This window comes from Ciconia boyciana, chromosome 15 (genome assembly GCF_034638445.1).
Source record: "Ciconia boyciana chromosome 15, ASM3463844v1, whole genome shotgun sequence".
NCBI classification, from domain to species: Eukaryota; Metazoa; Chordata; class Aves; order Ciconiiformes; family Ciconiidae; genus Ciconia; species Ciconia boyciana.
Window position 1 is genome coordinate 10987212 of NC_132948.1, and position 576716 is coordinate 11563927.

The 576716-nt window shown below is 41.0% G+C and overlaps 1 protein-coding gene across 2 annotated transcripts; it reads left to right on the forward strand.

Moving 5' to 3' along the window:
* Positions 1-3728: 3728 nt before the first annotated feature.
* TMEM132B (transmembrane protein 132B) lies at positions 3729-262861 on the forward strand. Of its 2 annotated transcripts, XM_072879941.1 has the most exons (9): positions 3729-3866; positions 74976-75855; positions 114355-114495; positions 181317-181503; positions 215590-215733; positions 247014-247219; positions 255261-255534; positions 256952-257143; positions 258427-262861. In XM_072879941.1, exons 1-9 carry the CDS (start codon positions 3782-3784, stop codon positions 259579-259581), a joined length of 3264 nt encoding a protein of 1087 aa, XP_072736042.1. In that variant the 5' UTR covers positions 3729-3781; the 3' UTR covers positions 259582-262861. The 2 variants fall into 2 exon arrangements, with proteins under 2 accessions (XP_072736042.1, XP_072736043.1); XM_072879942.1 differs by lacking the exons at positions 3729-3866; positions 74976-75855; positions 114355-114495 and adding an exon at positions 158111-158221.
* The last annotated feature ends 313855 nt before the right edge of the window (positions 262862-576716 follow it).

A 576716-nucleotide genomic window follows, 5' to 3' on the forward strand; every position in this document is an offset into this window, starting at 1 on the left:
CTTCCGTATGCTTTTTTTACTCCCTAATAGTCCCCTTCCGTTTTCTCACACTTCCTCTTTTAAACCCAGTGAGGGAAATAAATCCCAGTTGCCCTTATAGTTAGCGATCAGCTGGATTCTCCCCGGGGTTTGCTCCCCCCCACTGAAACGCCTGCGGCCATCCCCGATAGCCCCTAGCACGGGAGCAACTCCTCTGCCATGGGCTCACCCTGCAAGGTGCTTCCTGTGCTGGAGAATCTCTAATTCTGTTTTCACCTGTTTATTTGTACCCAGTCCCTAGTGTTCAGTGACAAAACCTTCAAAAGAGCTTATTATTGTTAGCATTTTATTCTGTTATGCTTTGTTTCTTGCGATACAAACAAGCTAACCTGCAGGAAGAGGAGAGAGGGCAATGCCAGAGCAACCATCTTACAAGCTGTAGGCATCACCTGATACATTTTTTCCACTTCATTTTTACCTGGATGATACTAGCCTTCATAAAAAGGCACGAAAAGCATTAAAGTGTTTTGTAGAGGAGGGAGAAGATCTTACTGCTTTATTTGGCTGAGAGAGAGGCACGTGATGAATCAGTACAGCTTTACTATTCGTCTTAAGCACAAGTTTGGAAGGTATTAACCAGATGAGTCCTATATGCAGCTAACAGGATCGGGGCTGAGCGCCTCTCAGCCAATGCACCTGGATCTTCGTAAGTAGGATCGGTTCCCTGTCAGCACTTTCTCAGTCTGCAAAATTTCTCGCTTTGCATTTTCTTTCAAATGTTGGTTATAAAAATCACACTTAAAAATGTGTAGCAATGCTGGAATAAAGTCTAAACGCTTTCCAACGCTGCCATAAAGGTGAGGTTGTGGTCGAGGCCCTCGGCTGCGTGCAGGACTCGCAGGAGAGGTGAGGGGGACAGGAGAAGGCGCTGGTCCAGCGTACTCCGGCCGGGCTTGTCTCTGGTTTTGAGCCGCGAAGGAGAGGTGTCTCGTACCGGCCTGCGCCCCACGCACGGCCCTGGGTGCCCGTAACCCCTCCCTGCGCCGCTGCCCCCGGGGAACGCAACTGAGCCACAGGGCAAAGCTCACGGACAGCTTTTGGGCGCTCTTTGCAACCTCGCGCGCACGCCCCTCGGGGTGCCCTTTGCACACCCCTTTGCACAAGTCTTTCATAGCGGCACAAGCCTCACGGCAGCCCGCCGGAGGTCAGGGGCAGCCGCGAACCTCCGCCTGCCTGCCCACAGCAAACCCCGCACTGCTCCAGGAAAGAACCCGGGGTGTAGCTAATTAGGTAATTAGCTACTTAGTAATTAGCTACTTTACTTTTTATTTTGGATCACCAAGTTTCCACTAGCAGCTAAATGTTCCTGTTGTATTTTACTATATCAAGTACCAAGAGCAGACAGCAAGATGATCTTCACTGCAGCTTTTTTTAAAATTAGTTTTACCTTCTTTGAGGAAACTAAATGTTGGGGTTCTCTTGTTTGGTTTTTTTTTTCCCCACCTGTGTGGGCCCAGTTCCTCCAGCCTGAGTTTGATTTCTGTGTGCGTGACTCTCATGCCACCATACAACATTTCCCTACACGGGAGATAAGCATTTATTCACATTTCTGTTTCTGTGGAGTGTTAAAATATTAAGACTTAAATTTTTTATGACATTCATAGGAGTGGTTATGGAGGCAAACAAGATTACAGCACGTACTACATAAAAGCTTGTTTATGCAGGGAGGGAAAAAAAATCAAACTCAGAGACATGTTTGCAAAACTGCGGAAGAACCCAAGGGGATGGTTTTTTAGTTTTTCCTCTCCTTTTCTTCTCCTACCTCCCTGTTTTTATTGCCATCACAGTAACAACTCCCAGCTCTTAAAGGGCTGAGTTTATTTTCAGTGAAATACTGGTTCCAGCAGCAGGTTATTTTTGGATTCAAGGGTAGAGGTCTACAGAAGACGGGCAGCACTTGGCTTCGTAATTAAAGCGCCACTTCAGGCAACCCACGTCGGGGTGCGGGCGAGCAGCTCACCCGCCTCTGGGCAACGCTGCCGGTGCGGCCCTGCGCCCCCCATGCACGCTCCTTCGCTCCCACCGCGCTCCTCTGTGGATGCCCTTTGCAAACTCCTGCCCGCGCTCTGTTGCACAACTCTGTGCACAAATCTGTGCACACCCCTTGGGACGCCCTTTGCACACCCCTTGGGATGCCCTTTGCACACCCCCGGGACGCCCTTTACACACCCTCGCGATGCCCTTCGCACACCCCTTGGGACTCCCTTTGCACACCCCCGGGATGCCCTTTACACACACCTTGGGACGCCCTTTGCACACCCCTTGGGACACCCTTTGCACACCCTCGCGATGCCCTTTGCACACCCCCGGGATGCCCTTTGCACACCCCTTGGGACACCCTTTGCACACCCCCGCGATGCCCTTTGCACACCCCCGGGACGCCCTTTGCACACCCCCGCGACGCCCTTTACACACCCCCGCGATGCCCTTTGCACACCCCCGGGGATGCCCTTTGCACACCCTCACGATGCCCTTTGCACACCCCTCGGGACGCCCTTTGCACACCCCTGCGATGCCCTTTGCACACCCCCAGGACGCCCTTTACACACCCCCGCGATGCCCTTTGCACACCCCCTGGGATGCCCTTTGCACACCCCTCGGGACGCCCTTTGCACACCCCTGCGATGCCCTTTGCACACCCCCGGGATGCCCTTTGCACACCCCCCGGATGCCCTTTGCACACCCCTGCGATGCCCTTTGCACACCCCCGGGGACGCCCTTTGCCCACCCTTCGGGACGCCGTTTGCCCACCCCTCGGGATGCCCCCTGCACAGCCCCTTCGCAAACACCTTTGCGCACCTCTTCGGGTGCCCCTGCAACCCCCTGTGCCCGCCTTTGCACACCCCCACGCACGCGCCCAGCCCCTTGCCCACCCGGTGCCCCCCGCCCAGCCCCTTGCACCGCCGGCTGCAGCGGGCCCCGCGCAGTGACGGCGCCGGCCACGAGGGGGGAGCCGCGCTCTTCCCGGCGCTCCGCGGCCGCCGAGGGCCTCCCCCCCCCCGCCCCGCCCCCCGCCCCCGGGGGGGCGGCCCGGCCCCGGGGCGCACCGGCCTCGGGCGGGCGCCAGCCCACCGGGGTGAGAAACTTCTCCGGGCCGCCAGCGAGGGGGTGTCGTGCAGAGAAGGGCACACGGGGCTCCTTGTGCCCCCCCCCGTCCCCCCCCGGCCGCCCGTTCTCGCTGGCCCCGCTCCGGCTCCCGAGAGCCGCGTGTCTGGGCGGCGGCAGCGGCCTGGGGCAGCGCGGCCCCCCCGGGGGCGCAGAGGGGCACCTGGGGGGCGGCCCCGCCGAGCCCCCCCGCCCCGTTCCCCCCACAGGTGAGCCCGGCGGCGCCGCCCCCGCCCGGCCCGGCCCGGTCCGGCCCGGCCCAGCGCCGGCTCGTCTGTCCGTCTGTCCGTCCGCCCGCCCGCCCGCGCCGCCGCAGCCCCCGGCACAGCGCCCGGCTGCCCCGGGGAGCGCTGCTGCTGCTGCCGCCGCGGCGGGCGGGGGCGGCGCCGGCTGCCCCCCGGGGCGGCGATGCGGCGGGGGCGGCCGTGAGCGCGGGGCCGGCGGGGAGCGGGGACCCCCCCCTCCGCGGGGCGGCCGGCCCCGCCGCCGGACGGGCGGGCGGGCGGGCGGGCGGACGGAGCCGCGCAGCGGAGCGGAGGGGAGCGGGCAGGCGCGGGGGGAGTGGTTAGCGGCTCCGCCGCGACACCCCCAGCCCCCCCGCCCCGTTCAGCCGCCCCTCTCCAAATAAATCAGCACCATGACTACTTCTGGGCATGGAACAAAGAGGATGCTCTCCCGGGGCCCCGCGCTGCTCCTGGCGCCGCTGCTGCTCCTGTGCCGAGGTAACCCCCAGTTCCGCCACCGCGACCCCGACCCCGTGTTTTTTTTTTTTTTCTAAACTCTTTTTATTGATTCTATTTTTTCCCCCGTTTTTACTTTTACAGCTGTTTCCCCCTTCCCAGCCCTCCCGCCGACGTGGCCGCGGAGGGCGGCGGGGCCCCCCCGGGCGCTCCGCGCTGCCCTGCGCGCCCGCGGATGGGACACGCACACACGCACCCCCCTTCTCTTGGGCGCACAAAGTTGTCCCCATCCATCTCCACTGTGGCAGCCCCCCCCCTGCGTCCACAGTCGCCTCCCCGTGTCCCCACCCCTCCCCACGCGTGTCGCGGGCTCCCGGCCCCCTGCGCGGGGGCTGCCCCGCGGCTTCGGCCGCTGCCAGCGGGTCGCTGCCGGCTTGGGGGGAAAAAGGAAAAGTTTGGGTTTCCCGGAGCGCTGGGGGCCGGGGAAGGGTGGCGGGGCTCGGGGCTTCCCACGGGGCTCCCGACCCGCCGCTCCTCCCCGCTCCTCGCCGCCTCTGGCTATCCTCGGGTGGGGGGGGGAAAGATGTACAGGAGTTAAGTCTCTTCGGTAAAATAATGCTTGTGCCGCCTTTCCTGCGCTTTCTTTTAAGCAGAGTGGGTTTCCATCGGCTGGCGGGGAGCAGGATCAGGCCCTTAGGTGAGCTCGGGTGGGATTTGCTGATCGCGGCCGGCTGCCCGGCAGCGCGCCGGCGGCTGGAGGGAGCGCGGCTTGGAGCATCGCGCTCTTTTGTCTTTTATTTTTCTTCCCCCTCCCCAGCTGGAGTCGGGAGCAGCCTTTTGGGTCCCAGTTGCGGGTGTTCGGCGGGGAAAGGCTCACCCCCAGGCTGGCAAACCGAAGCGCTGCCCCTGGGAAAGTCGTCTGCAGGACTTCTCTCCTGGCACGTTTTCCTCCGCTTGCTCGTGTGAGCTCCCTGGCAGATGTTGTTCTTAATAAACAGGGGTTGTTAAAAGCAAATTAATTAAGGTGCATCGGTGCTGAACTTGCTCAGCAATTCGTCCGGCTTTACCGCTGCTCGGGACGGCGTTCACGTTTGACCGTAGCGCGGAGCCTGGGCTGCTGGGGAAACTTCACCGGGGCTTTAGGAATATGCCAAAATGCAAGGATTTTAGGTGAAAAAAGGAGTGATCCGTAGGAGGGATAAAAGCAGTGGCTGCCGTTCCTGGGGAGGGCACAGGGAATGCGTTGTGGTAGGCAAGCGTTTCAGGAAAGGTCCCTACAGGGACAGCAGGAATAATTTGCGAGGAAGGAGGCATCAGTCTCGGGGACACGCACACACGATGGACAGAGGGGGGTCCTTGCTCTGCTGACCCTAAAAAGCACTGCTTGCCCCTGCCCGCCAGCTCCTTCCTTCTCCTGGGCTGTGTGCAGCCATGGGGGCACTTGGAAATCCTGTTGAGCAGGACATGGGGAGTAGGGTGCAGAGCGTGGGGTGCAAGGTTTGGGGTGTGGGGCACAGAAAGTGGGGTGCAGGTTGTGGGGAGCGGGGCACTGAGCACGGGACACAGAGCATGAGCTGCCTGTGGGTCAGCGCTGCCGTGGCGGAGCGATGGCTTTCTGTTGCCAGCACGATGCCCTGTACTCGGTGAAGCTCTCCTTTTATTTGAGCGTTAAGAGCAGCAAAGGAGCAGGTTTTCTGGTGGTTTTTTTATTGCTTTGACACGTTAATGATAATCTTTTCTCTCATATTCCCCCCTCCCGTCTCCTCCTGTGTGGGTAGCTACCATGGTGAGATTGGGCTGTGGGTGTAATTCTTCCAGCGCTCTGAGAGCTTAAACATATGGAAACCCACTTTGAAACAGTTTGTGGCTGCAAACCTACCGTCGTACCCATCCCTCTCCCCTGCTCTCTGAATGCCTCCCTGCACAATGTGCACGTTAGAAACTCGCAGTGCGCTTTCAGCTCAAGCTGTGAATAACAAATCCGTCCCCAGCCTGCGCCTCTTTCTCCTCTCTAGGCTGTAGCATCCCTTTGCTTTCGCAGCGGAGCGCTGCCCCTGCCCTGTCCTACCTCTGGCGTGGACCACAGCAACATCTGCGTGTGGAGAGGGGGTTTGGGATCTGGGGAAACCTCTTCCGAAAGAGGCGAGTGGCGGCAGTGCCCAGGAACGCCTCCCTCCGGGGCTGTCCTGACCTTGCTGCGGCTTGCTGTGCTCCAAGTCACCGTTCTCCTCTGGATTACAGGGGTTAACGAACCACACCTTGGTTTGGGTTGTTGCAGACGGGAGAGACACCTGCATTAGCCATGCTGCGGTGCTGCCATCTCTGCAAAGCTCCCAGATCACACAGACGGTCATGTTGGGCACTTGCCATTTTTCTCTATTTATATGCCTTCGCTCCCTTCCCCATTGCCAGGGCCGGCTCTGGGCAGGCTGTGTTTTGGGGACTGGATGTGCACCGAGCTGGGTTCCTCCAGCATCTTCAAAGCAGGTGGCATTTGTTTGCCTGTCAGGCAGGTCCCCTAAATGGCTTTGTGAAGGTCCAATTAAGAGATCACTCTCCTGTCCCCGGGTCTCTGGCGGCCCAGTTGCTGGCGTGCATGTGGCTGCGAGCAGAGGGTGTGCGTGTGTGTTTGGCAGCTGAAGGCCGCTCACGCCGAGCTCGAGGATGTCTCTTGCTGGCAGCAGGCCCCTGTTCGTTGCTGGCACCTAGGCAGGGTTTTTGGCCGCCTTCCTTTGCTGGCGGTGGTGGAGCTGTCTCCGAGGTTGTATGAATAGGTATCCTGTGAATGACCTGGATGAATTACCTGAATATTTTGTTTTTTCTGCCTGATGCTATCTCACCGGCTCGCTCCCCTGCCTTGCACGCGGGCAGTGCCACGCACCCTGGAGCAGGCGTGGGAACGCGGGGCCGGCTGCTGACGGCGGGGGGTACGGCAGCGCAGGGACGGGGCGTGCAAAGCTTATTGACAAACCGACTACTTCAGCCCCTGTAAAATGCACTTGGGCTGTCATGATCCGTGCTCAAGGAAGGACCTGCAAATTGCTTTTAGACTCTGGCTCCAGGGAGGTGTGGGTGGAGAGACATTATGCTTATTTTATTATGTGTCCCTGTATCACTCTACGTAATATGGAGGCACTTTTTATGCAGAGGCTCTTCAGGAACAAAAATGAAAGACCTGTGTTACCTACTGTACAAAAGATTTGCAGAATATGATCATACAAACTGTTGAAATGTGGGTTATTTTCCCCACATTAGTGCAGATTTCAACGTTTTATGCAATGACCGTCCAAACTGATATGATTTGGGGGATAGTGTGGTGGGGGGAGAAGTCTGAAATTATTATACTGCCTCTTGCTCCAGCATCCATTAGAGCAATATATTTCAGATATTCTGATTTTACTTCCCATCAGCATAAATCTAGAGCAGCTCCTCTGAAGTCAGTGAAGCTGCTCTGGATTTATGCATCGCCGCTGTGATTGGCATTGGGCTCTCTGGGAATGCAGGAGGCAACTGTGTGACTTGCCCTGCGCAGCATTTTTCACTTCAAAAATATCCTGTCACTGATGCTGTAGCCTCCTTTGTATATTTGAAATGGGGAAGTCCACATCACTCACTGTTTTCGGGTTTTGATTATTTTCTTCAATTTGTCAGGCTTGGTCTCCAAGCTCCATTCACTGACACCTGACTCTTTGGCTGATCGATAGAGTCTCTTGAGGTTTGAATGCCAAAATAGTTACATTTAAAAAAAAATCAATAAAGTGCAATTAATTTGCTGTATTTTATTACTGGGAATGATAGGCGCTCCAAGACTCTCACTCTGAGCCCTATTATCTCCGTGTTTAAAGCAGCTTAGTGTGGCGAGGAAGGTACGAACCCAGGAGCAGCTGTAGGAGGTCAGAGCAGAGGGTCGCCGAGAGCAGGACACGGTTTGTGTCTCAGGCAGGGTTTTTGGATCAGGGATGCATTTCTGAGCCAGAGGTGGCATCCATTTATTTAATGGCTGTTACGGGTTTGCCATCATGGATTTGGTCGCTCTTTGAGCCCAGGCAGATGTCTGGTGTGCACAGGATCTCTGGGCAAGGACTCCCTTGTTTCAAAGATCCTGGAGAGAGGAGTCTGTGCACCATGGAGCATGGCAGGGATTTGGGCTATGTAGCATTTTAGGCCATATAGCGTTTTCCCATTTGTGGCTGTGGGGTGGAGATTTCCACTCTGGTGACCCCATAATGAGTCGGGGTCCTTCTGCCCTTCTCCGTAGCTCCTCAGAAATGTGCTTTGAAGCCAGGCTGCTCAGGAGACCCGTGCTGGCTGCTGTCCCAGGAGGGTCCCTTTGCTGAAAGGCGGAGGAAGCAAGGGTATCGTTACTCATAGCACTGGGTTGTGACAACTCATGGTGCTGCTCTTCCTGACCTCAGCAGCTGAGGCTGATATGAAGCATGAGTTTTGCCGTGATGGACAGGTGGCTTCACCGAGCAATGTGTCTCGCCATGCAGGTCGCTGCAGACCTGTCCTGTCTTGGAGGTGCGACCGGGGAGCAAAGGGGAGGTGTCAATCTCCTACGTCCTGCGGGAAGCAAGTGAAACGAAAAATCTTCTGGCCTTAATAAACATCCTGCTGAATGAGAAGCCATCCCACTGAAATAAATACCGTCAGCGCAACAAATAAAATTCGCTGAACTTGATTCCCCCTTCTCCCCCTGCCTAAATATAACTAATGTTTGTTAATGACAAGCGGTGACTTGATCTGTTGGCATAGCATTAGCCCTTACCCCTGTCAGTGGCTCAGCTGATGTGCTTGCATGTGGTGGTACCAGAGAAGCTTTCCCAACTACAGCTGTCAAATCCTCTCGCATTAAGTGCCAGGGAGGCTGGGGAGTGTGAGTTACCATGTGGTGCTCTAGATGTCGTGGAAGATGCTTCGATTTCATGCTGTTGGGAGTTTCCCAACTGGCATTTCAGAGGAAGCCGTTCCCACGTGAGGATGGGCAGGCAGAAATTACGAGCAAAGAGGTCCTCTGAGATAACTTACAGGGCTGGACGGGGATCGCTCGGTGTCTGGCTTTCCCTGGGTATTTCCATTCCCCCTTGTGACATAGAGTGCTGCAATGGGAAGTAATGCAAGCGCTGCCTGGAGCGTCTGCGGTGCGTAAATTCAGTGTGGAAGGACTTCACTATTTGCGCAGTACCTTGCACGATGGACTTCAGTCTCAGGTGCAATGTAAATATTAACGTTTTTTCAATGCTATCCAAAAATTCTCTTGCAGCACACTTTCAGCTTTTCTTTGTTTACATAAACATGTTTGTTTCTGACAGCATTCAGAAAGCTTCATGAATTTATGATGTGCTCCAGATTCGAGCACGCTTTCTTTTTTCCTTTTTTCTTTTTTTTTTTTCCTTTTTTTTTTTGTTTTTTTTTCCGAAACGGTCTTTCTTCCCAAATTTTGGTGATGAGGTTGTGCATATTTCAGCAGGCTATTGAGAGGCAATGTAAACACCATCTTTCATGGAAAATCAGTTTGTTCAAGTTCAAAAGCAGCCCAGCCTCCCTACTTGATCAATTTGCCTGTCACAGGAGATGATTTTAAAAGTGGCGATTACGTCCTATCTTGTCCCTCACAACTTCAGGCAAGGAGAGAAAAATGAAGTGTAGCATTTGATTTTAACTCTGTTTTTTCTGATTTTTTTTTTGGTGATGGTGGTAGTCAGGGGTGAAGCAAAGGGGTGCCCTGAGGGGGTGAGGGATAGCCAGGAGCAGAGGGGTTTCCACAAGGCTGCCGTCTGCTGAGTAGACTAATTGGAAACTGCGTGTAAACCAGCTCTGCTCATCTCACCGTGCCTGCGCCAACTGGCCCTCCTCGAGAGCCGCTCTGCCCCATCGCTTCCCCCACGCTGGAGGAGGAGACCTGCAACGGCAGAAGGACGGGCTTCTAGTGACAAAGATGCTACATCTTGGGGAGAGGTTGCTCGGGGCTCTGCTGTTGCATGGCCATGTCCTCCTGTCCCAGGGCGTCGTGCCGCCCTCGGGTTAAAGACTGTGCAGGGACCAGAGGTACGGTTATGGGGAGAGGATGGTGTAAAACCACCTGTGTTAGAGAGCTCTAGCTTGACGTCAGTGATAGTGCCACAAAGCTGCCCTCGATGGAAAGAATGCTGGAAGACCCCCGCTGATGCAATTCAAACTGGGGCTAAATGGAGAAGCAGGGACCAAAATCCTTATTCTGGCCAAGTCAAGGGGCTCGGGAGGCTCCAAAGATGGTGTTCCCACTGGGACCAGCCCATGGGTGGAGTGGGAGATGGTGCCTCTGGCCAAGCAGCTGTCCCTATCCTGAGCCCGTTTGTCTGCATGGGGGCAACACGTGCCCTAAATACGCAACGTTGGGAGAGTTTGATCCCCTGCCGAGGGAGCTCCAGGGGGAATTGGCCTGGGGAGGAACAGCACTTCTGCTAGAGACGGGGGAATGTCATGCTCATTACCCAAGAAATCCTTCAGAAGATTAAATTAGAGGTGCAGATATCTTTGAGGTTTTTTTGTTTTGCTTGTATGGGAACATCTCAAAAACAGATGGCAAAGCAGAGATTTATTTTCTGTTAAGTGCAAAGGGCTGGTGCACAGGACCTTATCTGCTTGTGGGTCCTGTAATAAACCTGCCAGCAGGTGATTTAAATTCTGTTTTTCTGATTGGGAGAGTAGTGGAAGGAACAGGGTTTATGTTACTTATGAATTTTATGAGCAATGTTAGATTTTTAAGATGCAGGAATGATCAGGGCATGGCTCTGTAGCACTGGAGACTTTCATTCCTTTCATAAAGGATCTTCCCTGAGTCAGAAAAATGAACCATTTTACATTATTTAGCAGGTGAGCTGCCGAAGCCAGCTGTTTGCATGAGTGACAGACACAACTATTTTATATGTTAGTTTAGGAGCTGTTGTCAATTAGCCACAGCTTTTGCTTAGCAATAAGACCTTTGCCACGATGGGGAAGAAGGGCTGTTTAATGGATGCTGCAGCTCTTGAAACAAACGTTTATGCTGCAGCTCAAAAAAAAGATTAAACTCGCACCAAAAAAAGACAGAGTCCGTGCACCCTAAAAGGGCACCCTTGAGCAGATGGAGCACGTTTCTACGCAACGAGCAGTAATTAGGAACTCAGCAGATAGTCGGTAGCTGGTGACTGTCTTTGGTACCCAGATTTTTGGTTGAAAAAGGAGCAAGTCCGGGATGAGTTTTGGAAGGAGCTGGTCTGGATGTGTGTGTGGGGCAAGTCCCTGGCAAGTGTGAGCGCCCGGTGTGGCGAGAGACAAAAGCCATCAGCCCTCGGTGCCTCTGTCCCTGACTCCGTGGGGCCATGGCAGTCTGAAATGTCACGGGTGGTTTTGAAAGGCACTTTGAGAGCCGGGGGTAGAGGACCGATAAACACAGAAAGTCTGATTGTCTTCACTGAGCGCAAAAAGGACACAACGCAGACCTGCACAATGAAACAGGCTTTTAAAATGTTGCAACAGAGGCATCTAGAGAGGATGGTAGAAGCTCTCTGGAAGCAGCAGAGCTCTGTCAGGGCAAGCTCGAAGGCCAGCATGCCTCAGCCATCCCCAAATCACGGGAATTAGAGCTGGAGAACTTGGCGAATAAGCCGCCTTTCCCATCTCCGATGGTTGTTCGGTACAGTCTGTTCCTGAGCGTGGCTGGTTTTCAGTGATGCAGGCAGCAGGACTTCTGCTGCTTCCTTTGGCAGAGTGTTTCACAGCCTATTAGACCTCTCCCGTATTCCGCCTACGTTTTTTCTTCTCTGCTTCATTCCGTCATTTACTGGATGACCTGAATCCACAACTTTCCATCCTTATCACCTGTCCAAAACCGAACCCAGGCAAATCTGCAAAACAGGGACAAATGGTTAAACAGCGAGTGGGAAATGCTCCGAAAGAAGGAGCTGAGCCCGGCATGTAAATACATTTACAGTTGGAGGTTATTTGGAGAATAAAGGGCAAGGGCTTGAAATGCATGTGGTGATGAGCCATAGATTACGCTCTGAAGATACTCAGAAGGCAGTTACAGTCGCACTATCTAATTCATCTCCCACTAAGACATTCTCCTCCAAGGTGTTTGGAAATAATGGAGTAGCTTAGTTACTAACATTATTAAATCCTCATCTCTGACAGCTATGAGAATTAATATACAAAGGTTTCCTCCTCTTTTTTTTTTTAAATGCAGCTCCGTTACTCATTTCCTGTCTTTCGCTTAGGAGTAGCCCACTGAAAGTTATTAGCATGAGTATTGGTGCAAAAAAGGCTCAACTCTATTAAAAAAGAGAAACGAGCAAGAGAAAAACAGACGATAGCATGACTTTTATTGCAGTTGAGGCATTTTTTTTCCTTTCAGATATTAATCATTCAGCGTTCTTCCATCTGTAGATCTCAAAGGCCTTTAGAGAAGAGAGCGGGCACCATTGAAGACATGGTCCGTGCTCTCCCATCGTCCCCAAGAGGGGCCCCAGGGCAGCAGTCCCGTGCCTAAAGCCCTGCTGGCAGGGAGAGCAGAGGTGTTGGGTGGAGCTGGGCTCTGGGGTTATTTTGAAGACAGCTGGGTTTTTTTTTTTTGCTGCTGCTCTTTGAGGAGTGAGGCTCCCCTTGGATGGGAGGCTGCCGAGGTGGCCTGGCCAGTCCATTGGCCACGGTGCACTAAGCACTGCTCGGGCACCATCTCCTCCTCTGTGTCTCAGCCCTGGCTTGTTCTGGCAGCTGAGCTGCTCGGCATCTCCAGCCCCCATCCTGGGTGCTGCTGGGGCATGTGGACGGGTGTCAGGGCTCTCTCGGGCTGCCCCAGCGTTGGCATTGCAGGGCTGAGCACCATCAGTTCAGGGGGTGAAGGACAGGGCTGAATTAACACTTGTTTCTTTTGCCAAGTTTGATTTGCACCAGCTCCGTTAAAACTGTTATGGGAAGTCTTAAGCAGAAATGAAGAGATGGAGTTAATGTTCTTCATTGCTAAAATCAAAGACTGTCCTACAGAGCAGAGCCCAGCCTGTGGTGCCCACCCATCGCCTCCCTGGTGCGATGGACCTGGGCAGCCCATGGGGATTGGGGACATCTTTTCAGGGACTGCACTGAAGAGCTGTTCTTCAGATGTGCCCTTTTAAAACCCAAACGTCCATGTCACGCACCTTATTTCACCACGAACCCTTCCATATTTGCAACACCCTTAGGGTCATAATGAGAGTACTGATGTCTGCTGTAAGCCCTGGTGGATGTGGGGCTTTGATGAGCATCAGCTCCTGGGTGCAGCTTCAGCTATTTCTTATCAAAGCATCCTGTTCAGAGTTAAAATATCTTCCTCCGCTTCTCTGAGCATATTGCAGCCCAACACATTAAATGCATTACAAGGCTGTATTGCATTTAACCAATTAACAAAAAGGGAAAGTCAAAAAGAAGTCATTGCTTTGGTTCTTACACCAACCAGCAAACTTTTAGATGGTTTCCCAAACTCCCCTAGGGTCTCTGTTCCCATGCCTTCTTGCTTGCTGCACGGCAGTCCCCGCTAGCCATCCCGTGGCCAGCGGTGCCTTTCATGGCCAAGTCCAAGCGTCTATCGGCAGCCGGGCTCCCCGTGTCCTGTGGCTGAATGCCCCATGCAAGGCCCTTGCCTGCAAGGTGCAGAGTCCCTGCAAGGCTGTGCACGCCCCAGCAGCAAGCCCCATCCGACACGAGCAGTTTACTTTGATCATGGCTGAAAAGTCCTCAGCCCTCCCGTGTGCCTGTGGTCTAATGCGCTTAAAAAGCTGCTGATAAATTGCAGCTCTCCCAGCTGCTCCTGATGCGTGGCTGATGCTCAGCTCTGGCTGAAGGTTAGGTGGGGAGCGGGTCTGCAGCCGGCCGGGCTGAATCGACTCCGCGTGGCTGCCGTTTCGGCTGGCCACGTGGACCCGTGTCGGAGGCAGTGACCACGGTGGGACCGTGGCCATCGTGAGCGAAGGGCTGAGGGCAGGAGCAGCCCCAGCTCTAATGGGTATCCATCAAAATGCTCAGCCTGGCTGGGTGTGTGGGGTCTGGGAACTGCCGTATCAGACTCCAGTCTGTGGGACTTCATCATCTGACTTATTATCTCCAAAACACAGTTATCTCCCTGAATGGCAGTCTCCTATTGAAAATGATCTCTTTCAGCAGGGCACTTGCATTTATTTACTGCACAGCTTCTCCCATTAGTATAATCATTACTCCTTGGACTGGGTTTGAATTCAGAGCATCCCACTGTGGTACTTAAAGAATTAATTACAGCGATTAAAGAATTCCTCTAAAGACTTCTATGAATTGGTCTGGTTGAAGTGTTTTAGCTTTGCTTCAATTGGTGCAGCTCTTGTCAAAGGATTGTGAGAAAATGCATGGGTCAGTGATTTAGATGAGGCAAATTACGTTAGAAAAATTGATTTGATTTAGAAAGTGAGCTTTCAGATCACAGGGAATTGCCTGCTTCTTTCTCTGCTGTGCTGCTTCTCCCTGAAGACGAGCAGAGGCAGATAATTCAGGGTTAAAGTAAGTGGCTATTGTAAAAGGTTTGTCTGAGAGTGGACGAGAGATGGGTTGACACATATCTTTAGATAAATGATTATTGACCCATATATTGCTATCTGTGCATCAGCTGGAGATACGGACGGATGGGAATGCTTACAAACAGCACTCATAGGCAGTTTGTGTGGCTTGCTAAAGAATTGGGTCCTTATTTTTAGGTTTGGGTTTGTTGTTTTTTTTTTCCCCAGAAATGGCTTTTCTGTACAGCATACCTTCAGAGCCAGCCTGGATCTGGGAACGTGTGCTGTGCGGCTGCCTTTGCCAGCCCAGTGCCTGCCTTGCCTGGCTCTGTGCTTAGTCATTCCTGGGGCTGGGAGTTTGCTTTTCATGGTTTTTTTACATCCTCAGATCAAACTGAATGTTTCCTCCTTCTGTCTCTCACCCTCGTCTTAAAGGGACTGCAGTCCCTGGGCTGCAGTGGGACAATGCCCAACAGCGGGCACAGCGGGAAGTGTCCGCTCAGAGGACTGGTTCCTAAAAAGCACCTTCTGAAAGAGCAGTTCCCTTCCCTGCATGCCAAAGAGTTTCTTCCAAGTTCTTCTTCTGACCAGCTGTGTTTTGCCTGTGAGAATGATAGGTTGCGAATGCAATGGCTGCTGGCCGGAGACCCAAAACGTTCCTGACCGTTTGTGAGTTGCTTGCCACTGCGAATGGGCTCGCTGAGTTTGTCAGGGTAGCAGGGATGAAGTTTGGCAGCAAGCATTTCAGTTTTCACTTTGTAAAATTTCTCTTTTAAAAAATAGTTAAGGAGACTGGTTTTGTCTAGCAATGCTTTCCTTGTCACCTTGCAGAGCCCTTTAAATTCCAGCTTGTTTACTGGGATGCTGGAGAGATCTCATTTTTAGTTTGGCTAGCGCTGGCGGCATTTCTCTCCATAGCATCGCCACCATCTCCCTTGGCAGGAAAATCCAGGTGCGGGGCTCTGGTGTGCCTGTGCCGTTCCCTCTCCCCCAGCGTGGGCACGAGAGAGGTGCAGGGCTCACGTGGTGCTGACGTGGTCGGGTGCACCCTTCGGCTCGGCGGGTGCGCGCACATCCCTGCGCCGTGCAGAGAGCCTCTTCCGTACCCCGGCCTCAGCCTGGGAAGCGAGCTGGCGAGTTGAAGGAGAGGAACGATGCTGGTGAGCGCTGGAATGGAGATTCCCGCCAGCAACTGAATTCAACGCTGCAAAAAAAGAAGTTGCGAAAGTAGCAATCCATCTATCCACTTAATGGGAGAAACCTAAGATCATTTCGCAGTAATCAGCCCCCTGGTGTTTAAAAAAACCAAAAATACTGCAGGTTTTTGCTTTAATGTGGATAACTGGCAACATCTAAAGCACATTAATGTGCTCAGAGTCTGTGGGGCTTTTTTTTTCTCCTTTTGACAAATAGAAGCTGTATCAAATTAAAAAATAATACAAGAAAAAATAGATTGCCTTTGCTTTTTAGATACCATGTATCTGCCATAATATTTCAGGGGTATTCTTTCCTCCCTGAAACTCCCTAGTTAATTACCAGCAGAGTTATCGGCAAGTGGATGTTTTTCTTCCTACACTGCAGGTACAGTGGGACAGCGAATATTGTCACGTCACATATCTCATGGTAATACAGTCTCAAGGTGATGCATTATGTAGGTGCATTGCTATGCTATAGCTGCTTGGCTATATCAGTGTCTCCGTTAAAACCCACAATATTCAGGGATTTTAATTTGGTTGTAAAATCTTGCTCCAGGCACTACCTCGGATGACAAAGTCTGGGAGTGGTGGGGGTTTTTTGTAATCTCATTCTATTGTTTCATGCTTTTCCTATTTTTCCTTTCCACTTAACTGTAAGGACGTAGAGGAAACAGGCTCCGAAGGCGCTGCTTGATTCTTGCTTATGTGAATTGACAGGCATTGAGTTGGAGGAAGATTGTAAAGATTTCTGCCTCCGCGTGTTGAAACGGTCACTCAGATTAAAAGAGGGGTTACCGAGGGTGGGGTTTGAATGTGGCGAGTTCGAAAGTGTCGTGAAGGAGCCCTCATTGCAAGAAGTTGCCAGGGAGAGGTGTTCAGCGTGGGCATTTCTGTAAGCCAGGTGCAGGGGGCATGTGCCCACTGTCCCCGAAGGGATGCACCCGCTGTCCCCAGCCAAGGCCATGGCCACCTGGGTCCGTGCCACGGGCTTAACCCGGTGTTTGGGGGGGGCTGGGGCTGTGGCGTGCGGAGCTGGACGCTGAGCACGTGAGTGAGACGCAGCGGGGCTTTGCTTTGGGACCGGAGTCGCTGAATTGCAGCAGATGCTTTGCTGCTGCTACACAACAATTTGTAATTAAAACACAACTTGCCGTCCTGATTAGATTAAGCAGTTAAATTCATTTGCAATATTTTTTTTCCCCCTGCATTGTGTAATTAGCAGCATATGATGCTTACTTTAGCTCAATTAAAAGTTATAATGATTAATTTGCACATCAAAGCCTCCCCATGAATCAACTGGTACAGCACACCAGAGCGAGCTCAGTTACGCTGCGGTTGTGTGAAGTGCCCGCGTGAACACCGTAACCCGCCTGCTCCCGGGGCGTGACAGTTGTGGCACGGTGGACGCTCCAGTGCGGTGGTTACTGGTGTTTTGGTCCTTCTGGAAGTCAGCAGTGTTCGTGTGCCTCAAGTCGCTCGATAAACGATAGGGCTGATGTTTGCCGGGACCTGACAATTCCTTCCTTGCATCGGAGTTGGCGTGATGCATCCCAAAGCACCTGACTGACCATTCACCTGGGAACACTTAAAAATAATAATGTTAAGGTTACCAGTGGTTCTTGTTGATGCCTTGTGAATATAAGCATCGTTCTAAAGTGTTTTGGCCAAATTCTGAATGTTTTACCCAGGTTAATCTTTGATTAACATGAGTTTTGCCTGAAGGCTTTCTAAGTCAGATTGGAGCTCTAACTAGTAAAGAACCTCATTTAAGCAAGCCAAAACCAACAAGAAAACTACTATAAGCTAATTATAATGAATTATTTTTTTCTTTCTTATGTAGTCATAATATTGTCTTTCTTTCCACCTTCTGCTGAGCCGTGAAAATATTCTGCAAAATGATATTTTTGAGTTGATGGAAAAGTACACCCCTGTCAACAATATTTTTCTATTGTTCATCAGAGACAGGCTTCATAACAAAAGAGATCCGTGTTGGAAAAGTACATCAGCTGCAAATAGTTTATTCAAAGTCTTCTCAAACAGCAGGGACGGTTTATGAGTTCCTGCTCCAGCTGAAGATGAAATGCAGAACGTGGCTTCTAATCTTTCAGAGAAGTGGACAGGGCAGGTCGTAATAATGTATTGCCATTTTCACAAAAGATGGATTTTATATTAAAGGTTCCAGTGGAAAAAGGTCTGGAGGTGTTAAAATATTTATATATTGTTTAAGTTACTGTATGAGGGTGCCATCTCCTTCCCTGGAGTGCTGTGGGGGTCGTGGACACATAAGCGAGTGGAAAATGAGCTCTCACCTTTTTTGGTCCGTGTACATGTGTCTGCATATGTGCACGTGCGTGCACCGATGTTAAATTGGTAGGGTGTTAAATGTTTCACTTTTCCAACCATCAATTTCAATTGAATTTCATAAGCCATTAAAGTTCTCCGCTGCTTCCTTTGCTGTTCCAGTTACGTGAGCTCCAGCCATTTAGCTGCAGGTCCTGGGGCATGATTGCTCTGTGGAGCAGCAAAAGTAAATTGGTTCCTGATGTAGAATCTTTTATATATATATATATTTTTTTTTTATTATTTTTTTTAAATTTTTTTTTTACTGTCTCTAACTCACTGTGAGCGATGATGTTGGGCTGATGATGCGAATCTTCAAGCTTGGCTTTTTCTGGTCCAGTTCTGGATCCCCCCCCCAACAGCATCTTTTTTAAAAAGCTTTTGTGCCTAGCCTGAATGGCAAAGTCTTATAAGTAGAGGCAGAGGATTTCTTTTGTTGTTTATATATTTATCTTTAGAATCATGGTGGAAAGATGTGACTGGGTTTTTGGGTTTCTCCCTGTAGATTTGAAATGTTTATGAGAATGATACTTAATTGGATCAAGGGAGATCTTCTGGCAGTCCTCTGACTTCGTTTCAGTACTGGCAGTGTGACAAATAATGAAAAAGCAATCATTTCCCCTTCTCCCACTTTTATTCACAGGATAAATGAATGGTTAGGATCTCTGTGCTCAAAAATAATTGCTCATGGCCCTTACAAAAAAAAAAAAAAAATTCCTTAACACTTACCCTTTAAATAGATGATTTGATCTTTTCTGTAGGTTTGTGTTTTGCACTGGTGAGTGTCTTTGCTGCCAGTCTGAGGCTAAACTTCACAAAGTTTACACGAAGGCTGAGCAGGTTGAGTCTGTGGGAAGGGAAACTGGATAAATAATTTTACTGCTTTAGAAAGCAGTTCCTGCGGCGGGAGCTGAGCAGCGGGGATGCAGCAGGGCCATGCTGCCATGGTCCACTGGTAGAACTGTTTTGCACAGCATAAAGCTAAAGAATTTGCCAAAATACAGAATGAATGGAAAAAAAGAGTAATTTTCATTTGCCATGTCATTAAAATAGCTCAAGCATCTTCTAAAACGGGTGTGAGTGGCTGCTGAGACCTGCTGGGCAGGGTTCACGGCTGCGCGTTCCTCCTCCAGCTGCCCCTGGGGGCTGACGAACAGAGGGAGGTGTCCACTGGTGCTTTGCCAGGATTTATCTTTTTCTTTTCTTTCTTCGCTTTTATGGCAGTGGATGTAAGGATGAAGTGCTGTATTTTACATCTCTCCTCCCCTAGCAGCCAAATGGTGCTGTGCAACGGGCTGGCCTGGGTCTGCAATGGCTTCATGGGGGGACCAAGCTGGCTGCCCATCCCAGATACCGTGCACTCCACCTTCCCGGAGCATTAACCTGCTGTCGCTTCCAGCAAAGTCAGGCATAAAAGATTAGGCTGGGCCTGTACTCCTTGTTTGGGGATAACTGCAGTGGTTTCATTCCCTTTTTTTTTTTTTTTTTTTCTTTAGTGCTGCTAATTGGTGCGCTCATCCTCAGCTTCCAGCTTAATGAAGGCTGCTGCCTGGGAATCATTGCAAACAGTTATGGAAATGTGTTTAAATGCTCGGAGATCTGCTGTACTTTTTTATTTATGGGCTTATTCCTTCAAAAAGGATAAGTGTGCCCTGAGTCCCCACCTGCCCAGGACAAACGCTTTCCGTGAACCCTGCAGCAGGGCTCCGGGCACTTCTGCAGCAGAGAGGGTAGGCGGGGGGGTTAGTGCGAACGCCATGAGGAAGCCCAGCCCCGCTGCACCCGTTGTGCTGAGGACGCACTGTTTTCAGTCTATTGCTCCATACTCCAGATGGGGCCTTTGGATGCCGGGGATGGGGATTGATAGAGCATCCAGCTTCCCTCCCACCCAGGGGAGGAGAGCATCCCTCCTCCTCTGACCTGCCCATCACAAGCATCAATTACTCAAGCCAATGGCCCCGTTAAATCAACAGGGCTGCTAATTGGACGCTAATGCAGTGTGCCTGCTAATGCCATGGCTGAACCACTCATGTTGGTCAGTCTGTCAGTCAGTGTGTGTCCCTCTGTTCTTCATGGTGGCGGGGACTCTGTGTCTGCACAGGGGCAGAGAAGCTTTAAGCTGCTGAAAGCAAAGGAGAAGGGTCACTTGATGGGTTTTCCCTTCCTGAATGTTGGCTGTAGCCATATGTTCCCCAGGTTTGGAGATGCGTGAGCCGTTCCTGGTGGTCCTGGGGCGGTTTGGACAAGGGCTCGCGGTTTATCCCAAGATGGAGAAGCACCATCCAGTTGGACGTACGCTCTTGCAAGCGGGGCCAATTAATTCTGGTCCGGGCGTTGAGCCAGTGATGGTAGGAAGCAATGATGAATAGCCAGGCTGTTGCTTCCTCCTCCGAGAGAGCATTTTGGGAGGTCAGGAGCCGCCGCGGTGGGTGTGTTTCCGGAACGGTTTGCAGCTTGTTTCTGTTTGTGAGACACGGAGCTGGCAAAGGTGCTGCTTCCATGAAGCATCCCCTGATGACAACACATGAAGTTGGTTGGTTTTAAATGCCTCTTTAAAAGCTGGCTCTCCGCCAAATTTATTCTGCTGTTACTAAGTTGTGAGACCCCAGGGTGGTGACTCTGTGCCCTTTGGGACAGTGTGGTTTGGGATTTTTTTTGGAAAGCCTCATCTGGTGCTTGCTCAGGGGTCACCGACGGGAACCCTGTGCCAGCCAGTGGTGTCTGGAGGTTGTCACCCCGTGGTGGCCTTGCCTCGGCTCATCCAAAACAAGCTGCAGGTCCTCGAGCAGGCGTGCGGATCTCTTAGTTGTTAGCAGCTTTAATCAGAAAAACTGGATCGAGTATCAGCTTATCCTCTTATCCCAGGAGGTGGTCGCTTCAGGCTGACGATGAGGGACAGGACATACGCTGTCCCTCACCTTTTATCTACAGCCTATCACTGGCAGGAAATGCAAAATCCTTCCCACAGTGTTGGGGGGACCTTTGGGGCTCTTGGATTTCTGCCCCCCCCCTGTTTTAAGGCAGGGCTACGTCCTTCTTTGTGAGAGAGCCCGTTCACACAGGAGCCTTTCAGGCAGGGATTTCCAAGGTGCTGGGTGGATGTTTCTCTGCCTTTTTGTCTGCAGGCAAAAAAAGTGATTCTGAGGGCTGCTGGTGAGAGGAGGCATCCAGGCAGAAATGCACCCCCCCAAAAAAAAAAAAAAATTAAAAAATGGTTGTGTTTGTATGGAGGTACAATTGTCCAGGCTGTCTGAGGTTGCAAATGACTCCAAGTACATGGTGCTTCAAGACCAAGAGAGTGCCCAGGGCCTCCTGAATATGGCTGTGAAAGTAAAACAAGTGCTTGTGTTTAAAGAACAATGTGGGGTATTGTTTATTTTTGCTCCTAATTAGAGGGAGATGCAAGTGGTCTAATTCCCATATTTTAAGAGCAACATTCAGCCAAAATGATGGACAGGGAAGATGAGAAGAGACTGCTACAAGCCAAAAGCAGCAAACCCATGAAGCAGAGCTAGAGACAGCTTTAAAGCTATGAGCATAATTGCCCAAGGAGTCTGCCAAGGAACCAGATGCTGTAAATGAAAGAATAACTTCCATGGCTTGGCATCTGCCTGCAATCCAGGGGGAGGAGGAGGAGCAGGGAACTGCATGGAGGGCTGGGGAACGGTTGCTGCAGCTGCGAAGCGGGTACCTTCAAAAATATTTGGTCCATACTGGTATTTTTATATGTAAGAGAGTGAACCTTTTGGAAAGAGGAGAGGTAATGGTCAGTGCACCTGTCTTCTGGGCTGTTTGACCCTATTCTGTGTGTTTGGTGTCAGCGTTACATGGTTGTTTGGCTGCTGGGAAGATCTGGGTGCTGCAGCAGCTTAAGCAGGTGGTGGTAAATGAGGAAGATGTGGCTGGGCTGAATTCTGAACCTTTTGGGACCCGTTTCTGCCCAGAACCCTGCAGAGCGGTCCGTTTTCCATGCATGGACAAGCTCAGTTGATTTTTAAAATAAGTGGCTACACGTGACTTGTCTGAGGTCAAATCATGCTTGGCAGTGCTCTAGTTTTGAAAACCAAACTGGAAAGTTCTGTCATTTTTCTCCCCAATTTATTTTTACAATTACTGTTAAAATAATTGCAGTCCTAGCAAAGGTAAACAGCTGGGTTTGACATAATCAGTACATAAACAATATCCATCATTTACATGGTATAAAACCTCTGCAACACAACGTATTACTGAGGCTGCATCTTAAGGAAAAAAAAAGCCTTTATGGGAAGGGGAGCAGAAAATCAGCTGGGGTTCTCCTTCTGCATTTAGTACATGTGGATAACGGCGTCAGTGTTTGCAGCAGCGACGCAATCTCCTTTCTGCTTGTGCTTGAATCAAACACCCCTAGAAAAAAGTGATAATAACAGCGCTGCGCATGGGGCATCTTCAGAAAGCCGTGCGAGCAGTGCTGCCCGGTGTGCGTAAACACAACGTGCCTTTCACAGCTGGGGAAATCAAGGCAGGGAGCAGTAATTAGAGGTAATAGGGGAAGTTCATGCAATTTCAGGCAAGGACAAGGGGGATAGCGCTGTTTTTCAAGCCAGGGAAAGGAAGGAGAGCTTTGTTCATGTGTTAGGCATTTTTTTACTATTTTAATAGCCTTTTGTTTTCTACTCCTGTTGGCTTTAACCAGTGGAGAAGAGGTTCAAGATACTCCTTGGGTGCACGGGGATGAGATGGGAGTGGGGTGGAGCGCTCGGGGGCATCCCCGGCATCCCGAGGGGCCTGGCAGGGAGCGGGGGAAAGTGGAGGTGGCTGGGGGCGAATTCAACCTCCACACGCTCACGGCAACCTGCTGCGTGTGTCCGTGTTTGTAAGTAGTTGTTTCTGTTTTGCCTCGAAATAACAAAGTGTTTTTGTAAGGAGCGGCGGGAGAGGCCTCTGTATTGCCTCAGCTTGGGGACACAGTCGTGTGCAAGTCAAATAGCCACATCATGTTGAGTGCTGAATGACTCTGCTTATTAATATAATAAACCAGAGGAACATGCTGTCATGACAGTCTCTGCAGCAACAATCCAGGGGGTTATTTTAACCAAGGCGGCATTAAATCTTTCTGTCTCCTGAAAATTGCACCCTGGAGGTATAGGCTGTAGGGTAGGAGGGTAGGAACATTTAACAAGGGCTTGCAGGAGTTTTTATTCATGTTGTGGTCTCCAGAACATTGCTTTGCTGTCTGAGGTTTTTATATCTTGCGTATCACTATAGTTAAGTTCCTCAGACATGATAAGGAGCAAAGCATGTGCTCTCTCTCTCCTTTTTTTTTTTTTTTTTGTCCCCTTCTTTCCTTAGTTGCAAGATGAAATTTTCTCTGCTGTAGCAGTGATACAAGACCTTTTCTTCAGATGTACTGTATGAAAACATGCTGTCATCCTCTGCTTTGGAAGCTGGGAAGTGTGTGTATGTGTATTCTATATATACACATACACACCATTGAGAGATATGTATGTGTGTGTGTATATATATTTTCTCTCTCTTTCTCTCTCTCTCTCTGATAAAATAGGTCTTTGTCATCTCTTTAACAAAAACGGAGTCTTTGTAGGTGATGGAAGATCAAATCTGCCCTGAGGTCCCCTGATGGGCTTACAGCCCCGATCTGCTGTGATCTATTCAAGGGCAATAGCACTCCCCTTCTGCACCCCTGAGACCAGGATTTTGGTCACTGGGTAGGTTCACCAGACCCTTGGAGAAGACCTGACGTGGGGTTAGTTAATGCTGGCAGCCTGGCTGTCTCCCCCCTGAGCCCAGGAGGTCTCTGAGCCCACAAAGAGACCTTCGTGGCTTCAGATGGCCCCATCATCGAGGGCTGCCCGCTGTGGATGGGGCTTTCCAGGAGGCTCCGGTCCCTGCTAAGGAGGGAGATGAAAACAAAGAAGGCAAATTTCTCAGAGAGAACAAGTTGAGGGGAGTCCCTGCAGGTTCCTCTGAAGTATTTTGCATCATCCACGTGCCAAACACTGAGCACATTGGGCTGGTCTGTGTTGTGTTGCTTTACTCCAAAGTGGAGCGGGAGCACCTTGGAGCAGAGGGTGTGATGGCCTTTGCCAGCCTCTGCTGAAAAGTGTGCCTGAATCTTCCTGTATTGCCTAGGTGTTGGCTTGACACGGAGGCAGCTTTCTCTTCTCTTTTTCTAATCATGGAGAGGGTTCAATACATCATCTGAAATAACTTTTTTGCCTTGGCAGCGAGGTTCCTTGAGGCTGTAATTGACTCTTTCTCTCTTTCAAGCAATGGCATTTTACCTGGGGAAGCAGCTAGTCAGTATACTCAGCACAGCAGAATTCTGCCTTGCATTAAACGAAGGTGGTTCCAGATCCTCCTTGGGTTTTTTTCCCCTTATGATGATCTCATTTTACTTTGTACCCTCTCTACTGTCCTGTCCACAGTCTCTCCAGCTCCTTCTTAGAAACATTCCTGTTAGATGGGCACTTATTTAGTTTCATCAAAACAGCACCTGCAGGGCCAACAGATGAATAATCTGAGTCCTCAGCTGCATCATGATGGGCAGCTGAAATCTCCTTTAAGTGACCCTGAAATGAGGGCTGAATTATTACTGATGTTTTCTTCTTTTCAATGAGGATGTGTGATAACACTGACGGTAAACTGAACGTGAAGAAGATGCTGGATACTGGCAAGAAATCTGAAGAGGCCAGGAGAGAAGAATTTCCAAAGGAGAAACAAACTATTCTTCATTCTTAGTTTTTCATGCCAATTTAATGTATTCATGAAAATTGCCTCAATTTAACTTCAGGGGAGAAAAGAAACTACAGCGTTGGTGTAGCTGAAAGGCTGCATCCTGTTTTAGTAAGTTTGCTATACTTTAGGTTTTCACCTAGAGGGGTTTTTTTAATGGTACTTTCCACCAGTGCTTTTCCAGACCTGGTTCTCCTTAAGAAGTCCTTTGCAATCTGCAGGAAAAAGATGCTAAGCTTAGTTACCCCTCTTTTGCAGGTGGAGGGAACTGGCAGAGGTGTGCAGTAACTTTGGTCCCTGCCAGAGCCTTCAGCTCCCGCACCCCTGCCTGGTGTCACCCTGCGCACCCCTGCCCAGTGCCTGCCTGGGAGCCGTCCCGGCAGCGTGTGGCTGGAGCGGGAGGCGTAAGGCTGAGCCGGTCACACTGCCTGAACTCACCTCATTTTATGTGCCTACTCTAGGGTACAGTGAATTACACTCTGTGTGACGAGCAAGGAAAGCAGTGGTGAATATTTTGGATTATATATACCCTATATAGCTAGAGGCATGAAGCCTTGATAGACTTGGCTACTCGTCTGGCCTCTCTTGCCAGTTAAATGATCTGGGGTTGAATATCTCCACCCCTCTGGGCATTGGTTTTCCTCTCTAGCGCTCTCCCTCCTCTTTGTTTCTCCATCGTTAATCTGCCCATATTCAGGTGGGATTTAAGAAGTACTCACTTGGCTTTGCATGGTGGAACTGGCAAGTTCTGCTCAGGTCATTGAGGTACATAAAAATGCACTAGGAGTCTGCAAATGCTGCTGTTTTTATTGCTTCCTTTGCAAGGTCCGTGCAGCCACCCAGCGAATCAGTGTTAGTCACTGCTCTCTCTCCAGGACAGTCTTTCTTGGACCCACAGGGGTGGGAGTTCTCTTGGAATCTGGAGTTACTAGGAATTCACTCTGAGATACCTTGTTAATGTAGCAGCACCACCTCTACCAATCCACCTCCAGCAGCTGCAGAAAGTGAAGGTCTTGGGACCACATGGGCACGAGTCAGATTTGTTTTTCAGGAGGTTTTGATGCTTGAAATGCAGGGACAGAGTTTCCTGCGTGGTGTCTGGAAGAACATGATCCTCTGCAATAAATGAGCAACGCCGCCTTGCCTTCTGCTTAGGAAAGGGCTTTGAGGAGTTTTATTGTGCAACTTGCACTATCCCCCTTGTGTACAAGCTGACGACTTTTGTTTCTGGGTCTATTCTGGTCTGTATCATCCTCTAAATTTAAAAAAAGGGAAGTCATTAAGAAAAAGAATAATACACTGTCAAATTTTCACAGCTTCTTCTGCACAAGTGTGGCCTTGTCGGGGTGATCACGATACTGATAGGCACAGATCCTGCAGTGTGCTTAAGCAGAGGCACAAAAGTTTGCAGGATATGGGTTGTAGATTTTAAGGTCTTGCAGCCCAAAGGCATTTCTTTCCTGTCTTTGCAAATGTTTCTGATGCTGTATAAATACTGTCTTTGAGGTTTACCAGTAGCTAACATTATCGCATGCTTTTGTTGAAAGCAAAATCCGAGTGCCTGTTTTATATCTCTAAGAGAATTATGAAAGCCCTCTTCGCAGCATTGCAAACAAATGGAGATTGACAGTTATTAGTTTATGATCTAACTGCTCTGACAGTGTTTGACGCAGAGGGATTTTCAGTCATTGACTGTGAGGCATCCCTTGTACGTGCTCAAGAGGGATGCTGAATCCGTCATACCATTGCTGACCATTTACTTGGCCCCCGCTGGGGATCTCTAGGTCCTGGGGGGGTGAAGGTACCGGTACTGAGCAAACTGGGCAAGTCGCCGAGCAGAAACCTGCTGTTTGCAGCAGATGCTGAAAAGGGGCCCGAGACGCTGGGGTTTTTTTCCCCATGGCTTTGTTTGGGGCTATTTAGGAGCAATACAGGCACTGCAGGATTACATTACACACATTACAGGTCACTTTTAGCAATAATCAGCAGGAATTTAGCACCTAATATATGTCTAATATATCTGAATTAATCTTTAATTGAAGGGCTTAATGTGAAGAGTAACCAAAAAAATAAACAACCTGTTGACTTGCTATTGCTCTGCTGTTCACCATCTCTCCTGTGTGAGGCAATTATTGCAGGTCATGTAGCTCATTTTATCTAAGTATAAGCAGCTTCTGCAGGAGTACGGGTGCAGGCAGCACAGGTCCCTCTTTGCCCTGTTTGCAGGCACGGTGTGGGCCACTTCTCGCAACCCAGAGCACTGCTCTAAAGCCCTGCCTGTCATGTTTGGCATATAGCATTGCAGCCCTTAAATATGATGGTTTTCATTTGTCACAGCTGTCAGTGACTTGAATCAATCTCTGGTGCCGTTAATCCATCCTGAGCGGAGATCCCAGCAAAGCTTTCTGGTAGTGGGGAGAAGTTTACTTTCTGCTGATACTTTGCAACAGAAAATTAGCCAAGTATGTTATTGACCGCAAACGACTGGGTGTGCCCAAGCACTCAGATTCCCAGTGCAGGCTGCTTTTCGGGGGGACAGTAAGCTTTGCAGGGAAGTCACTGGGACGCCAGTGGGAAAAGCAAGGCATCACCTTGATTAACCAGCACCATCCGCTTCCTGTGATGCTACAGCAAATCAGGAGTTAAATTTTTGTAAATCACATAGGAAAGGCAGAGCACTTATTATTTATTTTGCATGCAGTTATTCCTCCTGCTTCTCCTCGTCAGTATTTTGATTGCTGTCGAAATCTCTCTCCTCCCTGGGCGTAGGCAGCAGCGTAAGGATGGGCATGCATGGGCTATATTGCTAAGCAACACTGCCAGAGCGCTGCGTACCCCAGGCGCTGTCATTACTGCACATCCATTTTGCATCGTCCGCTGCCTCAGTGCTGCGCTTGCTGGATTTCAGTCTCGCAGACCTGTTGATACCATTGATTAGGGGAGATTATGGTGATCATAAAGTTAAGCAGAAAATGGCATTGCCTGTTGCTGGTGGGAGGCTGACGGCACAGGAATGCTGTTCACGGGGAATTGATGCTCATGGCTATTGATTGGCAAACACTTTGCATTGCATTAAATGTCAGTCTAGTTAGTTCATAAATTTATGGATGTCATTCTGCATTTGGCACAAACTTTCCTGCTTTCTGTGTCATTTTGTCTGGAGAGTTTGACTAAAATGGCAACGTGATCTGCTATGAACAAAATGGAGATGTGGGAATAAAATACTAGCTTTATCATTTGCATTTACTCTGCATCTCAAAGAGCAGTGTTTAGCATACCTCTGCTTTCTAATTTTACTTTTTAACATGGTTTGAAGCCCAGGGAGACTCGTTATATGTTGATATAATGATATTGGTACAATATTGGTAAAATATTGGTATTTGGAGGTGGTTGTCAGATAACTTTCATTTTGCATGCACAAGTGCATAGTAAACACACAACATTTATTTAATACTTTGGGGACAATTTTAAGTCTTTCAAATATATGCTGGGTAATTGAAAACAAATGTTAGCTTCTCTTTAATAGTGCTTCACAGTAGTCACAGTGCAGTGTGACCGAGTTTTCATTTTAGTATTCTTCAGAGACATTTGAAGTATGCGGCTTCTTAAATCTGAGCTGACTTAGAGCATGGGGATCGCTCTCTGTAAAATGCATTATTGCAGCATTTGGAGGATAGTCCTCAGTGAGCAGTGTTTGCCTCTCTGGGTCATGCCTGGCCTGTTCAAATTGGATGCATTCCTCACAGCCACCCAACTTTCTGGGCTGCAATTTGGTAAAAACTTTGGTAACAGAGACTCTTGTGTGGCACCTTGCAGCTGGGAGGCAGCTGCTCCATGCAGCCTTGTGGGTGTTGTGAGCCATGGCAGCACGGGCTCTCATCATGCCCCCTCGGGGCTCTTCACGGGCCAGATGCAGCTCATGGGGTGCTGCATTTGTGTTTGCGTTTTGCAAGCAGCGAGGCTTGCTCAGAGGAGCTGACTTGCATTCGGAGCAAGGCTTGAGCCGCTGCATCAGCAGTGATCCCGTCTGCCATGTCCCCAGGGGGCCACCAGGTTCCAGGTGGATGCTGAGCTGTTTTGCTGTGGGGACAGGACTTGAGAGGCAGCTTGGCTTGGCTCTGGAGCAAAGACCCATCCCTCAATCGCTGCCATGTGGCTTTTCACGGGTAGCCAAAAGAGAGCGATGCCTTTTGCTCCCCCCAGCGTGTTGAATTTGGGCTGGTGATGCCGAGGAGGAGCGTGCCGCATGTAGGATGTATCTCGTCTAACAATTAGTCATCTACAAAGGGCGTTTTGGTTCTCTGTGTAATTGCTGCAGAGGAGTTGGCTGCTTCAGAGGTAGTTTGTCCTGCTTTGACCCACGTGGCTGTGCACAGGGGAGTGGGCTCCCTGGTCCTGCTGGGTGGCGAGGGGCAGGCGCGGGCACAGCCATGGGGTCAGTCTCCAGCTGGATGGGGTTTTCCACCCCGTGTGTGCCGATACCCAGCCCTTAAGCTGAGAAGTATCCTCTTCCCCTGCCACGTCTTCATGGGTTTCTGAGGTGGGGAAGGGACCATCAAGCTCCCTGTGCCACCGTGGGAAGAGGGGCCCCCATGCTCTTCTCCGAGGCACGGAGTTTGTGCTTTTAGCAGAATAAACCACTGCTGAAGAATGGGACCTAATGAAGAGAATTTGAAGTGCATTTATCCTTTGAAATGTGAGACTAAATATGGTGTTGTGGAGTTCAATATCTGTGTCTGTGAGATGTTCAGATCAAATATACCCATTTTGAGATTTTTTTTTTTTTTTTTCTCCTTTCTGTCAGCCCAATGGCCTCCCCTGGGAATTTAAATTCCAGTTGAGCTCCTTTGGACTCATGAATCACTTCCAGTTACAAAGGCACCACAGTGTGGTCAGGACGTGGGTAATTACGTTAGTGTTCGGCAAGGCAAAGTAAAGCCCTTCCTTCCCTCCTATTGTATCAGCTTTTGGTGCTGTCTTGGGAATACTACTAATAGCAGCAATACAAGGGCCACCGTGAAAGCTGGGGAACCTGACTTAATGCACGCAGGTCAGAGAGAGGCTGGGGAAGCGGCAGTCCTTCCCAAGTGCTCCCTGGGCAAGTCTTCACTGTCCTCAGGGTTCTTTCCGGATGAGCTGGGGCCATGATCAAGTGGTGGCTTCTTTTGTGAGACAGGTATACCCAGAAAGGCCATTCTCATATGCTGTATAAAAATGGAAATTAATCCCTAAACATCTACATTCATTTGTAAAACAGTTAAGAAATGAAAACTGTCAGCACCTTAGACTGAGAGTCCATCTGGCCTCCTGAAAGAGCTCAATTTTCCCTTTGCTGATCTGGGCTAGGTATATAAAAGTGATCGGGAAGACAGCAGCAGAGGTGCCCAGGCTCATTTCTGTTTGCATCCATCCACTAGAGACTTCTTTTTAAGGATTTGCTAGGCTCCTGAATTGTCATCTTATCATAAAAAGGGAAATAAATCCTTTTGTTTGCCCTGTGCAGCCATTCTCCCCAGATCTATACCAGTATTGGAAAATTCTCTGCCTGTTACGGTGAGGTTTGAAAACCAACTTAACCTGTGCCTTGCCGTGCATCCTTTCAAAAGGATGTGCTGAAGATTTGTTCTGTTTGTTCATTAAATAAAACTAGCAGAGAAAAAAACCTCATTCAAATGCATTATTTTCTGAGAGTGACATACGCTGTTGACTCACACAAATATGGCTCCTCTGGAGAGTCCCTCGTGTAAGAAATCTCTGAGCACTTCATCTTCAGTCTTCATGAGAAAAGTTCATGAGAAATTTTTCTTTTAGCAGAACTATTAAAAACTCTGATCTTTATTCTCCAAAAATGCAAAAGATGTCAAATTATACAAATCCAATATTTGATATGTTAATAACCAAATTGGTTATAAGAGGGAGAATGAAAATATAACCTGGGGAAATGCATTGTCTTCCTGGTGGTATTTTTCCCCTGGCTGCTGTTTATTACTATCCATGTTACCTTGGTAGCAGTTTCCAATGTATCCCTAGATAATAACATACACACAGTAATATGAAGCATGTATGGTATATAGGAACACGTATAGTACCTGCAAGTGAAATGAGGTGTATTTTCTTTTTTTCCTTTTCTTTTTCCTTCCGGTATTCTTGAGGCCATAAAGTCCTTAGAATTAATTTGCTGACTTTCCTTATACTGTCATGAGGGTGGTGTTTCTGTACTACTCCCAGGGATTACCTTTGAGCGCTGTATCCTGTCTCAGGGTGCCAACAGTCATGGTCCCAGCTGTAGGAGCAGAAACTGCATTTTCCCTTTTATTTCAGCTGACAATTAGCAGCTGTTTGTGGCATGTGGCAATTGGATTTTACTTCCTAGCTGAATTATAAGAGTATCCTCTATATCAAGAAAAACCCCATCTCTGAGGTATGTGCTCAAATGTTTGGCTTGCAGGATGTGTAAGCAATGGATGGCTTGGAAATCTCAAGTTTTGTCCTGCTTTTGGTCAGTCTTTTGAAAGATACTCTCAACTGCCAGCTCAGATGTTTTTAATACTGTATTTCAGCAAAAAGTTAACAAGTGTTTCCTCCTTGGATCAATGTGCGGTGCAAGGCCCCATCTGGAGGGATGGGGAGGGGGTTTGCTAAACTGGATTTATCTTGGTGGTTAGGGGGATTAGTCTAAATGAAGCTGAAGCGTTTCAAATCCTCACCCAAATCAATTTTTCTTCCCGATGAGATAGTGCCCCTCTCCTAGTAGAGGGAATTAGCATTTCAGACAGGCAATTTAGAGCTATCTTAGGCGGTGGTGTCAGGGCTGCTCCACGTGGGGTCAGTTAGGTGTCACCAAGATGGTTTTGAAGGTTCCAGTTGTATTTATAGTGCCGTCCTAAATTGAACAGAAAGTAGTTACAGCACGCGAATGGCAAAGGGCATAAAAAAAGCTAAAATCCATTTCAAGTAGGTATGAAATTCCAATTACATATTTATTTGTGCTCATGTAAGAAATGCTGTTGCAGTAGTGATAATATGCCCCCCAGTCCTGTGTACCTACCGTGAGCCGTCCCCTCCTGGCAGGGGATGCTTCCTAGATACATCTGGGCTGTTTTGTGATGCCACTTGCAAGGACAGTGTTAACTAATGAAGTTGGTGCTTTGCCTGCAGAAAGGGCTTTTCACATGGTGTATCCAGCCTGGACTGGATTTCTCTGGTTGCACGTGTCTCTAGTCTGCAGCCCGTTGGTCTCTGGTTGTTGTGTTGCCCAACTTATGCCCATGACAATGAGCAAGAGTTTTGAGTCAAAGAAAAATGCAGAATCAGGTCTCTCTGGTGCAAACGGGCATTGGATAGATTGCTTTCTGGGATCAGTTGCGGGATTAGTGGCTATTTTCAGAGCTTTTAGAGTTAGCTTTCCTTTAAAAAAAAATTGTATAAAAATTATTTTTTGTTTTTGTGGTGTGAAGTTTTATGGAGAGTGGAGAAAATAATAAATCTGTCAGGCTTTGCTCAGGGAAGTCTTCTTTCTCTGCAGTCAAATATGGCAAGGTTTAGCTGCTGGTATCTCTCAGAATGTCTGGATAAGGACTGGATCTTCAAAAGCTTGTCTAACTCTTTGGGAGTCAAACTCAGTCCTGCAGGATGCTGATTTCCTTTTCTTTGCTACCGGAGGATCCTTGCAATGACTTCATAGATGCTCAACATCTCCAACTTCAACCAGATTTTTTCCGCCTGATGTTTTCCCCTATTGAAGTCTGCTCCCATCATGGGAAAAAGAGAAGGTGCTTATTGCTGAGCAGGGAAAGTAAGGCGAAAGTAACCCATCTTCTTGGCTTTGAATTGCGTTAGTTGATGTACGGGCTTGAGGGCACTGCTGTGCTGTGGTGGATGTTTAGGAAAAAGCCAGCTGTTTTCTGCGGGTTGCAATGGATGGGAAGTCTTTGGGCTTTTGATTTCAAGATGCCTTAGTTTGCTGCTCTTCTGGAGTTATGAAATACTGTACAAATGCTGACAAATTAATGACTTGGAAAACAAGATCTCATAAAGAAAATGTCAGGTTTTGGAGACCTGCTTGGTGGCTAGGGAGACTCCTGTGTTTTTTGCCATTGATTATGAAGGTGCTGGAATGGCTAATTTTGCGCTTTCCTCTACAATGCTTTATGACATGTAATATACTTGGCAGAACAAATCGGGTCACTGCCTTTACTATCTGCTTGTGCAACGTGTAACTCTGGGGACTGGAGGGCAACATTTGGAATTTGCACAGAAATTGGAATTTAGCTGTGAGGATTCAAGACACTTATTTTGCCTGGATTATGTTCCTGTTTATCAGCATTGGGAGGTATTTGAGAGACCTAAAAATTGAATTCTGGGTTTTGCATTAAAAAAAAAAATTCTGTTAGAATGAGTTTTTCTTTGTGGAAGTTGGATATTGAGTATAGATCTGACTCTTCTGTGTCTGCAGAAAGAGGATAAAGGATAAACCAAGCTTATTCTTAAAAGGCACATAATAAAAAAAGAAATAAGAGTTTTAAAAAAAAAGAGTCTATTGGACTGCTTTAAATCAACAACACTGAACTGGGAACTTCAGAAACTTTTTAGAACAGATTGTGCTTGCTTTCTTTTTATCTCCATAAAAACTAAAACTTAAAAAAAAATAGTAGCCACTAATGAAAACACTGAGGCAACTATTAACTATCATTTTCGATTAAACCATCTAGTGAGGAGCCTGTGGGAGTTGGCTTGAAAAAGAGTGTTATTATTACATTGCTTTATAGCAATACCAATTTTTAACCACAGAATATGTTCTTTAGGCATTAAGTAGTGGGAGAGCAAAGAAAATGAAGATCCTGAATTACATAAAGCTGATGAAAATACATTTATGGGATGATCTTTCTCTGCTGGTGAGAGAGTAAATGCTAATTTACTCTTGCTGTCTAAACTGAGCTGGAGTAACAGGCACACCTATGGTGAATGTTATGACCTTTGTGTAGTGCTGCTGTGCTCCCTCCCAGAGCTGGTAGTGTTTTGTGGATCAACAAAGTACTTCCCATTTACATAAAGACTTTTAAACTCCTCTCTTGAATATATGATTCACTTTAGAGATGTGCAGTTGTCTAACAGAGCAATGGCTGTTGCAGTTAGTAATGTATTTTGAGATCTTTGAGATTGGAAGATGCTATCAAACTCTATGATGTCTGTTATTTTAATTTTATGTTCTGCTCTATACAGTCCTGAAGCCTAATATATCTTCTATTCTGCTAGAGGGAACTGGCTTCTTTTTAAGACTTTACAGGCTGTTTCTGTTGTGCAGTGGAATTCAAATTAGGAATTATTCTGTTCTGTTCAGAAAAGAAAATCTTATGTTAGGATGGAAAGATAGGCATGGTTCAGTAGCAATAAAATTGTGGGGGAGCTGAGTCCATGGCAGTTAGATACCTGCTGTAAGGTCCTTTGCATACACAAAATAGCTGGGATTTTCAGTTTGGATCGTAAAGAATACAAGCCCCTTTCATGTTATTTGGTGTTCCTTCTAAATAAAAAAATTTATCCTCAGTCCTTGTGCCCCATTCTCAGGGAACAAACTGGTTTAGTCAAACCTTGTCTCGGTTTGCAAAGAAAAATAAGGGATGGTTCCTGTTACGTGCTCAGGGCACTGGTGTTCGATCGCAGCCTTTAGGGATGATGGATATGTGCCTGACAGTGATGCATTGATGCGTATTGATCTCAGAAAACTGATGAGGGACCCAGACTTGAGTGGTCCATGTACATGGAAGCAGCTGCAGTCTTATCTCACAGTTTAATTGATTATTGAAGGCTGTTTTGGCTTGCAAGCCAGAATGAGTTTTATTAGATTTGGCCTTTAATGGCAGCACAGTTACCTGAGGGCAGAACTGCAGTGTTACAGCTCCTGAATGTTTACTGACTCCTCCCTTCCCTCCTTAATGCTGCTCAAGGTGACTGTCAAACCCACAGAAGGCTTTCCTAATGAAATGTAGAAACTGTGTAAATCTATCTTCTGCACACACAAGTTTTTTTTTGGTTTTTTTTTTTTTTTCCCCTCTGTTCTTTTTATCTCTTAGTAATTGTTCCCCCTAGGATCGGCTGCATGATATTAAAGAATCTTTTCTTGTTGTGCAATTAGTTCCAAAATGGCATATTCTGCTGGTGCATCAATCTTGTTCTGTGGAGGCAGGCAGCCATGGGCCAGGAAAGACCTTGTCACAGCTCCTGGAGGGGCTCTTTTTGCCCTTGTAGGCTCGGGTTTTTTTAAGCCTTGATGGTGAGGACGTGTGCCATGTGCCAGGTCTGTCTCCCATCCCACGTGAGCATGTGTGCTTGGGTGTTTACAGGTGACTCTTCATCTCCCATATTCCCTGGAAAGTGCTGACGTATTCCCATGGGATGAAAGCAGCAGCATGGAAAAAACTAAGGTCCAATAATGTATTTAAGCACCTAAGTCCCATTAAGGTCTGTAGGGCTTCAGCAAACCTGGTTTAGTGAAGCTAAGCTTATAATATTTGACCAGAGTTGCATAGGAGGCAGTTGGCATCAAACAAACTTGGATCTTCAAGCCCCAAAGCCGGTTCCTCGCTGTTATACCGTTGTCCTTTTGCGGCAGCGGGCGATTGTGTTGCTGGAGTAGGAGCAGCCACCACTATTTTTGTTGCTTGTGCTGTTAACTGCAGATTCCTTCGTTAGCAGGCATGCCAGCAGGCTGTTTTGTGAGCGGCTTCAAGCCTGTGCATGCCCTTGTGTCTCTCGTGCAAATTTCAAAACGCGGCCCCTGATACTTGTACGGTGGAAGTGCAGCAGGGTGGGTGCTGGCTGTGAGGTTTACTGGTTGCTTGCTCCTTAAAAAAAGAAGTAGGTCTGCAATTCCTTCATGTCAATGAACAAACCCAGATATATTGTACAAGCCTTTCTGGGCTTCTGACTTGTCTAGATTTAGTCAGAAATTCAGCGTAGATGGACCGAACACTGGAACAGCTGAATGAATTTAGCTGGATCAAATTTTCAAGGAGGGTGACAGCAAGAGGTATCTGCTTGAGTAAGGATGTTAGAGCTGTTCTCTACCATTTTGAATAGGTTTCATATGCCTGCAAGCTCTGGATCCTTTTTTGGTTTTGTTGAATATATCCTACCTGTTGTAAAGCAACCGAGCCTTGTTTTAATAAATGCTACATAGCTCTGTACTGTAGCTCCACAGCAACATAAGAAAACTGGGAAAAAACATTCTCGGCTTTCGGGAAGCCTGCAGAGCAACTGAGTTGCTATGGGTTGTATTCTTGCATGCGCCACTGTGAAATTAAAATACCAAGAAGGCTGGGAAAAAAAAAACCAGCAACGGCCATATCAACCTTCTTATTCCTATCTTCTTCAGCTAAGTTACAGCAGTGATAACTAGAAAAGATCTTTTCAACTGTCTTTCTGTCTCCCATTCAGAAAAGCAAAGCTAATAATGTTGCTTTTTAAAGAGTTTTTACACTGTGGATGTTCTCCTGCACTGATCTAATGTTAATCTAAAGTTTGGACTGCCAGCCATGGGAAAGAATATTTATTTAATAAGCCACCCCCATCATGAAATCCCTTTGGACTTAAGAAAAAGATGTAAAGAATAGAAATGAAATGTAGCAGAGGTAAACAGAAATTTAATAAGGTTCTATAGGAATTCCTGTACAAACCTAAGGAGTTTAATAGAAAATGAGAGGTTATTTTTAATCATCCTCTGGAACTCCATAGCACGGTTTTAATTAAATTATGTAGGATGGATAGGAAAAAAACCTAAGGAAAGATGACTAATTTTCTATTAACCTTTATTCAACTTTTTCATAAAATGAATTAAGTTAATGACTCATTTCTGTTTGTGTGTCTTGGTGAAAGCTCATATTTACAAAGTTTAAACTGTCTCCAGTATTTCCGGTCTGTCCTTGTCCTTCCACCCCTTGTTTGGTTTTTCTGTGCCCCAGCATGGGCACTCAGTAGGGAGATGAACCTATAGAAAACATGAGACTATAGGGTACTAAGACCTGCTGACCCTTTGATTTATTGTGGGACCATGGGGTTTTTTAGAATTTTTTTCTTGGGGTTGTGGTTTTTTTCCCCCTGATTTGTGTGATTCTCCCTGGAAAGGGGACAGTCCTGAATTCCAGGTTCCTTCAGGCTGGTTTGAAATGGGTATCTAAAAGAACCACCTCGGTTCTGGCCATCAGCAAGTCAGAGTGGACCCATATGGACCTGCTGGCTTTTTTTTTTTTTTTTCTTTTTTGGTCTTGTTGGATTTGATTCACCGTGCTGCTTTAATAGCTGTAAAATGAAGTAATTAAAGAAAACTTGAGAAAGTCGTCAACCTTTTGGACACTTGTAATTTTTCGCTAGGTCGCGTCTGAGCCTGGTAATGATTGCACTCACATGGGCCATTGGTCTCTTAAATGAAATTTCATCCTATGCTTTGAAAAATGCTTGACGTTTTCTTTAGTATGAGGGAAACCAAGTCCATAGATACCCCCTTGAAAACGGCTTTAGTAATTAATCCCAGGAGGCTCATCAATGCTGCTGGTGTCTCTATTAGTTACATGCAGAAATAAAGACAAATGGCTCTTGTTAATAGCCCCAGGAATGCATAAATCTTGCTTGTTTATGGGAGAAGGCAACACAAGGAGACATTATGTTACGAGGGTTTTTGTTCGATTTATGGGGTATTGCCTGCCTCTACGGTCATGGATATAAGTCAGAAATGTGCGGATGGGTACAGCGTCCTGGTTTCATTTGCATTACCCAGAGGTATGCCCCGCTGTCGCTGCAGCCCTGGGGGTGGGAAATGCCTCTGCCATGGGATGGGGAGGCTGGAGGATGTGGCCGGGTTGTGGGAGGCTCTCTGTGCCGGTGCTCCCCATGGCGGAGGGTCTTGAGCCTCTGTCGTTGGCTTGAGTGGGAAGGGGTGCACATGCTGGCTAAGCGCTTCCCCTTTGCTGTAGGTCTCAGCTTGTTGCCCTGAAAAAGATCAGGCTGTTTTAATAGAAAAGCTGTTTTTGTAGAAAGGTATGTCATCCTCAGGGCTTCAGCCTCCTACTTTTCCTCTTCTTCATGGCCTGTGCTTTCCTGCATTCTCCCCCTACCAAATGCATCTCATTTAATCTCACACAGGTGGTGTCTCATGACACTGTAGAAATGTTGGTTGGAAGGATCTTCTGGAGGTTTCCAGCCCAGCTTCCTGGCTGGAGCAGGACAGTTGCCCACATGAGGTCAGGACAGCAGTGGCTTTGCTGAGCTGAGCCCCAAACCCCCCCGGGATGGGGATTCCTCCCCTCTCTGGGGCCTGTTCCTGTGCTCCCTCTGAGGGAAGACCTTCCTGACCCCCAGACTAAGTCTTCCAAACTGTGACTTGTGGCTGTTGCCCCTGTTTTCCTGAGGGATCCCCTTCTGGGATCACTCCATCTGATCTTTACCACACTAAATTGAAGCTGCTTCTGCTCCCCTCCACTCCTTGCTGACCCGTTATCACCTTCCCTCCTGCCTGCCGAGGGCCCCCCAGTCCAACGGGGTCAACAATACATTGTTTCCTGAAAATATCTTAGTTTTTCAGCTGTCACAGCTCACACCTTCCTTTACCCTTCCATTGTGGCCCTCCTCATCTTTTATTGCCTGTCTTATGAGAGCACCGGTCCCTTTACTGGGGACGGGCAGAGTTCTGGTGAGGAGCTGGCTGTGGGTGCTCACGATGGCTGTGTTCGTCATCTTACCAGAAGGCTGGATTTTTCTAAAAGGGTGCAGATGGCCTCAAGTTGCGCCAGGGGAGGTTTAGACTGGATATTAGGAAATGTTACTTCACTGAAAGGGTTGTCCAGCACTGGAACAGGCTGCCCAGGGAAGGGGTTGAGTCGCCATCCCTGGGGGTATTTAAAAGCCGTTTGGATGAGGTGCTTAGGGACATGGTGTAGTGGTGGGCTTGGCAGTGTTAGGTTTACGGTTGGACTTGATGATCTTAAAGGTCTTTTCCAACCTATACGATTCTGTGATTCTGTGTTGAAAATCAGTTTGGGTATCCATCTTAGAAAATTTTGGCTTAATTTTTCTCTGTGACTGAGCAGCGCTTCATGGAGCCAGACCTCCTGGAAATCAGTAATGTAGCAGGAGGGGACTGTGGCTGCTCAAACCATCACTCGTTCCTCAAACAGTGCAGGAAGGACTGAGGAATTTCCTCTCGATTTTGAAGTAGAGGAACAACCACTCTGTGTAGCTTGTTTTAACAGCTGATGTAATTAATTCTGCTCTTTTAGCTGGGGCTGCTATTTTTATCAGCCCTGGACTTGCGTACTGCTGTAGTAACAGCTCTGGGGCAGACCTCCTGTTCCTCCCAGTCCCGAGTGTGAGGTACGGCTCTAATTATATTTACAGTTAATTCACAGTTCACCGAGCGGAGCTTGGGGCCAGTTTCACAAGTGCTTCGCTTTGTTATCAAACTGCTAATAAATACGGGGAGCTGTTGTGAGCGAACGCAGGCAGCAAAATCCTAACAAGGGTGGAAACTCCTGTGTCATTAACTCCATGCTACAGCAGTTGATGAAAAGCAGAACCCCGCAGAAGGAGCGCACGAGATATCGGAGTGCATCCATCACAAAAATGATATTTTACTGAAACACGATTTAATTGGTGTGTAGGCTTTCCTGCTCCCTTTTGAATCTTTAATGATTACTGAGGTATTTGGATGGAAGAGAGTAGGAGATATTCTTGTGTTTTAAGTTATTAGACTGGGATCAAGAGATCTGCGTTCAGTTCTGCGCAGTGGCTGGGCTTTGAATTTCAGAGGATGCTTCATCTGTGCGTGTCTCAATTCTCCAGTCGTAAAACAGAGATAATGTTTGCAAAATTAGTCTGCCATCGTGAGTCCTGCCTGGCTGCCTCCAAGCCAGACGGAGGTGCGGCTCCTCCAGCTGACAGCTCCGGCTGCCTTCTCTCCCGCTGCCTGGCCGAGGGCAGTCCTGCTGCCTGGGCGACCACGAGACTTCTTGCTTTCCCATGCTGGGCGGGCACCACGCGGGCAGTGCTGGCAGTAACGGGTGGGCAGCGCGGCTGGGGGATGCCACCAGCCCTCCCACAAAGTTGTTTTGTTGGGAGTATGTTAAGCCAGCTCCACTGTTGAAACTTTCCTGCCCAGGCAAGCCCTGTGCTGTATTTGCCTCCGGATCTGTGTTAGTTCCATCCCTGAGTTGTCCCTGGTGTCCCATGGGTTTCCCTGTGGTGGGACGGTGGCCCTGGGGGAGAATATCCCATAATCCCTCCCTTTCCTTCCTGTAGTTGCATCCGTGCACAGCGGCTCCCCAGTCGGAACCTGATTCTGTGCAACTGTTTTCAAAGCAAACTGTAGGAACAAGGAATAATGGGAGAAGAGGGGTCTTGGGTGGTGGAAGACTTCTGTGCACATCTGTCTTACGTATTGACTTAGGCTGCTTTTACTCCAGCACCCCCATCTCTGAGGATTGAGGTTTCTTCCTTCTCAGGCCTCCTCAAAGCCCTCAGTGCACTTCTCCATTACGTTTTCTCCTCTCCAAGCTGGTTACAAGCTCAACAGTTGGAGCTGGTGGGGCCAGAGATGGGACTTCAGAACAAGCGATGCCAGCCTCTCCCATCCGTGGGAGCTTTCTCAGGGGATGGTGCATTTTTTTCTGAGTCCCCGCTGTTGAAGCTGGGGTTAACTGTGAAATTTTGTAGCAAACACCACAATTGAGGTCAGGTCACCAGGCTGGTTCATTCTATTATGGAAATATTTTCCGGCTGATTGAGAACCCCATGCACCAGTGAGGAGGAGGAAGGGTATGGTACAGCCTGGCGTTCGGAAAAGTCATGAATCATCGATTTTTCTGACTGGGATAGTGGATATATAACGTGGCACCGATACGCCTTGCTTTCCTCCCAAGGATAGGCTGTGTATCGATCAGAAGCTCATCTGTATTTTCAAATGTCTTAGCCAGGCTGTAGGTGTTGAAGAGTTTTTCAGTGAGTATGACAAAATGTCAAAGTTATTTTGTGATTAAGCCCTCTCCCTCAACTAAAAATCCCCTCCTGCCTTGACGCTCTTTGTGATATGGATGTCGATGTTTATATTTTAACTTTATTTTTAGACTACTGAGCCAGATCAAAGGGAGGAATTGGACATAGGCAGTAGGCAACAGGTTGCCCATTAAGAGATATGGAAGTCATGCAGCTTTCCTACGGCGGAGCTATGCAGGAGGCTAAAGGCCCTGTAGTAACTTATTTTCCCCAAATCCACTCCTGGCTGCTTAGAGTGAGCATGTAATTTAGGTCAAATTACGCAAAAAGTGAGGAAGAGCCCCCTCTGTCCCTGCTTTTTTCCCTTCTCAGCCGAGTTTCATCCTCCTGCACCTCCCATGGCTATTTGGCCTTTGTGTGTCCCTGCTCACCTGCCCCGTGGTGGTGGGGCTGGTGTTATCCACTGCAGAACTGAACACCAGGCAGTTTTCCTGCATTTTTGCGTTATGTGTGTGTCTCCTACCAGCTTGCTTTGCTTGATAAAATACCAGGACCTAGTGGCAGGGAGGCACAAAAGACTGAATTCACCTTATACAATATTGGTGCTCTGTGTTTATCTTTCCATGCTGGTTGCCAGCCCTAGGTTCCTTATTAGGTTTTATCCAATTAGTATCTATTGTATTTATTTAGTGTTTGGATTCGAAGCAGGGTTTGAGTGCCATTTCCCTGTACGTGCTGACAGAGAAAGGGCGAATGCCTCAAGTGCAGTGATGCCCTATTTCTGAAAGCATTGGCCGGTGGATTTGCCCACCTGTGAGTTACTGCAGAGGAGGAGAGGGCAGAGCTGAAGCTGGAGCAGCTGCTGTTGAAGCTCTCTGTCTGCAGACAGCTGGTGGGGCTGGTCAAGGTGTGTTATTTCCCCATGGACCAGCCCGAAGCAGCTCTCATGGGGGAAAGAGTGACCTTTTTTCCTTTTTTTCTTTCTTTTCTTTTTTCTTTTCTTCCTCTAGTCTGCTCTAGACGCAGATCATTGTAAGTCACCAAAAGGATGGGGCTGGTATCAAGCTGTACCTGCTGTATCAGTAATTATAATTAGCTGTTACAGCAGGAATTATATTGGGAAGGCAAGCTCTGAGCCATTGAGTCCTCACTATTATTTAAACTCCTTAGGTGCTTATGTTGCTCTTGAGAGTCAGAGTTGAGCTCTTAAATCACTTTGAATCCTTTTGGACAAAACAGTTATTAGAGCTGGGGGCTTTTTTACAAGACCTCGTATGCTTGAGATTTCCCTGTGACGCACAGAGGTATTTGTAGAGTCGTAGCCTATATGTTTTAATGGAAGAGACGTGGCAATGATTAATAATTTTCTCAGCCCACGCTGGCCCTTCTGCTTCTAAGGCAGCGGAAGATGGAAAATGCTATGCAGAGAAACACATCTCCTCTTGGGATGCTGGGCTGGAAATGCCTGGTGAGGCTGAACAGAATACCGCGTAAACGATACAATAATGCTGCTTAACTGAGGATTTTATGTAACTGCAAATAAAAATTTTGGAGTTGCACAAGAGCCTTTGTAAAGCCCAAGATAGTGAGCTCTTCCCTGACTTCAAAGGTTTAAGCACACAGTGAAGTTCTTTAGTAAGCTGAAGTCCTTAATTGTGAACAGCGCTAGGACTGTCCTCATACTGTGAGTGCAGAGCTGCAAGTTATTACAGGTTATGCACCCTCACAGTGACAAGGTGTTGTGAGCGCTGGAGTTGCTTGAGACCACATGACCCTCGGCAAGGATTGAATTTAGCACCCTCTGGTCTAAAAAGCCGCTGACCCATACCTGCCCCTGTGCAAATTCATGGCGGTATTATCGCGGAGGAGAGTTTTGCATCAGTATTTCTGAGAACATGGATAATATCAAGGATTATGGCCTCTATCAGTGGGTAGCAATTAAGGGGTGTCAAGGTCATTAATGCATAATTAATCTTAATCTTTCTACTGCTGTATGTACTTAACAAACTAATACAGAAGCAGGGATCTGTACGCTTGTTTTGGCACTTCTGATAATAGAGGCCAGCGATACACTTGTTCACTGCATACTTCTGTTTTTCCTTGTAAGTAAGTTCTGAGCTCAAACAATTAAAAATTGCCTTAAAATTTATTCCCATTAGAAATCACACTGAGACTGATGAGACCACAAAAGCAAATGCGGTGCTGCCTTTTGGTCTCTGGCCTGCGATAATTGTTTGTCTCCAAGTTGCTGATTGAAGTGCAAGGTAGGTATTTGAAAGGAAATACAGAACTTTTAATTTTTTGCTCATGTTTGTGAGCAGTCCTGAGTTAGCAAATCACCAGGAAACTGGCTAAAAAGAAGTGATTTCTTAGTAAATGAATTGTTAATTATTGAGCTCCTGTGAATTCCTGTAATTTTAAAATCGTGTTGGCAACGGATCAAAAGAACATGTGGTGCCACAGTGTTAGAGTATTTTTATTTATATCTGATTCACAATTGTCTCCATGGCAATGTGAGAGATGAAGGCAGAGGATAGAAATGAGTTATCACATTATTAAATGACCGAGTGGAAAAAAAATTAAGACATGTTAAGGATTAATTTTACATTTTTACATTATAGAGCTGCCTAGCAACGCATTATCATTATAGTTAAGGATTTGTTAGCATTTCTATTATAAACGTGTTTTTGAAGTGTTTATTACTGTTTTAATTTGCATCAGGCTGCAACTTTGCATACAGGTTCTCTGAAAAATGAATTCTAATTTTAAAATGCACCACGTAGACCAGTTTATTAATTTTAGAACATTTCAGTGCTCTGTGTCTTGTGGAGTGATATTTCTCCACTCTAATAACTAAATAATGTCTTTTTCCCTTCAAAAAAGGAAACCCCAGCCCCTCAGTTGGAGAAGCAGCCTTTACTGGTTTTTTTTAGTGGAATTTGGGCAAAACTGTATATGGCTTTTGTAGAGTTGAACACAGCCCAGCTCTTTGCAAATTGAGCTGTTTCTGCTCTGCTTTTGTCAGAAATATTGTCAGTACAGGAATGACTAAAATGGAACAAATAGCTGGTAAAAGTGAACATCTCTTAGAGAACAGAGATTTTCTTTGTTTTGTGTGGGTTGGGTTTTGTTGTTTTTTTTTTTTTTTCCCCCCCTAGCAGAGGGGGGGAATGCTTTTCATTACAGCACACAGTTTATGCAAAATCACCCTGCTCTCAGTGGATTATTGCATAATGCAGGATGGCATTTTCAAGCTTGGCTAGCTGTGATTAGGAAGCTAAATGGGGGGAAAAAGCAACAATTTTTGTTCTAAAGCAAAAGCATATTTGCGTCTTTCACCAACCGGGGTGCTGGTTGTGAGTGCTGAGCAGGAAAAGGCCGGAGGTGCCAGTGTGCCAGGCTTTCTCAGCAAGGGCGCTGGGAGTGAGAGGCCCCACGTATGCCTCTAACAGAGGGGAGACTTCCCCATCGACTGCAATTTTAGGTATTTTCAGTAGGGTCTTGCGAGCTTCAGATGCCCCAGAGACCTGGCTGCAGCATCACAGTGCTGCGGGAGAGTGAGAGTACTTTGGGGGCTCGTGCGAGGTGGAAGTTACCTGGAAGAAACATAACAGTATAAGTAGTACCAGTATTTAAAACAGAGGGGAAAGAGGAGTCAAGGCTTTATGGACCAGCCCATTTATCTTGGATTCCCAGAAAATCTGTGAGGCTCTGCAGGGCTGGCTCCTGTCCATCTCTATTCAGTATTTTCATTATCAATCTGGGTAATGGAATGGAGAATATGTTTGTTAAACTGACAGGTGATATAAAGTCGGGAGGGACTGCAGATTCTTGGGGAAAAAGAACCAGAACGCTTTCTTAAAATAATCTGGACAGATTGAAACGGTGATCTGGAAAAAAGGATAAAAGGACCAAGTGATAGCTTGGGGCAAGAATTGCTGCAGATGGCAAATAGCAGGCTAGGCAACACTTCAGGAAAAGGATCTGGGGTTACAGTAGGCTATCAGCAGGACAAAAATCAGCATGTCATGTAATGATAAAAAGGCACTCTGCAGGGCTGTGTGCAGGGAAGACACGTGAAGTGATGCTGCTGCTCCAGCAGCCCTGGGGGAGGGCTCGGCGGGATGCGGGGCACAGTGTGAGAGACTTTGACCGCTGACGACCTGGCTGGGTGTGAGAGAAAGCCTTCCAATCTTATATGAAATCTCAAAGCAATTCATGTAGGCTAGATGGCTCAGTGCGAGAAGACATTGGGAGGAGCGTTGCTCCTCCTAGGAGATGCACCGTATAATCGGGGACCGCAGGAGCACTGAACCTTGGTTTATATTTCCTCCAGAAGCCGTGGTGTCCGGTTGAGGTGTTTATGCAGAAGAAAGGATCAGTAATACACAACTTTTTTGCAGCCCACCCGTTTTCTTGCAGATGCCTCTCTTCTGAGCACTGACCTAGCTTGACTCTTCTTAGCTTTCAACTTTAATTTTTAAAAAAGTTATTAACAGGGTAACAGCACTGAGCAGGACAGAGTTAGCTGAATTCCCTCTATGAAATGCTACTTTACTTGATTAAGTCCAATGACATCTTTGCATTCAGCTAACTAGCTCTCTGCAGGTGATAGAATAACTAATCAGAGTAAAAACATCAAATGAAATGAAATATAGACTGTAAACACCATTCTAATTAGTAGCTTTATGGGACTCTGTCGGTGAATGATCATGGAGCAGATTTCTTGTTTTCCGTCTTGAGAGTATTTGGGGTATTAGTCATGGCTGAATGCCTGCTTGTGTCTTCCTATCTGGGATTTAGGATATTTTAAGCCTGGTTCTCTGTGCAGGCCCTGTCTATTATGAAGTGCTGAAAGCTGTCCTTGGCTTGGCCTCACACTGACCTCTGGTTTTGCCTTTGTATCAGTCAAATAAACTTGAAGAAGGTGGCCTGAGTTTGGTGCTGTCACCACTATCAGAGTGGTTGAATGATTTGCTGTTTTAACTGAGGAATCTTCTCCCAGTGGTTTTGTTTGGGGTTCGGCTGGAGGTGCAGGTGAACAGAGGAAAGCACAGAATTTGCAAGTGCTGTTGTGTGTTTCAGCAGGACACGAGGCTGGGGTTAGCATGGCTGCGTGGGCATTGCTCTCCATGGGTGGTTAGGAACGCTGGTGGGATTCCTGATGCAAGTAAAGCGGCTTTTCTTTGCATACTCCAGTACAATGTATTGATGAGGCATTAACATCCTCTTCGTCTAGCCTTGGTCCAGGTTTTCAGTAAACATGACTGCTCTTGTAGTTGAGGAGCGCAGCCATTCTCTGCAAAGGATTGCTGTGGATGGTTCAAGCTTTGACATGCCCCAAGTCTGGGCACAGGCTTTGCTTTGAATGCACTGCTGGCAGTAAGGATAATCCATACCTTTTTATTGTCTGCGCTTCCCTTTTTCATTCCCAACTTGTCTATCCCCTCCATCTGCTGAGCAACACAAGGGGATGGAGAATGGCGGGGGGTTGTGGTCAGTCCCCAACAGCTCCTCTCTGCCACTCCTTCCTCCTCACACCCTTCCCCTGCTCCCCTGTGCTCTCTCCATCATGGCTGCAGGGACTCTCTGCCCTGACACCTGCAGCACCTCCTCCTCCTCATCCCCCTGCTCTGACCTGGCTGCTCGCAGGGCTGTTTCTCACACTTTTTTCCCTCATTCTCTGCAGCGTTTTGCCCTTTCTTCAATGTGTTTCCCCAGAGGCCCCACCAGCCTGGCTGAGGGCTCAGCTGTGCCCTGCGGTGGGGCTGCTGGAACCGGCTGGAACCGGCTGTGTCCGGCGCGGGGCAGCCCCGGCCTCTCCTCACAGAGGCCCTGCAGCCCCCCAGCTGCCAGCGCCTGGGCATGGGCACCCAGCGCAGCATTTTAATTTTAATATTTTGAGCACTGTTATTTCTTCCTTTCTCTTTGGAGCCAGATCAGCCCTGCTCCATTTCTGGAGCCAGCAGCTGCCTTCTTGGAAGTTCATCAAGGGCGATTTTCAGTAATTAACTTTCCAGCCTGGAAAAACAAACAGAATTTCTTGACTGCAAAATTACTGCCTGTTATGTAAGCAGAAACTTTTTTAAAAAAAAATAGCCTTCACATGTCTGTCACCCAGACACTTCACATTTACATCTATCTATCTATCTATCTATCTAGACAGAGAAGAACAGGTGGCTGTGGCTACGCTCTGCATTTGATAGCTAATGGCTCCTGAGCTGTAGGGGTATTGCATGTCTGAGAAGGAAAGTGGTGTAGCAAATCCGGTGATCACCCTAATGATGTATTAAAATGATATATTGTGTTGGTGCCCAGATATTCCGGTCGGGTCAGCCCACGGCTGTGGGAGAGGGGCAGCGGGGGGCACGTGTGGGCTTTCATGGCCTGGCAGAAGGAGCTGCGGAGCTGTGGCGTGCTCGGGGAGGAGATGTGGCGTGGCTGATTGCTGGAAAAGTGGTAGAGCAGGGGGCTGGTTTTTTTTAAAGCCTTTCAGTAAGATGGAGAGGAAGAATGATTTCCATGACAACAATTCAATTAGGGAGAGAAATGAAGGCTCTTGGAGAGGGAATCTGAAGGGAAGGTGTCACTGCCGTGAACCTGGAGGGAGCCTGGGGGGAGAGCAGGGGACTGAGTGCGATCAAAACATTAAAACACAAAAGCCTGATTATTGCTCGTGAATCAGCCCTTTAGAAAGGAAATAAATGATGGGAAGAGCCATGTGAAGCAAGCCAGTGGTGAGGAGATGGAGGGATGGCAGGGAGGGAGGGAGAAGGAGGGCAGACTCCTGCCTGGTGGTACCTGGGTCTGGGAGGGGAGCGCGGATGGGAGGTGGCCGCACACCCTGTGGAGCCGCTTGGCTTCGCTCCACTGCTGTGATTCCTCCATACGTGTAAGTGAAACCATCTTTGCTGCCGTTCAACGGACATGGCAACTCTGGGGTCCAGCTCTGAGCGTTAAGGCTCCTTCTGTTACTTTGCACACATGTGGTCTCTGTTTTTTCACGCTTTCTCCTCTTGCCTTGAAATCTTGTAGTTGTGTGTGTGCCTTGCAGGTCCCAGCAGCCTGGGTGTCCCTGCAAGCTGCTCCCTGAGTCAGCATCTAACTATTTTCTTTTGTCCCTCTTCCTTAGCTGATTTTCCTCCTGTATCCTTGAAGCCCAGCTCCTTTTGGCACTAACTAGAAATGGTCTGTCATCTCAAAATTACCTGGGCCTTGATTATGATTATTATTCTTTTTAGACACTATGATTTTGAGCAATATTTGGACTGGGAGACTTGGTTCTGGCGCAGCAGTCACTGCTGGTTTTGAAAAGTTTGCTTAGCGTTAAGAAGCCCATCCTAAGATGATACTGATTAACAAAAACAACAAACAAAAGAAAAATGTGAATCATATCAAAACTAAACTTTGCAAGAACGATGTTCATTGAGCTATTTGAATTCTGTGCAGCAAGAGCAGGCTTGAAAGGCACTTGGATGCATTTTCCTGCCGTAAACCAAACAGGTTGTCAACTTGAAAGGTACTTGGTTATTGCTGATAAAAGACGTGGCCAGTAAATGGCAGGAAGATACACTGGGAATAAATAACCTAGTCTATAAACAATTGGTATTTGTTATATGTCTTTGTAATGCAGTGTTTTTGCAGACAAGTGTACTGAAATTTCAACTTATCAGATTAAAACAACCAAAAAAAAAAAAAAGGTAAATAAATTCTGCTTGGGATGGGCGAGATAGTGTTCTGCAGGGTAATCACTCTCCTCCAAAAGCGCTGTGGGAATATGTGATCATGAAGAATTGCTAAGCTCACAGCAGCCCCGAGCCGCTGAGGGGCTGTGCTGGATCTGGCCAGGTGCCTGCAGCGTAACCCTGTGCCTGGTGGCATTGAGACCCTGCCCAAGGCCGTGTGCCACTGGGAGGACCCACACCAGCACGGGGATTAGAGCAGCAACAACTGGTTTGAATTGGTGCTGGTAGGGTGTAGGGCGTACACAGAGCCTCCTTCAGAGGGGTGTGCTTGTGGCCATGTGGCTGTGACTGTGTGATGTGGTGACGGACAGTGCATGGTCCCAGGAAGCACTAATGGAGCAGCAGAACTCCCCTTTGCTTTCGGTAGGCCCAGACATCAGCACTGCTTATAATTAGCCCCACCCGCCTTTTCAGGATCTGGCTTTCAGCAGCTTTTAACTCTGATGGTAGTTAATCATTTGGGCTGGAATGATCCATGGGCGGAGAGATTGCCACTGAGTTATGAAACTTCTCTCCCTGCCTTCACCATAGATTTTGTGTGTGGTGCCAAGGAAATCGGTGCAGCCCATGCTGCCACAGGGATCTCTGGTTGCCTTTCCTTGTTCTCTGGGGTTCCACCTCAGCAGTCCCAATTTTCAGGTGAGGCGAGAGGCACCCTTGGAAATGAAGTGCAGGGCAGCTGTGATCTGAACACATACTGTTGTGCATTGGAAGTAGAGCTGGGGTTTGAGGCACCTGAAATCAGGTACCTGGGATGGTAGGTGAGGTTTTAGGCTTTTGCCTTGTTCCAGCAGTGGAGTTGAGCAGAAGTCTCACTCAGAGCTGTGTAGAGAAGACCCAATAAGGTTAGCTGAGCTCTGGGATGCAATGAAGAGCAATGAAGAAATCAGCTGCCTTGTGCTCAGGCCAGCCCAAACAATGTGCTGGAAACAAAGCACTGATGGGCAAGGAGCGAGTGAAGCAGTGACTTGCAGCTCCCTGAGTGAGCACCTGATTTGCCTCACCCTGAGCAAGGTTGGTGGAAAAAGTCTAGTTGTGTATAGATTGTACCATATGGGAAGCCAAGCAGTTGTGCAGCCCTCGGCCACGTCCTCCTGTTGGAGCTGTGACAACCCCTGGTGCTCCCATCCCCACTATGGTTGTACAGGAAACCCTAATTCTTAAATTTGTTGATTGCTGATGTATGTAACCTTAAGGTTGTTTTGTGGGGTTTTTTTGTTGTTGGTTTTTTTTTTTTTTTTTAAATGACACCTTGTGTGAAATAATGATGCCACCTTAGTTTAGGAGCAAAAGCTGCCCTGCGATAGAGTGGAAGTCCTGGATTGATGTCAGGTTTTTCAGTGCAGCATCTGCACATGATTGTGTCTGCCATTCATTTGCACTTTGGCAGGATCCAGCAGTGTCTGAAATGAATGCCAGAAGGAGAAGTCAGTGCATGGTTCTCCTTTTTTATTTTTAACTGATATTTACATACAAGGAGGATTTCACAGACCCCCCTGGCGGTGTAGCAACCTTGCAGAAAATAATCTGCTCTGTAGTGTGTGTCATCTTTGGAGAGCTGCAGAGGAGCAATGAAGCCACATGTCCGTGTGGAGGGGCTCGTAAGCAGAAAAAATCTGTGTAGGCTCCTGTATATGGGACATGAGATGCGTCTTCCTCGTTTTTATTTCAAACCTTTTGGGGTAGAATGGAAAGGGAGGAGAGGAGAACCGACTGACTTATGTTCAAAATGCCCTTCAATGTTGATAGGAAAAGCAAGGTTGTGTGATGGTGCATGAGGCATTGGGAGTGACTGATGAAGCACTTGGGCCAATATATCCTGCCTTTTTTTTCTTTTTTCAAGAGTTGATCTCACTTCTGTTTTCTAACCTCATTGCATATTAGGAACCATCCATCTCACTGGCTCCCACTCTGTGGCTGTTCTGAGTTTAGTCCCAGGTCAGAAAGTCCCAATAAACCTGGTAAGAGTGGAAAGCAGAAGGGCAAAATGCACTCTCACATTCCCAATGTACAGCTTAGCCATGTTTTTCCAAGCAGCATTGTTAAAAAGTGGATATGCTTTAAAAACATGCACAATACTGAAGCCCCAGTTTAATTGCTGGTTACAGATGCTGCTTTTGATCCAAGCTAAACTTCTGAGCCAAGCTGAAGTTCTTACAGAGAAGAGTTTGTGAAATTCTAAAGAGGAGGAAATCAGCATTAAAATAGCGTTGTAGAGAATCTTAAGCAAAATGTGCACTTTTCAGTAAAGGCCTTTGCATCATAAATTACTAACATCTGTCCTCCTATTCTATATGTTATTTCCTCTCCAAATCCCCTCCAGAATCTGCCATTTTTCAGAAGTATTCTTGGATACATTGAACCATGTTTGAAGATGCTTCATAAAATATGCATAAGCACTTGTCGCTTGGATAATGCTTCTTAGTACTTGCCACTTTGCTGTATTTTAACAAATTAACCCTCCAAACATGACTGATACCCATGGTGAATATGGGTTGGGTTTCTCAAGGGCTTGGTACCCACCATGGGTAGCAAAAAGCTGTTGAATTAGTCACCTCCTTTGTGGTGGTTGTGGACTGTTTTTCAGAGAGCCCTTAGCCCTTGCATGTGCCACCCTTCTGAAAACCTGCCTGGGCTTGTCCCTTCCCTGGGGTGCAGGCTGAGAACCCCTAAAAATCTGGTGGTAGGGGCCAAATTTGACTTGCAGCTGTGTTAGTACCAGGTCCTGGGAGCTACAGTTGGAGAGAGTTGGGGCCAAAACTCAGAGGTTTTCTGCAGTCTGCTGGAAGGGCAAGGACACTTTTGCTATATCGTGTATTAGAAAAATAACAAGGGGACGAATTTTGGTGCAAAACTCATCAGGTTGTAGCAGTGTAGGGGTTGGGTTTAGAAAAAAATTCAAACACCTTTTAAAAAAAAAAAAAAAAAGGCAGCTTATATGTGACCACAAGGGAACATGTCCCATGGTGGAGGGGTTGAATGGTGCAGGCTCAGCTCCATCCTGTGAAGTGTTGAATCAACCTGAGCCTTGACTGGAGGAGAGCAGGGTTTATTGCTTCTGTGGGGTCAGAAGGAGGGTTGTATCCATGTTATCTCTCTGCCTGTGGATGTTTGATTGTAGGTAAAGTTATCTGGAAGGCACTCCAGGTTTGGTCGTCTGTGTTCAAAGTGGTTAGCGAAAAAGAGAAGTGTCATGGGGGTGTCACCAGGCCGGACCTTCCTGCAGTAAATCCAGCCTTTACAGGTGAAGGCAGACCAACAGCTGATGTGCCACGCTGCACTGATTCACACAGTGAACCACACTGACCTTACAAGAGTTGCAGGTGGCATGAGTCTCCCTCTCAACATTTCCCCCCCTTTGCCCATAGACAAAGACTGCACTATCATCACCTGTCCCATATTCCTCATGCAAGGGAACAGCAGTGTTGTTGCATTCTGTAACTGCACATTAGGCTGTTGCATTTAATAATATTCCAGCAGCAAATTTTGGATGTTGTTCATTTTATTGTAATAGTCTCAAAACTGTGTGTGGGTAAATAAGTGTACGTGTATTTCCAGTCTTGAGTGAACAGGCCAGTATCAGGACAAGACTATATTGGACCCAGGAAATACTGTTGTAGATGTGTGTTCAGTTCTGAAAAGTTGCTGCTCTTTTTGTACAATATATTGTGGTGACTGGTAAGATCGGAGAAATTCAGAGTATATTTTACAGATAATGTCCGCAATAACCAGATTTTAGAGGCATGACGTAAGGTTGGATAACCTGTCATCTTCCCCACCACAGAGATGCTGCTGATGTCTCAAAGGGCTGATTAACTCTCTTGGTTGTTTCAGGTGCAGAGAGTGCTTGACTGCTCATAGAGAAGTAGGGCTGGGAGGGAACACGAAGGGTCATCTAGTCCATGCCTCTGTCCCAAGGAAAGCTCGGCTCTACCTATGAAACTCCTTGCAGATAGCCTATCCTTACGGAGTCACAGCGATGAAGACCCTGTAGTGCTCCCAGGCAATCTGTTCCAGTGTTTCACTGTTCAGCAGATAATATTGAAGAATAAAGTCCAATCCTGGAAAGCTTCTAAGTGTGAATGAAAACATTTAAAAATCAATACTGTGCTTTACAAGGAGAAAATAGGTGTGCAGTGACACTGGAGAGAGATACCAGGCAGATTTAATGCCTGATCCAGAAGTCCTTACTCAAGCAGGAGTTCGTGGAGTTCCTCGAACCCAAGCAGGAGTCCTTACTCAAGCAGGAGTTCCTAAATTCTCTTATTTCTGTTTTACTGACTTAATGGCCTCATGCATCCATTAGCAGCACATCCTGTGCTTTGGGCCACACTGAGGCCAGCTTTGGGGTGGACTGACTGGCGTTTGTGCTATTTGTTACAAAACCATCAGCAAGTGTCCCCTGCTGTGAGTATTTGAGGAGGATGGAAGCTGTCATCCTCTCAGGGGTGAACAGGACAGGGACTGCCCATCCTCAGTCCCCGCAGAGGCATAGTCTTTCTCGGTGACCACTGAGTCCCTGTGTTTCCACGTGCCCTCATGTGTGGCCAGGCTTCAGTTGCATCTGTTCTGCAGGTGGAAATATGTCGTGGATGGAGTGAGAGTGCACTTTACTCATAGGAGAGAAGTAAAAATATACTTTATTGATATAGAACAGGGAGTTAACAAAGTTCAGTGCAACAGTGATTTAACAAGATTTGATGGCAAGGTAGACTTGATTATTTACTGCATAGAGGACAGGGTCAGACAAAACTGTCAGGGAGACCCTCCCATTGAGTCATGAAGTTCAGAAAAGGACCCCCTTGCTGTCTAAACTCCTTCTCAGAGTGGAGTCTACATCCGGCCAGGTCCGGTCCTAGTCCCAGACTTAGTCAATGGTTTATGTCTAAAGGATTATGTATGCGCAATCAATCCTTTATATCAGTTAGCTAAGGTTTCAAAGTTTAGCGTGCTGTTAGTCACGGAGGATCTCTTGCAGCAAGGAATCTCTCAACCTCGAGGAGTAACCTTGAGAGGTGTCCCTGCTCAAGGGGAGATCCTGGTGTGCAGCCTGCTGCCGTGCAGGATAACTCAAAGGGCTCTTGGACTGCTTACTATTTATGGCGGTAAGATGATTGACTCATAGTCATATTTGCATACTGACCACAGATTTTAGTTTCTTCCGTGGGCACATTGCACAATAGCTCTTGGCTATCGTGTTGTTATCTGTCTCCCGAACCCACTTTGAGCGGATGCAGCCATCACGACCAGATACATCCATTACGACCACCACTGGTGGTTTACCACCTGAGCAGGGTTACAGGAGATGGAGGTCGGGTGTGGGGGAAGCACACCTTCCCAAAATAGCTTGGAGTTGTCTTTGTGCTTCCCTGATCCTTTGGCCCTGCTGGACTGGACATGTGTGATCAGGAATTATATGGCAGAAGGGAGAAGCCAGCTCTGAGCTTCATGGAAAAGCCAGGCTTTGCTTTTTGGAAAACATATTGCAACTACTGTAAATCAAAGAAAAGAAGGCAGAAAATCTGAAGTGTGTAATATATGCTACACTAGTCACTGAAAGGTCAGCTGGCTTTGTGCACATTAGTAACATGCATAAAAAATTAATGAGTCTCACTAATTGGTTTGTTGTGGTGGAATTTTATTAATGAGACACAATTGATTTTTAGTTTATGCTAAAAACATAATAAAGTGCAGTGAAAGCTGGTCTTCACACATTTCTGGTTCTCATTGATAAAATGACAAGATTTGAAGCTGGTGTGGGCTACGCTGTGGGAGACAGCACAGGCACAGTCCCAGAGCCAGGGATTACACAGGTCTGTAGTAGGGCACAAATTCAACCTTCACTGCCTCCGTTCCCGCCCCTGCTACTCCGATCGCCCAAGCACCCTGATGCTTGCCCCGATAGCAGTACTGTCAGGAGCCCAGACTTCCCAGGACTTAATTTCCTGCTGTTGTGGGATATCTTTATATTCAGAAGGTGAAGACTGGCTTATTTGCTTTACAGGTTTTGTAATGGTTCTTGCTTTTGGAAAATTAACTAGTTTGGGTCTTTGTTGCAAGCTGTATATGCTGGAAACATTGTGATTAAATGTTCAGGAAAGAGTAAGATAAGGCTGTTGATCAGTTAAAATTGTTATTTTTCCTTTCTACTCCTACACTTAGAAGAAGGAACGGATATTTTTGTTTTTATTACAATCTATCCAATTAACTGCATGAATAAATATACTGCATTTCTGAAAACTAATACTCCTGAAGAAAACTGCTAATGCATTCTGTTTAAAATATGATAATCTCTTGCGAATCCTGCACTTATTTATGTTCAGACAACAGGCCTCGAAGGCACTAGTGTTATGGGGAAAACAGGGTGAGCTCTAGGGCTGTACAGGTGTAAATAAATTGGTTGAGACAAAACCTACTTGCAGTCCATGGCAGCGGTCCAGTTAAACATCTGCACCCCTCCTGGTGTGAAGAGACGAAACCCAATAAATCCAGACACGAACCAAGAACAAGAGGAAGAATGTTACCTCTTCTGAGCTATCATCCGTTCCCTCGCAGGTACCTCCAGTTTCTGTGGACACGTGCTGGGGAGATCCCTGGCATGTGGACCTTGCATTCCTCGATGGAGTTGTTTTAAATTTGATGCTTTCCCAACTGTGCTGTAGAGCCTCTGTCGTGGAGGCTCACAAAATCAAATCAGGCAGGTGATAAACAAAATAAACTTTATTTGAACAAAAATTGTTTAGCAGAAAACTAACTATAGAAATGAGGCTTATCAAAATGGTTCAACGCTTCAAAAACATCAGTAAACCACAGGTTCAAGATAATGTACGAAGGAATTAATACTGCACAGCCGGCTTTAGGAATGAGGATCCAAAATGCGTGCAGCCACTCACCCATAAGATGAGGGCTCTCAGCCTCGAGGAGTTTCCTTGGGTGCGTCCTGACCCAAGGGGAGAGTCCCCGACTGCAGACCCGCTGCTCTGCGGAGGACTGACTCAACTTGCCCTCCGGTGAGGCTCCATTTATACCCTGGTCAAATCTGACCTGTGGTCAATTCTGATGGCTGAGGGCCTCAACTTCTCCTCCTTGCCCAAGGTGTGTATGTGTCGGTCGGTACAGGTCCCCGGAAAGGCAGGAAAGTAAGGGCGGGAAAAGTAAGGACACAGTGATGCTAATGCGCCTGGTCTTTTATCAGGGTGGGTGCACCTGCCACAGCCTCTCTCAGAGTGTGTTCAACAGCCCAGTGTCCTTGGAGCTTGGGGTGATGGAAGACACAGGATCTCTCCATGTGCAACCTTGTGCCCTAGGTTGTGGTTGTGTAAGAAGTACTCTATTTTTTGGAGAAATGATGTGCCAGGCACATAGGGGAGCATTGTGGAGCCTGTATCTTTATTAATCCTTTATACTGTAATTTTTCTTCTCCATAACTTACTTGGAGCTTGTTGAGAATTCATTTGGTTGCAGACTTTGGGAAGCCTTGATGGATGCCTGGCAGACAGGTGCATTTTTCCTTGCCGAGTTTCAGAACGACTTCTGCAGCATCCTTGCTCTTCAAAGCAGGTCGCTGACAAGCAGTCAAAGTGCCACATTATGACGGGTGGTCACTGCTGAGGTTAAACCAGAGTTTTGTTGTGGTCTTGCATTAGCAGCTTTGACTGACAAGTTCCCCCTCTTGAGCTAATTCACCCTCCATCTTCATGTTTCTGTCTCGCCCAGCCTTGAACGGAAGGCTAGGACGGTGATATCAAAAGGGAGGTTTATTTATAGTCTGGTGCCTATAAATATTTGGCTCTAAGTTTCATCTAAAATTCAGTGGAGAATGGCGAGGTTCAAAGGGTGTGTTTGAAAGGTCAGGGCTAGGATTTTTGCTTTTTATTAAGTAAGTCTTTATTTTCCTACTCTTTGTTTGCTTTTTCGAAGCTTGCAGCAGGCTTTTATAAGAATTCTTAAAAGTAGTGGCTCTCAGTAGGGTCTCTTGGCAGATTTTAGGGGTCTGGTGATGGAATTTTCCATGTCAGGCAACAAAGGGTGCTGGTCTAAACCCCACTGCACAGAGCAGTATTTTCTTCTGTTTGCAGTTCTTACAAATTTTCTGTATGAGTGGCAGAGCATTCCTTGAAGATTAGCCAGGAACAGATCTAGAATAGGCTGCCTTTGGGAGGCAGTGCTTCCTGTCGATTAATTTAGCATCCCACCTTGGTGATCCAAATGTACTTGGTGTGTATGAGATGTTGAGTGAGTAAAGATGGCAAAATAAGGGGGTTTTGCCAACAAATGGATTTGCAGTGCAGGATGCGTCTGGGGCTGTTATTCCATATCCAGCATTTGTATGTAGAGGCAGAAATGCCCGTGGCTTGGTATGTAAGCCTTGTTTCCGTACTTTCACACCAAGACAACTGAGTCTTTCAACTCCTTACCCTGAGCTGAAATGTGGAAACGAGACTGTGTGGGTGGTGAGGGTGCCTGCACGTCCTCAGTGGCTGCTCAGGGTGTGACTGTAGAAAGGGGTGTCTTGGTGAGGATTTCCCTACCTGGTGTGTTTGGTGTTCTTTATTCTTGTCCTGAATTAAGTCTTTGTGTCTTGTCTCTTTGCTGATGCATCTGACTGGCAGAGCAGTGGTATGGATCAGGCAGTGGTTGTGCTTCAGGGCTAAACACAGCGTGGTCCCCGTGTACTGATGGGAGAGGGTGTCCTCTCCTTCTCTTGTTGTCCCATGCCTAGTTTGTCACTCTGGCTGAGACCTGTGCTTGTGCCTCAAGTGGGAAGCAGGGGAGAGACTTGGATTTCTTGCCATGAGGTTGAAGTCCATCAGAAGAAGGGTGGTAAAGTTTGCAGAGGACAGTCTCCACCCAACTGGCATGACGTTTGTCATCAGTCAGATGTTGATTTTTATGCTCAGGCAGATGTTGAGGCCAGAAGATAAATATGCTGCCTGAGAAGTTATCTAAATAAATTTTCCAGATCAAGGCACTGTGCAGGAGAGGAACCAAGAATAATTAATCTGAGTGCCTGGGAGAAGCAGCTGTTCTCCCAAAGCAGGGGGAGAAGCATAGGTGGAAGTGGAGGTGGGGATGGTCCCAGGTAAAATGGTCAAATAGTGCTCAAGACTGGTGGTGTCTGAGGAGCTTTAGCTCGCAGGGAGGATGCTGTGCTGGTGGGACCTCTGAGGCAGGAAAGCCTTTCTCCCTGCCTGACCCAGGTGGGTTAAGGGCAGGACATCTTCATCCCAGGGAGGAGGGAAAGGCTTCAAAGTGGCTTTTAGCTTTTTGGACCAATGATTGATATATATATTTTTTTAAATGGAAATAGCAAGTTTTCAATCTTTGTACAGTCAAATTTCATTTCTGCTCCTGCCGCCTCGTCTTTGCTCACTGCTCTTCCCGTCGCTCTCTCCTGGACTGTTTCCTCCTGCTTTTCCTTGGGACTGTTTTCCCTGCCTACTGCTGTCTCTTTTCTCCCTGTGCTGATTCACAAGCCCAAACCTATCAGCCTTCAAGAGTGCATGAGCTTGGGCTCTGTGTTGTGCCTCTCCTGCTATTGGCACGTTCCCCCTAGAAAAGCATCCTGCTGCAGTTGGGCACTGTGGCCTCAGTTTCCACCTGTGGGTGTCTCAAAGGAGTGGGCCCTTTCCTTGGCATCCAAGTCAAGCCCACCCCAATTAGCAGAAGTGGGAAGCATCTGAATTTCCTTTAATGTCAGTGGGGGCTGCAGGTATTCAGGCCCTTTTGAGAGCAAGCAACTTTTAAATGTGTGCAGAAGTATTGGATTTGTACTGGCATTTGAAAGTATTGGATAAGCAAAATATTGGATAAGTACTGGCATTTGAAATTTCTGGTCTTGCTGCCATGTGTTTGTCAGTGGAAATAAATATAGCCATGAACATGGATGAGACCAGTTTCCCACCGAGCTTGGGGATGTCTGGCTTTATGGATCCCAGCCTCCCGGCACGGCCCATGGCAGTCACTGAAGGCTTGTTAATTCTGAGAACGAATCTTGAACGAATTCCTAGACTCATATTTGACTGCATCCCTTTAAGGATTCAACATCTAGTCTTGCGTTAGTAGATTCCTGGCAGTTGCTTCTGATATAAATTTGAAATGCTGACGTTACAAATGAGCTCTGATCCAAAGTGCTCATCCTGCAGGTGAAAGTTTTAGCTCATAAATTCATTAATTGTGAGATCATTGTCAAAATCAATATTTGTCTACCATTTTTTGCATACTTATTTATCTTAACAGTTGCTCCAGATGTACATTTCTGATCCATTGTGGGTGTTGTCTGTATTTTAAGTCCACGCACTACAACGAGGTTCTTATCCCAGCTCTGAAGGAAAATATAGGACCAATTTTAATGACAATGTACAATTGTACCGACGTGTCCCAAAACCTGGGGAAACCTGTCCGTTAAAAATTAATGGAGTAGGAAGTCCTGGCGTAAAGTAAAGCCTTGAGTGAAATTCCATGGCTTCATGGACTGTTAATTCTTTATTAGGTTTTCCTAAGACTGAGATAAAAGGCATTTTATCTTTTTTAAGGTTTGCATTAACATGTCATTGAGTTTTATAGATACATTGATCTTCATTTGGCTAATCCAGAAAGGGTAATAGAAATGTGTGTTATATGCTAGGGCAAAGATAACTCCATAACACTTCAGATTTTTTGAGATTTTTATTTATTAAGTTTTCTTCAGATACAGAACTGTGGTCAGTGTCCGGAGTTGTGAAATTCAGATCACTGTATATTTTTATTGGCTATCCTGTCTAAGTTTCTCTCTTTCCTTTTTTCTTGATGTTTTTTTAACTGCCTTTACTTTCTAGCTAATTTGGCAGTAAGGTTGATCTTCACTGTTGTCTTCACTGAAAACTAGCAAAGAGATTTGGAGTATTTTTTAAAAATACTGTCTGTGTCTGTGATGGATTCTTGGCCTTCTTGGCTACCTGACAGTTTTGTTTTTTTAAAGTGTATTCCAGTCTGAGGTGGAGCAATGAAGTGTGTCTTTGGATTCAGAGAAAGAACCTGAATCTGACTGATGTCAATAGTTTTTTTGCTGCTGCTGCCCATGAACAAAGATTAAGTGCTGGGTCTGCAAATTTCCAGAAAAATGTACCATGCCATAGGACATAGCTGGGACAACGGGGGTGGCACATGGAGCATCTGGGAAGATAAAGACAGTTCTCATTCCCTTACCCTAACAGTGAAATCTTGGCTTGGCAGACGTTGGAGGGACTCTGGCAAGTCAGGGATTTATCTCTGCTATTTCGGTCAGCAGCCCTTGGTGCTCGTTACTGCCTTGCGCATCTTGGGAGGCTGCGTCTTCCTGCTGGGCGCTTTTAATTGCGCCTGTCTTCAAGAGAAACAAATCATCCTCACCAGAGTCACTATGTGCATTTATTAAGGAAGCCTCTATGGAGAAAACTTTATTAATAGCTGTCGTTATTAATGAAGATTGTGCAGTGGTTGGTGTATTAGCGCTGTGTGTGAAGGTGTGTGAAAGGGGAACAAAGTGACAAATTATTTTTGGCTTCTTTGTGTTGAAACTGTACGTCCTTTTGTTGGTTCTGCATGTGCATAAAGTAGGGCCAGGGGAAAAAACGGGGGTGGCCATGGATCTCTGCAGCTGGAGAGAGCTCAACCCCGGGCTGGATGCTTGCTCCCAGACTCATCAGATCTCCACATCTTGACAAATGGGGGACGAATCAAGCTCCAAACTAAGTCCCCTGTGCAGCACTGTGTGACGATGACCTTCCCTGCTTGTTAGCTCCGAGGTGGGAAATCTTCCCTTCCTCCATGCTGGATGGACTGCAAGGACTACATTCACAGTGAAAGGGCACAGGTTGGTTGATTTTGGAGATGGTCCCCTTCGTATCAGGGGTTTATTTGATCCTTTCCTTGCCAACCAGTCTTGCCAAGCCAAAGCGTCAGAGCAGCTTAGATCTCACTCACTTCTCATCTTCGGCTCCCACTCTTGCAGCCTCTAGCAAATGCTTATTTTAGCACCAGCTGGCTGTGATCCCTTTGAACCCTCTGATATGAGATTAAATGTTAATTTATTACATATCATTATAGGATTATATCTTATCTCTAGGATAATGGAATCCAAATGTTAGAATAGCATGTTTGAGATTTAGTGCTTGCACATGTTTTCCTCTACTCAGGAAACAAGAATAGTTGAAGGTAGAAGACTGAAAAAGAGGTGAATTAATCTGACGGATCACAGCTAGCCAAGAGCTCAAGCCCTGGAAGAATATAGCCAGAGGTTCATAATCTTTTTGCAGAGTTCAGAAGAAGCAGAGAAGTAGTTGACTGAATTTTCTAAAAAATAAATAAGTACAAAGAAATTGTTATCTGCTTTGGGTGTTCCAAGGGCTAAATCCCGTGGATAAATTATGCAGTGTGAATTATGTGCTCGGCTCTAGTTATAAATGCCAGACAAAGCAGAGTGCTGAAGTGACCTGTATGCTGAGTTTCTGCAGAATGTTATTCTCTAGGCTATGGGTAGGTGAGCAGTACTGGATGTAATAAGATATGACTTGAACTTGAATTGACTCAAACTTGAACTGCACTTGTGATGTTTCCACGCAAAGGTTTATAGGAGATGCCACCAAGCAGAAGGCGAACACAGCTTTTTTGCTGCTCCCTCTCACTGCCCATTACAGCAGCTCCGGCCGGGTAAATGCTCACATTGAGCTGTGATGGAGCTGCATCCTCAGCATGCACAAATGCTGGGCTGTTCCCATGCGTGACTGCTGTCTGTCATACATGCGCAAAACCCTGAGCTGGCTCTCTGGTGAGCCGAGGCAGTTTTGGTGTGAGTTTGCAGGGTCGAGGGTGGGAGGGATGCTGCTGCCTTTGGCAGGAGCAGGACGGGCTCTGCGTTCAGAGGCACATAGATGAGATTGGGGTTGATGAGGTCACATTGGATTTACGGGGTCTTGTTCCAGCCAGAAATTGGGCCTGCAGACTTGTGTTAATGTAAGAAGTGGCCCAGAGGAGCAGGGGGCAGCTGTTTGTATTTCTAACCTCTGCACTAAGTTATTACTGGTCCAAGTTCAGTTCCTATGTCTTAAATGGCTCATTTTCCCTGAAATAGCTGACAGCTACTACTACAGGCTAACCCTATGCATAAACACTCCTGGTGCGGAAAGGCTGTTCCCAGACTTTCCAGATATCTCAATCCTCAGTCTTTTTCTCAAGCTGCTACAAATTGCTATCAGTGAATTGTTTCAATTCAGAGGTAATAGGGCAAATTGAGAAACACTGCTATAAATTAGTGTGCATCCAATTCACACCCTTGGGGTATTTTATCCTGGTAGGTGAGCACTTTCTGCTCTGGTTGAGGCACTGGCCTAAACTAATCATCATCCTAAACTAATCATCATGTTGATGATCTGGAGTTTCCTAACTAGTATGCTGGGTTGGGCTATGATAGTGATGTCCTGTGACTCTTTCTCAATTTTATACTTGCCCTGTCATTAAGAAAATAATTAGATTCAGCTTTTTGCCTTCTCAGGCAATCTCAAATCTGATCTAATTTACTTCTCTTGACTCTTGAAGAGTTTGAAAATGCTGTCAGCTAATGCTCATTATCTTTTATTACCTTAATATATTAACACAGGTGAACCACACAGCAAGTAAGACCTCATCCAACTTTGGTTTTTGCTTGAGAGTTTTTATTCTTTGCCTATGAGTTAATAATTGTCTGTGAGCAAGATAACCATATTTGGTGCATCGCAGTATGAAAGCCATAATAAGGTTTCACTTTCTTTACACACCAATATTTTGACAAGATCTCCTCAAACTGCCTCCTCCAGCGCTATTGGGAATTTGCCTTGTGCTTAGAAAATCGAACTCTAAATTGCTAATCGGCAACAGACAGGGAAACAAATACCCAAGAAGTCCTGGGTGAGGCTGCAGGCTCCTTCTCTCCCCAAGAGGAGCCGTTCTCCACGTGTGAATGACAAGCTGCAGCCCTTGATCATTGTAGTAAGAGAAAAGCAGTACTGAGGGATGGTTATTTTGTCCTTTCTGACAGCATCTGCCGTGAATTTGTAAAATATGTCAAATGTGTATTCATAATGTAAAATAATGCATTTGAGGATGAAAAATTATGCTTTGTTCTGATACCAGGATGTGCTTGAGCAGGACTGTTTCAATAAGCAAGGGAGCAGGGGAGGAGGTCAGCCATCACCCTAGGAATGCAAAGCTCTTTTACTCCGTAACAAATTAATGGAGTTGTTCAAGGCTGTTGTCATTCCAAAAATAAAATGTTGAATTAAGTAAAAGAATCTGAGAGAAAACAGAAACTTTTGTTCTGCATATTTTAGGTGGGGGAAAAAAAAAGCTGTCATTAGAAAGGAAGGATTCATGTTTTCATGTGCTGTTCCCTGAGAGGGAACATATAAATTGATAACCTAATGATGTCTGAACTGCAGAACTAGGCCTGTGTAGTTGCTCCTAGGAGAGCTGGAGAGCACGTATTGCTTTGGGAATCTGGTTAGTGTAATATTGGTTGCCTGTGAGAGCAATGCAAAGTGCAGGTTAAGGATTGAGTTCAGAGAAAAAAGGTGCAGATATCCCTGAACTTATAGTGGTGGATCTGTAAAGCCGTGGAGCTTTTTCTGAAGCAGCTAAAAGGCTGGGTGGCCTCGCAGGCCTCTGTCCTGAAACTTTGCAGCTTATACTTAAATTGCCCAGTGGGAAAACGCCCTGACTTAGTGAGACTGCACACACACTTGAAATGATATATGTGCATGCGTGTTTGCAGGATGGGGACACAAATCTTGCTGGAGGCAACAGCCTGCACCTCTGGAGTTCAGTGGGGAAACCTAAGTGAAAGCTGACTTCTTCCCACAGACCTAAACACTGCAAAGATTTAACCAGGAATTTAACTATCTACATTGTGAACAGTCCCAAAAATCAGCATGTGTAGTCAGGGTTGCTATCCAGGTGAAAAATCCAACAGTAATGGGGAGTGAAATGAGAACTGCTCCCGGTGCTTAGGCAGAGCTGTGGGGCTGGCGCCAGACCCAGGATTTTGCTTTGCGTGTCTCTGCATCCTGTTTTGTTTTATCGCAGTTCCCCAGTGGGACTGTGCGTGGCATATACTCTTCCTGGGATTACAGTCACAGTGGGATATGGATGAGTGCTGGTAAGACAGAGGATTTTTTGTGCATTCAAGACATATCTGTGTTCTTAATAACTTTACAGGGGTTTTATTGTAAGCTGATTTTGTGGTTTCCCGCGGCTGTTTGGTCCCATCAGTTTGGAGCTCGTTTCCTCCAAGAGCTTCGAAACAACAGGATGGAGAATCCAGTGAAAGCCCATTGTTCTGGAGAAAGGCTTTGGACCAACCTTACCTCCTTCTGACAATGCCTTTGGAGAATCTGCTGCCAGAATTTTAATATCCTGTAATTTCTGGCTCATGCAAGGAATTTTTCAGTATCACCAAAGGCAGAAGCTTCTGTGGGGAGAATCAGAAGTGCTATAAAATGACAGTACCTGTGTAAGGATGCAGGAATGTAGAAAGTCTGTAGTATATAGTACTTCAAGTTATTTTGCTTAATTTTATCTTTAGGTGTAGTACTCGAGGCCATTCACTGCAGTCACAAGCTGGGGTTTGCAAAGAGAAACGCAGCCAAGATCCGGGTCCTCCAGGAGCCAAGGGAGAACTGCCAGGGAAGGGTCAGCCCAAACTGGGGCAGAAGTCTGGATCCAAGCTACTACTGCTTAGAGGAAAAATTTAAAATGCTGAAGCAGATTTAGGGAAGGATCCTTTTGAAATGGCATTTTTTTGCTCCTTAAAATGGGAATGCAAGGAATGCAGTCAGCACTGTGTTCCTCTGTATTGTTTTAATGGTGAATTCAATCTGGGAGTAATGGCAACCTGCATTAGTGATTTGGGGAGCAAAGTAGGCTTCCTGAAAATTTGGGAAGTGGAGTTGAGAGGGACTTCTGGTTCCTCAAAGGCAGCTGTGCCATGGCATCACGGGATGCTGTTTATACCAGTGCCCCTTGTTCCTTGCCTGCTTCCTTTTGGGGTGCTGTTTGCTGGGGTTGTGAGGGCATTTACCCCAGTCCTTTACTGCTGTACCAGTGAGTAACTTTGTGAGAGATGGGGATGCACTTTGCTATTCAACCTTAGCTGCTTAGATCAATATCTGCAGCAGGAGAGTGATTTTAATAAAAGGACTCTCTCTCAGCTTTCCTATCTCCATGACGGATAGACCCCAGCTAACATAAATCCTGGCCTTTCTCCTGTCAGTCTCTTGGCTTTGTGTGACATAGATGTTTTGACACTGCATACAAATATTTCACAGTTGGCTAATAGTTTAGAGCATATATTTAAGAGATTTACTTTTGCAATCACCTGGGTGCCTTTAGTGAATGTGTTTGCCTTGTAAGGCCTTTCTGTTGTTTGGAGAATATATCCACACACTCCCATACACATATTCATTTTCTGTTGTTTATGAAATATCACTGAGGGAAAATGAGTTTTGCTTCAGGTAACAGTAGTAGGGAGCCCTGTCCTAACCTCTTCTTTAGCAATGAGAACCTCCAGTAGCCGTGACAAACCTTATTTATCAGGTCTCAGGAGGGAGGCACAGGGGTTTGCAATGCTGGCAGCTGGAAGCATCAACTCTGCACAGGGGTAAGGAGCAATGCCAGGACCAGTTCCATGTGATGGGGAGCTGGGTGAGAGGTCTGGCAGCCCTGCTGTGGCCCCTGGGACTGTTACCGGCTTAGTTTCACCTGGGGTGGCTGTGCCTCTCGACTCCCCACATAGCGGTTGTGCTTCCTGGATGTGCAAATCACCCTTCCTGAGTTGGTGGTGCCCTGGTTTTTAAGGCTGGTTTTGGCATCTCCACCTCCGGCCTGCTAAGGGGTGCCTGGAAGGGAGAAGGAGGTTTTAGGAAATCCCAATGCTGCTCACGCCTGGGGGAGGCACCTTCAGGCAGGTTGTGGTGTTCATGGTTTGTGTTTATGGTCTTTCTGCCCACCATGCGGCAGGTCGTGCAAAGCCTCTGTGTGTGTGTGCATGGCTTTAGCAGTTGTCTCTCCCCTCCAGGTAACCAGAATAGAAACTCTCCTTGGTTAATCAGGTGTTTTTAAACTTCAGTTTAGCTTGCAATAGTGGCTCTGTCATTCAGTTCTTTCAGCTGATGAATTCGTGACCTTTAGCCACTGTGCTAATGCCTCTAATTGTAACTGGCAGGACAATTTCCCTGTTGCTGTTGTATGAGAGATGCAGAGAAACTCGCCAAGAGCAGCCTGTGACTTTTAACCGCCATATCAACACCCCTGATCGAAACTAAAATGGCAAATTAGGCCAGTGATCAGCCCAGCAGAGCAACCTGAGCGATTGCAACAGCCACATTAAATGAGAAAACTCATGGGGGATTTCCTCTCTTGGGCACCCTCCCTGCACTGAGGTTTGGGCAGTTAAAGCAGCTTTGTCAGTTATATGCACCCAGGTGGCCTTGGCCGTGCTGAGTGTGATATGGAGGAAGACTCCCTTCTAGCACTCAGGGAATTAGTCTGGGCTGGAAAACCTTAGTTCTGCAAATACCTGTATTGCCTCTGTCAAAGGAGGTGGGAGCTGCAAACAGCTGATGGAGACTCGAAGGAGAAACCCTGTGAATGTCTCATCTTATTTCTGCTTGGTTTTTGGAGACGGAGTGTTCAGTGTCCCCATGCTCTCTTCATGCTCACACTTTTTCTCTATAGATTCACCCTCAGTATTTGTTCTGTGTCCTTCACCCATTGGAATGATCCCCTTCTCCTTAAGGAAAAGAATATTTTACATGCAGGAGATTTGGGCAAGAACTCACTGGCCCTGGGAGGCCATGAACACCTGGCTTAGGAATACCGTTAACTTGTGCTTTGTACGGTCCATGGATGCGACCACATAGTGCTTCTGCACAACATGTAGGTAGTACTACGGGAATATATTTTATCTAACTTCTAGCTTTTTCTATCAGACACATTTGAATAAATGTTTTTAACAACGAAGACTTTGGCCAGAAGCATACATGTGAGAGTGAGGCGGAGATGAATAAATAGAATACGTGATGACATAAAGATTTTATGGGGTATGGGGATGGGCACATTACTCACAGATGGTGAAACCATCCCAGTGTGTTTCAAGAAAAGCTATTTTAGGGATGTTTAAAGAGTTTTTAAAATTTTTTTATTGTGACTATTTCTTCTGTTACTCCAGCCCGTAAAACCAGGTGCCTTAGTTACCATGTTTCCTGCTGTACAAGGTTCAGAGGGAGCAATAAAAGCCTCTAAAACTTACCTGAAATAGCCTTTCTACTGTTACAGATGCCACAGGTTTAATGTCCTGTATCTCAGGTCCTTCCAGGCCTTGACATGATGGTAGCATTTGGAGGAAAGGGGATCTCTCTTCTCCCTGGTGGAATAAAATTTCCACTTTATAACCTATAGAGATGGTGGATCTTTGGCTTAGAAGCTGTGACAAATTTAACTATAACATCCAGTGTCAGTGATTAAGGAGGAATTTGCACTGCTCAGGTTCGGACAGCATAATTTTGCGCAATTTCATATTTGGGCAGGAATTGTGCTCAAGTCTGGTAGTTCTCAAAAAGAAGTGATGGTGCTGGGGCAGCAGAAGGGAGTCATGTCTAGGAAAGTTAAACCCTCATGAGAGGTGAATTTAGGTTGTTATAGTGGTGTAGTGCATTATATACATACTCTTATTTCATCCATACATACTCTTATTTCATCCTAAAAAAAATTTTTTTTTTTGTTTCGGACTGTGTCACCTTTAAGGTAAAAGAACTCCAGTCTTTGGAAAGAAACATACCTGTTTGGAGAACGATTCTGCTGTAATGATAATGGTTCAGCTGTAGCTTTATACCTGATAAAATCTTCTTATGCAGGCAAATGCGATGTCTGCATGGGCTAGCATGGAAATCAGAGGACGCACAGTAGCTTTATTGCTTGGGTTGCATGCTGTTCCCTGGAAAGGATAAATACATAGTCTATTTTGATAAACAAGGCTGAACTCCTCCTTCCCAGAGAATGACAAATAATGAGGTAGTGGCTTAACAAGGCAGTTCCTCAACCTTTTATAAGTAGAGCCTCGTTTCCTTGGGAAAAAGAAAAAACAAAGCACAACTCTCTAATCTGCTGGGTATAGTGCTGCTATAAGGGTTTTTATTTTCAACTAAATAAAAAAAAAATCAGGGTAAACTTTGTGTATTTGTTTGATCCATTTACTTTACCCCATTTTGTTTGTGTGCTTGCATGTGCTTGTGTAATGTTCTGTCTCCTTGTTTTGCAATTGCTTTAGGGATCACCTCTGAGGTGTCGCAGATGAGGGAGCTCAGAGTAAGAATGGCCGTACCAGGTCAGAGCACAGATCCATCTGGCCCAGCAGCCCGTTTCTGATAGCACCCAAAAGCAGATAGTCGGTAGGAAAGAGTAAGATGAGGCAAGCAAAGAGGATGCTTCCCCTAAACATGCTCTCAGCATCTCGTGGCAGAGGTCCTGTCTTTGCATAACGCTGATTTAGGGAGTGCAGCAAGCAGTATTCTCTCTGGAGTCCAACACTTCACATGCTTTCCTTGCTGGACTAATGGCAGTTTTGAGCCTTTTTGTTTTTCTCCAGTTTTCCAAACTTTTTCTGATAGAGAACCCTGAATTAATCTTCAGGCCTTTTGGGTATTGGATTACACTCTGCCTCACTCCTTTCTGTGCCAGCAGTGCTGGAACTGGCATGGGATGCTAATCCTGCCGTACCTATTCACTCAGTCGTAGAGGAAAATGTATGAAAACAAATTGCTAGTCCAAGCTAAATTTAGATTTATTCAGTTGGAGTTAATTATAATCTTTATTTAGTCCCAAGTGATGCCTTCTTATCATACACTTATTATAGCTGAGAAAATTAATTTTTATTCTACCATAAAGGTGAATGTAATAATCTGGGTTCAGGGAAGGGATTACTTTAATAAGATTTATAGGCAGCCTTTCAGACAGTACGGTTTTATTATGATCTGTAGGTGGCCTTGCTGTACGTATGTCTTTCACTGTGGGTGACTGTGCAAAATGCATGCAAGCTAAAAACTGTAGTAAGCACCAGCTCAGAAACTTCCACATCCAACTTAATTTTTTGGCAACGGTAAGCAGGCGAAGCACTTGACTGGCTTTGGAACACAATAATACAATTTATTACTGAACTTGTGGCCTGATCAGGGGTTCCATTCGTATGCATGGTTTAATTTTGCACTGAAAAATGTATTTTAGTAGACAAAAGATTTATGAGGCCTGAGATGTTGCTTTCAAGCTTTTTGGAAGCAGAGCAATGGGCAAACATAGACATGCAGAGTGGGAAGAGAAGCTTTAGTGAAGAGTGAGCCATCAGATCTGACAGGTCAGGACTTCTTTGCCCATAGACATCTAAACCTCCAGCATGCAGGTCTGCTCTGGCCACCTTTAGCAATCAAGTTAATGGATAGGAATAGGCTCCTCCCAAGGGTGATTTATCACCCCTAAGATATAAGTGTCTAGGAGAGGATGAATCAATTCTGGAGATACCCTTTTCTGTGATTTACTGAAAGGGGAGGCCGGAGTGTGTCCTGGGCTTAGATACCTATCTAAAATGAGATGGGGTGACTCCTGCGGAGGGTGGCCAGAACGTGTAGCTGCAGTGAAGCTTGGGTAACAGAAGTTTGACTGAGACATTTGAAGATAAGTACGTGAGACATTGTCCAGAGCCTACAAAAGTTAATTAACCTCTCTTCAGTTTTAGATGTTTGGATTAAATAGACTTCTTTTTTTAAAATTACATCCTTTTTCTTGTTTTTCCAAACAAGCTACCCAACTAGCAATGTTTTGCAAGCGAATCTCTGTCTCCACAAATGTGTAATCAAGATTGAACGTAAGGACTGTAAACTGATTGCGAGTCCTACATCAAGTTCTATCCTTACATCAAACTAGGATAAGAAGAAGTGAGAATGAGAAAAGCTTAAAGGGATCCTATCATCTTTTCTCATGCTACAGTTTTTTATATGTTGACAGCTTCTGGGCTGACTTTAATGTTAAAAAAGTATTGGGAACTCTTCTTAGCTCTTTCTTACAGTGTCATTTATATCTTCAAATTATCTGTTACAGTTGAAAAGACTGTTGTTACGGGTTTTTTTTCTGTGCCAGTGTGGTTCACTGTATAACTACCTCAAGTACTAAAGGAGTAAGGCCTGTTTTTGAATGGTAGGTGATGGAAGTTGTTCCTCAGTGGGACTATGGAGGGTTTTTTTCCTCCTTTTCCTCCCTAATGTAAAACTGAGGAGATGAGTCACAGGATGGACCCTGCGTGTGGGAAGTAAACAGTGACATCCTCCTTTCATGGTTATTTTATTCAATTTTGAATGAGTCGGGGAGAGCACGAGGTGGGTGTTCATCTAGGCTTCTTAAATCCTCGCATAACCCAAACTTATCCTACTCACAGTGCTCAGATGAGGTCTAAACTTGTGGTAGATTTTCACACTGTAGTCATCCTCCTCATTTTCCTGCTGCCAGGATTAAGAGTCAGAGTTTCCCCAGCTGTAGCCAGGCCAAATCACCTTACACAACCTCTCACGGCTGGGGTCCCTAAACAGCATCAGGTCTTACCCCTTGCATGTATGAAAGAAAGTGACCTACACAGCTGGTACAGAATTAATTATTCTTCTATAATTTATCAGTTCCAGAATAGCTTTCCTTGTGTAGACACCCTATTCTGGGATACAGTGTGTTTTTATTCAAGGATAATGCCTGCATTTCCAGAGCAAAATAATTATTATGAATAGAGCCATTTTTATAGTGGAATAATGTACATGTGTAGTTTGGTCTTTATGGTCTTTAGTGAGGGCTAGTGGGAAGGGCTGGTGATTTTTCTCCTATACAGACAAGCCATTGATTGCCTCTGTATGAGTCATGGATAACATCATAGTACTTACTGGCACTGCATTACTTGAAATGATTCCTCTTTTACAAAGAGGAGTGTCTGTATGATCTCACACTACAATTCTGATGATGCTGCAGGAAAGATTAATTTTAACATTTTCAGAGTTTTTCCACAGGTGCAGGACTGGATTTCTTGTTTGTTTTCAGGGAAACAGGATATTGAAAAAGTTACAATTTTAAATGCTTCTTGTCCCTCACATCTCCAACTTCAGAATTACTGAGGGCTTATGGAAGACTTGGCTCCTGTTAAGCAGTTAGCTAAAGTAGAGGGAAGATTTAGATGTGAAATTTGGATTTGTGCTCCAACAGGAGTTACTTTCCTTTTTAGTTACAAAATTATTAACTTTAAAGTCTTTCCTCTTACTACAGCTTAACATAGATACATCAGTTTTTAACACTGACCTGCCACTGCCACCACTACCTTCTAGTAGGATACTTGTTTCACTTCTTATTAAAATGTGTGAAATCTAAGAAATGTAGCTTGAATGAAATCTTGACTTACATGAATGGCAGATTTTTATTGCACAGTGTGACCTAAAGCTATGGCTTTGCATGTGCCTTAGTCCTGTGCTGGTTTTTGTGGCATCAGTCCAGGGCCAAGTGAGATTAAAAACAAAAGCAATGGATAATATTATAGTTAAATAAAAAATTATCAAGACAACAGAAAGGGAGCTTCATCTGAGGTTGAACTGGTCCAAGTAAGGACCAGGAAGGGGCATCTCCCTGATGCACAGCATTGCATGGTTGGTTATGTGCACAGTGGCTTCCTCTCTCTCTGTGCTCTTCAGGAACATCACAAGGGTGTTTCCTTTCCGTCTGCACTCTCAGAATTTGCAGGATGAACTGGGCTATGAGGCTATTGCCCAACTCTGGAGAGAGGGGTTTTGGCATAAAATGGGAGTGATGAGATTTTACAAGTTGACCTGTTGCTCTAGGGATCTTGGTATTTGGCTAGTCCAAATAAGTGTTTTAAAAGGGGCAAAGCACCTGCTGAAAAACTATTACAAGGTAAAAGTTATTTTAGAAATTCAAGCTAAATATCTCAAGTCATGTCCAACAATGTGTTGTCTCCCCTCAATGCCCCCAGTGCCACAGTAGTCTGAGAAACACACTGTCTTGAGCCTTTGACATAGCACTGGGCTCTGGGGATGCTCAATTGGCCTCCATTTACTTTTCTTCAACTCTTGCTCTCTTTTGTTATGTAATTAGAACTAACCCATGCTCTAATCTAATGTTCTGCCCTCTTTAGATCTTGCTGGAGTGGTTATTAAAGGAGCAGGTGATTTATTAGTCGCTTTGCTGCACACCAGAAAGCTGGAAATGTATCCCGTTTCTGATTGTTACTGTAAGGAGATTGATGCTGTGGTGCTGACGTGCCGAATTAAAAAGGCGGGGTGTTGGCCTGACATTGTATGAAGTATTTCTTTTTAGATGTTCCTACAGCGTCATAAAATGCTGCTAAATTCAGATATTATATTTGGTTGCAGGCTGGTTCTAGGACAAAGCCCAGCCCTGTCTGCTGGTGTTTATGGCTTCCCATATAAGCTTTCAGACAAAATTTGTGTCTCATTTTGTTTGAGTTACAGCAGGCTGGTATCCTAGTCCTCGTACCAGTTCTGAGAAGAGGCACTGAATGTTGCCACTGTAATGAAACGGAGGAGAGGGAAAAACATACCTTTTAAACTTCCTGTAAATCACTGCTTGAGAGAGATAAAATATCTGCATAAAGGATGGAGGGGGGAAGTCCTATAGTGTAAACACAAATGCATTTAAGCCTTGACTTGGTTTTGGTTCCTCTTTAGGCTCAGGAACTATGTCAGTGTTTAAATCTCCTCTGCAATCTGGTGTGTCTTGGGAGAAGGCAAATTTTAGCTCTTCTCCCAGAAGTCAGAGGGTACTCTTGCTGCTGTGTGTCCTTTGCTTAGCGGTACAGCTGCACAATTTTTATGATAAATGCAACTTCTCAAAAGTATTGCTTTCAAATGTAGTTTGATTTATCTACAATTCATCCAGGAAGGTGCTTGTCTGCATTTGACTTCTCAGCAAAGAAACAGCACTCTTCCTCCCTTTCCTGCCTCGGTTTTCACAGGAGCAAAGTTCACTTTCAGCAACTGAGTTGTGCAATTGCACAACGGCACAGCAAGCCATGCTGTGTCAAGGTGCTCTATAAATAGCAGAGCAGTAATGGAGCTGCTAAAACATCCCTTGGTGACTTTGCTTCTAGAATTGGCATTGATCTTCTCCTTTCTCCCTTCTCCTCCTCCTATGAGCAGGACAAGGTTTGACCCACACTGTGTTTCCCGAGCGCTTTGTTATTCAGTGGTGGGATAAAAGTGCTGGGGCTCTCACAGAGCAGCGCAGCAAGTGGTAGTGGGGCATTGCCTGACCCCTGCTAAACGGTGGTCACCAGCCTCTGCTCTTTGCCTCCATCCCTGTTGTAGGTTGCTGTGGGTTCCTTGCCTTGTGCAGCCTCCTGTGTGCGGTGCTAAATAGGCAGTGGTGTCCATCTCTGCTACACAGCACCTACTGCTTTCCATGGTGTCTCTCACCTGTGCCTCCTGCCTCTTACACTGCTTGTAGCTTGGTTAGCCTCTTGTCTGGAGAGACCACCTCTGTCTTCTTCCAGAATTGCTTATTACCACTCATACTCTATGACTTTCCATAGAGAACTGGGGTCTTCAGTTTCTGCATGCTGTAGGGAGTGCGCCAGCTGCCCATTGTTCACATCTGAATGAAAAGAGATGTGGAAGGGAAGGGCTAAAGTCAATTTTCTCCACTAGAAAATTGGTTGTCCCCTATGTGAGCTGTGATACCATAGCAAGCTGGCCCAGGTCAGTGCTCACATGGGGAAGGGAGGATAAAGTTTCTCATCATCTGGGTTTCTGCATTTCAGCTGGGTGCCCAGGTCTGTGGCTGCCGGGGGAAGATGTTGCCTGCACTGGTGTGTTATGAGAGATGGGCTGAAATGTTTATGCATGGGCATAAGAAACAAGAAGACACCCAAGTGGGACGATTGCATGGCAGCTGCTCTGCAATTGCATTTGCTTGTGGAGCTGAGAGGAAACCCTGATCTGATCCCCATGTGGAGTAGTGAGAGAGAAGACTGTTGATACTGTTTCCTGCTGAGAATTCTTTTATGCTTTTTTATATTTTTGCATATTTACTTGTTCCCACAAAGAATATTCCAGTGGCTGCAGAAAAACCTTGACACGATTAAATATACAGCAAAAGTAAAGGCAGATGTATTGTGATGAAATGAGAAGCATTTAAACAAGCATAGATAATATCAAGCCATCGAAAATAAATGAGCAGATTTTCAGCTGAGAACAAGAGTGGAGCAAAGTCAAATGGATGAGATTTGCCCTAGAATCTGTCTTCGATAAGCGTAGGCTTTAAAAATACACAACCTGAAAAAATAGCTTAAATATTAGATTTTTTATTTGTGCTAAATTGTGGCTGCAAGTATCTGAGTCATCTGGCTTGTAACAGGTGTAATTGTTTGTGTGGTTGTCGTGTTGTGTATCTGCTCTCTCCAGTCCTGACAAACAGTAAAATCACTGCTAAGCTTCAGTGAGAGACAACAAGAGCTTTGACCTTAGGATCTGTCATTGTTCCTTTGTTATCTCTGTGCATTATGGAACTGCTTAATTTTCATTCATTTGGTTTCTGTTTATTTCTTCTGTAGCAGTCCCAGGAGCTTCCATTCACTGGCTTTTTGTCGGAGCGTATGAATTGTTAGTTTGAAAGACCCACCATTTCTTTCTGGTAGAATTGCAGCCCAGATTGAATATATCTCACTATTAATTAAAGATCGGCCCAAACCAAAGACGTCTCTTTGATCCCTCCCTCCCTCTGGAATCTTTTCTTGCCTAGGAAAAATTGCTCAGCGCTGGCTGGAGGATTGACCATTGTGTTGTAGAGAAACTTTTGTGGTTTCCCAATGTGTTTCATTCTCCTCTGGTATTAAACCAAAAAAATCCTTCTAAGCATCTGCGAATCTTCTGCATGTAAAGGATTTCTCTCCTTCTCTCAAGTTCACTCTTGCCTATAAATCCATCCCACTGAGACCTCTATCAAACCCCTTAAGTTTTTTTTTGTGAAAAGTTTTGGTTTCAAGAACACAAAGCTTTTATTAGTTTGCCGCTAACTTCCAAATTGCTGACCTGGCAAAAGTGGATTGGGAGTGATGCAGATTTGCAACCCCCCATTGCATTGTGTGTTAGCGGTGTTAGACTAAAGAAAAAGTTCTGTTTTACTGCCTCCTAATAATTCAGTATGCCAGTTTGTTACTTATATTGAAACATGGATGAGAAAAAGTCGTAAGTTTGATCTCGCAATAAAAGAACAAAAACCAACCAGTAAGAAGTTTTGGAACTTAGATTGGGATTTGGCCAATGAATCTCCTCCTTGTTTTATCCAGTACTTGATTAATGGCTTTCAAGTGGATATCAGATTGGGGAAGGTGGAAAGGGAGCTGTACAGCTGATGCAATGGGATGTTTTCCATGTATGAGCTTTGAGCCAACAGTGTTATTCCATGGTACCTGTGTCAGGTTGTTTCATAATTGTGGCTAACAGTATGGATCTCTGGTAATACATTGCTTTTGAGAAAAACTGAGGGGCATGATAAGCAAACATTAGAGTTGTCTTTCTGTTTCCTTTTATCTTTGGCCTGCAGTGGTGGAGAGCCGAGGAGGGATCATGGACAGCATACAGAGATTTTCAAACCTGCCAACGTACCTCCCTGCGAGCTATCACATCTGCAATGCTGATGTTTTCTTCTTCCTCAAAGAAGCCAACCAGGATATCATGAGGAACTCCAGTTTGCAGTCTAGGGTGGATTCGTTCTTTATATACAAAGCCAAACTACCACCTGTCCTAAATGCCACGTATGGACCCTTTTCTGTTGAACAGGCCATTCCCTTGGACCTCATGCTGACTTCTGCATCTTTTGGTTTCACAAATAAATTCACTTTTAATTGGAAATTAAAATCTCACATAATCAACAGCTCGATCTATTCCAACAAACCTAAAATACAAACCTTGTTCTATATTGCGGGGAAGGACTGGGATGACTATAATTCTGCGGAGAGGTTGCCTTGCGTGAAGATGTTTGCTTTCCTGGAGTCTAGAGAAGTTGTGGCCAGCTGTAGATTGACAGGTCATCTAGGGTTATGTGTTGCGGAGCTGGAATTATCTCCTAGCTGGTTCAGCTCCCCTCCACCCCTGGTTTCAGAGGAAACAGCCTCCCTGGAAGGGATTACTGTGGAGCTCTTCTATAAGATTTATACAGCAGATGGGGAATGTTCTCCAGATGATGCAAAATGGGAAAACAATATCCATGCTGGTCAAGATAATGAACACAAGGCTTTGTCAGCTATGGAGAGGATTGGTAGCATCATTGTTTACCCAAATCAAGACAAATTAAAACAGTCTTCACTGAGGCTAGATGAAAATGTCGTTATTCGTTTACCACTCAACCCGGTCAGAGAAGGTGACGTTGTGACCTTTCATGTTTCCCTGGCTGATGACTCTCTAGCAGACCAGTTTGTGTTACGGTAAGAGAATTTTTAAAATGCTGTATGCTAAACAGTCTGCACATAGGGACAAATCAATGTCCGGTATAATTTCTTTGGTTACATTCAGTGTTTTCCTGAGAGAATGTAAGCATTTCCTCTCCACCTGGGAAAAACTATAAATAGTCTTGAATTATCTGTGTGGATGACACTTTTTGGAACATGCAAATCAATTTTAAATTATGAGCTATAAATGTTTGTATGATTATTTTTTGTTTTAATTCTATTTGCTTCTAGTCATAATTATGCCTCTTAAATTATGCCTCTGTAAGTCACTGAGGGTAACTGCTGCGATCCATTTTGCTAGACAGTTTGCAGGAGGGTTTTCCGTTTCTTTGGTGAAGCTTCCTCTCTTTTTATCAGGTTTCTTACCATCTTTCCAAAGTACATGGGATACATCTTGCACAGGTCATATGTGGTGAGGCACTATTTTGTTGCATTGTAGAGAGGGGAGCTGAGAGGCGAGAAAATGAAACGTGCCTCAGCTTGTGTAGGAAGTTTTTGGCAGAGCCAGGATTTGGATCCAAACTTTGCAAGTCGTCTTTGGTTTTTCTGTAAAACAGCTCATCCTGCTTCCTCAAGCTTTTGACTGCTTGTTGCGTGGCCCATTTTTGTTTTAAGTTTTGAGACTTTCTGGTGACCTTTACTTGTGAATCTGCCTGTAATAGGAGAATTCAGGCATTTCTAACCACCCTGAGGGTTAGTGCTGCATATTTGTTATGTCCGTAGCTGTCAGACTGTGGGTTCAGAGCTGTGTAGAGACCAAATTCAGAGAGAAATGTGAGCTAGACTGGGGGAATAAAAGGGCCAAAAGGTAATTGGAAAGTGTCATACGCTGTGAGAATGTGAGACACTTGGGAAAGGAGTTGCAGCCCTCGCTAGCAAACCTCAAAACAGATTCATGCCTTACTTTTAACTTTTTGATGTGAGAACGATGGGAGCAGAACATGACAGAAGTGCACTTTGGGGACAGATGTTGAGAGAACAGACAGCAAACCTTATGCAGCACTTTCAAATCATTCAACGTTTGTGAAATAGCACATGCATATTAATAAACTTACAGATTGCTGCCTGAATCAGGACAAGTGGTTCATAGCACAGTGCGCAGGCAGAGGGAAAGGAATGGTCCACAATATCCCAAGCAGTTCCATCTACTCAGAGTCGGGGGGAAACATGTCAGAAGTATCATAGGGTTTACTTTAACCAGACTCTAAAAGGTTTGGGTCAGGAAGGGTCTTCCTATAAACCCAACTTATTCTTGCCTTTACCTGGCTTTACTGTTTTTTCTTTGTTAAATATGGTTTTGGCCAGCATCCACTGTCAGTAGATGGACCAACCTCATGGAGCAGTCAGGTTCCGGCAGTTGTGTATTGATCCTCAGTGCTATAGCAGAGAGATTATGGAATTTGCCTAAGGCTCTACAAGGATGTAACATCAACTCTTAATTCTCAGTTTTTTGTTCTCTTTGCCACACCACAGATAAAATTCCCTAGGTATTAGAGACAACCTAAGATGAGGATGTTTTCTTTCCATTGGAATTTCTAAAATAACATTTACCTTGTAACACATGGTGCGAGGGTAGAGTTTTGATATTTCTGCTGGCCAGGAAAGCACCAAAAACTTCTTGCAGAGATAGTTTTGAAATGCTGTCTTTCAAAAGCAAAATAGTTTCTAGAAGTGCTGAGCACAGTAACTAACCTGGGGTTTCAAGGAAGCAGAAACCAAGGGATTCGAGAGCCTCCAAACTGGGGAGCCCCAGGATGAACCACAAGAGCCTGGCTACCACCAAGACCCTCATCTTCTCCTGCAAGGCCCCCTGACTTGCCTGTCTCCAGCCAGCAGGCGGGAGTCACTTCGCGGTGCTCTCCCGGCACGCGGAGCATGCATCTCGGTGCTCCCGAGCTGCTGGGAAGGCAGTCAGGTTTCCATGGGGATTTCCTTCTTTGAAAAGTGTGTGGAATCGGTTCATCTCCAGGAGATGTTTCTGTTACAATAAATCAGCATGTTTTACGTGCCCAGAAATATTTCTTAGGAAAATTCACTATCGGCTCTATGTAGTCTAGCCTGTCTGTTCTTTTATTCAGCTTTGCTTGCATTGCACTTTTCATCAGAGAAACTGCAAGTATTTTTATTTAACCTTCAGTTGAATGCTGAAAGTAAGAGGCAAAATGCAATTCTGCTGATGGTTCACCCGTCCTCCAGGATGGAGAGAGCATCAGCAACTGTTCTATGATTATTTCGAATGACATACATGGGGCCCATGGAGAGATTATTCAGCTGAAGTTTACACAGTAGGCAGGGAATTATGCCGAAGGAAATACAAGCACTATAGCGCCTGCATCTAATTTATGCAGTTTCCCTCACAGGCTTTCCCTATTTTTGAGCTCAATGCTAATGTCCATAAAAACCCAGAAGGTTTTTATATACATAGAATTTCTGTGTGTTATAGCCAGAGAAAAATATATTGAAGTGAATGTTTGCCTTGGAAAATACATTTTTGCCTAATATAACTGATTGTTTTTAATCATATCTGTTATAAGTGTAGCAGGGTGAATTGCAGTCTGGCTCATATGACATGATAGATCAAAATCAAGTTATTCTCAACACAGCGTTTGATGCCGACCTCGAGCTCTGACAGCATGCAAAAGAACAGATATGCTCAATTTTATGCACCTCTCTACTATTTCATGCTGTGTTGTGTACTATTTTATTTTATGTTGGACTTTGTTGTAGCAAAACTGATTTCAGTTCTCATATGAGAGCAGATTTTTCCTCGTTTTGGTAAAATTTGGGATTCTTAACCAAGCTTGGAAACTGAAAAGCAATTGGAAACAGTTTCTTGATTCAGCAATGTGCTGTGTTGAAAGATACTCACTTGTTAAACCCCCGTCCTTCCAGTAATGTCACTTACAGGGCAATGCTGCAGGTTATATGTGAAGCTCCAGCTATCAATTCCAGTCCCTTTCATCAGTCCAAACTGGTTTTGCTCTGCTTAAGCTAAGTCTTGGTTGTTTGTTTTCATTCAATAACTAGAATTTGAGATTGAGTTGGAGCTCTAATTGTGCCGTGGTCGGTGGAATTTGTTTCTTTTCATACTGCAATCCAGCCAGTGTGGCTTGGTGTAATTGAAGGACTCAGATATGTCAAGGGGCAGAATTTGGAGGCTAAGTGTCCATTTAATGCTTTTCCTGTGCCTGACAGTCATATTGCTCACTTTGTTGACAGATGATCTATACATGCGTGCAATGAAATTCTTATGACATTGGAGATTAATTTGTGGCCTTGCCGGTCTGGTCTGTACCGTAAAATTTACCATCTGTGAACATAAATTTTGCCCATTATCTTAGGTGGGTTGCCACTAGACATAGTTTAACCATAAAGATAGGTGAAATGGGCTATGTTGCCATGATTAAACTTTTTTATGGGCTACCTAGTTTAAAAAAAGGGAAAAATGAAGCACAGCTTTGAGATTCCAGCAGGACTAATACATGCATCAGTGTCACAAATTTTCAGGTACTTTTTGTCTTTTGATGCATGGGAGTATCTCTGTTACCTTCTTTACTGACAAACTTAGATGAAACATAGTAAACGAGGAAAGATGGAAATCATGACTAAAGAAGGGGTAACATCAACTTTTGTGCTATTTACTAAGCAGAAGAAGTCTCCTGATATACATGGAGGAGTTGTAAAAGAGACAAGAGAAAACAATTCTTGCTTAATTGGAAGGACGGAAATCTCATCCAAGAGCACTGGGAATGGCTTGCATTTCTTTTGTGGTGTATGTTATTATTTAACTCCATCTTGAGACTCAAAGGGTGTATTTAAAAGAAAAATGGGCGTCATTTTGTACAGCAGGAAAATGTTTAATGGAATAAATGGGTAATCGCCCCTTGGTTATAGGAAAGAAATGAGGACACTCTCTTTATAAATGAACGGCAGAGTTTTGTCCTGTTTTCCAAGTCTCCGCATTTAAACCGTCAGTGAGGATGTGCTGGTAATGAAGGCTGAGCCCTAATAGCAATTTGTCGAGTCACAGACAAAAAGTGGGTTTGTCGGCATTCTTTACATGTCCCTAACACGAACGACCCATCCTTCTTTTATGCCCGATCAGAATAGAAGCTGAGATTGGAGATATTCCAGGAATAATAGTAAGGGGCTGAAACCAGGTAATGAATCCCACGCTAGAGAAATGAAAGCGGCTGTGGTCGGGATGCGGTCCTCTGTCTGGAGGGGAATGGCGGGACCGTGCAAAGAAACCTCACTGTCATTCGGTGCCTAGGCAACCTCAGGGAAAAAGATTATCCGCTTCTCTCTGCCATGCTCCACATATTGCAGGGCAAAGATTACTTTTTGATTTTTGGATGAACCAGTACAAGGTGTAATACACGCCAGTTGGCTTTTACTGATTATTCTCACTAGGAAAAATGATATTAAGGATTTATATTAATAAACATATATCCATATGGAGGAGGTTATGTCTCCTGCTAAGGAATAAAAATTGCACAGGCCATTAAAACTGACTTACAAGGCTTCTGCGTTAATAATGAAAGATCTGTAGAAGTGTGAGCAGTCGTCTAGAAGGCCAGAAAAAGATCATTAAGAGGATGTCTCCTGCCAATAGCTGCCAAGAGCAAACAAGGGAAAGAAAACAGAAGGTTTTAGATCTGGAAATGCATAGAAAATGAGAGCATACAGACTGTGGGGAATGCAGCCTGGCTGTGTATGAGGAGGAGGCTCTGCGTGGCCTTCATCGCTTGTAACCAAGCTGGTATGAATGGGGAAGCAGGGCAGGATTATTACTGGTGAGAGAAATAAATGATTAACTGAAAGATCATTTTAGGATGAAAATTCAGCAGAAGTGAAAGTGTTGAGAAAGGGGAAAATATACTTCTGAAATTAATCAGAAATGCTAATTCAGATTTAGAAATAATTACAGAATTAAAGCATTACTGGTGACTTGGGAATATTTGTTTTTTACCCTAAGATTTTAATAAACCCAGAATGAATGTTTAAATTTGTTATTTCTTTCTTTTCTCTGAATGTACATTGAACTAAATGTAAAATATGAAATAGTAATATGTAATATTAATAAAAAATATAAAGCACTGCAAAGTCTGGAAATGCCAGAGATGTCTGTGCAACCTTAATTCAGTCCCCATGTATCTACGCATTATAACATATTCCTCAAAGATAAATTCACACTATTTTTTTCCAGATCTCCTGCTTCATTTGATGCATACATTGCCTTACTCCCACTGTTTTCTTTTCTTTTATCACTGAACGGGAGAGGGAGTAACATCCTTTCAGGACCCTTGCAAAGCCTGAGGGAGCTGTCACCAGAATTTTTTTTAGCTTGGATAAACCATTTCTGTAGATTCTCTTTCAGAAAGGGTTGAACCATTCTTTCATTTTTCTTATTTCTGTTTGAGACAGGCACGTGGCCTAGGAAAAGTGGCTTCAGCTGATGAAAGCCTGGCATTATGGTATGGAGTTATAAATTTCAGAAGGATGTTGTATGAAGTAGTTAGACCTGAATCTGTGTGGACTGAAGTGAAAAAGGCATCTTCCCTGGGTACCTGCAGGCAGTGCATGGCTGTGCTGCACCCGGGTGCACGAGCCAACCTGCCCTGGAAGTAGTCTTACCACACTGCCAGGCTTTCTCTCCTTTTTACGTGCTTTAAGATAACCTTCTCTGCCCTAGGCACACTGGAGAGGGAGAAGAAAAGAAACGACCCCCTCATACAGTCTTAAAACCAGTTAAAAATGACAAAAAAAAAAGCTCCTTCCTAGAGCTCGAGCAGTCCTAAAAGCTTAAAAACCGATGGATATCCGACAGTGAATAAATGACCCAGTGAATCCTGAAAGACCCCACAAGACTACAGTCAATAAAGCTTTTTAATGGAATTTTAGATAAAGGTCAACTATCTGCTACAATAATCAGCCGTCCGCGATCACTCTTCACAGGAATAAAACGGGCAGAGCAGCAGCCCCACGCGACAGCGAGAAGGTCTTGCTAGTTGTTGGATATTGGCTTTGAAGCACTTCCAGACGGGATCGCAGAGTCGTAGTGATAAAACACTCTTTCTTATTGAGACGTTTTCTGAGGCGACTTCTGTTGTCCTGCAAAAGGGGTCTTGAATGTGCTGCTTTGTCCAGAAACACAGCTGCTTGTTACTGCGGTGTTATTAAGGTGCTGTTAAGGTAAAGGAGGATGAGACAGTGACGGGAGGCTGTGGTGCTGAGTTTGGGAGACTGTGGCAAGTGTCCCCGCTGTCTGCCGCTCCCCTCGCCCTCCACAGCCCTGGCTTAGGGATGCTTCCTTCTCCCACGGGAGCAGGGAAGTGTTCGTAAGAATTGGAGGGGAGGGGTTGACCAAAATGCAGAATTAGATTAATTAAAAATATTTAGCCTGCGTGTGTATTTCAGTAGTGTTTTTCACTATGAACGTGAATAGTTTGACTGCTAGTTATTTTTGACAGTTTGGGAATATTTCACGTGTATGGTGGGGGAACACTGAGTACAGCTGGAATGAAACAAGGACCCTCTTTCCATTGGAAAAAGTGTTTGGTTTGCCTTGAAACCCTACTTTTTCTTCTATTCGAGTCCTGCCAGCAGCACAGCTATCTCATTCATCTGCCCATCTGCATCTATGAGCGCTAAGGATGTAGCAATGTTATGTAAATTAATTTGCTGTATCTCATATTCAGAACCATAAAGTAGAAAAAAGAGTTAGTTATGTTGATTTTAAGTCAGTTGGTGTGTGAGCAGGCTTCTCGTCTCTGCAGTACTGAACTACTGAACTACAAGTGGGTAAGCAGTGCTGTGTGTAACTGGTGGTAGTGCATCTTGTTTGACACATCAGATTGTTTTGCACGTGTGTGACAAATAAGGTTTACAATAGGAGTCCCGACAACCTCTTGTCTGCCAGCATGTTAGCAGACACTGCTATACTCTGAAAACGGAGATGATGTGAAAAGCGTTTCCCGTGGATTCGGAAAGTGCCAATACGCCATGTGACTTGACACAAACTCAGCCTTGTTGACGGTAATGGAAAGAGATTTTACATTTTTAAATGGTTCGGGTTCTACAAGCTTGTTCCTAGGCTGATCCCCATCTCCGAAAGCTTCGACATGACAGCTCCTGCTAATTAACTCCAGGCAGCTCCTGCACAACTCAATGCTTGCTTCAGGGCCAGGTGCGGATCTGCAGAGCACTGTCAGCAGATGTGGCATGGTTGCATTGAGAGCAAGGTATGAACTGTGGTTAAAATGCTTGCGATGCGGAGCGTGGCTGGGAAGGAGGCAAGTGGATTTTGGAGGAGACCACCGCTAAAAGGACGCCCTTGGTTTGTTGCATCTGCTCAGACTCCCTGTATGCAATGTGAAGGCGTGCTGGTAGTGATCGCTCTTGGATGAGGAGCTGTGTCTAAGGGGCTGCTGAACGTTCAGCCTCTGTAGTCTGCACGGAGCATTGCCACTGCTCTTCTCCAAATCTTTCTTTTGCTGGGGGCTATCCTGTCTGTAGTTATTGTCTTGCAGGAAGAGACAAGTGATTTACCCCTGCTGTGATTAACATTGGTGCAGATATGAAATGGGAAGGGAAAGCCACCGAAGATGGAATTAGGAGCTGAGTTTTGCCTGTGAGCACCTGGCTCTGAGTTCAGTTACCTCTGTTAATGAACACAAAGCTGCCTTCAGGTGACAAAACTGCTTAAATATACAGTATCACAAAGGGTAATTTAAGGAAGACACCTGCAAGATAAACATTTTCTTAATCCTTTTTTCTTTTTTTTCCACCTCGTACTCAGGCTGGGAATACAGGTCAGAAACAGTTCCTGTCTTTGAGTGATCATTTCAAGTTTAGGGACACGCTGTGGCTTTTTGCAAACTGTGTTTCCTAGTGAGTGAGTCCCTGGCAGGGAGCTTGGGGGGGGTGTCTTTGTTTTGGACAATATGCTGAGTGGTCCCTGCTTTGTGCTGCCAGACAATGATGGCATTGATCAGCTTCTTGTACGGCTCTTCATTAGCTGGCAGTGCAGTAAATCACGGTCTTGTTTAAACAAGTCAGACACAACAGTGATTTGGTCGTTGATGCAGTTACTTCTAGTGTGTAATGCATAGTATTAAAAGAAAAGCACAAAAATGTGTCTACTTTGAAATTTACTTTCTTCCCGAGATAAATGTTTTGGGCCATGTGTTGCTGTCATTTTATCCTGGTAAAAGCCATATTACTATCCCATGAAGCTGATGAAGTATTGCTTTGAGTGAGCACATTGATTTCAATTTCTTCATATTCCCACTGATGCAACAGAGAGTTGCTTTCGTCCTTGTGTTTACCCGTAAGCTTTTGCATGGTCTGATGCAAGAAGGCCAGTGTGATGGTTAGCTGACAGCTTTGTGGAGGGAGGACTTTCACAAAGAGCAGGAGACAGAATATTGCAAGAAAATTGTCAATGTATCTTCTTGTTTTGGGTGCTCCTCCTGCCCGCCCCCCCCCCCCCTCCCTTTATGTCAAAAAAGGACTTGTAAGAAATGGTTTTGGACAAATCAGAGCAGGGACCTGTGCTCTGTGTGAGGTATTTAATGCTTCATATAGCTGCCATGTGTGCCTTGGATGCTGTACTTGGCCAGGGCATGAAAGAAATCATATTAACAAAGTTATTGGATCCCAGATGAATCAAAAGAGCTGCAGGAGAAGAAAACAGTGACAAATGAGTCTGCCATCCTGAGGCTCAGCAAATGGTGCTTACAGTTAAAGCTATTTCACTTCTTGCACCGTTAGACCTCAAGCCCTCCAACGCTGTGTGGGCAGTGGGGAGCAGGGCAGCGTGAGGAAGGTGATGCCTCGTGCCGGCAGAAGGCCCTCACACAGTGGGGCCAGTGTTGCTTTTCATGGGGGTATGGCAGTGGCAGCTCTTCTTGAGCTTCCCAGAGCCCGGGGAGCTGCTCCTGCGTGGCAGGGTTCATCTCTCATCTCCCCCCAGCTTTCCATCTGCCACCCTGCCCTGAGCAGTGCTGGGTGTCAGTGCCCTGTATGGAGCAGTGCTTCATCCTGTGTTGAGAGTTACGTACAAATACATAAGACGAAAACATCTCTAAAATATATTCTCCTTAGGATCCCTGTGGAGATGCTGTGGATATTCCCAGCAGAGGAGGAATTGGTCAGAGCAGCAGTATTTCCAGGGGTATCCCAACGAGGAGGGTGCCGTTGGGAGGGACGTATTCCAGCAGCCCCATGTTTGTGGGACAAATTTGTCACCCTTATCACTCTGAGCCATCAGGCGTGGCTCCAGCAGGTTTCCCTCTGCTCCTGCTGTGCTTTTGTTTAAGTTGCTCACTAAGACCAAAATATACCTTCCCCTCCCCACTACATCCTTTTAAAAATTTTCCTGCTAAGTGAACTTTCTCGGTTGCTTTTTTCTCGCTGTGTGGCCCAAGCTTTTGTGGTATTAATGAAGGAGTCCTCAAATGCATTTTCACTGAATCCTCATCTCTAATTGCGCTGGTCCTAGAAGACAGCAAGTGGGAAAGGAAGAGAAGCAGAAGTGGGGGATAGGCAGTGCCTTGTTCATGGGCTTTCTAAGCATCTACTCAAGTTAATGAGGGTCTGGGCAAGAAATGTGCCAAGCGGCCACAGGAAGCACACGTATGAGCGCTTTGATGCAGATCCCTGATGGAAGATGGTGATAAAATGCACCAAGTGATGCTTGGGGACAGTCTGAAAAGTTTGTCCCCTCCTGGGAGGTGGCAGAGGGTGAGGGAGAAGCGGTAGCAGACTGTGAGAATCTGGACCGGGATCCAAATGCATTGTGAGTTTTGGGTTGTTTTGGATCTAGGAGCTTGGCTCTGGCCCATCTCTAATTTAATTTGCCTGGCCAGAGTCTTCTCTCTCTTACACAGAAAAGAGGGGTGATTTAATTGACTTCCGTAGAGTTGCTTAGGATTTGTGCCAGTAAAACTATTTGAATTTGGTTGTGTGCAAGGCACGTGTGTGTGCCAGTGTTCTGGCTTCGTATTTCTGATAATTACTGGGAAATTTGTTAGGGGCAGTAGTAACCCTTGGTGGGTGGGTGGATAGGACGGAGATGGATAGGGAACGGTCATGTTTTGGGTACTGTTTTTAATGACACACAGCAACACTAGTAGTACAGTCTTAATTATGGCGTTTCCTGCTGTTATCTCCATAATGTGGCATAAGTACCTATGCTCTTCAGCTAGGATGACTTTTGACTCATTTGCCAAAGCTAATAACCCTTTAAAAATAATTTAAACCTTTTCAGAAGTATTTCACTGATGCTCTTGGGACCAGTAGTCCTTTATTTGCTATGGAGCAGATACAGAATGAATAGCAGTACTGTGGACTCCCTCAAACAGTGACCTTATGTGAGATGTTGTGATTACAGCAATTAAATCCTCTTTGCCAAGGCAACCAGGGCTTTATTTCAAACTGAAGTTAGTTTTTTTTTCCCCAAATGAATCTCTTCTGCATGCATTATTCATTTTTCTTTGGAACATTTAGCCTGTATGAGTTGCACGAGCTCAAATTCAGTATTATTATTTATTAATTATTACATTGAGGTAACATCTAGGACAGCCTGCCTGAAGGGGTCAGAGAGCGCAGAGTTCCCCTGTGCAGCCAGAAGCAGAACAAGGCCATAACCCTTGTCTTGGGTTGGGGTTGAAGACTTAACAGCATTTCTAGAACAGCTTGTGAAGAGTTTTGCATTTGCTTTTTGCTTGACTCCATAACCCATGCCAAGGAAGTTTGGGGCATTTCGGTCCAGTGGGTGCTTAGGCCAGTACAGTTTTGACCATACTCTTAAACTTTTTTACTTAAGTATTTGAAAAAAAGTAGGTCACGTCAGCTCAGGCTTTCTAAGTCCAACTAAGTCTGGGTGACTTGAACACTGAACTTCCTGTCGCTGTGGCTCTTGCTTGGAGAGGGGAAGGTCAGTGATCAGAAATTATGGTTAAGATGGAACATTTTCTTCAAGAATTTCTGGGAATTCTAGCTTAGGATGGTTTTTCAATTCCTTTTTTTTTTTTTTTTAAGAAAAAAATGTTAAAGCAGTGCCTATAACCCTTGCCTTGAATGTGCTACATCCTCATTTTAAGATTGAGTGAGTTCGTTGTCTGTTTCTGCTATTATATAAATAGCATCCTGATTGACAAGAAAACTAAAATTATTCTGTTTAAATCTGTACTGCTCTCCTAAGAAATCTACATTCATTATTCCTGGGATGACTGAAAGATTTACAATAGTTTATAATCTGGTATAATTTCATTCTTCTTCTTGGTATTATTAATCACCTTGTCATAAAACGTCAGGAGAACTTTGTTCAGCTTGCATGATTTGGGCTGAGAAAGCCATACTTTTAATATTAATGTTTCTTAGGAAATTGAGTAGATATCTTTGCATTCTGGGAAACATGAAATGGATGAATGATGTCCTTTGACTAGACATTAGATGCTTACAGGGTGCTGAAGTTGAAGAATGGTTGAAAGAAACCTGCAGCTGTACCACCTTGGGAAGAAAAATGACCATGCAAAGCAGATCTGGTTCAGGTCAATATTTGGTTGTAGACATCTGAAATCAGGAGTACCGTGGAGGCTGGTGTTCGTGCTTGATCCTTCTCCGTGTTAGTGCTGGACGGCTGTGCAGGTGTGGCCGTGTTGATGGCGGTGTCTCGTTGGTGACATGAAAGCCAGGTCTCAATTATTTGGTCATTTAAAGATTCTGGGTTGCATTTCACAAGCCCAGAGGCAGTAAACCAGGATCCTGGCTGGGTTTCAGCTTCAGTAATTTCAACTTGCCAGCGCAGATTCTCTCTGCCTCTTAAATCACATTCACTATTTTTCACTTCCTTTGCTAAACCGCTGTGTCCCCCGTGCTGTTGTTGATGATAATAGTTCTAATGCTTAGCCTATTTATGTAACGTTATTTTATCTGTAACGTCTCACGGTGTTTTTACAAGAAACGTCTGTCATTGCTTTCATTTTAAAAATTACTATTTTTATTGCTCACGTTCCAGTGATACACTCAAATACCAGAAATTCCAAAAGGAGGGAAGGCAATACTCCTTCTACCCCCAAACTGTTATTTTTGAATAAGGACTGTGGGGCCGAGGGGATGTTCCTGCCCTTTCTTTTAGCTCTCTTACCAGGGCAAATGTATTTGGGATGGCCAAAAGAGTACCCAACACAAGGGTGGTGAGTTTGGTGGGCAGGGCGGTGCCATCCTGTGCGTGCATCCTGTGCTGGCCCCCAAACGGTGATGCCCACCCAGTCCACCTTCCCTGGGGCTCTGCCCCTCCACCTGTCCCTTAGAGGCCCGGGCTTTTCCCAGCCCACCTGTACCCCTCCATGCCGGGCCTCCGCACAGGGGAGATTCAGGACGACTACACAGGCTCGGATCTGTATGCAGGCCAGGAGAGGGCAGAGTGGACTTGTGTCTGGCTTGTGTCTGAAGCAGAAAACACAGGCAAAAGTCAACAGCAGGTCGGGAGGGGGATAATCTTGGGCAAGGATGTGGCTTGGGGCTGGCACAGGTGCCCCAGCTGGGATGGGAAGCTACTTCACTGGCTGTGATCCTCCTGAATGGACGCAACGCATCACCTCAAAAATGTCTCTGTGGGGGAAATTCAGCAACTTGTTCACCCAGTGGTGCAAGCCCTCTGCAAAGGGTCAGAGACCCGGCAGCCTGGAAGGCTCCCCCAGGTATTATTTCTTACTGAGAAGGAGCAGGTCTCTGCTGGGGTGTCCTCCACACATCCTGGGGGGCACGCGGGCAGTAGACAATGGCTGTGTGCTCCTGTATGCAATCTTGCTACCCAAAATTAAAACGCATGTAACATGTTTTTTTTCTTTTTCTTTTTTTTCCCTCTTTTCCTTAAATGATTTCTAAAAGGTGCGCATTTTCTTTTTATTAATGCACTGTGCCCCTTGTGTGTGCTGGACATTGCAAATGCACTTAATAAAGCAAACTTCTCTGCTGGTCTGTAGGTTAAGAAGCTATAAGTGAACTTGTCTCTTTGCAGAGCAACTTTATTTTGGACTTGAAAAACAATGGAAATGTAGTTAATGTTCAGCCTGACAGAGTCTTAGCAAACATATTAAGGGCTTCATTTAATAAAATCATATTTCACTTTCATAGACAAGAAGCAGAATAGAGTTGAGTCTTTTTTAATGAATAAAGTCCTTAGTAAGGCACTTGCAATCTTTCTTTATGTGAGGCTCATTCTCAGGTTTTTTATTTTAGGAGCCAGGGAGATTTAGTGCAGCATTTTCTAAATTGTGTCGTGCTTCCTTTGGAACAGAATGGAAAGGGAAATGTATCTTAATGTTAAACAGACGTGAAACAAAAATGTGGTTTTTCCCAAAAGAAAAGTTAAACATTTGCAAGAAAAATGTTCTTCACGGAAATTTCAATTCTGTTAAAAACACATTTACTGTCAGAAAATAATGGTGCTGGATGAGCTCTAATACTAAACCAATTTGTGTGTACCACGGGAGTGGACTTTTTCGGTCTTTTGTTGTAAGTCATGCTGGAAGGGCTGCCACTGGGCTACAAGAGCACAGATATTTTCACACTGGGATTTATGTCTACTTGAATTATGTGAATAAGTCTATTGAAATACAACTGGGAAAAAAAGTCGTCATGTGACTTATTATGAAAATGTTGCTTTTTACTCCATTCAACGATGTTTGAGCAGCACCATGTATTTTTCTCTCAGATTTTTTTTTTAAATTATTTTTTCTTAAATACCCTCTTTGCACAGTGTCTTGCTTGTACTGTGCACAGACCATGCGACAGCAGACTCCTGATTTCTGGGTAACTGGACTGCTGCAGCTAACAAATAACATTAATGGGCTGGGTTTGAGCCGCTTTCCCAGGGCACCGGGGTTGCACAGTGCTCTCCTTTCCTTCATTGATCCAATTTGTTGAGATCAGCAGGTGCACCAAAGCATGCAAATTTAAAATTTGCTTTGAGGAAAATTGAGTGGCATTTTTGCCTGAAATGAGCTGTTTTTCTGAATATCTCTGCCAGCTAGCTTGCTTGGGAGAATATTTGCAGAAATGGAATGCAAAAGTGGTACAAACGCAGCCAAATTGAATACATTTACAGATGTAAAGGGCTTGGCTTTTTTAGGCTTGCAAAACTCTTTGGGGTGAGGACTGTCACTTTGTGTAGATTTATAGCGTCTTACATAATAGCTCCCTAAACACATTGGCCTTCAGGTGCCACTGCAGTCTGATGGGTTTAATAATGGTGATGGTGATAACGCTGGTCCCACCCAGCTTATAGACCCGCAGGTTTCTAAGACAGCGCAGGTGCCTTTTATCCTCTCTGGTCCACAGTCAGTCATGCTTGATAACAGTGTGAAAATTGGATTTGTCAACTAGTAATCCCTCAGTGATTGATAATTAGTTGTAATTATGCACTGTTTAAGTGCTATGGCGAGAAAATTGAAGTTTGTGGCCGGAGTAGGAAATGAAGAGTGGCAGGTACACCAAGCCATTTGGTGTAAGAGAAATTCATTTAAAGAACTGAATTTGCACAAAGAATGGTGAGTTAAGCTGCCTTCTATAGCTGGGCCATGTCACACAGCTGTAGGGGTAGTAGTGTTTAGGCTAAGCAGGCTAATGTAGTCCTTAGTGATCTTGCTGACCATAAAGCATCATAACTTGAACAAAGAGGTTTGCTTTTGATTTATAGTCTCCCAAAAATGGGCCCAGTGTGAAATGTCATGAACAAGCCCTCATTTGTGAGGCAATATCCTTTGAAACTTCTACTGTGTTTATAATTAAAGATCCTCCCTGGTTTAAATTTTTATCTAAATGGTTTGGTTTCAGGAGGAGGAGGAGAGGTCTTCGTTTGCTTCTCTTTGCTTTCTTCTCTGCTCAGAGCAGACCAGGTTTGCAGATGACAGAGATATTATTCCAGCTGTTTCTTTGGAGGCTCTGAAAACCCAGTTGTGTGTGTCCTGGGATTTCTGTACAGACTTTCCAGTTAGATCTGCCAGTGGTAATTCTTCTCAGTCAAGGAGCCAGAGAGGGTCTTTGTTTCTTTGTCTGTATATCCATGGGTGACTTCTGCTACCTCTTATGTCCGATTGTCATTCTCTAAATAGACATGCAAAATGAAACTCTTTAACTGCAAGGAGGTGAGAGTGAAATAGCTGGAGTAGACCTATTACCCAGTGGTATGTGAGAAAGAGCCAACAAAATTTATGGGTTCTGAAGGACCAGTGTATTTTTAAGCTTCTTGTATTCCTACACTTCACAGCCAAGATTAGCAGATTGTTGACAGCTCCATGGTATATTTGCCATCACCTGGCTGGAGTCTGAAGCAAGTGATAAATTTTTAGTTTGAATGAGCTTGTGTGACATGCAATGACAGATATATTTTTGTTACTACAAGTATGTAGCGTGTCCTATGGTTGGGGATTTTGGTGCTATTCTTGGTGTGTCCTTGAGTGATTTGCTTGCTTTCCTTGTGCTTCTGTTTCACCATCCAAGAAAAGATGGAAAAAATGACATATTCCTCATATGCTGTGATGGCTCATTCTTTTTCTGCGATGTTGGAGCCTGACACAGACGCGTACCATTTTCATTGAGCTCAGTAAAGACTGTCTGCTGGCAGGAGGCAGTAAGTGCTCTCCAGAAAAGAATCCAACATTTCCAGTTGCTGTTGCTGAATTTCATGTATCTTGGGTATATGTCGCATTAACTTAGATTAAAAAACTTGGAGTGTTTTTGTAGTGATACTACTATGTCCTGGGAAGATTCCCCTCCCAGGATACACATTCAATATGGGGGAAGGGACAGTGTGAATCAATTTTGTCCTCACGTGACTGAACACCTAGAGGAACTGAATTTGCAGAGTTTGGCATGTGGGTAAAACCATAGTGCTATACATTGGCGAACTCTATTCAAATGAAGAAAGATAAATGATAGTTTATTGGATTCCCTCCTCTTTATAGTTTCTGGTGTCTAAATTTATATCAACAAAGTGAAATCTGTCTTCCCCAGACCTTTTAAAATGTCTTGCATATATCAGCATTAATAGGATGTAGCTGCATTGAAGCTGGTATTCTACTGCTTGAGAAATACCGGAGTCAGACGAACTGGCTTTGCTTGCAGTGGGAGAAGGAAGAGAAGTACAGTGTTACACCCCAAATTGGGGGCTTCTGTTTGCTGGGGAGCTGGAGCTGGCTACAGACTGTGCTGAAGACGATGTCATCTGTGACAGATCAGCGAGAGAAATGGTGGCACAAACAATGTTCAAAACCACTGCAAAGTATAGCTGAGAACTGGGAGGTCTGTTTAGGTCTAGAAATTGTCTATCACTTGTAACAGCAGCTTTTATCAGCTTGAAAAACAGGACGTTTGAAAAGCAAGTAATTATTTTATTCCCTGGAATAGGAACATCGAATTTTCTCACTGAAGACCATTCAGAAATATATGCACGCTAACTACTTCAGTTCTTCACCTGGAGGATAAAAGCAGCAGTTTCCAAGCCAGGTAATACATGTCTGTTTGATGTGACTGCTGGGAGGAAGCAAGCAGAGAAAAGAAATTCTCTGAGAAGGCTGCTGAGTCTGCCGGGGAGGCGAACGGACAGAAGTGCAACGCTGCAGTGCAAAGGCACTTGAAAGCAATTCTACTTGTGCATGCAGCACAGGGACTATGGGAAGCTGGGAAGCTGTCCCTTCCCTTCAGTCACACGGTGAAGCAGGGACCTGCTCCTGAGGGTATACATAGCATATGTGTGGCAAATGGGCTCGTGCGGGGCCCCATTAGCTTGTGCTGTCTGCTTTCTGTGGCTGGCGTGCCATGGGGGCGCTTGGCAGAGGTTCATTTCGGTGGAAAACAGTGCTCTGTAAGGGGATTTTACAGTACGTGCACATGCGGACTCCCCAGATCAGGCCTGATTAATGAATTTGGCCAGAAAACCAAAGGGAGTAGCCAGTTTGGGAAGTGGCACTGCTGTCCGTGCGAGTGTCCCCGAGAGCTCAGAGCATCTGTGCCCTCCAAACTGCCAAAGAGGGAGCAGCAGCAATCTTACGAAGTGGGTAAAATAAGAAGCTATGCATATGCAGTAGGTATATGTGTAAAAGAGCAAAGCCCCCACCTCTACTGGATTGTGTATTCGTACTGTTCTGGAGAAAGGTTCAAACTCTGTCCAGAAATGGGTCCTTCTGAATTTGAGAGCAGTTTAATGGTAGAACATAGCAAACAAAAAAATGTGAATATGCATAAGTAAAATGTATACTTTAAACTTCATGTCATATGCTTTTAGATTTCCTAGACAGTTTTCTGAGCTTTTAAACCCTGGATGATTCCAGAGAGCAAGAAATTTGGTGCCAAAAGTCCATCATGTTATAGGGCTTATGCCATTTTTACATACCTTGGGGTGAAGGGTATAGGAATTCATAGATTACAGGGATTAGTCTTGTTTATTTTAAGTGTAAGTATGCAAGGCAAACATATTTGAAACAAAGGAAGTATCCATGTCCATATACCCAGTTTACTTTGAAACAGCTTAGTTGTTTATGTAAATTATTTTGCCTTTGTGTTGCAAAAATGGAGTTGGAGGGTGGTGCTGGGAAAACCAGAAGAGGACAGAGAAGCAGAATTAGCTTGAAAACAGAAATCTTGGGTGGTGGAGACTGAGAAGCATCAAGAGATGGGGAAGCCGGCTCTTTCCATATCAACGAAATTTTTTGCTTTTGTGCAGGCAGAGCAAGGAATTAAGCCTGGGCAAAAAGCTTGAGGGGTGCCACATGTGGAGCTGGCATCCTCTGTCTTGTTTTAGTGTAGCTGTGTTTCATGGGGGAGACGAGGGGCAGATGTCTGGCCCAGAAGCACCTCTCGTTAGGGTTTGATTCTGCCTCCATGGCAGTTTTCTGCTGCCTGCTTCTCACTCAGCTACCCACACGTCCTCCTCCAACAGTGGTAGAGACACTCTCCGAAGCACCTCCAAAACTCTGATGTGCTTAGACATCAAAAATGGAAGGTGTACCTCTCTTGCTACAGAGTCGTGGTGATCGCTTGCCTTAGGGGGGAGAGCATATGTACAGCAAATGGACACTTATATAACCCTATTAGCTTATACTGTATGATTTCAACTGTTGGTTTGCCACAGGGGGTTGGGGGAGAAGAATTAGGTAATATAAATAGAAAGATGACATCCTCAAAAAGAGCGCCATTCAGCACATATTGCTGGCTGGCCTCATGGTTCAGAGCCGATAAGCAAATTTGGCCTGAATCCTGTTGCAGCATTTTACGATGGCATCAGCATAGCAGAAGAATTGGCAATATCAGCAGAGGTGGATGCTGTGGATGTGATTCCTGCCATCCGCTGCCCGCAGCTCTGACTGCGGGAGCCTGCCTCTCAGTGGCAGAAACCTAGGGCCAAATTAATTGTGATTAATTTTGATTATGGACCATTCCCTTTGAAGTGACTCTCGAGATGAATTTGTCCCATGCGTGCTTTAAATGGCAAGTTGCTCAGGAGTGCTTCTGCTAATGCATCCTCCAGGTTTATTTCAAATATCCTTTTTCTTTCTTTCAGCGATTGGTAGCTGGTACAAATGCAGACTCTTTGCATTAATTCCCCACAGAGCTTCTATGCCATATTTTTAGGCTTTTGAGTGGCAAACATGAAAGCGTTATGGTAATGATCAGGGCAAATTCTTGTGTTCTTTATTCAGATATCAGTTAGGAAAAAAAATCTGTGATGCTTAATCATGCAAAAATCCTACTAAGAACTTATTTAAGGGAGGGTTTGAGTGGGGACCTCAAGATTTGGCCCATAGTACATGATGGATTTTAACAACATCTAGGTAGTGATTAGGTGGAAGAATGTAAGTATAAATGGTTGAAGTGCTGGAGTGAAAGAAGAGTTAATAATATTGTCCATTCAACACCACAAGGAGCTGTTACATATTATTACATTTAAAGAAAAGGAAAGTACAATGAATGCACTTTTAAGCCAATTCCTCCCACTGTTCTTTTCATTTGTCTTGTGAATATTCTGTGGGACTGACTGAAGGCTTTGTCTGGTCTAGCAGGAGCCTCTTGGCTGCCTAATAGCAGTGCAGAAGGTATGGCACAGCACCTTTTCTTATTTATTTATTTACTTACTTATAAAAAGGAGTGTTTACAGAAAGCTGTGCTTCGACCCAGGCTTTGAGAAGAGCCACCTGTGCTTTACTCCTTGCAGTCTTCTGAAAGCTCCTGTGTTGAGAAGCACTTCTCACCATGAACAAACTGCCAAATGCATTTGAAATGGAAATTTCTGATTGAAATGGGCATCTCGGAGCTTCCAGCTGCTGGCGACCGTATGGCAAAACAATTGCAACGTTTGCAATTGCTTTGCAGAACCTGCTTATCTAACAATCAAGACAACTTTAAATATTTATTTGAAACTGGTTGGTTTTAAGTACTGAAGAGCACTGCTTTTTTTCCCCCTCTTTGTCCAATTAAAACAGGGGGAAGGCAGCCAGGGATCCTGTTTACCCATGCCATGAATGCTGAAGGTAGGTCATTTCAGGGCCTTACAGGTCTCTGTGGAGAAGGAAAGGAATTTGGAAATGCTTAGGTTCATTTGAAAACTGCATCTTGAAGACCTTTCTAAACAAATGTGAAAATTTCAGAGGAGGGATCAGGAGCACAGGAAAACTCTCTAGATTTTTTCCATTTGTAGGCAGCAGTTGAGATCGGCAGGGAGCTGCTCATTGCATGGCAGGCAGCAAGCCCCGAGGTGGGGGCACTGGCCAAAGGCTCAAATGTGACTTGGGTTTCTTCTTGTGCTGTTTTTCCTTGCCATCTTTCCCCATTTTCAGCTAGGGTAGACACTGACCTCCAGCTGTGCTACCTCCTTGTGTCCTCTGTTCACCCTTAAGCTCTGTGGTTGGGTAGTTTGTACTCTGGGGACTTTTTGGGTGGAAAGGGTGAAGGAGAGCTTTGCCTCTCACTTGGTCTTTACATTCTCTTCCACAGCTTGTTCATGAGTCTCCAGCAAAGCTTTTTCTGACTCCACAACTGTATGTCTCAAATGTAGGACTTTGGAGAAAAGTATTGTGCAGCCATCAAGGTGGCTGCAGCCAGCTGCCATGTCACGGGCTTGTGGCAACTGGGAAGAGAGGGGCTGTCCATCTCTGTGTCCCAGAAAGTCCTGCATGTAGGTGGAGAGGCTCTTTGGTGCAGAAAGTCCTCTGCCAACTAGCAAATGTGATTTTGAAAGTTATCCTTACAAGTCCTTCTGACAACTGTTCCTATTAGGAACTCAATCAGCACAGCATTGTGAATTCAGTCAAGTTTTCCCTTGACATGCAATGAATGTATTAAGTGATGAAATGTCAGTCAATCAAAGCAAATTTGCACTTATTCCAGAAAGAAATCTGAATATGTAACTGTTGTAGTGGTGATTGGGTGAGCAGAGATTTTCACAGTCTTTTTGCTGCATAATGAATCCTGAATAGACGGGTTGACCTCCTGGCTAATGTAGTGGTAATCCTGCCATAGCCAAATTGTTTCTCGTTTCTAACCATTTTTGTCCAAGTTTGAATCGCAGTGTTTCTGTCCTGGTTTGCAGCTGAATGATTTAACCTAAGAAAGGTCCTGAATCCCCTGTCGTATTTCCATGTACTCTTTGCAAAATTCTCTTCCTGAGCTGTAGAAGGTGATCAGGGATGAAAAGGAGGCCTTCTGGCATCCAGCAAATCTCTTATTGTTTAAGCAAACCGCCTCTTGTCTTGAGTCACCTTGAAGAAAGTAGGCTTTTCAGTAAACAAAAGGGAAAATCTGCTTAGTACATTTTTGGTTTTGATTAAGACCTTAACTTCTGGCAGGCTCTGCCGCTAATCTGCCTGATGTAGAAATGGGTACCTTTCAAGAAGCTGCAACCTAAAATTAATTTCTGCAAATGTATTCGCTCTCTGAAGAAACCCTACTAAGGATTTGAAATCTGGAAATGCTGAGGCTGTTGGGAAGCTTGTCCAGCTCAGGAAAAAAGAACTGAGATGTAGCGTGTGTGGGACGTGCGGTAGGGTTGAGTGTATCGGAGTCGGCTGTGGCAGGCGGATGTTGCGGCTGAGCTCGCGCTGCTTTCCTTGCTGTGCGCCGCGGGACTGTGCACTGGGGTTGCAGGGTGGGCACGGAGCTGAAACGCTGCCTCTCTTCAACCCTCTTCAAGTCCTTTCCTGGCGGGGAGGTGACAAATCCATTATCCTCTCCATGCGCTGAGGTCTTCTGGCTGCTGAGCCATACATGCTGTCGTTTCCCAGACAAAGCTTTTCCATTCTTTGTTTTTTGTAACACGTTTGCATTCATTGCTGCTACTTTGGCGTAGCGTCGCCTGGCTGTGTGAGCCTTTTGCAACACATTGCTTTGCTCAGCAATGCTCGACATCGACAGTGTTGAAAAGCAGCTCGAAGGCACTGAGGTCTCCTCCTTGGCTTGTTGCAAATGGGCACATCCTGAGATTTTTTCCACAGTTTTGTTCATGCTAAAGAAAACTTCCACGGAAGGAAGAATCTCAGCATTTGGCTTTATAACCTAAATGCAGCCCACTTTGCTGCATAAATGCAGGATGGTTTATCTGAGCGAGGGCTGCAGCATTGGATCCTTTTAGGGGCTCTTTTCTCCCTTGTTCGCCCTCCTCCTCCGCAGTGTATAATGCATTTGGAGCTCTCCAAGGCCATTTCCATAGCGTTGTGATTCATCGATAATTATACTGTTTTAAATCTACTGTTCGTTTACTTTTCATAAAAGTCCCCCAGCTTTAAAACCTGCTTTTAAACTTCTATTTCGTTCAAGTTTATATTGGTCTGCTGGAAAAAAAAAAACAAACCTATGCACTTTTATTGTCTTTTAGCATCTGCTTCATTATCCATTATATTTCAATACTTATTTATGCCATTGAAGGAATATAAATGTTGAAACATTCTGTAGAAAGCTAAATGAACTGCCAGCAGTATTTTTGATCAATTTAATAATTTTTCTTTCTGTTTGCAAATTGATTGTAAATATGCCTCAAGTTTTAAAACTTTGGTTGCCATTTGAAATTCTGCAAAGGGATTACTTGAATTGTTTCATACTAGGTGGGCTTGCAGGATTTAATCTGATCAGCTACAAGCTTTGTGGTAGTTTTTTTAAGAGTAACTCCTCTGTTTATGTAGTATGCTTGGGCTGGCAGCACGGGCTCTCCCAATGTATTGGCTTGCACGCTTTCTCTCTCTAGATCAGATTTTAACTGATTTGTAGGAGTTAAATGAATATCAATGTCTGTGCTGTTTTCTTCCTAACTTTGAATAAAATTCTAGCCCTTTGTTCTTGTGTTTGTTTTAAGATTCAGATTCTTGGTCTGCATTCAGATTGCAACTACTTTTTTCCCCAGTATTTTCTAGCTATTCTTAATGGGTATGGACTGCCGTGCCCACTTATTAGCCTGTTCTTTATAAATATTCTTTCATATAGCACTCTCAGAAGCATGTACAACATACAAAAACCTGAAAACTCTTCTGCTAAGAGTAGATTTCCCTTCAAATTTCTTTGCCCCATAGAGCAGAACTGACTTGTGCACAAGTTCTTAAGGTCAGCAAAATTGTTCCTTGTGAGATATTTAATGAAAATGAAATCTAAAATCAATGGTCATCTGCTGAGACAGCATCTTTCTAGAAATTTAAGATTTGAACTTACTGGTACTTCATAACCAACATCTTTCTATGATGGTCTCGGGGAATTCAAGGAGTCGTAGCATACTTTCTCCCCTTATGCAATGCTTTACCTGGCTACGTAAAAGTAATCTTACATCAAGTGTCATGTTCGGCGTAAATCGAGAATGTGGAGGAGGCTGCACTTTTAAACCAGTGGCAGGAAATCACATTAAATTCAATGTAATTACATTGTTCTAGAAATGTGATTATGTGTTTCAACTACCAGCCTCCCACTAAATTACTTTAGATCAGTCTCAATCTGTGGAATGAAATCTGCCTGATTTAGATGTAAAAGATGTAATAAATATAAAGAAGTGCAGTTTGCATTTATATTTTATATTCACCTGTGACTGTTTATTACATTCTCCAAATCTAGCCTTTCCCAATGCATATATCTCACCTGCTGCACGCAGGGAAATTGAACCCTGACTTCCCTTAATATCATGATTTAGTCTTTGCAGCACCACGTGTATGACATTAGCTACTTAATTTCATATAAAACTGCAGAGAGATCTTAACTGCAGGAATGTTCTGTAAAGAAAGGGTTTTCCCTTTAAGATAAAATGTTCCCAGGCTTAAGTACAACCTTGATTGTAATGGTGCTGCTGAGGTTTCACAATTCTAAAAAGTAAAAAAGAGGGATAATATTGGTATTTCTGATAGATGAGCGTTGGACTGTAGCTTGAAGGCCCACTTTTTGAAGCCTACTGCTGTGCTGGCAGGCAGAGTGTTATACCTGCAAATAGTTGTGCCTGAAGTTAATTGAGGATGATAGCTTGACAGTGAAGATTCAAGTCAGGAAGGCAACACCACCAGGAAAGAACGGAGCACTTTCTCAATGCCACTTAAAATCAAAGGAAGTCATCCATATATTTAGTGGGTTTTTTTGAATGGTGCCTTTGTAATTTGAGCTCTTCATCAGCAAATCAGATAATTTATAGCCTTACTATCAGATTAGAAAGCAGTCTCAGCCCCAGTAATATACTGGCTTCGCTTTTAATATCCACAAGCTATTGACGTTAGTAATTGAGAATAAGGTTTTGTATCAGCAATTACTTCCGCAGAAGACATTGTCACTTTAATGCCTTGGTGCTTGACTCTAGGATAAGGTCAGATATAGTGACAGTAATTGCTGGAGGAAATAATTGCAATCACAGGCATGCAGGCATCGACGAACACCACCTTTGCAGGAGACTGGTCTGAGAGCTGAGCTCTAACTTGATGTTAGTGTTGCAATTGGAAAACAATCGCAATTTGTAGGTGCAAAATTATGTCTACAAAAATATAAGGCAGGTTGCTTTGCTTTCCTTTCTTCATCCCTTGGTTCTTCTGTAGGAACAAGCAGAGTCACCCAGTCGTTGGAGCAGGCTGCGTTTCTCAGTCCTTTAGTCCCAATAGCATCTCCTGTGTGCAAGGCACCACAAGCATAGGTGACTCTTCGAGGGTGGAGAGTTTGATTTATGAATAAATCTTCTCAGCTGTCTCTTTAACTTAAGTACAAGATAACTTTAAGCTCCCTCCCACACCTCTTTTCCATACTAAGTCTCAGTGAATGGGACTTCCCCTTAGGTTTAATGAGTCTTTGTGGTACAGTCAAAGGACCTCAAAGATCCTCAAAAGATCTCAGCAGTACAATCAAAAGGACCCTGGAAATAAAGGTTTCGCAACTGTAGAAGCTGCTCAGATGTGCCATGAAGACGAGATAGGGAGGAGCATAATTAATCTTTCTGCCTTCTTCAAGATGTGTTAAGATCAGACCAGGTCATTTTCTCTGAAGAGCTGGGGAGGAGCTGGAGGGGAATAAGGGCTTGTCTCCAGGAATTAATCTCCTGGTCTCCAGGATTAGCCTCCTGAAATATGTCTGAAAGCGACTGCTGTAGCAGAACAAGGAACGTTTATTCCATCTTGGTGCATTTTATAAACCATTTCAAATATAATTAAGCTCCCCTTCTCCCTCCTGAATTATTTCTGAGTATTGATGGGCACGTGATGAGTGATCTTATTTAATGAAAAATACTCATTTTGTTTTTCACTGTTTTATCAGAATTTTCTTGGCCTGGGAAATACATTTTCTATTAGAGTCAACAAGAAGGCTGGGCTGATGAGACTGCATACAGGACTTTTACTAGCCCTGCTATCAAGCCTGGAGTACAGAGCTGTTCTGCCTGTCCCCATGTCCCCAGCTGAGGAGGTGTCTGCTCCTCTGGATACCCTGGGAGAGGAAGACTCCCAAGGGACAGTCCTTCCCTTCCAGGCTCAGGGAAGAAGAGCCACGAAGGCGCTTGTTTTACTTGTCCCCTTGAAGCAGGAGAGGAGTGGCTGCTGTTTCCCTGCTCAAGCATAACTAGTCATAATTAGTTTAGCCCTGGGTTATTGGTCCTTTGCTCTGTTAGATCAAAAGAGTGTGTGTGCGGGTGTGTACGTGTGTGTGTTTCTCATAGTTAAGAATTCTGGTGGAAAACCATGCTTGCACCATCCTCATTTCAGTCACAGCCGTTTTTTGACCGCCCCCAGATTTACAAGCAGATGTTAAGCATCTCTAATGCATGAAGATGATTTTGTCCCCAGATGCCAAGCTGTGAGACCATTGCGTGGCACCTCGGAGCCGAGAGCACAGCATGCTGCCCCTTGTTAAAATGACTTAACAGCTGATTTCCTTTATTGAAGGTTTGGAATCCCCCCTAAGCACAGCAGATTCCCTTGCTGAATTAGATCATCTTTCTGTGGTTAGAGCCTGTATATCAGAACAATTTCAGTATTCACATCCTCTGAACAAGGCTCATTAATCGCAAATTCATGACTAACAGGGTTAGGGACTAGTTAGAATTGAAAAAGCAGAACAGGAATGGGAAGTGCTTAATGCTCAGTGGGATACAGTATCTCACTGTGAGTATTTTTGACTGAAAACCACTGAATATGTTATAAAGGATCGTAGCCATTTTTATAGGTAGTTGATTCAGTGCCCCCCAACTCCCTTAGCGGGAAAGCCTGTTTTTAGAGTGTCTGTTATTGCAAACACAGTGTATGCTTTGAAATGCTGAAAGTTTAAGCGACTTTTTAGTAGCTAGCACCTAGGCATGCGTAGCCTTCATGAAACTTGAATTGTTTCTTCTCCCCCTTTTTTGTTCGTGACGTTTTGCAGACATGATTTTTCATCTGTTTTCTGAGAATGTATAGGAGCTTGGATCATAAAGGCTGGCCAAGAAAACAGAGGCTAACCAAAATCAAAACTGTGAGTAGCTCATTCCTATCCTCAAAAGCGCTGTGGGATGTCCCTTGCTATTTGTCTTACTGAAATTCCCCGGGGCAGTGCTAGGTGTTGGAGCCTGCTGTGCTACTGCTTGTAAGAATCAGCTCCTGGTGAAGGACCTTTTTTAGTCCTTCACCCTTGTCCTGCCAGCTAATGAATGAATGTTGTCTGCCCCCAAAACTGTTGAAGTCACTCATTTAACAAGGATGTTGTGACTGAACCGTGATGCAGGATCTGCCATCCATACGGGGGAATGCCAGTACTGCAGGTAAAACCAGAACAGAGTAGTCCTGGTGGCAAACAGGCCAGTTGCAATGATAAAGGAAAAATGCTAAAGGATAAAGGAAGGTTTAGTACTGGTGTTAGGAAGGAAAGGGAAAGCCACAGAGGGAATGATCCTATCAACTCCACTGATTTAGGAAGTGAATTGACCCCCTATACTGATACACTCTTCTGCATGTATAGACCAAATGAGAGCACCTTTCTGTACTACTTAGATCAGTTGCCTCCAATTTTTGATTATGGCCTTTTTGTCCTGTTGTTTCCCCAACTTTTTGTTACATGCACAGTGCCAGGACCTATGTCTTTGTTAGAGATTAATGATCTGGAAATGGATTTGGCCCCCTGAAATCTGTAAACTTTAAAAAAAATATAATTCAGAAGCACAGTGTGCAGCTGTCTTTCACTCTGTTTTATTGCTCTGCCAGACCTATCTGCCCATGTGCTATATCATGTTTGAATCCATCCTGAAGCAGGCTGCTGTCTGACTGGTCTTCAGCCCTGCAAACACTAGAGTTTAATTTAAAAATCGCCGCAAGGATTAAAGAATCCTTCCCCAATCCTGCTGGCCCAGGGTGAGTAATTTCTTTTGACAGGCAAGTAAAATGCCATTAGTTTCTTGCATTACCATCAATCACTGTGGTAAACGGCAAGCAATTTTTGTGCGGTGGCTGGTAAATTTTCCTGACAGCTTTGTAAGGCTGGATAAGCTTTCTAAGCTGCAGCAGCACTGTGAGCAACAGACTTTGGAGGGCTGAATCCTCCTGACCTCTTTGCCCATCTCAGACTCTGGGGCTGCTGGGGTCTGTCTGTCCCGCACCAGCTCGCAGAATGATATTTCGGCCAGATCTGCAGAGCAAAAGCTGGGACTTGGATCTTCAGGATGTCTAGAGGGGAAAAAACTATCTCCTTGTCTTCACAGGTAGAAATATTGCAGGCAAATGCAGTGAGCCAGTGCTTCAGCACCATCCGTTTGTAGGGCTTTCTCTGGACTTTATTGCAGTAGATTATGGACCCAGCCAGCCTCTGCTGCACAGCCTTTGTCAGCTGTGCTCGGAGAAGAGACAAAGCTTGCAACTTGCAAAATCCTTGCCAAATCTGCTGAGATCCAAAGGGGGATTCAAAGAGTCATTGGTGAAAGCTCAATCTACCTGCAGAGAGTCTTCAAAAAGCTTCTGAGAAGCACCACTTGAAGAAACCAAACTGGGGCTGTCAAAGATGAAAGCCTGTTGGGACAGTGGCCAAAGGGCTAGCTAGGGCTACCTGAGCACCAGAGCCCGATAGTTTTATTGTGAAGTGCTTACTCTCTAGGAGAATCTTGGAAAGTTGTTGTCTGCAGCTAGAAAAAAAATCTGATAGTAAAGAAAGCAGAATGGAAAAAAAAAACAGGGGGAAAAAAGTCTTTGATGTTTTATCCCAGCTGGAGGGCTGGTTCTCATCAGAATTCGCACATTATTAGTGGTCATTGGTGCCTGGAGTACAAACCACATAATCATAATGCTCACTAACGTTTTCACTAGCAGCAGAAAAATGCTTTTTTGCTGTAATATATGGTGCCACCTTTTCAAGAAAAGTACTGGTCTGAGCTATACTGGAAATTGAATTCTATCTTGTGGAAAGGGAGATTATTTCCTGAGCTTTCCTTATTCACCGTCCTAGCACATACTGCTCAAGGTAAAGGTGCACTCCAAGATGATTGATGGGCAAGCGTGAGAGGACCGCTGTTCCATGTGACAGGGATATAAAGAACGATATTTTTATTTTTTGACAGTGAAGGGGAAATGGCATTACTAGCAATATTCAGCAATGTACTCTGCAGCCCCAGTTAGCTCTGCATATTTTATGACATCCATTTTCTTTCTTCGATTAAACAACATAAAACCCCATAAAATAATCCAATAAAAACAACAACTACTAGTTCAGGCAAAGTTCTTGTGGCCTTTTTAATTCTGGGAGGATTTTCATTGCTGTGCTTTTTTTCCTCTTCCCTCTAACTCCGTCCCTTGTGCTCAGGTCAATGTCTCCTTGCTACAGCCTAGGTGGAGTTCCTAATAACAACCCTTTCTGTGCTGCTTTTTTATGCAGAGTACTGAGCAAGTGTGGAAAAATGTGTGGTAGATCCCTTAAAGAGCACTTCATACTGTTAAGCAATTGTTGGATGTGCCAAGGGTTGGGACTGGTTTCAGAAGAAGTTAGAGGTGTATACATGTTTCAAAAATCTGCTCTTTTTAATGTTCTTTTTTTGTTTATTTTTTCACTGGTGCAGTTTTAAGCAATCTTTCAGGTAAAGATGACTGTTACTGAGTGTCCTCTTGCTTTTAGCCTCATCTCCTAAGAGGAGGAGACATGTCAACGTGTTGTTGGCTCATCAACCTCACTGCTGGTCTTTTCCCTTGTACTTTTTAAACCATTGAAAAAAGTATATTAGCTATGTGAAAGTCAAGGTGAGACCTCATTCAGTGCATGCAGACTGCCTGTGTTATGTGCTTTTTTGGGCCAGACTATGCACGCTGTCTCAAGACCAGCCACAGACTGGCTCCCACTGGCCTCTTCTGGGCGTCTGCCAGTCGGGGGATTTGCAGTCACAAGCTGCCCTGGGCTGAGGGATTGTGCCACAAACAGTCCGACGAATACAACAAACTCCAGGGTTGGCTGTAGTACTCAGCAGCAAGCCAGGAAAGTTTTTCTGATCCTAAGTCATATACATTGATGTCTGGTAAAAGACAATTAATTGTACGAGTCTGAATTGTATTTAATAAACTTTTTCCTTACAGGAAATGTATGAGTCTCCAATGTGGTAAGCAACAGTGATGGACTATTTTAAATGCTGTAAACCCCCATCCAGTGTTGACCAAGACAATGCTATGGAGCTCATTATCTAGTTTTGCAGCGAGAGGAATGGAAAGTTTTTACTTTGTTGTTGTTTAGGTGCTTCCAGAAACCATGACCTTCAGGGCTTTTTTTCACTTGTAGAGGTAGAAAAATGACCCCTTTATAAAAATTCTTTGTCTCCCAGGAGGCCTGAACTCTATTCAGGCTGCAAACATTTTTGCAGTGCTGATTTCTGAAAGGAGGCTTTCAATAAAAGGAAACCTGTAAGTATCTTTTGTCTTTGCAGGAGGAAACCTCTGACTTACTTTGATTTTTTCATTATAGTTTTCAAAGCTGTGTTTCTGCATGATTGCAATGAATTCCAAGTTCAAATACTTTGGACACCTTCAGACTTGGTAATGCATTTTCTCTTGTACTTCTAGGCTCTAAGGAAGAGTTTCATCTATTATAGCATTGCATTGGTTTCAAAGCAAAGGACATAGTCTGAGTGTTTTAGATCTTTCAGAGAAAGGTTGAAGAAACTGAGCGGGCTTTGATTTTTGTTCTGTAGACATGTGTTACAGAAAACCACTCCAGCATTTTACCTCTTCTCTCTACAGAGAAGGTACACCACAGATTGTTGTGTTGGAGAAAAGAGGGCACATACTTCAATTCTTGGAGATGTCTAAGGGCGCATGACAGCAGGCACTCTTGAGCTCTTTGAATAATGATCAAGACATCATAACTCAGCTAACTGAACAGAGGCAGTGGAATAAAGGACAGTATCTCTCCTCTTTCAGGGGTGGCAGAGGTGTGAGCTGGCTGTGCATCCTAATAAGAAAGGGATGTTATGAGTTGTTTGGTAGCAAGAGGATCATTTAGAGTTGGAAAAAGACCTGCTGTCTCCTTTTGATCAATAGTAATAATGGTTAGTTCATGTTTATTGGATACTTTGCAAGTGTAAAGTGTCAAGCGAGAGTTAGGAATTGTGTATTTATTTGCAAATTATGGGCAGTGTTTCCTGCCCTCCAGGCAGGCAAAGGACAGAGGACCTGATCTGCTTCCCCATGCTGGTGTAACAGGAGTTGCTGGAGCCATGCTAGTGGGATGCCGGAGTCAGCAACCCGAACAGCAGACCTGTTCTCCTGGGATGAAGAGTTTGCTGGAATTTAAGCTTTCAGCACAATCTAGGGCCACATTTGCTTATACTATGATTAAAGTAATTTGTATGTCAAAGGCACAACAATGTTTTCAGGTGGACTCAAATAAATTTTGGTTTTTAGTTTTATTAAGAAAATGCCAATTGCTACAGAACTCTCTGACCTGCAGTTTTAAGTACGTACTGGGAATTTACAGAAATATATTGAAATACAGTATCTGCACAATGTTTAAGTATACAAATGCACAGTGTTTCCGTAGAAATAGTAATTTTTTTCTCCTTCGATGAATTTCCGAGCATAGGTGAGTAAACATCCTTATTCCCATTTTGAAGTGGCCCAGACAGTTAAATGGTTAATAAACTGCCTCGAGTCAATAGAATTGGACCCAGTGTCTCCTGTCCCAGTGCCTGGCAACCCTTTTTCTCCCAGAGGGACAAAATTCCACTGTTGACATATTTCAAAGAAAACAGTGTTCGCTGTGGAAGATGGTGTTTTGATCTCATATTACATAAAGACTTCAGAACCTCTCAGGTTTCCATAGCAGTGTTAGAAACCCATATAAATAGGTCTGGTTTGTGACAGGAATAAATAAGAATAAAATTAATAGCTTTAATTTCAAGCCAATTAGGATGTCTTTCTGCTGTTTTTTTAAGCTCTATTTGCTTACCTGAGAGAGAGAGAGAGAGAGCAGATTGAAAAATTGAGTTTCTGCTGAAATATGAAGATGAAATCTTAAAATGTCTTCTTTCTCTTAAAAAAAATCGGCAAAAAATGGGAATTTTCCATTGGATATGGAAATACAACATAATGTTAGACTGCTTTGAAGACATTCACATACTCTGCTGATTTTATGAGCATAGTCTTATATCTAGAAAATGTTTCTGAGACACCTTCCCCTTCCAAAAAAATTCATAATGGGTAACACCTCCTTTTCTGACCTTGCTTCATAGATGTGAAATTTAACTTTTCAGTATTAAAGAATTGCTATAAAATTCATCAATCTCTGGTGATTTAGACCAGCTGAGGCTCTCTCCTAAAATGTTTAGACATTGTTAGGAAAAGTGGGGGGCTCTTGAGAAAATCTGCTGCACTTCTTTAAAGAAGTTATACCTACAGTTTGAGATGAAAAGGAGGAGGGAGGATTTTTGATAAAATACTCCACCCATCATCACTTCATATTTTTCATCATGCCTCATTTTGATCATGCTTCGGTAAAAGCTTCCTCAAAATCATAAGCCATCATACTCAAGGGTAGGTTGTGTTAATTTGTCTTCCCTAATAGTTAATTTATCACATGGAAAGCACTTTACTGTCAGAATCCAAATTAAAATCCTGTTTACTCTTTGCATTATTCAAAATCCAATATGCTAGTGAGCTTGATGCTTAGCATATTTTGAAACATTTGGTTGGCTGAAAAAAAAATAGGTTGATAGCTTCACCTTTTTGAGTAGAAGAGTGGTAATTGTATCATTCTAAATCTTTAGCATTGATCCCTTCCACGATTTCAAAGGGTTTTCTGTTCTCTGAGTTGTTGGGCTTTTTTCATGTTAGCCACCATGTCTTTTGAACAGCTTTGTTCCTGCCTTGCATTGCGCTGGTCACTGTACCTGTTTGGTCTGCTTTGTCCTACCCGGTGCTTTGGCATTGACTTTCTTCCTTGAGCATGTGTTGGATAGACATATTCTGATATGCGACAGTAATAACTGCTTTCATAGAAACTGCACCCCCAAATGCTTGACAGGGTTAAATAAGACAGCTACAAAGGTTATATAAAAATGACAGATACGGAGAGAAATTGAGGTGTACCGGAGGGAGGGAAAGGCAAATTTCCTGATACGGTGTAAAGGTGAGAGAGTGCTGAGGTCACGAGATGCAGGAAGGGCATTTCCACGGGGTGAGTGGCGACTGAGAAAGCTTTGGCCCTGCAGTGGGGAGCCATTTCGGGGGGAAACAGGGCCAAGCAGGGGCAGAGCACAGCGTATCCATGGCTTGTTTTGAAAACAAATTTGGGACAATTATGCATTGGACTTGCAATGAAGGGGCAGTCATGGGAGTAGTTTTTAGCATGGATGAAATGTGGAGGTCAAATCTTAAGTAAATCTCCAGTTGACTTTGGAAGTTGCTGCTTCCATCTCTAAGTACTGAGCTCTCTTTATCCCCAAGGGCAAACATGCTTTTTTTTGTCCCACCGTGAGTTCCCACCTTGTTTCACTGGTCACACCTATTGCCACTGGGTTTATACCAGGGCCATGTTGAGTTTTTTACCCGCTGGTACCATTTCTCAAGCCCTTTTTCTTGGGGTTTCCTTTTGTTTGATGCATTGCAGTTGCCCTCTGTTCCGCATTGCCATCTGGCTGCCATCTACCTACACCTCTCCACAGGGCTTTGCAGGCTGCTTGTTTTACTTTGCGATAAAGCAGCATATTATTTGTGCTTCTACACTTGTGACCTTTTGGAGAAGGCTCGGTTTATTGCAGGATCTTTGTGTATTTTGATGTGTATTTTACATACTTAAATAGCTTTACTTATTGTGACATTAATATGGAATTGCAGAAACAAACACAGCTGGCCTAGTGGTGCTATTTTGAGGAGAAGTTGATGGGGAAGTAGTTTGCACATAAATCTGTGACAAGTCTTTTAAAATATAAAAGAACAAAGAAGTAAAGTTCTTAGAAAAATACTTTAGAAGATAAACACTTGCTTAGCTTGTGAAGATTTAGGGCCTGATCCCCTGAGTTGTTGTAAATCTGACTTCCATAAGAGATTAGGGTGTGCAGGACCATTATCTGCTAGGTGGAGCACTGTCATTTCACACATACTGCAAGCCCACAGCAGCAGAAAGCGTGTTTGCCCACAGGCTGGTCTTGCATGGGCATTGCAGGACACACTGTCTGTTATTAGCGGGTCTACAGTAGGAGCAGAAGAGCTGGGTGGGTTTGCGGTGAAGATATCAAAATATTCCTTAGCAGCTCTAGCTGTAATTCCTGGTTCTGCCATGTGTTTTCTGGGTGACTTTGCGTCACCTCATTTTCCTCATATTTCTGGATTACCCACAGAGAATCTTGGCCAGGAAGCTTAGGAAGACACAAAAGAGAGGGATGGTGCCTCTCTTGGGGGGAGGTCTGGTCCCACCTCAGCCCTCCATCTGCTATAACACTGCTTCCTAAACAGTTTTGCTTTCATACACTCACACCAGTGAACTCCTGACTGTCTGTGCCTCCCTCCCAAATGCCGTGGAATGCCCTTGGATGTGACAACTGTGAATCACATACCCTCTTCTCCTTATGTCTCCCAGCAAACTCCACTTGCTTCCTCTCCCTATACAGGGATGCTTCTATTCCTTCCTGTACAGAAACACTGCCCATCTCACCGACACCCCAAAAATCCCCAGATGTTATGTCTGAATTCAGTGATTATTTTAATTTATAGGGCTTGGCTTAATGTATCTTAAAACACATGTATTTTAACTAGAAACTCCCCAGGGACCTCATTCAGAACTAATTGCTTGCTGTTTGTGCAGTTCTTCAAATATGTAAAATGCTCTGTGAGGGCTTGGAATTACTCAGCTCTGCTCTGGTTTGGTCTTAAAGATGGGTAGGGGTGTCTAGCAGAAGTGTAAGCCTGGGAATCAGGATGTATCGACCCTCATTCTGGCTCTGCAGAGACAGTATAATTTTAGGCAAGTTAACTAAACTGGCCTACAGCTTGGATTTCCTGTAGGGGAAGGGTAATGATTTTATTTTTAATTGGGCTAAAAATGCATGTTGAAGGGCTGAATACAGAAATGGTTGGAAATTACAAATGAAATTTATTATCATAACCGTTATTATTAGTACGTCATTGAGAGTGAATTTAGCTCAGATCATGTTTTCCCCCATAATGGGGTGGGAGGGAGATAAGAGGATTTCTAAAAAAGCTCTGAAAAAGTCTTTTTTCTCATCATTTTGAGCATTTTCCATCTGCTGTGAGGACATTCCTGTTTTATTTCCTAAATATCTTTTCCTTCTGTTTCTATTTTAAAGTTCCTTTTGCCAAGATTTTACTTCCCAATTACTGCTGCTGGGAGTGTTGCTGGGGGTGTACTGAAAGCAAGCATTTACCTTTCAGATTTTGCAGTTAATTGACTGGGAGGCAGTGGAAGTCCCTGCACTACTTCCGCTAAGTGCTCAGCTGTTTAAATCCCTCTTGCAGCCCCTAAGTTACTTTCCAGCCCTGGTGATTACTTGTACCTTCTCCTTTCCTTATGTTGTAATAAGTGAGAGAAGAGGTTTAGAGCGGCCGAATTCATGGGGTCGCATATATTTAAGGCTGGGATTGCATTTTAAAATAGTTTCTGGTCATTCCAAGTTGGCAGGCTGGGGACGCTTCTGCTTGCCTGCTCCATTCAGTCTATCATGTTTCCATCTTTATATTCCACAGTAAATGGAGGACACACTGTTCAGGGAAAAAAACACTGCCAGGGATACCAAATGTATTCTGCAGTCTAAATTGAAAGCAGCTTTCTCTATTCTGCATTTATAGCGGGAGAAGAGGGCTAAATTCACTTGTGAAGCAGTTGTTTCATTGATTCCCTCTTCTGAATAGCTTTGACACTCCCTCCCCCCTCCTCCTCCCGCTACCTCCTCTTAAGATCTTATGGGCATAAGTGTCACGAAAGGCAGTGCTTGAGGATGTCACATTCCTCTTGGACCTCCTCCACCCCTAAAGAAGAGAGCATCATGAATAAATAGTGATCACCCTGTTTGTGATACCAGCTGTGGGTACAGGCTGTAACATGGGGGCCCTGTTGCAGGCTAACTTCTGGTGAGCTCATTCAGTATTCCTCTGTCTCATGTACATCTCTGCTAATTGCGTTATCAAAATGCCACATAGGTTGTAATGTTTTAAAGGTGGGCAAGTGCTTTTTGACAGGACAGTTTTCTGTCTGAAAATTCTGCTTTTCAGAAAGCAAGTATTTAATGGAAATGAAATGTCAGTTTTGCCAAATTTCCAATTGGCTCTCATGTTTTGTTCCTTTTCTCCTTTTTTTTTTTTCATTTCACAATTATCTTTATAAAAAAGGAATTAAGCCATCTTAGTGGTAACAGTTACTTCTTGGGTCATGCTTCTGTGAAATACTTCAGCAGATCGTTTCTGTGTTTTCAAGCCTAGAGATAGTAGAATTTTTGTCAGCTGGTAAATTTAAAGGACATCAGATTTTTCTCAAGCAATTCTGTTTATCCTTACAGCTCCCTTGGAGTTGGAAGAGCAGCACTTCCCAGTATTTTATATGTGGGGAAGGGAGGTACAAGAAAACTGAATGATCCACCCAAGCTTATAATTGAAGCCTGGCACCGAGCAGGGCAATAAACCCAGCACCTGGGCTCACACACTAGCCGTTCACCATCCTTCCTCCACTTAATGTCAGCTTTGGTAGGAATTTCTTAATATTTTGCAGCGCCTCAGTCCCCAACACTTACAATAATTTTTGTGCCTGTGGAGTTTGGGGGCAGATTTAAAGATATGAATCACTTATCTGAAGAATAGTGGGCTCAAAACTCCCATATGTAGGCTGGTTTAATTTGAATTTCTTGACTTTTCCTAAGTGAGAAGCTGAATTCAGTTTCTTCCTTCTTTCAACCTTCCTGGCTCTAGTGATATCCAAAAATGCAAAATGACATCTTGTCTCAGCCCACCAGAGCAGATGCATTGCAGGGGATTAGACTGGAAATTTTCCTAAAATGCAGCGTTCTGAGACTTTTTTGGAAAATGTAGCAGGGGAGCAGAGTATGTGATGTTCACTTGATGCTAACCCAGCAAGACGGTAGATATGCAGCAAGCGAAAGCTGTAGGCACAGTCAACAAGACAGCATTGCCAAAAACCAGAAGGCCTCCTGTTAAGCGACAGTGCCCTGAAGGAGAAGCCAAGTGGTGAGCCAACAAGACAGGCATTGGGAGAGTCTCATCTGCTGTCCAGACAGGCCAAAAGCATCTTGTAGCTGTATTCAGACACAAGAGAAGAAACAGCAGAGCTCCCTGGCTGAGGGAGGTAGACATGGCTGAGGGGTTGGCCCAAGAGGGATGCCAGTGTTTTGGGGTGCAGCATGTCTGGAGAGGTTGGAACAGCCAGGCATGTAGATAGATGTGGATATTTGAGGTTCTTGCACCCTTACGCCTACGCTGTGTGGGGACTATTGATGGAGGTAAAGAGGAGCAGCAGCTTCAGCTTCCATGAAGAAGGGAGCGGCACAGGGGTCCTGCATGGTTAAAGCCTGCTCAGGCGTGGCAGGGAATGGTGCCATGTTGCTTTTCATCCTCGTTGGGGTAAACTGATGTACTAGGTTCAGATCAGAGTAGAAGAAGGTAAATGCTGCAGAGTGAAGATATCTGTAACGCAAAAGCTGTGTAGGAGGACATAACAAGCTTCTAACAGATGGAAAAAGGCTGATGAATCCTGAAATCATGGGTGAAATCCAGCTGTCCTACCCCCCCTCCCCCCCCAGCATCTCCTGCCCTTCAATTAACCTTTAATTAACCAGGGCTTTGACTTGGATGGAAGGTCGGGTTAGAGATTTCCAGACATGTTGTCAAGAAGAAAACATGAGAAATTGAGGGGGTGGTGGTGGAGGCAAATTTGTTAAAATTTTGGCTGGAAAGAGAAAATTTTAAAAGTGGTGGTTTTGTGGGGTTTTTTTGTCTTGGTTTGGTTTTTTTTTGTCAGGCCATAGTGATTTTTTTTCAAGAGTTGTTGACTAAGTCTGACGAAAAAAATTATTGAATCCGTTGCTGAAGGCCTAATTCTCTATCTCATGTAAATTACAAGTCAGTCTGAAATGAAGCCATGTAGGTGTCTTGCAGGAATGATTTGGTCCAGTGTAATTACTACAGAATAAATCACTATTCCCCTGAAAAAAGGAGAGGAGATGATAGGAAAGGGGCACATAAGCTTTGAGGCATGTTGTTTGGAGATATGAATGTCTGTGGAGAAACATGGACACAATTAGAAAAATACCAAGTAAAATTCTCTCCTTACAGGAAACATTTTTCATCAGATTGGTTATGCCAGGCATGAATTTGGGCGATCAAGTCAGTAAAGCCTTACAGGCAAAAATAAGGATATCATAAAAGCAGGATGAATTAATTCCTTCTCAGAGGGAAAAGACCACCCATTGAGTCTTGAAGTTACTTTGATCCAAACCCATGAACTCAGATAGAACTTAAAGGAAATTGTTAATAGTGTAGCATGAGCACCAACCGGCCACGAGGCATTGGGGTAAATCCATCACAATTCACTGTTAAGTAACGCTTCAAGTCTCAGCAGTGCTGTTTCATTCCACCATACAACTAAGAGGTCCCTCTTGGCTTTGCTTCTAATTAATTAAGTCACAGTAGTGGCGAACGTAGTGCTACAGCAGTTGCTTTCTGCCTAATTGTTCTCCAGGCATATTTGCAGCACTCCTGTCGAAATCCCAGGCTTGTTTCAGGAGTCAAGCTGCACAAATGAAGTCCCTGCTATTAAAAGCAGTTTGTTTTCTATTCCTTGGCAATCTGTTCCTAACGCTGAGCCCCACTGGAGCGTGGACTTTTTTTTTTTTTAAGCCAAAAAATGGTGACATTTACCAATACTGAACTGCTTTCAGACTTTAGCCATGCCTAGGAAATCAAGGTTTTCCATGTCAGCATCATATTATTTTCAGCAGCAAGAGTTTGACGTGCCCAGTTTGATAGATCCCAGTACAATGGCATAATTATTTTCATCCTTTAGTCCCGGATCTAGGATAATGTATTCCTTCTCTCTCTTTCCTGCATTATGGTCTTTGAGCAGTGAAACACATTTTTTCCATGCAGATCGCTCTAATATTAAAAGGCACCTTGCTCCCAAAGGTTTGCAAGCATGAGGATGTATTTTATATCACAGTGCTCTGATTCTCTATCTTAAACTGCAGGACAGACACAACAAATTAGATCAACTTATGCTTAGTCACATCTGTTTCATTTGTATCAAACTGGTGCCACTGAAGCAGAAAGCATTCTTATTCTCTCCACATTGTTCAAGCTGAAAATTAACTGGCTTTGCACATAATGAAACTCATACTTCATCTCTTTCAAATGATTGGACCTGTTTTATATTTTTAAAGCAGACTGACTTACAGTTGCAATGTATCAGTCTATTACTAATGGAAGAGGGAATATTTCCTCTTTCATCCTCCTTGTTTACCTCTCTGGATTTATTTGTAGGAGATCTGTAACTAAAGCAATCCCTGTTGTTCCCCAACAGAATTAGGACAGCCCCAGGTGTGAAGATCATGGACATCAGAGTCAGTGATGCAGACCAGTGGGGAGTTCAAGAGGAGACGGACAGTGCAAGGACCACTGCCACGATCACTTGTGTGCACAACGACCCAAACGCAGAGAACAGGTAAGCCGCCAAGCGCTTTTGTGCATTAACCCTTGCTAAAATGCTGAGAGACACATACAATAGCTTCTTTAATGGGTCATATTGCTCTTTTAATAGCAGTATTTTTTCCTCCTCAGCCTCCTTGGAAAAGCTATAGGTGATCTGATGAGAGCTTTTTTCCTTTTGTTTCACTTCTGAGCTTTGGAAGTAGATGATCTAATTAAACTGGAGGCAGCCCACTAGTCCTGGCTCACATTTGCTTTTCATGCACCTTCAGGGCAGCAGGAGAATTCCTGTTGCCAAAGAGCCAACAGAAAGAAATTGATTAAAATAGAGAAATATGAAGAATAATTGAGAGCAATATAAGACAATGCTGTCATCTTTATTTGAAAAGCTATGAAAGTAATAGCTATTAAGTGTTATTCATTATTGCTGCAAACCACCTATGAGTGTCTATGAACTGTCTCACAAATGCTGTGTACGTTTGTTATGGTAATGCTCCCACAAGCTATATCAAAGGTAATGAGAAATTTACATTGTTAGTCAGAATTATGTATTTTACAATACAAGCAATTTCTCTCCATTATCATGCAGTTACTCTACCCTTAAAGTACACTGTGCATAAATTTAGCTTGAAATTGTATCATCATGAGGAAATCACAAAACTTTATGTCAAAATTTTTATTTGAGGAGTCTTTTGCATCCGTCTTGTTCTGAAAGCTCCTGTAAGGGAGAAAAATTGTTGCTAGTAATTGATTAGACCTAGGATGATTGTTGCCAGAGGTTTGGAGTGCAAAGAGTGTTTCTACTCTGTTTAGTTTCTGAAGCTGTATTTGAGGAACAAATGAATCCCATCTAGCTCTGGGTACCTACGACACAATGTTGAGGTGAAAGCTATTTATCCATGGGTTTGCTTTTTAGCAACAGGGACAAATAGGCACTGCTAAGGTGGGAGTCCTCTTGGATGTGTAAAACAGGCCTAATGAATAACAAGCGAAAAGTGCCTGTTTCTCTCCAGTAAAGATGCAGAGCGGAGGCGACTGAGTGGGACGCAGACATTTGCATTGTAAACGCGTGAAGTGAGGGGAGGTGATTCCCTGCTCAGTGTCTCTGGGTAAGTCAAGTGCTATAGAGCTTTCTGGCATGAAATGCCTGGCAAACCTTTCAGTTCATTAGCTGTTTCAGGACTTCCTCCCCATTAAAAAAAAGGGGGGGGGGTGTCCCATCTTGTTTCCTAAGTACATTTGTCAAAGTTGCAAGTCTGAGGTTGTGATGTAGGAAATTCAAGCCACCTTCCATCATTATTTTGCTGGGGTTTCGTGGGCTACTGTACTGATAAAGCAGAGCTCTGGCAGCTGGATTTGGCGCTGTATGCTTTGTCTCCAAATCCTTTGTCTTTCAGCAAGATTTCCCAGTTCCTCCAAAAGCTGTTAAAGAAGCCAGTGAGTCCCTTTGGTGGAGGGAGAGCTCAGCCAGCAGGGATGCTGGCTCAGAGGGGAACCATCGCGCTTACTCTGGAGCTGTGCGATGACACATGATGGCTCCAGCAGTGAAATCTCAACCTGAATTAGCTCAGGCGGCTGATTTGGGTGGTTGTGCAGTGTCTGCTCTCTGCTGAACGTTGCAGTCAGGTTTTTTGCTAAAACAACTGTGACCTCTGTTCCATTCAGAGCAAGGTGGAAAGCCGTCAATTTGAAAGTGAAATGCTGAGGTTAAAGGAAAACTTAAGATCATTTGGTGTTACAGAGGAATTTCTCTGTTGAAATGAAACAACTGTTTTTAAAGTTAGGCAAAAAATAGGGAGAACACTGAAACTTAGTGCCTTGTATGTGGTTTCACTAATCCATGAAATTATACTTGTCACAGTAACTTAGTTTTTATTAAAACTGATTTTTGCTTTGTGTTGAGCTGTTAAATTGCACAAAAGCAACGAATCTCAAGTTAATTAATACTTTGACCCTTTCCTTTGTGAGATTAGTTTAATATTTTTGGATTAATTAAAGTATGCAAATAGAAACTGCTGAAAGATCGCTTCCAGATTTGCAAATGTTGTAGTGCTTAGAGTAAATATTTAACTTCGATCTTTACTTTAATTTGCCTTTTTGGTCATAATGGTGGCCCTCTTGTTTCTTTTGAAGAATGTTAAGTGTTTATGTGGGGGTTCTGCTGTTTCATTTAAATGAGCAGAGACCTGAACTTGCTTCTGTTAAGGTCAATGTGGCAAAACTGTCACTAGACCTGACTCATCTGTTCCTCCTTTTAGTAATTCAAGGAGCTTCATTAAAGGCAGTTTATGTATGAGTGAGAGTGCAGGATCAATCTCTTTCATTGCAGAGCAGAAGCTATTAGTAAACAGAACCGTATCTACCTCGGGGGAGACAGTTTTTTCTCTCTTGGAAGTAATTTCAGTTCTGCTGACTTGCCCGGCGTTACGCTAGTAGTAGAGAAGTGGGTAAGCCAGGACTGAGCCTCTGCGCCCAGCTAGTTCTCTCTGAGGAAGAGATGGCCAAGTTTGCTGTGGTTTTGCAATCCCCCTTGGACTTTATGAGAGGGTGGCAAGCCCTGGCAGCCCTGCAAGCCGGCTGGGCTGGCACAGCTCCGGGAGGTTTGGTGAAAGTCAGAAGCTCCAGCAAGTCACAGCTGCATTCACTGAAATCTCTGACTATCCTTGTTGCCCTTAGCTCGGAGAGAGGTCTGTTCTCCACTGCTTTGCACTTCGGTTGCTCTTTCTTCCCCAGTGTGCAACTCTGATAAGAGCCACCGACAGACACTGCCGGCAGGGAGAACAGTGGCTTTGGACGGTGACATGTTTGTAATCCAGTCTGCATTCCTTTTAGCCAGTGTTATCGGCTGGAGCCTTTTCAAATTTGCTTACTTTTCTAATCTTTCTCCTTCTCCCCTCTGTGGTGTTATCATTATCATGAGTTTTTCATCTCCATTTCTCACATTTCCCTACGCAAATTGAGTGTTCATTAAAATGCTTTAAATTAAGACCTTTCCTCCTTTCATGCAGAGTGCATCATGCCTTTTCTGTGCATTACTTAAAAAAAAAAAATCCCTTATCACAATGTTTCAGGCAGTTTACATTATATTCTATTAAAAATCCATTTTGTCCAAGGTTGTCACAATTCATAGATTAAAGCTTTTCAGAGTGTGTTTTCTTAGGAATACATTCATAAATTCACCTCTTTAGTAGTCCCATAAGCTTGTATTTAAAACCTCTTTTTGATAATGTAGTTGGAACAAAGAGCATAAAAAGAAGAGATTTATTTTAAATATACACAAGTATATATGCACACATCTATTCTGATCTGTGTGGAGCCTTGCTTTGCCCTTATTGCTGCCATCTCGAAGGACTTTTGTGGTAGCTCATGGAGCGAGGAGATTGATTGTTGCCATCTGCATTTATTCTCCCTTGTATTCTCTCCTTGGGGCAGAACTCTGTGATTTGGTAGGGTTAGTTGAAGCAGCAGTGTGTTTTGTTTCAAAAAGACACAGTTTCTACTTCAAGCACAAATACTCTTGCATTATGCCTGCAGCTGGGACCCAGCACTTCTGTTCCATAGGAAAGGATCTTTATGGATTTCTGCACTGAGTGCAGAGTGCATCTTGCAAGGAGTGGAGGAAGTCAGGACTGATGGGCTTAGATAAAAATCAAGTGCTTTCAGCCTCTCATGCAGAATAGTTGTGTTTGTGAAGGAGTGGGATCTTACCCTGTGGTGTAGGGCTATATGTTGCATTATTGCAAAAAATGCTTTTGAAATACAAGGCCAAAATTTGGGAGTCTACCAGACAAAAATCCTTCATGGTTTCCAGAAAACGCATCCTATTTTTGTAAAGACCATGCAGGCTTTTTCCACTGTATTTGCCAAAAGATGAATTGAGCCTTGCAATTCTTCTGTCCTTTGCACCTCAGAGTTGTCTGGAAGCATCTCAGGAACATGCCACAAATTAGGCTGTGGTAGAACTAGGGCAAGAGGGCTTCAAAAGATGCCCTGAGAGCATGGTCCGTCTTTGGCAAGCGATGGTACCTCATAACTCAGCCTTGATATCCAGAGGAACGGGATTTCAGGAACTTTGCCAGAGTGATTTAGCATTTTATAGGATTAGGTTATTTCAAATCATTGGTGAGCAGGAGCTGAGTTTCCATGATCTCATTTGAAAGGCCCCACAATACGACATATTTCATGGTGCTCAGTGTCTCCTTGCTGGAAAGCTGAAGAACAAAAACTTAATGTGACCTGGCCTTTGGTTCAGGAGAGACGAGATGGCACAAGCACAAAAACTTAGGCCAGAGAGCTGCAACTCTGCATTGAAAGGGAGTATATGAAGAGATCATTTTCCTTACTCAGGAAAACTGTCATTAAATTGTATTGGATTATTACCCAGGTGAGGAGAGTCTGATTCTCTGACAAACTAGTAATCAGAAATTTATGCTAACTGGCAAAGTTAATATTTATGCTAACTGGCAAAGTTAATGAAATTGATTTTACCTGCAGTGCTGAGTATAATGTTATTGAGACCAAACTGGTTCTTCTCACTTAGGGATTATTTTCTCTCTATGTCTATAATACAGCTTCCATCTCTTAGGATATCCATCACTGCATAAATTAAACTTGCATGAGGGAGACTCAGAATGCAGAAGTAGGGAGGGTGAAATCTTCAGAGGGAGTTTTTTCAAGTGTCCTCAGAAGGATTTGTTCAGTTGCCTGGAAATTTATATTTTTTTAATTGATGCAGACCAGCTCAGCTGTCTGGCATTTGACATCATCTATCTTTAAACTTGAATAAAAAATTAAGATTCTATAATGATCATTCAATTTCTTTACGACTTTAAGAGTTGTTCACAGAATTCGAATAATTTAAATGACTTTATAAAATTATAATGGTAGTGTGTGTGTATCTATATATCTTTAAATCAGGAAAAGCAGTTATTTCATGTATTTATAGGTATGCAAATAGATCCTCCTATTTTAAAAGAATTCACTTCTTTTTCTGTGCTTGGGAATACCCTTTGAACCAGAAATATCACTCAAAAGGAAGATGTAAGGTTGGCTGCCAGTTAAGATATGTGCATATATTTATTTAAAGTAAATATGTGCTATTGGAGCTGATGATCAACTGAGCAAAGATGTTGTATCATTTGGGTTTGTTTTTAAAGCTGTGGATGTGTCTCGAAAATAAGAGCTGAGGTTCTCTCCTCTCCCTCCTCACTTTGACAGCCAGCTTTGAGACTCTTATCTCTTTATTGTGGGGAATACCATTTTCCCCACTACGTATTCCGGTCCCCACTTTACCGAGGGCAATAAGCAAACACTCCACCTGGAAGGCCCCTGGGTGCTATGAGGCTTCCTGCCCGTACTCAGCACTGGCTCTGCCAGATTTCTCTCACAGCTTTTTGGAGGTGTTTCTGCACAGAATTCCTCACCTGCTCCAGAATGACATACTTGGGTCCTGTGTTGCTTCCAAGCTCATATGCCATCAAAAAACGGCAGTGTGGTGCCCAGATTTCCACTGTCTCCAAACCAGAGCCTGCTGCGGTCCTGGTTGTTTGATGAGCTGATTTACTGCAGTGACTTGGCCTTCCGGAGGATGCAGCTTGGCTATGTCTGGAGTGTCTGTGCTCTTGGTCGGTACGGCACAGGGCATACTGAAGCTAGAACAAGGAGTTTGGTTGCTTCTGTAAGATAAATAAGCCTATAAAGATGGGTAGCTGCAGCCTGCTGTAGCGCACAGCAGTGTGCTGTTAACCACACTGGGGAAGGCATCAGGACATGCAGTGAAACACTTACTGATGCATTTATTGCCAAAGGAACTTGCTTGGCCCCAGGACACTGAGCATGTAAAGTGCCATCAGCGACAACAGTTGGCTGACAGAAGATCAATTGCACGTGTTGCTTTACACAAAAGAGCAGTAACTGGTAGAGACAGACAGCCTTGCTCTGTCTTATTTTAGGCCCATGCAAAGGCAGTGGGCTGGATGCCATTAAGTTCACATAGTACTAAGGTGAATGAGTAAGAGGAGCAGAGGGAGCAAAGAAGCACAAGGAGATGTGTAAAGCGGAGAGGAAAGAATAGAGAAGAGCTGAGGAAAAAAAGCCGGGGAGATGGGGAAGGGAAAGCTGATGGCTGTCACCCCCTGCCAGGCTGGTTTGATGTAGGTGAAGTAGTTGGACTTCCTTAGGGCCTCTTTTGACCATGAAAGCCATACTTCTGTGAAGCCATACTTCAGCTACTTTGAAAAGGAAGGTTTTGAATTAAAAAATAGAGGAGCTTAAGGTGTGGGAAGAAGTCACAGACTACGTGGTGCAGTGTACTGGCTTGGGTGTTTCCCTCCTATTCGTATGCACTTGCTGCTTTCCTTAGGTCAGAGGTGTCACGGGCAAAGAAATGTGCTTTGAATGTAGAGTGTGCATGGCCTATAGATCCTGCAGGAGTTCATTCCCTGGCCTTTGGCCAGACCCCAAGACAGGACTGTCTCTAGAGCCATTGATGAAGAAGATTTTATCTTTAATTCACCAGTTTTAAGGTTGTGACTTCTGTTATGAGTGATGGAGTCTGTTCTGCTTTGTGTAAAGAGTGTTCCAGTGAGAAGCATCTACACACATTTTCAAACATAAATTACTCCGTAGAGTCACAAAGAAAACCCAAGTTATAAGAATTTTAACTAACCTTTATTCTTTACATGTATGCCTTTTTGTATAAAAGAACCCAAGCCTGCTTGGAAATGTTTCTGTAAGATAAAAGCACTGACACCTCACAGTAGCTTAGAGAGGACATAAAAAAATAATAGGCAAATTAACAGCGGTGGGAAGAACAACTTATTGTAGAAAACTGTGGTTCTAGGATCAAATAGGAAAATATCATTTCTGGAGGGATTTTTTTTTTCTCTCCTTTTTTTTTTCTTTTCGTTTCTTCATTCAAAGCCAAGAACAATGAAATTGTCTGTCCGTCTCCTGTTGGGAGCCTAATAGCCTGGTAACCACATGAATTCTCTCCTGGCCAGCCAGCTCTTTTGGATGGCTGTTTCTTCGTCTTTCTTAGTTAAGCTCACTGCTGCTCTGGTAAAGACTCCAGTAGATGTGGGTCAGAGGGATTATTGACTGGTAGTCCAGATAATTGCTTCCTGGCCCCAGTTCACCAGTCCAAGAAGGTAATGACTTAGTGACTCTTCTTATTCCATGCTTGCTGTGCTGGTATGGTACCTTTATTATGAGCCAAGGATATCTTTTTGAACAAATATAGCTTTGGTAGTTGGAAAAACCTGTTGCACAGTGCAGCAGGGAAGCCTGACAAAGTAAATATACTGTTGTCTTGAAAATTTGGAAAATGAGGAACGTTTTGTTGGAAGAACTCAATAGTATTCACCTGTATTCAGTGGAGTAAGATGATACAATACAAACAGAGGCATGAAAATGACTTAGAAAATTAACATTTGATAAAGATCTCTTAACTTGCCAAACTAGTAGAAAGCTTTGTGTAAGTCCAGAGAAACATGCAGAAAATTCCTGCTGACAGCGTCTGTTTAACTGGCATACAGTAAATGGGAAAAATATTTTTTTATCTTCTAAAAGTTTCATCTTGCTTAGAAGGTTTGGTTATGCCTCAAAAAAGATTTCTACCTACTCTGCTAGGTAGAATAGCCTACGATTACAAACCATCTTTGTACAGGGTAGGTATGATGTTACATGAGAAGCTTCAAACTTGGGCTATGTGTAGCATATCTTGGTGAGCAAGGGCCTGAGGCACTAAAAGACTCAGACAGAGGAAAAGATAAAATTCCTTGGGTGTAGAAGGATGTCTGCTGAGAAGTAGCAAGTCCCTTCTTGCATCCCATCCTCTACCTTTTTGGTAGCAATGGGAAGAAAATGATGACAAATAGCAGATTTATCATGAGAAAAGGAACATACAAGCTTGACCACCTGGTCACGTTCATGCCCAGTTTTGATCTTTGGCTCAAAAAAGCAAATTCTGATTCCTTGGTCAACTTGCTTGCTAGATCAGGCAGTTGTTTGTCAGCTGTGTTTGTGGCTGAACACTTTCTTTCAGAAGTCTGGTTCCTACTTCTAGAAGTGGTTTGACAGGCAAATTTTTAGCTTATAATTTAAACCCTTTCAATTTTTATCTCCTTTTTCTGTATTGGCAGTTTAGGTGGTGTACAGAAAATGGAAGTAATTTCTTAATACCTGACTTTGCTTTTGTATATAATGTGGGTTAAAGAGCAAAGAAAATAAATCAGTGGAACTCCCTGATCCTTTGGTCTCTTCCTTGATGCAGCAACGACATGTGAAGAAGTGGCTTAAATAAACTCTTCTCAAGTGTGGTTCACAGAACCTGATCCAAAGCCTATTCTGAGTGACATTTCTTTTGAAAGATGAGCCCAGTCATTCTGAAATGAGTCTTGTTTTTTAATTTGACCTAATTAGCTTCATTTTGGGTATATCATTCCTAGATGTGAAACTTAATATTGATGTAACAGTTGGGAAAGTTTAATTTCAGGGTAGGGTAGTCTGCATAATTAGGACTGCAAGAATATAGCAGGGAGGCTGGAAGCAAATTTCAAATGCATGCTGATGAGTGAATGACTGCTCAAATAGTTATTCATCCATTGGTGCTTGCATGCTTTTTCCATACCGGATGCCAAAGGGAGTGATGACATATTCAAGAGTCAATGGGCTTCTCTGAGTCTCTACCAGTTTACTGTCTGTTATTTCCTATGCAGTATGTTTTAATGGTCATGTGGATGATTGCACGTGAGTTACCACAGGAGGTCCGTGACAAAGATCTGTACAATTCTGGAAAATTTCTAAAGCTTTACACAGATAAGTATGTACATTCCAGCCGTGCTTAATTGATAACTTAAGACTGAGTGATAAAGGCCAAGTAAGCATGGCTGCTGAACTCATCACTCTCATAACAGATGTTCTGACTCAAGGAACAAAAACAAATGTGTGTTGGATTTTTGGGTTTTGTTTCTATAATTTAGTCACCTTTTTTGCTCCCTTGATAACTTAGACTTGAAGAAGCCTTTTCTTACGTGTATGCTGATCTGAATATCCGGGGAACACAATTCTTAGTCACAGTTCATCTTATAAATGCAGGGTCTGTACATATTTAGCTATCTATGCAGCACCTCTAGATATCTAACATCACCTTACTGATGGGAGAGTTTCAGTGAGCCTTATGGAGATTACAGAGGGAGGAAGAAGACATGATCGAAACCATTATGCCACAGAAGCATTACCCGATTCTTCTGTAAATATTGCACTTACTTATATAGTCCCATTTTAAAAACCTATTCTTCTGGCAAACTAAAGTCTAGATTCAGAAGAGCACCTTTATGTAGGGTGCCACTTAAGTACGTACTTGGTTTTAAGTACCTACCTTGGTTCTGTTGATGCCAGGTATAATGATAAAGGAGGTACTCAGAGTCAGCAATTAGAGACAGCAATATGTGGAAAATGTAAGTCTTGATGGTAAGCCATATATATAATGAGAAGCATTAGTTTGTCACACCTGAAAATATTGTGGAAATCAGAAACTGAAATCTTCCGTAGCACAGAAACCTTTCTGAGTATATTGGAAGTGTTGCTAAGGAACTTATTTTTGGCAACTGTACACAGAGATTTAAGTACCCTAATTGGATTGTTCTTCGATATAATAGGACTGGAAAAGATTATTGAATGAATGTGAAATCGGGGAGCTGGTATTTGAGGTATGTTTAATTCCCACTTTTACCGATTTATGAGTTTGACTTGTAGCGGAGCCTACTGCACACATTTGAATTCCATTCGAGATGTGTTGACTTGCTTACTTAACAGCCAGTACATTAAAGTACAAAAGCTAACAACTCATTTATTAGGCATTTAGCCAAAATTTAAACTCATTTTATTGTTAGGAGGTGCTGTTGCTAGACAGGCAAATATTGTTTGTTACTTTGATTTATTTGAATCCTCTGTGCCAAATACGTTATAAAACATCGCAGCATTAACTTTGCGTAAATTATTTTTTGCTTCAGTTAGAATTTTTCACTCATTTTGCCATGATATTCCTCATCTATGTTTATAACTTAAAAAGTTACAAACTTAAAAAGTTATAAACTCTTTTAAAATGTAGAAGTAAAAGTTGGCTGATGCTTCTGTCAGTGTCAGCATATGATTTTTGTTTGTTTCTTTTAAACCTCACTGTTGCCCTGAGAAGAATTTTAAGTCGAGGTTAAACTAAGAGCCTTTGCACATTCATTAGGGTGATGAATCTGTAAAGTGAGACTTGGGCACTTTTGCCAAGATCCCTGGGCCTCCGGGGTGTCCAAAGGATAACCGTGTAGAGGTTATACCACTCAGAGGGCAGCTTGTGCCAGTACAGCAAGGCCAGAGATAAAACGGACCTCCAGGGAGCACTGGTAATTAGAAAAGCTCTGTGGCAAGAGGCAAAATACTGGGAAGCTCATTTGATCACGGTAGCTTCCCTGTTGGAGGGAACAATTTGCATCAGGACTCATCGCACTTGGCCTGTAATAGGAGAAGAGTTATGTCCCCCTTATCACCTGGCTGAAAATGTAGGCCACCAGTTTATAATAAACGTTGGACATATTATTTTTGGGAACTGCACACAGGTACTTGAAAGCTAGCTGTGTTTGTTCTTTCTATACAATTTGGTCTATGCGGATTTTCCCAGGATACTTGTTAAGGGGTTTGCTGTGAAATACTGCAGTCATTAAGGCAAATCACTAAACCTTTAGCAAAAAAGCTTTCCTTAAAGCCCACTGCCAATAGCTTGATCTCGCAAAAATTCCTTTTTTTAATTGGTATAATTAATGAACAGGTTTGATTCTTCAGAAGTTCTTGGACTTACTGGGCTCAAAAGCGTGGCAGTCACAAGTCTCATGAAGAGCTTTGTTGTTGGGGTGTGGTCTTCTGCATGTGTCGTCTAGGTGCTGCGTTTTTTGGTTCTTAGCCTGTGCCTAGACTGTGAGCAGCCCTGAGCTGAGGACAGGCAAACACAGATCCTCCCTGATGTTCGCCAAGGTTATGTTAGGCTGGTCTGCAATAGCAGGACCGACAGTGTAGCACTCTTTCTGATACCATATTTCACAGTGCTCCTGCAACTGCCAGGATGAGACTGAGGCCACCAGGCTCCCCCAGGCAAACGTCCCTGTTACTGTCAGCTAAGAAGGTGGCTACCTTGCATCACCCACATGCTTAACACATTTTAGCTCTTTACCCAAGGGACTACTCAGCATTGCACAACCCAAAAGAATTATTTGGTCTTTTCTCTTAGGAGTTTTCAATGCAGAGTTTTAACTCTGGAAGTTATTGACCTCAGCAGTGAGTGGATAGTGGATAAGGGTTCCTATTTTTGCTCTCCCTCTTAGACAATTTTTGTCCATGCTGGTTTTCTAAATCTGTGACTGGTGTATATTTTTGTTAGACAAGCACTCTTCTTAATGGTGTACCATTTAATTTCTCTAGTGACAAGAGGAAGAAATAAGTTATTCCTCTTTTAAAGAGAGTGATTTAAGTAGGGAATAATGAATGCAAAATGCTGTCATTAAAAATCAGCAGATAAGCTGATGGATCATCTGTCACTCCCAAGCCTTGCCATAAAGGAAAAGTAGATAATAATTTAAAAAAAAAATAAAAATGGTAATGATGAGTATGGAACATGTTGATTGTGAATGCCTTAATAATGAAAACTGTTATTTATTCGGTGAACAAAACCTTGCGACTCCCTGCTGACCAACACATTGTAGGAGAAATTAACTTCTTTCAAGAGCCTTCCAAAAAGGGTGTAGCATGAGAGATGGGGTATTTTTGTCTTCTCTGTATTTCACCACTTTTCTTGTGGCAGATATTAATTCTATACAGTAGCAGCATACTGGCATGAAATTGGATTTGCCACAGTATATACTCAGCTGTTTTGAGTGGGAATCACGTGTCTACGCTGGAAGAGGCATTTGGGTGCCTGCAGTGGGAGATGCCTGTGTCTGACCTGCCTGCGTTCAGGTTCAGTGCTTCCAGATATGATTCGTTTCAAGGGAGGTACCTGAACCAGCCCACAAGTAATTGTGCAATAAAAGTGCTTTTTCTCTGCACAGAACATACAGGGACGCTACTGGGCTAGCTCAGATGAATACATCTAAATTAGAGGAATATTAAATGGAGTGAGGTTAATCCAAGCCTTTGTTTCTTGGAAACTTTTTGCTTCCCTTTTGATACCATTAAGGAGTTAATAATTTGTGAGGTTCCTCAGCTGGGACTGTTATCTGGGATACAACAGGTTTTCCTTTGGTTCAAGACATGGCTTAGCTGAGTGATAGCCCTTGGCAAATATTGACTCTGTTTTGCTGAGCGTTGTCCTTATTAACCTACCCTGAGTTGCTGAAAATGCATTAATTGGGTTTTCCTGTTGCTTCTATATAAACTTAGTGGAGCTGTAACAATGGAAAAATAGTGACTCAGGTGGTTCATAGGTATGAGGCTGGTTTTCCCACGTTACAGGTGAGTGCCTTTACTCCTGGGCTGTTGGGGAGGTGGATCTTGTAATCCTGCAGTCTTCAGAAAGACGAGATTTTTACCTGAAGTGAAAAGACTGTATCTCTTAAAAACAGTTTTTTAGGGAAAATTGTTTCCATCCTTATTGTCCTTTTCACTTCTGACATATACTGAACATTTGATTGCCGATTGTCATCCTATTACTGTTGTTTATGAACTGTTTATTAATCAGTACTACAGTATTCCAAAAAGTCTTTTCCATCTCTGGCATCTGTGTTAGGTGCTGAGTGCACGTGTAGGACGCTGTCTTCAGGACGTCTCGGTAGACTTGTACTTGTTTCAGGGCCAGGCTTTTGGAGAGCTCCTTACAGAGCCTCAGCTGAACTTTACAAAGTCAAAGAGCAGCTGTCCGCTCTGTTTTGTATGCCTTTATTTAGTTTTTTTAAATGAGGTGCTCAGCTCTCCTGCAGTGTGGCCAGTAATCTAGATATTAGACTGAGAGTTGTTTGGAGTTCAGTAACATTGAAAATTTGCCACTTACTTACTTGCATGAAATAGGACCTGCCTGTCCCAGTCCAGCGTCTGATTTAGCCAGGTACAAGTGCTCTGCCACTCACTACACACCCTAGAACATCTATTTTTCTCATTCATTACAAGGAGACAGGGAAGGAGAAGTTCAAGCCCTCATCACAGTATATTCTCCATCCCACAAAAGCATTTCTATCGACTGTTCAAAGCTTTGTGAAATGATGCTGTCATCGGGGTAATATCAGTCCTTGGCCTCTGGGAAGAAGGCTGTCATAGATACAATATGAAAAATACTTTTACTCTTGGTGGTTGCAACCAACAGCACTTCCCTGCCTGCACCTTCCCAAGTTTCTCAGAATATTCACTCCAGCTGGATGAAGGTGGTTCACATCACGGCACGTGGCGGAGCAGATGTGGTCAGTCTCGCAGGGCTGCAGGAGCTGCCCTTTCATTTCGCAGGGGTAGCAGCAGAGCAGAACAAGTCCAGTGCAGGATGCAGCTCCCTTCCTGTTTACCAGTCCACCATTAGCTCAATTTTTCCAATTACTCATGTTTTACATATATGGTTGCCCCAAACCAGGTGAACTTATGCATGTTCTGAAAAGACTGTGGTGGAGGGGAAAAAAAAGTCAAATATGTTCTTAGAAGCTGAAAATACCATCAGATTTCTGTTGATTTGGAGGTGCCCAGGCATTTGTACCTTTATTCTTTGCAGAAGTGTTTAAAAACACCGTAGGGCTCCTTTCTTTGTGTTTTACAGAACAAATTCTCTGATCTTTTTTTTAAAACATATAATAACAATAAATATCATAAAGAGCTGGAGAACTGGATGGGTAGGAGCAGGATTTCTTTGAACCAGTTGAATGGAACAAGAAGTTGATCACCTGCAGTGGGACAATTTGTGCTTTTGCCTCTTGGGATTCAGTGAATTCATGAAGCTTTTGGGTTGGCATCAGTTAGTCCCTAAGTTTTGCTTTTTTGATGAGGGGATGTCTGCTGGACTTCTTCCCTCCTCCTCTTCCTCCACCCCCAAGCTCCAGCGGAGATCAACAGAACTGATGTGGTGATGTGAGCTGTAATTCTGTTTCAGCCATGATTATATGTCAGTCTGCTGCACACCGTAAGTGGTACTTCTGGATTCCTGCTGTGAGCAGTTGATTAGATTCTAGTACCTTTTATTCCATACATAAGGATTTTTTTTAACAAAGCACAGTAACACACAAAAGCCCCAGTTTATTCTTTATTCTCTTTTTTTCACTAATACCTCATGCTTAAATACAAAACTGAAATGTTTTTTGGCATGCCTGACCTTCCTTAACTCCATCTGTCCTCCCATTCCAAATAAAATTCAATTTAAAGGTTCATGTTGACCCTAAATTGTAGGATAAGTCTGTGACCCAGGTAGAAATTTCCTACAAAATGTGAATGTTAAATTAAATTTTGAACTCTCTCTGACAAAATGAATGCTAACTGCAAGTTTATTTGTAGTCCCGCTTGTTACATTTTTCTTTGTCAGCACAAGCTTTATTCCTCCAAATATATTATTGAATGAAAGAAAGAAGCTATTCTTTTATCTGTTAATGCTGATGCCTGTAATCCATCCTGTTCATTTTCTGTGCTGCTATTTTCTTTGTATGGTTCTTCTCCAGCTTATGTAGCACAGAAAAACTTAATTGCTTAAGTCTGATGTACTTTTCTATTCCTGGCAACAGTGTAGGTTGCTCAACCATTATGTGGGAGATGCCTTCTGGAATACGAAGCGTGTGTTGCAGTTGGGATATGGCAGGGTTAGGGCCCGGTCTAGGAGGAGCCTTTTAATTAGCTTTTTGGATATTTTCTATAGAGCTGCCAATTAGATTGTCATTTCCTGAGCAGTTTTTGCAAGTGGAAAGTGTTCTTTCTGAAGGTTTCATGTTACAGGGCTTTCCTAATGTATGTGGTACCACTTAATTCTGGGAGATCAGGAGTGAAACCCCTGAATTTATACCAGCAGCTGATGTTTGACAAAAGCCAGGAAACAACTCTTCATCTGATGACATGAGGACAGATCCATTTCCCTTCATAGCTAATCGCTTTTGATTTATTGCCATTCGAAGTTTTATTCGGTTGTTAATATTTGCAAATAATATGTTTGGTGCTGGATATCGTATAACGCTGGAGACAGATTGTGCCCCAGAAGGCTGGGACAGCTTACGTTTACTCATTTGCACATACTGTACCTGAGTCTTAATTTTCTTTTAAACAGAGCTTTAATTGGGTCTCTGGATGAACACTTACGTTCGCTTCTGGCCAGGTGCAAAATGGTATCTTGTATAACGAAGGCTGTTCAGAAGCCCAGACCCTGGGGTCTGTCAGGATTGAATTACTCCCTGATCTGCTCCTGGCCCTTGGGCAACTGGTTAAATTCTGTAAGTTTTCAAAATGCTATAGAGGAATGACTTCTGTGATACGTAGGCTCTTTGTGGATTACATGAATGAGGTTAATTTCAGCTGTAGTTCTACTTATTTACCATAAAATACTAGGACAGTGCTGGTACTCTTATGTACAGAGGAGTCTTATTAAGTAGTGATGGTGATGCATATTGACAAGTCTTAAAATTTTTATCATGTTTTTTCAAATATTTATATTCTAAGTCACTGACTCCTGGAGTCAAGTGATTTTGAAGAAGGATTCCACTTGCATTTCAATGCAAAAGTGAGATTCTGCTTGTTGCGATTGATGAAAAATCTTGAAAATTTCATGAGACTTAAAAGATGAGAAATCAAAGAAAGAACACTTAAAAACTGTAGGAATCCTTAGGATGAGCTCATGAATGTGCAGGATCTGATACGTGATTTTTGCATGTTGGTGATGCAGAGGAGGGCTGCTTTTAGAGCCCTTGCATTAGGAACAGTTGGACTGCATGCCGTAGTAAGGAAGGCTTCCACATTTTTGGCATAAGTTACCTGTCTTCTGAAAGTGGTCATTTGATTTTCTGTCTTGGCAATTAATGATGGAGCAGACAGTAATTTTAAGATGAGCATGGTCAGTCTACTTGTTAATACACCATGGACACAAACACTGTAAGTTCTGAGGATCCCTGCACTGCTAATTAGTATTTCTGTGGTTTCACTTATCGCTTGAACTGGGAACTTGGCCAAAACTAACAGAAGAGACTTCCAGTACAATAAATTGTTTTAATTTTGTGATCTGATCTTATGCATGGCTCAGTGTTTCTGAAGGCAAGGGTAGAATAAAATCTCATTTTGCATGATAACATATGCAAATCAGAACTTTTTGGTCCCAGATGAAGCTCTGCTTCTATTGACATGGTGCTAGGCAAATGCTGTTAAGAATAAAAAGCCACTAAAACTTTATTTTGCTGATAATATTTCATTATTGCTTTGTAAGCTACCTTATCCATACGGCAAAATCTGCCAGAGAGATAAGATCCCATAACTCCTGTTTGCTTGTATCATTCCCTTTATGATTTATAGTGTCATAGATGTTCATGGCACTTTGTAGACGTATAAAAGATTGACATGTTCTTGCCTCAAAGAACTTAAAAATTCTGCAGTTTAGCAGCAGTCAGCAGTTCCTCCTATCTGAATTCTACTTTTAATGGCACTGTATAAAATCACTATTACACAGCCACCAAATGAAATGGCATTTTATTTTTACTTACAAATCCGATGTTTTAAAAATGTTTGCTAAAGGTCCTAGACTGTCTACATGATGGGCTAGAAGGCTCTGTTCCCTAGCCTGAAGACAGAACAGAAACGGCACAAAATAGCCCCCTCTTCTCTCACCACGAGAGATTACCTGAAATGTCCCTGTGACTGCCAGTAAGGGGGCCACATAGCACTAAACATGGTAGGGACATTTATGATATGGGTAAGACTCACTGCTGAGGAGGGGAAGATTCATAGCTCCTTTCACAGCAGAAGCCGAACTGCGTTCCTGTGGTAATGACTCCCGGCCATCACTGGTTTATGCGAGATTTGAACTAGTGACCGAGCAATGAAACGCTCGGTATCCCGTTAGCAACTTCTTGAGTCTCAGAATAGGCACTGCAGACTTCTAGCAAGGGGCTTGGGATGATTTCTGTAGCTCTTACAGAGGTCAACCAGCTAATTCCTCACAAACTACCCTGAAAACCTTTCCATTAAAGTTTAAGGGTCTAGGTGAGTAAAATTTTTGATGTGGATAATACTTGTATGTCCCTGTCTGAAAGAGAATACAGTCACCTGCTCAACTCTTTACTTAATTGTATATAAAACCTTTTCCCACCATTGACTTGAAACAATTGGATGTCATTTTATTACCAGTATTTGGAATGTTGATTTGCTATTTGACACATCTTTACATTCTGCATTATGTCTTTATAGTAAAATGTGAGTGAAGTTCCACCTTTATACATGCAATTTTAGGATTTCCAGGCAGTTGTATAAAGTAAAATCCTTCTATATCCTGCCCAGGTAATTTAACAGAATTATATATATAAACATAACATTAAAAGCAATTTTCTGAGCCTCATGATTACACTGATTTTGTTTGTCACACACCTGCATGTACTGACTTATCATATTCTGTCACTCATAGTAAACTCTGTCCCACAGTGTAATGTGACAGATGCTAATGAATATGATACATCCTAATTTTTCAAAGCAGAGATACTTGGAAGGATCCTACTTTCACTTTATTAAATGCTTTGAAAATGAATTTTATTGAAAATAAAGTAAGATTCTGGGGGTTTTAAAGGCTGTACACTTGACCCTAAGCATAAATGAAATTTACTTAAATGTTATGGATTGCTTTGATGAATTCCAGCCTAAAAGATTTTTGAGCAGCAGACTGGTGGGAGGCTGGAATTATTTGGAGGGGTTTTGTTTCTAAGGAGGTGAGTGAAAAAGCTCCCACTAATTTCAGTGGGAACTCGAGCAAGCTGTTATGCTGTCGTCCAGTTACATTTTCTCAGTGCAAGACAGCAGCAGGGGTGGTTTTGTCTGGATTCTTGGGTATAACATAAGGCACTTGGAGGACTGCAAGGTCAAAACTACTCGAGTTTGTCAGACACCCTGCCCTTCTCTTTGAACAAAAGCTCAGCAGAGAGCTCAATGTAACAGAATTAACAAAATACCCAGTTTCAAAGACAACAAACTTTCTTAAAGACTTTGGGAAGGGAGGACTACCATTGATTCTTCTGTCAGCCTTGAAGTGCAGCACTACACCGGTGCAAATATTCTCATGCGGAAGTATGAGGATAGAGACGGGTATAACAACTCTTGTAATTCTCTGATACACAGGTTTTTATTCTATATTTGCTGTGGGAGATCGGTGCGTGTGCATTGTGATGGGCAAACACAGGCTCCAAATCTCTGTGCATCCACAGCTCTGCGTTTCCCTTGTTCCAATTTTCTCTCTTTGTATTTCTTTGTTGTTTACCATCTCTGGTTGCATGCAATGGATGATCATGCTCTGGTATCAGCTTTTTATGTTTTGCTGGGTGGCACCTTCCTTTTAGGTTGTTACCTTTTTCAGCGCAGTGAGCGCTGATCTTGTTACCTGCAGGCTTTGCTCTGTGGTTAGGGAGAACTCATGTTGGGCAGGACTTGGTTTTTACCCTGTCTCTACGCTGATGAAAGACCTTTTGACTCCTGGTAGTAACTCAAGGTTGCCCAGTCATGTCGTTAGTTGAGGAAGAAACAGTTGAAATAGATTTTAGTAAACCTTTAGCTGCTTGTCACCTGCTTTAACCAGAAGCGGGGTGGGGTGAGGAGGGTGAGGCGCAGCCTGAGGGGCCCTTTTGCCTGAGGGGAAGAGGCGGAACATTCAGGAAACAGGACAGCCAGCTTGCACAGGCTCCCTGCAGCGGGAGTGCCTCCCAGGGATGGCACACCGTGCCCGGCTCTTGCCCCGGGGATTTGGGAAGAAGCACCAAAAAGCGCAGAGGAGGTGTGCAAGGTGTTCATGCATGGCTGGGCTGACGCACCAGCCTGCGTGGTGCTGAGGTGGGTGCTGCCAGCGCTCCCCTGTGTCGTCCGGGGTGTCTCACTCGAGGCCGCCATGGTATGAACCAGATCAGCGTCTCTCTGATATGCACAAATGTTTTATCAGTCATGCTTTAAACTACAGGGATCGTCGGCATTTCAGTCACACGCTCTGCTGGGGGGAGTTAATATCCTTCCTGACTGAGTACATTGCCTAGAGGGACCATTTTATGTGTAACACTCTGGTAGAGAGAGCGATACCAGGCGCCAAGCGGCACAGGGTAAAAGACTAATGTGTGCTATGTTAAATGGTGTCTTGGGTTTTGCTGGGTCCCTATTCATAAAACACAACAAAGTGGCGACAAGGATAAACCTTGTCAGCTAAAGGAGCTGCTGGGAATACCAGAGAGTACTTAGTGACTAAAACAAATCAAATTTTGAAATCCTCCCTTCCAAAGGAAAGCACAGAGGGGATTTAACTAAAGTGAACAAGTGTATTTGCAGTAAAATGGCAGCGTGTGTGTGAGTGGGGTGGGGGGAGAAGAGGCTCTAGGATTAGCTTGGCTGTGGCGGGGCAGAGTGCTCTCTGATGGGGTTGGTGTGGTGGCTTCAGCAGGCACTTCAGGAGGAGGGACGTGGAGAAGAAGGGCTGCCTGGCAGTTGCGGGTGACCATCTTGAGCAGCAAACCCAGGGCCTGGGTTATTGCTGTGCCCTCAGCCCATGCTGTGGTGGGGGCAGTGGCAGTCAGCAGCAGGTGCTTTCCAAAACCCTTCTGGATGGTAAGACCTTGCCTGTTCAGTGTAGGGTCCTGCTATAAAGGGTTAACTATACGTTGTGCGCTGCTACCCTATTTGGGTCTGGGAAGATTCCTTTTTAATTGTAATTAGGCTGTCCTTGTGTTCATGGCTTGTTTCCATATGGGAATTGTTCCTGACAGAAGCTGTTCCAGGAGTTTGGCTGCTCGCCTGGTGCTGGGGAGCAGGGCTTCAGCTCTCTGCTAAACCAGATGCTCCCTCTGCAACTCTGGCCAAGTTGCTTAGACTCTCTGTGCCTCAGTTTCTAATCATAAAATGGGAATATTAACATCTACCTGTCTCACAAGGGACTTAGGAACACAGTAATCAGAGAGAGTTGAACACTTAGAGTTGGGGGAAATGGTACATGTTCCTCAGACAGGCAGAGAGCAATACCCATGGATTTGACTCTGGCTTGGACCGTGTCCTTAGTTGAGGCAGACTAATGCACCGGTTACAATTGTTGACTTGAGTTCCGCAGCAAAGCTTCAACTGAACCTCAAGACTTTGATAGCCATAGAAAGAGGAGTAATCAAGAGAACACTGTGAAACAGATGCTCTCTTCCTCTGCCTAAAAATGCAGGTAACCTTCCTCGGGATTTTCAGAAATACTTTGTACCTAACTCTTGTTGAAATTTGCAGCAGTATGGCAGAAAATTGCACTAGGCCCTTACTGTTTATGTTTTCTGGTACTTATGTCATTCATTTCATCCTTTAGTGAAGGGCTACTTATTTCCTTGCATTGTTCCTTGCAGTGTTGCCTCATGAGCCTCAGTTGTGCCACCATTAGTACCATGGGCATTTGACAATGTCCCGCATGACATCCTTGTCTCTAAATTGGAGAGACATGGATTTGACGGATGGACCACTCGGTGGATAAGGAATTGGCTGGATGGTCACACTCAAAGAGTTGCAGTCAACGGCTCAATGGCCAAGTGGAGACCAGTGATGAGTGGCATTCCTCAGGAGTTGGTATTGGGACCGGCGCTGTTTAACATCTTTGTTGGCGACATGGACAGTGGGATTTAATGCACCCTCAGCAAGTTTGCTGATGACACCAAGCTGTGTGGTGCGGTCGACACGCTGGAGGGAAGGGATGCCATCCAGAGGGACCTTGACAGGCTTGAGAGGTGGGCCTGTGTGAACCTCATGAAGTTCAGCAAGGCCAAGTGCAAGGTCCTGCACATGGGTTGGGGCAATCCCAAGCACAAATACAGGCTGGGTGGAGAATGGATTGAGAGCGGCCCTGATGAGAAGGACTTGGGCGTATTGGTTGATGAGGAGCTCAACATGACCCGGCAATGTGCGCTTGCAGCCCAGAAAGCTAACCGTATCCTGGGCTGCACCAAAAGAAGCATGACCAGCAAGTTAAGGGAGGTGATTCTCCCCCTCTGCTCTGCTCTTGTGAGACCCCACCTGGAGTACTGCATTCAGCTCTGGGGCTCCCAGCATAAGAAGGACATGGACCTGTTGGAGCGAATCCAGAGGAGGGCCATGAAGATGATCAGAGGGCTGGAGCACCTCTCCCATGAAGGCAGGCTGAGAGAGTTGGGGTTGTTCAGCCTGGAGAAAAGAAGGCTCCAGGGAGACCTTACAGCAGCCTTCCGGTACTTGAAGGGGGCCTACAAGAAAGCTGGAGAGGGACTTTTTACAAGGGCATGTAGTGATAGGACAAGGGGTAATGACTTTAAACTGAAAGAGAGTAGATTTAGATTAGACATAAGGAAGAAATTCTTTACTGTGAGGGTGGTGAGGCACTGGAACAGGTTGCCCAGAGAAGTTGTGGATGCTCCATCCCTGGAAGTGTTCAAGGCCAGGTTGGATGAGGCTTTGAGCAACCTGGTCTAGTGGAAGGTGTCCCTGACTGTGGCAGGGGGGTTGGAACTAGATGATCTTTAAGGTCCCTTCCAACCCAACCGTTCTATGATTCTATGGTTCTGTGTTAATCTCCCCTTAATTAGATCCTTCATCCCATTCTCAGGAACAGATGGGAGGCTCAGGGCTGTGAAATATTTGGGATCTCCTGAGAGACCTGAGGAGCATCCTCCATGGTCCTCCACCCCTTCACAAATTTGGTCGTCAATACCAGTCATCCCCGTTGAGGCTTTCTGTGAGGGTCCATTCAAGGGCAACGAGGATATCCTCCCTGCTGCCTGTGGAGTGCTGCAGGCTCATGTTGGCCTTACTGTGTTCCCTTCCCTCCTGCCGCCTCCATCTTTCTCCCTGCACCTCAGCAGCCCTATGGGAGTGGTGCGGTGAGCTGCCCTTCTTTCCTGCAAGGACTTCTGATCTTGTAACAGATTTTGGCTTATCAGGAATGCACACCATATCTTATTTAATCTCCTGCTTTGTTACGAGGGCAGATGTCATCTTTTCACATGGCTACATGAACCAGTTTATGTCCATTTTCCTTCTTCTCAAAAATGTGCTCTCTATACAGTTCCACATCACAGCTTCAATGGGTACTGTAAGATCTTTCTCATGTAGCACATACAATGTCACTGATATTCCGTGGTGCTCGCATCTTCTAGTGATGTCCTAATATCTACCAAGACCAAGTGGAGAAATCACCTCTGTCATTGCTTTAGTATTTGCTTTAACACTCAGTGGCTTACAGGACTGATAAAATGGGAGTCTTGTACTTTTCTGCCTTGTGCTAGATGTCAATATTCACAAGCCTGTGAATGGGTACCAGGCAAAAAGCAGTAAACCATGCCTTTTTTGGTATACTATATGGCAATGCATAGCCCACACTATTGACGAGAAATCCAATTACCACTGGATTTCATGAGTTTTTCTATATGCTTCTTTGGTATAGCACTGGAGTATTCTGCCACAAATTCATAGCAAGGTGTGTCCCTGTCATGCATCCATAAACTAAGCTAGATACAGCACAGCTGATGAAAAGGGGATGTTGACAAAGGAAGGAAACTGAAACACAAGAAATCTGACCCCTTTTCTCCTGGATATTGTAAAAGAAGATGTACTGCTGTGTGCTTGTGATGACAGTTATTTTTTGTCATTATTGTAACCTGTTTACTTTGTTGGCTTGTCAGCCAAACATGTGCTAGTCAGCAGTCATCCCTGTCTTTGGATCGATACCTGCTAAGAGCTGTAGTTTCTCTGATAGAAAACCTGACGTACAGTTTTGTTGGTTTATCCCCTCTTCATTCCTTCCTTCACTGGTCTAAGTCTTTGGTCCAGCTTTGCAGATGCCAACGGGTTTTAAGTGAAACACCTGCATGCTTGGATTTTAGTCTGGAACAGAACATCGCAACCATCATTTGGAAACTATGGGAGATGGTTCAGACACTGAGCTCAGCCTGTTAAGATTGGGTATGTAAAGGATGAGGAAGAAACCGTGAGTGAAACCCCTTATGGAGGATTTTTGATCTGTTTTCTTTGCTGGGTCTTGGAATACAGACAAACCCATTAAAATGAGACCATAAAACAAGCCAGTGGTTTTGGTATATGTGCAAGTTTGGCAAGACCCAAAGCAGAGAGCAACAAGATTTAAAGCAAGTATCCTTCTGAAATTATAGTTTCGAACAGGGAGCTCCATGCCAATCGATGGGAGTCTGCTTTTGTTATGGTCACAAAAATCGCGAGTCTGACTCATGCTATTATAGTGATGCACAGTGTTGTCAAGGTAATGGATTTGGGCACTTGGCATATACAGGAAGGGTGTAAAAGGCAAGGAGGTATTCTGCAGGCCTCCAGGAACAAGCTTCATATTAAGGATTTTTTCTTTTTTTTAATGGCTGAGATAGAGAACACTCAATTTTTGTTGTAGAAGTGAGAGTTTTATGCCCTGGCCTATTGCTGTTGTCGTGCACATCACCCATGGGAATGCTGTTCTTTCCCATACATAGCAGGGTTTGTGAACTTCTGCTGCCTTGCCTCCTTCTGCTGGTACCTAACAAGCTTCCCTCCACAGGGCTTAAGTGGAAATTAGAAAGGGGGAGAGAGTAGAGATATTATGCATATTTCAGTTCCTTAGGAAAAGCGCTTGGCTGTAAAGGAGTTGTCGGGCTGAATTCTGAAGAGGCTGAGGTAAGGAGTAAGCCTCTAAGGACGATGTTTACAATCTATCAAGGCCTTTTTTCCTTTTTTTTTTTTTTTTTTTTTAATATTAGCAACAACATTTTAAAGCACTGTTTAAAGACAAGCTTGAAAAGATCAACCAAAAAGGCAAGGGAAGTGGGGTTTCTGTTATCAAAACTGCAATCCAGTCAGCCTACTTAATTGTACTTTGATAAAGAGAGAAACTGATAGGAGGAGGGGAAAAAAAAGAAGAAAAAGAAAGCAACTACCTGTTAAGAATTATCAAGATGAGGGATTGCTGTCTGTAAAGCTTCTTAAGACAAATCCTCCTTCCTTATATAACTCCTTGCCTTTCTTTCACTAACTTAAATGAAATCAGAAATTGACAGTAAAAGCAAAATGTCTGCACTAATGAGATGATCTGATTTATAAGGACCAGTAAGGCAAAAGACGTGTTAAGTATTTGAATAATAGAGCTGAAGACTTGTCTGGAGAAGTGAATGCCTTGTGGGAATGCAATGCAAGAGCAGAGTCAGGGGCTCAGAGGAACAGCAGTGAGTAGTATGTATTAGTATGTATGCAAAAGTCAGTTCAAGTCAAGGCTGGGAGTAGAGCTGTCCAGACGACCAGTTTTGCCTACTCTGTAGCCTTTTTTTTTTTTCTTCTGCTAAAAGAGACAAAGAATGGCAAGGGATACGAAACCCAGAGAAACAGAGGAGAGAATCCATCCAGAGGTTTGGAAAGGGAATGCTGTCGGTTTTGGAGACTAAGATATATTGACATGAATTGCCAAGAGTAAGTGGCCTGTTTATCCAAACTCAGTGTATGTTCCTCTTCTGAGGGCCCTAATCCAAACCCCAGCAAAGCTGGTGGGAAAGCTTCCACTGATTTCAAGTTTTTTGGATCAGGCCTTTGGTGGGAAAAATCTGGAATCATGCTTTGATGCAGGACAGGAAGTGTGAGGAAAGCCCTTACGCTTGTGTTTAACTGCAAGCTTACAGTTAATTATCATGAGCATCATGGCTGAGACTTCCTTGAACAAAATCCAAGGTAACGTTTGTTTTTATATGGTACCAACAGCATGCACACAGGTAACAGCCTCTCATTTTGCCTGAGATGGAGCTGGGGCCGGCATTTGTTGGAGATTTATCTTGAGAGGTGCACTTTCTGCAGCTCAAAGGGGATGAATTAACTTACAGTTTGAAATGTCAACCTTTTCCATGAGTGTTTAGGATTCACAAGCACTTTGGTATTGTAAAGCCGTTTTGGGGGGTTTTGTGTTATATTTTGGCAACAGAGATGTAGCCACTTCAATCCAATAGCCATTGTGCCTGTTGGCAGTGAGGCTCTGGAATACTTACTGCTCCCTAAAGAACAGTCAACCAACCACTGCTAAAGCAGAGCTTACAAATGGGATAATACAGCGTGGTAGCCTGTGGTAGCTAGCAAATGGCCTAGATGATTCAGTAGGTCACCTCCAATCCTACTTTGTCCTTTCTTGTGTATTAGGAAGTCTTGGAGTCAATTTAGAGTGTCCTGAACTATGTTAGCAGTGACAGTGTTTTACCTTCCAAATCACAATGGAGTTGGATTATACATGTAACAATTCACTGAGGCTAAATGATCTGCTGCTTAAAAATAATACGGTGGTGGACATTTAATCATCACAATCTAACAGTAAGATACAGCAGTAATCCTTTTGTTTCAGTAAATTAAATGCCAACAGGAAAAGTAAAAGGAAGTGAGGCTGAGACACCATGAAAAACATGGCACAGTACATTAAAAACCAACTATGGAGAAAGGTGATTCATTAAATTAAATGCCAACTTTGAAAGAAAGAATATAACAACCTATTACTATAAAACAAATAATAGCTTATACGTGGTCTTTTGCCATCCCATATCCTGTTATTTCTCTTTTGTTAGGGAAGACAATTAGGAATCTGACAGCAGTGATGAAAAAGTTCATGAGGGGCAAACTTTGGATTCTTTGGACAGTGTCACCATTTGTCAGCTTAACTAAAGATATTAAAAGTCAGCACACTACTTTAGAGGTAAAAGTGTGATGTTCAGGAATGACTCTGAGCTCAAAGTTTAACAAGTGATGCCAAGTCTCAGATATGTTGCTAATTAGCTTTGCAGAGCTGCAAGGACCCACTAAGATTTACAGCAGTTGTAGAAAGCTACAGATTTTATAGGATGTTTTTCTGATTTTAATATTACTTGTGCAGGAAGTCTATTTCTGTTTACCTCAAGACTTGAATTTTTAGTTGAAAATAGTTTCTCTAGCCAAAAAATAAATCAATCCTTAAGCTCTTTACTTATGTTGGAATGTCAGCTTCGAAATGTATTTCCTAAGAGAAATGATGGCACACCATAATATCGACATGAAAATATCTTACCGTTCAGTGTCTTTTATTTTGAAGGATCTCCAAATCCTTTACAAACTCTGATTGGTGTTTCCTTCTCTGATCTGCAAAGTGTATTTCACAACTTTTACTGCGTTCTCTACAGTACTCAGAATGCTATTGATGTTGATTTACCATTAAGATTGTAAGGACTGAGTTGTATGTATAGGTTGGGTCTCTCACTTCCTCTGCATACCATACATATATATTTGAGCACATGATGGATACTTATAAAGCATCTCAGTTTCACCAGGGCAACATAGAGGGACATTAATGTGGTCCTTTCGTTCATCAGGGAAGTATACTCTTAGCTCTGTTGAAAAGCAGCCGCTCTTTAATAACAGATAGGAAACCCTGCGATAATCCAGCTGTCATCCCAACGCCTTAGGAAGCAAAATAATGCGGAGTACAACAGGCCAGAAACGCAGCAGATACAAATCGGCATAGTTCAGCTGAAGCCGGGGGAATGATGTTGATGTGTGGTCCTTTTGGTTGTCGTATTGAGCTAATCAACGTAACATTTTACCACTAGCTGAGACTCTGGCCCAACATCACAGTTTCCAAACCATACTGGACTGAATACAGAGTTTTAAATACAGTGTTTTATTGTATGTATGTATGCATAAACACCCAACTTTAAAGAGCTTTTCTTATTAATCTGTAGTGAGAGAGTGAAATGTAATCTCTTGTCCTGGGCAACTAGATACAAACTACTGATTTAAATGCTAGCAAATATGAGGAGTCTCTCAGAGAAAACCAATATCCTGTGGAAAGATTTTTTTTTTTTCCTTTCTTTCTTGAGTCTGTTTTCCCTGTCTTGGATGCCTTTATTTCATCACCTTTACTATTACTATTACTATATTTGACATATAGTCATAGGCTTTCCAAGGCAATAGAATATTAAGTTCATGGTCATGTAAGAGAGCTTTTTCCTGATTCATCCTGGGCATGTAGAGCATCATGATGAGTCTTTCCTGGCTCTTAGCTAAAAGGGACTGTGGGAATGGCCAAAGGGAAGGGAAAGAAAGTCTCTCTGCTTTGTTGCCAGCAGACAGGCCTTTCCTTTCTGCCACTGGGAGGAGCATGAAAACAAGAGAAACCACATCTTCCTCCTTAGGAGCAGAAAGCTACAACTCCCAGACTGGAAGGACTAAAGTTGACACCTATATTAATTTTCTTGCTGATATGTGGGAATAAGTGGTCTCATCTTTTGGGATGTTGGTGAATACAATTTTTTTGGCTTGAATACTGAGATTATTGGGCTTTTGTTTCCCCTTTCCAGCCTTACAAACTGCATAGGGATGTTGGACGTTTGTCTAAGTGTGCCATTAAAAATAGACCGGTTGTCACTTTGTGCAGTCCCAACCCTGTTACAGCTCCTGGGCTAGGATGTAGCTGTAATCCTGCCGGCCATGCTTTTGTTCTGGGGCTTCCAGAACAGATATGTGCTGCCTTAGCATGACCTAAAAACTTCAGGGATAGAGGGGGTGTTGAACGATTTTTTTTTTTTTTTAATTATTATTATTACTACCTGTTTCTCTGTTTTCCTGTCTTTAGTTAAACTAGCTGGGCAGCTATAAGCAGGTTGTAGAAAAATGGATATTCTCCAACAGGCTGAATTTCTGTTCTCAGATGCAATCCTTCAGTCTGGGAGCTCAAGGGCAGAGGCTCTGCCCATAATGAGAGTGCAGGAAGAGTCACGCTTATCGAAGGAGGAGTGATGCTGGAAGTGATTGTAGTCCTGCTGTGCTAACATTTATGTTTCTGGACAGACAAAAAAGTTAAATTGCAGTAAGTGAATGAATCCAGACCCTTTTCGGTGCATAGGGGAAACACTAGCATTCCCTCCCTGTGAAATAAACCCATGCTGTGATTTAAGACCTGCCTGTAAGGTCTGAAGTTTTGACGGCTGCCTTGGATACAAATGCACACGTATACAAGGCAGTGTAATGACTGGTATTCATGATGTGGAACACAACAGGATAAAATGTCAGTGCAGTCACTTTGACGTTCAGTACAGTAACAGGGCAGCACTACAGGGATATGATCCCATAAAATGGAGGTTTAGAAATGACAGCAAGGGTTTCTGCCTGATGCTACAAATTAACAATAAACCTCAGGGGCACAGTGTAATTATTTACTTTGCTAAATAACACAGAGGAACTATGGTTTAATTACAGTAGTTTAGCTATGCAATAGAATGGCAGAGGCTGTAGCTTCAGTGCATTGCATTAATGAGCCTTGCTAATGGTTACTTCTAATATTGCATAATGTTTCTTTTGTTTTAAATCATCCTTTTTAAATGAGTTCCATGCAGATGAGAAGGAACCTTTCCAGAGTATCACAATGGATTGTTTTTGTTTCCAAAAGACACAACCCAACAAGGCACTTGATATTACAATTATACTCAGTAAAGCCAGATGCATTTGGCTTTGCTCTTGTGTCATTGACATCCCTTTTGTGCTAGCTTTTGATGAAGTTTAAGCAAGAAAGGATGTAACTGGGCATCTTCAGATGGCAAGAGTCTGTATTTCTCAATCCTATCATCAATCCAATCAACTCCTTTCATTTAAAGAAGATTGGAGAGGAGAATAATGCACATTAAGTAATAGCTTTTTCCGAACATTTAGGGCATACTAATTAATAAATAGTTCATTACAACTTTAAAGCCCAATTTTATTTTTATTGAAGTCAATGGCCCAGCTTCCTCAACTGAACAAGAATAGTGTTAGCCATTGCTGTGTAGTGTCCCAGAAAATAGATCCTTTCTTTGTTGTTACTAAGCCCTCCTCTTTTCTAGCCTTTTCTCTAGCTTGTCTATCCCGCCTGCTCTAGGACAGTCTTTCTCCCCACGATTACAAGCCTGCAGACTCTTCTTTAGGTGCTGGTATCCCACTGACAGTCCAAGAAAGTCACATTTCAGATAATGACCAATTTGTACTCTATGGTGAAAGATGCCATACAACCATGTGTATTGCTGTCACCATATAACTGTTGAAGGTATTTGTGGTCTCTCCTCCCTTTCTGCAATAATTTGCAGCTCCTTGTTTTTATCTTCAGGCCTCTTACTTCTTATACTGAAAGCTCTGCTTGTCTCTTGTTCTCTTCTCTGAAGAGTCTCTTCTAGATTATCCTGCATCAGTTTGCCATCCTGTACTATTTATTTTTGAGGAAGAGGGTGGGTTTTTTTGTTTTCTTTATTTTCCCTCTTCATCCCAGCTTTTATTTTCGTTATTATCAAGCACTTCTTATGAGCCCAGAGCCTCCCTGTGTTGTTGCAGCCTGAGAAGCTGTTCTGCATTTTTGATGGGCTGTACTGTACAGGAGATCATTCTTACCCAGCTGGTTTGAACTGGGAGCCCTCTTTTTACTGGCCATGATCAAAGTCATGGTTAGAGCTTGCTGAGGAAGGCTCAGCAAATTGTTTTGTGGAAATGAGAGCAAAATCTTTCCAACTCCATAAATTAGTCATTACCCTTTAATTAAATTCCTCTGAATTCTAGACCTAAGTGGTATCTTGGGCCAGCCAGTTCCTCAAATAAACTCTACAATAAATTAAGATTGAACTGTGTACAGATAAAAATATTTCTAAAATACTGTTGCTTTTAAGTTCAATTACATGTCCCACAGTTTCTTTTGTTATGAGAGGAAGGAATCTGGTTTTTTATTCATCTGTTCGGTGCTGTTCCTCATTTTATGTAGTTGTGTCCCACTCCCTCTTTTTCATCCCCTTATCAAACTTTTAAGCTATGACAATATGAAGTGTGAATAGTGTGTGAATGGAGCAGGAGACTGCATGTCAAGAGCGGTTACTAGTTGGGCAGGACCTGGCAGTGATGATGGACGTCTGCATTTCTTGATAAAGTTGGCTGCCTGGGAGATGTAGGGCCTCGGGGAGTGAAGAGTGAAGACTGGTCCTTGTCCTTATTTTAAGGAGTTGGGTTTGTTTGGTTTTGGTTTTTTTTTTGGTAGGCTTTTCACTTACTCTCAGAAGAACAATTTATTTGCCTTTCTCATAGGTGTTACTTTAAGCTGGATTGGAGGAGCATTTGGAAGGGAGAAGGGGAGGGGATTAAGGTTAGTGCCTGCAATTCACACCTGACAGGCTATTTATTTCATTTTAGTTATGGATGCTGATCTAGGCTGTGCGTCTCAACTATGCATGGTAAATTCATAGTTAGGCAAAATGTGCTTTCTTTTTCCTGCTTTATACCTCTAAAGAGATCGAATGCTTTTCACAGACAAGCTGATAAAATACCTGAAGTGCTTTGTGTCGAGCAAGGTCATATTAACATGGAAATCTAGGTTGTTCACTGATACAGCTGTCCAGGCTTAGTTAAGTTTCATGTATTGGGAGCTGGTAATTCTTCAAACTGTCAATTTTGGGGGTGGATGAGTGACTAAAACAGATATATTAATGTCTGGCAGTTGGAGTGCTGTAGCCTGTGGTTATACGGACTAGGTTAGCATCTTGCCAAGATTCAGAAAATAAATGGAATAAGTGGTAAAAAAGGGAATGCTGTGTACACCGGGAAAAATTCTGGTATTTTCCTCTCAGGAAGAGAAGGAAATAAAAGACTGGTTTAGTGCTAATTTTTGCTGATGAGTAAAAATAAGATTGTAATACTTAGAGATACAAGGGAAGTTGGCATTTTCTTCTCAGAAATGTGGCTGTAGGTCCGCATGTTCTGGCGCAACGGTGGTTTGGGTAATCACATTTTGTAGCTCAAAATTTCCATTGTTGTTTCAGTTATCTGAAGCTATTGATTGTTCAAGGTTATGAAGTTAATTTTCATTTCAAAATGCAAGTGAATGACACAAAATAACTTGTCTATGTTCTTGCTACTGTGGTTGTGAAATTTGGCATGGAAGTAGCATGGCAGGCACTTGGGAACTGCTGTGGTATACTAGGAGCTGGAGAGAAGAAAGAAGTTCTCTAGCCTCGTTGCCTTGCTTTTTTTGGTTTGTTTGTTTTGTTTTGAAACAATCTCATCCGTTCTCAATTATCTCTAGTTACTTGTGGAACTGGACAAAAAGTTATTTGTTCACTGAAAAAAGTGAATTTTTGTGTCAACCAAAACTAGTTATATGTTTATACCATTTAGGCTAAAAATAAGGAAAACTATTTGATCCATATTTTCCCTAGATCTTGGAAAAATAGATGAGTTTTGGGTTGTTTTTTTTTTTTAATATCCTTGTTTTGAATTGTTATTTTCTTTTAAAAGTTTCTTACTGTGGCTTTCAAAAGGTGCAGGCTCTGACCTTCCAAGAATGATATAAAATTTTTAATTTTGGTTGATCTGATCTGAAGAAATACTGCAACTTTCTTCTTTTTCAGATTCAGTGACATTAAAAAAAACAATTCTTTGCACAGCTGTATATATTAGGGACATTTACAGGTCCACAAGTCTTATTTTCAGAGAACTGAGTCTAGGAGCTGTCTAGGTAAGACAACAAGAGCACAACAGTAAATTGAGCGCTGGTCTTTCTGTGAGGTTTGCCCAAAGAAATGCCAAGGGCTGTGTACGAGGAAAGCTTGTGCAGGCGGGAAGGACATCTGAATTCACTCTAGCTCAGGAGCAAATACAAGCAACAGTATTACTGAAAATGCAAATAGCATTCAGACAAGTCTAAAGAACAGTGCAGCAGAAGCGGTTAAGTAGCCTGTTTGTCACCAGGACCCCACTGTATGCCCCATCCATTTCCCGTTCTTGTGACCAGCACACTGTATGTTCAGAGTTGCAGAAGTGATGATCCATAAAATATATAAATACAATGGACAGCAGCAGCAGAGTTAGAGAAGCCTCATGCCACAATCTCCGGCTTCCCACTGTTAAAGACCTGTAGCCAGAGCATTGTTGATCTGCCTGGTACAATAAGAGATGTTTGCATGCTGCACTGAACATATGCTCTAGGTACTCTCCACAGGGGCTGGCAGATTGCTTCCTCTGTGCAATCATTTGTGTTGCTGCTGCTGCTATTCTCCTGCCCAAATGCAGGTCTGAAACCAACACAATAATCTTCGGTTCTGATTTAAGTATTCCTGATGCTGGGACTCTCAGAGGACTGCAGTTTAAAAAGGTACTATTTCTGGGCCAGCCCTAAAAAGTAGCTATACCCAGAGATCTGGGGACTTGTATTTTGAAAGTTGGGGGTTTTTTTCATTATTTTGGGCTAGAATTTTAAGAGTATAGCTTACCAGCTGTTTGAATAAAAATTCAAAGCTAGCTCTGGTTTGGCTTTAAACCTGAGTTCTCCCCTAAAACTGGTCTTGGCACTGAAGACAACCCTCTTTATTTAGCTCCTCTATATGTGATATATGAGCAGCTTATTAAGTGTACTCTGTGATAACAGCTTGATGAAAAATTTTGCCTTATATAAATAGTGTCATGAACTTGGTGTGCCATTTTGCCTTTCTTAGATGTATGTGGGCTGCTCAGATCTGCAACATGCACTCTGTGATCCCAGCAGGTCTCGGAGGTCCCTTGTTGTAGGAGGTTGGGCCCAGAGGGGGGAAGGAAAGAAGAAGGAGTTAGAAGAAATTGTTGTGCTGTGTCTGTTCAATTCCCAGCCGCTGTATCGTACAGCAGAATGAAAAACTGTACATTTACACTGCTGAGGTATTAATCCAATCCACTTTCTGTATTGACAATCCCTCTTTCCTTCCAGCAGAAGCAACTCATTTTACTTCATATTTTTTTTTCCCCTTCCTTTTTTTCCAGCGGCCATATGGACATTTTGGCTTTGAGTTGAAGCACAGGACGCTATGGTGCAAACAAGCAAACTTTGCATATGGGCTGCTGCTTTGTTACGGCAGCTAATTTCTGTTCAACTGTGAGCAGAAATCTGTTTCAAGAGGCTATGAGATAGCAATACAGCTGGTTAGGCAAAAGTTTCAACTTCGGAAAATTCCTGGGAAACTTCTTAAGAAGAAGAATGGAGTAGGTGCCAGAAGAACAAAAGAATGATCCTAACTGACATCATGTTATTAGGATAAAATCACTCTCTGGACCCATTCAGGCAATGATGGATGGGATGTGTACACAACATTGATCACTGCACATTTTATTTCCTTAGCCTGTCTATTACCTACCAGGAGGGTGTACTACCAGATTCTTAAGCAGATTCTACTTATCTGTGAAGAGGCCCAAATTTCACTTACACTGAGACTCTTTTCCACTATTTTGGCAGTGTGAAAGGGTCCCTGTATGGCTCAGAATCAACCCCAAGATCTTTGTTAAGCTCCTTTTCCTTTCCTATCCAGCATCAAGCCAAAATCAGAATGCGTTCTTTTTTTCTTTCTCAAGTGCCGGTATGTGTTGGACCTCTGGGGTTAGTGTCCTATCCCCGCTTACTGGGAATGGTAAGGGAGCTTCAAAGGCACAGAGCCATTGGACAGGCAGGCACGTTAGGAGATGCTGCATCCTACCCGGATGAAACACATTAGAAGTGGGAGTTGAAATCAGATGAAAAGGCACAAGTCAAAACCTCAGTCTCTCTCCTGAACATACCTCTCATCTTATTCTGAAAGTTGAGTTTTTTCAGGTAGTTTTTTTGGCTTTTGAAAAATTATTTTTTTTCCTGTTCCTTTTAGAGGCCTAACCAGTAATGATCCCAAAGATCACCAGAGATTGTTTCTGCTGGAAACAAGAAATAGCTCTCCCAATAAAGTGTGTTTAGAGGTTGAGTTTCTAGGCTGTGGGTCAATGCCTTTTCAAACAGACACTTCTCTGTCTTCTAGGAGTGGACTACAGGACTATCTTTTAATTGATAGCATTGGAATATGTCATAAATACTCTAGGGAGTGAAGAGCAAATTCTTGGGTACTGTGCTGTAAGCACCACGGAAAATAAATGTCAAACAAATCCAAAATGTGCCAAATATAGCTTCTTTGCCATTTCTGCTTTGGCCATCTCTAGACGCAGCACTGCCGCTCATCATGTGATACTAAAATAATCTATTGAATTTTAAACAAATCTAGAACTTCAGATTGTGGCTCTTGTTCAAGTGAAAGGCACAATTATCTCCTCTATTAAATATGCTAATGAAGCCAAAATGGGGTTGGGCGGGGGGCAAAGCCATTGTTTGATTTTAATGAAACATACTTTCTTTTTGCATTTTATTTTAATGAGATATGTCCTATTAAGCTTAATACAGTCAAACTTCTGATAAAAGCCCTTATCAAAAACCATGCCATACGAAAATAAATTAATTTAATTGTGGCAGCTAAACAAAATGGACCATTTTCTTGGGTTGGAAGTGAAAGGGAATATGATCTAATAACACCATACTTATTAGTATTTCTGATATGTAAATTAAAAGCATTAAGTGAATAGCAAGATGATCTGTAGCTTCCCTAGACAGAGTAATAAATGTGAGCCAGTTTTTTTTTTTTTTACACAGAAAACTGATATAATTAGAAGACTGTTAACATTTTTTTTTTAGCTGCGTGAAATGAACAAGCCACAGGAGACCAGTTCGTCATAATAATTAAAGTTCAGGGATAGTTTTATATTACCATAAGTGAGATTTGATAGATATCTTTTTAATTTACTGTAAATAGCTGCTTCTTGGGTTTTTTTTCCCCAAGAAAACCTTTTTTTTTGTTTTTTAAATTTTAACAGAAATATGTCTCATCTTTGGGTGATGGTTCTGTTTGTTTCAGATGCTCCATAGTCTGTTATTTGACAAGGGCATACATTAAATATCTTCCTAATGGGAGGAACATATGGGTTACCACTTTACAACAGCAAACAGACACAACAATTTCCCTGTCATGCAGAGTACACACTGAGCATGATCATTGGATATTGCTGAATTTCAGAATTTCTTTAAATTCCAAATGCATTCTTTACAATAAAAGTTTATGAAGTGTTGAGTATGAATTAATGACAAAGCAATGATGTCTGGGCTAGGCATACTATGTACTCTTTGGAATTTAATGACATTTATAATTCCTATTATTTTGGTGTGGCTAGCGTGATTTGCATAGTGCAGTAGGCAAATACGACCGTGCGGCACGATGAGACCACGTGTCAGGCACAGCCATTCCTCAGCTCGGGCATTGGGGCTGGCTCCATTACAACACAGGCTGCACAAGAGCCAGCAGAGGAGCTTGTGAAGCTCTCGGGAGAACATTGTAATGAGAGACAGAGGAAATTACATTAAGGCTTTCTGTTTCAAAATGTTATTGTTTTGGGGCATTATGAAACCAACAAGATGGTAGTTTTGGTTTGGTCACTGCAATGAAAAATCCCTTGGATGGCTTTCATGGTTGCCCCTTTTGAGAAGGGGCAGGGTCTGCCCCCCAAATCCTCTGGCGGGTACGGAAGCAGGGGAACTGTATTGCCCCTTTGGCCCCCCCTCTGCTGACTTTGTTTTCAGGATACACCTTGAGCTGCAGGTCCAAGGAAATGTAAGACTTGCGTCCCAAACCCTCTGTAAAAAAACATGCCAAAAAGGGAGGATCTCTGGGATAGGAAACCCTTACTAGCTTGAACTTGAACTGGGTCCTTCCTAACACTGCTGTTAGGGTCTCTGAAAATCCCACCCCAAGTATCCAGCATCCTCATAGCCTGCAAGACGGTTTGATCCTTCTGGCTGGTGCATGGCCTGCTCTGAAAGTGCAAAGTATCTTTGTGCAGTGCCCATAGGAACACTGGAGGCAAGACTGCTCTTCCGTTCTAAACTATATTGCTTTCTGCACCCCTGGCTCTTAAACCTATCTTCACTCATGTTATTTTGGCGTATTCAGTCCTGTCTTTCCATATTCAGTCCTAAATCCCTTCTTGATATATTTGCAGGCTTTCTTTAGCTGTTCCTGCATGGGTGATTTAAGGCCAGCAAATAACTTCTTCCCAGAGTATGCAAGTGTCTTCTCCGATAAATAAAAACCACATCTCACATCAGCGGACACCTTGGGACTTGTATAACAATTCCACTCCTGTTTAGTTCAGATGGCATGGAAACACAGTCCAATTGTGTTGTATGTCACAAAGGCCTGCCGTTTCAATGCAGGACAGATTTTCCACTTTGCTTATAATGGACAATAGGACATCACTGTGTTGGGAGGGAAGAAACAAGAAGCCATTGTAATCTGCTTTAGCTTGTGGCTATTCCACTCTATATAGGTCTCCAGCAGAGTTTAAGTAACCTTAGTTATGTAGTGCAAGTAGTGCAAGAAGCCAAGCCTAGAGTTAAAAGGATTCCTCCACAGTCATTCAGAGCAGCTATGGGTGCTGTGAACCCATAGCTATTGTCTGTTCCTAAACATTGACATTCCATTTATTTTGGCTTTCAACCATCATTTAAAAAATATATTTCTGTGTCAAGAATCCTGTTTTCTCAGTAATGCCCAGGGACATACGTCCAGAAGCACGTGTTACAGACTGCAGAAATGGAAGCGGAGTGCCATCTTTCTTTGTGACACTCGCAACACTTTCTAGACGTGAGCTAGTGAACAGCCATTCTCTAGGAGCTGTATCTCAATAGCGTCTTTTAGCCCTGTTGTGGAATGGAGAGCAAAGAATAGCATAGATGGACCATAAATAAGAGATGTGAGTTAGTATTGCTTAGGAAACGAGCATCTGGAGAAAAGGGTAAATTCAGGAGTCAAAGAAAATATTACTGGCAAACAGAAACTTTATCTGAATGTATTGATTTATCTGTAGATCATAAATAAGCTGGCAGGTTTGATCTCTCCAAGCACTTTAAACTTGTCACAATTACTTTTTCCTAATTCCCAGAAGAGGAGTTAAGAATTGGTCTGAGTTAAAACTATAGGGAAAAGTTGAAATGATCTGGATTAAATTCCCGGATCTGCTGTGGACTTAAATGCTACACTGAGTCCATCACTAAATTATTGCATGTTGCCTCGATCCTCCATCTTTACAATCAGGGTAACAGGCCTTCCCTGGGATAAAGGGCTGGCCTGATAGGAACTGAAGCCATGCTTGCTAGGCTGATATGAGCTCATTGATAGAAGTGCTGAGAAAAATCTCACAAGCTGACTTAATAATGCCTGTCCTCAGTGAGGTAAAGCCACGAACTCAAGCAAATGTTTGTGGTGAAGTCCCCTCCACTTCCTGCAGTGGTATTTGTGCTATTCGTTTAAGTTCTGTCAATATTATAGCCCTTGCTGTAAATACAGCTGTAAAATTTTGCTTTACATTAGAACTCCTCACAGAAAGCTGCCGCTTGGGAGGCAGCAGACCTTGATTTGAGTTCTCAGCTTTGAGAAGAGACGAAGGAACGAGGCGGGGTGATAGCCCTTGCTGTCTTCCAGGGTGATTTCTAGGTGTATGTACGTAACCACTGTGCTTTACAGTAATGAAACTCGTGGTGGTGCAGAGCTGCTGCTGGTGCCTCACCCTGATCTTTTTCTGGATGGGTCCTAATAATAGAGGGGAAAAGGATCTGCACCCTCCCAGCTGTAGAGAAGCAGTTGTCTGTGTGGGGACTTGGGGACTGAATCTTTGAGAGAGCACAGGGGTTTCTGTATGTTCCACAGGGACAGGTTTTCCAAGGGGACTCAGCACAGTTGTGGTTATAGGTTCAGATTTTTTCAAAGGAAATTCATAGCCACCATGTTGAGTGATTTTTTTTAAAGCCGAGCTCTGGTAATGAGTGCCAGGCTCAATTTCCCGGTAGACCTAGTATTACTATTAATGCTGCTGCTCCCTGATTCAGAGGATGATTGTGAGATTAAATTTCTTCTTTTCATAAAGACTTGTAAGTTTGGGGATGACAGGTGTTCTACAATCATAGCTGATGGGATTAAGAAGATACTTTATTGATAAAAATGTATTTGGGGAGGGTAACATTTACTTCTGAGCTCCCATACAAACTAGCCTTAATTTTCGTCTGCCATCTTGAGGCACACTAGGGAGGAGAGTAAATTCCCACAGTCAGACTGGAAAGAGCATTCCTATAATTCTGATTTAGTACCACTTCCTATTAGTCCCAGCCTCTCATCAGCTATACTCAGATGATAATTTATGTTTTAATGGGCAGAGCACTTTACTGCCCACAGGGTTCTAAACCAAGCCAGAATTTATGTCCTATGCCTCTGAAATACCATATATTTATTTCCCTGGCACTCGGGGATGGTGGAGTTGAATCTGTAAAGAGCCCAGCTCTGTCCCTGTGCTTTGCTGGGAGGGGGCCTCGAATGTGGTTTTCATTTGAAACCAGACACAAGTGGTGGCAGATGCAAGAGAAAGCAGTTTAGTCCTGCAATGAGGATGGAGGAGGAATCATGGAAAGAAGCGCTGTCATAGGGTGGTTATGCTGCTTTTACCTCGGCTTACTTGTAAATTTATTGTTTCCTAAAGGTACAGCCTTCTGGCTTTCCTGACAGAGGGCAGGGAATTGCTGCTTGCGGCTGCCGGGGGAAGAGGGCCCTCCTGGAGGCACTGTGCTCGGGGCTAGCTGCGAGCCGGGGCGCAGGGTGCTGCGCTGGTGCTCTGTGCTTGTGCTTGCCCTTTGCTGTTGCGCTGCAAGGAGTCCTGGGATGATTTTTCTCAGCACAGGAGTGACAAAGTAGCAGAAGGGCTTTTTAAAGAAATAGGAGTATTATGTATATTTAAAGCTATTTACACTTATGCAGGCCAAAATCCCGCGAGAGGCAGAGGCAATGGGACAAGGCACAGTGCAGTGCAGAAGCAGTGTGGGAGTGAGTGTTGAGGGAGGAGGGAGGGGGTGAAGCCTGCTACGTCTCCTGGTTTTTCAGGCCTGTAGCATGCCAGCCCTCTCCATCGTGTCGATTTAGAGCAGCCAACCAACACTGGGGGCTGGGCTGGGAGTTGGTGCAATTCTCAGAGAACGTTTAGGCATTGATTTCTCTTTCCACCTGTTTTAGGGTTCAGCACACCCTGATGGCAGAGATGGGGAAAAGCTAGCCATGTGCCTTGCCTTGGTCTTTGACTCTGCCAGTTTGCTTCTCTCTGTCCTGAGCGGGAACAGAAAAGTTAATTTTCTTGACTATCCTAAAAGTTGGAGAGGTTTTCCCTTTCCTTCTAGGAAAGAGGTGTTAGGAGGATTCCCATTTTTAGTGCTGAAATGAGCGCTATTGCTTGGAGCAGAGTGAAGGTGAAGCTCTTGTGGACTGCTGCTATCAGGAAGGACAGTTTGATGATGACTGCAGTGATACCAGTCCTTGACAACTTGTGACGTGTGCCAGTCAGAACTTGGAGCTCTGCAGTTAAAATTGTTTCTAAATTATCTGCAGGCCTCTATGTCCTGAATCTCCAATTCTAATAAGTCTCAATTAAACCTTCCCACTCAGGCTACCTGACCATTAACTGCTTTCAGTATATCTTCTTCCGCTAGTTTCCAACTAGTAAACTCCACTGGGCATTTAATTTACTTATGTGGCAGCCAGATTTCTTTGCTCTAGGTGTGGGGTGGGATTCTTTTATATAACTTATAAAGATAAGTTATATAAAATCAACTGTGGCAAGTTTGTTCCATTTTATTAGACACAGAAACTTTTCCCAACATTTGAAATGCTGTCAGGCACTTGGTGACAAGAAATGTGTGTGTGTGTTTGTGTGTGTGCTACATGAAATCATTGCTGTTTGTAGTGCAGAAGACTGGTTTCATCTAAAAGAATATACAGATTTTTTTCTTAAAAACATATTACAGCTAAGAAATAGATGAAATTTAAGAAGTTGGAAAGAATAATAAACAGAAAAAGAAGTCACAGAGGAGAAGGAGAATTATGATGGTAAAAAAAAATAAATGTATCGTTGGAATTAGTATTTACAGCAGATAGTGCTTCCAAACCCTTGGAGAGGTGAGGAATTATAAATGACAGGTGCTGTAGAAACAAAAAAATAGTCCCTACTGCTAGGCTTTTGTGAACTTGGTGTGAGGCAGAATGCAAGGAGGGGACAAAGCAGGCAAATGGGAAGAGGAAAGGTGTAGGGTTGCTAGTGTAGTCTAACAGGAGCTGGTGGAAGGCCAGGGCTTACGTAAAGTTGATAAGGGGGATTCAGATGGGAACGTGGAACGTCTGAAAAAGAATTACTGTCCTTGGGAGTAAAGCACATCCTGGAGAAATATGTAAGCTAATTAAGATGTTTTGGGAACCATCTGAAACAACTAGTAGAAGAGTGAAAAGAAGCACCCTCGCTTGAACTATCCTCATTATGATACTAAAAGTCACACCCCTCGAGCTGGAGATGCTGGCCCAAGCAGAGACCCCTCACCTTTGAGCATGCGCAGAATATTAAAGTAGCACTGTAGCTTTAAGTTGAAATAAGAGAAATGTAGACCAATAGAAAACTGCTTTGTGTAATTACTTATGCATATGCATAACTAGACTGTATAAAAAATGTACCTGTATGACCGAACTTTGTGCTAGCTTTGTGGAGCTACCACCTAGCACCCATCTCTGCGCAGACTTGACATAAAATACCTCTGCCCTGTGTGTACATTGGCGTCTCGCACACCAGGTAAACGACCTCACGCTTGTGGGATAACAGCTAGGAAAATGGAAATTACAGCTTGCCACTGACGAATACCAGCAGGGACTGTATTGCAGTCATCACAACTTGAACTTTTCAGAAGCTTTGCAGAAAAACTGGGGTTTTGTTCTTGCTTAAAATTAAGAAGTGCTGATGCTCAAAGTAAGAGGTGTTGGAAGAGCTGACCAAAGCTTCGACAGACGGGACTAATTCTCCAAATCTGAATTTGGTTCTGTCTCTAAGTGGCATCATTTATGTGCAGTGATGCACAGCAGAAAACACAAGTTACACTGTGTTAGATGCCCTTCTGTTACCCTGAGGACTGGTTGGAGTATCCCCACTTCTCATGGTCTGCTACTAATTGGCAATCACGTGTAACAAGTTTTTGTTTTTATTCATCTGCCTTGGGAGTGCCTGCTATTGTACCCGGCTGGAGGCAGGCAGCCGGCCCTGCCGATGAGATTGACAGTGCTCTGTCACAGTAATTCCTGTGTTGTAGAGGATGTTGACTGATTCTCTCTCACAGACAGGGCATCTCCTGTCCTGAGAGATGCTTGAATTAGGAGGTATGGTTATCACTACTTTGTTAAAGGCATTTCGGCCACTGAACATCCCATTACTGTTAGCAGATCCTGAGATGATCTATTTAAAACTCAGTAGTTTTGTAGATATATTTTTAACATGTGCAAACATTTTTCTGGCTTTGCCCAGACTCACATCCCCAATATTTGCTTTGTATTTCACCTTTAAGTGAAACCAGTAGCAAAGTTTAAATAGGGAATTCTGGGAAGAATTTTTCGCATCTCAGCAGAAAACCAGACAGCTGCTTTGTGTTTTACGGGCTCAAAGGCATGGATCAATTGCCTATGACTTGGTGTGCAACCTTGTCACATTCATATGGATATGGGATGCAGGGGAATGAGTCAACTGAAAGCTTGTGGCTAGTTTGCTGTATTTTTTCTGCAGAGAAAATCTGGGAGATTGTTTGTGCGTAAATAATTGTTAAACCGATCATTAACACAGAGACCTCCCCAGCTAAAACACTGGAGTGCATGATTCATCCTTGCCTCCCCTTGCACCTGACTGCTGCAGCTGGGCTCAGGCAGCCATTCGCTCTGGGGTGAAGGGAGGATACTATCTCCATTCACCAAAGATGCAGTATAATAGCAACTGACCAGCACAAGGAATTCATGAACTTGGCTCTTTTCTAAAAGCTCTTATTCTCATGTCCTCTTCCCAGCAAGTCTATCTACCTTAGGAGCTGTGCTGGCTTGATAGTACCTCTGCTTCCCTGAAGGAGCACTGCTTTGATCTCGCAGTTGATGAGCTTTGGGTTGCTCCTTAGACTCCTCTTTGGGGCTGGATGCTGAGTCTGACCTGTCCTGTGTATGTTACTGTGCTCAATGTAGGTGCTTTGAAGCTGCAGTTAAAAGGAAGTCAAACCTTTCTTTCCTGACGCAGGATCATGCCCTTTTAATATGAAAGCATTTTACATTTATTTAGTCACTGCTGCCTGGAGGAATTTCTCTGAGCATTTAATACACATTATTGTTGAGAAGCTGTTGAAGAGGTTTAATTCATTTATATTCATTTACGTTATATCACAACAGAACATCCACTTCCCTCTAAAATTACATTGTGCTGAGCACTGGAATTCCTTTCTTGTAACGCTTGGTTGAAGGCTTATTCAGTCATACTGTGGTTACAGGTTTCATAATATTTGGCAGTCATTGTTACTCCAGGTTTTTGCTGCTGCAGTATGGGACTGGAGATATCTGCCTCTTTTAAAGTATATTAGCTTATTTTAGCAATAGGCATCTTTCCTTTTGGATCCTCCGGTTCTTTGCAAGACACATTGCTTGTTTGTCAAGTCAGCACTCTTAACCTTGCTTTGTATGCTAGCATCTCATCTTCACAATTGCAAAAATTAGCTTTAGCTTTTGAACAGGTAGAAATTCTTTTTCTGCAGGAGATAATGGTGGCAGTATTGATACAGGTCCTCACCGAGATCAGTGCAAGCTTGGCTGTCTGGAGGGGTGGCTGGCTGACCCAAATGCACACATGCTGATAGATAAGGTTCTTGGTAAGTAAAGCCAAAGCTACTCCATTTCCTTAGATGCAAGAGCCATTTAGTTCTCCATCCTTACATGAGGTCCAGTGGCATGAGCTGAATTAGCTGAAATTGTCAGGTTGACTGCCTGAAATGCTCCCATGTCAAAAAATAATATGATACTGTGTCTTTTGCAGCCACAGAAAGAACTGACTTTGGAGTGCTTTCTAAATTTGAAAGACATTGTAATTTTTAACCATTTAATTTCCAAGTACCATCATTTCAATTGACTTTAATGAATATCTTTCTAATATTTATTATTTAAAGAAATTTACCTACTTTCTTCAGCTGAATTTCTATAAACTGCATTACTGTCAACATACAGGACATTTAATGATAAAACTAAGGATGCAGAAGGTAATTTCAATTAAGAGAAAAGATAAAAATTAGCAGCTAGGAAGGCAACATCTGTGTTCTGCAGGAAACGGAATATATCCACTGGCATTAGGATGCCTATCTCAGTGAGAATGAGTCAGGTCTGAAGAAATTAACATTGTGTCAGGTGAATAGGGAAATTACTGTCTTTTTCAAAAAAGAATTGGTGACATCACTTGAAACTGGCAGCTGGCAGGTTCAAAATGAAAGGAGGTACTGTTTTACCAACTGCATAACCTATGGAAGTCCTTGCCAGAGGATGCTGTAGATTATAAAAGTTTACGTGAGTTTGGAAAGGTTGGTTTTTTGGTTTTTGTTTTGTTTTTTTTTTCCTTCCTTCTTCGGAAAGTCCCTGCGCTGTAGGCTGCTGCTGGCTGGCTGAGGGCTTGGGGTGTGTGTCACTGCATGCTTGCCCTGTCCCGCCACTCTCTCTTAGACATCCTCCCCCAGGGATCTTTGGAATCATAGCGAGGAGAGAGATGTGCCTGCGGTCTGACTCGACTCCTAACCAGAACAGTCGCATCAGCACAAAACTGATGTTGAAGACAGGCCTAAGGTAAAAGGAATAGTCCCTATTCCTTCCTCTGCAGAGCATAGCCTGTTTCTTAATTTATTTTGAGATGGTGAAACGAGCTGGGACTGGGCAGGGGTGTGACCTGCTGAACGCACAGTGTTTCTTGTTTTCAGTGCCTCCCGAAGGAAGGAGCAGTTCAGCAAATGGGAGAGGCTGCTCTGGGTGGGATGCTTTCTCTTCTTCTCCCTCACCTCAGTCTAGCTGAGTAATGGTTATTTATAGTGTGCAGTTCACTGGCCTGCATGTGGCCATTTGGCTGCAGAATCAGGTCTTGTCCTTTAATATGTCCCTTAGCTAGAAGCCATCTGATAAACTGCTGACATAGGATTTGAATTTTCCTAAGGTAAAGCCTCTATCTAATTCTAAAACAGAATGTGGGCATGCCTTGGTTAATGTAAATCTCTAGAAGGAAAGTTTAAACTTTTCTGGTACATTGTCATGGGAAGACGTAGGCTGCAAGGATCGAAATGCAAAGTATCAAAATGATCGCTAGCTTTGAAGCACTTAATGTATAAAGCAGAGACAATGCACTTGAGTGAAGCTACTAATCTCCATTCCTGCTCCCCCCCTGCATAACAGGCTACTGTGGAGATAAGCAGGGGTTGGCTTGCCTTTATTTTTGGTTACAGCACACTGCAGTCGCATCATTCCTGTTTCCGACACACCCTCTATGGGGCCTTGCTCTTCCACCTGCCACTCAGGGAAACAGTCTGTCAAATCACACGACTGCCATGACTTTAACTTCAAGCTGCTCCATTTTCCCCATTAACCCTCTACATTACACCCTCTATCAAAGCCTCACTGCAATTTCCTTCTCTTCTTTTCCCTGGGAGTTAAATTAGCAGATGTTGTATCATTCACTGCAAATTTTAATCTGCCTTTGCTTCCAGGATATCTCAGTCACTTAAGACTGAGTTAAGTAGAAGCAAAGGAGAAGGAAGAAGCGCAGGAGGAGGAAGAGGAGGAGGAAGAAACAGATGGTCACTGGTGTTGCTGAACACTATCATCCATGAAAATCTCAAATTGGCAGCCACAAAGCGTGGTGGTGCCAGACTGCAGATGTACTGACATGGGCTTCAGGCTTTCCATTTACTGTGAAGATGCACTTGCAACAGTAAAGGCTTAACACTAATCTGCAGAGACCGTATGCATCATCTTCAGCAGTGAGAGAGTAGGCCAGAGCAGGCCTTTTTCTGCATGGCATTGTGTGCGTGCTTCAGGAGATGACATTCTGAAGTTTTTATGGTCCTGTTGAGGAAAGGTTAAAGCAAATTGAAGGTAGATGTAGTTTCTGCTTTTGCTCTGGAGAGTTCCTGTGTGATTTTGAGCAGGTTGTGAGAGGCCCGATTCTGCAGCCCTTGCACCTCCTGGGAACTGTGCTGGCTTTGGTAAGTTAGCCATCCATGTGAACATCAGGTAACGATGGCAGTACTGTGCCCTTTTCCCTCAGCTCTCTGGAGTGATGCAGTTCCTTTCGCAATTGTGTGCAAATTGTGCAGTCTAGTAGTACCAAGTCACTCCTCTTTTTGATAATACATATCAAGTACTGATAAGTTCCTACCTTTCTGTCTACCAGTACTTCATTCTTTAATTCTTGTATTGTCCATGAGGGACCATGTAAGTCCCTCCAGTAGTCAACTTCTTTTTCTAGATTGTCTGGTGTTTATCACTGATATCCCCAGTAAAACATGCAACCTTCTCCTTGCGATCCTGCTTCAGTCCTGTCAGGCGAGGGATTGTTACCCTCTGAAGGTAGAGTTTTCAAAGACACTGAATTCCCGTAAGTTTCATGAAATAAAAATACTTGATAGAAAGGAGAATCTGTATTAAGGCTCCTTCTGACAGAAAAGCCACAGCATCGTCTCTGCACCTGTTGGACACCAGAGAACCCACCAAGGAGAGCACCGTTATGAAAAGCTAGTGTCAGGAAATGTCTTACTTAGATCTTAGACCTTGTTAGATCCAAGTCTGAAGCTCAGTTTCATTAGTTCTGCTGCTCCCCAAACCTCTTGGCATTATTGTAGCATATTTTACACAGATCTTCCTGAGATGTACCACTTTATTTTTATTTTTCCATGTAGATGGTTATTTAGTGCCTATGTATATCATCTCTTTAGGTGCTTTTTTCTGATTCTTTGCCCTGGCTAATGCTTGCATTTCCTTCCCATTTAATATTGTATATTTAATATTATACATTTTTATACATAAAAAGAAAGAGGCATGCTAAAATACATTAGCTAGTTTTTAAAAACAGTTTATAAACTGAGCTTGGTTATGCAACTTACTAAGGGTCTTCTGCTTAAATAATTACATACTGAATGTCCTTACAGTTCATATTTTCTTATAATTTCAGTCTGTGTCCCTTTACAGTCTTCAGAAGCATCTTTATTTCAGCTGAGTAACAAGCATGTGTCTACTTTTTCTATTGTAAAAAAGTGGCAGTTTTCCAGACAGTACCTGTTTTATAAGACTGTTATAGAGATCTATATTTCAAGCAACAGGGATCATGGTCTATATTTCACCCGTGACCTACACCTGCAAACTATAGAAAATCATTGCTGAATGGAACTCTAAATAGGATACATTCATTCTTCAGCAAAGATTTTTGCTCCATGCTGTATCATAACAGGTGACAAACCAAAACATAACAGTGAGTTATTCAACCTAATTTCTTGAGCTGGATGTACAACTTGTAGCAAAAGCTTTGTTTTGCTTCTGCTTTTTTGAATTGTTCACAGGCTGTTTGTGATTTGCCCACATTATTTAGCATTTGAAATGATTTGCCAAGTAACTTTTGCAAATTACTTTATTCTGTAGGTTTGTGTGCAAGTGAGATTCTGTGAGTTTTCTTACTGCATGCAGTAGTCACCTTGAGTAGGTAAGTTCATGGCCAGTGCCGTTGCTTATTGTGGCTCTGAATAAAACCCTTCTTGAAAAGCTTTTCACACCCAGAATATGTGAAATTCTTGTGAACGTGTTGCACAGGCAGTAAGTGTGGCGAGAAGCTCTCCTGTGGGTAGGAGAGGTCCTGCAAATGTGACATAGGGTTTTACTCGGTGCACACAGGTTCTTCCGTCTTGCTCATCCGCGTCCGATCTGCTTGTGGCTGAATGGCAGTGATATTGCCTCCTGGTACTATGTGAGAACTGCTTTTTTGGTTTTCTGGTAACGACTCCAAAGCCGTTATTAAAAATGGCGATAAGTGGATATAAAGTGATGATAAATCTATTTTGAAGGAGTGGAGGCCCAAATAGGCCAAAGTTTCAATTTTTTAAACTCCTAGTTAAGTTGAAATTAAATTGAAACATAATTCAAATTAAAAGATAAAAATGTTTGATTTTTAAAGCATAGGCAGTCTTTTAAAACAAAAAAATTGACTTTTTAATTGATTTTGGTTTTCTTCACTGTAACAACTGAGGTGCAGGCACTTGCAAAGCATGCTGCTGCAACTGTACTTTTTAGCCCAAATAATTATTTGCTCTAAATGCATTTTTCTAGCTTTGAACAAATTTGCATGTACCTAGCTGAGTAAAATGAAAGCATGTATGCATTGTTGTCCCCTAAATGAAAATTACTATAAGATGGTATAAAGATACATATAGAAGACATGATAAGTTAAAGAGAAAATACCATGAGAGCGTGTTATTTGTAACGTATGCAAATAAATTTAGTCCGGCAAAGCTGTCCTAAATTTTTAATTCATGAGTTTGTTAAAATAGTGAAAGGTCATTATCCTTTTAATTATAACAAAACAGCTTCCAGATTGCCATGGTAATAGTTAAATGTATTTCCCATAAATTTATTATGGTGATTGTAATGACTATTAGCTTTAAATCCTTTTTTTCTTTTTTTTTTCATTTTAATTACAAAGCATATGATTTTTTTTCCAAGGTTAATGACCAGAAGTAAAGGTGCAGGAAGGAAATATGTTATATGTGAGAGAAAAAGTATCATTATGCTACCGATCGTAGTACTGATGGTTCAGTTGGTAGCAATTGCTCAACTGTTACAGAACTGGAGCAATGATCCAGGTGGATCAAGGACAACTTCCTTATAAATCAGAAAATGATGGCCCTCCTGACTGCTTCTCATATCTATAGGTCTCTAGTATTGTTTGCAGAAACATTGCTATTAGTTCCCATGTCTGATTTGATTGAGTACACACTCTGTCTCCCTAAACTTTTTTGTATGCTCTGTGGGATACAATTCACTCCCATTCTAAATTTATATGGAATATCGTAGTGTGGCTGTTATGGGGCTGCTGCCTTCCACGTTAGCGAGTCCTCTGATGTTTCCATGGCAAGTGGAGAATCAAGGTGACGGTGGCCATCAAGCTACAGAAGACCAGAGCCCATATACCTTAAAGTAAATAGCCAAGCCCTACTGAAGGAGCCACTTCTGTAACAGCCCTGTGATAACTAGAACTGCTCAGCAATTTGTTTTTGGAATGGTTTTCTAACAGGAAATCCAGGATATCCTAGCTTTTATGCAAGTGTTTAGTGTTCAGCCAGGAAACTATTAATGCAATGCCTTATTTCAGGTAAATTTGCTCTGAATTGGAATATTTCATTTTATTGGACTGGTCTGAAATGTTTCAGTTGAAATCCATTCAACGAAACCATTAAAAAGCTTGATCCCAGCAGGATATTGCTATACTTGGTTCCTGTTTTCTCTTCTGGTTCAGTAATTCTAGATGGAAAAACCTTTCCTATTGACTCTCTGGGTCACCTTAGAGTCTGCAAGAGTCTTTTAGTTGTAGCTAGTACATCAGCTGGAGGGCCAGAGAGCTCTGGTGTTCAGGTATCTGGCCGGGAGTCCCTGCAGAGAGGCCAATGTTGTGCTCTGTACGCCAGAATCGCCTCTTTCCTCCGTGGTCTGAGACATGGGCACTGATGGGTGCTGCAGGGCGCAGCTTGTGTTCGTGCAGCACGAGGGCTGCCGCAAGTGTGTGCGGCTGCTGCCTGGCGTGAGCGGGATCAGACCTGCTTTGTTGCACGAGTGGGGTCTCAGAGGATATAACTGGATGGGGACTCATTGTAAAGGAAATAATGTTGTGCATGTCTTCAAGAATGAGAATAGCATCGGGCCTTATCTGATTACTCCACTTTATGGAAAATATCCTGTACCTGCCAGCCTTTGAAGCAGGCGGCCTCAGTTGTTTTTTCTTGGCAGCTAAGGACATGAGTGCATCTATAAAGACCATGAGCAAAGCACAGAAATAGTTCTGAAGAGATTATTTATGCATTTACCTTCATCAAAAGCAAAACCACTTCATTAAGCACCCAGGGAATGCAAAAGTGAGGGGAAAAGTGGTTTTCTTGATGAGATAAACACATTACAAGTTACTCATTATACATAAAATAATAGCATATACCACATGTTCCAGGGAGTTCAGGCTGGAAGATGTGTCACCATTGCCATGTTCCTCTCATTTCCTGTGTATTCATCTAAAAGGTACTGATTCAGCCTCTGTAATTGGCTTGTTATACACTTAAAAAAAAAAAAAAGGCCCCAAAATCCACAACAAAACTCTTCAAACTTTTACACTGAAAGCTGTGCTGTGTGCTTGTATGTGCTTCGATTTGAATATGAATCGGAAGAACAAGAACTTGAATTTTCAGTACTCCAATGGGTAGATGAATAGATGAGTGAAGAGAGAAAGAAGAGTAAATTAAAAAACCCTAAGTAAAATAAAAGGCTTGTAATAAGCCTCGGTTTTGTGCACCGCTCTGGGAGCAGAACCATCTGTCCTTTTGCCTCAGACACCATCCCTTTTATTCACATGGTCCTCTCAATTTTAAATTAAAAGAAAAAAAAGAGGAGAGTTTTTAGGGATGCCTCATTATCTGTATTTTCTTTATGGAAACAACTCCCAGTGCAACTTGATGTTTACTTCATTGCCTAGTATCTGAGGAGGGGCTGGATGGGAAGGAAAGCCTTTTGGATACATTTTGCAGCTCGCTGTTTTAATTAGAGTATTGTCATCTCTTGGCTGCTTGCAGATCTCCAAAGAAATATTGTGGCCTGCTGGGTTATTCGCTAGACATTTGTGTGATTGATCTTCTTGCAGTTTTTTCCTGTCATGGTTCTTTCATTTCTGGAAGCAGGTTTCCAGTCGGGCTTGGGATGCTTGGTAAATAAGGCTTGAAATGGAAGGGGGAAAAGACAGAGTCCTTGCCCAAGTGGATTATTTGTCTTTTCCATGCCACCGCTGTTCCATGGCTGGACCTGGGCAGGGCTGTGGCCAGGGACCTGGGCTCTGCATCTCTGCTTCATGCCGGGGACCTTGTCTGGTGCTCCTGGGGGCTGACCGGGAGATGAAGCTCTTGTGTCCCACACGGATTGTGTCACTTGTATGGGACATGGACCCCTGTTTTCTTCTGAAAGGAGAGGATGGAGGGGGCTTGTTCTCAGTGAATTGAAAGGGCCCTTTGGAGAGATACCACCAAATCCAACACTGCAGCTCACAATATGCTGCTTTTCACTCATAGGAAATACTTTGTTTAGGGGAAGGTGATAGAGAAGTAAAGTCTGGGAGACAAAGAAAAAAAATGAGGAGAGGGCACTCCAAGAAAATGAAGCTTCAACCTTAGACTGCTTCCGTGAAGACCTTTGTGTTCTCGGTCCCACAAGCCAAATGCAAACAGTTTGTACAGACCAGTATTAAAGGTAGTTTAAAACCAATGTGACTTCAAGTACTATGTAAGGGGAAAGGAGCCTTTATCTTGTTTCTTCTGCTTTGTAGGTCTCCTTGGAACACTCGCATTTTAACTTTCAAATTGAAAATTGTCTTATTTTAAATTAATTTGAAGTAATAGCTCCTGCATTCACTCACAAATAGTAAAAACCCCTAATATTAAGGCAGGTGTTACTAAAATGCTCTATAGACTGCCTTTGAATGTGCTTACTGATTTTAAAGGTTTTTCTGCTTTTTTGCATTGCCTCTGCTGAAAATGAGATGGAGAAGTACAAGTCTTGCAGCTAAAGCTGATAATCTACACCTACCTCCCACAGTCTGCTTTGTTTATATGGTGCTCTGGTAAGAAGTATTTTGAAGGGTTGGGGTTCTGAAGGCAAAAGGTTTGAATAAAAAGGGGTGCTGGAAAGTACTGTTGGTTTTTTTTTTTAAATAAATAAATTCCCAGTCTCTTTTCCCCTCTGATTCTTCACTTGAAAAAAAAATTCTCTTGATTTCTGAAATCTCTCATTCTTTTTATAAATTCTTCGCCCTCTCCTCTGGTGTTTCAGTATATCAGAATTGCCAGACTTTCTTGATTGTTCCACAGTCCTATGCTGAAGGTGTCATTGTTTCACCCCAAAATAAATAATATGGAATTACTTTATTCTTTAAAAGAAGCAGACTTATACATATGCAATGTCTGCTTCAGTGCCTCCAGTCAAACTGGATAAAACTCATTAACCTGATGTTCCTGTGTTAAAAGCAATTTAAAAACAAATATAACTCGGAAACCTAAGAATGCTGTTTAATACCACGTTGTGAGAAACATGGTAGAGGTTACTTTTCTCTTGTAACCCAGCTTCAATATTCAGCTTAGGAACAGAGGAAAATACCCTCAAGGTTTTTTTGTCTTTCAGAAGTAATTTTTGAAAATAGACTTATTTTTAATAAAACGACCCCTCCTGCTCTTCAGACCAGTCTATGTCAAAAGCTAAATTTGACCCATGGTACAAGATTTAGGTGCTGTAAGCAGCTTCACAAAGCAGGTAAAAAACCTATAATTTTTTGTATGTTTTATTGTCCGTGTTAATTGCACTAATAATAATTCACTTTATATTTGTGGCCAAGGTATGGCAGCCAGCACAGCACTTGTGTTTGCTGCTGTCTCTGAAATCATCATTAGAAAGTGAGCTGATAAAGATTACCCTAAATTCTGATACAATATTGAGGATTACTGTTGATCCTTCACCCTGTTCAGCTTGTGCAGTTTCTTGTTCTTGGTGGTGTTTCCCTCTGTGGTTAGGATCCTCTGTGTTCTGGGTGATGGTCACTAAGGGTTTCAGGAAGCTGCAATTTGGTAATGGTGATTATAAATTAGGTTGTAGGGGGAGGCGAAGGGGGCCAAGCCAAGGGGACCTGGTGGTGCTGCTGGAGCAGCAAAGAGGTGGCAGAGTGGGGATGACAAGACGGGGTTGGCGTCGGAGGGCTGCCACATGGCAACAAAAAGGGAAATGGAGGTGAGAGGCCGGGGAAGCAGCATGGAGAGGGATGCTGCAAGGAACAGTGGGTGTCTCAGGGGACAGAAGTAGACTTTAAATGAGCAAGAGCAGAAGAGAAGCAATTTCTGTGTGTTTCGAAGGCCACTGCAAAGGAGCAAAACCAGAAGGGATTGATGTCTCCTTCTTCTCCTAGTACGTGTTTGAATCCTTATCAAAGTAGTTTATCAACTGATCTCATTTTCAATTATAACCTGCAGAAGCATTCATATAATTAGATGTGCTGTTGTAATCCTCTTGAAAACAAAATATGGGCATGGTGCAGCTGATAAATCGAAGTAGTAGGGAACAGCTAATATGTATTTTAATAAGCAATAAGTCTAAAGTGTGTATCTAATGAATTCTAAAGGTATCTTGTTTTTCTTAAATTTATCTTGTAAAAGCAGAAGTAAACTTTGAACTTGATAGTCTACCCAGAGTTTATTATATTTTGATTATTACTTTTTTAAGTTTATGGTCCTCCTCAGGAAAAAGGATTAGATTTAGATGGAAATAGATGTTTGTCTTCTGCGCACTGAAAGCAGCTGTAAAGCTCATATGGAGTTCAGAGAGTTAAACTTCCTGTGTGGTCCTGCCCTGTACATTGAGCATCTACTCTAAGGAGTAATCTCCTAGATACTTCTTGGTCAAGTAACTACTAAATCTTACTTTGGTCGGTGTTCTGACCCCAAGAGATTGTACAAGGACCTGGATGCTGAACTGGGAGGCCATCATTATAATCCAGTAAGGGGTCTCAAAACAGTGAGCTGGCAGTGAGACTTGAGCATGCTGTGCAAAAAACCTCCCAGGGAAGGGAGGATGTGGCAGTGTAGAGGGGCCACGGCATGGAGCTGGTCACTGGTGGCTGGTGCAGAGACGCACAGGGAAGCAGGAGCAGGCAGCCAGCTATGGGAGGGCATGGAGGGATCTGTCTGGGGACCTCCAGGTGTGGGGCAGGGTTTGCTGCAGCTCAGGAAGTCTCTAGGTTAGCTGGGACCACGTGTGGAGGACCTGCCTGCAGTGACACCATGATCTAGGGGGAGAGCTGGGTATAAGCCTTCTTATTTCTCTTCTGTTTGATCTAGTTGCTTTGAGTTTTCCCTGTTTAATAAGTTACATATTCGAGGTTTATTGTGATGAAATCTGGCTTTATTTGAGTTACAAAGGCTTTTGGTCTTCTTTAGGGAGCTCATTATGAAGAAAAATAGTAGGCAGTGGATGTCAAAGCTCTGGCTGACCCAGGAGCTTATTATACCTGGTTTTAAAAAAAAATAAAAAAGTGGTCACAGCATGAGCTCTCCCTCCTCATTTTGCAGGGGTTACACAGGAACTGGAATTTCCTTCCAGCATAGAGAATGATCCTGCCTCTTTGGGCATACACATTCTGAGCTGTTCATGCTGGCTTTATGTCCCTTCTCTCCCGAGACGCTGGGGCATTGCGGTTTTCCTTCCAGTGGGAAGAGCTGGACAGAGCTTCAAAAATCTCACAGTAAATCCTTTAGTAAATAAATCCTGAGCAAACATCAACACCTAATTTTCCCTCTGTGGGTGGAATGTGAGAACAAGAGCGATGAAAGTTGAGAAACAAATGAATTTCATTCTTCAAACAGTATTATTAGCAGGGCTGTGATGTGTTTTGCACTGTGTCTCCCTGCCTGGTTCAGATTAGCTGGGAAACACAAGCCGACTGGTTGAGGACCACGCAGGAGGATCTACAGGTCCACTTCTATGGTGCAATCTCTCCAACGATTAATTTACTATAGGGCTTAGCTCTTGGAGTCTGTTAATTCCCATCATCCTTTTTTATCCAGCATGAAGTGTTGGACTGCTCAGCCAGGACGCCAGGTTTACTTTACAGTGGTTTTGTTACTGAAGTGTTTTATGTTCTGTTCTACAATCAGGTTGCCCTTTGGATGATTTTTTCCCCCCTCTTATCTACATTCAATAAACAACTTCAAGTTGTTCTGTCCTGCTATTTAGCAAAGATAAATGATTTGGGAAACTGAATTCTACCAGTTCAGCTGACTGTCCAGATATAAACATGTGAGATAAGATTAATAAAAGCACCAAACTGCTGGGTGGATATTCCCATTACTGTATACAAGCTAGACAACATCCTCCTCCACCAGTTTCCTAATTTGATAAATGCCTTGAGCTGATTTAAAAATGTGTAGGCTATTTTTAACCATGGTAGCAGAGCCATCTGTATTGTATCTGATGAAGTTCTGTGACAGAGCAAATTGATTTATTCTATCTCCTTACAATTTATACTAAGTTTTATGTTATAAATAAGCTGGTTTGAAGTACATGATGTCATTGAGCTTGAAAGTCTCTAGATAAATTTGTACTTAAAGGGTTTGTGCTTTCTGTATGAATTTAAATTGGTGCAGATTGTTATATCTCTTTTCTGTCTCTGTCTTGTGGACTGCAAGCTCTCTGGGGTCAGGACTGTCTTTATAGTTGTGTTTGTATGAAATACACAGAGGGCCCAAATCCAAGACTGGTGCTCTCATATGTTACAGCGATAAAAATAGGAGCAATTGACAAAAACAGAACCACACATTTGATGGCAGGATTTTCAGAAGCACTGCAAGGAACTGTGTGCCTAAATCCTACCATTTGTTGTTATGAAATACAGGGAATTAATGAGGAGCTCATTTCACTTGAGGTCTAAACAGTCCTGGCTATAGCAGGGGCGAGCCTTATGCCGTGGGAAGTCTGAACTGAGGTCAGATTTGAGATCTCTGCTTTGATTTCTGTTCCAGGAGGTGAGCGGGGCTGTTGGTGGCACAGACCTGCCACTTCATCCCTTTGCCTTGTTCTGAGGTCCCAGGGGCTTCTGTGGAAGTCCATGGGAAAGGTGCCCATAGCAGAAAGAAGAGGGAATTAATCAAAACTTCTAAAAGCGGTGGACTAGAATCACTGTCCCTGTGTTTAAGGATAGTTTTTGAGAGACATTGAAGAGAGGATGTTGCCTAATGAGGACCATGTATGGTGCAGATTTTGCTGTAATTAAAAAGAAAATGAGCACTGCTTTAATTGAGATCCGAAGATTAAAAGTTAAAAGCTCAGTATCCTCTACTACTTATTGTCAGATAGGAATTACGTCGCATATGTGTAACAAATCATTGCGTTTTAAAAATGGAACCATAAAAAAGCTGCTGTAATTTAAAAGCAGCCAATTTACTAGGAGTACAGTTTGCAGCTCTGTCACTTGCTAATCAGTCTGTTAAACATAATAGCCATTCTTGTCTGGAGGCAGTTAATCATGTTGTGAATGCACTTATCAGCGCATATTAGAAATACAATACAAGACTTTCCGACAGAGGAATGGGTGCAATTACTGCAATCAGTATACATTTAGCTACTGTCTTATCATACCGTGTTTTTCTTTCCATTTCTTTTTTTTTTCTTTTAAGTAGTCCAGCAGTGACAGATTTTCTCTCAGAGAAATATAAAGGACGCACTTGAAAGTGTTGTTAAACAGAGATGCTCAAATGCAACCTGTCGATGTAAATGAGAGATGGCTGCTGGCTGGTTGAACTCTTCCTGGACCCAGCAGTGTTGGAAGCTGCTGTCTTTGAGTGTTGTGGTGATGGTTTTCAAGGCCTTTGAGCATTTTCACTGATGGGCTGGGAACGTGTCTGTGGAGGCATGCCTTAGGTGGTGGGGAGCTGAAGTTGCTGCGTTTGAATTAGACTAAAGAAGCTCAGCATATGGATGAACTCCTTTTTTTTTTTTTTTTTTTCCTGTGCTTCTCTACATCTAAATCAATAGCAATGAGGGATCTCAAAGTTTCTGAAAGGGGATATTGAAAAAGCATGAAAGCTAATTGCTTCCAGCATGACTACCCACCAGCAATGGGTGTAAATACAGCTGTCTCAAAGAATGCCAGGACTCGACAAAATCTAAGGATTTCAGCTAAACAGTTTTCCAGGGCTGAGCATATTCTTGTATGGGGAGGAAGGGAGTTGGGAGGGGGGCAGGAGGAGGGAATGGATTATGAAATCCTGAAAAGATTCAGAAAAGAGAGGAATAGAAGGAGGATGATTTTGTAAATTCATCTTTACATTAACCCTTAATGTTAGGGATATTTTATGTAGCTTAGCGTGATTTGCAGTGCTTGCAGGAACCTGCCTTCTTTTTCTAGAAATCCTTTTATCTGACTCTCTGTTATTCATGACAGCTGGTATTTTTGCTTAGGTAACATTTTTAATGGTCGCAAGGAAAATGAAAAAGCAAAACAATCCCCAAATTGTGTGACTATTACAGTGGGTAATCAGGGATTCAATATCACATCACATCAGCCCCCCCAGTATTTTTGTGACGGTGCTGTTCGGGTCGTCTGTTGCTCAGGCTCCCTGCGATAACGTGGGCAGTCCTCGGGGCGGTGGGCGTCTGGTCCGCCTCACGCTGGCGAGGTCAGCTCGCTCAGCCCCGCTCCATCCCCAGGCTGGTAAAGCCTTCACTGCTGAGGAATGCCTCCTCCTGAGGAATTCCTCCTGCTGAGGGGTTCACTGACATGAAGTCCTGGGGGGACGTTTTATCACACACACAGAGGAGTGGGGAAGGTGGGGTGGAACACCGCTTCTCCCCTTTCCATTTCTGATGGTTCCTTTTCAGAGCCTAAATGAATTGACCTCACTTACTACTCACTTGTGCCTGAACTCATTTATTCACGGTGTGACCTTAGCTCTGAGCGATGTCCCAGCAGCCCCCCCGTGCATCCCATTAGCTGTCACTACATTGGAATTCATCACGTGTTGGGAACTCATTGTCTTGCAAGTGTGACGAAGTAGTGATTACCCTTTGAAAAGGTGACCTAGAGATATTACGTGGTGACCGTTGTGTTGACCTTACTTTCATGCCATTAGAAAGTAACTGTGGAATGATTTTTAAAAAGATAAATATTAAACCCCCCCCTCTGCTTTTTGTTATTTGGAATTATCTTTGCACTTCTAGGGACATTTGGATTCATTTTTAGGACGAAAATAGCCTTTTAATGGAGTGACATTATAAGTGCTTGTTTCTCTCTTGCTTTTAGTTTTGTTGCAAAGATCAGGACTTTTAAGCTGATCTCAACTAGCAAAGGGTGGAGGTACATAGAATTACTGCAGATGGCTCTTTCTGTTCATACACTGAATGCAGACCCTGATCCGCCCTGTGTTTGCTCAGCTGGATGAATTAATCATGTTTATTAATTAAAACATGGGAAACTGATGTTTTTATGCCAGTTTCACTTTCACGTTTTTGCTGTCTGTTCAGCGAGTATCAACAGTGAGAGGAAAAGCTTAACTCTTTTTAAAAACATAATTATCAGCCTATAAAATAAAACAATTTTATGCACACCATGTGTGTCTCAGGGAAGTGGGGAGAGAGGAGGTCCCGTTTGTGTTAATGTTAATGGGCTATACTGATCCCTGCCTTAACTTCTTTGAGGATGTTGTCATGGCCATTTGTTTCTTAGCAGAAGTGTGAATTAGCCACAGGGCACCCTGCACCATTATCTCTCTATCTAAGAGTACATTAGCTTCAAAGAAAGCTAGGTCTAATTCATTAGATGCTTAATCTTGTTTAAATCTGAAGAGAATGTAGGAGGAATAAAATAATTCTTGGCCATGTTCCTATTTTGATTTGTTCTTCAATTATTTCATGGACGTGGTATTACAGTAGCTTCTACAGCAGACTTAGAAGTTCTGTGCACTCTTAGCAAGCTTTAGAAAGAAAAAAACCCGACATTTTAAATTTCTCGTTGTCCTTGCTAGCTGCTTGGCATTCTGTTATTTACTGGTTTACACGGTCTGCCCATTAGGCAAAGGATTAAGTTCAAAAGGTGTTGAGTTAGGCTTTTTAAATGCTCAAGAGGAGAGCACCATTTGTCACTGTTTTCATGTATCCTCCAGCACATGAGGTATATTCATGTCACAGTCTGCAGCTCATCTCCCCTTTCCTTCCATTCATAAACTCAGCACGTGGGGAGTTTGCATCTTTAGATCCCCTCTGGGTGACTTCTCTCCCCAAAGAGATCCAGCTGTCAGCTCAATTGTAATTCTGAAATCAAAACAGCAACTGGATTGCTAGGAACTTTCTCCTAGGTCTAGTCATGTTTTTCTTTTCTGATGCACTTCGTGTATGCAAAAGAGTCTGATCACTTAATGCTAATGTCAGGCATATAAAAATCATAAGGTGTTTAAAATGCCAAGGAAACCTGTTGTTGGAAATGTGGTTTGAGCTGTTAGGGTACATGCAGGTCACTTACTCAAGCTCTTATCTCTACCTAGGAAGATGAGGAAGCTGCGTACATATTTGGAAATATAATATTCAAGAGCGTTACTTAATTGTATGAGTTCAGGAGCTGTCACGTAGAGTCACTCTTCCTGAGACTCACAATAAATTTGTAAGAGTATACAGGTAAATTAAACTGTTGCACATTTTCCATTTTATAGCTAGTTGGGGAAGAGCAAGACTGAATGAAGCATCTTCAGCTATGCTGAGATGGTAGCCAATAACCAAGTGTAGGGATAGTGGAGGAGCTGAATGGAAGAGTGGCCTTTTCCTTCTGCTTAATTACGTGCAGGAAGTTAATTTTTTTGGCTATTATGTGGTGGCATTATAGACAGACCCAGAGTCTGTCCCATCGCATTGCAGTGTGTCACCAGGGATTTCCAGGAGGTAACTTTTAGGGTATATTCCCTGTCTCCGCCATCGAGTCTCTGGACGCCCCTGACCATCCACTCTGTTTTCTTTGAGGTCAAGTGACATGTTTGCTGCATTGACTTTATATGCAGCTTGGCTGCAGATACCCTTGCCTTGGGTTATTCAGCTGCAGCCCAGGCCATGGTAAAAAAATGCCTCCCAGAGTTGTATTCTTGTTCTTTTAAAGGTCTTTTGAGAGTCTGTGAAAGGAAGGTCTTTGTATGTGAGTTCCTGCATTGCAAAGAAGTTCTTATATCACTGAATTGATTATCTTGAATTTTCAGTTACTGGTTCTTTAAAAATCCATATCTGCTTTACAGTATATTTCAGCTGCTTGCCCAGCAGTGTTGAAAATACACTATGTGATTATGGTATGTAAATATGTAAGAGTTTCTGAATAGTTAAAGAAAAATTATAAGCACCATTTGGGCTGTTGATATTTATTAACTGGTTAGGATTCAGCATAAATCTTTCATCATAAAATCATTTCTTATTTTTTAAACAACAATAGCTCCCTCTATATTTGCATCCGACATCAGCTAAACCCTGGCCCCAATTTCTTACTGGATGTGTTTGTTATATTCCCCAGCAAGATGCTTTCTCCTGGCAGAGAAGCTTTATTTTAAGAAATACACAGCACAGCAATAAAGAGGTTCTAAATAGTAGTCAGAAAAATATTCCAGTGCAATCAAAATGCTTTTTTAAACCCCAAAAGATTACATGCTGTCTCAAAAGGGGGGAGTCATGACAAAGGAACAAATGGAGTCACAGTGCCCAGCAAGACATGTTACCAATGGAGCGCACCAATTACACCCGTACTGAATTTGGTCCTAAAAGTCCTGTTTTGTTAAAGGCTAACTAAAATAGTATCTAAGGACTCTTTTACCAGAAGAATTTCTGTATGCTGTCACAAGGGTAGAAGCAAATAAAAATAATTGAAGCAATTGTCTCAGTTGTCTCCAGGGTTGTCATGATGATGTTGATAAAATAAAATAAAGTGGAAGTTATTGCAAGTTGTTAGTGAGCAGCACAGTTGTGAATTGGCAGTGGAAGAAGCTGAAGAGCTTAAAAGGTTTGCTCATTATCTAGATTTATTGTTTTCAGTTGTGGGAAAATGTTGGCTAAGCAAAATAACATGAATAATATCTGGTCTTGGTGGTGTGTTTTGAACAAAAATATTTTCTTCTTGTTTTTATGGCTTTTACTGGATTATTAAAAAGTCCTGTGTCAATCCATACATTATTAACAGATTTAGCAGCTTGGTTTTATCCTCTGTAGCCATTTACATTGCCCATGCATCTGTGAAGAGCATGAATTTTTACGGCAGTGAAAGAAAAACAAGATCAAGCACCAAGAAATGTTTTGAAAAAGCCTGTAGTTGGTATAAAGTAACTGGACAACAGAGCAAGTTCTCTGTTAGACAACAGAGCAAATCGTAAATTGTGATTTTGAAATGCATCACGAGAGGAAACCAAGCAAACTTTTTCCATCCCTGCAGATTTACTTGCAACCTGCCATCCATTCAGTCTTTGTTCAATGTTTGGGACTTCTGCCTTGCGCTACTGTGCTGTGGCATGGAAGAAGAGCGAGCAGGGCTTTTTTCAAGTGTTTGTGCCTGCCTTGCATCCCCAACTGTCCGGTTTTCCTCAGCAAAACAAAAAGCTGTGGAGGCTACGCAGTAAGGGGCAGTGGCACTGTGTCATCTGAACGTTTTCACATTGATGCAAAAGCTTGCAGAAATACTCAGGATGCGCAGGTAGTTTGCTCTGGCTTCTAGGGACGTTCAGCCACACTGCAGCACTCAACGGGGATACCTGCGCTTATTTATGCAGGCTCCAGCCAGGCCCATCTCCAGGGCTCCTCAGGATGAGGCCCTTTCTCAGCAAACTACCCTGGGAGAACAGAGTGAGTAAGCTGCTTCCAAGCTTGTATACAGTTTTGTGTCCTTACAACCTAATGAAAATGATATATGCCGGGAGAAAGGGGGTTAGGCTAGCAGGTTTTAACATCCGTTATCATCACCAAGTCAAACTTTGTGTGTAACACAAGGTGTAGCCGTTTCACCCCAGTAAGTTGTTCTCTAGTAGGATCGGTGCTTAAGGATGTTGTGGCTGCTAGAAGATATCCTGGCTTTAAAGGCGTTAGCTGCTGCCAGTTCCTGTTAGCCAGTGCTCGCATTCAGGAAAGCGGCACTCAGCAAAGTATAAGGGCTGATAGTATGCAAATCTTCGTAATTCAGAAACTGGATGCTGCTCCTTTAGTAGGTATTTGCTCTCATTTCCTTCATCTTGGGCTGCTGGGATCTTAATTTCCTTAGGGGGAGAAGGTCAGGACCTTTAATCTGGATCTTTTCCCCAAGAGGTCCTGGCCATCTGCTGCTTCATTTGACTTCAGCAGGAAATTAGGGTCTTGAGCATTTCCAATCGGTCGCTGAAGAGCCTCCTCTTGTAAGTGTTTGCTCTTCAGTAAACCGTACTTATGAAATTAATCCTCTTGAGATCAAAGGACTGAGACCTGTATTACTGAAATATTTTATAAACTAATGTACCTTGCTCATATAATCCTGTTCTCATTGAATTTGGTGACAATTTGTCAGAGAGAGTAAGAATTGACCATTATTAACCTTGAAAAGATTCTCAAGCAACATGATACCAGACATTTTATTATTTTCAATTACCTAGTGTCTGCTCCATTTTTTTAGAGTTTTGTTTACCCTGCTGTGGGCCTGATAAACAGATTGCCATTTACTGAAAACATTATTTTATGAATGAATGAAACTCATGATTTCCTGTAATAGCCAACTGGACTAATAGAAGGGTCTGACTTTTATCAACTAAATTGTTGATGGACCGGCAGCGGGAGCCAGCAAACGCTCTGTGCAGGAGTGGCACACCCAGCTGAATGCACTGCAAAGTGCCCTGCACTGTCGTCCTTCACTGTGGCATTCTGCATATTTCATTCTCTCTAAAAATACATAGGGAAGGCTCTTCAGTTTGGTTAGCACTGTGAAGCCTTCTTAATAGCTAATAATAGGCATTTGTTTATTTAAGGTAAATACTATTTAGGCTGTCACTGCCATCATAACATCCATCTCTGTATATCATTCCAGTACTTAATAATTCCATGTTTTGCTTAGACAAAAATTAGGAATAAATTAAATCCAGTAATATTTCAATGCCAAGTGATTTTGTAGTACTTACTAAAACCTCTAACATTAAAGCTATGGTGGACCTTCACAATAATCTATTATTTTGTAGAAAAAAGCCTATGCAGTTCCATATAAATACTTAATAAGGTAATAAATGTAGAGAAACAAAAGCTGATATTGGATTTTTTTTTTTTGATTCAGATTTAAAATATATATATTTTTCCTGCTGTTTGCATACACTAGCAGATTCAGGAAGAAAATCGATCAGAATATATGTAAGAAGGTAACATGATAGATAGCCCTCCAACGAACAGCGTGAAACTTTACAAAGCATCTGAATGCAGTAATGCAAGAGTTCTCTAAGGTGTGTAGGAGGACTTGAAACCCAAGCCTTAGTTTTATAGTGGTCTGTGCAGCCTGTGATTTGTTCCACTGGGAGAGTTTTCTTAACTTTCCAGAGGAGAGGCTCTGCCTCTGGGTAGAGGGCTCACTCCTCTATGGCTTCATGTACATCCAGAGGAGATACTTCAGGTTCAACTCGGCGAGCTGAGCAAGGCAGTTGGGCTCTGCGTGCCTGCAGCTGCCTGCGTGGATGTCTCTGGGACTTAGCAACATTTTCCTGTCCTGATTAACCCTTCTTGTTCTGGAGTTGGTTGGAGCTAGAGTTGGCTTTATTTGGCATGGATTTACCATTCTGTGCATTCTGTGCTAAAACTCTTCTATTCCAGGTTGGGATCACAACCATGACTACTAACGGCTGGGTACAGCATGAAGGCTGTATACGTTACAAGGCTTGACTGAGCTGTTGGGGACCTGGTTTGAATGCATTAGATATATATGAGGCCAGACAACAGGAAATTGTGCAGAAATCTCAAGGGTTTGGGGGCTCTTCTAGCACCTAGCAGAGGCAGTATTGTGGAAGTACACAAATAGGATTATAAATTGCAATTTCAAGAAAAGGGCCTACTTACTGGAGTTTGTGAGAAGAAGTAAATCCAAGCCCATGGTTTCTTTTTCTCCTCTCACCAGAAAGAAAAATGTGTAATGAATGTCTCATGTCTGAAACACTGGGCTGGATTCATCAAAGGGAGTTAGTAATTACCAAATTGAGAGAATCATGAAGCGCTTTTCTAAATTTGAAAGGCTCATCAAGAATAGATCAGGAGCAGGCAAAATTAATAGTTATGAACTCATTTCCATAGAAATGGACTTATTAGCAAGCATGCCAGCTGCCTAAAATTATAAGGTCTTTTCCTTGTGCTTGCAGGAAATAATCTTTTTTTATAAAAGTAATTTTGACTTTTTATTTTTTATTGCTCCTCTAAACTAGGGTTTGGCAAAATCCTTCTAAACTGGGAAAAGACTTCACTGGACAATATAAATATTTAACTAAAAAGAGAAGAAAGATGTGGCAAGGAGAAGTGATTTATAGTCCTTGGATTCCATCAGACTCTTCCCAATAGTGCAAACTTATTTAAGAGAAAAATGGAATAAGTCTCAAGAAAAAGCTGAAAAATCTTTATAGGGTAAAGTTTGGTTTAGCAGGATTTAATGGCTGATAACAGCGTGAGTTACAGTCATTGTCTTCTCTGCTAGTGGATTTTCCCACTGGTAGCGTTTTGTCTTCACCAGGCAGTTGCAAATCGACAGTGACTACAATGACCAACGTATTGGCCACCAGCTACAAATCAGACTAAAAGCTGAAGATTTACCATGGCAGGGTGGAACGACTCCTGTTAAAAAGGGTTATACTGTAATGCTGCATATCCAGGAGAGAAATTTAGGTACAGGTGGATTTATCAGCTAATGGTGCTGACATAAGTAAATGCTAACCTTTAAGGTCTTGATTATGGTTTAATTTATCTCTGGTTTTACTTTAGCAACCTCCATCAATTTCAGTGGATAAAGGCAGTGGTCTCCCACACCGTATTACAGAGGATGGTTAATAAATTGCAAGAATTATGAATATAGTACCAATCTTCCTGCTAGGAAAGAAGCCCCCGTAGGATAAGAGATGCAGCAGCCAGTAGGAAGACACTAGTCTGAGCAAGAAAGAAATTCACTTTTCAGGTTTTATCATGGGTTCGTTACAGTTGTAACCTGGGAAGAGACTCAGAACAAGGAGGGTGGATGAGTCTGTGGGGTACTCTGTGTCCCAGATACTGTAACACTTGGCATTGCTTGAAGGCAGAATCTTTGTCCTAAAAAGGAAAAAAGGGAGACCATAATTTTAGAGAAGATTCATTGATCTGCTGTTCCGAAGGTAACTGGAAGCCTGCTGGTGAATAAAGGAGTCCAGAAAGTTGAATACTGGTTTGCTAAAGCTATACACTCAGTGGAGAAACTCTGTAACTGAAAGATGGTTAGATACAGTAAGTCCATCTCTTTCAGCAAAAGTCCAAATGAAAAGAAGTGGATCCTTCTTTAATCAATATTAATATGTCATGCTACATGATTTGCTTCTGAGACAAAGCAGAAAACATTTGTAAAGCCAGATTGTTTTTTCAGGTGATGGTAAGGATTCTCTTTGGAACCAGGACCTAGGAAGTCCTGAGGCCTGGGAGGCCTGGGAAGTCAGCTTTGCTTTAGTTCATACATTAATATTAGTTAGATCTGAGGAAGATTTATGTATGTGAGTTGCTGCTCTTTTCTAGATGCACAGAGACTCATTTCTAATCCATCAGTGTATAACCATGTCTGCCTTTAAATGAAACTTATGTCTTTTATAGCTATACAGCCATGCTAAGGATGCAGTGAAGGTCTTTGAATATTTACAGGCAGAAGAGTCATTTTACTCCCTGGCAATTACTTCAGCTTGCTATATAGGCAAGACACACACATGCTTTTCTGAGGGAGCTCTGAATCCCAGCCTGTCTTAAAAATATAAAAGCACTATAATGGTTACTTTTTGGATGTGCAAAAAGGAAAACAGGAAAGGAATAATTGAGGGCATGATGGACTGAGCTCAAAGAAGTGCCAATTGGTGGGATGCGTGGAATGGATTTATCAGTGCAGACTAACCTGACATGTTATTTAAATGGTGAATCTAAAGCAAAACCCTCCATCAGTGGTTTTGTTCTGAATTTGAAACCACTTGTGCGTGTTTTTGTGAGTGGCAACTATTGACTTGCACAGATTAAACCTAAATTGCAGCTCTAAACATACCTTGACAGGCCTAATATCTAGATCCATAGTCAGTGTAAAGCTCATCTCTAAATTTTATTTCTGTGTTGTAAGCAAATTAATTTAATGTAATTTAGATAAAACAAACTGCAGAAGTGATACGCAGAAAACTATGAAGTTAAGTACTCCATTGTGGTGCCTACAGTGGTTATGTTTTGAACAGAAATGGTTTAATTACATCCCTACTATTGCGTAATAATATTTTTCTTAAGGTTTTTGCTGATTGTTTGGTTGGCCACCCAAAAGATGCCTTAATAGCTTCTAGTTTTGCCTGGAGGTGGATATTATCTTCTGTCAGCAGGGAAAATATTTATCCTCCAGGCATTGAAGCATATGCTTGTGTTGTTTGTTGTCAGAAAAAAACCATGAAAATCAATAATTCCTGTTCAGATCTTTTTCCTTTACAATGTGCCTTCAAAAACATATGGCAAAAACAGATTCTGCCTCTGTGCAGTTGGGAAGAGGAAAAGGATGTTTTAAGTCTCTGTTCTTTGTAGCAGCAGGCTAAAACTTTCCATGAGCACAGCTCTTGGAGTCGCTACTTTAGGGGAAGGGCACACAAAAAATGTGCCATGGGCCAGGATAGAGGCTGAAATTACAGCGGGCGGGTCATTACTGAGGGGTGCCTGCATGCACAGGACACACCCTAGATCGGGAACAAGCTACCTCATGCTCGCAGTAAGAGCACATTCAAGTCGTTACAGAATGGCCTAACAGGATGCAAATTCAGATTTTAACCTGTTTTATGAGCACGTACCCTGAAACTTCAGTAATATTGATAACATCGGTTGTCTCTTCAACAGAATATGATTAAGCAATGGGGTCAGCAGTCAGGTTAGCTGCCTTTCCATCCCGCCTCCATATTTTGTAAGCTGCATCAGGTCTCCACACTGCAGGTGTCTGTCTGGGAAATTGGGGCAGGAACTTGTGCGCTGCTTTGTAAAGTACCTACCTTAATTTTTGTGGAAGTAAAGTGCTGGATGAGCAAAGGTCTGCTTTCTAAATAGGTCCCTGCTGTGGATATGCAGAGTGCTGTTGGCTAAATCTTGGTGTCTGTTTTCTTCTCCATAACATGAAGATAAGATCTGTCTTTCTAACCTGAGGATTAATTACTGATATTTACATAGTGTTGGACCAGAGGAGAGTGCTAGAAGCAGAAGTAATTTTTAAGTACAGTTCTGAATGCTATGCATTTACATCCATTTCTTTACCTTTAAACTTTTATTTCCAGATGAGAAACATATAACGATTGCCATATAATTAGAAGTCTGCACCACTGACGAGAAGAATGTTTTCGTGAATTGAAAATAAGGATAATCTACCCCCCATTTTTTTGTCATGTATAATTTCTGCAAATCCATTTTTTCACTGAGATAAAGACAAGTTTGGCTTTGAAAGACTTTTTCTTCCCCCTCACAAGAGCTCATTTCTGATACAGCATGAGGAATGGCCAAGTATTCTGTTGTTTCAGAGCATCAGTATTTGCAGCAACAAAATTATAATAATGCTATATTAAATAATTTAACAACATCTGTGCAATGCATTTCCCAGGGTTTGGGGCTTATTCTGTAAGTTCATTGTGATTACGGAGAAAGAATGCCTGAGTTTAATGGGAAAAATGTCTCCATTTCAGGAAACTAAAAGATATAGTGTCACCTTATGTATAAAGTATAGCTGTTGCCCAGCGTGTAGTTTGATTTAGGTTTCTGTCAGTGTCTTCAAGTCTGCATGTTGGATTCAATGGTAAATCTTCTGGTGAATAGAACAGAGAAATCAAAATATATTTTGTTATTAACATCCTACTGATGTTGTGGGCATTTTTGGTTTTTTTCCCAGAGCAAACATGTCTTCCTACGAGATCCTGCAGATGGACTTTGAGATCGACAACACTAGCAGCCTGGCAGGGGCCCAGCAAATTACCTGGCAGGTGGAATACCCTCGAGATGACTCCGTGAGCGAACTGGTGGTCTCCGAGATCTTTGTCAGCCGAACAGTGTTTGTGGGAATTGTTCCTCTTGCAATGGTAAGAACTTGCTGCTGCTTCTTTTTGCTAAATGTTTCTGTTGATTCTCGTTAGTATTCAAGGGAATGTGAGCCATTTTATTATGTGCTACTTCCTATGCACCTGCTGCAAGTGATTTAAATGCAAAAAATACATTTCAATAATATTTTATTTACCTGATATGCCATAATGGCTCCTTGGAAACCATTTGAGTCTTTTGTGAAAATCCTTTACCGTTTGTGGATTATTGGCCTGGTACATGGTAATAGCTCCTTTGGAGCCATTGTCTTCTGGTGTATTAATGCGACTGCCATGCATGTGCTCTAAGGGTAAATGTTGCAATTAGTTGGGACATTTTCAATGAAATAAATTAGCATGCATGTGTGGGAAACTTCATTGCTAAACCAAACAGCTGGACTGCTTCCTGCTTTGCTTTTCCCCAAAGAGCCACACAGTCTAGTGAGCTGCACAGTGTCAATTTAATAAAAGGTCCATTTTGAGTTATAGAGAAAGGGCAAAATACTTTCTGAAGATGTAGGTGTCAGCCATATTTTCCAGGCAGGGTTTAAGTTGTACGTGTGCAGAAAGCTCGAAGCTGATGGTTTATTTAAAAAATGCAAATATCTCCTTCTAAAATCAAACACACTTTTACTAGGAGGGACCTTTGGTCCGCATTTGGGCCTGATGGACTTCTTAGTACTAGAGCTTTAAGCTTACATGTGACCAGTGATTTCAGTGGGGATATTCTGGTGTAAAACTAGAGAAACAGGCAGAGAGCCTGGATGTTACACCAGCTCCCTCAGAAATGCTCTGGTAATTTTTGTTTACTTCTCATGAACATTTGCCCTTCCTTTCCAATTCTGTCTGTGCTGGTTTTCTTTCTGTTACATCATATAACTAACAAATATTGGCGTTTTCCTCTGTATGACCACTAGCTTCTCCTACTAGGACAGAAGCAAGGAAAGATACTTGTAAAGGTAAATAAGACCCTAAATAATTTTAATTTCCAGTTCCTACTGCCAAAAGCTATGCTTACTGGCAGCCCAGTGACAGAGAAGAAATTATATGCAGAAAAGTCAATGGAGAATTTTCTTCTAGTACTTTTTTTTGAAGCATGTGGGAGATGAAACAAAACTCTAATTGTGTGGATGGAATATTGTCAAGTAGTAATGGTGAATCAGATATAATAATGACAGAATGTGGTGCATGAACAGTCTTGCACATAGCATTGCCGGTTTCAAATGGATAGCATGGAGTTTGTGCCATGCAGAGCACCACAGATATAAAAGTGAATCCAACCCAAAAGCCCATTGTGAATGTTGAATCAGAGCTTTGCTGCTGTCTCTGCCAGGGTTTTGCCAGGGTTTCACTTCATCTCTTTGCAGTTATGGCAGATGTTGGCCACTTCAGCTGTCTCTAAATGTCCTTGGACAAAACCTGAGGCTGAACCTGAATTCAAAGTGGAGCTAATCTAATCTCTGACACTTTGTCACTGTAAACTAACCGTAAAGAGTAAAGAAAGTAGCTTCTTTTGTGGATTTAGGACCTTGGTCCTTAAATGGGGGTCTCATGTGGGCTATTACTTTGCTGTTGCATGTGAGCATACTTGACTGGCTTGACCCAAGGCTGATAGGAGAATTGATGACAGCAATGGCAGGAACAACAGCTTGTATTTGCATTTCTTTCCCTTATGTGTGCCAGTTTGCAGTGCTGCTTCATTTAACAGTCACTAACTGGTGCAGGTTCTGGCACTGCATTGCCCGGTCGGGAGCAAAAAATAATTGCTCTATGCATCATCCTATGTTGTTCAGAGAAACACGTTCCCGAGGCCCAGAGTTCCTCATTGAACTAAATGCATTTTAACGTTCATTCCTCTTCAAGATTTGTCTGGCTTGTTGGTAAGGCAGTCTCCCTCTGAGTGGAGGTGGTATCTGGAAAGGAGAGTTTTGTCATCTCCCAGACCTTGATCCCCCAGAAGAGCACCACAGAAGGGTCCAGAAACCAGTGTGTTTCCATGCCTTTGCCATTGCACTGAACATAAATTACTTGCTGTTCCTTTTCAGTGTATCCACTCTTTCATTGTAAACATTGAATATTTATAGATGAAAACATAAAGTTCCTTGGAGAGTTTAAGGTTTGAGCAAAACATTTAGTCCTTGATTTGCAGGAGTGAACGTTTTGATGGGATTACCAAAACCTCATGGTGGTTCAGTGGCAATGACACCAGCATTTGCATGAAGAAGTGCAGCTCAGTGTCATAAAGAGGAAAAATTTATTTCCAGTAAGAAGAATGAGGTGGATTCAGTAAGAGCTTACTGGAGGAGAAATTAGCTGTGAAATCCTGCAAAACAAAAATTAACTTTAACGTGTCGATCTCTTTCTGTAAGGCCACTTTGGTTCTTTTAATATAAAGACAGCCTGTTCCATATGGTTTGGAATATCACTGTTTTGTTGCTGCAGTTGGTCATGAGTTTATCTTTGTTTTCCATGCTACTTTCCTAAACATACAGGAGAAGATCGAAAGAGCCCCCAGATAATTTATTCTGTCATTGCATTGTGGTGACTCTGGAGATAATGTTGGGGATATTTTTCTCATTACTAGCTTGCTTTTTTTTGTAGATAAAGGTATGGTAGACTGCATGGTAACATTTGAATAACAGCCTCATGAAAAGAGCTGATTTTTTGCTTTAGTGAGTTTATGAAGCCCTTAACATCAAATCTCATGTTCTTAACATTTACATTTGGTAGCAAGCTTGAAAGGCATTTTTCTTGTTTTTTGCTTTTGGGTTTTTCTAAGTGAAGATACAGCTGATTTTTGCACACTAGGTACCAAAAAATAGCTCCTTATTAGCAGACAATCTTGCTGTAATGAATTGATATTACAGCTTATTTCTGGCTAGTCCTTCAGTATCAAATCAGCAATGCATTAATAAGCACTGTTTTGAGATGCACAGAAGGAAGCAGGGCCAGGGAGAGTCTACAGGTGAAATCCTGGCCAGGGTAGCACCCATCAGCTGTGCTCTGTGCCTGCTCTTAGCCTGCTCCTGAGATGAGGTTATGTGACATTACTCGGTGAAAGAACATTATGATGAACTGCAATGCCTATATGCTGTGACTAAAAAGGAACAGACATTTTTAAGCCTTGATAGGAACATTAGGAAGTAACTGGAAACTTGTTAGCCTGTGAGAAAAGTAGAAATACTTAGTGTAGAAAACCAACTGTTCTTCCTTCTGTATGATAACTGTAAAAATACTGTGGGTTTCTTGGGGGTTTTTGCATATTTTTTGGAAGAGGACTAAAATACAATCTTGGAATATGGGGAATTCCTCCCAGACTATCCATTTTAATTTGAATGATCCTCCATATAATAAATCTCAATGTTATTTATTGCCAAATTTAGTGCATTCAAAATATGTAAATAAATAAAACATTTGCACTAATGAGAGAAAATAAAACAAAATTTCATATTGAAAGAGAGCCCGCTTTCTGCATCATCTGACAGTTCTCCCCAAATCCTTAAGCTGCTTCTAATTGAAACATCCAGTTTCAACAATTGCACAGGGCCAGACAGTTGGGATTTCCAAGGGAACTACATCCAGATGGAAACCGCACAGTCCAGTAATTTAGGATTTGCTTTCTGAAAGTTGTATCTCTACTTCTGGGTGAGCAATGTAGACTCTGCGCACAGTGAGAAAGTGCACGGAGAGGATGCTGTGGGAATACAGACCATCCCTGGCTGGCAGGGCAAAGAAAAGAGAAAATATCAAGTTGGGTGATCACAATTGCATACAGCCTACACCTCTCTCAGGACCTGATTTGGATGACAGCTGTGATAACCCTACTGCTGCTGTAAGGGTCGGCTTGCTTTGTGGAGTTGGTCTTGTGGCTCTGCCTGTAAATCAGATGTGTGCTGAGAGGCTTCAGTCCTATAGCACTTATTGTAGAGCAACGTAGTGGGGAGCGCTCTCGTTAAGCTATACTGTCGTTTCCATCATTCCCAGCTGCTGAGAAGAGTGTGGAAAAGGAAGCGACCCAGCCTGCATGCGTACAGCCAAAGTTGTATGGGAAAACACATTCGGTTTTATGTGAGGAATGTTTTGAGACGTGAAAGGACATAAGAGGGTAGACTGTATCTTTCAGCCTGTGCCCCTCCCCAAATCCAAATAACCCCCTCAGTTTTTGTTTAGTCCAAACGTGGACTTATTACCTCTTAGCAGGTGACTAGAGCACCAGTTCAAAATCAATTCAGAGTGCAAAGCGCTTATTGTCTCACTGGCACCGTTTCCAGCCTCACGTACGATCTGATCCCAGATGGTATTGCTGTGTGCATTTTACACCATTTTAGAAACAGATTGTTTATTTTGCCTAGTAGTCAATGTGACTTATGGTGAGATGATCAGACAGGATTCTGGGCCTCACATACCTATCCTACCTAGCCTTTGTTTTATAAACTAACTGACCTCCCAAAGTGCTTATACCAATAGCCTGCGTTTTGTTCCTGGAAGGTTTTGTTTCTGTAGATAAGGCTAGATTGGGAAATTCACCCCTTCTGAGCATGACAATTGGATATATGCATAATTGTCCTCTTGTATAGCTGTATAAAAAATATATGTATCAAGACAAGGTGTCATAAGATACCCACATATAAGTATGTGGGGAAATACATGATTCTTTCTTAGTTACTTTTTTTCAGACCGCTTTAGAAGTGGTCAGTGAAATTCCAAGTTCTTTGGACAATAGGCTGAGAAAACACAAAGCTCAAAATGTAGCAACCTCTGAAATCCTTCAGAGTGCTGCTGTTTTAATCCTGGAAGCTGTGCAGCTAGGTTCCTGTTTAGAGGGGAAGTGGATTTGAAAATGAATAAAACCCGTCTATTGTATTCCTCTATAAGTACAACTTTGCAATTCATTCTAAATTCATTTTCTGGGAACTGTAACACGTAAAATACTTGAAGATGCATTGTCCTGTAACTGCTACAGCATTTTCTGATAGCGAAAAGGGATTGGATGGGCCTGCTTACATAGGGAAAATAAATAAATGCTAATTCCTAGAACTCCAGGCAAATTAACGAATTATTTTTTCCTTAAGTACTCTATTATTATTTAGTATTTATGTAGTGTTTTATGTTTTCAGAACACTTTACAGACATTAATTAATCAGACCTGAATAAACCAAGCTTGATGAGAATGGAAAATTAAATGGAAATTAAGTCACTCTTATTCAGTTTTACCTGTTTCTGAATGATTTGTAAGTCACTTTTCATACTCTTAAAGGTACTTTTTAAAACACTTTAAAAAAATCCTACAATACTATTGCTTATTATCTCCAAAACCTCTTTTGGTTAGACAAGAGGTAGGATTTATACCGTCAAGAGCTAATGACAGCACAGATGAGTGGCTTTGAAGAATGTAAATGCTGTTTTATCACCTAAAGCTGTTCATAACTATTTAAGCCGATTTAATTCAGGTAAAAATGCATGGATGGGAGGATTACTCCCTTAATTTGAAGCCTATTTAGGAGCCGGAATATTTGACTCCTGGAGGTTTCTTTGGAGGAGAGTGAAAGGAATATTTAGTTTTATCTAAGTTTTTGCCGTCAGCTAAAGATAAGTATCTAAGTTTTTGCCATAAGATAAAAAACTGTTGAGAAATTTTACCTCTAGAAAATGAATGAAATTGAACACCGCACTGAGGTGGCTAATTTGGAGATAGCATACAGGCTTCTAGCTTGAGCGGTACTGCACCGTCCTCTTGCAAGATACAAACATGTCCCTAAATACCTTTGAGGATCTGGGCCTGGCTGTTCAGTTTAATGTTCCACAATGCACTGAGTGACAGATGAAAATGTTTGCTCCTGTGAGGCTTATCTTGTTTTCTTTTTGACAGTAAATGTCTCTGATAATTGATTCTTCCAACATCTGGTGTACAGATTAACATGTGGAACTAATGTCCCCAAAAGTAGAAAGGTGATCCATTTTCATCGTGTTGAGTAGAATAACAGCTCAAGGTGAGGAAGTGGAACACGACCACATTTGAAGCTGGTTTTGGTTCCACTATTTTGTTATGTTACTCAGTATCAGAAAAAGAATCTGCCTTCTGATATTACAGTTACTAACTATAAATGCTGCAGGTGATTATTTTAAAATAAGTTTTATGGCATTGAAGTAGGATGGGAGTTGTGAATCTGGTTGATGTCTAATGCATCAGAAGGTGTGTTTTAGGCATCCAGCAGATCTGTCAGAACATTGTAAAGTTGGATCTAAACTAGATGCCTTGATTTGTCTTAATATAATAATCTTGCATTATAATTTCGCGAAGTGGAAGTGTATGTCCTGCTAATTATAGAAATTTATAGCACAGATAAATCTGTTCTATCCAGTGGTGATACAATTCTCACAGTTATCTCTCTTGATCTAAATAGACATAACCTGCAATTTCCATAGTTATGGAAAGTTGTTGGTAGCAAGCTGGGGTGCAAGAAACAAACACTTCACCAGCTCTGAGCCTGTCATCCAGGTTTCTGTCACAAATACATGTGATGGGATTAATCTGTTATCTAACTAACAGTTGGGGAAAAATAAAAAAAAGAAAAATCCAGGTCTTTTAGAGAGTTTCTAGGCAACCAGGAACTTAGTCAAAGTAAAGAACAAGACGTTGAAGAGATGTATTTTAACTGTTTTTTATAAGAAGGCTCCAGCTGAGGCTGAAGGCTTGAGGAACAATAGGTTTAATAATAGACGAATATCTAGCATTCTCTTCTTATCTGGGAAAATGATGGCTTGGTCTGTGACTGGCACCACTGGTGTTTTAGATATACGTGCTACAGATCCTTTCTTGTATAGTAATAGAATTGTAATTCCCAGACTGTCATTATTCTAAAGTGTTTTTCAAATGCAACAATCAATATTTCACCAGTGCTCTGAGCCCCTCAGCCTGAAACATTTCTGTATATCCTGCAAGTATTTAATCTACGTCTTCAGAAATCATGTTTCCTCCCCAAAAATGTAAGCTATTGGTTGACTAATGGTTTACTAATGTTGTGAATCACTTAGAACCACAGATGGCTGTATATACTCTAGTGAGGTTTCTTTTAAATAGGAGGCTGAATAATAGCATCTCCAGTTGCTGCTAGCAAACGTACTGACAAGAACACCCAGAAAAATTGTCCTTAAAGATGCCCATTTCTATAACTCAGGCTGAAAGGGAATTGCCGAGTGTAACACTTTGCTTATTTGTTTTAGAAAAAGCAGGAATGCAGGGTGAGGGTGGTTTTTGGGTTTTTTTTAATGTACTTCTAGCTTTGGCTGCCAAGTATCCAGTGAGGAATAGGACAGTAAATGCAATTTGGGATGAATGCCACCAAATCCCCATTTGCAGAGGAGATGGCATGGCCTTGTGCTCTTACTCATGGAGAGTCCACCGCTGTCATATTCTGATATATCTTTCCCAGTAAGAGCTGCATGCCTTTCCAGCTTAAAGGTTTGATTAAAAATGTAAAATATTTTTGTGGGAAGATTTTCCAAAAATGATTGACTAAATAAAAAACTCTCTCTAAAATATTTGGTTTTGTCTGCCCCGCATAAAAGAGACAGGGCTTGGGTGCCTGGATTGTGCTGGGAATGTTGTCACATGCCCGGAGAACAGTAGTCACCATATGCAAGCCCTCAAGCAAGCTGAGGCGGTGGCACAAACTCAAGACAGATCCACATGCATCCACACAGAGCCATGGTCTGCAGTGGTTCTCCATGCTGAGCAATGCCTCTGTGACCCTCTAGTCAAATAAGCAGTAATTTTAAAGTTTAGAAATCATGTGTTTCCTGGTACTACTTCTCCTGTTTTGTAGCTTTTGTCTGAGTCTGCTGAGATTACATCCTGTTCCATTATTCAGATTCTGCCACGGCTTTCATTCATGATGATTCCTGTGCCCTTCTTTGGGGAAGAGATTTCTTCTGTGCATTCATTTTAATTCAGTACAAGTTAAAAGATGTCTGAAGTAATGTGAATTTGAGTGTCCATGTTCCTACATAGTACACTGTTGAATCCAGCTATCAAAAAGGGAGCATTTAAAAAAAAAACCTTTCAGGAATTTATTTTTCCTACAGAAATCACTTTTGCTAATGGTAATATACCTTATATTCAGACACCAATTAAAGGAGCACATTCACTCCAAGATGGAAATTGACCCAGACTTAGAAAGAAACTTACCTTCACCTTAAACTAAAATAAGAAAATGTCAAGCTTTAGCAGCCTCTTTTCTTCGCTCTCTCTGAGGTCAGTTATAAAACCCCAGAACGCTTAATCCTGGAGTGTCAAAAATATCAGAATAGGATCAGTCATTTCTAGCAAACCCAGATGATTTACATATTTTTAGAGGTTGGTTAAAATGTATTTATGTGCAAAATGTCCCATATGTGTTCATCCATTGCACTTAATGCATATTTCTTACTTGAAATAATTTTGACCTTTGGCCTTCCAGTTCCCTTTAAATTATACAGTGCATCTCTGTTTTACTTTACATGCAAAGCAAACGGCACAGAACATGATTTTGTCATTCACAAAATTCACCATTTCATGGGAAAAATATTTAAAAGTAAATTCAATATAGAGTAGATCTTCATCCCAGAAATATCAGGCATTATCAAGGGTCTTTTTAAAATAAAACTGGAATCTGTGACTCCCAGGTCACAGATTTCAGTATGAATTTTAACATTAATTAATGGGAGCAGGATTGAAGCCTTGAGCTTTCCTAAAACCCCACACTGGAAGGATTGATTTTAAACTCAAAGCAAACTAACTACTGTGGAGAGAGTACAAAATAAGTAAAAAGAAATTCTTCTTTTGTATTATTATATTTCCCATGCCCATAGCGAGTGTTTTATGTCTCTGTAGCAGAGATAGTATCTTCTGCAATTGTTACCATCTTCAAATTAATTGTCATAGGGAATTAAATGGTTTGGTTTTGTAAGGCTGTTCTGACAACCACAGGGTGAATTTTATGGAGAAAGATGAAATTTTAAAAGATTTCTTGAAGCATATCAGCCAAAATGCAAACCACTGAAGGTTTTATTAAGTTTGATCCAGGGGAAGACTTTGACTCTGAAATACGCTGGAAGAGAAATGTGTGGGGAGCGCATGTCATGAGGAATGCTGACATGGGCTTCGCTCTGACTGAACAAGGCCAGGGGATTTCAACATGCATTGTGAACAGACATTTAGAAAAGCTGTTTTGGATTGATCAAAATTGTTTAACAGCGGAAAAACATTTTTCCTTGTAGAACTGAGGTGTTTGATTAAACTTGATTAAATAATGTGCAAATATTTAATTTTGAAAAAGAGCTTTTTTTCTTCAGTGAAAATGTCCCATTCTGAATATGACAGAGTAGGACCATTTTGGTAATGTCAGCCTTCTTTCTCAGTCTTCTTCCGAAAATGAAATTCCAGCCAAATCTCCTCAATTTCATGAAGTGCTTCAATTTTAACTGGGCTGTATTTTCCAAAGGATATCACATTTTTTCTCTTTCAGTCTCATTCTGGGCATCTGAACTAGGTCTTGGAATTGCTCATTGTGAACCATTATCCCTTTTTTCCTCTGCTCAGTTAAATATGCTCTACCATTTAATTTTGAGAGTAAAAAAGAAAGAAAGAAACCAAAAGAGAATTTGCTATTGGTGGGACAAAAATAGTGGCATTTTAAGTGTTTCCATGAAAGCAATGTGACATGACAAATTTTAAGAAGCTCTGTGAATACTATTAATATTTATGATGCACTCAAGAAAACAGCTATTGTGTGCCACATCCATCAAAGATAAGAATTGTATTCAACTGTGTTGGATGATAAACATTGAATGACAATAGCTAGAGATTATATGAGGGATTTCATACTCATGTTTTATGCCTGCTTGAGTAAAAGCACCGTGTTATTCCACTGTGAACCAATAATTTTCTTTCATTAAATTAGATACACTTGCTGATACTTTTTACAACCATAGTCCAAAACATTAATGAATATGCAGGGAGTGCTCATGCCAAGTGCTTCAGAGATCTTGTTGCAAGCTACTCAGGATCAAGTCCTAAAGGCAGCATTTTCCACTAATCCTCCTCTTGGAAATCACTCTGAAGCTTACCAAATTGCAGTGATTTGACCACATATTGCTAGTTGTTTGTGGTTTGGATGAATGCTAATGATTACCCCATGAAATGAAGGCCCTTCCAGCATAGCAAGCTGGCTTTTTATATCCCATGTTTCTCTTTAAAAAAATTCCGTCTGTCCACCACCAGGAATGGGGCAGAATTGCTCGTGCTGTGGGAACGCCTGCTCTGATCCCACACCGGCATCTGTCTTTAGGTAATGTGTGCCCAGGAATGTCCTAAGTCTGGCATTGCTTTTCTTCATTGTCATCACTGTAAAATGCAGTTTTGGAACTAATTAATGATCACCCAGGCAAGCAACTGCTGGGGAGAGATAAAGGGGACATCTCTCCCCACTCTTGCTCTTAAACACTGCACGTCTCCTCCCTGCGCCATGTGGCCATGCCTGGCAAGCTGCTCGGCCTCGGCCTCCCCCACTCCCGGTTGATGCTGTGTCTGCTCCTGTGATTAATCTCTTTGACACAGAGGCTGCGTGCGTTGACACTTCCATGTTCTTTCTGCCCTGCCTTCTTATTAAAAGTGTAATGCTCTGGAGATACTTCTTTCTGAAGATCAGACTAATGATGCCTGAACTCTGTGCTGCATGCCCCTGTCTGGAAGGAAACTGTAATTCGGAGTTAATTGACGAATACCTGTGGCATCTTTGGTCAGGTGTTTCTAAATAAAGCTGTATTTGAAAGAGTTAATGCATTCTCCATCTATCAAGGATAGGAGGACATCCAGGTATTCTTGTAGCCAGAGTGATCTCGGGTCTCTTTGATCCATGTGGAGAGTTACTATTCTTAGAAAACCCTCTCCAAGGACGCACAGGCACTAAATTCTTGTTAGAAGTAAGTGGTTCCAATAATAAATGTGCAGAGGAAAATGCTATGAGGTGCTCTTCTGCTGAGCTGATATGGCTGTGCTGCCTCTGGAGGGCTATTTGGTTACCTCAGTTCCTTTAGGTTTGCTTCTTCTATCTTTATGAAGAATTTGCCAACGGGAGTTCAGTGCAAGCTAATGGAGGGATCCCTTGACAGACTATCAAGAGTGGTAGGACCTCCCGCAGGCCAGGAATAAGGGCACAGCGAACCTCTTGACAGTGATTGCAAGAGGTATGAGCTGAGCCAACCTGAAGTGATTTTTGTGAGCAGTACAGACCATTAACAAGGACCCAGACCGGGAAAACATGGTGTGCTGGAGGGAGCTACAGAGCTTTTACTTTGTCTACCCAAAATGAGAATCTTCTTGTTCTTTAACAATTACCCAATAATTTGGCTCGTCTGTAATTTCTTCCAGAGTGCTCATTCTGGTTTTATTGCCAATTAACTTAGCATTCTAGTCTTGGTCTACAGCTGATTGGCCAGTAATTTGAACTAAAGCCCTCATCAAAAGGGCATCATTTGTAAAACAGAGAAGAAATCTCAGAGATACTGAAATTACTGTTAATTAAATCAGCACACGAATATAATGGGCACACGTGAACAAAATTATGTTTGTTTTTGAGCTGTTCTGCTAGCTGGAGAGTAAGTCTTATTAGGACTATTTAATTGTCAGCCTGTATTTATAAGATGTACAGTGAGCTGAGTCTCTTCTGCATGAATTAATTTTGTATTATGTATACATGTATGAGTGATACATATAGTTCTTAGCTTATGCAAACAGACTATGTTCTTGCCAAGCAGATGCTGTACTATATTTCTTATGTACATGTTGCACTGAAAGCTTTTATTTTTAAACGGTCATTTGTATTTAACACAACTCTTGTTCAAAGCTGGTATTGACCTTAATGTAGTTAATTCTGATTTACATGGCCCCAGTATCAGTTAGGCTTAGGAATTATTTTCCATGTAATTTCTCTTTTTTTAATTCAATTAAAATAGCATCATTAAGGTGGAGCAGAGCAGCAATCAGAGAGCTTTAGAAGTTGTAATGTAGCCTATAAGCAGCTATTGTGTATAAAGAAATTTCTTCCAAAGGTGCCTCAGCTTTACTGAAAATGCTAAGCTACAGCTTTATTAAGATAATCAAGATACTCTAACACAGTGCTTTGGGACAGCCTTGTAATATTCTGTGTTGCTCAATTCTGAAGTTCTTGACTTAGCAGTTTCACAAGTCTGCCTGCTGTGGAGCTGGAAGGCAAAACTGCATTTTATACTGGTTGGTACTTATCTGTGAGCTCTTTCAAGATCAGTCCAAGGCAGAAGACAGCAGTCCCTTGTGGGGGTGGCAGGAGTGAGGGCATCATCACTGATGAGGGCAGAGAGGAGCGGGTGTTGCAAATTCCAGGTTATGTGAGAGGTAATTAATGCATTCCCTGCTGCGGCTAGGGGTAGAAATTGATCCACCAAGTTTCAAGGGATGAAATGTTGGCATCACAGTGAAATCTGTGGTCAAAGATAGGGAGAAGCTAATTGAGTTTTGCATAATCTTTGGGACCTTCTAATTCTGGATTGGTAAATGCATTGAAACGGCAATGGCTCTTGTCATTCCAGCTTGCTTTCCATAGCTTCTGGGAATACCACTGCCCAAAACCTCAGTGCCTTGAGACCAATACTGGCGTGGCTCCTGTACTAGAGCCTGGGAGAAAGCCCAAACCTGTTCTTCTCAATTCCTGCAGAAGAAGAACCTTGCCCTGACTTACACACTGATCACAGACATTATTTGCTGTTGCTGCTTGTGCAGTCTCCCAGTAGGATTGTAGTAAAGAGTAGGAGGAAAAAGCAGAGAATATAATCCAAAAATTGCACTTCACTCATCCCCATTCCTGCACATGTCCTTTCTTCTCGTGTTGTTTCCTTGTGGTCAGGAGCAAGCTAATTCTTGTAGTCTTGGCTTGGCTCTGCGAAAGAGCAGGAGCCACAAGAATGGAAGTTTGATAGGAAGATAATGCGGAGCCATTTGGACACCGCAGCATTTTGGTGTGCCAAGCATGGGTTAACAGACTTGATGTACTTCTTGTTGCTAGAGATTTAAGTGACAAACAGAGTATTTGATCTCTGCCTCTCATTAGTGTGTCATTTCTTCTTAGACTATGGATGTCAAAACGCATTTGATCTGCTGCAGAGTTAAAAACACTCATTGTTTCAGCCTCCATTTTGAAGCTCACCTAATGAAGAGCAAATTTCAAAGGGAAAAATATGCCATTAAATTCTGTGTCAGAATAGGGAGCTGTAATGGTTGTTTAGCTTTTTGCCTCTAGATTGCCAGCTCAAATCTAACTCTGCTGATAGAAATCAGAAATGTGGTTTCTAGGGACCAGCAATTTATGTTAAAAGCAGAACTCCAGCCCTATGAAGTGTGATAGCCCTATGACTGTGAAGTACTGCACGTCATGTTTATAGAATTTGAGATGAGGTTTTCAAGAGAATCTCATGGCTGGATTTCTGAAAGTTATTAAGACACCAGGGGCTACAGATAGTCACTTCATGGGATTTTTGAATGGACCTCGCTGTTTAACTCTGTTAGGCACCTCTCTGCAAATTGTGAATCTTAAAGGTACTAAAGAATGGTATTTTCAGTGTACTTTCAGCGAGTTCTGTGCGTCCAAGTCAGCCCAGTTACGTTGACAAGATGGCAGGGCACAGTGGCGCTGTGACAGCGGTGAGCAGAAGCTCAGCTGCCCGGTGGTATCGGGAGTCCTGCGCTGGCTCCCCAGCACCTCAGAAGAGCATCCTTCAAGGTGGCAGGATGCGGGAGCTTCCTAGTGATGCCAATGCTGAGAAGGGAAAAGGGACAGTGTCTTATGTGGTGCTCAGCAATATCATTCAATCAAGTAATGATGTCGCAGAGATTTTAAGAGAGTACATAGCTTAGGATGGTAAGGTGAAATGCAAATACTTGTTTTCATTTCAGCCAAATGACACATTTTTCCAGTGTCCCCCCGGTTCAGCTATTGCTTATTTTTTCCCTTTGCTTGTGGGGTTTTAAATTCAAAGTGAAGATGATGTACTTCCTGCTTCATCTCTAGTTTATGGACTGTGTGGAGCAGCCTGCTCTCAGTCCCTCATTTAGAACCTTTCCTACTCTACTCCAATACTCACAAAATGGGTATAACTTTAGTGGTTAGGGCAAGGGGGAGACTTGGGGTCCAGTCGCTCTTCCAGTTACTTTTCTAGAAGTTTGTAATGCGCATATGTACCTAGGGACTTTTGTAGGTCAGCTTAAAAGGAGCCTATACAAGGATTTTTACTGAGGTATTTGTGTAACAGGTATGTCCTTTAATAAAACCTTAGCTGCATTGGAAACTCCCACCCAACATCCAGCTCTAGGTTCTCCCAAGGACTGATGCTGTTCTGCAGCAGCAGCCCAAGTGAATAGGAAGTGACCAACAGGTAGTTTGTAAAAATAAGTGTGTTAGAGATCTACAACACAGCTAGAAATACTGTGATAAATTCCCAGAAACACGTGCATACTTGAGCTTTTATAGAACAAATAATAGCATTCACCTAGGTTCACATTTATTAGTTACTTTCAGTTGTAAATTTGCCATTTAAAATTTAGAATTAGTTATTGCTTATAAGTTGCATGAGTTGTTTTCCTAATTACATAACTTATATAACAAAATGAGATGCAAACTGTGGGGTTTTTTTGGCACTTCTGCATTGTCGCTAGTTACATGATTATCTGCTTAGGGAAAAAAGAACAACAATCCCAATGGTCTCCATAGCTTATATCCCATAATGTGAATTTCAAACCACAAGTTAGAATTGTTTTGTTTGGTGGAAAAATATTCAGGTTAAGAATAATTCACAGAAAATAATTCTGACAAATGAGCACATTTTCAAGTTTTCCTAACTGGTCATGATCAATTCACAAAGAGGAAAAGGAATGCAAAATTCATCAAATAAATTATTCATTATATTCACTCAACTATAGCTAACAGTGAATTGTCTAGACAGTAATTACTAATTTTTAACTTATGTATGTTCACATAACACTATTGTGTGAATAGCTTCAGTATACAGCGGCTTGAGATAATGGTAATGGATGTAAGTCAACTAGCAGGTGATTTTAATTGGGAAATTATATTGGATTTTTCTATTGAATTTCCATAAAACATTACATAAATATTGAATCTTCTTAATGTTTTTCTCCAGTTGAAAATATAGGCACACAGAGTTCTGTGCTAATTTGATCACTGGATAAGCAAACTTTTTTTTTTTAATTCTGCTGTAAAATTCTCAAAAAAACACATTAAATTCACAATACAGCAAGAATCTACAAGGAGTCTGATGCAACAACAACGTTTTCCATTTCAGTGATGATTTTCCACTAACTAGTTTGCACGGCTCCTTAAGGAGGGTTCACGTCTATCTGTTTCAGTTTACTGGCATGCTGTAGTGCACTCCTGAGGGCACAAGGAACAGAAACCTTAGTCCTTCCCCTTTATTGCTGTGGCAAAAAATCAAGACTTTGGGGGGATTCCCTTCGTTTCCTAGGCGATGCAAAACCTCTGCAGTGACGGATCTCACCTCCTGCTTACCTACCAGCTGCCTGGGGGATGTGGTTGCTGGGATTTGCATGGTGGAGCTGGTGCTTGAAAGAAGACCTCAGAACGGTTTCACAAGAAGATACCTGGCCACTGCTGTCGGCAAGCCGGTGGCCCTGCGGGTCTGTCAGCACCCAGCAGCAGCACAGATCTGTGCTACCGATTGTCAGTTTTGTGGGTGTGACAGTGAAGAAAACAGGTTTTTATGCTCTTTTGACTTTTTTGCAGAAATCTCTATTACAGTTAATTAGAGAAGAGTTAGATTGAAAATAAAGCAGAAAATCATAATCTCAAATGGATTTGTTATTGAAGCACGTGCCCTGTGGACTAATTGCAAGTTAGTGCTTCTGTGGTGCTCAACTGCTCTGCGTTGATCAGAAACTGTCATTTATAAAGCTCTTCCATTTCACTTAGGGTAACACGCCTTAAGAGAAAATAGCAGGAAACCCACACAAACGATTGGAAATGATGCCAAAACTAGGACATTGTAAAAGACTTTTTGCATAAAATTTTGGTTTTGTGTATGTCAGTTTAAGCTACATCCTTCGGGGTATGGTTTATAGAGAGGTGCATTAAAAACTAACCACGTGTAGCTCCCATTAAGCCTAATACAAGCTCTGATTCTGACTTCCTGTATGCTTAATGTTATCTTAATGCAATTTGATTTGATATTTAATTGCAGTAATTTAATTAATGGTTCTGTAAATAAAAAGGCTAAGTTGTGCCCTCCTACACACACAGAGATAACGCACAGCAAGCAGCTTTAGTGGCTCCTGTGAGACTTAAATTTATGTGTCTTAGAGCACAATTTAACCCTGAGGATGTATGATAAAATGCCCAAATCCCAGAATAACACTGTGATGGTGTTTGCATTGGAAATGTTACAGTATTAGTTCAAGCTTACAGGAGGAGAGTGGCATTTAAAAACCAAGCCTACCGGTTTCTCCCTAATACTTGTCAACAGGATAGGTCACAGAATTGCTTCCTTGTATAACAGGATTCCATTTAAAATAGTTTGGAAAGACTTATTTATTAATAAAGCTGTTATTAATTGTAAAACCTGCTATTAAAATTGTTACAGAATCCTATTGGCCCAATGGGTTGGTTACAAGCCAGAGCTTATAGGCATTTATAACCCTTCTGTCGATGTGCCTATAACCTTCTCTAACACATGCTACTCATGTCTGTTGCACACTTAAAATGCCTATTACATATTGATTAGTCTCCCTTATAAACCATTTATAAATAGAAGCGTGTAATATAAAATGTAACCTAAAATCATTAAGGCTACATGGTGTGCAAGTTAATAGTAGCAATCTTGAAAAGTTAGGGAGTGCATGAATTAAGGGAATTGTATTCATAAACTGTTTTCTTAGGACAAGATAGTGGAGCTCCCATTGAAGTCAGGGAGTTCCCGTAGCATCTACTGAAGATTGTGCTCTTTTTAAAAATCTGTTTATAAGCAAGAGGTGACATAATGCAACTTCAGATGTACCAGGTAAGCTGAATTCTTTTTCCGTGTTTTTTAGGATAGAGTAGAACTGTGTAAACTACAGCTCCAAATATTTGCAAAGGAGGAGGAGCATCGTATTCACGTATGGAAAAGAGGTCCACGTTCCCTGGTGTTGCTGTGAAATGCATAGATATTCTGCTGATGTTAATGGAATTATACCATGTTCTCTATATAATAAAACACAGACAGCTGTTTCTAAATCAGCCGCTAAAGTGAACCGAATTCAGCATAAGTAGCGTCCCACTTCAGCATAATTGCCTGTTGTTAAGCTTGGAGGTAAATCACATTTATGTCCCTTCAAATCCATACTTGGTATAAGTGAAATCTGAGTAAGACCCTTTGCCTGAATTTGCCTTGCCCTGCGTTTATGTTGCCATTTAACTTAGTATTATTGCAAATACCCCTGACATAGTTTAAAAGTAGGTTTTATTTTGGAAATGGCACTTGACCTCTAAAGATAGACCAGATTTGTGTGTACCACCATTCTGTTGTGATTAACAGCATATTTAGATAGGCAAGAGCCAACTCTGGTCCAAAGTCTGATGTACTCTGAAAACCTACAGAACACTGACATTCAGTGTGGGAATGACAAGTACAAAAACCTCAGGCAATAACGGCAATCAGCAGGCCTTTTTGTTATGCAAAGGAAAAAAATCAGATAGATGGAAACAACAATAAACCAACAATGATTCCAAGTGCTTTCTTTCAAAACATCTCCTGCAATTTCCAGCTGCCTCCCTTCTTTGTCACATCTCACTTCTCAGATAAACAGCAGAATTGGTCAGACTCTTACTTTGCCTTTGTAGTTTTCACTCATTACTCAGTGTCTGTACTTGACCCCAAGCTCTTAAAAGCCCAACAATTAAGCGAATTCCAAAGAGGATTACAATTGAGAATCAGAGGGTATAAATGTGATTTAGCATGGAGTGCTGAGCATGACAAATCATTTTAGTGCCTAGGCCTTACTTGTTCTGAAATGAGTTTCCTTTAGAAACACAGAACAGATTCAGCTGTGTTCCAGCGCCAAGCGTCGGGTGCAGCCGTGCGACTTCTGCAGATCGGCTCTTGCAAGGCTTACTGAGGCTGTAATACCTTTCCTTAAGACCAAAGTGCCACCATTTTTGTCAGCTTCTTAGTCTTGGGAGGAAATAGAGAGACATGCATGCACAAACCAACCTCCCAGGTTATTTCCTTCTCTTTGGAAGAGCTTGACTGAGAGCATTGCGTTGTAGAAGGAAAGCACAAGGACATTGTGAGGTGGACTCAGGATTCCTTATTTATGTGGCTAGAAGAGACAGGAGACCTTGATGCAAAAAGTTTCCAAAACGTGTGGTCTAAGTGTACAATGGAAGGGAAATGTTTCTTGAATGTTTTCCTGCTGTGAGTTACTCTGTGAGAAGTTTGTCTTAGGCTTTCACTACTACAGAAGCTGGCTAGTGGTTCATTGATAAATGAAGAAATCTCTCACATTGGAAAAGAATATTAATAGCATGCACGTGTGCGTTTGCATGTGTCTGTGTATTGAGTTCCCTTGGAAACAAGGGGAGAAAGCGCCATGAACCAGAACATGCTTTCCATTTAAGGAAAACTTGTGCTATTGTAAAACTATGTACAAAAACAATCAAATTCATTCATCCATTCTGTAAGCATCTTGCTACAGACAGCGGCATGCAGCGTGAGTATGTGGATCCCATGTAAAGATGACAGAAAGCCACTTGACTTTGTTTTTGAGCATATTGTTGAACAAATGAGTTGACATTGGTGAAGTTGCTAATAATGTGGAAAAAAACCGTATGCAAATTATAAAAAATGTTGGCAATGCTCCAGGTGTACATTAAAGTCACGAAGATATGAAACAGACCTAGAGTATTCACATTGCAAAACAAAGCGGACAATTTTACCTTACATATAAGAACAGCTGTTTCAGCATATTGGCCTCAAAGACAGTATGTTGGAACAGCTGTCCAAGTGTTTTGGAGGTTAATCTACTCAATTAATCATTGTGTATTTTTTTCAATTTATAATAATGTTCGTACCATTCCTTGTGGGCATGTGAACAAAATATTAAATATAAAGTTTCAGTCATCAGTGAAATGTGTATCAGAAAACTTTGTGTGAGAAAAAAATCTGTCTTCAAAGTGACACTGCGTCTTGGAGAGATAAACGTGTCAATACAGACGCTGATCTCAGCAGCCAAATTATGGTGGTTTTTTAAACATAAATTTGAGGGGAGAATAACTAGCAAGATTGGTCTGTGAGACACAAAAAGCCTGGACTTTTGCATGAAGTTCTGTGAAATAAGTGAATAGGACATTTTCTCTTGGCTGGTGTTTCCAGGTCATCTAGGAGCTTCCACTTTGAGTAACCTGCAAGCTACAATTTCATGTGGTCTAAACCAAAACTCTTCGGGCTGCAGCCTGGAAGTGCAAAACAGCTAAACCATTTTGGTCTCTGATAAATAGCCGAAGGCTGTCAGCGTGGCGATTGCATGGTGACCTGAGTTGTCTCACTCTGGTGCATTTGGACGTGTGATGCTCAGGATCGGGGGCAGAGCAGCACAGTGCGTTACTCATTGCCCATGCAAGGGCCCCTTGGAGCAGCTGGAAGTTGCACGTCAGCCCCCTTCATGTGGTGCTGCAGAGGCAAGGACGAGTGAGATGCCATACAATTAACACAGGTGTGGTTGTTGCAATTGTCAGAAATAATCTTCAGTGAGACTTTGCCCTGGAGAGAGGTGTGTTCTCAGGTGTGTTGTGCTCTGAAAATCATGCACACACGAAAAGGCTACTGCTCCCACCTCTTTTGAATTAATTTTGCAACATTTTATGAATGAAATCCTAGAACCTAGCACATTTTCTGCATATTCACTGCCATCGAATTGCAGATAGCCACTGTCAGAAAAATCCTCTGGCAATTCATTTGACCAGAAATAGATAAAATCTAAACATCATTTCCAACCTTTCTAAATATCACTGCACATGTAAAAATAGCAAAATCTTTATATATCATATCCAGTCCACCTTTCATGTCAATGCTTTTTTAATCCAATGTAGGGTTTCTGGCTTTGTTTCCCCCAAAAGACCATGCAGAATTATCATAAGGGAAAAGTTACCATAAAAGTTGGTGAAATATAGACTACAGCAGCTATGCACAGCTATGCTTAATGGGTTCTAAAGTCTTTTCCTCTGCACTAATTTTCCCAGATTCTAGGTTTATTCCCCTCTGGACGGAATAGCAATGCATGCTGGAATGAGGCTTTTTAGGTTGAAACTCTGTTTATGAGATTCTTGGCCAAGAAAAGAGAAAAATAACCCAAACAAAACAGAAATGCTGCTGTAGAGAAGGAAGCTGCTGCAAGCCATGGCTGCCTCATGAAACGCTTCTGCCTAACGTGACTGAGGTTGATTCCATCTCAGCCTCATCAGTGACACAACCCAGCACTACCTGGCCAGGAAACTCGTACGTCATCTTCTCTTCTACTCCTGTCACAACTTGTCATTAGGAAGAAGTAAGGTTGCAGTTTCATTCTAGGTTGTTCTCCATAATAGCTCTTGTCAGATTGCATTGGGTATGTGTACACAGTTCAGTTACAACACTACTGGGAGGAAAATCCAAAACTAAATCAACAGCCACTTGCACAATTGCCTTCATTAACAAAGAGGAAGAAAAACAGTATTAAAATGCCAGGTACTGCTGCATTTAAGAGAGTGTAACCCTTGGGCAGTTAGTTAAATGTCAATGTCATTTAACAAAAAAAAGGAAAACAAATAGAAAGGTATGTTTGATGTAGTTGTTGTGGTTCTGTGACTTTAGAAGTTGGGCATCGGTTGACCACTTTGTATCATACTAGCCATGAAACGAACAAACATTTGTCCTTCAAAACTAACCTGCGGTAAAGCAGGAGAATGTGGAGTGAAACTTCTGATCACCTTTTTCTGCTTTTTGTTACAAGATGCCTTCTGGCAATAATTCTTGGGCTTTTGGAAAATGATGAAGTTGCATCATAGCAAAGGAACAAAGATGTATTGAAACAGTTTTTGTTTCAAGATCCAGTTTATCTGTTTTCAGATCATTCCTGTTGCCTAGAAAATTTGAAAATTCAGTAGTGTAAATGAGATGCTTTACTCACCATGTTCTCACTAATTTCTTCGTGTGGACTTTCTTGTTCCCAGACCCAGGTTCAGCTTTTGCAGGCGAACGTTCTCACCTAGGTTTTGCATTTGTACCTTCATGGCGTGGATTTAAACATAAACATGCTTCAATTGTGACATGACCATTGATTTTATTCCTAAAGTGTTGTCCATCAAAAACCTGAGAAGAGCATGTTGAGGCTGTGCTAAGACAGTGCGGGAAGTGGTGCGGTGCTGGGAGGAGATGTTGCACCTCTGAGTCCTCAGCTTACCGTGAGGTCACAACACATGCAGAGCTGAACTTCCTTTGCTATGTTGCTGTTTGTATTCTTATGAAGTAGACGTAAAACGTTAGTGGTCTTTGAATGAGAGAGTTTATAATTTGATTTATGTAAGAACCTCCCTTTTTGGAGGAACACTTAGAAAACAAAATGTGGGAAGCACTGGCCCACATCTGTGCCCTGTGAGCGCATTTCAACCACCAAGGAGGTGAGATGTCATCAGGGAGGGACAACGTGGCTGAATACTTCAAGGTGTAAGAAAAGAAGGGAAAGAGCCAAAATTATAAGGAGAAGTGGAAGGTGAGGAGAGCTTGCTCTTTTCTGTGTGGTAATTGTATAGGGGTGCTTGCAACTGAAAGCACTTTAGAGCTGGAATTCTGTGTTGCATTTATGAAGGCCTTTAGGTGCAACGCTTTTTCCTTCTTTGTCAATCCTTCGCTAAAATGATGTGTCAAAATGCCAGAGAACCTTATCTTTTGTTAAGCTGTGTTGTATGTAAAAAGCATCTTCCCTTGTATTCCTCCGTCCATTTAGCAGGAGCAATGGCTGTGCAGCAAGAGGACCCCATCAGCTGCAGTACAAGAAAGAATATGGCATTAGACCTGGCCTTCTTCCCACCTTACAACAGTAAACAATTTGAAATTGGTACTGCAAAAGAAGAAATAAATGTATTATCGTTTGGAAATCTGCCCATTTTTAAAGGAAAAGTAAAGAATGAATGGTTAACACAGCCAATTTTAAGGACGATAGATTTCCTTAATGGAGGTGAATAGCAAATATTCATTCCATTTGAACAGTCCAGTAGTGGTGATCTGATTTCTCTTTGCAGCTGAGTCAGGCTATGTAATTTTGTGTCTCACATTAAGTAAAATGGCAGCAAATGGGAGACATTTTCCTCCACCGAGATAGTTCTTGTAGATGAGTTCTTCAACATGAATTGGGTAATTCTCTTTTTCCTCTCTTGCTGTACCTAGTTTATCTTTCTGGAAGATCAGTATTTTTCCCATTACTCATAATGTAACAGGTTCTAAAGAAATAGATTGTAAAGTTTGAATTTGAATAATGTCTTAATGACTTCTAAAGGCTAATTATGAAGATAATACTTTGGAAGCAAAGATAGAAGTCTTCTTTCAATTTCTTTCTGTCCTTCAGTGCCTTTTGTTGAGATGGAAAACCAAGTCAGCCATGACTTCATATAGTTTACAAACAGTTTAAAACTAAAAGTTTTAAAACTACGTTGGAGTTCCTGCTTGGACTGAGTTTGGTGCTGAGGGGTAAGGATGAGGAACCATTGCTAAAATTCTTTATCAAAGAAACATGCTGTGATTTTGATATATACTTGCTTTCATAGAATAATAAGTGGAAGACCTTTGTCTGTTTACAGAATGCTTCTATTGAAAACCAATAATACTGTCACTTTCTATTTCTATTCCTGAGAAACATTAATGTCATCCCCCTTGTCTGCTATTGTCTTGTCCCATTTCAAACCACCTGTGAGATGACATTGGAAGCCCTCTCAAAGTGGAACATTTTGCAATAGTTTCATGTGAAGAGGTATTCTGTGATTTTTCTCTTGAGTGCATTCAGCTATCTGTGGCATTAGAGTATATGCTAGTGTTGTGCTTTAACCCCAGTTGGCAACTAAGCCCCACCCAGCCGCTCGCTCACTCCCCCTGCAGTGGGATGGGGGAGAGAATCGGAAGGGTAAAAGTGAGAAAACTCGTGGGTTGAGATAAAGACAGTTTAATAGGGAAAGCAAAAGCTGTGCATGCAAGCAGAGTGAAACAAGGCATTCCTTCACTCCTTCCCGTGGGCAGGCAGGTGTTCAGCCATCTCCAGGAAAGCAGGGCTCCATCACGTGTAACAGTGACTTGGGAAGACAAACGCCATCACTCCAAACGTCCCTCCCTTCCTTCTTCTCCCCCAGCTTTACGTGCTGAGCGTGACGCCATATGGTGTGGGATAGCCCTTGGGTCATTGGGGTCAGCTGTCCTGGCCGTGTCCCCTCCCAACTCCTTGTGCCCCCCCAGCCTCCTCGCTGGTGGGGTGGGGTGAGGAGCAGAAAAGGCCTTGGCTGTGTGTAAGAACTGCTCAGCAATAACAAAAACATCCCTGGGTTACCAACACTGTTTCCAGCACAAATCCAAAACACAGCCCCATACTAACTACTATAAAGAAAATTAACTCTATCCCAGCCAAAACCAGCACAGCTAGTATGCAATTACCATTTTCCACTTAAGAAAGGTGACAAGTAATACAGTATTTCTTTCTTTCCTTGCATCTGTTACTCGTTGCTTTATTTGTAGTCCTCTATATTTCTTTACAGTCACTGATATTTGTTTTGCTGCACAGATGAGTTTCAGTTAACCAACCAATATATTAACTGTTTGAGACGTTGCATGCTCAGCATTTACTTGTTATGCAAAAAGGCCATTTAGTAGGGAAGATGTGGGAACTGGTATTTAAACTGTACAGAACCAACAGCCTGAAGACAGCAAGTTTGAGTGTAACCTCTCAGAAAAAACATGGACCTAGGATATTTGGAATATGGATTCCGTTTCTTGATCTGTCACTGGCCTGGTGGGATTTCTTCTGCCTCAGTTATTTTTGCGGTATAATGAAGATAACTGTCCTGTTGTCCTTGGCAGAGCTGAGAACTGTTTTTGAAGTATTGTGGAAAGACAAGGTACTGTAAGGAGTAACTTAAATAAATCATTCAATATGTAATTTTTAGAACAGATGAAAGAGAGACGGGGGAAAGATGAAAAATTAACTAGTTTGATCCTGATTTCACAGGACTTTTACATTTGTGTTACTTCATGGTTGTTGTGGTTTAGCCCCAGTCGGCAATTAAGCACCACCCAGCCACTCGCTCACTCCCCCCCCCGGTGGGATGGGGGAGAGAATCAGAAGAGCAAAAGTAAGAAAACTCGTGGGTTGAGATAAGAACAGTTTAATAATTGGAACAAAAATAATAATAATAATAAATTGGAATGAGAAGGAAAATAACAAGAGAGCAAGAGAGGAACAAAACCCATGAAAAAAAAACAAAAACCCAAGTGATACAGCTGCTCACCACCCGCCGACCAATGCCCAGCCAGTCCCCGAGCAGCAATCGCTGCCCCGGCCAACTCCCCCCAGTTTCTATACTGCGCATGACGCCCTATGGTATGGAATAGCCCTGTGGCCAGCTGGGGTCAGCTCTCCTGGCTGTGCCCCCTCCCAGCTGCTTGTGCACCCAGCTAGTTCTTGGCTAGTGTAAACATTACTTAGCAACAACTAAACCATCAGCGTGTTATCAGTATTATTCTCATACTAAAATCCAAAACAGAGCACTATAGCAGCTACTAGGAAGAAAATTAACTCTATCCCAGCCGAAACCAGGACAATGGTCCTTATTATAGTTACTCCCTCTTGCACCAGTCTAGCTGAGAGTGGAATCCGGACAGTCTTTTATTTTGCTTACAGGTTCTTAAAACATTCTTTAGTTTGAGGGACTATGTCTCCTAAAAGCTGATGGACTCTGGAAAAATACTGATGTTCTGAAAGCAGTGGCTCAGCTTTTGAAACACAGATGATATTGCCCTAGTCTGCAAGAAATAAATACACTGCACAAGAGTTCACTGCGAAATTCAATCATGAAAACAAAAAAGGGATTTAATTCTGAACTTGAATAAAAAAGAGGTTGTTCTTTATAAAAGTTGAGCAAAAAAAGAAATAATCAGACATAGGGGCATGTCAGAACAAGGCAGCGCTTCTGAACAGGTACAAGGTGAACAGACTGAAAAATTAAAATGAAGAACAAAATTCAAACCAAGAAGAAGCAGAGGAAGGAATAAAAAAACCTCCAGTAGTCCTTAGATCAGTCAGAAGACTCTCAGAAACTCACCTCAAATAAAGCAATATTCTTATTTGAAAAAATTCACAATTTTTAATTTTAGCTTTTTTCGAAAGAAAATATTCTCAAAGGTGTCTTTTTACGCTTTTTGATTTTTGTCAATAAACTCTTTTTTTTTCTCCTTGTCAAAAAAGTTTCCAGGCAGTTCTAAACACAGGCAGGAGACATCTTCTGTAGTGTTTAAGTAGAAAGTAAATGTTGAGGACCTGAAAGGCAAAACTTCATTCAAGTGGAGTGGCAGTGCAAGGATGAGCAATGTGCAGTTGATAGATGCTCCCAAAATCAGTGAATAAAACACCAGAAAGCTCTGAGTGTGCAAGGATAGTAAAAGCTGAAGCCTGGACTGGCTACAGATATGTTCTTCTGCTTTTTATTTTCACTGCATCAAATACAGCAGTAGGCAGCTTTATGAAGTGAAGTAGATAAAAGGCATGGTTGTATCATCTGTGAAGTCCATGTCACTGCAGGAAACATGCAGTGGTGTAAAAATTGTTAGGAGTACCGTTAGCTCCTAGGAGTAAAGGAGCTGACAGTGATGTATAGATACTGATTGTTTATAATTTTGAAAGCAGGAAAGGATAGAGTTACTCTCCCCTAATTCTAGACATCAAGTCTAAACTAGACATCTGAGCCCTTTAATAGGCAATGGAGAGAGATAAAACTTCCAAAGTGTCACTTACGCTGTCCTAAGCCATGTGCCTAAGACTGGAACTGCCAGAGAATGAATCACTCGCCGCAGGCACTTTGGGGGGAGAATAGCCTTTTGAGGGAGAGCAGACAGTGGGAAACAGTCTGCTTCCAAAGCGTTTGCTGTCTGAAAAGCCAGTCCTGCAGCAGTGTGTGTGTATGCTTTACATCTGAGAGTAGTCGAATGAAAGTCCATGAAATTACTTAAATAGGTAAAATAAGTAAGTACAGCAGTCTGGTCCTGACAGATAAGACAGACCATCTTCAAGAAAAAAAACCCCACTTCTTTGGGTAAGGCATGGGTCTTTCCTGTCAGACCCATGTCCTTCGGAAAATGATATCCTCCTTTTGCGGGACGATGAATGTGAGCATCTAGTAGATCCCTATTCCATTTAAAACTCCATAATGCGCTTCTCAAATATAGTTAATAAGTATATGCATCTAGCTCTGTCCAGAAAATACAGTTCTTCATTGAATGTACTTGGTACATTACAAGCTCTGTACTTACACCAGTGTTTGAACTATGCTGAGGGAGAAGATAAAAAATCCGGTTCTTCTGAACCCCCTGTCTAGCGAATGCTAGACAACTGTCTTCTTTCAGGGGATTTCACAGGACTTTGCACGATGTCACAGTTGCTTTCCCATGTATCTTTTTCTGCTCGTAAATAGGTATTCTTGAGCTGTAGCCACTCTGTGAATGGCTTAACGAAGCAAGTCACCATGTCTGAAGCACAAAGAGAACCTCCACTCCCTCCATGAAAGGATGCTCCTGAAGTCGTGTAGACATGCTGTAATTAATTTGTGCATTCTTCTATAGCATTAAACATCTGTTATTACAGAAGGACATGGATTTCTGCCCAGGTAGCACTCATGGTAGAAGATGAGCATGCAGATTGCAGCAGTAAACTCATGTGATACGTAACCTTATGTTTCAATGTCTGTAGTTTTGTGCTTGTGAAACTGAAGCCTTTTCAAGCCAGTGAGATGCCAGCTCTCCCATTGCACCGGTGGCATAGGATTTCCTCCAGAAAACCCTCCTTGTGGCCTGCTCCGAAAGAAATTGTGATGCCTAGGAAAGGAATTAGAGAGATGTCTGAAAGAAATTCTTCAAAATGGCCATCCACAGTGTTGTTAAACATTATTAAGCCTGTGGGACAAAGATACAGAGCCAGAAAACTGTATCTTTGACTACTGTTGGTACTCAGGTGAATCCAATAGTTATGTTCCATAAACTAGGCAAAGCATGGCCTTCGCTAGATTTTTCTGTGGAAAAAGCAATGCCTTTGAAGAGTGTTCATACTATTATTCCATGGCCATTTGAAAACAATCATTAGCGTATCAGTTTGTACTGAGGCTCATATCATTGCTCTTGAGTAGACAGCTCTACACGTTTTGTATCCTCTTGAATCTAGGGGTATATGGTTTGATTTCAGTGGGAGGTGACCCACAATTTTATTAAGTCAGAACGTGATCATGTTTTTCTGGAATAAAAAGGGAAAAAACCAACGTTTTTCAATGAACTGTGAAATTCTAAATATGCTTGAAAATGGTTACCAATCACTCACTATTGAGAAGAACAGCACAACGTTGTCAGATGAAAGCTCAGGTGCTATACAGATCTCTAAATGTAGTGTAAATTCCAGTGTGAATGACTGGCAGAGTTTACCATACTTTTAGGCTGACTTTAGGTCCTGTATTTCTTGGTGTGCTAAGAGGTCCTGAAACACAAGCTGGGAACTCTTGGTGCCTCTCTTCTCTGTGCAGACAACTAAAATCAGATGTGTGATAGTTGCTCTCCAGCTGTAAGAATTTCCCATTCATTCTACCTCGAGCATGCACTTCAGAGCAATGGTGTCATGATGTTTAACACAGCAGGTTTGGAGAATAAACTCTACTGGGACATAATGTGCTGAAGTGAAATAGCATGAGCCCAGTCTCAGGAAAGGTCTTTTGCTCATGCAGAAGGCACTGGTACTTAGCTGAGACAGTGGAGATTGCCTGACAGGTTGCAATTACTTCTGCCAAGTGCACCAGGCTGCATTCTGAACCTTTGCTTAATGGGGGCAGATCTGTTCTGAGTTATAAAAAATAAAATAAAACTGCCTCAGGTCATAGATATGACAGTATCTGTGCTTCTAATCAGGTTTCACCTTCAGCAGCAGGTTTTGCTTATTCATCCTACATAAACCTCAAAATGAGCTGAATTTCCTTCACAAAAAAACACGGAAATGGAATAAATCTCAGCTTTAGTTTCCATGAACTCTAAGACAGAATTACCACTCCAGCTGATGGTGTGTGCCAGGTACACTCTGGTAAGATAAGAACTTCCTTCAGTGTATCTGTGGCAAAAAGACAAGTTTATGAAATAAGATTCCACTTTGGAGTCTCTGTATCATGCTTTTTTGTGCTATAGCAAATTGTTTTTGCAGCACACACTGATATACATCTAGAATAATATTCAATTAGGCTAATAGTTGCTGCTTACATTGTTCTGTAAGAATCGGTGATTAAGAACCTCTCTGTATGGTTCAATCTACATTAATTAATTTCTCCTGCAGAATATATGCACCTGCCTGTTCTTCCTTTGGGATCCCAATATGAAGTAAAGCTATTACGGACGTAAACAAAGGAGATAAAGGATGACCTTTAACTTTGACACGATAGCCTGCAGTATTTGTGATTTGCCATCTGTCATAACTGATCACTCCTAATAACAATATGCTGGATAAGAAGCTGAAATGAGGAAACAGCTGGAGACAGAGGAAGGTTGGAGGGGAGTGGGAATGACCTTCTAGCAACACGTGTGCTTGTCAGGGCAGGAGGACTCGTGCGTGGTTACACTTCAGGCCTCACTCTGACACCTGAAAACCTGCTAAACAGATGATTCCACAAGTGGCTCCACTGAAATGATGTTTGAAGAATAAGGAATTAGCCATTGTTCGGCCCTTTATTAGGACTTGTAACTCCTTTCACATGCACAGCCTTTGCAGACTTCAGGGAAGTCCTGGGCAGGCAGGATTGCCAGTTCAGCCCACGAATAATGACCATTCAGCCATCTGCCAAAGCAGCTAGCAGCACTCCTGCTAGCATTACTGTGGGGTCTGGCTCCTTGGCATGAAGTGGACTGACTATGAATGTAGGGAAGAAAAAGGGTCAAAGAACAACGTGAGCTCTTTGCAAGATTGTTTATGTTTTCTAATGTTTCATAAACACATAATCCCAGTTGTTCATTCTCACCATTGGGTGACAAAATGGTTTATCTTACCTGATATAATGGTGGAAAAATATAAATAGCTTTCTAGCAACCAGGCTTCATTAATATGTATTGGAAACCTAAAATGGTATTCAGCTATGAGGAGGAAAAAGTACAGAATTGCTTTGGATTATAATAATTTCAGCAAAGCATCTAATTTATATATTAAGCTTGCTTAATGGACTTATATTGCCTTGCTCTTTGATCTGAAGAAAAAGGTGGTGAATAATTTATCAAATAAAAAAAACTCCCCTAGCCCAGCCCACATGTCACAATCTGCCCTATAATTTACATTTTTTAAGAGATGCTGTTTCCAGGCAGGAGAACTGGTTCCTAAAGATTCCTTCTAATATTACAAATGTGTTTTCGCGAGGTACACTCTGGGGAAAAAAATAATAATGAAGGAATGCAATTCTGCAGACAAATGTTTCAGCTCTATGCCTTCTTCACTAAAGACAGTCATTTCAACTAAATGCCAAAAGGCATTTAGCTGTAGCATTTGTCAGCGGAATAGGATTGGCTTTAGGTTTCCCTCCTGATTTACAATTGAGTGTTTATTGGGTTTACTGTACTGTAGCATGTTTTGTTAACCTCTAAAAAAAGACATCTAGCTTGTGCATTAATCACAAGGATGATATCTGTCATGGTAAACTGGGTTGGCGTGGGGCTTTTGTGCCCTGCCAGACTTCGTGGAAAGGATGCTGGCTGCTCCCAAAGGGGCAGGAAAGATGCGCTGGTGGCTTTGGGCTGGGGTTTAGAGAACGTGCGTCCAGCTCCTGGCTCCCGAGATGGTTTCTTGTGAGATGCATAATCTATTTCCCCATGTCTTTGTTTTTCAACCAGAACAGGGGGGAAAAACTGTGTCATGTCATCTCACAGTAGCTGGGTGAGGTGCCGTAGAGTCACATGCCTAAGGAGGATTTAGGTCGGTGTGGTGTTGTTTAAAGGCTAATTATTGGGGACTTTGTGCCTGGAGTTCCTCAGTTGGTTTGTGTCATTCCTTTGTAGTCATTCCTCAGTAATCCCTGCTTCTGGTCACATACACAGGGAACAGCAGTGTTAGTAATCACAGCTCTATCATGACTCTCACACATCTCCCATTCACATTCCCCCCATTTGTCCAAAGCAATGAGTTGTCAAACATTTACCATGGCTGTGCGCAGGGTTTATTCATATTTAAATAAAGCCATTATCCTGGCCTTGAGTTTCAGTAGTTTTCTGCTCTTCCTCTTGAGTATTTCTCTCAGTAGTGCCATCTAATCAGCTTTAGGTTTTAATTAAACAGCTGTCATTTGCTTCCTAGTTCTGTTGCGACCTGATGTTGTATTAAATTTTAATTTAGCCTAGGCTGGATAAGAAGTGGATTCCTTCAGACAACAAAGAAACGCTATTAGCAGGTTACAGTTGTAATTAAGAAGAGCTCTGCTGAAGTGCTAATGCATTCAGGTACAGAGAAGGAGCTGGAGATAAACACGCACATAATTATTATTCAGGGATAGAGCCTGCAATATGAATGTGTAGCTTCCACCTGGGCTGCTTGAATTGAAGGTTTTGGTCAAGATCTCGCAGCTGAGACCCTTGACAAAAGAAATAGGAAGGGATTCCCGGTTTTTCACCTGGGACCTTGCAGTGCCAGCAGTTAGAGGTTTGTGCTGGTGGTCCCTGGCTGTTGTTCTAGATGTTTCACTGATGCTGTGCCACGCGGGAGGACCTGCCTACGTAAATCAACATTATTACCCCTCTCTACATTTCAGATTCTGTTAGTAATAACCAGCACAGGTATCTTAAATTCAGTAACACTTTTTTCTGCAGTAAACCCTACCATGGAAATATAAAATAAGCCTAACAGAATCAGATGAAACGCTATTACTCGATGAAGTTGCACTAAAAAAAATAGACTGTTTATAAATCTAATGGACAGTCAATTAGTTCAGTTCTGCCTTCATATTTCTTCCTCAGAGGAAATATATTTTTTCAGTCTATAAAGGGCCAGCTCTTAAAAAGGTCTTTACACAGCCTATTATACTTGTGTAACACTCAATCCAGGCATCAGGCATCTGAAATATTGATTTATACAGTAGAATTGCTTACCGGTGAAGTACAGTTTTTGTGAAGCAGCACCAGCTAATTAGCACGGTGCGTACCTGTACATGCTGGGAAGGAGGGAAGGTTCAGGATAGTGCTTGTGTCAAGAGTAGGATGAGCATATTTCAGAGCACCCACAAATAGCAGGGTCGCGAGGTGTCTCTTCTAAGACCTTTTCTCTCATGCTCATCTTCACAGGGAGTTTACAAAAGGAATGCAAATGTCTTTATAAACTTTGCATTATCCTTGAGAGCATCAAAGTCTGACTTCAGCTTGGTAGCTAAGCAGCACTTAGAGTTAAAAGGAGGCTAGAGGTTTTGTTTATCCTTTGTCACACATGAGGGTCAACATGAGGGTGATACAACAAACAGTGCAAAAACCAAAGGAGAAATTAGTTCAGGCCTGTTGAGAACCTGATTCCAAGTCTGCTGAAGTCAAAAGAACCCTTTCATCTATGACTCAGTAGGGCTTTGGATCAGACAGTAATTGCATACAAGTGCCGCCTGCCCCTGACATGTAGGAGTTACGTAGCCGTGCTAACAGAGCATGGGGTTGGAAGTAGAATTAGTTGCGTTTGTTGTTTGTGACCTTGGCAAAAATAGTATTTCCCCTGATGCACTGAAGACGACTGTCTGTTGTTGAAGAATGGCTTAGAAATAGCATACTGGCAAACTGCTTCTTGGGAGCATTTTGACACAGGACCACCATGTCTTCATCATATATCTGGCATATGTTTATATTGGATTGATGGCTTAGGATTTTTAGGATATTTGCTGTTGGTTTGAAGAAATCTACCTACCTCTTTTCTGACATAGTTGTGGATGAAGTACCCTCAGTTTCTCTTTGTCTGTCTTATACAACCTCTTTCCACCTGAGGTGCATCTAATTGTTTTCTTTCACCTGGCAGTGCATTTTCTTCTTAGTTTTGTTCACACCTCAGTCTTTGTAAAGTTTTTACAGTTGTTCTTTCACCCTTCCACTTTTGTCACATACTTCTCTCTTTCCCAGTGTCCCTCCCTCATGGATGGCAGCTGGTTATAAATGAGCCCATTCAGCATAAACAAAAACTAGACAGTCATTTACTGTGTAAAACATCTGGTTTGTGCCTCACAGAGAACAGAACAAAGACGGTATATTTATGTCATGAGGTATTATTCAGAAAAGCATCTCTATTCAGGACAACACTTAAACGCATGCTTAAATCACATTGAAGTCTAAGTGTCAAGTTGAGCACGTACTTTTAGTGCTGTTCTGAACAGAAATGGACTCGAGTACATGCTTAAATGCTTTTATGGAACATGACTGCCCATAAAGCTCTAGTAGACTATATTAGTTAGCTGGCACTAGTGTTATTAGTACTTCAACTCATTTAATTCAGGGTGCTTTTTGTAGAAGTTTCCGAATATTGATTAATAATACATCTTAGTTGCAAGTATTTATTGGTCTTCTCCAGCCGTCCTTAGCTTGTGGTCAATGCCCATTATTTTCTATCAATCTAGCTAGCAGACAGAAGCAAATGATAGTGAATATATCTCCCTATGCAAGCTGCCATCAAATTTTTCACTAAAATCCATTTCTTCTTCCACCAATTCTAATAATGGAATTTAAAGTTAGATTAGTTTGAAGCAACTTTTTTTTTTTCCCCCCAACTGGCAAGCAATTAGTTTTATGGAAGTTGAAAAATGAAAAGTGGATTGATTCAAAGCAGTATTTCCTATAGTAGGCTTTTCAAGAAGACTGAACTGAATCTCTACAAAAGCACGGATCGTTCCTTGCCCCGCACGTGTGTCAAGTTTTGGGCCTGCAGTAAGCACTGCTTAAGCAGAGACAAGCTGCTCTGTAGGCCTTTGGAGGCTGTCCTCCTCCAGTCTGCATACCTGCTTACACAAGGCAGGGACCTCTGTAGCGACTAATTTGGAGTAATTAATCAAACTGCAGCCATACTGAGACACAGAGGAAGGCTGTGCTAATGGAGTCATTAGAGTGCCAGCACTGTGAATTCATCAGGATTAGAGATAAATGTGGTAAAACATCTCTAGGTGGGATTTTGATGGGGAAAGATTAAAAAAATTGTATATGGATGGCATAACTTAGTTTGTAATACCCTACCTCATGCATAGTTTTTCTCATCATGTATTTATGTCCCAAAAAGGGAAAATGGTCAACTCGCAACACTGTTAGCTGGAAGAGTAAGGAAGAAATGCTGTTATTGTAATACTTGATAATCACCTCCCAAATCATTGGCATGATTTGGGGCAAAGGGGTAGGAAGAGTTGCTGACACTCTCTGGAGATCGTACCCGAATAGCACTGTGGTTCTGCCAAGCTGCAGACGTGCCTTTGCGTGTAACTGCGTTACAGATTTCATTGCCACAGCAGCCAAACCTGTAAATGGGCTCAAAAAGAGTAAATCCATGTGTTTGTCAAAACCAGAACTTGATGGTCCAGATGCAACTTTTGGCTTAGACGGTTGTTAAACAGTTGACTGCAGGGAACTTGAAGGGTGTGTGCAAGGAGGGGTCGCTCCTCTGCCCTGGCCCTGTCAGAGGCAGGGTTTTGGTTCATCAGTTCTGTGGCATTCTCATGGTTTTATGCTTCTCTAATGCCCATCCTTCGTTTGTGTGTGTGTGTGTGCATACAGGACACGGAAGTCCTTAACACGGCCATTCTCACGGGCAAAACGGTGTCTGTTCCAGTCAAGGTTGTTGCTGTGCAGGAGGATGGGTCTGTGGTCGATGTTTCTGACTCCACCGAGTGCAAATCAGCTGATGAAGACGTCATAAAGGTAAGGCACCCACATGAGGCAGAGAACGGCGTTTTAACCCTTTTCTCCTCCATCATCACCATATTGGGACCTAGCTCACTGTTGTTGGGATTTTACATCAGCCAGTTGTTTTACAGTCATGCCTGTTTCTGCGGTGGCAGGTTGTTTCCACTGTGCAATGAGGAGAGTGGTCTCCAGAGGTTATGCAGGGTTAGCACATTTCCGTAGGCTGATGCGGAGCCATTTGTGCTGGTGTGTTCCACATGGGAGAGAACCAGCAGCCCTAGTCTTTCTTTGCTGCCCAGCCAGTGCTGATGAGAAAGAATGTGTTGTCTGATACATCCCACTTAGGAAAAGTCAACTCCCCACACAGGGGTCTTTGTTCTTGTGTGGCCTTTCTGCATCCATTATTTAATAGTAATAATGCAGTATATTGTAACAGTGTGCAGCAAGGTTTCCTGCATGTTTCTGACTGCAGCACCTGCTTTCCAGTCAGGAATTTCTTATAAGTAAAGATACTGAACTGTACCAAAATCTGGAGGAGCGTGACAGAGAATAGAAAATAACAACCATATTGCAAAAAATCTTAAAACGAGAGCTGGGAGCTTTTAAACAATGTTGTGTTTTGTTTTGTTTTTTAAATAATATGTTCAACTGGTTCTCCCTCCCTGACATTGGGATGAAAATAGCATTAATGTGACTTTATCAAGACATTGACTGCATGACTTCTGACACCATTGCATGGCTTTCAGCTTTTAGCTCATTATTATTTTTAGGCATAAAAGAGGTACTTTTGAATACCTTTAATAGGTTTATTTGTTTTATTATGTGGTTTGGGGGTATTTTTTTCTTGTTTTAAATGAACTTAAGAATTGACTACAATTAATTCTTTATAGGCGTGGGGGTTTTTTGTATTATTTATTAATTTCTTAGGGTAGTCCTAGAAAGGTAGTTTATTTGCCTCAATTCCAGGAAAGTGCAGTATATTATATACAAATGCTATAAAAATAGGGTAGTATAGTCATCCTTTTTACATAGTAATCCTGTAACCTGTAGATCTTATGAGAAACTCTCTCTGTAGCTTTCAGGAAACAAGTTCCTCCCTATATTCTACCTATCAATTGTGTCATGTGTGAATGTATTCCAGACCTGAGCACTTCTTTAAGTTTTCTTCAGATTGCATTGGAAACCCACATCCTTTACCTGTGTACTTTTAACCTATTATTATAACCTCTTTGTAGATAAGACTGCAAAGGTCCTAGATAGCTTGTACTTCATCAGATAAATTTTCATGTTCTTTAGCTGGCTAAAGAATTGCACACAGCAAAGCTATTTATTTTGAAGATGATATGCTGAATCAAAAAATTCACCTTCTTATTTTTGACAACTCTGAATAAGCTTGTTACCATTTTTTGGAATAAATTACATCCCCTAAAACAAACAAAATTTCATTACATTTTAGGTCCAACAACAAAGAAATTCCTTTGCAGTTAAAAAGCTTACAGAGCAACTGTACATTTTGTAGATATTTCCTCTTTCCAAGACCTGTAGGTAGGTGAAAGATGACATCCATTTGATCCTAGGTAGCTATAGGAAAGGCAAGATGGGTTTGGGCAAAAGCCCTAGTCAGGCAACCTCTACTTGCTTCCAACTTTTTTCATTAAGATTTATCTCCATTTAACATGAAGGCAAATCATTCATAAATAAGATTCAAGTTACTGGGCAGAGGCATGTGTGCCATTGTGTCCTCAGAAAAGTAGATAGCTTGGGGCTTAGTTATACAATAATGATGCCTAGCAGTTTTCAGACCTTAAAGCATTTTGCAAAGGACATCAGTGTAATACTCTCTTTTCATGAAAGTGAGTTTTCCAATGTTTAGCCTCAGCCAGTCATGGAATAGGTCTCTTGAGTTTCTAGCCTGTGCCCTAGCTTCTATATTTTCCCTTATATATCAGGCAGGGAAAGAAGAAACCACATCTTCTTTTTCTGGAAACCAAATTTCCTTGAAAGTCCTTACCAGAAGGAACATGAATGAATATCTTTTTGCTTATGACTAACTTAATTATCAAAGGAACAGACTCTCCTGGTAAATTTTGCTATTCTTTTTTTGCTGTGTACCATACAGCTATTACCTGATTAGTGGCTATTATTTATTAGTTCACAATGAATTGTTCATATTATAAACTCAAGCACCAAGTTATATATCAACATATTGCTGAGACTGTCTTGTCTTTGCACTTCAGAAAACCAGATTCAGATCTAAAAGATGGTGTATATGGACTTTTGTTTCTATTAATTGAGTTTCTAGTATTTCTAGGACTTGCTGTAGTTAGAGAATACTGGACTGAACCAGGTGGGAAAAGGTCAGGAAAAGGACTCCTATTCCTCTTCCACTAATAAAATTGGTATCTGCAGACGTCAGGGAGACGTTGCATTTCAAAACACTGTCTGTTTAAAGTCCATTTAGTTCAATCAGCAGTTGTCCATATGGATATCCTGTCAAAGCTGGGCATGAAGTTGTTCTGGTTTGCAAATTTAAAAGGTCCACTGAAGCTGGCAACTAAATAAGACTTGACATGACCTCTGTGAGCAGAGACAAGATTTCCAGTTGCAGTTGTGGATTTATGCACTTCAAGAAAGCAAAGCTCTTGCCCTTTGACCATCTTCCTTTCTTGCTTTTTCAAAACCAGTTGTATTTCTAGGTGGAATTAGACCTGCTCCAAAGCACCTTCAAGTTGATGAGTGTCCTCCCATTCCTTTCAGTGATCTGGATAGAGCAGACCAAAACACAGGCCAAAATTCTGCACAGGTTTTACAAGATTTGCACTATAATTCCCCCTTTTTTTGGTAGTGACTAAGTCGGGTATAAATCAGGTCTTCATTTGACTGCTCTGTGAAACTATTTGGTTATCAAGTCACTGACAGAAGCGAATGCCTCTGGGACTCTTTCCCAGACCTGGTACCCAACTCTAATATATTGACTTAATGAACAAAAACAAGAGGTCTGAATGTGGTCTTCACTGAGTTCATCTTGACTCATCCTGGTGATATAAAATGGGAGTAATGTTATTTTTGTGAAAATTGCAGCATCCTTATAATGGATTTCAGTCACAAATTACGGAGAGGTGCTCTCAGACTGAATGCTGTTCAGGCATAATTTTTTAACTGGAAATACACGTATTGGTTGCAAGATTGAATCCATAATGATTAATTAGCTGAGTTTAAATTTAGTACAGGGTTTATGTGCCTATATTTTTTTCAGAAAAATGCATATTCCCTTTACAAGCCCCTTTGGTAAAGTCAATATTGACTTTGCTTCCCAATTTGTGTTGCCTTTTCTGTATAGGTGGTACTGCTAGACCCTCTAATAAGACTTGTCAGGCATTTTGGATGTAATTGCCTAATCTTAAGTTTCTTTTCACTGTTAATTCTGCCTTTATTGTTTCTTTGTAATTGGAGAGATATTCATATTCTTTTGGGCAGAACAGAGAGTGTTGCATTCTTAACCTTTTATTTCTGTTTAATAGCTAATGATTAAATAGGCAATTAATGAGACAATTCTTTGATCACTTCTGTAACACCATTATTTTCAATTAAGACACAGTGAATTGAAGCTAGTTTAAATAAAACAGACCTTGGCCCAGGCTATTATGTATTTATACAAAACGTGCTTCTCTGGGTAGCTACCTAGATATCACCTTGATATAAATACTACTCAGAGATGGTCAAATAGATAGATGATGTACAAGTGATTTATTTGTAGGCAGGAGATGTGAATCTTTCCTATTCTAAGCCATATATTCCCTCAGCCTAACAGTTTAATAGCTTCCCAGCAAGACAATATTTCAGTCCACATTTTTAAAGCCTACCTAATTAGTGGTAAATATAATGAAACACACCTATTACCTTTTGACCTTGCATTTTCCAACCTTAGCATGACTTGATCCTGAAAGGAATCTCACAGGTAAACTTGCTCAGTTCAACTACAGTCCCTGGTCCCTCCGGTTGCTGGTCCCTGCAGTTGGACATGGGTCATAATACTGACCAACCATTTTAACTTGAACTGGCTACCCTCTAAAAATTTTTGATGGAAACATTACTGTAAGTCAGTGAAATTCTTACGCTTATTCCATTATTGAAAAGGAACATTTAATGCTGTTGGCATTTGAGGGAAAAGATTGGCTTTATGATTAAGGCACTGAAATGCTTCTCAGCATTAATTTCCATATCTCTTGCTGATTTCCTGTGTGACTGGGGGTAAATCACTCATTCCCCTTGGAATCTTGCTTCCTTATCTGCAGACAAGGCAGAGAAATACATCCTTTTCCCAGCCTCAGCCTGCCTTATGTAGTTTCTGAAGCTACTGTTGTCTCTGAATGGACAAAATCCTTATCTCCACTAGAGTCTCACTAACTTCTGCCACAGACTCCCTTGCAGGACTTCTCTCCCAGTGCTTTTCCTGCAAATCACAGCTAAATAGGGTTGTGAAACTGAAAAGGAAGAAGTGGTGGAAACTTGATAGAATTTATGCACAAATTATTCAGCTGCTCCGGTGATGGGCAATACACTGAGAGATAAAGGAGCTGTAGGCATGGTGGGATGAACCTTTCTATATGTATGCTGAACCATGGGCCCTCAGTCTTCACAGGTGGGGGAAAAAAGCCTTGAAGAAAACGATTAAAGCAGTTGTACCATGGCAAGGACCTCCTTTGCTCATCCACCCTGCCAGGAAGTATGAGCACTGCTGAAGTTTTGCTGGCCTGTTACAGTGGGTTTCACTTGCTCCCCACTGGCCTTCGAGCCATAGTTAGAGGAAATAAAGAGTTAGACCAACATCAGTGATGGAGGGAACACCTTGAGATGGTTGTATTACAGAGGGAAGTCTAACCTGGGGGGCTTTGGCACAGTCAATCTTTACAGCTGCTTAGAAGCTCCAAGCAAGGTCCATGCACTCCTTTTTCCTCCCTGTACAAGTGCCTTTAAAAGCCTGAACCATAGTAATTTCACATGAAGAAAAATTCTGAAACCACTGTAGTTACTTGGTAGTCGTAAACATCACCCACAAAGCAGCATCAAGTGAGGAAATTATAATGAGGACAGCTTCTTAGTCCAAATGTTTATCTCAGTAGCGTACAAATGAAAGGGAGACAGCTGCCCAATTAATTCATTCTTAGATTAGTCATATTTTCGTGTCCTTTGCAAGTTACGCAGAAATTGACTGATGGTTCAAGTTAATCTCTGCAGTAATTCAAATGGCTTCCATGGAGTTACACCATGGACTAATTTAGCCTTTTTTTTTTGTAACAGAAAGGGCCCTCAGTTGAACAGAAGGGAGTCAGAGGGCCTTATCCTGCCCATTTCTGCCCACATGTAAAGCGCAATAGAAACAGGCTCAATATGCCCAGGCAGAGGCATACATTAAGAACAATGGTGCTTCGATAATATACCATGAACTCTGTCTGTATGAGAATGCACTCTTCTTGTTAGCTTGCTAGAGGAAAGCACTTCAATGAATTATTTTTCACCTTCACCTTTTCATAATTTCCTGTCTAATTATAATGAAAGTAAAATTCAAACCATTCCTACCCCCTACTTTTCTAACACAAACCTTATCTTGAACTCTCCATAATTAATGTTAAAACAATAGAAGACCTAATTTTCCTAGCAGCAGTCAGCTAGGCTTTATCTAATGTGAAGTAAAAATAGCGTAAGAAAGGCAGGAAAGGTAATAGCTGAAACAGATTGAATCTGAGGAACGTTCTTCCCTCTTCCAGACAACAAGCAGATGAGCAGCTGAGGACCTTATTCAACAACCCTGGGCACAGTGATCTCTAACCCCAGCACAGTAACTGCTACAAGGAACCACAGGGGAAAAAACCAAGGGAAAGGGAGGGATACTGTGGTTCTCCAGTTTAGATGATACTGAATTTTTGGGAACAATTCCTTGCTGCAGACTCACAGCACATTCTTAGGACAATTTACAGAAAGAAGCGCCTGCCTGGAGTTGTTAAATACAACTATTTATGCAGGAGCTCTGAAAACAAAGCCAGAGCTTGTAATTTGCAAGTTCTGCAGCTGCTTCGCCATTAAAGCATGTGATCAAGAATATAATGTACTTGTACATAAAGTGGAGCTAATCTTGTTTCTCCATCTATCATATTTTTGAGTACCTATCACTACATTACCTAAGAGCTTTATTTTGTGGTCACTCGCGCAGAAATTAGCTCACTCCAGGAGTCCAAACTCTTTTTGGAAGCAGTGAAAATATTCTCTACTTGTTTATATGATGGATTTACTTTGGTGCCAGTTGGTTTATTACACAATTCATTTTGAACTAGATCTTATTTTTTAAGTGATTTTTTTTCTTCAGTGCTTCTGAATGGTTCAAGATTGACAGCTCTGGAGTCTTAACCACTCTGTCTTGCCCCAGAACAGGGGACAGGTCAGGGCTGCGGCAGGCAGCTGTTCAACTAGAAAGCTTTTGAAGTGCGAATGTTTAATTTGGTGAGTCCATCTCCCTGTCCATGCTGTCCTTTTAATCTCACCTGATTAGTGCCAGTGAGTCAGTATCATCAGCTCCATGAAATCAGCTGTTAACAACCTCAAGTCACTGTCAGCTTCACCTCCATCCGTCTTTGGGAGCTGGGATGTAACGGACTCTGCAGTCCATTACAAAGCCCCTGAAATAATGACTCCCCTGATGCCTGGCAGAGGCACGAGGTTTACGGCAGTGAAGCATTCCTCAGCTGAACAGAAGAATTACTTAAGAGGTGAGAATCCTGCTTGGGACTGAGGAGTTCTGGTTTACCTCCTTGCTTTACTCCAGACCTCCTCTGTGAAGCTGCTGGTCTCTGTCTCAGTAGCACCATGGTGATGATAAGGACACTCCTGGCCCAGTACGAGTTATTGGCAAGAAAGCTGTTGAAGACTTTGCACCTTGTCTTTTGTATCTGTAGGCAGGTATGCCTAAGTTAGAGCAATAATTAAATAGCATTGATCTGCTTGCAATTCATCAAACTTATAAATTAGAGCTTCTTATGATTTCTAGTTATTTTGGCCAAAAAACTCAACCCCTTTGCCCCCATACAAAGTTCATCTTTATGAGTCCTAAGAGATAGGCAGCAGAGTACGGCAGATCTCTCTACAATATGTCGACTGTTGAATTAAGGATTTTGCTTTTTGTTGAAAAAGCAGAGGTTCTGACATTCAGGTCACCAGATTCTGCTAATTAGTTTTCTAGCTAGACAAAGTATGATCAGAAAAGAGTAACATAGCCACTTACTGCATATTAAAGATTTGTCTTAAAAACCACTCTTGTTACACAGGAACAGGTTGAAATCTATATTGTTTTGTCATTGTGCCAAGCTAAAACTTTGGGTCTAGAATCATATTTGCACACAAAACGTCTCCATGTACAGCAATAATGATGCCAATGAGGCAATCGCACAAAATCACATATTGAAGAATTAATATTCTGTACACAGTACACATTGTACACAGTTTATAGCAAAATATATGTGTGTATCTTCCTGAAGCTATTTTTAAACACACACAGTCTTCAAAGCCAGCTTCAGAAAACAGTGTTTTGTCTGGGAGAGGATCCGTTAAGAACAGACCATGCCGACATGTGCAATTACACAGATTTCGGCAGAGATGCTTATGGTGTCTTCCAAGGGACCAGCTGCTACTTCAGAGGAGGAAAACAATTCTATGGCTTAGCATTTGGCTGCTCTGAGAGCAGAAATGCAAAGGGCATGGATCCCAGTCCTGGGAAACAATCATTAGCCTGAACTGCGATATTGCTTAGGATAAACTCTGAATATTTTATACCAAGAGATGCACAGAGTAAACAACTCAGTCCAGGCTCAACAAAAGCAAATGCAGCCATAAGTAGCTGTTGTCGGGAGAAAATGACAAACTTCTGGATGCTTGTTTCTCCAGGTTCTGCAGGAAATTAACTCTGCTTTATAAACTTTAATGCAGCTGGCCATTTAAATATTTTAATTGCGGATGCGTGAACCTCATGGATTCCGAGGCTTTTATATCTCTTGAACTATCATTCCGGCTGGGCAAATTAATTCGGATTCCCATTGTCATCAACACCCCTGGGGCCAAAACGTGCTCTCAGCTGAAGTCACGCAACTGTGTGAAAGGCATTGGAGTGACAGAGGTGTTCCAGAGGGCAAAATTTGCTCCATGTGAAAGTTAAAACAGCCATTAGCTGTCAGCTACGGGATGAGAAGTCACCTTTATCTTCCGCCCTCTTCACTGATGTGATAGTTGAGAGAAGTGGGGATTGGGCAGCAAATGATGCTTTCTGGATGGCATAGCATCCCATTTTAAGTAAGCAATAGTGTTTTAGGCACCAAAAATATACGTTAAAATGTACATACAATGCTGAATTTTTCAACCCACAAACAGGCTTTATTTCCAGAGAACTTTGTGCTGAGGCAGCTCGGCAGCGATCGGCATGCTCAACAACCAAACCTTTGCATTCCCCTGGCTCTGTGGGTCACAGTCGGATTTTGAATGCAGCTTGAGTATATGTTTTTGTGGTTTAACGTATCCACACCTGTGTTTTAGTAATGTATTCTGAGATGCATTCCCTTGAGATACATAATTGGAGTTGAGGATGGAGATGATGAGGCTGACACACCACTGTCATTTTGAAGTGCAGTTAATTTATTTGACATAAAAAGCACCTAGCATTGACAGTAACCAGCTCCCTTTCTCCTCTGTGGTAGAAGGCATTTTTGTTCTTGCTGTGTTTTTATTTATTAATATTTTTGCATTCTCGTCATACAGAATTGGAAATCAGAATGAAAACTATTTTGATTTCCTTCATAGGAACAGCAACAAGAGGAGAAATAACATGTAGCTAGGCAGATCTGTACTGTTGTACATCAGGATTGGGGTGTATCTGGGATTTTGAGGGGAATGGGGAAAATCCAGCCTCAAAGAATAAATACTGGATTAATGAGTCGGACAACTCATTAAATAAGGATGAAAGAGCAAAGTGAAGTTATAAATGGTGTTTCTTTTGCTATTTGCATGAAGTACAGGGAATGGAAGATACGCACTGGGGTGTGGCTTTTCTCTTCTTCCAGCTGCCTTACGCACTCTAGTGAGGGTACCCATCGGCTTCAGTGGGAACAGTGGCTTTGAGGTTAAATAAATGGCAGGATTTAGCATTTTGTTTTGTGTTGTGGATTCTTAAGGTCTGATTTATACTAATGTCACCGTACCGAAACATTTACTCCCACATCAAAGACTTCCTTTAATTGCTAGAGAGGTAAAGAGTTGCTTTTGTGAGTCAAGTCAGGCTATGGGAGCATGGTCCAGGTATATCTTTAAAAAAATCAGAAGAGTCAAGCAGTGATTAAAACTTTAAAGTTTGCATTTGTTCAATAGGAAATAGAAACTAAATCCATCACCTCTACATTTTACAACTCAGTGGGGCAGATTTGGAATTCTGTGATGCTCGGCTGGGGAATTAAGCAGCTTTCCACTGAAGTCAGTGTGAAAATGAATCACTGTTTTGTTAATATTAGGTTGTTTAATTTTACTCCTTTGATGAATTTCTCCTGAGGAAAAGCATTGCAAGTGCTCTGCGATTCTAGAACAAACAAGCATATTGCTCATGTGTTTCTGTTAAAATAGTCAGTGGTCAAACAGCTACCAGCGTTGGTACTGATAACACCATCTCCTGGAGTCCATGCCCTGGAAGACACACAGGAACTTCAGTCACCTTAATACTTCCGTTCCAGACAGCTGGTCAGCATTTTTATTTTACATTTGGTATAGATCTATTCACAACTGTATGGCAAAAACTTGATTTTGTTTAAAAAGTATGGCAGTTGAGATTCAAAAGCACACGCGGTACAAAAACAGATTCCCTCAGCAAACTGTGAGGCAATAAAATAGTGGTGCATATAAGGCCATATGTGTAGATACATATGTATAGAAATTAATAGATGCATGCGGGGGATGCATATAAATGCCCTTCTCATATCTATATACACGGACAGACATGGTAACCGTGGTCAGTAGACATATAAAACAAAGCCTTCGCTTGGAAGAGTTTACAGCAGAGTCTAATCATTTTCTGACGTTCTGCATTTTCTTAGCCTCTACACCCATCTTTCTTTGCCACGTTTTTAAAATACAGCCTCCAATAGGCATTTTTACAAACTTGGTTTATTCTGTCATTCCATAGGCAGCACAGTGAATCCCTCCACCCCCACCGCTGTAATCCACCATGGCCTCTGGAGCTACGGAAAGGGTGGGCTCCACGCCAGTCTGGACAGGTTACCGCTTGCCCATCAGTGGTCTGAAATGGGGGTGCAACCATGGGGCGCTTGCTCTGCTTTTCAAAACGTGCCCAGAAAAAAGGTCTCCGGCAGTGACTGACAGGTTCCCTGGGTCGCACATCCGGGTGGGAGACGTCCTGAGACCCAGCGCCTGTAATGGGCACGGGGAGGCATGGGGTCCAGAAGAGTGACCGATGCGTGTGGGTGGTTTGGCTGAATGGGAGGCAGGCTTCGTAAACACAACCGGCACTTTCAGAGGTGAAATGCTCTGCTTTGGTTCATCCATTCAAAACAGGGGAAAGTCAGAGCTTGCAGGTATGCTCTGACCAGTGAATGAGTAACACTGCAAAGATGGCAAAAAGTCAGACAGATCTATGCTATATATAGATGTATGTATCCCTGTGTATAAAATCTATGTGATACACTTTACAGATATTATAATGCTCACTCCTGTTCTGTTTTTGCTCCCATAATAATTGTGCGAATAACCCCATTTACTGAGTGAGAGTAAGGACTACTTGTGTGAGAAGCATTACAGGATATGGCCTTCCCACACTGTAAAAATACATTTTAGCAGCCTGTAGTCAGCAGCTAACATACTCTGCAGCTCCTTCAAAGGGAATTCCAGCCTGCTCCTGCTAGAGAGCACCTGTGATGTCCTGCGGGCTGAACACAGTCCTGCCCTGGGCTGGAGAATAAAACCTCCCTTAAACATGAGCCCGGATCCGAAATCTGTCATGAGCCAGAGAAAAGGATGTATTGTAATAAACAGGGGAATAATGAGCAGAGATACGTGAACTCTTGCAAGTGTCAAGAAAAGGCTGTAAAATGCATGTATACTTCATTGGAGAAGATTTGGGCATTTATTTGAGTTGCATGCATTTATTATTTGTGGAGTGCTGACAATGTACTCAACCTTGTATAAAAGTGGTGTGGTATAAAAGCCTACCCTACAGATCTCACAGCTGAGCAAGAGTCACACAGGGCTTGCACAATATAGACATTCTGGGAAGTAATCCTTTATTGAGTTACTTGTACAAATATCCAGTGCAGCTTAAGCAGTGAGGAGGAACGACATTACCCAGGGAACGGAGAATGGAGATTGCCCAGCAGGACTGCCAGCAAGGGGGAATTCTTTGTTTGAGCTGCATTGTCAGAAATTATAAGTTCCTAGTAGGAAATGCTATCTCCTATTTATATGCTTTATTTATTTGCTCTTTTCCAATTGCTGCTTCTGAGATTACTGTTTGGATTTAATTTGCAACCCCTCTCCAATGGCTCTCAAGTTTTCTTCTGAAAATGTAAGAGAAAATCCTTAAGACACACAATCCTTCCTTAGATCTCTTACACTCAACATTATCCACTGCAGAGCAAAATTAATGTATGCCCTTCCTTATTGTTTTCCTTCTTAATTCATTTCTTTCTATAGAGGCTCAGCAAGCGCCAATTTTCCAAGCGAGTTTTTAATCGCCTAAGCCCAGCGTGATTACTGTCTTGCAATCTAGTTTCCATTTGATGCAATCAGTATTTCAGAATACAATGATTTTTTTTTTCCCCAAAACTGAATGCTGTATGGCTAGCTGATAACACTTGGCTGCAAAGAAACATAAAATACTGATAGCACTGTGTGAAAGAATATAACCTTTGATTGTGAGGTCCTCCCCAGCCAAGTGCATGAAGGTGATGTGAAACCGTTTCATAAGATGGGGCATAAAGAAATTTATTATTCTGATACTAAGCTCATAGGCTGGGGAGGTGGGGAGGGAAGGAAGGAGAAGACAGGAACGCAGCGCGCTGAAGTATTTCTCACTGCTGGAATGTTTGCTTTGAAAGGGCCTTTCAAGAGTACATGTTGCCAGGGGAGATTTTCTCTCCACATCTTTTATTGCCACCCCACAAATAAAATATTTCAATACACCAGTACTGGAAAACTGCAGACTTAAATAGCCCCTGCCACACAGAAGCTGTAGCCCTTTAGATTTCCCCAACCTGTAGTGAGTTTAGCATGAGAGATTATTAGCGTAAAATGAGAAAATCCTTCCTTGGAGTAAATCCTTCATTGCCGCGTTTTTAAGCACATTTTGTGCACTACAAATGCCAAGCAAACATTTGCAAAATTACTGAGTGAAGATCAGGACCTGAGTACCATAAGCGAAGACAAAGTAACACTGAAGCAAATAAAGGGTAGAAGGGAAACAGCAGCTGCAAATACGAGGCTGCATTTCTTAGAGCAGACTGCCAGAGTTGTGTCTCTCCTCCTTATAGCCTGTCCTGCAACACCTCCTGTGTTAGCCTCTTCCTGCGAAGGTCTGGGGATGGCTTTTTGTCTCTTTATGCAACATAACACTGGGAGGAAACCACACGGGTGCAGCTGGGTCCTAAATAATTGCACTTAACCATGGTGAGATGGGGAAGATCCAGCCAGCACCATTACAGTGGAGAATTGAGATACTGGGAGGCTTCTCTTTTGTGCTATTTGTTTAATAAAGCAAATGCCCACAGTGTATGGATGTTTCCCAGTATTCTCTGTGGATACCATGCAACTATAACTATTTAAGTTACAGCTTGTTTGTTTTTTACGATGTTTTTGGTGAGTATGGTTGTCTAAAGTCTAGTAGACAGCCATTTGCTAAGACCTTCTGTTCTTAGCAAACTTGACAATGTGGCTTGTTTAATCGCCTTATGTTATTATTGATATTTTCATCTTGTGTAACTAATTTTGCTGAGGAAAAATATATTATTGCCAACTTTGATCTCCTTAATTCTTGTAAGAAAACGCCTCCAGCTTCAGCCCATTTGAAGAATACACAGATGGTTTTGTATAGGAACATGACTCCTTGGAGAAGGTCGCTGATGTTGTGTGAGTGTCCGTGGGTCAGGATGGGAAGGGATCCTATTTAGTGAGACTGAAGAGATTTTGAAGACGGCTGCTGCTGCCTGTCTTCAAATAATTATTTTTCTGACTGTCACTGGGAGTTCAGAAAGAGCTGCAGCAAGCTCAGGAAAAAGCCTGAGGTACCTGAATATGAAGGTGATTCTAAATAAAGAAGGCTAGGATGAGACTGAAAGACAAGAAAAGAACTAAAGAAAAGAAATGTAAGGTATCCTGAAAAGCAGGAATCTGACCGGAGCAGCTCCTCCCCTCCCAACTCCCTAACTCAGTGCAGGGCAGTGGTGCAACCTTGCCTAACCCCTTTGCTGCCACTTGCCTAACCCCTTTGCTGCCACAGCCACTGCGCATGCCCTGCTCTCCAGGAAGGCAGAGGAGATAGCCACTACTGCTATCTAACTGTTGTCAACTGAGTTGGCCTTTTTACCTCATGAGAAACGGACCCTTTGTACCAAACCTTTGCCATGACTTCTGAAGACTCTGGCAGTGCCTTTCAGGTACTGTAAAGTGTGTGAGATGCAAGCCCCAAAGTGCAAGCATGTTTTCTAGATAGCAGCCTCTTGAGCAGCACAGGGAACCAGAAGTGTGTTTTGGTTATTCTAGTTTGAATAAAATCTTCACTGAATAATCCCCTTGAACCTGAGTGCATAGCTAGAAATGAAGCGGACTACAGATTGGCAAGGCAGAATATATCTGCACGAGAATGGCCCTTCATGCTGAATCAGTAAGCACAAATGCTCTGCATCGAACATGAGTTCACTGAAAACTGGTGACCTACACCAGCTGCAGAGACTGTCGTGTTGGGCAACAAGGAAGGCAGCAAAGGGTGGCAAAGCAAACATCTTCCTACCACAAAAAAGGGTGCTCTTTCAAGTTAAATCAATAGGACTACATCTATGACCTGCATAAAACATGAGACTTTAATAGAGTTATTTCAGTAAACAGAATCTAATAGCTTTGGTAGCCACAAACTGACTTCAGAGATGCCTGCTGTAGGGGGATGTCATGCTATAAAGATAAGATTATTGACAGGCAGAAATAATTTCCTTTAAACTCATGAGGTCTCCGTTCCTTGAAAGTTTGGAGTATTTACATTTAAGCACCACGTCAGTGGTGAGAACCCTTGTGTCCTTTTTCATGTTGTCCTTTAGCAAACAGAAAATAAACTGGACATACGGTAGACCCTGGTACCTGCCACACGGGCCAAAGTGATTTCCATGGAAAGAGTCTTTTGGCTTTGTCACAGATCAGTGCATGTCCAGGAACGTGTTCTCTCTCCAGCGTGTCTGCAGGCAGAGCTCCAAGCCGGGATGTTGTAAGCCCGGCTCCTCGAGCAGCGCAGGCAAAGGTCACAGGAACATCGTGACTCTGCCTCAGTGGTAAAAGACATCCCCTGGCAAGACGGCAGGTTTGTAGGAGAGGTTCCAGTTACGCTAGAAGCTCGAGGGCTCATCTTTTAAAGATGGGTTTGATGATTCTTCCTTAGGTGTTGACACTTCCTCAGGTACAGGGGAGACACCTCCTGTGTGGCTGCGTATCCCACTGGATCGCAGGCTTCTGTGCAAGTGTAGCAAGCCTTTTGACTTTGAGACACTGACTGTCCAGCTCTTAAATGTCTCAAAGGGTCATCTTAGGCACTCATCACCAACACAAATTAAGAGGATGTGGGGATCCCACTCTCTTAAGCCCCTTTTGAAAGTCTTTATGTGTGGAGAATAAAACAGATAGGGGAAGCCACATAGCTATAAGCTCTAAGAGCTTAAAGGGACAAAAATGAAAGAAGAGCTGAAAAGAAAAAGCAGAAAGAAACAGCTGAAAGGGAAGAATATGAAATCTGTCAGAGAATAAGGTGAATGGACAGAAAAAAAATGTATGGTTATTGGCAGCAGGTGTAGTTAAAATCCCAAACAAAACTTCACTAAGCCCTCCTTTGCCACAGAAGTGGGAGATCAATGCAAGAAACTATTTGAAGATTTCAGGATGAAATAGGAAAGGAAGCCACAGAGGAGGAGATGACAGCTATCCTATCAGCAGCGTCCGAAGTGCACTTGCAGCACTAACATTGTAAAAAAAAATGTGTGTGATGTCAGCTGAGAAGCCAGGATTAAGAAAACTCCAAGATCGGTGAAGAAGAGAGTGAACGTGAGTTTCTTAAAGAAAATAAAGGCGAAATCTAGTGAGCCTTCAGTGCTGATTTTCACAGAGTATAAAACCACAGTATAGCACCTGTTACGCTGTGGTAGGTATGCCTGGGATACAATATTAGTTGCACAGGACTTGTGTTCTGTTTGGGCAGAAATGTGGCAGTCATAGCACTGGATTACGTTCTCTCTATTTAATTTGTACGAATGGGGAAGGAAGTGTCTCCAGGGAACAATGGTACAAAAGAAAAATTATGCATTAATTAAAAAATGAAACCTATGCTTCACATTAACTTGGTTTTTGTAGCTATAGCAAGCTAGGAGATGAAAGTAAGACAACAGCCTAGGATTTCATGTGAAAGTAGTTTCTGTATTTGTGCATGGAATGCCTAACATCTGGATTGCATCTCTCTGGTTGTTCATCTAATCACATCCCCCTAAGTTCACTTGGGACTGGCAGTGTGACTAAAATTCATATAAAACCTCTGCTAACTTTAACTAGTTTGGGTCACAGCCATGGCAGAGAATTCATCTTGGGCTAACTGACCCGAGCATGCCATACATGTAATACAGTAATACGATTTTACCAAAACCCAGGCTAACAAATGTACAGCTCAAGCAGGTACATTTGCCAGTGCTGTCAACCTGCTTTGTAATTACATTACCTAGCTAGTTTATTTCCATTTTGCTTTCCCTGTCTCTTCTTCTAGGGATTTTTAACATAGGCTTTCCCTATTCCTTTTTCTAGGGATTTTTAACAAAGCACCATTTTTAATGACGTTGTTTCCTTTTCAGACACAATCTGGAAGTATTGCCTTTTTTTTTTTACATTGTCTAGATCGTCGTGCATTCAGTAGCACTATGTGTGTAACAACAGCAATAAACTCAACAAACTTACTGTCTAAACGCCTGTTTGCCCCAGTGTTCGAGTGACTTGCAACTCCGACATCATTTGACCCTCTGAACGGGGAGTGGCAACATCTCTCTCCTGCAGACAGGTACCAGCGATACGGTCTAATGACGCTGTCAGGCGCCTTCTATGCTGTATCAATGGCAGAGGCTTTAAATGAACCCATATTTCCTGAGGCCCACACCAGAGGCTTTTAGGGAATATGTCTGGGTGATCAGGCAAATATGGCATCATTAAAGCAATATAAAGAAATAGGCATGATCAAGACAAGCAACCTTTCTGGGCTGCTCATCCTTTGTTTATGCTGCTGATTGGATATACTTCCCGTTAAGTCCACAATGCACCTTTAGGCTTTCTGGTTAGGAAGGAGAAATCATAACTGCTAGTAAAAAAGCCAAACAGATTCATATGTTTTCTGTGGGTTTGGGATATATTTTTATGTTGTATGTAGCTTTTACATACACTTGTCTTGTGATGAAGTAAATTGGTCTAACTTTAGGAAAAGAAAGAAACCTTTTTGTTCTGTTCCCGTGTTTTTTTACAGTCTTTGAACTGTGGCATGTTCTTCTGTAGCTACACAGCCCTGAGGGAAGATGTTAAAAAAACAAACTAAAAGAGAAAAATCCAAAAGTACAACAGAAAACTTATGGAAGCACTCTGTGGTTTGTCACTTATCTTTCATCCATGAGTTGGAATAGTTATTTTTGCCCAGATTCAATGAGGGAACTGAAGAGCTTTACAGATCTATCTTGGCATTTAGATAGAGTTTATACAAGTACATGCACTGTGGCTGTAGATGGGAGAAAGACTGACAGATAGGAAGAACACTCATTTGTAGCTGGATTTTAACAGGTTCTTATTTGGGGAGAAAGAAGCTCAGTCCACCCAGGTCATACGGGCTTTGGAGCAAAGATGATCCAGTGAAGAGAGCAATGGAGAAGTCAGGTAGCTCTCCACTGATTTTTCTGATAACTTAATTTCTGCCTTTAAGTTAAAGTCAATAGCAAACTATTGATTTTGATAGGTCATGCTTTCTGAAGAGCTCTGTGGAAAAAGGTCGATTCTGTGTCATCCAAAATGTGGGCATTCTGACATTTGTTCTCACTCTGATTAGCAGGTTTTAAAAAATTATCCTCAAAAGAGAAAACTCTGTGGTCTGTTATGTGTTTTGCAGACCCTAGTAGTCCTTAGGTCTGCAGTCCCCAGCACAATCTTTCCGCTGTGATGTCTTGGAGCTTTGGACCTGGCAACCCTGGGCTGCTCAGTGCAGGGCAACCTGCCTAAAAGCTACTTCTGAGCCACATACCATGTGTCCTCAGGGCTCCTCTTCTGTTTGAGGGTTTTAATAAGCTGTGTTCCCTTCTTGGTAAAAAGGAGGATTATGACAGTTAATTCTCTTTGTAAAATACATTGGGATGACTAGCAGAGAACCTCTAGAGAAATACAAGCACCATTCAATGACTTGTGGCAGGTATGTGTCATGTGGGGCTGAACTGCACGTTTGGGCAGTGTGTGGGGAAAGATGTCATCCTTGGCAACACCATTTCCTTAACACTGTCCTTTGCCCACGGTGGAAGACGCTTAAAGGTCAAAAGCTCCAGCATGCTAGTGAAAGAGGAAAAAAAGGTGGGAGACGTTAGGAGGAGATGTCAGTGGCCCCTTAGTCCTGCAGACAGTTTAGATAGAGAGCAGTGACACCACTGGTGCATGTCAGTGCAAAAAACATTTCCATCTTCAGTACAACATGTTCATTACCATCAATGCAGTAGCCAAAGATCTGTATTACAATTGCACCAGGCATTTTCTTATTCTGCTCTGCATAGACACTCTAGCCAAAATGTGCTGCTTTCCCCCTTGTTGGAGTTTGGATTTATTGACACAATAAAAGTCAAACAACAGACAGCAACAGAGCAGACTTCACCCTGAGCGTTCTCCCCAGACGGGGCTGTTCCTGCAGGATTTGTTCTGTTCCACTCCCTGCTTCTTCCTGCACCAGAAGGACAATTCACTCCTCTCCTGTTCCAGTTGGAGAACACAAAGGCAGCTGCTACTGCGATCAGATCAGTTTTTCATTCTTGTAACTCATGCGCTAGCTGTAAACCCCCCTGTGACTCAGAAGCAGTGCAACTGCTGTCCCTGTGTGGGTAACACAGGGGGAGCTTTGCCCCAAGGCACCCTCTGCCTCGGTTACCTCTCATCCCAGAGAGACTGTTCCCTCCACCCTTAAGCTTCCCTTGTTTTTACCTTGGATTTCTCCTCTGCTGGTCTGGCAAGAAACCGTAGCTAGGAGTAGGAGGATTTGCAAATGTACAGCCGTCAGAAACAGTAGGTTATATAGGGGCCTATTTTCAAGGGATTCCATCTGACTGAGGTGCAGCTTATGTGTGTATGGTATAGTAATTCCTTTGAATTTATATGCAGAATTTAAGCTTCTAAGTTGAGGCTGTGTCACAACTGAAGCATGCCATCTTCAGCACAGTCTTAGATCTGTTTATATACAGAAGCAAATCCAGCACTTTGCATTCAGGAGTTAAGCTGAGTCTCATGATTGTGTCATTCTGACATTAAAGAGAGATGAAATATTTTCTTGGAAAAGATCTGCTGTGTCATTCGGTCACTTCCTGACAATTTCAAGAGCCCTTGAGACTGCACACGTGAATGGAAATCTGGCCGTATTTTTGATACACTGGGACTTTTTTCTTTCCAGTGCATTCATCCCAAAGGACCTCCCTCGTTTCCCTGAGTGACTGTCCAGGAGTATTCCCTGCAAGTCCCCGTCCGCAGGAGCACAGCTCAGCGCAGACAGTCACCAAGGAGACGCCACAGCACAGTCAGTGGGAAGCTCCCAGAGCCAGTGCTAGCATGGGAGCTGGGACATCCAGGACAGGAATACAGGTGATGGGGAGGAGCAGAACTCTCCTTTTGACCTTCATCATCTGCCTCTCTGTAGCCAATGAACATTTTTTATCTCATCTTCCCTGTGCTGTAGCTAAAGCCCCCTGTATTGTTACAATACCGCCATCCTTTAAAAAGCACCTTTTGCTACGCACAATATATAGGAATATTGTAGTTACAATACTGGCCTTACAGGTATACACAGACCCTCCCTTCAGAAAAGTGACAACACTGGCTAAAAATCAGGTTCAAAATACTTTTGGGGCCCTTTTGGACCCCATCTGTATTTTGAGCCTTTAGGGAGTCCTCCTTCTTAAACCATTCATAGTACCCACTACAGCTAGATGCTTTTTTTTCATTTGAAAAATTAATTTTAGTTTTTCACAGACTAATATGACTCCAAGAATGGGAATTTTCATAGAAAGCACCAAATATTTTTAGTGTTGTGCTAAAATTACAAGCATTAGCAGGACTGTAGTGCATGCAGTGCAATAGGAGGTGTGATCTAGTGATGTCTAGAAATTGTTTGACCATCTTGTATATGCGAGGAGCTTGCACCATCTTTGTATCTATCTAAATTCAATTCTTTTAATTACATCCATCTATGTCTCTTGGCTTTTTCCGTTTACTGAATAGGGAACTCTCTCCTAGTGCCGATCTTCTGCATCATCCTATGTTAGATGAATAAAACATTCTAGTGTAGTCTAGTCTTGTAAGACCAGAGAAGGAAGGTAATTTTTTTAGGTAAAGGCTCTTGACATTCTCTCCAAATAATTTTATTGAAGCATTTGGCTGAATGAATGCAGTTTGAGGGCTGCTTTTGTTGGCTGTGTTTGCTGTCTGAATATCTCTTTTTCCTTTTTTACTAATTAATGAACTATTTGTTGCTCAGAGACTAAAAACTAGCTGGGAAGACTTATGAATGTCGATGCACTAAAATCTAGGCATAGGACCAGAGTCTTCTTTACAAAATAAAAGTGTACTACTGTGTATTTAAAAGCTCTATTTGGATTTTTTTCTGGTTTTCTATTGATCCTTTGGGATAAAGATGGTGTATCCTTTCATTACTGGGACAAGATTAAAGGCTAGATTAGTGTGGCTAACATTCATGACAATACATTACTCTTAACACTATGTTAAGCTCACAAGCTTTATTACTTGGCCGTCTAGTCTTCTTCCGGGCTTGGTGCTTGTTGTGGTTGCCATATATTCAAATTGCATTCATAGGGAAGGGGTGCAGTTGTCCTTCGGTGGGAGAAGCAGCATATAGGGCTCCTTTCCTCTATGGAGTAGTCCAGGAGCAGCGCAAGGACGTTACGTGCAGACGCCCTGTTGTGAGCATCTTCCTATTTACTCCACAGCGTTTCTGTGCAGCTGGGAAGGGCTGAGTGGCTGGCGTCCTACATGAGGGCTGTACACACTTGGCATCCTTGAGCTTTTTGCACACTGTGTTGGAGGATCTATGAAATATTTGTGGGAGATGAGGAAATCTGGAGGTGACTTACACGTTCTCCAGGAACGTCGAGAAACCAGCAGGCACAGAAGAGCTGGTTAGCTTCAAAAGTTACAACTGACCTGCTGCTTTTTTCCAAGTACACATTCTTTAGAAACCTCTATTTTCCCTGTTAAAATTTCATTTGAAAAATTGAAGGATACGCAATACATGAAATTGAATGAATACGCATGTAATTGTTTCTTTTTCTTTTAATTTCATGGAGCCTTAGATCTTAAATTTCAGTCACAGGGATTAGAGCCATGAATCATGAACACTAAGTTTAGTTAGTACACAGAAGATTACTTTTAAAGCCCATTATTTTAGAAAGAACTTCAGCGGAACTGAAGTATGTTGCCTCTGCCTGAATATTCTCCCCTCTTACTTTTCTCAACGATGTGTAAATTATTCTGTCAGCCTATAACCCCATTTGTGTAATTCAAGTGGGAAAAAAAAAAAGAGAGAGGGGAAAAAACCCCACCTTAGCTTATAGCTCAAACATATGTGTTCGTTTCACCTAATTAACAGTTTTTACAGAACAGGTTCAGTGTTTGCAATTAGAATTGGTGCAAGAAAGAGCTGGCACCATATGCTGGGGTTTCACCAGATAAACAACTCTTAAGCCCTTCTGGGATACCAGCTGATGAATGTGAAGCACGTGGGTGTTTACTTAAACTAACAAGTGTTGGTAATGCCTAATCTGCAGAAGTTTAAGGATCAAATACTTAAGCAAAAGCTACCTCAGACAAGCATGTGCTTAGAAATTGTGCTGGTGAGAGATCCGTTATCTCAGTGCAAAGAATGAAGATGTCTGTCTAGACATAAGTATGGCTGCCTGGGAAGGATGTTAGCCCAGGAGAAATACTGCATCATGGAGACAAGGCAAGTAGAAGCCATGCTGACTTGCATACTAGATTGCTTAAAAGAAACAGAAACTCATAGGGCAAGAATGGCACTGGCACAATTTCAATTGCAAATGGACAAGGAAGCAGGAGATCCTGCTCTGAGCTCTGGTCCATGTGTTCTCGTTATCAACAAAAGTAGTGGTTAATGAAGAGAAGAGTGCTTGTGAAGCTTCCCCCAAACACAAACTGTGCTGAGATTCAAATAAGCTTGAACCACATGAGGTAAGTTTCATGTGCATCTGCTCTTCTGCATCCTGGTGGTGGAACTGCTGCTCTATCAAGAGATAATAGCAGTTTGTCCAAACAACTTGAAGTATGATATACCAAAGAACTTCAGCCTCTGAAAAAACACTGCCTAAAAATCTCCCTTTTGTGCTTGTGTCACAGTTGGCTGTCATTGCATTACAATAGACAGTGAAGTCCTTGCATCCTTTAAAACTCCTGGTCTGAGGCCAGTAAATCAGTAGAAAGTCTCTCATTTACTTCAACGAGTGTTGGATCAAACCTAAAAAAGGCACGCTGTATCCCCTACCAGTTACATCCCTTTTTTCTTTCACACATCAAAGTAGCGTCCCATCTGGTTTCCCAACTGACTGTAGAAATGTCTGTGCTAAGACCAATAGCAACACAGCCACCACTATCTTTTAGTTATTGGTATCAAGCATCATTTATTATTGTGCAGGGGAGCTGACATTCCTGATGGACCAACCACTATCTGTTCCAGGTACTGTGAACAAAGGCATTCTCTTATCTTCCAAAGACAGCAGCATCTTAATATGGCTATTGATTTGACCTAATGAAGATGATCTCTTTTTCTTAATCTGCACAAGGTGATGATAAATCAGTGGGGAGAGCCGAAGCAGTAACTTTTAATTCCGACACAATTCCTCAGCTTGATTTTAGTAGAAAAAGTGTGGTTAAAAGCTCAGCTGATTAGTAAAGGAACTTGGTACATGGAGCACGGAGCATTTTGGCAGCCACCATGTACTGCTATTAGCTGCCCCCCCAATCACTTTCAGTACTCACTCTACATAATCAATAAGAACGAAACGCCAGAGCATCTGCCCTTCCTAGCAGCTGCACCACCGCCGTGGATGCGCAGCAGTTATTACTGAGCCTGAATTAAGTCAGGCCGAGCAGCAGGCTGGAGTCTGAAAGCACACCCACCTTCTTTGGTCCTCCCCTTTCAACCTGTGCACCCGCCAAACTTATCATCTCCAGCAGGAACGCCCCTGCACGGCATGCCGGAAAGTGAATGAGAGCAGCTGCTCTGCACCTGGGACTGAAATCCTGGCAGATCTCATGTGTTGTTTAATAATTTTGCATAGATCAACAGTTTTTGAATAGTGCACACTTCATTCAGTACAGCAGGTTTTTAAATTCTCATTCTACATTCATGGATCATTGCACCTTTTCTAAGCCACAGCAATTGTCTCTATTGTTAAACCAAAATGTTAATGTCTTCCATGCTGTCCTTCCCTCTAGTTCAGTGCATTTCAATGGGGGTTAAAAGGTAAAAACACTCTAAAACTTCAAATACCCATTCACATCATTACAAGCTATACCTAGTCTCATCTCCCTCCTCCCCCAGTACCCTGCCTCTCTCCATCAGCAGTGTTAAATAGTGACATCTACAGAGAAAATGAGCAGAGGCTTCTTCAGTAAAACAATAGGGTATCACTAACTCTATTGTGCCGATTGCTGCTGAGCTGCTATTCAAATGGTCTCATGTTGTCCACGTGGAGCTCTGTGCATCTGTGTAACTGATAATCCCCTCCACAAGCCTATCGCTCAGACCGTCAGGTTTTTCTAGTCTCTTGAACACACAAGCACTTCAGTTCATTACCTGGTTTTCCAAATCTTTGCTGTCCTCGACAAAGGGTTTCCTTTCAATCTTGCTTCTAACTCCTCGTCGTTACATTTCAGACCCGAGTATAAATTACAGTTTGTATTTTGTACCACTGCCATAACTAGTCTTCAGAATAGGCCCAGTCTGGCCAACACAGTTATGGATATTGTTATTATCTGTATCTGTAATGTTCTCTGCGCAGCTCATTGTAGCCATGGGGATTGTTCTTAGGGGCCTTGAACTGAGTCTGGGTTGGGCTGAGTGTTGAAGCACTTGTGCTCCCACTAACTCGTCACTTTCAAAGCAAGTGGTTGTCAGATTGCACTTCTGTCTCTTCAAACGCGAAGTACACACTTGAGTTTTGAATCTCCCGCCTTAGTCCTTTAGAACAATAAAACTGGGAAGAATGACCATTACAAAATCGTAATTTCAAAATGGCCTAGATTTCCCAATGGATACGTTCCTGTGGTTTGGAAATCTCCACCTACCTGGTTAAATGCCTGCTAACCTCTGAAACTCTGGCCTTTGATGCTTGATCATCCTCCACTTAATTCAATTGGATTGACTTCAGCAGTTGTGAGATCAAGACTTTGGGTAATTAAAAAAAGAGCAGGTGTATCTGAAAATAACTGACCCAGACACAGCAATATTCTTGCTGACAGATGATGTGACTGGCCTGTTGTTACAGGATACCACAGTGCTGTGGGGGCTGGACAAACTTTCCTGCCCCAGTCCAAATTTCCCCAAACAACAAGATTAGGGATACCTCTTGTTTCAGTGGAGAGTATGTGGTTTTCTTCTTGGTAGATGTTGCAATTTAAGACTACTTAAGATGAAGAGCATTGGAAATGCTTCAGGCTCATCTTGACGTATTTCACATTTTACATTTTCTCCAGTGAAAGCTGGGGGGGGGCGGGGATAATTATATTCATATTTGGAAATATAACTATTGGATTGCATTGAATCATGCAGTTTATATACCGTTTCCGTGTAACATTATTCAGATAAGATGAAAAGCAAACACATATCGAACACATGGGATGGGGAATACTTGACTTAAGCTCTTGCTATTGTTTCTAAGGAGGAAACAAACCTTAGAATATATCTCGAGGGATTCCTATAGCCAACACTTATATCTGAAACTACAGCAGCTATTCCAGAGAACAGTACTTGGAGAACTGATTTGCCAATAAAAACAAATTAATGTGAAAAGAATGTTTCAAAAATGACACTTCCAGGACTATTCTGCACATGTCTAAAATTAAAAGGGAATAAAACTTCTGTTTTCATTAGTTTCAATTTCAGCATCATGTTATTTGCCATCCTTTACTCTGTATATTCTTAATCTACCATTTGCCTCAAATTGCTTGGAGACAATATCTGCAGACCCCAGTACACGTAATTAGCTGGGGCAGGGGGAAGCAGAACTATTGCCAGAATTAACTGCATGGAAAAATCCCTGCTTGTGGAGGAGGCTGAAATAAATGCATTGTTGAGCCTAGCAGGCCACATACAATGCTTTGATACGTACAATGCAAGGACTGCTCTGGAAGTTGCACTGCACTGCTGCACGGGTGTCAGAAGCAAGGGCAACGTCTCCTCCTCACGGGGGGCTTCTCACCTCGCTGGATCCTGGTGGACAATACGACTTCTCACCGCAGGAGTCCCGCACAGCAGTGCTGCCACCTGTACAGGAAAACAGGAGTCTCACAGATCGGCCCAGAAGTGCTTTGCAGAGGTTTGCGTGCAGTTAACAGCACAGGGTGAGGCACCGGACTGTCTCGGCCACACAAGCCTGAAAAGGAGAGAGTATGTTGTTCTGGGGCAGAACTGTAATTCAACCTTGGTCAATTAGTTTTAATCTTAAAAGGGAAATAAAAAGTCTAATGAAAATTTCTGCTTTTATGTTATCACTTGGCACATGCATATCGGCAAACATTGTGCACCAGAATAATTAACATGTCATGACATAACACACAACTACAGCCAAAACAAGAAGTCTGACATTTTCTAGACTGCCTGCTATCAGGCATAATTCTGAATTTAAATAAAACCAGCATTTCTTAGCTGAAAAGGGTTTGGGAAAACCCTTTGTTTGTTTATTTGTCTCAAGACATGAGGCATATCTTTCTGTCCCCTTGTTGAGACTCCAGCTCAACTCCAGCAGAGTCAGAGACTCCAGCAGAGAGTCAGAGACTGTCAGAGACTCCAGCAGTGGCTTCAGGCAGTGCATGGCGCAGAAGGGGACAGGAGCCAGGGAAGGCACAGAGGTAAGTAGCTGTTTGAAAGAGAGAGAAAGAAGAGGATGGGAAGAAGAATAATCCTTCTTTTTGTCTTCAACTATTACCCAAACATTAAGCCAGATTCCTCAGGCTGAGGAAGTAATTTCAGACTGTGCTTCTGAAGTAAACATGTAGCAATAATAAAGTACAAAATAATCCAAACCAGAAAAAAACCTGATACAGCCATGCTGTGGCCATATAAAAAGATGCAAGAGGCAGAAGAAAAACACACAACGTAAGGGTTTGCAGTATCTCAGCAGTCCTTCTTAATGGGCTAACAAGACAATGCCAGGAACAATGCTGCAGAAAAGGTGGAAAAGGCGGCATTCAGGAAATACCACAAAATTACAGTTTTAAGATTATTATGAGAATGAGCCATTTACTCTAGGCACCATTCACTTCAAAATCTTGTTACAATTGTTCTCTTTATAGCCTCAGCCACAATAATGAGACTTTGCATCCCTTACACATTCACTGCGAAGCAGCACTGTGCACTGATCCTCTGACCTTTTATAAACGTCTGCACTTTGCTGCTCTGTCATTCCTACCTCTTCTTCTACAAAAGCACTGGCTCCTGAGAGCAGTGGTGGGTGGGCCTGTCTGCAGAGGACTTCGGTGGCTGCAGGCGTACCGCGTTCTGGGCTCTGCCTCGTATGCCGGACATCAGAAATAGCATTGTCTCAGGCAGGGAGTGGAATAAGGTTGGGTTTTGCTGTTGAAAAACCAGGGTTACAAAACTGAAGAAGTCTGCACATCTGTCCTGTTAAACTTAAGTATTTTTAAATGCCTGTAGATCTCGACTCCAGGCAAAGAAACTCCTCTTGTAAGGGCCAGTTCTGCTGAAGTACTGGTGAAGGCTCTTTTGAAAGTAAGTGTAAAAAGGACCTCTTTTCAAGGGTGAATTTGAACTTCAAGTTTAAATCATTTGGGGACCTGACTGGATAACCAAATGGCTATAGCGCTCAGCTGAAAAGACTGTGTGTTAGGCCCAAGTCTGATACACACTGCATGTGCCTCAGTTTCCTCTTCTATAATTGGGTTGTAAAAATACCCCCATCCTTTTGGGTTTTGTGTGTCAAAAATCCACAGATGAAACGTGCCATAGGACAGTTTGGCATTGTACTTGGTACCACTCTTACATCACTTTAGTCACTGTTGCTTCATACCGAATTAAAGAGAATTAATTCCTTTGGGTAGTAGTTTTCCCTTTAAAATTCATTATACATGTTCATACACAGCTGTGTGCGCACACACCATTCATGTAAATATCAGAGAGAGGTATATGTCTGAAGGTGAAAAAAGGTGAACTTGGAGATGAGGTATGGGCTGGGAAGGCCCTGAAGCGCTGCGGACTGGAGATGCCCACGTGGTAGACCTCTCCTGAAGCCATCTCGCTCTCTCCTCCCACGCAAGGGAGTGCTGGGGAGAAAATGGCTGTGCCAAGCAGGCATTCAGCAGCAAAGTCGTGTTTAACCAAAAAACTCCTGAATGGTTAACAGCCACAAGGACTGCGACTGTTTTCTGTTACATCTACCTCATTCAGCCTCCTTACAAAATGACCTGCAAGCTGAGGGTAAGGTACGAGCTTTGGAATCAAACCTGCATGTAAAGATGAACCACGCAGCAGGCGTTATTTGTTTTCTTGTCAGTTCACATTCCCTCCATTTTACGTGTTCACCCAAAGGGTGCGTAAACCTTTGCTGACCTGAGCATCGAATGGTTTCCCAATTACTCTTTTGGACTGCTAGCTACTTTTGTACTGGATTAGTCTAAAACGAGGAGGCTGTGACAGGCTGTACAGGGCAAATTGTGCTTTTCACAATTACTTGTCGGGATTGGAGCCAACCACCTGCTTCAAAGCCCAGAGAGGTTAATTGCAGCTCTCTTTCTCCTGACCTGCATACCAGAGCACATCGCTGCCCGTCCTGCCCTCCTGGTTGCAAACTGTCTCAAATAGCACTTTCTGGTTTTGTGAGGCAGCTGATAACGGATGGTGACAGACTGTTTTAAACAGGCTTGCTCTGTGCATTTTAGATGAGAGGGTGACATTCTAAGTTTTTGCTGTGTCTTCTCACTGTGTAGTGTTTGCAGGAGAGATTTGACTGCATTTTCCCTCTTTGTTCCCTCAGAACCAGCAGCTCAAAAGAAATCTGTGCGTTAAGTCACCTGCTAACGTGACTCTGCCTGTGCCTCCCTGCTGCGTCAGAGCTTGCCCCACGGCCAACCCGAGCGCTTTCTGATGTAAACAGGCATGCGCTCCCCAAACTCCAGCAGCAGGTCGTACAAGTTCCCCTTCCAGCAGCATCCCGAGCCACTTCTGGCAGTCAGAGTGTGACTAGAAAAGTATGGAGCAGACTTAAAAGGGGAGAAAGTGAAGAGGAACATTTGCTGTAGGCCATCGGCCAGAGAATACAGCTGTCACCAAGTCCCCAAAGCTCAATGTGTGTTTCTCATTGCCTCTTCACTTCGGAGGAGTGTCAGAGTGCTGTTAGCATGAAATCACAGCTCTCATCTGAGACCTGGATGAAATTAATTCTTTGTCTTGGGTCTGTAGTAGATCCCAAGTGAAATGGGAGTGCTGGGCATTTTCTATACATGCTCAAGGTTCTCCTTTCCTTCAGATGAACCAAATCTGCTTTCAAGTAACAACTGCTGTAAGGTGTAGTGAATGAAACATGGCAGTAATTAAATGCATGTAACAGAGGCTTCCTCAGGTGAGCTTTAGTCTAGCCTGAATGGTTAACAGTGGTCATGGTTTCACATTCATCACAGGATTCAGCTGGATTCAGCTGACTGCTGTGGTTTTCACCCTTATTTGCACAAACTTAATTTTCCTTTAAGTTCTTTGGTTTGCTTGTACCTAACAGAGTAAACCAAAATTCCAGATAGAGAACTGAAACAACAATAATATCTCTCTTCAAGTTTTCTTATCAAGGTTGGATTATTTTCTGGAAGATACACTTAAGTGAAACATGAGCTCTGAACTCTACACAAGGCCACTGGGTGAACTTCTATAGCATAGTTATATATACTGATTTATACTTGCCTCTTGGTCAGTATATAAATGACTGAATGTCTCTGTCTAGACATATAGTCTATGAAATTTGTAAGCCTAGCCTGATATTTTTACAGCTACAATTAAAGTCCATCTTTCAGTTCCCTAATTTAGCACCTTTCTTGCCTGCTGACAAGAAGACAAGAACATTTTAAGCAGCAAGAAGAGAATCTAAAATATTAGCCGCTGTCATGTCAGATATTACTTATTCCCCTGATCGGTCTTGATGTTTATCCCTCCCTCTTTGAGTTTTCTTAATTATTTCTGTCTTGTATTAATTCTCACAAAACTCCCTAGATGTAGGCTTTATGATTTAGAATCTCAACTGCTCATTCAATTAATGGGCTTGATTAACGTGCTTAAACTTTCCAGAGACACTTGTGACACATTATGAGGGGGAAACAAAGATTCTGAGTGTGCTCCGTCTCATTTGTGGTACTCCTGAGCCTGGAGTCCATTCTAAGCTCTTTATCAGATAGCTAGATTTATATTTTTTAAAATTCCTGTACTCATTAAGCATTTATGAGGGAGGAGTATTCTCTCCAGAAGAGTGACTTAGTTTCCTTTGCCCCCTCCCTCACAACCTGGCTTAGTGCCTTTGTAAAAAAGCAATTGATTGTAGGTTCAGTACATTCGTTAGGATCTGAGAAGCTGACTTGAAAATGGCAAACGTGGAAGTGCAGCTCTTTTACTTTATATACGGGTATTGCATATGGAGAGAAAAACATCAGACAGTGAGCTTTTCTAACAAGAATCTCAAGGCACTTGACAATATTTTTAGCAAAGCTATTACCTAATAATAAGCAGTACAGAAGAATGACATTAGTTGTACAGTGATGTTATAAAAGGGACAATCTGAAAAGTTGGGCTGCGTGGTCTCACTAAGTGTGAAACAGTTGTTTGATATGGTCAATGTTCAGCGGATATATACCAACAGATCAACTGGCACAATGTTTCCCAAATGTTTCTCCTTCCGTGCTTGGCTTGAGAGTTGCTATAATTTTCAATGTCGTCACAATAATTCTGGAAATAAAACTAGTCACTGAATGACCTGCATAAAGGTTGCTTGTATTCTTTTGCTTCTGAAGTAGCTGATTCTTCGGCAAGTTGCCTATAAATCTTAAAAGCATTATGAGAGCCATTTAGGCAAAATTTTGTTATTTAAATGTGCTCCATATGATAGTAGAACTCAGGTACTGTCCATCTAACAGCAGTATACCATGTTAGAGCTCAAGAGAAAAATGATGTTATTCTGTATGAGATTTAAAGTAGGATGAACTTAATTTCAAAGTCATATGTGAGGACTGCCTTTGACAAAAAAAAAAAGGCTGCTACACAATTCCTGTAATTTTTCTTGGCTCAGTAACCACTAATTCCTGTTAATATCAGAAAAGATTTGAGGTATGTTTGCAGAGCAAAACCAACCTGTGTTTCAGCATATTCCCCACTGAAGTCTACATGAGTTACCTCAGTAACTCCAGTAAACTAGAATTTAATCATTGGCTTAGCCAGAATCCCTTCAGATCTGCGTCCCAATGCATTATACAACATGACACAGTACAGTCCTGAGAGGAGAACAAAGTCCATTTCAGCAACACAACTACATCTCGTAAGCCATGGTTTTAAAAGATTAAAACCACAGGACATGGACTCTGTTGGAGACTATCACCTCTCTCTTGCTTCAAAGCAGAATGCAAACCTGTATATAGATACAAACACACGTACATATGCCTGTACATATATACAGATATATACATGTATATACATATATAGAAACATACTATACATTAATCTAAATGTGTGTATATATATAATCTAAAAGTACACACACACACGTTCATAAATATATTAAAAAACATACCTCATGAAGAAGGAGTTCCGTCTTTCCAGGATGCAGGTCAAATGCGTTGTCACATCATGTTCTTCATATAAATGGGATCTGTGCTCAAGACCTCAGGATCTGCGCCAAAGGATGCCTGAGACCAAGAGGGTAGACGAGTTGTAGTATAGAGCCCACGTGCTAGTTTTGGCAGTAATTTCATATAATGACACAGAGCAACTATGAATACATTTTGTTAAAACAATTACTGAGAAGTTCTAAAAATTAATGCTTCTGCTGCACTTCTGCTCATGAGCCATAAGGGGATCTTTGTCTTTCAGCATTACAGTGCTCAAGGAAAAAGGAAAGGATTCTGTTTTATGGTTCTGAGTCAGTCTTTTTCTTAGTAACATATGGCCCCATTTTTTCCAGGTTCTTTAAGCAAGTTGTAAACATAAACTTTGATGCACATGGAGTTTGATTCATGCAGAGTTTAATTTGCCTAGTATAAAAGATTCACATAGGTTATATAACATCATTAAATTATTTTTGTAGTTTGAGTAGTATCCATTGAGGAAAGCAGAACTGTTTCCCTGGGGTCCATTTATCACTGTTTGCTACTAATTAGAAAACTGAAAATACAATATGTATGACTCACATTATCAGTGTTGTCTTTGGACTGATGTATCATTCCTCGTGCTTTCTCAGGAACTTTTATTCATTTCCTAATTAATCTTTTTTTTTTTTTTTAAGGTTTCTGACAGATGTGACTCCATCTTCGTTAATGGGAAGGAAATGAAAAGCAAAGTGGATACTATTGTTAACTTCACTTACCAGCATTTTACCACCCAATTAGAAGTGACGGTCTGGGTTCCACGGCTCCCGCTGCAAATAGAGATCTCTGATACAGAGCTTAGCCAGATCAAAGGCTGGAGGATACCCGTCACCTCCAATAAAAGGTACGCTTACAGCATTGGCACAGTCCAGGTACGTGCCCAGGGCCTCTGATTTTAGAACACAACAACTGTTCTAAAATTTAGAACACATTTTTAGAGTATTTCTCAGAATCTAAACTCTCCTGTTTAAAATTAGCTTTACAGGCTGTCTTAGCCTTCATTATAACATCCAACAATGATATCAGGAGGCTACATTTTATGCTGATCTATATAGTTTAAAAGTCAATGGCTTTGCCTGGAGCATTAATCAATTCTGCACAATCTCAGGAAATTGCATCATACACTCCGATGTGCAAATCTGAGGAAAAGAACCTGGACCTCCCCCATCCTGTATGTAACATCACACGTGTGTGTGTCTGTGTGTGTGATATTCAGCACTCCCAGTGCTTCAGTGCTTAAGTTTCTGTCTACAGTGCTAAATAAAATAGGGCAAGGGAAGGAGTCAGGTCACTGGGCACTAGCAGGGGGGTTGGACTAGGTGATCTTTAAAGGTCCCTTCCAACCCAAACCATTCTATGATTCTGTGACTTTGGATGATTAGTCAGTCTTTGTACCGATGCATTCTACAGCAGACCTGGCTGAAACATTTTTCAGTAGATCTGAATTAGGCAAAAAACCCGCTTATGCTCGTATTGAAGACTATATGCCGATGAACAGAGTCTACCCAGACAAATGTGGATGGGAAAAAAAAGGGAGGGAGGGGGCAGCAATTTTGAGCTCTGTTCTATCCATCCCTACTGAAATACCCATTGAAGAATAACCATCATTTGGACAATTTGCAAGATTAAGAACTTCCAGGAACACTGCTATATTGGTGGATTTCAGGCTAAGTTGAAAAATACTACTGGAGAGCAAGGCATGACACCAGCTCAAATTTATAATACAGTGAAAAAGCATTTCTGGCAGCAGTAACTGTAGTGCTAAACACTCTGGCAGTTCTGGCTAAAGCACTCGATTTGCCCAGGAGAACATCTCAGCTATTGGAGAGCCTTAAAGAGCCCAAGCAGACAGCAGGGGAGTAGAATTATCTAACACTTTATGAGGGCATAAAACTAAGAGTAATAGGACACAATTTACAGGATACTCAGGTAATGAGCTCCAAAGAAGGGGACTGACTTACCTCTTGGCTAGGTGGACATTTTTTCTGGCTATGACAGAAGAGGTGATGAGGATCTGGCACAAGAGAAATTTGTGTGTTTGCTTCAGGGACAAAGGCAAAGTTGCCATTTGTGGAAGGAAGAGATGTGCTAGGTGGTGAATGAACTGAACATATGCCAGCTGCTTAAAGTTCCACTTAACTTACCTTCTTCTGTCTGTAATGTGCCTAGTGCTGTAACACTCCCTTAGGCTCAGCTCCTACTAAAACCAGTGGGGATTTTGCTGAGTAAATGGCTGCAGGATTAGGCTGTTGATGTTTATTATAGGAGTAAACTTTCAGCAGCAAGCTCAGTGAGTTAGACATTCAACTGTGGTTAACGGTCGTGGACATTCTGACTTTAAACCCATTACACACAGTGCTGGAAATTTACCCCCCGGTGTCTAGTTCTGATTTATTTGGCCAGCTGAAATAAAGATAATGGTCTGAGAGTCTGCTCTGTTTGCAAGCTGGCAAGCCGTGCGAGTTTGCTGCTGCTCAGATTGCATCTGAACTGCTGGCACATCTTCAGCAAGCATTTTCTGTGAAGGGTGGAAGAGAAAGTATGGACACTGCATCATTCCCCAGAATTGCAGCTGGTAGTTTATGACATTGTGTGTCAGCAGTCCATGCCCGTGTGAATGGGAAAGGTTTCAACTAGAAATAAATTATCTCTTGTTTTATGGAACATTCATGTGGATTTTTTTTAACTTTGGGGGGGTATTCTAAATCAATAGGCAATCTAGGACTAGCATTAGTTGTGTTCACTCTGACATTTACTTTGTACATAAGGTTTTTACATGCCCTTTATTTTTAGATTTGGATGGGTTTTACCTGAGATTTAGTGGCTTTTCCTTTTGGTCTTTTTTTAAATTTTTCTCTTTAATTCTTAATCTGCTTATACCTCCATCTCCTTCATAGCTACATGTTTCCCAGTATCCTAAACATGGGAGAGTTTTTATGATGAGGTTTTAAATGGTGACCTGAAGCACACAAGACATTTGGACTACAGTCAGGAGCTGCAGGTTGGTTTTCTGAATCCTTATTCAGTGATAGAGTCAGAAGGCGACATTCACTTATTCTGAACAATGGTTCAGCCTGTAATTCTTCACAGTGCCCTCCCGGTACGTATAATACAGTGTTAGTGCTGTACAGTGAGAAGGTTGTCTTGTGTGATACCTGAGAATAGGCTTGAAAGAGAAAGGAGAGTGCTTTAATCTTTTTTAAAAAAACAAAATCCAAGCATTTCCCAGCAGGTGTGGTAGCCGTAGCATTGTATTGCTTCAACTTCATTTTCATGTAAGAGACAGTATTTGCAGTTTCCACGAGGTTTTTGATATCGATCCATAAAGGAAACTAATTTGAAAATAAGAAGGCATCTAACTCTTGGATTCTTTTGAAAGTCCCTGCCAACAGCCTTAGTCTTAAATTTAGGTTCAGTCACACATGGCCCACAGGTCAACTGGAACTATGTCACTGTCCTCAGGTTTAGTCATGGAAGGATTGTAATGTGTATTCATTTCTCACCTCACCACAGACAAAACAATTTCCTACTCTCCTCCTCTCCACTAGGGTTGGTATCTTCACACCACTCCCTTGTCTTCTCAGCAAGAACTAAACATTGCTGTAAAGTAATTCATCAATATACAGAGGGTAAAATTTGTGAGCATTTCTTACCGGGATTATGCAGAGATGCTTCAGCCACCTCCAAACATTCCTTCATCTCCTCTGGCTCCCTCACAGCCTCGTTCCCACATGCTCAGCGTGGCTGTGCTGGTTCAGTTGTCTGAGGGGCTGAGCCAGATGGCAAAATATAACTGGGTTTATAATAATCTTTTAAATGTTTTTATTGGTGTCGTCAACGAAAGAAATGCTTGTGAAACTACTGCCTCAGCATGGCTGTTCTTCATCTGAATATAGCTGCTTCTATCTCAGACCTGAAAAGGTGTTTATATGCCCCAAATCACATCTGTTCTTTCCAGTGATGTTTGCTGATCTAATAAAATGTATTGCTTCTCCCTATAAACCCTGTTTGTAATTGTAAAATACATGTGATTACAGACATGTTTGCTTACCTAACTTCTTGAATAATTTCCGCAAAGCAATGAAAAATACAGGGTCTTTACAAAAATTTTACAAATGGCACATGCCTAGCTCAGTTTGAACTGTGTCGGTTTTCATCTGAACTGCTGTAAGAGCAGGAACTTGCTAGAGGAACAGAAAGAAAAACCAGGCTGCTTTTATGCCAGTAACTGGAAAAAAAAATAGTCTCCCCTATGTAAGGGCAGTAATACAGTTTACCAGATCAGTCTGTAAATATATGGCAAGCCTTTATTATTATCCAGAGGAGAACTTGATCTATGGTGTGTGCTACTGCAGATATGAAGAGCCTCCCTTTCCAGATGAAAGTCAGCTCCATGGATCAGCTCATGACTAATGCATGGTACGCGGTCCTCGAACTAGCATGGACTAACAGAAACTACTCCTGCAGTGGGCTGCAGAAAAGCCCACAATCTCAGCAAACGAAAGGTGTATATTTAAATTAAAGTCAAATATTAGAGTGTAGAAGAGGTCCCGGCAGACTCTGCTAGTCTAACAAGTACATTTATTTTGATTCCTCATGCATCTGCAAAATGACTACCACCTTCTTGAAGTTCCTGCACTAGCTCCACGCACATACATTTACATGGCATGCGTGGCTTCAACTTGCATTAATAGGAATTGCATGGCTAAAGTCTCACAGAAGAAGCTGGAAATTCAATTTAAGTAAATAGTTGCAACTGGGATAGCACACTGTTTTCATGAGGCTCGCAGGGAGGCAGACCTCACACAGTATGACTCCAGCATATGCTTCGGTGTCAGGCACACGGTTTACTGGACTTTTACCAGCATCTGGCCTTACTGAACAATAGCTGATAAAGCCATTACTAAGTCCTGGTGACTGCAAACCTCTGAGTAGCGTAAACCTTCGAAACCTATGAAACAGCGTTAAGCCAGACATGGTATTGCTTATGAATGGCAGTCTGTTGAACTACTGGTTAATTAGGTGGTAGCTCTACTTTGGTCCTGTCTAGTACTAGAGACAAAAGCAGGAAAGTTAGTCTAAGTTAAATGAAGGAAAAAATAAACTGCTTTAGTTAAACCTCTGTGTGAGTGCTGCCACTCAGAAATAAAGCTATCCTTTAAAGCAAATTAAGTGAAGCTGGATTCAAACCATTCCATTTGTGAATAACAACATCCGCACAGAGCTTGAACACGCTGTAAATTCACTCCTTTAGTTAATTGACTTTAAAGTCCTATGGAGATAAGTCCATAGAGATTTTTGTTAACAGGTAGACTGTATTTTCAAGATCTGTAAAGCTACCAAATTGCATTTCTTCTTGAACTGTGAGTGGAGCTATGCGCAACTTATTTCTGTAGCTTCCACTAAATCAACTTATAGGGGCTTGTATTTTGTATCCAAAATAGATTTTTTTTTTCAGTTGGGGTGTTGCAAATGTTTTTTAAATACATGACTCTTTTTAATGAGTATTTCAAATTCAAAACCAGCAAAACTGATTTCTTTAGGGGTTTTTTATCAGAAAATTAGCATCTGGCCCAAGAACTTGATGCCTGGTTTGAGAGTGGTACGAATTAAAAGAGACATACTTAAACTGCTCACAGACAGTGTCTATAATATAAAGTTGACAGATCAGTGATTAGATCAGTGCTTAGCAGGCACCCTTGTAACAGGGCTGCTGTTTTAACTCAGCTCTCTGGCAAAGGCTTTCTCTGTGTGAAATGTAAATTAAATGTAATACTGGCAACCTTGGTTCACTCCAGAAAAGCAAAAAAATCTTCCAAGCAAGTTTGCAAAGCAGCAAGAAATAGGATAAGAAGGATTCTGAGAGATACCCAGAGCTAACCTCGGAGATGACCGAGGGGGAAAAAAGCACAATATGCGTCAATAGCTTATATTCATGAGGACATGTCTTAAAAAGAAAATGAGCTCACTGCTTAATGAAGTATTTTAAGCCTACTGAAAACACTGTAACAAGATGTTTAAGACTCTAAAGGGAACGATGCAATTCAATGGATTTCAAACATTCTGTTAGGGCCATGGAGACAAAATACTGAAATGCTCTGACTTACTAACTGAATCATGGATTTGTGGCTCTGCAGTGGAAATGGATATCATTTGTTTAAAGAAAAAGTAAGAACTCGAGTTGGTACCTGGTAAAAGCAGACTTGCAAAGCTTGTACTGAAAATTCAAACACCTCTCTTTTTACTTTGCACTGACATAAGAAAGCACCTTGCCCATTCCATGGTTGAGATACGTTTTTCTGATGTTCCACATTTGCACGCAATAGAAACCATCTATTTCTAAGGAGAAGTATACAGATACAAACACCTATAAATGTTTTTGTAACGAAATGGAGCCCTTACCTTTGCTTGTTAGAGGTACCACAAGGAAAGAGTTGGACTTGAATAATCTTTTTTTGGTTGGTAGTACTGACTGCCCATACAGTCTTAAAGCTGGTAATAAGGGCAGGAGTGCTCCCTACAACTCACATTTCGGAGCTGTATGGGACTAGGGTTGAAAAATTATTTCCCTCAAAGTTGTTTTGAATATATTTCCTCTTGAACAGTGGTCCAGGAGTCTAAAGTTTTAAACAGTGAAAGTAGAAATAAATAAGCACAGAAATAAATATGAATAACAGTAACACATGGGATCTGAGTAAAACATCTGGTTAGGTAACAGAAACAGAAAACAGAGTTCTGTAAAAAAAATTAAGTCAGGGTGAATGTTGAACATGTCAACATTCTTCTTCAAGCCACAGAGCACTGGTTCTGTGGCTCTTTTTTCCCATAAGAAAACTGGTTCCCACTGGTTCTGTGGCTCTTTTCCCCAAAATCCCGTAAGTACATCTTACCTGAGTAGCTCCTGCACATTATTCTCCAATTCTGCACAGGTACTAATGTTACTGTTTGTATTACTAAAAGAGGGTCAAATCCCAAAATCTCAGAGCTAAACCTGGTTTTCCCGAAGTCTGAGATTATTCAGAGCTGGGTTACGGTTTAGAAGAACTGAAGAGGGTCAGAATACATGAATAAATTGGAAGTGGGAACGTTAAGGAGTTCATAAACTCTTTTATAGCATTATAAAGCAAAAAGCAATCTAAGTAGGCATGGGCCACGTAAGGTCTATGAATATCCCCCTTCTAGTACTTCCCTCGCGGCTGTTTTGCTGACTGGATGGCTTCAGCTCATAGTCTAGATTGACACTTGTGTTGGGAAGGAGAGAACAATTGAAAATTTCCCTGAAAGACCCAGCTAGTCTAATTCTGTAAGACTAATTTCTTTGTGTAATGTAAATCCTATTTTAGGATCCTGGTTTTTTCTTAACAATTCAGTGGTTATTCAATGGTGTTTCATTCAGCGACTAATGATGGACACTGTTGTTTACAAAATCAAAAAGGCTGTACCAAATACCATTTACTTGAGGCCGAATATATATATTCAGCCAACAATTGATGCATTGAAAATGTATTTCCAGTGTATTAGATTCTGTAACACCAGGACTTTCTATCATTTTGAAGAGCATAAAGGCTTTTCTTAGCTACGTTTTCAGCTTACTGTTTGCCAACTTTGTCATAAAAAAATTTATAACAAAAGCAATTCTGTTTTATATTAGTTTTTCATAGCTGGTATTTCAAAGGAGAACATAAAGGAACACAGTAAACACAAAACTACTTCCCAAAATACTGTGAAAAATAAGAGTCTTACCCTGTATTTCCCACCCTTGCTATAGAGGTGGCTTCAGGCTCAATAAATAAGTAAAGGAGGAAGGCAAATTATTTCTGAGCAATGAGTTCCACAGAGGTGTGACCACGTAGTGCTTAACACCTGACTTGAAAGAGATAAGAGAATCCATGTGTTGGTCCCAAGGAATAAACAATAGCAACAAAAAAAAAAGAATTGATGGGAAACTGGGTTTTAAAGCAGACGAAGTTCTGTGAGGTGTGACAGCACTGCTGTCATGTACAAATCACTGTGATGCCTTATAGAAGGCTTATGGAAAGCTGTTATATTGTCACAGGTCATATTTTGCAAGGGGGACAGATAGTTAGAAAATGTGTGTCTAATGCTGCAGTGGTTTCTGTGGGGTGAGTGGCAGTCTCACCAGGCTGGCATGGTGTGATCTGAGTAACTGATGTCCTGACTAGTAACTTAAGTGCCTAATTTGGTTTTTTTGGAAGCCCCATGTGGTCATTACATGACTAAATATACCAGACACTTGCATGAACTGTATGAGATTTAAGGAGAAATCATGGTATATTTCTCAAATGCAGAGGGCTTAATGAACCTATGAGATAGAGATGTGGGATAAGGTGGGGTGGCATTACCTAAACGGAATCCTGAATGTGTTACAAGTTTTGAAGAGATGAGCAAAGTGATACAAATGTTATGGGCAAAGGTGGAGAAAAGGATGCTAAAACATCTTCTCCCATCCCTGCTGAGCTGCTGCAGGGGTTTGTTCTAGAACTGCCCTCTCATAAACATTTCACGCTGCTTTCCTTAGCCCTCTGCAAGATTTGACTGCTGCCTGGAGACACGGTGAACAAGTGGTGGTTCCACTGAAGTCTCAGCAATGCCAGACATATTTTCAAGTTGCTGGGAGGTCCCACTCAAACAAAGAATTCACTAACAGAAGTGACAGTAGCTTTTAAATTGTACAGCACAAAAAAGCTGTACAAGCATCTCACCCAGATTTAGTAACCTACACATCCAAAATGTGGTTTCCTATTTCTCAGACAGTAGCAGGTGATGATAACATTAATCTAATTGAAAATACCATGCAACTGAAGCTCTGCAGTGTTGTAGGGAGATCATGGCAATGCAGATAACAAACCTGGATCTATTTACAGGCCTACCCGTGACAGTGAGGACGAAGAGGATGATGAGAAAAAAGGAAGAGGTTGTACCCTCCAGTATCAGCATGCCATGGTGCGAGTCCTCACACAGTTTGTAGCTGAATCCTCTGAGTTTGGAGGCCACTTGACCTATATGCTAGGCTCTGAGTGGCAGTTTGACATCACTGACCTTGTGACTGATTTCATGAAGGTAGAAGAACCCAAGATTGCTAAGCTTCAAGACGGCCGAGTTCTGGTTGGTCGTGAGCATGGCATCACCACGGTCCAGGTACAGCCTATGATGTATTTGCAGCTTCCGTAGAGAGAGTTCTGGATGCACACACGCAAGAGCTAGTTAGCTTATAAAATTAATTGCTCTCAGAACAAAACAAGCTGGAAAAAAATTACATGGTAAACATAAAAGTAAGTTTGAATGGGTTTTCATTTTTGCTATTTGTCACTTCCATAAAATACCTTTAGGTGAAACTTCTAAAGGGATTTATCCATGTTAATGTGACTAGCAACACAGTGAGATTTTCTGAACAGTGAAACAGGTTACATGATGCACACAACTAGCTTCTTTTAATTTAAGTGGGACCTCATGAACCTAACTGTTAGGAAATTTTACCAAAGATCTACATGTATCTTTATATGCTTAAACGTCTTTGAAAAATTAGTCCCTTTATGTTCACAAAATGAAAGACAAAAATGGGCACAAAAGTAATCTTCAGAAATCTTTCAGAGTGTTCATGTTTACCACCTGTCTCTCCGTCTAACTTCATGCACATTTCTTAATCAAAATAAAGGAATGCAAGCATTGGGGCTCTTCTTATTAACTGCAAACATCCATACTGTTCCAGTCACACTAAGTTTCCTTTGCAGTCAACACAAAGAAACAGGTACTTTTAGGACTCAGCTCCTTTCAGCCTAAAACAAACATCACAAAGAGGTCAAGGGATTTCTGCCCTTAAAATGTCTCTCTCACTCCAGTGACTATAAAAGAGCAGAAGGCGGCTAGCTCCGATGCAGGTAGCTACACTGTAGATTTCTTGTGTTAGTTTAGACAAATCGCACCTCAAATATGAACCCTTTTGGGCTTGAACCAGCTGTTTCTGGCATCAGTATAAAGATGACTGTCTCCTTCTGAGCATGTTAGAAACAAAGTCTTAGAGCAAACCGACAGGACTATTTTGGCATTGAAAAATGCAGACAGGCACCCAGTGGGATTTTCTAAGTCCTTTTGCAAATCTCACTTTCATTTCATTCAGGTCCTCTGTCCATATAAAGGCAGCAGGCCAAGTTCCTATCAGACAGGCTTTGTACACTTACTTAGTCCCTTACTGAGTTTCAGCGTTAATCAGTGTCTTACACTATGTCTTGTGCTATACTGCATTCATAGGAGGTTTTATAGACCACACAAAAATGACTTTTTTTTAAAAAACAAATCCATGTAATTTAATCTGTACTCCATTGTTGAGATGAAGCTGCAATTCTGAAGTGATTGGTTGTTTTATTAAATTATTTTTGTAAATAAAGTAATTTAGCAGCAAATGAGTGTAATGTCTTGGGGGAAACATCAATTATAGCTTATACATGGATGTGACAAACCCAAGATTAATCCGAAGTGCTATGCCGGTTAGAGTCTAATCTTGCTTTACAACACGGTTAGTTGCAGTTTCATGCAAGGCGTTTGTTTCTCTTTCAAGGTTCTGTCACCTCTTTCCGATTCCATCTTGGCAGAGAAGACAGTGATAGTTCTAGATGACCGTGTAACCATTACAGATCTAGGAGTACAACTAGTTTCAGGCTTGTCCCTCTCCTTACAAATCAGCAAAGGAAATAAGAGAGCTATCGTTTCTACCACCTCTGCATATGATATCCTTCATACTCCAAAACAGGTATGATCCAAAATAGTATATAGAATTAATTTATTTGTTTACTGTGCTTTGTCAGAAGCTAGGGGAAAGCTACTTGCTGTAAATTTTAGAGAGCACATATAATGTATGACTTTGTGAAGAGCAGTAACTTCACCTAGTAAAGCTGTTCATCTTACTGACCAACTCCTACAGGTGCAAACACCCATACAGACTGACCATTAAACTCTTCAGAACTAGTCTGGAGACCTACGCAGCACAGGGGAAGTGATGGACATGTCTGGGCATGCATAATGCTGTGGAAAGCATGTACGTGCCACTCAAGACACTTTTTCTATGGGAAAATACGGCTTAGCTATGTAAGCAGAGGTAGAAACCCCATGCCTTAATAGTCTCACAAAGTCAGTTCATCCAAAAGGACCTTTTGGCTGCATGTATGGAAGTTTTCATGATTTGCATTGCTGAAATCTGATGAGTTTGTGCTTACTTTGAACTGTATAATCTGAGGAGTTAAAAAGCTTTCAGTGAGACCACAGAATAAATTTTTAATGTATCTTTTTAATTGTATTTATTATAGAATTGAGACTTTATATTACTAGAGAAAGTGTAACTATCTTTTTAGCACTAGCAATTTGCAGTAAGAAGACAAATTGTTTTGGTCAAAACATCCTTAAAAAATGGCAGGTTTATGAGTGTTTCTGTACTTCCCAGAAAGGACTACAATCACTTTTGTATATTTCACATAATCTTGTACATTTCAAAGCATGACAGAAAATTTAAAATACTGCATTGAGATGTGTTCTTGACCTAGTTTGTTTCAATGGGCTGAATGGGATCACCACTCCGACACATGAACAGCTCTGCACGTTGTATTAAATATGGCATTAGAACTGCAGTATTACAGAAATTCCCCATTATAGATCCTTTACAAAATTAATTAAACAGGACTTTGGAAATATGATTAGTTTATTCATGGGGCCCTGGCATTCAAAAGAGGCTTCTCACTTCAGACTAAAAAAAAGAACTGTCGATTTTTTTTTTGGTCAGCACCTTTTATTAAATTTAGATGACCGTGTCTTTGATAGTTCCTGAAGATAAGATAAATGCCTAAGTGGTCGAGAGAACACAAATCTACAAGAAGAAAATGAGAAGCAGACATTTTGATTTTCTTTTTTTAAAAGACAAAATAAACTGAAGTTAAGCTGTGTATTTATTTTGCCAGTGTCAAACAGACTTAAAAAACTGAGTGTCTGATATGTGCTCTCTTACCTTTCACACATTTTTTTTCTCATCCTCTCTCCCTGCAGGAAGCCATAGTCAGTGCTTGGATTTTGTTCAGTGATGGGTCAGTGACGCCGTTAGATATCTATGACTCCAAGGACTTCTCGATCACCATCACTTCACTGGACGAGATGGTAGTGTCTGCACACCAAAACCTTCAGTCCAAATGGCCTGGGGTAGTGGCGGAAGGGGATGGGCAAGGACCTTTGATTAAAATTGAAATGGTCATCAGTGAGCCGTGTCAGAAGACTAAGCGGAAGAGCATTCTGGCTGTTGGGAAAGGAAGTGTCAAAGTGAAGTTTGGTCAAAAAGATTCTGACCAAAAAGGAAGCACTAATGACATTGATGATGTGGATAGAGATTTTAAAAGCCATGCAAGCAATTCTATAGAGAAATCTGCAGAACAAGAGAGGACAGCACAAGAATGGTCCAAAAACCATGAGGACACGTCCAGTCATGAGGACAATGCAAACAAAAGCACAACTTTCATATCTCCCATTGATCAGGAGTCCCTGGAGGATGGCCAGCTCCAAAATAACCCAACTATCTTCACAGGTTTCCCTACACAAGTAGAAATACCAGGAGAAAACAATCCCAGTGATCTCACATTGACTTCAAGAGGATTAACAGATTTGGAGATTGGCATGTATGCCCTCCTGTGTGTTTTCTGCTTGGCAATCTTGGTCTTTTTGATTAACTGTGTGGCATTTGCTTGGAAGTACAGGCATAAAAGGTTTGCTGTGAGTGAGCAAGGCAACATCCCCCATTCCCACGATTGGGTCTGGCTTGGAAATGAGGTTGAACTGCTGGAAAACCCAGTTGACATTTCGCTTCCGTCAGAGGAGTGCACTACCATGATTGACAGAGGAATGCAGTTTGAAGAAAGCAACTTTCTCCTTAATGGGAGTTCTCAGAAGACTCTTCATAATCATATCCTCAGATCTTCTGAGTACCTTTGTGAAAAAGAAGTTAAAAGTGAACCTATAAATCCTTCTGGGCCAAAGCAGAAGCGAGTAAAGTTCACTTCATATACAACAATACTGCCGGAGGATGGAGGCCCCTACACCAACTCAATTCTATTTGACAGTGATGATAATATTAAATGGGTATGCCAAGATATGAATCTTGGTGATTCCAAGGAACTTAGGGACTATATGGAAAGACTGCAAGACAATATGTAAAACTACTTTCTTATGTTTGTAATCACCTTTATGCCTTCTGTTTATGGATGGTGGAGCAGTCAGTCCAGTCAGCAATAGGAACAAGACAGTCCAACCTTGGAGTTACTGAGATGATAACCTGATACCACTGAGCAGGTACAAGAGGCTGGCTGAGTTAAACCTGTTTCACCACAAACCAGGATGTGCCCCTAAAACAGCTACCTGTAGGTGTTGGCGGTGTCACACATGATGGCTGTTTTTGTATACTGCCTGGTACTAGCAAAATGCTAATACAACTACGCTCAGACTCAGAGGAGACTTCATTTGTTTGTCATCTCTCATGATAAATGGTAAATCAGAAAAGAAAGGGATATTTGTTTGCATTGATTTTTCTAGTCGTCGTCCTTTGTAAAGCACAGTGGACATTTCTTGCTTACAGCCTGAAACAAGGCTTACATTAAAAGGGATCTGAATGAATCTAATTTTATTGCCTATGTGCAATGCAGCCAAGTAGTCTTATTATTTTTTACAGATATAAGAACCCCCATGTGGTTAATTTCTTTTCCTATCGTTTATGAGTTTTATTTGACTTAGGGAACATTAAATATTTTCTTTGAAGGGTTTTTTTCGGTTGTACCAAAGTGTAGTACAGTAATATTTATAATGATTTAAGTTTTCTATTCATCTGCATCAGCCCCTAGAGATACCTCCTTCATCACTGATTATCTTTCTCCTTTCCGTATGGGTATATGGGTCGTTAGTATTTGAAACATAGAAAGGTATTGGAACTCTTACTGGGAAAGGGTTGAATCTTCTTACAGGGAACTGTAAATACAATAATAAACCCTGGAAAATAAAAACCAAGGAGTAGCCCTGGGTTTACTTTTGTCATTGCTAACATGAAAAAGTAACCTGCAACAAAACAGCACATACTTCAAAGGAAAATGCTTTGCTGAAACAGCAGCTTGGTTGACAATACACATTATTATCAGAATGAGAAAGTCAAACGTGGTATTGAAACGCATAGACTAGGAAGGAGAGTTCCTAGCAAATAAGCAAAGGCTTGGAGTCACTGTTACTCTGTACTAATGCATTGGTGGTAGAGTTTAGCAGGACAGAGAAGTCCATGCTCAATGGCTAATGCCCCAGACCTTGTCTAAAACATCTCTGACCATAAGGCCGTTAAAGAGAAAAACTTTACACCATGTCTCATTAAAAAAGGAAGAAGGAAAGAAAAGACACACTGGGCACGTTATAAAGTGACTATTCCCAATTTTAACAAGGAAAACATGCTGGAGACTCAAAGCTGCCATTTCATATGCATTACACATATTTTTTTACTGAAGGATGACTGAAATAACTTGAAAATTACAGTTAGAAAAAACCTGAATCTACATAGTACTTAACAAAAACAATAAAGCACATGTTCTTGTGATGGATCCTGTGCAATAAACACAAGATCCAAATTACAACTGCCTTACATACCGTAGTTCCCATCTTTTAGGTAGATCAAGCTAGGATTTGAATTTTATAATTCAGTTCTGATATTAAAACAGACCAGACAACCTTAACTATGGGAAATTCTGCATTTGGATCCTAATCCACAACTGAGAACATGTTTAATATAACTGCTGCAAAACACAAGAATTTTAATGGTGAGACTAGAAAGTGAGGACACCAGGCTTATATAAGTGATTAGAGACTTATGTTTGCTGGCACTGAACTGCATAGTGAGGGGATGGCATCTGTTATAATCTAATTTTAAGTAGATAAAATAATAGACCACAGAGATGCTTCTGTTTCATAAGGGATGCAGCACTTGTGCGTCAAATGAAATCTTGGGTTGTTTAACAAATGTTCTCTCCTCTTTAAATGATCCAGACCTCGTAAGGAAACATTAGTTCCTACTATGATCCTTATTACTAACAACATAAAAATCCCTTTTTAGAATTTAACATCTCTTCCCAACATGTTATTTTGTATTTGGCCCAACCATAAGCCAAGCGTATTGTCTGCACAAGAATAAATGAGTATAAATCAACCACAAATAAATTTAGTCTTGAAATCAGAGGAAACAACTTGCTGATGGTAGTGTCAGAGAGCAACAGCACAGCTGTTTTTGTGAATGCATATCCACCAGTTTACCAGTGAAACTATGATCTCACAGCAGTGTACTGGACTCCATGACCCATTTCTTCACTGTGGCCCCAGTTCTGCGAAGTACACCAGCAGATGCTGAACTCCATCCCTAGTCAGTGCCACATAAGCATGCCGAGTGCCAAGGGACTTGCAGTTGTGCTTAGCTGCTCTTCTCACTCATTAATAGGTAATGGAAGTCAACAGCTTTACTTACTTGTTCAGCAAATTTCCCTTCAAGGGCTATGGCTTGAAAGACTGAGGATCGCTAAGTTAGGCTGCCTCTCTACTGTCGTATTGTTGTGTCCTTGAACTTGTACCTGAGGCCTAATCCCTGGTTGTCCATGGTACCTACAAGCAGCTATAGGTTCAGGCTGCACACTAGTGTGTGGAGGAAGCACAGTCTTGCACGCAGCGTGGCCATTGCTAGAAGCCACCAAAGGAGACCTCAGGCTTTTTTCAGCATTTACTTGCCATGTGGCTTGCAAACCCCTGTGCTTTCAGATGTTGCTGCTGAAGACAGTTATAAATGCAGGGTTCCAGGACTGTTAGAGTTGGACCAGAAATACTTCCATTCTGGTGTTTGACTGAGCAGGTATCTAAAATACACTCTGGAGCACAAACTGACGTAACTAGGGTCTGTGTTCTATTTACCATAGGGTGGTAAGCCCTAGCTCAGTACAGCACCTGTCAGCGCGGTCGTGAAGATCTGCAATGAAGTTCTTAGCTGGCTCAGTGGCTGAATGGGGGGCTTCTTTACAGTCATGACTTTTGCAGTCACAGGCATCATACACCTATCTATCCCAAAGTTACATTGCAAATACAGCCTGTTAGAACGGAGTACAGCCACTACTGGTGATCAGTCAGCTCAGCAATGGAATTGGATACGGCCGTCCACAAAAAGACCCCTCTCCAAATCTGGCAATGGGGGAAAAGAAATCTACCACTGCATATTCAGATAACCTTTTTTTTTTTTTTTTTGCTTTACATCACTTGTTGTTACATGAAAGTTCTTACATGGAAAAATGGCAATACAAAAAACAAAGAAGTGGGAAGAGAGAATTCTATTCTCCGTAAAACTGGGATACCACCAATAAAGTGGAGTTGTTCTGGATTTATGCCGGTTTAAGCACTTATGCTAATTCTCATAAAATCAAAAGGAAAATAATTTATATGAATATATTTGATGCAAAATGTAGTTCTGAGTTGATCAATCCTTTTAAAATGAAATATCTCAAATTTTAGTTTCAAAATGATGACATACTTTAAATGTAAGTAAATTTAATTTAAAATTATTTTTAAATCCCACAGTTTTCTGATTCACTTACATTTTTTTAAATGACTCTTTTAAAATAAAGTCTTTTATTCGTGGAATATATAATATTCCACTTTGCTGTTAAATGAACAGCATTTATACATTGATAAAAGAGTCTCTGCTTTGGAGATTACAAAGCAGAGGTAGCCAAATGATCAAAAGGCACAATATAGATGTATGTATGTATGCAGGAAACTAGAATTGTCTAAAAAAGAAAATAGAAACTGTACTGACAGATTAATTAAAATTATGCTTCAGTAGGTGCCCAGGAAAGCAACACCTGTAATTTAATACTGAACAAACAGCACATCTTACTTATGGCATGTATAGAGAAAACATTGTGAGCAAGTTTCTTTGCCTGCTAACAAGGAAAGACAGTATGTAGTACCAACACATACACCAGGAGACACCCAGGACAAATTCTATAAGCAAAGAGTGGATTAATGGAACATGGGGAGTTTGCAAATTTCAAAAATAAAGCTGATGCCAGACCCTCAACTCTTGTAAATCAGAGCTGAGTGATTTATGGCAGCTGAACGCTGGCACACAGAGACTGGAGAAGCAAGAGCTAGTAGTTTTCATCTGCGCAGAACTTTTTGTTTCATTGCCCATCCCACACCGCCTAGCTCCATGTGGCTTGTCTACACCTTCTTTCTCATTTAAGTAAGAATTTAGGAAACCAGTGCCCTGCTCTCCTCTTGATGTAGAACCACATAGATTAACGTTTTGAGCTGCTGTTTCTTAATTCATATTGGGGAATGTACAAGAAAATCTTACAGCCATACGACACAGTACAAACAGTCCATTATATAATGGAGAAAACCCCTGTATTTCAAGGTAGAGTACCCTATGAATGAAATACCAATTTTTCATAGCGGATATGCTCTTTTCTGAAATATAAATCATGTGCACTACATTGAAATACACTACAGTGTATTGTGAAATGCATACATTAATTGCTGAATCTATAACACTGAATATGTATATACATCACACCCAAGATATTTATACAATATAAGTCTTAGATGTATAACATAACGAATTCTGTACAAAATAAACTGTAAGTTAAGACAATGAAAGAGAACTTTTATATCTGTGTAATTTGTATGCTAAGTTATTCAAGCCTCAGTTTTCATCTTTAAATGTGCCCTCTAAAAAAAAATACTTATTTTCTATAGGCAGATGTCTGAAATAAAGACTACACTCTTCAGAAAAGAAGCAACTGAAAGACTGTGAAAGAAACAGATTCTGCTGGAGAAATAAACATAATGTTCATGTGATTTTTTTTTTTTTTAAACTGACTAAACCATTTTGCGTTTATGCTGGCTGGGTTGAGGGTGATGTGCCCCTGCAGTGTGAACAGTGAATCAGCAGAATCACCATCACAGGGAGTGCTCATGTGCCTCCTTGCTCAAAGCAACACAAATTACCAGATTATATAGTGCAAGGGTTTCACCCAACCTTCCCCGCAAACGGTGCTCCAGCCTTCTCTTCCTGCAGTGAGTGATCCTTTCCCAGCACCAAATGCAAAGAACAGATGAACATATTAAATGAGCGTTGTCTTGCAAAGTACAGTAGAGAGGTATGTTTGGATTTAAAGGAAAAGCTAACAAACGTAACCTGTCCCTTCAGCTCTCCAGTGTGAATCATCATAGGTCAGATTTTTGGTTCAGTGTTCTGAATTTCCTTATGTTCCCTTTAGAATCAAAGAGTCTCAAAGGTACTAAGTGACCACTGACCTCATCACAAGAGCTAGGAAAGCAGCTCGCTAATGCCAAAACAGGAAACTGAGCCTCTGTTTTTAGGGTTTGCTCAAGGTCTTGGAGATGGTGGCAGAACCAGAAACACAGACTCTCCTGAAACCGCCCGGTGTAATCGGGCCTCCCACTGACAACACCGTACTGGACATCAGTGCTCGAAGTGCCCCCATCGTCCTTTTGCTGTTTTCAGCTGGACCATATTTGAGGTCTGATTGTACAAACTTATTGCAAAGGTATGGGCTGCCTTTGTACTAATGGGAGCAATTTAACATCACCTGAATGATTTACTGATCGCTATTGTAATTTCTAATGTATTGAAACGTGTTTTTATGTAAAGTCAATTGGATGAATGGCTTGAAAACTGTGATTTAGGAAGTGCCTCAGAGAACCTAAACGTTATTGCGCTTTGGGCACAAATTCCAGTCGGTCACCACTTGGTATTCTCAACAGTAAAATAAGAAGAAACATTTTTCATAAAGGACACTTTTTTTGTACTGGCAGTTATATTTGGTCCCTATTTGACCATTACTATGACGCCCTTCCCCTTAGCAGCACCTTACTAAAGAGACACCAGTGGATCTATTCACACTGCAGTGCTCTATTCAGTGTAACTAAAGGTATCAGACTATGAGCTTTTACAGAAAAATAGTCTTTACGGTTATATTTTACACACACACAAACACACACACATACTCAACTGTTCAAAACAACTACCACAGTTGTAAATTTTAACTACCAATGTGTGAGTGCGCCATGTAACCGAAAATAATTACCTGCAGTCATTTGGGAAAAAAATAGCCCCACAAATACAGCTTTTTTTTTCTTCCAAAAAAGTGAGCCTTCAGAATTTGGCAGGCAGAAGGCCTGCATAGTGATATTTGTCACAAATTAAAAAGGCCAGATCCTGACGACTGTCTCAGTTGAAACTCCCACTGGTCTTGTTAGGAGCTGGACTGAGACAGGACCAGAGCCAGACAATTACCAGTCAGGTCTGGAGCCTGAGAGGTTGGATACGTCCTCGTATTACATAAAAATGGACCCCGCTGTTTCCAATTAGCAGACCCTAGCTGGTACCAGACAGAGCGAGTGATGGCGTTTAGAGTTTGCATAACTGGTGACACATTGCATTATGTAGTGTTCAAGAAGCTTAAGAGATTTTCTTCCATTAAAATGGAGCCAGTGTGCAAAATTAGCTACTCTTTGTAATTCTGCACCCTCCCAATATAGTCCTTATAGCATAACTTTTTTTTTTTTTCCTATTCCAGTGATCCACGTGTCTGCAGAAGTTTGGTTACAGAGGGAAAAACATTGAGCTGTCTTAGTGAAAGAGGCAGCTTATTTAAGAAATTAAGGCAGAAAGTGGATGATGTTTTGAGAGCTATTCTGAGACTCTTAAAGTGTATCATAGTGTTACTTGCTTCCAGAAACATACGTATCAGCATAAGGATTTATAAACCAATGCAAATGAAAACTTATTCCTTCTGATAATCCTGGGTTAGTCTGTTTATAAATCAATGGGATCTGATGATATAAAAACCAAGTAAGGAGCTCAAGATTTAGTGGAAATGAATGGATATTTTTAATCCTCCAATTTAAAACTTGTAGGCAGAGCAGAATACACTCTCCCGTGCCATAGTATTGTCTGTAGGAAATTTTTTTTTAATCAGTAGGCTCTAAAAATGAAAAAGCATCGGCCATATGAACAAAATTCTGATCTCCCTGAAATCTATGACTATGACAAAGCATTCATTTTCAACTAGGTCTATCTATACTATATTTACAATTTATGCATTCGTTACAAAGAATGATGCCATTTTACAATACATTTACACTGAAATCTTATCCAGTAGTTTTTTCCTGTGCTCAAATAGCACACTAGCCGGAGTTACAGTATGCTGTGAGTAGGATATAATCTTGGCCCCACTGGAATCATGACGACTTTAAATTTTTTTATAGTCGCAGGATTTCCCGGTATTCTGGGTAGCGCTGCTAGGCAAACCAAAGCCCACAGCAGTTGTACTGGCCAAAGTCTGACCCTAGCTAGTGGCAAAGGGAACACACATACACACCAATACTTAACAACATTACAATGTTCTCCTGCTTATTGTTCCAGACTTCCTTTTTTCTGAGTACATCTGCTGGTGGAATTTATAGTGTCTGTATTTTCAAACGTATGTACCTTCTTCATAAAGTGAAACTAGTACTTTGTAGAATGTTTTTTTGTATGAGTTTAGGTTTTGCTTTTTAGACACTTCTAGCTTAAAACAGAAAAAAGTCCATTAAAATGCATACCAATTCTTCTTGAGAAGGGATCCATACACTATGCACCCACTACTGATCAAGATACCAGATGAAATACACAGTCTGGGCATAAGTCTAGTGTGGATTAATGTCAGACCTCACATAAGAACTGAAATTTGTTCTTTAGTTGAAGTTCATGGTCTACAATCTTTGCAGTGATTCTCTCTCATCACCGAAAACATTACCTATTATGAAAGGTGCTTTAAAAAGTGAAGCATGAGTTAATTGCATCTTCTTTAAAAAGAATAAACAAACAGAAACCCCATAATGAAAGCTTAACCTCTCTGAAAAAGTACAAGGTGGCATTATTGTTCATTATGAATTAGCAACTTATTAAAATATTCAAAAAATTGTAATATATATAAACAGATGCCACTTACTGTACTGCAGGCTATAAATCAACCTCTCACTTGAGGTAAAATATTCCTCCTTCCATGGAAAATTAATTTTGACAAGGTACTTCATTTTATTTCCAACAGATAGATTAAGAGTGTGTTCCATTTTCACAATTTAATTCAATTTCAGTATACAGTGAATGGTCAGAGCCAAAATCCAGACAGGCAGGCAAACTAAGGCTAGTGCAAGGAAATAAAACTATAGCAGGGAACGATTTGTTGAATCACAGTTAAGCCTTTGTTAATGTTTCCTCTTGGTTTGTATAAACTGGGTATAGGTATCTTGCTTAATCCCAGGTACAGTAAACAAGACATATTTATACCACTTATACTATGCTACATATGCATGTAGCATACATGCATACATATGGCATCATTACCAATATCTAGCTGACAGCACTAAATTGGCCAATTTAAATGAAAATGTTGTGGGATCTTTTTTTTTTTTAAATCTAAATCACTTGTTCACTTCCAAAAGCCTGATTTACGAAGACAGGTTACAAGAATCTCTTTTTCTGGAGGAGTTTAGCAAGGACTAAAGAGATTGCTACATAGCAGGATACAAAAAGCAAAATTAAGAACTTTATCCAAAGCCAGAGGATGTTAATTCTTTTGACATCAGTTGTTGAATAAAATGGGACAGCGAGGATCCCCACCCGCTCTACTGTAAGCACAAAAGGCCGTTTTCAGCAGTTGTTTTTCACCGAAGAGTAAAGACACATTGGTACTGCTACCTTACAGGTAGCCCCCCACCTTACAGAAGTCTGCCTACACAGAAAGAGAGGGGCCTGCATGACAGGAAACACAGCGGTGCTGCACCCTCTTTGACTCATAACCTTCCGAGCAGGGGAGGGGAAGGTGCTCAGCAGGGACTGGGAGAAATCAGAGCTCGCCCAAATACCACTTTGTTGAAAATACCCAGAGCAGCCGTATTAGCACGTTCTCTGCTGGCCACAGCAGAACTGTCAGACACCGTGGCCTGACTGATGACTCGAGGTGAGCCTGACTCAGGGGAGGGCTGTGTGGGGGACTGCACCCAAGAAGAAAGGAGACAGCAGACCACTGCCTACCTGACCAGGATCCACAGGACAACACACAGTCTTCCTCACACGTTACCAATCTGCATGGTTGCTTTTCCTTACCTTGCTGAGGCTCATTCTGGGATTTGCTATACAGTTGTGCAAAAGCACCATTTTGGGTTGTCATTAATTAGCTAGTAAGTGCCCCATATGATGGTGACGCAGAAGAAGACAAGACACAGCACGCGCAGACATACGTGCATGGCATGGCTCTTTGTTTCTTGGTCTTTGCCAGTGAGGGCCTATACTGGTGTCACTTCAATGTCCTGAAGGTCCCTGTGTGTGACACAAAAATGGCAACAGCTGCTGCGGAGTCCAGCTCTGTTACACAGCAAGTTAGTGAAGGGACATTTTGAAAACACTGCTCACACAAGGCTCTGACAAAGTCACTTCACTGAAAAAAAAAATCTAACCTGAGAATTGCTACATTGGCTCACATTAATGGCCATCTAACGCTGACATCCTATTAAAGTCCATAACCACAATGAGATGATTCAGCAAATGTCCAGAAAACCTACAGCGTGGGTTTGTACAATAACATCTCTGTGAGACCAGTGGGCAAAAAAAGTTTTCAGCCAATGCCAGATAAATACAGGCTGTGGTTCAATACAGCAAACGCAGTTACTTTTCTAAAACTGTTCCATAATGTAAAAGCATGGAGGTATATATACTTGTTTAGGTACATTGTTACATGATTACTGGAAATAAATGCATAAAATGAGCTCCTTTGTCTGGCATATTCCTAAATACTGTGTATGGTGCCTGTGTTGACTCTCAGTTAGACCTGGCCCAGTGCAGAAGAGGGTTGCTCAAGTCCTTTGCTGGCTTTGAGCCATCTCTAATGCATCATTCTAACTTAGCAAATTGTTTGAAAGCACCAAAGCACGCATCACCAAAATATAGACTAGCAAAAGATTTCAGGCTTTTAGGATTTGTGCCAGAAGCAGCTGAGCACATAACTAAAGCGATTTAATTTGCTGCCCCACAGAAGCTGCATTCCTCTAGATAAGGTTTCTAAAAACCAAAGTTTCTAAGGGCATTCCCTGATTTGGAAAGAGTTCATCTTATCTTGCTGCATTTCTTTCTGTTGACACCACCAGCAGAAAGTATATTGAAAAAGAAAAGTTGGCAGGATACCTGATCATGGTAGGGATGTAATGAGCCATTTCGGGATTCCTGATTACTTTTCAAATAGGAAGATGCTGATGCCTACCACGCTGAGAGCCATGCGACTGCTCCATCTCCTGGGCCCTGTCTGAAGGGGCTCGGAGATGGGCTTCCTTGGGGGACTTGCCTGCACCCGGGTGCCGATGTGCGGTACATCAGAAACCGGACAGTGGCAGCATAGCAGGAGAAAAAAACTTTATAGTGAACACAGAAGCCTCATGTGCTGGTGAGGATTTTGCACATCAATCACAGATGTGACTATAAATCAGTCAGCCCTTCTCTTAACAAGCCTGTTATACACCCAGGAGCCACCATGCATTCCTGAGACAACTGCCTCCACTTTAAACTAAGCTTCATTTAAATAAGGACACTTGACATAGTATTTCTGAAGGCAAACAAGGATCAAAGCAAGGATTTTGCTGTATGTTCAGCTGTTATTTGACTGTGCTACCTTTTTTTACTGTGGGTTACTTTGTTAGGCTCTCGGTCAGTGTAACTCATCAGGATGTATAGTGTTTCAAAAGGAAATGCTAGTGATCTGAGTCAGCACTGTACGTACCAGCAATCCGAATAATGGAAGTATGTTTTTGTCAATATAATACAGTTTGTAAGTCAGGTAGTTCCCTTGACTTGCCAGAAGCTGATAGAGTGTCCATACCTAGAGACATACAAGGGCATGGGGATGCCTTTTGCCTTCATTTTCTTCCATTTTTAAATATCAAAATTTTGAAAGTACTTCATGCAAGCCCTTGGAGCCATTCAATCTGCCCAATAATTTGGACTCATTCTTAAAATTAATCACCTGCTGCTTATGTTCACAGGCTGGTTTTTTAGCAAGGATACAGGACTTTTCTATGACAGAAGAAGTCCCACGCTCCCTAGGACCTGAGCTAGCAGACAACACTCCTCATATTAAAAATTCAAGCCAGAGGATGGGTCATGTTGAGAAGAAGGCTACTATGACTTACACTTAAACGCATTATATCTGGAGGTTACACAGATATTAGGTGTTTCTGCAGTTAAAGGACTGGCAATTTTCATGGATTAAAAAAAAAATATTTCTACCATTTTGCTTGGAAATCCCTTTCATGAAAGGTAACAACACGTAGCACTAGACAAGCATTTTTTTTCCTGCCAGGAAAGAAAAAAACAGAGGCTAGAAACACTGAGGTAGCCACATCAGTAAAGAAGCTGGGAATAGTTGGCATTTTCTCAGTAACAGCATCACATACTCTGTAAATGATACATCATGCAATTATCTGCACGCTGTAAAAAGAGAAAACAGAAGAATAGATTCACAGCTTTTTTTCTTTTTTTCATGAATGGGGCAAATGTGTTAGAAGTGTGCCAGATCTCCTAATTACTTAAAACTGTATACTTTTTACTGAATCTATTTCTGCCTGGTTTAATCTTTTTTAACACCGCTTTTATATACTAAACCTGGCTTGCCTTTACTGTGAGACTTGTTTGGCTTTGTAGTCAGGAAAAAAAAAAAAATCTCACAAACAAAAAATGTTGCAGTTGTCTTCCTACACTGCAGTAGACCAGGGAAAGGCGGTAGTCACGGACCCTTCTGCTGTTCAAGGGGGAAGAAGAGTGCACAGGCAGGGAGAAATACAGCAGATACCAGAGCCTTGCCTTCCTGAGCAACTGTCCCCAGGCCAGGTTGAGAATGAGGCCCCAGTAAAAAGCTACTAAGATTTTCAAATATTCTTTGGCAGCTACATCCATTTTGATGTCTCTTACAGTATGCAAATACCATTAACAAATCTTTTAAGTGGGAAGAAGGCTAAATCTTCCTGAAAGCTAACAGGGCTTGTGCTCCCTGGCGCCAGTGGGTCACATTCTCCAAAGCATCATAAATTATTTGTGACCTTGACCTACCAGTCAGGCAGCACGACTTAAGTCACATTTACAGGTTTTTTGCTTAATCATTACAGCAAGAAAAGCTTATCAGAGCTACAAAGACAGACACCTGTCACTCACTTTGCCACCTATACTGAGGAGCATTTGGTTCAGCTATTTTGCTATTGAGCAATATTAGCTTTGTTATCGTTCCTGCAAAAGAGGGTACTTGTCCATACACCTAAATTAGAAAACACATGCTCTGTCATTTCTATTGTAGTCATAACCTAGTGATCCATTAAATATGAACCAGTTCACTGAACAGAGAAACTAAAATGATAAACAAGCCCCCAAATTAGTTAAAAAAAAAAAAAAATAATGCTTTGGGCAACAGCTTTTTATTTTTAACTCCCATCTCAATGAATGCATCCAATTAGTTTCAAAACCATGCATCTGCTTCCTCCTTCTCTTTTCTTTCTCCTTTGGAATGGAGACGTCTTTCCAAAGCCTGGAAAAGCTACTTAGCTCTGGTGAGACCACATCTGGAGTACTGTTTTCAGGTCTGGATGCTCCACTATACGAAAGACATGGACATACCGGAGCAGGTCCAGTGAATGGCCACGAAGATGATTAAGGGATTGCAGCATCTCACACGTGAGGCAAGGCTGAGAGAGCTGGCACTGTTTAGCCTGAGAAGTCTCAGTCTCTCAGAGGCAATCTTAACAATGTTTGTAAGTATCTGATGGGAGGGAATAAAGAAGATGGAGCCAGATTATTCTCCATGTTGTTCAGTGAAAGGACAAAAGGCAAAGGGCACTAATTGAAATATAGAAAAAATTGAGTTAGTAAACACAGGACACTTGGGGATATGGCAGAAGGGGCAGAACTGTGCTTTGCTGTGTCCCTAATGAACCAAATACACGGCAGGGAATGAAGAACTAGGAGTAACCCAAACTACAGAAGGGAAAACACCGTAACATGAGCCTTGGCCAACATCAGCTGCTATATGTCTTGGTAGCTATTAACGTTTAACTGTGCAACAAGTGATTAGTTACAGAGGGTATTTTGTGCACTGCATTCTGGGCAAGGAACATAACACAATTTAAGATATGTTTCCTGAATTACCATCTAGTAGTAGTAGGCAATGTATAGACAGGTACAGAGTCAGGAAACCTCATGGGAGCTAGGGACTAAATGCAATGCTGAGCCAGAGCTCAGTACATCCCACGCTGTGTCAGACTTGTCTGCATGCAGAGGGTTTTTTTTAGGTTAGCTGCACAGTGATACTGGCTAGGTCAAGGCTATGTAAGCATGGAGGTGAAAATCCTGTGCACACAGGTGCTGAGTAAGTCTAAATACCTTTAAAGATGTGCATTATGGTCCCTGTTCTAGTGTGTTTGAAAACTGCCCAAGTCACAGAGGCAATGTACAAGCATACAGTAGGGTGGAAAGAGGAAGACAGTAAAGGTAGCATATGAGTGCTAGGCAAATAGCTCCACAATTTTTTTTAAGGGTGCCATGCTAGTTCAGCATCTACTGAGACATCGGTGTCTGAAGAGAGCTCTAACAAGGGACAGTATTTTGGAAGCCAGAGGAGCTTGGAATCATGATGGCTGGCATATGACAGCCCTAAATAAAGCTAGAAGGACTTGTTTCTGCTCCCGCAACTGCTCACGGTGAAGGTACAATAGATAGCATCCCATACCCTCCATCCCTTGGGGAATGCTGCATACAGAGCTCTCAAGTTGATAAGGCCTACTTTTGACAGTGGCTTCCATGAAATGCTTTCTCTCCTCCCTCTGTAGACATGCACCACTGCCCAAGGGAGCAGAGCCCTGGCTGGCCACAAACCATCTGTCTTCTCTTGGCTCCAGATTTCCCAGCAGCAGCAGAGCAGGACCCAGATCAGACCACACTGCTTGGTTGGTTCCTCATGGCATGTTCTAACAGACTGTCTGATTTAAGATGTTTTGAAAGGAGCTATTTTTAGTGACACATATTACACACTTTGCACATTTGCCTCCTACAGAGGCCGCCCATACTTGGTGCTTCATTGACCCTGTTCTAATGTTGGAAAGCACCTTGGCTGTCCCTCTCTCCTTTGGTGTAATTTGAGGATAAATTAGACGAGACGATGTACAGTAAGTTTTTGGCATCCCTTTGTCAAATATATATCGTCTGAGCCTGGAGCTGCAATGTGCCATTGATGGAGTATCTTCTGTGTGGGTCCTGCTTTTGTGCATGCCATACGCAGGTGTTAGCACATCCCTTGCACACTGCAAAAGGTAAGCAGCATTTTTTGCCATCTTCTTTAGGCCTTTTTGCACTGGTCTCGTTGAGATAAGGAGGTCTTTTTCTAGCCCCCTTCACTTTTCATCTTCAGTTACTGTAAGAGGAATAGCAACTTTACTAATTTATTTGCAGAAACCATTGAAGATTACATCTACTGTGATCAAATCCCTTTAAGTAAAATATAAACCTGAATGTAAAGCCTAAATCAATAATGGACATGAAATCATCAAGTTTAATCTCAAACACAGTGAACCCAAGTAATCACTCTTCTTGATATAAAACTAATTCTGTTTGACAATAAAATACTACTAGCCTGTGCCATAAACCGATGGAACAAATAACTTTCTTAACCCTGACAGTTGCTGTCCAAAGTCATTACATCTCCTCTCCTTAGCCATCAAGCATGTCAGTATAGTACTATTTCAGCTCAATTCCCTTTCTATAAAACACACCATATGCACCAGAACTTTGAAAGAATTTCTTTTTAAACAAAGTGTTATGGTATTTTCTCTTCTTCCTATTTGCCAAAATTGCACAGGTTGTACAAGGAACACACAAACAACACTTACGACGTTCCTTGGCATATAGCTAGATTGTCTCTCAAGTTTAAGTGTCAGTGATGAATGAATCCGAACCCCAAATGCAGGTATCACAAAATCCATAATCAATGGCAGTAAGGCTGAGGTTTCTTACAAGTGTGCCTCAATCTAATTTTTCCAGGAGCCGCACGTTTCCCTCCTGTGCTGGCAAACAAAGACTTTCAGAATTCAGAGGGCTTTGCCAAGGGGTCCACCCACATGCACTGCTTTGTAGGTCGGTGCCTAAAATGCTGCAGCATTTGTTAGTACGTAGGAGACTGAAATGCATGCCAACACCCCACCCAGCACATATGGATGTCTGCAGACACATGCTAAGAGTACCTGGCCACATTCTTGTCATGGTTCTCATATCTAGAGCTCCTTGTGTAATCTTGACACCGAGCCCATAAACTCCTGATGTTATTGATAAATAATACACCAGACATCCAAGATATGAAAGCTGCCTCAGCTCCCCATACACTCCAAGGCCTGCAATTACAGAAAACTGAGCCTAACAAGGCTTAGGGTGATAGCCAACTAAAAACCGAAACACTATTACTCCAGAAAACAGGAGTGTTACCTACGTAATAACTTGTCCTTGCAATAAAGCGGAAGGCTGGCCAGCAGCATGGGAACAAGGAACGACTGAGCAGACGTACCCAGCCAAGGCTCCAAGCAGACAGTGCTTCTCCGCTGCTGCCTTGTGGGGGGGAGAGTATGTAATAATGTACACCCAGGTGTTTGCTGTGGGAAGGCTAACTGTTTGCCAGAACACATGGCACACGCAGCAATAGAAAAGTTCGGGGACATAGTCAGTTCTGTTCCTTGAATTTCCTTGCTCAAGAGTCACTGAATCAAGAGATTATATGTTATTATTAATTAACATGGCATCACTAAAAGGTTGCTGCATTGAGGAATTTTTTCAAAAATACAAATTTTTGATTTAAGATGCAAATACGCAGCAGTGACTCAATTACTTAAAATAACAAGGGGGACCTAACTCCTTTTAACTGTTAGCATTTAACAACTGGAATGTCTATATACAGTCAGAAATCACATCAGGAAGAAAATCTGAAACAAGATCTGCAGGTCTTCTCACCAGTGCTTCTTGGTTCCTAGTTGCAACTGGAAGAAATGATGTAAACATCATCTTATGAACTCTCAAGTTTTGATAACATCTTCCATGCTTGTAATACTATTTTAAAGCATGAAGCCACAACATGCTTTTTCGAGTAGGAGCAATGTCTGATTTCTTTTTTCCCCTACTGGCAGAATATTTCACATTGAGATCAGCGCTAGATAGATCCTTCAGTCTCCCAAGCTTTCAAAGCTCTGCATTTTCAAGAGCTCTGCTTACGTTCAGACATCACACGAATGCAGAGCTAATTCAAGGATCTGGACTTGTCTGTGATTTACCTGTCTGGCATACAGTCTCTGCTCTTGAAAACCTCACTCGGCAGGTTATTATTTTTGTCAAAACTCTTCCAGTGAATAACTCCACATAATAACAGCCAGGCCAAAGAGCAGAGTCTGATCCAAGTCAGATCCATTCCCATACAAGTCAGTGAAAGCCTGATTATCTCACTGCTGAAATTCTGGGGTGGAAGTTAGTGAACAAGAGCCAATGTCTGTTATCATCTTGTTAATGTCAAAGCTTGATTTTCTTCCCCTTCTTTCAATATTTCTGAAAATTTATACTGTCACAGGCCTTGATAACAGTTTGGTATCTCTGAAGCTGAGAAGTTTTAATATTCTGTTGGTTTTTTTTCCCCAGCACTTCTTTACTTTTATGAAAAAATTTATTTGATATGGTCATTTTATTGTGAGAGGAGGAGCAGGAACATTTGCTATTGTGTGAGCAAAAGACATGTTCCAAATAAGTGTTGCAATTTCATAATTATAACTTTTTTGGGTAACTGTAACAGGAATGAATAGCTTTGAAACAGAATAGGCCTTACATTCTGTGCAGGGAGGATTTTTTAATTTATTTTTTCGCTTGAGCCTTGATATTTAGGTTTAAGAAGATCTTAAAAATGGAACAACCAATAGTTTAATCCCTTGTCAGAAAAAAGAATGTCTGTTTCTTTACACTTGCAAATGTATTCAGAGTGATAGTTTAGATGTATAATTATAAAGATTTTGAAAGATAATGAATTTAGTATTTTAAATAACATGCCAGATTTTAAATGACAATTATGGCTTTCTGTGGTTCAAGAATCAACATGCTGTTTTTCTTCTGTTGGATAAATACTCATCAGCACCATGATGGCATTCTGGCAGTAATTATTTAGAGCTTAGTCAGAAATAGATTTCCATTATTACCTATCACAAATGATGCAGAAACCTGTCTGGCACTGAGTTACAAAGCTTGAATCCTCTGCCTGAAAAAAAATCCTTATTTTTTTTCCCTTCACTGGACTGCTTCTCACAAGGCTGGATACATTTCCAGTTTGGGTAAGTGGAACAATGCAGTCCTGGCACTAGTACTTCCCCGTGTCCAGGAGAGTGTTTGTCCTACCAGGCAGTGGTTCAGGGAAGGGAAGGATAGGGTCGGGAAGTGGGGATTGCTTTTCCCATAGGCTCACTGAGCCCCATACTGAACTGGAAGCATGTTTTCCCGCTTTCCAACATGTTCCTATTTTATAACGGGACAGGATCAAAGCTGATAGACACCCATATGACAGTATTTGAACACCCTGATGATGAAAATGCCTATGTCTGCAGTGGGAGACCTAGATTCATGGACTGTTTTTGAGCTGGAGCTCTTGACTTCTACCTGATTCTCCTGACAATCCAACTGTTCTGTTCTACTTGCATCAGACAGCGATTCTTCTCTGCCATGCCTTTCTCTATTTGAGAAAACTTTCCCAACAAAAGGTTAATCAAAAGTGGTGTGTCCCTGTAAATCCCAGTGTGTTTTCACAGAGAGTTCTAAAGAAAATGACCAAGAGAAGTTGCCACGAGATCCACGCTATTTCTCCACAAGTCTAGCAGGAAGCTCCAATTACCAGTTTTCTATGTATCAACAAGCTCTTTGACTATATTTTTTTCCCAAATTGCTATCTGCCCTAGTCTAAACTGTCACAGCACAGTGTTACACACCATTTTACACCATGCCCAGTCAGAAAATTTGATGCTTCTTTGGCACTTCTAATTACTGGTGTTGATAAAAGCAATTAGTTCCAGTGGGTGGAAATTACATGCAGATCTGTAAACAAATGATATGGTTACTCTACACAGTCTATCATTGTCAGCCGCAACTTGCTCTCTTGAGCGCAGGAAAACCTTAAAAGTGCTCTGTCCTTAGCAATGGTGTATATTTGCTCATTCATATGGATTTGTAAACCAACAGTGATAGTGTCAAACAGACCAAGTAAAAAGAGGAAAACGTCTCCCCAACTCTCAGGTAATGTTTCTACACCTGAAAAATGCTGGGTTTTTTAAGCAAAATGTTCCATTTAACATTATAATAATGATGAAATTTCACTGAAAAATACTTGAAAGGAAATGTTTTAATTAGGTTTCCTTTAGAGATGGGAAGAAAACATGTTTAAAAGTCTTTTAGAAATTAAGGGTTTGTTTTGATTTCTGAGTCTCAACTGGAGGTTTTCTATTTTTCTCCTTCTTCATCCCACTAAAATTCTTGGCGAGGGGGATATTTTGGAAAGAAGTTTCTAAACCACATAGCTCTTTCCACTTTAGAGTGGAAATCAACATGGAATTGTCTGAATTTCCTGCAGAGCCCAAATTCTGAGTTTCAGCTAATGTTAATTAGCCCTTTTAATTATTGAATTATAGAATCACAGAATCATTTAGGTTGGAAAGGACCTTTAAGATCATCAAGTCCAACCATTAACCTAACACTGCCAAGTCCACCACTAAACCATGTCCCTAAGTGCCACATCTACATGTCTTTTAAATACCTCCAGGGATGGTGACTCAACCACTTCCCTGGGCAGCCTGTTCCAATGCTTGACAACCCTTTCGGTGAAGAAATTTTTCCTAATATCCAATCTAAACCTCCCCTGAGGTTGAGCCAAATTCAAAGCCTGGTGTAACCCTGCCATGGTAACTGAGCTGCTCCACGAGTAGGCTTGACTCTGTTTCCTCACCAAATGAAAGAAACTAGAAGAAAAAATGTCACTTTTACATCGAGACTTGATTTTTTTGCTGGTCTAGGCAAAGCATGTGGCTCAGTATGGTTGGAATTGGAAGTAGGTCCTGACAGAAGATCCTTGCATGAAAGAGTTGCCAGGACCTTCACTCCAGTTTTAGCCATGGGAAAGAGAGCTGCGCAGGTTACCCACCTGTGATTAAGAGGATTCTAGCACCTGCTGAAAGCTTTGCTCAAAACAGGATAAATTTTTAATCCCTCCAAATTGCCTCTGCAGCTGCAGAAGGTTTCTCTTTCTTTTCTAAAATATTGATAAGGTGGGACCAATATTCTGCAGGGAGCAAAGATCAGCATTAAAAATGAAATCTCTGCCTCCTAAGCAGCTACCATTTTAATGGGAGTTGTTCATGGATTATTCTTCATGGATTATGTTCAAAATGTCTGTGTTGGCTGTTTTTCCTGATGAGTATCCTGACTTTCCATGGTGATGACATGTGCATCTTCTTGTGGACTTTGAAAGGCTATGAAAATGTAGGCAAAACATCTTGTGACCATCTTGTGACATAGATCGCAAAGTTAATGACAAGCTCTGCTCTAACCCAGGGTAAATCCAGCATACTAATTTCAAATTTCTCCTAAAGAGCAACTTTTCCCCTCTGATTTGCATTTTTGGCTAACCCATTGCCTTTCTAGGGTCTGCATGGCCATGAAACAGGGTAATCCAGACATAACAAAGCACTGCATTAGAATAATTTAACTAGTGTTTTCCAGTGTTCCAGGAAAGTTTAACCTAGGTCTTTATCCTCATCAGAACCTGCAGAGATTTTTTTAAATCCTCTCCTCATAATTATTGTTTACAGGTCATACCACAGTAGTACCCAGAATACAGCTGGTTGAGTATTTTACAACAAAATGCATTTTCAGAAAGTAAAGCAATTGACATTGCAACTTAAAATGAGAGAAGGTTTGTTTTGATGAGTTTTATGGGAAGGCTGGCCAAGTGTGGGATGGAATTTCTGGTCAAAACACAGAGCAAAAGTACACCTGACTATCCCCTGGCAGGGGCTACAGGCACTTGAACTTTAACCAGGGACTCTCCCACACTCACAGTGAGTCACAAAACTCTAAGATACCAGGTGTTCTGGTGGAACTTCTGCATGTAAAATATTCAACTGTAATTGGTTCCTTCTGAAACAGACTTGCAATTTCTATGTGCTTGAGATCTCAAAAATGTTTCTGGCACAGCAGAACAACTTCCTAATGGAGGCAAACCTACAAGACCCAGTAAGCAGTGGGATGTAGTAGTGGGACTGTGCTAAGTGCTACTGAGACACACACTAAGAAATCAGCCTCTGCCCTGAAGAGGCTTATCGTCATCCTGCCTTATCGTCATCCTTGTGTCTTAAGTGGAGAACAGGCCAACTGAGATGTGGTCATACACAGAGTTTCACCCACACGGAACTGAACCCAGAACTTCAGGACCCTGTCCAATGTCTTTTGCATATAATCATCATTCAGCTGCCTTTCAGCTGACTGGCTCTCTACCATAAGGTCATATCATAAACTGCAAACAGCCCTAAGGATGAAACCATTGATCTCTAATCTCTAGCTTTGTTATCTGTTACAGTCTCTTTTATAGTCAGATTTCTTCTGCTTTTATTACTTTGTCAAACAACATGCTTTTTTCTTTAAAACAAGTTTTTTTTCTCGCTACTGGTGCAACATTTTCAATTAATGGTATTTGAAAAGATCACAGATGGGTGAACAGGCTTGGAGAAACCAAAAAATGACCTGTACCAAAATGTCCAAAATGTGTGAAGCAATCCTATCTTTATTTTGACGTTAGATAAAAACATGAGTACTTGCTTTTCCCAACTAGAGCTTGTTAGAATTCTTTTAATTAAAAACATCTGAAAAACAACTTCTTACTTTCTCTATAAGTGCTAAAAATTTTGAAATGTCATCTTTGAATTACCAGATCATCCTCAATCTTAACCCTTCTTAGCTTCTTCATTTTCATCCACTCCAATGTTTTTCATGTTTCCATAATGTAAAATTACTTGTAATTTTAGTTGTACTCCTCATTTATATTTTTAGGTCCAGCCATTGAGAAACTGTGTGTGTTGCTGAAGTAGGTAAGAACTGCTGTTCTCATTTAAGAAATTTAGAGAAGGATCAAGCATAGATCCATTAGAAATTTTTCTGCCAGAACTAGTTTTCCAGCAGAAAATTCAGTTTCAAGCAATATCCAATTTTTGCTGAAAATACTGTTTTCTCACTGAAAAACTGAACCAGCAAAATGCAGTATATTTTAATTCTGAAATACTGCAATTATGCTCTGTGAGAACTATAGTTCATTTGCCTTTTTCCTGTTCTCTATGACTGGAGCTCTCCTGGCCTACGTCTTCCAAGATGTGGCACAGACACTTGGCAGACATGATTCATTACCTACGCTCTGGTCATGAGCAGAGATGCCTCATGGGATGTACGGCCTGACCCTGGACAAACACTGCAGAGAGTGGCAAATTAAGACAGGATGACAATGCCTATGAGGAACCAACACCACAATAGAATACATAAAGTTATATATATAAATCAAATTAAAACCTACATAATATAGATAAAATACATGATTTCAACCTTTCACTGAAAATTCCACACTTGCAAAGGAAGATAAATTCCACTTCCTGACCGAATCCAGGTAAAGATTCAGTTTATAATCCCTCAGTACCTCAGGGATAAATTCAGGACTAGAATTCTGCAATGAGATTTTTGATTGTTTTAGATGCATTTCCATTGCATGCTCATGCCTTGAATTCTTAAACTGCTTCCTGCTTTCAAACTACTGAAAACTTAAATGTGATTTTGCGTACCCCACGTTCTGAAACTTGCCAGTCCCTCAAGGGTCAGCATGTGTAGATGACTTCTAACCCAGACATATATGCTGTTTAAATGCCCTTGAGTCACCTCATCTAATGTTGCAATTACCTTTCTTCTTACACTGTCGTAGGTGTATGTGGAATTTTCTCCAATTCCCAGCTGCTGCCACCCACATTTATAACTGAGCAAAAGATTTTCTCACTCTTAGCCCTACTATGTTTCCACCTCACAACTTCTCAAATTTAAGCAGTGAGAAAATAATTTGAAAATCTGAAAATCTCTTGAGAGCTTTATTAATTGTTAACAGGTAGCTGAAAATAAGCGTATCCGTGGCTATGCCACAGACAATGAGAATTAACATTTCACCAAGTATTACAAATGACTGATAGTATAAGACAGAGTTATAATTATTAAAAACATCACACTGTGTGACATAATCCAATACGATTCCAAGCCTCTTTCACTATCTCTTTTGATTAATTCTGGCTATAATGCTATAATAGCTTGAGCTAATCTAAACATGGATGGGAAGCCATACCAACAAAACCTAATTTTTTCTTGGTTAGGTTAGTTTTCAGCTGGATCAGCTCCCTACGCTTTCTCACTTTACAGCTGCATGCACAAGGGAGGGTATGGGATTGCACAACCAGGGGCAGGAAGACAGAATATACGGCAGCCTCCATCACTCAGTTTTAGCTGCTAGGTAACCACAACTTAGAATTTACTCATTCCCTTCCCTTCTACTTCTGGTTGCATAACAGCAGAACTTTTGAAGTAGGGCTATAGTTTGAGAAGCATTTAAACCGTTACTGTTAAATTGGCCTGTCTGCTAGCAGAAGTGTCTAGGGTAGCAGGAATACTGCCAAAACATCATGATGTTGCAGCAAAACACTAACAACATTTATCCAAGACTTGTAAATCATGTTGCAAAGATCATAGTAGGTTTGCTAAATGCTAAACTTCTTGTTAGAGCTGCACTAGCAACTCTATTTCAGGCAGAAAATACTAGGGCCAGGCAATCTGGGAGCTATGGTTTTAGACCAGGTCTCCTGTCTTACTCATACACTACCAATGAACACATACTGTCACCCCACAAAGAAGAAAAAGGTAGCAAGAGCCTCCTACTCAGAAGTATCTTGGGGAAAAGTGGCAAGTATATGAACAGTAGTCACCTATTGAAAGGAACATTTCATTTTACATTAGGCCAGGTGAGTGTATTTGTCAGCAGGCTCCAGGAATTGGCTCGGATGTTAAAGTAGTCCCCTGGGTTGGAATGACTGGGGTACAGAAGTACTTTATTCTTCTGCAACACCTGATGCTTTGGCTTCACCACTGTCTGAGCCCAAACTTTTCTTTAATCTGCTGTGTGGGCCAAAGGAGAACAATTTCACTCAGATCTAGGTCTCTATTATAACACTGCTGCTCAGCCACTTCCCTCAGCTAAGCCTGGTCCAAATGGGTCTGTAATTGGAAACACAAAAAGAAACATTCAGCTACAGTTAGCAGTGTGTTAATTATTAAAGGCTAAAGGGCCCCACAGTTATTAATATTACAGTGTGAATTTCTCTTCCTCATTTGGGGAGGAGAGGGGACTCTGCAGTGCTGTTTAAGAACTGACAGAGGTAGTAACACAATTTGGTTCCTTCTCCACTGTTGACACAGTCACCAAAGTAACTGTGTCAAACAAAAACAAAAAAGGATATGCTTCTCTTTACTGCTAAGCTTCCTCAAAGAGTTCAGTGCAGCACTTACAAGAACAAAAGCACAGCTATGTATCCCTGGAGGGAATGCAGAAATTTTGGTCTTCCTCTGAGACATCTAGAGGTCCTTCTGTATGCCCTGATCTAAAAACACATTTATGTACATACTTACTTTGAATATCTCTATGGAATTTGTCGTGACCTAATTACGTATCTTGATTTCAGCGAGATGACTGCATATGCTTAAGCATTTTTTGTATGGTGTTGCAGTAGTTGTGCCATGCAATCCAGAGAGACGCAGGCTGCTCATAATAGCTGATATGGCCATTATTCACTTCCAATTAGAAAACAAGTACATTTATGGATACCAATTACAGATCCTCTAGCCAACATCCCTGTCACTAGTTGTATTTCCATAGGGCCTCTGTGTATATCACTCAAAATCGTACTGCTCTGCACAGTGAAGCTGTAGCAATGCTAACTTGACATGAAGTGGGCAGAATCTGAGAAGCCTGCAATAACTGCAGTAAGTTTTGCACATGGCAGAATGAAGAATTTGGGCTTCCTCCAACAAGACTGTATGAGAAGTCACTATAAATAACTTACCCTGTCTATGTAGAACAAAACCATATTTTGCACATTTGCCATAACAAACAGGACAAGCCATATATGAATAAATAGTGCTTTTTTTTATTTTGGAAGACAGAAAAAGGTAAGGTGTTCCCTCTCCAGTTCACTGAGTTCTCTTTACCTCTGCCTCCCAGTTTCTGCACTGCCTTTAGCCATTCTGTAAACACCCATCACTCTACCACCACATTACCTTACAGAGACAGTGAGCTGTTCCTAGTTGGACCCCACCAATTGGTTATTCTTAAAAAGCAGTAGATTTTAAGATATTTCAGCCCCATGTTGGCACCATTTCCTGCCCTTGAGAGCTCACAAAGACACCAAGGCACGGTGCCACCTGCCTGACACCACAGAGTAACGAACAGCTGGTGCGAGCAGGCCTGAGGTGTCCCTCTGTAGCGCGTGTTCTGCTGGGTAGCACTGCCACTCACGGCACCATGAAAGAGCATCCCAAAGCGCGTTCTCTTGTCAAGACGACCCATTCAGAGCAGGTCAAAATACACATCATCCAGACCATACAAAATTCAGACCTTCAGAAACATATTTTTGTCTCAAATTGAGAGTCAAAGATGATGTTTTCCCTGGGACAGCATTTGAAAGGCTGTTTAAAAATATATTATTATTTTAACAAATACCAAAATATTTCTTTTTCCGCAAAGTAAGACCATTACATTTTGAGAGTTCAAGTCACTAGGATAAAAACCTATAAAATTAAGAATTATTTTGAAATTGCGTATCCACATAAACCAATAAACTGAATCAATAAGAGAAAACAAGCTGAATTGCAATTATAAAGTCAAACTGTGTAATTTACATTTTTCTCCATTAAAAATTCATCGAGAAGCGACATGTGCCATGAAATGTTTCAATTTCGGCAAAACTGCTGTTTTCAATGGAAAACTTCCATCCCAACGTTTCTGAGGTGTTACACGGGTGGGTTTTTAAAGTTTCCTTGCAACAACATTGCCACCCACTGGCTGTTGCGGTGCTGTCCATGCACAAGCCCTTCACACAAGAACACTTGCAACTAACTCTGTTTCTCCAGGGGAAAAAAAGGATTCTGGTCTTGTCCTGCAATCACCACTGACCAAAATACTGCAACTGAAGAGCTGACTCCTCTCTTCCAGAGCCTACTAAACAACAGGAGCCTGTTAACCAGCTTGTCACAGCAGCGACAGCACTGCAGAGTATGGTGCCTTGCTCATTTTCACCATCACTACTACAGCAGAGGACTGCTACCTTGTCTCCAGCTCCACAATAGAACATGAAAGGTAGCTGGAGTGTCATATGCCAAAAATCATTATGATATTTTATCTTAATCTCTGCTGATCAGTTAATGCCCAAAACCATAATGAAGCTAGTACCAGTAATTTGGAGATGTAAATTAACACCACCACATTAGCATCTACCTGGTTGTTTCAGGGAGTACGAAACAAAAAAACAACAGGAAGGTACGACATTTTCATTCACAGAACCTTCACATAAAATATCCCTTATTCATCCCCTAGAAAAATAAGTCTCAATGGCATTTACAGCACAAATTACCTGGGAATATCTTGTAGGAGTTACATGTAGCATACACTGCAAACTGTCAGCAAGAACCTAGATGTGTTGTTGGACATGAGCAAAGCTAGTGCAAGTACAGGAATTCTATTGAAAAAGGTTTTTTCTTGTAATTGGGGCTAAATCTGAAACATTTAAAAATTTTCAGGCAAAACAATTACCATTAAAAACATGCTGAAACAGTTAATTTGGACAAAGCTGAAACATTTCATTTTGCCTTCCTCAGACATCACAAACTAATCAAGACAGAGAAGTGATTCAACCTCAGAAAAATAGTCTTTTGAGTAAGAGTCATATCCATTTAATCTTCATTTACTAGATCTTGCTCAATGAGTTTGGCTTTTATTTCTGATTCAGGATGAGGAAGCAGTTCCCAGTTTTGAATTTATTCCATAGGAATTTGAAGTTTTGCTCAGCTCCTGGCAGCACTTGACAACATCATGTCAAGCCCCTGGAGTTACCCAAAGCAGCTACTCAGGCTACTTTAAACATGATATTAAGATACTGAAATACTGTCCAACAGCAGCAAAGAAAGTGAAGCTTTTACAAGCTCTACCAAGGGCATCTATCCAAGCTTTACCTGAATGAAGATGTCTGAAAGAGTTGGCTATGCCAATTTTTGGAATAGCATAAGAACAACAGCAATATGGCATCAGATCAAAGGTGCATCTAGCTCAGTATCTCCTCTGACAGTGGGCAAGACAGACGGCCCAGACCAAATGTGTAAGAAATCAGGTAAGTGATCCTATCCCTTTTAAGACCTCTGAGCTTCCTCTGGCAGTCAGGGGTTCAGTGACTTCTTCAGCTGGAAACTACAGCCAAGCCATTTTGTTTAAAAGCCACTTATACCTAGCCAATCTCTCATTAATTTGCTTGAGACCATTTATACTTTTGGCTTCTACAGCCTCCTATGGTACGAAGATCTGCAGTTCAATCACACTTTGTATAAAAAATTAATTCCTCTTATTTGTTCTCAACCAGCAGATTGACAATGCCACTGGGAGCCCCTGTGTCTTGTGTTACAAAAAGCAATGAAGTAATGAATAACTATTCTCTATGTGCCTTCTCTGTCTCCTTCATGATTTTATACATCTCACACCTACGCCACCTCAAGCTGATAAATTCTGCCCTGTTTAATTTCTCCCTCTCTATAAGCTATGCTCTGCCTCTGAGCATCTCCATGCCTTTTTGCAAATTTTTGGCACTATTGGTGTGCAGTCTGGTGGCAAGTCCTGTCCACAGCATTCCAGCCAGGTATGAGGGCACCACAGATCACAGGGCAGCACAATTATGTTCTCTCTTTTACTCTGATTTTTCTAATCATTCCTACAATGCTATTTGCCTGTTTGACTGCAGCTAGCACTGAGCTGTATTTTCAAAGAGCCACCTTCAAAATCATATCAATGTTGTATTTTGCCCTCTTCTATGCTTTGTGCCACTGGTGTCAAGCAACCAGCCAGAGCTTGGATTAGGTTCAGGACACTAAATCCTTGATTGGAAAGATGTCCATAAGCTGCAGGCTGCCTAGTGTTCCTGGATGAGCCCAGTATCATTATCACCTTAATATATTCAGGAGGCAAATAGAAGCAAAAGCTATGAACAAGCAGCAGGTCATACTCAGGGAGCAATTCTGCAAACATTTTTCAGCGCAGCATTTCCCTGACTTAGGCTTTAATAGCTTGGTTGTAAATTCTCATAGTATCAGAGCTATCATTTGTAGTCGTATGGTGATGATTTCCTCACTAAAGCAATCCATTGCATAAGGCAGAGTGCAACAATTGCCATTTTTTAAATGGACTCTGTGTTTATGCATACTTTGTTTGTCAATGTTTTGTTAACTGACCCATACGAACATGCAGAACCTCAGGTCTGATAGTGGTTTCCCAAATATTTTCAATAACAGATATTGCTTTGTTACATTCTCCTGCATTTCAGTAATCTGCAGGATGCCTGCATCTAGCACATTACAGTCTAGTTTCCTCCCAGTTAAAACGCACTAGACAAGTGCATTGCATGCCAGAGGCTCAGTCAATTCACTGGACCAGATTCACTCCAGATGTAAACCTACTGCAATGGACTTATGTCAGAATGAAACAGGCTACCTCTTCTAGGAAAATAAGGTGATTTTGTTAATTTGTTTGCTAATATTGCTATTTGCAGATTTCTTTGCTTCTGCTTTGATACTGGGGACAGCTGTTTTCCTTTTTACTAATTTACATTTTTCCTTTTTTATAATATTTTTGTTAATTTCATGGTAAGGGAAATTCTGAGGCAGAGTCATGGATGTCAGGAGATTTACAACAACATGCAGGTTTTTTCTCCCTCATTGTGTTGTGTGTCCTTTCTCTTCCCTTCTTTCTGTATCTGTATCAAACTGCAGACACTAATCAGCATTTTGTCTCCCTCCTATAGCTTTCCGTATGCGCTATAACCATTTCTGTGCAGCAAGTCTGCCTTCCACCTGCTCGTGCCAACAACTCCATAGTCAGCCCCAGAATGGCTGACTCTAACTCTTCAAAGTTACAAGGGGCTACTCAAGAGTTGCCTTCTCTTGCTCCTTCAGTCATTTCTTAAAATGACCTGGCACAGTGGATTAACTGATTTTCCATCTCACTTCCATCCAAGTCACAGAGCAAACTGAGAAATGACATGCACAGAATCAGGCTTCATAAAACGTGAAGCCCCTTTTTCTGCCTCCCTTCTGTACTACTCCCATGGCAACTCTGCCCTCGAATCCCCCAGCTCTGCCACTTACAGCACAGTTTACGTACCTGTAAAATACAGCCTATAATTCTCATCTATGTCAGTTATCAGATAAGATTTTGTGAGCTGACTCCACAACATTACCGTTAATACATAATTCATGATTAATAGCAGCCACCCGAGATTCAGACTCTTACTATGAAAAGCACAGCAAACATTGTGAGAACCAGTCCTTGCCCCGCAGAGCCTGGCAATCCAGGCAGGCAAATACTGGAAGATGGTAAATGGAAACTCAAAGGGGGAAAGGACTGTCCAAGAATTTACAGCAGGTCAGCGTTACAATCCTGCCTTTACCACTACAGTAATCACTGCCTTAGCTCTGACTGTGATGCAGGGCCTGTTTTTGTTTTCATGAAAAGCCGCTTCACATTTTGCTACTGTTTCTGAAAGCAGCAGGATCAAGCTGGAAAGAGGCAATACTGAAGGTCTATATGCGAGTTAATGGGGCTACACACTTAATAGAAAGCGTTTGGCTCTTACAAAATCAAACCTTCAGTTATTGAGCTTTATTGCATACTTCCCATAAAACAGAGGGTGGTTCTGATGTCTCTGCAGAAACTTTGTGGTGTCTCTTAGGTGACATTTTCTCAGAACACAAACATAAAAGAGAGGTGAGATTTCCTACCGCAGATTTGTTTGGCGTGAAGTCTTCACATGTCAGTATTTCTTCACCCCATTAATGAGATTCCACTGTCAGGTTTAGACAGTTCTTTAGATTCATCAGATGAAGAAAGGGGACATTTTTGCTGACAGCCTAGATTCTAGCCCGTCTCTTCAAAACTGAAGGCATTAATATTAGATATAAACAGATAGCTCTAACACTCTGTCTGTCACAGGAGCCTACGCCAGTGACATCTTTAGGAGACCCATTACTACTAGATTCCTGAAGCTTTCTATGTCATCCTGTAATACGGAGGCAAATTGTTTGGTAGCATCACACTTTGAGGAAGAGCCTCTAAAGGCAACCTTTGGGACATCAGTTTAGACTTATACTCCCCATAAATCAGAAAAGGCAGTAGCCTTTCCATTCAGGGCAGTGTTGGAAGAGCATATTCCTCTCAAAAAAATAAATCATTCAGAAAGAGGCAGATACACAAGAATCTATTATTACCAATAGATAAAACTAAATAATGCTTCAGAGTTCTCTAGTAACGGCATCCTCATCTGACAGTTCCTTGGTCGGATCCATCAGCCTGTTCAGACACTAGCTTATACAAATCCTGCCTCTTTCTCCTCTTTTCCTCCCCTCACCCTAATAAACGCACATGCTCTCATCCCTAGAACTAATTCTTTTGCCCCCACAATACAAAGTAGCTTTGTCTGTGGTGGGAGTAGTCCATGACTACTCCAAACCATGGCCAGACACTGTCTGGAAAAGGGCCAGTTGACACCAGCCTTAACAGTGTGAATGTTAAGGCTGGTCAAGCACTGGTGTGGGAGCCTGTGCCCAAGGCCCATTTAGTTTATTAGTTTAGATGCAGTGATGGAGTCCCAGGCAAGAGACTGGGAGCATGGTTCTCCTTCACTATTAATACCAGAGACAGATAATTATCCCACTGTCTGCAGGCTGAAAACAACAAATCAGATTCTGAAATGTGTTCAGCACTTACAGCTGGGGTCAGATTTTTCAAAAGAGCTCTTCATCTATTCAGGTACTAAAATAAGTGACCAGCTTCCATAAAAGCATGCCAGATGTTGAGCTCTTTTGAAGACTATTTCCAATTAGAGATCATGAGGAACATGTGAAAACCTGCCCCGGAATCTTCAGAACAGGAACTACTTTTCAGACATAGCTATAACTGTAAAAATGTACCAAAACCTAGCCATTTCTCCAGGATCACAATGGTCTAAGTCAAGAAGTGGATTCAGTATGTCAAGGATAGAAAGATTTTGCAGGAAAGAAATTAAATTAAATAAAATCATTATTTTTGAATAAAACCTAAAAGGAAGAAAAAATAGTTTTTATATTAGGTGAGCCAGACAGAAAGAACTGCCTGTATAAATATATAAAAAGCAGATATAGTGTAACTTTTAGGAATCGAAGAACCATTTGTCCCCACCAAGTTTAACACAGTCACCTTCAGCTAGCAAAAGTTTCTAATTTTGATCCGCAAAGAATCTGTATTTAATTGGAAGCACTCTTCTGCCAGTTCTGTCATAAGAAGCTCAACACAGATTTTCAAGCCATTACAGTGAGAATAAATGGCGATGCTTAGGTACTGCCTTTGAATCTAGGTCCTTCAATTTGGTTTTATTTCCCTCTTTAAAATTAATGATATATTCCACGTCTGTGGAATAATGGGAACAGAAGTTAAGCAAAGAATATAGCTGTTTCTAACTATTCACTTGCTCTAGAGATTCAAACCATCCATCTTCCCATAATTGCTATCATGGTAAACAGTTCTTTAAAAATACTGTGTCGGCTTTCACAACTATCAGCTTGCATGACTATATTTATTTCAGGTACTTAGGATGCTGAGCATATTGTAAGTACAGGACAGCACTGCTCTGGGTCCAGAAAGAGAAGGCTGTCACTGGTTGTCAGGCAAGCAGGATCAGGCCTGGGATATTTCCTACCTGGCTATGCAAAAAAATGACTTCTTGCCATTGTACCTGTTTGAGAAAAGTTCTGTCTGCTCCAGTAAGGAGGCCAATACTAAAAAAGTCATTTTGAAAATGCAGCCTTATACGATCATCACATCCACTTAACTGATCAGTCATAAGACCTGTTAGTGCTCTCTCCCATTAGTGCAATAGAGAACGAAACCTGCCCTTAATTCAACACCAACAACATTTGCGAAACAGCTCCTTAGGGCTAACAAGACAGGAAAAATGTTCAAAAGAGTGGTAAAATCATACATTCCTGAAAAATATTTAGAAAAAAAGGAAAATACTATCTTGTTATGATAACAAGAAAAATTAACTCCTCTCTGACAAATTATATGGTAGTGTTCAACTTAGCACTAACCAAGGCTGTGAAAGCACATAATATAATTACTCTAACACAATGATTAGCCAGTAATTAGCATTGGCCTATCTTACATTAGAATCCTAGCTTTTTGTAATACGTTTTTATCTTTACCTACATTCATTTAGTACAAAAGCTGAGGCATGCACATCATGGCAAATAATTAGGGCATGGATTTCAGCTTAGTACTTTGCAACAGTGCACTACAGTCCAATAACTGGAATAGAATTTAATGTATAACATGAGGGCTAATTCACATTATCTATATGCTAATTATTCATTTGTTTCTTTACCATTAAATTAAAAAGCTAACTGTTACATACTGCCATCAGTAGGCAAACTAAGGTTCCCTTATTCCATGGAACAACGCTTTTGGTCGTATCTGCCAGATATCTCTCAATATATCTGGAAGAGGGTTTATTCCTGCAGATGAGGAGGGGCAGGCAGGACAGATTCAAATTGGAGTCAGTCTGCTGGAATCACCTACAGATGCAACAGCACAGGGAGCTTATTGCACTAGGGCAATTCTATCTCTGACATTGTCGTGGTTTAACCCCAGCTGGCAACTCAGCCCCACACAGCCACTCGCTTACTCCCCCCCGGTGGGATGGGGGAGAGAATTGGAAAGGTAAAAGTGAGAAAACTCGTGGGTTGAGATAAAGACAGTTTAATAGGGAAAGCAAAAGCTGCGCACGCAAGCAAAGCAAAACAAGGCATTCCTTCACTCCTTCCCGTGGGCAGGCAGGTGTTCAGCCATCTCCAGGAAAGCAGGGCTCCATCACGTGTAAAGTGACTTGGGAAGACAAACGCCATCACTCCAAATGTCCCCCCCTTCCTTCTTCTCCCCCAGCTTTACATGCTGAGCATGACGGCATATGGTATGGGATAGCCCTTGGGTCATTGGGGTCAGCTGTCCTGGCCGTGTCCCCTCCCAACTCCTTGTGCACCTGGCAGAGCATGGCAAGCTGAAGAGTCCTTGATTTAGTATAAGCACTACTTGGCAACAACTAAAACATCTCTGTATTATCAACACTGTTTCCAGCACAAATCCAAAACATAACCCCATACTAGCTAGTACAAAGAAAATTAACTCTATCCCAGCCAAAACCAGCACAGACATGAAGCACTGCCCTAGTCAACAGTGTTGAAAAAAATATTTGTGATGCTAAGGGGCGAGAAGAGGAAAATCTCAGTTGCTTCCAGATTTTGAAGGGATAAAATGCAATGGAGGATAGTAGAGAATCTGTCCCCTTCCTCAGCAGCAATTCCATTATCACTAAGAGAAAAACTGACATTCTAACAGAGTAAATCTTCAGCTTGAACAAACTATTCTGGTTCCATTAAACTTGCAAAATTACTTAACCACAACCTCAAATTTCAAAGTCACAGGCATGCACTGTGATCAGAGAATTTGTCCTTCTGTGTGTCCCTGCTGTGAAGTCTTTCCCAATTGTGTCTTTCAGTGGGTCCAAAATATTCTGGCTGCCTAGGAATAAATACCATATGCTGACAGTCAGGCAATTCTATTAAGACCTGGCCTGCGAGTCCCTCAGGGGTAAGTCTGCTGTACTACTATTCTGCAGCATTTCCAACCTCTGACCCTTCAAAATGCAAGCAAACACGACCAAGAAATGAACTTTCCTCTTGTTTATTATAAGTAACATGAAACATTTAGACCAACACATGGGAGCATCAGTGCCTATTGACAGTGGTACTAGGCTTTGTGACCATACACACAGGGCCAGACATTTGCTGAAATCTTATGAAGATTTTTTGTCTCTTCAAGAGGATAATGTTTGAGCGTGGCACTCCCCAAATCTCCCCACAACACAAACGTGCAGCTTTGCGTGAGGGTGGCACATAGTAACTAAGATAATCCCACATTACTTACAAAGCTTTACACTGCTGCAGTGCTTTCCAATTGATTTTCAAAGCATTGCATAAACATTTCTGCTAAGCCAATCAAGCTCCTGACTCAAACACTGTATCCTTATTCGGCTGTTCTTTCCCTTCTTTTCTTCAGTATATGGGTCACAGATGCTCAACTCCTTGTGGTTCTGTAACCCATGTGACTACTGTAAGCAATGAAACTTATGACAAAACCTTGGCAGATCCTATTAATACACAAGGTGACAAGAATTCGTGACCCAGAAGAGGATCTATCATTTGCTGGCAAACTCTTTAAAAAAACGACTCATCCTCCTAATGTAGCTCCTCTCTAAGAATAGAGCAGTACTGAAAACAGGATCTGTCAATTTGCTTTTCCTATGTTGCTGGTGTAAGTTTGAAATCCAGAAGCGTGGCTCTCAAAGCACCACTTCATTGCAGCCACCAGAATGGATACCTCCCTCTGACAGGAGGTAAGCATCTGCAGAAAAAGCTCATGTGAGAGATGCTAGTAGTGACAATAATGAGCTCAGCTATTGAAGAACATTTTTGTCCCACGTGGTAAGAACCATCAAACTACATATAACTGCTGTAATGTGATTGGAATTTATTTCTGAGGAAGTGTTTTAATATTTGACATTAGGGGTTTCTATTATGGTGCTTAAAGAAAACATTCTCACTGTGGTAAAAAATGACACTTCTGATGAGAGTCTTTAATTTCCATTCTGTCTGTTTTGTGTTTATCTCCACAAACAGCAGGCACATTGTTCATTCATTGCATGTTACATTTTTTCCAAAATACTTTTTCTTGAACAATAAAATACCTGATAAGGGGGAGAAAATATTACAGTATGTTTCTACTATAGCATATTGTTGCCCTTGAAGAACAAGAATAAACCTCCCACCCATAACTTTGCCATCAAGCCACCCAAGTCATTATAAGAAAAAACATGCTGTCCTTATGCAGAAAGAATATGTTAATTGTATCACTTCACCTAAGAATGTTGCTGGGTTTATTACTTAGCAAATACTACCAGACAAAATCAAGTTGTTATCTTTTGTGTATGGATAGCTCAATTTTTTTTTGGAAATGACTAGTGGAAAACATGCAAGATTTCAACCACTTCATTAGGAAAAAAAATAATGACATTCCAGATAATTATATTGCCTCCAAAACAATTTGAGATGCTCCTGTCCAAACTGTTTCCAGGATTCTACTCATTGTTGCAGAAACCCAAGCTCCTATAATGACTGCCAATTAAACAAATGGTGAACCAACAGCCTGTCCATCCTCTCTGTACACAATGTGTCCTGATCATACAGGAACCGAGGCTAAGGCTGGAGTATCACCGAGCACCTGTGGTCTGCATTAACGTTTCACTGACTTGAACAGGTAAGCTTTATCTCAGAATTTGTCTCCTGGACTCATATTGTTTAATGCCGCTTATTTAATTATTAATCACCTTATATCAGTGCTCTAATTGTTCAACTGCCTACTTCTACTCTTCACCATTTCTGCGTTCTTTACTTTTCTCTAACAGAGAGAAACTGGTGTGAAAAAGACACACATTTTATATATATACACACACACCTGGCTGGGCAAGGTCCTATAATGTATGTTTTAAATAATCCAGTAATATAGTGATCACATGACTACTGATTTTGGAGACACTTTCCCTGGGTGAATTGAGATACCTAGGGTGGGGCTTACCTGTTAGAAGGCAGATATTCTGTCCTTCCAAAATGCCAGGTGCCTTTGCAAGTGTCTGTCAGAGTACAAAAGGGAACTGCAGTACCCCAGATTCCTTAGCCCTTTCTGAAAGTCTTGGTTTATGCTTTACCGGTCACTGTCAAGAAGATCAGCCTGAAAAGTTCTCACTCTCAGATTTCAGCAGTGGGAAGTGTTCTGCACTGTTCTGCTCTCTCTGCAAGGAGGTGGTGAGAAATATCAGCAGCTCCCAAAAAACACATTTGCAAATTATGATCTGGCTCTAGTACAGCTCAGGCACAGCAACATTTCTTGTTGCAGTCCATTTAGCATGACACTGCAAGCTGTAGGAAAACGGGCCTTGGAAGTTCATAATCATCAGGATCCAGCTAAAAAATATTTGGAACAGATCCTGAAATAATTACAAGAGTATGTGAATAATATTACAATTAACAGGAACAGGTTGGTGAAGAGTTTCTTTCCTGCTCACCTCTAGAAGAGGAGATATGAGCCTTTTCTGAAAAATATCATCAGCCTTCAAAATCTGCCAAATGATATTATGAAAAATCAAAACTGAGATTCTCATTCAGACATTATTAAAGCAAATATATACATCCCTCTCTCTATGTGGGAGCCACTATCTCATTCCCAATGGTGACACTTCTCTGGTACATCGTTTTTCATCTATCTTGACATTGCTCGTTGCTTTAAAGATGATTGGCATCTAAAATACAGCCCAGTTAATCTCACTAAATTTTACCCTATCCATTCGTCGTGCAGCATTGTTTAATGAAATCTGAACTTTTTTTAGCAGGACTGCAAAACCATGACTGATGAAGTCTTATTGGAGTCTTAGCACTGCAATACGTGGTGGTGAATGCTAAACAGTGAATAGGTGAGGAGGAGAATGGGATTTTGTTTTTCAAGGGCCACACTCCTGCTTTCTTTCCGTGCAAGAATGCAGTCACTTGAAGAAACAGTAAGAGTTTTTCTTCCAGTACAGGCTGGAAGGACCTGATTTCTCGCTGTGTAAAGCATGCCATATTGGCACAGTGTCAAATAGTGCAGAGAGCCTGATGCCCTTCTTTAACCTCCTATATAGGCTCATAAAAGAAAGGAAAGACAGAGGACCCCAGAGCCAGCACTGTCCTTTCTATTCAGTGTTGGAGTGGAGAAAGCAAGTTTAAGGAGTAGTGGAGGGAGATACAATTTCCTTTTTTTTGTTGATATTATAATTTAACATCACAATGCTGGCATAGGATGAATTTTTTGAAACTTCATCATGAGATACAGCTACGGATGGTGACAACAAGCAGTATTACCACCTGGGGACTGTGGCAGCAGGTAAAACCCCTTTCTTCCTCTTCCCTCATTGTGCTCTGACCAGAAATTCACAAGTATGGCTCTTGGTCTCAGGACTGTGCCTATCATTTGATGGTCTGAGAGGTAGCTAATAAATATTTGTAATCAGGAATTAATCACTGAAAACACAAACAGCATTTGACAAATTGGGAAATTACGCAGGATATTTCCAAATGCACAGAAAACCAACCAAAATGCAATGGTGTCACATACTTGAATCCTTTATGTCAGTTGGAAACCTCTGCTTTTGGTCACATAACCTTTTCCATGTAGCCACAGCCACTGCACTTGCGAATACAGACCTTTGTCCTGTACGGTCACTGTCAGCATGGAATTCCAGTGGACATACAGATAAATGCTGCAGATGGCAAATACTCAACACAAGTTTAACCACAGGAATCAAGGCGAACTACTGTCTGTCTCTTGATATAGTCATTGATTTATGTCATTCTTAAACCTGGGACATGGAGCTATTTATCAACAGCAATTTACTTACTAATTCTAAGAGCAAAAACCTATTTGGGCTCATACTATTACGAACTGTTCTTACTGACCTATGCTCTGAAAGCTCTCCATGGAATCAGAATTCTACTGTGTTGGATGTGCAAAACAATTCAAAGACATCCCAGAGTAGTTTGCAGTCTACACCCACTTTCATTATGCTCACTAGAAGCAAGATTACAAGTCATATATGAAAACACTATGCAGAATCCTTAAGACATATCCACAGAGGAATGTCTCTTCACTCTTGTGATAATGGATAGCCAAAATCCAGTTATGCATTAGCAACAGTATATACAGTGAAAAAGGCTTTGCATTTAACTTCACAGAACACTGATCTTTGCTGTCAAACATCAACCTTTTCCTGAACTACCTGGTGTCTGGATGCTGTTCCAAATACATTAACGTAGATGACCAATAAGCAAATGAAGAAGGGCAGAGCACAGCTGGGCACAGAACATATATAGTCAATAATTTAGTGGATTCCCCCTCTCTGCTTAAAAATTCTATTTTGGACAGAGCAGAACATTAAAAAAAAAAAGCAATCAAAACCTCCCAACCCTATCAAAGCAAATGAACTCTGGTGAATGATTCCTGAACTTTCCACATCTCAGGGATATTTTTTCCCTCTCGATATTCAAATTTTCAATCAGTTGACACTGGACAACTAGATTATGTGTTCCCATGATTAGATAAATCTACAGAGAGAAAAGCTCCTGGCATGAATACTCATGGTGGTGAATGCAACACTGTTTTATTTATTTCCTCTACCCTTTTCTATTAAAAAAAGAAAAAAAGGAAATTCAGTAAGCATTCCTGTCATTGCAGTCAAAGACTCAGAATAACAGCAGAAAATTAAATCTAGGGGAAAATACAGCTGAAGAAAACTTGTTTAAAGATTCAAATAAGTATCAGCCAAGTTTTGCTTTGCTGTGGTTCAGATTCATAAACCCACTTTCAGTGGAGTAGGAAGGAAGTGATGATGGATGCTATAATTTGCAGTTGGGTCCAGCAGCAGCGAGGCTCTGTTTGGCTTGCACAAAGTCTCCCAGTGTCCAAAACAGAGTGTGGCTGGTGCAGTACTCAATCCACATCGGGGCAATTCACATGCAGAGCCATTGAGAGCTCACAGACTGACACAGCTGAACCCTGCCAGGTAGCCAGTGAAAGGGTCTTTTGGACAACTCTTCAGAGAGCGACAGCTGGTGCAATCCAGTGGGGTGAGGATGATTTTTACCAACTAAAGACCTGGCTCATCATGTTTATCATTTTTGAAAGCATTTACAAAAGCTATCAAACAGTATGGCAGGCCACTGAAAAGGGCTTTTGTCTTCTAAATGCTCTTTCCACAAGGAAGCAGTAATACACCATAAAGCTGTGATACAGTCACTGCTCAGTTAAATATTAACAATTAAAGGTATACTGTGAAGTTTTACTAATTTTTTAAAAATTTATCAGTTCACAACACAATCCATCACTTAAGGTCTAAATCCCCTGGCAAGAAATCAATGCAGCATGAGTCATGACCTTGAATACATCAATCTCTTATAAGGAACAGAAGAAATTGTGGTAATACTTGTTTAAATAATTCCAATGCTGTGGTGCACTTTTAAAGCTAGGAGCTCTTGTACTGAATCCCATACTTAAAGAACAAGCATCTTTTCTTTGTCTGGACTTGACTATATACAAAACAGACCCTTGTGTACACTGCAGCCTGTGACTCTGCTCTGTTGAAACCCGCATGCCAAGGTGAGGAGTACCCTTCGGAACACTACAGCCACCTGCCATAGAGCGCTGCTCCGTAGGGACCTAGCATGAAGGCTAAGCAATGAAGAGGGAGCCTCACTTCACCAACACACACATGGCAGAACACACCAGTCCAGCTTACCAAAATGCCTCCAAAAGGTGAAGATGGCTCAAAGCCAAGAATGCTGTATCAGGGAAGATATAGACAAGTAAGGCCTTGTTTTCCTAGGTGTTTCAATTTAGGGATGCAAGTTTTTCTACTTAGCATGCGAGAGACGTCATGAATTTCCACTCAGTCATATCTATTTGTTGAGGCATTCAAAGAAACAACTTGTTGAAATTAACTCCTAGCTCACAGCTCCTCCTCATTTTTCCTGCTATGACCTGCATTCCCAACAGGTATGCAGTCCTGTGCATTATATACTGTAACAGTCCTGATGGGTGCCTCCAAGAGAACGGACAACAGTCAGCCACCTATTCCAACACCAGGTTGAGAGCTGGGGAGTGGTCAGACACTTGTGCCTTTAACTTCAACAGCAGCACGAACATACTGGCTGAACAAGAAGGGTCAGGCTTGGGTGTTTTAGTTTGCTATGCTGAACCACTTGTTGTTGGGGTATTGTATTTCTTCGTTCTGTGTACAGCCTTAGGTAGCGACAGCTACCTCTACACATTCTGAATACCTAAGTTACCCCATGGCTAGAGTAAATGCCAAGGAGGCCCTGCAAGGGCAGCCAAGTGCCACTATCCAGCTGGCTGAAATACTTTTATTTTAAATAAATTAACTGGCTGCCTTCCACAGAGGTAGGGGAGGGTAGCCACTTGAATGCTCTCTGCCCTCAATCTTTTTTTGTGTGTGTTCAGTTTTGGATGGCTGTTCTGTGAGACTTGAGTCGCTCTGGCTTGCTGACAGCTATACAATAACACAGCTAAATGGATATGGGTATGGATGAAGGATGCCAAAGAATTAGATTTGTATTTCAGAGGTGGAACTTTTCAGGCCAAATTTGTAAGCTTGTAACTGCAAACATTACTGGAAAAAGGAAGATCTTTTTCCAGTAACACTGGGAGAAGGCAGGAAAACACTGCTTGAGGAAAGAATTGCAGGCTGGGAACTAGACCTCTGAGGATCTGCAACTGATCAATCTGGCAGCCCTGAGCACATTACTGGACCTCTGTCTCACACTTCTCCTCTCTAAGTGTTCACACTTACTTGACAAGTGTTACCTTTTTCAGGAAGTTTTGAGTTTCTTAAGTAATGGAGCTTTTATTAGTGGAAAGTAACTTCAATGACTATATTACATTTTTTTTCCACCTCTGCCAATTTTTGGCTACCTCTAGTATAAATTACTTGAATATCATGAAGAGCTGTTAAGAAGAATCCTGCTCATTCGCTGCTGTTGTAATGATTGTGTATCAGTGATAAACACTCAAAGAGTATTTTACAAATTGTGACAGTAGAAGGTAATTTTCTACGCTATGGCTGAGATAAAAGGCAATGATGACTATAATGCATTTCTCTACGTAAATATAAATCATAGCAGCTGTTTTGGTGTTTGGCTTAACTGTTTCACAGTTTCAGTTTACTAACTCCTGCAGCAAAGATCTGTATTTCTGTTTGGATTAAACTGATACAGGAGGCCCCACTAGAGAGAGCTACTTCTCTCATGTAAGTGTTATGTGCATCATAGTGGATTTTTGGGTTCCTTGATATCTTTTAATTTCTTATTATTTAACACAAAGATATAAACCCTGTCCTAGTGAAGAAAAGAAAACTAAGTTACCCCAGATAAAAATTAGGACACCTTCCAACATTTTTTAAAAACTATTTATGAATTTAAATTGAAACCCTTATTATTTGCTATTGCCAACATGAAAAGATATGCCAGGGGAGATGTCCACAGACATTCACTTTCATTTCTCCCCTGTTCTCATAGCACTAGATGGATTTCTCTCTCCTTCAAAGACAGAAATTAATATCACACACATATAATAATGGAAACAAGAACTAGGATATGAACTGGAGACATTTTGGCCTCCAAACAATAACTTCTCTGGACGAACTAAATGCTTTTGACTCAGTCAATAGAACATTTCTATCTATAGAGGATAATCACACCCTCCAGCACAAACAATAACAGATGTAATGTTTGAGCTGGGAAAAAAGACAACAGGAAGGTGGACCCATCAAATTACATTACTTTAATATACTGGTTAGTTGTTAGGTTGAAAAAAAAAAAAGGGGGCCTAACTCTACACATGATTTGAGCAGCATATTTCTAAAAGTCAGAACTCTGAAAGAAGAGGTAGGATTAGTGTTTTATTATAGAGGCACTGGCATATACTACTAATTTCCTCCATTAGACTCCCATCCTTATTCCCAGGGACCCAGTATTGCAACAAATGCTGCCTGAAATACTACTTCTATAATAGACCTAAAAACTAAATGCCAGTTGGGGCTGAACTTGAATAGAACTTTTTTTTTTTTTTTTTCCCTTTTAAAGCAATCTGAAGAGCTGGGGCCATACAATGTGGCACCTGGCACGCTGCCTGTAGCTACAACCCTCTAGTGAGCTAGCATGTTTCCTCCTGCAGTGAACCAAGGTGATGTATCGTGCCTACTGCTGCCCTAGAGCGCAGCTATAGCATTTCCCCTTGGAAAGATCACATTTTTTGATGCCCTGCCCATCTGGCCAAGGGCAGCTTTAGGGCCAGGGTCTTCTACATTACAGCACCACCTGCAGAAACTCTGTGCTTTCTGATGTTAAGGATTCCTTCTATACTTCATCCTTCTATACTTCATCCTTCTATACTTCATCCTTCTATACTTCATCCTTCTATACTTCATCCTTCTATACTTCATCCTTCTATACTTCATCCTTCTATACTTCATCCTTCTATACTTCATCCTTCTGTGGTGCAAGAGAAAGAAAGCTTCTTTAGCAAGTCTGTGCTCTTTTGAAGTGCTATAAAGAGGTTCCTTCCAGTGTTCTTTCCTCTTGGTATTTCATGTCTTCAGGTGCATTGGCTGAAGATGAACAGACGCATTTTCTCTTAAGAGCATCAGCAGTGTTTCCCCAACCAGCACTAACAGCCCCACCATTTAGGCTGAAAGTTAAATCTAAGTTACAGGGAAACATGAAAAGGAATCTGCCCAAACTGTCTACATTGGAAAGGATCCTAGCTTCTGACTTGACTCTGATGAATAATAAGATGTTGAGAAGATTTAAGTGAGCAGTAAATTCATTTAAACAGAGACGCTTGGCCAGGTAGAAATCTGGTTTCTCCAGACCCTCCAATCTTTCTTCTGATGGATGCTGGAATCCAGCTGGTAATCCATACATGTCAAACAATTCAGCTATGTATAGTACAGTCCTAACTTAAACCACCAGTGTAAAATTTCTTGACGATGGATGAAGGAGGGGTGACAAGGTCACTGCTTCTAGATCCTTCATAAGACAGACTCCCAAACCATCATTCATAGCTGCTTTAATACAGTAACATTTATAGGGTTCAGAATTCAGCTCATTTTCCAGATTTTAAGATCCAGATTTTTCTCCCAGTAAGGTAAAATGAAACAGTTCAAGTCAATACACTTATGTCTCACTTGTTAAGTATATAGTGAAGCTCTGTATGCTTGACAGTATGCAGAAGCAGTAATGAAAACGTTATATCAACTTTGGCCTGTTCAGAAGGACTTGGGTTCACTTCTCAGACAGACAAAAAAGCCTTAAGTCTAATATAGGAGGTGATTGTACATTTATGATATAGATCAGTTCTGTGATCTACTCCCTTCGTTGCCTTGGTTAATTCATTTAATCTCTTTGCCTCAGTTTCCTATGTGCAGAACAAGCAAAATGACCTTTTCTTTTCCCATCCATTTTACTTCTGTATTAGCATGTAACTTCTTTAAACAGGAGCCCTCTGTTAGCTTCAGAGCACTGTAACTGCTACCTTACATTGGGGATGAGGAACACCAGGTTTTGGAAAGTGTAAGAAAAGGGAAACCATACCCCAAATACTTTCTTCTTTGATTACTCAGATTCAAAATGGGCCAATAGTTATGATACAAGCTCAACAGAAAGACTGAACACTCGAATGCAACGCATGCCCAAACGGAAGGGGTGCCAATTCAAAACAAAGTTGTTCTTTGCCAATTGTCTAACTATGTTGCACAGCTTTCTCACAGAAGCTGACACACAAGAAAGCCTTGAAGACCAAATCAATAGGTGGTTCACCTCCTGACAGCTTTTCCCTAAGGTCTAGATCAATGCTAAAGATAAAGCAAGTGCTTTAAGGGCTGGCAAAGCGATTAGTTTGGCATCAGCATTAGGTGTTTGCCCGAGTTCATTAATGCACCATTCTTTACCAAATAACTACAACGTCCCACACTTCCTGGAGGGGGTACAGAGCCATATTCTCTTTCTATTATTCAAGCTTGAAAAGTTCTTAAGAAAGGGTGAAGAACAGTGCATGTGAGGACAGACATGGTGTGTTAAAGGGAGAGCTCTGAGAAACAAACACATAGTGTATTTATCCCATACACTGCTTCAACAGTCTGACAGTGTTAATAACAACTTATTATAAAATAAAAATACCAGCAAATCAACAGTATTAAGTTATGAATTGCCCGAATTTCAACTTAAGTCTCCTAATGTCATGAATTATATTCACTTTTTTGTTAGGACAGCTAGAAAATAAAGACCCTGAGGAATGAAGTAACTTTTTAAAGGTTTTTCAGGAAAACAAGCTTTACTATTCCTACCCTCTCTCATTTTCTTACACAAGATACCCTCCTGTCAAAGCAAAGAATGATCTGAAATTGGACAGCAGAAGTTAAAAATAAGAGCTCAGGCAAGGGCTCAGATACAGAGGTAACTATCGAATCACGATGTTGTTAAATTGAGAGCTAAAAGTTTCAGTTAGGGGCTGGAGCCTAACTGAGCAGGAGCCTAATTGTAACAGGAGCGGGAAGACAGTGATGACCCAAGCCAGGGGTTGTGGCAGACACAAGGACTTTTTAAGCTGACAGAGTGTGCCAGCAATGATGGCCTGCAGAAAGAGAAAATAAAGCTACAAGAGGATATAATGGCAAAGACAGAGAGATGATCTGATGTCTAAGAGGGATAGAACGTGGCAAAGAAAAGAACAGCATCACTTTACTAAGAACAAAGTGAAGGAGAACTGCAGGCAGCAGTAGGGAGGAAAGGCGTATTAGAAAAGACAAGAGATGGAGGGGACGGGTTGAAGATGACAGGAGAATGATACCAAGGGCAAGAGGAGCTTGACGGAAGAAAAGCATATTCCAGGGAAAGAGTAAACATCAGAGGAGAACCTGCTGGGGAGAAAAATAAGGGACTACCCCTACACAGATTATTAGCTGCTAGGAGAAAGAACAGTTATAGCTTGTTTCTATGTAGATACACATTCAAAATACTAGCACCAAAACCTTAGCAATAAAGATGATCTTCAGCTTGAAAGAGATTGAAAAAGATTCTTCTGGTTAAAAAGGCCTTTTCAAATTTCATTTAAAAAAAGAGTTACATGGTCTTACAAAAACACATAGTCTGCTAATAACTCATCCAATGGAATGACAGTGGCAGTCTTGTACTTCAGAGGATAGTTTCTATCAAGTGTGATATTCAAATACAGCCTTCCAAAGATGCAGGGATCTGAATTCTTTTCACAAAAGAAATTTACCTGGATAACAGGCAGAAAATATTGTAGCAATATTTTCAAATTTTAGGACACATTTTGCCCTCAGATATGCATGCCTGAAACTCATATGGGCCTATGGCTTATTACGTTCCTTTAAAAAACCACAAATGAAATTCCTTTATAAATACTTATGAAAAATAGAACTGATACTGTCAGACCTTTGTGGTAAGGCCTTCATAAGTTGTTTCACTTAAAGATTTAGATGTTATAATCTCAGATACCTTTTCATTAACTCATGAGCTTATAGACACCTCCAAGGAAATAAAAGGCTTTCTTTCTATTTGCTACCAGGAGCAGAGAAGGAGGAAAGGAAGACTATTTTAAAAATCCTCATTTTTCAAATAAAATGCAAAATCAATTATTTTAATCGGAATTCGTATTTTTAAAGTCCCCATTTGTCTTCCTCCTCCCCTATTTGCTCTTCTGAGCCTGTTAAATCTACAGGCAGTGTTGAAATTGTATTGCTATGGCAAGTTTATTTCAGTAGAGTCCTTCTAATGTTTGTTCTTGATAGAACAGCATGCAGTTCACATTATTGCCTTTTTCTATTCTCCCTCAGCTCAAGGGGATTTCTACTCTTGGGAGCGCCCTTTTATCTGGTATGCTGAGATCTGGTAACTGCTGCTGAAATTTGGTTATGTAGTTTTCAGTTCAACTAGCAGCACTTAGAAGCTGGAGGCTTGATTCTGATCTAACTTACATTGCTGTAAATGAGGAATAACTCCATTAGGGTCCATGAAATTACACAAGGTATGATATAAAGCTAAGTGAATACATGACCAGACCTTACATTTTTCCCTCCTTAGAAGACAAAATAAATAATCTCTAACCATAAGTAAACAGGCATAGTCAAAAGGCAATTCTAGTTCAGTATCTGTATACTAAATAGAGACTCTGGCAGTATGAACAGCTTTAGCGGAGCAAATTCTAGCTTATGCCACATGAGGTTCTAGACTTATAGGATATAAATTGTGAACTGCACTTTTAATTGTGCAATAAGAACTTAGTATTCAAAGCAGATCGGTAAATGATAAAGATCTCATTTAGATAGGATAAGAAAAAATATTTCCTTTTAATCATACAACATTGGAACAAAGTTAGGTAAACGAGATTAAATATCGGTGTTGCATGTGAATGGATAATGGAATTACAGTAATTAACAGAATTGAGTATCTTGAGTTTAGTGAGGATCATATATGTCTTAATGAATATGTGGATGTGTGAGAGATGAGGAATTGTAAAGACTGGCCTCATGAAGCTGTTTTCTGGGGTACTGCATCTGAGGTGCTGAGATAATGAGTGCAGAAACTGCTTCTATGAGAACGAATTTCCATGATCATCTTGCTAATCCAAAACCATCTCTTCATAATAACTTCAATACTCATCAGTGACTATATAAAGGGATGAATCCAGCCATTAATGAACTAAAGGAATAAATAATTAGGACTTCACTAAATGGTTACAGAGGCTATTCTGGGCTATAGGACCATCCTATCACCTTCCCCAGTCAGTTACAGCATGGGAAGGGCTGGATCTCCTGTAGTAAACAGCTCGCCAAGCGAAATAAGTGTGAAAATCTGAGTAATTTCTGTGCAATATTCTTCTAAAACTTCATTTACCAAAACAACAGGACTAGGCTCCCTGCCCATTGCACAGTCATCTCCCAGCATAAAATGAGATTACACTTAAAGGTAGATTTCTACACTCATATAGAAGTCTAAGAAATGAATAGACTGTATGCAAAGTAGGAGACTCAGGGTCTATGTCTTTAGCTAAAGTGACTGCAACAGTAGCAGTGAATTCCCAAACATCTCCTAGTCTTTAAGGAAATCCACAAAAACATTGTGAAAGGACTTCTATTTAACCCCCCCACCCCGAACTTCTCAACTGAGATCCATTAGACAGATTCCAGGTTCCAGCATATCTTCTAGGTAACTCTCTACTAGCACAGCAGAGGTAGTTGCAGTGTGCTAATTATTAACAAAATGTATCAGCTGAAGGAAGATGTATCAATATGACAGTACAAAATTGGCTTTTTGTAAAAGGTGGCATTCAAGAATATGGGCGTGTACATTTGAATCCAAATGTATCATAAGGAACAGGCAGTGCTCCTTACTTTAAAAATCAGCTGTGTACCCATGAATTTAAATATGTTCAGATTATCCACCACTGTGCATGACTGCTTTCTGCTGGAAATTATAATTTTTCATGGCATATAATTGACTTGTCATTGTAATAATTTTATCTGGCTATGCAAGAAATATCTCAGATGACAAAAGACAGCTTATGATGGTCTCATTTTTCTACATTTGTTGAAACGAGTGGTTATCGTTAGCACAGAGTTCCATCTTTTGAACTAGAACACACCCTGCATGTACATGTATGTATAGGTGCAAATATATGTATAGAGTGTGATGAATTGAGGAGGAGCATGTCAATGGTGTTTAAATACAGAAAGAAGTGCTGTTAAGAACAAGGCAAAGATGAAACAAAAGCAGTAAAGTAAAAAAAAAAAAAGTAGCAAAGAAGCTCCAGGGTAGGTAGCTGCAAGAGCTTTCAGATGTTAAGGTTGTTTCAGCACTGGAACAAATTGGCTGGAGAGTGTATGGACTCTTAAGAACCTTAAGAACAAGAAAGAAAAACACTTCGACAGATGCAGGGTACTTTATTCTGCCATAAGGCATGAGGATCATCTAAAAAGGCCTCTCGACATCCATAAAGCTTTGAGGCCTAGAACATGGTCAAGATGACATTTGAACTCCTTCCATGAAAATGAAGGTCAGCAGTAGTGTCATTTACACCTAATTTTAAAAACTAAAAGTAACAGAAAGGAGGTAAAGGTAATTTCTTCTAGTTTGAATCATGACTGAATGATTCTGAATTGAAACCCTTATAGACCTAGGAAATACAGAAAAGCAAAAAAAAAGCTAATGCTATCAGCCTCCCCAGCAGCCTACACAAAACAGCTGACTTTGTCCAGAGAACTGTGTGCAAAGTACTTTAATCAAACACAGAACATTTTTTGTTTAAATATCAAAGCAAACAAACTTTGCAAGGGAGAAACATGCCAAGTCCTTTTAAGTTATTCAGACTTTGACATGCTATTTGTTGAAACACTTTCCCTCATCCAAAATAATGCAATTAGATAGCATTTATAATTCTGAAAAATTCTATATTAGCCAAGTGGGAATGCTCATTTTTTTCCATTTAAAAAAAACTTTCCAGAATGAGATGTACTCCATTTTCTATTAAAAAGTCTAGTATTTTAAAAGGTTAGGCTCAAAACAAAATGCCTCAATGTAATTGAAATGTTAAGCTTTTTTTTTTTTTAAATCAGAATACTGTACAGTGGAACCAAAACTAAGCATTATTTTTCAGAAACTAAGAAAGTTCCTAGGAAGTAGAAAAGCCACCTTACACACAATTCTGTTTAAAGAGGGACAGAATTAAAATATTTTTCCCCCCAACTACATTTTCTGATGTTGCAAATGTAGCAGTTCTCCAATTTTCAACTTTTTTCTAAAATAAATAGGAGAGGATCAGACCTCAATTTCTATCATATAAAACAACCCTTAAAGAATGTAATACTATTTACAGGATAGATATCAGAAACTTTGTTTGCATTTGTAATTATGTACTGGTAACACTGCTTTCACAATGTGACATAACCACTGTTCATAACACAACTCTGGGCTGTTATCTCAGTGCTACAAGGAAACTCCTCTGGACAAACCCTACTGATCACTCTGACAAGAAGTACAACTCATAACTCTTCTAGGGAAGTCATGACCTCCTAATACTAAAGAAGTGGTGCCCCTCCCCAACTGCTTGAATCAAGAATTGTATTTTGACTGAACATGATTTGACTGATGTAGGATCAAAAGTTGTGGCAGCAGCCATCCCTGGCCATACACCCTGGCTTGAAAGATAATTTAATAAGCATGAACTACAGAAGAACGAGGTGAAGACACAAAGTCCTGAAGCTGGAGGTTCTAGCAACCTCTGCTTCTTCAGGATGGGGCATTAGGGTCCTATTAGCCCAGCTAGTGAGCCATGAGAAGAATCAAGGCATTTTAACATCTTTGTCAGGTGACCCCCACAGCATGCTATTGGGAGATTAATTTGTGGTGAATATTATATAGCTTCATTGATGTCCCTGCAACTTCAGCGATTTATACCAATAGCAAATTTTATCCACAGTTTCTTGCACATGTTCCTCAAAATGACGAGTTCTGTATTTTTCCAGCTTAAAATAAAAATTATTTGGTTGAACTGTAGAGGCAAGACACCCAGTTGTACACAGGGCTTTCAAATGAGTTTTGCTTGAGTAAGATGTGTAAGGGCCAGCCTCACTGCATTTCATTCACTTAGAACGTATTTGTTGATCATAATAGATAATTGTGAAGCCAGGATTACATCAGTTGTCGCAATTTGGATGGAGTCCACCTCTGCTTTCATGGATTGAAATGTGTGAAATTCAATTGCTCTGGTGAAGTCTTAATTTTATACCAATTTACTTACAAACATTGAAAGGAAAATAAAATTTAAAATGTGCAAAAGATTAAGGCACTCTTGTGCTAATGAGAGCCATCTGTTTATTTCTTTCCTTTTTAAAGCATTTTCAATAGGTGGAAATGAAAGACTTCAGACACGTTTTCATGTCTTGAGCCTCAGCAACAAAAAAATAAAAACACAGACTCATCATCTTCAGTCAGCAAACTTGCACTAAGAAAATATGCCTCATTCCAGCTTGCCAATTGCTCCAGGGCCAACTTTAATTGTACCACTAGTGTGAAAGTGGCTTTGCCCCACACCGGGATTCTTATCCATGTCAAGAATCCCCTCATTTTAACTGTGTTACCATGTTTGAATGGCCCCCTCTGGTAACAAATTGGTGACTGTATGTTGCTCACTATTTAGACGGTGGCCAGCATCAACAGAAGCATAGCAGCCAGTCCATCTCTTAACTCTCGGCAAGCAGGGGCAGCGGGTTGCTCTGCTATTACGGTATTGCGGCAGCAGTCTTTGGGACTTCATCACCAGTATACTGCAGTATCAGAAGGTCTGCCCAAAGCAGTCCATATACAGCTTTTATATATAAGCACCATAGCACGCATATATATACATACACACACACATATATATATATATAAAACCCCACAACACAGTCCAGAGGACTATGGCCATATCAGGCCATGTTTAAATAGAACAGCAAGAATCCTCTGAATACAAAGTGCAGCAGCGGAAAGAAATTGCACATTAGTGGATGACTGGAGCCCCAGCCCCACCCTACAGAGCAAACTAAGAAATTAATTGGCAATTCATCACTTCAAACAATTTCCAAATGCCAATCATACATTAGATACCTATATAGAGAGATTTATAGCACTGCTTGGAATCGCACCACAGTAGATATATGCTTAACATTCAGCCAAAGGTGTCTAATCAGACACATGCTGCAAAATGACATAAGTCTTAGTAATCAACTGATCAAGCAAAAAATTACTGATTTTTGGGGGTGGGGTTATTTTACAGTTAGATCAGTCACCTCTTCCCGGTATAATTTAATGAACAGTGAAAAATAGGAGTGATGAGCTGGTGACAGCCACCTGGAGAGCTGCAAAAGCAGTAGCATCACACATTGTCACAGCCTGGTCTAAGATGCAATAGTGGTCAAATGCAAGTTAACTAGTTAAATAGCCAGACAGCTGACATTCAGAGAAAAATAAAGACATTTGAAGTGTCATCACATATATAAAGGATCTGTTCTATCCTTAACAGAATTTTTTAAAGTTTAAAAAAAATGAAGATTAAGATTAGGGGACTCTTAAGAATCCTTATGTTTTATAAAACTTCTACCTATACTCCGTTGTATAACTGGAGCTGCAGATTTTAGGACTATTGACATAAAGTTCCCAATGTATCATAATTAGAGCAGCATCTGTGCTAAATGCCCATATGTTGTTGCTCAGGGAGAATTAGTAGAATATTTCCTGGCCTTTAAAGGCCCATTTCCTACACAAGCCCATTTCGACAGTTGTCAGTCTCTAAGGACTGACAACACAATGACATTTTCTAAGGACTGCATATTAACGTTGGAAGGAGACAGGGATCCAGGATTCTTGGACATTGCTTGTCACATGTTATTCACTTGGCTTCAGTCAATGGCTTTTGCCATGTTTGTTAGCATCTACAGAGAAAAGAACAAATCCCTCCTAAGAGGCATGCTAGGGCATGCTGAAAGCAAACAGCTCACTTCAGTTTACATGCAAATATTAATCTTTTGCATAAGTTTACTCCTATTGAAAGATTTTTTGGGACCTGTATAGCTAAAAAAAGGTTTCTGTCATTAGGAATTATCATTGAAATAAGCAAGACAGAAAAAAGCATGACAAGCAGTCACCTAAGTACACACATAAAGTCAACACCCCAGCCAAGGCTGGACTCTATCTTCCCTGAGTGCTAACCGAACAACTTAACCATGGGACTCTCCTGATTTTTTGCAGAGTGCATGTATGAAGACTCAGAGGAGCTGAAGGAAGTATTTTGAAACATATATTTTGACAAGAATTAAACTAGATAGAGTGTGAAAGACTTGTATTTCATTGACAAGAAACTGAACCCACAGTTGGCCAAACTAAGATTTTACTCCACTGACACTATAGGATATAACCAACTAATAATGATGTATGGATTTTCAGTAGGGGCCTACTGTGTGAAGTACATGATTGACATGTAAACGGGCATCTGGAGCAGAAGTCAGATGAATAAAATTACTTTATTCTTTAAAGTATACAGATGACTAAAATCCCCCAAACATTTAATATTTGCAGTAGCATTCCACCTTTTATTTTTTCTTCCTTTTATTCAACTTGGCACGAATAGCTGCCTAATAAATTAACACAACCTTGATTTGACAAGCTTTTCCCCAGTTGCATTACAATGTCAAGTACCAGGGCCACTGCCGTCAGCATAGCCTTGACCATTTGTCATTTTCTTATAATTAATTACAGCTCTCTCAACCAAGGCTGCTACAGAAAGTGATAAGACTATTATACAGCTTTCAACGTTCTTTGTCTATGGGATTTTCACTCTCATTGTTCTCCAAGGGGGCATTGTCCAATGTTTTGGATATAAAATTAATTTTATCATTAATAAGAATCCAAAGCCCAATTTCTTGCATAACTTTGAAACTTTTTTTTTCTTCATATTTTGCTAATAGCTGGCATGGTAAAGAATGCAACACATTCTGGCCTCAGAATATGCAGTACTTACCCATGCTGTTTTGGGTCACTACTGACTCGAGTCAAGCTCCAGAACACCAGTATTTCAAAACTTGCTTCTCATCTGAATCAGAATACTTTTCCCCTTGAGGGTTCCCAGGTAAGAGACATCTAGGAAAAAAAGTCTGTGTTGGAAATTTCGTAATCTAACGTTTTCTTTTGAATTTCACTTTACAGGTTTTGGTTGGCTGCATCTGTTACTTTTTTACATCATCTCATGACACAGATGTCTAAACTTCTGTCAAGTGCGGAGTTAAAGAATTTCAAACAGGACATTCCCTTACTACTTTAGCAAGACCCCTTCCTTACCCTCCCACATATCTATCACATACTTTGAAAAATTTTTGTTCTTACTTATCCAATATTGTCTTGATATTTGGGCACAGATTTCTCATGGTAAGTAATTTTCACCGTATCATTATCTTGGATTCCTTAATTATGAGATATTGTTTGTATTACAATAACACTTGCCAGCTCCAGCCAAGACTGAAGTCATAGCCACCTGAATCAACCCCTCCCCTAAAGATCTTGAGATTTACACAAGGCAGACAAAAGGTAAAAAGTGAAAGAACACCACATACTGGGAAAAATATACTCAGCTGATTAGAAGACCTGGAAAGAGAAACCATGACTCTGACTTTGTTTTAGTATTCAGCCTACTAATCCAAACCATCAGTCATGACCTTCACCAAAAGAAAACCTGCCAGCCAGGTTTCCAGCAACACAGGGTATTATCACCTTTCCTTTTCTCAAACTGTGCCATGCTTTGAATATTTTGTGCACGAACTTTCAGTGCACTACTTCAAGAAGTAAGATTTCTTTTACTTTTATTACACAATTAGGTAAATTGGACAGATGTTCTACTTTATTTTCCCACTCTTTACTGCTGGCATCTATCTGTGTCATTCCTCACTAGCCTGCTCCTTTCAGCTTCCCATGTTGCTCACTTGGGTTACTAATTGTTCAATTTTTGCTTCAATGGCCACAGTTATTGATCGTGCATGGTGGGAATTTTTGATCGAGTTCTGCAGCAATACAAACACCAAATCTGTCAGGGAAGGTACTTCTCTCTCTGGATTGTGTCCTGACCTAGATAAGTAAGGGCGAATGGGTTCAAGGACCACACCTATTTATACTACAACACAACTTGCCCTTGTCTCTACTTTGCAAGGACAGATGATAAATTCCTGATATTTTCACAACAGGGTGTGGATACATCTGCCTCATTATTAGGCACCCTGAATAAATCAAAATCTGGCTATTTTCAGTACAATATTTATTTCCAGATGCATTTGTAAGACTATAAATATACTTCTAGGCACTAGTATGTGTATTATAAATAGCATTTTAAAGAGAACACATTTTAGACATCTCTCCCTATTTCTGGAAAGCTTCATTCTAAGAAAAGTAAAGGGTAAACATTGAATGGAAACTTAACCATTAACCTCAGGGAAAATATTATAAGCATTCAACAAAACTATGAAGATCTCAGCATTTATAATTCTCTGCCTGAACAAGTTATCTGAATTATATTATAAGGCTTCTGGCCAAATAACTTATACCGTTTTCCATGAGAGCTTGTAAATGCTTTTGTTTTCTCCCCTAAAGCTTCCAATGAAAGTCTTTCCATTTTTGGATGAAAACACAAAACGAAATGATGCCAAATATTCAACTTTCAATGAGAAAAGCTAGCTTTTATCATTTATGTTCTCATCTTTTCAATAAGGAAGTTGGGACATTTCAAAAAAAGCAAAAATATTCCTCAAGTTCTTTATTCTGATTTGAAAAGCTGATTCTTATCCAAAAATATTATTTCCCATTAAAAGTTAAGGAGGTGAGAGACCTTTTAAACACCCCTCTATTAAGGAAGAAGAGATTGTATAGCAATAGACAAATAAAAGGGACCTGAAATCTTATCTGATCCATCGTGGCAAAGAATTTTTCATTAAGTTCATTAAGTTGGTCTTCTTGCCCAATTGCTTCCGCACTTTCAAGTTTTGTTTGCTACATGAAAGTAAAAGAGGTAACACAAGAATGCTGCAATGCCAAGCCTTCTTGATCTGCAGCCCAAGTTTGTTCTAGGCACTCTCCACTCAGGGCTCTACTCTACACAAGTGAAACTCTCATTTTTCTGAAGTTCTGCTTTCACCAACTATTATATTTGGTGTTTTATCTTTTGGGTAGAAGCATTGCCCAGTATTGTAAAGGGACCAAGTTCTGCTGCCATTGAATTTATTGGCAAAACTTCCTTTAAAAGGGATCGACCCTTTTACATGTAACATTGCACAATTCACGTAACAACAGAGTGATGTTTCTTTTGTGTGTCAATTAATGCTGCACCATTGGATATCTGCCTCTTTTCTTAATTCCCCATTCCACCTATTTCCACTAATCTCTCTCTCATGAGATTCCCTGTGAGACTTCAGGCAGTTTGCATATATTTAATAAGACCTTCCTCTCCAATTAATCTATTGTTCTGTCAATATCTTAGGAAATTGACTGAAAGATCAAAGTAAAAAGTGCATATTTTTTATGTAAGATTGTCTCTCCTGCTACTAATTTTGTGGAGATATTATTTGCCATGTCAAAGTATCGCTCTACTTTTAAAAGAAACACAATATCGAGACAGACAGACATGGTGGTTTACTCCTAGAGACCTGCTATTATTCAGCATCTCCAAGGAGAAGTATTTTCAGTTTTAAGGAACAGTTAAGCCTGACACCAAATCAGAGCTGCTAATGCTGTTCTTCAGTTGCCAAATTGTTAATAATTCAACTGTTGAAGTAATACAAGTTATACAGCGTGTGAAAATGACCTGCCAAAAAGAGCTATTCTTGAAAGGTAAGGGGTGTCCCCTCATACATGCACACAAAAACATCATACAGATACAAATCGCATGGAACAGTTTTGATAACAAAAACATGCACAGCAGGACTTTCACGGCTTTCTCTGGTTTTATACCTGGCTAATGGATAGCTCAATAAAGAGAAGCACCTTGTCAAGGGGACTAATCCCCTCGGTAGAAACTGTACAAAGTGTAAATTATGCTTATCTCAGTTTAAGGTCAAGTCCCTGAGACTTGGAAAGATCTCTGCAGCTCAAAAGGCACTGTTCTGTTCTCCCTTCTAGAAAGGGACCGCAGGTGGTTGTTTTCATCTCCATCTTCAATGCAAAGCCTTTAATGCAGGTGCTCTTTTGCATATACAATACACCTCCTCTATTGTGGGGTTTAGTGGTCCTCTGCGCTATGACAGGATAGAGGATTAAGTAAGAGTCTTTCAGTTCTTTACCACCAAAATAGCCTTCTTTGGAATTAATGGTAGTACAGACTCCACAATCAAAAAAAAAAAAGTTGACTGAGGTGGCAGCCACATTTTTCCAAAACTAAGCAATGAATGACATCCAGAAAATTCAACTTGTCAGAAAAAACCAGTCTGCCCAGTAGCAAAAAGCTCCTTTGGTGCCACCTCTAGTCTAGTAGTTCTGGCACTTCAGAGCTCCCTCAGTGTGGCTAATACCCCAGTGTTCCAGAGCTGAGGGGTCTCTTCAATTTTCCTGAAGTGCTGCGTCAAACCTTACCCATTACTCCTAGAAAAATCCCTTTTTAGTATTCAAAATTCCACTCCCTCTTTGGTGCTTAGATCCTTCAAACATTTGTGTGCTGTTATGTCTCTCTGTAGCCACTGCTCAGCCAAACTGTATGTATTTCACCCTTTCAATGTTTCCTTTTGTATGAGTCCTGACAGCTCACTCTTCCCTCTGAACTACCTCCAACATCTAATACCTCTTTCTGATTCCAGAAATTTGACAATGTTTGAGTTGGATTCTGTTTCCTGCAGTCAAGGAACATTCTGTACTGAGTTATTCTTGTGATTTAAACTATTTCTATGAACATATTTTAAAAGTTTTATCTCCTGTACATCTTTTTTGGTGCCAAACTACAGTTGTGCGTGAGGGGGAAGCACTGATAATGGAATTACTTTAAATACCTAGTCTAGATGAGTTAGAGAGGCACAGAAGTCTCAGAGGGGGATGGGACTGGGTGGACAACACAGGAGCTGGTGCAGTATTGGCTGTAAGGTCAGATCTGTGCCAGTACTTCTCAAACACATCCATCTGCCCCAGCGTACAATGCACTGAGCATTTCAGAACTGCCTTTTGCAATGCACAATGTTGTTTAGTTACTGTATTTTATCACATAATCTCGCAAGCTGAAATTGAAGTGGGAGGCACACAGTAAAAAGAAGCAGAAATGGGTGGGGTAGATAGCGTAGCTGTAGTCCTGAAGTCAATGAACAGTTTATTTTATTTGCACTGTTGACAGACATTGGGTCCCAATGCCTAAAAGGCATTTTGCCTAGCTCTATGGGTGTTATGATTTTGGCAAGAATCTCTGTCTCTTCATAATCCTACAGAATCATGTGGCCAGTCAAAATTTTTAATAAGATTTTCCCAGAAAATTAACATGCTGATTCCACATCATGAGTGACGTAAAATTTCAAGAAGAACGGCCTGTTCTGCCAAATTTCACATTTAAGTTATTTTTGAAAACTCCAAAATGCTTCTTCCAAAAGTCTTCTAGTGAAACTTTTACCTTTTTCTTTGATATTTTGGCTCTCACTTTAATTTATTCCTTTTTTATTGTAGAAAAGCAAGAAACCATCAAAGAAGTCAAAATTCTCAAAACAAAGCCTCAGCTAGAAAAAAAGTTTAAATTTTCTGAATGTAGCTTTAAAGAAAAGTCTAAACCAGTCATTTTCACCCTGAATTTCATAGTTGCCACAATGCTAAAAAAATTTCCATTTTCATTCTGCTCCACTCAGCACTTCTATGGACAATGCCATAAACAGCACGTATGTCCAACCTGTAATTTTTTTCCTGCACTAGCATCTGCCAATTTGGTAAATTATAACAGAGCAAACAAATGTATTTTTCAAAGGTGTAATAAGATGTATCCATGGTACCTACATTGTTTGATTGTTATTAAAGAACGAGATGGATATATAGCAAATCTTAATGCTGGATTAACACTACTTTTTTCTGATTGAACAATCTACATTATATTTATTTCTGCTAACCCTGGTTAAAAGTATAATGAGAGCCATAAGAATTATTCTGCTTGATTGTCATTCTACTGACACTCCCACTAACACATGCTGTCAATAAATTAGCTGATGTACTAAAGCACTTTGACTCTGCTGATACACAATGGCAGTAATTTCAGTAGGGCTGAAAAATCAGAAATACTTAATGACAGATATAATCTTAGTCAATGCTTTGTAAGGTTTCCTTAGAAACAATATTAAGCTCCAAAAATACAGAGAACAAAATGTTTGAATACACTGAAAGACAAACACTACAAGAAACCTTTCAGACATAAAACAAGAACGTAAGCAAGCAAAAAAAAAAATTTATTCTCATACTCACTAAAACTGTCTAGGACAGAATCATGTATTAGAGTCATGGCATGGTCATTTTTCCTTCAGAGACTGAACCTGAAATGTATTTCTTTCTTCCTTCCCCAAATTCCAGTGAGATCCCATTTAGAAAATAAACTTTTATCTTAACATTCATGAATGAGCTAAAAGAAAAACAAAACACTTTTCCTCTGGAGAAGCTATTAGGTTTTGGGAATTTTTAGGCCTAGCAAAGGTGTGCTAGACATGAATAAAATGATAACCAGATTTTCAAGGGCTCAAGTTCTTCTCTGGCAACATCCCTTTGTTCCCAGTGAGATCTTCCAGCTGTGTAGCCACAAAACAAATGTGGCTTCACTTCAATTAGGTATCAGTGTGGGAGATGACCCTTTCCAAAAATGTGGCTTTGTTCAGTCTTTAAAGAACACTAAAGATATCTTGTCTGTTTCTTTCATCTCACATCTCATTGGAAGGACAGAGAAGACATCAGATACTAAATAAAGACAGTGCCACAGTCTTCAGTGTAAGCAGCGTGCAGCAGAAAGAAATACTATGTTTGATAAATTACTAAAGGTAACTCGTTTGAAGCATTTTACGTGGAGCCTGTTGTGGGTAAACTTTTAAGGACAAATGCCTTGCACTTTAAACTGATATTACTTTGCAATGCAGGAGAAAAAGACATTGCTGAGCCACAGCTTGGTCAACCTTTACATTTCAAGACAGCCAGTTCCTTGAGGGTAACTATGTAAGTTTTTTTGGTTGGTGGTTTGTTTCTTTGTTTTGTTTTGGTTTTTTTGGACAAGGGTTATTCAGTTAAAGAACTGCATAATGTAAACGAAAGATGAGGGAATTTTGCATGAAAAGGTAGAGCTTGACACAACACACCAGCAGCTAGCATAAAATGTCTTGCCTCCAGGGGAGTTAATAGCAGTTAAGACTAACAATCTGAATTTAACTCTTGGAAAAGTAAGGAAGTTAGATTTGTTTTCAATTACTTGATATTAAATGAGCTTCATTTCTTTTTGTATGTTACACAATCCTGATTTATATTTTATTTCAGAGATACGGCCACGACCAGTGTAGAAGACTCCATACCTGTCATAGTGCCAAGACAAGTAATCTCAAGTATCCTTGTTTCTAATAAGGATATAAGTAATTTACAGGAATAAATTACAGTAAAAGTAGAGTTATACATGTAATGTCATACACACACAAATGGATCTATGGAAATATTTGTGTGAATAAAGTGGGAGACAAGCAAGTCAGTCTGACCATCACAAACTACCTTACCTTTGTAATCTGATGACACAAAACATCTGTGAACTTTGAATACAAGCATGACTGGGCATAAAGTTAACCCAAATAAACTAATTTTACAGCAAGAACAAAATTCAAAAGGCAGTAGTCTAATATATATGAGTATCCAATGAATAGTTATTAGCTCTTATTTTTGTAAAAGGATACAGAATATTTAAAAAATCCAACAAATATCTATTTCCATCATTACTAATGCACTGTCACTGACCCAGGAAAGCTAATGTCAGATTTTGGGTGCCTCGAATATATGCTGGCAGGTTTTTTATTTTGGATTTATGCAGAGAAAGTGTCTGCTAAAATAATAATTAAAAAAAGAAGCGCAATTGCACAGTTTCACCAAGAATAGATCTCAACATGCTCTTTTCACAACTCTGTAGGAAGACAGAGGAGGAAGGAAGGAAGGAAAGTAATTGCTATTTAATTATATCATAAAAACATCAGCTGACATTGCCAGTAAACGTGCCATTCCATGTACAGTTTGTCAACGGGTGCACCTTTGGAGCTCATGGAAGCCTAGACCATAAACAGAGAAAAAGGCAGGTAGTCCAGTTCAGGATGCAGTCCCCATTCTCACACCCCAGAGCCCAACATCCTGAACCACATGCTTATTTACTACCTCTCACCTCACATCCAGACATTTTCAGTCTGTAGGCTCACTCAGGCCCTTGAGCATTAACAGGAAATCAGCTGGCAATGGAACACCTGGGTTCAATTATACCCCTAATTTCTGCAGCTCTCCCAATCTCTACACCTGGCTGGTTATTGGCTTTGCCTTTGATTTTTGGCAGGTGTGACGCTAGCATTTAAGGGTTCTCCAACTAAAACCAACTGCATATACTAAGAGGTTAGCAGCAAAGAGGCTAAGAAAGCTCACAAGGAGTGATGTAAAATGCTTTCTGTGGAGTTAACAGCAACATCCAGAAGACTAGCAATAAAGATACTCATCATAGTCACAAACAAAAGCCTACATCCACTGCAAAACTTACCTCTTAGGGGAAAGCAGGGACCCTGACAAATGAATGTAGTGGATGCTCTCCCCAGCCTTTTTTTACACTATTTCAATGCAGGGATCCCCATCCACCTCTGCCCAATATGCTGCACAAGACACCAAAGCCCAGAAGACCGTCAGGAGCTATTGGGTCCTCTCCTACTGCAACTGGCATTCAGCCCTGTGGGGCCACAGAGACCCCACTCTGGAACCAGCACCCCATCACCAGCCACAAACCTTCTCCTTGGCTCCAGCTCCTATGGCAAACGGCAGCTCAGTGTGAGCCCAAAGCCCGCAGGAATGACAGCGCTGGCAGCCAAGGGGTATTAAACCATTGCACGCCTTATCAAAGGGCAGAAAAATACACACACACATAGTCATCCTCACCCCGGTCCTGGGCGCTTGGCCAGCCACGTCAAAAGGCCCTTGAAGAGCTGCGGTTCCTGAGGCAGGCAGCAAGCTCCAACCTTCACCACCGCCCTCTGGCAGCCACCCCCAGCCAGGCTCAGCCAATCCAGCTCGGGCTGGGGGCTGAGGTTTTCTCTGATTGGTGCACTCAAACTCTCCCGCCGTTCACTGCCCCTCCCTCAGCCAAGGCGGCGGCAGCAGCAGAGCAGGCCGGTGTGGCTGGGCCGGGGCTGTGTGGTGTCCGGGCTGCTACAGGGAGCCTTTTTTCACAGGACTTATTCAGCACTCGGTAATTCCTTAAGTTACTGAAAGAAAAGGGAACTTCCTCTTGCTATAGCCCAGTGACCAGGAAGTTTCATGAAGTCAAAGATTTTTGTTTCAAGTAAAAGGCTCGTGTATGTTGTGCTTTCCATCAGCGAGCCTAGTTTTGAAGATTTTATGTGTTTTCCTCATATACCGAATCAGCAGGTGTTTGAAGGAGCCCAGCTAGTGCTAGATGTAATTCCTTGGCTCTGCTGCAGAGCCGAAGCTGTGTTTTCCTGTGCGGAGGCAGCGTGTGTCTGGGGGCTGCAGGAAGGTTACTTCAACACAGTCAGGCTGCGCTGGCTGAGGGCCGGCTGCCTCCTGTGCTGTCCTCCAGCATCTTCTGCTCGGCACAGTGTTCGTCTTGTTCCCACTGCATCCGCTGTCTATATAACAAATGGTTTTTTTCCCTTCTTTTTTTCTTCCAGAGGCACAGGAGTATTTTTTAGTACATCTCTGAGTGCATCTTAATAACAGAAGCGATACTCATTTTCATTCAGCCATGTCAGAATATGTTTGCTCTAGATTTTGGGCTGTAGAATGCAGATGGAGTTTTCTATGAAGCTCAGGCTTGGTATCTTAGCCTTGGCAGTGCCTTATGTGATCCACTAAATAAGCAGAGCAGTGAGTTTCAGACAGCAGGTCTGCGGCATCGACAGTTTCTACACTGCTGGGTTTCCACCAAGGAACACGAAAAGCTCACTGGTATTCCACTGAGTATTCTGACAGGCACATGTTAGCTTCCCTCATTCCCAACAGTTAAACCCTATTAAAATAAATCAAAAAACCATCAAATATTTTTCTAAAGTCACTAGCCTGTGGAACAATTTCTTTAGCTGCCGTGGGGAAGGCATTCCTTTTCCTGAGTCAGGGGAAACAATATACATGAAAAAGGAGAGAAGATCAGGCTATCATACACCCACCCAGGATTCCCAGACACACCTTGGCTTGTTCCAGCTTTTGTCTGGGGACTGCTCTTTTTGCTCAGATTTCTGAGCTCTGCAGGCACAACAGACGGCAACTCATTCTACTCGGTTGTGGCAGATGTGCAGTTTTCTCCTCTATTCACTTAATTCAGATTGAGAGGGTTGTAAAAGAAAATGCTAACCTGCCTTCCTTACTGCAGACTGCCTCTTTGCAAGACCTAGTCCAGATCCTTAAATCCTTTACCCTGTTTTCTGGATGGCAGAGGTAGGAGAAAATAGTCTCACAACTTAGACTCTGCTGGGATGTGCAGGATCAAATAGCACTTGCTACTGGTCCTACTGCTGCAGGGAAACAGGATGAAGAAACAGGCAAATGAACAAAATAAAAGAATTAGATTTCAGGAGTGCTCAGGCCTTCCATATTTGAGGATGCTGCTAGCATTGCATGTTTTGACTATAGCTTTGGGATTTGTATCAGGACCTCTTAGAAGAGGATTTGAGTTTGGAGCTTCAGGTCTGGCAAAAGCCACAGAGAGCTTTGTATATACAAATGAGCACTCGTTCGGTCTCTGCAAGATTCTTCATCACAGAACTCCACAGCCCAGGACTGTGGTGTTGATTTTGATTCTGTTCACGTAAACAGATTCAGACCAGAACATTCCAAATCACCAGCTTTCAACTGGAGCCAAATGGAAAATGCAACATAAAAGCCTATGAAAGGCAGCTCAGGCTTTTTTATACTCCAACCTACGCAAATGTCTTGATAAACTTCTTGTGAATTTTGAACTGATAGTGAAGCACTGTAGAGTGAATTCACCCATTTCGTGGTTTGTTTTGGAAGTTTCACATTCCTCTCAGAAAAAGCTATCAGTAATGTATAAAACCACCATTTTCCCTTTAAAATATGTCTCCATAATGAAAGAACTTGGATCCTCCAATCAAAAAAATTATGTTTATAGGCCTCTTTCTATAGCCAGACTTCACCATGTGAGAGGATATGGATGTGGGATTGAACTCCTTTTCATTTTGTATAATAGTCAATAATGGCTAATCACACACTGCATTTTTACTTGGAGGAAATGATCTCATTATATTTGTTTTTGATCCCCCTTGATTCTTGAGACTCAGTAAATGGGAAGGTTTCCAAGTGAGTAACTGCATTCTTGATGAAACTGATCTCTTTTTACGTAATCCCATAAAAGACATCTTTCCTCATATTAGTTGGTTAGCACTATGTAATATACAGTGTTTCATCATTAGCTAGCCTAAATGGACATTCATTGGGTTAACATTATAATGTTTAAATTTCTCCTCCGAAATAATACATTAGAGATTATTGCTGTAGTTTTTGCTCCAAGGCACTACTGCTTGTAATCAAAATCTCATTAAAAGGAATTCATATATTCTGTAGCCCAAAGGATCTCAATTTCATTCCTTCTCCAGTCCCTGTGCCTCCATACACTGATTTATATGGGTGTTTTACCTAAGGAAAAACTGTCCAATTTGGCTCTTTTAAGAGTGAGTGTCAAAGGTACAAACAGAATTAGACACCAAGTTGTTTACATACACTGAGGAGCTTTGAAAAAATTTTACTTCTCTCTCTTTGCCAATTTAAGTTAAACATTTAAAGTAATGAGAACTTTTTTACACACACTGCTCTGATGTGTGGTCAGATGAGAAAATCCTTTGACATTATAATCTCTTCGACTAGAAGGAAACATGACTTTAGATAGATATCTGGCCTTGTAACTACCTACCTTATCTTCTATTTTTGCCTCTCCTCTTTGCCTAAATTTCTTTCAAAAAACTGATTACTTTTAAACTGAACTCAGTGATTACTGGAACCAAATCCTATTGAAAGGAGACGTGAAGTCTTCTGGATTTTATAAGAAGTGGTATTTGCCTGTCACCAAGCAGAAAAAACAGAGGATGGTTTGCAGTAATCACAGGTTTATTAATCCATTTTTTTTACTTGAACATCGAGATTATCAGGAGAACATCTGCATTGTTTATTTCTTTAGGAAAAATAGCTTAATTTTTCTCCTCTCCATCAGTAACTGACATGCAGGAGACACTCATGAAAACCTTGGCTGGGCAGAGCCTCTGGTCTAATTTGTGCTTTTTTCTGTATTTCAGATAAGTCTTTCTTCTGCGATCTGTAGTGGCACAAAGACACCAAAGTACTAGATTCTTTAGGTAAAATTCTTCCACCTTTCTCTACATCACCAAGGTGAGATAGCTCTCCCAGGGCAGCCTGCATTATTTGTATTTTGGTAGCACTTTATGGAAGATTACATGATGAGCTAGTTTCATTGGGGACAGGACATATAGTGTCAGTCTAAACAGACAAAGGGTGCTAAAAGGTGTCATTGCCTTGGTATGATCCATGAGGAAATGAAGTTCCTGTACCTCTTCACATTAATAGTGAAATCACAGATGGAGTCCGAGGGAAGACAAAACTGAAGCTTGAGTCCAGAACTCAAGCTGTGTTCTTGACCCCTGTTTTAACCATAACTGTCCTCTTTACTTGGGATAGTCTTTTAGTATTTTAATCCACATTGCTAATTCACAGCCCACCTTAGTGAAGTTGTTGCTTCTGAATCTGACAGATCTTGCGTCCAGAGAGCATAGCTTCCTTCAGACAATCACAATGTACAGCCCAATTTGAACATGATTTAAAAAAAATAAATTCCAACCAGCTCTTTGCTTCATTTTGAATTCTTTAAATCATATATTAGTATCCAAACCCAGCAGATACAACATGCTGAGGTTCCCTAGGAACCCCTCCTAGGTCATTTTACAGATTGATTGCCTCAAATACAATTTTGACAGTAGATCTATTATACTTGTTTCTTGGGCTCTCCATCTTTTTCTTCTCTGGCTTTACAGTGGCAAGGTGGTGACAAAAGAGTTTGATAGAGCAGCATTTACAAAGAGTGTGAAAGGATAAGTCTTTGAACTGCTAGAGTGGCACAAAAAATATTGACCTCAATTTTTGGTCAATTTGGAATCCTGAAATATTTTTAAGATGAACGTGATGCTTGAGATCTGTTGGAGGATTTGAAAGGCTTTGCTGTTTTATGGACCTTTTGGCCCCTTTGAACTTCCTTGCTATATGCACCGAATGCAGGAATGCTGTTTGTTTCCTGAACCCAAGCTGACAATTTGCATTGCCCAGTTTGTTTCCTTGGCTGGAAAAAAACTCATAGATTTCCATCCCCATCTTTGAGCTGTGAATTTTCTTTGCACTTGCTAATGTAGGGAACACAGTTTAATGACCTTCCCAAGTGCTAAAAGTAATTCATCACTAATTGTTTTTAGAAATAGGTTTTCCAAGGTATCAGTTTAAACTAAGCTTGTTTACTGATGCTCACTCATCCATATAATTCACATCTTGCAACTAAAATCACTTTTTCTTTGATATAATGAGATTTTAGAAAGTCCTCTACAGGTTTCCCAAATGTTCAGAGAAAATACCAGAGTGGCACATTGGTATGTTAATAAACATTTTATTTACTTCACATTCAACACAGGGACTTGTAGCTGGAAGAGGATATAACCCACAATTTAGGAAGAGCTGCTCAAAGGCAATCTTATTCATGGTCCTTCAGAGCAATGAGTTCTAAGTTTTTTATCCTGATGTAAAATCTTTGAGATTCCATTGTCTCTCACCTAGCTTAAACAAAGCTTTTTTACACAATATTTTAAGGCTGTAGAAAGTTCTGCAATGAAAGATGCTAGAGGTCTATCTAGTTGACTGTGTCTAGTAACAGATTTTCTATTGAACTTCATCAACAGTACAGTAATAATGGGCTCATAGGGGATGGTCTTCCTTAAACTTAGGGAGTAATTGCTGTGCTTGTGCCTTGCGGCACTGCAATTTATGACACCAGTGTGCACAGAACTAAAGCACATGTTAAATTGAAAGCAGATGATTAGTACAAACAATTTTAGTGACATTACTCATGCTTAAACATAAGCATCTCAGCATTAGTAAATTCCTTAAGGTTATCTTACATGTCCAGTTAGATTTTTAAAAAAAGTCCGTCTTTGTTTAAGAAGATGATTAAGCTGTGGGTGGATAGCAGGATACCTTTCTTTTAATGGCACTATTCACATTTTTTGTCTTTAAAAAATTATTTGAGCTGAAATCTTTCCCCTCTGTTCCTCTGCAGTTAATTGGAGTTTTTCTTTGATATTACTGGGGAAAAACTTTCACATACAAGGAGTTTTCTTATATTTATCTATCCAGATGCTGTTATCACCATGATATATGGGTGCTGCTGCTTTTCTGTAATACTTATATCCACCTACAAAGATCAAAAAGAAAAATATTTTCTGTTAAATCCACTTACCCTTCTTCTGGGAAAGAAGTTGAATGTTCTCATTATGACTTCTCTTTTTTTTTTTTTTTTTTTAAATTTTTTAATCACATATCAAATTGGCTTCAATTGATCTCGCCTACCTTTGTCCTAAAGCTATCACTTTTGTCTTCTTTTTCTGAAAACCAGGGTTTGTGATTTTGGGAAAAAGAGATAAGCCTTTTGCTTAAGTTTTCTTTCATTGCTGTGTGCTCCCCTTGGAAGACTGTAGCTTGAGGACAGAAAGTTACATTGATGTGGGAAGAGGATGAAGCTAGATATAGGAATTCACATTTTATAAGCAAATTTTAATTCTGCTTTGATTTCAGCCACTGACAGAATTTGCTTGCCAGATTCTATGCTCTTGACAATTATTCTGAAATTCAGAATCACTCCATAATCTCTCTCATCTTGTTTTTCCTTGAGAGTTTCATCTGAAATTGGTGATTATTGAGCATTAGTCAAGCTTTCTTCCCCCTAAATGCCTGCAATTCAGTATTTTAAATTTGGTTTCATGGTCCAGATGCTATTTAGAGCTGTATTTATGCTCACAACTGGAATTGTAAACCCTCCTCTAGCCTCTGGCTAAGGGACATATGTGCTTAGGCAGATGTTTCATGACTAGAGAAGAAACCATTTCTTAAATACATGACCTGCTTAGCAAATGGATCCTGTTTCCCCAGATGTCAGGAGATGATAATGCTGATAAGAAATCCTCTCTGAAACATCAGTCTGTTCTTTTCAGATCACAGTGATCTGTTAACGTGGGTTATGAATGCACACTACTCAGGCTAGAGTTTTCAGAGAAGTCTATGGCACTGGGCTTTCTTTAATCTCTTCTGAAAACACTTGCCCCTGTGTCGGTCTGTGTAGGTACTGTGCCATTCACATTCCACCCTGATAAGAATTACCTGGGTTAGGGTCACATAACCTTTGTCTGCCAAGACAGTCCTGGAACACAGCTTTATCCCAATATTACAGTCTTCCTTCAGGATACAGACAGAGTTTCTTATCATGTGCCCTAACATTTGGGAAAGAGTGCCTCTCACATGATCTGCCTTCAGATGGGCTTATATTCTATGTCCCGTTTTGCTTTTCTTATACCTGTATGCCCCCAGTCTAAACATGAAGTGCTATGCGTAGAGTACCTGGGTATTATTTCCTTAGTTGGAAAACACCGTTGTCATTCTAGATTTGAAGCCAGTCTTTGAATAGATCATATCACCCCACAATGATTAAGGCACTCAGAGAAGTCAGAAGACAGAAACTCAGAAAATCAAGGTGCCCATTAATATTTCAGAGATGGAACATTGCATTATCATTCAGTTTGATACTCAGTACCATGATAGCAGATCATCTACTTTAAGCTGTTAGTCAAAATGCTTTCCATTCTTAATAGCAGAGCAAAAAAAAAAAAAAAAAAAAATCTAGTAAACTTAATGCCAACGCCTAAATAATTATTATGACATTGGGTTGAACCATACATACCATGATACGTAATTATTTTTCTGAGGAAACCATTCATCTTCCAACTCCTTAATACTCCAGCATTAAGCTCCTTGAGCAAAAACAGAGCTATGCAGCATTATTCCAAACTTTACAGTGGAGGTATAGTGCAGCTATTAATTATTTGTGTTGCAAAGGGAAAGGAGATCATAAACAAGGAACAAGGTAGATAAAATGACCTACCCTAGGTTGCTCACAAGGTCAATAACAGAACAAGGTAAATGTGATTTGTTCATTTCTCCCAGTAACTCAGTCACACTTTCCTTCATACAGCGTAAAGTTCAGGCCAAAACTAATACTACAATGGGACCTCCAGGCTAATCTCACACCTACAAATCCAGGAAGCAAAAACTACAGTGTGAAGAATCCAGTCTGCCCACTGGGAATTTGTACTACACTACCATGTGCTCTTCCCTTCTGTATCCCCTTCTATATCACAAAGGTAAATGTGTGGGACCTATCCCAGTATGTACGATATGCTAGTTCATTTGATACATGTCTCACCCTTGTCCTCAATTGTTTCTTCACTTCACAACTGAGCACAGGGCTGGAAATATGATTAACCGTGAAATTTAATGTATGTCAATTTATCTGCCATTTGCTGTTTGTAGCATATTGTGAATAAAAGTGTAGACTTTCTCATTTTTTCTTATCCTTCACTCATGTCAGAAATGCCAGATTCCTGAGCTGTACAGTCAGAGAGAAAATAACTGAAATGTCCTTTCCTGAATCAATCCTGTCTCTGCTGACATGGCAAGACGTCACAAAACTCTGAAAATGAAAAATTGCTTACCGTACACGACAGCAAATTAATAACAATACAAACACTGGAGCCAAATCCTACAGGTGTTACACAAATCTGATGCCCATCAGCTCCAACAGAAACTATTCAGCTAATACCATAGGCTGTATTCTTCACATGCTACTGCCTATAATCATGCAGTATCCATAATGGATTTGCAATACTAGAACACAGTGAAACTCACTTCTGGGCACAGTGTTTGCGCATGTAAAACACAAACCAGTAAAGTTCAGTTTGGTACCTCAGAAGAAGGCTTATGTGGTACCTCATTACTGGGACTTCTAAATGTGTTTCAAGCTGGCCTAATTTGCCTCCCATTAAAGTAATTTGTATCCCACTAAAGTCACTGGTAAAATTCATCAATTCGGTTTGAGCAGACTCAAGTTGAAAGCAGTGCATTTCTTGAAGGTCCCTTGCCAAGGCTAACAGTCACCACTGACATAACCATGATGAAATAGAATTTTCTATACACAGTTGTAGCATGCTGAGGCCCTAACCAAGATCAGAGTCTTACTGTCCAGGAGAGAAATAACAGACAATCGTATTCTCATGACTTTTCTGTCTAAACATACAAGGACAGGAGAAAAGGAATTATTATTAATATCCCAATTTTACAGATGGCAGCTGAGGGTATCAACTTGTCTAAAGTACCCATTCTTGTACTTTAGAAACACAACAGATTTTCCCTTCCAGGATTGTTCTCTCAAGATATCAGAGACACTTGTGAACAAAGGCTGTTATGGTACAAATATCTCAAGGCTCACTATTGCTTCCATTAAAGCCAGTGGAAGCCAGGGAGGGCAGGATTTAGCTTGAAATAGTAAAAACAACAGACAGTTGCAGAAAAGGGACACAAAAACCCAAGTTAGCAATAGCATAGCTGCAACTGCTAGCTCCCTCCAGCAACTTGCCAGCCATTCTTTGTATCTTTTTAGTTCTTTGGTTTTCAATTCCTTTTGATTTCCCTGATACCGTGAGCTAAGTAAGTTTGGTTAGTGAAGGACAATGCACAAGGAAAGCTGTGTACCTAAAAACCAGTGATGAATTTAATCACCTGTTCTCTGCTTATTCAGCTAAAGAATAATCAAACCCAGAAGCACAGTTGATTTTGATTCATACTAATGCAAGAGAAAGGCTCTAAAGCTTCACTGCATTAGAATTACCTTAGCATGGTGTCAGCACTCTTGTTGGCCTATCGCATCTCTTCCCTACCTTCCCTCTACTTTTCTGTCTTAGAAGTTATTAAATGGTAAAGTTCTCAAAAGAAGCTTATAGTGCTTGTCGATAAAATGTTTCTCACCATTACAACTGCTGAAAAGTTGGCAAAATCAATTGTTTATGTTATCATGCAGAACTTCTTCACTTTTTATCTGTAGAATTTTGACTTCTCCAAAAAGGAAAAAAGCTTTTCTGTCACTTATTAAAACTATAGGCACTCTGTCTGGTAGCTTTCTACTGGGCCTCCTCTCAAATCATTATGAATTCTGCATGGAGAATGGCAGCAGGCCCAAATCTACATGAAGCTCCTGTTTAAATATGACATTCAAAGTGAGTCTGAAATGTGACAGGTATACAAAACAAGACCTCAGAGGTTTTGTCCAAGAATCTGAACTAAACATTTTTCTGAAATTGAAAAGGGTTTAGTAATTCACTTTTGAAGCTCTGTTCAAAGGCCTCTGGAATGAGAAGCACATTCCCTGAATGTCCGTGGGGAATTTGGAAATATCTGTTTCTGAAAATACCCTCTGCTATCTTGAAGGGTTGCGAAGATCAACAACTGAAATGGCTTGCGCATCTGTATAGAAAACTCTCCATGAGAAATCGTGCTGTAAGGGGCCATCTACATGTGGGCAGCAGGGGCCTAAAACAAAATTTGGCCAATTAAACTGGAACTTAAGTGCAACTCCTAATGGACATAGACCTGGCTATCATTCTTAGCCTAACAGTGAATTTTAACCCAATCACAGGACTTTAAACAAAACAGCACAGCCAAATTTTTTTTTTATCCAGTCCTGATGTTTGCCTAGTCTTTAGGGAATGAAGGCTGACTTGTCCCTGCTTACTTCCAAACTTCCCAGGAAGTTACTAGGAGAATTAAATTCATCACTGTCACCAACTCCAACAGGAAACAAATATGGCTTCCAAACAAGCAGTGTTGCACCTTTTTGGATGTATTTCCCTTTCTTTCTCCATCCTTGACTTCCTACTAAGTTAAGTAGGCACCCATTTTGTCTATTCTTAAAGCTGGTTCTGTATTTATTTCTTTGCTTAGAAAGATACTGTTTTTCATGATGTTTGACTACAACAGAAATATATAGCATCAAAGACTGGAAAGATCCTTGGCCAAGGTAAGACATTTTCCTAACTTGCAACTGAATAAGAGTACGGTTTTAAACTCCTGCATTTTTGGGGTATTTCTCACCAGGGATTAAAAGCCGCTCTAACCACTAGGTAATACAAGCCTTGAGCAAAGGAGCACGTACGGTTACTGCCAGGTGTTTCCATATCCAGTTCAAACAGGAAAAACCAATCAGCATCTGAAAGCCCTTGCAGAAGTCATCAAGGTCCCAGCAAGCACACCATGCTCTCAGAGAGGGCCTGGGAGCTAACTGACAGTGTCAACTTCGACCTCAGACAAATCATCCCTCATTTACCTACTGGAAAAGAAAGAATTTTGGGAAAAAAGCTAGAAAGTGACTGATGATGTGCTTGTGATGCATTTATCAGGCAGGATGTTAAGCTGCAATAGCAGAACATTTCTTGCATAAAACAGATTAAGAAATCAAAGCTGTATATCTTCCATACATTTTCAGATCTACGATTGAAAGACACAGTGCATGCTTTTCTGTCATGGGATAACCTGACCTTGAGCACAGGGAAAAAAGAAAGATGCCAGTGATGTGCCAGAGATGATTAATGGGAAAGAAAAGAGAGCTCCTTCCAAACAGCATTAGTGATCAGGTAGGGGACAACTGTGAAAAAGACTCGAAACACATCAGTGACCAAGCCAAGAGAGCACACAACGGTTCCATCCCCTCTAAAGCTACCTGCTTCTTTCCTCTGCAATTCATCCATCACCCCTCCAAACGACCTCCACAGAGCATCTTTTCCAGGTTGTGATCTGATAAGCATGGCCAAATAGGATAACAAGGTAAGGAAACCTCACCATACTCTCATTTCAGGTGGAGTACCTGCAGAGAGCAAACCAGATACAATTTGGCTTTTAAAACAAAAGAGACCAGAAAGAAGTGAGAAAATGTAATATGGATTATCTTACCTCCGTGCTGATAAATGCTATTGGCTGCCACCTCATAAGAGGACCAAAGAGTTTATAAAACCCTTCACCATCAAAGGTTTTTTCCATGCCCAGGACAATGAGAAATCCAGTCACAGGTGGGTTGGTTCAAAACTACCTTTGTAGGTGCTCAATGGTAGAGCAGAACAAGCTAGAAGAAGGAATGCTGATCACTGAAGCTAAGAGGAAGCAGAAGCACAGATGTTCTAAACTGCCATACTCGAGATTTCTCAGCAAGTACCCTGCCTTCTGAATGTGAATGAGATCACTCTCATTTTATTCCCAACCTGATACATGAGAAAATGACTGCAAAACAGAGCAATGCACCAACATGCAGCAGGGTGATTACAGCTTCCAGTTTTACACTTTTGCACCTACTGTATTTCTGCTTTTCTTTGCTTTCTTTTCCTTGTTTTCATTTCAGTTTTGAACTTACTAAAAACAACAGCAGTTTGACTGTGAGGTCTGCCATGGAGTAACATCTCCATCATGCTCTTTTGCTTGCGGGGGTGTTGTCTCACAAATGTTCATTACCCGGTGTGCAACACCCAATACGCACACACAGCTGAGATATCCGTTTATTTCAAGTTTTGCGCAAGACCAGGTGCCAGGTGGTAGCTCCACAAAGCTAACCTCCCCGCTCGTTCATACAGGTACAGTATTTATACAGTCTAGTTATACATATGCATAAGTAATTACGTAAAGCAGTTTTCTATTGGTCTACATTTTCTCGTCTTATTCTTAAAGCCACAGTATTACTTTAGTATTCTATGCATGCCCAAAGGTGAGGGGTCTCCGCTTGGGCCGGGGTCTCCAGCTCAAGGGGTGTGACTTTTAGTATTATAACGAGGATAGTTCACATGAGGGTGCTTCTTATCACACTTCTGCTAGCAGCTTCAGATCATTCCCAAAACATCTTAATTAGCTTACATATTTCTCCAGGATGTGTTTCACTTCCCAAGGACAACAATTTTAATTAGATGTTCCACATTCCGGTCTGAATCCTCCTTATCAACTTTACATAAGTCCTGGCCTTCCACCAGCTCCTGATTGACTACAGGGGGACTTGACTTGCTTCCTAGACCAGATTCTGCTCTCTGTTGTATAGGTGGTCAAATGTGGTAATCAATTTTCTCTGAAGTTACTGAATATTCTTGATTAGCAAAGAACTCAGCCTTTTCTCAAGTTGTGTCATAAGCCTAGAAGTGGACATTTAGATTTTGGTTGACTCTTTGGACTTTGTCTTATGATAAATGGTTTCTTTACATAGGATTGCTGCTTGCTCCCTTCATTTAATCTTCCCTGAGGCAGTGGAGAGATATGTAGTAAATTTCTATAGACTGTATTCTCCTGCATCTAGCACAATGAAAAGAATTTATCAGAAAGATCGCTTCAGAATTCTCTGCACCAGCCGTAACTGTGTAGCTCATAGGTTGTCTTGTTAATGTATAACTATGGATGGACCAACAGAGATTCATTCTGGCTGAAGGTAGGATTCTGATCTTGCATTTCAGAATGGAACCAGGTGAGACTTGAATTCAACAGTGCAGCTCTCATGGGTGACACTCGTATCAGAGGGAGTTGTTCATAAGCAGCAGTTTCCACTGTCCTATCTTTTAGACTGGATGTTGTAAATTATTAACTCCAGAAAAGAAAGCCATACAAATGTCAGCAGATGTTAAGTCATGTTTCTGAGGCTAAAATAGGTCCCCAAATGTTGCTTTTACATTGTGTCCTTTCCCATTTCACACTCCTGTACAATGCGTAGTTGAAGACTGTATTCAGTCTGTTTAGCTGACTTGCTTTCCACATTGTACCCACCACCCATTTACAGCCAAGTTTGCATTTGTTCCCATCCAAACTGTAACCCTGAGACATCCTCCACACTCACACTGAAATTTCATAATTGTTCCAAAAGATCATGTCTTGCAATAATCAGACTATTTTCAGGGGCCATCTGTTTTTTTGGCTTTCTTGGAAAGTGGCACCCTCAGGTCCAACACATAGATGGAATGTTTCCAGTCAGCGGTCTTATCTGTACAACAAACCTCCTCCTGCCTCAAGCTCATCTCCTTGCTAACACAGAAATGTTGAAGTTTGCTGTAAATATCTGAAAAGCCAATATGTGCATAATAAGAGAACTAAAACAAATATTTTTGTCTGCATTAAGGAACATGAATTCCCCCTGCAGCTCCCTGAACCATTGACAACCATTAGACTTGTTCCTCCGTGCATTGTTTTTGCCAGTGTGTATTTTTAATCCTGTTCTTGCTGCTAGATGGATTTCAAACCATCCCATGCAACACAGAAAAGTAAATTGAAATTAGCATTATCTAAACCCATAATTAAAATAGTATTAATTTTTCTTCACTGAAAAATTAAAGGGAAAAATCCCACACTTGACAAAAGAAAATGCGTTGTCACATTTTTAAGTCAAAGTTAATTATGAATTATGGATAATTTGCAAGAAAGCAATACAAAAGTACCCACCGGGCCTGTATCCAAAGTAAAAATGAATTTATGACAAAGTTGATATTGACTCATCATTTATAAAGTCTGTTAAATTCATCTTAGACTGGGCTTCTAGTGGAAGATGATTTATTAAACAAAGTAATATAAAATGTAATGAAATAGATTAAGTCTCTTTTTGAAATATTGTTATCCATTAGATCTGGTAAATTTAAGTCTGTTTAAACATGAAATACCACTTTAGCAGATACTCCAGCTCCTACGTAAATGTGGGGTTGCTAATGCTTTATTCTCCTATGTTGAAAAACCTTTGTCAGGAGAATGGATGGCAGTAATGATTTTATTTATTTTGGGGCTTTAAATTAATCATCTTTAGGATATTTCACAATTGCAAATCTTTTCTGCCTCCACAAAGAATACAGATTTTATCTAATTTAGATGCAGAAGGCTTCCACCCTGGTTATCAGGGCAGCTGAACGATGGTTACTCAGAGTTAAGCAGTCTTCCAAAGAGCCTTGCATGTTCACCAGGGGTTTATCCATGCTGTAGTGGAAATGGTAGCTGCAGCACAGGAGATGCTTAATTTGGCATCAAGAGAAAGCAGTGGCAGTGAAGATGCATCAGCAAAAACTTCACTGTGGGTAAGGAGCTGAAATGTATTCACTGGCAGGCAAGTACTTGTAGTTGTCCCTTGCAGTATGCCTGCGTTGTGCAACACGGCATGATGCAGTCGTGAAGATGCATCAACAAAAATTTCACCATGGGTAAGCAGCTGAAACGCATTCACTGGCAGGCAAGTACTTGTAGTTGTCCCTTGCAGTACGCCTGCGTTGTGCAACACGGCATGATGCAGTCCTCTCTAGGCTGGTGATAATCCAAGCCAAGCCAGGAGGACCATGTGCTGCTGAAGAGCAACATGGTGGTTGTCAGGCATGTGACAGGTTGTTGTGCATGTGAGGTTGTCGTGCCTGTGCAGTGCTAGCACTGGGCTGCCAGGCTAGCGTAAATGGAGCTAAACTGCTTCCAGATCTGAGTTGATGTGTGGTTACCTCTGCTAAAGGGTTTATGGACTCCCCCACCATGTAATATATTTTCCTGACATTGTGTCTCCATGATGTCTCCATAAGGCTGCTAAGTATTCTAGTGCATTTTACTTTTGGATAAATCAAGCCACAATGCAATTAGGAGTAGATGCAACTTTTCTTGCCCGTGTTGTGTAGACCTTGGCTCTGGGTACATTCTCGAGGGAAAGGAGGCTGGAGGCAGCCCATGGTCCCACTCAGTAGATAAATATTTGGGAAAACTAGTGACGTCTGTTAACCCTAAAGGAAGACAGACATTCAGGGACAGAGCCAGGTACACACATTAGAGCCTAGGAATGAACTAAAGTGTGTGAGTAGCCTCAGTGAAATCGGAGCGTCCTTCATTGCACTCAGGTAATCTATTGCTGCTAAATAGAAAGATGTTCTTTGCTGCTGAGTTGTGCGTGTGTGCTTTATGGTGTGAGGTCCCATGCATTTCCTGCACACCCTTGGCTGGATCTCTGGGTACTAATCTGTTGCTACAAACGCTAGGATTCGTTTTGTGAAATAAATCTCTGGCGTACTGGCTTGAATGGTTTATAACCTTGCTTCTCTCTGTGTTCCAACAACATTAATTCTGTTGTAATGACTCCTGTAAAGATATCATTTGAATAGTAATGTTTTATCAGTTTTACTTTCGCCTATTTTCCAGAATAATCCATTCTCTTATCTCACTTTTACTTTTCAGCCTTTGAACATTTCTAAGCTTGAGTGTTTGTGCATAATGCAAAATCTTATTGCCACAGGAAAAGCAGTTTCTCTTTTTTTTAATTTATTCATAATTAAAACACTCATGTTAGTGACAGTTTTCAAATCTGACATGACATTTTTATAATCTAGTTAATATCGCGAAAGGTTTTTGTGCATTGCAGCCTGGGAATTATGCAAATTAAGACAAGAAGAAAAAAAGCATTGCCTCAATGTTGTTTAATCATAAAGCTATGACTGAAGAATTATTATTGTTTTTATTATAGGAAAACTACATTACAGGTTTTTTGCCAAAAGCAGGTGAGAGCTCAGTACATTCTGCACTGTGAGAATTCTCCCTTTCCTACAGTTTGCTTTCGCAGACAGAAAGGTATAATAATAGATTTACTGCCACTGCAAATATACCTGGCCTTAGTCCAAAGCTAGTGTTGAAGTCAATAGAAAGATGCAGTAACGGGCTTGGGATCAGGCCCTTTATAAATACAATTGACTGTCATACTTTCCTCCCATTTTTTTTCATGCCACTTGACGTTTTACATTGCAAGATCTTATATGTGCAGACAGGTTTGCACACCATGTGTTCAGCCTTGGCTGGAGGAGCTAGATGCTACTGTAGATGAGGTACTAAATGGGCAGTTGCTTCTCTATAATGACTCTAAATTTTTAATTTTGTGTCTCTACAGTTAATTACTGAATTCTTATCCCTACATTGGGTTGGGATTAGTGGGACTCCCTCAGTGCAAGGGCAGCTATGAAAGGCATCACAGAGGTAATCCATACATCTCATTTATCCCTTAGCAGAGATTGGCTTTGGCAGAGGCAGGCGCAGGCAGTTCAGAATCTCCACGGAGCTCTACTTACAATAAAATAATATGGTTTGATGGCATGAAGGCCTGGTAACTGAAAGATCCATGCTGCTCTGTCACACTGCTGTATCAAGGGAGGAGGGAAATACTGAGGTTTGGCCTTATTTTTTAAGGTAGAGGAGGGGCAGAAGAGGAGAGACTGACCTATATTTGGAATTCCCAGAACTGCCAGTGGAAAAGGGTGAGACAAAGATTGAGGATACGGCATGGCCCAAAGGTGCACAATATTTAGAAGAGGGGATTATGCATTCTTTATGCATTCACTACAGCCAGCTCCACTAGAGCTTTTCTATGAGTGAAAGTAAATAGTGATCCGAGTGCCTAAGCTGAGAAGCATGCCTAGAGCCGAACTCCTGCAGCCAAATGATTTATAGTATATTTACTTTTCCTGGCCATCCAGCCAGCAGTCACCTTTAAGCTGCCATCATTACTGTGTCACTGGAGAGTCTATTAGTGCTCCTATCTCTTACTCATTTTCACTCTGCTCTTTCTAATAATTGAGGGCCAGGCAGGATTCATTACACAGAGACTTAGACTATCACAGAGTTCCTACAATGTCTGCCACTACCAGGTGTCTTTGGCTGTGTAAATGGTTTCCTTGCACATGCCCAGGTGGCCCAAAACGTATTCAGTTCAGTCACCTGGTGCCTGTATTTGTGTAGTGTCTTATGTGACATGGAGAACTGGACAATTTGTCCCACCAGGAATCTTTCCCAGACCTGTGCAGAAGAGCTCCTGTCACTGCAAGCCTTAGGGCAGCCATATAAAACCGGCTTATTCCTCTGGGACAGAGTATATGGGTTTTTATTTTGAGGACTTTTGTTGGCAGCTCATCAGTTATGTCTTCAGACACAAAAGATGACCCAAGGCTCGCTCTTTCCTGTCATTTCCCTTCAGCAGAAATGAGTCATTGAGAGTGAAAGATCAAAAGTAAAATCAGAGCAACGAAGTGCACAGTTTGAGTGTGTGTACATGTGCTTCTAGCTGTAAAGGACTGCAGTTGAGTGCTACGAATTTTAAAGAAATGGCACGCAGAAATGGAGCTGCTCATTCAAACCCCACAATGACAGAGCTAAGGATTGTCCATGGGGAATGACTGACCACTGGGCTGAGCCTGGACTCCGGCTAACAACTCCTGCTTAATCTAAATAAATTGCCTAACTCCATTTGGTACCCTGTAAAATCTACTTGCGTAACTCAGGCTAGACTACTTCAAAATCAAAGGGAAGGCTGTACGAGTAATTTCTCTGCAGTGATGGGTTCTGTCTCATGGCTTCACCGCTGAGGACAGCAGTTTTCTTGAGTTCAAAAGCATCCATGTTTGCTTGTTGCAGTATTGAGCTTGTTGCGGCCTTGTGAGGACTGTGCACAGTGCTCAGTGTAAAGCATATTTATAATGTATATTTGGGCAACCTCTTCCTCCAACTGTACAATATCTAAGCTATAAACCTTCCCCATTTCTTATACATCTGCAAATTGTGCCAGGCTACAGGAGAACTATAACTATAGCAGCTACACTAATGGCAAGGTCAATTTTTCATGTGTGCCATACAGAATACAACATATATGTGTTCATACTACTGTAAACTGGAATGACCCTTAAATATAAAATTTTAAGTGCCATACATTCACTAGCTTTATAATAGTTTACAAGTATCTGATGGCAGAAATTCATTTACATACCAGAATAATTCTTATATAACTGAGAAATGCCTTTAGCATAATTTATGAAGGTTGCTTAGCTGATATTTACAGCAGCTGCAGTAAATCCAAGATGCAGCTTCAAACACAACTCACAGTATCTCCCTAAGATGTAACCTAATACTGTCAGGAAGCGTCAGCTTTAAACAAATAACTCAACACAACACTGTACTAAAGAAAGATTATGACAATCTAACGCTGATCTTCAAACTTGAGATGTTTAGGCACAAGTGAATTGATTTTTTTTTTTCTTTTTTAAAGGAAAAAGGTCAGCCAGAAAAACAGTATTTCAGAGGTCAATCAGTTCACAGCCCTCAAATGTATTTTGCTGTATCTTAAAATTTCACTACAGAAAGCACATTATGACCATTTGTCTTGTCCCGTCAAGAGGGGAACAGGAAAGATGACGCAGTGTCTAAGTGTTAGTGAAATAAATAACAGTAATTTCACTGTTCATAGAAAATAATAAAAATAAATTGCAAAGTAATACTTGGTTAGTTTAATGATAAAGCCCACAGTAATTGCGTTGTCTTTTACTGCATTTGTTCCATCCTTACGAAGGACGGAACAAGATCACGTGTCTTGTTTTTTCTGTATACCCATCTTCTGTGCTTTGTTTTCACATACTGTTAGTGTTATAGTGATAGCCACAATCCTAAACAACCTTAATCCCCCCTCACTCCACCGCAATTTATTTCTCAATGGCCAAAAAGGGCTAAGCCAAAACCAGGCAGAGAAGAGAAGCGATAAGGCCCATGTCACACAGTGCCTTGGTACCAGAATCAGAAATAGAACCCAGGTCTCCTGAGTCACACACTAGAGCCTTATCTCTTAGATAACACTGTCATCAGAAATAAATACCAGTTGTAGGTTAACTGGTTGGTAAGCATACACTGGTTTGCAGAAGGGACAAGTGACAGGCCTAAGCTTTCTCATCTTGTCATGACTGCTCCTTGTCAAGGGCAAGGGGAAAGATGTGTTAAGGGAGATGTGTTGCCTTTGGAGATCCATTTTTTAGAAGGAGGGAAAGGAGTCACCAGTCCCCTGAGGAATGTGGATTTGGAAAAGAAAGAAAAAATCCCTAATAAGAGGATCTGATACATGTTTTCTATTTGGGGAAAAAAAAAAAATCAAAAACCTGACAGAATTTAATACTTTAATAAAAATCAAATTTTAGATCACTAGTAAATGTAGCATTGCTTTTCAAAGGCTGAAACTGTAGGTCTCCTCCTTTCTCCCACTCCCTACTCTTTTTTTTTGCTTCCTTAATTTTGCCACTGTAAAGACTTGGGGGAGGCCCTTTTTCCATTTTAAATGCATTTACCTGGAAAGTCAAAATGTACTTTGTAGCTTTCCACAAAGGCAGTTCCAGAAGCAGTAAAAGGGAAGGCAACAGGCGCGCTGCACTGTTCAACTGTAATAGTTTTAGTTTGGCAATCCCTGGTAAACCAGTAAGTGAATACACTGAGAGAAATTTCAAGCATCAGATGATTTCACATAACAAAGAACAACCTATGGAGCTAATAATCCTGACTTTTCTCTCTTCCTCTCCAGGCAGGATCCTATACTTAATTTAGTATTTCAGGCTTTATTTTACTGCTACAAACAATTTGCGTAGTCATTGCATCTCCACAATTATTTCACTTGTCCACATCCTTCTGACATGCAACAGGCTGTCACATCATGTTTAAAAAGATCCAAGCTGTAAGAGGTTGCCTTGCTTATTATTCAGTACACAGCCCTGTATACCCACTTCAGAGCCAGAAGCCATCTGGTATCAGTTTAAAAGTATCATTTGGTTTTCCTCCCATTTTGTTTCCCGGTTTGGGTTGAAATCCAAAAGCAAGGAAGATAGGAGAGGGGGGTGCGTGCGTGTGTGGAGGGGCCTTCCAGGATGTTTTACAGGAATAACAACTGGAGGTTTTGTTTAGAAACATGCCCAGATACACACTCACTCACCCATCTTCGCTGAAAGATCCATCTGCAATTAAGTGAATAGAGAAAATACCTCACTGGTATCCCTGGCTTCCCAGGTACCGTGCTACCAGACCAAGAGCCTCAGGAGGTCAGTCCTAAAATTTAATTTTGTGTGCTCTGATTACATTATTGGAGACAAAGCCTTCACCAAGATATACCTCAGGATCTCTGAGATGAAACTTATATAAAACACAAAATATAGGAGGTTTTCTCATGCAGAGCAGGTGTTCTCCTTTACCTGTGCCTCTAGGAATAGGGCCATTTTATAAATAGTTTTCATTTCAGCAATTAAGCAAAAGGTTTTACCAGCAAGCTAATGTTTCAGCAGCTTGTGTGATTGCCTTAATAGAGTTCAAAGACTCTTTATCCCACTGCTTTGATCAGCCAATCTGGAATTATATACCTGTTTCTTAATGCTAAGTGCAAATTTCATTTTCAAGTTTGTCCCGTCTTCACTTTGATATCAGATTGCTTCCCTTTTGTCCCTGCTGTACTAAGGTTGTGATAATGACTTGTGATTAACCACATCTTTATATATCACTTAAAATGCTTGCCTCAGGAAGATGGTATTTTAGAGAGGAAGAAGTATAATAAATTGCTAAGTGCATTATTATGTACATGGAACAGCTTAGGTAAATAATTAGCGTCTTACCTTATGTCATGACAAGGTACGAATCAGAGGTAACTTGTCATGCTACAGCAAAAAAAATTATTGAAGCATAACTTCAAATGTCCACGGGGGAGAAACAGATTACAGCCCATCCTGTTGTTTATTTTTTATTCTCTTGGCTCTGCAGAAAACAAAATATGATATTACAGCTGACTAGAATTTCTGATGGAATGCAATGGGTTGTAACAAGTTTATCAATTGAGCTAGTATCTTCCACCACTGGAAAAAATAAAAGGCCTGCTTGTGCAAGAGCTATCATTTCAGTAATCTGTGTCATTACATTTCTGTCTTCAGGGAGTTGAGCATGTACACAGCATCTAGGTTCAAATGGCTATGTAATGGTTGATTGCCTCCCATTCTCCAGGCAAGTTGGTGTTCTGCTGATGATGTTACTAGCTAAATAATTGGGAAGTGATCTCGTGCAGAGAGTGTTAACCTAATGCTTTGTGATATTAGTGAAATAATTAATTGTATGTATTCAGGACATAACTGGCTGGTGTAGACGAGAAATTGCTTTCCCTTCAGAGTAGGGAGAGCATACCATTGAGAAACATTACCTTCACCATAGATTAGGCAAGGATATAACAGTTTTTCCTATTGCACGTCAAAGGTGAATCAAGACACCTGTGGGAGAAGTAAAAACAAAAGGAGAGTATTGAAAGAAGTGACCGGCACTTGCAGTCAAGAGCTGTCTGGAGCCTCAGTCTGCCAACAGTGGCAACAGTCATGGTACCTTTACAAACAGCATGTTGGCCATTGACTGACTACGTCTACACACAACAGAGCAGGGCTGTGCAGGCTGCAATGGGTGTGGAGCAGAATAACTGTATTTCTGAAGTATTGCTGCTTCTCTGAACAAGATCTGGTATGTATGCAGAAGATGGTCCTGGTAGTGTAGACACGATCATTGCAAGATGGAACAGGAATCAGCATGAAGCATCATTAGTATCTGGGGAATCACATGGGGGCTGTGCATTTCCAAAAGCATCCAACTACTACCCCTTCGCTTCCCCTTGGGACACCAGAATGGCTGATGTAACCAAGGCTACTGCAGCCAAAAAACACCCGGGAGAACGAGGAGTTTAAGAGTTTTATATGTTTATATTAATGCTAATATTTTTAAATGATCATGCTATAATTGTCCAGAAAACTGTTACTTAAATGTAAATTCCATGAGCAAAAGGAGATAAAACAGGCATTCAAGGCACATTTGGTTTGCATTGAATTAAAAAATGAAATGATCCATTCAGTTGAACGAGTTTTTTAGCCTGTAAAAATGCTGTAGATTCTTGTACATGACATGTAATACTCTTTTGTGACTATTAGCCTATTAGCCTATTAGTTTAACAAATAATGAAGTTATCTCACAGTTTCTTTCTGATTTTACTGCAAAGCTACAAGAAAAAAGGCAAAAAAAGAAACAAGTAGGAAAAGGGTCATACATGAGTAGTTGGGTTTGACCTACAAATCTTATCCAAACCACATTTTAATAGTGAACTGCAACAACAGTCACTCCTCAAGAGCCAAAAAAAAAAAGTGTTCTCAGTACATAAAACAAGGTAAGAAAAAAACATGTTCTGGACTGTAAGGACATATTGGTGTTCTCTGTCGGTGTAGGATGGAGTGAGGAACAGGGTAAAAAGAAATAGTCAGAGGTGTATGTGACCATGGAAAGTCAACACCCAAAGGACAGAAAAAAACTTCACAAGTGGCTCGCTCGGATCCCATTCCCAAGACTGTCAACAAAGTTCTGTTTCCTGTGATTTCCTGAATAGTTCCTAAAGAAGGTGTCTTAATGAGCATGAAGATGCGACTTTTCTCAGCTTTATGAATGATGCCTGCAGTGCGTACATGTACACCTGCATACTTACGTATATGAACGTGTTCATGACCCCAATAGCAATGTCCAGAGAGTTTTTAAGAAGTGTTCAAAATCCAGATCACTGCATGCTTTTAAAATATTTTATTTGGGCTACTAAATTGACAGAACTCTGGTCTTGACCTTGTACATGTCTGTGGGTTATTCACTATACATGATGTCCACTGTACTTGGACTTGTACCATATAGTGTCAGCGTGCACCTTTTACAACCTCTGAAAATGACTCTAAACCACTGACTGTGTCTCAGGGAGAGCTATCATTTTTTTCAAAAGAATACTTGTTAGTTTTATAACTGAAATATTATGTCTTCTTTTTTAATAATTGAAGAAAAAGCAAATGTTGCAGAGGTCTCAGTCCTCCTTAACTGGCATGAACATTGCCAGAGAAAGAAAGAAGGAAAGTGTGAAACTTTTCAACTACAGTGCTCTGGAAATAAAAAGGCTAGACTTGTAACTATTTATAATTATTTAATTGGGACTCTTCAGTTAATGCTGCATTAACACTTTGCATAATCTAATCTCTGCCTTACAGAAGTGCTATTTTAATCTTTAAAATTTCATGTTGCAATTTTCAGGATAAAGAGTTTTGATTGTAATGATAGATCAGAGACTGTTTGAGGAAAGTGACATGAGACAAGAATGCAAAGCTGTGATTTTTCTCCCTGGCCACAGCTTTCCTCTTGCACTATGCTCCATAGAATAAGGAGCAAAGAGTGAACCTGCAATTAGATTAATCCTACAATTGATTCCAAAAGGTTCAATGATTAAAAACAACTGTACAGAACCAACATTTAGAAAAAGAACCAAACGCTATTTATGCACCAGTAGCTTTGTTAAAAACAGGGAAAAAACCCTCAAGCCAGAGGAACAAGCCCAAGGTTTAATTTATATAAATTGCAGCTACCTGCTCACTCAATTTCCAAAAGAAAGCTTTTTCTGCATGCTATAAATCAATTTCTCTAGCTAAAGGAATCTCTGGGAGTCTCACTTATTTAATCTTCCATCTAAGGTTGCCAACCTTTCCTCTTAAACTGTATGTGTTATTAGAAAATTAGTAAATGATTACCTTCAACCAACCAACCATTACCTGTCTCTAGACAACCAGATGCATACATAGACTAAAAGCAACAATACATGAAAAAAAATGTATAAAGGCAGGGAATCCTGCTGCACTAATAAAATATTGATTGTTAATGTAGGGCACTGTACTAATGCCTGTGGAATGAAATTCTGACATACAGTCTGAGGAGCTGTTGGTACCTGCAGCCTTTTATGATATCTCATTTGGCACTAAAATATTTCCACAAGGTGGGTTTCCAGTTGATTGTCATTAGCAGAAAAGCAGTGGGTGTCACTTAAGAGATATAGAAGTTAGTGGAATGAATATAAAGAATAGATGAATGTTACTAGTTCATAAAACCACTTAAATGAGGGCTTACTTTGCGATCCTGTATAGGAATAGACTTCTCCATTGGGAGCTAATTTTCAAAACCTGGTCACAAGGGACTCACATAACCCAAAGTGCTGCCCAAAGAACAAGACGAATACTTTTATCCTCCAATGGGTCATCTATTGCTTCAAGCAAAAAAGTTTATTTTTGGGCTTGAACTGTTTGCAGGTCACTAGAACATTTGTTTCTTAATTACTGGGCCAAATTAATCCCTTCTGTAATTCCATAGATGTGTAGGGAAAATGAACACTGCCGACTTTTAAGAAGTCTTTATAAGTACTTTAAAAATATTTCTTCAAAAATACTTTATATATGCTGTCTTGGATGGACCACTTGAAGTAGGATATATTTAGGAGCTGAAGGATGCAGGACTAACACTGACAAATTTGGACATTTTTCTGTTGCTTCCAATCTTAATTCATTGTAAGGGAAGAGCGAGGGAGGAAAAGGATTGTATTTATGAGCCACTGTTATTTTATGTCAATTGATATTCTCCACGGCTGCTGCTCATGACTCAGATTTCTTTACTATTTAGATTCTTTATTCCTTAAAAGTACTCAATAAGTGAATCATTGCCAAAAGCTTTTACAATTTAAAACACGCTTTGTGGCAGAATTACCAGAATGAGCATGATTATTTCCCTCTGAGCTCTAATATGTGTTATCAGTATTGGAATAGTTAAAGAAAGGATAAAAAACCCCAACGTGTCCTTCTCTGAATTTGATACACTGCAATATGCCATGCATGTCTGCTACATATACATACCAGTATATAAAACAATTTCAAAATATCTAGAAGTAACCCCTAAGCCTAGATGCACAGAAATCATTACATCCATGAAACAATAACTGTACCCTGCCTGAAAGTGACTATCAGATTCTCTCCCTCAGTATGGCTCTGCCCATTGCATAATGTTACAACCCACATCAGGATGAATAAGCTCTGGGACAGGAGGGCTCTGGGATTTCAGTTATCAGAGATATTTAAGAACTGTCGGGAATGGTTCGGATAGAGCTGATCCTTCCTCAGGGTGGGATATAAGCCTAGATGATGTCTTGAGCTCGTTTTTAGATGTATTTTCTAGGATTGTCTACAGTTCCATGAGACATGGCCCCTGAGGAAGAACCCTTAGATTGACATGCTCTATCTTTACTAGATGAAGTGGGGAATAAAAATCTCCCAGCTGAGAATACCTACCTCAGAACTGCTACGCCAGTGACACTCCACATCAGGGTGTGCAGAGGCTTTAGCTGCTACCACCAAAGCTCAAACAAGAGCCGTTCAGAGCTGCTCCATGGCTGCCCTAGCAGCGTGGGTTGGTAGAGGTCACGCCAGTGCTCCTTTCCAGTTTCACATAGAGAGCTTGTTTACATTCCTCCTTTGGAAAGGAAGAGACATGTTCTAGAAGCTATGAACAAAGAGAAAAACAATGCCATATTATCAGTACTGCTGCTGTCCTCCTCCATTCAGACCTATCACATAACTAATTTCTGCCCAGATGCTGGCTCCAGAGTTGGTTTTCCACCTTTAGTTTACCTCATGGTTTCCAAACTTTCATCTTCATGTTTTTCTCCATTTGGAAAAAAAAAAATTGCAAAGAACATTTCTGTGCAGGAACAAACTACTGTTAAACGTCTGTGACTGAGGTCACTACTCTATTCTTGTCTGACCTCTCCCTTATTTTGCAAAGTTTTTTCTTGCAGCTGAGCTAGAACTTTTCTTCTGAATTGGGAAAAAAAAAAAAAAAAGGTCCTCTGTCACACTTACTGGAAATGAATCTTCCTGTAAATGCCATTCTTTTTCTTCCCTTGAAATGGCTGCTGCATGATCACAGTGTAGGACAGGGATAAGATGGGTTCAAAAATACTTTCAAAATGCATCAATGCCATCTATTTCCTACCTGGAAGCCTCTGCAAAGCAGCAGTTGGATTTAATCAGGTTTCTAGCAGATACGCACTTGACCACAAAAAATCAGGTCCAGACAGCACTCAGCAAAGGAGCCAAGATCTCAGCACGTATAAAAGCTGAACTCACTTTTGTGACTGCAGGGATGCTAGTGCCTAAAGACCAACCACTGGAATGTGGCAGCACAGGGATGTTTGCCCTGGTGCACTCCATACTTTGCCCACCTGGGGAGCTCAGCTTCAGCACCAAAAGGGCTGAAACTGGGGCTTTGCACAAGTTTTAGCACCCTCCTAGAGAAATTATACATGCAGCACATTTCATCCCTGGATGGACAGCATACTTCTATCTATATCAGTGGTTAAACTGAATGAGGAGCAACTGTTGTATCCCATGTGATGTTATGTGTTGCCAGACCTTGCCACTGCAGTATACATGAAGTATCTGTTGCTCTTTATTCATAGATCCAATGCAGAGCTAATTCAGTCAAAGCAGGGACTTAGTTGGGAGTTAAAATAGGGAGATGGAATTGCAAGTATAACTGCAAGGCTAGTAGGAAACTCAGAATCAGAACCTTCACGCTAGTGATTAATCTCTGGGATCATATTGAAATGCAGGTCATCTAAGAAAATAGTGCTGTGAGCTTTTGGCAAGAATCAGAACTATTGATTTTGCTGGTGTGCAGAAAATATAAAAATAACAATGGCTTAACGCAAGGTATTTTTTCCCTTTGTTGCAGAAAACTTTTGCAGGTGGGGGAACGTATGGGAGATGAGAGTTGCTACCTGCTATTAAGTTAGCCTATTTCACACTGACTTGAAATTCTGGTATTTAGTCAATGATAAGTGATCAATTCCACTTTTAACAGTTTTTTTTTTTTAAATGTCTCTTGAAGGTAGTGCCCCTAAACTTTCATTTACATTTTAATTAAACCCGATTACTAAAAATTAAAAAGCTATTTGCTAAGTTTATAATAATTTTAAAAAGAAAAAAAAAGATGTATCAAACCAACATCAGATTAAATACTTTTTGTAATGATTTACCAGTGAATGAGTACCTGAGGTCACATTCCTCTCTGCTGCAGATGGGGTTCACTCCTTCAGTCCTATGGAGTTCAGTCTGATTCTGCCAACGTATCAACCTAGGTGGTGTCATAAAAACATTGTAAAATGCATTTTAGCATCTGATAAGTGGCATTTTACATTCTGACTTTGTCGTGGTTTAACCCCACTCGGCAACTAAGCACCACGAGCCGCTCACTCACCCTCCCCTCTCCCGGTGGGATGGGGGAATCAGTAAAGGACAAGTAAGAAAACTCGTGGGCTGAGATAAGAACAGTTTAATAATTGAAGTATAATAATAACAACAACAACAACAATAATAATATTGTAATGAAGGGGAAAATAACAAGAGAGAGAGAGGGACAAAACCCAGGAAAAAACAAAAAACCAAGTGATGCACGATGCAAGTGCTCACCACCCACTGACCAATGCCCAGCCAGTCCCCAAGCAGCGATCGCTGCCCCAGCCGTCTCCCCCAGTTTCTATACTGGGCATGACACCCTATGGTATGGAATAGCCCTGTGGCCAGCTGGGGTCAGCTCTCCTGGCTGTGCCCCCTCCCAGCTGCTTGTGCACCCGGCAGAGCAGGGGAAGCTGAAAAGCCCTTGACCAGTGTCAGCACTGCTCAGCAACAACTAAACCATCAGCGTGTTATCAACATTATTCTCATGCTAAATCCAAACCACAGCACCATGCCAGCTACTAGGAAGAAAATTAACTCTGTCCCAGCCAAAACCAGGACAGACCTGTATATATTTCAATACTAATTTATATTGCGTATTTGTTGTTTGTGGGTGATTAATCTGATTTATGAACTGATGTTAATGTACATTATTTACTTGTATAAACTCAGGTTTTGTGCTGCATTGTCTAACAGTAATTAGGTATGGGAACTCTCCTGGTTCTGCCTAAGAAATGACTAAGGAGTCTAAATTAAGAACTTGGAGGAGAGGGAATTTCTATTGTAATCAATGCTGCATACACTGAAATTAGCAGTGGCCTTGCTAATGGTTTGTTTAGCAGTAGGATTTATGATGATGCCTGGATGCACCTTTGAATCAAAATAAGACTTAGCTTAAAGCTAAAAACATTTATTTTTGGAAGAAAATGATCACCATTTAGAATTACAAGCTGACACATCCCTCTTATTGCTCTTCCTCCAAATGTTTTTACAAACACTTTTGTGACGATTTCTCCCCTTTTTTTCCAATTTTTCACAGTGTTGGGATTAAATCTTACCAAGAATTTTACTGAGCTGTTTCTGATTTCTTAACCAGTCCTTTATGGTGTAATTCCCCCTTTATATAAAATCTTCAGTGTTTCCAGCTCCTACAAAAATAGACAGAAATTTTGAGGGCTATACTGTAAATACGCAAGTCAAATTCCCTTCAGCACAAACCTGTGTAACTTGGATACTGCAGTTCCACCCCAGTGAACATCTCATTTGCAGCCCATGCCATGACTTTAGATGATTTTTTTAAGAGCAAAATGACAAATAATTGCAGGTAATGCTATGCAACTTACCATCAAATCAATACAGCAGAATGAAGAAGGAATGTTAAAAGCAAGAGTGTTTTCCTGTTCATGCTGGGATCTAGCACACATCAGATATGTGTATGTGTTTAAAGAATGAAAAATATTTGACTGGATTATAAGATATTTGCCTTCTGTCTTAAAGAAGTTATGCAGAAAGACTGAAAAAGCAGCTATAGCTCCATCAGGAGGCATTATATTCTCATGTTCCATCCCCGTTCTCTCAGGGCTTTCATATTTGGCTGTTGAATTGGAAAAGACTTGACCATAATCTCATATAACTATAAATACCAGTACAATGCAGACGATAGTAAGAAAAAGGACAGATAGTAAAATGCAGAAAACCACGATGAGAATCATACAGCTGTTAGAAAGGAAAGGGCAAATCCCAGCTAGTGTAGAAATGAATGTGTTCAATTTCTCTCAGGATTTGCTTTAATTATCATCATAATGGCTAAGCCTCCATCTGGTTTTCAGTGACTTTTGAACCTAGAGCACCCAAATATTATAGTCAAAATATTTATTACTGAAGAGACTAATTCCACTGCCAGCTAGAGCAGAGAGTAATCTTGTTGTCAGCCAACAGCAGGGAATAATGTCCTAGACCCAAAAAACCTGTTCCACTGGAAAGTTCAGGACTGGTTGTGAATATGTCCTGACAGAGGACTGATAAAGCACGCCAAAAGTACCGTGCTGATGCAGGAAAACCACTTTCATGGGGTTAGCACTGATACTGGAGCTCTGCTCTAGAGATAGCTCTGTTACAGTGGTGAGCAGAGCTACAATACTACATCAACACATATAATCTGTTGAACTCAGTGATAGAATTAGGCTTAATTAGATTGTATTTGGAAATCTCAGTTTTTGTGGATAGAAGGTGTTGGAGAAAAACAAATGACTAATTTTTAATTCACACTATTATGCCTTTCAGTTATAGCACATATGCTACATAAGAACAGAGTGCAGAGAGATTTCAGCAACGCTCAGCTGCAACAGCATATGCTAGTGAGTATCTGCTTTATTCTATTTCTTATTTCAAATTTGTCTTGCAGCTTTGAGTCAGCTTCATGAGTATGAGTCTGATCTCACTGGCAGTTTTATAGTCAGGAATAGCATCATAGAAGCCAGCAAAAGTACCTCAGTGTAAAATTAGGATTTCCTAGATCCAGCATCAGATCTGCTATTTGTTGCACTCAAGTATGAACATTCAGAAGGGAAAAAGGCATACTGACCAGTCATAAACTTCTTATTTGAAGGTAAAGGTTTCTTTTTAAAAAAGTCAATTATAAAAATATTATAAAATATCCACTTTCAACTTTTATTCCACTTTGCACAGTAGGTCAAAGTGCAGAGGGGGAAAATACTACAGACATCTAATTCCAGGTCAAGTGTTTCTTACCTAAGGATTTTAAGACCAAAGAAAAGAACCCTCTGTCCTTCAACACTTTATGAGATTGTACTGGAGGCAGAGAACAGGTCTCTAAGGAGAACCTTTACAGCAAGAGACTGAGGTTTGTATGTCACTGTCTATAGCAGATGCAGTTCTGTCCTGCTGACATATGCCATTAAGAAAGCAGTGGTCCTCCAATTCTTTTTTATGAGAAGGAAGGTTGAGGCAGACTGCCTTGAAAGAGATACAACCATGAGATGAAATGGACATGATCTTAATGCAGATTGGGGATACGAGTTTTCCCTTGTTTTCAGAAGCAAGAATGATTAATGGAGTACAAGCGTAGGAGACATGAGTGAACTTTAACAAACTCTGTAGCGTGCTGAAAGATATGATTTGTGAGCTGTATTTCCTCTGTGGGCCTTTCCCAGCTATGCATCATAAATATGCACACTGGCCACAAAATGAGACAGAGAATTCTGTCCTGGCCTTAAAATCTCTGATCCTCCTCCCTCTTCGTCTTGCCTGTCTGTGCATGTCTCGCCCTCTTCTTTGGATAATTTATAGGTGTATCCTCTTTATAAGCCTAGCTTGAGGATGAAACGTAAGAACTAATAGGTGGACACTGTGAATGCCAATGAACCGCAGAACCCAGCTGCCATTCAAATGTTTTGTATTCTCTCCATGTGTAATCTAGGTAGGGTGGATGGCAATTTTACCATTTACCCTGAGAAAGGAGCAGTTCATAGCTGCCCTGAGGGGCAGATCAGAGATTAAGTGACACCTCAACCTCTTGTTCCTCTGATTTCATATCTCTTTTTCTGCAGAGAAGCTGACCTCTCCTTCTGCATGCAGCTACTTGAGCAGACTGTAGCAAGGACGGGGAAGCATGGCTCTGAACCCGTCCATCTTTCCTTCTTGCCTATCTGCAGCAGTTTAGCAGTCTCTGTTCTCTATTCAGGAGCTGTAACAACCAAACAAGGCATGACAGAGGCATGGAGTGTGCTTGCACTCTCCCCGAGGTCCCTAAATAAGCCTGGGACAATAATGTTTACAACAATATTTCCTGCTTACAGGTTTGTAAATCTAGTTGCCTTTTTAAGCTCCCCTTTTTATCCCTGTTGGTTTTTGGCTGTAGGCAGTGTTTGTTGTGAAGACCAGCCCCTGGTCCCTGAGGGCATTTTTCATCCAGAGACCATTTTTGCAGAACAGCAGCTGCAGTGTAAAAAAATAGTCTTAACTCCAAAGCGGTGCTGAGAACCAGACTTCTGGTAAATGTTCATCTCAAGAGAAAGTTAATTGTGCTACCAGCAATGTAGAAACAATTCTGGCAGCCTGTCCCTTCTTTCCTGGGTGAACTGTGCAATCCGGGGAAGAGCTGACAAGCGTGGAAATGTTTGCAGTGCAGGTTAGCAAGAGCTGCGACAGTCACACTGTAGTGCCTGGAACCAAGGTCCTTCGACACCTCTCACATCCCAGTTAGGATCAGGGAATACCACTCTTCAAATAAGGGGATTGAAGTGGTTTTGTTACAAGAAACTGCCCTTCACTGACTTGATTGCTGTAAGACTGTTCTTGAAAATATGCTTAAATATATCCAAAAGGAGTCTATCCCTGTTTGTTCATTCTAACCTAAGTCAGCACAGAGCCTCACTGACTTCCAGTTGCAAATTTAGAGCCTATAGTGATTTAAAAACCAAATCAAACAAATACTGATCTATTATTTTATATCAGAGCTGGAGTGAAGAAATTTCTAAATGAAAAAAGTCTCTTAAGTCATCAAGTGAAAACAGAAATTACACCATGAAGCCTTTTTTTCCAGGAAGAAATAATCAGGAAAATAATATCTTCCTTCAAATATAATTGTCATTTTTAATCCAGCTAAGCAAGAGCATACGATCTATTCAGATGGAAGGCCTTTTTGTCAACAGATTGTAAACTAGTTTAAAAAAAAAGAAAAGAACCCTTTGATTTTAAACTGTAGATAAAAGTTAAACCCACAAAGCAGCTGAGAGGAAGCAGAACAATCAATCATTCCCCTACTTCCAAATGCAGCTAATTGCCTCCAGCACCATCTTAGCACTATGGAACAAATCAGAAATCAAAAGCTATTTAATGTCAACACCTCTAAACTATAGCAGTGGTTTTCACCAAATTATTAGAAAGCAATTTTCTTTAATTCAGCAATGGAACTTGCATCAAATTTCAGCCTTACCTAAGCTTTGGCAATGCACCAGGAGAGTAAATGCCAACTTTGGTTCCACTGAGAGTATTTTTCTTCTTGGATTTCAGAGATAGCTCTGTTTCCTGCATCCACAGAGACCTGGTTTATCCTCAAGGGCACTTGGCACCTAACTAAAGAAATTCTATTACAACTGCGCTTTCTTTCCCTTCACATTATCTAAGTATTCCAGTAACAATGTATGGGCAGGCCAAATGTTTGAGTTACAGCACAATGAAGTTTTAAATCACGCTTCTGCTGTTTTCCTCCCTTCCACTCAGAGCTGTTTCTACAATTGGCACTAATGATATGGTCAGGGAATAGAAACCCGAAAGTTAGCATATCTTATGTTACCTCCCTCAGATCAGATGTAGTAAGTGGCATTGTATGCCCTTGGCGCAGTGCAGTGGTAAGAATAAAATTCACTTACATACGCTTCCAAAGTCACAGAATATTTTGGCCACTGGAAAAATCCCTACCCATTACTTGCATACAGTACGCTATATATTGTAGGTTAGCTGAGATTTTTCTCATGAAATTTTTTTCCACAGGGAAACGTTTATTAGCCCAACCAACTTTTGCCAAGGAAGGATCTGGGAAAGGGAGCCAAGTAAAAAGAACTATGGTGTGTAAGGATTCATGTCTTACTTTCCACCAGGCTGGAAGTTTCCTATTCTACTTGGTCTTGAAGTACATGAGGAAGTTTTGGGCTCTAAGGAAATGTAAAGGTCTTCAGCTCTTCCTTATGAAAAGGGTATGCATTGTTTTTGAAAATGCAAATGCTTTTGAACCATAGAAAAATCAGTTTCTGCCCATTTCTATCAGATCCACGCTTAAGAGCTCCAAATTTCTTCCAGTAGAGGGCTGGGAGATGCATACAGCACTTCTCAGGCAGTTCATTACAATGTTTTCGTAACCAACTGTGACTTTCACCCTAGGGACGTATATGCTGTGCTATGAAATGGAATGAGAATATATGTTTAGCCAGGAATTTTCATTGTACATAATAGTTCAATGGCCATTTTATTTCTCCAACTTTAGAGCTTTCCTTTCAGAAGTGTACATTGTGCAGGCACCTGCAGCTGTGTTTAAAGCAGTTAGGTTTCACACAGGCAGTCTTTGTTCTCAGTTTTGTTTTAAGTATAAAAGTGGGTTCTGGGTTGGTAAAATATAACCAATATATCAAAAGATGGCAATTATTTAAAAGCAGCAGTTTCCAAATAACATTTTTACAGCACAGAATTAACTCCTCAGCTATTTCTGACATTAGATCATGTTTTGGAGACATTGCAGTGATTGTCTTTTGAACCAAGAATGATTCTACCTCACTGAGTCCAAAGCCTAGTGTAGGACAGCCTGTCTGTGAGGCAGAGGGCAGGCGTTACAATATGCTCTCCTGTGGTTCCCAGTGTACTGCATTCTACTACCAGCACGATGTTCTTCATATCTGCAGTGTACCAGAGTACACCATTTCATTAAAGGGATACTAAAGATACTCTTGTGCCTTCCTCTTCTTCAAAACATACCTAAATTACATCAAAAGCCAGAGAACAAGCAAAATCTCCTCCAACAGCAGTGAAATATGTGTCAGAAAAGAAAATAGACATTAGTTTCAAGTTTTGGAGAAGTTATTAAACAACAGAGAAAAATGGGCTCATGCCCAACAAAGCCTTAAAAATTCAACTGAAAGTCCTCATTACATTGAACACTTCAGTTGATGGAGTATGCCTCGTAATCCTTCTCTCCTGGAGTACCTTAAATGTCATCCCCTCTCCCCAGCCAGCTCACTTCTCCTCCATTCCCACACTCACACCCTCTCTTTGTCTCTTGCATTTGGCCGTGTTCGTCAGTACTACACTGTGAGCCCCAACAGGTGAACGGACGCCGTTTCCCTCTGTGCCAAGGGAGATGCGGGTGAAAAGGGTAATGATGGCCATGGCCTATGTTGATCATGGTCTAGGCCTTGGTTTAGAGAGCACTTTTGAGATGTATGATGCTCTGTGCACGTGAACGTGATATAGAACAACAGTAAGCCTCGGAGGGTAAAATAAGGATACAGCTGTGGAAAGGATAGGTGCATCCACACTTTACAAGAAATGGCAAAACTATTATTGCAGGTTTTCCACTGCAGAAGTGATGGGTCTTAGGGCAGCTCAGCTATTGCAGGTGACATCAGGGAGCACTGGAGCCCTGTCAGTGTAGTGTGGCTGAGAACTGCCCAGACAGTGCCCCGGGCAGGCTGCGAACCTGCCCACTTAGAGACTGCCTTCCAGGGGACGCAGAAGCCCAGGTTTGGGAGGACATCCAGGGACACAGTAGAGCAACAGCAACAACTCCAAAGAAGCCAGTCTCATGGCACAATCTAAGACAGGTAGCATGAACAGCTCTCTGAAAGTGGATCTTTTTCTCTTTGGGCTTTATTTGAAGCCCATATGAAATGTTTAGAATAGGGCCTAACCTCTGGAAGGTCAAAGAAGGGTAAAATATACATCACAGGCTTCCTTCAACAATTTTAGCCACATGGGTACTCTGGGTAGTATTCCTTAAGATAATTAATGAATTAAGATGAAAAGTTAATTAAGATTATTGTATTTTCAGGATGGAGATCTTCCACAGATTTTTCTAGGGGACAAAAAAGCAGAATTTTTTTTGTCTTTTGTTTGTGTGTGTGCCACACTAGGTTTTGCAGAGTTTGGCAGCTTGAGAAGGCTGATATGATTGCAGTGATTTCTTTCAATTTTGCACTTCAAATTCCACCCTTTTTGCTGAAAAAGGAAGTCTCTTCTGTCATTAATTTTCGCACATTTTTCAAAAAATGTGATGTCTCTTTAGCACTCTTCTTTTGTTGTCATATTACAAGTCTAACTGACATTTCTGTCAGGCCCTGGAGGGGCATGGCCAGCATACAGTGTTCTCAGTCTCAGCACATACTTACCAATAGCATCAGCAAGGGATGTTCACATGGATTGAAGACAAGATATTAAAAACTGAAGTTAAGAGAAGAAAAACACTTAAAACTTGCTTCAGTATCCTCTGACATCAACAAGCATCTTCTGATTGGATTCAGCAAACTTCAGGTCAAGCCCATAAAGCATCCTCCGAAGGATGCGTAGTGTCTCTAGCCCTTAAACAATATACCAGCATGTGAGAGAAAATGTCATTTTTTTGTACAGGTTAGTCAGCTACTGCCATATCTTTTTACTTTACCAACTATCATGTACTTTAGTGCCTGGAGACTGCCACATCATTGCCCTTCCCTGAGTAACTCATTAATTCAATGGGAGAATCAAACTAGTATCCCTGACTTTATTTCAACTCCCTCTTCCCCTCACACTGATTTTGTACTTTATCCCATAGCATTAAAAGAAGTGCTATCGCTCATCTGTCCTCCTAATGCAACAAATGAAAAGTGCATCTCAGAGGAAACAAACACCTTCAGCAGTTTAAAATGCCATTCATATTTATGTTGCAAGAAAAGATGAACTACATTTGAGATGAGGAGCTAACGTAAGGTAGGTCAAATATCTTGGGCTCAGAGGAAGTGCCGTTTTCACACTACATTATACTATGTTACTGGCGAGCTCTGCGACTCTGTGAAATATGAATGCATTTGCCTTGCAGAGGATAATCAAGTAACTAAATTAGGGTTCACTTCACCTCCAGCACCTTCATGTGTTTGTCAGAATTCCCTTGATGCGCATCCCAATGTGCTGAGTTAAATATATTCATAAACATATGATTATTTATAGAATAAAGGTAAGCTCCTAGTCTGGACAGGATGTTTTTCAACACAGGGACTGTCCTCTGTTTGGTGTTTGTATGTCATTTACTTCAGTTGGATCATGAATGTAACGTTGACAGCAGACACTGGTGCTACAACAATAAGTCAAATTATCATGGTGATAACCTTGACACATACAAAGCTCCAGCTGCTTTTTAGGGTTTTACTCAAAGACTATTTGAGTCAGTGGGAAAACTGCCATTGACTTCAGTGGGCTTCTGGATCAGGGCCCTCCAGAGAGATCATTTCCTGAAAGAAAACCTAGCAGATTTAAGCACCAGCATCCCTCTGGAATTGAACTTAATAATTACTTTGAAAGGCCTGTACTTCTTCCATTTCATCATGGATTTACTATGAGATTCTATGTTGCTTCCTTTCTACTGCAAATATTTAAGCACATGCACTACTTTATTATTACTTTTCTCTCTCTTTTTTTTTTTTAAATTCCCCTGCTCAGGCTATATGCCCCAAAGGGATCAAAATAGAACAGGGATAAATGATAGCTTATTAAAAAAGGAAAGGGAAATATTCTTCTGGTTACTTCTTTACTTCTCTGTCACTGTTATACCTTGCTTTCACGGCTCTTAATGATCAATTTTATCATGAACTGTAAGGCGCTCATATGACATTGTTGACCTAATTTTTGGTCAACAATACTTTGCTGCATAGGCTCCTGGTCTCATAAGATAACAACCTCTTTCAGTTGATATGGGCTGGAAGTATAATAGGTTGAACATCAGCCAGCCTAAATGGAAAGTATGTCAGCAGACAAAGCACTGTACTGGAGACTGAATGGACTAGAAGGAACAGAGTGAAGTGAAGCGTAATTAAATATGCAGGAGTTATTTTTGAATCTATTGAAAAAGAAGACAATCGAATGGAAAAGAGCCAGGAGAGACTCAGTTATGTTAGAGATGGACAAGAGAAGCTGAATATCAAGGGTTTGGACCCAATCATCATATGTTTGAATTTTGAAAAGGTCAAGACCTTGCAGCCCCATAGGTTGGTTTAACCAAAGAAGGAATGGGGCTAGCAAAGATGATGGGACCTGCAAATGGACCACACAGCTGTGAGACCTTCAGAAGGAAGAAGAGTGAATAAAGAAATAAGCATGAGTTCCTAGGGGGGGGGGGAGAAAAAAATCACAACGTGGAGAAATCACAATATGGACCTGCTTTCTGCAGGTCTTTGGGTAACTATAGTAATATTTTGGTCTTTAATGTCCTAGTACTGAGAAAGCAGCTGTGGTCTCTACCTGGGAAACACTAAACCAGCATAATGGTTGTTACTGGCCTGTGTGACATTGATCTGTGGATTTTGCTGAGAGTATCTATGGCTTCAAATGTCAACAGCAGTGGATTAATCCAATTGTGACAGACAAAATGACGTTGGTACACACAGAAACTGGCTGCCGGGTCTGAGAATTTCATTTTGATGTAAATTTGCTGTTCCTTCATCAGTACACAGCTGTACCCGTATTGCTGAATAAATGCTCAGTTCAGTGCTAGTCATCGCTGAGCTACTCCCAACAGCTTGAAACCAAACTGGCTGTACGTGTTCTTGTGCTTTGCCTTAATCTTTGAGAAGATACAACATGACTGTAAGAAGTTCTTTTGGTCTCAATCCAGTCCAGCAGGCAGCTTCTAAGCTGTAACACATTATCCCCAAGCAAAGCGAGACTTGCGCTACATAGAACAGGCAACTGCAAATTTGAAAGGGTAAACTGTGCTCAGGAAGAAGGATACTGAAGCCAGCATCACTCTTTTTCAGTACAGTCCCACACAGTATAAACAACGGTAAAGCAGAACTGTCCAGTTCTGTGAATATGTGATTGACGTTCCTCCTAAGCTGGTTGTTCAGGTTGCGATCCAGCTTAAACCAGTATTAGTCATCTCCATAGTCAAGAGAGAGGGGGGAAGGTACTTCCAAAAGATTAATTATCCCTGTGTTTTAGAAACCTGCCATTGACTCTTGAAGGAAGCTGGGTGATGTGTTTAGGCAGTATTTTTAGCTGGCTGAAGCTTAAGTTAAAGAAGTTAACATCACGAATTTTCTGGAAATTTGGCACCAGTGTCTTTCCTGAGCTTATGCTCCTGCTCATGGAAGGACCTCCTTGGGGGTCACTGCAGACAGCGCACAATGAATGTCAAGCTAAGCAAGAGGACAAATTTTTGCCAAGAACCAAAGCCAGTGTATAGTGTCCAAATGAACTCTTAAAAATTATTCCCTGTGATTCAGTCTTCTTGTACTTTTTGAATTGAATTACTTCTTTCCAATTTCCCATACATAACTTGATTATTACTGGTAACCTCTATGATTAAGACTTGTAAAAGTGAAAAATTATAGACCAAAGGACTTGAACTCAATTTTCTGGAGTTTTTAGTTTGGGACACTCATGGAACCAAACACAAAAATTTAGGAACATGCTCATTAGCAATTGTTCAAAGGATCTTCATCAATTAAACCTCTTATAGGTATTTGGATGAACCATGAAGTTTGTAGAGTTCATTCCAGATCATAAAAATAGATAAAGGAAGAAAAACTATAAAATCATCCTTCCTAGGGAGAATAAGCAAAAATGGCAAGCACTTAAATTTTCTTTTTATAAACTATTTAGTAATATTTATTTAATGATTGCCTAATTCAGCTACTGTAACATTCTTTAATAACTCATAAAGCATATTTTATGCCAGCCATGAGATTTAATGGCATCACAGTGGGAGGAAAATCTATCTTGACATGAAGCTTCTGAAAGCAATGGGAAAAAATGAAGCTGAGAGTTTTGGAAGGGAAAAATATTCTTTTTATTGAGGTAAATGCTTTCTATCAGCTTCTTCGTCTGTGTACTGTAGCCAGGCAGCTATTATATGCGATTCGAGTCTGTCAGTTGAAGAGCATTATGCATATTAGAGTGGGTAAAAGTAGTTGTGAGCAAGTTAAATTTAGACCTTATTACCTGCATTATGTTAATGCCTCTAGGTGCTAACAGATTGAAACCCGTTGTGATAGACACTGTACAAGCACATAGCAAGACAGAAGTCATTCAGGGCATGGACTGAATCAAAATAGACAAGACAGAAAAAGGGTAGGAGGTTTGGGGATGAAAGCAGAGAAAAAATAAAGGAACTGGCAGAGCCAAGGGAAAAAACGGCTTATGATTTTTTTGGCAAAAAATATATTTCATCTATAAGCGAACATTTGTCAAAGCCGTAAAATGTTTTCATGAGCTATATTCTTCCCTAGGCATGTGAAAGAGAGACACGCCAGTTAGTGTAGGCCTAGGTTCAAATCTGGTCTTCAAGGATTAACAGACTTGGATCTCTGGTCTCCTAAAGAATGCCCTAATGACCAAGCTACTGTAGTTCCTTCTCCCCCAAGATGTTTCCGTGAAGACAAAATAGTGAGGCTTTTCAAAACTTCACGGGGTTTTGTGGCATAGGAAACGGATTTTCAAGACATCTCCTACCAGGAATGTCAACCTGCACCCCCAGAGGCACCCCCCAACCCCAGCCCCATGCTCCTCCCCAATGGACTATGCAGTCTTACACTTTAGAAACAGTTTTTCTTTTTCTGTTGTTGTTTTGATTTTTCCTAACCATAAGCACCACTATTTCCTTTGGAGCTTAGCTTTCTATTCTGACCTTACTAAGCAAATAGCAGCAAGTTTGTAAACTCTTCTAGGTACACGCACAGGGACTCTCTTTTTGTTAGAGTTAGAACCACTGGTAAAATAGCTCACTGACAGCTCTAACCCGAGTTTAACTCAATATGCCTGGTACAACACATAGTAGAGTTTAACACAGAACCTCAAAACAAACCAAAACTACGTAGTAGATTACCCAGATCTACTAATAACAATCACTGAGTTCTGAAGTGGCATGATCATAACTTAAAGCTGGACAAAGGAGGCAGGGAAGAGAAAACTGATACTGGTCTACTGATTATGGTCATACACTTTTATTTAATAGCTAAATACTTGCATGGAATGATTTAATACAAGGAGACACAGAACATGTATGTATGTAGATACCAGATTAGTAGCTGACAAGCTCCATCACATTGTAGCTTTATTTCTTTGACTGTTATACAATTTCTGTTTTAATGTCCTGAAAGGTGACTATTGCACGGTGACAGACAGAGAGAGTTCCCATGTTTCAGGATTTGGAATGTCTCTCATGACACAATGGTTTGAGGTTTCTCTCTAGCCTTGCATTGCAAGGATGTTAAAAAATACTCCCCCAGGAACAGCCTAATTCTTCACTGCAGCAGCAAACAAAGTGCTGTCATTTTGGTGAGTTTTGTTTTGAAGCTTATACAACGGCTGATGGCATGCCTGAAGGAAGGCAAATATCTCTGAACTGTCTATGTTTCCCCAGAACTCCTTACATTTCAGCAGAAGAAAAATTGAATCTTCTTTCCCCATCCCCTTTCCAATTGTATCTGTGCTCCCTGGATACCCGTGAGGCTGTCTGATGTCACCACAGGGTAAGTTGTAAAAACGGATGCATCAGAACCATTTTCCTCTGGCAAGTTCATTTTAACAGCGTCTTCAACTTTACCAAGCTTAATAATGGCAACAGGAAAGCCTAATGAATACAACACGGGGCTGTGTCTTGGATCTATCAATAGGAATTTATTTTCTGCAGTACTGGAGTACAAGGATGGATGGAAAAGTGATACGTAACATTTAAGTATTAACACTTAAGCTTTGATATTTTGCCATGTTTCTCCACCTTGTGTGACTTTGTTGAAAACTATTGATAGAAAAGCCAGCTTCACTGGGTTTACAGCAACCAACTCTGTCCCTTCCTGTCTGATAAAACTGCATCTTGCTTGTCATGGTCACATTTTGCCTTCCCACTAATATACAGAAATGTGTCATCAGGAAAAGCTAATTCCAGTGTAGTCCCAAGAGCAGAATAAAGTATGAAACTGTGAATGTTTTTTAAAAAAACTCCTTTTGTCTGTAGCTCTCAGGAAGATGGAGGATTTTCTAGTTTTATGATGAAACAATCTGAACTGGCAGATACCTTCATTCTGCTGAGGTTTGCTTTGCATACTCAATTGCCTCAAGCGCTGCAGAACCCAAACAGTCATTAGGCAGCGCTAACTACATTTACTCATCAAATCACCTGGCTTGTTTCTGGTCGCAACCTGGATGCCTGGGGACAGCAGGGGGAGACCTGAAGAGAAGAAGCAATTCCAGAGCGTTGCCAGTTCTGTGCAGGAAAACATTTTTCCGTAATTAAATGCTGATAACAAAGAAAGAAGCCTTAACCTGGCCAGTACCTTTCCTTCCTTTCCAATTCACCTTCCTAACTAGTTCCTTAATTTTCCTAAATTTGTTAAGAACGGAATTACCAAAGTTAAAGGAGTCAAATCAAGTGGTCAGATCAAGCCCATGAACATTGAAATCAAAACGATCCTGTAAAGCAAAACATCTGAAACTGTCACAGTTTCGAGTTGGAATATGTGCCAGCAGCAAATGAGTTACATAGCCAAGGTGAGTACCAAGAACATTGCTTTGCAATTTTCTATAGCAGGTTATATGGCCCCTATTCATATAAAGGCCTCCAAGACTTTAATTTATTTATCCTCACAACATATTACACTATGGAGAGTGAAGAAATATTTCTCCATACATTAAGACAGAGAGGGACTGAGAGACCAGACCAACATAGAATATATTTAGCCTCTTACTTCCCATTGAAATGGCATTAAGGGTAAATTAGAGCAAGTAACATGCTTACATAATTTTTACCTATATTGCTATTACCAATAAAACTCAACAAAAACATACCAGGAAAAAACAATATGAGCATCTTCTGCAATATGAGAGCTCAGCAAAGATACATCAGAGTATGTACCAAATACACTCCTTCATTTGGTGTGCCCCTGACCCTTTGTGTTTCTTAGTGACTGATTAATATTTATGCAAAGCACCACTTCAATTAGAAACCTAGTGGGATTAATTGGATGGAAAAATACTTGCAATGCAGCAGATAAAGGAAAAAAAAATATCAAAGAGAGCTCTCTTCTCTTTGTCTATTGCCACCAAAATAATGCAGGCAGTTACAGGTTTAGTACAGGGATGTACCCCCTAAAGTGTTTTCAAACTAATAACCTTTGAAACGGATTTGCAGCCTTGGAGAGGCAGCAGGGGGACACAAGGGAATAAGATTTGATTTAAGATGAACACTGGCTCATGCACTCATTAAAGTAGCCTGCTCTACAACAAAATGTCACAGGGTCACATCCAACCTGTATACTCAGAAAAATCTCTGTTTTGATTATTTTACCCCCTCAACCCCATGGGCTGCATGAAGTTGCATGAAGTGAACCTGGTACCTTGATCCTGGAATATCAAATCATTAGGAGTGGGAGCAAATAGCTGCTACAGCCACATTGCTAGCTACCCTGTGGTAGCACGGCTGTGTGTAAGGTATTGTTGTATGCACATGTACAGCAAGGCGCTTCAAATCTCAGTTTTGCTTTTTTGCCATCAAACTTCTAAAGAATATCGCACTGAGATTTCAGTTAACATTTGTGTGTGTGTGTGTTTGACAGGCTGGTTCATGTTTAAAAGAGGGAAAGAAAAGGTATATGAAGAGGAAAAAGAGAGAGCTTCAAGTGGCTCCAGGACAGATTAAAGCCCTTGCTGCAGACTGCGAGCCACGGAATTCCTTCTGCTTCCTGACTACATTCCAGTGGGTTCGTGTAACGCATCTCCTATAGATCACAAACTTTCCCAGTAGCAGGAGAAACTCAAGATCACAGACAGGAAACTTCACTTTTCCAGAGTTTGCTTGAACAAAAAGAAATTATTCACTAAAGGCACCCTAATTCAGTGCTTTGCCTAGCAGTCTTGTTCTCACTGAGAATGCAGGGCCCTGCTGCTGGCGGACTTAGGGCAGAATTCCACCCCCACCCACCGAGTGTTGCACAGATACAGAACGTAGCTGATCCTAGACTAGCTGCTGTTGCAATAGGTTCTCCTATCGCAGATTAGGTGCTATATCCCCTGGACGCAACCCAGTGGGGTAGATTCTGTCTTATTGGCCTCTAATATACTGGCAGCTCTCAACATAATTCTATCTAAACATCTTCAAAGAGCACCAAGCATGAGGGGGAAGCATGGTTGGCTCACTAAGCCTTTCACTTAGTTACAAATGTGACAGTAAGTCCATATTCGCAGAAACATTTCCCAAACCTTGTCCTCATTTTGAGCACGCCATGCTGACTTAAAGTTTTACTCAAATGTCAGATAAATCTGATGATAAGGGTTAGATCTGGAACTCCGGGTATGCCTGGACCAGCACCCAGATATGAGCAAGCACTGAACTTTGTGTTTGGCTTATATTCACACAACAGTTTGGATCAGAATCATTGATTAATGTGATTCTGGGCATTTTAATTAGTGAGAAATACGGCCTGGTGGTCTGGACTCAGATTTCCTCAATACCCTTAAGGTAAGGGCTGTGTGGCAAGCTGGGAGGAAGACCCTAGACTGTGATCTGTTCTTCAATAGCAGTTGCATTACCAGCCCTGCAGCCATGGTTCCCCCCATCATTCCAATTTCCTCTACCTCCATGCAGATGCCACACAAGTGTTCATGTTCATTGTTCAGCATTTACAGCTCCATTCTTTAAACTCATCTTAAATATAAAAAAGGAAGAAATTGCTTGCTGCGGGTTTTAATGTTACCACTGTATTTAGACAATGGCTTAACAATATTTCAATTGCCAGATAGTTGTGAAGAATCTACTTTCATAAGACACAAACTCACCAGCAGAAGGTATTACCCAGAAAGAAAATTCTCCCTAGGTTCATGCCCATGAAAATAAGGATGCAATTAGATATTAGATCTCTGCAATTAAAGAGAACATTGCAAACATATATTTCAAATTCCTTTTGTAATTTTTCCATTTATATCTCCAGCAATGTATCACTTCAGCTAAAAACTGAGTGTAATATTTACTATTGAGCCCCAGGAGTACATGCTGCTCTTATTTACGCCCAGGAGGGCTCAGGTCACAACCTGATGTGGAGCCAATGCCAAAAGCTGTGGGATGGATGTATAGAGTCATCAGTTTAAAGACAAGCAGAGCCAAGAAATAATACATGCTGTTAATCATTATGGCTCATCCTACCTGGGTGACCAAAGACAAGCCCCGCTGTGTTAGCCGGCTGTAATGTCACGCAAAGGGGAGAGAGTCCGCATGCTCCGGTCTGCAATTCAGGAAAGTATGTTTAAGTAAGTGAACACAATGAGGTAGGATCAAACATGAAACAAACCCGGACTTTTTATTACAGAAGGTCTTGTATTGTTTTCCATTAGAACTCCATTTACTTACATCATACGTTAGTGTAGAACCTGATTGTTTTTCCATAATACTTTAAATAATTGCCTACATCTCTCACTTGCTATTTGGGCTGGGGATTTTACCTGCACAGAGCAATGACCACTGAACCTGTTTTGTCTCATTCTGCAGATGTAGCCCTCTTCGGAAACAATGAACCTGGATCTTTCATCAGTTTTCCTACAAGTATAATTCTGTTATCTTAGAGAAACTTTTGACCACCTGCATCTGAGTGAGAAGAGAAGCTGGCCCTAATCCTCTTCTACATGCATGAGCTTCCCAGTCAGGTTCACAGAATGAATACATAAAAATCTAAGAGATTTCTGTAAAAAATCAAGTCCCTTTCTTCCCCTCATTGCTAAAACAGTGGGCCAGTTGCTTGAAAAATAAATACCACATCTCTCCCCTCTCCTTTTTCTTGCCAATGGATCATGTTTTTCCTCAAATCCTGGCTCCAAATACCACCACACTAAAACATTACACACAGTATGCATAAATCAAGCCTTCTAAACGAAAAAAGTTTGAAAGTGTTAAATGGAAAACTCAGCTTCATTCTGCTGTCCTTCAAAATGGTTATTGTGGATGACAGAAATAACTGTTTGTCAATGGAAAAAAATTTATGGGGCAAAATATTTCAGCCTAAATTATTCAGCTAATGGTTATTACCGCTGCAAAATGGAATAAAGAGCCATACGATGCTGCTATGTCTGAAGCAATTTTGCTGCGGTACCTACAGAAGTAGTGTGAAATGTGTCCCTCAAGACAGCTCTCAGAACTTCAGCTTTCTTGGAGAAAGAACCACTGCAGCGGCACTTGCATAGTAGATTTGAAGAGCCTGATTACACTCTCGCGTACACTGCTTTTTCACTTTTGGCAGGAAGTTAGGAGCTGTCTACATGAGCTCAGAATTTTATTTGCAATGTTCTGCTGCTGGTTTTAAATACTGGTTCTTGCAATGTTAGTTCTTTCGTACCGCTGTTTGGAGGTGTTTTCTGCTTTGATGGACAAGATGCTGGGTATGTGCTTCCTTCTAACAGCATAATTCACAGATTCCTCAGCCTTCTTGGCAGATCAAGCGGGAAATGGCTTATTGTGCACTCTGTGTATGTGTGCTAATTTTGGCAACCTTCGCACTTAGCATAAGGAATGTAGGATGCCTTTGGCTGTACGCCTTCCTCAACCCCTAAAAAAAGGCACCTTGTCAGGGGTTCGGAGTGCTGCCAGAACAGGAAGTTTGCCTCTCAGTTTCTGTTGAAATGGCTTCCGTTGGAGTGGGCCTAGACTAGGTTATGGCTGGGTTCTCTACCTGAATCCTGCTCCCGCATGAGCTGGTGCAGCTCCAAGAGGGTCAGGGGAAATCCCGTTTCTTGCACAACCCAGGACACAGCCAGGCTGGCTCTCTGCATTTCTTCTCCATTGCACTTTCTGCTGCTCCTTTCCTGAGCAAACCTCTGTGGTATGATACACAGGTGTGCCTCCCATGTCGTCACATGAGCTTTTCCCAACTAGCTCAGGACAACAGCTTTTCCTAAGCGCATAACTTCCTTTCCCACCTACACTAATACTTTCTGCTTAAACAGCAGATGGAACAGTACATTGCGGGGAAGGAGGGCTTTGACACAGCTTTAAATCCCACACAGACAATACTGTTTTCTCTTCAGGCTGCCCACCGACAGGAGATGGCTGGCGCTGCCTCTGTGCTAGCACAGGCGCATTCTCCTGCTTTTGTCCTCATTAGTAGCGTGTGGGCGCTGCTTTCCACCAAGCCTCTGTGTGCTCTGCCCATGCTGGCAGTTCCACATCGTTAGCGATGCCAACAGGTTTCACAGCACCCTTCTGGCTGTCCCTCTGCCACCGCTGTGCACAGGAAGAGAACAAGAAGATGCTGATCACAATGCATGGATATGATGTCTCAAAAGCTCAGATGACTCTGCACCTCAAATAATTTCCCTCCAAAGCTCCTTTATGTGTACACATACACACATACATGTATATATATGGCTTAGTTCTTGGACAGAACAGTCATCTATAGTATTTGACCACCTGATAAAGATTAGGATTTAACACCCCAAGTGTGTGTTACAGTAAGAGATCCACAGGGCAGGACTCATCTGGAAAATCTTTATCTAAGCTGATCTAAACTCAGAAGTGGAAAATCTGCTGCTGGCAGAAGACCTCATATTTTTGGGGAGTGCTAAGTGTCTGTCGTCTGTCCATATTTCTTTGTCACTAGGTGTTCCTAAAAAACTTAAGCCGAAATGTATTTAATATGCTTCTGTAGAGCAGTCATGGGCCATTTACCATAGTTTCACAGCATAGCAGTGAGCTATAGATCATACTTTCAGATCCATTAGAAGGGATTTGGCTGTTCAGTAGTTATGAACTTTGAAGGGGACAGGTATGGTCAAATACATTCTGCTCTTTCAAACACCCCTGCTCAGCATTACTAAGCAAAGTGCTTAAAATCGGGAAATGTTAATATTAGGAACACATACATCACCACAGAACCACTTTCTTTAGTGATTGATCACGTACCATGACACTGTCACAATCTATTTCAAAAGTGATCATGCCATTTTTTACCCATGACAGAGATCAGAAGATGTAACAAAAATAATAATACCAATGACAGAGTGGCTGAAAGCAGAAGTTACTGTTACAGTAAGGACTGTGTAGCACATTCTTCTCCTGAAACAATTAACAAGAGCTCTGAGCTGGAGTGTAAAGCTATGCTGAAAAATGAGTCTTCGGTATCTGAGGGAAGAGAAGAGGATGCTTCCTGAGCAGTGTGAACATCTAGAAGTGTATTTTCATACTCAACATTTCAGCAGCACTACCAGCTGCCGCCATTACCTCTTCCTTCTGCTCGCTCTTTCCCACCACCAGTATGGATGGATGCTCAGCTTCATCAGACTCTGACTTTGATCCACATGACTGCATAAACCCTTGTCAGAAGTGTGGCTTGAGGCTGACAGCAAGTAGCCAGTGCTACTAAAGTACTAGCCACCTTCACGTGGGTCAAATTTAGCCATTTAGTAGAAGAACACAATTAAATTGGGAAAGTGAAAAAAAAAAGTAAAGATGACTACACATTTAATGAAGCTCTGACATTTCCTTTTGAAGCATCTAATGACTCCAGCAGACCCAAATCTCTGGAAGAGTCAGTGTGACCTAAATGGCTTTCAAGCTCAAGGTTAAAATTAAAACTTCTAATGACATTCATTAACATTGAAGATACTTCATCTCCTTTCAAGAAAAAAGGAAAGAAAATATTTACGTGCTTTTGAAAATGCTGCCTTTTGACATCTAAGCCACTCAGGACATCCAACAACGTGCTGTGTAAAATGTGAAAGCACTTGGGACATTAAAAAAACTAGCCTAGATAAGGCACTAGAATATATATTCTGGGAGTCAATCCATAAATGGAAGAAGAATGAAATGGGTTGTATGCCATTTTTCATCACTACGTGCATGATTTCACTATTCAAATAAATATCAAACTCAGGAAAAGTTATGGATTATACTTTACGCATTAATTGCTAAATACCTAATTGATGAATATTTATATATCACATCATATCGTATTTACAACTCTTAATATACCTGTTGGGAGATATAAACTTAGATCAAAAGCTTCTCTGATAAAATATTGGTCAGCAATTGCTTAAAAGGTCCTTAAATATTCAGGCATGTGCCCACTTTTTAAAGTAAACTGACACCAATGAAGGCCGTTTTCTGCAGACTTTCATTGTTTCCCATGTGGATGATGCAGCTTTACCCTATTGTAACCACAAAATCTACACACATACTGACAAGGTGATAATCTGCAGAATCATAATAAAGATGTTTTAAAACCTGGATCCACTATGTGGGAGATTTGCTACAGTCTTCAACATCACCAGGATTCACATCGCTGTTAATCTAGATCCTCTCAGGCAAAACAAGTGGTTTTGTCACATCTAAAATATGAGCCAAACTTAATATTTGTTACCTGAAATACTGGATTTTTTTTCCTAATTTCATAATGAAGAAAAGATTGACACCACTGCCAATAGATTTCACTTTTTTGGCACTGTAATTGAAGAATTTGTGAGAGGAACTACTACGGTTTTAAAGTTGATATGTAAAAGAGATGCAAAGCTAATGTTACCTATTTATGAAAATTTAAAAATAAAAAATTTCACACTTAAAGCCTGAGGTAGGCAATAATTTTCTTCAGCTGTGGTTGGATGGTCACTGTGGAAATTAATGTGGTAAATTAAGAACTATCTTCCTCTTGTTTATTACCACCTATTTAGCTGAAGAGCTAAATAAATAAATAAACATGAACAAGGATGTAACCCACAAAGAACAAATGCAAATTTCTACATTCAAGATCAACCATTTTTACAAGCACAGCATGGAAGACACAGGCTGGTCCCTTTTCTGCAGAAAGAAAAAGCCAGAGATTCTAGTGTTAAAAGCAGAATGAAAAAGCCAGAGATTATAGAGTTAAAACCAGAATAGGAACCAAAAGCTTGATAACCATGCGGGAAACACAAATAGTAGTTTAGCTGCAAGCCACGTGACACACCATGTCATCCTCTACTCACCTATAACTGTATTGAGCTTTGGAAACCACACTTCAGAAAAAAAGTTGACTCATTCTAGCAGTGAGAAAGATCAAAGTACTAGACTTACAAGGGAAGGTCGAAAGATCTGGGGCTGTGCAGTCTAGAGAAGAGATGCTAAAGGAAGGGATAACAGTCTTCAAAGCACATAAAAGGCTGCTGCAAAGGAGAAAAGGAATAAGCAGTTTTTGCATGCTTATTTTAGGGAGAAGTAATATAGTAATGGGCTGAATCTGCAACAGGGGAGAATTAGATTAGACACAGGGAACATTCTGTAAAACTAAGGATAACTAAGCCCTGAAATAGATTGTGGGGGGAGATAGGGAATCTCTGTCTTCAGAGATTTTAAAGAATGTGTTAGGCAAACATCTGACACAGATTATATCATTTCTCAAGCCTAGGGGCAGGGAGATGAACTGCAGGAGTCTGTGGATTATCTATGCCACACACATTAGCTCAGAGTGAAGCTGGGGAGCTTGGAAATACTGTGCAGACACACCCAGACCACCCCCAGGTCCTGCCAGGCTTGGGAGATCACTCCCTACTGGCCTGGCCAACAGCCGCAGTAATTCCAGTCTTGGGAAAGCGTGAGATGCCAGTGACAGTAATTTTCTCTGCAGGGTTTAGCATTATTGCTGTAGAAGAGTGCGATGCCTAGAGCCAGCTCTGAACCAGTGCTGCACCACGCTGGAGCCCAACTTTTGGAAGGTGGTGGGAGTAAGACACAGAGACATTGGGAGCAAAATGTGGTTCCATGCTTTGCCGTTACTTAAGAGTGCTCTGCAGCTCTCACGTTATTTGGGTCTTTCTACAGTCCGGTAGTCTCAGCCTCCTGCTGATGCCCTGCTAATAGGAAGTTGACTAGCAAAACCTTCTTGATGCCTGCCCAGTCTTGTTTTCTGTGACTAGGACACCGACACGTTTAGTAAAAGAAATGCAGCCATTCTGAAGTTTTGGGTCCATCAAATGGAATTGTAGTGGACAAAGTCCAAAGTCCATTCACTGAAGGAATGCTACAGATGTGAAAATGGGCATAAGAACATGGGAGAAAGCAGTCTCTTTGCTTAAGAGTGTTAATGGTCCAAGCTTGTCCCAATGAGAGACATTCTGTTTGGTTACAGGATTCGGTTTTCTTTGGGAAAGGATGTCACTGAAAGGCATCTGTAAAGAATCCCCTCCCAAGAGCGAGCAAGACCTGTGATGTTAATGTCTCAAAACCCATTTCTATAGTGTTGCTTTCCTCCTCCCCCATGCCCTGCCTGCAAATTGAATAAATTATACAAGCTGGCATGACAAGGGAGCATTAGTGGGCCATTTACCACCTGAGAAGTGCATTAACGGGTCATTAATGTGTACCCTGCAGTGTTCTGCTGTTAGGACTCACAAGATATTTCATATTTTTAAAAAGATTACTCCTCTTTTTTTTAAAGTAACTGACCTGGTTTTGGCTGGGACAGAGTTAATTTTCTTCCTAGTAGCTGGTATAGTGCTGTGGTTTGGATTTAGCATGAGAATAACGTTGATAACACACTGATGGTTTAGTTGTTGCTAAGTAGTGCTGACACTGGTCAAGGGCTTTTCAGCTTCCCCTGCTCTGCTGGGTGCACAAGCAGCTGGGAGGGGGCACAGCCAGGAGAGCTGACCCCAATGACCAAAGGGCTATTCCATACCATAGGGCGTCATGCGCAGTATAGAAACTGGGGGAGTTGGCCAGGGCAGCGATCGCTGCTCGGGGACTGGCTGGGCATTGGTCAGTGGGTGGTGAGTGGTTGCATCACTTGCTTTTTCTTGGGTTTTGCTCCTGTCTCTCTTGTTTTCCTTTTCATTACAATTTATTATTGTTGTTGTTGTTGTTGTTGTTATTATTTTAGTTCAATTATTAAACTTTTCTTACCTCAACCCACGAGTTTTCTTACTTTTGCTCTTCCAATTCTCTCCCCCATCCCACCAGGGGGGAGTGAGTTGAGCAGCTGTGTGGTGCTTGGTTTTTTACTTCCATTTTTCTCCCTTCTTCTGAATAAATCTTTAGGTTCTAGGGGAATAATAATTCATTAAAAGAGAACTAAAAGATAGGGTAAAATAAGAACAGCAGCTTTCTATTATTCTGTGGACATAATTCTCCCAGCTGATGCACATACGTAGCTAGCAGGAGGAACATGCCAATTCTGTGATCTCATCTCTTCTCACAGGAATATGACACAGCTTCACAGAAGCTTCAGCTGAGATACTAATGGCCTTAATTAAGCAGAGTGACCAGAAGAAAGGTTGAAATCAGTTAAGTGGAGGGCTCTCCCAATTCCTAGTTATTACATGGAGAACTGAAGATGTCTAGGACTTCATACAAGTAGGCCCTGATGGAAAAAAAGTAAGATAACAGTGCATGAACTTGTGCCTGGATTAGTCTTTGTATGGAGGAGAAACTGGATGGAAAGGTCTTCACAGTCCTGCTCTCAGTGAAAATGGTGCTTTTTGAACGCATGAGGCACTGTTGGGTTGTTTAGTGCTGAAATGAACAAGAAGAATCAAGAGTTGACAAAAAGTGGTTATTGCAATATCAGAGATGACATAATTTTTCTCTTCTGCATCATCTGTTACTCTTGTCTATACAAGTTTGGGAATGAAAAAATAAGGTTTTAATACCATCAGAGAATTCATTGTTCTATCAGAAACGTGTCTTTTACCAAATGAATGCAGATGTACATGCCAGGACAGGAGTATTTTCTAATTGGAAAACAGCTGAAAATAGAAAAAAAGAAGTGCATTCCTACCATGCTTTAAATTGCCTGTAATCCTTGAAACACAACCAATTGTATTCAGCTACAGTGAAGTCTTTTGCTTGATTACTTCTTAGCCTGACAACAATAGCTTGGAATTTCTACAAAGGGAGTAAGTGCTTTTCTAAAGATATTTAGTCCACTTTGGTGTGCTCTCAGATTTTTTGAAAGAGGACAGTACCTGTCTAGTTCTCATGCATTCACTGACCTAAGAACAAAAGCAGTAAAAAATACCAGAAACTTTTAAAATACATTCTGAGTGTTCTCCTCTAGGAAGTGGACTTGACACTGGGATCTGCTCAGCAAAAGAGGTGCACTGAGACTGGAAAATGGACAATATCATCCTCTTTGGAATTCTTTCCTTATGATAATTTGTAAGCTTTATTTCTTATAAATGAGTGGAAATGTTGTAAATCATGGGTAAAGACTGCGAAAGTTGGACTTTTCAGTCACTGAAAATAATGGACCCAGATTGCTACGGCAAAATATTTGCATGTATGAAAGAAGCCTACTGGATCATTAGGTCGTAAAGAAAAGAACCGAGGATAAGAAGAGTAGTGTAACTTGAATTTCATCAAGCTTCAATTTCATCAGAGAACTCAAAACAAAAAAGCAAACAAACACCCCCCCAAAAACCTAAGAGGGAAGGAAACAAACAGAAAAAGGCTAGCAGTTCCAGCCTTGCTCCAATTAGAAAATTAACAGGTAAGACAGCTTCAGTGGTGTCTTTCCTTCATGTACGTCGTTCGCTGGTTCCTGTGTTTAAGAGAGGGTTGGCCTGTAATTACAGATGATCTTTATCTGCTGCTTTTCTCTGAAGTACAAGTATGTGTAAAAGAGTTCATAAGTCAGAAGATATCATCTTTGTACATGGCTTGAGCTCTATTACATGCGGGGCTCAAAGAAGGCAGATATGAAAAAGTTTTTCATAGCAGTTTGAGACCCAGAAAGCAACTCATCAATGCCAGTGCTAATGAACTGAGCACTACAGGTAATGTGAGGTCAAAGATCAGGTGAAGTACTTATGACATATTCACACTTTACCAAGATCAATGAAAAAATAGGTCAGTGTCTTGCTTTCTTACGGTTTTTTGTGGCTCTGTGTCCAGGTACTTACATATGACAGAAGGAGCCAGACTCTCATGTAAATTGAACTAAGGTCTTATTAATATCTTATCTAACCTCTACTAAATTTAATAGCCCAAATGAAACATGTTACTCCATCCCACTCCATCTGTAAGGCATTATTATTGAGCTTGTAGTGAATAACTATTTATTATTTTCGTAATTTTCAGCCACAGCACAGTATATTTTAACATAGCAACCTTCCAGTGAGTTTGGGCTCCAGGATATATGACTGTCTTTTAAAATAAAAAGCACTGGTAATATAGTGAGAGAGGCAAGCCAGCTTGCAGCTTATAGATTTTCAAGAGGAAATGGCGATTGAACTGACCATGCTAGGGATGGCTTTTAGTTTGAGCTGAAGGAAATGGATGTGGCAATAATTCCATGTTACCTATTGAATGTTAATTTCAGAGACATTCTTTGCTGAGTGTTTGAAAGGACAAAATTTGAATTCTAATTTCCAGAGAAGGCAAAGGCATTTATAGCAATTGCTTTTGTGTAATTGCTAGAGTACAGACTGTATGCAGGGGCATAGGACAATGCACCTCATAAGGAGTCAAAGATAAATGACTTAATCTGAGATCTACAACTCTAATTATATACATCTCTCTATCCTAAAGGGCTCTATTTTGCTATGGTTGCTTTTAGAGCCATTAACAAAATGTTGCATTATATCTCTGTTAGTGTGGGGGCATGTGCAAAGACTGCATATATGCCTAAAGCCTATTTTTATATTGAATGAGTCCTAAAATGGAATTCAAATCCAGTTTGTTTCTGTTACAGTGCTGTGATCATTACAAGTTATTATTTTTAAAAAATATTGATAATCACATTTACACATTGAAAGGGTGTGTAAGAAAGGAATAGAATTCATATTAAAAACGTGAATTAGGAAATATTTACAAAGGAACAAGCACAGAATGAATCTGGCTACAAATGCATTATCTCCCTAGCAACACAAATCTCAGCCTAAGCTTTCTCTTTAAGCTTAAGTTCTGTTGGCTACAAAAACAAGATCTCCTCCACTCCTCCACTCTTCCACACTGAAACTGGTACTCTGGCTTCTCCATCCTGGTGGAAATATGTAAAGTTTTGCCTGCAAGGATGGGAAATAACAGTTCAGCTGAGAGATGCAGATCATCATCATCATTCCACAAGGATCCACATCACCAAGCAAGTCTGTTGAGCTATGTGGTGCAACGAATTATGGGAAAATATTACTGCTACTCTGAAGTCTGAGTAGCCAAGGATGGCTCAGAGGCATTCAGAGAACTGCCAATCAACTATGGAAAGTTTGATATTAAAGTGATGTCCTCTGCTTCTGCTGACAAAGGGTCACAAAATGCACAGAAACAGGTTCTGCATCTATAAAGTGCTCCCTCTATCAAAGCTCCAGCAAGTTAATACTCGTATGTAAAACTTTTGGGGAATCAATAAGTACCATGGACTTGCAGGTCTACAAACCTTATGCATGAGTTGATACCAGTGCAGATAATTCCTGTGTTTGATTTCCTATGGTTGCATCAAAGTGGAATTCCTGAACAAGCAATTCATTTGAGGACAAGTTTTTTTAAGCACTACATTAGTATAAGAGAAAGGAAACATATCGTCTACTTGTGTTATTTCCTACCCACTGGGTAGATATATTTCCTATCAAAGAAAAGGGCTGTATGTCTTCATAATAAAAAAACTAGGAGAATGTTTAAATCTTTTCTAAATCAATACTTTGACTCAGGATTCTTACATATTCCAGGAGAGCAGAGTACCATCTCCACTGCTCATTTTAACCCTGAATCAAAGTCCTTAAGTGTACAGTTACAGGAACTGCGGGGGTGCTTCTGCAGAATGAATGGGATGTGAGCAGATGCTGATTTGTAAGCATTGCAACCAAATAACAACTGCAAAACTTTCAAAAAGAAAGTCAAAAGCTACAAGTGCTTCTTTATATTAAATGAATATAAGATGGTCATACCTTCTTTTTGTAAACGACTTAAACCAATTGAGTGTGCTGTGGGAAAATGACAAGGGGTGTACATGAATTAGCTGCTATCCTTCAATTAAACACCGTTAAGTCTGTCATCCAGCACTATAGGTGTTTGCATACCAAGAGGTTAAAGCACAACAAAACAGAATTCCCAAATAAGGTTTTGACTGACTGAGAACTCACCTCAGTCCTATTGGACATTCAGGCCAGGTCTGCAGTGTGAGAAGATGATCAGCGATTTGAGAAGCCCAAATAATAGACCACAGAGATTATCTGACAGAAATCAGAGCTATTGTGACATCTCACACGACTGCATGAGGCTGTTTGAAGATGAACTTCAATCAAGAAGGTCATCTTTTCTCAGGAGGCTTCAACAGGAAGAACGTGAGGTGTCCAGATGGGATCGCAGAATTAATTGTAGATTGATGCACCACTGATTTTTACAGTTTTCCAAATTAGCTGGTTAATTCTAAGGTAACACATGAGAAGTAGTCTCTGCTTACATCTCCATCACTTTCTAAGCTTTGGAAGCAGCATATTACATTGAGGATCATACATGAACTTGGCTGATTTATGTAGCCTTTGGAGATGGCCTGGATTATAGTAATTCAAAGATGAAAATACTTTCAGAGGGCAAAGAAGAGGAGGAACAAAAATTTAGCAATCCACCCTTCTCTTCTCTCCTAAGCTCTCCATCTAAAGTAGCACTTCTCAACCTTCTTTGCTATGTCACACAATCGTTTTTATTTGTAACCAGGTAAAAGTAAGGTGGAATGTAGGACATCTTTCCTATTCTTTGCTTTTTTCCTTGGGAGTGTTTAAAATTTGGAGGGGAAAGGGATGGTTGATTTTTTTTTTAATAACTGTTTTGTAAACCACCTCCTCAGAGGCCACTAGAGACTCTCAAGACCACCACTGAAGCACAGACTCAAGGCTGAGTAACACTGACCTAGAGTAAATTCTTTCAATAGCAAGGAAGTCACTCACTCTACCCTGATGGCAATGAGGGAAAACAATAATCCTGCTTTGCAATTTCATCTGCTTCTGGAGCTGAATGGCCATGCTCTGCCCCCTTTGAAGGACATATTCTGAAGGTTACAGTCTTGCTCTAGAAAGCAATCTCTTTTGTTTCAAACCGGTTGACAACTTAAAAGGCTTCTCTGACTTTTACAAATCCATGCAGGTTTCATTCACTATAAGCAAGCTCTCTCTTGTTTTCTTTAGAAAAATGAATTCAGCTAATACTTGATAAAAATGGATCTATGCCTGTTAACATACAGCAGCTGTTCAAAGAGGTGCAAAAGTGAAAAAAAAAAGAAGATGCACTTTCACTGAATTAGAAATATGGTATCAATTTTTTTTGTGTGTTTTTGTCCTAGTCAATCAACTCTTGTACCTACCTACAGTCTGCAGAGTCCCACATCCGTAACCTGTAGCACATGAAGAAAAAACATATACATATACACAAATGACCAGGAAAGACTTTCTTCAGGTTTGAAACTAGACACATTGCACCATGGTGGACATCACTAAGTTTTTACTCTAACAAATACAGTTTATTTTAAGAAAGGAATACTCTACCTCAAAAGCTCCTGTAAAACAAACTGTGCAACCTCAACTACACAAACTAAAAATCCCAGTTCTTATTACCATAAAGGATGCACTTAGCCCTTTTCAAAACATTCTTGAGAATGACTATGTTTTAGTCTGGAAAAAAAAGTCATAGCAAAATTTTAACAAAATAATTTGTGTTACAAACTGCTACTACAAATGATTCCTGGTGACCAACAGACTTGAATGTTTATATTGCTGTCACCCAGCACTATAAAAGGCCACAGCCATGAAATTTTGAGCACTCAATATCTTACCCATTTTGTTATAACGGTAGTGCTGTTTGAGTCCACACCATGTGACTATGCACTCACTCTAGAATTTCACATCAGATCTTAATGACACAGTGTATACTATAACAAAAGAAGAAAAAAGCCTTTGAACATAGACAAGTAGAAATGCGGGCTAAAAAAAAAGAAGAAAAATATGCAAATTAGATCTAAAGTGGTTTACTCAATAAGTTTTCACTATAAATCAGAGATTTCAGGGCAAGTTACAAACAAGGCTGATTCTATCAAAGATGCGCTGGCTACTTAAGATATCAATTGCCCATACCGTGTCTTTGACCAAGAAATCCAGAAGAACGGAATAGCTGCACAACCATGGCATAAATAACATTTACCATATATAACCTCAGGGCTCTCAGAATAGGTTAGAAGCATCAAGCCAGAAGAGGATTACCGAGAATAACAATCAACACAGATTCTTTGTTCTCTTAATCCTTACGGTCTAACTTCATGTTCTCCAAGCTACTTGGCCCTTCAAAGCAGAAGAAGTAATTGAATTTCAATCATAGCATGGTCTGATTCAAAATAACCCATAATGGCACTCATTTCAATATTGCACAGTGCTGATTTTTATTCTGGGCGTAGTGCCTGTTCTTTGCTGTAGGAATTTCCATATGCTCCTTGCCCTGAATTTCAAAGAATAAGTTTGTCTAATGGAGCTGAATATTGAGATTTTTCCCCCAAGACTTATGGGTGCAATTTGAAAGGGGGGGAAAAAAGTAACATGTAAATGAAAAGCACGTACAACACTATGTGATGATAAACAGCCCTTGCAATTTGCTTAGCTATAGCTTGTTCTTCATTCCCAGAGGCACTAGTCCCTTTTATTATGAGTTGACAGCTGAGTTTTATTCTCAAGATTGTGCAGATTTCTCACCTGACTGGCTCATGACTGTATATTTCAGGTCAGAGAGCAACATAAGCTAGGGTCTGTTTTTCTTCTTCTCATGGCTGTTCTCCCCTGTCATTCCTTATGTTGATTTCCATTTCTCAGCCCCACCAATAAGTTCAATTTTCTCAATTTATTTATTTTTTTAAAGCGGATTTTAGAACAATCTGCATGCCTTCCTTTACAGGGCATCTTGTGCATGGGTCACTCCATACCCTAAACACAGACCAGTTATGCTGTGTCCGTGAACTAAGTTGACTGGTATATGGATCAACAGATGTCTGCTTCCTGGTTCTTTCATCGCTATATCCATCTTCACATCGCGAGTACTTGGAAGTCACATTTTCTGTGTTACTGCAAGCAGACAATTTGCTGTAGTATGAGAGTTAAAGGACATGGGAGACTATCAGTGATATTTATCAGTAACAATTTACGTAACTTAAAGGGCAGAGCACGGACTGCAGTTCAGAAGTTCAATTATCAGCTCTGCTGCTGGTCTGCAGGGTTACCTTGGGCTAGTTGCTGCCGTCTGGTGTTTTAGTTTTCCACATATAAATGAGCAAATTATGCTACTTTGTGAAATACTTAAATCACATATGTCTTGTATATGAAAGACTGGATGCCTAGATAATAGTGTCTACTATTTAAAACATGCTTACAAACATCTGGCAGAGAGATATTTGCTGTATCAGTTCAATAGAATAGCTTCCATTTCTGAGTCCCTGGCTTTGAACCAGATTGGTAGCATCATCTCTACAGCTCTGTTGAGCAATTTGTAATTGGTTGTTTCAGGACTGGAATAATAGTAAGAATAGACTTGAAATTTGCTTTACTACTTTCTACAGATGCTGACCTCCTTTTTCAGGGCTAACAAACTAGCATTGCTCCCCTTCACTGCTTTTGCTTAATAAAATAAATAGGAATTAAGTACACAGTCCACATCTGCACAGACAGGTCAAGAAATGAGAAAACTGGGATAACGACCAGCCAAGCCAGATGGAACATTTAGTTAGCAAGGAGGCTGCATTAAAAAGCTGTATTAATACTTAAATCACAACAGTTGTTTTTCAGGGTTGGTAAGATCATCCTTAAATACTGCTGCTGTATTTGGCTATGTCAATTACTGTTAAGATAGGCTTTGGAAACTTCAAGGTCCCAAAAGTGAAGAGTAGATTGAATCCTCTCCAGAAATTTTGCTTCATTGATTAAAATCTCTGCAAGCTTCCCACACAGCTCATGCTCTGCTCACCAGCTCACAATATTGAGACCATCTATGCCTTTGAAATTATCTCCATCTAGTAACGTACACTATTTAGGTAATTTTAGCAATAAAATTCAGACTCCATGTTGCTCTTGCAATGCCATTCGTAAGACTTAAGACCATCTCTCCATACTACAGGTGGAGGATCTAGTTTAAGAATGAAAAGCCTCCCAAATCTGAACATTGTCAAGTAGATCTTTTACTTGTCAGATGAGAACATGGTTTTCACATTACCCATGGCACTTGAATTTATTTATTTATTCCTCAAAATCTTCCTTTGGTAACCTTACCATGTGTAAATTTTATTATTTTCCCTTCTCGGTTTTATCTTCAGGAAACAAATAAACAATTTTATAAACTAATGGAACAATTACCAATTTCCCCTCCAATTGGATGGGAATTGGAGGTCAAGCCCCTGAGGACCATCCCATGGTTTTGACCATTAAACAGATGAAGGATGAGGTGAAGTGTCCTGGAGACTACTGGGTAAGTAGAAGCTCAGCAGATTTTCTCATAGATTCTTACTTGTGTTCATGCGATAAATTCATAGATCCCCAAAGATTTTAATGGAATGTCTTAAACTTTCCATAATTTCTCTGTTTTCCCTTACAAAGAAATTACACTCAAGGAAGAATCACTTCAGCAGAAAATTCACGGCCAGTTTTATATCAAGTACCGGTGGAATATTTGATGGGTAACAAAGCTGAGTTTTCACAACATCTTTTTAGATTTTTACAAACCTGTGTACATAGTTAAACACACATGGAGACTGGACACTTCCCCTCTGAAAAAAAAAACCCCTGAAGTCTGTAGGTGGCTGGTTGTGATTAGGTTGTTAATATTTCCTCTCTCATCTTCCCCCTTTTTATACTTTTCCCTAAAAAACAAAAAATACACGCTGGGCTTCTTTAATCTGTTTGAAACGCATGTTGGCCAAGGAGCTGCATTACACTCATCTGTGGAGGCAGCTGCTCGCCCACCCTTCTGTCTGGAGAAGAGATAAATACAGAGGCTCAACAGATTTTTTTGTTTTTCCAGTGTGCTTGCCTACTTAATCAAAATCCACCACTGCTGCCAACTGTCAGCAAACTTATGGTTCATAAATGTTGTAGTTCAACAGGTGCTAATGCTGTATGTTATCTTAAAATAATAAGAACTTTCGTCTTGAGCAAAATTGAGATTTTTTTGTGTGAGGAGGAGCACACTTGCTAATGTTCAGCTTTATTTTAGTTTTATAACAGTCTGGCAGTTTAAGATGGGGGTTGAGTATTTGTATTTTGTGTGAAGGTGCTAGAGGATAAAGCTACTGGGTTTTACTGAGGGAAGAGAAGATATTCATATTGTTTAATGTTATACAACCAAATCTAAGCCTCCCTAGACTTCAAAGATTCAAAGTTCTTCAGAGACCAGTTCATGGAAGAAGACTAACACAAGCACTTTGGATTAGTCTGTGTAGGGTAGCACCTCATTAACTAAGAGGGTAGACTAGTCTCCCAGCTTAGGCAACTAAGAGATTCTAGAACTGGACAGGATGAACGCCCTTTGGTTCTGCTCTCAGCTCTGCCACTTCCCTCATATATGCAGGTATCCTGCTTTGAGCAGAAGGTTGCACTAGAGATCCCCAGAGATCCATTCTAACCACATTTCTTTGCTTTGATATAGAAAGCAATCTCCTTGGGACATAAACCAAGTCCTATTAGCTTTAGGTACAGCATCCCACATTCTGGAGCTCTGCTTTTTTACTGAGGTGGGGAGGTATCAACAGCAATGTAGATGTTAACAGTAATGTTAACATTAAAAGATATAAATGCAGTACCCAGGGCTTGTCAGAAAGCCTTTTACTGGAAGAGATCAACTAAGTCCAAGTCCACCCTCCCAGATCCCTCAGATTAGAAAATTGCAACATGCAAACAACTTAAAAATATATATTTAATTTGAAGTATCATAAAAAGGAAAAGAATTAAAAAAAGAAAGAAAAAAAATAACCAGAGAGAAAGCTTCTAAACAAGACAAGAAAATCCCTACCTTTCTGAAAGATAACAATCCTATCAGATTTAGAAGCAGACCAGTATTTCAGAGGTACAGCCTCTTTACTGCATTCCTGTGAGCAAACCTGTGGCCTCCATGGGTCCATGCAAACCTGGGGCATGTGGTGCATGGGTGCATTTGCAGAAGGAAGCCCTTACACTGCTAAGCAGTAACAGAACTTTCTTTAAATGGCCTGCAGGAGGCCAAGGAGTAGTATGCTCTCATAAGCATCTCCTATAGAAATTGGTGGTCTTTCTCTGATAGAATGGGTTTTGTTTTGTTCCTTCCATTGGTGATTAACTATCTCCAGAGCATCATACCTCTTAACCGCCATAATTTATGGCATTCATCCTACAGCTGTAAGAGTCAGTCAGTGTTACAGAGAAACATACAGAAGTGTTTGACCCTCACTTGGCTTTGCCCATAGCTACACAGACGTCCTGCAAACAGAAATAGCCAAGTTACCTTTAACACACAAATTGAAATTAGACTTGACAAAAGGTTTTCAAGCATGCACCTTCTGCATGAGTCAACATAAACAAAGAACTTTGGAAAAAGACGGGATATTGAGAGCAGATTTCACAGTCCCTCTCTTCTGAATCTTGCACCTGCTTTACCAACTTAACAGCACTAGTACCTGAGCAGAGACTTGACTATAGCTTTGATGGAGTGTTATTTTATTAGCATCTCAGAAAACAACATCTGGCTGCATAATTGTCTGTGGGCTGCTTCTTATGGGATTGCAGTGACTTGGATGAGCAGGACTGGAGAAAGAGTCAGGAACCGTTTTGATCAGGAAGACAGAAGCTGATCCCTTTCAAACAAAGCCAGCTTAAGGGGGAAGACCTGACCACAAGGTTAAGGAAAAAATCAGTTTGGGATTGGAGGTTTAAGTAATACCACACAGAGATTAAAAGTACTTTATTTTGAGCATGGGAGAAGAGGCACAATCTCAAAGGAACAGTCAGAGCCATAAAGGTCAGGTGAAAAGAGAGCCAAGTCCTGGTGGCAACAAGCTTAGAGATCCTAGCCAGGAGTTCAGATATATAGGCATGAACCTACAAGGCTCAGCAGGATGGGCTCCTGTTGAGAGCAGAATGTAGCATCCTAGATTTAATAAGACACTTTCAGCAGAGATAAGTCTAGCTAAAAAGAAAATACAGTGGGGCAAAAGGAATCCCTTGCCATGGGAACAGAAACAATAGGCAATTGGCAAGGAGGTGTATTTTAAGTAAGAAGGGTTACTGAAGGTTTTTTATCTGATGGGGAGCAAGTCCTGAGCATGATTCCTGCTGAAGGAAGCTTGCTTTCATCTGTTAGACCTAACCCTTGAAGAAACAATCCAGCCACTTCCCAGGGAATAAGAACACCAAAAAAACCCAATGGAGAGCAAAGCTGGTACTCAAATCTTGGAGATGGAGGCTCCAATGTCATCCATACAAGTGGAGACAAATAGTGCTGCTCTGAAGGAGAAAGGCCAGATTCAATCAGTGGGAAAAACTCTTAGATCTAGAAGACTAGTAAAATTGTAACTCAAATGCTTCTTGCAATTACCAGCACAGAGTATCAAAATGGCACTAAGTCAAAAGAAGATCTGTTGCCTCCTGGAAGCCTGACTGGCTCCAGCAGCCCTTTCATCTGGTCGTCATTATTCTGTCAGATTTGGATAGTTTTAAAAGTGATAGGATTTAAAAAATTATTTATTTATTTTTTAATAAAATCAGTGTCTGTGCTATTGAATGAGTCATCAGCTGTCTGCTAGCACTGAGCCAAGAGTCTGAGGATATGATGCAGGTTAGGTTAATGCATCCTGAAGTCTCTATGTATGGGCCACCCCTGTAGGTCACCTTCAAGCTGACATGGTGGAACCATGAGAGCTTAACTCTTCATCTAGAAACTGAAGGTTGTAGGATCCCTGCTTCTTTGTCCTTTCCCCCAAGAAGCAGCAAACAGAAGGCTCGTCCCTGTAAAGGGGAAGCTTTTCTCATTGCTCATCATTCTTTCCAGTCCTTGCTGGTCATTTATCTACAGCAATGGGAGATTCTCCCTGGAGGTGTGTGCAGCTACCCCTTCTCTCCATCCCCTTCCTGGGAAGAACTTAATGCTAATGTAAAGAACTATTTAAGAGGACATATGCAATCTGCAAACACTACGAATAGGAGAAAGTAACACAGAGCAGGATCTGGAAACACACCAGCCAACAGAGTTCTCAGTGACTGGCTTTGTGTTTGCAAAGCAAACCCAACCTGGCCCACTCGCCAGCAACCCCTGCATATCTTTGTCTAGAGGTGTCCTGGAAAGTTGCTATGGCCACGACTTCAAAACTCGCTATGCAACACTTACTCTTGTTCCTTCTCAACATGCTTTCCACATGCCAGGTCTTGATTTCCTGTTAGTTAGGAAGCTGCTAGAAACACAGCTGACATATATACAGTGTAATTGCACAGCAACAGCTGAAGAAAGCATTGAACAGTAGTCTAAGAACCAGAAGACAGTAAGGTGAGGGGAATGCTCTTGCAGTATCCCATGTTTTTGAAACCTCACAGGAAACATTATTGCTGACTTTAACACTTCAAAAGAAATATAATTAGAAGACATCATCCAGCAATGAAAAATCGTTATTAAATCTCAGCAAGCTATCCACTAGGGTGTTTTGTTAAGGCTGGGCTTTTAAAGAGGAGCCTAAAACACTCACACAGCATTGACAGCATTTGTAATGAGGAATCAACACTGATACTACACACAAAACCTTAGTAAAAAGATAAGGGGCAGAGCAAGAGCAATTGAGAATAGCTCTTTTCTAGCAATCCCTGCTTGAACTATGAGACTCTATTACCTCTCAGGAAAACTAAACCTCAGGTTTGGCTGCAAAAATTTCAAATATTTAGACTGATTTTGCAAGTATCTTCATAGAGGGTTACCATGGGATTTTAAACTTCAGATTTGGTCACACCTTGCAGATGGAATAACAATACTCAGTAAACAAAGAAAAAGCCAAACCCTGCAATTAAGAAGGTTTGCATTTTCTTGTTAGTGCTTTTAGATTTCCCTTGGTCTTGTCTTCAGTCTCTTAATTGTAACTTATCTCTGAGCTTGGCAGGTTTTCTGTCATGAGAAATAGCTCTAAGTTTTAATTTGTGACTAGGACTGACCTACAGCTGAAGACTAGTTAAAATACTGTTGAAGCTCATTTTTCATTTCTACTGTGAATTTCAGACCTGCACCCAGAAATTTCCTTCCAAACTGGTGACTGGAGTTTTTGCAGCTCTTCTTTAATAAGACAGCTAAGTTGCTAATTTAATTAACTGCATGATCACATGGACTGTCAGTTCTGAGCCTCTCACTGCCTTCTACTGACAGCAGTGGGTGAAAGCAAGAGTCCTGTATAGTTTCTTTGGAAAATCATGAAACCAAGCGAGTTGAGCTGAAGTCCACAAAAAGACTGTGCGTAGACTCTAAATCAAAGGCAAGAAGGGTCCCAGTCACTGTGTCGGGTGCCATTTCCACAACTCAAAGGCCATTTAAATGGTTTTACACTCTCCGAATAAGGTTTAACACGCAGCTCTTTTCTGTTGTTTCAACTTATTTATGTCAGTAATCTCCCATTGGGGTAAGACATGTAAGAGGGGGGCCAGAGCTCTCCTGGGATAGGAGGAAACATAGTAAAATGTTAGAGCAGGCAGGAGAGCATCAGCTTGTCACTTAAATAAGGGAGCCTGGGAGTCCACTTTCCCGTATTCAAACCGAAGGGGTGTGGAAAAACATCGTGTTTGTGCTTATGATGAATTCTGCCATTTATGTAAATTAGAAAAGAATTCAAGAAATGTGGCATGTCTAAGTGTGAGTAACAGCTGGGAAAACTTGCACAGCAGCTGCCAATATCAATAATTTATTATTAATTGGTTCCACAGCCATTTCTGAAACAGTGATGCCAAGAAGCTGTGCGGCAGGATAACAATGTTATAGGGAATAGTAAAAGCATGCATTTCTGTACTGATGTCTTAGAATTTCCCCAAATATTTGTGTATTACCCACTCGGCTGTAGCTGTTTTTCTCTGAGATACAAACATTATTACAAAATACAAGCAAACAACAAAAGCAGCAAAAAGACAAACAAGTCCATTAGTGTTCACCACAAGTACATGAAGACAGAAATGGAGGTGGAATACACTCTAGCCATAAATCCTTTTTGCAGCAATTATACAAATAGATATGGCTTCTCATCAGAATTAAACAGGGCTTTGGAAACCTGCCTGCTTGAATTTGTGGGGGCTGAATCCACTTCTGTTTTGATATCATATGTTATCAATTAATTTGACTGAACTTCCTGGGCAAGTTATTAAGTTCCCATGCAGTTCCTCATTATCTGTAAAATAGGGCTAACAGTATTAGCCCTAGTACTTTACAAAGGAGATCAAGGATTATACAGAACTACGAATAATTCACAAATCCTGGTTGAAAATTGCATGCCAACATTTTCCTCTTATCTGAAAACCTCCAACCTCCCTTCAGTGTCATTAAAAGATGACTTATTCTAATATATTATTTTATAAAAACAAAATAGACAGTAAGCATTTAAGATAATTATTTGCCTACGGTCATAGCTTGACTGCCATTCTCCTTGTTTTCTAAAAGGAATCTATTTTTGAAGGTGACCTGCATTACTGCAGTGTTAATAAAAATGCACTGTGTGTAATCGGTTATTATTTTATCTCTAAGCATATTCAGTCGTTCAAAAGGTGTAAGCATTCTCAAGGGGAGCATCATGCCAGTAAGAGAAGACTCTTCTTCAGGAAAAAAGGGGGTCAAATCTTTCCCCAAAGTACTAAGTCCCTAGGGATACTGATCTATTTAAACACTGCATAATATATTTTGTATTTAGATTGTTATAGTGTCTTGGACTTTGCCACATATTTTATGTTTTGCTACAAGAATAACTTATTTTTCTGTCACTGTAGATGCAGGTGCCTTCTGAGATCCCACTAGCCACAGTTCAGGTGAAAATCTTTCTCATGAAAAAGAATTACTTAAAAATAACGCTGAGCTGCTGAAAAATAATTTAATTTTCAAGAAAAACTGCCCAACCATTTGCATCCTTCTTGTTTTGCTTTCAGTCATGCTATCCTGATGTATTTCCAGAAAACTTGAGATTTGTAAACAAAAGCATCTCATTTTTTTACGCTTAGTCTCAGAAGTACAGTATATGTACAGGATTCTAGGGTTATGGGGAGGACAAAACCCCTGATTTCCAGTATTTCCCAGGAGCAATTTCATGATGAAATGTAAGTAGCTATGGAAACCATCTCTTTTGTTTCCTGTATAATAGTCTAAATTTCTAAAAGCTTCCACTCACAGAGAAGGGCACCACTTCCTTACCATGATACTATTGCAGTACCTTTTTCCACTGATACACAACATAATGAGGTCAGCTGCCCCACTCCAAAATAGACAAAACAGTGATTTCTCAGTCTGGAGCCGTATGTTTGACCAGTGGGGCAAGGCAGGGGGAGAAGGTGTCTGACTAACACGCAGCTTTCAGCCAGAGCTGTGCAAAGGGACTAAGATCTATTTAGAGGAAGTACTACACTATGTCATACTCTGCACTGTCTTTTGATTACCTGTAAATAGTAATTACATAGAGTACCTGTGGTCCTATTGAATTAAAGTTTGAAGTCCTATAGGGTAGGATATTGAATATGGTATGGATTGAGAATGAAGAGATCTAGGTGAAACTCCTTGGTTAAACTCAGATATTCTGTGTAAACTTGGGCAAATCATTTCATCTTTCCTTCTTTCCAGTTTTCACGGAGAACAAGGGAATCACACATTACAAGAGTTTTGTAAGGATATATACAGTTTGGCTCATACTTTTATGCCATCTAATGAAAGAAAGATCTATGGCTCATTTCTCCATAATTATCTCTTCCCCTATGATCTACCAGCATGGCACCAATCTTCTGGGCCACTTTTGCCCTGTGTTGGGGACTAGAGAGGCCACAAGAAGCAGCCACTGTCTGACACCTTCTCCCTGCACAGCACCCTAAGTGTGGCAACTACCCGCAAGATTCAAATATAGCTCTTACAACAAAATTCATTTAGATTGTATCCCCTACTGGCGTTATTTAATAGATGGCATTTAATAGATTAGCAACAGGAGGAAGTTATGTCTTTTCAGTCTTTATTCCTTGGTCATAAGTAATTTTTAGTCCTAGTTATAAGTTTTGTTATTTCTGTGCAATGCACGATTATGTATTTAACAAGCCTCTACTGTAAATGAAATTTGCTGATTCTATAGGAAACATCCGGCCAACCATGATTAATAAGGTAACAGAGAATACAAAACATTTTAGTTCAACTAGCACATTTACCTTCCATTCTTTTACATAGTTTTTCATATCTATAGGGGAAAACTCTCTTCAAAAAGAGAAAAATCTTAAAAAGAAATACAAATATACATACATAGGTATGTATTTGAAGATTTCTCTGCACATCATATAGCTTTGGCCAGGGCGTGATGGACATTTCACAGAGATGTCAGCACAGAAGAAAAGTGATATTGGTTCCAAGTTCACATTGTGATTGGTTTGAACTTTATAAAATATATGAATTCCGTGAAAAAAGAAGCCCTGAGTAACTACTCTATCTTGCAGTGTCCAATTCAATGTGGGAATCCCCTCTGAAGGGACAGTAGCAAAGACCAGCCATAGCTGCACTCTCCCCAGTTAACTACTACTTTGTGCTCTAAAGGCAAAACAAATGCGATCAGTTCCACACAGAAACAAGCATCACAACTTGTGGTCAGATGCTCAGGTGCTTTGAAGTGCCCTATCTCCATTAATTCCTGGGCAAATACAGGGACTTATATCTATTTAAATCTGGCCTCCACTACCTAAAGGCCAGACCCACAGTAGATGAAAGTCTGATCTGGGCCTGGGAAAATCAGGATGTCCATTCTGCCTCTACAGTCATTTCCAGTGTGACCTTGGTAAAAGTCACTCTATCTCCTCCTGCCTCAATTTCCTTTTCTACAAGAACAGGGCAATGACACTCACCTCCTATAAGTCTTTTACAGTGTCCTGGTTTCAGATGAGATAGAGTTAATTTTCTTTAGAGTGGCTGGTATGGGGCTATGTTTTGGATTTGTGCTGAAAACAGTGTTGATAATACAGAGATGTTTTAGGTGTTGCTGCACTAGCCAAGGACTTTTCAGCTTCCCATGCTCTGCCAGGTGCAGAAGAACTTGGGAGGGGACACAGCCAGGATAGTTGATTCAAACTGACCAAAGGGCTATTCCATACCACATGACGTCATGCTCAGTATATAAAGCTGGGGAAGAAGAAGGAAGGGGGGACATTTGGAGTGATGGCGTTTGTCTTCCCAAGTAACTGTTACGCGTGATGGAGCCCTGCTTTCCTGGAGATGGCTGAACACCTGCCTGCCCATGGGAAGTAGTGAATGCATTCCTTGCTTTGCTTTGCTTGCGTGCGCGGCTTTTGCTTTACCTATTAAACTGTCTTTATCTCAACCCTCGAATTTTCTTACTTTTGCTCTTCCGATTCTCTCCCCCATCCCACCAGGGGGGAGTGAGCGAGCGGCTGCGTGGTGCTTAGTTCCTGGCTGGGGCTAAACCACAACATACAGTCTTCTGATGGAAACTGCAAAATGAGAGTGCCAAATACCTTTATCAGTGTAGGGAAAAATAACCCAACTACCCTCTGCAAATATTTTGAAGAATGGGGCAATAGATTTTCTTCATCTGATTTGTTCCCTCCCCAGCAGTTTTTATTCTTATCTAAAACTTCCTCTTGAAAATCCCATTTAGTGTCATAACATGCTTGGGAATCCTTTGGAACAGTATATACTTTATAAATGCAAGATAATACCCAGTGTTTCCAGACTTCTGCATCTAACTAACATTCATCCAAAAATGTAAACAGATTGAAAATTTTGTCGTAAATGCTCCATTTCTTTCCCCAGCGTTCTATAACATTTGAGTGGGGAAGCAAAAGAACTGATCTAACTACATTTGCTTATTGGTAGGTTACACAGAGCTCATTAAATCATGTGCATGAACTGGATGCCAAACACTTACATCTATTGCAAAATTAATTCAGAAACAGAGGGAGTATCTTTACACATTTTGGGCTTTGGACACCAGGGTATTTGGCTGGGATATATGAACACTGCCCAGTCTAGAACAGAGTCAATAACAGAAAGCCAATATTCTCAAGTAATATTTGAAATCTTAGGAGAGCTAGAAAGTCTTCTAGCACTTGGTTTAAGTCACTTGATGACAGCTTCATTTCTAGCATGTTCAGATGTCATACAAAGTGTGATTTAACTTTCTGTAATGATCTTTCAAGGGTAGGGTCAATTTTTCTCATTTCTTTAGTGTATTAACATTTAGTGGATGAATTCCTCTCCTTTCCTCTGTTGATGCAGACTACATGAGGTTACCAGATGAAAAAGACTGAACCCCTGAGTCATTCCAGTCCTTGCAAACAGAGTTCCTCATGCCTTTGGAGAGGAAGTCTGGTTTCTTATGAAGGCTCTGATGTATATACAGGCCTAGAACCTGCTTAACATCAGTATTTACAAATGCAAAAATGGCAAAATAGTTTCAAATTGCAACTGCAGGAATTTAAGACACCCCACCCCTACCCCCTTTATTAAGCTGGCATTCAAAGACTTCTGAGAAGGTAACATTCTGGCATACCCATGGAACTGAAACTAGAGTCCAACTCTGTACAACGCTATTTTGGGGGAAGGCATGTATTAGTGCCCCAGGGCAGTTTGAGAAATTTGAGTAAAAATCACTCTTCTAACATTACCTCTGTGGCATAACTTTCAGTATTATACCTTCTAAGGATCTTTAACAAATATTTACTGATTAGAGGCCTCAGAGTTTTCTTGCTGTACTGTCTGCCTGCTTTCTACTGACCATTACTGTTTAAGACAATTTTTGTTGGAATAGGTTGAATAGTTAGTAACCATTTCTGTAGCTCACTCGCTAGTTTTCTGAATACTGGTGCATATTTAAAGCTACTTTTTTTCATTAATTGGCTTTCCCATCATCCAGTCTTCCCAGGGCTGGCATAGTAGCAACTTCTAGCCCTACTTTCAGATATACAATCTTGAGATAGCAGTGTCTTAGGTAATGATCTAGATCTTTTGCAATCATTTAGCTTGCTACCATACATTGTACCATTCAAGCTACTATCCAAACTCTACTTGTGCCACGTGTTATATTTTTAAAACCACATGCAATCTGGATTTTAATTTCAGCCCAAGTCTGGTGTTCATCCCCGGACAAGACAATTAAACATGCTACTTCTGTTCACATGCTTCTGTTCCACCATCATCATCATCACATTTGAACCTTAAATGGTAAAAACAAAGTCAGAGAATGGCATGCATTGAATAATTGAAAGTGATTTCCCCGCATGGAAAAAAAAATTGTAAAGCACTGCTATTGGGGGTCTCATAGGTTTTGCAAGGCACTCCACATTAAGCCAGGCCTACTTTCCCTGTTTCCAGGGAACATGAGGCTGTTTGAAAATATATCCAAATTATGAATCTTACCAGCAGACCTGCACTCCCAGAAGTAGCTCAGCAAGCTAGTCATCAAGCAAACAAATGGTTTAAAATCAGCTGCTAGAAATTCCAAGTTCAATTATTTAAATTTCTAAAAAAGAATGAGAAAAAACATGTATAGCTGTTCTTTGTCTTTGCTTCTTTTTCCCCTCTATGCAGACAATGTCTCAGTAAAGCAGCACTGGTATGATGCAATGTTTACTGCTGCTTTTGAAGGGGTGCTTTGAACAAGAAGACAATTCTCTGCAAGCTTCTCAAATCCTCCTGCAGAAAAACAACTAGGAACATTAGGCAATACTTGCAGCTAGATTAAGATACTATTGCTCTAATAAAAAAATAACAACTACACACAACTATTTTAAAAAACCCAAACAGACAAATAGCCAAGAAGGTAAAGAAACAGCCTAAGTGATTTCAAGGTTTAAGCAAGTTACTTTACTTGGAAGACGAAGATACCTTCAAGCACATCTTTAAAACTAGTATCAAAAATCCAGATTCATCTTGCTGAGAATACAAAAACTGATAGAACATAAAGCAGGAGATCAGTGAATAGCTCTGATACCATTTTCTCTGTTCATAAATCGTTCAGCTGAAAAAGGAAGTTGGGAGACCTTCTCCCTGTTTCTGAATATCTTGTTACATAAAAACATATTTAAAAAAAACCCAAACCAGCAAATAATCAAAGCCCAAACATGTTATCCAAAGGCCTGCGTTTCTGAAATAGCTGTTGATCTGGGGGGCTTAGTTTGAGCAGTCTGGAAGGGATTTTCTAAAAATTACACCTTTTTTTTATGGAGCCTGGCAGACATGCTTAAAAAAAGTCTAGACTGAGATTTTTGTCTGTGAGGCCAAGTTTCCCAGCACGGTAGTATATTGAGGGCTGTTAGCTAAGTTTCTGGAAGGGGAAGGTTAGAAGTTTGCGCACTTGTAGATAAAATGAAGAAGTCCTCATCCCCAAAACCTTCTGAAGGTCATTGGGAACTCCATCCTGATCAGTTCCAAAACCAGAGAGTAGCCCCCTCTCCTGATAGCTTGCCTGGCTTGGAAGATCTAACTTCAGCATTTCAAAACTTCAGCTGTGCCGCTTGTGTGAGATACACCCAAAAAGGAAGAAAAGATTTGAATCACGGACTTATATCCAGAGATGCACTAATGATTCCTTTTCAAGTTAAACATGAAGGGACTGGAATATTCCATATTCCTTATGCAATAATTTTGGGGAGGGTGAGACAGGGTGTGGTGCTGTAAGTAAGAGAACTAGATGAACACATTTGACAGCTGCTACAGGATATGAAGGGCTGGATTCACAATCTGTAAAAAATAAAATGCTGTGCTGTAAAGGGCATCTATGCCATGTTTTATTTAAATCTAGATACTACTGGATGGTGATGCATCTTATAACTGAAAGCAATTGTGTTTATTTCCTTGACACACACCCAGCTTAGATCCTTAGTCAACTTGATGGAGATTTTTTAAATTCATTTTTTCAACCCATGCTTTTCAGATACATAATGGCACAGAAATGCATACTGCCATAATATGTTTGGAGCAAGAACCCCTTCTGGATTTACTGTGTACTGAGCAGCAGTTTTACAAAGCATTGCTAGGCCACATTACATGAACTTTTGCTATTTTAAAGATATTAAGTCTTTGGCAATGTCTGACATCCTGACTTTTGCAGACAATATTTGGAACAGCTACTTGTTAGAAGGCATCATTAAATTGTCCTAACACACAAAGATATTATTTGAGACTTCAGTGGAATCAGTCCTGTTCTGCTATCAGGAAATCAAGTGTTTCTTCAAATCATGCCACAAAGCCAGTTCTCAGTTTGAATTCTCCAGCTTATTCTTCTTACTTTGAATGTTTGATCTCACTGGTTTAGCACTGGATTGCTTTCCTCTCCTAGCGACATTCCCTAGAAGAAAATCAGGGAGAGAAACCCCTCAGAATTTTTACTAATTTATCTGTTTCAGGACACTTACTTGCAAGAAAGGTTGCGCGTTTATCAATAGTGACCAAGTATCTCAGGAAATGTGCAGAAGGTCGGAAGTCAGCCCCTCCATGTCTTCATATCTCATCTGAATTCTGCTCCAGTGCTTCTGTTGAAGTCTCTGGCACAAAATTTCGTATCCCTGGAACGGTTCAGCCACAGCTCAAGAGCGTTTTTCAATCTGTCTCTTCCTCATAGTTTTACCTATAAGCTGACTTTGACCATTACCATTTTCTTTCAAGCTGTCTTTTCATCACTGTCTTCACTGCAGTCTGACAGCTATTTTGCTTCAGTGCCCTGAAGAATCTTACCCTGTACTGACCCCTGTACTTAAATTCAGTTCCTGCTTCTCATGAATCAGTTCCTGCTTCTCACTTTCACTCATGAATATTTAACTGCTGTAGTTTACACCTGCTGGATCTCATTTTCTGTCATTAAGATCATTCAAGTTTACTGTGGGGGAAAGAAAATAAAGTGCTTTGTGATGTCAAATAATTCTCTGAAATGATTCTCCTCGCAGATCTAGTCCCATCATATTCCTTTTAACCTCTGTTTCCACCTTCAGGTCTCACTCTGATGATCCCTTTAGTCAGCTGCCACCTTTTCCCACAACACAGGCCCTTGGATAAACCTTTTCTGAGTATTCCTATCCAAATTAAAATAAAGAGAAAACTCCCTTAGAGAGTCACCTTTACTGTCTGGATAGGGATTAAATTCAGAGACGGTTCTATGAACTTGATTCAGAATTTATGATCATCTCATTCCTTGCACCAGCATGAAAATGAGATTGGAGGGACCAGCAGCACTTTCCAGTATCCATACACGCTATAGAAATAACTTCAAAGGCTAAAGACCAATTTCTTCCCTTTGAAAGCTTTTCTAGCCTGCAGTCCAGTTAGTTGTTCTAGATGTTGACAGGCTTCAGTAGGACCACTCAGTTGAGGAAAAACTGATGTATATATTCTTCAAGGTTGAATCAGAAAAAGCACTTAATTCTTAAGAACTGATGAAAGACTGGTGTCATAAGGCCTGCTTTGGCACCAGTGATGCAATCCTGTCAAGCCCTGCTTCCCTCTGTACAGCTTCCTTAACCACAGAATCATAGCGTAATTTAGGACAGAAGGAATCTAAGGAGGTTACTTGCTCCAACCCTGCTCAAAGTAGGGATAATGACACTAAAACAGGAATAGCGATTAAAAAAGGAAAGAAATAAAGAAAAAAAGAACCCAAGAGCTGGTAAAGAATCTGATTTACCATGCTGCCGTGGTCCATGGTTTTAGGCCTTGACAGAAACAGCTGACAGCTCCTTTGGTATTATCCATTTCTCTGTGGCTTTCCAGTATAACCCCCTTAAGTAGTCACAACTCTGGATAATTACTCTGTTAACAAATTAAATTATTCCACTATTATGCTCCTTACTTCAGAATACTGTCCTCCTTCAGGAGCTATTTAGGTAAGAAAACATTTTTCAACTTGCTGTTCAACCACTTCTAGTTCAATTTGCAACACATTGTTGTGAGGACCCACTAATAATCTCTCTCCATTATGAAAACTGGACATTTATCCTTTGTTTCCTACTTCTTAAAGCAGCTAGTCCACAGAAAGAGCCTTCCTCTTAGCCCATGACAGCTCAGTTACTTTCAAAAGTTCTGATGATGCATCTTATTTGAAAGTTTTTTGGAAATCCATCTAATGCAGTACAAACCAGATCACCCTTCTCCTCATATTTATTGATTCCATCACAGAACTCTAATGGATTTGTGAAATATGACTTCCTTCAACAAAAACAATGTTGTCTCTTCTTCAGTATATTTATCTAGGTGTCTATCAGTTCTGTTTATTATAGTTTTCTACCATTTTGTCCAGGACAAATGTCAGACTTGCTGGTCTGTAGTTTCTCAAGTTTCTCCCAGACCCTTTTTAAAAGAAAAAAATCCTTGTTGTGGCTTTCCAACCTTCCATTCTTTACAACCACTGCAGAGTTCATTTCATTTGGAAACCCTTAGTGCAGAGTTTTGGTTGCTTTGATAGGGTCATGCTTCAGTTCTTTGATACAGGAGAAGAAATAACAGAGCAATTCATGCATTGTCACATTTGTTTATGACAAGTCTGGCACTAACAGAATTCTTTTTTTTAATGTTGCTAATAAGACAACTGGAATTTTGGCTTAAAACTCACTCTTTCTCATGGTATTGCAGAAGAGGTTAGGTTCTTGCTGGTTCCTGCAAGCTAATGCCAGCAAAGTAAATGGAACATGCCATTGCTTTCTCACTTGCAGAGGAAATAAAAAAATAGAGCAAGTTTGATCCTTTAACTGATGATTAAACAGAGTATCTTGTGGCTGAACTCTAGCTATGATAAGAATGACATTATTTACTTAGTAAAATTGTACCAATTTTTCATTGAAAGGTAGAAGTGTTGAGAAAACAGGAATTTGAAAGTTTTGTAACTATTATAATTGTAAAACACATCCCTAGTTCTAACTACATATAGGTCCTTTGTCTCAGGAGGTTTTTCCTTCAGCCTTCAACAAGTGGAGACTTATTCTGTTATTTGCTGATATTTAGACACAGGAATAAAGCAAACGAGCTGTAAAACAGAATCTCCTATGTTATAGCTTCTGCAGATTAGGAATGCTATTTGTTCCAAAATTGAACTACAGTCTATTAATAAAGCAATACACAGTTTAAAAGTACTTACAATTTTTAAATGGTATAAATTGTTTAAAATTAACACTTTCTTTCCATAAAATAAATCTGATTGTGTGACCTATATTTAGATTCAGGGATAAAAACAGATTATGCAGGTTCCAAATAATGTACTTTGCTGTTGAGTCCTGATTCTTATTTGCTTGTTTATGATTGAACCAGAAGAATCATAATACATTACTGGTTGCAGTATATATTTCACTAAATCAAACCATCAAGTATATTCATATTGTACATTTTAGCCAGTGAACAAACTTGAGGCAAAACTCATTACCTGCTGATAGCTTTAATGTCCTTGTCCGGTAAAGGGACAGAGAGTTCATTTATAAAAGGTAGGAAACCTGAATGGTATGTCTGAGTATTCAAATACATGCAGTGTTAAGTATACAGTGTTTTAATGAAAAAAGAATCACGTTGCCAGGCAGATTATATAGGCTGTAGTATTAAACATCAATACAGAAAGAGAGGTCTTAGGAAAATAGGGACATATTTCCAGATTAAATTTGCCAGATGCAGTGTGATTTCACAACAGAAACATAGATAGAAACAGTAGGGGTTACCTTAACAGACCATATGGTCACCATCTAATGTCCCCATAAACCTTGGAATATGAAACTGACCTATAAAGCACAAAGGTATGAAATAATGCCCACTGCTTTCCTGTTCTTATAAGAATTTACTCCAAATCACTTCTTACTTCTATGACTATACTATTCAATTCAGTGAAATTACTTGCATCAACAACCAGAAAGGTATCAAAAACCTAGGAACTCGTCTTCTTTTCTCAGTCTGCCTCCTACAGATACCTACATTATCTTGCCCAACCAAACCATTCTGAATTGCACAATACTTTTAAATATATATCAAGGTCAATCTGAACACAGAGAGGAAAGGTGGCTTTTTAACTTCACTCTTCACATTACAGCACATAAAGGATAGGTGCCAATAGAATTAGCTACAATTACCAAATGCTGATTAGTAGTAAAATAACTGATAGGAAATATGTTGGGGAAAATGGAAGCAGTTCTCCTAATCCTAATTCTGCCTTCAACTTTTCCATTACTGTAAAGCAAAAATTCCTGGATTCCAGCACTGTGTTGAGACCTGCTAGCTAATACCTTTTTATAAAACAAGGATTTTCGGCATTGTTACAGCATCTTGCACAACAGAGCCTACTCCAAAAACAGAGTTCTTAAAACATTAAAACAGAAAGGAGAAGTTATTGTAGTAGCCCTTAGATGGGAATCAAAACTACAGCCCCACTCTACTATCACCATCAGAGACAACCTGGTCAGAAATTTGTTTCTTTCTTTATTTGTAGAAGTACCACACTCAAATTATCACCTCAAGGTCACAGAGGAAGTCATCAGCAAGGAACTGAGCTGGACCAAATACTTTACATTTTAAAAAAAAAAGGAACGAAGTCATGACTTGTGCCTGTTTGAGAGATCAAGGACCAATGAACACTGATATATTTTAGGACACAGTGAAGAACTGCAAGCCAAGCCACATGAGCTGTGCTATGCTGCAAAGTGTTTGAGTGCTCTAAAATATTTTCATACTCCAGAGGTTGGAATAGGCTTTGAATTTATGTTTTTTGTTGCTATGGTAATTTGTATTGTCAGAGTTTTAATAACCTCATCAAAAACATGCATTCAAGAGCAATGTGGCACCTCTACATAATTTAACACCAAGCCATTCATAGCTTGTGGTACCATTTGAAACACTGCACAAGGAAATTAAAAACAAATAGAAATAAATCACCACAATACTGAAACCAATAAATATTTGGGCTGAAAAGGTGAGCAGTCAGTGGAAAGAAAAAAATATTTCCAGAGAAATGATGGGGGCCTCTAACACAATTATTCTCCTACCAACAACAACAGCAAGGTTTGCCAACGTCAGTAGTAATTAGACCAGAACTATGGTTTTGTTTGCTTATGTGTGCATGTATGTGTGCGTGAAAAGCCATTTTAACCAACGGCTTTTAAAAAATCAGATTTGTTAGTCTTGAAGTACAAAGTATACATGTTGCTAATATTTAGTTAAGGCAGGTTAAAAATACAGGCTACAACCTACAGAATATTAGGACTGCTACACATGACAAATTCTTTTTGAGTTCAACTTCATTAATGTCAGTGGCATTTCATCAGGGTGTAATTTGGTCCTGTATCTAAATTTCCTCAGTGTCCTAATACACTATCAAATGACTTGTATCATTTATTTGGTAGCTTTACATGCTGCTTGTGCATCATTTGCAGGAAGAGATAATTATGTTTCGGCTCTTTAGTTTATTTTTCTGCTTGAACTTTATTGCATTTTAATAGTTTTTCTAACTCTCTCTAGTGCCTAAATAAGGGAGGGAAAAGGGACTTCAATTAATAATTATTTTTCCGTCGCTGTTACGGTACAATATGTGAAAATGGCAACACCTTCGACTTCCTTAAGTTTTTAAGCTGTATTAAGAGAGCTCAAGTTATACAGGGCCAAATACTAAACACTGTGTATTAACTTAACTGAAGCCAAAGGAACTTCTGCCAAGTAAGAATCCAGTAGAGTGTGAACTTGAATTCATTTCAATGTCTGACAGATGCACAAAGTGTTACAATGCATAGTTCCCCTCTGAATGCCTAGTTTTCCTCTGGACTGTTTTATTTTCCTCTGGACAGATTCTTTGCATCTCGTCCCAACATGTATTCTAGCCTTTCTTCAGCCACAATCATATAATAGCTGCTATTTTAGTATATAAGCGTGGTTTTAGTCTTACTGAAAACAAGACAACAAAACATTCATTTATTGCTCTACCTTTCACTTGCAGCTAGTATATATAAAACCGGTACTGATCCTTCTGGCTTCATATTGCTACTGAATAAGAGAGAAGAACAATTTAGAAGGCAAGTGCTTCAAGGCACGAATATACATTGGCATTTTCATGGAATGGACAACACATTCAGTGGATTTGCAGAAAACCTTATAACAGAGAACTCCAAAGAGACTGGTAAAAAATCCTGCAGGAAATCAAATTTCTTTTAACGCTGTGATGTTGGGGTTGGTAGTGAGGCCAAGCCTAGAGATTATGGCATAGGTAAAAGGTCCTGCATCAGCAAAAGGGTCTCTTCTTAACAAAACCAGCTCCCTCCCTGCTGCTAGAGTTGCTCTGATGACCAAATTGGTCCTTTCTCAGGAGAAGGAAGAGTTCACAACCTGAAATGCCTCATAAAGGAACTTCTTGATTTTGGATCTGTCTACCGCTTAAGACACACCATCTTCCTAAGTAACCCAGGTCTGTGCCGTGGCACCCGAGTAAGCACACTTACTGCTTTCCAGTCCTCACGGAGTTGAAATTCTCCCTCAGTGCAAGGAGCTAGAAAGAGGCATATTCACTGTGAATATTTTAATAGTCTTGAATACTCTAAGCAGTAATCAGAGGTTCCCCAGGTGCACAATTCTAAATGAATCTCATATTGAGCTTTTATTTTTAGAGAAATATAATGATCAAAATTCAGAATAGCACAGTTATGGTTGTCACTTCATTTCAAGGGACTTAAAAAATAACCAGACTTAAAACATTTAAGGTTAATTAAGGAAAACAAAAAGATTCATGCTGTATAGAGAAGCCTTGGGTAAAAATTGTGAATTGCCACGGGATAACAAGTGATCTAATTTCTTTGATGGCCTTGTGATGTGAGTGGGGGTGGGAAGGCAGAAATATACAGAATACCTAAGACAGAAGAAAAGGTTTATACTAGGTAGAGTTTGCCAAGAAAGTTCCATTTATATCAATGGTGTCATCACCTATGGAAGAATAAGCAGGATTTTAATATCTTGGGAGGATGCAAAAAGAATTACAGGTCATTCCATCAACTCTTCTGTACTGGCACAGCAGGATCTTCTGAACGTTGCTCCATCAGTTCTTGAACACCATGAACTGTTGAGATATCCTTGATGTTGCAAGTCACAAACTATTCTTTTCCAGCTGTGTGCTCAAGTCCACAAGTGTTAAAATAACACTTTTGTTTCAGCCACAAAATTACTTTATCTCTCCTTGTTTTCAGTTTTCAGGTATTTACCATCACCAGATCCTCTATATTAAATACCATTAAAATATACATATTCTTTTTTTTACTCTCTTTTCAGCTACTGTAGCCACGAGGAGAGACAAAGGCTCTTTCTGCACCTCTCTAGAGCAGAAAATCTCTTCCTGTTAGCAGAAAGTGCAGTTGCTTAGGAGACTGTAGTGCCCTGTAAGAATTTTAGTAGCTGTAATGTGGGACGTTATTGTATCAAAGCAAGTTTTAGCATCAATAGAATAATCACAACTCAATTCCTCTTTAAAACACTGGTTTGTTTCTTTGTTCCATCTCATAATTACAGTGTGTGTCAGAGCCTAAGCAAGGCGGCTTTTCAGATACCTGCGTAGAAATAATGAGAACTTGACTCTGTGCAAGCTGTTTGAGAAGGCAGGCAGCTGTCTACTTAAGTACCCAACCTGGGACCAAGCTGCATCTTCTCTGATTCAGTGAGCTATGAAAGCATATGAAAGAGGAAGCTGGTCAGAAAACTCTTCCCTCTTCCCAAAAATCACTTTCAACAAAAGCATTTCTTTCCTTACTTGAAGAAATGTTGCCTACCCAAACAGAAAAGCTCTGTACTTTTACAAACTGCATCCTGCATAGCCAGTGACTAGACCAGTCAATATAACATTTAGCCAAAATTTCACCATCAGTGATGTTGCAGTAAAGTGTGTTCCTGTCACCTGTGTACTTTTTTAGCTCCTTTCATATAGGTTCTGGGCAGAAGACCACCAATCCAACAAAATACTGACTGAGGAAAGATTTGATCAAATGATTTTCATAGTTCTCTTATTTTCACAGTCTCCCAAGAGCTGTTCAGGATTCAGATAAGAGACTTCATGTCCATCTCTGCTTACTCTTGAGTACAACCAAACAACATTTCTACAAATACCAGAGATTCAGACACTTTGTAGGTCTGTTGTCAGTCTCTGTTTCACAAATATTTTGAGACCACATGTGACGGATGCACTCGACCCCTTAACCAAACTAGCAGTAGTTTGGTACAGGCTCCAAAGGAGGCAAAGGCCTGAGCCGTAGCTGGGCTGAGAACTCCTCTAGTTTCAACCTGTTCTCTGAAAACCCACAAAGGAGCAGAGTGACACAGTGAGAATCGATGCATATGAGCTTGGAACACCAATCATGCAGTTAACGCATGAATAGTGGGTGGCTTTTCCAAGACTCATTTATCAAGGAACAAAGAAAGTTGTGGGTACAAGGATTCTCATGCATATCGTTCCTATCACATGTAATTTGACTATGAGCCAATCATTTTATCTATAAATATGACAGTCAAAGTGAGCCTTCTTTGAGCTCTCCCTGCTAGGCAGCGTGGCTGCATGGTGGTGATCTGCCCTTGAGCTGGGACACCTCTCAAGGTTGCTCCTCGAGGCAGAGACCTTTTACCAGTGGCAGATCTTTGGTAAGCGACCGATATCACGCATAGCCTTGTAGTATGGTAACATTGATTTTGTCTGGGTAACTTTGGTTGCATGCTGAATTGATACATTTGGCATATATAATCCCTTAGACATAAACCGTTGTCCAAGTCTGACTAAGATTGGACCTAGCCACACCTAAGCTCCATCAGGAGTTTAGAAAGCAAGGGGGTCTACTCTGAACCTCGTGACTCAACAGGAGGGTCCTCTGTACCCTTTTGTATGCTCGGTCTCCCTGTGAATCATTCTAACACGAGTGTAACCCAATTTTCCTGTGTATGTTTCTTCCACGTGGTAATTAATAGAGTGAACCTTGCCATCAAACTTTGTTAAGCCACACTTTTATAAATCATATTAAAACCACTTCTGCTAATACCTTTGACAGTGATTTTTTAAGTGATCTAAATCACTCATTTGCGACACCACGCTGTATGGTAATCACCCCTGTATGGAAAAGAGCCACCACTTGGTGTGCAGAAGCCCAGCAGTCTCGGACGACATTCGTGGAAATGACTTTTTTCCTTTGAAAGACAATATTTTCATGTTTCAGTCTGGAAGAGGAACACAGCCCTGTATTTATACAGGATTTTACAGTCCTTTACCCACAATTATCAGATATGTCCCCATTCTTCTGCCATTGCTACCTATACTGGGGCTAGGGGTTGGGTCACTGGTCTCCTTGTGTTTGAAAACAGGGGCTGGGAAGTGATGGAGTAATAATGACTGGTGTCCTGTTGCCATCCATTTCTCATGGTAACGGCCTACCTGTTCTAAGAGATACAGCAGGACCAGTGAGTTGTGTCGGACTGGTGCAGGTAGGGAAGCCAACGATGGTAGAGGCAAAGGTGGGAAAAGTTGACTCTGATTCATGCTTCTGTCCTGTGCACGGTCTGTATATGGTTTGAGAAAAGTGCTGCCCTTCACCATGGCAAACTGAAAAAACTTAAACCTAGCCTTCAGTTTTCTCACAGTAAGTGAGGAAAGACATGCCTGTAATCCAGAGATTTTGTTGTTCATTTTTACGAGCCGTATTCCAGTCATAAACAAAACCAGAGGTTTCTGAAGAAAATGAAGTCCTATGAATAGCTGTGTCCAATTATTAAAAAAAATTCTTTGAAAATTTTGCTTACAGACATGAAAGAGAAATTTGACTTTCAGAACATCACATTTGGGGGGAACAATGAATTCCTTTTTCAAAGTGAAATGTCACCGAAGTTTTCAACAGAGGCTATCACAGCAAGTACAACAATTTATTCAATATTCTAAAAACTGCCAAGGCAGAATTGATGATAACATGACCAAGTTTGCAATTCAATTTGTTTCCGTTCTTTTCATTTTTTAATTAAATCTTGATAGTTGTAGGACAGGACTACTTTTCTGTATCGCAAGTGAACAAACTAAATTCAGATGTTCCTTTACCCTTTTTCTTCTCCTGGTTGCTCACAGGACTTATTACAGAAGAACCACATGTGCTGCATTTGATGAGAAAAGGAAATATCTAGTACAAAGTGTCTCCTGTGACATGATAGGAACTGATATTATTCCCTTTATCATCTGACATCTAGCCAATTAGCAGTAAAAGATTGCAGGAGCTAATCAATTAGGTCCCATAACCTGCTTAAAGTTAAAAGGAATTTTAAAAAAGAATGCAAAGGGGAGTGCTGATTTTCTCTACAGGAATGAAGCGATCAGGCCATTAGCTATAGTAACTGAAGAACATTTTCTCTAAAGCTAGTCAAAAATAAGTTAAAGAAGTTTTGACAGAAGATACCCCCTAGCTTTCTGCAAAAACTCATATTCAAAAAACTTCAATTTGAAATGCTCAACTTTCCTTAAGTTAATTTGGAAACAGTTGTTTCCAAAACTTTTGTTGCTTGTTGACATATTACATTGCATTCTAGAAGCATCTTTCCAACAGCTCCATTTTTTAAATCTGTGAAAATCTTCAAAACTGCCTGCTACAAATTTATAACTCTGTCCATTGGAATACTCGCAAAAAGAATTCAAGGCGGCTGTTGAAAAGTGTCATAGGCTCATTAAATCACTTTTGCAAAAGTGAATCATATAAGTATAGTAATTAGATCACTGCAGACTTTTAATACTCATACTACATTGCATTGCATCGAAGTTAATCTTTGCACTGACACCTGACTTGCTGCAATGTCTGTAGAACCAAAATTATAAAAGAATGAACACCATAATGTGGTCCTAATTGTTGTGCTAAGCCTTAATACAAGATGGGGTCAGAGAGACAAGGAGCTTAATTGATTTTATTCCAGGAAACAAAGACAGCATGCAAAGAATCTGCTGCTATGATATCAGTGGGAACAGTCATTAAAAGCTTATTAGTGGGAGAGGTCCAGGCAATAAGACACAAACACAGAACATTAAAGGAAATAAAGTTTGCCCAACAAGAGCAATATAGTTTTATTTTCCTCACTGAAGTTTCTTCTATACTATAATATGATTAAGATAATTACCACACTGTAAATGTGAAACTGAAGAGCCTATTCAGCAGGCAAAGATAGGAGTTTAATGACTGCAATGAAGCAGCAACATCTAAGAGTAAGACAGGCCTGGGATGCAACTGAACTCTGGGAAAGTTTGGTTCTATAGTCTGCACTATGGATGTGAGTTGCACAACTCTTCCTTAATTCTGCGTGCAGATGGGCATACACATCCTTTTGGTAACTGCAGCATCAGTTACCAAAGAGATCAGACCGTGCCTACTCTCCCATGAGCACGGAGGAATGATGACATTCCTCCTCTCACAATAGGGTAAGTTGCAATTCAGGGCTGCAGAGGAACAGGGAACCTTGAGCTAGCAGCAGCTCTACAGCATGAAGGAAGTCTCTGATAGTCCCTAATAGAGAGGAAATTCAGAAACCTGTTGGATGTTTAATGGTATATTTATCAACACATCAAAGGAAGGAAATAATTTACCTTCCACCTAATGGGCAAAATAAAGACACAGCAATATCACAGATAGGATTATAATCTTGCGAGGTGGCTCCAGTGGCACAGCTGTAGGAATTTTTTGTAGTTAACACTGATGAATACATAGACTCAGGAGAGGGCCCTGGTCTGTCTTCCCAAAATCCAGGGCAACTAAAATTGCCTTGAAATACAGCCTGTTTTCTTGAGTCCCATTCATCATGCTAGAAGTATATTTGTAATTTGTATTTTAACAATAATGAGCATTTTATGTCTTAAAGTAATATCAGTGCTATGATCCAGAAGACCTTTTGGAAAGGCAGTAGTTTAGCATGGTCATGCTCAGAGAAAAGCATCACAAATGACACCCAGATACAATAGACACAGACCAGCCTTCCCCCTCAAGTCATGTATAAAGGCTAACTCAGTGAAATTCAGCTGTTTATGGAAGGGATTATTAACATTGATTATAAACTCAGCTGATCAAACTATTGCGGCTATGGGGTTATTTCAATTTGCAAAGCTGTATTATGTCATATATCATAATCAGTGCTTAATTGCAAGCCCTCCCATCCCTCCCCCCCCACCATGAAACAAAGACTGCAAGTCTGGAGCTTATTTGTAAACTAGAAGTGTTACAAAACTTATCCAAGGGGGGAAAACCATCTTGTGGCCTTTCCTATGGGACTTCACCTTGGTATTCCCACATAGCGCTTCCCATTCTCTCCTCTCCACACCAGCTACCAAGCACAGTAGTTAAAAAAGAAAGGTTTCAACCCCAGCTGTATGGGCTTTTAAAGAGGCCACAGTGCCTTACTTCTTCCTGAGTTGTTGCCTGGGTTTCCGCTCAAATTGCTGAGCAGTTTGGTCTCTGATGGCAATTTGCAAGCAGTCCTTCCTCCCTAGGTTCTGCAAAGCACAAGCTGCTGAGCAATTTCTGCCTCTCAATCCAAAAAAAAAGAAAAAGCCAGCCACCATCCACAGCCATGAAAAACACCTTTAAATGAGGCTTACTCTGTTAAGCGCCTTTTACTTCCTCACTCTATGACCAGAGGGACCCTGCAACTCCCAGGGACCTCCCGCCCTTCACCCCACATCTCAGCCAGCCCATCCTTGGTTATAACACGGCTGAAGTTGCAACTGTCCATCTCCCCCACGGCTCGGCCACAGCTTCCCTGCCCAGAAAGTGCACGGGGCCAGCTAACCTTGGGGACAGCACTGGGAGTCCAGACCCACTCCTGATGACGGTGGCTAGAAGGGGTCTTTACTCTTGAACACAGGAACTGGGAATATTCAAATTACAACCCCCCCATGTATTGTGGAAGCAGTGTTTGTACAAGGCCAAATGTTTTTAAAATCCCACCTCATAATTATATGCAGCGTCTTACAGTTACTATCCGAAAACATTTCTCCTACTCTAAATGCCTGGCACAATCCCTAGGAGGCAAATGATGAATGTTTACTGCCTTTGGACAATAAATATAAATAAGAGTCTAAACAGACATAGCAGTTCTGTGTAAGAGTCTGAGGAAACTTTAAGACAAAGTAGCTCATCTACATGTTTAGTGTGAAAAGGGAAATATGTTTATTGTTTACCAGCAATGTGACTTTTCATAGTTAACCATTTTTAATTTTGGATAGTACTTATTCATGATTGTTACTGTGGGCTTTAATGAGAGGGTTTATTTCCTATGCTGAATATTGGCCTACTGTCACTTAGAGAAACCCAAGTTTATACTCTTTAAACAGTCAGATAAGAAAGGAAGATAGCATTTCTGAAAGAGGTAGTATCTTTCTGATGACCAAGTATTAAGAGGAGACAAGTGGTATTTCAGTCAGATAATTTGAAGCTAGTGCCTAAAATTAATAATATATCAGCAGAGTCAGTGCCTGTGGTGAGGTTACTAGAGGTCTTTGTTTAAAAAACTCTTATTGTTTAATATATCCTTCAGGGTAAAGCAATGTGCTAGGAATGCATAAGCCCTATTGCTGCTGCTCTCTCTTTTCAAGTGGCCTCCTTTCAAGACCGGCTGCGGCACCAGAGGCAGAGGGGGAAGAATAATAGATCACAGAATCCCTGCGGAATATGGGTTTCAGAGAACAAGCAGATGAGAAGCTGCTCCCAGCTCTGGGAGGCCTGATATCAAGAGAATAGGGCTTTTTCATTAAAATAAAAAAGCAGTGAATTATTAGGAGTCCAGCAGATAGTAAAGTTATTCACTGAAGGAAGACTAGACAGCAGAATAAAAACATTGACTGAATGATTTGCAGAGTGGAAGGGAAAGCACAAAAGAGCAAGAAAAGCCAAAACGTGAGCAAAGTAACTGACCTGTGTCTGCACTGCCGTGTCTTTGCCAGTTCCTGTCCTTGTTGAGTTCTTAAGGAGTAAGGAAGTGATGGCATGGGGAAGATCACAGCATGAAGATATACTCAAACGAACAACTCGCTGAAAATCAAATACATTTCAGAGCACGGCTGCAAAAATAAACATAAGTGGAGAAGGGAGAGGCTATGGTCTGGTTAATGCACTAGGATTCAAGACACTGGTGTTCAGTTCTGTGTTTTGCTGTGGATTTTTCCTGTGGTAGTAAGAAACTGAAGGTCCTTGAGATGCAGTAAGAGGGGAGACTTTCCTTATTTCTGGTGGCAGTAAGGAATAAATCTCCACTCAGCTGGAAGGACTTAAGACCTTCTAAAACCTGCAGTGGGCTCTATATGGGCAATTCCCAATGGCAGTTCAGCAAATGTCCAAGAATAGCAATAAATAATATTGTTTGCTATTGAGAAGTAAACCGAGGCACAAAGCCATTAAGAACCCTATCCAAAGTCATACACAGAGTCGTATCCAAAGTCATGAACAGATCCAAAAATACAAATCCAGTACTCCTGGACAAAATAAGACTGTTAAAAACAGAGTTTAAAAAAAATCAGACACCAATGACAAGCATAGCAATTACTTCCTTTATACCAGAGGCCTGTATTGTATAGTCCAAAAAACCCCCCATTCCAGACTTGTAGTATTTAGATTGAAGCGGAAACTTTGAAGAGAATAGATGGAAGAACTGGTTTCCAGCAAAGCAGGATGGTGTAACTCTCTCTGTAGAAATTGCACGTCATCTTGCAACAGTCATAAAAATAAGAGCCGTCTCTTGTGTGTATGTCTGCCTTTGTGAGCCTGTCATTCATCCACCTCTTGACATACGTGTTCAAAAAGCTTGTACTCCACACACAATTCCTCTCCAACAGCAAGAAAACACCTTGGTTTTGATCAGCTATAATTTTCTCTTCAAAACACACCTTTATTATATCTAGTGAGAGACGGTGCTGCATCAGCCCAACAATATTATCAACTTACAACTTCAGCAACTGAGTGAGCAGTGAGAGACAGAATTTGCCTGAACAAAAAAAAGAAATTGTCTGACATTTCTTAGACATGGTAGTCTGTGAAATTTTTGCATAAGCTGAAATTTGTAGAGGAGGTTAAATCACAAGTAAATTGATCTAAGAAAAAATACTTGATTTTCCTCTTTTAGTGCAGGAGTGAAGGACAGGTAAATGGATGGGGTAGAGGAGCTCAGTTGCCTGAGATCCAAGAGCACAAGGTTTTTATTGTTTGCTATACAGCACTGCAAATGTGGGGGAGAAGGTGGGCAAAAAAGAAGAGAGAGGCCAAAGAAAAGACCTAGCAGAACAACACCCAAAGCTGCAACTCGGAGAGCAGAAGGATGTGAACTAGAAGACTCAGTCTGCAGAGAAAACCAGCACCCAGACACAGATCACATTGGTATTGGTTGTATCTGCTTATGTGGCAAACCATCAGTGTAATTTCTGACCTCAACAAATCACCAAAGTGATTATTGTCCCACCAATCTTATGTGGGAAAAAAGAATTATGCACGTGACAGAGGCAGGAAACAGCTGTCTGCACTGGCCATGCTGAATCACATCAGATATTTCAGGAAGTCCACTAAAGAATTAAATCCAAGTGTAACATGCTAGACTTACTAAAATCAAAAGAAAAACTTGAATATCTTCAGTGAATTCAGGTTTTATCTAGTTCTCTTGCTCCCCATCCCACACCTTAACATATTTTCTTGTACATATGTTCTGTACAGTGAGAAAAGCCTGATCTAGCAAGATCTTAACTCTTCTATTTCCAGTCTGAACTTAAATCTGGTATCATATTGATATCTGCCTGATATAAAATAGAAACAGAAAATGCAAATGTTCCCCCTTTTTGACTTATGATTTGATCAGATCTTGTTCAACTGCTGTTGCCGCTGTTAAGTAAAGGAGACCAAATGGTGATATTCTTGCACCTATGCAAATTACTTTATTCCAAGAGTAGCTCCATGGAGATTATACACAGCTCTTCATGGACTGAGGTGCTGTTTGAAGGAGGTGAAAGAATCACAGTCCAAATCAGTGTAAGTAGAGAGAGATAATAATGTTCTCACCTAAAATAAAATAGATCGCATTTTACCACAATGAGGTCTGCTTTGGGAATGTAAAGACTTCAAACATTTCCGTTTATTATGTAGCCAGAAAATAAACATTCTATGTCTCTTTCTACATATATACAGACTCATATGCCCAGACACTTTTGCAGACATAAAGATAACCAGCAGACAGATATGGTGGATCAAGTGTTTTCAGAAAGAAAAAAAATTCAAAAATAATGCTCCAGGAAAAAAAACAAACCACCTTTGTGAATGGTATTGCAATAAAATGACTATGATCTCTATGGTTGTGATGCTGATGTCTCCATCTATAATGTGAATAGCAGGGTTTTTTTCTCTTCTTCAAAAAAACCCACAGCCAAACAAAAATGTATTTTTAATAAATGGTATTGAAGAAAATTTGGCCCAATCTGTATGCAAACTATGAAATCTGATTCTCTCCACTTGTTAAAGAAACCTACTGTTGAAAATTTATGTATGTTTTTTATTTCAAAAGCTTCCGAAGTATTTCACCCACCAAAATGATACCACACTTTTGAAATACGGTTACCTTGAAAACAGAAGCCGACAGTGGAAACAGAAGAAATACTATGAAACTGTGATCAAATAAAAAACATGTCTTGTTTCAAAAGCATTCCACGTAGGCCATGTAACTCTTTCCATACAAAATATTGACAGTTTGTCAAAAATCTTCTACCAGGAAAAGCAAGTGTCTACCGATACAAACAAAACTAAATACAACACAATACATTTTTAAACTTACAGATAGCGAGAAAGTAAAGTACATCACATGAAAAGAACATGGGACCTTAAATAAGAAACTCCTAAACTCTCATCCTGGCATTGACACTGACTTTTTACATGGCCATAAGCACATGGTCAGACCTAGCAGTGTGTACCCCCCCGCCACCACCCCAGGGATTGGATGTCTGTTTAGGAGGATTCTGATGTCTTTACTGAGTATAAATAATATTTTAGTCAACTAATTCTATTGACTCATGAAAGAAAGCGAATAATCTGGTAAGCAACAGTATCAGGATCTAAGTCTGAACTATTCTGATCCAAAACTTATGGTGGAAAGACTCACACTGATTTCAAGACACTATATTAAGCCTTATGTTGAACTAACTTTTAGAAGATATAATAGCTCTAAATAGGGCTATTATTTAGTATGTTTTCATTTTAAAAAATATTGTATTGGCAGAAAAATTTAGAGACAAATAGCTGCAGTTCCAAACAAATGAAAACCAGATATGGACCACAATGCTAAAGTACAAAGAAAATCTAGATAAGCTAATCTACAGAACTTGCAGATAGCTGGAAGCATGACTTGCACCAGAAAGTTAATTGAACAGGTAAGCCACCTTCCATGGGAAACAGATTAAGCAACAAATTCAAGCATCATCAATCTAAAATTATGCACTTAAAATTGCTTCTTCTCTTGTTTCTGCATTTCACTGTGTTGGATCATTAGTTTTTATTAAAATATGACAATACTGTTGAGTATGCTACTAACTAGCTTTTACCAGAGAAAGAATAGAGACAAAAGACCATAAACTTATCCTGCTGAACATGATCTGGCCATAAATACAATTATATATCCTGATGGCCTGACTTGACTTTATATGCTATGTAGCTGGAGAACAGGGAACAAGAAACCACGTCCAAGCAACCTCAGAAAAATTTGAAACAATTATCTGGACACAGCAAGAAAGCAACTGAAAAGGCAAGTGTAGGAAATCCCCTGATTTGGGAGAGAGGAGGGGTGAGCAAAAGGACGTTTTTGATACTGCATTGCATTTTTTTTTAATCATAAGGGTAGGTTCAGTTTTAATTAGAAAGCCTGATTCAGAAAAATGCTTCTGCCATCACCGAATAGCTCTTTCATTTTGCTAGTGCTCAGAACTTTAACAGGTGGTTAACTAACTCATTATTTCATGCAGGCTTTTTACCTACCTTTGTTTCTGAAGGCAGAAAAAAAATTCTTTATTGTTACATGCTTTTTGGTAATACAGCAGCTGCTGTTTATGCTAATTCTTGCTTACTTGCAAATAGACCTACGTTTATTTTGTGCCACGCCAGCTGTCAACAAAGACATCTGAAGAATCATTTCCATACTCAAAAGAAAGGCTCTGCTCCCTCTTCCTATTGCTCATTTCTTTCTTCTGCATTTCAGACCCAACGTGTGTTCAACTGGAAGTGTCTAATGGAAAGTTAAGAGAAGAACTGAACCTGAAATGCCTGATGGTCCCAGGGGGTATCCATCGATTACCCTGAATATATGTACAGGCCACTCCGAACTCCTACTCTATCGCTATTCTGAACGTGTTCTCCAAAACATGGTGCTCTCCAAAATGCTGCTAAGGACACCATGACAGTCGCGTTCTCAAGTGGGAATGTCCGACTGTTGTAAGAAAATTGACTTGCAGGCTTTGGTGCTTTCCTGTATTTGAGATGAGTCACTCCATACGGCCTTCTTATCAAATGTTTGCAAGTGCAGCCTCGCTACACAGAGCGTGTCACCGTATTTGGATGAGGCTCAGAGAACTACAGAGAGGGACAGCAGACTTGAGACCCAGCCCCAATTTTATCACCAACAAACTGCTCCTATAAACAACTTCTTTTATCAATCACCTATATTTTCTTAATAAATTCATCTTGGTGGAACTGAGACTGAAAGTCCGAATCGTTACTTCTTCCAGCACCTAAATCTTAGACCTTTTACCACCTCAATTTTCCCTAGGCTGATGCCGCAGCACTATTTTTCCAAAGCATCTGGAATTACTTGTATTTTCTTCTGAGATTTGAAGTTGGTAGTACCTTATTCCTTGAGACAGTGCATTACTACCTATTAGCATTTAGTACATTTAGTATTAAGATCAGCAGAACCCCTGAGGACAAAGCACTTTAAAATCAATCATTCAGGGACTCTTAGTCCTGATCAACAGAGCTCCTTTATCCCCTATAGCTTCCATAGAGAAAAAAAAAAAATCTATTTACTGCTCCCAAAGAAACATACGCACGTGAAACACCTATTGAGCAAAACGAAGAAGTATTGATTTATTGCTTGTACCTCACCAGCCAAGGCATGGAGAGCAGATCTCGCTGCCAGCTCCTGCTCAATATACACCTGCGCTGGGTGCCCGTGCCCAGGCGCTGGCAGCTGGGGGGCTGCAGGGCCTCTGTGAGGAGGGGCCGGGGCTGCCCCGCGCCGGACACAGCCGGTTCCAGCCGGTTCCAGCGGCCCCACCGCAGGGCACAGCTGAGCCCTCAGCCAGGCTGGTGGGGCCTCTGGGGAAACACATTGAAGAAAGGGCAAAACGCTGCAGAGAATGAGGGAAAAAAGTGTGAGAAACAGCCCTGCGAGCAGCCAGGTCAGAGCAGGGGGATGAGGCGCTGCAGGCGCCGGGGCAGGGAGTCCCTGCAGCCATGATGGAGAGAGCACGGGGGAGCAGGGGAAGGGTGTGAGGAGGAAGGAGTGGCAGAGAGGAGCTGTTAGGGACTGACTACAACCTCCTGTTCCCCATGATTTTTAAGTCATTTCCTTGTCTTTATGTTGAGCCACGTGATTTTTCATCTTTCTCCTCTGTCCTGTTGAAGACGGGGGAGTGAGAGAGCGGCTGGGTGGGCGTCTGGCAGCTGGCCAAGGTCAACCCACAACAACACTCAAAATGCAGATGCACATTTTTTGTTTATGATTGGGGTATGAACTTGCAATCATACAAGAGAATAGTTTCTTAATTTTCTATAATGACTTTGTAAGCACACCTTTCCACAGCTTTAACCCTTAAGTAGCAGTTCTTCCCATGGATATTTGTAATGGATATACCTTTAAATTGCTGTAACCCATGATTTGAGTTGCATGTTATAGGAATTACTACAGCCAGAACCACCTGAACAAATGGAGGAGAAGCCTTACAAGAAGCAGTGCAAGTGCAGCAGTGACCTGACCTGAGCTGGCTTTGGTGCCCAATAACTCCAAGCGACACACCACCTCTCCTGTCCTGAGTAACAACCGTAAGAGATGAAGCCCAAAGTCATGGACTAAATGAACTCAGTGGACATTTTGTGGACATTTATGGACATTTTACAAATATTTTGTAAGGGTGGTCCATAGACTAAGGGAATGATATGTGTGTATTATATCAAAGGATGGGAAGGGTGATGGTGGGTAATGAGAATGTATTGGATAGCGTGAGACCTGAGCATGACATAAATGGTATGGAATAAGGGGTGGATACTGTCCTGGTTTCAGCTGAGATAGAGTTAATTTTCTTTATAGTGGCTGGTATGGGGCTATGTTTTGGATTTGTGCTGAAAACAGTGTTGATAATACAGAGATGTTTTAGTTGTTGCTGCACTAGTCAAGGACTTTTCAGGTTCCCCTGCTCTGCCAGGTGCAGAAGAAGCTGGGAGGGGACACAGCCAGGATAGTTGATCCAAACTGACCAAAGGGCTATTCCATACCACATGACGTCATGCTCAGTATATAAAGCTGGGGGAGAAGAAGGAAGGGGGGGACGTTCGGAGTGATGGCGTTTGTCTTCCCAAGTCACCGTTAGGCGTGATGGAGCCCTGCTTTCCTGGAGATGGCTGAACACCTGGCCTGCCCATGGGAAGTAGTGAATGAATTCCTTGCTTTGCTTTGCTTGTGTGCATGGCTTTTACTTTACATATTAAACTGTTTTTATCTCAACCCTCGAGTTTTCTTACTTTTGCTCTTCCGATTCTCTCCCCCATCCCACCAGGGGAGAGTGAGCGGGCGGCTGCGTGGTGCTTAGTTCCCGGCTGGGGCTAAACCACGACATGTGGGTAAATATGTTCTGCTCTAATTGAGAGATTCCACCTGTGGAGTATATGCCAGTTCCAAGTTGTAACTGTCGTGCTATTTTATACACCATCCATGCCACAATATCTGCGTGCCTCCTACAGACTTACCAATGCAACCTCACAACACCTCTGTCTGGCACAGTGAGATTAAACAGCTTATCCTAGGTCAGACTGAAAGTCTGTGGCAAATCAGGAATTCAGCTGAGAGCCTTTAAGTCTGAGTTGGTTACAATAATCATCAAACCACCTTAGTTGTTTTATTATGTGCCATAGCAGGCCAGAAAACTTCTGGGGACAACAGCCATTTCATTGTTTTATAATAGATTCATAGCAACCATTTGTAGCCAAATAACACAAGAGTATGTTGTCACCACCGCATCTCATTCAGGAATAGCTGCCTGAAATCAGCATTCACTTATTGCCAAGTCTTTGCTGGCCATGGATAGTTACATTTATAAATCAAGCAGGCAGAAGAACATGCCAGTACAAGTTGGTGATTTCTTCTTTTTCTGCCACAATTACTTCCCAGCCAGCAGACATGAAGAGCATCACTGAATCTATTCTCACTCAGTGCACTCCATATGTTCCCGAGGACTCAATCTAAGATGATGCCAACAGAAAAACAGAGTTACACTACTGTGATATATTTTATCCTATGTTGGCTGTCTAAAAGTCAGTTATCCAGGTTCAGTTAGAAGAAATGTTCTCCTAAAAGGCAAATAATCCAGTTGCAAGTAGTTAATTAACAATAGGGAGTTTGATTCATCCTTCGCTTTTCTCTGTATTCAGAGAGGTAGCAAAGATTTTTCTGAGCTTCCTTTTAAGGGTAAGCCATGTTTATAGTAACGTTTTATGTGTACATATGGACCTTTGCTTGAAGAAAGTGTTGTATAAATGTTATATAACATTGCTATAGAAATCAAAAGCATAATATTTGTGTATATAGAGTGTTAATCAGTTGTAGGAACTGGTCCCAACTAGTTCTTCTCTTAAAAGCTGCTATTAGCTAAAACATTTACATGAGGTATGTTTTACTCAGCAAAACAGAGGTTTCGCTAAAAAGGAAAGGATCTATGCCCATTCCACGTATCTCCACCGCTCCCAGGAGTACGCTGGGGAAAAACACAGGGACACATCTTTCTAACTGTGGCTTTGTATATGGGTTGCCTCTTGAACTGGTTAAGCAGCAAGGAAGGAGGAAAAAGGTGATATGAAAAGCAGATATGAAAAGGGGATGTGCCACAGTAGAAAGAATCCTAGCATGTGGAAATTTGTGCGCAAGCTCTCTTCTCACCTTCAGTCAACCAGGGCTTATTTCCAAAGCTAAGTCCTGGCAGGGAGAAGTGTGGGTAAATCAGTACAAAGTGAACTACTGGAGTGGGAAGAAGGTACAAGATATGGTCCCAGCTGGACAGACTTATGTTAAATCCCCATTTCAGAGCTCTGGTGTGCCTTGAACTGAATGGCTTTCACTAGACAGGAGACTCCATGGGTTGGTGCTTTTCAGATCCTGCAGCTATGAGCTGGTCTCGCTGCTTCCAGGCCAGCAGTTGGCAGATACTCTTTGAAGCCACCAGAAGTATGTCAAGAATTACAATCTACCAGCACGTACACATCCAGGCTTCAGATCTGAACTCTTTTTGGGGAAATGTTCTGAATTTCCACGTGGTAAGCAAGAGAGAGAAAAGTGGGTGGAGGAGGGAGAGGGAGTGCAGTAAAGCAGAGAGGTTCTGTAAAAATTGCCTCACCCTGTCTCTGAGAGTGGCTGATATGTTGTCAAGGGGTAAATGGGAATACCAGCTTTCTGTTTAAATGTCTTCAAGCGTTTTTCTTTAATAACTTGTCATTTCTTGGTGAAAAGAGCTCCCGCAGCAATGATTTGTGGTGGTAATTCTGTGGTGGTGAAAAACACTGTTGGAATTCTGAAAAATAAAATCCTGCTGTGCTACTGGGTCACAGTATCTGTGTCAGTTGAGAGGAAAAGCTAGCAGAACTGGGCAAGAAACAGCTTCCGTCTGTCTGTGAGGCTGTCTGCTATGAAGCAGCTCTCCAATGAGGAGCAACTGGGCTCCAAAGGGAGACCTAACAAGCAATGTACAAAGGCTGGTTTATCAATGACCTCTGGACAGTGATGTTACCGTGTGCTCTCATCACCTGCTGTCCGGCAGGACACGTGTGTAACCATATGTACTGCGGGCAGGGCCCGTCTAGGATCCCCTGTCGAGGGATCCAGTCAGCATTAGGAAAGCTAAGCATGTATCTTTAATCTTTCCAAGTGTAAGTGCTCAGCATCCTAACTTGCAATTAAAGCTGACAGAGCTGCCGCTGAAATCTGAGTTTGTGGTGTTAAGCTCTCGCTATCTTGCCTTTACAGGTCTGCAGCGGAAGGAGCCCAAATTTTGCTTATAGTTATTTAAGTGAACTTAGACGTGTACATGCAATACCTGTCCACGTGTGCAACTACAGTGATGGGGTGGCCCCATTAAGCCTATGTTGCTTGCATACTTCTGCACATCCATTTGGCTTTGATGAAAATGAAGTGCATCATGGCTGAGGGATACCTGATGAATTTGCAACGTTTTGTTGTAAAACAGTAAATATTTTCTCAGAAAATGTTTCATGAAAGATGCATTGGTTTCTGTCCATCTCTCTTTCCCTGAGAAACTCTGCAAACTAATTCTGTGAGAATGAAAGCTCTGGCTCAGAAAATAGGGATGATGCAGTCCTGAAGTGCACAGAATAATAAAACTATGAAAGAAACTGCCTTTTTCTAACAGGTATTCCTAATGCACCAGTTGGCAGGGTGGAATTCAATGCATCAGAACAGAAAAGGTTAGATATTTTTGCTAAAAGTTATTTATCTGTTAAAAAAAGCTTCAAATTCCTCAGCACAAGTTGTTTACATAGATTCTGCACACACCAAATTTATATAGATCAGCACGCTATAGGCAGGCAGATAACTGTGGAGGCATCCACATAGAGCCGATATCCTGAGAAAAATCTTGATAGGGCTCACAGATACCAATTGACAATATTGGAAATACAGAAGCCACGCTGTACATTCCTGAATTCTGTAACTGGTATTTCTTTCACCTACAGTCAGCAAACTCAGTAAAATTTTCAAGACCTATAAACCTTCCTGTAAGTGCTCCATCTATTCACTGGTTTTGGCCAGGAATAAATGTACTGGAAAAATATAATCCATGTGTCTCATAATGATTTTATCGCACTCTTCTGAAGAATGCAGACTTAGCCATAGCTGAACAGAGAGTGCTGGTCTGCCACACTGTGCTCGGTCTCACCAGGGCATCCCTTAAAGGATTTGAAGCTGGGTGAATCCAACAAAGGGGAGAAGCAAAGCAAAACCAATTAAGCTAAAAGAGATCTTCATTATAGAATGCTTCACATCAAAGCACAGGAGCTGATGAGAAACTGGCACACGAACACATAGATATTTAGAAAATTTAACCTCTGTTTGAAATCAGTGGAGTCACCTGAACTGGATTTAGATACCTAAACGTTCTAGTAGACCAGGGCCCTATTCCCTCCTTCCAGCATACAGCCTGCCTTGCAATGCATTTTGATTCCGCTTCTGGCTGAGACACTGGCTGGCTGGCTGTACAACGTGCCAAGCGATGCATGCATGTATCTGAAGACAGGACTGAGTCCTGAGAATCTGTCTATTGCTTCCAATTAGTGGTTATACAATATAACAAGAAAGAGAAAACACTGTGGAGCTGTGAACTCCTTTTTGTTGTTGTTCTCTAGAGATGGGATCAGAAAAGAAGCTTCGGGCAGAACATCTGTAATGTGGACAGACAGATGTTTGCAGTTGCAGTTCTGTGCTTTATCTTTTTCAGAAATTAGCATATATTCATGGACTTTCTTTCCCCCTCATGATAAAAAAGAGGTAATCCTCCCTTAAAGCAGTTCAGTCTTCTGCTTTACTGTAAATGGGGAGGTGGGTGAGATTTATTTGTTAAACATTGCCATAAATATTTAGCAGAACAGGGCTCAGTTGAGAAGAGGCCATCTAAACAGACTGCTGGTGAGCTAACCCTTGGAGATTTTCCAGATTTCTCTCTCTTCCTCCCAAATTTTTTTTCCTTTACAGAGAAATTAAATAAACATTTGAAAGGAAGTGCACGACTGGAACAAAAAACTCCCATAAATAATTCAAAAGAAAATTAATAGGATTCAAGATACCACTTTCTGATTATCAGCATGGCTGCTACTTCTTATTTTATTTTTTTACAGTAGCAACCAGCTGGTACAGTGCATAATGCTAATCAGTTAGTGTCTTTCACATTTTTGAAACTCCTTGGAAACACATCCCCATCAAACTGCTTTGAAGTTCAATTTTAATTTACATGCAAACTACCCCAAAAGTACTGATAGTCTAAAAAGTGCCTCTGGCAGTCTATAATTATAATGCAATAGAGCTGTCAGATTTGATTAGAATGTTGTTTCAGTCACTCAGTCCATGCAGCACCGTTTAGCCTCACATGATCATTTAAACATTCCTCCCCACCACTCAATACCTACCCAGCACTTGGGTATGTAATAGATACGACTTTATTTACTTGTTGGTTTTCAATCATCCAGATCCTCCAGACCATTGCAATTATAAAGTTGGGCAGAAACGCATCCTCCAACCCTCCAATATCCTTATGGTACAGATATTCCTCTTGCAGCATTTCATCTGCAAGAGATTCACTGCATAAGGCTTAAAACAATCTACTAGTATTATAGCTTAATAAAAGAGCAATGTTGTATCACAATGCAGGGCTTTGAAGAATATCACCATAGCTGAAAAGACCCATTCGGATCCAAATAAATAATATTTGGAGGATAAGAATAATTCTTTTGGGAAGAATTTCTGTGCTTCTGAATCCATCATGTATCCACTACGCAAGTGCAGCGCATTCAGCTGACTTCAGTGGGGTTACCCTAGACAGGTACCTGCACCAGGCTATTTAATTTAATTTAATTTGCAGTTCTTGCTGCTTTTAATACATGCCGTGAACAGTGAAAACAGAGGAGGTGAATTCCAGAAAACACAGGCAGCTTAAACAGCCAATCTGACTTCAGATATTCAAAATAAAAGCTGAACGAACCTCTCTTGGCCCAGAGCTCCAACCCGACACCCCTACATTCTGGCTCCAGGAAGGGCACTGGGGAGATGCACCGTCAAGTTTGTGAATTGTATTAGGAATATCTGAAAAAAAACCCTCTCCCCCAAGCAGAAAGGCAACACCAAATACAAGGGATACTAATTTCTGTCCATCTGTCAGGTTTATTCCGTGAACTTCCCTGTGCTGTTTCCCTGCTTTAGGCCCAGGGCCAGCACACTACCTCCACACTCTCCTTGTGCATTCATTCTTTTCCCCTATGCTTGGAATTCTCTATCCGAAACAGACACTGCATGTAATGCCTGAAAAGAAGGAGGCTTTTAACATCTTGGGACATGCATTTCCTTCAGTTCCATTGTCTCAGTTATTTAAAGAGGTGAAGAGAATCTGGCAACGCTTGGGATTCGGCAATGTTGGCTACTGTTACCATTCTTGATTCTGTCTCTTCTAGATGCTTTTCAGAAGCAAAGACAGAAAAAATCACAATTCTGAGGGTTCATCCTTCAGACAGCCCAAGTGCTGTGAATCCCACAGACCACCTAAGTTCTCCCTACACAAGCTTTTCCTCCTGCCCACCCATAAAATAAGATCTCATTATAGTCTAAAGCTCTTATTCCTAGCCAGATTTGAAGGTCATAGCAGCAGCCCCATTGATTCTAGTACCCAGAAAAAGTTTAACTTTCCATCCCTTTTACTGTGTGCCTCAAACACACCGATAGTCTTTTGGGTCTGTTCAGGGTCATGCTGAAAAATAAGCCTATTAATGCAGCAGGGTTTCAAAATATTTGAAGAGCTAATTCAGCAGAGTTTATATCTCTTGTGTAGACTTCACTGGAGCCAGCATTCTTCACTCTGTATTCAGTCACTCTGAGTATCAGCCAGGGCGCTTTACTCAGCCATAAAAGAACTGCAAGCAGAGATGAATCTCATCCTTTCTTCTTTCAGACAGCTAGGAAGCCACCAGCCTCCCATTTTAAACCTAACTACTGAAGACAGCTTAATGAGGCTCAGGGAAGATCACCTTGAATGTTAGCCAACAGCCCATTGTCACAAGAAAAGTTTCTTGCGTCAAAAACTGTATAACCCTTGAATAAATCTCTTTGATTCTGCTTCCATTGGGGCTGTGCTCATTCTTGCTCCTTCAGCTGTCACAGTGGGAGGTGTGAATGTGTGTGGGATGCTTACGGTGAGAAAGACAAGGGTATCATATTAAAATCTTGGTTGTAATCATTAATTTAGGAAAAGCTATAGCGAGTAGTGAAGAATGAAGGGTTTAGAGACAGACTCTTTCATTCATTTATAAGGCTGTAACAGAGACAGACAACACCAAATAAAAAGCCCTGCACATGTGCACGGACACACACTTGCTGCTAGCTTGTGAAACTCTCCCATGTTTGCTTGCGGGCATTATGTGGATGCATAAGTATGAGTCTTTTCATGGTACCTCCAGTTTGAGAAAGAGCCTATTACAAGAAGAAATTAAGAGCAAATAAAAATCACATAATTGCAGGAAAGTGTATCTTCACACAAGCAGGGAATATATTAACGTTTCTCTTTCCACAATAACAGAGGAATATACTGGAATCTGAATTCTTGAAAGACTATTGCTAATGCTGACCTTAAAATGGCCCAGAAATAATTTCAAAGGTTTTAGTATGACTGTTTAAATATACCTTCAGCATTTTCTGCCTGCTGTTTATCAGACATTTATTACAGACATTTATAACTTCTTATCTCTCGAACATTCACCTATAAACCAATCATTACCATCAGGCAATGGGAGTGCTTTGACCACTGCTTAATATGTGGAGCACAGAAGTCTCATTTCCACCTTGAATCCTCTCATCTGGTTGTTGCACTTGCCTGTCATCCTTTCATGTGTGGAAGCTGTTTCAGGCAGGGGGAAATCTTTCTTGCTGCATGCTTGCACAGCACCTACCACAATGGGATTCAAATGTAATCAGAATAAGCTTTCCGGTCTTGTTATATTAACTGGTCTTGATACGAAAATCATGGCATTAAAGGAACATGCAACTGAAAAGCAGTCTGCATCGGAAAAAACGGGCTTTTTCTTTTTTCTTAACAAATCATGCAAGTTTTCTCATTTCTCTTGTGGATTAAGAATGTACTTAGTCAAGAGAAAACATCTGTCCAAATGGTGAGGAAGGAGAGAAAACCATATGCCTGAATGAACTGCTGCTTAGGAATAAGTAAAGAAAATCTAGAGGGCTGGCTTGGGATTTAGTTCTCTGGAGGGGAAAAAAGGAAAAAATCACTGCAATATGTTCATGTACGAGAGAGGGACAGAGGAAAAGACAGGAGGGCATAGTGATAGGAACATCTGCAGAAGTAATCCTTTTGAATAACAACCAGCATACACTGGTTTAGGACAAACATCTGTGCAATACGCAATAGAAACATCCGCACCAGCGTAAGCAACTCCCCTTCCCCCAGTACTGGCATGGGAAAGAGGCGGGAAGGACACGACAGACTGAAAACAGATGAGGGACAGATACTCCATTAAATGGCACAACATCCATTTCCTTCTATGTGCTCAGTCTAAAGGTAGTGTTAATAGAGGAAGCTGTAGGCAGGCAAATTACCTGTCAGATGCTAGAGGCTCCTAATGAAGAAAGATTCAAAAAGCACAGGAAAATGCAGCCAATAAAACATCTCCGAACGCAAAATGAATTAGAATGCTTGGCAGAGGTGTGTAGCTCGTCTTTTAGTGTGGAAACAGAAGGCTTGGAAGAGCAGATGGAGTACATATACCCCTGGTTTGGTAAATACCCCCACATAATTTAGTTACTCTGCTCCTAAGGTTACAGAATGTGATATTCTCAGAGAAGTGGTGACTATGATTACTTGCTATAGGTGTATGCTGGAATGCATGGAGGATAATATGGGAATTATAGCTTTATCACTAGAGTCCAGTTGTGGAGACCTTGTTTTAATTGTGCGGATCACCTGCATTCCCACGTCACTCTCCGAAAGCTGGGTGTTTGTGTGAGCTGTCTAGGCTACCTCCACAAGATGAATGAGACCTCCTGAAATAAGTAGGATAAATCATCTCCTAGAAGTCCCCTTCTCTCTACTGAATATAGAGGGAGTCTAGCTTATTTAGACCAGAAATCTATTTTTCATATGTCTAAAGTTACGGGAGATAAGCTTCACCATTTTTCTACCTTTTTTCTGAGTATCTGTCAGCAAACTGGGAATAACATTTCCAGTCACACTGTTGCACTACGAAGACATCATCCATTACTGTTTCAGAGGCAGTCACATGCAGTTGTACTAACAACAGCTCTGTAAGAATATAAACAGATTAAAAAAAAGCAGAGGTTTTGGGGGTTTTTTTATTTGTGGTCTAGGTTTCAACGCTAATTTTATTTTTCCTATCTAACAGAAATTAAAGCTCCACTGTGAACTGCAGTTCTAAAGGGAGTTCTATAGAATATCAAAGGCAATGCTACAAAGTGACTTTTTTATTTGGATGTTTTTGAAAAAACAAAGGGAGAGGATTTTGGTCTACATTCTAATAGTCTCAATTCTGTGAAGTTTGACAGGAGTAGTGCTGAAACCCTCTTATCAGTCATGGTCCATTTCTATATTGGGCAGATGAAAAAGTTTGCAGCTTCACAGACGCTGCAGATTAGAGTTGACTGCACTTCTAAATGGAAGAGTTTTGTGCCTGAAAACACAGATTTGACAGAATTGAAGTGCTTCACAAGCAGATATCAATCTCTTGAAAACTGTAGATAAAAATTAGTTGAATAAGGTTGAAGCATTTGTTTGTCTTGAAGTATGAAATAAATGTTTTAGGTAGCTATGACTTTTAGATTATATGCTAAATGGTACCTGTCAAAAAGATACAACTGAAATATGTCAGAAAGACCAAAACTAAATATTTCAGCAAAGATAATTATAAGAGGATCTCTGAGACTTCAAAGAAATTCTGGCACTTTTTATTTTTTTAATTTGGAACAAACTCAGAGTAATAGTTGACACCTCTTCAAGGAGCTCAAATCCCATGTCAGAGCCAGCTCCATTCAAGATATCAATACAACCATATACCCTGCTGTTATCTATTAGTTGTACGAGGGTATCAGAGTGAAGACCTTACACATTTCAGGGGATCGTTTCCTGTGTTCTTCAGCTAATTTGACAATCGGTTGCATTGTGAGCATGAGCAAGACACAGTACAAGAAAGCCATTTAAAGATGGTGATGATTTGAAGGTGTCTAAGCTTCTGAGTTACTCGGACTTCTAGGGAATCCTTTGTTATTTCACTACTGAAAATTATTATAGTATTATGCAAGCAATTCTTAATGCTACTTTTCCACATTAAATCCACCACTTCGCAGGAGGTCTCGGCCACCAGGTGCTATTTTGATTTAAAATGTAGACAGGAGAGATTGAAATGAGTACAGTATATTATCTCTGCACGCATTTGTCACTGACAAAACATATTAATTGCCCATAGAAATCAATGCAAAGCAGCGTAGCTTTCAACCAAGTTACAGAATTAAATACAGGGCCTATCAAATCTGATAATCCCTTATTGAATCAAACACATTGCCAAGGTCACCAAAAATAAGCAGTCTGTGAAATGCATCAGAGAACAGTAAATCACATGCACAACTGTGTTAGTGGGTGCATGCATTATACTACATATACTTCATAGCACTTGCCATTAAATATATCTGCAACTACCATATTGTTATAAATATTTTCCATTACAAATTGCCAGTGTTGAGGAAGGAGGGGATGCTCCTGTGCGACTCAAGGAATTAAAGCTCCGGTCTTGGCTTAGTCTCAGAATTTGTGCAAATTACCTCATTTTTCTCTACTTGGGCTCCATATTTGGAACTAACTCTGGATCAAGATACTTACCTCCCCCAGTGGAGCAATTCCACTTGGAGAGTTCTTTGCATTGAATTTCAGGAGCTGAATGACATATGTCACCAAAAAGGGCTCTTTTAGTAATGCAGCTGTCGCCGCAGAATGTCAATGATTAACACTGAGTAAAGATTTTGAACATAAAACTTTGGATGGTAAGTGATTGCCCATTAAAGAAAATATCAGGTTGCTCAAACTAAGCATCACTCATACATTTCAATGCAGCGTGCAGCAGTTTAGACAAGCAATGATGGACACTGATGGTGTCATCTGGCTGCTCCCTACACCAGTTTTGACTTAATATTCTCTCCTCTTTGCTGTTTGGCTATTTACTGCAACTTCCTTCCTCTTCTCTTGTTTCTTCAGATAGCTATCACCTTCCTAACTTGAACCCACTGGTAAGGCTGAAATCACACAACTACACACATCACAGAGTGAAAAAGATATTTGCAGACATCGCATTGCACGCTCATCAGTACCTGCTGTTCCTTTTCCTCACCCTTTATTCATCCTGTCTCTTTGGATTTGTAAGGTCTTTGGGTCTGGGATTGATTTTTTTTCTCTAACAGAAGAGGGGCTAGGGGGAAATGACCTGCTGTTTGCTAGTCCTTAGTCATTTCCACAGTAATGTGATACTAGGACTCATAGGTAGCTGATTATCAAGTCCATGCCATACTTAAAACAATGCACAGCTATTCCTTTGGTAATTCTGGCTGTTGCATTTTCAAGAGTTCCTTTGATTTATTAGCCCAGTGTGTTATTAAAATAATGAATTATGTGTTGGTACATTGCATTTAACATAGTATACACAGGGGCAAGTACATCTGCTAGCTATTAATCAAATATTCACTAACAAAGGTTGATTAACAGCATTTTACATATTTACAGCAAGAATGAAAAGCATAATAGAGCTCCACTGAAGTTAAATGATAATAAATTATTAAAATGCATGTATCTGTGCACTGATTAGCACGTAGGATAGACAGAACTGCAGGTACAGTTTTGTTCATCACACAATACCATTTACTTATTGAAACAGACAAGACATTTAATACATTATTTGCAGCTTCTGGGAAAAAAAAAAGCCCGAAAAAGCTGCGTACAGCTGTGCGCATTTTCAGTAAAATTTAAAGCAAGTTTCCTCACATGTCATTTTCATGTCTGCTAATCTACTGGCTTAAGCTTTCAAATAAACTGTATTGTTGACGTGTAGTGTAGAGCCTGACATTTGCACACCCTGATGCCAAAGTTTGTTGTGACTTTGGGTAACTACTTGAAAGCTGTCCAGTCTTCAGGAGGTACTAGAAGTGGAGATTTGTCAAGTAAGCACCAAAAGATCTGAGGCCTTTTAAATGGATATTTAAGAACTTCTTTCTGTTAGGAGTTGGAATTGCAAAATCACATCCTTATATTTCATATCTGGAAAGAAGGTTAGGAGGATTTTCTTTTTACCAAAGCTGAACTGATTTGCCCAGAGCTAAGCATAATTTTCTTACATAGGCCCAGCTTCTGGCTATGACAATGGATTAATAGTCTGGAGTCTATGTACCCCGCTAAATCCTACTGAAGTCAGTAAGAAATCCAAGTGCTTCCAGGCAGCAGGATTGGTCTCCCTTGTTAATTATTGGCAGTTTCTTTAACTAGACTTCAGAGAAAATCACTTTTTTTTTCCTAAATTGCCTTTTTATTGATTTTCAACAAAACAGCATCACAGAAAGCAAACATGGACTATAAATGGGAGCTTAAACATGCACTGCACATACTGTTGAACAGGGGAGAAAAATACAGTATGTTAATAAAGCCAGCTAAAAGAATACAAACCAGAAAGTAAATAAACAGATGCAGAAATTACAGGAGTTCAGAATTTGAGTTCAGGGAGAAGAAATTAGGGTTTGCATTAGAGAAAATTGCAGTACAAGGAAAAATATTGCAGGAAAAATATTTGCAGCTGGTGTAAATCAATATTGACTCTGTTAATTTACTCCAGCCGAGAATCTGGTCCATGCATGCTTATGTTAGTATTTAGAAAGACAACCCATTTGATCTCTGTGGAAAATAATTCCATATTAAAAAATCTTTTTTCTGATCACTTATCTAAGAGCTCATTTGCAAACCATTCTACAAGAGAGTAAATCACTTATCAATCTTTTCCATAAAACAAAGGCAGAGATAGAGACTCAGGTTTAATCTACTGTGAGTGGTACTGTGTGGCCAAGAAGGCAATTTATAAATAAGACTGCAATGAAAATGACCTTCAGAGTTTTGCAGTATAGTCTAAAGAAGCACAAACTTGAGAAATTTAAACAATTAACAGCACATAAGACTATAAACTGCATGTCTCTTACAGATATTTCTCTTTCAGAGTCTTCACTCACTTCCAAGGACACAGCTAGGTGGAAGGCATTTGATGCGTATGACAAGTCGTTACACTGTGTTTTGTCCCAGTGGTTAAGTCTTCTTTGCCTGTATTTACCTGGGGGTATTGGGATGAGTTGGATGTGGAAAAAAGTCCATAGGAAACCACACTTCATTAGCTTGACTCCTCACAGAACAACTTGGCTCATTTCTTTGATGACAAATCAGGGTACCTTATAAGATGAAGGGATGGTATACAGATTAGGGCATCTGCACCACTTCACTGGAGAAGATCAGAATTCAAAATGATCTGGATAGCTAGAGAAATGGACCAAGATCAATAGGATGAAAGTCAATAGACAAGTGCAAAGTACTACATTTAGTAAGGAGAAATCAAATGCACAAGTATAAAATAGGGAATTACTGGCCAGGCAAAAATACTGCAGAAAAGGAGCGGTTTTACAACAAACTGCATATGTATCAACAACATGTCACTGTTTCCAAAAAAGGCAAATTTCATTCTGGGGAGAATTAACTAGAGTTTTATGCAAGATGCAAGAAGAAGAAGAAACATCTCTGAAAGTTTTTAAAACAGGTGAAAGAAGCATCTTTTGGGAAAGCTGAGGATACATTTGATCCTACCTCAGTGTGGGCAAGCAGATGGCACATCTCATGAGGTGCTTTACAGCCTTAATTACTATGATCTTATGCTCTCAGATGAAACTTAAAGGTATGAAGCCAGACAAAAGCAAACATATCAACAATACGTTGACTTGAAGTCCTGTTTGCATAGATGGGCACCTGCCCTGCTGTCTAGCTAATAACTTCACCCAGAGAGCAATTCAGGAGTGAAGTGAAAACTACATATGATATTCTGTGCTGAGCTCCCCAAGTTCATGAACCTTTCAAGAGAATCTAGACTCATTTAAAGTGCTACAAGCTATTTGTAATTTTCTTTAGTTTTTATGAGTAGCAGGTTTTCCTGAGTTGTGCTTGGAGTTTATCTGAAGTTAGAATTCAAAAGATAAAATTCTCTAGAAACCAAAACTAATTTTGCAGCCAAAGCCACTGTATGTTCTGCAGTTATTGTGAGAAGTGAAAATTGTAAGGCCTCTCCTTTCTCCCTATCCACAAAAAAGTTGGAAAACATTAGAAATCTGTCAAATGTCCAAGCAAAAGAGATGCTGTAATCACACCTGGGGATATTAATTGCAGCTCCTGATTGAGCTCTGTAGCTGCAATCAAACCAATGCCAGCTCCACCAAGAGTCAAAAGTGAGAAGCTGTGCTTACCTCAGCAAGCAGGAGGTTACAAATATACAATAATTGGAAGAAAAGGTTAATTGACTTAATTTCTCATTAACAACTAAATTTCTCTTTTTAATAATTGTGCTACTTTTCTGCCTCCAATTTCTACAAATTTGCCCAAAATAGAGGTAATTGTTTTTGATAAAGACAGAGTTTAAAAGTTATTTAATTTTTTTTAACTGTAAAAAAGAAACATCTTCCCTAGGTTTCACTTCCAATCCTAAATCAGCAGAGGCCATGTAATAATTTGATCAAGTGTCATTATAAAGTGAAAGAATTATAGAACATTCTATCAATAAACCAATATCAGGACAAAGTTTATTAATTAATTCTCAGAGCTCCCTTCCTTCTGTTCATAATAGCAATTGGAAAGATCGCATGGAGCAGACCTGGCTCAGTTAGAACCAGAATCCAATGGAGACATCATCCTTTCTCTGGTGTCTCTGTAAAAGGGCTGAAGCAATGTGAAGGGACTCCAACATCTCTGTTCAGGTGTGGGGAGCCTTTCACTACCATAGCAACTGAAAAAACCTGTGTGTTTCCAGGTATGTGGATGTGGCAGGGGCAGGAGGGGTGTGATGGAGCACAGCAGTACAAATTCCGCAGGCAGCACTGTCACCGGCTGGGGTGGCTGGAGGAGGTGGCATGGGGAGCCCTGGGCCCCTTCATTTTGGTGGTTCCTCCCAGCCAGGTCATCCCACCCTGGCATGGCACTCTCCGCTGGACTAACACCAGGGCTTCTGCACAGTGAGCTGGATTAGGAACAGCAGCAGCTGACAAACAGCCTGCCAGAAGAAACAGAGATTTGCTGCAGTGTGTTTTGAAATGAGCCGTAGGGATCAGCAATTATGGAAATTGGTGCTGCCACTGAAAAAATACCTCCAACTATAGCCTCTGCAAACCACAGTGAATTGAGGAGCTCAGCACAGGTCCTGACCGACATCTCTAAATCCGTCTCCTTAGCATCTATATCCTCTTCTCCTCCTTCAAGTCATCAAACAGTTGTGAACACACATGACAACATGTGCTGGTGTGTTGTAGAGACATAGAGGCAAGCAAGAGCATCTCAGGAAGTGGGCTGCAGTAAAAATACTTAATACTATACTAAAAAAAAATGAAAAAAATAAGCAGAGAAGTCATATTGCTGCTAGCAGTTCCTTACTTATCAACAGAATCCCATAACTTCTATAGCCTGCTGAACCTTTACGAAGTGCACTCTGAAGTTAAGTAGCTCTCTGTCTCAGCGGCTAGATACAATCACAGTAATCAGTTTTTCCTACCATACATTATGCTCTATCATCTAGGTAATCATTTTTCCTACACCTGAAACATTATCAGAAACCTATGGTGTAGTAAAGTTGCTGAATACCTCTAGTGCTAGTGAGCAGAGCTCCTGCTGGCAGCAAAATTAATTAAGATAATAATTCAGGAAATCACAGAATCACAGAATTGTATAGGTTGGAAAAGACCTTTAAGATCATCGAGTCCAACCGTAAACCTAACACAGCCAAGACCACCACTACACCATGTCCCTAAGCACCTCATCCAAACGGCTTTTAAATACCCCCAGGGATGGCGACTCAACCACTTCCCTGGGCAGCCTGTTCCAGTGCTTGAGAACCCTTTCAGTGAAGTAAAATTTCCTAATATCCCGTCTAAACCTTCCCTGGCGCAACTTGAGGCCATTTCCTCTCGTCCTATCACTTGTTACCTGGGAGAAGAGACCGACCCCACCTCTCTACACCCTCCTTTCAGGCAGTTGTCGAGAGCGATGAGGTCTCCCCTCAGCCTCCTTTTCTCCAGGCTGAACAACCCCAGGTCCCTCAGCCGCTCCCCATCAGCCTTGTGCTCCAGACCCTTCCCCAGCTCCGTTGCCCTTCTCTGGACATGCTCCAGCCCCTCAAGGTCTCTCTTGTAGTGGGGGGCGCAAAACTGAACACAGCATTCGAGGTGCAGCCTCAGCAGTGCCAAGTACAGGGGCACAATCACTTCCCTACTCCTGCTGGCCACACTATTTTTGATACAAGCCAGGATGCCATTGGCTTTCTTGGCCACCTGGGCACACTGCTGGCTCATACTCACCCAGCTGTTAACCAACACCCCCAGGTCCTTTTCCACCAAGCAGCTTTCCAGCCACTCTTCCCCAAGCCTGTAGCGTTGCATGGGGTTGTTGTGACCCAAGTGCAGGACCCAGCACTTGGCCTTGTTGAACCTCATACAATTGACCTCGGCCCATTGATCCAGCCTGTCCGGGTCCCTCTGCAGAGCCTGCCCACCCTCAAGCAGATCAACACTCCCGCACAACTTGGTGTCATCTGCAAACTTACTGAGGGTGTACTTGATCCCTTCATCCAGATCATTGATAAAGATATTAAACAGAACTGGCCCCAGTACTGAGCCCTGGGGAACACCGCTTGTGACTGGCCGCCAACTGGAGTAAACTCCATTCACCACCACTCTTTGGGCCTGGCCATCCAGCCAGTTCTTTACCCAGCGAAGAGTACACCCGTCCACGCCATGAGCAGCCAGTTTCTCCAGGAGAATGCTGTGGGAAACCATGTCGAAGGCTTTACTGAAGTCTAGATAGACAACATCCACAGCCTTTCCCTCATCCACTAGGTGGGTCACCTTGTCGTAGAAGGACATCAGGTAGGTCAAAAGCAGGACCTGCCTTTCCTGAACCTGTGCTGGCTGGGCTTGATCCCTTGGTTATCCTCTACATGTCGTGTGATGGCACTCAGGATGATAAATCTTGACATCAGATTCCAAGGGTGTGAGTTAAAAACCCAAACACCTCAAAGCCTAGTGGAATCCAGCAATGTGCTGGCGATCTGGTTAGTCCGAAACAGCAATGGAAACGACAGACAGTTCCCAAACTGCCACTGCTGTGCCCTCTTTCAGGAACTGTGGCATCCAGGTGTCTCCAGGAGAGACATCCTCCTCCTCCACCCCCTCCTCTTCCTTTCTCTCAGTGCCAGGCTAAGACCAGGGACTCCCTCACTGTGGGAGAGCCCAGGCTCCCCGCTCCCTGCTGCCAGATAGAGCTGTGCCTGCTGGAGAAAGGACTTGCGGCTTCTTCTTGAAACAGTGGCTCTCCCCTTTGGAAGGGCCATTAATCAGATGAGAAATGGATACAAGGAGGGGCACAACAATACAAAGAATGGATGTTTTGGTGTGACTGCTGTATGACGGAGTTCAGCTGCAGCTCTGTGCATTTGCAGGCTGTAGAATAGTCACTCAAACCAATGTTTTAACTAGGACAAGTGGAGCAAATAATTTATGCAGCATATCTAGCCTCTGTTTCTGAATTGATAAGAATGATTATTAAATGTCATTTACTTAGAACATCTTCTACTTGCAGACTTCCTTGATTTAATCTAATATCCCCTGGTTATGAGTTATCCAAGCTCTCCATGCTTCCAAACATACTTTTTGTTTTTAAACGGTATATTTAATCTAAGCAAATATCCATATTCAGACTCTATTGATTGGTACTCATTACAAGCTACCGCTGAAGATGTATGAGAGTTTAGATGGGACACTAAACACATATGTATTATTCTAGAATATATTTTCTGACTATTTTGTTATTAGAAATAAGCACCACACTGTGCTGATGATGACAGATTATTTTTTAAATTTAAACTAAAATCGGATTAGAATATCAGCTAGAAGCTTTTTTTGTAACATGAATTGCTCTTTTTCTGTACTCTTAACACATAATTCTCTTTGTCAGCTTTATCTTAAACTTACAAAAAATAAGAGCAATTCTGCTTTCTGGAAATATACAGCTGTCAATGGTTGAGAGAATATTTTTGATCAAACACCTGCTATCTAAGCTGAAGAACACATACTTCCTGTGAAAGATTTTCTCTAAGTTGGACATACTAATATTCCATTATATGATATGTCATGTGCTGGAATGACTAGAAAAATAGAGGAACTGGCAACTAACCATTACATTAATCATTTAAGCAACTATTTTGTTGGTTACAAATTTTACTCTGCTACTCATTAGTACCCAATCATAGCTGGGAATGCAAGCTTTTCAAACCATGTTTCCAGCTCTTAGTGACTGACATATTCTATGTCTGTGGCTGGGAATTAGTCAAAAATCTGGTGTTAGCATGTCTAAGAGCTGCCAGTACCACAGCGTGCTTTATGCACGACTGGGGCTGGAGAACATTGGGAAAGAAATGCCAAAGAAGGTGTAATAGGATGTGTTTTCAGCTGTAATGAATCTGTAGCTCCCTTGTGTGCTAATGGTCTGGTCTGCCTGAAGTATGTCATGAGTTTCTGAGCTCTTGCAACTCTACTGCCTTGAAGTTACCGATATAATGGAAGTTGTGTGACTATGTCCATTAGTTGTATAAGCTGCATGCTTAATAGTAAACATCGGTGTTATGAAACACAAATTGCATTCTTGGTTCTAAATGGTTCCAAGTTCCAATTTAATAAAGACCCCACTATCGAAAAGCACTTCTGTTAACAAGAGCTTTCTGTGACAAAGGGACTACTTTACTATTTAAAAATTTCAGTAGCAGGGAGAAATTTTACTGCTAATGAAATATATATTTTTCTTCTGTCATATCTCCCACTCCAGGAGCTCAATGCAGCTTAAGGCTACAAATGAATCTCCCTTTAAGATACTGTTAGCATTGCCATTTTGCTTGCAAGGCAACTCAGGTACGGAACCATGAAAATCTTGCCCAAGCCAATATGGAGAATGTGTTACTGGTCCATCTCCTAGCCTTTCATCAACTCATCTTTACAACAGTCCTATGCAGTAAGGATGTCAGTCTCATTTTACAGATGCAGAACTGATGTGCAACCAAAAGGGCGGAGATGTACTTAACTGCAGCTCAAAGCTGAGTGTCAGGTTGGGAGTCTAAACGCTCCTTACGGTCAGTGGAGTAGAACAGGTTCTTCCTTGGGATGGCTGAGAGTCCTGCAACCAAGTGTTTGGCCTGCACTAGAACTGCCTTTCTCTTTTCTTTTGCTACTCAGCAAGGTACTCGCAGTTCAGGCATCTCAGCAGTGAGATGAACTAGGCATAAGCAACATGCCCAGGCCTGTAGAGGAAGGCTGCAGAGAAGACGTGAAGCCAAGCTGCTGAAATGCAAGACTAGTGCCTACTAAAGATCAACTGCCTTCCGGCTCCCCTATGGAGTCTACGGTAAGAGGGAAACAAGGGAAGCCATTTGCAGTGCACAGCGGTGCCCCCATTTTAGAAACTCGATGTGTAATGCTGCTTATTTTTGGGCACCATCTACTGGTACGTTAACTACCTACCCGCCTATGTACAGAACAGCCGTTTCAGAGTATCTCATGACATATGCTAGTGCCAGAAAGAGGAATGAGAACTCCTCACACCCAGTCTTGAGCCTTAATAAAACCACCCATCCTCTTTGTCAGATGGGATTTACCATTACATTTTGTCATGCCTTGCAATAACATTGTTTTAACATATTCGGTTCAGCTGAGTGACTGCAGCACAGCAACTATTTTGCAGTGACTGTCAAGCTCTTAAAGTTACTGTCTGTGATTTGCACACGGAATTACTGTGTATCATCCCTTCAAACCATAAACACAGGTAACTCAGACTTGTCAAGAACTGTGCATCAAATTCATCCTTAGTGTAACTCGGTGGGAAACCAATGAAGTTTGTACTAGAGAAGGATTTGGTCCACTGTCTCTTGATTCTTGATATATTGGGATCAAAGCCTTGCCAGGGATCCCACTGTGTACGAAATGGTTGCATTTGTCAGTGTTCAGACATCCAGTGAAATACTCCCCAGTGTTTCCTCCATTCCAGAAAGAAACAAAACATATTCAATAATAAAAGCCTAAACTGAATACAAGCAACTGCAAATGCAGAAAATGTGTCTTGATCATCACCAGAAATTCATCAAAACCTGACAGACCACTTATGAATGGATTACTTTGCTGATAATAGTTTTCTATTAAATTTTCCTTCTTGCATGTAGACCAGGATGCTCTAAAACCATGTCATGATATTTTGTAGCTTTCTAAGTGAGATATAAAAATGATTAGTATTATTTCCTGTGAGGTCCTAATCATGCACGAAATAGAGTGTAATGCTGGGTTGACAGTAATTAATTTTCCAAGATGAAGTTACATCTCCTGTGAATAACGCCGCAGCCATCGCTATCATTGTTTAGAATTGCACAGTATTCGTGAATTGCCTTTCTGAACACCTGCCACCTCCCTGAGACTTTTGTGGTCAAAAGTAAATTGCAACACCCTCCCTGATTTTCAGTTACACTAAGGCGTTTTACTTTGTTTAATGTTGGCAAAGGTTACATGGTTCTCTTTCTGTAATAGTCTTCTCAAAGCTAGCAAAATAACCACAGGTCAACAGAACACACTCCTGTTTCCTTGCCTACATCAACAAAACCTTATAATGAACCTGTACCAACATCTATCCTCCTACTGCAAGGCACTGTTAGCATTCAAAGCTTCATAAACTATCATAATAACAACAGTGGCACACACATATCTAGAAGATATGTAGGTTAAAATTATACCTTTTAAAGTGTGCTTTGGGTTTGGCATTGTTTTTGAAGAAGAGTTTAACACATCTGGTACAAGGTGTCTTTCAGCCTTACTCTCAACATGCATACAAGAAGACATATGGTAAAAGTATAATTTCTCTTTTTAAAAAGAGAGTTTTCTTTTTGGATTTCTTAGAAGAAAAATAACTTTTTTTTAACCATATGCCTCCTCTGTGTATATATTGGAGTTGGAACTGTGTGGTAGCTCAGATGAGAAAAAGACATATGTTAAAAGCTGTTCTCTTTTCTCTGTTCAAGAAAATAAAAAGAAATAAATAGCAGTTGCTCCAACAGACACTAAAGTCAAAGTAATACCTCACATTGATTACAATAGTAATCAAGTCAGAACCACGCTATTCCTCAGTGTGTTTATTTGCTTCCTTTTCTAAAATTAAGCAGAGTGCTTGACAGTGTACTGTGTTCTGGTATTGCACAAGCTGTAATATAAAGAGAGCATCGGTTAGACAAGTTAAAGGGATTCAGCAGAAGTGAAGCATGACGAATTAGGGGAAACAATCAATGTAGACATCATTATAAAAGTCATATCAATGATTTAAGCAACTTAAAAACATCCATAAAAATCTACAGTACTGTGAATTAAACAAAAATTACAGAAAAAAATGTCATTAAATGTTGTTTTGAGTGAACCTGTCATTCTTGGTGACATGACTATAATTTCTCATACACCTAACATTTGCTCTTTTCTTCTACAGTACACACAATCTAGCACAGTACTATGCTAAGGATAGTTGCAATAATTACTATTTGACTGAATTAATACTTGAATAATTATTTAGAGAGCAACACCTATCTGAATACAAGATATAGGTCACTGTAATTAAATAGCCATTGAAAGAATTAGCAATCCTCAATTACTTATACTTTCCTCTTATAAAGTTTGTTCACAGTGAAGGACAGATCTGTCCCATCCTGTCCCCTACATATTAGACCATTCTAATAATGGTATTGGCCACAGCATCTCTGACAGTTTTCTTTTTTCCTTTCAGAAAATGTTGCTGTTTCATAGGGAAATTGTTTTTCACCAGGTTATGGCCACTGAAAACCACCACGTTCAAGAAATTAATAATCTCTGTTTGCTTGCATATACAGTCTTCACAGAATCACAGAATCGTATAGGTTGGAAAAGACCTTTAAGATCATCAAGTCCAACCGTAAACCTAACACTGCCAAGCCCACCGCTACACCATGTCCCTAAGCACCTCATCCAAATGGCTTTTAAATACCCCCAGGGATGGCGACTCAACCCCTTCCCTGGGCAGCCTGTTCAATGCTTGACAACCCTTTCAGTGAAGTAAAATTTCCTAATATCCAGTCTAAACCTCCCCTGGCACAACTTGAGGCCATTTCCTCTTCTCCTATCACTTGTTACCTGGGAGAAGAGACCGACCCCACCTCTCTACACCCTCCTTTCAGGTCGTTGTCGAGAGCGATGAGGTCTCCCCTCAGCCTCCTTTTCTCCAGGCTGAGCAACCCCAGGTCCCCCAGCCGCTCCCCATCAGCCTTGTGCTCCAGACCCTTCCCCAGCTTCGTTGCCCTTCTCTGGACACGCTCCAGCCCCTCAAGGTCTCTCTTGTAGTGAGGGGCCCAAAACTGAACACAGCATTCGAGGTGCGGCCTCACCAGGGTTATAACCTCTTATACCACTACAACTTAATTTTCTTGTAAAACATTCACATTTTCTAGAAAACACACATTTTTCCCCACAAAAAAAATTTCCATTGTAAAAAATCAAAACTGGAAGAATTTCAGTCTGTCACATGGCACAAAGAGAAATGCTATCCTACCACTTTTTTTACTTAAAGAGTGGTCATGAAGAAAAACAAAAGGTAAACATAAGTTTTGCAAATTCCCGTAGAAAAACTGACTAGCTATAACTTGATTCTGAGGTCAACCAATGCTGAACCCATGCACTCATCCTTCTTTTACTTGAAACTGTAAATTTGTCCAAGTCCGAAGCAAGTTTTGACCTATGAAATAGCCCCCATTATTCCTGCTTGGCAATGCTCAACTAGCAAGTCCCGCAGGTCATTTTTTTAATTTTCAGGCTACTGAAATATTTCATTTAAGGTATAGTTTTTCTATTAATTAAATCAAAGGGTTTTGGTGGAAATATTCTGCAGGCTTTTTACCATTAGGCAGTTTAAAGAAAGTAGTGAGAGGAAAATCAGAATCCTGTAACGTCTGGAGGGGAAAAGCAAGTGAGGAATAATTCAGAGAAAAGATGAAAAAAAGGGAAGGGAAAATAAAGGAGGTAATGTAAATGTTATTTGGGTTTGTTTTCACAGCTCCTAAGTAACATCTCCCACTTGTGATCCAAATTATATTGCCTGTGCCCTTAAAAAGCAAATTACCATTTGCAGACTTTTTTTCTCTGGCTATAATCATTTATACCCCTTTCATAACTGGCTTTGTCAGTTAAACAACAAAAAATAGTAACAAACTGTATCATCTATTTCTTCCTCTGTCATCTTCCACTGCCCATTCTCAGTCGCCATCATCCATGTTGAAAAGAAGCTCCTGACACTAGGGTATATCAAAACAACTTCAAATGGCTGTGAAATGTGAAGTCAGAATAATGGCGTTTTCTAGCATTTTTTTATTAAAAATACTTAATATGAAACCCCCCAAAGCTTTTCTGGTAGCTGGCTGGTGGCTCTGCATACCTGTCATCTGAGGATGGGAAGGAAAGTGAATGTCACACCCTCACAAGAAGTGGGGGACACAGAGGACTCCAAGCAGCCAGCTAGTGCTGAATAAAATGTTCATCTGTATTGCATAATGAATGCAGCACGATAAGGGCCTAATGCCTTGCAAATAACAATGAATGAGAGCCTAATAGTTAACTCCAATTTTTCAGTTGGATCCTAAGTTGCTTTTGCTGTTGTTGTTTTGCAGAATCATAATAAACAGACACATTTAGAAAAGTGTTCCCAGCCTGCACTGCTCAAAAATGCCTAGCAAAATCTGTAAGTCCTGTCTAGGCTGGAGGAAACTGCTTACCAGAAAAAGAACTGCAGCAGTGAGAAATGAGAGGACATAGAGGGATGATTCAGTTGAAGACTTTCATAATTAATACGTTGGTTGCTACCTTCCTATGAGGCGACTTCTTTTCATTTACTTTGACTTGTCAGAAGTCTATTTTATTGCGTTGGTTGGATGTCTAACGCTGCTCTGATACACTGTGTATATTAAAGCCAGCAACAAAGAGTTCTGCCATGTCCTAATATAGGCTTAATAATCCTTACTTACACCAAATGGGCACTGAAAGACTCAAATCATTTATGTTTGTATAGGGTTTCAATATGATCAAGCGAAGCACAGTAGAGAACGTAATAATCGAAAAAATTATTATATGCTACCATTCCAGTATAGGTTGCAATAAGAAATACACAGAAGGGTCTTCACAAAGGCTAATTTTAGGTACAGAAGACTGGTCTCTGTAAGCATTTTCTGTAATCAATAGAAAGAGACAGGCACCTTCAGAGGGCAATTCAGAGCAGGAGCTAATTTAAGTGCTCTGAATTGCACTCTTGAAATCCCCATCTCTCAGTGTTTTATATATTGGAGCCTAGGGAGATATCCCTCGAATACTGACACAGAAAGAGCAGAGGAGAAGTAAATCTTCTGTGTTTTGTAAAAGAGTCATGACACTTGTAAACTGAGGGCATGTCAACGCGGCCACATAAGACAAAGCGCAGGGAGGCCCAGTTTAGCCCTGACTTGGACTGGCGAGTCCACAAAGCACAGTAACAAGCAGGTGTACAGGCAACACAGCCTTTCTGGAAAGGTTTCTCATCTTTCACCCAGCACAGGGCAAACCAGCTCTGCAGTTTCACGACGCAGACGGAGGCAGGCAGGGCCACCTGAGCTACCCAAGCACGCAGCTCCCCAGCCTGCCCAGCCCTGCGGGCAGCCCGTCCCCACCCGCGCACCCAGGCACCCAGCCCTTCCTGCCTCCGACTCCCAAGGGACGTCGTCCTGCTTGACCTTTTCTCCTCCTCGTTAGAGAACAGAGTGTCCCTTTGGCTTCGCCAGGAACAGAGAGAAGCGCGAGAGAAACAGAAGCGGCGGGGATCCTCCTAGCACGAAACAAAGCTGATTTTGGAACAGGTAAACAGTGAAAGTAGGACACATCAGACGCGTGCATTACGTGAGAGGATACCTATTTCTGTTTACTTTTAAACAAAAGACTTACTGACAACTTTGAACAAACTTTTTTATTGTTGATGCACAAAACAGAATAAATACATATTCAAAAACAGTAATGCAGTTATGTGCAAACTCTATTCTTCTTTAAGAGACATCTATTATTTTTGATTTGTGACAGTAATAGGGCTACTGCATCTTGTCTGCAAGGGCTGTATTCTCTGAAAATCATTTCTGCAGAAACATCACAGTGTATGAGTCAGCAGGTCAAATTCATCCACCATGTAAATCAGTTGGAATAATGGGATTTCCAGCTCTGAAGCCAGAGACAGCCATTTTTACAGCCTATCCTTCCGAGCTGGACTCTTTCATTTATTCATGTTTGCTATTTGTGAGTGAAGGGCAGCAAATATCGGCACTGTCTCCAAAGCCCCCCAGGGAAGGGGACTGGAATCAAAGAGCTGCCTTCTTCCTGGACACATGCTTCCCTGCTACGGGAAGCAAGTTATTTCATAGCCGTGTAACTACCCACAGGAGAGGAACTGAGGGGAAAAGAAAGGAGCAGAGGCTTTTCCCTGTCTTCTGCCATTGCCTGTCTCTGGCTGGCAACAAAGGGAGCAAGCGAGGAGCTGTTAGTACCTAGCACGCAATGGCTACTTGAGCCATCTTCTTCCTACAAACTCTCCTGAAGATATTTATTATTTACGTGATGCTAGAACTAGCAGCAGGAAAGAGAAACAGAAGCTGGGTTACTTACAGCACTCTCAGAAAAAAACATGAACAGAGAGGAAGGAAAGGAAATCAATATGTGTGATTGCTCTTCTCCATCCACTGTAAACGTGTTGGTGAGGGACATGATTCATCTCTGCTGGTGAAAATTGGATTATAAGTGTTGTTGAAGCAGAAAGGGAATTTTGAAAGGAAAATATGTTCCTGCATTCATGGCTGAGCACTCTGCAGAGAGACTTTTAATTAGATATATGACAAATCCTGTAATAGAAGAGCTGTCCTGGCTAGAACCCTGAGGAGCCCAAGTCAGCAGCTGTCCTACTTCCCTAGTGTTACACCCTGGACCTCTTTATAGATGACTTTACAGGCCTTGGCTTTCTGTAACTTCCTCCAGTGACTCTTTCAGCCGGAAGGCACACAGTGCAGAGCATAGGTGAAGCTTTGAAATGCCAATGCTCCTCTTAAGGCTCCCATCAGAAAGATAGGAGGGAGGTATTAGGTAAATGGAAAACATTTATATTAACTTGTTACATTCGACAATACTAAACAGCTTTGGAAATACTTTGAAACGAAGACTTGCAATGTGCCTGAGAAGTAACCTAAAGTAGCAAGGACAAGCCAAATGAGGAGAGTTCCTTAACTGACCACAGTGATTTTAGCTTTCAATGATTTTAGATTTTTTCTCAGGGACACCTAAATATAAATGAACCCACACTGCAGAAGGATGGAATTGACAGGTTTAGTTACATTGCTTGACCTGTATTCTTCTTAGCTAATGGTGAGAGCAGGCAAGCCAGGTTTTATATAGATAATTAAGCCCAAAAATAGGAAAGAAATGTCAGAAAATCTATTTCTTGTCATGTTCAGAGAAGACAATGACTAGTTAGACAATTAAGCAACCTCATCACATGCAATACAAGCATTTCACTGTGTTTCGTTTGTCACGTCTGCCACTGATTTGTGGTATGATCTTGAGCAAGTAACTACTAGTCCAGTTTGCCTTTCCCTAGTACAGAGTCAGACATCATTCACCTACAGCACTGCAAAGAAACTGCACTGATGGCCCTTACACTTCCAGCAGTCACGGAGGAGCCCTTAAAAACCTCCCTAAATGACTGTTTTTCAGGACTGCTAAAGAACTGCCCTTTTTGCAGTCCAGTGCAAACCAAGCAAAACTTGAAACCGTTAAAAATTAGAGTTTCACCTTGTTCAGCTCAGGCAGTTAGCAGGTAGCAGAGTTTTACCTTGCATAGGCTCCAGAGGGCAGGTAGGAGCCCCGGGACACCAGGGCTGCAAGGAGGATAAGCCAGGCTGTTCTTTCCAAGGAGAAAGCAGCAGCTGCATTGTCACTGTTGTCATGGAAGTTTTTCCCATTCTGAACTAGTCTAGACAAAAATAATTTTCAGCAGCTCTACATAGTCATAATAATCAATATTTAAAGGGTTGTGGAACATTATAACAACGAGGTTTGATTTTAGTCCCTGACAACTAGAGAGGTAACCTGATTTAATAAGGGAATGCAGCAGCAACCATGCTTCTGAGCCATTGTGGCTAATTCTAAAGACCCCATGGTGATGAAAGAACAATAATGACTGAGGACTAATAAAAACAAAATCAGTGAGGGTTTAATCATCAGCAGAAGGACATGAATTGAGTGTTAGAAAACATCTTCTGTTTAGAGAGTTAAGCTGTTATGCACACTGAAGCATAATTTGCTGTCACTGTTTTATTGTCATACAATATATATTGTAGACTAATCATTTTAATCTGCATGCAGATTATTAATTAGTGAAATAATAATTTAGCCCAGAGTGAAAGCACAGGCAGGACGAGGAAGCAGCTGGCTATTTCTCTGACCTTTTCCATTTCAAAAGCTATTCCATAATGACCCAGCTGCTGTTCAGGGACATATGATACAATTTTTATGTCAACTTTGTTGTAAAAAATCTGTATTATGTGTAAGGCTGCATTATGAGTATGTACTTACAAAGATTTAGATGCATATATATTATTTGTGCCAGGCTAATGAACTATACTTCACCATTAATGTTAGTGGACATCTACTGCTGAAAAGTGGCTTTCACTCACCAGTCAAACTTCCTTGCAGGTTAGTCTACAGCGCAAGCAGGCGTGCCAGAGCCTGCCGAATCCGTAATGGTAAGAAACCCAGGACAAACGGAACAGCAGAAGTTTCATGTGCCCTTGGGAACTACCTGGTATTTTACTGGTAGAGTTACCTGCTGACTGGTCTTTGCCCTCCGTTGGACCAAACTCCAAAGTGCTTCAGTAAAGAGCTGGCCACTGTAACTGCTGATTCTCTCCACTAACACCTGACACAACTACCCCAGTGTCTGAGGGCCGAAACCTGCAAAGCTGCATTGTTTACATAAAAGCCAAATTCCTGTTAAACTTAATGAAATCTCTGTCTTTGAATGCCTTGCACCGAATGATAAAACTTTTGTTTACTTAAATGGGAGAAGGTATTTATGGGACCCTTTGCCTGTGGACTCTAGGGAACTCCCATTTGGGGCGCTCTGCTCTGTGTATTAGCAAAGCTGATGCTTCCCCTTTCCTTTCCCACTCAGTATAAAGGAAGTGTTTAAGAATTACCCTCCCAAGAACGATGTGCTAGTTCACAAGACTGATAATGAAATATTAATGAAATATAATATCTCTCCTTCCACTTTAGTTCAAATCTAAACCAGAGTGCCCCAAAACTAAAACCATGACTAAGTAGCGGCTTCTCTCTTTCTCTGATTTTCATTAGGGAAGCTGTGGTTCAATGTGTCATGGTGGCATTCGGAAGATGGCACGAAAAATTCATTTAACACAGAACCCCAAATGCCACTGTCTAAGAACAAGGCAATTTTTCTGGCAATTTCTTTCATGGAAGCAGCTTGCAAGTCAAGACAGCATGCACAGTGCAACTTGCAACATTAGCTACTCTTAAAGTTTTCTTATTCATCCACACCTAAGTGAAGTTGTATGTTCAACTTCAAAGGTGACACTGCACAGCCAAACCTGTCCTTTGCTACTCCATTGTGTTTCTTAGATTTACCCGCTCGCAGTAAACCTCATTCAAATCAAGACAGCCAGTTGTGGACAGTTATAAGCAGCAAGGTAATTAAGGGATTTGCTGACTTTAGTGAAAGCAAAATGAAATGAAAACTGAATATGAATATATGTGGGAAAATCAATGCAAGGTATGCAGTGGGGCTTAAAAAGGCTTAAAGAAAGGATTTCCACAGCTTGCGGTGTCTTAGAAAGCTTTCATTTTTACCTGATTCAATACTATTACTTATTTTGATAGGGAGAAAAAAGTGATCTCAGAGATTGTTGCTGTATCTCAATCTGGGATTTCTGAGAAATGTATTTTGACTTCCAAGAAGCCGGTCTGTTCCATTGCTGAGAATTGTGCCTGGCTGGTACTTAATAATAAGAATTCTTTTAATCTGCATGTTCCAAAAGAGACGAGATTTGTAGAAGGCTTAGATGAAAAAACACCAAGTTTCTTGAGACCTCCTATATTGTACATTTTGTGAATATGCCTTCCATCAAAAGCTTTTTTCTTCATCCAAGTAGGCTGAGATTATGAGGGCTCTAGATATCTTTGAAAACTGCAGCGCACACCTACGCTCAGCCAGCACTTTTCTAATTATATCAGGAGGTCTTTGAATTATTGCTGGTTAAACTCTATATAAACACCTCTGAATAGAGATGATCAGGGATTGTACTTCACCTTCATTAGACAACCTGCACAAAGCAGCCAATTTCTGACAGTCTAAAAATAAAAGCATTACTTTCCTTGGTAAGGGAGACTTATTAACAGACTACAGAGCTTTCCTGCTTCAGAGCAGTACAGCAGCAACTGAGGGGGAGAAGGACTGAAAGTTGTTAACATCCGAAGTTTGTTTTTAACCTGTATGAAATAATAAGATGGTCTCACACCACTGCCTGGAGTGTAAGTGTGAAGGAAAACAAGATACCTTGGAAGCTGCTCTCCTTCTTCAGAGTAAAGCAATGATTTTCATAATCAAGTCCTAAAAATCCTGTTTCACAGGACTGTCATTAATTCAAAGTAGTCTCTTCTATATTCAAGAAGCTCATCTAAAAATAAAAGTAAAACCAAAACAGAGTGTGTCTTATTCTTTTCAACTTTCTCTAATTTACTAAAGTTTAATGAGCCTTTGGCTTTGCAGATACTCATATATAGGTAGGAATTAACCCTGCATTGTCAGAGAATGCCACTTGATTCAACACATTAGTCTTTGAACACACTTATCAGAGCAGCTCACTTTTTAAAGAAAGCATAGGTGGGCTCTTGAAACATATATTACATGACTGAGTTCTGCCCAGAAAAATACTCCAGCATAACATCAGAAATCTGTTACTCAGTGTGCCTAGCTATTTTTGTGAGCAGACTGTCAATGAATATGGATCATACAAAGTGGATGCTCACTCTGATCCAATACAGTCATGACTGTCTTTCTGCCAGTCTTCTGCTTGCTTTCCTCCAACATACAAATACATTCATCACTTGGATTTATGCCTTTTCAGCTGGTTGCCCACCTTTCACAGTAAGCTTATAACATGTCTTTTGAGTTCCGTGATATTCACTCTTTTATGGTTCATTTCACCCTTAGGTGATACTGTCTGAGCCTTGATTGCCTGCCTCCAGTGAGCCCCCAGCTCAGTCATTTCTGTTACACGCTGCCCAACATGCCCAGTAATTGCAGTGGGTTTTGAGAGCACCCACTGAAATACAAGGCTGTTTGGCAGCAGAGCGTGCTTTCCTTCCCTGCAGGCTTGCACTTCTGAGCCTGACCTCTGCAAGAGGAGCTGTCAGCTCCGTGCCCTCCCTGTCAGTTCCCCACTGGAAAGCAACGCAGAGATGACCGTGGCTGGAAGTGTATCGATCAGGAATGGCATTTATACGTGTCAAAACAGTACCCAGGATACTGGATCTTATGCTGTGACACAAGCACAGTGAAACTGCTAGATACAAGCTCTTTAGAAGAGCATAAGTTACTCTAAACCCACATATTTAAAATTTATAGACAAAACAGTTCATGTAACTGTCATACTTAAAAATTAGCAAAACTCCATTAATGTTCCCCTAACTTATCGGGAAAGTAGATGGAATATTTGAAGACATCTGAAAATCTGACAGCTCAGTGCTATAGATCATGAATGTACCTTTCTAAGCCATACATAAATTCCCCTAGTGTTTCAAACAAGAAGATAAATAAGCTATACCATCAGATTTTTTTTTGGCAATTCTCCTTGCCCAGGATGATATGTAGACAGAGCTTCTTCATCTACAGAATCTTAAGAAGGGTTTCAAACAAAGGACCACATCGGCCAAATACTCTTTATGCAGAGCTTCTAGTGGCTTCTTTCTAAGGTCGAGTACATTGTTGCTGCTGCAGTGTGATGTTTAAATACAATTTGGGGGGCATCATAAAATGCTTTGGCTTGGAAGGGACCTTTACAGGTCATCTAGTCCAAGCCCACTGCAAGAGCAGGGACATCTTTAACTCAATCAGGCTACTCAGAGCCCCATCCAACCTGACCTTGAATGTTTCCAGGGATGGGACCTCCACTACCTCTCTGGGCGACCTGTTCCAGTGCTTCACCACCCTCATTGTAAAAAATTTCTTTCTTAAATCCAGTCTAAATCCGGCCTCCCTTAGTTTAAAACCATTGCTCCTTGTCCTGTCACAACAGGGCTTGCTAAAAAGTCTGTCCCCGTCTTTCCTACAGGCCCCCTTTAAGTACTGGCAGGCTGCTATAAGGTCTCCCCGCAGCCTTCTCTTCTCCAGGCTGAACAACCCCAACTCTCCCAGCCTGTCCTCGTAGGAGAGGTGCTCCAGCCCTCGGATCATAGACCAGTGCTTTCAATAATGTCAGTATTTAGTTTTCTGGATAGGTATAGAAGGTATAGAAGCATCATTCACTGCTGAAACGTATCCACACATAAAAAGGAACACCAAAATGCTCCCACAATTTAGGTCAAGTGAGACTGTACTTACCAAAAATGTGATCACACATCCATATACGTCTTTACTTTCAGGCCCTGGGTATATCGTTCAGCAGCCTCCTATGAAGCAGTATGTGCAAATGGAAGTAATGCTGGTGCAAGGCATCTGAGCAAACAACACGTGGGCCTATGAATCCTCCAACATGGAGTATCTGAAATTATCTATCCTCTGAAATAAGCTGCAGTTTGCGTTCACTAATTACAGAAAATGGCTACAGAAAGAACATGAACGATTCGAAGAGAAGATATCATGAAAGAGGAGTGTTAAATGTGCAAAAGATTAAAAGAAAAATAAAATTACAATGTTCTTACTGACCCAGAAAAGGATGCTGGTCCACTGGCTGAACTAATGTAAGTATAGCAGTCTCCCATTTAGATACATACTCATATATCCAAATCTACAGAAAATCCTCTCAGCTGAGTCTGTAATATACATTCATGTGTCCTTTAGAAAGACGTGGAGCCAAAAATCTATGTTACTTGATATTCCTGTAAAACAAAAGAAACCCACCTAATTATGATTCTGTCAAGGAGCTGGGTTAAACTAGAACACAGGCAGCTGAAATGGATTCCGAGAAGAATAAAAACAATCAGCCATGTAAAGTTTCTGACTGGTTTTAAATTTTCAGACCACATCCCATTCCTCTGCTGACCCCTATTTACTGCACTCTACAACGTGACAAAGCCAATCTCAGTGGTGCAAACTGGCCCCACAGATTGCAAACCATAATCCTCCTGAAACAGCAAGGGCTGGAAACATCCTGAAAGGGGAGAAGTTGGTATTTTCCCATTTCTTTTTCTGCACTTTTTATGCTTTCTGCAAATTATTCTTTGTCTCTTCATTTCACAAATTAGTGCATACAAGAGCACACTGGCAAAGTTGCCCTCCCAGGCAACTGTATTGTTGGAAAAAACTAAGTTTTCCTCAAAATAACTACATGGACAGCTGTTCTGCAAGCTGCAAAAAAAGAATTCTACTTGGGAAGCTGAAAAGGTTTAAGCTGCTGAGAAAATGAGGACCCAAGCTGATACAGAGATTTAGGGGCTATTGTTTTTAATCTCTCACTCTCTCTCTCCAATGAATGCTTCTTCCTATGTTGAGTTGCCATAGTTTCAGATTTCTGTGGTTCCTCAGCTGCTGGTTACGAGGACATTTTTATATGCCCTGATGATTTTATGATGTGTACAGTGTCTGAATTTGTTTTCACACTGTATATGGCATCACACCTTACATACTAAAACAGCTGTAATTATTCTTTACTCTTAAAATAATCTCTTTTGGGTGTTCTTTTCCAACTTGAAACCTGGAAAAAAGGATTTCAAATTCCTTTTTGTTTAGTTCAACATCTAGCTTTCAAAATTCTCTTTGAAACCCATGGCTTAAAGAAAGAAGTAATTAAACTTATATTATCAGAGTTTTCTCTGGTGCTGCATACTAGAGGGAGCTAGTAGTTAATGCTAAGTACAGAGAGTCCTGTGCTGTCAGTGGGAAAAAAGCTACTGGGAGCTCTGGACTAAAACGTCGTTTCCTGTTATTAATCCACATGATCTGCACAGATGTTTAACTATTGGGGTTTTTTTTCCTCTTTACAGATAACCTGTGTATTACAAGCATGAAACTAATGACAGATATTTATGGTTTATGTGATTTTTAGCAATTCAACTTCCACTCGGGAAGGTGTTAAAACATAGGATTTGAAAACTCCCTCTAACCTCTTTTCTTTTCAGCATCTTCCACATTTGGATTGACACGCTAAATTGGGTTCTGTTATGGTACGTTTGCTTCTCTCTCCCCTTTCCCCAGATCTACGCGTCTCTCTACAATAATCCTTGCCTCTTCATTGTATGCCAAACAAATTACTCTTTCCAAGTCTCTTTTTCCAGGTTGCCAGTCCTCCTTTCTTTGTGTCTGGTCTTGGCAAGATCTCTTTGCACTTCTTTCCCAATAAGGCCAGGTTTTAGCTTTATCTCTGCCTCATTTATTTTGCAGCTGCTTTGTTCTCATGCCCAGGCTATTTAGCAACATGTCCTGTGGAAATGTAAAAAATCCCCCCCAACAACCAAACATCTAGTCCCCATAACGTATTTGAATCAAATGCCAATGCTGCTGCTTGAATCAGATTTCCAGACGTTTTCACTAATTTATTCCATCCCCTAAGAAAAAACAAAACAAACCAAAAAGACATGGCTTTAAAAAGTTTGGACTGGAAGCACTTGGCTTCGGAGAGCTAAGCACCATTACTGATATTCAAGAATGCTGCAGCAAGCAGCAACTGGTTTGTCTGGAAGCAGGATGTGGTCCACTGCAAAATGTTTATTCCTAATCTTTTTTTTCCTGCTTGATTTTTTCTTTATGCGTGTTAATGTTATCCATCAGCCACTCTCTCTAGATGCAGAACTATGCTATACCTTGATAAAAGATCTCAAGATAGCATTCTGATGAAGGCAGTCCTGCTGGTTTAATGGATTGTTTCTATATCTATTGGTCCACAATTCTTCATGCCATGATCTCAAGCCGCACCGCTAAGAGATAGGGAATTGTATCATATTAGACTGCAAGAGAATGTTCCTTTCTTTTGGATTTGCTGCTTGTGATTGCAGTGTGAGAGTGGAATACTCAAACACCCAGAGGTACATGTAAATCTCCAGGGCAGAAGCCTTTTTGCTTGACTGATCAAGGAAAAGTGAACAGTTGTTGAATTACATTAATACTGGTTTTATTTATCTATCGTTTTGTAGATTTGGGTTTATTTTTTAAACTGGCTGCCTATAGGAACTGCTGATGCCTTCCCATGATATTACAGTCAGTAGCTGCTGTTCTCTTTGGGAAGAGATAACTAGTTGGCCATTACTGTATGCACAATTTCATCTTTTTATACACAGGATTTGCCGCTAATAGAAGATTCTTAAGGGCCACTAACCAGTTGTATGAAGATAAATTACCTCTGCTTAGTATCAATGTGAATGCCACTCTTTCTACAGCCTGCTGTCACAAGTTTACCCCTGAATTGTGTGATTGAGATCCGTATAGTGAAGGATACCACACGATGGTAAAGGAAGGCATTGTATGTTTATAAAGACTGATTTTACTCCAGAGATAAATCTGCAGTGCATCACTGCCTTATTATATCCTTTCCTTACAAATGGAAATTATTGAATTTCTTTTGCCTCATTTAATTCTTTTTAATCCCTTTTCTTTTTTTGCCTTCTGGTGATTGCTTTTGCTTACTAATCGTCCGAGGCTGACACCCAATGGGTAGCATTATACTCTAATGCTCACAAAGCTATACCCACTTCTGAATGACTGCTATTGAAGGATACCTCAATTATGGCAAAATATTTTTCCTTCCTCCTTCTGTGATACTGACAGGTCTAGGGCATTAGCTTGGCTTATTTTATGGGAAGCGATAACTGAATTAAGATTTGCTTGCTTTGAACTATTTTGTAAAATTTTGAGATGGGCAGGTATACATCCAGATCACACACAAAATAACTTCTGTCGAACACTTAGACTCAGTGTAAATCTGGAGTTCTATGGTCTGATCCCACACGGAGTACTCTGTTCCCGTGAATTTATGTTCACCCAGCTACAAGCAGCTCCATATAAGACTACTTGTATGAAGAGTCATCCATGGGAATAAGCATTTCCACCACTGTCCCTAGGTAATTCTGATTTAGCTAGTGTCTCAGCTCAGGATTTTGTCCATCATGTGTTAACCTGCTACATAAGAAGCATAAAGCATGGCAACAGCAAATGCATTGCTTCTGTACTATACCTTGCTTCAGCCCATGAAAGCAACACATTTAGATGAATCACGCTGAGAACTCAGTTTGATTGCGAATTTGATCATGAACTACAAAACTTAAATGTACATTATAAACACAAGTAGAATAGGGAAGCCCACTTACAAAATACATGGATTATTATAATAATCTTAAAATCACAGCAGTGCATTATGCAGCAGACTTGATGGCAAAGTCTGAATGTGAGATAAAGTACAGGAACCTAAAAAATGTTATTAATGCAATTAATTAGTTGTTTCTTTGTGCAGTGTTTGAAAAAAACAGACAGAACTATAATATAAAAGAGATCCTTGAGGAGACAAATTAATCAGCATTATGATACACCAAGTGATTAAGATAAAAGACAGGGAGGCATAATGAGAATGTCAGCATTAGTGAAGTCAAAATTTCTCACCTCAACACAAAATGTTATTACAAATGTTAAAATACAAACTGTATTTTATTTCAAGGGCTTATAGTCCAGATCTAAATATTTTTTAAAGATTTGGTTTTCTTCTCCCACTTGTGGTGTTTATTTCCAAAAATTTTCCTGTGCTCAGAAATTAAGAGTTTCCTCCTGATAAACAGCCAGACAAATGAAGGTCTGATACATGGCCCTTTGAAGTCAAATGGCAGCTTATCTTTGACTTCTGTGAGTTGCTTTATCAGATGTTAAAAGCTGAATTCAGAAAAGCCATGGAGTTTCATAAAAACCAAAAGAGATTCAAATATGTCACTACTTCATTGACTAGAAACAGTGTGCTAAGTCAGGGACCAAAACTTTAAGTAGCCAAAGTCTTAGCCAACTTTTGCTCTAAACCTGAAAACTGAGGTACCAAGTCTCTTCTCTGGGACAAAGTCTTCTAAAAGCTGATGAAGGCTTCCTGCAGCATGGCCTGCCAAAGCTGGGAAAGGACTTTTTGCTGAAGAATGTGAGAAACAGTTACATATCTTGGCTAATTTTTTTTTTACCATAATATGGCAACAGAATATGGTGACTCCTGAGGACTCCAAGTCCTGAAGCCAACAGGTCCAAGTCCTCAACAACACCTGCTGAGAAAAGTGGTCAATAAAGTCACTGAGAATTTGGCTGGATAACAGCACTGGAAAACTGTGTCATGAGGCAGAGCAGAAAGGGAGGCTGTGCTTTCACTGCACCTCAGCAAAACCAGCAGGCTTATTGTCTGCATGTGACCTGCTTTGTAGGGTTTGGGTGCAGGTCTTTGGGGTGATCTAGGGATCTATATAATTCCTCTATGTTGTTCAGCCCTTTTGAGTTTCTCTAGGTTTTGTTTGCAGCGCCTGGACAAATTTAGCCCAGTCAAACAATCAGTAAAGATTAGAGACTATCGCCAGCCATCTCCTTCCACTATGGCAAGTGAAATTACATTTTAAAAAATATTTTCTTATTCTTTTTCATATTTGAGTACCTTCCTATGCAATAAGCAAGAGTACTGGAGACCCTATCACTAATGTACCTCCTGCACTAGCTGTTTCCCAGTTTTCATTTCGTGGGTTTTTGATTAAGCCAGCTCAATTTTTCAGTCTTCACCTGCTAGCACTCTTCCTTCCAAGGTGGGCTGCAAAGAAAATCACTTGCCAGCAGGAGGGCAGCAGCTCTCTTGGCTCTCCTGTGTACTCACGTGCAACCTCAACCAGGAGTCCAACAACTGAGAACGGATCTGGAGATGGAAGATAACAGGCATGTCAAAGAGAGGGAACAAGGACTCACTGGCTTGAGGAGACAGCGATGGAGGTGAAAAGACTGAGAAAAGGAGGAAGGACTGTCCGTCATGTTGTAAGCATTTTCAAGCTTCCCCATGTCTGATTTGCCAGCATGAGAATTCTTGTGGTGGAGTTTTATTTGCATGTAATAGACAGGTAATGTCAAGAAGAAATTCTGTAGCACCGACACAGCTTAGCTGCATACAGTATATTGTAACTCTCCCTACCAATTAGTGTGGATATGCTGCAACTACTACTGCCTTTTGTTAATGCTTCTTTGTTATTTTGTCAAGCACAAGATTTATATATAGGACCAAATTCTACTTTGAGTTACACAAGTTTAAAATGCGAGGAAAAAACAAGCAGCACCATGGTACTAAGGAACAGTCCGGAAAAATCATTTTTAAGGGACAACAAACCTATGTAAAGCTGACTGATCCACTGGAGGAAGAATGTGCTGTTTTGTCAAGCACTGAGGTAAAACTGAATAGTCCCAAATTGCTGAAGATCATGCAGGCGTGGTTGTTGTCAAGGCTCGTTTGACTGGCCAGGTCAGTTAAACCCTCTTGCTCGTACACCACCTTAATCCCAGCTACCTTGGGAGGGTCAGACCAAGACAACCACATCCATGAGGTAAAATACAGCACTTAATAACATGCCAGGTATTATCTGCTTTCGCATGCAGAGCAAAGTCCTCCGTGTTGTTTGCCTTCCAACCAGCCAGCTAACATTGCTAGAGGTCAAGAAAAATTGCCTTACAAGCTGAATCCAGCCCTCTGGCCATTGTTTGGACATCCTTGACTAAAGCCATGACCTTGCAATACTCCTTGCTTACCTTCAGGCTTTGACTAGACTCACTCATTTCAGCAGTATTATTTCCATGCTTAAACAAACACATATGTGTGTGCAGAATCGGTGACTAAGTCCCCATGCTGATGTGCGTGTTAAAACAAAATACGTGAAATTGCTGAACTCTAACGAGGAGAACAAAGTGATACCCAAGCTAAATAGGAATTGTTAGCTATTGTGATGATATTATACATCTCTCACCCCTCAGCATCGACAGTCAGCCACTGACAGAGTCAAAATATTGGGCTAAATTAAGCTATTTCTCTCTTCTAGGTGAATTATATTTACTACTAAACTGAGCCTATGCATACTGATCCGACTTATAAAGGAATCTATACATAGACAACTGCACTGTATCAGGTCTTCTGTGGAAAGACAGTATATCTTGAAGAAACAAATGAAACCAAAACACAACAGGATTTTTTTTGCTCTCTTGGTGGCTGTGGCTGTATTCCCACAGGCAGGACTGGTTTACCTCCTATGCAAATCAACAGTTGTGAACAGGCTTCAAGGTCAGCGCTAAGGAAATAAGACAAATAGCAAATGAGAACGGTGCTGACAACAACTGATAAGGCGAGTTTTGCAGGTGCTGAGTAGCTCATCAATCATATTTTGAGGCTATGGCATGGAAGATCTGTCCCAACTACTATAATTCATAAATTATATAATAAAACAGGAATAAAATGAACCTGAACATAGAAGAATTTACCATTCCTCACGACCTGGATTAAAGAACATGTAGACTGAGAGCATTGTGTGAAATAGTGATAGATAATCTAATTTAACAAACTGTATTGAGGAATAAGGATTTGATAAATGAGGAAGGTTCCATTTTGAAGAGAGCTCTCACCACGGGCAGGGTTTGTTTAGAAATCTCCATGTGACAGCGAAGTGCAGGCATTTGATAACTTCAAGTCTGAACACAAAACATTATGCAATTAGTTATGTTGGCTTATCCTGTAGGAAAATCACACCATAAAGCATCATGACAATAACAGAAAATATCATAGTATCTGCAGTATTGCCTGGTGGCTCAGGTCCCAACCTGGGATTCAGGAAAAGTCTCTCTTTTCATGCTTCTGACCAGCTGTGGCATGTGGGTAAGCCAGGGAGGCAGCAAAGTTAAGACCAGAACTCTCTCTATTAGATACTGCCCCAACTGTAAGGACTGCAAACCAAAGTCTGTTCATGTGATAGAATTCGGAGGACTTCTGATTGTACAAAACTAATTATGAAGAGAAGTACCATAATAGAGATTTCCCATTTGTATACTTAAACCTGTCATACTCAATAACACCTCAAAAGAAGTTCCATATTAGTCCTTACCTCTCTTTTAGCCTCCGTCTGCAAGCAGAACCTGTAGGAAATTGCCATGCAGATCTCAATCTTGAGTTGTCATGAACACCTTACAATCAACTTACTGTGAACTGATCTTACAAGCTTCTGGATGCAACCTGTGTCTCAGTCAAGGAAGGTATAGGCTCTGATCAACTGTTTTCTGTACAGGTAGCACTTGCTGCTCCTGTGATTCTTCTAATATAAAAGTCTGCTGTCTATCTCTTATCCCAGTTGTGTAGTCCAGTCTCAGATGTTTATTACAGCTGTGTCTTACTCCTCCCTGTGTCTCAGCGTGGCTCCCAGACTGCAGTTACAGCCCTGATAGCTACTGACTTTGTATTGTTTCATCGCACATTGGGTTTCAAGGTATGTGCAATTTAAAAAAGCAAAACACTTTATAGTATTTTTGCTAACACATCACATCAACCAGTAGACCACATGTTTACTGATAGATTTTCTTTGATACCATTCCAATAGTTAGTAATTCCTTTTCAGTTTTGGCATTGCTTTGTCCTCCTGGCAGAGTTCATCGTGCATTTGAAAGCAGAGCTCTACCCTGTATGAGACGTACTCCTCTTACAAAAAAAATTTGCTTGGTGCAGAAGTATTGGTAATGTAGTGAGAATTTTCTTCAGCTGATGCAATATCTTGTCACACCATATCTTGACCACCAGGAAGTTACAGGCTCCCTTAACAATTGTCTCAATAGGGCAGGATGTGTCACTGGACCAAGTTGTCCCCTGCGTCTCCTGCAGTGCCTTTCTCCGCTGGAGAGTTTCATGTTGGCATTAACTCCCCTGTGAGCTGGCTTACTCCTCATGATAAGACTATGTCCTCCCTATATTTGGCTGCTTTGCCATAAACTGGATCTTTTCTGAAATGTGCTTACTATTTTGAGTTTGATTCCTTGCTGCCACTTCTGGATGTGTTCCCTGAGCTGTCCCTGAGCTTCTGGATGTGTCCCCCTATTTTGAAGTCATCAGCTGTGACATGGATGTTTGAAGTATCTCCAAATGCCTCATTGTTTTTCATTGAAATACATCACTAGCTGAACTTGTTTGAGAAGACAGGGAAAAAAACATACTTGCACCACATTCTACATGCATAGTTCAGATGATTTCTCATTTAATTTGACTCACCGGTACCTGATTCTCTCCTCCACAATCGATAGCTTTACCAGGTAGTGAGCTCACAGCATCTGTCCGTGGGAGGGCAGAACAATGCTGTCCCTAGCACAGTTTAACTAAGGCTCAGGTTTCAGATAAAAAGCCTAATCTTACCACTTCTTTTTTTCATTTCTGACTAAATCCTTGACTCATGGGCTGTGGGTGGGGGGGACTTGTTCAAGCCACCTACAGCTCCATCCCTCTCTAATTGCCTGAGTCCATTCCTCACTGCAAAGCAGAAGTTTATACTGCTGGGAAAACAGGTATGGCTATATCCATACATATTTGTGCTATGCATTCCAGGAAGGTCTCTGGGCATTGTGTGAACAACTCTTCTTTGGAGTTGAGTACTCTGGTGTACAGCTAACTGGTCTATGTTCAGCCTTCCCTGCTAAGTTGTGGTGCCTTAGTAACAAGAGTCCTCTTGTCTCTCCACTGAAATAGCTCTACCAGACAGAGAACACAAGAGTTAAACTAGGTATTAATTCCAACACAGCACCACCTTGAAGTTCTGGTGATGGATGTGAATAGGCACTGAACAAACAAAGTAGTAGCTTTTGTGCGCCAAAAGACCATAGAGATCGTCTTTTATTGGAACACTTTCATTAAAAAAACCCCCATGTAATATGCAGAAGCACTAAACATGTATCATAGATGGTATATTTCAAAGGTTCAGAGCTAAGCTGAGCCTTGTATTGAACACTGCTAACTGTTGGAGTTTGCACTTTACCAACATGCCTGATGATTTGGTTTCCTGCTATGTTTATTGTTTGCAGCAAAATGATATTAGTATAGGGATGGAAACAGCAAGAACAGTACTATAAGAACGCCTGGCTACAAGAATAGAAAAAATAACTCAAGCACTTGTGATCACTGATTATTACATTTTCAGTGCTGCTAAAGAGAACTTTTTTCCAAGTATGTTTATAATAATCTCCAAGTTCTATAAATATTGCTTTGTTATTGACTTTGTGCCATGAATCCAGTACCGATGAAAATACTCACCCTCCCCACTGCCAGTGGCAAATCAGCGCTCTTGCTTTGCTTGGCCTTTGTGCAATTTTAGTATTTGTAGCACTGAGAGTTCAATGGCTTAAAAATAATGAAAAGAGTGTGAAGAAAACAACTTCTGCCAGAATGAAAGAAGAGTACAAGTTTTAAATGCTAGGTACTGTTTAGGTAAGACCACAGAAGGAATACAGCCGGCAGTATTACAGCTGTTTGAAAGGTGTCAGTTGTAGGGAGAAAGCCTCGTTAAATATGGCCACACAGGGGAAAAAAAAAAAAGGCAGATTTTTGCCTGTTCACTAGGTTCACAGAAAAATATAGCAGTTAAAATGAACAGAAATGCCCAGTTGATATTACTTTTAAAGAAAGGATACAAAGTCTGAAAGAAAATGTTTTTAGAAACAGAGTGCAGGAATTTATTTTCGATATCTACATTTCCCTCAAAAAACGGAATGTCATAAAACCCCCTTGGATAGGAACTAGTAACATCTCACATAGCTCCACAGAGTTGAACACTGTTGGCAGGGCTGAACGGCATTACAGGAGCACCGGGATACAAATGGGGCACTCCTGACATTGGCTGTCCTATAGATCCCTTTACGTGAAGTTAGAGACTGACTGCAGTTATAATTACCCCCCTTTGCCCTAAATTCCGATCTCTGACAGATCAGAATTACATTCCGATACAGTTACAGATCAGATACATTGAAAATGCTACAAATTAGAGAAGCCATGAATGGCCAAAGACTTTAAAACCATTTAAGTCAGTTCAATTCCATATAGAATTGAAGAGGGATGAAACTAGCAAAAAGTTCTAATTCCTTCTCCAGTTTTGTAAGTTGATCTGAAAAGCAAACATTTCTTCTGCAACTACAAGACTTGACTGTAAAAGCAAAGAACAGTTATTTAGAATTACTGAGCTCCCATGATAAAAATTTATGTATCTTTTGCTTATAGGTGGTTCACCAGACTTAGAGACGCAGAGGCAGTGCAGGCAGGTAATTCTATCTTTTTGCAGTAACTAGCAATGTTTCTCTGAAACAGCTTAGGCCAGCGGTTGTGTCCAAGGTGATGGGAAGGCAGGGAGGGCATGATGCCAATGGGCTATTATCCCGTCTTACGGGAGGCTGATGTAGAGGATGTAGCAGCTGGAATAAGAACCACAAGGTGAATTTGGGGAGAAGGTTGGAGCTGAACATTCTGTTGTATTCTTGTTCATTACTTCATTACCAAAATCAAGCCCAGCAAAGAGGATGTGTTTATAGTGCTGTGCGTGGACTTCATGAGTTACCCGAGAAAGACATTTATAATTAGTACTGTGATTTGAATTTTATTGAATAGCATCTAAAGGCCATATTTCCCTTGTCATAGTGATTGTGTATTATGACAGCGCCCTACTCCTGAGAATTTTCAGTCTCAGTGTAATATTGAAGACAGCAAACAGGACAGAAGAGACACAAGGAAGGAACTTATTGTGCTATTACTATCTTCAATCCAGATTACTGTAGTTCTCCAGGGATATCAATGCAGGTAAGTAGGATCTAAAGTAGAAAAAGTATAACATGCTTTACAGTGCCTTTGTCTTCCTCCCTTCCACACCCTGGATTTCAAACACGCACTCAATCTTACATGCTAGTTAGTTATTACAAACAAATGCTTCCAAGTAGTTTAGTGCCAACAAAAGGCATACAAAGATGAATGCAGAGCCCAGAAAACTTCGGGCACTGCTTGTAGATTATTTAATGCACGAAGCTGAGACTGAGCTGAGCTTGGAATAAATGTGAGAGGCAATTCAAGGACAAAAAGGCTGTGCGCAATGGCCTGTCTCCACAGTTAACTCTTCCCCTTCAGAAGAAGGGGTTCTGGCTGTTTGACTCTGTCGCAGTAGAGCTGCAGTGGACAGCAGGTTTCTCACCACTGACTTATAAAACACGGCTAAGTTGTATTTGGAGACTTTCTGGCAGAGAGGCTTTTTATTTTTTAAAGATTTTTTTTCTTTCGGGAAGATTTATGGAAGTCACTCTGAATTTCCCATTTCTTCCTGAGCATCAGATACAAGCAGAGCAAAGCACAGGTAGTTTAAAGCAGAGTTTTGGTGAAGCTGGGAGGTTAATGTTCATTTGATACTAAGCTTATTGCCATTTACCTTAATTGTCACTCTAAATATTAAACTGAGTGACCTATTTTTCAGTTTACCAGGAATTTGCACAATTTTCTGCCTTTCCTTAGAGCCACGTCATGGCAGACATCACATTGTGAAAGAAAAAGAAAACAAAGATTAACCTCAGCAACTTGGCCATAGATATCATAAGTTGCTCGGCTCTCCTTGCACTCAACTGCCTCAGATCCATCAAGCAACATTTATGCCATAGCAAAACGAACCGAAGAAGGCATAAGGAAACGGCACAAGTGCCCTTCATGACAGAAGCAAAGGTGGGGATACTACTAAGTGTTAGCTGGTTTGATTTTGACAGAGCTGAGGCTGGTATTTTCTGTTCTCCTGATAGAGGAGAAAACAATAGTTTTTTTCTAGTTGCAGTATCTGTTTTGACCAATATTACTGCCTGTTACACTGCTGGATAAAGGTCTACCATACTGTCACAAGAATCCTCTTCCTGAACACTCTCCACATACCTCCTGAGCCCATGAATCCCCCTCGTTCATCTCTCTAACACGTATCTTGTCTACTTTTTGTTACATTTATTGGCATTTAGTTCAAGATTGCATGTTTCCCAAAAGATTTCCTGCTTCTGTGGCAATACATCTTAATCACTGGTTTTTCTGCCTTTGACCTCACTCATGTCTATTATAATAGCTTGTCATGCAATAGCAATACCCTGGGTCTTTTATCATACCACACACTTACAATCACCTTCCATTGTGTTTTTGTAGGTGATTCGCCTCTATCATCTTGAAATGTTATTTTAACCTTCATTCAGCAACTAGAAAAAGAAATCAGTTAAAAGAGCAGAAGTGGCTGGGTTGCCTCAAATCCCGGTAAATTGGCCCAGCTTCATAATTTAGCATTATGCAATTATATTAAAGTTAAGATTTCCAATCATGACTTTTAAAAAAGAACGTTACCAAGTATTATTAGGAGCTAATAAAATATACTAAGTTTCAACAACTGCCAATGAAAATTAAATTGAGTTAAGAAATCAGCATACTATAAAATGAGGGAATAACATGAGAAACAAAACAGGTACATATGAAAACTATGGTTGTGTAAGTGAATGGCCATATTCCCCTGTGGGTAGCATCATGGGGCTATGGTTTGCACTAAAACCAGATAAACCTCTCAACTCTGGGGAACCTGAGCCAACTTTTAAAAAGTTGGCTCATCACTAATTGCAACACAGCCATAGCAAGAAAAAAAAGTCACAGCAGAAAGATATGATATTTCATAGAGGAATACAAGAAAAATGTCATTGACTATGAATAAAAAAATACCAATCTAAGACTGGACTGAGTGACTAAGAGAAACAGAGGGAAGCTGCTGACAGATTAGACTGATTTCCAGGATCCACAGCCCGGTTTGATGGCAGATGGGAAAGCTGAAAGTTAATGACAGATAAGATAGATGTAGCTCTTGGTTGGTTAGCTGTTGTTTACATCATGTGAGAGACTGAAGTTCACAGCCTAGGATAAGCAGGAAAAAATACTTGATAAGGGAAAAAAGAAAAAATACTCAATACGTGAGAAATTTACTTAATAGATTTCTGTGATTGCTGTCTGCTCATTCAAAGTGGATAATCTGAGTTTTTCCCTTGAAGAGCATTTTGCTAGAGGTCTAACACAACTCCCCATTCCTCTCCCAATAAACATTGCTCCTGGTGACCATTATCATCAACTAAGCAACAGGAAAATGAATGGCATAAGCCTTCTAAGGAGTCCAGGATGGGCAATTGCTGACTGATATAAACCCATCTCATGTCCCCAAGAGTCCCATGGAAGAACATGCAAACTATGCATGATGTTAAGGATTAAAACTGGCTTTTTGGTTTTGGTTTGGTTTTTTTGGGGTTTTTTTGTTTGGTTGGTTGGGGTTTTTTTGTTTGGGTGTTGGCTTTCTTTTTTAAGATTGTTGGATTCCATTGATTTCAAACAGATTTGCAAATTCCTGGCATTTCTTAAAACTTGCTTTATGAAATGACCCAGTGGGGAAAGTTTAATGCACATCATGCTGATAGACACAGGATTGTCTAGCATGCATTGACCTGATAATGTCAAGGTCTGTGGAAAAGTAGTAGTAACATTATGCGTAACATTTCTGAGTTGTTTTTATTAGACATTTTGGTCACTGCATTGTAAGAGCATCCTTTTAGAGAGTGCAACATTACAGCTCAGGGCAAGCCCTTTAGGGGGTTTTGCTAGAGAAAAGGATTAACTGTCTGTTGCCTAAAATAGGTCAGAGACAAGTGGAAATGGAAAGGCATCCCAGGAAGCTGTAGCGTTATTCTAGGGCAATAAGGAATGTGGCTAGCCTTGAATATCACAATGGCACTCCTGAACGTGTCTTCATAAAGTGTTATTGCTGAACTTCAGAGAGGAACAAAGCAGGTCAAGGTTTGCAGTAGGTTTCTGGAGTTAGTACATAGTTCAGAAACCAGAGTTCAAACACCAACATTAATTAGAAAATACTAGTCTAGAGGATATAAAAACAATTTGTTACATGTACCAAATCATGAAAGGTTTTCATGGAAAAAAGTGGCCTACACAAAGAATTCAGGACAGCATGTTTTGTTTTTCTTCCTCCCATGATCCTCCAAACCAGTATGTGGCTGTGCTCTTAGATATGACTTAGTTACCACAGAAAATAAGAAATAAACCTGCCCTGAATAATTTCTGAAATCTTCAAATAAAAAGTGGTTTGTAGAGAGACTGTGCATATTGTCCCTTGTGTTCCTACATCCATTCAATGCCTTGAAATTGGAAGTCTGCAGAGCAGTAGTTTCATGTATAATAAATACAAAATTCTCTAACACAGGCTGTCTACACAATGCTGATGGAACGTGAATGTGAAATAACACTCAAGAGATCACTCAGAAATCAATAAACTCAATCAGCTAGGATCTTAACACTGTCTACAACAATAATACAGGGAAAGTGACGAACACTGCAAGGTTACGTGGTGATTTTAAAATGAAAATGGAAGAGATCCCCAAAACGTTTTCTTTAGGCTGGGGAGTGGAGGGGAAGGTGAAAAACAAAACAAAACCAAACCTTAAAACAACCCAATCCAAACTATGTGCCCCTTAAAACTACGGAAAGACAGAGTATGGGACTTGCCATCACAGACTGGCCTAAATGGTTCCTCACTCTGCTCTGACTGCGGCCAGTCCCACGTGGTTCAGGAAAAGATAAACTGCTACAGGAAGAGTTTTGCTAACTGAAACAGTTTATAACCTTCTAAGTGAGGGTAAAGCAATGAAAACGAGATTCAGATTTGCCAACTTCAGTCAGCTGGATTTGGCTGGAAGAATGGACTCAGACATTTTACCCAAGATATCAATGTTTGAGAAAACAGAGATGAAAGCTGCAGGTTGATGGTATATGCTAATTTGAGAAGACTACAATGACTCAAAATTTAGAAGTAGGATTTGTTAATAAAAATACTGAGCTTCCTTTGAATCACTAATCACCATCATACTAATTTCAATAGGAGCACCATCTGACCAAAACTATCCTTAAGAATTCTCAAAACCGTTAGCTCTTCTGTACAAAATGAGTGAGTAACATCACTGAAAGTTAAAATGTCCCCAAAGAAAATCCTTGAGGCCATGCTCCTGCCAAATGTTCCGAGGGATTCCACCATGATCCAGGGGAGGGCTTGTGGCCTCCGCACTTAAAAAGGATTAGTAGAAGTGAAACTGAGCAGGCAGTAATGGTTGAGGCAAATCAATAGCACTTCATGTACCCAAAGAATAGTGTTCAAAACAGTGCAACAAGAGAGGGAGTAAGGCAGCTGGCAGCTGCTCCTAGGAGGGATGACAGGTAGAAGACAAATCTGTCCCCCTGGACCTTCGGGAACACTGGGCATGTCAATTTATAGCGAGGGATTTGAAGGACTGCCACAAAGCAGATCTTCATGCCACATGCATCAGCCCAGCTGTCTACGTGCTACTTCATTCAGTCCTTTCGAATACATTTTTACATCAGCTTTGGGTCCTCCATCAGGACATTATCCAAGCATCACATGACATCTATCAATGCTCCATTTTACAGAAAAATAAGCTGCAGCACAGGAATAAGGAGTTTGCTACCACAGAAAGCCTGTGAAAGAGCAGAGGCTCGAACGCAGCCTCCCCAGTCTCCCAGTAGTGTTGCCCACTCTCCCATTCCCTGTTCTTTTCTCCATGCATCATCACACGCTGCTATATATAAAGTCTCCCCAGTGCTGGTTACCTAAAGACAGTCCCATCATTTACCAAATGAATAATTTTATGGAACAAATCATAAGGAGCTTGCTAAGCTGGTAAAGTTACCAAGTGGCTCAGTTTCTATTCCATATGTTCTTAATAAATGCATTTCCACACCAGCTGGTATTTGGTTGCTACAATTCATTTGCAAACATGATTAAAAATTCAGTCAAGATTAATCTTTATTTTTCACTCAACTACCTTCAAACAAAATTACCTACAGCAATGTGTATGGTAATCAACCCAAGCAAAAAAGCTTAGAAATTGAAAAAACACATGGGTAAAATGTAAGGTTATTAAAATTTGAATTATTTCTTTCCTACAAAGTTTTGAGATAGTCCTCTTTAACTTTGGATATGGCAGTTCCTCTATATCTGCTCCACCTGACATGAATAAATAATTGACAGTCATTTGACAGCCCTTTAGAAACAGCACATGAAATATATAAATAAAATGTTACAGGGTAATAGCAAGCCTCCATACAACAGACACGAAAGAGAATTTGCTTGCAATCTGTATTGTAGAGACTCAACTGCATTAGAAATTACTGCAGAAAAATATTGGGACAGCCAAGTTACACACAGGAATAAAAATACTCTGAGGGGCTAAAAGAACAGCCATCAGGCACAACCAGTTCACACAGCACCGGCATGTCGGTCACCGGGAGAGTGCAGCCTTCCTCCTGAGAGCGCCCGCAATGACGACAAGGCCTAGAGCACAAGGCTGATGGGGAGCGGCTGAGGGACCTGGGGTTGCTCAGCCTGGAGAAAAGGAGGCTGAGGGGAGACCTCATCGCTCTCTACAACTGCCTGAAAGGAGGGTGTAGAGAGGTGGGGTCGGTCTCTTCTCCCAGGTAACAAGTGATAGGACGAGAAGAAATGGCCTCCAGTTGCGCCAGGGGAGGTTTAGACTGGATATTAGGAAATGTTACTTCACTGAAAGGGTTGTCCAGCACTGGAACAGGCTGCCCAGGGAAGAGGTTGAGTCCCCATCCCTGGAGGTATTTAAAAGATGTTTGGATGAGGTGCTTAGGGACATGGTGTAGTGGTGGGCTTGGCTGTGTTAGGTTTACGGTTGGACTTGATGATCTTAAAGGTCTTTTCCAACCTATACGATTCTGTGATTCTGTCTTAGAGGTATGCACTGAGTTAGGAACAAGACCAATGCTCTCTTGGGGATATATAAAAGTTCTCAGAGCTATTAGAAAAGGCTGTGGCTTGCATTATAAGCTAGCTTTGCACTATTAGTTGCCTTAGCACACCAAAGTGCTGACTGAAGTCCTCTCAATAGCCACCTTACTGATTACAAATGGCTTCTTAGGAGCAAATCACAGCCTGAAAGAAAGCACTGGGGAGAGCGTGGATGTTGTCCTTTGCTCTATACCATTGCTTGGTAGAAACCATCAGGAGCAGTGCTATTGGACTGTATTTGTTGATTACTATGGATTAGGCATGCAAATAATGCATTGAGTCCTGGAGATACATCTGGTAAATGCAGCATTTGTCTGGTCTAAACACTCATGAAACAGGCACAGAAATCATGCCATGGTTGTTGCTGCTGGGTGGTGGCTCTGGCCTGAGAAATGCTTTGAGAATCCCAGATGAAATAATATGCTTTGGAAGGATACTTACTGTTCTGATGACTATAATTCTTTTTTTAGCATGACATACCCATATATATAGAAAAGGCAAAGGTGAAGATGCAGGGTTTCATTCTCTCCAGCTTGGGAACTTCTCTGGGTTCAGGAAGGTTTATTTACTTGATTCTTAACGCCAGTCCTAGTCCTGACTAAGATTCTAGTTGCTTCCAATCAGTTCCGATTCACGTCACCTCTCTTTGACCCTACAATAGTAGGGAAAAGCCCCTAAAAATATGTTTCCAATTGTGGGAGCAACAGGGAATCAAACCTTTCTGGAGCTTTTCTCTTTTGTTTCCAGGCGAGTGCAGGCTGGCTGAAGGGATAAGTTGCTCAGATAAAATAACAGTGAAAATTAGAAGGCCTAAGCACATTCACTGCAGGCGGAGTCAGAGGTGCTCTTTTTAAACAGAATAATAAAATCAAGGAGAGTGCCCAGTATAACACGCTAACAAGAGTTAGTCCCAAGCTCCAGAACTAAATGCTTTTTCCTAAAGCTGTCTGAAGAGGATCAGGGCTCCTATTTAAATATGAGAGAGTGAAAAGTGTCTACAGATTCTCAGCGGAGCGTGGAAAAATACAGTGATGGAGAATTTGCTGTTCAGAGCCTGCAACCCATTCTGTTAGCTCGGCAGCAGATCAGAGCTCTGCCTTTTCTTTAGCACAGCACGGTTTGCACCTAGTTCGCCTGGCAGAATAGATGGGAAACCCATGCTGCCGGAATGCCGCAACGCTGGGGGACTCGCTACCTGCGCAGTAACTTCGCAGGGCTGTTCCCAGCAGAGGAACAGTTGCCCTGAATATTTGTCATGAGACAAACCAAAACCCACACACATTTTGTTCCGCTCTGAACCAGCTGCCACGTGAGCTCTCCTGGCCAGATCCCATCCCCTCACAGCTGTTCTGCTGTATGAAGATGATTTTTTAAAAATCTCTCAGAATTATAATGAATTTGGATTTGACAATTCTGTACTTTCCTTCCTATCCCCTAACAGCAAACTCAAATAATGACGAATATATAATGTGCAGGGACCTAATATGTAAAGCGACAGCTATTTTAGTAACGTCTCTAACCCATTAACACTTGGAGGGCATTAAGACAGCACAACAGGATGACCATTGCTAAGAAGGTGGATTGGGAAAATATGTTTCTTTTCTTTAGGACATGAACTGAGCATAACGTTATTTCAGAAGTGATAAAGATCAGAGAGATGTAGCATAAGGAAGATGAAATCTGACTCACTGACTTATTCAGGCTGGAATATCCTATTGATTCCCTCTTTCATCACAGACAGCCCATCTGTGTTCAACCGAGTTTGGGTCAAAGGATCCCCAAGTATTTCATTATTTAGACAAGTTAACCTACTTAAACAAAAACATTATCAGCTATCACAGGATGATTTGAAATGACATAAATCCTCTGAACACTAAACAAACAATGACAAAAAGCAGACACTGATGGCAATAAGTGTGCAGCATCAAAGGCTTTCAACAGCAACCACCGTTTACTTAGAAATTATTTGTTCCAGCATCTGCTAATGTGTATAGGAACACATCATCAGGAATTGTTGCCTTGAGAGGTTGAAAACTACTATGTTTTCAATTTGCAAACCTCAGAGTTTTGCAGCTGAGGAACAGACACTGGTACAATGAATTTCAGCCTGCCAGTAATGACCCAGTTTTTATTAGTTGTCTCGCACAGACCCTTCAGAAGTAATCCATACACCCCACTGTGACCTGCAGACCAAAGGCTGAAACCTACCAACTTACTGGGTTTGACTAAATCTGAGAAGGAAATGGAATTTTTATTTCCAAGGAAAAATTTAATTTCTGAATTTGTTCTATAGATTTGTTCTAAAGAGAAACACGAGAATAATTCTGAAATTTTTTGAAGAGATAAGTTTCTCAAAAAAGTCAAAATGTTTTATGTCAATTTTGACTTTTTTTTTTTCCAATACAGAATATTTTTCCACTGAAAGGTAATTTCAGAACAAAAATTTACAATGCTGTGTTCCAATAGATCTAAACCACTCCCTTTGATCTGGTCAACACATATGGTAATCACAACAAAATAAACTAAAAATATAAAACAGGTATTCCATGAAACACCTCAATTCTGGAAGAAGGTAGAGTCTGACAGATGCTAGAAAAGCATCTTTCAGAAGCTCCATCTCTGATCTACCAGGTAAAAATTACCATTAAACAGCCAGCAAAGCCTGCAACTGTAGAGAGGATGAATTCGTAGAAATACGAAAGCTGATCAAAAAGAACTGAAGCAGGACACCTCAAAAACTTCTGTGAAGCCTACTTAAAAATACCATTTTAGAATCACAGAGCAAATATACATAGACAGCATACTGAGATTTGGGGGTTTGTGAAGAAATAGGTATTCAGATAAAAACCAATTAAGGTTTTGCAGGGTTGAGATAAAAGTTTTGTCATTATTGAACCTTAGATATGAAAATGTATTAAGTGATAATGGCTTACTTTTATATAATAAAGAGCACAGACTTCCTAATAATTGAGTAAGAAGAGCAATTAACCTTGTAGTGCATCAATATGTCAGGTTTGAAATATTTGTAAATGAGGTAATTAGGATGCTTTAGGTTTAATACACTAGTCAAGTAAGCCTGGGTTTCCCAGGGTTCTTGCAAAGACAATCTAATCCTGAAGAATTTTTTAAGTTTAATGGTACTATAGTATGAGGCATGTATTACATTAGCCAGCAAAATAACACACATCACCAATTAGTCCAGTTCACAAATGCATATGAATGGTTTAAAGACAAAAACCATTATGTTTGAGTGTTTTGTTTGGTTAGAGTAAAAGCTGATCTGGCATCTGTCTTTTGTGTCTACCAGGTTACAGAGGCAGACAACGGTCTGGATTTGCAGAGATTTTCTTGTAAAGGTGTATCTTCTTTATTGCTATTTTTTTCCAATTTACAGTATTTCCTATACTAAAAGTAAGTTCTATGCAATATAAGGAAAATCTTAACTACAGAAAAGCTATTTAACAAGCCAAATTCTAGCTTTACCTTATTCTACCAGGGAAAAAATGGGCAGCTACAAACAGAACCAAACATTAGACTGGATTTAAGAAAGAAATTTTTTACAATGAGGGTGGTGAGGCACTGGAACAGGTTGCCCAGAGAGGTAGTGGAGACCCCATCCCTGGAAACATTCAAGGTCAGGTTGGATGGGGCTCTGAGCAACCTGATCAAGTTAAAGATGTCCCTGCTCTTGCAGGGGGCTTGGACTAGGTGACCCGTAAAGGTCCCTTCCAAGCCAAAGCATTCTATGATTCTATGACTCTCTCTGTAAAAGACCATTCTCCTGCAAGCCAGCTCTGGTCCAGCAGCTAACAGCTACCCTGGTATCCTCTCTGCCATGCCATACTTGTCCTTTGCATGGTAAGTAGGCAGGATCACTAGGAAAAAAATTACATTGATATTTCCTGATAGTTTAAGAGGACTTTGCACAGGTTATGTGGCTCAGAATAGCTCAATGGATGCAAGAAAATGATTTAAAGGCCATAGATTTAAAGGCCACAGGGGAACAGTTTTATCTTAATACCAGTCTTGATATTTCACTTAAATATAATCACTTAGTGCTTGACTCTGATAGCTAAGGTGACTTTTTTTCTCCTTATTCAACTCAATCAAAGGGTCCCTCAGGTATTTTTATATTCCCAGGTGCCTTCGTTAATTGTGTAATTCATGTGCTACTGTTTCTCCAGTATCATCGCTGGCATTTACGGTTATGCAAAAGGATTTAAAACATTGCTTTGAGCAACTAGTTCTGCAAGCTGCTATGAACAACATATGGAAACCTACTGGAAGGGGTAAACTTGACCACTCAAGATTTTGTGGAGATTAACAATACAGGAGAATGAGCAGGGCCTAAGAGAATTCTTTTAAATTTGTGCAAAATAATTTGCAGTGCCTGTCCAGCTCTCTGCATAGTGACCTTGTGTTGTCCAAGTTAATGTATCTTTGGGAAAAAACTCATGAAAATTAATAAGCCAGCATATTGTTCAGGCCATAAGCATTGCTCAATATATGTCCCTTTCTGTGATATATGCAGGTTATGGTACATGATTGATTCTTGCTTATCATCATTGATTGGAAAACAGTCCTTCCATTTCATAGCGTATTCTCCTTGAGGTGTAGTGCACATGAATCATCCCAGAGTTACCTGTGGCCATTAGTGTGAAGGATGAAAGGGCTGGTAAGTATGAGGACCCAGGGAAGAGTAAACAGGAAGGCCAGTGTGGGCAGGGATTTGAACTAGAAGTATTGACTGCAGGAGACTTCTTCAAACGCTAACACGGGTATTATGGTGGTCTGTAGCAGACAACCCTGTCTCATGCTTTGTTATATAAATATGAATCAGCAAGTGCTCCAGATTTGCTAGCAACTGGCAGCCACTCTTGCCTGCTGTTTTGTTCAGTCTGCTCTGCCTAGTGGAATACAAGCATTCTTATAACATTCCAAAAACGTGAATCTTCTCAGCAGGTTTCAATAACACCGGCTAGTTCAAACAGCCCATCTGTAAATATTTCAACTCCTCTTCTCCAGTGGAAAACAGAAAATTAAATAATTTCTCCTCATGCCCTTCCACTACTTAAGTTTGCTCAGCTTCTTGGTTTTGTGCTAAATGAGTGCAACTTTGTTTCTTGCCCCCCTTTTTCTTTCCGTTTCATTATTTAAACCCCACTTCAATAGAATCAGTTCCCCATCTGCTAAGGGAAAGGCCAAGCAAACAGTATGTCCTTCTTAATACTCAAATCCTCATGGCAGCTTAGGTTAAGAATTCAGCCACAGACGTATCCATTTAGCAAACAGAAATTCAGGGGTATCCTTTGAAGTTTCCATGCTGTGATTCCAGTACAGACCAGGTATTTTAACTCTGTGGGGTGTTTGTGGCTCCTCTCTCTAGTAATCTGCCCATCCTCATCTACCTACTTGTAAGTCCATCTGACAACCGTCCTACTACTACGCCTCCTTACCCACGTCCAAATATTTACTTGCATCGGGAGACTCGGCAGTCTCCGCCACGCAGCGCCTGATGAAGCACCTCCCTATCCCTGGTGACCAGCTCTGGTTCCTGCAGCAAAGCCGTACAGCTACTCTTCCGACACCACACAGTATGCGCGAGCCCAGCTGGGCTTTTGGCTTCCACCATGGCAGACCAAAGGGGAATCCACATGCAGCCACCGCCTCTGCACCTGCTCCCAGCACCTGGTGCTCTGGTGAGGTTTTTCGGCACAGGCGTGCTGCCGAACGAAGAATGCCTGGCCCTGCGCGCACCCTCGTGCCTCAGCACTGGGGACCCCAGGGGGAAGACACCCCAGTGGGGCTGCTGAAGTCAGATTGAGCTCGCAGGCTAGTGCTGAGTGGGAACCGATCAACTCTGCTGGGTTGGAGCTGGCTCCCTGCAGAAGCTGGGCGATGTTCCTGCACCATGCTCAGCAGCACATCCTTTGTCATCTTATCACTGTCCAGATTTTCTTCAGCAGCCCCCAGATAGCAGAGCTGAATGTAAGAAACTATCAGATTATTGCTTTCCTGACAAATGAATACAACATAGAAGAGTCATCAGTGTAGTACAGACCATCCTGTTACATATGCCCGTAAAGAAATATCTATGGTGCAGAGATAACGTGAAGGAAAAACTATGACCAGCATTGTGTGGAATTTGTTTGTCCAGTTAGGCCTGCATAGCCAACTGAGGGAACCAACCCAGAATTTTATTTCCCCATCACCACCCACAGCAGATCCTTGGACCTTTGAATCCCAGAAACTTCCATGAGATCAGGCAACTGGTTTCCCAGCTTTTGAACTGGCAATACTCCAGAAATAGGGAGAGAAAAGAGAAAAATCCATGCTAAAGAACTAGATTTAGTTCAGAGAAGTTTCTGAGAAAGAATGGACAAAAAAAGGAAATGTCACTGCCATGAGCTGGCAGAGTACGCTTAACACAGCGCCTAATACCAGGGGTCAGATGAGTGTGCTGTTCTAGCAGAAAACCTATTAGCAGCCTGCAGAAAGGAGACATCCTCTCAATCTATCCACAGAGAGGGTTAATGAGATTCCTTAATTAGATACAACGGAGAGGGGAATTTGGAGCTTTATATTTTAGCTCTGTGGTCAAACAAGACCTTAGTACCCTCAGGGCATTGTCTTTAACAAGAAACAGTAATGCGAATAAATCTACAACCACAGAATCTAACAGGGAGAAACCAGATCCAGCCGGCTAGGAAACCACCGTCACAGAGAGACCATTTACAATATGCAGCCGGAGTTTTGCCAAACTTAATCTTCTCCACATCATTGTAAGCGCTGAATTTTACTTACTGGGCTACATACACCACAGCCTGGCATCGTCTCTGTGTCCAGATGCCAGCAGAAAACTGCTGGATGCAGAAAACCTTCCACTGGAGGGAACTTGATGGTTGAGAGATAGAAGCCATCCCACCCTCCCTGGCCAGAGGACCCACGCTGCAGCTGAAGTGAACAGAAAGATGTGCACGCTTAGGTACTTACTTGAATCAAAGCAAAGCACTCTCATACCATGGGATCTGCAACCTTCTGCAGGACAAAAGGTACAAGAGCTCACTGTTATAAATCTCTTGTTCAATCTTTCGGTGTTTCACCTCTCATTAGGAATGAGAAAAGTTTTATTCACATATTTAAGAACACTGGTTTGAAAGAGCATTTTCAATAGTTCAGAGTGCATTCTCTGCTGTCCTAGAATCGCTGGAGTTTCTAATCGTTGTTGACCTAGATCCTGCATTGATGCCTCACAATGCACTTTCAAAAGAAAGGAGATCTGAGAGCGGTCAGCACCTCTAAAAATTAGGGTGAATTCTTAACTGTCGTCTTCACCAGGTCTCAGGCTTCATCCTGCTTCTGAGGGAGGTAGATGGAGGCACTCTCTTTTATAATATGAAGGTAAAAGGACTTTCTTTTGATAAAACGATGCAATAAATAAAAAAGGAAGGGCAGAGGATGATGTAGAAGAAACCTGTGGGTTTGCAACAGCTTTTGGAAGCTGATTCAAAGACTTTATTCTTCAGAAGAGGCTAAGGGCCCCTAAGTACAAAAATGTTGCTATGAGGCGTTGAGGAACCAGGTCTTAATCCTTCCATGTTCTTATTGGTGTAGGTCAGGAAGAATCTCAAACATGATAAACCCTGGAAAACTAAAAACAGCCAGTTACTACAAATGTCCTCACAAGCAAAGCCTGTTCCTACTTGAAACATAGTTATGACTCCACTGAAGTTAATGGAATTACAGTTGCAGCAACTCCAAAGATCAGACCGTATGTTTCTCTCACATTCCTTAAGCAGATGGACAACTCAATAAAGCAAGTACTCCTAGATAATTCCCAGCAAGGGACTGCCTTGCTGGATTATGGAGATGCCTATTCAGATGAGAGGCGTGCCATTTCTTAATTTTATTTTTCTACTATAGCTGGTAAGCCTGTACATCTCAGAGTACCTGTGAAAGAAGAAGGAAGATGTGCCTTTCCTCCAGAGTGCATGTGTAGGTTATTGTGATAGGTTGTCAGCAGCAGAGCTTGGTTTAGCAACACAAAGGCAATTCTGTGCAACACTTGCATCAGTTTTATGCTAATGTTTGATGCTATTAGAAGATGTGCTGGTTTTGGCTGGGATAGAGTTAATTTTCTTTATACTAGCTAGTGTGGGGCTATGTTTTGGATTTGTGCTGGAAACAGTGTTGATGATACAGGGATGTTTTAGTCGTTGCCAAGTAGTGCTTATACTAAATCAAGGACTTTTCAGCTTGCCATGCTCTGCCAGGTGCACAAGGAGTTGGGAGGGGACACGGCCAGGACAGCTGACCCCAATGACCCAAGGGCTATCCCACACCATATGGCGTCACGCTCAGCATATAAAGCTGGGGGGGGGGAGAAGAAGGAAGAGGGGGACGTTCAGAGTGATGGCGTTTGTCTTCCCAAGCAACTGTTACACGTGATGGAGCCCTGCTTTCCTGGAGATGGCTGAACACCTGCCTGCCCATGGGAAGGAGTGAAGGAATGCCTTGTTTTGCTTTGCTTGCGTGCGCGGCTTTTGCTTTCCCTATTAAACTGTCTTTATCTCAACCCACGAGTTTTCTCACTTTTGCTCTTCTGATTCTCTCCCCCATCCCACCGGGGGGGAGTGAGCCAGCGGCTGGGTGGGGCTGAGTTGCCGGCTGGGGTTAAACCACAACAGAAGAGATATACCAAATCCAGAGACCATGACATGAACACTTTCAGATGTCAAGGGAAGTTGTTTTCTGCAGTCTGGTGCCCAACACTCATATGCAGTTAGAGGTTGATCCATGACTGAATGGGTACTCATTATTCAGCTCACACAGGAAAGTAATAGTTCCAAAGAGATCTCCAGAACATGACACACAAGGTTTCAGACCCTTTGAAATCCTGATGCAGGCTGCAATCCATGTACTGCCCATCCCTGTTGGAACTTCAGCACCACCAGTCCCCAGTCAGAAGCGTTCCTCTGTGTGAACGTTTGTGTCGCTCTTCCAACTATTTCCCATGCTGCTACAACGTGTCTTTTCCTTCCATCCCTGCCATAAGGATTTGGGATGGAGAAGAGGGCTTTCTCACTGACTGTTTAGCTTCAGTCATGTGGGTAACAGGTTTTGCTACAACTTCTGTGTGTTAGCCAACTGTCTCTGACCATACAGTCCTATACCTGAGCTCTTATGCTGCAGCAGTAATCTTAAGGAGGAAAAAAAGGGTTAAAATAACTAATAACTATCTTCTCTGTTAGCATAAGGATGCACATTAAAGCATATGTTGTTCTGCATGTTAATCCCTTAAAAAGCCTTTCTTTAAAAAGTAACTAATGAAAAGAATCTTAACATTTTTTACTTAGCTCACATGAGAAAATGAACGAAAAGGGCAAACTAAATGAAGCTTTTATATCCTTTGACATCAGTGCAACAGGAGTAATACTGAAAAAGCTAATGCATTTCCAAGGTGTATGGAGATGAAGAAATCAGAATTTTAAAGAAGCTTAATAGCAAGACTGTAATGAAAGAGGTGGCCTGGGAAATCACAGAGAGATGTTCACCTCCTCCAGATTTGTATCTGAAGGATAGTACTAAGAGGGGAAGATAATGTATGGAGCAACGTTTGGTTCTGAGTGGGTGAAATACACCAGAAAGTTATACAGTAACAACTTTCTTTTATGGGTCATCCCAGTAACATATTCCAAAGCAGTCTAACAACAATTGCAAAATTAATTGTGGGTCTATGAAACACAGATTTCCAGTGTCCTGCATTTATTGCAAAATAACAAAAATCTTGGTGGCCTGTGGAGTCTTTCATTAGACAATTCAAATCCTATAGAAGAGTTTGCATAATCTGCTTTGACTGGAAGTTGAATTTGCTTCTGCCTCATTTTGCATTATCTACTGAACAAAAAAATCGAATGCTTTATACTAATGGCATGTTAACAAGCAAGTATTAGTTGTGGCATGAAATGCTTTTTCTTTCTCCTTATTGGATTAATGGGGAAAAACACCCCACAGTTTGACCTAAAATACAACAGCTAGTAATTCTGAGCAAACACGTTCCGCAATCAGAGATGGAAAATAAAAGCTACAAGTTATAATAAATCTCTATTATACCTATCGTAAGGGGGAAAAGGCATAAATCACCATTAGCTTTCATTGGTTAACATGAGAAATAATATTGAACAGTTTGCTCTTTGTTTTAATTGTATGATGACAATGTACCCATTATTTCTTTAACTGAAGTTTGGTGCATCTTTCGGCACAATAGAGAGGACTGAACGTTTGGATGTTTCAAAACAGACATCCTCCTGTTTCAAACTGAGGTTCAAATATTTTGTTTTGTTTCAAAAGAATGCCACATCCCACATGTACTTTCAGTTGTTTCAAGTTTTAAAACATTATGGAGTTGTATTCTGGAGAAGGGTATTTTTTACAAGGGTAAAAAATCTCCCTTTTACAAGGGAGAAGGGTATATTTACAAAAATACATCTCTGAAGTGAGGCAGTTTCCCATAGTGCCTTGGAAAAGTTCCTTTGATATAACATCTGTAAATACCTTACAGCAGAAAATAGATTACAAAAGTACACATGTCCATTAGTGTTAGGGAGATGCTCACTCTGGACCTTCATGTAATCTTCATAGCAAATAACTTTCCTTATATACGACCTTAGACAACCAGCTAGATACTGTACCTTAGAATGCAAACTCTCATCTGGGTCATTAGGCCAGTCTGCAAACACCAGAAGTCAACGCTGACCACCCTGGATGTAAGGGGATGCCCAGTCAAGCATTTGCAAAGTCTGAGTAGCTGTCTCAATACAGTTTTATACAGCAATTACATTGCACAGGCAATGCCCACTTTAATAATTCAAATTAGAATTAACATAAGCAAAAAATGACAATCACATCCTACTGGAAGGTGAAGCATACAGAAAAGTTGTAAGTAGAGAAGAACAGAAAAAAAGGCTTTGTATTAACTCATGTTCTGTCACAATCAGGGGCACCCTTGTGAAGGAAGAGGTATGTGATATAAACTCGATTTGTAAACAAAAAGTGTATCAACCTAGGTCTACCTATTCTTTGCTCCCATTTGGGTTAGCACTTCAAATTCTGCTTGAACTTCACATTTCTTCCTACCAACAAACAGACTAGGGAATGCAAAGTCAGCCTGACCACCAAACTGCCAGCATGGAAATAAAGATAAGTTTGAGTTCTTTAGTACTTTGCAGTGCTTAAATGATGATAAATGTTATGCTATAATACAGCATCTAGTTGAATGTAATTGCTTTGACTAAGTCTAGAAAGAAATTAATTTACTTCAAATCAAATTATTCTGAGGACTTCAGGGTAGAATTTTTAACTATTGTTGAATTCAGATGCTTAACTAACTATACTGCCTCTATTTGTCTAGAGTGAGAGTATGCTAACATTTAGCATACTGAATGACTCAGTCCTGTAACTGCTTTATTAATAGCTTTCAGCAAGGCAGCAGGAATTACCAGGCATCTTGAACATAAAGCATTTATGTAAGAAACTACTACAGACACATGCATAGAAAAAAAGTTTCTGCACAACCCATCCCAACAGATTTGCAGGATACATGATTTTTACTAACAGAGTAAAATGTGTTTCATAAGCTAGTCACATAAAGAGAAGAATTTTTCTGGTTGACTGCAGATTCAGAGAATTTCCTAGATGAATTTCCTATCAGGCCTATTAGTTAAAACCACCTGCTACAGGTATCTCTTCAGATCCATGTCCTGGTGGCAATACATTATTCCACCACAGTATGGGACCAGTGTTCAGCAGCAGTCAGGTTTTTGTATACACGAGAATGCCACCATGCTAAAGCACCTTCCTTTTGTAGAACTATGTTACTGCCTGACCAGCTGGTACAGTTAAATCTGTGATAAAGCAAGAGCCTGTAAGGAACAAGCTTTAAGTGGCTTGTTCTCCTGATCTTGCTGGGAAGTGAAAGGCTTTACTGTCTCCTGTTCTTACTTATTAAATCTTTGTATGTATTGCTTGGACAGACAACTATTAACCCAAAGAGATTTCCCTTGATCAACAACCAGATTCTGGGTATTCTGAATCAGAAAGCGTGAAAATATATTCTAAAGCCTTCATAAATAACAAGGAAAACTAAAAAAACCAAACAACCAAACCAAAACAAAACCAAAAAACAATCAACATCAACTCCACCACCACCTCCTTGAGAACAAACTATGTAAAAATCTAAATGAAAGTCAGTAACTTATGTAGGAAATTTAATCCTATATATCCCTCCTTTTTATATATATTATATATATGCACACACACACACACTGTATATATAAATTAGTCCCTATTAGGGACTAGAGCAGATTTGTAGGAAAAAAAGACTCCAAAGGACTGTGACAAAAAATAAATTCTTAGTAGTTTCCAAAAATGATGTAATCTAATGAGAAAAAGCAACCCAAACCAACTTTGAAATGAGACGGCATACACAAAGCTGTCTCTGAAGCATCATTTATGTGATAAAACACAACTAGAGTATGGACAATGATTCCCTCTGCTCCTGTGAATGAATATCTGATAGCCTTGAGGGGTTTTCCAGTACAGTTCATCAATTCTTATCATATTTAATTCAGATCCTCTCAAGAGAGCTGCAGGGAAAACTGGCAATAGCTCAGCAGATAATTCCCCAAAGTAAGAAACCAACACCTCTCTCTTCTTAATCACACGACATATCAATGCTTAAGGAGAATATCCTGAGCCTTGGGCAAAGCCATCATTCAGGTGAATAAACATAAGAGGCCCGAAGATCTTAAGGTGTCTTCTGATTTTTGGATAGCGAGGATCTTACTGGCATGGGGTAACAAGTTATTTATAATCCTATTCTACCAGGAGCCTGCAACTAGCTGACATATCCACAACATACGGTGGGCCTGTCTGAGAAGATTTTAGGCTGTTTCGTAGAAGCTGATGACACAGATACCTCGGGAAGAACGAAAGCATGGCAGGGAGACGTCCACAGGACATGTGATGTTGCTGTCATGATTCCCAGATACTGTCTGCCATTACATTTACTTGCCAATGAGAGATTTAAAATGGTTCATAGATTTTAATAATATAGATTATTATAAATTAGATCAGGAGGATCTAATTCTGATCCTTATAGCAGGATATATACCCCCATACAAGACATATATATAGATCAGAAGGAACAAAAAAAAGAAGTCTTCAGGGTTTTTTTGTAAACCAGATCAATCTGAGCATTTCTTCAGTTCTGACTGGCTTGGTTTAACTTTGCATTTGCTTAATCTCTAAGGATCCAGACTGCTTTCTCATCATCTTGCAGGATGTTATGGTGGAGTCTGCACGGGCACCAAGTGCAAACGAATTCTAACACGGAGCTACGCTAAATGAAAAGCTCCTCACAGTGATGGCTGAGCAGAGAAGCTGCCAGACCTTACACTGAAATCAAGAGGATCATGAAGTGACATGAATTCTAGCAAGGTCAAAAAGCATTAGCAAACTTCAGAGGAGCTTCTGTGCTTCCAGCTGCTAGCATCCACTCCTTCATCCCTACTCCTTGATGTGCCCATCACCCTCGGACAGGGAGCTCCTAGCTCTGAGCCTGTTTGAAGTTGCTTTTCACAAATACTAACATGGCAAAGGTGAATAATAGAGCTGTGGTATTGGCTGTTTCACTGTACAAATGGGCTTTGAAAAACATTTATAGCTACTCTCTAGTCCCTAGCACCTCCTTCTTCTTCAATAACTCTCTGAAATGTAACTCTGTTTTAATTAAGGTCTCAGCCTCTGCTTCTTGCTTTCATCATGTCTCAGTCTGTTACTTAAAACTAAATCCTGTGCTTGTCCTACAAAGATCCATAGGCCCTAAAGGAAAGTCTGTAATGATGAACGAAAAGTACTTAATACTGTATTTTCAATTAGATTAAAACTCAGAAGAACTTTCCAAAAGCATCAGTTAACAGTCTGTCACTGTAAATTAATCATTTACACAGACATGATCTAAAAGCACGGCCATTCCCTGAACTGGAAGAAGTATATTCCTTACAAATTACAGTTCTACCAAGTGTTACACTTGCAGGATTAAGCATTCTAATTCAAGGAATATAAATATTTATATTATTGGAAGAGCCTTAAGGTAGCCTGAAATCTCGCATCCATTTGTTATGATACAATTCCTTTTCCAAGGGAATCTCTTTCCAGGTAAGATGCACCGTTACAGCCCAAGAAAGTGTTTACAGGCTGGAATCCCAGTCTTTGCAGTCACTTGGGCAACACTCAAAAAGCCGTACTTTGTAAGCATGACAAACACATGCAATGCAACACAATAACCAACAAACATTGTGGTCCCTGTGGGAGGTTTCTGCAGCCTGCCATAAACACAAACTCCTAGAATACCCCACCTCTGATCTGCAAGAAGTTCATCAAACCTGAAATGTTTCAAAGCGAACATCTGCTGCAACTGCGAATTTGCTGACAAATCTGTTTCCTCAGAAAGTTTCTGCACCAGTCTGGAAGTAAGTATGTCAAAACCCCAAATTCCACCCACTTTCCATCCAAGCACTTACATTCTCATTACTGTTTCAAAGAGCTATCCCTTAATTGATATGAGTTTCAAATACGAAGGTAAAAAAGGCATGTTGCCACAAAGCTGTCTGATGGTTTCAACAGTTGCTTCTTGCCTCCTTATGAAGCAATTGGCATAATGAGCATGAGATGGTGGTGTATTTTGTGGTCCACATCAAGGAGACTACACTGTATGTGGGCTTTTTTCCTTGGGATCTGCTTGTCTGCTGACTGACAGCCAAAAGAAGCATATTAAGGCTTTTTAAGTTCCAAAAATTTTGTAACAAGCTCTGGAGATTTCAGAAAGCTAACAACATTTTACTAACCAATTTTTATTGCAGACTAACATATTTATTGAAAGATTGTTTTTCTGGATGCGTATTTCCCTTTGCTCTCTTGATAAGTTGCCACCGCATAAAATAAATCAAAAGGAAAAATGATGCTCATTTTTTGAAAATAGCAAAATAAGGTCATTAGAGATTGGAAGGGTATTCTTGAATATTCAAATTTCTAGTATTCATATGTATTTCTCTCCAGTGTTGTAAGCTTACTTGTGGACAGGAAGAGGAATCAATTTGATACCTGAACACTGGAAAACAACTGCACTCCAGGAGACTTGATTAAAATATATAGCAGTGGAATGCCCTTCAACTGCAGGTGAAAGTAGATCAGAAACCAGCACACACTGAGAAAAGTATTCAGAAAATACAAAATAATAACCAGGTTGTTTGATGAGGAGGTTAAACAACTGTGTGTGTGGCTCCTGGAAAGAGGAGGGGGAACAAAGACAGTGACCTTGTAAAATGGGTGAGTTTTAAAGCAACACCAACTGTCTAATAGAGTTGTCTTTGTTGATATATTAGCTTCAGGCTAGATGTGGATATAATTGAGATTCATGTAGCGAGAGGGGAGGGCTCCATTCCGCTGAAGGGATTTGATTTTCAGGGAGAGCATAATGTGACTGAATCGCTCACTTGGGCAGGTGTAACCAACCTGCTATACCCACGTAGGCAAGTTAGGGCTGCGGATTAATGGGGTTCGTTATACTTCACCTCTGAAACCAGACTATTCAAACCTCAAAATTCTTCTTAAACCCTGGATTTTGTTATGGGCAAGCAGTGATCTTGTACTAAAAACTTTCACTTCACATTGACTAGCTCTGGGCATTGGAAAGTTAGGATGGGACCAGACAGGGCACGGCAGAAAGCACTGCACATCAGTTTTCCACTGACACTCAGGGCTCAGGTGGGGGAGCAACGATTTTAAGCCTGCTATGACTGCGACTTGTGGAAATGAGCGGGTAGGTAACCATTGCTCCTTTCTGCCTCCCAGTCCTCATTTAAACCTCCGCCACTGGGAATCCAATTCATTCTCACCCTACTCAAAAACGAGAAAGAGGAAACTTTTTGCAGCTGAGGATGGTGGTGAATTATTTTGCATCAGTCTGTAAGCATCGCTTCTACCAAAAAGAGTAAGAAGTACATGAACTTAATGGATGAATAGACTCCATAATCACGATGATACATTTTCTTTGATACCTGGGTAAATGACCCAGTCCTGGCTGTATTTTAATTTTTAATGTGCTAGCTATATTAAAATCCTAAATAGACTCCTGTAAATCTATTTAGAAGCATAATGAAACAAAATTCAAGTTTGAATAGAGAATACATTGATTTTCTATGTCAGAAATGAAGCAATTAAGTATTTCTTTTACTCAAGGTGCTACCATTCTGTGCCAGTACTAATTAAATTCTAATGTGTTCCGAGCGCAGAAATCATGTTGTCTCACAGTAAAGTAACTATATCAAATTGAGGGGTAGAGACATTAATGGCCTGATCAGTTGAATTAACATAAACCAGCAGTCCTTGTCATTGCGCAAGTACATTTTTCATTAGAATTGACTTTTCTTGATTTTTTTTGAAAAATAGGCTACTAAATGGAGGGGATAGGAGGAGGAGTTATGAAGTATTTTGCAACTCTAGGTCACAGAATTAGGGATTGCAGAAAAGCAACTGAAAATTGTTTGGAGGTTTAAAAACTAATTCATAGGACAAAATGAGCCTCACAGACCCTCTCAAAATTTTCACACGTGCACCTTTTCTTTGCAATTATTCACCAGACTCTTGCCTCATCTGCAAAATATTCCTATATCACTCTGCAGATATCTTTGGGTTGGACAGCTAGTTGAATGTAGTGGATGTATGCTTACCTAAGCCCATAACAGCCAGGGGGTTGTTTCCCAATCAAAAACTTTATGGCTTCCAGCCTCACAACCCAATAAAACAGCCCTCTTAAATTGCTAAAGGAAGGCAAGGATAATGACAGCAGAAAGTCATGTTGGCAATACAGCAGAGAGAGATCTTTCCTCTCAACAGACAATGACCTGGTAACCCAGCTGTTCAGGGAAATGGAAAAGAAACTCTGTCCAGCACAAGCATTAGGACTGAATTTCAGTGGCTGAGCTTTTCAGAGAAGTTCTTTAAATCATACGTGTTTTCCTTTGCATGTGCAATTCATTGCATGTAGTCCTGCAAAACTCAAGTAGTTTCTCCTCCTCTCCAAGAAAGGTGCATACATTCTAAAGCTCTTTTCAGCTGTGCTACCGCTGGCAAGGACTGCCGCATGATTAACATACACAACAGTAACACAAGCTGCATAGAAATTCTATATTGCAAAGTAACAAGTAGTGGAAATCAAAAGTGCTCGTAGTAAAGAGTCAATTTCATTGAATTCATTAACTTAAAGAACATCCGCATTCGTTACAATCTCCCAGTTGATGTGCTTTAAATTAAAAAATCCAGAAAGTAGTGTTATTTGCAGAAAAGAAAGTGTTGAATTTAAACAACATTGTTTCAACTATGTATTTGGGTTTTTTACTTAATTTGTTAAAAAAAAAATCCAAAGAGAGGAAGGAATTAGGATTTGGGTTCATGACTTCTCTTCCTGATTGAGGGTAAGAAAAATAATGAAATGTGAGAATTTTCCATGTGACAAAAAAAATTTCCACCTGACTTTATTAATAAACCTGTACTAACTCCATTAAGGTGTGATCAAAAGGATTAGATCATTTTCAATTAGTTGAGAGTTAGTCTGTAGGTAAGAAGTGTTCTTGTCTCTAGGCTAAGTCTCTCCTTGGTGAATGAAACCTGAGCAGCCCCTCTTTGCCTTTCATCAACTTTGATTCCAAAAGGCCAAAGTGAGATAGGAAGGAGACATGGAGTTAAATCACTCTTTTGGGGAGAACCTCTTGCTGATGCCGGTCTTCTCACCGAGTTGAGATACACATAACATACCCAAATAACCAGGAGAAAGCTTGTGTTTCTGCTACCTATCCGCAAAGTGATTTTCTACAAAATTCAGAAAACATACGTGCAAATGTAATTTCCATCACCTTCCCACCAACTGAGCCAGCTTCATCCCTGCTATAACGTAGATGCTGTGGCTGTAACTTCTGATGAGAGCCTAAACTGCCCTGGCAGGGATCCTGTGCGGTGGTGGGGCAGTCAAGGGCTGCCAGGAGTCCAAAACGCTCTGTTCTCCATCAGGGGAACAGCACAAAGTGGGCAGACCTAGGCCAGGTGACATAACATATTCTGACTCTTCAAAATCTTTCAGAAGCAGTTTTTCAGCTCTTGCTTTCAGTGGGAAATGGAGGTTAGCTAATGAACTTGAACCAACGTTCCTCATTTCGAAGGCCAAGTCTGCTTTAACAATTCACTTTGGACAACTTGAGCTTGTGCCTCAGTTTACCTATATGTAAAACTTGAGGAATATCTAACCCGCAGGGCTCTGCCAGCTTTTAAAATTAATGTACTGCTTTAACATGTTCCTTGACCAAAATTAGCTCTAGATGTGCATGTGGCAACAGCTCATTAGGAAATCTGGTTGAGATTTATGTGAACAGTCAAGCCCAATGCTTTGGGCTGGTGTGCAAACGAACACTTGCATCACATAACCGAGGCTAATCAGACAGATGGGCTCCGCCAGCAGCAATGTGTCTTAGCTGTCAAATATCCTGATCTTTCCAGCCACCTACACAACACACAGCCACACATGTGAACACCCAGAGAAATTAATATGGATATTAGACTTCACCATTCATTATCTTGTCATCATTTTAAAGCCCAATTTTGAGGTGAGAGGACACATTGCAGCTTTTTAATTACCACTTGCCCCAGCTACTGCAATCACAGACCCATAAAGGAATCCCAGCATAAATTGTTTTTGCTAATAAATATCAGTCAGGGATAAATAATGGACCAGAGCTCTTTCACCTTTTTATTAATCTATGATATTTGCTGTAAAAGTCTTGATGAAGGGAGCTCTGCCCTTGCAAGCAATGAGGTGCAAAGGAATGCAGCAAGTTCTTCGGATCTGCTGGGATTAAAACTTCCAGCAATGACTGATAGGGCATCACAACTGCGTAAGCGGGGAGGTGTGAGATTCGGAACACGCCTCACCGCAATTGTGTGCGGTATTCATAAGCATTTATTTTACTTCACTTATTTTAATTTTTGCAAGGTTCATTTAGGTACCATTCACGTGCAAATCCTCAAAGGTATTTAACCTTAGGAAACAGGGACTAGATTAGGGTTGGTGTGGGGAGGAGGGGAGCCTGATTGTAACTCCATCACAAGGCACTGGAGTTTAAGAGCAGGGTAGCCACTTTGCCTTGGCATACCTGTGCATATGCCTGAGTAAACTTTAACCATGTAATATTAAGAACACTTTACTAGAAAAAGGAGTTAAATGCTCAGCTGGTGTCAGTCTGAGCAAATGGATGATTTACCTCCTGACCAACATGGAAATACGGACATGCAGTAAGCAGTGGCATTTGTGGAAACAGAAGAGAGGCTGTAGCTAAGAGCTCTGCAGCAAAAGCCTTCACGCTCATCTGTGAGGCAGTTAACAATGAGCTCTTCTCTTAGAACAGGGGATTTCCAGGTTTTGGAGAGTGCCAGATTTACCATCTTAACCTTTATGTTTAAAGTCCTTATCCACTCTTTGTCGTGCCTTTTTTGGAGTCCACACCACGTCCCACTGCCTTGCTGAAAGAACCAGTTTGAGACCAAGTTTGTTAAGGAGGCATTGCATAAAAGCTGGAGTTTGAAGTCTAGAAACAGGGCATCCCAGGACATTCACATCCGCAAAGGTCCTGATTTTACAGAAGTGTTTCTTTTCCATGTTTAGAACAACAGTGGGATCCTCTCAACCTACGGGGGCTGAAAGCAACCATGGAAGGCTACAGTACACACAGAATGACTACATCCCTGAGTTAGTAATGGCTCTGTTCTCCAGCAAACGGACAAGACAGGATAGAGCCTGAGCTATGAATTAGGGCTAAGAGTTATGAGTGTGTTTGTCAGAAAAGCAGAGAATTGAAGCATGAAATAGTAATCAATACCTGTTTTTATATAGGGATTCCACAAAATAACTAGTTTATAGAAATAGTCCTTAGTTCCCTTTAACCATTAAAACCTTCAGAAGATGCTATATTCATATTTCATTATGACACCTATATTTCACACTCATCCCACAAGAGTGCAAGCTTTCCTTTTTCCTTTTTAACTCTTTTAAGTTTTTACCTTTCCCCAACACTCAGCAAATTAAACTGCATAGAGCATACCTTCCTAAGCTGCTAAAGTAACTGAGGGTTAAAATTTTTTTAATCCTTCTCCTTTTCCTTTTTGGTTTTCTTCACTCCTGAAAAAAAAAATCCTTGAAAGTCCTCTATCTTGATGAGGATAGAATTATGTCTCAGTCTAGAGGCAGTCACAGCTCATGGCATTTTCTGACTTGTAGTAGAGGACTTTGGTCCTCCAAGCAGCACGTTCTCCTCCTGTTTCATCCTAGGAACAACCCTGAAACTTTTTAACTCCAAAATTAGAATTCTGAACTTGCTCCAGAGTGCCTCAAAACGCTGTATGTGAAATAGCTGTTTCCTGTCAGGCTCCTAAAATCCCTAGCGGTTAAACATAATTTTTTAAAGGCTTTATTTGCTATCAAGCACCTGAATCCTGTATATTTTACAAGCTAATGAGCTAGTTTTTGAGGAGAAAACTTAGCTGTTAGGAATATTAACTGAAGTTATGCTTACTGCAGGAGTGTGTGTAGGGTGCATGTGTAAAAATCCTGCTTTAATGTCTAATCTTGGAGTAAGTCCCAGAAGAGATTGATTCAATTTCCATTCATTATGAGACCAAAACTTAAAATTACTCTGATGTATAGAGACTTGCTATTCCCAGCATCTTTCAGGCAGCAGAGATTAGTGATGTGTGGCAGGGCCTACGATGACTAGTAATAAAGAGCCTTAAAATTATGGTGCAGTGTGTGCTAATGGAAAAGCTTAAGGATTAGGTTTGTGTTACAATATGGGCTCTATAAACGACAGCTTTCATTAACAGGTCTCCAAACCACAAATCGGAAACCTACAGCTGCTCATCCCTTTCATATGAAAGGGTACTTGGAAGAAGCTCTAAATTATCATTTCTGGTTTGTGTTGCCTTGGGAACTAAAGCATAAGTTTTGAATAATAATAATAAAAAAACCAACCTTAACATATATTTTCAATACAATACTTAAGGGAAACTAGAACATTTACACATTATCTGGTTTCATCTTTGCCTTAAAGGTCCTCCTCTATCCCCGACTGATGTGTTGAATAAAATAATCTTGTTGAGGCAAGTGCTATAAACCGAAAGAACTACGATGACTGTGAAACAAGCTAATCTTTCTGTTATACAGTGAGGGACTACCTCTGATCTTCAGCCACAAAGAGACAAAAAAACCTCTTGAAAAGGTTTTATGAAATTCATCTTGCTATACTGTGAAATTATGATTGTATGTGGAAAAATTCACTACGAATTAATATCTGTAACCAGCCACAGAGATACACCTAAGGCTTAGGAAGCACCTGTCCTCCTTAAGCATCAGGTTCAGTGAACTGAATACTTGCCATGGGAAGATATGAAACCAGAATACTTAGGAACACCAGAAATGCACAGCGAATCAATGACAATGCTAAATCAAATCCCAGACTGAGTAGCTCCAAGTGCTTCCTTGTGATTTAGTTCACTAAGTGTCACTTGCACTGATTGACAAAGGTTTCAGCAGGAAAGTCTTGCTTTCAACCTCAACTTCCTTGGAGATTTAAAAGGGAAGAGGTGAAGATGTACAGGCTTAAATTTGTTTCATTCCTAACAAGATCAGCTCTAGAAAGGATGGTTCAGGTGGATTCAGGAACCCGTTCCAATCCCTGCCTTGTACAACATAACTTAGCTTCGGCAGGCTCCACTTCTCCTTCTAGGATGAGACGTGGCACTTACGAAGAGCCCAGCGCCACACTGGTGCAGAAATAAGTCAGTAATTTAGATGAAAACTCTCCAATATATTTTGTATCCATCACAAAGGTTAAAAATAGGCCAAATGAAATTCAAACATTTTACAGTAACGCAAAATTTACGTTATTTTGCTATTTTGATGATTCTTAACTACTTCTTAAACATTCTTTAAAGTAGCTGAGCTGACATAGTTCAAAACAGTTATTTTGTAATTTCCTATTACATATATATTTATAAAATCTATTTTCTTTGAGTTCAGGACTAAATAAACCTGGGGTCTTGAGAATTTCTTGCCAAAAACTCATTCAGTAGGCTCTAATAAGGAGAGCAGATATCCAACAGAGGGCTGTATTTGTGAAATATCAATCAGATATCAACTGGGGGAAAGGGTTTTTTTATTTTAATCAGGACTGAATTTAGCCACTTAAATCTAACAAAGCAGCCTGAAATTTTCACAAGGATGTGTCATGCAGCTGTTCCAGAACCAGTGTGTTGAGCAAACTCTGTGGTTTTATTGTTTTTATCAGGTGCTTTTTGGAGAGATGAGGGGAAGAGAGAGAAAGATAGTATTTTATTTTGCCCAAAACAGAAACATATTTTGATTCTGTGGAATGAATAAATTAAATTTCTTATTAAAAAGAAATAAACATCAGCCTTGAGCTCAGTGTAATAAAGGCATTCAGAGCAAATGAACATTGCAACAACAAAAGTTCAGCATTCAGATTTGTCCTTGAAGTGCTGAGGATGCTGTACTTCTGCACAAATGCCCTTAGGGAACAAACACAGAAACAACAGATGCGAAGGGGATGGTGGGGCGAGACAGTTGTCTTTATTTTCCTGCAGCTTTTTCACTCTCCAGGTCAGAGACATTTTTGTTAATGATGACTTGAGAAGTCATTATTCTTTGCAGATTGTAGAATGTTGATCTAGGAGTTAAAACACCTGATGTCCAAACAGCACAGAACTGACCCCAAAGAATGCCTGAGGAAAAGGAAAAAATCCAGGATTTCTGCATAGCAAAATTTCAGAGTGAGCTTTCCCCAATAACAAATATAACAATAATCACGTATGACCAAGATAATTTTCCTGCTTTTAACTCAGTGAGTTTTAATAACTAAAGAAATAAATTATTCTACGTGGTGATCAAGCAATGGACTACATATATCAAATAAAGTGTTAACTGCATAATTGAAAATATGCTTTCAGTTCTGTTCGTGCATCAGACTATCAGTGGGTTAGCTTCCTTGTGAAAGGACCGAAGTCATGACTTCATTGACTAATTATGTGTGCGTGTGTATGTATTTTTAGAAGTTTACTGGTGTTGACATTCAATGAAGAATATGTGTGCCTCAAATTCACTTTTCAACCTAATTTTGCACTTTGCTTGATTCACAGATACTTTTGAGGCACAGTCTTGATGAGTCTTTTACTAAAGATTCTGAATTTCTAACAAACATTACAATAATTGTTGCAGATAAGGGCTGGAACAGATCTTGCATAATTGAAAAGAGCCTTGGGAGCCCCGCTAATTCCCTTCCTCTGCCTCTATCCTGTCATAATACTAAGTACTTTAAGGGGTAAGTCGTAGGAGGAAACATCATTGCAGTCGTGTGTGATTTACAAGAATGTCAGGATACATTACAGCTGGTATTTACTTCTGTGCTAATTTATTTTGAGTGATAAAACACTTGTCCTGTCTATTAGTGCCATACAGAATTAATTGTCAGTATTACTCGACGAAAGGAAAATAAAGACTTTGCAGAAAGGCAGAAGGTAATTGTGCTGCAGAAGCCTAGTGGGGTTTTCAAAAGACCCTGAAGATGCACAGAACTGCAGCACACTTTCAGTTAAGCTGCCATTTATAAAGGGGTAGAGAATGATCAGTGTATTATCATTAAGGTTAATAAAAAGTTTCCAGAGACAGCAGGAACTAGGTTTAGTAAGGAGGTCTCTTTAGGTACTGCGTTCCAAGGCATACGGATGTTCTGAGCGTGTTACAGGCATTAATTAGGATTCATTCACAGATAGTCACAAGCACATCAGCAACCCAAAACGAAGAGTTTTAAGCAATGGTTAATTTTTTAAGTCCAACTATAACCCACTAATTTTCCTTTCATAACTCGAACTTTAAATACAAGTGTGGTAAAAACCTCATCATTTTCTGGCTTAGATTATTTTAGTCCTGATGATACTTTAAATTCAACAGCCCCTAGAATATTTATAAAATTCTTAGATTTTATTTGAAATTAGGAAAAAATGTAGCTTTGCTGACTAACATTCATTTAAGGAAATACGTCTGTTTAACTTGAAACTCACTAGAGCATAAACTGAAAAGGGAAACTTATCTATAAAAGTGTTTTGTGTAGAAGACAGACATTTCACACATGATAGTCCCAAACGACATAAGCACACACTTTGGGCTATAATGCCCAACAACAGGATGTAGTCATCCTTAGGCCCATGACATATCTATTCTCTTGAACTTCTACACTGTGTTATACCTGCCTTCATCCTCTATTCCTAACTCTCTCTAAACCACCACAAAGGAAATATATGTCTGCTGTAAAACCTTAGAAATTTATACAAATTCAAGAATGGGTCTGTAAGAATGTATAGTAAGTGTTGTACAAAGCTTTCTCTTTCTATAGAAAGTTCAAATAAGAAACTTCCTCTGTCTCATTAAATCAGGAAATAGAACGTGAATGTTTGTCTCTGAAAGGTTTATTACTCTAAACTCTATTGATTAATAGTAAAACACTGCATTTCTTAATTTACAAGCAAGTAAATCAGTTCCTAACCTATTATACAGCACTACAAGAGCCTAACAGATGTTGTAATAAGTCTCTGGGACATCTGCAGAAGGGAGAAGGTTGGCCACTGGCATTTAAGTTTTCCTGCAGGTATTTTCCCCCGATTACCAGGACCTCTCCGATTGACAGAAATCCCTGCTTAAACACCAGTTGATATTTCTACCACATTAGCTTTTCTCTCCTCACAAATTTGGGCGTTTTTCAACCCATTTCCCAAATTAGTTTGTTCAGATTCCACCCCCCCACCTCAGTTTCAACTGGTCTAAGTAGGAAAGGGGGATATTCCCGCTCCTCTGTATGTCTGCTTTGCTGCTGATGCCTTGAGAACATCTAGGGCCGGTCCTTTAACAAATGTATCCCTTCTTTTCACATATCTTCTCAAACTACATGTCCAAAGTCTAACTAACAACTTTTTTGGGAGATGGGGAAGAAAAGTTTGCGCTTCCTATACAGTTCTAACAATACATTTGCAATTTCTATAACAAATTAGATTTTTAGGGTTACTTCATCACAGGTTTTTTGCTGATTGGCATCATGTCCTATCATGCAATGCCTCAAGTGGAAATGTTATCCATCCTACCATTAACAAGGCTGCAAAACAAGACTAGATACATGAGATCCAACGAGGTCAATGAGAGAGAATCTCTTAATTCCAACAGTATTAGGTCAAACCCCAAGCAAAGATAAAGGATTAAGTATTTAATGCCATGAGATCATTTTTCCTGTATCATTTACTTTCTTCAGCCCCAGAGGGAGCAATTTGTTATCAGTATGGTACTGTACATCTACAGATTCCACCTGAGAAAGTGATTTTAAAGAGAACTGTCCCAGTTCCAGTATGGAAGTAGGAGTCCAACCACTGTTTGCAGATTTACTAACACTGTGACTACAAAAATAAAAATGTATTGCCTGTAAAGCAAGGCTAAGCAAGCAGTACCAGGATGGCAATGGACAACCGAATTAAAAATGTTCACCTTTTAGTAGTCACATGGATTGTTCATAAGGAGATTATTTTTCCAGCACAGTCTAACACAATTACTCCACATAATCACTGTTACAGTTTGCCTACTGTATAAAAATTTAATGCTGTGCTCTAAAAACCATCATCTTGCAAGAGAACCTGCAATCAGGCTGAATAAGCTTCACATGAAGATGCATTTTCTCCAACTTTGGTGGATTTTCAAGCAACGAGAAATTGGAATTTTTCAATCAAATGCAACATTATATCTCAAGGAGTTAAGGGAGAGTCTTGCAGAGATACTGCCTTTTGTTGTGCATGATGTAATGGTAATACTTTAGCAAGATTTGATGGGCTTCCCCCATTTGTGCTGAAAAGATGTAGGTGTTAATATACATAAGTCTGTTACATTTCCGGCAGGCCAGAGACTTTGAGGTGGAAGTTAGCCTAAGTAAGTCAGTGACTTATCAAGCCACTTTGTGCCCGGTGTGAAACAATGACTTGCTCCATTGAGCGTGACTGAACACAGCTTTTGTTAATGTGAGTGGTTTCTAATAACCAGGAAGACCAAAGGGGTCATCATCAAACCTAGAAAGCAAAGATATTTATCTGAGATCAAAGAGGTGAAACACCAGTTCACAAGTTACTGTTTTACAATCTTTTATTGGAAATTACTAAATGCTTTAGTGTAACACATGGTTGTAGCAATTTTTTAAGGTTAAAAAGAAGTCCTACTGAGTTATTATTTAAAACAAATACATTTCTAAAGACTATTAAATACCAGAATTAATTATTAATTAAGCTTTTATGGTGCCAAATCAAGTATTCAGACTCCAGGAAATTTCAAACCTTGAGTATTCTTCAGTTGTATTAACTCAGCTACAATGAACACTGTATTTATTGATGTCCTAAACACTTAGTATTAGACAATTCGAATGTCTTTCTCAATACAGAAATTACAGAAGATGAACTGCTTTATTATCTAACCATTCTACCTACACCCTGAGGACCTCCTTCCTAAGCTCCCTGCAATCACAACCTATACCACATGCCAAGTCCTTTACTACACTCACTTCATGGATGTCTCTCCTTTGCCATGGACTGGGGCAGCAGGGATGTTATAAAATATAATGTATCAGCCTGTTTAACACAGGAAGCATTTGTTAAAGAAAACAAACAAAACCACAGACACAAGCTGACAGGCTTCCCACACAGCTTGAGCTACAGATTTGTCTTTTTTTTTTAAATCTAGAACTTCTGGAGAGCCCGCAGAGACATCTTGTGCCTGGATAATATATAGCAAGTCATCAGTACAAATGCAGGGCCATGGTCCTTCTTCTTCTTTGCTCCAATCTTCTTGGAACACTAGAAACATAGACAGCTGGCACTTACCAGCATCATGGCTTGTGACTGCAAGGTTATCTCCCTTGTCTTTAGATGGATCAAGAGAAGATGGTAGTGGAAGCTCCTGCTACTATGCACCCAGATTGGCCATAGTAGCACCCAGTCTTTTTTCATCAGGTAGTATCTACTGATATTTCTGAGTCATCATTTCTTATTCAATAAAATGTCTTATCTAATAGCTACCGGTAGGCATTGATTCTTGAATCAAACATCACTATGTTACATGCTGGTAACTGCATTGCAGCAAGGAAACCTTTGGACAATATTACTGAGCTTTGAAACCAAACACTCAGATTCCTATCTGAGTGCTCTTTTTTCAGTAGGAATTCTTGGGTTTAGGCACAAAACAGGAGTTAAACAGCATGCCAGTATTTGAGACAGAGTTTAAATATTTCAGGCAGTGACGGTGAGATGAAGTACAAGTGTTGTGAGCTGACTGGAGCACCCTGAGACTGGTTTAGCCGTAGGCAGCAAGAGGGGCTCTAGGCTACCTCAGAGGTCAGAGCCATACTGAGATTGTTTCCTGTTAAACTAATTCCTCAGAGCATGAAAAAATTTCCCATTTCCCCATGTTAAATACCCATCTCCCACTCAAAACTAGACACTATTCTATAAAATTGATATTTATATTATATTGGAAACTCAGGGTCAAATTATGCTGTCACTTATTTTTCAACAAACCTTTTAGAAGATGGCCTGATTCCACCTGAATAATTAAAGCATTCGCTGTTACTCTAGGATACTCAACATAGCTGTAGCATTGGTATAACTGCCTTTGTCTAAGCATATAAAGACAGGAAGGTCTGCAGGGAGAGGTGCAGGGTGTGACATAGCCCAGGACTGCTCCACACCAAGGGGCACTGTGTCTACAGTACTACAGAAAGCAGTGCGGGAGAGTTAGCCCCAAGGACAAAACAGCTGCCTGCTGACAGTACCTGCGAGAGCACGCTCCGAGTGGTACGACAGCAGCTGGTTTCTCAGAGGACTCATTGTATATCCCAGTGTCCTTGTTCTTAGAGGACCTTTTGCAGTATACCTGCTGTTGGGGCAGGCACCCCAACAGTGCACCCCACTCTGTGCAGCCTCTGACTACTCCATTTGCCTTAGGATTTTTAATGTCAGGCAGACAAAAAGAGAGGGTTTTGGTTTGTTTGTTTGTTTTTTAAAGGACCCAACATCACTGGGTACAGGATAAAGACAACTGCTTGGACACCCTGAACTCTGGGCTAGTTCACGCTCTCCAGGAGAAAGAGAATACAAGGGTTCTGACTGCCCTCCTACCGAGGGTCCCCTGGAGCTGATCCTCCTGGTGCACTTGATTAAACAGCCATTGTGAATTACAGACTTTTGTGAAGTACAGTTTTCTCCCTGTTTTCTCCCTGGTTCATTATTTACTCCATGTCTATACTAGCAGCAGACTATCCTGCCCTCTCTCTAGCTGTATTTTATTCACTCACTGGCCAGTGAGGCTAAGCTACATTCACTGCTCTTTCAGTCCCTGGCTACCCACTTTGAGGAAACAAACAGGTTCATAGGATACTTTGGGTCCTGCAGGTCTGCAGTCAAAGTCTAGAGAACCCATGTGAGAAGCCTATTTTTCCCTCATGTAACCATGGGATCATACTGTACCCCAAAGCACCCCCCCTCTGAATAGTCCACATAACATCCAATGGAGGTGGACAGGAAGATTTCTTGTGCACATGTAGTACGTTCACAAATACTACCCAAGAGAGCTCTCCTGATGCCATTTGTAAAGGTGATCAATAAAGTTTTGCTACCATTTGCTTAACCACTAACTGTGAAACCAAACTGACCAGTAGAGATGTGGCGTCATGAACCCAACACAACAGCTGCCATCACACAACCTCCCTTATTTCATGGCAATATTGTGCCAAGGCTTAGAGAAGCTATTTTTGTGCTCAGTGTTACTGCTACACAAGATGATAATTAAGAAAAGCATGTACTGGACTGGAAGGAAATGTGTAAGAAGCTCTGGAAAAGTAGCCCTGAAGCTATACGAGCAATGAAAATGAAGTTCTGTTACTCAGAGCCAAAAAAGTGAGGTCACAAAAGGTGAGGTTGGCACAGAATTTACTTATCCCCACTCTCATCACAGGAGGCTCCTTAAGATTATCACCGGCTCAAAGGTACATTAATCTTTCAGAGATGAGAGAGGAATGAAGCAAGTGATTTTTAAAGGTAGACACATGAAGTAATTGTAAGTTTGCCTGGACAGGAAAATGCCACATGTGTTCTCCCTCTTTCTTCTGGAAAGAAAAATACCAGCCTCTTGACTGAATGTGGCAAGTGACAATTTCAGAATGGCTCTTGACCTGTCTGGTAAAAAGTAGATGAGACTGGCCAGAGAAAAAAGTAGGAGAGATGCTGAATAACAGACAAAGTCAGAGGGTTCCCACCTGGGGACTTGTGACAATGCAGCCAGCATTCAGGAGAGTAATAACTGTGATGATGTAAACAAACAAACAAACCCACCTGGAAAATGCTTGCATAGTTGGCATTTTGGACGGATGCAGAAACAATAGGTTTAATTCCCATCTGTGTAACAACCTTCTTTGTAAACCCTTGGACAAATAAATGAATTTCTTTGCACTTTAGTCCCAAACCTCTGGAATAGGCACAGTGATATTTACCTTTCTGTGATCTAACCAAAAGCTCTTTGGAAAGGGAGTTGTCTCCCACTACCAGTCAATGGAGCAGATAAAAACATCTGCCAATTTGTCTAGCTTATGACTTGATTTCAGAGTGCCACATGTTGAGCTGTTGCAGTCTTTGTTAGAAAGCACAGGTCAGCTTTGCACCTTAAACAGCAGCTGAATAGTTCACTTAACCAGCTCGGTGAAGATTCCCCTGGGGTACCACACAGGTATCCTTTCCCTCTCATGGAAGGAGGGGGATAGACCTAGCAGCAAGGATTCATAGCTGAGACATCTCTACATTCCAGTTGGCTGCTACGGTAGCCAAGCCTCATCTAGAGCAACTATTAAAAGTTGAAGGTGGTATAACATAGTCTGCAGGACACCACTGTCCTGCATCAAACACACCTTACAAACACAAAACCCCAAACCAAACACAAGAAACCAAAAAAACCCACCAAATAAAGAAAACCCCCAAACCAAAAACCAAACCCCAAACAAAAAAAACCCCACAACACCAACCCCCAACATGAACAGTATTTCTCAACCAGTTCATATTCTATCAGTTGAGAGCACCAATAGAAGTTGGGTGCGCTGAAGATATCGGGTGTCTGTCTAATACCATTAATTTCCTTTTCAGAAAGAAGACAGTCAGACTCTTTTGGTATATACATCTGCATCCAGACTGCTTTAGTCTACATGATTTCAATGGTCAGGCACCTACTTTGAGTAATGTTTTTTCTATCCTTAATGGATATTCACAGTAGAAAGCTATGTCTTCCTGTCAGTAGGTAAATAGGTTGCTTGCGTGGATTGTCACAGTCACGTTGAGCACTCTATAATACTTTCCCTTCCAGCAAAAAGTATTTGTTAGTAACCATAGAAAAAGAATCTGTGTAATAGCCAAACAGGCACAAAAGGAAAATTATTTAGCTTTAATTATTTCCACACTTGCACGATATTTACACAAGCACAATTTTATTAGGCTTGATTTTCTCCTAGGATATTTCTGTGTCTGCTATAGTGATTTCAACAAAGGGAATTTGGAGAGACGTTAAAGTGTTATTCTGGTTCATTCACATTTTACACAGGGGGAAATTGCTATCCAGAATGCAACGCTGTGGATTTTACCCAACATTGGAGTTATTCCTGATGTACAAAACAGAAATCCACTGAGATTATGCCGATGTTAAGTTTGCATAAGGTCAGAATCAGGCTTTTTGTTGCTGGAGAAATTTATATGTTTTTGCTTCTTAAAAAAGGGATAACAACAACAACAATCCACCCATCATTTCCAGCAGCATTTCACTTTTAAAATATCACATATAAACCTGAAACAGCATAGGGCAATTTGTCTTTGGACTCACACAGAGCTCTACTTTCTTGATACAAATTAGCTTTATGGAACCAAAGCTCCACTGAAAATAAAAAGATTTTTTTAAATTATTTTTTTAAAGGATGAAGTACTTTGTACAGGATGAAGGACAGAAAATGGGATTTTCTTCAGAAAACACCAGAGATGTTGCAGATAACTTTTTAAAATGAGAACCCTAACAAAACTATTGTTTGTATCAAACAATCTCATTTGGTTTGTTATATCAATGTGACTGATATATCAATGTTCAATTATATCAATGTTCAATTATATCAATATATCAATTATATCAATGTTCACTGATCTCTGTCATTCCAACCTTGCAAGGCTTAACTTGCATGATCTTGATGGGACTACTAAGAAGTTGAAAATTACAGGAATATAGTTTACAATGCAAATCTCTTGCTGGCTTTCACAGGCACTCTAAGGCTGGCTCAAGAATCCACATACACACTCAGCAGTTGAAATTCATGACAGATTAATGGAACAAGTTATATCTGAGCACTGAAATGCACAGAGTACATCATCACATCAAAGTCAGCAAGACATTCAGAGGAGGACAGGAACCAAACATACTTTCATTGCAGGCAATGTTAAATATTGAAATTTCATTGTTTTGTACCGTGTTGTACCATGAAAACCATCTGACGTCTCATCTAGTAACCCAACGAAGTATAAAAAAACCCCAAGCAAAACATCTATCTACCTTTTAAGCAATCTATTTCTAGAGTAGATCAAGTAACCTGTTCCTCTCTGAACAAGTAAAGCTCATCCTTACAGAAAAAGATCAGTGGTATAAGTCAGCATAACTTTGGGTATTTGAGGAACTGTGCTTATTTCCCAGTTGTCTTTTCAATGCTGTTCTGATGGTGATACAGAAGGGGAGGCCTGTCTCCAAGATACGGGCATTTTAACGTGTCCCTATAGCGTACATCGAGCCTACCTCTGCCTCCCCATCCTCTCTTGCTAGTGCAACAAGTAGGTGCAGTGAAGCAGTATGTTGCCACTGAAGTGCAGTGGGATTCAACGATTTGCAAGGTACTTGTAAGCAGCAAGTACCCATTTCCTGCCGATTCCTGTGATGAAAAAAGACCCTAGCGAGGCTGTCAGCTTTGCTCAGTCCCTCTACAGAGATAGAGACTGCATTTGCTACAGGGAAAAGATGGAGAGCAGATGGGAGGTGGGCAAGCATGGAATGGGGAGGACCCAAAAATCTGACAGTTTGCCTCTGCAGATTATTTTATTCTTGTCCTTGAGGCTTTGCCTGCAACACTAAAAAACTCTAAGCCAGCCCCGGGTATTCTCCTTTCAGTACTCTATACTAATCAAGTAGTCTGGCTTTAAGACATACACGCCTAGCCAATGACATGCCTGCACAGTCCGCGTATGGTCGCTGTATGTCTGCCGTTGCGGCTGGCTTATAAACCTCGAGGTGCTGGGCAGTGGGTGAGTTTCAGCCACAGCTGCAGAAGCTGAAAGAAGTCCCATCCAGTGAGTACTTCGGTACTGTAAGTAGCCACTTTTTGCCTTAGAAAAAACACTGTTTAACTTCTCCCTGGGAAACAGTTCCTGCACCACTTCAAGCAAGTAGGGCAGTCTTGAAATATCTCAGAAGCTATATCCAGGCCAGCTACAGAAGCTACAACAGACAAGGTGGGAATTTCGTAACATGATCAGAAACTGCTTTGAAACAAGGTGCATGAACATTTTAGGTGAGTACTAGGGGTAGAGCCAAGTAAGAACCCAACAGCTTGCTGTTGTCAAGAGCAACCCCACTTCCCCCACACGCAACCATTCCTGAGGTCTCCCAGTTTCTCTCATCTCTCCTGTATATGTACAGCACTTGCTGTTTTCTGGCATGTTAGAGCTCATACAATGTACTGACATATCTAAAACGATTTTTTTCCAACAACAAAATTCCAAAATTTACAAATCCAAGAGACATAATTCTAAGGATGGGGTGAAAGAGATGGAAACCAAGTTACCTCATGACAGATTTCAGCTCTCTTTAAAACCCAAATTTAAGAGGTTTGGTCTATTCAAGTTCCAGTCCTTTGCCTTTCCAATAGCAGTGGCATTCGCATCTCTATGCTGTCTTTAGTGAAGAGTTTGCATCCAAAAAGCTCACCCATCTCATAGAGCATTGCAAGAGACTGAAGTAAATCAAAACAGCATTTGGGTCAGTTGGTAATTTACTTTGGCACAAGAAGATTAAAAGCAGTTCTCATCTCTTTTGTATATTCATCTATTTTGTAGCTTCCATGCCATACAGTTTCCACTCTGAGTAGAGATCTGCCAAACACCATAAATCTTTATGAGAAAAAATTATTGCACTGACAGAATTAGACAGCTGGATAAATGTAGATTCCCCAGCAGCTTCTCATGGTCCTTGCTCCAGGTGCAGGATTCCTAAAAGTCTATGACGTTGGAAGTATTTGAAAGGCATAGTGATCTGGTACAGCCAAAGCAGACCCATCTGACAAAGCGTACCTCCTTTGGAACGAGTAGCTCTGTCCACTTACACCTAAGCTGTTGGTTGGCAAGAGCTGCTTTTTATCAACATCATACATAATTATGCTAGCAACATAATTATGCATAAATGCATCATATTGAATACCATTGTTCCTTAATTTAAATCCAGGCTTTCTCATCACAAAATATGTGCCATGTGGCTTTGCTATCGGCACTTGTGCACAGCTCTAACCACCTCACTTCCTCACCTGCATTAACTCCTAACGGGCCTTCCTCCCTCCTGCCTTAAAGAATCTCTCCCAGCACCACATTTCATCCTTAGTAGCAAACTCGCAGCACGTATGCTGCATTTGGAACGAGACAAGCGAGCTAGTGTGGCTAGATAGAGCTGAACTGACGCTAATGCAACTGAGTAACACAGCTTGTTTGGCAGGGTAAGAGCCTTGCCTTTATTCCCTTTTGTTAATAGCTATGTACTCCCATACACAGAGTTTGATAAGAGACCTTAACCGTAGACATTATATCATCCCTAAGAAACTATCCCATAGAATTCAGGGGAAATTGGCAGATATTGAATTAGCTGACATTCTTATTTATTCTGTGAACTATACGTTTGAAGCCATAGCTGACTGTGATATTCCGATGGTCGATGCGTGCTTCTCTATTACTTTCCATCTGTTACATACTGAACAAAAGGCTAGAAAGTGCAGACATCAAGGGGAAAATTTCTAGTTCCACTATACTAGCTAAAAGCTGTCTGCTATTGAAAGCAATGATAGGTAATCTATAAAATAATTTCAACAACCCCACAATAAAAGAATCCCACTATCAGTGCAACCCAATAGTACTAGTGTCTGGAAGAGAATTTATTCAACAGTGAAAGTTAGTCCACAAAAAAAAAAATTATGTTTTTGCAACATAATACAACATAAACCACATGGTTTCATGATGTATAGACCAGCATCTTTGGAAATCACTGTGGAAGAATTAAGGAAGTTTCAATCAAGATCAAAGTTTGGGTGACATCACAAGATTACATATGAAGAATAAAACTGCCTACCAACAAAGGAACACTGTCTAAACCAAGTTTAAACAGTTGGACAAACACTCTGGACAAGGAGCCCAACTTAACCCACTGCATTTAGGATAAAATAAGTTTTCAAGTCACCCTGCAAACCAAGTCAGACTTTTTATTCTGTCTTATCAAGTGCAACCAGAAATTCAGAACTCAATTCTTTGTCCCTAGTAACTGCTGTAGCAGCAAACTTTCAATATCTTTCTACCTTTTCATGTTTGGTGATCAACCAAGTTAGGAACAAGTCCCTGAGATTGTTTTCACAGCCAGCAGAGGCAGTACAGACGTGTACCTTCAGCATGTCCCTTATGCTTTCAAATCATAGAATAGCAAATATTAGCTCTGTTCTGCCAAGAGTTTCCCTTATGGTAGCATATTCCTAGGTTATAGGAGCCAAACAGATCATTTATGATGCAGAACCAATATAGAAAGCTTTACACAGAATGCCAAATCCTGCCCTCTATTTATATTATTTGGTAAACTGGGATTTCTTCTGAATGCTGACACAATCTATGAAATTAAAGGGCCTGCAATAGCCTTTATTGTAAAACTCGCAACTAATATTTATGACCAAGCCTATTATTAGGGATTTTACAGTGAATTAAGGACCTGGCAGGGTTAGGTTTACAGTTGGACTTGATGATCTTAAGGGTCTTTTCCAACCTGTATGATTCTATGATTCCCCATATACTTTCCAGACAAGTATGACCATATACAGTAGTAATTATGTTACATGGTAGGGAATGACAGAAAAGAGAAACAAGATTAAGAGTTTGAAAGTGTCCTTTTGTCTTTTGAAGGACTCATTTATTGGTCTACCACAGTGTTACCCAGTATCATCAATACAAAATGTAACTATGAGTATTGTTACTGCAGCTGCCAAAAACTGGCTGCATCATTCCTAGGAAAATGGGGGTAGATTCAACCTTGGAAAGTGAATTAAGGAGCAATTCTAACACACTTGTATAGTTCTAGGAGACCCGTGAGAGCAGAAGGGTTGAAGCTGTGTTTTGCTACACAAGTGGATGGTAGCTGGCAACTAGAAGCTGAACCATTCTCAAGGGAAAGCAAATTTAGAGTGACACAAATTTTGTAAGCAAGGCATGCAGAGAATGGAGCACCATCCTCTCACATGATTAATTGTTCCACAGGTCTGTTCGCCACAAGGCTCCGAATCAAGATGGATTCGGAGGCTGACGCAGAATTGAGCTGGAGTTTTCTTCTGAAATCATCTTCAGAACCACACATGCAAGCTACCTATGTATCTGCTCCAGCATCCAGCTGGGCAGCTGGCAATGCATTTGTCTGTAGGCGCTCGGCCATGAGTTTGCATGCCTGAACAACGCAGAGAGTTCCGTGCGGAGATACTCAGGGCGAGCTCTGAATGAGCCGCGCAGTGTCCACGCAGCAGGCCATGGTGCCATACAGACGCACTAGCCTGAGCCGCAGAAGCTGCAGAGCAAGGCGCTCAGCCTGAGCTAACATGACATGGCTGACCCGTGCAGAGCGGCTGCTTTCTGCTTTGACAGCTCTACAGAGGGCTGCATTGCACCGCGTAAAACTAGCCTGACACGGAGTTAGAGACCCCTGAGAAAAAGAATCACAAAGATTACCATGAGTTATTCATGTTAACTTTGCTTATTTTAGGAAGCTTTTTTTTTTTTTACTGCAAAGAACATTTCTCTACTGCTCTAAATTGGGAACTAATGCTAAGTGGAATGAGTGAAGTGAGAAAGTTTGGTGTCAGATATTTCAGCTATGGCTTCCTAGAAAGTCAGAAACACTTTTCTATGATTTAGTGCAATAAATTAAATAGTTATACTCAGAGAATTTCATGTCGTAGGTATAAATGAGGCAGCCTTGTTAATCCAGACTGATATGAAATTGCCCTTTAAATAGTGTTAGAATTCTTTTAAATCATTTTTCTTACTCACAGCTGTATTTCTATTCTTTAGTTAAACAGGCTGGGAAAGTATTAAAATAGAAGGTACTTTTTGCTAATAATTACAATGATGTCTTTATCATCTGAGTCAAGATAGTTTCTGCAGGGTTTTATAAATGATTTTGCTCCAATTCCAAATAAATGCCCAGATTTTGATATTACAATGGAGTGACTCATCATGCTAAGTGAAAACCGCTTTTTACTTCTCTAACACAGGACAAAGAAGAGACCTGAAAGAGCAAGAGAGGATAAAGTTCAAAGAGGGACAGATTATCGTAGCCTGAAATGTTTTAACCACTGCCAGAGCCCATGTAACAAATCACACAGGCAAAGGCCGTAACAGCACAAAACTTTCCAGGAACTTTGCTTTATTGCCTTGACTGCCACCTGTTTGTACACTAGACACTGGTACTATCAGTTTACACCCCTACAGCCAAGTGCCCTCCTTCAACAGTTCCACAGACATCAGCAGCTCCAAGCTGCAACGCCCGCCGAGTGCCCGGCACCGTGTGGTTCACCGGTACAGCCAGCCTGTCCAAAACAGAGCAGCAGGAGAGCTTCACTCTGTTCTCCGCTACACGAGACTAAACACCAGGTAAGGCACAGGTTTCAGAGCCGAAGACGACTGTTCCCACCTCATTTCTGTTTCTCCTGGCCTGCACCAAAGCTCTGGGCAGACAGATTCAAGCGACACAACCAGATACCAGCTGATAAGGAGGTGTGGTCGAGCCTCCCATCCTGAACTTCTTCCATGGTCTCCCCCCTCCCATCTGCTGCCTCGTATATCCTTTCTGCTCAGCTCTTGGGCAGCACAGGTTCAGTGGGACCTGGGAGAGGAGGAGTTACAGAAAAGCAATGACAAGCACCGCAACTAACAGAAACGTGAAGCTTACAAAGACATTTCTGGCCAAATATATTCCATTTACAGGGAAACAGCCAATTCAACAGCCGGTTCAATTTAGCAGACTGAGGAACCCGGCTCTTTGATTCCTCGTCTGAATCTCTGCAGAGTCAAACATTAAAAATGATTCAAGGCAGAGATAACGCAGTTTCAGTACTGGCAAAACCGCTTCAGCTGCTCATCATTCAGATATATTTTTGAATTCCTGAGCAGTGTAGGAAGCAGCAGTAAAGCTTGTAGTTTGTGCCTGGCCCAGTTACAAATGGAGACAAGCTATTACTTTCTCTTTCCAAGAATTCATTCAATTGAATCCAATTTTGAAAGCTTTGGAGAATAATTTGAAATATAAGGAATTTTAGGTTCCTTCTGAGCCTTCACAGCGCCTTGACATTGGCATTATTCATCCACATCTTGCCAGTAGCTTGGAGGCTATAAATTCGAGCAGAACTAATAGCAAAACAGCTTCTTTGATTACATTGTGAAGGTGTAGCTTGTGTAAGCAAATATCCAGCAAACATTCTCACTTCTGTGAAGCTCTTACAGATACTTACTTCAAGTGGAAGTATTTTTAGTATAATTGCCATTAAATGAATTATAGGAAGCCAATATAATTTTATAACTGGTGAAAAATATTGCTACTTTACATCATTAAAATGATTTTTAGAACTGCTGCAATCACATTTTGCCTATATATTGTCTGTCAATATATCTGAGATTCATAAAAATAGGCCAGTTTCACAGAACACTTGAAATATAGTTTATGTGCAGCCAGAGACATTTTATAATCTGCAATATGCGCTTTTCATTCTTCAGCACGTGCTCATCGTACCATATACAACACATACTGGGAATACAGAGCTTTTTCCCTCTGCATTTACTGCAATGTCATTTACCAATGACATCGTGTCAGGTATTCAGTTCTTTAAGCATGTCTTTCAGCCCGGACATGGCCTATCTGTGGAGCTACAGCAAAACCTTTGGAAGATCAGCACAAAGTTATACTGAGAGATGTTATCTCCACCAGCCCTTTATCTGGCACAGATCATTTTCCCTCTCATAACCACCGATCCATGTTTTCGGGGCAGGCAGAGTAGAAACTCCATACACAGCCTGTCCTTGCCTTCCCACTCGCCACCTGCTCGCTTGATAGGGGACATAGCAGCCACGAGGATCTCGCCGTCTCTGATGAGCTGTCCCTTGCAACGAAGCTAATCAGGGCAGGGATGCTGGAGTGACTTTCCTCTTCTACCTTATTTCCCTGCAGAAATGCCAAATGCAAGTTACCCTCGCACCCAATATGATTAATTAGCAAACCAGTGAGTCTGAAAATCTATACATGATGACAGATGGTGGGGCTCTCAGGAGCAAGCAAATAGGACTTTGCTTCCTGTTTGTTTATTACTGGAAACAACATTACCAGCCTAATGCTCACACATCCCCAGAAGACATTACTCTACAGTTAAAAAGGACTGTCTATAGCTGCTGCAATGGGTCCCCTTACAGGCTGGCACACGAGTGCCTACGAGGGTCTGTATGGCAGACCACTCGTCCCACCCGCACAGATGTCGGCTGTCTTTTACAAATAACAGCTCGGCAGGATGTGGGGAGAGCAACAGAAGGCAGCCTGGGAGGTAGAGGAGCTGAAGCAAAAGCAGACCCCTTCTGAATAATCAGGAGAAAGAGGTGGCAGTAAAAAAACCCCCATAATCTAATGCCTACTGCTCTCTGTCATCCAAGATGACCCATAACTCTGTTTATAAACCATGCAGAACTTATTTTCTTCAATATTTTTAGACTGGTCATGAACTGTTGGCTCAATAATTTGACAGTTTAATTCACAGGAGAAAAGGGAGGGGGAGAAATCATCCCAGAACACTAATGAGTGCTGGGAGACACAGGATTTTGATGAGTGGCCCACTGTTGGTCTTGCCATGCTGGCAAAGGGCAATCTCAACAAACAAGCATAAACCAATTCATGGCACTAAACACAGCAAGAAAAATAAAACTGTCAGTGTTATTTTGCAGAAGAAAATGCTTAAAACAATGAGCTTTAATATCTAAGCTCAGCACTGATGGCCGAGTTTGCATTTGTACTCTGTTTCAGTGGGGAGCAATCTTCATCTCGCTTGAGCAGTCAATGGAAGAGAAATGATTGACTACTGTCATTGCTTATGTAAATGGCTAGCAAAGGCTATAAAGATGTAAAGATGAGGGACATCAGCAGGCAAAGGCAGGCCCAAGCCATGTCCATAGAATCAACAGCCAAAAAAATCCTGAAAACAACAAACAAAAATACCCAACAACTGCCCCAAAAAACAAGCCCTTAAGAAGAAAAATAATGCATGATTTTAAATAAAAAATTCCTTTTCTCTGTTGATAATTTTCTCTTTGGCTCTGCAGTGATTCTGTTATCAAGCTTCCCTAATGACAAAGAAAAATAAATGCTTGTTTGCCATTCTTTTATTTCAGATAATCTACTCTAATTGGGTGTTTTACTGAGCAATCGATTGTACTTCACTCACTTTCCTGGATTTGAATTACAGAACCAGGAGTGAAAAAAAGCTAGCTAGTTAAGACTAAGTTGTTGTCATCCTAGCGTTAGGATGAAGTTCACCCTGGGCAAAGGATTCCTTTACAGCATTTAAGCCCTATTCTGAGTAGTGAGAGATGAGATCTCGTGCTCCTCTTCTGCATAGAATTGGAGCCATCCATTCTTAACAACCAGATCCGAGGAGTTTTGGTGAAGTGAGCACGATCACCCATAGGAATGACATCCCACACAGAAGCATTAAGGACTCTCTGTCACTTTTTAAACTGCATGTGGTTCTTCACATCCAGTAAAAGGTGGATGAGCTACTTACTGTAGCCATTACAAAATAAACTGTTGTAAAAAAATGTCAGGAAGCACAGTGAAAACAAGTAGAGTGAAGAAATAGCTAAAGTCCAATACAGTATTGCTATATAGTTTATATACAATACGCATCGTACAAAAGATGCCATATTTATGATTTAATAGTTTACTATTTTAAAAGTTAGAATTAGCTTCCAATGCATCCTATTAGTGAAGCTGCAATGTGTTAAGTTAATGTGTGAAGGCATTTTTAATATTAGGCCTAGCTACAATTTCCCACAAAATGGAATGGAGAGAAAAAAAAAAAAAAAGAGTTTGTAATATATGCCACCACAACGGACAGTTACAATGTTTTTTATGATTCTCTTGTAATAGAAATATCAAGTCTGTGGGTAAGCACTGTAATTGTGGGTAAAAGACAGCAATATTTTATATTATGTAAAGAACCAGAATATGTTTCTTGGTCTTAGATTCATCCCAGTTCTTTACTGTATTGGAGCAGCAGAAAGGGATGACTTTGGCATTTATGGAACGTCTAATATAATCTGATAAGTGATATTTGTCTCTCATCGCTACCGGCAGCCAGCCAAGTTTTGCAAGTGCCAATTTAAACATTTGCCTGAAACAGGCATGTAAAGCACAATGTTTGGTTCTGTTTGCAGCTATCAGACCAAGTGGCCCCCCTGCGACTGCATGATCAGAAGTATCTATAAAGGAAGCCAAAAATCTTACAGTAATCACAGAGCTGGTAAAACACTGGTGGCCAAATCCTCAGCTCTTGTAAATTTGTATTGCTAGGTTGGAAAATCCACAAGGTACCTAACTACCATTATAGAGCAGACCTTACGTGTCTAACCTTTGTCGCACTTTGCTACCTTGACGTATAGAAACCAAATCCTTGGGTTACATTCTCAAGAACACCTGTAAGTCCTATTTTCAAAGGCAATTTAGGCACTCAGTTTCTAAGAATTACTATGGAATTTTAAAATAGGTAGTATTTAAAAAGCTTTGTTGTGTTCTTTTTTTTAAATAAACAAAATTAATTATCAGACCCATACCACATCTCAAAAGACAGTAACATGGATGAAAGCTTAACTAGCATTTGAATATTACGCTGCACCTCAAGTGAGGAAAAATACCTTGCAGTTCAGTTTGCACACAAAGAAATCCTTTTTGATGGGAAAAAAAACCCAAATAAACTTAACCCTGCGTCAGAAAAAGCAGAATAACAAATTTCCCCTTCAGCTTGTTGTTAAAATAATTATACAGAATTTCTAGATACCTGTTACACTCTTCAAAAAAGTCATGCATGCACTTGAGATGGCTCCATACAGTCAGTGTAATACTCCACTCATTAGGGGACAGGTTGACTTGAAAGGCTAAGTTAAAAATATATTCATATAATAAGGTTGGGGGGTTTTGTCTTGGTTGCAGTTAAAGCTACTGAAAGAGAGACTCAGGAAGGTAAATATTCTATAAAACTTACTAGCACAAGGTTCAGCTTGGTGTGCCTATTTTTCTTCTCATGACAAAGCTACTTATTCATCTTCACCTTAAAGATTCAGTGTGTTGTCTCTTATTTCACTGCTAGCTCTGGAATATACTGGAACACAATCATCTTTGTGGTTACAAGCAGACTTAGAAATTGCTGCCTCTCACTGTGTATTTTCCATTTCAGGGAAAGAATATTTCGTTTCTTTCATTTAGTCCATTTGCTTCAGGATCTTTGAAAGTACAAGTGAATGTGAAAGTCCGAAGAAGGAAGGCGTTTGCTTTCAAAACAGCAGATTTGAATGGTTAAATGGTGTGGAAATAATTTACAGTATAATTTTTCTTCTTTATGCCTGTGTCTCCTGCCCATTATTGGAAGCTCTGTCAGACATGGACTGTTTCTTATCATGGGGTCTACTGTAAAATACCAGAAGTAGAAGAGGCATGACATTTGCTATAGCAGGCTCTCCAACAGATTCTCTGCTTTTCTGGTTTTTCAAGTCTCCAAGGCAGCGAGTTCAGTATGTCTAATAAACAGTAATTAAAGGCAGGGGTAAGGAAGAATAGAAACAGGAGACGTTTTGCTCGAGAGAAAGGAAAGGACAATACCATCATTTTTAAAGCAGGTATATTAAAATGATACCTGCTCTGGCTTTGTACCAAGCTGCTAGCGGACTTATTTAAAAGGAACAAGTCATTTTAATTAGATCTCCCTGGACTCATGAACATGTGGGTCCCGGGGGGGGCGGGGGAGAAGAGGGAAATAAATATATATAAACTTAAATGAAGAGCAGGCTGGCCTTGTTGCAAGCTATCTCAGCTCTGCCAGTAATCACTTTCAACAATACAAGTCCACAGTGACCTCTGTTGTTCCTTTCATATTGGAGATTAAAAGATGAAGCACTCGTACTGCGGCTGGTGAACATGCTGCGAGCTGGGAAATCAATGACTCTTTCAGACAGGTCTCTGTGCAAAAAAGGTTATCAGACATGAAATAATTAATTTTAATTCAACTGTTTAAAAATAGATGCTGCAAAAAGAAAAATGGCCTTTCCTGATAAAAACAAGACAGATTTTTTTAATGCTAGCATTTCCTTCATGACATCAGATGTCTCTCACTTTAGAAGAGAACTTAAATTATATTTTTGGGTTTTTTCCATTTCTTTTCTGTTTACATACTCCTTTAATGCACTAAATCTACTTTGGGAAGGAGAATTTCAAATAGTCCCCTACCTACTTGGATGTTCTACAGTTTCTCAAGGGTAACTATCTCCATCATCATATCAAATAAAGCCTATGAGCAGTGGGTCTTCATAGACAAGAACATATCCAGAAAGGCAGCTTCACAGGGTGGTGAAGGATTAGAACAGAACTGTCCCCGAGTTACTTCTGATATGTTAAGCAGCTACGTATTTCATCGATACCTGCAACTTCTCCTTTTATTGCACCTGAAGACTGTTAGGAAAACATGCAACATTTTCCTGTACTACAGATACAGACTGTTCTCTGTCTTCAAGGTCACCGCAAAGTTGGTATAACAGCCGAGTGTCGCATTTCCTCTAGGAGGCAATATATGGGCAAGGAAGTTGAAATCTCTCTTGTCTGCACATCAGGCTTATTAGTCATACTATGAATGCAGCACGCAGGGGTTGGATACACGGATGCGAGGCTGGTCTCAGTCATACTCAGCCTTCCTCGACATTTGGGTTGGAGTAATGTTTTTCCCATAGCCTAACACCTTCTGCGTTGCTGAGATTTAAAAGTCAACATCATCTGAACCTGGAATTGAACCAACGTCATTTGAATGCTCCAGCCCTGGTCTCTGAAAGGGGGACCTTTGAAGGCTTGTTTGCCTTCTGTACTATACCAAGCTGCTAAGGAGTGATAAGCAATTCAGCATGAAAAGAAGCTCAAGACAGCATTTATTTTTCCTTCATGTGTAACAATAACAAACTGTATATTGATCCCTTTTTTGGAAAATAGCCTCCATTTATGATTTAGGAACAGCAGCCAGGCTAATTGCACATTGCAGTTTGTTGTGTGACCTTCTACTTTTATCTTTCCTGGCCATTTCTACAATTCCTCCAGAGAGCACAAAATGTTTGAGTAGATGATACACCACAGAACTGGATACAGAGGAACAAACAGTAGTGGACTTCTGCAAACACTGAGAATAACTGAGCAATATAAGAATTTACCAGCAGTCCTCAGGCTGGATCTCATGTACCCCACATGGATAGAGCACAATTTATTTATTTGTTTAAACACAGAAACATTTACAGAGACCACCAACTAAGCAAAGTGCCGTAAATAAGCCATTGTGCAAATGAAAGTCATGCCAAACACAACCAGACACCAAGACTGTGAGTGGGTTTCCTAGTATTCATTTCTATAGTGGAAAAGCAGTCCTCCTGTTTGGTAACACAAGGCCTGGAACTCTACCAGGACAGTTTATCTAAAGCATCACAGAAGGTATCAACTGATTCAGCAGATGCTTGTTAAAAAAATCCATGAAGGTACCTCCACACTGAACCTTAGGACTTCAACCTGAGTATATTTACCAGTGCAGTTCTTCCCATTTGGAAATCATACAAAGATTTTGATTTTCTTATGTATGCACTTACTATTCATGAGTCTTCAACCCATTGCTTTTTTCTTGCAGCTTTTGCAGTTCTGGATGTGATGCTTGCTGCCTAACCCCCTCTCTGGGGCACAAACTGTTCTGTGACTATAAGGTGAGAACTGATGGAGCTCTGTAACTGATTATGTGAGATTGTCTGGCATGAACTATTGCTCAAATCCAGTTATATAAGACTCTGAAGTATTTAGAGTATCTAAAAATAACCCCTCCTCCAGTTGGTTCCTCTTCTGAACCATTATCATCTGGCATAACCATAACAATGGCGGGGCAGAGGCTGTTGTCAGATACAGCCTGGGTTGAGGGGGAGAGGAGGGCTGTAGAAACCACCTCTGATTAGTAGCATTACTACACATTATAGTGAACAGACCTACTCAGAAAATGTACCAGTTCTGTATTGGGGTTTGCAGGTTGATTAGCAAAGGAGGTCATTCAGACAAAGCTTATCTGCATGCATCACCGTATCTTGAACTCCTTCTTCCATGGGATACAACACTCAAAATTACCACCTGCCTGCCAGTGTTGCAACTCCTTTAGTAACTAATGATGCTACATACAGGGCTTGGAGGAACGGCAAGCAAGACACAGCAAAATAACAAAAACATCCAGCAAAGTATCATTGTTTAGCATTTTCCCACCAATATTGCTGCCATACCCTTGACCTGCTTGAGTCCTATCCTACTTTTACGGAAGTCAGAAGAAAGACCTTTCCTCTCATAGGCATACATGTTCAGGTTCAACACCCAGCTGGGTTCAGGTAACAGTTCTACCAATGACTCATGCAATTCTAGATGAATAGTTTCATCAGTCCCTTTCCATGCTTTCACCTGTAAGACCACAACTTACTTAGAATGAGACTTTTCTTTTACCCTGCACTTTGCACAGCACCAGATACAATTGGACAACCAAGCTCAAGAGGAACTTCTAGGAACTACCATCATACAAATGGAAATGGTGGCAGATGGCTAATAATATTGATTTTACAGCAAATGAGACATTACATAGCATCCCAAGCCAATTAATCAGCAATACACTATAGGGGAGTCTGCCTTAGTTCCCATAATAGCTCTACAACATAACTACACTTCTAAGCCATCAGGAGCAATATTTGCCTGAATATTTTTCAGAACATACATCTGGGGCAAAAGCTGCAGCTGTAATATGAACAATTAAAATATTCACCCTCATGCAGAGATCTAGGACAAAGCTTTCTGCACGAGGCATCTCCTACTATTTTGAATATTTGAGCTGTGAGCAGGTCTAATTCCACCACAAAGAACTGCACCCTTGGTGATCGTTGGGAAGCGAGAAACTGCTTGATTACTTAAATGATGGCAACTGAACAGGTATACTCGAAGTTGGGAAAAATGCTTGTTCCTTTTGATAATAGTTTTATTTATTAATGAAAGTCATCATGATCTAATGTCATCTAAATTAGCCTCAATTAATTTTTGAATTAATCAGGTGTGTTCCTGGTAATTTCTTTCTCCTATTACACTTTTCAAGAATCTTCAAATGATAAAAGGAATTTTAGTACAAAGAAATTGAGAGGTTTCTTTTTAATAGACATTCAAGATAGGAATAGAATAGATACAGAAGTCATGAGGGTGAATCTCATCAGACTGCTTTGAAACCATATATTAGAAGTCAATTATTATATCAAAGTCACCACAAATCATCAAATATCCTCATTAGCCACCATTTTAGTTTTGTTTTTAATTTGCAAAAGTGATAAAGGCTAATGCAATTGCAAGTTCTTCACTCAAACTCCAAACCATCCTCAGCAGCAAATCAGACTATCTGGACACTGAAGGGGAGATGTGACTGGGGAAATCTCTTTCAAAACATTGTGTATGTGCTTGGGCCTCAATTATACAAGAAGCCTTTGAAGACAAAGTAAGTATCTTCTAAATCTTGTTAGAACTTTATTTGCACCTGCAGAAGATCAGACCCATACAGATTAAGTGTTTTGTGTTGGCATCTTGCATCAGGGTGAATTTCAGCCACAATTTCACTGCAGTCACAACAGGAGCGAAACTAAAGGTGCTGAGCAACTTCAAGAAGCTGCCCACAGGAGGAGTGAGCGGTCATTGCTCAGGAAGATTGGAGACAGTGCATTTTGCATGGGAAGCGCTGCCATGCCCCAGAGGCCGGGACTCCACGCACCTCTGATGTGGAGTCCATTGCTTTTTATCAGCACTGAGGCATCCAGCCCCACTTCCACCCCTGTCCCCTACAACATTATTTGTGTAGGAACCTGCTTCACCCCAGACTTGAACTGGTGGGTTAGTATCGAGGGACCATCCAGGGCAGGAATGCAGCAAGACCTGGTGCAGTCCATATCCATACTGTGTTCGGAGCAGACCTTCGAATGAAGGGATCCAGAGAGCTTCCTTGAAAGGTCACAGTATTGGGCAAAAAGGAGCAAAATAGTGAGCAACCCAAACTGTCAGCATAGCTCCTCAGGGTGCTACACTTCTCAAGACCGGGCCCTAAGTCTACCGTATGGCCCTCGATGACCCCAGGACAGGACCACAAGGTACAGCAGGTAACGCTTCTGCCCAGAATGACTTTTGGGGTGTGGTAGTAGGACTCATACAGAATTGCTGCATTCATTAATCAAAATAAGAATGACAAGCCGTCTGTAGATCTTCTAGGGGGGGTATGGGGGGGGGAGGAAAGGACAGAAATGAAGAGAACAAAATTGTATTTCTCTTTCCACCTTCTGAGAATTGCCAGAGGGAGTCTTTAGGGCTGCAACTTATGTATACAGTGAGACTGTTTTATCTAAATCAACTTGCTACAGTATATTACACACTCTTTACTATTACTTTGATGTTTCTAAAAATATGATTGTGGAGCTGTATAATCTGATATGAAATTACAGCTTCTTTTGCCACAGGAAAAAAAAAAAAAAGAGGGAGACTGATGCCACTGACATGTTCAAGAACACATGATCTGTTTTGATAGCACATTGTATTTACAAAGCCTGTCCCCAGGCAGGCTGTGCTAAAATGAATTTGGAATCAAAAGGCATGTGGTCAGGCTAACTGGGAATAATTCTGGTACCTTTCTTTCTAGCAGTACAGAAATGCCACAGAACATAGAGGAACCAAAGCGTGCATCCAAATATATATCCTTCAGAATTTAATTAGAGAGAATTATTCTCGTCCACCTAGGATAATTGCAACATTACGTTTTGATGGCTGTTAGCACCACATATGCTTACAGATTAGTAGTATTTCTTCCATGTCTGCTTTTGATTTAATCAGGCCATCACTTATTACAATCATGCATGGCCAGTTCTACAAGATGAGAATGTATAACAAACAACTTGCCTTTTAACAAACAGACCTTGAGCTATACGTCTCTGGCGTGCTGCATAAGTCTTTTGTTCTCAACCGCAATAGTGAATTCACCAATGGTGTTGCCAAAATCCACGCCTAATCTGAAAATATGCATTGAGAGAGGCTTCCAGTCAGGCGTGCTGATTCCAGTGGTCGTTTCTGACTTTAACTGCATTGAATCTCAGAATTTCCTGATGCATCCTTTACTTTAGGACAGTGATCCCACTGAAGGCAGTGCATGTCTCACTCATGCAAAGTTCTTTGGAACATAGCTCCTGAAAGGGTCATTAAATGTACACTTGGATGGCCTGCGAATGAAATCACAAATGACTTGGGATTTGTCAACGCACAGCCAAGCCATAGCCATGGGTACGCCCTTCTCAAGACTTGGTCAGCTGAATGCTCTGACACCTGACTGTTTCTGTGCTACTGCAACACCATCAGAAAGCACCTGGAAACACTTGTAGATTTTTATGGTCCTTATATATATTAAAAAAAAATGCATAAGCATGTGGCTACTTTTAAGCATGAGTGGTCACTGTGGGACTAGCTTTATATATAAAATTAGATGTAGGTTTAGTTACTATGCCAAAACAGAGACAGTATCTATGTTTGACATTAACACTGAAGTCCTGATCACAATGGAGCAATTAATAATGGTATTTTTAAAAACAATGACAACAACAGTTATATCACTAAGTTAAAGATTCCTGAACAATTCTCCAAACTCTACAACATCATCAAGGAATTGACCTAATAACCAATCTCAGCTCAGATCACGTAAGCAGATACAGATCTAGCCGATCGCCACAAACCCCACCAAAAGTCCAGGAAACTGCATAGCAATGACTTTTTTTTACCCACTTTTTATGACAGACACAGCAGCAACAATCTTCATGCATTTCTAAATAAGTAAAAAAAATGGGGTTTGGGGTAGTAGTTTGGTTTCACAAATGCTGGCTATTCAAGCTTGTCTTAGGCTCTACACTCTGCACTGTTTGGGGCTAGTATTTAATTGTAGAACTTTCTTCTTCTTCCCTTCATTCTACAGGAATGTAATCGCTCTGAAATTAAGCATCAATGCTTAAGACACACATTTTTTAACACAATCCAGAAGCCACTATCATACTCTTAGAAACAAGCAATCCGTAAAGCAAAATACACTCAGTGCCTGAATGCTAATGCAGCAATTAATCATTCTGATATCCTTGCTCTCTCCCCTGCTCATTTTCTCTTGATTTTTTGATGTCAGAACCAACTCAGTATAACACCATACTTTTAAAAAATAATCTTTCAAGCAGCAACTTTAAACACTTCACAGTAGAAAGCAAACAAATCAATACATATTATAGCATTCATGGTATAGGGAGCACTATAGTTACGGTTGCAAAGACACTTATGTGCTAAGCTCTTTGTTTTCACTCCCTCTGAAAGAAACAAAACCAACCTGAAACACAACAGCAGCTTTCTTCACAAAACCTGCTGCTCAGCTCAACTGCTGTGGGAAAACACGGTTACTTCTTCCTGACACCCAGAACAACCACCACTGTCACAGTGCAACTATACACAGGTAGTTGAAGAGAAACAGGCCCTATGCAACCCCCCAAAAGCACCGCATGGTTGCAAAGCGGCACGCCGGGGTGAGCTGCGTGAGGCAAGGCTCTCCCATTAGCCCAGCATAGCACAAGTACCACTGAGGAGCCCAAAAGCAACTACAAAGCAAGAGGAGAACAGGGACAAGAATTCATTTCCATCAACAATACATATTTCGAGGGGTCTACACAAGTTTTTGTTGTTTAAGCCTTCCCTTACCTTTGGAAGCACAACAGGAACCCAGCACAGTGCAAGCAGGGCAGGAGCCCTCCTACTGCAGCAGGTGACAAGGGAATGTTCTGGCGCTTTCCAGCATCCCTCCCCAGCACATGTGGGGCCAATAACGAGCCCCTCATTAGCTCTGCGTGGGCAGGGCTGCCCTGCCCGATGCCCTGCAGCTGGGTCAGCCCCGTACAGGCGCACAGCTCACACGTGGGGCTTGCTTGGGTGTGGGGTGCGCCGCTAAAATGAGGGGCACCCTTGCCCGTGGGCTGCGGTCACACGGAGCGCGCTTGCGTATGAAGCGCGCTTGCGTGAGCTGCATCGCTTGCACGCGGGGCACGCTCGCACGTAGGGCATACCCGTGCGCGGGGTGCGCTGCCAGCGTGCGGGGTGCGTTGCTCACGCGCCGGGCACGCTCGCGTGCGCGGTGCACTGCTTGCACGCGGGGCAGGCTGGCACGCAGGGTACGCTGCGGGCGCGCTGGCAGATGTGCCACCCCATGAGACGGTGGCAGCGCGCAGAGTTGCTAAGCGACAGCGTCCTGCCCCCGGGGTACGTTCAGCCAGTGAAGATGAAAAATTCCCACCTAATGTTTTAATACAGTCGGCATGTAGATACGCACATGGCAATTAACATTCATTTATAAGAACAATGAAATGATTAATCAGCTGGGATTGCAAATGACATACTGACGAGGTTCATTTTGTTTTGTACTGTGCATGGTATTTAGCCAAATCTATGATTAAAGGCCAAGTTCTGAGGTCCTGAAGAATAATAAACTTCAGCTTTGATGTTGCTGATAAAGGCAGGATTTTTCGCAGAATTAGATTTTGTGGGGGAGTAAAAAGAAATTAGGTGTTTTGCTTTTTTCCAGTGATTATGAAATCCAGGAGCATTTTAAATTCAATGAAGATTTGTCTCTTCCATCACAGTGCTCTGCATACAGGGCACAGTATTTTATTAGCAGAGGAGGGAAGAGGGAGAACATAGGGCAAGATTAAAACTGAAATGCAGAAATCGTAGCAACAGGAAAACAGAGTGCTTTGCTATTTCAAGTTTAAGGAGATTATGCACTGTAGTATGGATCCCAGTGTATCTAGAGAATACCATGCATATTCAGGGACTATATATGGAAGCAATGAATAAAAATCATCTCGCATTACTCAGTACTCGCTTGTAATGACATTTATAACTTTTTTATTATCAAGGCTCTCTGATTTTTGAACAAACTGTTTATATTGATTTATGGACAAGAAATAGGCCAGAAATAGAAAGACTCCAGTGGACCTTGCTGGGCTTTGGGGGCAGCCCATCTGCAGTAGGTGTGCATACTCATATTAAATCACATTCTATAATTTTCCTTCCCTAGTGCTTCTGCCCATACGATTTGCTGCCTGACCTCTTTGAGCAAGCCTGATACTTTCTGCCATGCTTTTGATTATTTTCCTGTCTTACTGACTGCTGAGTTGTTCTGTTATCCTTTGCCAGACCTTTGCATCCAAAGTGCTATATATAACCAAATACCAATGTGTTACTATTTGTGTGATTTACACTCCTGAGTACAGCAGTTGCAGAGGAATCCTTGGTATTCAGGTCAAAACTTGAAGCCATAATATACTGGCTGCAAAAATGGCGATACTACCTTTGAATAACTACGGGTAAATAAATAAAATAATTCCTTAACAGAAGTCATATTAAGCTACAGCATTAGAGCAGAAAGATCAGGGTTCCCATCAAGGTTTCCTTCCATTACCTCAGGTCTATCATTATGTTTATTACTTTGAATCCATTGCTTATACCTAGGGAATCAGCATTAGTAACCGACACTGTGAACTAGAATGACATTCCCCTCCCAGTGCAGAAGCAAAACCAGATCTGCAATCACTTCTATCCCTCCCTTCGCGCACTGTCGGTACCACCTCACTGCACAGAGATGTTACCATATTGTGCTTTTCCTTGCAGTGGTGCGAAGCTACTTTCACATGAGTTTTCACTCTGTCAGTCAAAGTATGTCGAATTGGCAAGATTTATTCTCAAAAATATTTTTAATGGAAAAAATGATAAAGTTCACAACAGATATTATTTGCATGAGATCATTGACCTAACCTGCATGACATTTGCTCTGTCAACCATCAGTTTGTCGATGAGCAGCAACTAACAGTCAAGGATTTCATACTTCAGTCTGAGCCTTGCTAAGAATAGTTCTCCTGATAATTAAACACTAATGTTCTTTCATGAGTACATTATAATGAAATAAATTGCTTCAAGGGAACAATAAACTATAGGCAGCATCTGAAGCATTTTAACAGCACAGAGCATTTGGCTGCTGCAAGATTCACTCAAAGAGGAGAAAGGTAATAACATCTCAGAAACAATTTAGAAAACAATCTTCTGCACTTTCAGTGTTTCTAATAACAAACTGGGACACTCCAATGTGTGATTTTACTCATTCTCAATCACTCAGTGCCACCTGGAATGAAAATACATATATGATACGACTGTGCAAACCCCTGCGCTGCTCCGCCAGCCCCCAAAGCTAACCATGCTTTGGGTTAAAGTGCTTCTTTCCTGCACGGAGACATTGGATTCTTCAGCCCTTACAAGATTAAACTTAATTCATGTGGTGCTTGCTACTTAGAACTGTAAGGAGTTGTTCACAAAACTCAAGATATTTTTACACGACTGCAGTTTGCAGATTCGGAGGCCTGAGCTAACTCTGAAGGAGTGGGTGTTGAGAACCCCAGGGCCGTCAGTGAGGCTGGCTGGCCAGGAAGGCTCCGAACAACTGTCGAGCACTTTACGGTACCTCTTGGGACACAGTTCACATAAAATTCAATACAAATGCCATACAAAAGCCAGGCTCCGCACACAGCAACGTTTATTTGTCTTCTAAAGCAGAATAAATGAAATTATCATTGTAGCTTCCTAATACTTAAAGTATGCTATAGAAATGTTTCTAAAGGACTGAGAAAGTGTATTGCATGTACGTTTCCAGTGAAATGAAATTGTGCATGGACCCATCTAATTTAAGATATTATGCCATTTTAAAACACATTAGATGTAAGCAGCAAGCAGAGCAGTTGAAAAAATGTAACAGTCTATTCTCTTGCTGCAAGGCAGCAGTAAGGGATTTGTCTTTCTATCTTGGCTACTTTAACATTTGGATGCTGGTGGAAAATACATATTTCTGTCATGCTGCTTTTTTAGAGTAACTGGGTAGAGCTTTCTCTGCTTGAAAATTGTTAAGTGCTACAAAGAGTTGATACTATGCATGTTTTAAAAGAATAAAACATATTCATTTTTATAGTGCAATTGCCAAGCAGTGATAAACATTCTTGCTAAGGTATGGTATAGCGATGTGAATGTAAGCTGTTCATGTTTAAGACTATCTGGCATCCTATTCAGAAAAGCTATTGTGACTGTTGCTAGGAATATAAAAGTATACAGAGATCATGTTGAGTCATGTGGAACAAGAAAAAGAAATCTTTCTTCTACTGCTCTTTGAAAGTGGCACAATTGCTTGTACATTGGCCTTTATCCAAGACAGATGGATTATCACTAGAACAAATTTCAGTAAACCCTCCTTGCATTTACATAATGTAAGTTTCTAACATTTAACCAATTAAAAGAATTGGTGCTTATACTTTTAAAGAACTTGTAGGTTAATTATGACTCTCTCTGAGGATATGATGGAAGTGATAAAATAAAGCACTTTGGTAGTTAAGGAACCTGCTCACTAGTTTATGCTACATGGAGCAGACTACTTTGTTGAAGGATTTTTTTTGCTTGAGGAAGAATAATATGGGTTGAAGTTCAATTTGTTTTCAATACACAAATCCCCTTCCCTAATATCTATTCTATCAGTGGCAGTCTTGCAGGATGAGATTGATTTTTTTAAAGTTATGGAGATACCGTTCTGTTTTATATAAAGAAGCTAAATACAGTGTTTCTTGGCTGTATTCTAACTTTGAACCCTTTATTTGAACTCTTGCATGTCCTTACAGTTCAGATATACATAGGTCCTTTGCAAGAATTTTCAAAACCTTGCAGAACGGGAATTCTGATTTAACCACTATCACGTAGAACATCATATTGAATCCTTGGCTAAACATGTACTGTTTCTAGAAAGGTAATGCCCCATGGAAATGCCAGAAAGCACCTTTTAACATGCTTTCTGAAAACGATTGGTTGCACCATGTATGAAAGGACGGCATTCCCTGAAATTGTGGGTATGGTGGGAGACATAGTACCACTGAACGTAACGGTCAAGCAATACACACAAATATAACTCCCTTTCTCATATGCCAGCAAGACCAATGGCAAAGCTGTGTTTTGGTTGCAGTACTGTAACTCAGTATACAATAAGCTAAGAAAGCATTAATTTATTTTTTTTTTAATTATCTTGGTTTCCTTTCTCGTTGTGACTCATTTAATTTTGAAGATGCTTTTTCTTTCTAGGGTAAGAAAATAGACATTAAAACTGTTTGAGAAGCGAGTGGGTTCTGGCACACAGTGTTCAAGTATAATGAAAAAATACAGCAGACAACTAAATTGTAACACACGGAGCTTCAGTGGATTCTCCTATTTACACTGAACGAGAGTTATGCCAAATGTTTGCAAAATTTAACAAGTAGTTTTTATTACTATAGCAGGGCATAGAGGCTCCAATTGTCATCCACTAAAATTTAAAGCAATTCTTGCTGTGCTAGGTGCTGCACAAAGATCAAGTAAGTAGTCAGTACTAATAAAAGCAACCAAAGAAGGAAATCACATCAGGAAAAAAGAAGGGGGGGGGGGGGGTGTTTATGATTTATCAGCTGATTTACCCAAGGACATTCAGAAAGTCTTCAACTGGAAGAAGCATTTAAATTCTGAGCTCTGTAGTCCTATTATCTCAGTCCTTAAACAACCTCCTGTCTCAAAACACAAACAAAATTTTACCAATCTGTTACTTTTTTTATTCTGCCCAATTTTATTAGTTTAAACTACAAGAATTTTTTCTAACTGTAGAAGTCATCCAAAAACATTTAGAGGACATTTAATTTTCTTTTGTGAAAACTAAGTATTAACTAACATTAAAGCTCCATCTTTTTATTTCTCTACACAAGATCAAAATTAAGACTGCACGTTAGTAAAAATAAATAAAACTAATCCTTTTTCTATGAAATCCAACTCTGTGTTTACTTACTTTTTTTTTTCCCCTCCTCTTCCTTTCCATTTTGTTCTGTTATATAACAATAGGCCTCCTGGTAAGTAATATCAGTTAATAGTAATTACTTAAAGCATATTTTGTTTAGTAGAGAAGCAAAAATCATCCTTGATTTCTTGACACGTTCTGTAATGCACATCATATGGATGGCTCCATAACTCTTTCTAATGCCTAATAAAATATGCTACTGAATAGCATACTCATTACATATTAAACTGAGAACTCTGTTGCACAAGCACTGGTGTGTGATTTGAAAACAATAAAACCAGCATGGAGTTATGAATTATAATAAGGTTTCTGCATTTCTGATTCATAAAAATACATTTTTATGCTCTCTCCTTAGCCAGCATTTGAACTTTTCATCTAGCCTGTGCCAAATGAACACAATCAGAACATATTGTCTTTATTTACTGGTACATAAGAAGACATCTCATAGTTTCTAAATTTGGCCCCACTTATATGTTCAGAAGGTTGATTTTCGTTCTTCTTGTTCTTTGTTTTGCTCTCCAGGTCAGGGCTCACAAAATTTGAATTTCCTCCACTAAATGCCTTTGAATTACCTGCTACTTCCCTGTGTACTCTTTTGGTATTCCAAATAAATACATCTGGATTTTATATATATTCGTGTTTTGTTTGGTATTCCCATTCCTCTCCCTCTCCTTCCAGTTTCTTAGAAGAGATGCTTACATATGGAACAACCTATTCAGAAATAAACCCAGCAACCATGCTCTTTAAAAACTCTTTTTTTCCCCACAATTTCAACATTCCTTAAATGTCTATTAGCACAAACTACCTATATACAAATAATTTTCTTTTTGCCCTAAAGAATGTAATTTGTAAAAGGACCAGAACAATAGTAACTTCAGCATTGTATTGTGAAAGGGAAGGTACTGAGACAATCGACGTCATCTAATGGAGTGTTAAAAAGCAAAATTATTAGTATTTATTGTCACCACTCAGCATTGTTAATCCAGATTAACAGTCAATAGGCTCAACACATGGAGAAAGAATAATAAAGAGGCAGTTTCTGCTGAATGGCTTGGGATATGAAAAGGAATTAGCTCACAGGGCTGTTATCACCACTGCAGCTACTTACTGGGCTTGGCAATTACAGTAGAGATTGATAGTACCTGGTAGCGAAGCGATTGCTTTATTGGCATGTGTCTGATAAATACACGCTAATCCATTAAACCAAAGTCACAATTGATTCTTAGGCAGAATGCAGAAGAAAATCCAGGTACTAATCGCCACTAACTATCATAAAGAAAACACAATGGCTTATTAATGAATTCCATTATGATGGGATAAATTTAGCTAATGCCATCAAATTTATTATATACAGAATACTACTCCTGAATATCGTAGTGTCGGAAGGAAACAATTCAGTAACATGGGAAAAAGTCTCTGCTGATTTCTCTGTGCTAGATTTCTACAGAATCAAAGATCAACAGCTATTTTCAGTTTGAATGACTTTGACGTGAACAACAAGAGAAAAAAAGACGGCACAAAAACGAGATTTTCCTGAAAGCACTGCCTGAAGGTGGGTGTCTCTGTCTCAGTCTACACTGAACTGAAACACCCATGCATCTCTGCAGACAGCAGAGCCTTTCAGAGTTTAAAGGTGCATTACACAAAAAATAAAGGCAAACAGCTATAAAAATAAGTGCAGAAGAGTTTGATGGAGTAAGGCACTCTAGTTGATACCTTAATATTCTCCAAGGAAGTCTAAAAGAGCCAAACTTTATGACTTCTCTTTGCAAAACAAGAAATCATGGATTTCTTATTTAATAACTTGCCTGATGGCTTCTGCTAGTCCATAGGTACAAGTGAATATCACTGTCTTTTAGGTCTTACCCCATACGATGACTGACATGGGAATGATTTTTATTACTTTGCAGCTGTATTTTGCTTGCAGGAGAGATTAAATGAAAGGTTCTTGATGAGGAAGAGATATTTTCAAGGTCAGTACCTCATTGCACTCTTGTCCTGAGAGGCAAGATAGGTTATGCACATTCATTTTCTATAACACACGTTCTACTATTGTTTTAAATAAATTCAACTAATTTATACGTCATCGGGAGAAGCTTTTGTAAGCAGCTGCGATAGGCTATTGAGTTCTGTGGTAACTCATAACTAGACTAACAAAGGTCAGTCAGCTCCCACTGACCTCCTGAGCTCTTGGTTGGGCCTTATCAGGTAAGGAATGGAAACAAAGGGTGCAACTTTGACATTGACGTCCTGTCTGGAATTTATGCCAGAGGCACCCAATTCATGTAATCTTGTCCTTCCATCTACCACCCAGTTGATAGGAGTACTGAAAAAATCCTGAAGGGGAAAAATATGAAATGATCTGTCATATGGAAAGTTCCTCACTAGCTGCCTCAGGCGCTGATGCATTTCCTTTTCAAAATCCTCAGTTTGTTACTCCCCCCCAATAACTTTGCAGGTTCTTATTATTCACAGACGTATTTGTCTCCATATAGGGAAACAGCTTGGTTTCCTATGAAAGTAGCAGGAAGTCTGCAGATTAATTGTTTTGTATATAAAAAGGCATTTCCTTTTATTTTATTGATTTGGTATTAGAGACTAAGCCGGCAATGAAAATAATCAGATCTTTTTGGGGGCTAATGCCATAAACAAAACAACATGGCATTCAATGGTTCATTTCTGCTTCATCTTACATTTAATTCGTAAGCAGCACAGAAAAAAAAACACTTTGTGCAATAAACTTCAGGAGAAATGGGCTCTGAAGAACCTATCAGGAGAACATAGTTTAGCATTTCAGAATATTTCTTCACAATAATTATAATTAGACCTGGGCATTTCTTTAGAATAAAAGAACAAAACCAACTTAGCAACAGGGCAACAGAAGTTATTTGTGTATTTTGTTAGTAAGTGAAACACTGAGAAGGGAAAAGAGTATTCTGACATTTTCAGAATTAAATATTTTATTTAAGAAATGTTAAAATATTTCATTTTAACAATTTTTAGAATACAATTTTTCAGCATTAGGTTTCAATAATGCATTTTTTAAATGGGATTATATGACAGGATGGAGGGATTATAGGAAGAGGCTAAGAAAAGGTTAATATAAAGCAAGAATAAAAAATGCTAATTGTATAAAATATGTATTTCAGATTGAGTCAAAATTAAATCTGTGGGATTTATATTTCACCAATAAACCAAAATATTTTCTATTTTGGATTAAAACAAGCCAATTTATTTTAATACAATTTTTCAGTTCAGACAAACTGAAAAGTGCTCTGTTCATCCAGCTCCATTTGATCATACTTCACTATAGCTTTGAAATGAACCTTGAAAGTACAGCTTTTAAAAATTCAGATTTTCATTACTACATTATGTGTGGCCATGTAACAAGACTACTTGAACATACACTATAAAGTACTGAAGGTTTTATAGGAATGGAAATCCCAGGTTACACTTCTCCTTCTGAATCTAAATTAGTGATTGCCGGCCTCTATTTGAGCTGAAAATCGCATTCTTCAAAATGAAGACTTGGTGCAACTTGCACTGTTGCCTCCCAGAGAGTCTCCAGCAACAGTCCTGTGGCTGGAGGTCCCCGAGGCTGCCAGCAAAAACTTCACCAGATCTCACGGGCAGCACAGCAAAACCTTTTGCTGCAAGGAAATGATGCAGCCAGTGTTCCCTACTGCAAGGACAAGACCCAGGAGCTCAGCCAGTCAGCCTACATCGGCCGGCCAGGAGAGCGTGTGAACTCTCACCCTGCAGTAAACAGAGGGCTAACGTGCTAGCTTACGTCTCAAAGTAAATAACGAGGACCAATATGTTTTACATTATGTTTGCAACAGGCTAAGCCTCTGCACACATTCAGTGGATTATTATGGCTCAGGCGGTGCACAGTAACGGAGTCACTCGCTTGGAGACCAAAGCAACTTCCCCGGCATTGAGAGAGGTCCATGGCACAGCCAGAAACATGGAAGTTTTCTGTAGCCTCATCCATCGCGTAATCATCTCTTAGACAGCTTTCATCCGCTCCCATTTAAACAGCAAGACAATCAAAGGAAACTTAATTATTTTAGAGAACAGGAACTAATCAACAAAAAAAGGAGATCTCTTACACCATAAAAAGAGGTCCAATATTATTTTTTCTTTGGGGTAGCTATTTAAAGGCAAGACAAAAGGCAGGTTAAGCGTTTTAGCTGAAAAGATGAAATCGTTTTAGAGTTTCCAATCACTGCCCACTAACCCAAGTCCACATTAAACATCACAGTGATAACGATGTAGGATGATCTGTACAAATTCAAACGGACACAAGAAAGTTAATTCATTAATGAGCAATGACAATGTTATCACCTGTACTTTCTCTGGTGTGTGTCATCGTCCGCCCCCGCCCCTGAGTTTCACAAAATCCTGGTGATTTTCAGGTGTGTCGGGTTTTTTGTTTGTTTGTTTTAAAAACAGTGTATCATATTTTTTTCATTTAATGACCGAAAGGGCTTGATAAAATAAGGCATCACCAAGCTGATTTATATACCAGGGAACTGAGACACAGAAATAACAAAATGAGCTGCCTGAGATGATGCAGCACACCAGCAGAAGAGCTGGAAACTAAATCCAGATCACCTGATTGATTGTCCAGCTCTGTCCACAGTAGGAACAGCTTACTAATACATCAGTATCTTACCTTTTATATAATTAGAATGATTAGAAGCGAGCATAACTCAGTGGAAAACTGGGCCCTGAAATCTCTCTGTCAGACAGACAAATAATTGTTCATAGTTCCATTTTTTGCCAAGCTGCTTTGTAATTTCTGTCTTTTCATGTTTGCCCAGAGCTGTCAGTCCCAAGCAATTCTTTGTGATCACAAAGATGTAGGTTTTCAAATATTTGGGGAAGCTTCAAAGATGTCGCATCTCCTTTTCAGTAGTATGAAAACAAGACAAACATTTGGCATGTGACTGGAAGTTAATTATTAAATGAAAAAAGGAGAGGCTTCCCTACTGTAATGGTGGCTTTGTCTTCAGGACATTAACTCCTTTTACTGCCCAAGGGACATGATGACACATTTTTTGTTGCTTTTTCCAGCCTCAGTATTAATTCTTTTCTCAGTTTCAGGCAAATTATTCTGAGCATGTAGCTGTAAAATAACTGATAACAATCAATATTAAAACCCTCAGTCATTACAGTTCTCATACCTCTGGTCCAAAAATGTAGAGCTGAAAGACTCCAAGGAAAAACAATGAAAATATTGTAAAAAAAAACACAGGAAGATTTCTGCAGGAAAATATTGGACTATTTTATTTGCCTTTGTTTTATTTTAAAAGGAAATTAATGAGACTCATAAAATGTACCAAGAGTTCCTATTAATCTTTTCCAAGAATGGGAAAACTGATGAAATTGAAGTAAACACATTTAAAATGTCTGTCCGTGGTCTACACAATTCACTGTCACGCAGCTTTTAGGACCAAAAACTTAAAATTGCTCAGTGGGTAATAATCAGTAGAGCTCCTTGCCATAGGATATTAATATTGCCACAACTTAAACCAATTCAAAACAGGTTGGTGATGTAAATGAAAATACCGATATCTAAATTCACACTATGGGAAGCGTAGGATGTTCCCATAGCGATGGCTGTGGGAGCGGGTGCTGTTAACCAGGCATCGGGGTGCTGCGAGGCAGCCAGACCCCCAAGTGTTTTGAGCCCCGACCTGTAACTGAAGCTCAGCCTTTGACAGATATCTGACATGGGATTGTTCCTGGAGATGCAGAGGATTTTGAAGGCTGGAAAAAAAAGTCCAGCTTCATTTTCACACTATTAAACCCACACTTCACAAATTCTTACAACTTAAACATACCATATCTCAGAGCCTTTTTAAAAAAAAAGTAAACCTATCTGGTTTTAAATGGTGAGGGGAACACTAGTTCTGTTGTGACCCTTGAAGATAGCAAGAAGTAGTACTAATTATTTAGTCAGTAAATACTTGAACTGATTAGGAGGGAGAGGCTGATGAAGTTGCTGTATGAGAAGCAATCAGAATTAGAGGGAGAAAATGGAAGAAAGTTTTAAAGCAAAAAATTATCTTACAGCAGTTATTCTGAGAGCCAAGTACAAAAGTCCATGAAGTAAAGAAGTATTGATTTCGTAAGAGAACCTAAAGTTCGTGATGGTAAAATAAATACGAGTACTAGTTTTGCAAGTACAGGTTTTAAAACATCTCATACACATTTCTGTCGGGATGGGCAATTTTAAATGAAAAGGTATCATTTTGCTGCTCAGATAATGGAAAATATATGAACAGCAAGAACGGTGACTGAAATAGAAGATACTTATCCTGGGATTTTTTTACTTCATGGAGGTTCCAATTTGTTTCTCAACTATACTGATGTGGATCAGGAAAAGTTTAACTGAACTCAATAAAGTTTACCACTTTAGTGCTCATAGAAGCAAGAAATAAACAGAATCTATAACCACCAAACAGTAAACATGTATCTTGTAATCATGTCAATAAAAAGTGCATAAATGATTTACACAATCTGAAAATTATCTAGCAGCTAGGATAGGAAAAAGGAGATAGAAAGGTTTACTGTTACACTATGTTGGATCCAAATTGTGTGATATTTTAGAAAATACATCTGCAAGTACTTGGAAGACCCAAGAAATACGCAAAGTGGTATCTCACAGACCATTTCAGTCTGGAGCTGAATGTTAAGCATAGCTGATTTAAACGCAAGGCATGGAATCGGCGACAGCCCGAAGGCGCCTGTATGCTAACAGGTGCTGGAAGTCCCTCGGTAATAAATGAAAGCACTCTGTAGTGGCGTGTTTGTCACCAGGGCCCAGGGGCTTACAATTCACCATTCCTATTTGTCTAGCAGAGCTTGATTTGTTAACCTCGTAGCGGCCTGTCTTTTCCTCAATGTTGTACATGAAGTAATTACAGGTTTCACGCTACAATAGGTTGCCAGGGTACCTTCTGGAGCTTGAAGCAATGATGCAGACATGAAATTACAGACAGACGCCTGCAGTTGTGATGGCTACATTAATTTGCTTCTTTCACAGGTCACAACTTTGGGTGCTTTATTATCCAAACTCTGCTCAGCAGGGGTAGGCTTGCTGGGAACTAGTTGCTGGAGTTCACTCCTGCACATGGATATTACAAGAGGCCTGTTTTCAGTGCTAAAGGAATACTTGGCGTGGCTGATCCTAACATGAAGGTTCTGTATTTCCCTACATGCTAATCTGCATTGCTGTCCTTGTGTCATATGAAGAACTCAAACTGGTGAAACTGTACAGTTTGGAGGAACAGATTTAAGTGTGAACCAGTTCTTCCATCTTTGCCCAAGCTCATCTGCTAAGATGAGTTTTGGACTGCAGCCAGAAGCAATGTGTAGGCAGCACAGACAGAGCAAGAGAGAGTTTTAAGAGTGCCTGAGGAGCTCAGGGGGTAAGTCTTTACAATACCGAGTCCTAAACACTCCAGGTTGCTTTTGAAAATGAAAAGCACAAGTGTTAAGTTATAGACGGTCCGTATAAATTTTTGTCTCTCCTGCTTAACGCTGTGGTTGGTGAGGTCATGCCGCCTTTTCTGAGCGCAGTGTCAGACACCTCTGTTACAAGGCTGTGGCCAGATGAATCTTATGTTCATCTTTTCTATCCCTTGCTATCTCTGAAGTATAAAAGAGTACTCACAGTGGGCTGAGGTCTTTCAATGCATTATCAGGTCCATAACTCAACCTGCAGCCAATAGTTTTAACTTCACAATACGTTATTTTGAGAAAAAAAGCTGGCAGAATCACAGTCACAGAAACAAGGTTTCCAGGATCTGAAAGTTCACAGTCTTGAAATAAAGGCAGCTTGGATATTTCTAAGAATTGTCTTACTTTTTATAGGCACACCTTTCTTCAGAGGAATTCTGTCTTAACAACATAAAAATTCAGATTATTAAATGAGCAAGTAGGACCATAAATGCAGTTAGGAGAACCTTGTCTAGAAAGCATCTCCCCACCCTCTGGGATGAGATGCTTTTATTGCAGGACTATCTCCTCACTGTTAAACATGAAGAAGTGAAAACTGTACCACTTAAACTACTCTTACATTTCAGTTTCATGTAAGCATGGTGTTGATCACACTATTTACACAATTTGATTTTCTTGATTTTACAACATGGGTGTGGCTTCTGATGTACGGCTATGTACAAAAGGCTAGAATCAAGCCCTATCATTTTGTACTAAGAATAAAAATGCATGATGTTGCATCTTCTTATTGAAAGGATGAATACATTAGCATCTGCTATAACTAGTATATAATGGCTTGTTACAACTAATTGACATTTTGACCAAATATTTAATGTGGCTTCAAACAGAAGCGCAATACAGCCGATACACTCAGTACAGAAATACTATACAAAATAGAAATAACAAGAAATCACCACACATTCTGCTCTCCTTCTCCAAAACTCTGTTAAGAGAGCACTGTAAAGCCGGAAAAGGCTGGCAACTCCTACAGTAACTTGCCATAGAAAAGTGCCCCAGGCAGACACCAAGCACGTAAACTTTCTGTCCAATTGGTTCAAATTCACTTAAAATTTAAAGAACTGAAAAGAGATCTCACAATTGGAGGCTCTTGGCAAACATTATAAGAGTCACCTCTTTTATCCCTATCTATTCTAATTTTCTCCATGGACAAGATTTCCCAGATAAAAATCTGAAAGAACAAATTCTGAAGTCAGTCTCATATTTAATATGATTGCAGAAAGATGAAAAGCAGCAAGGTTTATTCAACTCACTGAACAGCCCTGATATTGAGCGAGTCTCAGAGAAAATATCTTTCCTGTTAAACAAAGCCAGTTAGTTCTGTGTGATTTAATGAAATTCACACATCAGTAAGTTTTTATATTTATATATGTATGTATATAGAAACTAAGAATTAGAGTTTAGGTTTGTCTGGCTTCTGATTTGACTCAGAATATGTGATCACAACAAGTGGATTAATTTTACCTACCTAAGGTAAAATTGTACACAAGACTAATAAAGAGCATAGGGGTCACTAGGGCTAGCAAAGCTGTGATAAATCATGAATATACCAACATAGGGAACATATTCCACTATTCACTGAGGTACATGGTGTACTATTTTGGCATCCAGGCACATCTTAATCTTGAAAGAGAGTTGAACACATCACAGGGAAATCAGCTGTGACACTGGTGATTTGTCATTATGTGAAATCAATTCAGATTAAAATTTCTGACCTAGAAAATACTGAAACAAAGCAAATAAATGCCTGAATGCCATAAATATAAAGTTAGCATCACTTACTGACTAGGTTTATAGCTTCTTGCTAGTGTTAAGAGTCTAATAATATTCACAGAAGCATTTAAATAGTTATATCTATGATAAATATCTACAGTTCCCAAATACTGTCAGACTACCACGGTTACTGTCCACATGAACTTTGCCTTGAAGACCTTACTATATGATATGACAAACAACAAGAACACAAAACATGGGAGATAAGAGTAGTGTTATAGGAGTTGGATGACAGCCAAAATTCCCATTGAGAACAACAATACTGTAGGAAACAGCAATAATGTTATTTTCTTATTTCCATCTGATAAAAAAGAATATTTAAATATTTCCTGGAAAACCTGATATAAAAACAGAATTAACCTTGTGCACATATTTCGATTATTTGTAACACTAAAGTTTAATTAAAATAATATAAAAATGAAAAGCATAATTAAACCAAATATTAACATATCCTATTAAGAGAAAGGTCAAAATAGAATAAAATACTTAATTTTGTTTCACAGTGAAGTTATCTGACATGGATGCAGTCAGTCAGAGTCTACAGCCTTTTTTTTCCCTCCCTAAAGTTAAGATTTCTGATGGAAGCAATGATCTATCACACAATTTTTTACCTGCTTGGATTTTTAATCCAGCCTAACAAATACTCAACTAAAGCAGAATGAAATTCTCAAAATCACAAAGGAAGCGTGAAAGAGAAATTCAGAGACTGAACCCTGCTTGTTTAGAGTTGCAGGACAGAGGCTTGATCCCATCATACTTCATGGGTGTAACACAGCATGATACATAACCATATGGTTAACTTGGAGCACAGCAGGAAGGATGAGTTTTCAGAAAATTTCAGAAATGCTGTAGATAGACAAACTGCAAGGAAATAATCAAAGGAAGAAGTAAAACCAACTCCAACTGTTCTAGAGATGAGCAGCATAGTCTAGTGATAACACTTACATGTGGTTTTCTTCAAGGCTCCAGCCCGGGGATGCTCTGTTATGACCCATGGCGTGATGAGCTTTGCAGGGAGCTGCAGCGAGGGCGATGACAAGTGCTCTCATTGAGCAGCTCCAGCACCACAGCAGTCTCCTTAAGTGGCAGCTCTCCCTGGGCCTTGTAACGGGTGCTGGTAATTACAGCTGAGCTGTGCTTGTGGCTCAGTCTCTCAATGGAAAAAAGTAAAAATGTCTGAAGGTTAGAATTGAAGTTCATCATAGGATTTATAGGATTAATAGCATTTTTCATCCCCCAACTCTTCAGTGTCGCTTCAGTTAATTACAAGAAAAACTGGCCAGAATTTAATGGAAGAATTAGCATCTTGCCTGGAATCACTTTGGGTTAAAACTCACTTTGCTTTACAAGGTTTTTCAGCAGCAAGACTCTTGGTTGCTAAAGGACAGATAATGTAGAATCTTGCAAGAAAGTAAGTCATCGCACCTGCGCAGATTATTTTAACTCCACTCTGAGACGGGCGAAATGGGTGAGGGAATGCTGTACATCAGCAGGGAGGGAAGGAAAGAGGACCGTGGCAGTAGCCTGGCGCTGTCTTACATGTTATGTTAGGGAACCCAACAGTCCCTGAGGTCTAGACACGGGGCAGTGAGCTAGTGATCACCACACCAGATACGGGATGTGTTAGGGGCCACAGTGTCTGTGTCAGCTGAAAATTAGCTTTGTTATCTTCACGAAGCTGTGATGCCTGGCATAATGAACCATGTCTGAATAGTTATTCAGTCAGATACACCTTGGGGTGGAGTTTCCTATCGTCGCTGCCGAACAAAAGCTACTCCAATGATATTAACAGGCTCCTGCTAGTGTCAGCAAGCAAATATTCTTGATCAAGATTTTTTAAATGCAAGCATTCTGGAGCATTTGCAATATTCAGTCCTTTCAACTACTGCAAAATCTGAATTAAGAACCACTGAAAAAATCTTTTGCACTGAGTAAACTACAGGTAGGATCATTCTGAGAGGAAGGACAGGAATGGAGAACTTTCACTTACAATGTCCAATGTTTTCTGATTAAATGCAGAAAAGCAATGAAGAATAAACCTTCCAACTTTATTTTCTTTCTAATATCCAGACTTCACTTGCAGTCCTGGTTTACTCTTTGATGCAGCCTTTAAAAATGGTTTCCCATGTTTATTTCAAGCTTTTGTTGTTAATTCCTCCTTATCCAACTGCCACAGACTTCTCCCTAGTAAGCTTTTTAAGGATTTGTTCTTATAAGTGAGTTTTTGGTCAGCTCACGTACAGCTGTTTTGGGATGTTTGAGACATCAGATGGTGTTTTGTAGGCATCAGAAGGACTGACACATTGGGGTCTCTGTTTTCCATTATCACCTTTTAATTCAAATCCAGGTATTTATTAACACCTTTGTGCAACAAAGGAGAGATATTGTCTTGTTTATGCAAGTGAACAAGCGCACTGTGACTGGCAGAATCCTAGCAGGGACAGCGCTGCGGAGGACTGTATAATAGTGTGAGCTCAAAAGGGGAAGGTGGAAAGCTGTAGAAACATAAAAATTCTGGTATGTTTGGTTTGCATAGGTTATCTGCAGGTGTAGACAAGGAGGTGGCTCTTCTTCCTACGCCCAAGCGCTGTCTGATGCAGCACACAGACCCCTGTACCTCATGATCAGCCTGCATCCACCCGTATATAGTACCCGAACTGTCTCTAGAGGATGAATTTAGACCCTATCACACAGACACCTAAGCTTGGAGATCCTGATGCCAGTCTTGTAACGATGCAAAACACTTGCAGGAAAATTAAAAAGAGAAAAAGAATTAAGTCTTTTTCAAGTTTTATAACATGTAAACACGTCAGTCCAGAACTTCAGGCTAAATTAGCTGCCATAAGCATCCCAACATCTGAGTGGAGTATCTGAGTGGAGAACAGCATGCTGAACAAATGTTAACTTCAGCTGGAGTTCAGCTCTATGGAAAAAAACCCTCTCACAGCCTTAGGAAGATAAGTTTCATACCAACTTAAAACGGAAATGTAAAGTAGCCGAGAATAAACATGTTTCACACCAGAGACAAGCAGAGCAGTAGTCTCTCAGCTGGTATCAGCGGTGTCCTGGGTAGACTCAAATGCAGACGGGCAGTGAGATGTGGCCAAAATCTATATTGCTCAGGTTACAAGTGGATAAACTTGTTTTTCCACATTTAGGCTTCTTTATGAGAGTGGCTATTGTAAGTCAGCATAGCTCCACTGACACTGACAGAACTGTCCCCGTTTTTTCAGCTAAATGTAATCTAATCCAAGACTATAGATTGAGAAACAGGCACTTCACCAGAAAAATTGGCTTGGCGTATTTCGTTACTCGGTGTCACTGCCATATAGGAGCTGGCAACCTTGTGGCTGTTTTTCCCTGTTGCTTTCCAAGATGTCTTAACAAAGCTTCCTTTGAAACTGTATCTGCTCTTTTCTGTATGGATGCTCACCACTTCCAAGAGTGGGAAGCTGTGGAGCTGAAGCAGACTAGAGAGTAGAACAGAGAGAAAACAGAACTGTTTCCGTAAGAGGATATGAGAATTAAAAAATTAAAAGGCAAAGGTCAGGGTTTGTTCACCAGAATAAAGTCCAGGGTAAACATAATCCATAGGCGAGCACCTTACATTTGACCTTCTAGCACAAACATTCATTCCTGCTGCTGCCTTGATGACATAACCCGAAGGCTTTGAGGACTATTCGACTGTTTCTTCAATGGCTTCTTTCTCCAGTTCTGTCATGTAAACAGTTATCACCGGATATTCCATACAGTGTTTGGCTAAAAATATTGAAATTAACTTGTTTTTCTGGTAATTGGAAGCGATTTTTTTCTCTGCACACTCTGAGTTATGTCTTGTGGAAGCTCAGGGCTCCTTTTAATCAGCATTCCAGACCACAAAATTGTCTTGTGGTTATTCTGTTACTTTGAAATGACTCAGTATGGGTGACTAAGGAAGGATACAGAAAATGGATCTTTTAACTCTAAGATACAAAATACATTTTCTCTCCACTGGTGGTCTGCTACCTGCAGCTTATCTATTAACCCACATAGGTTCAAGTATTTAAATGTTAGGGTGCAAGTATGAACATATGTTTCCAAGCAGGGGGAAGCCTAAATTTTTCTTGTTTTAAATATGGGCTTTTCCTGCATGAAAACAATTCTGCCAAATGACCTTTTTTGAAGTTCACACAGAGTGATCGATTTCCTGCCCTCAGATGTACAGCTATAAGATTATCAGTAAATCCAGTTTGGGTTTTTTTGGTTGGTTGTTTGGGTTTTTTTTAAGGATGTCTGATCAGCTCTTTCTTTGACAAAGAAAGTAATCAACCTATATTCTTTATTAACTATATTTTGCTTTTGACAAATCTAGGACCGTTCTTTTCTCTGGTGTTCACTTTGGACTTTTGTGACTACTTAAGTAACTACAGTTGTGGCTTTTAGTCTGGTCATTCAACTTATTTCAGTTAACTTTTGTTGTTGTCAAAAAGCAAATATTTGTAGTTGACTGATGGGGGGAATTGCAAATGTTTATATTATTATTATTATTATTATGCCCATTCATATTATTTTCACAAACTCAAAGGTTTTGTTGACAGAGATATATTTTTATTGCTCTGCTTTACAATATATCATCATGATTTTAATGCAAGACTACACATGAGGTTGAGACCTTCCATAAACTCCAGGCTAATAATTTGAAATGTTTGGGCAAAAATACATGACCATTAAGGTTCTTTTAATCACTGTCATTCATTCCGGTTGGCAACAAACTTCAAAAGCCAAGGGGGTTTTGTTTTATTTTGAGTTTAATTGCAAACTTCCCACAGAGGTCTCAGTACACACTTTATAACACAACCTTTGATGATTTGGCCATGCAGAAGATTTGTTTTGAAGTTTTTGAAGCTGAGACAAGGGTTAACACTGTAAAGAACTAGCAAGGCATAAAATGAAGTCCCTAGAGTTGTTTAGATTAATGCCTATAATCCAGGCTTGATATTTTTTAAGACAGGTTTCTAATTACTGTGCCATTTATACCAGAGCTGCGCACCAGAGATTTGTATAAGCATCTGGGACAACATTTATTGAAACGTGTGCGATACAAGACTGTCAGCAACTTCTAAAAGAGCTCTCTACTCTGTTTGTAATGCTCCTAGAGTGCTCACCAACGTAACATGCCACATGCACTCTACCACCTCTCTCAGACTATTATTATTAACTTACGAGCTTCTCCAGCCTAGATAGAGGCTATATAAATTGTAGATCTGAATTTCCCAAAGGCATAGGGAACACAGAACTAAACACAGATCACATTCAGCCACACTTTCAGAAGGCAAGGGAAACGTACCCAATAAAAAATTGACCGGTGCCTCTGAACATTTTCATGTCAGCACCTCATAATTTGAGATCAATTTTTCTTTTTAACTACTGCTGTAAGTACACATTGCAAGTCAACTCCTGCATTGATAAAGTTCTGCTGCCTGTATAGTTTTGACTGATTTGAGCAATGCGAAACATAAATAGTCCAGCTGAAATCAGCGGAGCTACTCCCAGTCTTGCTACTCAATAGGTGAATCTATTGAGTTGACAGATTATTTGTGTAAAGCCCTTGCCGCTTTGAAACTTCATGTAAATCCATGAAAGAAAGCATACAAAAATGAAGGACTACAGTGGGGCACAGAAATTGTGTGGGCTGCAGGATTAAGGCTGTTTCAAACATGTGGCAAGAGAATGAGACCCAAGATAAACGAGACTCTCCAGCTTGTTCAGAACGGACTTTAAGGCAACTTTCACTTTGCCACATCTAAACCCGCCAGGACCTTGGCTTTCACATTCAAGAACAGAAGGTAGTTCAGATGCAGCTAAAATTCTTTGCATCCTTTTAACTTTGCAACACTTCCTTCTGTTCATATCTTCTTTCTACCACCACTGTCCTCATCGTTTCAATTTTTCTTGCCCTTATTCTTTTCCCACCTAGAGAGTCTGTGTGTAACCTGTAGCCATAAAACCCTACAGAACTTATAACGTTTATGTGCTGGCAGTACGTACCCAAAAGGCCATGGCTTGAGAGGCAATTGGAAGTTTTCAGAAGATATTCCAACCCTTTTCCCACACGGGTCTGTAAGTCTCTCAACCCCCACATTATCCATGTTGACCTATATTATTTTTGACACTCTTTTTAATCTTTCTATTTCTAACCCCATGGTATGGGTTTTTCTTTCTCTTTTGTTTGTAACTTGGGTAGCTTATATGGTTACCTACCCTAGCTCATCGGGACTGCAGCCCTTTGTTATCCCTGCTAGCCTGCTCTGGATAAATTTATGGAGGCTGTGAAAAAGTTAGACTTCAATTAACAATCCCTAACAATTACTAAAGATAGAAAACAATGACTTTACTATAAATTTGAATCCGTATTGTTTTGTACAGTTTTGTAGAGACTGAACAGAGATAGGGTACAGTTTATGGAGGAAAAGAGGATCTAAAAGAAGAATGTAACATCACTCAGATCAAGTTAAGAGATACTTGACCAGAGAAGGTCAGCAAAACTTTCAAAAGTTTTGGATAGAGAAAACTGCAGCTTTCTCAGCTGGTGATGACTGAAATCTCGTAGTTCAACCTTACACCTTACATCTAAGAATTTTACATCTGTATAACACCAAGACGACTAAGTAATATTAGAAAAGAGAACTTATGAAGATGACAGGAGGATCTCTGTGTTGGTCTGTTGTTGATTGTTAAAACATTCACAGCTTCTAACCAAAATGTTTCATTTCAAAAAAGTCTTTTATAAGGCCAGTCATCCTTGAAGAAACTTTGTGACTTGAAAATGAATATAAAAGATAAGGTGGAAATAGTAAATGTAAGTACAGTTTTCCCACACCTCCACTTGCAAAAAAAAAAAAACCCCACAAAAAATCTCAGATAGCTCTCAGCCTCTTCCCCCACCCCCTTTTCTTTTCTTATAAGCTTCTACATTCCTACATATATTCCACTAGTTTGTCAAGGTAGCTCTAGGAAAAAAACATCATCATCTTGATTCCACTGCATAAAAAGCTACTTTCTGAAGGGGGCGGGGGAAGAGAAAAGGTTTGTTTCAAAATAGGCAGTGTGTTTGTATGCATTTGCTCTTCACTCATTATCCGAAAATAAGTCAGGAAAAGAAAACAAGAGAAATATGAAAAGGTGTCGTTTTTTCAGTAAGACATTTTCCCTTCTTTTGAAACTATTTGTGTAGCCTTGAGGGGAAGAAAATAAGTGCTGAAAATAGATTATTATGGTACTTCAGCATAGCATTTTATTTTTGAGTGATGCTAGAAACAACGTCTCACGCACATGCTGAGTGATTAGTACCACAAATCCTTACTATTCTGATCATTTTTGCATGTGGCAGTTTATTATTTTAAAAAAGAAGATGGAGACTTTAGGAAAGATTGTATAGGGCTGTGTGGAGTTAGTACTTTTCCCTTCAGAGAAATGTTTGTGGAACAATCTGAGAGAGGTAGCATTACTATCGGCTACTACTGTAATATTAGTAATTAATTTGCCATACTAATAAATTGGCAAAGGCTGATTTCAATCTCTAACTATAATAGACTACTATCAATTTAAACAGATAAGGGAACTCAAATTCAGTTTTCCTGTGCAGATGTAATGCATACCTTCCAATCAATGCATTGCAAATCTGAAACTGCAACATCAAAATGTAATCTCAAACTACATGATTATGAGCACTGACAAAGCAGGCAGAGGGTTAAAAACTTGAAGGTGGAAGGAAGGTTGCTTGATTCTGAAGTCCTACAAATCTGATTGCCATTCTCCAAGAAGGTCATAGGCTAAGCAAAAATCTCTTTGAAAATGCACCTGTTGGATACATGCAAACACACCTGGTAAGGAGAAAAGCAGAGCTGCTGCTGTTTGCACGTTCTAAAATTCCCAATACTGATATTATTGTACATTGTGATCCTGGAATGGACAAACTGAAAATTCTTCTATATCTTATCTGCACCCTAAATTTTGGGTGCAATGCTGCAGTGCTGCGGTATGGTATCACAGTGCTTAAAATAGGTTTGGTCTTGACAAAAGACTCAAACATTTATTCAATTTTAAGTTTGTCCCATTCTGAAGTTCATGGAACTTCTCAGGATACATTTAGAACTGTGCTTGAACTCAAGCACACACGTACGTGCTTCTGCTCCGATGTAATGCACAAGATAAACGTTGCAGATCACTTCAGAAGTCGCACAAGTATTTCCCTTGAAATGAATGTTCCTAGTTCTCTCCTTACTCTGAAAGCGATTTTTGCTATTTCCCTGCCGATTGTTCTTATTATTCCTGATCTGAATGCTGGATATGAATTAGGTTACCTTTAATTTAGCTGCATCAAGCTGTTTGCCAGGAAATCATCAACAACTTTATACAGGTCAGATGGGCAACTAACATTTACAAAAAGCAGCTCTGAGGCCAGCATGCCATTTAAAAGCCCTACTCAATTAGCATTCACTTTCTATGTCTTAGGTCATGAAGCATCTGCAAAGTGCTCTGTTCCCATACAGGCTATTATGATTCTGTACAAAATGTGCATTATTGCTGTCAAGAGAACTAAATTTGAAGCGGGATCTAAGCCCTCTTAGCACCCAAGAGCCTCCAAATATTCCTCCCAGATCTCCCAGCTAAAACCAACCTGCTTTTTTCGTGTTTGTTTCTTTGTTTTTGTTGGGAGTTAGGTTTTTTTCTGGTTTTGGTTTTTTTTTCTTTAGTAATATGCACATAACAATGTCAGCCATCGTGCAGTCCACTCAGATGACGTGAACGATATGGACCCACTGACAGCTATGGGAGTCACTTTGCCATTATGACACTATTTGTATTACAGCTGCCAGCTCCTATCAGAACCCCATTGCACTTACTTGCACTCAGTAATGGATAGTTGTCGCTCCAAGAATTCATACTCAAAATTTGACAAAGGACAGAATATTTATAGAAAGTATTATGAAGCCCTGACCTCTGATACCTGAGCAACTACTGTACAAGAAGTTGTATTAAACTTTGAGCCAAAATACCAGTTTGAAAGCCAAACAATCTGCTTAAGTGTTACAGGTAAGCCCAGAACTAAGCCTGGGAATAAAAAATGAAGTTGAATTTGGCATATGGATGGGCATGCCATGGAGCTATACAGTATTAGGACACCAAAGACTGATTCTGAGCTTATGTAGCAGTTAATTTATTACTGGGCTAATTGAATAATGCATGAGATCTTCCACCTTAGACTGCTGAACTTCATTTATGATTGCCATTCCAGTTCCCACAGGACTGCGACAACCCTCTCCCAGTACCTACATTCAAATACTCTGAATGTCATCTTGCATAAGTATTCTGAAATATAGAACGGTGATTGCACATTATTGAAATTTTGCTGAGATTTGGCAAGTATTTAACTGTGCTTTCCATATTTTCCCCTGAATTTTTTATCATCCCAATCAATTCAGACTAAGATGTAATGTTCAGATCTTAATAAGGCTGTAAGCAAGCATTTATTTCCTTTATAATTTTCTATTAATTACAGAGCAGCTAATGCATTTTAAGAGTCAGCTATTAATTCATTTACGTTGGCTGTCTTTTTAATTGCCTATTAAGTACCTGTACTCATTTGAGAGATTTACATGGAACTGTTGCCAAAAATGTCTTGTGCAACTGTACCAGATTCTTTTTCCGCCCAAGTTCTCTATTGTTTCATGCCATATTTATAATGGTTACTTTTCTTTTACACAGCTAGCCTTTTAGCAGCTTAGATCTAAAAGCATTTAAAGCAATTATCCTATGTAATTATCTTCCTCCATTTCTCTGACTTTCCTTTAATATTAAAAAAACTAAAAAAAAAAAAATCAGAGTTTGGTCAGATGTTGGTCAGGCATTAATTACTTACAATGAATAATTTTGTAATCTCTAAAAGAGCATACACTAAAAATTAAGACTTGTCCCTTCAGCCATATATTTTCCTGCTTAAGCCAGGAGAGAGATTTCACTGCTATCTGTTTATCATTGTTGTGTTACAAAGATCTGAAAAACAAAAGTTTGATTTCACAGAGTCAACTGAGCATCACATGGGAGCTTACAAGACCAGATGAAAATGAGCGAGAAAACTGAGAGCAGCAAATGGACATAAAGAACAGAAAGCATAGGGATTTGGCCAAAATCACTACCCTAGCAGTGTTAGTGCAAACTGAGAAGGGCCATGTCCCAGGATAGAAACCTTTCCTTGGTGATATTTTCAGAAATTCTGTGAACAATTTTTAAATGTACAGCGATGAGATAGGTTATATAATTGTAAAATATCATTACTTATTGTCTTCAGTAACGTAGTCATCTGAATTCAAGGTGACGTTCTCTCCTCCACCTGCAATCACTCATCTATAACAAAAATCCCCAGCTTAGTCTGTAGCCAATCTTCAGACAGAACATCTCTTAACAGAACCACCACCTCATTAAACTAAGCCTGTCTCCAGGTCCACTGATCACTACTAGGTCCTTATGTCAAGAAGTTCAATAACACATAACAGAAAAATATGGAACAACCAGCCTGAGGAAGTTTCCGGCTCAGATTCTGAGGCTGAAAGATGAAGGTTATGTTCCAAGCAAAACCTAAAAATTGCAAAAATTCTGCAATTACATGTTGGGAAGAAAAGGAGACATTTTTAGCATCTCAAATTGTGTAGAAAGTTTTCCTAGTCATTGCATGTAGCAATATGAATGGGGTTTACCATCTTGAACAGATTAGCCAACAGACCATTCTACAACATATCCCTCAAATTTCCCAACTCCCAGTGCTGAGTAAGTTGCCAAGAAACCAGATAAGCAAGTTTTGAACCAGAATCCATTAGAAGATTCACTGACTTTAACACATTGCTGCATGATACTTGCACTTTACAAAAAGGCATTTTCCGGGGGAAGAATATTCCACTGGAAAATTTCTATCTCTATCAGTAATTGGCTGATGCCTTGAAGCAGGAGTGCTTATATCTTTTTTTCCCCTTCTGTAATCTTATCTAACATAGCTGTGGATGTTCTTATTATCCATACAAATGTCTAATCCCTTTTGAATCCTACTAAGACCTTCTCTGTCCCACAGGGTAAATTTTCTTTGTGTAAAAAATCTGATTCCTTTTAGCCTTTTTAAAATTTGTAAGTGATGCATCTCACTTGTCCTTGTATTATAAGAAAGGGTAAATAGGAGTTGCCTTCTGCATGCTGTGTATTATTTTGCATACCTCTTATACATTCTTATTTTATGAGGTTCTCCACTAGGATAACATTTTTAATCCTTTTCAACCTCATTTCATAGGGAAGCTGTTTGTTTAAGTAGGACCTTTTTTCCCTTTGGATGGAGAAGGGAATAAAATTATAAGATCCAAAATATATCATTTGATTCACCAGAACTGTAATTTTACGCAAGTATAATTCTATTGAAATCAGCATCTCCTAATGTGCAAGGCTCTCTGCTCCATCTGTGTCTATAATGGCACCATATCATTTTCTGTCCTCTTCTACATATCAGCCAGTATTTTTTGTCCTTTTTTTGAACCACAGCTGTACACTGAGCAGAAGGCTTCCTGCAACTATCCAAAACAATTCCCAAGTCTTTTTGTGACCTGGTTCCAAATAATTTGGACACCAATACTATGCCCAAGCAGAAAGCTCTTGGAGACACAATCTCTGGGCTGATTCCTGTTGCTGATTTCACTGCTTGAAATGTGCTTGGCAAGGAACAGAAGATGGAGAGGGGAGGAGGGACAGACCACATGTGGCTATTTATTTTAAGACATGTAAATGGCTGGCAATCCTTCCGTTCTATAGTACTTTATACCAGCAGTTGAACCTTAATAATAGATCAAGTTATGTTTTATTTTGATAACATCCAGAGCCCCCATCTTAACTTGCATAAAGTGCACTTAACACAGATGTCTCAGCTACCTAAAGCTGGCAACATGAGTACTGTGGATAAACGGAAGATTATTATCCCTCCTGTACAGATGAGGCAGTGACACACAGGAAGAATTAATGTTTTGCCCAGAGTCTCATAAGACATTCATTATGAAGGTGGAAACTGAATCTGAAGTTCCCAAGTCACAATCTGGAACTTGAAACACAAACCACTCCTCTTCCTTATTCCTTAGAGAAAGAAAAGAAGCTAAGAGAAACCAACCTCCCTTAGTTTTCTTGTACATTGTTTCATTCTCCTATGTCCACCTACTCCTATTATTTGGGGGGTTTTAAACTGTTTGCTTATCTTCCTTTTTCAAAGTTGGTATCTTTGGGGGACTGACACATTAGAGAGAGATGTTTAACACAGAGATAATCTACTCATAATGACAAGCAAATCTTAAGGAAGGCAAAATGCTTGCATGCACCAAGGCTGGCTTCTGAATAGTAATTAATGAACACGCATGAGGCTTTTCAGTAACGCTCAGCTCCACAAAAGAAGCAGAAGCAACAGAGATAAGGCAGCTCTTTTTCAGCCAGCACCGCTGATAATTAAGTGACCTTGTCAGAAATTACAGATGTTTACTGATTCAGCAGAGAATATTTGAGGAGGAAAAAGAAAAGACGAAGTTGCCTTTACATGTCAAATCAACTTTAAAAAAACCCAGCTTAAGATAGAAGAAGAAAATGACACCTAAATCTTCATTTTCAGAAGCCAGAACTAATATGACGAAAGCTTGAAGAATACCTTTGTGCATTTTTGCATTTTTATATAGCTAAATCAAGTAAATGTAGGGCTTTGGGCTGCTTATTTAACAGCTGTACAATAGGAGCATTAATGTGGTTTGGCTTGAGACATGCATATTTCAGGCAAAAAGAATTATTTGTATCAATATTACTACATAGAGGATCGAGAAATGTAAAAGAATGATAATATAAATAGCAGTGAGCAATTTCATACTGTTTAAATAAATGGGAAAAAATGCCTGATGACTGCAATTAATTCATTACTATGTTACAAATTATAGAACTCTGTGGCTGTACATCCTAATGATTAAGTACGGCAGTAAATGATAAAGTGCATCGGTGTGGTTATTTTTGACTCTCACGTCATGAATTTGAGTCCTCATTTGTTGCCATGAGCAAGCACCTGTATTCTGCACACTGTGCTTTCTTCTAATGAACAGGACACATTTCTCACCTACTCAGGAAACCTTTGTGGAGTTGATGGAGTGGGGAACCAGGCAGACATAGATACTGCTGTCCTATTCTAAGGATGAAGCTAGGAATTATTTTCATTCCAAGGATAATTTTTGAACGTTACTTCTGCAAAACTCTCATTGTGTCAGGAATGCGAATGACCAGTGCACAGACTGTCCTTTCCCCGGGCCCAGAATAGAACTGGATGAGCTGTTCACAGCAAGTTGTTTGTCAGTGTTTACATTGTTTAGCATCTGAAAAGCCCAAACTCCCTGCTGTGCTAAGATCTTCTTGGCACATGAATGATGATGAGAAGTTTGTTATATGTCCTGATCATTGTGATGATTCCACGCTAGCTCCACTGTGGGTCAATAAAACCTAGGACCTTCTCAAGAGAAGCCACCTGATCCAAAAGATTTTCTCACCAACACATGCTCTGGTTACGCCCCTGTGGCAGGGCCAGGCTGGAAACACCACCATGAGCCATGAGCTCTGCTCCAGCTGAAAGCTCCCTTCTTTTGATGCCATTTCAGCTGTTCCAACTGAACTGCGTGATGCTGCCTTTTGCAGACAAGGGATAGACACATCAAAAAAAATCACTGGGCTTTGTGTAGTCCTTATCATTTAGCTCTCTGCCTCCTTAGAAGTCACAGGACCATGGTCCATAGATCACCAGTTAGACCATCGACACTAAAGGGCAGAACTTATCCTCTGCTCATACAACATACATCCAATTCCCAGCAGCTTCACTAGCCAGGTTGTACAATCTCTCGTGATGTGGCTAAGTTCTAGAAATAGGAGAGAGAAACTGATCATAGAACAGACATGCATTTCCAGAGCAGTACAAGATGTGAAAAAGAGATCAGGTAATGGAAATATTGCCCTATCAATATATTAAAAATATGAAAAAATTGATATTGGGTACAGGGATGTTGCCCAAGTGAGCCTTATCTTAACAGTACTCTTCAGAGTCTATCCTGTTCTGTTTAAAAAAAAAAAAGAAAAGACTTTGCATTGCTTGGTTTGCCTGTTGATGGCCAAGTTCCACTATCTATAACTCCTCCTTGGTAATCAGCAACATTAATAATCAGTCTTAAAAAGCTTGCCTAGCTCTTAGTTCATATTTATGCAGGTACATTCACATTTAATACTTTCAACCTTCACATTCCACTATCAGAATTCATTTCTAACTGCATATGGTTTGGGTTTTTAAAAATTTTTATTTTCAAAATGTAGTCATTCAAATTATGGAGTTAATGGCACTCACTGCAGTGAAGGAGACCACAACAATCTAGTGCATTGATCGCCTCGATCATCAAGTTAGCAAAAAAAAAAACCAACCCACAAACCCAACAAGAAACCCCTAAACCACAACTCAACCCAAAAACCTACAATAAAAACTGTGAAGATGCAGGAGTTGTAATGATTTTTCCTCCTCTGAGTGTATCTGTGGAAAACAATGACCTCCACAGACAGGTCAACACATGGCAGACAAAACCATGAAAGAAGCAAAGAGTTAGGGACCCCAACACTAGACACCTACACCAGTGCCAAGCTGATCACTTCTTACATCTTGCAAGCCTTACTGGTGCTTGTGTGCCCACTGCTGGGCTGCTCTATCTGGAGCAACGTGACATCGCAGTCTCCTTTTCAGCTGGTCATCCCCTGAACCCCCACAAGCTACTCACTCCCTTCCTATCGGTATTTATGTTCCTAATTATTTTAGCCCAGGTGCATTACCCTGAACTTATCCTGTAAGTTAATAATACACTTATTCGCATTCTCTTCAGCAGGAGCTTAGTGCTTTTTATTGATAGTATTTTGTACCCTGCACAGAATGATAACTTTTTCCAGTTTGTGCCTTTTACTGTCTGAACTGAGCTCTTTTTCCACTAATAACACGATTTTTTTTAAACTATACATTGCACCAGCTAGCCAAATCTTTGTCAAGTTACGTGCCATGATAAAGTGCCTGAACTGAGATCTTTAGGAACAGAAAACATTTCTGGTTTTCACATTAATGAAAATGGTACTTTAATTCATAAAGTAATTATGGCATTTACTTGATCATATACTCCAGAAGCAAGTGTCATAATTTCAAGTATACTCTTTTAATAAAGTGATTATGTCTCTGCTTTACATAAAAACCTTAATTCAGCCTTTGGTATCACACTATGACAGGCTTCTCTAGAATAACAAAGTTTTACCGCTTAGAAGTTGCCTACGTGCTATGGCAGAGTGCTAAATCAGCTGCCTCACAGCTGTTGCTGTTTGTGTTTTTCCCATGCAATGTTTCTGTACCCTGGCAAAGGAGCCAAGGGAATTACCTGCAGCACGGAGCCCCGCACTGTATCCCAGCCAGCCATCAGCAATTCCCAGCTCACTGTTGTGCCAAAGGTCTCTTCAATATTACTAGAAAGAGATTTAAAAAAACCCCAAACAACAAAAAACCAAACACACACACTCCCCCACCCTGCAAAATGTTTAAGGAGAGAGATTCATTGGCAATGACAGTATTTGCATTTTCTTAAATGTGATGGCTGTAAAACACACCTGGCAAATTAATAACAGTATGAATTTTAAATTATGCACCAGGTCTCTGTGAGATTAAATCAATGTGGCATAATTAACACTGTTCCCTCCCAGATAAAGGTCTTCTGTGCTGTCAAAAATTTTTAATATACTTCAGTCTGAATAGAATTTTTTTTTTGGCAATAGATATTAGTTGGCAGGAAAAAATCACTCATGACCTTTTAGCTTATACAAATAATTCAGGCTTTTTTTTTTTAAAGTGTGCACACTGCATCTTCCACAATAAGTGGCAGAATATAATGGAAATAATTCTGTTTTAGCATTCAGTGTTGCCTGGTGGTTTTCATACAGAAATAAAACAATATGCACTCTTTATTTTTTTAGGGCTATAGTCCAAGAGAAACAGAATTTCATTATTAGACCAAGCAAATTATTAGGCAGCATGTGTGCTATTGGTACTAATAATATTTGGGATACTCTTATTAGATTCTGAGCATTTCTGCCAAAATATTGTAAACAGCCAGGTTCTCACGTGCAGCAGTTGTGTTGCGTGTATTTTGTCCCTCATGAGGCACAGACAGGAGCAAGGAGAAATACTGATCAGTGTCACTAACAGACACATCTTTGTGCCATACGACTGTACTGTGGAATTGCCTGTCTGGATTTCGTAGGGTTCTGTGTAAGCAAGTTGGGAGAAGGATTAAGAGCAGAGGAGCCAGTCTCAGAAATTCTGGTTTATAGTTCAGTCTCTGCTTCTGATGCAGTAGATCTCAAGCTGTTTAACACCAGTGAGCCAGAGACGGAGAGCAGATGTTCCCTTCAAGATCCAGATGTGCCTGCGGAAGAGGTTACTGCCCCTAAGTGCTCATTAATGACCCTCCTGATCTGCGGGGAGGGGAGTTCCTATGAATCACTTCGTTTGTTTAAGGCAAAAATTAACTAGACTGTCTCAGATCACCTGTTTCAATTATCTAAACTAAAACCTCGCAAAGCTTTGCTAAATTATTGGGGAAAGCACAGAAAGTAAAAGGCAAGCAGCTTCAGGCAGTAATCTCCTCTGTCACTGAAGCCAGGCCCGAAAAAACATTGTTTTACATCCTCAATTTGGTATGTATGTTCACATACGAAGTCTGTAATAGATCAGAGTCTAAAATACTGACTCAGCAGCTAGTTACACACCTTGATATATTAGCATGCAAAGTTAGCTTGCTGCTTAACCAAATACTGAATGATCAACATTCATAAGGACGGCACTAAATAAAAGGTTTTTACTCTATAGTTAGCTTCAGACACCCTGTTCAATCATTGTGAATGGCAATGAAAGGTGAGTGGCATTTGCTGCCATTCTTGGTTATTCTTGATAAAATTTGAAGTGTAATTTCCAAAATATTTACTGTAGTGAATATCCATTGGCTATTATGCTGCTTAGAGATATGGATAAAGTTGAAAATAAGGGTTAAAATTAATTTTATATACAATTTTGGGGTTAGATATACTTAAATTTGGACATTTTGCCCAAGTTAACTGGTTTGCCCAAGTTAACTGGTTTGCCCAAGTTAACATTTGGCAAAGTAAGCAAAAGCGAACATTTACAAGAGGAAAAAATGTGTCTTTTTTGCTGACATCATGTGTTAACAAGAACAGAACAGAGCTGTTAAGAAATGTTATTTTTCAGCATGTGTGGTCAAGAACAAGCCAGGATTACCATCAGCTCAGAAACCCAAGGTGCAGCATCACAACTATTTTCTGCTGGCTGCTTTTGCAGTTAAAACACGTTCATCCTTAGTTCAGTTGTACCACTGGTGTCAGCAATGGATAATTTTCACAGTATATACAAGGGTTGTCGAAATTGCAAGGAATACAACAGCAGCAGCAATTAGCGCCTGTTAGAGATGGCTGAAAACCCCACAGCAAAACAGAGAATTACTCAAAATTCAAAGTACTTTGCATTCATTAAGAATGTAGAGTGGGGCCATTTTTCCATGTAGAAAACACAAAAGATCTAGATATTTCTGTAGACAGTGAAGTCTTGCAGACACCCAAAAGTTTGTTAATAGAAAACAGATCTATTTTTCTTGCATATATGAGAACATTTTAGGCAGAAATGACCAAATCTGAGTCAATTTTTTCATATTAGGAATGTTCTGTCATGCAAAAAAAACCCCAAACCAACCCACACCTTGGGCTTTCACCTTGAGTGAAACATCTTGTCAAAATTTCAATAAAATCTAAGTTCTGGGCAGTAAAGTAGAAACTAAGGTGACAAATAATTTTGTTTCAAAATTCAACACCCACACCCCTCCTAAGTAGGCAATCTTGCCTGGCTTGACTAGTTGGTTTTATATAACTAGGAGAGAGGTCTTACTGTCACTTACTTATTATAAAATATATTCCCTGCTTTTGCCATCTGCTGGAATGAACAACTTACCACTCATTAGTGTATTTTGCAGGTTAATTAAGTTTTGCAGTAGCCAGAACAATGAACAACACTGCTCAACCCTAGGTAAGCAAGCCTGACACGTTCAATTTATGCTGTACCATTACCACTGGATGGCATTAGTTAGTTGTGCTACAGGAATGAATGTGCAAGGGAACAATTAAATCTGTACAGCTTCTGCCAATAAGTATTAAAGCATCAGACTATGAGTGATCATAGTATTATCAGATGAGGGCCATTGATACTGCATTTGCTTCACATTGCTAAGCCAGTTTTCGCAAACAGACGCTAATAGAGAAAGTATTGTGTCATGCTGTTTACATATAAAAGGACAAATAACTTGTCATGTCAGTAATAAGCTATAATACAATAATACTCCAGTTGACTTTTCCCTCACATATTGACAGTTCACCTACTGTTATGATAAGCCTCATAACATATACATTCCAGTCCCAGCAATGGAAACCAACAGAGGTCAAAGCCTTAATGCAGACAACCAAGTTTCAGAGCATTTCCAAAATCCAAAGGCACTTTAAATTGAGTGTTTCAAACTAAGCTGATTGCTACGTTTCTTTCTCTGACAGACGTGTTTTAGTCACACAAACCCCACAATAATGCAGCTGAAACACAAATACACACACACACATCCCATTTTTAACCCGCTCAGCTAGATCCACATCATGGCATATGATAGCGTTTCATTCACTGCTCAGATCAAAATCTGTCACTGTGAGGTGGATTCTCTAGAGAGAGCTCAGCTCCCACAGTGTCCCCTCTTTCATTTTGGAACACTGAGGCAAACAAACCAAACCTCCAAAGGGACCTTTGAACTCTTTCCTCCCCACCCTTCCCCCACATGTCTCCTCTTATGGGTATTTTCACAGGAGACAGATGACATTGGGCTACAGACCTCATCACTTCCCCCAAAGGGGACCTCAAATACAGCTCCATTCTTTGTGTCACTCCAGCAGAAGTTACTAAAGAGTGCACAGAGCAGCATAAAATCAATGGAGGTGGGAGGGTTGCTTTGCAATCAGGTTTTCAGAGAATTGAAACCTCAGGGAAGTTGCTAAATCATCTCCCAAGTGCTATAATCTTGCCTTTTCCAGGCCCCCTTAGCCATTATCCAGGTGATCCAACAACATGTGAGAAGCTAGAAAGAGGAAGGAGAAGAAAAGAAAAAAGGGGTTAGAAAAGAGAAGATGGAAAAAATCCTCTGAAAACAGGAAGCTCACTGCTTCCAAAATCCAAGGGAATTGCCTGGATGGAGTAGGATTAAAGCCTTGCATGAACATGTGGTAAATTTTAGGACTGGAATAATGTTATGACATTTAATAAGACAGAATGCAAACATGCACATTAGGCACTGTGGTTGTGATCACTAGGTCCTTCGTGGAGGCAGGCATTGCCACAGCAAAGCTGAGGCTCAAACAGTGGGGGCACAAGTAATGGTACAACTTGGCAACTAGGAAGATGAATGATATGAATTTCCAGTGAATTGGTATCTCTCCAGCTGAAGACAAGAGATAGAATCATAGTTTAGGTTGGAAAGGACCTTTAAGATCATCAAGTCCAACCATTAACCTAACACTGCCAAGACCACCACTACACCATGTCCCTAAGCACCTCATCCAAACGGCTTTTAAATACCTCCAGGGATGGGGACTCAACCACTTCCCTGGGCAGCCTGTTCCAGTGCTTGATGACCCTTTCAGTGAAGTAAAATTTCCTAATATCCAGTCTAAACTGCCCCGGTGCAACTTGAGGCCATTTCCTCTTGTCCTGTGGCTTGTTACCTGGGAGAAGAGACCGACCCCCACCTCACTACAACCTCCTGTAAAGAGTGGTTATAAAGAGTGATAAGGTCTCCCCTGAGCCTCCTTTTCTCCAGGCTGAACAACCCCAGGTCCCTCAGCCGCTCCCCATCAGACTTGTGCTCCAGACCCTTCCCCAGCTCCGTTGCCCTTCTCTGGACACGCTCCAGCCCCTCAAGGTCTCTCTTGTAGTGGGCGGCCCAAAACTGAACACAGCATTCGAGGTGCGGCCTCACCAGTGCCGAGCACAAGGGGACAATCACTTCCCTAGTCCTGCTGGCCACACTATTTCTGACATAAGCCAGGATGCTGTTGGCTTTCTTGGCCACCTGGGCACCCACCTGGGCACACTGCTGGCTCATATTCAGCCGGCTGTCAACCAACACTCCCAGGTCCTTCTCTGCCTGACAGCTTTCCAGCCACTCTTCCCCAAGCCTGTAGCGTTGCATGGGGTTGTTGTGACCCAAGTGCAGGACCTGGCACTTGACCTTGTTAAGCCTCATACAATTGGCCCCAGCCCATCGATCCAGCCTGCCCAGATCCCTCTGCAGATCCTTCCTACCCTCAAGCAGATCAACACTCCCGCCCAGCTTAGTGTCATCTGCAAACTTACTGAGGGTGCACTCGATGCCCTCGTCCAGATCATTGATAAAGATATTAAACAGAACTGGCCCCAGTACTGAGCCCTGGGGAACACCGCTTGTGACCGGCCGCCAGCTGGAGTAAACTCCATTCACCACCACTCTTTGGGCCCGGCCACCCAGCCAGTCTTTTACCCAGCAAAGAGTACACCCGTCCAAGCCATGAGCAGCCAGTTTCTGCAGGAGAATGCTGTGGGGAAACGGTGTCAAAGGCTTTATTAAAGTCTAGGTGGACAATATCCACAGCCTTTCCCTCATCCACTAAGCAGGTCACCTTGCCATAGAAGAGCAGGTTAGTCAAGTAGGACCTGCCTTTCATAAACCCACGCTGACTGACGTGGACGTGGTCATGAGAAAGGCAAACACCATTCCCAGCTGTTCTAGCCCTAGTATTTGCAGGAGGGGGAGAGTCTGGGAAGCAGTCAAGCTCTGTGCACAGCACTGGTAAAGCTTTGGCTCTGTATGGGCACAGTACTGCATACAGATCTGGTCAGCCTCAACCAAGCAAGACTTGCACAAAGAAGAATAGCTGCGGAGAAAGGCTCTTAAGGAGATAAAGGAAACAAAAAGCCTACCTTAGGAGAAGGGGTGAAAGGATTTTGTTAACAGGATAACAGATGAGTGGCAATAAAACATTACGTTTCATGTTTTATGTGATTTTTAGATAGAAACATGTAAAAATCCATAAATGAGCTATTTAAGGTAACAGCAATTTTAGTGCAAACACAAGTAGTTAGTTAAAGTGATTATGCATATTTTTAAACTTCATAATAAAAGATAACTGTGAATGAGAGAAATGAAGTTTGGAAATAGTCCTCCAAAAGGATGCAGAGTCCATACATCCTGACTAGTTTCAATACAACTTAAAAGGGATCACATGGTGCAGGTGACCGTAATGGTTGGAGCCTGGCCTCAGTGCTCAGTACATTCTCGGTTCTTGTTAATCTACAAGTCTGAATCTGAAAATAACCTCAGAATGGCATTTTCAAGACTGTCAGTGTGCCAGCCCTGCTTGCGTTGCCACAAAAGGTGCTGAGATTTGAGGTCCCTTTTCCTCCTCGTGTTTCCATTTTTCATCTCACATACATCACTGGAAAGCCAGATGGCAACAAAATTTTACTCACAGGCAACCTGGGGTAGACATGAAGAAATAGCCTACAGACAAAAGCCTCTGTTCTGTTAGAGGCCCACTGCATTTTAACTGTGTAACCCCTAAACTCTTCTGAGAGGGGGTTTTTTTGTTGTTGTTGGTTGGTTTGGTTTTTTTTTCAAATTGTGGAATGAAATTATATTCAGGTAAGTTTCCTGTAAACTTCTCAGATACAGTTATCCAGAATACAGCCTATGGTAACTTGAAAAACACTGAACAACTGGGAAAGCCAGAGATAGAATCTCTCAACAATGTTTTCTGAATATAGCAAAGCCGCATTACAGTCCTGCTGTCTATAATATGCATCCAGAAACCTATGAGCCATTATACTTAAAGGGCAAATACGACATACTGATAAATCATGAAATATAAATAACAATTTACCAAAGAGAACATAAGAGTTATTCAGCTATTATCATACCTCTGCTTTGTTTCAGAGGTGTGGGTACATCCCCTAAAAACTCTCTGTACATCTTCCCTTGCTGTCATGCTTGTTTTACCTCACATCCAAACAAAAGGGAGAATATAGTAGCAAATATCTCTTCTCCTATAAGAGGATCTAAATGTAATGTATTTATGAATCACATTAATAATGGAATAAGGAATTGATGAATAAGAGTGAAAACATTTACATAGCAAAAAGAAGCAGCTTTTACTATAAATTATTAATGGCCTAATAATGACAATATGAAATAATAATTAACAAAGGCACAGCTATTATTACCCAAACAAGAAATAGCTTGACTTAACAAAGCATCCTACATAACAGATATGCTAATCTTATTTTCCAATTTCTGGAAACATTTTCTGTTACTTTTCAAAAACTCATTATCAAAGTCACAAGTAGGAAACTACTCAAGCATTGCAATATTTTGGTTGTAAAACAATTTGATAGTTATTATAAAGTTTTTCTCATCTCTCTGTGGGAGAACAGGATGAATTCATTTATGCAAGAGTAATTTCTTCCACAGTCATTTTGCGAGATGATTTATTTGTAGAGGGGGACAGACAATAATAAAGTCTCAGATTTAAATAGTACCTTTCATCCCAAAGGATCCTAAAGTGCTTTACAAGATATATCTCTACACAGGAATAACGTCACCCACCTCTGAAGTGATAGATGGCACCTGTTTAGCAGCACGCAGAGAAATGCTCCATAACAGTTTAAAGCAGGCAGTGAAGAATACCAGAGCCAGCAGAAACCACAGGTGGGATTAGAATATACTCTTAATAAGTACATCAAAACTTTTCCAAGGTATCACAGCAAACATACTTTTTCAAGAACTACCACATGGTTTTTAAGTCCCTGAACCTACCTCTGCTGCTCCTGGTGTATAACTTACAGAAGCTCCCAACTCAGCAGGACACGCAATTTCTATTTTTAAGATTCCTTAAGGCACAACAGTGCTCTTGGAAACATCCCCACTTGCTCAGAATTGATTCTTCCAGCAATACAACACACCATACTCCTCCACCCATGCAGAGGAACCCACTTGCACCTATTTAAGAGGTACTTCCACATTACAAATCCCCAGTTTCATATACTCAAAAGCTTTTGAAAACAAATTTTCAGCTGACTCATCCAGGCAGCTAATCCCCACCATCCTTTTCTTTCGCAATAAATTCCAAAATAGTTCAGGTAACCTAAGAGACATGGAAATATAAGCGATCAAAACCCCACCAAAAAGATTAAACAGCAATTCACTACTGAAACAGCAGGTGACCAACATTTTCTTAGCAATCTTCATGCTAATAAAATGAGGTGCTAAATAATAGCCATGCATAATAACATTCACCTGTTCACACACTTTGACCTTATCCAAAATTCACTGCAGACAGCCAAAAGGCTTCCACTGACTTCATTGGCTTTGGGCCACATGTTGTTTTCTTTTCCAAGTCTGTTGGAAAAGAGATAGCTCTTTTTGCTTTTACTTGTTCCATTTTATCACATAATACTTGAATCTACTTTTTTGGCCAGTGGTTGCTCCATTTACCCCAAAGGACTCATTATTAAGCACCCACAGCTGCCAACGGCAGAACAGAACCACAGATAGGATTGTTGCATGCAAAGTCTGTTTGTGACGGCAGTTTGAAAACACTGGCAACTTAATGGTGGACAATTTATGCTACGCTTGATATACATTTTTAATGGCGTGTAAGTAGTAGGTGGTGTGGTCTTTCCAAAAGAACAAAGTAAACAAGGATCTCACACAGACAGTTTCTAGAGCACTGAGGTTTCCTATTGAACAACTATTTAGGTCACAAGAATTATAGACAGGGAATTTAAGCATGGATTAATAAAAAAGCAATTTCCACTATCAGTGGTTTTCAGTATGCTTGATAATCCTTTGCTTTTTTATGAGATATAACTACCTTCACCCTTGGGTCAATACCCAAATAGTTTGTATAATGCGTACAGAGGATAATAAATTGGGTTCGCCATTTTCTGATCTTCGTTTAGTCCTAAAGCAATCTGTTATGTGAAGGTCCCGTGCTTGTTTATAATATCAGCTTCAGTTTATTTTACAAAATGTTTCTTGTTCAGGAACAGGAAATGTGTTTTGGGGGTTTTGTTTTATTCTTTAAACATGGGCCTTTTTTATCTATGCGTCCTGCAATTATAATGTCCTTTTCAGGTCACGGTATGGTGCGCCTGTACCTGAACTAAGAGAGTGAATTAACCATTCAAGTGTGGAGCAAACCACAAGAGCTGTCCTAACAAAAAAGCATTAACCTGCAACTTGTGCATATGCTTGAGTTTCATTCATAGGACTCTGTTCTTATATGCATGCCAAAATGCAGTAGAAACAAAGCACCTTTATATATTTACAGCATGTATTTCAAAATGTATGCGTTTTTTGTTTTCCATAGCTAAGTCCAGAGAACAACAATTCAATTTCTCAGCAACTTCTTGTTGTTTCTAAATATGCTTCCATCCCATGGTAACGACAAAATAGCTTCCAGACATTTGGAGGAGCCACAATCACCCTACATTATGTATTTTCAGGTTGAAAATTTGAGCTTTCCTTCCAAGCCTTTCTCTTTCTCCCTCTATCTCTAAAGGAATGGATGAACTTTCATCAGCAGATGTTTAGTAAAGGTCACTACGTTTTAAAGTATGAGCAGAATCATCCACTAAAGAATGAAATATGCTAAGAGATTCCTGACAAAATGTAGTTAATTACTACCAATCTTCCTTGCCTAAGATCACGTTAAAGTATATTTTAAAATTATTACAAATCTAACTAAAGCAAGAATGTGCAAAAGGTTTGTACAAGGGATTGTCAATCAAAGCCCTATTTATGTAAGGGGAAGCCTAAAACTTTCTTGCAGCAGCTGACATATGAGGATTTATTAAGGGCAGGTTTGAAAGTTATGGTAACTGGCCATCACTGCATGTTTAAAAGTTGGCATATTTGAGTGATTATGCCCAATTGGTGGATTTTTTTTCCAGACAACTCATTAACAACAGCAGCAGACTTTTGCAAGGACACAGAGACATTTCAATTGACAGATTTTTATGACACCCAATTGGTGCTTCTGGACAGTGCTGCATCAGAAATATGTAAATATAAACACATTTATTTTTTCATAGTCCAAAACCAGGACTTCTAGGGACATGTTTTCCAATATCTGTATAAAGTAAGGCAGTAGTTTTCCAGCATACAATACCATATGCTACAGTTTAGAAAACAGAAGTATACAATATATAATAGCAAGAGGAGAAGCCCCTTTACTAACATATTACTACTCATATCTCAGGCCTATTGGCACCTCTTGGGAAAATGACATTCCTTAAGGGGGTTTAAATTGTCATGGGAGATTTAATTACCTTCAGACTGAAACATCTCATCCAAAAAACTAGGAACTCCAGCACTAATAAGTTCCTTAAAAGTATGGAGATATTATTTAAAAATTGATTTAGAATGTTACTCTATAAAAAAGAAATGAAATTATACAATGCTATTAACTGTAGAGCATCAGCGTAAATGTCTCGATTCCAGCCACTTGCTACTATGATGAGAACAACAGAAGATAATTAATTTTTCCTTTGTAGTGATGATTCCCAATGAGTTTCTTCTGTGAAATTAAAGAATGAAATCCAAGTGGGCACAAAGCAACGTGCTATCAATCATGTGAACCATCACAGGTGTCTGGCATTGTCTACCAGACAAAGTTGTTGAGGCAAAAACATCAGGGTCATTAAAAATCATGATAGCATCTTGTGGTTAATGGAATACTACAGAAAAAGGAAATGAGCCTTGAGAAGCTGAATGCCCTTTACTCAATCCCCAAACATTATTTCTTCTTGTCCTTATGTTCTAAACTAATATCTTGTTTTCCAACCAGTGTAGCATTTCCATTACAATCACATGCCACTTTGGTTTAGCAGAATCATTAACCAAGCTATTTACATCAATTACCCGGCAACCCATTGTCCCAGTATTGCTACTAATTTCCTTGTCTGAAAGGTCTTGCTATAAGGAAACATAGCATGTCAGCAATATCCAGAACGTGCTATTAATACTACTGCTGCCTAACCACTAATCAGTGTACCCCAAGAGCTGCGGCCAATAATGATCTGTGGTTATACACTCGTATTAACTGTGTGATTTTCAGCTAACCACATACAAGTAGTTGGAGCAATAGGGCACAGAGATATACTCTATAAAGAACAGAAATAAAAGTCAGCTCTGAGATGGAACGAGACAAGAAATTGGCAGGGTCTCTACAGTCCTATAGATACCTATATATCAGCATGTGCTGAAATAGTATAGTCCTCAGCAAATGCCACATAATAGCTGATATTTAGGTGATGACGGCACAGTGGTTATATCAGAACTCATCTGAGGCACAGATTTTTCCCGGATGTTTTTCCCAGTAGTCACAGGGTTTTTTTCCCACATAAACAAGAAAGCAGTCATTCTTGCAATTAGTCTGAAGCTAAAGAATCAAGCTGCAACACACATAGCAATACAATGATTTTCAGAACAGCAAATCTCACAGACTATAACCTGATTCTATGGCAATTTCAGAAGAATTTTACATATGATGTAAACACCATTAGAAAACATTCATCAGCTTCTAGCGTTGTGTGTAGTGCTAGTAGCAAACATTGATTACTGTGAAAAGCATTTACTATCTTCAAGTTTCCAAGGGCTCCTTGTTTTTCAGGGAAGGGAAGTTTTCCTTGTTTTTAGAGGAGTGGGAAAAAGAGCGGTGGACAAGATGTTTCATATTTGAGCTACAGAACTGGAGTCATGACCTTTGTCAGAACCTGTTTTCAGATGTTACAAATTAAACCAGTGCAAGATGTATTTTACAGCCAATTTGTAAACAGAACTAATGTTCCAGCTACATATTAAATATTATTTATTAAATATTATTCAGACAAAATGATAAAAATGGGGACAGAATTAATTTAGATTGTATTTCTGCCCTGCATTCAGATTCCTAACTCTGATTGCCTATCTCCATCTAAACACTCAGAATTAAATTTTTCAAAATATAAATATGTTTTTATTATTCGGAATCTGGTATTTTATATCTTCATCAGGGATTGATCTATCTCATTGAATACAGGCCAGAATGTCTGGCAAATGTATTGTGCAGGGCTCAAACTCATCTATTTCCAAAGCAAAGAGGAAGAGACTGAACTGTTTTTTCCAAATGAAAAATGAATGCTGCCTATCCCTAAGAAAAAATGGCTGGTCAGAAGTTGTGAGACTGCTCTGATAATGTGCCAGTTTATTTGAAACACAGAGGGGAGACCACATGAACAGACAGTCAAGTCGCTCTGCTGACTTCCTGTCAGGCTGAACCCCCTCGGATCTCTAAGCGACTAGTAGCTGGATCTCCCGTCTCCAGAACAACCAGAGAGCCTGCACAGCTGCACCCCGGGTACTTGTGCTGTCAGTAGAAACGGAAATTTCTGTTTCAGACTGATTGCAGTGAAATTTTTCTGAATGCTTCAATACAGTTAAATATTTAAAAAAAAATATTATCCATGTAAGTAAGAACTAGACTGTTTTGTTTTTTAAAAAAGAGACTTTTCTCCTGGAAGTAAATATCATTTATCAGTAGATGTACTATATACACTACATATTATGTATGGCTTTTCTATTACATAGTTACAGTATCATTGTCACACCCCATGTGTGTCAAGCGATGATGTCAAGTGATAATGATTTATTACATCAGTCTGACTTTCTGGTTGAGTGTCCTGTCTTGTAATAGCGTAAATTAACATATAAAGCTCAATGTTTCAGTACTTCTAGACTTTGACTTTGACTTCTCTTCTGGCCTGTCTCTAGCTAGCTCTGACCACAGTTGTTGCCTGTGATACTACAGGAAAAATACATTAATTTAAAAGTTAATGCTTCCTCCACCTTTCTTCACCCTGCCTTATCTGGTGAATTATCTATATTTTGTACAAAGTGAACTCCATATAGGTTAACAGAGTCAAAGGGCAGGGGGTAAAAGATGTGTGCAGACTTCTGAGAGTCCAACCCAGTCTTAAACCTTGCCATATGTAGTCTCTTTGATAACCTGATCTGGTCACAGGGGATGGGTATAGCTAAAGAGAGCTAAGAATAGCCCGGAGCTATGAAGGAACAGAAAATACAGCCCAAAGCTATGCAGCATGTGTTGATATCCAGTCACCAAAAGCAGCTTCGATCTTTATTGAACAGCATGGATGTTGTGGATAGGTAAGGACTAAACAAAAAAGCTAGCTATTGCAGCAGCTCACAGAGCAAAGGTAACAATTACTAATGTAGCCAACAATTTGATGACTTACTTACTTAAAACTCATGTGAATTTATGCATCTTTGCTGCACAAGGACTTTTGGAATTGTATGAACTTCCTGGTGTGCCGCAGCCTGAAGTTCAGGAGTATGGTGACTGAAGAAGGAAGAGGAGACAGCATGACCACAAGGCATCAGAAAGGCCACTATTTGGATTCACAGGTATAGAATTTTACCATGCTTTCACAGATAAGAAAGCTAGAAGAAACTGGCGTGACCATTTATTCTGTTAAAAATAGAATGCAGTCTGCAGGACTTCCCTTACGGTTTTTTGTTTGATTTTAGTTTGTTTGTTTGTGTGGCTTTTTTACTACACCAAGCCTTCTACCAAAAACAAACCCAAACCCAAATCTAAAACCACCTTAATTTGACTGGTGGAGAATCAACCACAGTCCTTGGTAAATTCTTTTAATTACTTGCAGGGGGAAGGGAGTAGCTTTATCAGTCAAACATGTAAAACACTGTAAAAAAAAAAAAAGTATCAAATTGATTTGGTGAGATTTACTTCCCACAAACTTTTGTTCAGTGACATTAATTACTCTCATTTAACTTATTAATCATACTAATAAAATGTATTAATAAAATATCGGTTCCATTGTTTTTGTCTCAGTATCAGAAAGAGAAACATATACTTCATTCTCCTGTCCCCCTAAACTTACTAAATACTGATACCATATTAGTTTGCTTTTATTTCTCTAAACCTTTCCTGGCATTCTAAGGCTTACTGAAAATCAATAGTAATGGCCCCGAATTTCTTGGCCAACCCCTTAGAAGTCCAGGATGCAGCCTAACCTGATTTGCCAATTTAAATATGACAGTTTAGTGCCTGCTGTTTAGCATCTGCCATAATTATCATCATTATAGGAAAATATTTTATCATTATACAAGAATTTCTCTTCTGTGGAAATATTTCTGCATCGCATCTAGTAAAAAATTCTTACACAGTCTCCAATTATTCAAATTTTTCAGTCTTAATTCTTTCTTTAAACCAATGTGACTCATAATTATTTTAAGCTTTATGAAATTAGCTCTTTTAAAAGCACTGCTATACATCCATGGCAAATTTGGACTTCATTCTGTTTGCATATTACAAATATAATCTAGCTATAATAATCTACCCTAAAATACCACAATTTTTCAGTCCTGTAATATATCAGTCTTTTGTTCCCAACATCCTAACTTTGTGCAAAATGCGCACTTGGTTTTCACCATTTTCACTTTGTTATCAAGTGTAGTATTGTAGTATCAAGCTAGTGTTGACCACTAGCCAGCCAAATGTCTAGAATGGCAGTCCTCCAATGACAGAGATGAAGGCCATGTGAAATGTATGCTCCTTTCTTTTCTGTGGCTCACTTGACCTCCTGCAAAATCTCACAAGGAAAGCCACAAAATCCTCTCCTCCAGCATTATTCTGTGCCCTCTGTTGATACACTACGAGGTATCTTGCAGCGCCATTAAATTGCATGCTCATCCTTACAAATGTCTCCTCTTTTGCTGATTTTAGGAACTAACAGTAGAAGCGCAGCCTATCCCTTGGCTACAAGGATCCAGCACACTGCCTACTGCAGACTGTATTTTTTTTTTTATTTTATTTTTCTAACTGTACAGTTCACAACAAGAATTACCTGCTTTCTTTGTGGATGTCTTCCCATTTTTCTCAGGTCCGCATTGAGGATCGGCTGTGTTCTTTCGGTAAGGTGGAGAACTCTATTGCCATTTGCTTGACTTTCTTCCCAGTTGTTTAATTCACATTGCTTGGGCATGTCTAGTTTCTTTTGATCTTCAAAGGCAACTCCTGAAACTTTCATATGAGATACATGGATCCTACAGGCTTTGAGATGGAGGCCCCTCAGTGGTATTTAAGAGAAAGCAGAGGATCCCTTAAATTTGGTATTTCACCCTCAGACCTGGCAAGCATAGTACAAATTAGGTGGCTTTTGTGCACATTAAGGTAAGTAGAATTTGAAGCAGACGAGTAAATGCATACCTAGGAAATATCATAGGTTAAATCAGACACTGAATGTGCTTTGCTATTTAGGGAGATCCCGTAGCACCATGCATTAAGAACAGAAATGTGTTGATTTTAAGCTGAACAATGCTGTGCAAAGAAGATAGGGTAGGTCTTAAAAAGTGTAATTTGCCTCTGCTCCAAGTGGATGAGCACAGCAAACAATGGCCCAATATTCCCTGAGAGGAAATGTAGTAGTTTCTCTCTCAGGCCAGAAGAGTTTCATCAAAAATGTGGTATTACATCAATGTTAATGTGTTCTCAAGAAGAGGAAAATATTATTATATAGCGTGCTCTTCAGCATATTTTTCAAAGTACGTGGCTGGTTAGCACATTTAAGTACTGTTGGATTCAAAGTTATGCCAAAATGATTTTTTGAGGCGTATACCAACAAACAAAACGGAAGAGAGAGAATAGGCTAGAAGACTGCAAGAGAGGAAGGGAGCTGGTCACAATTTAGTTCCTGTTACGAACTGACAGATTTGTCAGACAAAAGTAAAGATAACAGGAAAGAAAACCAACTTGATAATTTTGTGCAATACAAAATTTGCATGCAGACCTCACTTAACGCTGCTCCTTCGATCACAAGGGCATGTAACCAACAGGGTGGACAAGCAGCGATTAAAAATACAAGTAAATAAAAATCTGCATCCCTTGACATTTTGAAAAAACCCACAGATGTCATGTCTATGTAATTACTGTGCTTCAAAATGGACCATGCTGCAAATGGAAATGAGAAATGGCATTTACTTACTCATAGTTTTAATAACATATGCAGATATTGTATAATGTGTGTCAAATGCCATTTGGCTCAGCAGAATCTAATTAATCTTAGTTCTTTCCACCATATCTTCTGTTATGAATATTCAATAATAAGTGTATGCTGGGGAAAATGTTCTGTAGCTGTCATAGTTAACTTGAGGAATCTTTAATTTCTACTGCTTTAATAGTTCTAGTTATTACAAGGCCTGATTCAAGGTGACCATCAACAGGCATCTCTCTTTAACTAGCCTTATACCAGAACTTCAGTTACCAATATGAAAGGAGGATAGGACAGAACTACCATTGACTTCAGAGAATAGATGAAGTAATCTTGAGATGCTCAGAATCTCATACAGCCAGGCTCTAATGGAAGACATTTAATTTTCTTTTCCATGACTGTTCTACAAATAGAGAGCCCAGCTGCCTAAAACAAAGTTGCAGACGTGCATGACGTGATTTCATTTACCAGCAGAGAGGTGCTGTTAGCATCTTGCTGGAATCCTGGGCTCAGAGTCAGGACACAGGGATGTGGTTCCATTTCTCTGGTGTAACCTTCTACAAGTCACTTCACTAGGTCTTTGGCATCTACATAGATAAGAAGGCTATATCTTTCAAAAGCATCTGGTGACTTGGGAATCCACGTCTCACTGAAAGTGAATGCTAGTGGGGCTCCTAATTCATCTCACCACATTTCAAAAATGTAACCCAATGTCACTTATCATTCTGTCTAAAGGTCTTTGATAGCTGTGGACCATAAGCACTATGGCAGAGTTAAATATATATAAAACTCTACAATAAGTTGTTATAAATGTGATAGTTTTAAATAATCAGTAAAAAGGAATTCTGAATTTAAGTTGTCACTCCATCTTTATTAACTCATCCTATTGTATTAAACTATTGAAAAAGATCTTAGAGCAGAGCACAATCCTATGCATGTAATGTATTGTGAAATGAATGCTCACAATGAGGTGAAAAAGGAGTGGGGGACAGTCTTTGAATCTCCCTGCTTTTGTCAGTTTAAGTCAAAACGTGGGAGTTATTTTATTTTTAATGTATCTTTTCAACTCATTTCCACCAGGGGATTTTTTTTAACTGTGATGCAAAATGAAAAACCTATTACCATCATTCTGTATTCAAAACCTGCATACACAATGCTGTAACTATCCAGCTGATATATAAGGAGCTTAACAGCTGTTTCGTATTTTCTCATCATTACTTTCCTTCATTTTAAGGACTTTAAATGAGGTCTAAATATATATATGTATATATAATGAAAACAGCAGAGTGGGTCAACAATAATAATTTGTCTTGCTATCTCCATAGGCTGTCACGAATTTTGTTTTGGTGATCTAATGGGAATCCTAAAATATTTACACCTGTAAATTCCACAGTGTGACATAGGGATCAAAGATGTGGCTAATCAAAGCATATTCAGATTGGGAATATGCGATAGAAGTGCTCAGTGTTGACTTGCATTTTTGATAAAGGAGTTGTGTAAAGCTGGTCTTCTACTTTGGGAATTTCTCATTTGTCTTACAGTGATGTGTGAGAACCTTAAATAACAGCACCTAAAATAGAGACCCAGCAAGAAAGACTGTAATCTGGAGGGACAGCATGCATTGTTTTCCACCACTTCCACTTGGCATCAAAAAGGTTCAGATATTTGAATCAACTTTCATGAATTTTGGAGCAATAAATCATGCTACAGTTAATTTACTTAGGATTTTCTCCAGTTAATTTTTATATTGTACTTAAAGCAAACCAAAGCATTTATTTGCAAGGCTCAGGAATGTCATATCATATAATTTTTGTTGCAACTCTCTTTTAAAAGAAATAGCAGTGTTTTGTGAGTATTAAATTGCATTTAGGAAAAAAGATAAGTTACAGTAACTATTTTCACTGCAATAACTTATGCTAGTGAGAAACGCCAGGCATGGTGCAAATCCCCAAACAACAGATCTGAGTTCTTACTAGGTCTGAGGGCCAGGAAGGATTTTTTGTACAGCTTTAAGAGAATTCCACAACTGTTAACTTGTCTTTATTATTATGCTTTTAATGATTGTAAAGGCTAAACTTTCTTTGTAAATTATTGATTTTGAGATGCCTTATTTTCATCCAATACCGAGAATTAAAATTCACCCTGAAAATACAAATCTTCTCCCCTCCTCTGCTTTAGATGTCATTAATAAGCTAATACAGTCCCTCATGTCAGGTCACAGATAGGCTTCCAGTAGCAGATGACAAACAGTGAACTCTGAGCAGCTTTATTTTGCCTGAGTGTCATAATTCTAGAACGTGTCACTAATAGCTGCTATATTTAGAGCTGATTTTATTTGCCTTTACCTCTCACTGCTACCCTACTTCTCTGCTTAGATATGAGGACAGGAGAAGAAAGAGATTTTAATACTAAAGAGAAAGGTAAAGTAATTGCACTGAAATGCATTCTCCTGGCACAAACTGACTGTATTAAAGACAGACCCCCATGGAAAGATCCTGTTTTTATCCTAAAATAGTTTCCTCTCTGTCAGTGTCTTACAGCTTGAATGTAAGGAGCCACAAAGCACTTGAAAAGAACTTTGCCCAGCTTTAGGAAAAAGAGATTTGGAAAACAGAAAAATCATCTATTTTTTTTAAAGAACACTTGAAAAATAACTGCTGACAAATCACAACAGCAGCCTACAAAAAACCCACTGCTTGGCAGTTGCTGCTAATCTGTGATGAGGGATGATAAAAAGAGAAAGAAATTTAAAGAAGGAGATTGCTGTGACTCAGATGACTAATCTTCCGGTTTATTAGCTGCTGTGTTTCTCTGTAATTACGGGCAATGCAGACCTACAAACTGTGGATTTGGGCCTGATCTTACGCTCAGTGAACTCAGGGTAAGACTCGATAGTGATTCAGTGGACCAGGGAACAGGCTTATAGGAGTTTCCACTGTTTTGCACTGTCTCTCCAATCCCAGAGGACTCTAAGTGCTGCTTTGTTCATGTTCTGTATGGCCGGGTAGCCACAGGTGTTTGGAAGCTAAATGAAATGTGGTAGCAAGTGGAATCTGCCGTATTCTCCACTACAGTTCAGATATCTTGTACCTTCACAGGACATACTGATACTAGCATATTCTCCATGTAAGGAAGCACCTGAATGACTAGAACTTTCTAAATGCCACTTCTCCAGGAGAAGGACGCTCAGAACAGCAACAAAAATCTGGGGCTGAGAACAGAAGATAGGATCTTCATAGCACAGGTCATCACAGAACTATGCTATGTAATGCTGCTAACACCCTTGGTTAGAGAGAATCAAAGTCTAGAAGCCAAGGGAAAACAGCAGACACACAAACTTCAGTTCAGCTTTTTCCTGAGGTATATTACATCTTGGATATCAGAACTCTCTCTGCTACTTTATTCTTATTATTGTTATCTTTCAGAGAGCTGTCAACATTCTCAAACTGCTTTTAGGTCTCCATCTTCCACAGCAGAGTTTGCTAATATTCACTTGCCTATCCAATACATCCAGATCAGGAATGGAGCACAGTCAAATCCAGTCACACGAGTAATGATATAGAGGATTCGTACACAACAAACAGTTCTCTCAAGCTAAACGTTGATGAGAAATGAGAGGCCCAGGTAAAATTTTTATGAATGTCTAAACTCCTGAATGTTAATCTAAACCCAGTAAAAACCATGGAAGATATCTATTTGCTCCTAGGCATTGCAAGTGAGAGACATAGCCAGCTCCTAAGAAAAATGTCTCATAAACATTAGGAGCCATGAGTAGTCAGTGGTTTCAACCTGAAGTCACATGAATTTCTAATGCCAGTCATCAAAACACTAACTCTCTTAAAATTATTTCTAGGATGCAAAGAAAAAAGGAAAAATTATATTGAAATTGCCTTAAGAAGTGAAAACAATCTGCTTCAGTCATGGCCTGCCAGAAGCTATTTGACCAAGTTCAACGGCTGGGAAGTCTGTTTCACTCCTCATTTATGCTCCCTTTGCCATTCCAATTGATGTCAAGTGTGAACCATGAGAAAGTTTAGAAAGCCAGCAAACAAGCTGTAAACAAGTGACTGAGGTAGAGGTAAATGTTTTATTGCTGGCATCTTGCATCAAGTTCAGAGTCTGGTGTTCTAAACTGCACTGCAGTTACACTGTGCATTGATTTATAGTGTTTATGGCAACCAATATTAGATGACTGTACAGTGTAAAAGAACGTCAGCCCTGCATTACAATTGCTGTGTCTCGCTCCATCTGTGTGATTTACAGGAAAACACATTCTGTCATCAAGCATTTTTTTTTTCTTTTTAGGAAATCTGACTTCACTTCTGTGTTAAATGATGATTGCTCACAAACTGGAAAGGGTGAGCAATTGTGAGTGCAACAGAAGCTGAAACCCTCGGGGCCTTTTAATTTTATTTTTAGTATAAAACAATTCCACTTTTAGATGGATGTGCACAACTGGTGGGAGGAGAAGGGAACAAGGAACATGAGAGATGGAATAGCTGAAATATAATAGGATCCAGTATTCTGTGCTTTACAGTTGATCAAAACATAAAGATGAATAATCTGGAACCAAGAGGCAATGTTAATTTGCAGCAGACAGTGTTATTAATGTAGCTATATGCGTTGCTGAACAGGAGACATTCCTGATGATAAACTGCAGGTAAATCACAAAGCCAGCACTGTTTTGATTATGAATTGGATGCATTTCTATTTAATTTGTCTTTCCAGCCTGTTGGTCTTACACTCATTTTAATGACGTTTCTCTGAGATCCTCTTTTGGAGTATTTTGAAGGGTGTGGTCCAAATTTTAGAGTTTTGAGTGACCACAAAGTCAAGTACATCCTTGTTTGTTAACAGAGTAAGGTCTCTCTAGCAAAGTGGAAACAAAGGCTAAGTGGAGAAGTCTTTTCATATTTTTCTAGCAAGAACAAAATAGCTTCACTTAAAAAAAGGAACAAAAAAAACGCAACTTGGAACCACTCCTTAGTCAACAGGCAAATTGCCTGTGAGCAGGGAGAGCTGAATTCTTCACTGATTACCTTGCTTTAGCTCTTTCAAATCCACCTAGGACAAGGAGAAAATATGCAATTTGCATCTGTGAGCCAACCTGCAAACATTTACAATCCGACTTTGGCAGAAAACACAGACAAGGTTTCTTACACCTTTTGGTTTCTTTATGCAAACATACATGGAATGGGATGATCTGACCCTCCAAAAATCCTCCCAGGGAATACACAGCCCATTTTCACATGGGCAGCCCTGCAGCTTCCACACAGAGCTGAGTTTCCTTGAAAACAGAATAAAAAAAATTAAAAGGGGATAACTTGTCACTACAATGCCCAAGATAACTTGCTGCATTTGCACAATAAACAGCAGCTGGGAACTGCTTCGCAAGTAAATATTCAAAGTTATTTAATTGACAAATACATCCCTTAAAAGAGAGAGAGACTTGTCACTCCTTCTACAAGGTGAAACCAATTAAAGTTTCTACTGTTACTATCAGAAAAGAAAAAAAAATCCAGCAACAGGAGTAAGTAGCAATTATAGGTATTTCATGACCAAGGAAACACTTGACAAAAAAGCAACAATAGTCTAAAGTTTTTATGAAAAAGAAAAGTACTTCAGCTTCCTTAGCAGGGAGAATTTGAATTCTGACTGCAACTTACAGGTCTTGTTAGTGAAATTAAGCTTTTATTACCGTTTTTTATAGAAGACAACAGTAAGAAAAAGCAAATACGCATTTATGGACATTAACAAAGGGAGGATATGATAAGAACACATGGTCACTGCAAACAACAGATTAAATGGGAAGCATTTTTTTGTGTATTCTTTAGAAGTATCTCTCAGGATAATGGATTAGATGGTCCACTGTCTGATTATCTGTTCCTATACAGTTCCATTTGCTTTGAAGCAGCTAAAAATAGTAAAATAAAAAGGTATTAGAGTGACTTTTTTGTTTGTTTGTGTTTTTAGTTTATAACATTTCAATTTGAAGAAAGAAGTGCGGGGTTTTTTACCTTTTCCTTTACTCTCAGTCAACCTTGATTAGATACTCATTTGTAAAAGGAACGTTCCCTTCATCGATTTCAGCAATGTTCAGCCAGTTGTAACAAACTTGCGCCGGGTGACATAGCTGTTGAGCCTACAGGTGGTACAGCTCATCAGGATGACAGGACAGAGGGATTGAAGAATTAGTCTACTAAGACAAGGTGGGGTAGTGACAAATAGTGCCCCATTTCATTACTTGCACCCACATTCATTCCCATCACAGAGCATCCCTGCATACCAAACTGACCATTTCACAAGCCCAAATCCTACTGTGTGGGATGCTGTGCCACTGTTAAAAAGCAAAAATGAAATAGACAGAAAAATAAGGAGAGGATGCAACATATAAAAGTATAAATTCTTCAAGAGAGTTTGCAGTTCCTCCTTTTGCCTTTTTTCATCTTGTGTTGGTGGAAAGTGTGACAATGACAGCCTTGAATGCTGGTCTCCTCTATTTGTTCTCTCCCTGAGAATAAGGTAGATCAGGGCAATTTTCCCACCCTGTTCATCAGCGCTGACCCTCAGGATCCTTGGCTAGGCATAAGAGTTTAGCTTTCTTGTCCTCTCCTTGTTACTTCTAGCACTGATATGAACACCACGATTTTGGTAATGTTTGACCACTTGTATAGGAGTTGGTTATTTCCAGCTGACCACCAGAGAGGATGACAACTTACAGTAACTATAAACATGAACAGGATTCAAGACAGTGATTTCAAGTTGAAAGTATCTATTTCCCAGTACTAGATAGTGCTGGTAACTATTTTACAAATTACTTCTTTCGATGCACAAGCCTATTTTATTTAAAACAAATGCCTTATTCCATTCCAGCTCCTACTTACATTTCAGTGAGACCCAAAGAAATTTTTGATCAACGTCTGCTCATTTTTACCATTGCATCCCTGCAGCTTTCAGGCTACATTAGTGTAAATGAAAACTGAATTTGCTCCTAAATGACTTCAAGTGCTGTAAGAAAACAAAGCAGTACTGCAATAAGACAGAGTCCCAGCAATACAAGGTCTCTTCTCACCCATACTGGACCTGGTCCTTCAGTGGCGTAAATCAGGGTAAACCTGTTGATGTCTAAAGACTATGCCCATAAACTATATAGTCTTGACTTAGCTGCACCCTGCTCCCCAAGCCAAGGTAGTTACAAATCTATATATATCTATGCACTAATACATCACCAGCCTAGTTCTAATTTCACATAGCCTTTGGGACTTTTTCTTGGTTCCACAATTTGATTTCTGCAGATTAGAACAGAAGTCTTCAGATATTTCATATGTTCTATGGCAGCCATCCATAATACCACCTTCATTTTTTATGAAGGAAGCACAGTGTTGTGTTGGATTAACTGTTTCTTTGTTTCACATTTCATTGGGTTTGGGGGAAAAAAACCAAATCACACTAATTCATATCAATACAACTGAATTATTTATATCTTAAGAATACAGCGGACAAGAACTACCGCGAAGAGGTGAAATGATAAAAGCAAACAAACTACTGTAGCCTGAAAACTCAAAAATCCATTCAGCATCCTTTGCAGATCTGTTGTTATTGAAGATGACAAATAAGTCATACACTGCATTTGTAAAGGATGAATGACTGCATCACTGATTTTCCTCAGACAGTTATTGCATTTCCTGAGGGGGCATGGGCCCCTTCTGTAAAAAGGGAACAGGAGAAGTACAGACACTCCTGTACATTTTTAAATGAAGAAGCTGCAAAAGCCAATGTACTCAGTAAAGGCAGTTCATTCCTAGTCAGAGGGGTACCACTGACCCCGAGTCCAATAATGACTTCAGGCCTTGGATGCCTCTAATAGCTCTAATTATCTACCACACTGTGGGCAAGAGCAGCTTAAGGTAATATTTTAGTGAAGGCATGAAAGAAATATAAAGGAAGTTAACACTTTGTTCTTCAGATCCCCTTTAGAAAAGTACTACCCATATTTTCCCCAAAATCTAGTGTTTTGCACAAAAGAAGGGAAAGATTTTTGGAATTAGCCTCCCAGTTTGAACCTGCTAGTATAACAAAAACAATATTTAGAAATCTATGTTTCTTACTATAATATATGCTATTTACTCCTTCTGTTTCTGGTGTATGAATGGTGTCAAAAATGACATGACTACCTAGAAATAGATAAAGAAAGTAGCCACCTTCTAAATTCATGTTTAGTGTCATCTTACCTTTCCCCATTCTTCTACAGTCTGTTTCTTTGAATAGAGTTTCCCTCTGAGATTTTCTAAATTTGAGAAAGAGGGCACGTGTCTCTTAGCTAACACTGAAAAACCCTTTCCTGAAAACCTGAGGGAAAAACATAACCAGAAAAATATCACCTGCTCTACCAGTGCAACAAGGGTTAACTACGAGAAGGAAAATCAGCCGAATCACTCACTTTTTAGTAACTCCTTCCTTTTCCCTCAATCATTTGCCACAAATCTTGGCAAAAACAGGTGGCAGAATGAAGTATTTTTTCAATTATTGTTGCTAAAAGCAAAGGAAAAAGAAGGACCAACTTGTATGAGTAATAGAAACCACTAGAAATAGAAAATGCAGCTGGTTCATTTTTAAAAGTACTTACAAAGCTGCTTTTTAAAAAAAATCTTCCAAACAAACAAACAGTACCTTGAAGTCAGCAAACTCTCACCTTTGAAAGACATCTCTGTCTCCCTGGTAGAGCTTGACATTAGCAATGAGGTATTTCTTCATGCAGGAGAAGAAAGAGTTTCTCAAATACAAGCTCCTCATTAGGAAAATATTTATTTTCCCCTGTCTTCTGAGGAAATGTATTTCCTTGCATTTATATGCATGCTGCAAGCATTAGATATGGGTAAAGATTTGATTCCTAGAAGGCTGTTCTATGAACCTATCAGGATAAATTTGCAAGCAATGTTTTCCTGGATAGACACTGAACAATTGCTGTTTATATTATGGTAGAATTAAGAGGTTCTCAGTTGGAGATCCATCATACTTGATATATTAAGTACACAATAAGATCTCCAGTGGATTTTGTGGTTTAAATTGAAAAATAAGTAAAGAAAAGAATCATAAGTAGCCGTTTTACAACAGGACAATGGCAGTAAAGAAAAAAGGTATTTGGCAGGAGACTGCCCAAATCTCCAGACCATCATATAAAATAAAATCTTGACCATTTTCTTTCAGTTCTGCAATGCTTACCTTTGCACGTTTCATTTTTTAGCAGCTTCCCTGTTACTGAAGGCGGAGCAAGTGATTTGACAGCAACCTGGAGGGGACAACTTGAAAAGCTTCAGTAAGCTCTTCATTAGGCTTGGCACTTTCCTGAGGAACAGGCAAGAAGACAGACAAACACTTAAAACATGAAAGCTTTTAAAGGGCAGGAAAAGCTTAATGACCTTTTTATAAATCTGGCATGTTTATTCTGTGGTGTGGGTGTGTCGGCGAGATTATATTTTTTTTTAACAAAAAATCAGAAGATAAACAATAAATTATGTAGTTTGAGGCTGAGTTTCCAAGTCATCCCCAAAAGCTGGCTTAGAAGCAGCAGCCTATCAACATCTCCTGGTAACTGAAGAAGTTACTTACAAACCTCTGAGTAGGCTGGAATTATGAATAAACATTGCTTTCCTGGTTTGGTTTGTTATGAAAGGTTGGTCTTGAAATACAAAAGGCAAATGTAATGGAATTTGTCTGATGCTGGTAAGATCAAAGAAAGCTTGTACTATACTGCCCTGCAATACAACTACATGATGCTACCATGAGGCATTTTTTGCTTAACTTGGATAGCCTGTGACTCCCGTTTGTAAAGGCTAGGCACCATTAACTTTGTCCTCTGGGTTGGTTTAGTAATTTTTCAATCCATTTTACACTTCTATATGTGTAATGGACAACTGCAAGATAACTGATACAAGCTAGTCCTATAATTCAACAGGAAAGAAAACGCAAATAGATCTAATTCGTTACGCTAACAGCCGAACTGATATTAGCCAACCACTTGTGACCATGCGTGAAGACCTATAATATTCAGAAGACTTGTAGTTCACACCCTGCCACCACCCTTACATTCACATTTTGCTGCAGTCTAGACATTTTCAGTGATTGAACTAGCAGCTATATTCTTGCAGTACAGCTAGGAGGGACCTTGAAGTGGAAAGGAGAAATCTTCAGTTATGATCCAGACAGAAGTGTATACAGGCAAATTAATTGTCCATATTCTGCTTCTTAATTTAAATGTTTGAAGAAAAAAGAAATCGCATGTCTAACTATCAGCTTTTTAATGCTTTGAGTAATTCAGCCAGAGATCAAGGTCAGAGAGTTGTAAGGCAGGGATCAATATTTTCTCAGCGCATTGTCTAATCAGCTCCTAACTCCCTGAGAGACTTCAAAATACTACCTTGACAAACTTTGTGTCCACAAAAATTCCATATTATCCGGAAGCTTTCCAGCTCCTTTCAAAGTTGGATTATGCCAATCTGTTCTGTGCATTTGCTTGTGATATGAATCTTATAGACTGCAATCATTATTAGGCATACAGCTGTTAAGAGACAGTGACTGACTTGCACACTCGCTGGTTGTCCTTGCTTTAAGGGGAGGGGGGAGAAGAGACTATGACAAAGTATAAGGCTGATTGCTTAGAAAAATCTAGCAGGACCCAATCAGTTCTGCTTTTAAATCAAAATCATTTTAAATAGCACATGGATGAGGCAGGAATTTTAATTCATTTCAGCTAGAAACTTTTACTAAAGAAAACATGGATATTCAGAATTATTTGGAAGAAAAAGAAAGCAGACTCTGATCTTACCATGGCTAATTCTCAGGATTATTCCTTCCAGAGGGAAAGGGATTCACTGATTTCAGTGACACTAGTTCAGCTGAGCTACAGTGTGATCTGGCCTGCATGTTTCTGTAAAGGAATAAACCCCCACATATACCCCCCACATCTCTTAACTGCATGGAGAATTTGGAAACTAAATATACAGGGTACCAGCTCATCTGAATCAACCTAAGCCTGGGACACTGTCACTGACTGCAAATTATAACCTCCTAGAAACAATGGGGAAGGAAAGGCAGAGAATTGTATCTCCCTGCACCATGGTTCCTCACATAGATGCTCCAGGGAACGGTGGAGCAATACACTATTGTTTACTATGTCCTTGTGACAAAATATTGACTTCCATGGCATTAATTGTGACAGGAAGTGCTAAAGGACTGGGCTCTATAGGATATCGTTATTTCATAGAACTTTTCATGGTGTATTTAAAAAAGTCTTATGTATTTTCATAAATATACCACTGTGCTGAGAGAATAAAATTGATTACTTACTCCAAAGACTGGCAATAATTTTAGTCATCCCTGTGCCTTTGTGGCTTACATATAAAATACAGCTTCACTTGTATTAAAAACAGAGGACATATAAGTTTTTTTTATTTTACACCGGTTTTTGTTAATTACGTTAAACTGATTAGAAATATGCTACCTTTCCCCAAATGTGCTAAGCACCCAGGATGAGTTGCAGAGCTCCCTTTATTTCTCTTGACTCATGAGATGATCAGCAGACATTACACCTGCTTATCTCAGTTCAAACAACAAGTATCAAAGCCCCAACTAGCTGTTCAGAGAATATCCTGTTTCAGCTTTTTTGTAGATAAAGCAACAGTGGCTAGTGTCACCACGTACAGGTATTATCTGACCATTTTAGAAACAGGTGTCTAATTTTTCTATATGGTCTATTCCACCCCCTTCTTAAAAAAAAAATAATCTATGACTCCCGTTAGGCTACACTGTACTGAGTCGTCATGATCCTGCCAACAGAAATACAAGCCTTAGCTATTTTCAAGTAATCCCACTGGGGGTGACTGCTCCCAGTTGCAAGCACTCAGCCTGCCAGCCTGATGTCACCTTTATTTTCACTTATTAATTTTAGTTCCTGCTGGTCTGCCCTGTACTTACAGAATCATAGGAATACTCTCACACAGTTTTCCTTCAGTCAGTGCACCTTCCTGTATTTTACTGCAATTTAGTTACATATTGATACTGCAACCACAGCCACTACCAATTTTAATTCGTTGCAACGGTTCAGAGAGAACATGAGTTTTTCATCCAGAAATCAGTGAGACTACTCACTTTGGGAGTGCTGGCAATGTATAAAATTATGCAGGTCACTAAGTCTTTGCAGGGATGATAGAGCTATAGGAGCTTTCCTCTAAAAGAAACCCACATCATTATTCAGGCATTATAAATTACACCACTTTTAGGGTGAAAGGAAAGTAACCATTTGACATGGCACTCTGTATGACAAGGAGTGAATACTTGACTGAGGGCTCTAAAGCAAACCTCCACCTTGATGGAAAGTGTTATGGAATCTGTAATATCTATACAAAACCAGCAGGACCTTAGCTTAACAAGGTCTCATCCAAATGACTTGCACACTAAACTGCATGGAATTCAATTTCTCTACCTCTGAAAGATGAAGGGCAAGTTGATCCTGCCAAGGATTTAAATTTATGGCTTCATGGCCTCAAAATGTGAAATGTATACCATTAAATAAGCCTGCTCAGTGGCTAGATAGCATCACATGGTTTTCTGAGCTATTATAAAAAAAAAGAGGTGTGAATACAATCATAAAAAGGAGGTAAAGACTAGATAATTAGTACTACATATTACATGCACAGGCATTTAAGTGAAAAGATAAGGAAAGTTTTGGCAGAATATCTTATTTTTAAAAATAAGAAAAGGGAAGAAATCAGCACAGTGATAGAAGACGACTAAAAAAGATCACTCTTCTATACTCAGTTGTCCCGTGTGCCTGGAAGTCACTTCTGTAAGTAATGGAGTATCTCTGTAGTAATCTGTGGCCATCAAAGCTGGGCCAGATGGAAAGCTGTTGTGACTGCATTTAGAGACATTTTGCCAATTCACAGCAAGTCAGGACACAGCTCACTGTCAGCTTTTTTCCTGTGAGAAACATGGTGAAGTTCTTCCATCTCTCACAGGTGAAGTTCGCCAGGGCAATGGTCATAAAAGGGAGCCAGATACACTGGTTGTGTTTATCCAGAAATTTTACTCCTCCACTACAAACCTTGAATTATACTCTATCCACGTGCAATGAAACCAGATAACTTCTCACAGTTTTCACCCACCAAAGCTAAGCTCAGCAGAAAACAATTACTTCTGTTCACATAGTGTGGTAGCTTTCTCTTCCAGGGTAATTAAGTGGAGAGCGTTTGTTGGGATTTGCAGCCTCAGTTTAAAATGGGAGGCTGAAATGAGTAGGGTATCTTTGCAATTTCCATGGTAGGCCATTTTTCTGCATGTAATCCATTACTGCAAATCCAAACAACAATTTAGAACAGTGATAATCCTCCATAGCATTGACCCTAAAGATCTTTACAGCAACACAAATGAGATCAAAGGACAAATGAAAGTCTCTTAATCCCTCTAAGTGCAAATTCAACCTAATCTTACATTTCTGTCTTTTAATTCTCTCTAAATCTGTTTTTAACTTTGGTTAACATTCATTATCCTTTTTCATGCCCTAATTCTGCAAAAAAACGAAAAAGCACATGTCTAGGAGTACGTTCAAACATTTCTCCACAGGGATGGTATTTTTAATATGAAACACTAGTTTCTCCTGCCAGCTATTGGAGTGAGAAGTAGGTGGAGGGGAGAAGTGGATGTAGGATACGCAATGGAGGATTAAGATTGATGAATGAGGTGCAGAAAGACTCCTTGGCGATAGCTATGTCACTTGTATGAGCACAAAATCTAAACAATAACTTTTCAAAATAAGATTGTCAGGGACAGTAATTTCCTTTTGCAAAAGAATTTACCTCAAATTGAAAAAATATACATATCAGGAGGCAACTGCATAGTTTAACGAGCAGAAAGAAGAAAAATACCCCAGATGTATTTATTTTGGGGGATCTTAATTTTTCAAATATATTGTTCTAATCTGTGTAGAATACTATTTTTACTTCTGCCAAAGGATTGCCTCTAAGAGCTTGTCAGTTGCATTATTTAAACAGCTTTATAATACTGTTTAATATGGACCTTTAATACAGACCAAAGCTTGTTGAGCTAGCAGCAAAACTCCTATTGACTTCAGTGACCTATGAACATGACCTGTCTGTACCACACTAAACACCATAGGGATCAACAAATGAAACTGAACACAAATGTAATATTTAAGGGACACAAAGACTTCAGAGGCAACCGGAAGGCACCATAGTTGAAAGCCATATGTGAAACTTGCAGAGCTTGGCCCTGCACAATTGCTGAGTACTCATTGCACTGTGACACTAATTGTGGTCTCTTCTCTAGAAGAGTAAAGGATCTAATTGTGTTCTTCTAATTGAGCAGAGAATAAAGCATTTGTATGCATAACGATGACATCTTTTGTAAAATTTGCATTTTACTCCAACATTTTTGAGATGAGGAATAAGGAAATCAGGAGAGCCAAGCATGAAAACACTGAACTACACCAGTCCTACTGAGACATTGTTATGGAGTGAACAGTTCAAGAGTGCATGTCTGAAGCATTCACTCCTTTCATGTACTAACTTTGTGAGTATTATTTCTCCAGGAGTAGGAGAGGTAGGTATACAGGCAGAAAAGTGTTTTCTGTCAATTTTGAGATAACTACCTTTTTTTTTTTATACTAACATGCTTATTTCAGCCTCTTATTACAAAGATCTTTTAAGAAACACACTGGAGAAAGCCCAGCAATGAAAACCTCAAGCAACAAGCCTGTTCATGGGAAAAAATATAAAGATATGCTTAAGTTGATTCATCCCCTCAATTGAGATCTATGGATAGTGAGATTTCACTCTCCAATGAAAGCACTATCAACAAAATCAGTTTGGGGCTCCCCACTTCATGTGTTAGGTACTGCTCAGATGAACCAAGAATATACTGTTGATTATACATCACCATAGACCAACAGCAGATTACCCTTTTCCTAGTATCAAAGGTGTTGCTGTGTTTCCAAGGCTAAATCAGTAATTAGGCAGTACATCTCCCTCCCCAAGCTCCATTCTTTGCAAAAGGCTGAGCAGCCAGTCTGCTTTTCACCCATAGAAAAAATGATCCCACTCTGACTTGTGCAAGTGCCCAAATTTGGCCTGTTCAACTTTACCTGAGTTTTCTACCTTATTCATAGCCTGGAGAAAGGAAGGCTTGGGGGGATCTTTTCAATGTGTATCAACACATGGTAGGAGACTGTAAAGAAGATAGAGCCAGACTCTTCTCGGTGGTGCCCAGTGAGAAGACAAGAGGCAATGGGCAAACGGAAATACAGAAAATTCCATTTAAACATAGAAAACCTTTTTTACCATAAGGGTGATCAAACACTGGAATAGATTGCTCAAAGAGTTTTCAGAGTCTCCTTCCTTGGAGATATGCAAAACCCAACTGGAGCAGGTTGCTCAGAACCTTGTCAACTGTTTTGAGCAGGGAAGTTGGACTAGACAACCTCCAGAGATCCCTTACAACCTCAACTATTCTGTGTGGTTCTATGACTTATAAGTGGCCATGCACACTGGATTGATATATATAAAATACAGCAAGTGTATACTTATGGGTGGGTGGCTGTGTACATATTTTGACTTTTGTTGCTAATTTTTCCTGAAGAAAAAGTTAGTATTTCTTCCTAAAAAGACTACTGCACTGAATCCAATAATTTCAAAAGTATAAAGTATCAATCATTACTTTAACCAACACATGTAATGAGGGAGGAAAGAATGAAATTCTACCTTTTCCCAGAATATTACATTTCAAAGTTCCATCAGGTCTCTATGGAAAACTTTGAAGAGGTTTTCCCCTTCAGAGAATAAATTAGGGGTTTTCCCCTATTCAGAGAATAAATATAATACATACTACTGCATTCCAGTTATAAGTTAATGAATGGGTTGGGCCATACATGGCAATTAAGAATCATGGTTCTTATGCAACCTTCAACTTCTACCATCTCTAAAAAGCTGACTACTGGAAAACTGAATTGACAGGAAGACTGTTCCTATACTGTTTTTTTTCCCCTGAAGTTATCCCCTACTAGTTATCCCCCTGTTTGCTGTTGGAGATAGTAAAAGTTAGGCTACTTGTTTAGGTGGTCTGGAAAATCTCATTCTACAATGGACAGGCTGGGTAGGACGTACCCACAACATGGGAAAATGCAGGTTCAAGTTTCTGCTCACATTCATTTGAAACAGAGAACTGCAACCAAGCCTTCTCCTACAGCAGTAAGCAGAGGGGTCTTTTAATGGAGATGGATGTGTAGGGGTGTATTGAAAAAATTACCATGGATTTTAAAAAAAAAAAAAAATAGTATTACTGGCATTATTTGACCACAATTAGCTATTCCTTCCACCTTGCCAACCTCATGTCATAGAAGATCTCATAGCTTCTGACTGTTTCATTAATGAAGTCCTATATAAATTTTGTAATGCAGCTATCACTTAATGATATTTTGAAGCCATGCCAACATTTTTATGTCACACAGATTTGTGTATTTTGGGATACTGAAGGCTTTTTTCATTAAGCATTATTCTTTGCTAATGTGTAGTTAATAACATAATGGAAAGGCTTTTAAACTGCTCTGAGGATTAAACCACTCGTAGTTGTTTAACTGCTTGATTTCCTAATGGATCTAGTGTAGGATTTAATATTCTGCTCATTTACATTACTTACCAGAAGAAAAGAGAGAGACCTTTAACTGCTTGTTCTAAAAACAATAGTAAATCATGTTTAAGTTGATTGATTTCTGCATATATATTAACACAGACTAATGAAAGGCACAATGTCTTCATAATACACGCCATCATGTTCAACTACAGCTGAATATTTAGACTTTTTTTTTTAACTTAGATTGTAGAAACAGCATCCCTATTGCTTGATTGAATTTGACTTCTCACAGCTGGATTCACTCCCTTGTACAGACTGTAGTGCTAAGTAAAAATAAAATTCCATTCCTTCCATAATTAACGGAACTACACTGATTTACATCAACCGCTGCTCTAGCCCTATATATCTGATATCATAATTGGAAATCTTTGTTCAAATACATCCAGACATAGAAAAACTTTTAAGGATTAGATTATATCCCCTTTATTCACTCTGAGAAATACTTTAGCCCCCAACATATTCATTGAAATGGACATAGACTGAGAACAGTGGTAGGAACTGTATGCACCACACAGGCAACTCTTGAACATGTTCTCTTTCATTTCAGTCCTGCCTTCTCTCTCACAGCTATGCCAGAGCTGCATCATGATGGTGAATTTATGACACAGGTTAAAATCCTAGTATATAACCCCAGTTTGAAACATCCCCAGTCACTTCCAATTAGGATGTAAAAGTTAACTGAGCCCAAATCTCCATATATAACTACCAATTTCACAAACACTACCTCAGAGTCAAACATTCATCCATGTAAGTACCTCCATCAAACTAACAGATACAAGGCATCTGCCTGCAAAGCACTGTCTCCTCAACCAAGAGTATTTTGCATTTAAAAAAAAAGTCAAACAGAAATGTCTAACTAAGAGCGAGAACCATCTAACTAAGGTAGTTCGCCAGGTATATTGTAGTGCTGATTGATTAACTTCCTGCAGGCCTGATTACTCTGCCACCGTAACGTTAAATAATGTCTTAAGACTCAAGAAGTCTCACTGATATTTGTTGGAACTATCCAGAGATCATAGCCCTACTCAGCATGAGCAGGCAATGAGGGCATCAGGGACACACTCATAGCTGGACACAAAGAACAAAGATCTCAACAACTGTTCTCCTAAGATAACCCCTTAAGGTCAAGGGCTGTCTGAATTCCTGAATGGGAATCACAAAGGCAGAACTGATATTCCAAGAGCTGTTCTCTCTTGTAGAAATGGCCACATTCAGAACCCTAGAATAGTTACCCTCATATGTTTTACTGAGGATGCTGTGAAAAATTAGTGTCATAAGTGCTAAAATAATCATAGTCAAAGTGATTAAAAATTGCTGTCATGAATGCTAAAATAATCAAATCCTTAAAGTGCACCACAAAAATCTATTAGCTACTTCAGGCCACATATCCAGTTTAGAAAATGATATTTCTGTTGTCTGAATGGCAGCTGCGATTCAGCAATACAATCACACACCAAGCACTCTCATTAGCTGAGTGGCTAATACAAACGGAGTTAACTGTAAGAACTGGCATTTCACAGAAGTCTGCTAGGTAAACAAAATCAGCAAAGGTCCGAGAAACATCAAGGAGAATTAAATAGGGTATGTGCAATCCTCTTTGGTTGTTAATAAATCTTTTTTTTCTGACAAGGCAATATCCTTTAAGAAGAGTGCTCAGGAATCTTAAAAAAAAACCAAAACAAAACATTACCTGAGAAGTATTTAAGTGCAAAGCTCTCAAGCACTGAATCAGTTATTCAGTTGGATTATACAGAACCCTGAGATCCAGAGGTGCACTACCTTCCTTCTTGCCCTGGACTCCACTGAAAGGTGAGCCAGGCATGCAGACAGAGAGAAGGCTGTGGTGTACTCCATTAAGGTTCCAATAACTCTGGAACCAGGATGCACCTTGCCTTGCAGTAAGGATATAGGCAGGGACCCAAGACTCTCAAGTATGCCACAAAGCAAACAGACCATAGTGACCAAGATGAAATTCAAAGAGATTTCATGAATTAATGGCCACTCCTCCATTAAGCTGAATGGACAGGTTTAGGAGGTGGTAATGTTGAATATTGATATGGTAGATTTGTGTTCCAATGATTAACATTATCCTGAGTCTCCTCGGCATGCAGTACGACCGTAGGGAAGAACACCCAACTCTTCAGGATCTCCTGTGAGTTTGGGACAGTGTCTTGCCGTCTTTGGCACCCACCAGAAGCTTCCAGTTTGGTTTGATTTAAACTGCTAGCTCTACAGTTTGGCATCTGAAAGTCAAGTTTATGCAAATCAATTCTTGCCCTCAGTAATATCTGTCTAGCTCTACTGCCATCAAATAATTTGGGTCTTCTTACAGCCATTAGAGCTCTCAGTGGCCGAGCGCTGCTTTCAGCAGCCACTGCGTTTGGTTAACAACTCTTTTGATTATGCACAGCATTAACAATTGTCATTAACTGAATCCACCTTGTTGTACCAAGTGACAAGAAAACTAATCCATCATGATTAAAATATTTTGTTAAAAAAACAACAAACCAAGAAATTAGGTATATACATGAGTTAAAAGAATCAAGCCTTTGTGTTGATACATATATGACTCTGTAATGCAGTAGACCAACAAAACAAAACTTCTGAATGCAAGTGAATATGTTCCTCCTAAAGTCACAGAAGGGAATGGAGGTCTTAAATCATGTGAATAAGCTATCGAAATAGCATAAACAATTCCATTTGAGCCTGAAGTTAATTATGGCACTGTAGCTGTCAAAAGATTCATCTGAAGCACTTGCTGCCTAAATTGAAGGTTGGACATCCAAATTGAAATGTCATTTTTATTAGTCTCTGACACTTAGAGAAATAGCCTCTTCTCTTCTAGTAGGCTATACCCATTAACTCCCATTAGTACTAATGGAGTTATGCACATACATCACATGCATGTACATCACTAAGCACCTTTGTAACACTCCTAATGTCACATTAGCTAACAGCTGTTTTATTGCAGTATGGTAGGGAAAATTCCAATATGGCATGCTTGACAGCATCCTCTGAAGTAATCACTGGCCACTTCAACATTTTAAACTGACATATCATCTAAGACACAAAGCTGGATCTTCATGCAGATCTGGAATAGCTCAGTTGGCTTGGTTACATCTGATGTGAGTTGATTCATTTAATACAGTTACACTATATATATATATATTACACCAGATCTGGTATCGGGAAGCAGCAAGAGCAGGGCTTTTACAGAAGGGAAATCCAGGAGCTGTGAAAGATCACAACACAAGTAACCTCCTCACCGACCAGGGCACAGTCCCACAAGATCTGAGCAGGGCACACAGAGCCAGGAGTTGATAACATAGCCCCTCAACAGCTCCACACAGGGCAAGATGATGAATCACGTCCAGAGTCCATGCAGAGAATCCAGCTAGAAGCAGCAGGAGATTGGGCCAGAGATTAGACTAGCAACAGGACATAGCTCCAAGCTCTATCCAGGAAACAAAGGCAGAGACAAGCCTACAGACAGGTACACCTACCACATAGCTCACACAAAGACTGAAGACTCAAGCCTGAGCTTAAATGGAGCTCCTGGGACAGAGGCAGAGGGTGTGGGTGGAAGGCCCAGGTGAGTCTGGTCAGGGCAGTTAAGACCTATATTAGTGCACTCAGTGCCCTGACATCTGGGGCAAAATAT

Coding starts and splice junctions, on each gene's coding strand:
- TMEM132B (XM_072879941.1), top strand. CDS start 3,782: ATGACTACTTCTGGGCATGGAACAAAGAGGATGCTCTCCCGGGGCCCC. Junction 215,734..247,013: donor CTGATGAAGACGTCATAAAG/GTAAGGCACCCA, acceptor TTTTTTTTTAAG/GTTTCTGACAGATGTGACTC. Junction 257,144..258,426: donor TCCTTCATACTCCAAAACAG/GTATGATCCAAA, acceptor CTCTCCCTGCAG/GAAGCCATAGTCAGTGCTTG.